General features: G+C 47.6%; 2 protein-coding genes across 7 annotated transcripts in view; one reads left to right on the top strand and one right to left on the bottom strand.

The window, feature by feature from the left end:
* The window catches only part of IL5RA (interleukin 5 receptor subunit alpha), a 45813-nt gene extending 16234 nt beyond the window's left edge, over positions 1-29579 (top strand). Inside the window, exons 4-13 of the mRNA XM_077467515.1 lie at positions 2250-2446; positions 4766-4771; positions 15018-15201; positions 19015-19147; positions 20769-20956; positions 22844-22977; positions 23150-23303; positions 26253-26337; positions 27894-27972; positions 29441-29579. Of these exons, the coding sequence (XP_077323641.1) occupies positions 2250-2446; positions 4766-4771; positions 15018-15201; positions 19015-19147; positions 20769-20956; positions 22844-22977; positions 23150-23303; positions 26253-26337; positions 27894-27972; positions 29441-29557 (1277 nt within the window). The 3' untranslated portion in view covers positions 29558-29579. The remainder of the gene's footprint in view (positions 1-2249; positions 2447-4765; positions 4772-15017; positions 15202-19014; positions 19148-20768; positions 20957-22843; positions 22978-23149; positions 23304-26252; positions 26338-27893; positions 27973-29440) is intronic.
* A 12790-nt stretch (positions 29580-42369) lies between these two features.
* On the bottom strand, positions 42370-363481 carry LOC143958045 (contactin-4-like). 6 transcript variants are annotated; one of them, XM_077467492.1, is made up of 23 exons: positions 363216-363481; positions 175562-175680; positions 136811-136937; positions 134502-134677; positions 120429-120524; positions 119186-119389; positions 111413-111515; positions 108073-108257; positions 102716-102852; positions 98197-98326; positions 93257-93407; positions 88733-88860; positions 86784-86959; positions 81624-81744; positions 80822-80980; positions 78409-78558; positions 75362-75432; positions 73864-74098; positions 71254-71369; positions 70977-71163; positions 65479-65591; positions 62704-62872; positions 42370-57954 (listed from the first exon to the last, which is right to left on the bottom strand). In XM_077467492.1, the coding sequence occupies exons 2-23, from the start codon at positions 175611-175613 to the stop codon at positions 57854-57856; spliced, it is 3087 nt and encodes a 1028-aa protein (XP_077323618.1). In that variant the 5' UTR covers positions 175614-175680; positions 363216-363481; the 3' UTR covers positions 42370-57853. The 6 variants fall into 6 exon arrangements, with proteins under 6 accessions (XP_077323618.1, XP_077323621.1, XP_077323620.1 ...); XM_077467495.1 differs by lacking the exon at positions 363216-363481 and adding an exon at positions 351798-351816; XM_077467494.1 differs by lacking the exon at positions 363216-363481 and adding an exon at positions 233312-233404.
* Positions 363482-529741: the final 166260 nt, after the last annotated feature.

Here is a 529741-nt window from a genome sequence, read left to right as displayed (position 1 = left end):
CCAAATTGGGCCGCTTTCCCTCCCCGGGGTCATCTAACTCATTAGTGTTACAAGGTCTCAGGTGTGAATGGGGAGCAGGTGTGTTATATTTGGCGTTATTATCGCTCTCACTCTCTCATACTGGTCACTGGAAGTACAACATGGCACCTCATGGCAAAGAACTCTCTGAGGATCTGAAGATAAGAATTGTTGCTCTACATAAAGATGGCCTAGGCTATAAGAAGATCGCCAAGACCCTGAAACTGATCTGCAGCACGGTGGCCAAGACCATACAGCGGTATAACAGGACGGGTTCCCCTCAGAACAGGCCTCGCCATGGTCCACCAAAGAAGTTGAGGTCACGTGCTCAGCGTCATATCCAGAGGTTGTCTTTGGGAAATAGACGTATGAGTGCTGCCAGCATTGCTGCAGAGGTTGTAGGGGGGGTAAGCCTGTCAGTGCTCAGACCATACGCCGCACACTGCATCAAATTGGTCTGCATGGCTGTCATCCCAGAAGGAAGCCTCTTCTAAAGATGATGCACAAGAAAGACCACAAACAGTTTGCTGAAGACAAGCAGACTAAGGAGATGGATTACTGGAACCATGTCCTGTGATCTGATGAGACCAAGATAAACGTATTTGGTGTCAGATGGTGTCAGGCGTGTGTGGGGGCAACCAGGTGAGGAGGACAAAGACAAGTGTGTCTTGTCTACAGTCAGGCATGGGGGTGGGGGTGTCATGGTCTGGGGCTGCATGAGTGCTGCCGGCACTGGGGGGGCTACAGATCATTGAGGGGACCATGAATGCCAACATGTACTGTGACATACTGAAGCAGAGCATGATCCCCTCCCTTCAGAGACTGGACCGCAGGGCAGTATTCCAACATGATAACCACCCCAAACACTCCTCCAAGACCACCACTGCCTTGCTAAAGAAGCTGAGGGTAAAGGTGATGGACTGGCCAAGCATGTCTCCAGACCTAAACCCTATTGATTATCTGTGGGGCATCCTCAAACGGAAGGTGGAGGAGCGCAAGGTCTCCAACATCCACCAGCTCTGTGATGTCATCATGGGGGAGGGGAAGAGGACTCCGGTGCCAACCTGTGAAGCTCTGGTGACCTCCATGCCCAAGAGGGTGAAGGCAGTGCTGGAAAATAATGGCGGCCACACAAAATATTGACACTTTGGGACCCAATTTGGACATTTTCCCCTTAGGGGTGTACTGACTTTTGTTGCCAGCGGTTTAGACATTAATGGCTGTGTGTTGAGTTATTTTGAGGGGACAGGAAATTTACACTGTTATACAAGCTGTACACTCACTACTTTACATTGTAGACAAGTGTCATTTCTTCAGTGTTGTCACATGAAAAGAGAGGAAAAAAGATGGAAAAGAAAACAATGTGACTGAGGGGTGTACTTACTTTTGTCAGATACTGTATTTATATATTTATCTTAAAAGATACAGACAGATTAAGAAAAAGAGAGAGATTCTCTGTTCTTCTATTTTTGTTCTTTTTTTTTTAAGTAATGTAAAGTAATGTGCTACAAAACATCGTTGCTCTACATTATTTATGTAATCGGAGGAAGAAAGGAAGTCAATGGGAGGAATAGTGCCCCATCATTGGTGTCAGTGAGAGGGAATAGTGCCCCATCATTGGTATCAGTGGGAGGAATAGTGCCCCATCATTGGTGTCAGTGGGAGGAATAGTGCCCCATCATTGGTGTCAGTGGGAGGAATAGTGCCCCATCATTGGTATCAGTGGGGGGAATAGTGCCCCATCATTGGTGTCAGTGGGAGGAATAGTGCCCCATCATTGGTGTCAGTGGGAGGAATAGTGCCCCATCATTGGTATCAGTGGGAGGAATAGTGCCCCATCATTGGTGTCAGTGGGAGGAATAGTGCCCCATCATTGGTGTCAGTGAGAGGGAATAGTGCCCCATCATTGGTATCAGGGGGGGGGGAATAGTGCCCCATCATTGGTATCAATGGGAGGAATAGTGCCCCATCATTGGTGTCAGTGGGAGGAATAGTGCCTCAAGAGCCAGATAAAGGCCACATTCGGCCCCCGGGTGGCAGTTTGGAGACCCCTGCTGTACAGGGAGGAAAGGGTTACTCCAGGTCGTTCAGTCCTCGTATATAATCAGTAGTTGGTATTATTATAGTATATTATGATTTGTATTGATTATACTCTGATAATGTTTGGAGAAAACGATCGCTGAAGTAGAATTCCTTCTCCATCCCATAATATGTTCTCCTTCTTATTGAAGATGCCGATATTCTCCCGCCACCCACAGACATTCAGATCTCGCCGCTGGGCCTGGGGAGGGTGAATGTGAGTTGGAGGTACACCCCCCCTAAGAAGAACATTGCGTACATTGTGAAGGTGAAGACCCCGAAGAAGGAGGAGAAGGATGGCGAGGAGGAGGAGGAGGAGGAGGAGGAGGGGGAGGAGGAGGGGGAGGAGGTGAGCACTTTGTAGATTCACATAAAAAAGCAACAAACTTACCAATTTTCTGTATTGATAAATATCTCTTCCATGGAATTGTATGGAGATTGTTTCCAAGGACCTTCCACACACAATCCTCCTCTGATGATTATTAGAGACACGGAAACAGGAAGGTTTTATATTCCCACCAATATCGGGGGAGGGGGGAGCTCAGCGAACGTTTAATGTTTTGGCAAAGTTATGCTTATTAGTGTAGAATGGGGTTTACATGTATGGGGGAGGGGAACTCATTCCAACTCAAGTCACCCCAATTTTATGCCAAAAATGTCCTTTAGTAGCTGAGAACGTGAGATTAGTTTGTATTGGGCATAGAATATTGTAACAACTGCTTGTTCGTTGCCTGTTTATGGCAAATATTGCCCATTCGTTGCCTGCTTATGGTAAATATTGCCCATTCATTGCCTGCTTATGGTAAATATTGCCCATTTGTTGCCTGCTTATGGTAAATATTGCCCATTCGTTGCCTGCTTATGGTAAATATTGCCCATTTGTTGCCTGCTTATGGTAAATATTGCCCATTCGTTGCCTGTTTATGGTAAATATTGCCCATTCGTTGCCTGCTTATGGTAAATATTGCCCATTCGTTGCCTGCTTATGGTAAATATTGCCCATTTATTGCCTGCTTATGGTAAATATTGCCCATTCGTTGCCTGCTTATGGTAAATATTGCCCATTTGTTGCCTGCTTATGGTAAATATTGCCCATTCGTTGCCTGCTTATGGTAAATACTGCCCATTTGTTGCCTGCTTATGGTAAATATTGCCTGTTTATGGTAAATATTGCCCATTTGTTGCCTGCTTATGGTAAATATTGCCCATTTGTTGCCTGCTTATGGTAAATATTGCCCATTCCTTGCCTGCTTATGGTAAATATTGCCCATTCCTTGCCTGCTTATGGTAAATACCTCCCATTGGTTGCCTGCTTATGGTAAATATTGCCCATTTGTTGCCTGCTTATGGTAAATATTGCCCATTCCTTGCCTGCTTATGGTAAATACCTCCCATTGGTTGCCTGCTTATGGTAAATATTGCCCATTTGTTGCCTGCTTATGGTAAATATTGCCCATTCGTTGTCTGCTTATGGTAAATATTGCCCATTTGTTGCCCGCTTATTGTTACATTCACCAGTTTGTTGCCAGCTTAGTTTAATAATTGCTTGTTTGTTGTCTGCCCAATGTAAATCCTGCCCAGTTGTTGCCTGCCTTTTGTTACGACTGACAGTTTGTTACCTGCTTACTGTCCTGCAATCCTGTCACTAATAAACCCTGCTGCCACTGTACTAAATTATTGTTAACCAACAGGATTTAAATAATGCTAATAAAGCCCGCTAGTGTCATCAAAATAAATAAATGAATAATATCAGTGTGTGTAAAAAAAAAGAAATCTGTCCCAAACGATCAAAGCCGGGTGCAGGAAGTGATATAATCTGTGTGTCTTTCTGTGATGTGAACGTGCAATATGTAAAGCACTGCATAAATTGTCATTATAATATAAATACCTTTAGTAAATAAATAATAATAATTAATAATAATAATACCTTTAGTAAATAAATAATAATAATTAATAATAATAATACCTTTAGTAAATAAATAATAATAATACCAATAATAATAATAATAATAATAATAATAATAATAATACCTTCAGTAAATAATAATAAATAATAATAATAATAATAATAACAACAATAATAATAATACCTTTAGTAAATAAATAAATAAATAATAATAATAATAATAATAATAAATAATAATAATAAATGTGTTTACTGCAGCAGCATAAGTGAGACTCCTGGATATGCCGATCTTGACGGCAGCCAAATGCGGGCGCACGCGTGTCAAGTCCACAATGCTTGACCCTGTGGCTGCAGCAAAAGTTATCCCCACACTCGGCGGGCAATATTGCTGCTGAACCCCTTAAGGTGAATGCATTTATAGGGTTAAAACACGCTATGAGGTGCAGACAACGCTGTCGCACTGTGAACCTATCCTAAGGGAGTTCCAGAACATGGGAGGGGGCAATATTTTCCTGCTCTTACACGTTCTAATTTGTCTGTGATGGGCCATTCCCTGATTTGTTGCCAAAAGGAGGCTTGTAAAAATAATATGAGAAAGTTTTCCAAGTTTCCCATAAGGAAGTGCTGCAAGGCGAAATCAGTCATTTGTGAGGAAATCTGTTTTATTGAAATCTTTAAAAGTTTAATTATATCATTTTTTTTCACTCTGATCCCAAGTCTTATTTTTTCAGATTTTTAACATTTTTCTTTGTGTTTTTTTAGATTCCCGTAATATTTACATTGCAAAATTTTACCACATCTGATCCTTTCAGATTCGAGTAACAGCAAAGAGAAATTTAGAGCTTAAAAAAATTCCAAGTAGAAAAAAATTTAAAAAAAAAATCTAAATCTTTATAAATTGGAGAAACAGCAAACAGAAATTTAGAGTTTAAAACATTTTCAAGTAGTGAAAAATAATAAAATAAATTATTTCAAAATCTTTATAAATAATAGGAAACAGAAATTTAGAGCTTAAAAAGAATCCAAGTAGGGAAAAAGGAAAAAAAAAAAAAAAAGAAAAAAAAAAAAGAAATCAATTCAAAATCTTTATAAATTGGAGTTACAGCAAACAGAAATTTAGAGCAGTGAAAAAGAATAAAAGACATTATATCAAAATCTTTCTAAATAACAGGAAACAGAAATTTAGAGCTTAAAAAATTTTCAAGTAGAGAATGAGAAAAGAAGAAATTATTTCAAAATCTTTATAAATTAGAGCAATAGCAAACAGAAATTTAGAGCTTAAAAAAATTCCAAGTAGGGGAAAAGAAAAAAAACTAAAACAAAAGAAAACATTTCAAAATCTTTATGAATTGGAGTAAGAGCAAACAGAAATTTAGAACTTAAAACATTTCCAAGTAGAGAAAAAGAATAAAAAAAAAATGATTTCAAAATCTTTATAAATAACAGCAAACAGAAATTTAGAGCTTACAAAAATTTTCAAGTAGAAAATTAGAAAAAATAAAGAAATTATTTTAAAATCTTTATAAATTTCAGTAACAGAAAACAGAAAGTGACAGCTTAAAAAAATTCAAGTAGAGAACTAGAAAAAAAAGAAATAATTTTAAAATCTTTATAAATTGGAGTATAAGCAAACAGAAATTTAGAGCTTAAAAATGTCTAAGTTGAGAGCAAAAAAAAAAAAAAAAAAAATTATTTCAAAATCTGTATAAATTAGAGCAACAGCAAACAGAATTAACTATGAGTATAAAAAAAAAAAAAAAAAAAAAAAATCACAGATGGTAAAAGCAAAACTTTATAATTTTACTAGTATTACCACGTTACAATGTTATGTATATTTGCTTTTTAAATTTTTTTTTTATTTCTTTATTTTACTTTACACTTCAGTTACTATATGTATAGAGATCTGTTTGTAAATATGCGTAATTAGATTTTTATTTTTTTTCCATACTTCTAACTATCTGACTTGTGCAGAATCTAAATGTTCTCTGAGCGTCTGAAGAAAAATACTTATCTACAGTAAATTGTATCCACTTCCAAATTACATTGTAATGTTCTATGTCATCTAAATGTTCTCTGAGAGTCTAAAAAAAAAAAAAAAAAATTTTTATTAAATTATATTGATTTCAAATGAATGAATTCAGACCAAAAAGTTCTACAAACTGTTTATTAAAAAACAAAAAAAAAACACAAAAACTTTTTTGCTTTCTAGTCTTTGCTTTAGTTTTACAGACAATTGAAAAAGAAGTTAAGCAGATTTAGGAAGTGTAATTATAGATGCCCAGTAAAATTTATGACGCAAATATATTTATTCAAATGCGTGTAAAAAAACATTCATTGGACTGAGCTCCCAACGCTAACGCACCAGAATAAAGATTTTTTCAGTTATTTTCAGCTGATTACGGCGAGAATGAAAAATTCCAGTCAAAGTGCTGAAAATAAAGATCTTTATCCTCGTGTAACACTTTGTATCATATAATAAAAAGATACAATTTCTAAACGATAAGAAAATCAATGAAACTTTTGGCGCGTTTGATACAGAAGGAAGATTTAGCGGCTGAAATCTCCAGGATAAGGATCCTCATTTGATGATTACAGCCAAGTGGCTGAAAATAAAGATCCTTATCCTCGTGTGAGATATGAACTGAGACTTAAAGTAGATGAAAACCCAAAAAACCAACAGAATTGTATAATCTTTAAAGTGGTAATTTAATTTAGAAAGACATTTTCAATATCTTAAGTTATTCTGCATTTTTTTTTTTTTTTGTTAGTCGCCGGTGATCCCGCCACGAACGTCTTTGTTCAGCCACTTCCTGTTATAAGTGACAACGCTCTGCCCTTGCCATCCAACGCTGGCCAAACACCAGTAGAATTTAAATTTTTTTTTCTAAAATTTTAATTTTCAGAATGTTTTTTTAGATCGTCTAATGAGGCCGATCAAGTCGGTGGTTATTTTCTAGCGCAGCGAAGAAAGATTTCAAAAAAGAGGAAGATGGAAAATTCTTCTCGGACAAATGAAGTGCGGATGTGGTTTTCTTTCAGGGAAATGTTTAACCTCTTAGGCCCCTTTCATACTGGTGGCGGGGGCGGCGCCGGCGGTAAATCACCGCTATTTTTAGCAGAGCTTTACCGTCGTATTTGCATATGTATTCGGCCGCTAGCGGGGCGCTTTTAACCCCCCCCACTAGCAGCCGAAAAAAAGGGATGAAACCACCCGCAAAGCCCTGCTGCAGAGACGCTTTGCCGGCGGTATAGCCGCGCTGCCCCATTGATTTCATTGGGCAGGAGCGGTGGAGGAGGGGTAGACACACGCCTCCTTCACCGCTCCAAAGAAGCAGCTTGCAGGACTTTGTTTAACGTTCTGCCAGCGCACCGCTCCAGTGTGGAAGCCCTCGGGGCTCACCTGCAAAGTGCCCCACTGTGAAAGGGGTCTCAGTGACCGCTCTATAGTAGTTTTACTGCTACAAGGCGGCTGCTGTGTGCAGGACCATGTGTATATGTGTATATGTGTATATGTGTATATGTGTATATATATATATATATGGGATCCTGCACTTCCGGGTAGCAGGCACGAGTGCCCGCCGGCGGCTCGCTCCCACTGTGAGAGCCGATGGGCGGGTACCATGGACTCGATGTCCGCCGACACCCTGCTGATCCTTGGGTACACAGGCAATACCTCACATATGTGGGCGTGGCCTACTTATGCGTTCGAGCGCGAGGGGATGAGGACGCTTAAAAAAAAAAATATGTTGTCATTATTTATTTTATTTTTTCACAGTCCCTTTAAAAAAAGTTTTATCACTTTTATTGCTGTCATAAGAAATGTAAACATCTCTTGTGACAATAATAAAGCGTGACAGGTCCTCTTCATGGGGAGATGTGGGGTCAAAAAGACCCCACATCTCTTCTCTACAATGAAAAGCATCAGATCAAAAAAAAAAGAAAAAAAAAAAAAAGAAAAGATCTAATACTTTCTAAAAAAAAAAAAAGAAATGGCAGCGTTTACATCGGCCAGGAACCAGAACGGACGCCATGACATTGCTCCGGTCCTCCTAGGCCAAAGAGATGAGTGGAGGCCATCTTTTTTTCTGCTAATCTCTGTGGCCAGTCGCTGTCATCATGGGTTCGGTTCCCAGGCTTCCCAATAAGGCAGGTACGCATAAGAGCCACCGGAAAGCAGCGCGGGGGGGGGGGGGGGCCTCCTGCTGCTTCTAAAAGTGATCCAGCGGACTAATCAGCCGCTTGGATCACTTTTATGGTAAAGAGTGGCTGAGGACCTTTTTAATACCGAGGTTATGGCTGACAGCTGCAGTCATAGCCCCGGCATTAAACATCAAAGTCATGATGTGTTTTCCCTGATAGGCGGTTGGCAATATAATTATAATATACAGAGGGGGAAATAACGATGGTCTCCCCTGCAGATGGTGTAAGTTTTGCCCACTTACATAGAAATGAAGGTCTATCATTTTTATCAAAGGTTTTAAATGATGGAGACAGAATATCAACCAAAAATCCCGAAAAATCACACAATACAAATGTTATAAATGGAGTAAAATAAGTATTTGCCCCCCTACCAACCAACAATAACCCTCCCCCCACAGACTGGCTCCAGTAGGTGCTCATGTGGTACACAGATTAGTCCTGTCAATGTAAGAAGGTTCTCCTAACGACACCTTGTTATGTGTATAGAAGACGCCTGTCCACAGAATCCCTTCCCTCCAATCCTCACCATCATGGGGAAGAGCAAAGATCTGTCAGAGGAGGTCGGGGAGAAGATTGGAGACCTGCACAAGGCTGGAATGGGCTACAAGACCATCAGCAAGAAGCTTGGTGAGAGGAGACGAGTGCCGGAGAGATTATTCACAAATGGAAGAAATACAAAATAACCATCAATTGTCCTCAGTCTGGAGCTCCATGGAAGATTTCTCCTCATGGGGTGAGGATGGTCATGAGAAAAGTGAGGGATCCGCCCAGAACTACATGGGAGGAGCTTGTGAAGGATCTCAAGGCAGTTGGGACCCCAGTCACCAAACAAACCATTGATGACACAATACACCACCATGGATTGAAATCCTGCAGCCCCCAACAGGTCCCCCTCCTCAGGAAGACACATGTACAGGTCCCCCTCCTCAGGAAGACACATGTACAGGTCCCCCTCCTCAGGAAGACACATGTACAGGTCCCCCTCCTCAGGAAGACACATGTACAGGTCCCCCTCCTCAGGAAGACACATGTACAGGTCCCCCTCCTCAGGAAGACACATGTACAGGTCCCCCTCCTCAGGAAGACACATGTACAGGTCCCCCTCCTCAGAAAGACACATGTACAGGTCCCCCTCCTCAGGAAGACACATGTACAGGTCCCCCTCCTCAGGAAGACACATGTACAGGTCCTCCTCCTCAGGAAGACACATGTACAGGTCCCCCTCCTCGGGAAGACACATGTACAGGTCCTCCTCCTCAGGAAGACACATGTACAGGTCCTCCTCCTCAGGAAGACACGTGGACAGGTCCCCTTCCTCAGGAAGACACATGTACAGGTCTCCCTCCTCAGGAAGACACATGTACAGGTCCCCCTCCTCAGGAAGACACATGGACAGGTCCCCCTCCTCAGGAAGACACGTGTACAGGTCCTCCTCCTCAGGAAGACACCTGTACAGGTCCCCCTCCTCAGGAAGACACATGTACAGGTCCCCCTCCTCGGGAAGACACATGTACAGGTCCCCCTCCTCAGGAAGACACATGTACAGGTCCCCCTCCTCAGGAAGACACATGTACAGGTCCCCCTCCTCAGGAAGACACATGTACAGGTCCTCCTCCTCGGGAAGACACATGTACAGGTCCCCCTCCTCAGGAAGACACATGTACAGGTCCCTCTCTTCAGGAAGACACATGTACAGGTCCCCCTCCTCAGGAAGACACATGTACAGGTCCCTCTCTTCAGGAAGACACATGTACAGGTCCCCCTCCTCAGGAAGACACATGTACAGGTCCCCCTCCTCAGGAAGACACATGTACAGGTCCCTCTCTTCAGGAAGACACATGTACAGGTCCCCCTCCTCAGGAAGACACATGGACAGGTCCGTCTGAAGTCTGCCAATGAACATCTAAATGATTCAGAGAAGGATTGGGGAGAAAGTTCTGTGGTCAGATGAGACCGAAATTCAGCTCTTTGGCATTAACTCGACTCGCCGTATTTGGAGGAAGAAAAATGGTGACTATGACCCCAAGAACACCATCCCTACAGTCACACACAGAGGTGGGAACATGAACACCATCCCTACAGTCACACACAGAGGGGGGAACATGAACACCATCCCTACAGTCACACACGGAGGTGGGAACATGATGCTCTGGGGTTGTTTCTCTGATAAAGGTCCAGGCTGACTTTACCGCATTGAGGGGCCAATGGACGGGGCCGTGTATTGTAAGATCTTGGAGGAGAACCTTCTTCCCTCATCCAGAACACTGAAGATGGGTCATGGACGGGTCTTCCAGCATGACAATGACCCAAAACATACCGCCAAGGCAACAAAGGAGTGGCTCAAGAAGAAGCACATGAAGGTCATGGAGTGTCCTAGCCAATCTCCAGACCTTAATCCTATAGAAAATGTATGGAGGAGCTGAAACTTCGAGTTGCCAAGAAACCTTCAGGATTTAGAGAAGATCTGTAGAGAAGAGAAGAGAAAATCCCTCCTGAGATGTGTGGAAACCTCATCACCACCTACAAGAAACGTCTGACCTCTGTGATCACCAACAAGGGTTTCTCCACCAACTACTAAGGGGATCAAATACTTATTTTACTCCCTGAACTGCAACTCCATTTATAACATTTGTATTGTGTGTTTTTCTGGATTTTTGGTTGATTTTCTGTCTCCATCATATAAAATACACCTCTGATAACAATTATAGACCCTTCATTTCTATGTAAGTGGGCAAATCTTACCCCATCTGCAGGGGAGACGATCGTTATTCTCCCCTCTGTATAATAATAATGAAACACAAAGCTCCAGACAACCAAATGTTATCCAGTTAAGGTTTCGATCTGCTTAAAAATCAATGTTCCATTGTAGCTAAATGTTATCAATTCCAAAGAAACATTTGATGGTCAGGATTCCCATTGTCTATAACAGGGGTCTTCAAACTTAGTAAAGAAATGTCCAGTTTACTGTCATTCAAACTTTAGGGGGGCCAAACTGTGGCCATAGGGAGTAGAAATAGTCCTGATGTCAGTAGGAGGAATAGTGCCCCATCATTGGTGTCAGTAGGGGGAATAGTGCCCCATCATTGGTGTCAGTGGGAGGAATAGTGCCCCATCATTGGTGTCAGTAGGGGGAATAGTGCCCCATCATTGGTGTCAGTGGGAGAAATAGTGCCCCATCATTGGTATCAGTGGGAGGAATAGTGCCCCATCATTGGTATCAGTGGGAGGAATAGTGCCCCATCATTGGTGTCAGTGGGGGGCATAGTGCCCCATCATTGGTGTCAGTGGGAGGAATGGTGCCCCATCATTGGGGTCAGTGGGGGGAATAGTGCCCCATCATTGGTGTCAGTGGGGGGAATAGTGCCCCATCATTGGTGTCAGTGGGAGGAATGGTGCCCCATCATTGGGGTCAGTGGGAGGAATAGTGCCCCATCATTGGTATCAATGGGAGGAATAGTGCCCCATCATTGGTGTCAGTGGGGGGAATAGTGCCCCGTCATTGGTATCAGTGGGAGGAATAGTGCCCCATCATTGGTATCAGTGGGGGGAATAGTGCCCCATCATTGGTATCAGTGGGGGGAATAGTGCCCCATCATTGGTGTCAGTGGGGGGAATAGTGCCCCATCATTGGTGTCAGTGGGGGGAATAGTGCCCCATCATTGGTGTTAGTGGGGGGAATAGTGCCCCGTCATTGGTATCAGTGGGAGGAATAGTGCCCCATCATTGGTATCAGTGGGGGGAATAGTGCCCCATCATTGGTATCAGTGGGGGGAATAGTGCCCCATCATTGGTGTCAGTGGGGGGAATAGTGCCCCATCATTGGTGTCAGTGGGGGGAATAGTGCCCCATCATTGGTGTCAGTGGGGGGAATAGTGCCCCAAGGACCGGATAAAGGGCAGCAAAGGGCCTCAGTTTGGAGACCGCTGGTCTATATTTTGGTGACATTTCTGCCCCAAGACTCCCAACTGCCTCTGAATTTTAGGTTCGGATTTTGAACAAACTTGTAATTTCCGGTTTTGTTGCTTTTGAATCTTCTTTACTTTTTTTATCTAGAATTGGAACTTTCAGCTCAGCGTCTCTTTGAGCGTTTCGGACTCCGGAGCCCCGTCAGGAACACGAACGGCTCGGCGGTTTCGGTCCGGAAATGAGACGTTGTTCACAGCTGGATTAGAAAATGCTGATGTTAGAAATGATTGGATCCGGTGGAGCGTGAAGGGGGCCACAACCTCCGCCCACCAATCGCACTCGCTGTTTCACTAATCGTTTTGTGTTAGAATAATTCGGGTGAGCGACTCGGGTCTATATATAGAAGTTGCGGAGAGGTGACTGCAAATGAGAGAATGAAATGAATGTGCCGTCAATGTGCGGCGAGATCGCGGGAACGGCGTGACGCGGGCCGAGGTTCAGAGGGGTCACCATTGTGCTGCTCACTGTTCTCTATGCTGGAGATTGGCCAGTGGCATCGCTATGGGGGTGCAGGGGGTGCAGACCCAGTTGACCCCCCCCCAGTGGGGTGACACCATGAAGCAGGAAGTGATATCCGACCGCAATGGTGTCACTCCCATCCATGGCAGCACATGGATTGGCACGTTGGCACCGACCATATCATTTACAGGGTTCAGTTTGGGGTGCACTGGGCACTTTGGCAGCCTAGACAGGGGAGAGCCCAATGCACTAGCTGGCCCATTCACTATGGCACTGACACCAACCTTAGTGACACCACACAGTCAAAACCCTGCCCCTACCAAGATGGCGGCCTCCACGCAGAGACGCAGCACACAGCCTGACATGGGAAGTCAGTAACGGGGCAAAGACCAGCTGCAGGGACACCACAGGAAATGCCGGTGACTTTGTGCCCTTCTTGGCATTTTTGGACACACCTTCCAATAAATTAACTTAATGGGGGAGGAGACAGAGCATGCATCTCATTGGGGGAGGATTCAGAGCATGCATGTCATTGGGGGAGGAGACAGAGCATGCATGTCATTGGGGAGGAGACAGAGCATGCATCTCATTGGGGGAGGAGTCAGAGCATGCATGTCATTGGGGGAGGAGACAAAGCATGCATGTCATTGGAGGAGGAGACAGAGCATGCATGTCATTGGGGGAGGAGACAGAGCATGCATGTCATTGGGGGAGGAGGCAGAGCATGAATGTCATTGGGGAGGAGACAGAGCATGCATTTCATTGGGGGAGGAGGCAGAGCATGCATGTCATTGGGGGAGGAGTCAGAGCATGCATGTCATTGGGGGAGGAGACAGAGCATGCATGTCATTGGGGGAGGAGGCAGAGCATGAATGTCATTGGGGAGGAGACAGAGCATGCATTTCATTGGGGGAGGAGGCAGAGCATGCATGTCATTGGGGGAGGAGTCAGAGCATGAATGTCATTGGGGGAGGAGACAGAGCATGCATGCCATTGGGGAGGAGACAGAGCATGCATGTCATTGGGGGAGGAGGCAGAGCATGCATGTCATTGGGGGAGGAGTCAGAGCATGCAAGTCATTGGGGAGGAGACAGAGCATGCAAGTCATTGGAGGAGGAGACAGAGCATGCAAGTCATTGGGGAGGAGACAGAGCATGCATCTCATTGGGGGAGGAGTCAGAGCATGAATGTCATTGGGGGAGGAGACAGAGCATGCATGTCATTGGGGAGGAGACAGAGCATGCATGTCATTGGGGAGGAGACAGAGCATGCATGTCATTGGGGGAGGAGTCAGAGCATGAATGTCATTGGGGGAGGAGACAGAGCATGCATGCCATTGGGGAGGAGACAGAGCATGCATGTCATTGGGGGAGGAGGCAGAGCATGCATGTCATTGGGGGAGGAGTCAGAGCATGCAAGTCATTGGGGAGGAGACAGAGCATGCAAGTCATTGGAGGAGGAGACAGAGCATGCAAGTCATTGGGGAGGAGACAGAGCATGCATCTCATTGGGGGAGGAGTCAGAGCATGAATGTCATTGGGGGAGGAGACAGAGCATGCATGTCATTGGGGAGGAGACAGAGCATGCATGTCATTGGGGAGGAGACAGAGCATGCATCTCATTGGGGGAGGAGTCAGAGCATGAATGTCATTGGGGGAGGAGACAGAGCATGCATGTCATTGGGGGAGGAGTCAGAGCATGCATGTCATTGGGGGAGGAGTCAGAGCATGCATGTGGTTTGGATAGGAGGCAGAGCCTATTATTATTAGTATATAGATGAGGGGTGGAGACAGAGAATGCACACATCTGGGGGGGGGGGGGGGGAGGGGGACTGTGTGGGTGTCGGGGGTCAGGGACAGAGGGTGCAGCTGACTGAACTGGGGGGGGCAATTATTTTGTATTTTCAAACTTTTGTTACTGGTGACCCCCCCCAAACCTTTTCTAAAAATTGGGTCACATTTTCCTTTTTTTTTATTCAGCCTGTTCTTTATATGATTCTTCTGATGTTTTATATCTGATATTTTCTGCATTTACATCCCTAATCAGGGGGGTCATCAGCCAATTATTGTCAGCCGCAAACCAATCGTTTCACACAGATTGTTCCAATCACAAGTCATTGTTGCATGTATGTGTGTATATATATATATATATATCTGTAGTGGACACTTGTATGTGAGCTATGACTAAGCGCTAAGGAAGCATGAAACGCGTTAGCTTGTGATGCTGTTCTTCTCTATTTGTGTTTTTATGGACTTGCTGAAATAAAAGTGATTTTACTGGACGTGCGGCCAATCAGAATTCTTTTTTTTTTTTTTGCTGCTCACATGACAATTATTGGTGTTAAGGGGGGAGGGGGGATCAGACCCGGACAGGGGCATTATAATGACTTTCATGTCCTCCATTGTACCCCCTCCAGGAATATCCCAGTGAAACTTTCTTTATGTATGAGTGGTTGGCTGTTCCCCGCGGTCTGCGAGTAGAAGTGGCCGCCATTGTCATGAATAAAACAGATGAAGGTGAAGTCATAGAAGAGACGGGCGAATCGGCTTCACAGGAACTTCCCCCATTTCCAGGTGAGAGAGAGGACTGTCACATCGAATAATATTATTATTATTATTAATATTATCATTATCTTCATTATTATTATTATTATTATTATTATTATTATTATTATTAATAATAATATTATCATTATCTTCATTATTATTATTATTATTATTATTATTATTATTATTAATAATAATATTATCATTATCTTCATTATTATTATTATTATTATTATTAATAATATCATTATCTTCATTATTATTATTATTATTATTATTATTGATTATTATTATTATTATTATCTTCATTATTATTATTATTATTTTCATTATGATGATTATTATTATTATTATTATTATTAGTAATATTATCATTATCTTCATTATTATTATTATTATTATTAATAATAATATCATTATCTTCATTATTATTATTATTATTATTAATATTATCATTATCTTCATCATTATTATTATTATTGATTATTATTATTATTAATATCATTATCTTCATTATTATTATTATTATTATTATTATTATTATTATTATCATCATCATTATCTTCATTATGGTTATTATTGATTATTATTATTATTAATATTATCATTATCTTCATTATTATTATTATTATTATTATTATCATTGTCTTTATTATTAAAAACGTGCAACCTGTAGAATTTTTTAAACGTCGCCTATGGAGATTTTTAAGGATAAAAGTTTGTCGCCATTCCAGGAGCGGGGGGCGCAATTTTGAAGCGTGACATGTTGGGTATCAATTTACTCGGAGTAACATTACCTTTTACAAAAAAAAAAAAAATTTGAACTAACTTTACTGTTGCCTTATTTTTTAATTTAAAAAAAAGTGTATTTTTTCTAAACAAAGTGCGCTTGTAAGACCGCTGCGCAAATACGGTGTGACTGAAAGTATTGCGACAACCGCCATTTTATTCTGGAGGGTGTTATGAAAAAATGTATAATGTTTGGGGGTTCTAAGTAATTTTCCAGCAAAAAAAACAACAACAGTTTTTCACTTGTAAACAACAAATCTCAGAAACGGGCGCGGTCCTTACGTGGTTAATCTGTGTTATTTATTCCATGTTGTTGTATTTTAATTGTTTTATTTGTGGTTTTCATTTTGTTATTTGGTGTTAAAGTGGCTGTAAACCTTTACAAACCACCTTGACCTACAGCTAGGCCTAGATTAAGTATTACCTGTACGTTCAGGAAATATCTCCTAAACCTATATGGTTTAGGAGATATTTGCCAAAAAAAGATATGCGAGAGATGTGCAGATAGGAGGAGAGGAGGAGAGAGCAGATAGGAGGAGAGGAGGAGAGAGAAGATAGGAGGAGAAGAGTTGAGAGTGGATAGGAGGAGAGGAGGAGAGAGCAGATAGGAGGAGAGGAGGAGAGAGTGGATAGGAGGAGAGGAGGAGAGAGAAGATAGGAGGAGAGAAGGAGAGAGCAGATAGGAGGAGAGGAGGAGAGAGAAGATAGGAGGAGAAGAGTTGAGAGTGGATAGGAGGAGAGGAGGAGAGAGCAGATAGGAGGAGAGGAGGAGAGAGCGGATAGGAGGAGAGGAGGAGAGAGAAGATAGGAGGAGAGAAGGAGAGAGCAGATAGGAGGAGAGGAGGAGAGAGTGGATAGGAGGAGAGGAGGAGAGAGAAGATAGGAGGAGAGGAGGAGAGAGAAGATAGGAGGAGAGGAGGAGAGAGCAGATAGAAGGAGAGGAGGAGAGAGCGGATAGGAGGAGAGGAGGAGAGAGCGGATAGGAGGAGAGGAGGAGAGAGCAGATAGGAGGAGAGGAGGAGAGAGCAGATAGGAGGAGAGAAGGAGAGAGAAGATAGGAGGAGAGGAGGAGAGAGAAGATAGGAGGAGAGGAGGAGAGAGCAGATAGAAGGAGAGGAGGAGAGAGCAGATAGGAGGAGAGGAGGAGAGAGCAGATAGGAGGAGAGGAGTTGAGAGTGGATAGGAGGAGAGGAGGAGAGAGCAGATAGGAGGAGAGGAGGAGAGAGAAGATAGGAGGAGAGGAGGAGAGAGAAGATAGGAGGAGAGGAGGAGAGAGAAGATAGGAGGAGAGGAGGAGAGAGCAGATAGAAGGAGAGGAGGAGAGAGCGGATAGGAGGAGAGGAGTTGAGAGCGGATAGGAGGAGAGGAGGAGAGAGCAGATAGGAGGAGAGGAGGAGAGAGCAGATAGGAGGAGAGGAGGAGAGAGCAGATAGGAGGAGAGGAGGAGAGAGCAGATAGGAGGAGAGGAGGAGAGAGCAGATAGGAGGAGAGGAGGAGAGAGCAGATAGGAGGAGAGGAGGAGAGAGAAGATAGGAGGAGAGGAGGAGAGAGAAGATAGGAGGAGAGGAGGAGAGAGCGGATAGGAGGAGAGGAGGAGAGAGCGGATAGGAGGAGAGGAGTTGAGAGCGGATAGGAGGAGAGGAGGAGAGAGCAGATAGGAGGAGAGGAGGAGAGAGCAGATAGGAGGAGAGGAGGAGAGAGCAGATAGGAGGAGAGGAGGAGAGAGAAGATAGGAGGAGAGGAGGAGAGAGAAGATAGGAGGAGAGGAGGAGAGAGCAGATAGGAGGAGAGGAGGAGAGAGCGGATAGGAGGAGAGGAGTTGAGAGCGGATAGGAGGAGAGGAGGAGAGAGCGGATAGGAGGAGAGGAGGAGAGAGCAGATAGGAGGAGAGGAGGAGAGAGAAGATAGGAGGAGAGGAGGAGAGAGCAGATAAGAGGAGAGGAGGAGAGAGCAGATAGGAGGAGAGGAGTTGAGAGCGGATAGGAGGAGAGGAGGAGAGAGCAGATAGGAGGAGAGGAGGAGAGAGCAGATAGGAGGAGAGGAGGAGAGAGCAGATAGGAGGAGAGGAGGAGAGAGAAGATAGGAGGAGAGGAGGAGAGAGAAGATAGGAGGAGAGGAGGAGAGAGCAGATAGGAGGAGAGGAGGAGAGAGCGGATAGGAGGAGAGGAGTTGAGAGCGGATAGGAGGAGAGGAGGAGAGAGCAGATAGGAGGAGAGGAGGAGAGAGCAGATAGGAGGAGAGGAGGAGAGAGCAGATAGGAGGAGAGGAGGAGAGAGCAGATAGGAGGAGAGGAGGAGAGAGAAGATAGGAGGAGAGGAGGAGAGAGAAGATAGGAGGAGAGGAGGAGAGAGCAGATAGGAGGAGAGGAGTTGAGAGCGGATAGGAGGAGAGGAGGAGAGAGCAGATAGGAGGAGAGGAGGAGAGAGCAGATAGGAGGAGAGGAGTTGAGAGCGGATAGGAGGAGAGGAGGAGAGAGCAGATAGGAGGAGAGGAGGAGAGAGCAGATAGGAGGAGAGGAGTTGAGAGCGGATAGGAGGAGAGGAGGAGAGAGCAGATAGGAGGAGAGGAGGAGAGAGCAGATAGGAGGAGAGGAGGAGAGAGCAGATAGGAGGAGAGGAGGAGAGAGCAGATAGGAGGAGAGGAGGAGAGAGCAGATAGGAGGAGAGAGCAGATAGGAGGAGAGGAGGAGAGAGAAGAGAGGAGGAGAGAGCAGAGTGACATAAAAAAAGGGGATCTCCTCAGTCTGCTGCTTCTCCTTCACTGGCCAGTCACAGGTAGGTAGGGGGAGAGGCGAAACCTGTAAGGTTTTCTTACTTATAGCAGAGGAAAAATATAATCTCTGCAGAGCTGTGTAAGTCTCGGAACTGGATGGACAGAAATGCGAATCATTTAGCGGGTAGAACATCTTTCCTATATATAATTTATTGGTGCGTTTAGCTGTTTGCCCCGAGTTCAGCTTATGTCTGAGCAGATAGACGTCGGAGCTGTAGGTGGGGGAGGGGCACAGAACGCGTTTCGTCCCAACGTTTATTTCTTATGTTCTTATTTCAGGAGATGAAGGGACGGCGCCAACAAACATAAACTGCAGCTTACAGATCGATGAGCCTGGGAGGTATTGGCTTTGCTGTGATTGGCTTCCTGGAGAAAAGGCTCCATTGGATACCAAGTATTACCTTTACTTCAGGTATCATCCAATCAGATCCATACCTCATTAGCCTATATCTTTACACACTATATTGTCAAAAGTATTGGGACGCCTGCCTTTACACGCACATGACCTTTAATGGCCCCCCAGTCTTAGTCCGGAGGGGTCAATATTGAGTTGGCCCTTTGCAGCTATAACAGCTTCACCATGTGTCTATGGGAATGTTTGACCATTCTTCCAGACGAGCATTTGGGAGGTCAGGCACTGATACTGGATGAGAAGGCCTGGCTCACAGTCTCCACTCTAATTCATCTCAAAGGTGTTCTATGGGGCTGAGGTCAGGGCTCTGTGTAGGCCAGTCATGTTCCTCCACCCCAAAAGCACTCATCCATGTCTTTATGGACCTTGCTTTGTACACTGGTTCAAATCATTTGGTGGTGGGGGGGTTATGGTGTAGGGGGAGGGGGGATTATGGTGTGGGGGAGGAGGGATTATGGTGGGGGTGGAGGGGGGATTATGGTGTGGGGAGGAGGGGGGATTATGGTGTGGGGGGATTATGGTTTGGGGGGAGTGGGGATTATGGTGGAGGGGGGATTATGATGGGGGTTGTTTTTCAGAGGTTGGGTTTGGCCCCTTAGTTCCAGTGAAGGGAACTCTTAAGGCGTCAGCACACCAAGACATTTTGGACAATTTCATGCTCCCAAATTTGTGGAAACAGTTTGGGGACGGCCCCTTCCTGTTCCAACATGACAGCCCACCAGCGCACAAAGCAAGGTCCATAAAGACATGGATGAGAGAGTCTGGGGTGGAGGAACTTGACTGACCTGCACAGGATCCTGACCTCAACCCCATAGAACACCTTTGGGATGAATTAAAGCGGAGACTTGCGAGCCAGGCCTTCTCATCCAACATCAGTACCTGACCTCACACATGTGCTTCTGGAAAAATGGTCAAACATTCCTCCAGATCCCGCCCCACATCAAGGAGTATGGGGTACATAGTACCCCTACCCAAAAAGTGTAAAAAGTGAGGACACAACACAAGTTTTTGACAATTTTTTATTAAAAAATAAAAAACAATACCCCCCCAATCCATCATCAACCACACCACACCACTGTACCCCCCCCCCCCCATCCAGTCTTGTCAAACGCTGCTCCTCCCCCATGTTAAGGGCATGTGGCCTGGTATGGTTGGGGGGGTGCCCTCACTCGTCCCCCTCCCCCCCATTTCCTTGTGTGCTTAGATAAGGGCCTGGTATGAATTGGGGGGGGGGGGGGGCAACATGCTGCTTTTTTTTCTATTGCCGGCATTATATTGTTTACATTTCAGCTGTCAGTGGGGAAGCCCGTTGACAGCTGATGACTCCTCAGTTGCTAAGGATGCGGCGGCCGGCTTCCCGACCCCTCCTTAACAACCAGATATTTCTTCACACAGAATTCAAAGTGGGACGAAAATTTGGAATTCGTTATTATTTCTTCCGGTGATTCAGATACCAAAATTCTTCCAAATTCACATTCGGATCAAAATGACCAAAATGAATTGCAGGTGTCTAATAGATAGAAGGGTGGTGGATGGATGGAGGTAGATTTTTGGGGTACGTTTTTCTGGGTCAGGTTGGAGGTTCGGTGGGAATTTCATAGAATGTTCTCTTTTTCCGCAGACATATGAATGGGGCTCAGGAGTGCCTCTCCTATGTGACCGAGCCGGGTGGGGGAAGGGCGATCGGCTGCCAAACGCTCTTCAGTGACTCCTCATTGAAAGCCGTTAACTTTCTGGTTCACATCAACGGGTCCAGCCGGAACCGGCAGATCCGCGCCACGGAACATGTGTACAACATAAACGACGCAGGTGAGATACGAAGGCGGAACTCCGCTCACAGCTGAAAGGTAGAGCGTTTCTGAGCCCAGCAACAATAATGTGACAGATTGCAGCTCATTGGTCCTTAGTTGTGGTGGCTGCATTCCTTTTCTTTTCTCAGTTTAGTTCACGTGCTCAGCGTCATATCCAGAGGTTGTCTTTGGGAAATAGACGTATGAGTGCTGCCAGCATTGCTGCAGAGGTTGTAGGGGTGGGGGGTCAGCCTGTCAGTGCTCAGACCATACGCCGCACACTGCATCAAATTGGTCTGCATGGCTGTCATCCCAGAAGGAAGCCTCTTCTAAAGATGATGCACAAGAAAGACCACAAACAGTTTGCTGAAGACAAGCAGACTAAGGAGATGGATTACTGGAACCATGTCCTGTGGTCTGATGAGACCAAGATAAAGGTATTTGGTGTCAGATGGTGTCAGGCGTGTGTGGGGGCAACCAGGTGAGGAGGACAAAGACAAGTGTGTCTTGTCTACAGTCAGGCATGGTGGTGGGAGTGTCATGGTCTGGGGCTGCATGAGTGCTGCCGGCACTGGGGGGCTACAGATCATTGAGGGGACCATGAATGGCAACATGTACTGTGACATACTGAAGCAGAGCATGATCCCCTCCCCCCAGAGACTGGACCGCAGGGCAGTATTCCAACATGATAACCACCCCAAACACACCTCCAACACCACCACTGCCTTGCTAAAGAAGCTGAGGGTAAAGGTGATGGACTGGCCAAGTATGTCTCCAGACCTAAACCCTATTGGTCATCTGTGGACAGGGCTGGAGTTACCATTGGGCTTGACTGGGCTCAAGCCCATGGGCCCCGCCCAATAGGGGGCCCCACAAAGATGCATAGTCGATTGTACTCGGCTCTGCTACGCTCACAGTCACGCCCAGTCCCACCCTATGATGGACATAACAGGACTGGGTGTGACTGTGAGCCGAGCCGAGTACCCTCGGCTACTCTCGGCTTTGCTCAGGACTGCGAGAGGACCCGAGAGCCACTGAGATTGACACAGGACTCTGTATCTCAGCAGCGCCATTTTTAAACTTCAAGGCAGCAAATGACAAGGCTGCATTGATGGGCATTTAAATGTACGTTTTTTTCCTTAAAATTTCCTCCTAAACTTGGTGTGCGTGTTATACGCCGATAAATACGGTAACGTATAGAAGGTAGGGCCGAAAGTGACTCAAGCCCAGGGGCCCCCCACCACCCTAAGTCCTGCCCTGTCTGTGGGGGATCCTCAAATGGAAGGTGGAGGAGGGGAAGGTCTCCAACATCCACCAGCTCTGTGATGTCATCATGGGGGGAGGGGAAGAGGACTCCAGTGGTGACCTGTGAAGCTCTGCTGACCTCCATGCCCAAGAGGGTGAAGGCAGTGCTGGAAAATAATGGCGGCCACACAAAATATTGACACTTTGGGCCCAATTTGGAGATTTTCACTTAGGGGTGTCCTGACTTTTGTTGCCAGCGGTTTAGACATTAATGGCTGTGTGTTGAGTTATTTTGAGGGGACAGGAAATTTACACTGTTATACAAGCTGTACACTCACTACTTTACATTGTAGACAAGTGTCATTTCTTCAGTGTTGTCACATGAAAAGAGAGAAGAAATGTCACTGAGGGGTGTACTTACTTTTGTGGTATACTGTATCTATCTATCTATACCCACACATATGTGTGTTTGGGCTTTGGGGTGTACTAACTTTTGTGGGATACTGTATATATATATATATATATATATATATATATATATATATATCCACAGATATGTGTGTTTGGGGTGCGCCCTCTATAGGCTTGCTTTGGCTATTACAGTTGAGGTTCTGATCGCTCCGCAATGCTGACACACACACGACCGATTTTTGCCCCTTAGAGACGATTCCTCCCGTCTGGAATCTGAGTATGAAGGAGAACAGAAGTCTGAGCTGGATGAAGCCCATCAGGTCGATGGCGGACATTTGTTTTAACTACCAGATCAACATCTGGTCACAGGATAAAAGTGAAACGGTAAGGAGCAGCCGGCGTGGGGGGAGGAGCAGCCGGCGTGGGGGGAGGAGCAGCCGGCGTGGGAATGAGGAGCAGCCGGCGTGGGGGGCGGGGATGAGATCTCCTCACCATGGCTGATATCTGGAGGTGGAATGGACATTAGAATTTCTTCTTTTTCTCTCCTGGGGGGAAGATCACAATCAGCAAAGAGCAGCACTACTGGAAGGAAGATGTGTGGAGGTCGGCCGGGAAGCGCCACGTGCGGGTCAGGGCGGTGGGGAAGTCGCCTTGCTGGCAGACGGAGAAGTACAGTTCATGGACCTCCTGGATTGAGGTCCTACACATAGGTAAGGGGCAGATATACTGATTATACGGATCCTTCACCACCAGATTAAACATTCGTGGTCTTCTACAAGTCTTGTGGTCTTCATTCATTGATATAGGAGGCAGGGCCGGGACAAAGGGTGGGCAGAAGGGGGCGGCTGCCCTGGGCACTGTGGTACCATGTGAGGTGAAGGGGGCACCACAAGGAGATGGGGGGGGGGAGGGAATTTTTGTTGGAAGGGGGAACTTGGAGGGTGGCAGAGGGTAAGTATTGTTCTATGAGGGGAAATTTGTGGGGGTATGCTAAGAGTGTTAATTTAGGGGGCTTTGTGTGGGGAAGGGGAATGAGAGAAGAGGATTTGTGCTGGGGGGGGGAAGATTTCCAGTGGGGGGAGAGAGATGATGTATACTGGGAGGGGAAATTAGGAATTTTTAGGGGTAGAGAATTTGTGCTAGGAGAGGTGATTTTTTTGGGGGGGGGGGCATTTGTGCTGGGGGGATTTGGGGGAAGGGGGGAAAAGATTTGTGCTGGGAGGGGGGATTTCAGAAGGGGGGGATGATTTGTACTGGGAGGAGGGGAAATTATGCTTGGGGGAGTGAAAAGGATTAGTGCCCAGTTTTTTTTTTGTTGAGGAGGATCTTTGTTGCCACATAATACTCATACATCTTGGGGGGGGGGCGCAGTTTGGCATGTTCGCCCTGGGCTCTAGGAGACGTTGTCCCGGCACTGATAGGAGGGAAGGAGACGGGACACTTGTGGACAACATTGATGTTTATTTTAGGCACAACAGGGCCAAACATTCCAGGCTGTGGCAGGTATTACACCCATCTCAGAAGTAATAGCTCTCCATATAAAGTACTCATCACTAGTAATAAGAAAAGAGCGAACGTTCCTTCTACTGCCAGCTGAGAAAAAACAAATGAGATGTACAGAGGGGGGGATACCGATCGCCTCCCCTGCAGATTTTGTAAGTTTTGCCCACTTACATAGAAATGAAGGGTCTATAATTTTTCTCAGAGGTGTATTTTATATGATGGAGACAGAAGATCAACCAAAAATCCCGAAAAAACACACAATACAAATGTTATAAATGGAGTTGCAGTTCAGGGAGTAAAATAAGTATTTGATCCCCTTCACAAAACATGACTTAGTAGTTGGTGGGGAAACCCTTGTTGGTGATCACAGAGGTCAGACGTTTCTTGTAGGTGGTGATGAGGTTTCCACATCTCAGGAGGGATTTTCTCCTCTCTTCTCTACAGATCTTCTCTAAATCCTGAAGGTCTCTTGGCAACTTGAAGTTTCAGCTCCTCCATACATTTTCTATAGGATTAAGGTCTGGAGCAGGGGCGGACTGACCATTCGGGCACTCGGGCACTGCCAAAGGGCCCCATGCCACTAAAGGGCCCCATCAGGGTTGCCAGCCTCAATAAAACCAGGGACAGTATGTAAAAATCTGTGTGGGTTTTTTTTAAAATCCCAAAATGATAGCTTCCCCGCCTCTCCAGTATCTTTTCGATGTGTGTCTGTGTATTCTGTGTGTGTATTGTGTGTCTGTGTATTCTGTGTGTATATTGTGTGTCTGTGTATTCTGTGTGTATATTGTGTGTCTGTGTATTCTGTGTGTATATTGTGTGTCTGTGTATTCTGTGTGTGTATATTGTGTGTCTGTGTATTCTGTGTGTATATTGTGTGTCTGTGTATTCTGTGTGTATATTGTGTGTCTGTGTATTCTGTGTGTATATTGTGTGTCTGTGTATTCTGTGTGTGTATATTGTGTGTCTGTGTATTCTGTGTGTGTATATTGTGTGTCTGTGTATTCTGTGTGTATATTGTGTGTCTGTGTATTCTGTGTGTGTATATTGTGTGTCTGTGTATTCTGTGTGTGTATATTGTGTGTCTGTGTATTCTGTGTGTGTATATTGTGTGTCTGTGTATTCTGTGTGTGTATATTGTGTGTCTGTGTATTCTGTGTGTGTATATTGTGTGTCTGTGTATTCTGTGTGTATATTGTGTGTCTGTGTGGCCCCATAATCTGCACTATTGCCCGGGGGCCCCATGAGTTGTCAGTCCGCCCCTAGTCTGGAGACTGGCTAGGCCACTCCATGACCTTAATCTAATCTAAATCCTGAATAATAATAATATAAATGCAGTATAATAATAATAATAATAATAATAATAATAATAATATTAATAATCAGAATATTAATGTAAATGCAGTATATTAAGGATAACATTATTATTATTATTATTAGTAACACTAATACTACTAATAATAATATTATATATCCTTAATAATAATATAAATGCAGTATAATAATAGTATTAATAATAATAATTATAGAAATAATGATAATTTAAAAAAAATACATATTTTTAATTTAATAGAACATTTTTTATTAAGTTTGTAAGCTCCTAATTTCTCAATAATTAATCCTGGTTCATTTCTCTTCCTCAATTTTTTTTTAATGTATTTATTTATTTATCTTCTTTTACTGTCATTTCTGTATTTCCTATTTTTTTATTTTTCTTTGCCCTGTTTGTTCTTTTTTTTTTGTAGCTGTTCGATTATAAGAGAAATAAAGAAATAACTTTTGTCATGAAATAAATAAAAACTCTTTTATGAGCTCTTATCTTTTATTAGTAGTCACAATCAGCCAGACTTGTCCTTTCATTTTGAGGATGTGTAGCTCCTCCGTGCCACCTCTTTAATAAACTCATGATATAGATTTATAATTTTGTACTTTGCAGTTATTTGGTGGCACTGGATGCACCTGACACTCTATTAATCCTCTATAGGGGGCGCTACTGCGGTATAATATATTAACATTGAATAATGAATCTTCCAGCAGAGGGCGCTGTTACAATGCCCCCCTTATAGTGGTAAACTGTTTAAGCCAATAGGGGAATGTTGTTTTATCCAATTCTTTCCAAACAAAAATGCCGTCCTGAGACGTTCTCTGCTTCTCTCTAGAGGAGGACAGTGGGGATGTGCTGTGGATCTCAATGACTGTGTGTCTGTTTGTAGCGTGCCTGGCGCTCTGTCTGCTCTGCATACGGTAAGTACTGCTGGGTACCTACCTCATATAATCTGCTCACAATCCTGAGTGAAATCACAACGGCATTTTTTTTTTTCTGAATCAGTCCTCAGCCTATCATATCGTGTGGCGATAATGATATCCACTCCAGCTGCAAAAGATTTTACCCCCTTCATGGCCAGGCCATTTTTTGCTATTTAGCACTGTGCTACTGAGCCGGTAATTGCGTGGTCATGCAACACTGTACCCGAATGAAACTTTTATAATGTTTTCCTCCTCAATTAGTGGTGGTATTCAATCTCCAGTATGTTTTTTATTTTTTGCAATATAAATTAAAAAACTAAAAATGTTGAATATATGTGTGTATATATATATATATATATATATATATATATATATATATATATATATTTTTTTTCTACATTCTGTTATAAAACATTTCCAATAAAATCAAATGTCTTCATAAAATTAATATAATAATAATAATATAATAATAATAATAATAATAATAATATTCTACTACACGTCTTTGATTAAAAAAATTCTAATATATATATATATTTGAAAATTGATCAATCATTCCTTGAGGCCCTTAAAACACCAGGACAGTACAAATACCCCCCCCCCCCCCCCATCATGAACCCTTAGACAGTTTTAGGCATTTAGCAAGAGTCCTGAGTTTTTGGAAATATACATTTTTTGTCACAATTTGAAAAAAAAATGTACAATTTAAAAAAAAAAAAATTCTTTCACAATTTTTTTTTTTTTTTACATACCATCACCAGCGCATCATGATATGAATGTCGGGGACCCTGACTGGTGACAGCATGTTAAAAAAAAAAGATTTTTTTAAATTTAATATTTTAAATATTTCTATGTATTTTCTTAACATTATTATTTTTTTACTATTTTTTAATATATTTTTATCAGAATAGTTCAGTGTTACTATAGTAACATTGTACTGCTCTGGGGGGGGGGGGGGGGGTGATTTATTTTATTTTTTAAAATAATTTGATTGTTGGTGCAATGACGGTCATTGTACCAGTAATGCTTTCAACTGTCATGAATGGGTTAAGTTCATGATAGCTGTGAATACTAGTGATCTGCGATTGGCCCAGGTACCATGTGATAGCTGTGGGCCAATCACAGCTTACGAGCAAAGGAAGCAATGCAGTTATGAAATGATATTGATTCATAACAGCTTTGTCGACATTGTGATCATGTGATCACCACACAGCGATCACATGATCATTGGGCCCCGAATATCGCATGACTGGTGGACGTACGGGTGGATGTACAGGCAAAATGACATACGGGTACATCACTTTGCCTGTATGTCATCTGCCTGTAGTAAATGTAATGTGGGCGCTTGGCAAGTAGATATATAAAGTATATATATATATATATATTTATTTATTTATTATGCTTATACATTCATTAAAAAGAAGGAGCTCAGGAAAGAAATACTTCTTTGTGACAAGAGATAGATTGTTACATTTTATTTGCTACTTTTGTTTTGATTCTTTCCTTCATTTGTTACGTCTTTAACTTCTGGTGTTTCTTTCTTTATTTTTTAGATTGTGGAGGAAAATATTTCCTCAGATCCCCAAACCAAAAGATGATTTGAAGGACGCATTTAAGAGCGCACAGCATCAGGTATCTGCCTTCCGTGCGCTAATTAATAAAAACATGATCAATATTGATGGGTAATCATAAAGCAGAACTCCAGCTTGTGCTTTATTTGTCAAAGAATGGTGATTAGGAGATCAGACAGCGAGGAGAAATAAGATAAAATGCAAGCTTGGGGGGGGGGGGGGGGGTGTTTGTTATTATTATCAGCAGCCTTGTGGATGACCGGCTCTGCCTGATTCCATTTTCTCATCCAGTACAGAATTTATTCGGGATCCACAGTACCCACTCCCTGCCCCCGCACTGATTTATGGAGACACTACAGACCCGTAACTAACAAATACACGGACTGTATGACCATTGGGTGCACCATGGGGGGTCAGTCCGCTCCATTCATTCAGCTTCATACCTTGGTACACAGGTATTCATCTTGAAAACAGACACAAGTCCTTCCAGGGCCAATACAAATGAATAAATAAAGGGCTGGACAAATTTTATTTCAATCTGGGAGTCGGCTAAAAAAAAATTAGGATTTATATTATTTGAACATTTTAGTAAAAAACACTTTAGTAGACAGGTTGTAGTGGCCCAAATCCACCACTAGATGTCAGCATACTACAGAAAAATTATAACCTAATGCAGTGATAGTGAACCTCGGCACCCCAGATGTTTTGGAACTACACTGCAGAGTGCATGAGCATGATGGGAAATGTGGTTCCAAAACATCTGGGGTGCCGAGGTTCACCATCACTGGCCTAATGCAATTCAATGCCATACAGAAAGAACCAAAGAGCGCCGCCATCTTGGATGTGATATCAGCCGACCCAGCAGACTGAAGTGACACTCTATAGTATTCTCCTTCTCCCATTTAGGGGGTAAGGGGAGGGGCTGGGGAGCTGGGCCAGCACAGACAGTAATTAAACATGCCAAGAAAAGTAGAGGGCTGTGTGATGTAAGGAGGGAGGGGCTGTACTAGGGAACTGACCAGTCAAATTAACCAGCAAATTTTATAAATCATTGATGGGCAGGATTGGGATTGAGGGTTGGTGGGGGAGATGAGGTTTGGGATTGGGGGTTGGTGGGGAGGGGTGAGGGTTGGAATTGGGGGTTGGTGGAGGATTGGGATTGGGAGTTGGTGGGGGGTAATGGTTGGGATTGGGGGTTGGTGGAGGAGGGGTTGGGATTGGGAGTTAGTGGGGGGGGGGTGAGGGTAGGGATTGGAGGTTGGGGGGGATGTAATGGGTACCACCACAGTCCTGAGATTTGGAGTTGGGGGAGGTAATGGGCACCACCACAGTCCTGAGATTTGGAGTTGGGAGAGGTAATGGGCACCACCACAGTCCTGAGATTTGGAGTTGGGGGAGGTAATGGGCACCACCACAGTCCTGAGATTTGGAGTTGGGGGAGGTAATGGGCACCACCACAGTCCTGAGATTTGGAGTTGGGGGAGGTAATGGGCACCACCACAGTCCTGATTTTGTTCTTTTCCTCCTAGGCTCTGATTCGCTGTAATTCCTGGGACACGGAGGAAGTCATCAGCTACATCGAGGTGATGGGAGGCGGGGACAAGCAATGTGGGGTCCCCGGGGACTACGGCCACATCACAGATTAAGGGGTCCTCCAAGATTCCTCCATCGGATGTCCTGCTTCCTCCCGCGGCGATGGGCGGAGTCTTCACACTTCACGAAAGGAAACGTGGAGGACGGCTTGGGATCCTCAGAACGGGGAGCTCCGCCTCCTTCCATGGCAGCTCCACCCCTCTCCCGCCGGCCTCGTCCTTCATCTGTCATAGTCAGAGTGGGGGAGGGGGGACTGTGTTCCTCAGAAGATTCATATACATTGTATCGGAGAGCTCAGAGGGGGATGGGTTGAGTCATGTGACCCCCCAGAGGTGGACATGGCATTGGATACATTGTTTCATGCTGAGTATTTATTTCCTCACACAGAGATCATCTCTGTACAGCACTTCTCTCCAGAGGGACGGCGCCATCTTTGTTCTGGCATCACCAGGGTCATCGTTCTCATCCCACACAATCATGTGACTCCTGGTGCATGCGCTGCTCAGTCAGGTTGTTACTCCATCAGTTCTAATATAGATCTGTGAAGTCCTCCAAGCTTTGCCTTGTGATGATGGAGGGGGGAGAAACGTTTCCTGCCGAAACGCGTTGAATGTTTTTATATGATTATTTTTTTAACCAGAAATAAAGATTATTTTGGACTTTTTATACAGCTTTAGTCTGGTGCTCCTTTCTGTATTTCTAGAGCCTGTGCAGTTCCTGGGTGTTCACAAATGTCTGACACAGATCAGCCCCTGCTGCACCCTCTCACCTCGTGATTTGTTACAGTCTGATTTCCGGGCTCCTCCTACAAAGTTACAATGTACAGTCTGACCTCTAAGGTTCCTCCTACAAAGTTACAATGTACAGTCTGATCTCTGGGCTCCTCCTACAAAGTTACAATGTACAGTCTTATCTCCGGGCTCCTCCTACAAAGTTACAATGTATAGTATGATCTCCAGGCTCCTCCTACAAGGTTACAATGTACAGTCTGATCTCCGGGCTCCTCCCACAAAGTTACAATGTTGCAGTTTGATCGCTGAGGGAGAGAAGACTGGGGAAAGGCCTCCTCCTGCCTGCAGCAGAATGAAGGTATAATTTAGGATGAGGCAGATAAAAGGTGAAGCTTTTGGTGTATATTGTGACTCTAGGGGGCGGACACAGCTGTCTCCAGCTCTCAGCTGCATGGTGATGGGCGGAGCAAACTGTCACAACCAGGCAGCCGGGTGGATCTTGACACTATTGTCGGGATCCTTCCAGGAACCTGAAGTGGCTGTGTTTCGGCAATAGTCCCCTATCAATGGACACGAGTAAAAAAATAATTGTACTCTAATGACCCACAAGAGAACTATGGCCAGAAAAAAACCTCTGGCTACTTTAATGAATGTGTGAATGTCAAGGTCCAAGTCGAATGTTATTCATTCAGAATACAGTGAATCGATCTAGGCTCTGAGTCACCTTTGACCGCGGAGGAGGGGGGCCTATCAGGTAGAGCTATATGGGGCTCTGTGATTTCTAACAGCAGCCCTGCTCCCAGTACATACCAGTATAGAAGGGGTATGATCCCAGCCCTCACAGTACATACCAGTATAGATGAATCCCCTTATAGCGGGGGTATGATACCAGTCCTCTCAGTACATACCAGTATAGAAGGGGTATGATCCCAGTCCTCCTAGTATAGAAGGGATATGATCCCAGTTCTCCCATTACATACCAGTATAGAAGGGTTATGATCCCAGTTCTTCCCAGTACATACCAGTACAGACAAATCCCTCTATGGTGGGCTATGATATCAGTCCTCCTAGTATAGAAGGGGTATGATCCCATTTCCTCCCAGTACATACCAGTATAGATGAATCCCTCTATGGTAGGGTATGATACCAGTCCTCCCAGTATAGAAGGGGTATGATCCCAGTCCTCCGAGTATAGAAGGGGTATGATCCCAGTCCTCCCAGTACAGTCTAGTATAGATGAACCCCCCCATGGTGGGGTATGATACCTGTCCTCTCAGTATAAAAGGGGTATGATCCCAGTTCTTCCCAGTACATACCAGTATAGCTGAATCCCCCTATAGAAGGGTTATGATCCCAGTTCTTCCCAGTACAGATGAATCCCCCTATGGTGGGCTATGATACCAGTCCTGCTAGTATAGAAGGGGTATGATCCCAGTTCCTCCCAGTACATACCAGTATAGATAAATCCCCCTATGGTAGGGTATGATACCAGTCCTCCCAATATAAAAGGGGTATGATCCCAGTTGCTCCCAGTATATACCGGTATAGAAGAATCCAGCAGCAGCCAGTTGCTCGGGGGTAAGGTCCCCTGGTCATGTCCAGTAGCTCGGGGTAGACAGCGGGGTCAACGTTCTCCTGTTCCCCGGGCAGTCGGTGGAGCTGGCTGAGGATGTGTCCGTCCGGTAGGTCCGGTTGCTGGGGGATGGGGACGTTGCTGGTGTTCTGGCAGATAGTGTCCTGCCATTATATAGCGTCCGCCCCGTATTGCGCATGAAGCTTTGGAAAATCTCCGAAGATGAACGGCGCCTGCGCCGTGAGTGGAGTGGAGGCTCGGCCTCGCTGCGCTTGGCTCTTTTATATTCCTACTCTATGTCCACTTGGATGGTGGGGATAGAACCCGGACTCACCACGCAGGTGCCGTTCATCCTCAGCTATTTTCGGAATCTGTGTGTGCTGTGTACTGCGCATGTGCAGTACACAGCGGACACTATCCGATGGGGGGCAGTATATGATAGGACACCGGGCTCGGGTTCCCCTGGGGGAAGGGACAGGTAGGGGAAGTATTTGCGGTGCTCGGTATTAGGCCGGTCCCCGGGCTCCCGGATCTGGAGGATCTCCCTGCAGGAGAAGCAATGGACCAGGTCCCTGGTGCCCAGATAGAAGAACCGGCCTGGACCAGGTGATGGGGGTGACACTGAGCCCAACCAGTCCCGAAAATGTCCGCAGTTGGCTCAGGCCTCAGGAGCCCAACACCTCCCATACCAAGTCCATGGCAGAGCCCTGACCACTGGCACTGCCCAGACACTGGAGCAGAGGAGAGGAGGACATTCTGGAAGAGAGCATGGACAAAGCTTTATATGTAGGCATACGAATCCTGGAAACATATAAAAAGGGCCAAAACCCAGCGCAGCCGCCAAACACTGGAAAAAACGGATAACAAAACACAAAAACAAAGAATCTTTATATAATGACTTTTATTGGAAAAAAGGGGCTTCGTTTTCCTCCCATCGCGGGACCCAATAAATTCGGCCTTTTTAAAGATCGAAATAAATGTATTTGTTCCGTCACTTTGAAAGGACTTTATGCCAAGAGTCGTTTCCCGAGAATCTCCGTAATGAGGAGGCCGCTCTTCATTCTCGTGACGACATCTTGCGGGTCCTTGAGGACTTCTGGTCAGAAGGGAATCTAGAAAGCCGAACCCAACGTCCATTCTTAGATCCAGACATTGAACACACAGCTTCAACCCCCCCCCCCCTCCCCCCATCTATATTTAATCCCACACAGTGTAAAGGTCCACATATGGAGACATCCTACAGAGCAGTCTATAGAGATTTCATACAGCTGTGCGATGTCTCGGCAAAGAAGAGTGCTTGCAGTCTTATGCCGCGTACACACGATCGCAATTCCGGCCAGAAAAAGACCGATGAGAGCTTTTCATCGGAAAATGCGACCGTGTGTACGCTCCATCGGAATTTAGCTGTCCGAATTTCCGCCAGCCAAAATTTGAGTGCAGGTTCTCAACTTTCCAGACGGAAAAACTTTCTATCGGAAATTCCGATCGCGTGTGTGCAGTTCCGACGTGGAAAAACTCGCGCATGCTCAGATTCAATTACGAGATGGAAGCTGTTGGCTACTGGCTATTGAACTTCCTTTTTCTAGTCCTGTCGTACGCGTTGTACATCACCGCGTTCTTGGCGGTCGGCATTTGGTGTGACCGTGTGTAGGCGAGACAGCTCGAGCGGAATTCCGTCAGAATTCCGTCGGGGGAAACCATCAGAGCTTTTTTCCAAGGAGAATTCCGTGTGTATGCGGCAGTGCCGGGACAAGGTCATCCAGCACACAGGGCAAAGATGCCAAACTGCGCCCCCCCTGTCCCTTAGGGTTAGGGTCAGGGTGCCCCCTACCCCTGCAATAAACCATTGTGCCAGGGGCAGCTGTCCCTCCTGCCCACCCCTTGTCCTGGCCCTGGTACACGGCATTAGTGTAGCTGAACGTCAAGCCTTCAAAGATCTAACATCCAATGAAGACAATACAGTGAGACCGGCAGACAAAGGAGGCAGCCTGGTTGTCCAAAACAAATGAGACCTCCTCCGACTCCGAGAGGCTCATAACCGATGCCGATACTTAAAACTTCTTTCTGACCCCCTTCCCCAATATCAGTGGGAGCCAGTCCCAGGACAAGGTCATCCAGAGCCCAGGGCAAACATGCCAAACTGCGCCCCCCCTGCCCCCAATGCGTATGAGCATTATGTGTCATCAAAAATCCCCCCCCCCAAAAAGCAAAAACTGAGCACAAATTTTTTCTCTCCCCCCAATCATAAATTCCCCCTCCTCCCAGTGCAAATCTGTTCCCCTGCTGAAATCCTCCCTCCCAGCACAAATCGTACTCCCCCATATCCCCCCAATTCAAGTGCGCCCCCCCCCCAAAAAAATCACTCCTCCTACCACATATTATCTACCCCTAAAATTGCCCCTCCCAATAACCCCACTGCAAATCCCTCCTTCCAGCACAAAGCGCCCCAATCATCCCTCCTAGCACAAATCTTCTCCCCCCCATTCCTTCTCCCCTTAAATTTTAGCGTACCCCCCAATTCCCCTCCTAGAACAATACTTTCTCCCTGCTGCTCCCCCCAAATCCTCCTTTCCAACACAAATCCCCTCCCCCCAATTTCCTTTTGGTGCCCCCCCCACCTCACATGATACCACAGTGCCCAGGGCAGCCGCCCCTCCTGCCCACCCCTTGTCCCGGCCCTGGCGGGAGCTCACAACTTTGGGTTGACGCAGCCTGCAGTAAGGGTGTCCTAAACAATAAAGAGAAGCGGTTCTTGCTCCCGAAAATTCTACCAGTGCGGTATATGTGGGCGAGGCAACACTTAAGCGGCTGACAGCAGCACAGGACACATGACAGGGGCGCCTTTTTGGAGTTTTTTGCAGCTACATAATTATATCCATGAAACACCGATATAGAGATATATAATGGTTTATCTGGATGATACCTTTCCACTTATGCCGCGTACACACGATCAAACAATCGGGTGGAAAAGTCTGGCAAACTCAAGTCCGCCAGACAATCCCCCCCGTGTGTAGCCTCCGGCGGACTTTTTTTTACCCGAAAGTACGGCGGACTTAGAAAGTAGTTTTGCACTCCAATCTTCCCGCCGGACTTGCATTTCGGCGGACAATCCGGCCGTGCGTATGCCAGTCCGCCGTACTTTTGAAATGAACTGACTTTTCCCAGCCAGAGAAAAGTCCGCTCATTTTGAGCGGGTCTCCAGGTAGGCGGGGCCAGCGAAGGAGACGCATTTATTGGTGGTGGACATTACACCACACCGCCTGCAGCGTAGCGGGGTTTACACCCGTGATCGGCCATAGAGCCATCCACAAGGATTGTCCGCCATTGTGGTTCATCTCGGCTGAGTCTGAATACTGGTCCATGGTAGAAGCTGATAAGTTGATGTTAATCCCTTTCCGCCCGGATGTCACAGCGGTACCATTTTTATTCTTTCATATTAATATCTAAATTGACTACATGCTTTTTATGATTGCCTCTGCAACCCCTGCAAGTTTTTATCAGTGACAGTTGTTTATCCCCCAGAAGTGCAACTAATTAATTCACTTTTTTACTTGGCCCAAGGTCTACAAGTTTTTTATGCTTCGCCCCATAGAGCGCCACTTCTTTGTTTTTGTGGAAGAGAGCACGGACAGTCGATTCTCCTCCCGGTCAATCGGGTCTTAAGACCCGCTTCCTGATTGGCCGGGAGGAGAAGCAGGAAGACAATAGTGAGTATTAATTCCCTAATCTCATACAAGTGTGTGGGCTCAGGGCTCATTGCTCTGCACCTCAAGCCCGCTCTCTTTAAAGCCAATTATAGCTCCGGCTCTAATCATGTGCTTTAATAAAAAAAACATTGAAATCCATGCGTCCGGCGCCATGCATGTAGATTGGGGGGGAGGTGACTCTGTGCCCTTTATGACCGGCCGCCCACTGGATGAGAACCTTCTTCCCTCATCCAGAACACTGAAGATGGGTCATGGATGAGTCTTCCAGCATGACAATGACCCAAAACATACCACCAAGGCAACAAAGGAGTGGCTCAAGAAGAAGCACATTAAGGTCATGGAGTGGCCTATCCAGTCTCCAGACCTTAATCCCATAGAAAATGTATGGAGGAGCTGAAGGTTCGAGTTGCCAAGAAACCTTCAGGGTTTAGAGAAGATCTGTAGAGAAGAGAGAAAATCCCTCCTGAGATGTGCAAACTGATATAAATACAAAGAATTACCGCTCTAAGGTAATGACTTCTCCCAAAACAGCTGTCTCCACAATCCCACAGGGTGCTGGCTCTGTTTGCAACAGGAACTGAAGTAGAAAAGATGTAGCTGGATAGCCGCACTCCAAATTATTCAACTTTATTTCAAAAATGTAATTAAAATCATAGCATCTAGGCTGGCAAACAGACTAACTGCACAGCCGCTGACATGTTTCACGAATGTTAGTCTGTTTGCCAGCCTAGATGCTATGATTTTAATTACATTTTTGAAATAAAGTTGAATAATTTGGAGTGCGGCTATCCAGCTACATCTTTTCTACTTGAGATGTGCAAACCTCATTACCACCTACAAGAAACGTCTGACCTCTGTGATCACCAACAAGGGTTTCTCCACCAACTACTAAGTCATGTTTTGCTTGGGGATCAAATACTTATTTTACTCACTGAACTGCAACTCCATTTATAACATTTGTATTGTGTGATTTTTCTGGATTTTTGGTTGATCTTCTGTCTCCATCATATAAAATACACCTCTGATAACAATGATAGACCCTTCATTTCTATGGAAGTGGGGAATTGACACAATCTGCAGGGAAGACGATCGTTATTCTCCCCATTGTACTGTATGCATTTCATCTGTGCAGCTGTTTGGCCAGAGCTCAGCTTTAAACCACGCACGCGCGTTGGTCGGATGTTTACACTCAGCGGATCACATCGATCATTTCATAGAAAAAGTTGTCTTTTATTATCAGTTTATGAGAATACACAGAACGCAGCGGCGCCTCGGCTGCTTTGCCCCTGTCGGGGGGCATTCCTGTGAATTTCCAGCACAGGTTGCGTTATTCTCTGCGGGGCGATTAATATTAATATTTGGGGGTTATTTGCAGAGAAGGTGAATCTCGGTGTCTGCAGTGCGATCCGTCCTCATCGATCTTCCTCGTCTCCCCTCCTCCCACCATCATCTGTGGTACACAGAAGTGACAACACGTACAGAATGTGACAGAATTCGATCGTTTGGCTGCAACATTCGCCCACAGCAGCTCCCCATTGACTGTCGGCGCACCGCGTGACATCATCGTCCAGCAATGCTGGCCGCAGTTCCAGGGCGAGGCCCACGAGCTCGCACTTCACCGCTTAGGGAAAAAAATTATAATTTCAGGAAACTTTTTTTTGTGAACAGAGAAAAAGTGATTTGCTTAAAGTGGTATTAACCCCTTCACACCTGAGGGTAAAACAAGTGTTCATGCCTAAGCACAATTTTGCGACTTTGACATGTGTTAGTAAACCTGTGCAGATCATCACAACGACTCCGCGTATTCAGGCGGATTATAATGCATTTTTTTTTTTCAGGACAAATTGACCTTTCATATGGTGATAAATAGTCATGGATATCTCCTGATTCATTTTTATTATCTAATGATAAGTGGCCCAAAATAGTAAAATAAAAAATCTTTTATTTTTATTCCTTTAAATTTAGCTGTATATTTCTTGCTATTACTATAACTTTCCACCAAAGAACAACCCAAAATCCATTCTCCGGCCCCTGGCGATCGCAGCGATGCCTCACATGTGTATGGTAGGCGTTGTTTGTACCCGGAGTACCGCCCACATACAATAGTGCGCATTTTGCTTTTTTTTATTTTTTTATCCTACCTGAAACCCACAGACACTGATACTAATTTAAAGAAAAAAAAAAAACTGTCCCCCCCCCCCCCAAAAGAAAAGAAAAACACTGATCCTGACCTTTGACCATAACCTTTGACCCTGACCTTGACCCAAACACAAACCCTGGCACTGACCTAGATCAAACCTTGATCTAGGTATTTTTTCTTTATTTTTTCTTTTCTTTTTTCTTCTTATTAAATTTTTTTAGTTTGTTTTTTGTTTTTTTACACGCTTCTTTTTTTTTTCTGTGTAAGGACGGAGTGTGATACGTTGTATCTCTCTCTTCCATTCACAGAAAAAGAAAACATGGGGGCGGGCTTAACCGTGACCGAACACGGTGATATCCAATCACAGGCTATCGGGAGTTGCATGTCCCGGGTTAGTATGGGGCCTGGGGGGCTCGCGGTGGGACCCGGTCTCTGTACAGAAAGCGCACCATGCGGCGTGCTCCCAGCCTCTGGTGGCCAGTGGTAATTTTTTTTGGGGGGGGGGAAGCAAACAGTATCACCCCCCCTCCCCGGCCGGTCAGTCAGTCGGGTGGGTCTGGTGCACTTACCCCATCTATGGTGGGCAGTTCTTCTCCCGGGCTTCACCAGCAGCTTCCCTTGCTCGGTGGTGACGGCTTTCCCTCCCCCGGCTCTCCATGGGCATTGTGGCGGCTTCCATTTCCTCCCTCCTCCTCATTCAAGACCCAAATGGGACTCTTCTCTTTTTGGCCAATCGGAAAATGGGTCCCAGACCTGCTTCTGATTGGCCGGATTGAGGATCAGTGTTTCAATAGTGAATATTCATTCGCTGTTGTAACACCTCGTGGCTCTGGGCGCAAAGCTCTGCACCACGGGCCCACCCTATTGTGAAGCCTATTAGAATCTTCGGCTCTAATCAGGTGCTTAAAGCGGGAGTCCGCCGTTTTTTTTTTTTAAAAGCCAGCAGCTACAAATACTGCAGCTGCTGACTTACCCGCCCAGCGCGCCCGCGATGTCGGCACCCGAAGCCGATCTCTTGATCGTCTCTCGGGGTGCTGCCGCCGCCATCTTGGGTATGGGAATCAGGAAGTGGAGCCTTGCGGCTTCATTTCCCGGTTCCCTACTGCGCATGCGCGAGTCGCGCTGCGCAATAAGGATAGTCCCCGCTGTCTCTGGGATCTGTGTGTTTCCCAGCAGGCAGCGGGGGACTTTCGGAAAGGGGCGTAGATTCTGCGGAAAGGGGCGTAGCTTCAGCAAAAATCTACGCCGGAAGTGGGTGCAGATACCTGTACTGTACAGGTACCTGCACCCCCTCCCCCCTGAAAGGTGCCAGTTGTGGCGCCGGAGGGGGGGAGGGTTCCAATGAACGGAAGCTCCACTTTAGGCTGGACCTCCGCTTTAAAAAAAAAAACACCCCGCCACTGTAATTCATGCGCCCGGTGTCCTGAAAGGGGCGGGGCACATGAATAGGGGGTGGTGGCCGTGGACAGTGCATGGGGGTGGCGGCCGTCGATAGAGGGGGCTGCGCTAATATGCGGCCATATGGCTGCTGTCTGTGTCAATGGAAGCAGTAGTGGGGACTCGGGAGCGAACCCCCACAGGTGCCCCATGGAATGTGGCTTTCCCTGGGGGGGGGGGCACCCAATCAAGGGGAGGAGTACCGGTGGGACACCCCAGAAGAGGAGGATCGGGGCTGCTCTGTGTAAAACCCTTGCACAGAGTGGGTAAGTGTAACATGTTCATTATTTTTATATATATACATAAAAAGAACCGATACAACCCCTTTAAACCTCTGGATACGAAGTAACAATTCTAGAGAACGCTGGAGGGAATTAGCAAATAAATGTAACTAATAGTTTCCTTCATTTGCTGCTCCCCCCCCCTAGTGTTCTTTAGAATTGTTACATCGTCTCCAATGGTTAAAGTGGTGACTCCATTCACACTTGTGTAGTGTTGTGTGACTTTGGAGTGCGGCTTGGGTGCGACGTTGGCCAATTATAATGGACGAGTGTCGCCTGCATAACATTCATGTGCGACTTTCATGCAACTTCTAAACACTTGCCGACCCCAATATGTATATCTAGATTGTGGCTTGCAAGTGGTTTACCGGGATTACGGCTGAAGCTGTCATCATAACGGGATTTTTTTTTCAGCTGGCGATTCTCTTTCTCATTAAAAGCACTCGAAGCAGCTAATTAGCCGCTGGATCTCATTTAGAAGCAACGAGAGGGGTCACCCCCCCTCCCCCTCCAGTGCTTCTCAGGCTTACAGATTTCCCCGGCGAGCTTGGGAAAAGATCTGACAGTTCGTGCGGCTAGCCAGAGAGGTGAACAGAGACCAGATCATCTCTATGATCTTGGAGGACCGGAGCGATGTCATGACATCACTTCTGGTCTAGGAGAGAAGTTAACTTTTTTTTTTTTAAAGCAAACTTATTTTTGATATTTTGCTTTCAAAGATGAGAGATTTGGGGTGTGAATCCCTAATCAGTTACCTGAGCCTGTCAGGGATCCAGCGCTGCTCCGGCTGCAGCTCTTCCTGGGAACCAATGACAATCTGCGGGTGCTGCTCGAGGCTCCAACAGGTTCTCTTCTATATTAAGACAATGGGAGTGCAGGCGAGGGCGGAGCTTGTCCTAGCTCTGTGGATACCAATGCAAAGAGAGAGGAGTCCTAAACCGCACATCACTACAAAATATGGGTAACACCCCATGATTAAGCCCCATGTTGGGGCGAAACGTGTTGGAGGGGCCTGGTTGGAGCCTGTTTTCACTGCTTTTGTAGTGATGTGTGGCTTAGGACTCTTCTCTCTTTCTCTTCACTTCAGACCAGGGGCTGCTGCCAGTCAAATCTGGTGAGGAGGGAGGAGGGGGTGTGGCCAAGCTGCGCTGTGTGTGTCTTTGGATGCACACAGCCTGGTTCAGAAGCCCCCTCAGGAAAGTGGGAGCAGAGAACACTGGTGGGGAAACTCCAGAAGAGGAGAATTGGGGCCACTCTGTGTATTACCATTATGAGAATTGTGTCTTTTTTATTTTAATAAAAAAAAAAAAAAAAAAAAGGCTTTACAACCACTTTTAATGCACATTGAGAAGATTATTTTCTTTACATCGGACCTGTCAGTAACTCTACACACCACCTTTTATTCAAAGCCATCATTGAGCTCCAGTTAGTGACCTTGCCAAGGCTAAGATGATGTCATCAGTCTGCTGCAGGCAAGAGGAGGCATTTCCTCAGTCTCCCCTCCCCCAGTGATCAGATTGCAACATCGTAACTCACTAATAAGTCAAAAGGTGACCATGGGAAATGCACAGGAAATGATTGGCCACAGATTCTTCATCTACTTCAATGGTGGGAAACTTTTCTGCCCCCTAAGGGCTGGGGAGGCCCAGACGTCACACTAGAAAACAAAAACAGGGGCGCCCCAGTCTTGTGCATTGCCTTACTATTAAGTTAAATGCAGAAGCGGCCGTTCCATTGGGGGCACCACCCCCCCCAGTTTGCGTGAGATTTTATTTTATTTTTTTAAGCCATGTGATTAGAGCCAGAGGCTTTTATTGGCTTGAAAAAGGTTGGACTGCTCCCGGAACCCACCGACTTGTGACAATAGCGAATCAATATTCACTTTTGTCTTCCGGCTTCTCCTTCTGGCCAATCAGGACAAGAGGCAGATTAGAGAGGAGAAGCCTTGAAAGCTGTGGAGGGGACCATTCTGTAGAGGGGTGAGTGTGTGGGGACCGGTCTTCTTGCGTTAGGGACTTCTTCATTTGACCAGGTCATCAGGACACGATGGATACGGATGTGTCTGATTGCTGACGTTGAGTATACATCTCATTATAGGGCAGGGATATGCAATTAGCGGACCTCCAGCTGTTGCAGAACTACAACTCCCACGAGGCATAGCAAGACTCTGACAGACACAAGCGTGACAACCAGAAGCAGAGGCATGATGGGACTTGTAGTTTTGCAACAGCTGGAGGTCCACTAATTGCAGATCCCTGTTATAGGGTAATATGAAAGGTAGGTGCGCCCCGTTTTTTGTTTTCTAGTGTAAGTCAAAAGGTGTGAAACTACAGCAGGGGGCTGATCTGTGTCAGGCATTTGTGAACACAGCCGAGAACTGCTCAGGCCACTGGGATTTACATGATTGTGTCATCTCAGTCCAGAATGGTGACCGTGGATGACGGCTGAGCAAAGATGGTTCCGTTTTTCTGGAGTGAAAAAGCAGATGAATGGATTGTCAGGGGGAGTCCTGTGACCTCTGGGGAGAGGTCATAAATACCTGGAGGTGTTGCACCGACATTGTACTCAGCATGCCGCATTTAACATAACAAAAAAAAATATTTATATATTTTTGGACCCGATGGCAGGTTTACTTTAGGTTTGCACGCTGATCTCTGTATCTAAAATAATACAAATAAAAAAATCTGCATTCTGATCTCTGTGTATAAAAAAGATAAAATAAAGCAACACTTTAAACAAAACAAAAACAATACAAAATCAGAAAAAAAGTAAAATAAAGAAAAAGAAAATACAAACATTGTATCATTTAACAAAAGTGGAAACAGTGACACCTGCAGGCAGCTGTTGGGATGACATGCGATGTACAATGCCAGTAGTGCTGTATATATATATATATATATATGAGTTGTCATCCAGTATATAGATCAGGATCTGGGATCGGTCCCTACATCTGCAGACATGTGCTGAATATAAAAATGAATAAATCAGCCATCGGATCCTTGGGAACAGAAGTTTAATGAACCGCATGGCAGACATGTTTCTGTACAGAGAACCTTTAAGAAAAAAGTTGCATACTGAAGATTTGTAAACAGAATCACAAAGAAGCCGATTTTGTGTGAAGACGATGAAAAGTCCGGAGATCAGAGGTAAGAAAATAAAGTGCCTTTGATGAGTTCATGAATGAGCACCGACCTCCCCCACGCTCTCCCCCCTCCGCCAAACGCTTCTCCGGGGCTCCGCCTCCTTAAGGTGGCCATACACGTATCAATACCATCAATCAATGCGATCAATATATAAATCATAAACCACAGACCCTCCATTGGATCGATTTCCTGACTTCTCAGCTTTGATGCTGGCGAGGTGATTGGCTGCGGCGGAATTTTATGAAATGATCGATCAAAGGAACGTTGTGTCAGACAAGTGATCATTGATACATATTGATTACATCATTGCTCTGAATCGTCTGTGACAGATCAGATATTCAACTGATACAGTGTCTATTGAAATTGTTTGATATTTTATTTGATAATCGATCAATGAATTATAAAAAACAGGAATCTGTTTATATATATATATATATATATATAAAAAAAAAAAAAATCTGCACACCCATTCATCCAACAAATCTGTGCATGTATATTCTATTCATTCTGTGTCAATTCACAAAAATGAATGTTCTATAGAGCAGAGATCATCAACCCCATCCTCAGCGCCCACCAACAGGCCAGGATTTATGTATTACCTTGGGGGGAGGTGCAGACTAGAATACTCCAATCACTGAGCAGCAAATAAGATCACCTGTGATGGATTTCAGTTATCTTGCAAACCTGGCCTGTTAGTGGATCCTGAGGACAGGAGCTGATGACCACTGCTATAGACTATTTTGTCTTCTGAACAAATGGGCAATGGTGAAATACTGCATTCTGGTCACTAGATGGAGCCGAGGAGTGTGGGAAATATATACATCATTGTAACAAGAGATGCAGCAAATTTAGAGAACACCAGAGACAAATGTAACAATTCTAGAGAACGCTGGAGGGAATTAACAAATGGATGTAATCAATAGTTTCCTTTATTTGCTACCTTACCCTAGTATTCTTTAGAATTGTTACATTGTATACAATGGTTACATTGATCTCTAATGCTCTCCAAAATTGTTACATTGTATACAATGGATACCTTTATCTCTAGTACTGTTACATTGTAACTAATATTTACATTTATCTCCAGTGTTCTCTAGAATTTTACATTGTATCTTATGGTTACCATGATCTCTAGTGCTGTTACCTGTTACATTGTATCTTATGGTTACCATGATCTCTAGTGCTGTTACCTGTTACATTGTATCTTATGGTTACCATGATCTCTAGTGCTGTTACCTGTTACATTGTATCTTATGGTTACCATTATCTCTAGTGCTGTTACCTGTTACATTGTATCTTATGGTTACCATTATCTCTAGTGCTGTTACCTGTTACATTGTATCTTATGATTACCATTATCTCTAGTGCTGTTACCTGTTACATTGTATCCAAAAGTTACATTTATCTCCAGTGTTGTATCTCTTCTTACAAAGCTCATCAGCTCCACCTAGTGGCCATAATTCAGTATTTTATTACTGCCTATATAAAGAACATTTCTTCAGAAGAAAAAATCGTCTAAAGAACATTCTCTTTTTTTGTCCGATTGGTACTTGCAGATTCCTTAGGTTGATGGCTGTGCAATTATATATATAATAGACCCCATACAGTGATGGCAGAAAAAAGATCAAGTGGTCCATGGAGTCTGCAGCTATTTTTCTTATATATATTTATATAATTAACAATTTTATGTATTTTATAGATCTTATCTCGCACCATGCATGGTAAACCCCTTACCACCGACTCCTGCCTGTGTTCTGCCGAGAAAGGTCCCCCCCGGTGGATAAGGACCCCCCTGTACTGCGCAGGCGCAGTGCTTGCGCAGTATTAACCACAACGGAGCCGCCGAAAATAGCCGAAGCTGAACACCTGTGAGTCAGTCGTACACCACGCCTGTAACAGGGCCCCTGGCGGGCTCGCTTCACTTGCCACGCTTCGGGCATATTACTATTCTAACTCTATGTCCACTTGGATGGTGGGGCTCGGACCTGGACTCAGGGCAGAACGTAGTGCGCAGGCGCCGTGTACAGCTGACTCACTGTGTTGAGCTTCGGCTATTTTCGGCAACTCCGTAGTCGTTCGTACTGTGCATGCGCAGTACAGGGGGGGTCCTTATCCGCCGGGGAACATTCTCAGCAAGACACCGGCCCATTTCTTTCAACCCAGAGGGTCAGCCATTGGCTGAGAGCGCTGATGGGGATGCTGATTGGCTGCTGGTTTTCCAGTACAACCGTTGGACATTCAGTACACTCCTCTCTCTCTGTATCCATAAGTGAAGACTCTACAATCACAAGGTGTATCTAAAACAGCCCCTCCCCCAACACCCCCCCCCCCCCCCCATATCAGATCATAAAAAATACAAGAGAATGAAAGAAAGACGCTGTTTATGGCTTTCATCTGCCGCTAACTGCCGGACGCACATGGACAGGAATCCCAATTTTCGGGCAGTGGCGGCCCGTAATGCAGCCCCCCTATCCATGTGCCCCGCTCCTAATCTACATGCAGGGCTCCGGACGCATGGATTCCAATGGGGGGTTTTTAATGAATTTTTTTAAGCGTGTGATTAGAGCCAGAGGCTCCAATAGGCTTCAAAAAAAGGTGCCCATGCAGTTGTGTGACAATAGTGAGTGAAAATTTGCTATAGTCTTCCTGATTCTCCTCCTGGCCAATCAGAAAGTGGGTCATGAGACCCGATTGGCCGAAAGGAGAAGCGTTCCTATTGGCTGCCTAGGAGGAGGAGGGAGGGAACGCACGGCAGAAGCCATAGTGATGCGGGGGAGCCACCGCCCATCATCCGTTAGAAACACTGCCCGATAGATGGGGTAAGTGCGGGGCTGGTGAACGACTGACCCAGAGTTGGAAGGGAAGTGTGGGTGACCTGCCGACCGACTGACTGGGGGGGGGGGGGGAGTGTGGGTGACCCGATGTCCAACCCGGGGGGGGGGGGGAGTGTGTGCGGGTGACCCGAGGACCGACCGAACGAGGGGTGTATTGTTTGCCACCCCCCCAAGGAAATATACCACCAGCCCCACTGATTTTGGGTACTTTACTTCTCCTTGGTGTGTAAAGTCTGATTCAGAAAAAAAAAGAGCAGCTCCCAGGATGCACTGCAACGTTCTGCGCTTTTCTCCTGTATGAGCTGTGATTGGTTGGTTGATAGGCACAAGCGTGTCCGGTGCTGGAGAGCTACCAATGGCTACTCTTCTACTGCAAACAAACTGGGGGGCAATGTTAAAGTAGAACCCCAGCCAAACGCACAACTGAAATACATGTTTTAGCCAGCGAGATCTATGTAATTCTGTGTGGTGAAGGCCGCGATTCACGCACCCCTCCCATGGTGCACTGCGGTGACACCTTTTCAGTTCCTACGTCTTCAAGCTGGGCTATAAATGAGCCGAGTTCCCCTTTGTAGGCTGCTTAGACAAGAAAGCCCCAGTACCTGAAACATGTTACATGGCTACATCTGTATAAAATATAAAAGACCTCATGATCTCTTTTTGTTATATTTAGTAACATTTCCCGGCAGTCCTGCCCAGATTCTGCGTTTTACAATTCTGCCCCTGGGTTTGAGATAGGGGGCGGCCCTAAGGGGGCAACATGGGTCAAGTGTACACCTTCCAGCTTTCCGAGAATGGGAAAGGGGGACACCTTACAGCACAGAATAAGTAAGCAAAAGACACACCCCTGCCACGCCCCTAATTTAGCAGCCCATAAAATATATTAAATATGATTGGTTAAACCCACAAGATATTTTTTTACCTCCATTTTTAATTTATGTGAACTTTTTAAAATAATAAATGCAATAAATTCAGTCCCGTTAACACTTGAGCTGGGCGTCTTTGGTAGTTTTTTTTTTGCGCTTTTACAGGAGTTTTTGCACATGTCTGCAGCAAAGCCAGATCCAGAGGGGTGCTGGGGGGTGGGCTGTGCTCCCCCAGATTTTGCACGTGTCCAGCAGAGCCAGATCCAGAGGGGTGCTGGGGGTGGGCTGTGCCCCCCTAGATTTTGCACATGTCTACAGCAGACCTGGATCCAAGGAGTGATGGGGTGGGTTGTGCCCCTGAGATTTTGTATGTCTACAGCAGAGCTGGACCAAAGGGGGTGCTGTGGAGGGTTGTGTCCCCCCCCCCCAATGCTGCATGTCTCCAGCAGAGCCTGATCAATGGAGGATTTTGCACGTCTCCAGAGCTGGATCGGGGGGGGGAGGTGCTTTGGTGGGCTGTGCCCTCTAGATTTTGTGCATGTCTGAATTCAGAGGGTTGCTGGGGGGATGGGCTATGCCCCCTCCCCCTAGATGTTGCACAACTCCAGCAAAGCTTGATCAAGAGGGGGTGAGCTGTGCCCCTGAGATTTTGTATGTCTACAGCAGAGCTGGATCAAGGGGGGTGCTGGGGTGGCCTGTGCCCCCCCCCCCAGATTTTGCACACCTACAGCAAGCCGGATCAAAAGGGCGAGTTGGGGTGAGCTGTGCCCCCCCATTTTTTGATCTTGCCCCCCTTCCACCAGATCAGTGGCATCAGAAAGGTGGAGCCTATACCAAGGCTCTGAAGTCCACGCAACCACCATGGTGCATCCAACCACAAGGATAAAATGAAGGGGTTCTGATACTTTGCACCCCCAAATCAGACAGGCCAGATCCGGCCCTGGGCTCCAGCTTGAGTAATCAAAAAAAAAATGTTTAGCTAATGGAAAGCTCGTTACTAGGTAGGAAAACGCACATCATGCATGTTTTTTGGGAGCTCTCATTGAGGTCTTTTGGAGCCAAAAAGTGTGACTCCCAAAAGATGTTTATATACCCCCTTGACCCCTCCCCCCCCCCCCCCCCCGGCCAATTCTGACATTTCTTTACTACACGTAAAAAAAATTTTTTTCTAAAAATATACCTAGCATTACCAAACATATTATATATATATATATACATAAATTTTTTTAGCAGAGCCCCTAGAGAATAAAATGGTGGGTGTTGAAATTTTTTTATGCCACATGGTATTTGAGCAGCGGTTTTGCAAACGCATTTTTGTTTGGTAAAAAATACACTTTAGTGAATTTTAATGCACAAAAACAAAAACAAAAAAAACAATTGTTTGCTAAAAGATAAAAGATAATGTTACACCAGGTAAAAAGATACCTAACATTTCATGCTTTAAAATTGCGCATGTTTATGGGATTGCGCCAAACTACGGTACGCAAAAATCTCCACAGGCGACGCTTTATAAGCCTTTCCAGGTTACCAGTTAGGAGTTTCACAGAAGGTCTGCTGCTAAAATTATTGCTCTCGCTATTACGTCCATAGCGATACCTCACATGTGTGGTGGGAACGCCAATCAAATATGAGTGCGTGACCTATGTATGTGTTCACGTTTGTGCACCGGCACGTGGGGGAGGGGGCGTGCGCTTTAAGTTTTATTTTATTATTTATTTTATTTACATTTGTTTACATTTTTTTTTAAATCAACTTTATTGCTGTCACAAAGGATGAACAGCATTCCTTGTGATAGTATGGGCAATGGAAGGTACTCTTTACTGCAGGGGTCTCAAACTGACGGCCCTCCAGCTGTTGTGAAACTACAAATCCCATCATGCCTCTGTCTGTGGGAGTCCTGCTTGTAACTATCAGCCTTGCAATGCCTCATGGGACTTGTAGTTTCACAACAGCTGGAGGGCCGTCAGTTTGAGACCCCTGCTTTACTGAGACATCTGGGGTCTATTAGATGTCTGTTAGACCCCGGATCTCTCCTCTGCTCTTCAAAGCATCAGATCAAATTCGGATGGATTTGATCCGATGTTTTCACAGGCCGGGAACAGCCTGTAGACAAAAGCGGAAGTGACAAAATACTCATCGCTTCTGGTTTACCTTGACCATAGAGATGAACGAGGACGATCTGGTCCTCAGTCCTCTCTATGGTCAGCTGGGTACATCGCTGGGGCTGAACTGGATACTCTTGTAGAAGCTCAAGTACTTCTCTTGAGTGGGAACCTTCAAGTGACTTCAAGTTCCGGTTTGAACTGCTGGATATGATGGAAATCCTGGTGTTGAGATTTTTCTGGTGAAGCTTCCAGTCTCTCAGGTGTGGGGCCTTAGTCCTTGTACACACGGTCGGAGAATCCGTCGGAATGTGTCCTATCGGACCGTGTCGTCGGATAATCCGACTGTGTGTGGTCTGCATCGGACTGATTCCGTCGGAATATCCGTTGGACCCAATTTTCCAACATGTTGGAAATATTTCCCGACCAACTGGGCCGGTCAGACCTAATCCGATCATGTGTAGAGAATTCCGATCGGACAAAGTGCCACGCATGCTCAGATCAAATTCCTACATCAAAGCTATTGGCTACTAGTCTGAATGTAGTCCCATCGTAACGAAATTACGTCATCACGTTCTGAAAGATCGGATTTTTCACCAACTTTGTCCGACCGTGTGTATGCAACAGTTTCGGACAAGATCCGACGGACAAAATCTGTCGGATTTGGTTGTGGAAATCTCCGACCGTGTGTACAGGGGCTTGGAGGTTGGAATGAAAGGGTTGGGTGTAATAGACATCTATGGTGGTTCAAAAACAGAAGGATTTAGTTCTAAATGAGGGACAGTTGGGACCTACAACCTCCAGAATTTCCAGTTAACCAAAAGACATCAGCCGCAGACATCGATGGAGTTCTGACAATCCCCGTGATCTGAACCCCAACACAAAATTCCTGGTCTACAAAACGGCTTCTTACAGAAACTGAAGGTGACAGGTACACCGGAGAGCGAGCATTTGAGGTCATCATAACTGAAACCCCTAAAACAGGTGTCACCAAACTTTCTAAACAAAGGGCCAGTTTACTGTCCTTTAGATTTTAGAGGGGCCAGATTGTGGCCAGTGGGAGTAGAAAATGTCTTGGCATCAGTGGGAGTGAACATTGACCTATTTTTGGTATAAGAGAAATAGTGTCCCATCATTGGTGTCAGTAGGAGGAATAGTGCCCCATCATTGGAGTCAGTGGGAGGAATAGTGTCCCATCATTGGTGTCAGTGGGAGGAATAGTGTCCCATCATTGGTGTCAGTGGGAGGAATAGTGCCCCATCATTGGTGTCAGTGGGAGGAATAGTGCCCCATCATTGGAGTCAGTGGGAGGAATAGTGTCCCATCATTGGTGTCAGTGGGAGGAATAGTGTCCCATCATTGGAGTCAGTGGGAGGAATAGTGTCCCATCATTGGTGTCAGTGGGAGGAATAGTGTCCCATCATTGGTGTCAGTGGGGGGAATAGTGTCCCATCATTGGTATCAGGGGGGGGGGGAATAGTGCCCCATCATTGGTGTCAGTGGGAGGAATAGTGCCCCATCATTGGTGTCAGTGGGAGGAATAGTGTCCCATCATTGGTGTCAGTGGGGGGAATAGTGTCCCATCATTGGTGTCAGTGGGAGGAATAGTGCCCCATCATTGGTGTCAGTGGGAGGAATAGTGCCCAATCATTGGTGTCAGTGGGAGGAATAGTGCCCCATCATTGGTGTCAGTGGGAGGAATAGTGCCCCATCATTGGTGTCAGTGGGAGGAATAGTGCCCCATCATTGGTGTCAGTGGGAGGAATAGTGCCCCATCATTGGTGTCAGTGGGAGGAATAGTGCCCAATCATTGGTGTCAGTGGGAGGAATAGTGCCCCATCATTGGTGTCAGTGGGAGGAATAGTGCCCCATCATTGATGTCAGTGGGAGGAATAGTGCCCCATCTATGGTAGCAGGAGGAATAGTGCCCAATCATTGGTGTCAGTGGGAGGAATAGTGCCCCATCATTGGTGTCAGTGGGAGGAATAGTGCCCCATCATTGGTGTCAGTGGGAGGAATAGTGCCCAATCATTGGTGTCAGTGGGAGGAATAGTGCCCCATCATTGGTGTCAGTGGGAGGAATAGTGCCCCATCATTGGTGTCAGTGGGAGGAATAGTGCCCCATCATTGGTGTCAGTGGGAGGAATAGTGCCCCATCATTGGTGTCAGTGGGGGGAATAGTGCCCCATCATTGATGTCAGTGGGAGGAATAGTGCCCCATCATTGGTGTCAGTGGGAGGAATAGCGCCCCATCATTGGTATCAGTGGGAGAAATAGTGCCCCATCATTGGTATCAGTGGGAGAAATAGTGCCCCATCATTGGTATCAGTGGGAGGAATAGTGTCCCATCATTGGTGTCAGTAGATGGAATAGTGGCCCATCATTGGTGTCAGTAGATGGAATAGTGGCCCATCATTGGCATCAGTGGGAAAAATAGTGCCCCATTGTTAGCGGGAAAAGTGCCCAAAAAGCCAAGTAAAGGGCCACATCCAGCCCCTGGGCCACAGTTTGGAGACCACTGCCTTGGAATTTCAAAAAACGTGAAAATATTGAATTTTAACCCTTGGTAGCAGGCAGAACACATCCCTGAAATTTTGGCAAAATTTGAGAGATTTCAGCAAAACTTTACCATGACAGCCAAGACATGTTGTAATCAAAGGGGAAGGAGAAGATTAAGGTGTTTTTTAAAGGTGCAAAGAGCTATAAATTCATAGAAGACTTCAGTGAAATCAACAAAAATACCAAAAACATACCCCAAGACCCAACAACTGAAGGAGCCAACTGAGTTTACACATCGGGAAGATGTTGCCTGCTGCTGAAGTAGTCATTTGGTATCAAAATCGGTTTTGCCAAATTCACTCCGCTTATCCCTGATCCATAAATCCCATTCGAGCTCCATTTGAGACGTAATCTCGGCTTTCTATTGGCCTATCCAATTCTTATATATTTTAGAGGCGCTTGCAAGCGAGATAAACTTTTGTACCCGATACTCCTAACCAAACATCCAGGAATTGAACTGTCTGATGGGGGATTTGCCATCATGATCAGAGAGGTGACGGCCCAGGACCAAAGCCGGGTCCACCAGACTTCCACCGCAGGTTGACTTCCTCAAAAAATAATGGAACTTTTGAAAACAAAAATGCATTCCCGTCTGTCCAGCATTACCGCAAATCTAAATCAAAAACCAATCAGCTTACATCTTAACATATTTTTATGACTTCCATGACTGCGTTTAAATGATCCCTCATCTAAAAGGCCAGTTTATCTAAATACAAGTCCCTGAAATCCACTTTTCATATCCTAGACTCCAACATTTGGAGACACAGGTCTCAGAAGCAACGCTGATCTACAAGAGTATGCTTCATCACATTCATGAAAAGATACAAATATTGAGGGTCCCCCCATGGCTCAGAAAACCCTTTTTACCACCAGAGGAACCCTTGAAAAAAATGTAAGGTCCTAGGAAACCCCTAAAATGATATCTACAACGCAAGGAATGTTATCAATGTCATAATATATAAAAGGAAATGCAAGAATAAAGATTATGAGGGATCATTATTTAAATGATCTAAATAAAAAATACAATTTTCAGTTATAATTACAAAATAATTAACATTAATAATAAACACAAATAAAAAAGTAATAATAATGTTTAGAAAGAAAAAAAACACAGACTCCTTTACACCAGCGTTTTGTGGAGAAGGACCTCCTTACAATGGTGGTCAGTGAGACGAGTGGCACACCTACAGATGGCTAAAAAGATGGTTGATGCCGCCCTCCCACCCCCCCCCCACTCACTCTGCCAAGGGACGTTGGCCCAGGACCTATGCAGGCACTATCAGACGGGAGGTCAGACCGCAATTCCTCAAGGAACCCCTAGCAACTTCTGGAGGAACCTTTAGGGTTCCATGGAACTCCGGTTGAGAATTGCAGGTTCAGAATGTCCCTGTAATGCGTTTTTAGAATTTTGCGTTTAATCAACAGCTGTTAATCATAAACAAAGATTGAATTTGACACAAATGTGGTGGAAGCACCCCAAATGCAATGCAACATGAGCGTTTTAAAAAACAAAAATGAGCTCAACAACCTTAAAAAACAGAAAATGTAATTGCAAACGCAACATAAATCGTCATGCCCATGTACGTAAACCCTACCATTGATGTCAGGTGGATGCATTTTACAATGGAAGCACATTGGTGGCAAATGTAACACTTGGAAATGTTTTTTTGCTACAGGCGAATCTGCTGGCAGTGTGGACTGCACTTAAAAAAAAAAAAAAAAAAGATCTCTAGGGTTCTGTCACATGTGGCAAGACCATGAAGTCCTTACACTCATAAAACCATCAAGTGTACATTTTCCAGCATTTAGACAGGTGCTCCTCTATGTCATGAGCCTGAGGGCCGTGTCACACTATTGTTGCTGACAACTGGCCAGTAGCAGGATTGCGAAGAAGACCCTTACCCTCTCCTATGGCATTGGGCCTTCACTGTCTGAACCGGCAAGATACTGCTTTGTCGCTGTTCTCTTGCTAGTCAATAGTGTTTTGGCCAGTGGTGGTAATTCTGGTGTTGAAGATGTGAGGTCGGCTTTATGCAAAACATGCACTACATTGTATTTACATTTACTGTTGTGCTCAATCTTGGAGTGCATCATGCAAAAAGGGACACCAGGGAACTGACTGGCCAAAGGTCAAGAACATCCAGTCCAGCTTGCAAAATGCAAATGCTATACGGCCACGAGTTTGTGAACATCTGATCCGCACACCTACATGCTAAACATTAAGCATGCTAAACATCCTAGTTCAAAACTTTGGCCGTTAATATGGAGCTTCCCCTCTTTGTGGCTTTAACATCTTCTCTTCTGGGAGGATTTTTCACAAGAATTTGGAGGGTGTCTGTAGGAATTTGTGCCCATTTGTGACATCAGGTACTTATGTTGGATGAGTGAAGACCTGGCTCGTATGTTGGGCCTCACATTGAGCACCAAAAAAAAAAAAAAAGACCTGGTTCACAATCTGTATTCCAAGTCATGCCAAAGGTGTTCTGTAGGGATGAGGTCAGGGCTCTGTGTAGGACACTTGAGTTCCTCCACATCAAACATGTCAAACTATGTCTTTATGGAGTTGGTCCAAACTGGTCACCCCATGTCTTTATGGAATTGGTCCAAACTGGTCACCCCATGTCTTTATGGATCTGGTCCAAACTGGTCACTCCATGTCTTTATGGAGCTGGTCAACTGGTCACCCCATGTCTTTATGGAGCTGGTCCAAACTGGTCAAACCATGTCTTTTATGGAGCTGGTCCAAACTGGTCAAACCATGTCTTTATGGGGCTCGCCCAAACTGGCCAAACCATATATTTATGTAGTTTGCAAAAACTGGTCAAACCGGGTCTTTATGTAGTTTGCAAAAACTGGTCAAACCGGGTCTTTATGGAGCTGGTCCAAACTGGTCAACCCACTTCTTTATGGAGCTTGTCTAAACTGGTAAAACCATGTCTTTATGTACTTTGTCAAAACTGGCCAAACAATGTCTTTATGGAGCTGGCTTTGTACGATGGAGTATTACCAGGGCCATTCACTGGAGACACCTGAACTCCATCATTTGGAGGAGAAGCCACATAGTGCCCATATAATGTATCTATTTTTTGGTCCATTCACAAATTTAAAATGAACCTTAGACACTCCAAAAAAAGACCCCCACTCCCCCACTCCCCCCAATCTATCCACAGATTTCTGGTGTTTTTAGAACGCCTTACCCTAAACCAGGGAATTTGCCAGTGAGCGATCCTCAACTCCCCCCACCTAACTCAAACTGCGCCCCCCGCTTAGTCAGAAGGAAATGTCTCCTCTTACCCCTTTTCTGCCCCTTTTCTACCCCCTCTGGAGTCTACAGGCAGACACTTCCACTCCATTTTAATGCAAGGGAGTGCTGGAAAAATAATTTAGCATCTGAAATAGGATAAATTGATTAGCATTGCTAAAATATTGGTATTATTAACAATTCACTGGCTGATTTTACTTCTTGCCCTAATATATAAATATTTTCTCACAATAACGTAAAGAAACGCACCCTGAATTCTGATCTTGTACCAAAATGGGCAGAATATGTTCTACCGCTAAGTGCTGCCAAAACTCACATCGCCACCAACCGATCATCAACAATCAATTTGCCGCTAAACACCCCCTGAGGTCTCAGTATTCTTTATATCGGGGAGATGAAACTGAAGCTTTGTCTCATTTTTTGTGAAAGAAACACTCCACTTAACGATATTCTAAAATGGACCCAACTATGCATTTTAGAAGCTACAACTTTCTGCTGAAACAAAACAAAACAAAATAAAAAATAATTACTGATGCCACCAACTGCCAGGCACATGTGGAAGAATGTGAATTGTTGCTCCTGTGTGTGGTCACTCTTCATACTTAGCATATCACAGCTGAGAAAACAAGAGAAACCCTCGGACCCCAGTGATTCTAATGGCTGCTTATTTTAAAAAATATCTTGCTTTCAAGTAAGGCTGGTGTTACAAAATTCTGCATTTTTCATGTCGGGTGGAGTTCAACAGATGACAACAATTCGGGAACCTCTGAAAAAAAAAAAAAAATCTACGTACATACAATCATTTTTATATTAACCCCAATGCATATCTCAATTCAAACCATCTTCTATGCATAATGTACATTATATCGCCCATAAGTACCCTTTATATAGTCTCTATAATATAGATATATATATATATATTAAAAACTCTGATTTGGATATTTAACAAAATTCATTATGTAAGGGTATATTTTATAAATATATTAGAGGTTTTAATTGACTTTGATTGTTTACAACCAAGATATGAGATGAAGAACATAGCTTAACTGTCTTCTCCAATTGGATTGGACGACAGAATGGATGGCAGCCTTGCCTTAGTTAAGCCAATGTTTATATGAAACCTTTGACCTTCGAAAAAAAGGCCTGGCGAGTCATCTGCAACGGGAGCCTTACTCAGGGTTTATATAATATCCAATATCCTACATCTTAACCGCTAAAAGGTGAGAACATGAAGCTTTTCTAATGGTCCTTCAAGAAAAAAAAATGTTTTAAAAAGTGTCCTAATTGGTGCTTACTTCCTGTAGAAATGAGAGCATGACCACAACTCATAAACATATTGGAAACTCTGCTTCCAAAGAAAAGGATTTTAAACTGATCTTAATCAGTCTTGTAACATATATGAAGGCAGGTCCCTGTCTACTCTTCAAACGCAAAGATCACAATCTCTTGTAGGCTAGAAAAAGTCAGAACTCCAACTCATCGTCCATAAGAAACCTTAAAGTATTGTCCTTAGACACCTTCAACCACAAGCGATGTCCATAAGAAACCTAAGGGTATTATCCTTAGACAACTTCAACCACAAGCAATGTCCATAGGAAACCTAAGGGTATTATCCTTAGACAACTTCAACCACAAGCGATGTCCATAAGAAACCTAAGGGTATTATCCTTAGACACCTTCAACCACAAGCGATGTCCATAAGAAACCTAAGGGTATTATCCTTAGACACCTTCAACCACAAGCGATGTCCATAAGAAACCTAAGGGTATTATCCTTAGACAACTTCAAGCACAAGCAATGTCCATAGGAAACCTAAGGGTATTATCCTTAGACAACTTCAACCACAAGCAATGTCCAAAATAAACCTTAGGGTATTGTCCTTGGACAACTTCAACCACAAGCAATGTCCATAAGAAACCTAAGAGTATTATCCTTAGACACCTTCAAACACAAGCAATGTCCAAAATAAACCTTAGGGTATTGTCCTTGGACAACTTCAACCATAAACAATGTCTATAACAAAGCTTAAGGTATTGTCCTTGGACAACTTCACCCATTAGCAATGTCCATAGAAGACACTGTCTACTAGTCACTCTTCACACAAGACTGGAACACCATTTACTGCCTATAGAACATAAAGATACCCTCTGGTCACCGTCCAAAAAAAAACTACCTTTATTTCCTCTGTCAAACTGTCAACAAGACCTTCAAAATCTACAAAAAGTAATGTCTTCAACTCACTGCCTATACGGAATTGTCGTTGGACAACCTAAATCATTGTCCATAACAAGTTGTCTACTAGCCACTCATCACATAAGACTGGAACATCGCTTGCTGCCTATAGAAATTAAGGATATCTTCAAGTCACTGTCCAAAAAGAACTACCATTTCCTCTACAAGACCTTTATAGTCTATAAAAGGTCATGTCTTCAACAAGATATCCATAAAAGGGTTTTTGCATATGAGTTCAATGGCTATCAAGCTCCTTTAATTTCTGTCCATAAAAGATGAAGACTTATTAATGTTTATAGGACATCACCTTGAGATAAAGTTCATAAAATATTAAGGCTTTCTATGTCCCTATTTCTAAAAATTCATTCAGATCTCAAAGAGGGGACCTGCTGCTGAATGACCCATAAAAGATGGACATCTTCTCACTGCCCAAAGAACGTCTTTTCACCCTTCATGCACTTGAGAGTTCTTCCATTTACAGCCCGTACAAGGTCTAGTCCTCACAAATTGTATAATATCAAGTCTGAGAACCCTTGCAGTGCCACCTCAGTGATATCAGGTATAATCTTGGATCCAGTATCTCCTGGAACATCTCAAAGATATCTGGTATATACCTTGGATCCAGTATCTCCTGGAACATCTCAAAGATATCTGGTATATACCTTGGATCCAGTATCTCCTGGAACATCTCAAAGATATCTGGTATATACCTTGGATCCAGTATCTCCTGGAACACCACTTTGATGTTGTCACCCGACAGTCCAAAGACACTCTTTCTGGAATGAAAATGGAAATGACTGGTGAAAGCCAAAGATTATGGAATGACTGAAACTTAGGGGCTTCATACTAGTTAAACTTCATAAAACCCATGAGTAAAACAACCAGCCAAAGATGACAAAGACCTTTCCAACAAACCGTGTTTTTTGTTTTCTGTGAATTATCAAGACCCTCCAAAAGTCAATTTCCAAAAAAAGTCTTGTCCCCCGTACCCAATTCCAGCCTATGCCGACTTCTTCAAAGGTCCAGAGAATGGCGTTTTTTGACGATTGGTCTTGTGACGCCAATAGTTGGGTTCGGGATATGTGACATAGAAATAGATTACAATCTATAAAATATTATAGTCCTGGGTAATTAATCGTTACATAAGGAGAGGAAGGACAGAAAAGATCTGAATGACACCTGCAGCATTTTACAGCAAAAAACGTAGATATCTACATCATGTTAACCTTAAAAAACTCTATAAAACACTAGATATTAATAATAAAAAATATGCATATACGGCATGTAAACTGCTTTGGTAACATCATATTCCAGATGTCGTCAGTGCATAAGAATCCTCCCCCAGGAGAGGAGAGGAGGAAGCTCAATAAGCTGAGGGCTATCTCCGGATATTCCTACGGAGCCATCGCCGTGTGGAGGATAATCGCGGTCCACCGTCCGAGAGTAAATAGGGAGTCTCTGGGGGATGTGGCAGGCTCGAGGTCATAAACTGGAGCGCGCGGTGAGGGAGATCATTAAGGTGCTGATGGCAGATAAAGTGCAGGCGTTTGACGTGGAAGCACCTGATCCTTGTGCGTAGGCATCTGGAAGACAGAAAAAAACGGAGAAGAGATGTTTTTAGCGCCGCCACTGAGGAGAAGCCATCCGCTAGTGATGTAAACAACCTGAACATCGCTCATTATCCAAATCCCAAGTAAATGATTGCTTTGAAAAGTGTTTCCTATATGCTAGACAATCTTTTTTGTGATTGATCTATAATTGTCCTCGTTTACCCCTGGGAAGGTAAATTACCGTGCATATGCCTGTCACAACAAATTGAAGGCAACAATCACAGAGATGTATCAGCAGAAGAATACTGATCTGAAGGCTGGCGGATCTTGGATCTACAGAGTCTGCTCATCTATGGCCTACCTGGTATTAAAACCCTCGTCAGTACTAGACGGCACATAAATCATATCATAGCAGTCTCTTCTACTTCTGGGGTGTGACCCAACGGTTTAGGGGTGCGGGACCAGAGGCGCATCCTGCCATGGGTGCAAGGTGTGTGCCCCAAGGGAGGAGCCCATTGCGCCCTCACACATTGCACAACATAGGGAAATGCCGTTGGAGTCTCTGTCTTTGCTGCAGCTGTGATTGCCACTCGCAGCCATGGCAGAGACCCACCCAGTGCTGGAGATCAGGTGCAGATCTGCTAGATCCAGGGCCGTCTTTAAGGCAGGGCAAAGGGGGCAGCTGCCCTGGGCCCTGTCATTGTTGTGGGGCCCAAAACAGCTGCCTCATACTTGCCAACTATCCCGGTTTAAATTTCCTTGACCCTTGAAGTTTTATTCCTGTGCTGTGTCCCAATATCTCAGTGTGAAGTGCTGCTACTAATGCTGCCCAGCTCTGCCCTGTTGTTTTGTGCAGAGGACTCCCCTGCAGACCCTGTGTTTACATGTAAATAACCGGCATTCATATGTAAATAGCGGTGACAATAGTAAATAGCTGCGGCTGGCGGCATTGATATGTAAATAAAGGCATTATTCCTATGTATATCATGCTCCCCTGCTGTGAGGAGGTGATGTGCTGTAACCTCTAGCAACTAAGCAGTGAGCCGTAATGTGTGCTGTAACCTTAGGCAACCAGTCAGTAAGCAGTAATGATATGCTGTAACTGCTGGCAACCAATCACAATCGCTGCCTGATCTGATACAGAAAACTGATTTTAAGTCTAGCTGCTATTTATTGTATGTCTCAGAGTAGGTGAAGAGGGAAATTGCATGGGGGGGGGCCCCCAAGAAAATTTTTGCCCAGGGTCCAATCTATACTAAAGACGCCCCTGGCTAGATCCCCCTGTTTTAAGGGGGGGGGGGGGGGTGGGGGAGAACTGTGATAGGCCTTAGCGGTGGCCAGTCACAGTCCTCCTTCCCCTGCTAGGCCAACCTACCAGACCTGTGGAAGAGAGGAAGAGAGCCTGTGCTGAGGAAGGAACTACCATAAGTCTGAGGTAAGCTGTGCAGGAGAGGGCTGTGTGGCTGTACTGTGGGATAGAGGTGATCAGGAATCCAATACAGCTAATGCCCATTCCCACACAGCTAATGCGCCTGCCTGTGTAGCTAATACTTGTGCACATGTATCAGCACCAGTGGCGGCTGGTGCGTTCTTCTTTTTTGGGGGGGCGGCAAACAAAGAACAACCCCCCGGTGTCATAGCACAGCACTGAAACACCCCCCCCTTACCCACAGGGCTGTGGTGTCCTCTCCTCCTCTCCTGGAGTGCGGGCAGTGGCCGAGGCGGCTCCTCCAGCTTCCTCCGCCGTGTCTCCTCTTCCACCAAAGTGCTAGGCACCCAATAGGATCGCCTGACGCTTTGGCCAATCGGGAAACAGGTCTCACAGATCTGCCTCCTGATTGGCGGGGAGGAACTTTAGTGTGAAAATAGCGAAAAGTCACTCGCTATGGTCACACAACTGGGTGGCCTTGGAGCGTAATGCTCTGCACCCCGAGGCCACCCTCTTTTGAAGCCTATTAAAGCCTCTGGCTCTAATAAGGTGCTTAAAAAGAACACCCACCTCGAAATTGAAATCCATGGTCCGGCACCACTGATATGTAGATCAGGGGACCGGATGCATGGATAGGGGAGGCGGCGCCCATGCGCCCTCTATGGATGGGTCGCCACTGACCAGCACACAGGCGAGCTCGGATATTATCCAGCATGCACTGACATGTAGGTGCATTCGTCCATGTGCACTGGTGCTAAGCTGCCTATTTAAAAGAGATTCTGGTGTGTGCTAATCTGGATGTTCCTCAGCCACCTCGTGATCCTTATTCCTGCTCTGTAGACTGATCTGACATTGCTGACCCTGTTCTGTGATTTTTGGATACTGACCTTGGCTTGCCTCTGACTATTCTCTGCCTGCTTCCCTGGTACTGACCCCATTCTGCTTCCTGACCACGCTGCTGCCTCACCATGTATGACCCTGGCTCTCCTTGACTACGTCTCTGAGTGTGGCAGTCACCTGCTACCAAGCTACTGGCACCCATGTTTCTTTGAGCCTTGTACCTCTGTCACCACCGGGGCTGCTGATAAGGCAGCTGTTGTAGAGGACCCAGGGCTCATCAGCTAAACAAGGGGGCCAGGGGCAGATTTATTGTTCATTTTTGCCTGAATTAATCATTTTGATTTTTATAAAAGACCACATCCCCAATCCTACTTGTTTACCAGGGCCTAAATTACACTTCCCTTGGCCCCATCAGGTCAACAGAAGGGCCCAGGAGGTGGGAGCAGAGGAGGGACTTTTTTTTCACTTTCAGGGTGTAGGGGGATAAAGTCAGTGCTGCTGTTCCGCTGCACCTGGGGGGGGGGGGGGAGTAAATGGGGTTGGGGGCCCCCATTAGGGAGGTTGTATGGTGATCCATGATTTCTAACAGCAACCCTGGTCACCACATTCAGGGGTGCTCAGACCAGGACCGCAAGGGAAGCCCTCTCGTCAACTCGGCCCCCCAAGGTACATGACATTCACTTACTACTGACCTCTGCACCGCTTTCTACTGACCCCCAAACTCTAGGTCACTTATGACTGATCCCTGAACTCTGCATCACCTACTTCTGACCCCTGAACTCTGCGTCACCTACTCCTGACCCCTGAACTCTGCGTCACCTACTCCTGACCCCTGAACTCTGCGTCACCTACTCCTGACCCCTGAACTCTGCGTCACCTACTCCTGACCCCCTGAACTCTGTGTCACCTACTCCTGACCCCCTGAACTCTGCGTCACCTACTCCTGACCCCCTGAACTCTGAGCCACCTACTCATGACCCTTGAACTCTGAGTCACCTAGTCCTGACCCCTGAACTCTGAGTAACCTACTCCTGACACCTGCTTCCTCCTCTCCCCTGCAGCTGCCTGACACAGGGGGTCACCAGACCAGAGCGGGCTGAAATTAGGCAAGTATATACATCTTTCCTGCATAGGTTAATCGGCATAGGTGTTCAGAGGGGGCTTTTTCAGGACTGATTAGGTTTAAGCTGGAATCCTACTTTAAGCTTCTGTTGATAATTTTTGGGCCCACCTTTTAACTGATACTTGACAGGTAAGAAAGTAAGATCCAGTACATATTGCTCTGGTACATGTTCCACAGAGTCCACGTGATAACAACGACTTCAAACCCTGACGAAGAAGTGTGTTGGCCCCTGAACCGTGTTGGCTTTTTTTTTGTGATTATGTGATGAATCAGATATGGGGAGACCCAGAGCCTGTGGACCCTGAGATATGGGGAGACCCAGAGCCTGGGGACCCTGAGATATGGAGAGACCCAGAGCCTGGGGACCCTGAGATATGGGGAGACCCTGAGATATGGAGAGACCCAGAGCCTGGGGACCCTGAGATATGGGGAGACCCTGAGATATGGAGAGACCCAGAGCCTGGGGACCCTGAGATATGGGGAGACCCTGAGATATGGAGAGACCCAGAGCCTGGGGACATTGAGATATGGAGAGACCCAGAGCCTGGGGACCCTGAGATATGGGGAGACCCTGAGATATGGAGAGACCCAGAGCCTGGGGACCCTGAGATATGGGGAGACCCTGAGATATGGGGAGACCCAGAGAATGGAGACACTGAGATATTGGGAGACCCTGAGATACAGGGAGACCCAGAGCCTGGGGACCCTGAGATATGGAGACACTGAGATATGGAGAGACCCAGAGACTGGGGACCCCAAGATATGGAGAGACCCAGAGACAGAAGACCCTGAGATATGGGGAAAACCAGAGACACAGACCCTAAGATATGTGGAGACGCAGAGATTGGAGACCCTAAGATATGGGGAGACCCAAAGACTAAATACCCTGAGATTAGGGAAGACCTAGAGATTGCAGACCCTATGATATGGGGAAACCTAGAGACTGCCGACGCTAAGATATGAGGAGGTCCAGAGACAGAAGACCCTGAGATCGGGGGAGACACAGACACTGGAGACCCTAAGATATGAGGAGGCCCAGAGACAGAACACTCTTAGATAGGGGGAAACACAGAGACTAGAAACCCTGATAAATGGGGAGACCCAGAGACTGTAGACCCTGAAATAAGGGGAGACCCAGAGACTGGATGCCTTAACATATAGTGAGACCAAGACTGGAGACCCCCTAGGGAGGGACATACTTTGGAAGTTCTAGATTGGTCTCCAGTCTCTAAGTATGTCGGCACCAATCTTTATAGCGATGTAGGACCTAGGTCCACTCCCCATCCCAGGGGTCACAGACACGGCCCATCACACCAATCTGGCCTAAATTGGCAACAATTAAGATGCACCAGAAGGGTTTTTTTCACTTTTGTTCTCACCGACCACTCACTGGATATCCGAGGAATGCGGATTGGTTCGCTGCTTCTGCCCTCTCCACCATCACTGATTGGTCGGATCTCAATGACGTAATCCTCATCGTAGGGAAGGGACAGTTCCACTGAGGTCTGATTGGTCTCGATCATGGTGGCTCCAGCCTGGCGGTTCCACCGATAGAAGACCTACAACAATAATAGATGAAGTCACACCGAGAAGAAAAAGTCCAATCTTCATTTTATGCTAAATTTCCACCAATTTCATTCTGATTATTCTGTGATTGGCCCAGGAACCTAAAAATCAAGGCTGTGTCCCCTGGTTTAACCCCCCACCCCTGAGGAGACCAGAGCGCCCTCCTTCCCACAAACTGGAGCACGAGGGGGGTTGTGCAACGCACAGAATCATCTAACAGGAGAGTGCAGTGGTGCCGCATATACAGTACAAACCCTGCAGAAATTCAGAGAGAGGAGAACTAAAGGGATTTCTTTCTTAGCAGTCTTGTTACATTATTTATAATTCAGAAAGTGAGAAAGATCATTTATCATCAACCTGTTATGGGCAACTTAGTGTGCATTTAAGGAAAAAAGTTAAGAACAGAGGTGAAATCTGTCAAAATCCTGAGTAGATATAAACAGCTGAAGTTACGAGCAAATCTCTACTTTTCCCTTGAAAGTCGAGTCTGTCCCCACCCCCTGCTGCCTCCCGAGTCACTCTAATTGTCACTGAGGCTGCCCATAAAGGCTGCCCATTAGTACCACCTATCAGTACCAATCAGTGCTGCATATTAGTGCCCATCAGTGCCACCTATCAGTGCCCATCAGTGCCACCTATCAGTGCCCATCAATGCCATCTATCAATGTCCATCAGTGCCGGCTATCAATGCCCATCAGTGCCGTCTATCAATGTCACTTATCAATGCTGTCTATCAATGCCCATCAGTGCTGCCAATCAGTGCTACCTATCAGTGCCGCTTATCAGTGCCCATAAATGCCGTCTATCAATTCCCATCAGTGCCGTCTATCAATGCCCATCAGTGCCCTCTATCAGTGCCACCTATCAGTGCCGCCTATCAGTGCCACTTATCAGTGCCGCCTATCAGTGCCGCCTATCAGTGGCCATCAATGCCATATATCAATGCCCATCGGTGCCATCTATCAATGCCCATCAGTGCCGTCTATCAATGCCACCTATCAGTGCCGCCTATCAGTGCCCATCAATGCTTTCTATCAATGCCTATAAGTGGCGTCTATCAGTGCCCATCAGTGCCACCTGTCAGTGCCCATAAATTCCATCTACCAATGCCCATCAGTGCCGTCTATCAGTGCCCATCAGTGCCGTCTATCAGTAACACCTATCAGTGCCGCCTATCAGTGCCAATCAATGCTGTCTATCAATGCCCATCAGTGCCATATATCAGTGCCACCTATCAATGCCCATCAGTGCCGTCTATCAGTGCCGTCTATCAATGCCCATCAGTGCCGTCTATCAGTGCTGCCTATCAGTGCCCACCAATGCTGTCTATAAATGCCCATCAATGCCGTCTATCAGTGCCACCTATCAGTGCCCATCAGTGCTGTCTATCAGTGCCCATCAGTGCTGTCTATCAATGCCCATCAGTGCCTTCTATCAGTGCCCATCAGTGCCACCTATCAGTGCCGCCTATCAGTGCCGTCTATCAATGCCCATCAGTGCCGTCTATCAATGCCCATCAGTGCCGTCTATCAGTGCCCACCAGTGCCACCTATCAGTGCCCATCAGTGCCACCTATCAGTGCCGTCTATCAATACCCATCAATGCCGTCTATCAATGCCCATCAGTGCTGCATATAAGGCCGCGTACACACGCGGGGACTGTTCGCTCAACTTTGTTCGTCAAACAGTTTCGGCAAACAGTCCGCTCAAAATTAGCATGGACGGACATGGCCACACACGACGTACGAACAGTCCGCTGAAACCGTGCGCGATGACGTGAACGGCACGTACGACGGGACTAGAAAACGACGTCCTATACACTGCAATGCAAACTTTGGCGTGTAAATCCTTTCTGAGCATGCGCGGAACTTAGTTTGACGAACAAGCCTACACACGAGGGGACTGTTCGCTGAAACAAAGTTTCAGCGGACAGTTTTTCGGAATTTCCGAAAAACGTTGTTCGTCAAACTGTCCGCTGAAACTGTCCGCTGAAGCCCACACACGAGCGGACTGTCCGCCCAAACACTGTTTAGCGGACAAAGTTGAGCGAACAGTCCCCGCGTGTGTACGCGGCCTAAGTGTTAGTGAAGGAGAAAACTTACTTATTTACAAAATTTTGTAACAGAAAACCTTTTTTTTCGTTTATTTAACAAAAAAATAAAACCCCCTCAGTGGTGATTCAATACCACCAAAAGAAAGCTTTACCTGTCTCCAAAAAATGATAAAAATGTCCCCTGTGTACAGTGTAGCACGACCGCGTAATTGTCATTCAAAGTGTGACAGCGCTGAAAGATGAAAATTGGCCTGGGCAGGAAGGGGGAGGGGAGCGCCCGGTACTGAAGAGGTTGAGTCCTGAAAAGGGACGAAACGTTTCAGGGAAGTTCCCTACAGGTGAAGAACAGAAGCTGAAGACATCTTTAACCCGTCTCTTTCCCATTCATGGAGTCGGTGTCTGTGTGCGGACGGCCGACCATTTCATTGAAAAGAAAAAAGCGACGCGTTTCATGAAGGCGGCCTCGTGAGGTCTCAGCTCCGAGTCCTGACAAAGGCCGAGAAATCCAATACAGGAGGAGATTATGGTCCGCATGGGCCACACTTACCCGGTAACCTTTCACCTCGGACTCGTCCTCCTGCGCGGTCACCTGATCCCAATTCAGGATAATCTTGGAGTTGGAAGAGTTCCAGACGATGTTTCCAGGCGGCTGACTCGGAGCTGCAACAGAAGAAAGTCTCAGAGGAGAGAGAGCCACATTCCTAATCTGGGAAAGCTGATAACATTTTGGTTCAGCTCACAGGAAGTTACATCAACACCGGATTTCTGGCAGGATCAACAGGTACGTAATGTAATAGTTCTCACATTGAAAAAAAGGAAATGACAGCGGCTCATCAATGAACCAGTGAGATGCGATATGTTACATTGTTGTTTGTGGGGTTTCCATTTAAATTAAAGAAGATGAAAAGCCCCTCCCCCCGGTTAAATATCACGTCCCCATCTCTCCGACACTCCCTCCATACATTTACCGATCCATCTCTATCTGAACACCTTCATTGTGAAGTTTTGTCACATGACTGCAGAGCACTGCGTCCCGATCCCACCCAGTTGTGTGGCGATAGGTCAATAGCGAATACATTTTCGGTATTTTCACACTAAATCTTCTCCCTGCCAATCAGGAAGCAGGTGTGAGAGGTGAGGTTTCCCAATTGGCCAAAACGCCAGGCGAGCCAGTGAGGAATCCGCTGGAGCCAGAGGGACCCGGCACCTGCTGGCCTGGAATCGCTGCCCAGACCCCACACCCACTGGCTTGGAACCGCTGCCCAGACCCCGCACCCACTGGTCTGGAACCACTGCCCGGACCCCCCACCCGCTGACCTGGAACCACTGCCCAGACCCCGCACCCGCTGACCTGGAACCACTGCCCGGACCCCGCACCCGCTGACCTGGAACCACTGCCCGGACCCCACACCCGCTGACCTGGAGCCGCTGTCCAGACCCCGCATCTGCTGGTCTGGAACCACTGCCCGGACCCCGCACCCGCTAGCCTGGAACCACTGTCCACTGACCCCACACCCACTGGCCTGGAACCACTGCCCGGACCCCGCACCCGCTGACCTGGAGCCGCTGTCCAGACCCCGCATCCGCTAGCCTGGAGCCGCTGCCCGGACCCAGCACCAGCTAGCCTGGAGCCGCCGCCCACTGACCCCACACCTGCTGGCCTGGAACCGCTGCCCGGACCCTGCACCCGCTAGCCTGGAACTGCTGCCCAGACCCCGCACCCACTGGCCTGGAACCCCTGCCCACACCCCGCATCTGCTAGCCTGGAACTGCTGCCCGGACCCCGCACCCGCTGACCTGGAGCCGCTGCCCAGACCCCGCACCCACTGGCCTGGAACCCCTGCCCACACCCCGCATCCGCTAGCCTGGAACTGCTGCCCGGACCCCGCACCCGCTGACCTGGAGCCGCTGCCCGGACCTCGCACCCGCTGGCCTGGAACCGCTGTCCACTGACCTCGCTAGCCTGGAGCCGCTGCCCAGACCCCGTATCCGCTAGCCTGGAGCCACTGTCCACTGACCCCTCACCCGCTAGCCTGGAGCCACTGTCCACTGACCCCCTCAACCAGGTAAGTCCTGGACCAACTGGCAGACATGCACGCGGGGGGTGGGGGTGGTGTGTGGTGGGTTACTTTAGTGCTGTGCCACGGATGGGGGGGGTTGTTTTCCACCCTCCGAAAAAAAACACCAACTGCCACTACTGCACACTGATGACCTCACGCCAAGTTAATTTTAATTTATCCCGGCTGGCTAGGTGGCAGTCCCTGCTTGTGGCCTGTGAGCTGTGTGGAGGGGTGGAGGGGGGGAGGGGGGGTGTCTCTTCCCTCCAAGAGCTCTCAGAGTTCTCCTCACTGAGCTCTGCATCGGCTCTATACCCCCTTTTTTTCTGAACTCTTATACAAGCTTTATAAATTCAGCACTTTGAACAGCTGTAGGGAAGAGAATACTGCAGGTAAACAAGTACAACTTATGTTGGAGGATTCGTTTCATCTCTGTGTATCACCTGAGGATAGCCCCTTCCCTAGGTATATGTGAGGGTTTGCAACCACTGTAACGTGTTTCACCCCCAACTTGGCTTAATTGTATGATTATGCCCAACAGGGGTGAAATGCGTTACAGGGGAGTGGCCACAGCTGAGGACTGTTGAACCACCTAGCCAAGCAATATGAAGTTACATGGAGTGAGGTCATCAGTGTGCGCCCTTGGTTCTGTTTGCTGCATGGCAGTGAGTGTTGGGGGGACTCCTGGAGGCCCTCACTTGATATCCTACAGACTGGAGGACTACACCCGAGAATCTCTCTTCTGCAATAAAAAGCTAAAAGCTGCCAACTCCGTTTTTTCTTCTTTTTAACTTTAGTTCCACTTTAAGAATTTGCACAGCCATCAAAAATCATCAGCTCCATCTAGTGGCCATAATGCTGTATTTTCATGACGGACGTATTTCAGGAAATGATCACATTGTGGCAACTGGGTGGAGCTGAAGATCATAAGAAATAAACATCGTGAGACGTATTCCGTGCAGAATCTCTGTATATTCACTGAAAGCTGGACAACTGGAGGATCCCAACAGCATTCAATACAAAGTAAGACTGATATCCTGCTACTAGGTGACGAACCGGCTCCATGTAGAATACAGATTTATATTCCGAATTTCCTGACAGACGAGGCACTCAGATGGTGTTTCCGGCTCGGTATCGGCTTCCCTGCTCTGCAGTACAGACATGGAACTTCCCAGAACCTGAAACCTGCCAGAACATGGAACCTCCCTGAACATGGAACCTCCCTGAACATGGAACCTCCCTGAACATGGAACCTACCAGAACATGGAACCTCCCTGAACATGGAACCTACCAGAACATGGAACCTACCAGAACATGGAACCTACCAGAACATGGAACCTCCCTGAACATGGAACCTACCAGAACATAGAACCTACCAGAACATGGAACCTAGCAGAACATGGAACCTAGCAGAACATGGAACCTACCAGAACATAGAACCTACCAGAACATGGAACCTACCAGAACAAGGAAACTACCAGAACAAGGAAACCTACCAGGACATGCAACCTCCCTGAAAAAGGAACCTACCAGTATAAAGTGAACAAGAAAAGTTTGGGACTTTGTATGAGGTGGTGTGACCTGGTAAGATCCAGTGCCTCCATCCCTGTCTAAATGAGTGGGGAAAAGGGTGGTGGGACTTTAAATGAAGTGCATAGGTATATGAAGATACATTTATTGATGATAATAGCAATGTTCTGATACATGAAAACTCAGAATTGCTATTATCATCAATAAATTTATCTTCATATACCTATGCACTTCATTTAAAGTCCCACCACCCTTTTCCCCAACTCAAGGAACCTACCAGACCATGCAAACTCCCTAAAAATTGAATCTTCCAGAACATGGAACCTCCCTAAACATGGAACGCCCCAGAACATGGAACCAACCAGAACATAGAACCAACCAGAACATGGAACCTTCCTAAACATGGAACCTTCCTAAACATGGAACCTCCCTAAACATGCAACCTACAAGAACAAGGAGCCTACCAGAACATGCAACCTACAAGAACAAGGAGCCTACCAGAACATGCAACCTACAAGAACAAGGAGCCTACCAGAACATGCAACCTACCAGAACAAGGAGCCTACCAGAACAAGGAACCTTCCAGAACATGCAACCTACCAGAACAAGGAGCCTACCAGAACATGCAACCTACAAGAACAAGGAGCCTACCAGAACATGCAACCTACCAGAACAAGGAGCCTACCAGAACAAGGAACCTTCCAGAACATGCAACCTACCAGAACAAGGAACCTTCCAGAGCATGGAACCTTCATAAACATGGAACCTCCCTAAACAAGGAACCTCCCTGAACAAGGAACCTACCAGATCATGCAACCTTCCAGAACATGTAACCTTCCAGAACATGCAACCTCCCTGAAAATGTAATCCTACCAGAACATGGAACCTACCAGTATAAAAGGAACAAGAACAGTTTGGGGCTTTGTATGAGGTGATGACCTGGTAAGGTCCAGTGCCTCCATCCCTGTCTAAATAAGTGAGAAAAACGGCGGTGGGACTTTAAATGAAGCACATAGGTATATGAAGATACATTTATTGACGATAATAGCAACATTCTGATATATGAAAACTCAAAATTGCTATTATTGTCAATAAATGTATCTTCATATACCTATGTGCTTCATTTAAAGTCCCACCGCCCTTTTCCCCAACTCAAGGAACCTACCAGACCATGCAACCTTCCAGAACATGCAAACTCCCTAAAAATGAAACCCTCCAGAACATGGAACCTCTCTGAACCTGGAACGTCCCAGAACACAGAACATGGAACCTCCCAAAACATGGAACCTCCCAAAACATGGAACCTCCCAAAACATGGAACCTACCAGAACATGGAACCTACCAAAACATGGAACCTACCAGAACATGGAACCTACCAAAACATGGAACCTACCAGAACATGGAACCTACCAGAACATGGAACCTACCAGAACATGCAACCTACCAGAACATGGAACCTACCAGAACATGGAACCTACCAGAACATGGAACCTACCAGAACATGGAACCTACCAGAACATGCAACCTTCAAGAACATGCAACCTACCAGAACATGGAACCTCCCAGAACCTGGAACGTCCCAGAACATGGAACATCCCAGAACACAGAACCTACCAAAACATGGAACTTCCCTGAACAAGGAACCTACCAGTATAAAAGGAACAAGAAAAGTTTGGGACTTTGTATGAGGCGGTGTGACCTGGTAAGGTCCAGTGCCTCCATCCCTGTCTAAATGGTGGGGAAAATGGTGGTGGGAATTTAAATGAAGCACATAGGTATATGAAGATACATTTATTGATGATAATAGCAATATTCTGATACATGAAAACTATCAGAACATTGCTATTATCGTCATTTTCCCTAACTCAAGGAACCTTCCAGAACATGCAACCTCTATAAAAATGGAACCTTAAGCCACGTACACAGGGGCGGACTGTATGGCCTACTTAGTCCGTCATACAATCCGACAGACAGTCCGTCCTACTTTCGAATGAACGGACTTGACCACACACGGACGCACAAACAGTCCGTCGAAAGCTTGCGCGATGACGTGTACAGCACGTACGACGGGACTAGAAATAGGAAGTCCAATACACAGCAAAGCACCCTTCCACCGTGTAAATCCTTTCTGAGCATGCGCCATTCTTAGTCCGTCGAACTAGCCTACTGACGACCGTATTGTCCGCTGAAACCAAAGTATGACGGACAGTATTACGGAAATTCCGAAATACTTAGTACGCCAGACTACACGCTGAAAAAGTCCGCTGAAGCCCACACACGAGCGGACTGTCCGCTGAAATGTGTTTCGGCGGACTAAGTAGGCCATACAGTCCGCCCGTGTGTACGTGGCCTTACAGTACATGGAACCTCCCAGAACCTGGAACCTTCCTGAACATGGAACCTACCAGAACCTATGATTTCCCAGAGAGGGCGGACAGTTTGGTGGTGGATCACTCACGTGGTTTTCTGGTGGTCACATTGGTGGTAGGGCTGGCGGGGCCGGTGCCCGCGCTGTTGTACGCCCGCACATTCAGGTAATAGAGCGTGTGGCCCTGTAGATGGCTCAATTTGGTGGACGTTTGGTTTCCCAGAGTTCGTAGTTTGCGTGCGTTCTGTTCCTTCTCGTTTTGCTTCCAAAACCGAACCTGGGTGACAAGTGAAGGGTTACTGGTGTCAGTGATGAGCCAATGGTTGGGATCGATTGGTGGGGGAAAAAATAAGGTCCGTATGCTCACCTCATATCCCTGGATTCTCCCTTTGCTGAGGCTACTCAGTACCGGTATCCAGGACACCTCGATGTCCCAGGCAGTGAGGCTCCGGGCCACCACGCCCGCAGGGGCCCGACTTGGTTCTACACAAGAGATGATATACAGGAATCACTCAGATGGGGAAATGTTAGTTAATGAGAATGCAGAACCGAACCTAGAGAGAGGAACCAAGACTAAATTCCCTACAAACATTAACACTGCCCCCCCCCCCCCCCATTATACACAAATATTACACTGCCCCCCCCCCCCCATTATACACAAATATTACACTGCCCCCCATTATACACAAATATTACACTGCCCCCCCCCATTATACACAAATATTACATTGCCCCCCCCCATTATACACAAATATTACACTGCCCCCCCATTATACACAAATATTACACTGCCCCCCCCCCCATTATACACAAATATTACACTGCCCCCCAATATACACAAATATTACATTGCCCCCCCCCATTATACACAAATATTACACTGCCCCCCCCATTATACACAAATATTACACTGCCCCCCCATTATACACAACTAGATACACTGCACCCCCCCCCCCCCATTTCCCAAAATTCCGATTTTAGAATAGTATAAAATAAAAAGAATATAGCCGTCTTCCAAAATCAAAAAATGTAAACTAATTCAAAAATTTTTTTCCATTGTGCACATCTCTAGTAAAGACCATTGTTTGCACCAATGGCGTACTTGGGGGGGCGTGTCCAGAATGGGGCACTTTGGGGCCACCCAACATTTGACTTTTGTTGTACCAACAGACAGAAGTGGTGCTCCTACCATAGATCCCAACTGCAAAATATAATTGGGGGGGGGGGGGGGGGGGCGGGGGGGAGGGGGAACCTTCACCCTGGGCACCGGGTCATACGGTCAGATAGTGAAGGGGGAGGGGGGTTGCCATCTCATTCCTTTAAACCCCAACACGTGAGTTTAATTACCACCTTAATCAGCCACAGAACCCGCGTAATTAATATTTGTTCAGTTTTAAAGGGATGAGGTGGCAACCCTGGGGTGGAGCGGGCGCGGAGGGCACGGGGGGGAGGGGAGGGGTTAGAATTGTACAAATAACTGAATTTGGTCTCCTTTTTTTTGCCTTCTTTTATAAGGATGAGCTCCGGCGTGTTCGCACGCTCCACGTGCAGAGACCGCCAGGAAGTCGGCGCAGCGCTGCGCTAATCACAGGCAGTGAGACATTGCCCCGATGTGCGGCTCCAGAGATCAGGAAACGTCTCACTGCCTGCGATTAGCGCAGCGCTGCGCCGACTTCCTGGCGGGCTTTTCACGTGGAGCGTTCGAACACGCCTGAGCTCATCCCTATTCTTTTATATACTTTTATTACATTTCTATCAGGGAATAGGAAAAAAAAAAAAAAACACATGCATCCAGTTGTCCCTGTCTGTACTGAAGAACAAAAGAGGAGAAGGCCAAATAACCAATCACAGACTGGAAAGAAAGGAGCTAATCAAGCAGCCAATCGCAGGCCAGAAAGAAAGGGGGCACATTAGGCAGCCAATCACAAACATGCATACCTCCCAACTTTGTGAGATGGGAACGAGGGACACCTATTAGCAAAAGTATGTAGGCATAGGACACACCCCCTGCCACACCCCCTTAAAGGAGAAGTAAATTTAAAAAAAAGATTAAACCCATAAGTGTATTTTTTTTGTTTGTTTTTTTCCCACGACTTTTCCTTTATACTGGCCTCTAAATCAGCAAATTAGAAATTGGATGAAAAGTTTAGCACTGAGAAATACTTTTTTGAAAGTTAAATAGTGCATTTTATATACAACTATATAGATCAGAGCAACATGAGGGACACATGAGGAGGAAAGAGGGACATTGTTCCAAATCAGGGGCAGTTCCTCCAAATCGGGGAAGTTCCCCCAAATCAGGGGCAGTTCCTCCAAATCGGGGAAGTTCCCCCAAATCAGGGGCAGTTTCTCCAAATCGGGGAAGTTCCCCCAAATCAGAGGCAATTCCTCCAAATCAGGGGCAGTTGGGAGCTATGAACAAACAATGGCCAGGAAGGTCAATTAAACCAACAGTCAGACTACAATAAAGTGAAGAAAAACCAACCACCAGCCAATCACAGAGAAGAAGACCTCAATACTCAATCACAGAGAAGAAGACCTCAACAGCCAATCACAGAAAAGCAGACCTCAACAGCCAATCACAGAGAAAGAGACCTCAACAGCCAATCACAGAGAAGAAGACCTCAACAGCCAATCACAGAGAAAGAGACCTCAACAGCCAATCACAGAAAAGCAGACCTCAACAGCCAATCACAGACGCAAAGACCTCAACAGCCAATCAAAGAAGTGACCTCAACAGCCAATCACAGAGAAGAAGACCTCAACAGCCAATCGCAGAAGAGAAGACCGCAACAGCCAATCACAGAGAAGGAAACCTCAACAGCCAATCACAGAGAGGCCAACCTCAACAGTCAATTACAGAGAAAAAGACCTCAACAGCCAATCACAGAGAAGACCCCAACAGCCAATCCAAAAAACTGATCAGACCCACGACCATCCAATGACAGCTGAGCTATGCCATGAGTAGAGCACTTACCTTCCTCGGCAGTGTAGACCACAGTCAGGGGGCTGAAGGGCCCCTCTCCCCGGTTGTTGAAGACGCCGACCTTCACCTCGTATGGAGAGAAGGACGGCAGACTCTCGTTCCTGTAGACGTAGCGAGCGGCGTCCGCTGAGGCCACCACCGTCTGCATCCAGCTGATGGTTCCAAAGGGCCGGAAAGCCACCACATAGCCAAATCCTCCACCATTCTGGTATTCCTCAGGGACCGGCTGGAAGGTCATTTATTAGAAGGGTCACAAGGCTTAATGCTGAAGTGTGATCTGCTTATATTTTCCTTCCCTCCCCCACCCCACCCCCCATCAACATGCCAATTACATTTTTAAAAAGAGCCTTTCCATTTTCATTCCAAACCTTTATTTAGGCCCAGTGTGGGTGTCAGTCTGGGGGAGGGGGCGTTCCTAGACAGGCTGTATTGATATAAGACTGGGGGGCAGACGTCAGATAAAAGAAAGAAGGGGGGGCAGATATAAGATTGAAGGGGGGGTTGGAGGTCAGATATAAGACTGAAGGGGGGACGGAGGTTAAATATAAGGCTAAAGGGGGGCAGAGGTCAGATATAAGACTGAAGGGGCTGTTGGAGGTCAGATATAAGACTGAAGGGGGGGCAGAGGTCAGATATAAGACTGAAGGGGGGCGGAGGTCAGATATAAGACTGAGGGGGGGGGGCGGAGGTCAGATATAAGACTGAGGGGGGGGGGGCGGAGGTCAGATATAAGACTGAAGGGGCTGTTGGAGGTCAGATATAAGACTGAAGGGGGGTTGGAGGTCAGATATAAGACTGAAGGGGCTTTTGGAGGTCAGATATAAGACTGAAGGGGGGCGGAGGTCAGATATAAGACTGAGGGGGGGGGGCGGAGGTCAGATATAAGACTGAGGGGGGGGGGGGGCGGAGGTCAGATATAAGACTGAAGGGGGGCGGAGGTCAGATATAAGACTGAAGGGGGGCGGAGGTCAGATATAAGACTGAAGGGGGGCGGAGATCAGATATAAGACTGAAGGGGGGCGGAGATCAGATATAAGACTGAAGGGGGGCGGAGGTCAGATATAAGACTGAAGGGGGGCGGAGGTCAGATATAAGACTGAAAGGGGGCGGAGATCAGATATAAGACTGAAGGGGGGGCAGAGGTCAGATATAAGACTGAAGGGGCTTTTGGAGGCCAGATATAAGACTGAAGGGGGGTTGGAGGTCAGATATAAGACTGAAGGGGGGATGGAGGTCAAATATAAGACTGAAGGGGGGGGTGGACGTCAGATATAAGACTGAAGGGGGGATGGAGGTCAGATATAAGACTGAAGGGGGGGGAGGGTGGATGTCAGATATAAGTCTGGAAGGGAATGTAAGATGTGGGGGAGGGGGGACTGATAGGATACAATGTAATGTGTGTGGGGGGGGGGGCACAGTAACAGCAAATTTTGTATTATTTTTGGAAGGATTCCACTGAGCGTTCTCTGACATCCGGATGACGACTTACCTCCCATGTGATGACAAGCTCGTTCTTGCTGCCTCCTCCCCCGCTCACATTGGCTGGAGTCACTTCCGGGACTGAACGAGGAAAAGGAGAAAATCTGATATTACAATTGTTGGAGAACCGGAATAGAAAGCAAAACCTCAAGTGCTGGGTGTCACGGGGATCACAGCAGGGGGGGGTCACAATTGGGGATCACAGCGGGGGGGTCATAGTGGGGATCACAGCGGGGGGGTCACAGTAGGGATCACAGCGGGGGGGGAGGGGTCACAGTGGGGATCACAGCGGGGGGGTCACAGTGGGGATCACAGTGGGGGGGGTCACAGTGGGGATCACAGCGGGGGTCACAATTGGGGATTACAGCGGGGATCACAGCGATGGTCAGAGCGGGGATCACAGCGATGGTCAGAGCGGGGATCACAGCGGTGGTCAGAGCGGGGATCACAGCGGTGGTCAGAGCGGGGATCACAGCGATGGTCAGAGCGGGGATCACAGCGGTGGTCAGAGCGGGGATCACAGCGGTGGTCAGAGCGGGGATCACAGCGGTGGTCAGAGCGGGGATCACAGCGGTGGTCAGAGCGGGGATCACAGCGATGGTCAGAGCGGGGATCACAGCGGTGGTCAGAGCGGGGATCACAGCGGTGGTCAGAGCGGGGATCACAGCGGTGGTCAGAGCGGGGATCACAGCGGTGGTCAGAGCGGGGATCACAGCGGTGGTCAGAGCGGGGATCACAGCGGTGGTCAGAGCGGGGATCACAGCGATGGTCAGAGCGGGGATCACAGCGGTGGTCAGAGCGGGGATCACAGCGATGGTCAGAGCGGGGGTCACAGCGATGGTCAGAGCGGGGATCACAGCGGTGGTCAGAGCGGGGATCACAGCGGTGGTCAGAGCGGGGATCACAGCGGTGGTCAGAGCGGGGATCACAGCGGTGGTCAGAGCGGGGATCACAGCGGTGGTCAGAGCGGGGATCACAGCGGTGGTCAGAGCGGGGATCACAGCGGTGGTCAGAGCGGGGATCACAGCGGTGGTCAGAGCGGGGATCACAGCGATGGTCAGAGCGGGGATCACAGCGGTGGTCAGAGCGGGGGTTACAGCGATGGTCAGAGCGAGGGTCACAGTGGAGATATAGCTGCTTTTGATTGGAGGGCAATGAGCTGTCTATGGTACTGAAGAGGCACAGCTGGAGATTATTGGAGAGGACATTGATGGCTCTTTCCTCCAATAGGACAATAAAATGAGCTTCAACTTTCCAGTAGTGGGAAGGAGGAAGGATACAAAAATGTAACCATATTTATCATTTCTATACTATTTATCAATTTTTTTAAACTTTACTAGTCATTATTTCTTCTCACCACTAGATGGCAGCAAAGACTGAGAAAAAGTAAGAAAGAAAAGAGGAAAGGGAGAGAGACAAGGGGGCCCCGGAGAGAGACAAAGGGGCCCCGGAGAGAGACAAGGGGGCCCCGGAGAGAGACAAGGGGGCCCGGAGAGAGACAAGGGGGCCCGGAGAGAGACAAGGGGGCCCGGAGAGAGACAAGGGGGCCCCGGAGAGAGACAAGGGGGCCCGGAGAGAGACAAGGGGGTCCGGAGAGAGACAAGGGGGCCCGGAGAGAGACAAGGGGGCCCCGGAGAGAGACAAAGGGGCCCCGGAGAGAGACAAGGGGGTCCGGAGAGAGACAAGGGGGCCCGGAGAGTGACAAGGGGGTCCGGAGAGAGACAAGGGGGTCCGGAGAGAGACAAGGGGGTCCGGAGAGACAAGGGGGTCCGGAGAGAGACAAGGGGGTCCGGAGAATGAGGCTCACTTCTCTGGTACATCAAGGACTCAGCGGTGAGAGACACTCATTTCCAGAGACTCTCATCTATAAAAGAGGAAACTTCACCCAATATTACCCCAGAATTCACTAGGGTAAAATACATTCCACGGTCCCCCCCAGCCCCCCCCCCCCAACTACATACTTACCTGAGCCTCAACCTCGATCCGGCGCTGTGCCAGAAAGCAGCATCACTGCTCTCTCTTCACTGGACATGGAGGCAACACTGGGAGCCATTGTCTCCTGCTGCTATCAATTAAATCCAGTGGGGAGGACAGAGCGGGGGTGGGCCGAGCTGCACTGTGTGTCAATAGATGCACCCAGCCCAGCTTGCGATCTAGCCAGCACATGTCCCCCTACACCAAGCAGTCTGCTATAGGGGGCATTTAGGAGGGGGGTGGAGCCAGGAATGCCAGTGGGGGACCGAGAAGAGGGGGGCCGGGACCGCTCTGTGCAAAACCATTACACAGAGGAGGTAATTATACCAATGTATGTTATTAAAATATATATATATACCCCATTTACCCCCAAAATAAGACCTAGCATGATTGTCGGTGATGGCTGCAATATAAGCCCTACCCCCCAAATAAGCCCTAGTTAAAGTCCTTGTAGGTCTTATTTTCAGGGTAGGGCTTATATTGCACACCTTTACAATCACTTTAACTTGATAACATTTCTGGACTCTCCTCCTTTCCCCTTTTATACTATTTATTATCTCTGATAACATCTTAGGAGTTATTCTTTCCTTTTTGGGAAAGTCTTCTGATATCTACATATAATGAAGAGTTCCACCAATATAATACAGGTAAATCTTCATAGACAATAGTAACCTGCACTCTCAGTGAAGGAAGAGAGATGGCGCTGTAGTGCATTCCTCCAGGAGTGGGGGGGGGGGGGGGGCTCAGGACGGGGCCCTGGGATTGGCTGGATCACAGTTCTAGCGCCCGTCTCTCTCCCTCCATTGTTGGATGTTATCATTGATTTTGAAGCATATTAAAGTCCTTTTTCCGCGCTGCGCCGGCTCGCTCTTCTCTATTTTCTTTCTATCACAAACCAGTTTAGCGCGCTCCAAGACTAACGCGCTTCATCAATGGATTTGTCTTCCCTCTGGATCCAATTCTGCCGCTCAAACCGTTTATCCGTAATAAGTTTGGAATTTAACGCGGTTGGAATTTATTGCGCACTGAGAATTTTGTTACTCTTCTATTTTTGTAGACGCATTTCTCCCGTCCATGACTTACGTGCTTCCTCCGTCCTTCTCTTATCAGATGGGGGACTCGGCTCTCCGATGCCAATCTGATTGATGGCGATGACACGAAATTCATATTCCACCCACGGACTCAGCCCCACCACAGTGGCTGTGAACGATCGCCCATCCACCACCTCCGGCACTGAGAGGAAATCAGAAATACAGAATTAGTAAATTAATGTAATCATTCCCTCTAGGGTTCTCTAGAATTGTTACATTGTATCTCTTGTTCCAATGATGAACGTATGTCCTGTGCTCCTCAGCTCAGATCTAGTGGCCATACCGTGGTATTTTAATGGCCATAAATAATATGTTTGCGGAATTTGCACCGAACGAATGTACATGCAGTTTCTCTGGTCATTTATTTATTTTATTTTATGTACTTATATAATGTCGTCAATTTACGCAGCGCTTTACATATCAATTGTACATTCACATCAGACTCCGCCCTCAAGGAGCTTACAATCTAAGGTCCCCAACTAACATTCATACATAAACTCAGTAGGGCCAATTTAGACCAGTCATGACCAATCACTAGAGAGCGGTGACATCACTGAGAATGCAGCCTATCCAATCACTAGAGAGTGGTGACATCACTGAGAATGCAGCCTATCCAATCACTAGAGAGCGGTGACATCACTGAGAATGCAGCCTATCCAATCACCAGAGAGTGATGACATCACTGAGAATGCAGCCTATCCAATCACTAGAGAGTGATGACATCACTGAGAATGCAGCCTATTCAATCACTAGAGAGCGGTGACATCACTGAGAATGCGGCCTATCCATTCACTAGAGAGCGATGACATCACAGAGAATGCAGCCTATCCAATCACTAGAGAGCGGTCACATCACTGAGAATTCAGCCTATCCAATCACTAGAGAGCGATGACATCACTGAGAATGCAGCCTATCCAATCACTAGAGAGCGATGACATCACTGAGAATGCAGCCTATCCAATCACTAGAGAGTGATGACATCACTGAGAATGCGGCCTATCCAATCACTAGAGAGCGGTGACATCACTGAGAATGCGGCCTATCCAATCACTAGAGAGCGGTGACATCACTGAGAATGCAGCCTATCCAATCACTAGAGAGTGGTGACATCACTGAGAATGCAGCCTATCCAATCACTAGAGAACGATGACATCACTGAGAATGCAGCCTATCCAATCACCAGAGAGTGATGACATCACTGAGAATGCGGCCTATCCATTCACTGGAGAGTGATGACATCACTGAGAATGCAGCCTATCCAATCACTAGAGAGCGGTGACATCACTGAGAATGCGGCCTATCCAATCACCAGAGAGTGATGACATCACTGAGAATGCAGCCTATCCAATCACTAGAGAGTGATGACATCACTGAGAATGCAGCCTATCCAATCACTAGAGAGCGGTGACATCACTGAGAATGCCGCCTATCCAATCACCAGAGAGTGATGACATCACTGAGAATGCAGCCTATCCAATCACTAGAGAGTGATGACATCACTGAGAATGCAGCCTATTCAATCACTAGAGAGCGGTGACATCACTGAGAATACAGCCTATCCAATCACTAGAGAGTGATGACATCACTGAGAATGCAGCCTATCCAATCACTAGAGAGTGATGACATCACTGAGAATGCAGCCTATTCAATCACTAGAGAGCGGTGACATCACTGAGAATGCGGCCTATCCATTCACTAGAGAGCGATGACATCACAGAGAATGCAGCCTATCCAATCACTAGAGAGCGGTCACATCACTGAGAATTCAGCCTATCCAATCACTAGAGAGCGATGACATCACTGAGAATGCAGCCTATCCAATCACTAGAGAGCGATGACATCACTGAGAATGCAGCCTATCCAATCACTAGAGAGTGATGACATCACTGAGAATGCGGCCTATCCAATCACTAGAGAGCGGTGACATCACTGAGAATGCGGCCTATCCAATCACTAGAGAGCGGTGACATCACTGAGAATGCAGCCTATCCAATCACTAGAGAGTGGTGACATCACTGAGAATGCAGCCTATCCAATCACTAGAGAACGATGACATCACTGAGAATGCAGCCTATCCAATCACCAGAGAGTGATGACATCACTGAGAATGCGGCCTATCCATTCACTGGAGAGTGATGACATCACTGAGAATGCAGCCTATCCAATCACTAGAGAGCGGTGACATCACTGAGAATGCGGCCTATCCAATCACTAGAGAGCGATGACATCACTGAGAATGCGGCCTATCCAATCACTAGAGAGCGATGACATCACTGAGAATGCGGCCTATCCAATCACTAGAGAACGATGACATCACTGAGAATGCAGCCTATCCAATCCCTAGAGAGCGATGACATCACTGATGATATAGTGCAGACCTCATAATATTGAAGGTTTCTCCTCACCTGTGCTGACCGCCTGCCACCCCACGGAGAAGGGGGTCCTGGCCTGGACCACATACATGGTGATGGGGCTGTGGTTGTCCACTCCCGGCATCCATGAGAGCTGGGCGGTGGTGTCGGTGATCTCCTCCACGGTCAGAGCGTCAGGCGGGCCGGGAGGTCCTGAGATATACAAAGAGGAACATTCATTGTAGACAAATCTCCCCACAGGACTACTTACCTCTACAATCTGTACATACCCAAAAGCCCCGAGACTGCGGCTGGGTGCCGCCATATCGGATGTGATGTCAGCAGCCCCAGACTCTACAGTACAACGTATTCCCTTCTCCCCCACCTTGGGGTATATTTATAGAGAATGTATCACTATGGATCCAGGGAAACGTCTGCTACCTTTATTCTGTGCACATGGGACCAAATAGAATGTATTTCCTCTACAGGTCACTATTCATTCCTAAAACAGAGTGCTTTGGGAAAATGCTGCATTATCACCATTAGAAGCGGCTGATAATCATAGGAAATAAGTATTTCCTAGGAGCGTCAGCTCCATCTAGTGACCACAATGCAGTATTTTCCTGACTCACACTTTAGGAATGAATAACATTCGGCCTGGAGAGAGAATAGCCTGAGAATATTTGATTTTGTCCCCTTATTTGCACAGAATGAATGTACATTCAGTTTTGCAGGATGCATAGCTGATGAATTTTTTTTATACAAACACTCCTCAAATTTATGACGGGTCCTCTTTCATATATACCAATAATTACACTACTTTCTAGAACCCGACCACCCCGCCCATCCTCCGTACCTCGGACGATGAGATCGGCCCCCGCCGACAGCTTATCTACACTGGTGTGGACCAGGCAGATATATTTCCCAGCATGCTTCAGTTGGATGCTTCTTATCATTAAATCTCCGGCCGAGTCTTGCTGAAAACAGAAGAGAGAAGAGGATGGGTCAGGAAAATACCGGCACCGGGCAATATACACGCCCCACATTTACCCCGAACCCCAATAGACACGCGCACTGCCCAAAAATACATTCGTCTTATTCATTTTTTTGTTTTTTTTGGGAAATTCAAAAATTCTGAAAATTAAGAAATAAGAACGAAAATCCGAAAATTCAAAATAATAACAACTAAGTATTAAATGACAGGTATTGGAATTTCCTTTTAAATTTGGCTGTTAGCGAAGGTAACGAATACGAATTACCCGAAATAACGAATTATCCGAAATAAGGAATTATCCGAAATAACGACTTATCCGAAATAACGAATTATCCGAAATAAGGAATTATCCGAAATAACGAATTATCCGAAATAAGGAATTATCCGAAATAACGAATTATCCGAAATAAGGAATTATCCGAAATAACGAATTATCCGAAATAACGAATGCCGCATCAAAACAAATGTAACGGAACAAATTAATAATAAACCAAAAAATATATAATATTATTATTTATTATTATTAATTTGTTACATTCCATTTGTTTATTCGGATAATTCGTATTTGTTACGTTCACTAGCAGACAAATTTGAAAGGAAATTCCAATACCTATAATTTAATAGTTAGTAATAGTTATTAGTTAGTTATTATGTCAAATTTTTTTAATTTTTGGATTTTCATTCTTATTTTTGGATTTCCCAATCTTGAATTTCCGAATTTTCAGAAATTTCAATATTGCTGAATAAACGAATTTGTCAAAATTCGCAGGAAAGCGTATTCGTAACAAAAGGAATTGCACATGTCTACCCAATGGTGCCTCCAGAATAGGAGCCAATTCCGCTCTTATTGGACTCTACCCATCCTTCTGCTGGAACCTCAGTGCTCTACATCAGGGGTCTCTAAACTTTCTAAACAAAGGGTCAGTTTATTGTCCTTGAGACTTTAGGGAGGCCAGATGGTGGCCAGCAGGAGTGGAAAATTTCCTGACGATAATTAGGAGCAAGCATCACATTTGGTATTAGGTAGAGGAATAGTGCCCCATCATTGGTACCATTGGGAGAAATGGTGAAATGGAGCCCCATTGTTGGTACCATTGGGAGAAATGGTGCCCCATTGTTGGTACCATTGGGAGAAATGGTGCTGCATTGTTGGTACCATTGGGAGAAATGGTGCCCCAATATTGGTACCATTGGGAGAAATGGTGCCCCATTGTTGGTACCATTGGGAGAAATGGTGCCCCAATATTGGTACCATTGGGAGAAATGGTGCCCCATTGTTGGTACCATTGGGAGAAATGGTGCCCCATTGTTGGTACCATTGGGAGAAATGGTGCCCCATTGTTGGTACCATTGGGAGAAATGGTGCCCCATTGTTGGTACCATTGGGAGAAATGGTGCCCCATTGTTGGTACTATTGGGAGAAATGGTGCCCCATTGTTGGTACCATTGGGAGAAATGGTGCCCCATTGTTGGTACCATTGGGAGAAATGGTGCCCCATTGTTGGTACCATTGGGCGAAATGGTGCTGCATTGTTGGTACCATTGGGAGAAATGGTGCTGCATTGTTGGTACCATTGGGAGAAATGGTGCCCCATTGTTGGTACCATTGGGAGAAATGGTGCCCCAATATTGGTACCATTGGGAGAAATGGTGCCCCATTGTGGGTACCATTGGGAGAAATGGTGCCCCATTGTTGCTACCATTGGGAGAAATGGTGCCTCATTGTTGGTACCATTGGGAGAAATGGTGCCCCATTGTTGGTACCATTGGGAGAAATGGTGCCGCATTGTTGATCTCAATCGGCAGAATAGTGTCTCGTATCAGTGGGAGGAATAGTACCCCAAGGGCCGGATAAAGGCAAGTAAAGGTCCACATCTGGCCTCAGGGCCGCAGTTTGGAGACCAGTGCTCTACATCTTCTCCTTGACTGGCCAATCACAGAGCAGACAAAAATCCATTGTTCAACTGCAGAAGAATAAAGTCAGGTCAATAACCTGGCTGTGCTGTGTGTCAGAGGTGATTAAATCTCAGGAGTGGATGGGCATAAATGGGAGTATGAAGGCTGAAGTGGCAGGATATCATTACAATGTAACATTTAGAGAAGTCTCCATGATAATTTGTTCCCAGTAATTAGTGCTGATTGGAGTTGGTTTGGGAAAGTCTCGTCTCCTACACTTAGACTTCTAGGCTTCAGCCACAAATTTGAGTAATATTTTGTAGAAAGTAGTTTGGCAACCAATCAGAAATGACCTTTTCATGCTGCAATGCTTTTGACTGATATTCAACGTGTTTTGTGGTTGCTGGAAGGCAATCTATACAAAGTATAAAATTGCCGTCCTTATTGTTCCCCTGGACTTATCCATGGATCATGGTTGGAGAACGTCAATCAAATTCATTGGGGGGGGGGGGGGGGGGTGCCAGGGCTGATCTCAGACACAGACAGGGCCGTCTTTAACACGGGGGCAAAAGGGGCAGCTACCCTGGGCCCAGTCATTGTTGTGGGGCCCCGAGCAGCTTCCCCTTGAGCCCGCACTGCCTGCAAATAGTTGATAAGTAGATTTGGGAGGGCCCAAGAAAATGTTTGCCCAGGGTCCAATCAATATTAAAGATGGCCCTGGACACAGAGTACGCCTTGTACTGGGGGACACGAAGTTGGAATCCACGTATGCGAAGTCCCCAGACCGATGAACTACAAGTCCAAAGGCTCTTAATGGTAGTGTTTGCTCAACAAGGAATAAAATGGAACGTCAACAACTTTTAGGGGGTTCCAAGGTCTCCCTCTACTTTGAACCCTTGAAACGTATTGGCTGTTTTTTATAACCTTGTTAAGTGAACACCAATGATGAAAGTTGTGGACTCTTATTGGACTTTGCACACATGGATTGGAAAATGTTGATTTCCCCAGCACAAGGGTTCGCGAGAAGCCCCACCGGAGCCTCAACACTCCAAACCAACTTGTCTGATCTTCTTCATTCACGATTCATTGATGAGTTGAATCCGGCACCTCAGTCATGCGTGTTCCAGCAGAACGATGGGCAAAGTCCGATAAGAGCACCACACCAAGGAACCTAGGATCCAAAAACTCCTTGTTGTTCATTCAACAAGAAAATATAAAACAGCCAACGCGTTTCAAGGTCTTCCCACACCCCCAAAAAGAGTTGGTTGTTTCATATGGTCTTGTTGAACGAACACCAATATTAAAAGTGTTTGGACTCTTACTTCATTGGTCTGGCACCCTTTTTAGACTTTGCATTTGCCCCCAGTACAAGGGGTACTCTGAGTTTAAAAAAGAAAAAAAAAAAGCATCACCAGATCAATTGCACCCCAAAAACTAATTTGTTTGACCTTCTGCAATAATGAACCATTATGAGTTGAATCCAACCCCTCATTCACGCACGTTCCAGCAGAATGGTGGGCAAGACCAATAAAAGCCCCTCACTAATAAACTAAGGGTCCAAAAACTCCTAATACTGATGTTAATTCAAGAAAATAGAAAACAGCCAACATGTTTTAGGGGTTCCAAGGTCTTCCCCTTCTAAGAAACCCTAAAACGCATTGGTAGTTTGAGCCAACATGCTTTGGCAAAAAGCTTTGGACTCTTCATTCATTGGTACAACACTCCTATTGGTCTTTGCATATCTACATTCCAACCTTAGGGGGACTCTGTACTCGAGATCATCCTCATTGGAGCCGTTGCACCCCAAATTTATTTGATTGCCCTTCTTCAATCATTGAATAAGAGCGCCACACCAAGGAACTTGAGGTCCAAAAACTCTACTGCTGTTCATTAAAGTGGTTGTAAACGCTTACAAACCTACAGGTGAGCCTAGATTAAGGCTTACCTGTAGGTCCAAGTAATATCTCCTAAACCTATATGGTTTCTATATGGTTTAGGAGATATTTGCCCGAAAACAGGCACCGCTGTCTACGGCGCATGCGCGGTAGACAGCGGCGCGTAAGCGCACTGAGCGCGGCATTCTCAACGACAGGAGCTGCCGCGCGTGTCGGCTCCCTTGTGCATGCGCGGGAGTGACGTCATCGCGGCTTCGCCAAATGACAGCGGCGGAGCCGCGAGACCCAAACGAGAAGATGGATGCGGCGGACTACAGGGGACAGCGGCGACTTCGCTGGCTCCTGTGTCAGGTAAGTGACACATAATGGACTACTATGCGATGCGATGCGATGCGATGTATAGTAGTCCATTATGCTTTACCTTTGCAGGGAATGAAAGAGGAAGTAACACTCATCAGGGTTTACTTCCTCTTTAAACAAGTCAATATAAAACAGCCAATGTGTTTTGGGGGATTCCGTTGTCTTCCCCTTGTTTGAACCCCCCAAAACATATTGGTTGTTTTATATTGACTTGTTGTATGAACCCCAATAATAAAAACTGTGGACTCACAGCCCATTGCATTGAGCCCATTGCTGTGAAGACGCTTATTGGACTTTGCATACGTGGATTCCAATTTCGGTTCAGGGGGGGGGGGGGGTTCTCTGTTTGAGATCGGCCTCACCAGAGCCAATGCACCCCAAATAAATTTTGATTGACCTTCTCCAATCATATTCCCTGGGTGCGTCCATAGGAACGGTGAGGCCGACTATTTTATACATATTATAGATAGCATGCAGCATCCAAAAAAATAATTATTGGACATCAAGCAAGCAGTGTGGGAAAGGCCATTTTCGAAGGATTTCACCAATAATTTCCGCTACTTAAAACGTTCCAGAGATCGGGAGGAGCACAAATTTAGTTTTGCATTGAACACAGCGCACTATAGGGGCGTGGCCATGTGTTGGGTTGCTCTCCACAGAGCGGCAACTCGCGGAATGTGAGCGTTTCCACAACGTGCAAATCTAGATGAGCCAATCAGGATTTATTCTACTACAAGAATACAGATGTCTGTTATCTGCAGGCTGCCATGATGGTGGGGGAAAGACAGAACCCACCCCCCCCCCATCCCTTGCCATGCCGCTCACAGTCCTAGCGCTCGTAGGCTCGTGCTCGTAGATCGCTCATACTTACTCCTCCCACCCGCTCAAAGTGTTCCCCGTCTTTCTGGAAGTCGATGAGTTGTCCGTTGAAGACCCAGGAGAAGGAGATGTCCAGGGAGTGGTCATGTGAGACCTGGCAGGGCAGGACGATGCTCTCTCCGACTGTGACGTCCATGCTGGATGGGGGGACCAGAACCTGTGTGGGGTCTGACACAGGACAACAAACATTACAAGCCGTACATTTACCCAACAGACCCCCCCCCCCCCCCCCGTTCTAACCAATGATTGATCGGGAACTCTGCAACTGATGGAGCTCACTCTATTTAATCCACTACAGATAGATTAAGCAGGCTTCTTACAGTGCTTCTGGGTGGGTACAATGATATTGAGCTGATATGTGCCCATATTAGGTCAGTTATGTCACAAGCACCCCCGCTCCTTGGGGTACATACAATGGTGAGGTGAGGAATCTTCTCCCTACAGCTCACTGGCCTGGCACGGAAAGCTTCCTTCTGGGTTTGGCTGGAGCCAATCTCATCACTACTCACAACTACAACAAAAGATTTGCTTTGGTTTTAGGCATTCAAGCATTCTATACTTACATTTAGAATTTAGGAGCATTTTCACATTTATCTGTCTAATTATTTTCATTGTTTACCTGTTGAAAAATGTCTCTTGCCTACAGAGCTCAATAGCTCAAGCTTAAAGCTCAGGATGTGTCAGAGAAGTAGCTCCTCCCCATCCCTCCCCTATTCATGCCAGGGTCAGCCAGGGTCTGTGGAGCCTCAATTAGAGAAAGACTTTGGGCAAACCCAGCGGCCCCTTGGGGGAGGGGGGGGGGGTTCAGCACTACACAGAGGTCACAGGACCCCCTCTGACAATGCCTTCATCTACTTTGCTCTCCAGAAGGATGGCGCCATCTTGTTTCAGGCATCATCCGGGGTCACATCTACTTTCTGGACTGAGAGGTTGGCTCAGAGATATCATCAGTCATGTCCATCCTGTGCAGTTCTTGGTTGTGTTCACAAATGATACAAAGTTACATTATAATGTCTCATTTCTAGGCTCCCCCCTCCCCCTACAAAGTTACAGTGTTGTAGTCTGATTTCTGGGGGAGGGGAGACTGAGGAAATGCTTTTTTCCTGCCTGCAGCAGACTGATGACATCATTTCAGCCTATCTTGGATCCCAAGGACTGATTTTCAATGTTAAACGATGAAGGTTTTCTGAAATCGAAAGGCATTTCAAGACATTGACCCACCAGGAGTACTCCGAGTTTCTTGCTGCGGGTCAGTGACTAGGTAAGTCCTGAAGTCGGAGGGTCGGCATTATAGCCAGGGCATTAGCCTTCCCGAACGAGGTCAGTGATGGCGGCCTTCATAATGCTTCCAGGGAAGGTTCCTCTAAGTAGACCGTCTTGCACTCAGTAATGACTTAAATCACAAATCTTCCTCCGGCATTACCGAAAACGATATCCCGGTGTGAAGGGAGTCGCGGCAAATCCTTCTCATCACCAATAGGATCAGATGGAGGCGCCGAGATCTCCGTTCCTTGGATTACATCTCTAATCTGCAGGGGCATCCAGGACAGTTCATAGGAGGGTCAGAGAAGATGCTTCCCGTCATACCGAGGATCCGAGGAGCGCCTAAAATCCAGACTCCCTGAAATCCGGGGTCTCCGACTCCCTGAAATGTGGGGCCCCCGACTCCCTGAAATCCAGGGCCCCCAACTCCCTGAAATGTGGGGCCCCCGACTCCCTGAAATCCAGGGGCCCAGACTCCCTGAAATCTGGGGTCTCCGACTCCCTGAAATGTGGGGCCCCCGACTTCCTGAAATCCAGGGGCCCCAACTCCCTGAAATCCAGGGCCCCCAACTCCCTGAAATCCAGGGGCCCCGACTCCCTAAAGATCTATTCATACAACCCTTCCACAGTGTGGATGAGGACGATTCCGAGAGTCGGGGGAATGGTCTGACCACTTACCTTTCACCACCAGGGTGCCGGTGCTGCTGGCCGTGCCAAAGTGATTGCTGGCTGTACAGGTGTAGCTACCGGCATCCGCTTTGGTGAGGTTGGCGATCTTCAGACTTCCGTCATCCAAGACCGAGACCCTGGAATACAAAGAGGAGCCCGAGGTTAGAGAGAGAGAGATAGAGAGAGTTAAATAGATAACAGGAGCACAGAAAGAGGAGAAAGAGAGGAGTGACAGAGGGAGGGGGAGGCAGAAAGAAAGAAAAAAGAGAGAGAGAATGAAAAAAAGAAGGAAAGAAAGAAAAAAAAATAAAGAGAAAGAGAGAGAGAGAAATAAAGGGAGAGGGGCGTGGCCTGTATACAATGTAAGTACCTCTTGGGAGGAGTTATGTGAATATGACAATTATTTAATGGGCGGGTGTCAGTCTGGAGAAGTGGGCGTTCCTAGGCAGGCTGTATTTGCATGGGTAACGCCCACATGCTGAGCTTTCAATATTGAAAGAACTGAAATCCAATGAATGAAAGGGGCAGGGCCAGGGGCTGTCAGGCTGGGAAGGAAAGAGCTAGATGATGCTGGACGTCCTCCAGCCAGGAAATGGGGTGGGGCTCTATCTGACTTGCTGCAGCTTCTAATGCACATGGTGAGAAGCTCACAGTGTGCGGTGAAATCAGAATAAGTCATTTCAGTCCAGGAGAGGAGCCGGTACAGCTGAAGGCTGGGGGGGGGGGGGGAGGGGGTTCGGATTTCTCATTGGACGGTTGCACAGACGGAAGATCAGTCGGGATTCTGCAGCAGAGATGAGAGACGGACGGAGAGGAGACATCTCTTTGGTGTCCCCCCCCTCCCCCGCTGCACTCAGGGTTCGGGGAGAAAGTGAGAAATATATAAAAGAAAGCGGCGAGATGAATATTGACTCTTCAAAGACGGCGCGATGAAGAGATGGCGGGAGGCGAGATGAAAGGCGACGGCGCAGCGTTTGTTGTGCTTCCTGGCGGGAGCCGTGTGAGGTGGAACCGCGAGGGTGACAATCTAATGAGAAGATGAGAGCGGAGCGGCCGGCCTCTCTACTCTCCATGAACCGCAATGATTGGAGGCCGGACTACACATCCACACATGGAATGATAAGAGAGCCGACCAATAGAAATGATGGGAACCAAATCACCAAAATCAGACACAGTATAACTTTATCGTTATTCTATGTTTAATATCTGCACCTTTTATATTAATCCTTCCAGATGATCCCGCCATGAAGGCCTTTGATCAGGCACTTCCTGTTATGGGGTGACAACACTCTATCTCTGTCCCCCAAATGAGATTCTGCGTTGTCACCACGTCACATGTACCTCCGATGGAGACGATCGCTCAGACACTTCCTGTTGTGGGGTGACACAGCCTGTCCTCCTTTCCTGTTCTCCTGCGTTGTCACCGCGTCACATGGGCCTCCGATGGAACCTACCATGGTCCACGGTTATCACCATCAGGAAACTCACCCTGAGAAATGCCGCCATCGATGGAGTGCACATAGACAGGAAGTGGCTGCAAAGAGGCTGCCAGAGACAAGCAGTGCTGAGATGTAACGTGGGATGTAACAAAGGTTTTATCCAAAACTCGGCGATTGTTTATAATATACAGAGGTCCCTTTATAAAAGAAAAATAGCTCAGCATTTGCACAGCCGTCACAAATAGCCCCGGAATGTTTCTAATATGCTTCTTTTCCAAAGATACGCGCTCTGCACTTCCTTCTGAAGAAGTGGAACTTCATCTACGAAACGCGTTGAGACTTTAAATGCAGTTTTTTTATTCATCATGCTCTGTTTTTTGATTTTATGTATCATGTGCAATAATGGAATTTTTGTTTCATGTCTTATAAATGCCCCTCAACTCGTCATATCTGCCGTGTCCCGTGTGCCGTTTCCCGTGTCCTGTGTCCTGTATCCTGTGTCCCGTGTGCCATGTCCTGTGTCCCATGTGACATGTCCTGTATCCCGTGTCCCATGTCCTGTGTCCCATGTAACATGTCCTGTATCCCGTGTCCCGTGTGCCATGTCCTGTGTCCCATGTGACATGTCCTGTATCCCGTGTCCCGTGTGCCATGTCCTGTGTCCCATGTGACATGTCCTGTATCCCGTGTCCCGTGTGCCGTGTCCTGTGTCCCATGTGACATGTCCTGTATCCCGTGTCCCATGTGACATGTCCTGTGTCCCGTGTGTCGTGTCCCATGTCCCGTGTGCTGTGTCCATTCATATGAATACATTTCCTCTTTATTGTGCAGTTCATCTATTTATATCTATTTTTGTCCCAATACACGTCTCACCCAAAGTCCCAAATCCCCTTTCCCCTAACAATGACTAGGGATGGGGGTGTGCACTTGTTTGACCACATACCTCATTTAAAGTCCCAAACAATTCCCCCCATTTTATATTATGTTTATTTTCTATGCCCGTCAGCGCCATCAAGTGGCTGTAATGCCATATTTTCCTGATTGAGGTATTTCAGAAAAATACTCCATTATGGCCACTAGATGGAGCTGACAGGCATAGAAAAATAAACACATTAGTCAGATTGTGAGGGAAGGGAAAGGAAATGAAAGGATAGGAAGGAAGAAAGGAAAGAAAAGGAGAGAAGGAGGTAAGGAAAAGGAAAGGGATTGAAGGAAGGGAAATTAAGGAAAGGACAGGAAAGGAGGAAGGAAGGAAGGAAGGAAGGAAGGAAGGAAGGAAGGAAGGAAGGAAGGAAGGGAAAGGAAATAACAGGAAGGAAAAGGAAAGAAAGGGAGGAAAAGGAAAGGGATTGAAGGAAAGGAAAGGAAAGGACAGGAAGGGAGGGAGGAAGGAAGGAAAAGGAAAGGGATTGAAGGAAAGGAAAGGAGGAAGGGAGGGGGGGAAGGAAGGAAGAAAGGAACAGAGGGAGGGAAAAGAAGGAAAAGGAAGGGAAGGGAAAGGAAAAAGAAATAACAGGAAGGAAAAGGAAAGGAAAGTCTTTTTCGCTGTCCTTTATCACCAGTAGTGGTGAGCTTGGAGTGGGACTTGGATCCGGTCACCTGAATATTAGGTCACTAATGGCACAAACATTTCCGCCCCTTTGTATATGACCAGTGGGTGGGGTTGGGAACCTCCGACTTGCAGCTCATTGGCCCAGCAATGACAGGTAATGCCCAGGATCAGACTGAACCCAGGCTCCTCCCTAATGACCCTCTCCTGGGGTATATTGGAGTAAATGGTGGCCATAAGAAAGTTCTTACTTCGGCCTTCCTGTATATGAGAGACAGCGAGGGGACTTCAGTGGTCGTGTTTGGGAATCCTCCCCCTACATCCCACGCCGGGGTTCCCAGATCCCCAGATTACTGACAGTGGGGAGGCCGGAGCACTACAGCCAGAGTGAGGAACTGCAGCCCCCCCCGCTGGTAGAATGTGGTCCCTCCACGAATCTCCGGGTCATTTAGTTATGATCAGTGGCAGCCTGCCCATAAGGGCGCACGGGCACCGCCCTCTCTCTCCAGCCACCCCCCCCCCTCTGACCAATGGATAGATTCATGCATAGCCATGGCCGCTGCTGCCTCCCCCTATTCAGGTGCCTGGCCCCCTTCTAGGGTGCTGGGCACCTGAATTACAGCGGGGGAGTTTTTTTTTAAAAGCCCCTGATTAGAACCATAGGCTCTAACAAGCATCAAAAAAGGTGACCCAGGTTTAACCAGGTGTGAATATTCGCTTTCCCCAACACTGAACCACCTCTCCGCCAATCAGGTGCTTGGGTCTGTTACCCATCATCTGATTGGCTGAAACAACAGGGCTGTGATTGGATGCCTATCAGGAGGAGATGAATGGAGGACACCGCTTGATGCTGTCACCCACTGCCCCACTGAGACAGGGTAAGTGCCGAGCAAACGGCGAGCGGGGGGGGGGTCACAGTGACAGCATTCGATGGCACAGTGCCAGTGTTTGATGGGCACAATGGCTGCAATTGATAGGCACAGTGGCGGCATTTGATGAGCACAGTGGCTACGTTTGATGGGCACAATGGCTGCGATTGATGGCACAGTGGCTGCATTTGATGGGCACAGTGGCTGCATTTGATGGGCACAGTGGCTGTATTTGATGGGCACAGTGGCTGCGTTTGATGGGCACAGTGGCTGCATTTGATGGGCACAGTGGCTGCGTTTGATGGGCACAGTGGCTGCGTTTGATGGGCACAATGGCTGCGATTGATGGCACAGTGGCTGCATTTGATGGGCACAGTGGCTGCGTTTGATGGGCACAGTGGCTGCGTTTGATGGGCACAGTGGCTGCATTTGATGGGCACAGTGGCTGCGTTTGATGGGCACAGTGGCTGGGTTTGATGGGCACAGTGGCTGCGTTTGATGAGCACAGTGGCTGCGTTTGATGGCACAGTGGCTGCATTTGATGTTTTTTTTCTGAATTTTTCAGTTTCTTTGAGCCCCCTAAACATTTTGAGCACCAGCCGCCCACTGGCCATGTGAACCTTCTTGAATGATGGAATGAGTCCATTCTTTTATGAAGTTTTATTCGCGCACTCACCGGGTGTTCGGCCTCACCAGGTCCCGCCCCCTCCTCCACGTGATGGCCGGTTTCGGGGATGCTCGGGGTTTGCACTCAATGAGGACGAATCCTCCCACTTTTCCCAGGGTCACTCTTCTGACGAAGGCGCCGGAGAAGTCGGGGCCGACCGCTACCAGAGGGAAAAAAATGGTTAGAGATTTAAACTGGTTTAAAGTCACCACCAACTCGCCAGTCACTTTCATTTAAGACATGAAACCTTCTATTTATACTTTATCCGCCACAAATGGGTATTTTCAGTTGGCCCGGCTCTACCGAGAGGACAATAAACTACTCATCAGACTGTCTCCTCCTCCCCTCCTCCCCCCAAAGAGTCTATGATAAAGAATAACCACAAAGGTAAGTCCAGTAAACATTTATTATTCACCATGGGAAGTCATAAGGTAAAACTAACGCATTTCAGGAGCTAAAAAAAAATCACTTTTCAAGCAGGACTTTTTCTCTTCCGGTCTGTTTTATGACATCCTCTCCAGATTGATTTGCTTGCAGGCATGTACTGGCCATTGGGACTACCGGGAGTTTCCCGGTGGGCCGATGGCTCAGTGGGCCACTCTGATATAAGGGGGCTGGTGATGGGACACTCTGATGTAAGGGGCTGGTGATGGGACACTCTGATGTAAGGGGGTGGTGATGGGACACTCTGATGTAAGGGGGCTGGTGATGGGCCACTCTGATGTAAGGGGCTGGTGATGGGCCACTCTGATGTAAGGGGGCTGGTGATGGGACACTCTGATGTAAGGGGGCTGATGATGGGCCACTCTGATGTAAGGGGCTGGTGATGGGCCACTCTGATGTAAGGGGGCTGGTGATGGGACACTCTGATGTAAGGGGGCTGATGATGGGCCACTCTGATGTAAGGGGCTGATGATGGGCCACTCTGATGTAAGGGGCTGGTGATGGGACACTCTGATGTAAGGGGCTGGTGATGGGACACTCTGATGTAAGGGGCTGATGATGGGCCACTCTGATGTAAGGGGCTGGTGATGGGACACTCTGATGTAAGGGGGCTGGTAATGGGACACTCTGATGTAAGGGGCTGGTGATGGGACACTCTGATGTAAGGGGGCTGTTCATGGGAGACACTGATGTAAGGGGCTGGTGATGGGACACTCTGATGTAAGGGGCTGGTGATGGGACACTCTGATGTAAGGGGCTGGTGATGGGACACTCTGATGTAAGGGGGCTGTTCATGGGACACTCTGATGTAAGGGGGCTGGTGATGGGACACTCTGATGTAAGGGGGTGCTGATGGGACACTCTGATGTAAGGGGCTGGTGATGGGACACTCTGATGTAAGGGGCTGGTGATGGGACACTCTGATGTAAGGGGGTGGTGATGGGACACTCTGATGTAAGGGGCTGGTGATGGGACACTCTGATGTAAGGGGCTGATGATGGGCCACTCTGATGTAAGGGGCTGATGATGGGCCACTCTGATGTAAGGGGCTGGTGATGGGACACTCTGATGTAAGGGGGCTGGTAATGGGACACTCTGATGTAAGGGGCTGGTGATGGGACACTCTGATGTAAGGGGCTGGTGATGGGACACTCTGATGTAAGGGGGCTGGTAATGGGACACTCTGATGTAAGGGGCTGGTGATGGGACACTCTGATGTAAGGGGGCTGTTCATGGGAGACACTGATGTAAGGGGCTGGTGATGGGACACTCTGATGTAAGGGGCTGGTGATGGGACACTCTGATGTAAGGGGCTGGTGATGGGACACTCTGATGTAAGGGGCTGGTGATGGGACACTCTGATGTAAGAGGGCTGTTCATGGGACACTCTGATGTAAGGGGGCTGGTGATGGGACACTCTGATGTAAGGGGGTGCTGATGGGACACTCTGATGTAAGGGGCTGGTGATGGGACACTCTGATGTAAGGGGCTGGTGATGGGACACTCTGATGTAAGGGGGTGGTGATGGGACACTCTGATGTAAGGGGCTGGTGATGGGACACTCTGATGTAAGGGGGCGCTGATGGGACACTCTGATGTAAGGGGCTGGTGATGGGACACTCTGATGTAAGGGGCTGGTGATGGGACACTCTGATGTAAGGGGGCTGGTGATGGGACACTCTGATGTAAGGGGCTAATGATGGGACACTCTGATGTAAGGGGGCTGGTGATGGGCCACTCTGATGTATGGGGCTGGTGATGGGACACTCTGATGTAAGGGGGCTGGTGATGGGACACTCTGATGTAAGGGGGCTGGTGATGGGCCACTCTGATGTATGGGGCTGGTGATGGGACACTCTGTTGTAAGGGGGTGCTCATGGGACACTCTGATGTAAGGGGGTGGTGATGGGACACTCTGATGTAAGGGGCTAATGATGGGACACTCTGATGTAAGGGGGCTGGTGATGGGCCACTCTGATGTAAGGGGCTGGTGATGGGACACTCTGATGTAAGAGGGTGCTGATGGGACACTCTAATGTAAGGGAGTGCTCATGGGACACTCTGATGTAAGGGGGCTGGTGATGGGACACTCTGATGTAAGGGGCTGGTGATGGGCCACTCTGATGTAAGGGGCTGGTGATGGGACACTCTGATGTAAGGGGCTGGTGATGGGACACTCTGATGTAAGGGGCTAATGATGGGCCACTCTGATGTAAGGGGCTGGTGATGGGCCACTCTGATGTAAGGGGCTGGTGATGGGACACTCTGATGTAAGGGGGCTGCTCATGGGAGACACTGATGTAAGGGGGCTGTTCATGGGAGACACTGATGTAAGGGGGTGCTCATGGGACACTCTGATGTAAGGGGCCTGCTCATGGGACACTCTGATGTAAGAGGGTGCTGATGGGACACTCTGATGTAAGGGGGCTGCTCATGGGACACTCTGATGTAAGGGAGTGCTCATGGGACACTCTGATGTAAGGGGGTGCTCATGGGACACTCTGATGTAAGGGGGCTGCTCATGGGACACTCTGATGTAAGGGGGCTGCTCATGGGACACTCTGATGTAAGGGGGTGTTGATGGGACACTCTGATGTAAGGGGGCTGCTCATGGGACACTCTGATGTAAGGGGGCTGCTCATGGGACACTCTGATGTAAGGGGGTGTTGATGGGACACTCTGATGTAAGGGACTGCTCATGGGACACTCTGATGTAAGAGGGCTGCTCATGGGACACTCTGACGTAAGGGGGTGTTGATGGGACACTCTGATGTAAGGGGCTGGTGATGGGCCACTCTGATGTAAGGGGCTGGTGATGGGCCACTCTGATGTAAGGGGCTGGTGATGGGACACTCTGATGTAAGGGGGCTGCTCATGGGAGACACTGATGTAAGGGGGCTGTTCATGGGAGACACTGATGTAAGGGGGTGCTCATGGGACACTCTGATGTAAGGGGCCTGCTCATGGGACACTCTGATGTAAGAGGGTGCTGATGGGACACTCTGATGTAAGGGGGTGCTCATGGGACACTCTGATGTAAGGGGGCTGCTCATGGGACACTCTGATGTAAGGGGGCTGCTCATGGGACACTCTGATGTAAGGGGGTGTTGATGGGACACTCTGATGTAAGGGACTGCTCATGGGACACTCTGATGTAAGAGGGCTGCTCATGGGACACTCTGACGTAAGGGGGTGTTGATGGGACACTCTGATGTAAGGGGGCTGCTCATGGGACACTCTGATGTAAGGGGGCTGGTGATGGGACACTCTGATGTAAGGGAGTGCTGATGGGATACTCAAAATGTAAGTGGGCCGGTCTGGATGAAGTCCAGGGCCAAATTTCTGTCCCAGTCCAGCCCTGTTTGCTTGTTCATGTTATTGATTAGGGATGCACCAATACCGTTTTTTACCGACACCTCTGCGGTGCGATTTGAGTCCATACAATATATCTGTATTGGTGCAACCCTACTATTGCTTTAATATACATGTGGTCACAACACTGCCACCTTCAGGCTGCAGTGAAGTCTGCAGTGCCTTCTATTTAAATGTGTAACTGACAAATACAATAACATTATATATAAAAAAAAAGATAAAATATTACATTGAAAAACAGAGTTAAAAACTTTTTTTTACATTGTTGCGCATTTGTCAGACTATAATTTTATTTTATTTTTTTAACCTTGTACCACATAAAAGCCTTATGTGCCTTTAAAAAAAGTCAACTCATTCTGACATTACTAAACAGGGCGTGGTCATGAAACCTTGCCTCCTAAGGTGTATATATAGGCAACTCTTTTTTTTATAGAGAAGTGAAGCTTTAGATCACGGGGGTCTCAAATTCATATGGGGGGCTGGAGTGAGGGGGCCGCACCTGGGTGCCCCTAATGGACGGGCCGCCCCTGCTTGCAATGCCTCGGTGGACTTGTAGTTTCGCAAGAGCTGGAGGGCCGCCAGTTTGAGACCCCTGGGTTAGATCCTTTGTCATATATTTACTCCTGTGTCCCGGCTGGGGAGAGTCGCCTCCCTATTCATCTTTTCCCACTGAGATAGAAATAAAGGAGAAATCCCACATTTTAGAGTCACCTGAACGGGAATAGCGGGGAAATCTTCCAAGGAAACTGGAAAACGGCCTAAAAGAGGGACATTAGGAGACCCCCTCTGACTTCCTGCTGTGCCTCTGTGACAGGAAGTAAAGCAAAATCTCCCTAATGATACCCCGACAGCAGAAAAAAAGAACCTGCCCGGCGCTTTACCCGTTTCCTACAATATCCATCCAAAATAAAATGAGGCTAAAGATACAATTTAACAGTTCTGGAGCTGCAGAAACGTTTCTTCTGAACTTTTCTCTGTTGTCTGATCCGATGATGCCGGATAACCGCAGACAGCGGACCTGCCAGAACTCGCCCCCCCCCCCTCCCCCGCCAACAAAGGAGACTTTCCTCTTTAGCAGCCCAGGCTGGAGAAACTCCAAGGACATCCCTGATGAGATATAAATTCAGCCTCACCGATCACCCTCAGCTCGGCGCTGGAATAAATGGTTCCGTGTTTATTTTCGGCCAGGCACTGGTACATTCCGGAGTCTGAGCTGTTCACGGAGGCGATGGTCAGGCTGCCGTGTTCAATCTGGAGGCGTCCCTGGGGAGGAGAACAGAGGACGGCGTCAGAGAGAGAGAGAAAACTGCAACAGAGGAGGGGGGGGGCAGAAAACAAAAAACATGGAGCGACCAACGGGAAAAACATTGGAGAGACACAAAACGCGTAAAAAATGGGAAACCAAGAGAGAGACCAGCAAAATTATTCATTACATTTTAAACACCCCGACTAGATATGTGCAAAATTTGTTTCTTTCATTTGTTTATTTTTTATTTTTTCGGGTCATGTGTTATGATCCCAATTTGTAAATTTGTAAATTCGAAAATAAGAAAGAAAATCCAAAAAAGTCAAAACAATAATAATAATAATAACTAACTATTAAATTATAGGTATTGGAATTTCCTTTCAAATTTGGCTGTTCGTGAATGTAACAAATATGAATTATCCGAAATAACGAATGCCGCATCTAAACAAAGAATGAATAATAAATAATAATAATAAATTTTTATTATTATTGTTATTTATTATGATTCATTTGTTACATTCCATTCGTTTAGATGCTACATTCGTTATTTCGGATAAATTCGTATTCATTACGTTCACTAACAACCAGATTTGAAAGGAAATTCCAATACCTAGAATTTAATAGTTATTATTATTAGTTAGTATTTTAGAATTTTGGGGTTTATGAATAGCGAATTTCCGAACTTCGAATTTCTGAATTTCTGAATTTACGAATATTCGAAAAAAATTCATTAAACGTGTTTTTGTTAATTCGGATATTTCCCAATTAACTAATTTGTCAAAATTCATTAAAAAAATAATTTGGAATTAAACCAATATGAAGGTTATCAGGTTTAAAGTGGAGCTCTCTGTGACACAGATGGAATCTCCAGAGTCTCTCTAAAAGGGCCTGGGCCGCATGCTAAACTCTCTGGGGCTGCAGGTTCAACATCCCTGATGTAGTGCAAGGTTAGGGTTAGGGTTAGGATTTTCCCTTGAAGGTCAATGTTAGGAGTTAGGGTAAGGCCGCGTACACACGCGCGGACTGTTTGCCCAACCTTGTTCGTCAAACAGTTTCGGCAAACAGTCCGCTCAAAATTTGCATGAGCGGACTTGCCCACACACGAGCGGACTGTTTCAGCGAACTGTTTGCCAAACAGTTCGCTCAACTTTTGAAATGAACGGACTCGCCCACGTAAGGAGGAGGCAAATCCGCCCATTTCGAGCGCGTGTACAGGTAGGCGGGGCCCGCGAAGGAGACGTCGCGGGCTCCGCCGCCTGGAATGGGCTTAAAGGGGAACCCCAACGCCGAAAAAAATCGGCGTGGGGGTTCCCCCAAAGTCCACACCAGACCCTTGTCCGAGCACGCTACCCGGCCGGCCAGGAAAGGGGGGCGAGCGAGCGCGCCCCCCCTTCTGAGCCGTACCAGGCCGCGTGCCCTCAACATGGGGGGTGCCTTGGGGAAGGGGGGGCCGCGCGGCCCCCCCACCCCAAAGCACCTTGTCCCCATGTTGATGAGGACAAGGGCCTCTTCCCGACAACCCTGGCCGTTGGTTGTCGGGGTCTGCGGGCGGGGGGCTTATCGGAATCCGGGAGCCCCCGGATACCGGCCCCCCACCCTATGTGAATGAGTATGGGGTACAATGTACCCCTACCCATTCACCTGTGAAATAAAGTACAAAAAAAAACACAACACAGGGAAAAAATATTTTATTGCACAGCTCCGGGGGTCTTCCGTCTTCGGGGGTCTTCTCGCCGGACTCCTCCGCTATCTGTGTGTAGCTCTTTTGCTAGCGGAGGAGTCCGGCTTTCTTCCTCCCCGCCGCCGGCCTCTTCTCCCGACTTCGGGGGTCTTGTCCCCCTCTTCGGTTCTTCTGCCGGGCCACCGCGCCTTCTTGTAGCTCTTTTGCAGGCGGTGGCCCGGTCTTCTGTCGCCGCTGCCTTCCGTTCTTCTGTCGCCGCCTTCCGTTCTTCTGCCGGGCCACCGCGCCTTCTTGTAGCTCTTTTACAGGCGGTGGCCCGGTCTTCTGTCGCCGCTGTCGTCGCCTTCCGTTCTTGTTCTTCTTCTTGTTCTTCTTCTTCTTCTCCTGGAGATGTTGACTCGACCAGCTCTCCGGCCGGAATGCCAGGGACACGCTCCGCTGCCACTTATATAGTGACAATGGGGCGGTGTCACATGGTATATGTCACATGGGTTGGTCACATGGGTTGATGTCACATGGGGACTATGACATCGTAAGGGGGCGGGGTCACCATGTGACCAACCCATGTGACATATACCATGTGACACCGCCCCATTGTCACTATATAAGTGGCAGCGGAGCGTGTCCCTGGCATTCCGGCCGGAGAGCTCGTCGAGTCAACATCTCCAGGAGAAGAAGAACAAGAACAAGAAGAAGAACAAGAACGGAAGGCGGCGGCGGCGGCGGCGACGACAGCGGCGACAGAAGACTGGGCCACCGCCTGTAAAAGAGCTACAAGAAGGCGCGGTGGCCCGGCAGAAGAACCGAAGGCGGCGACAGAAGAACGGAAGGCAGCGGCGACAGAAGACCGGGCCACCGCCTGCAAAAGAGCTACAAGAAGGCGCGGTGGCCCGGCAGAAGAACCGAAGAGGGGGACAAGACCCCCGAAGTCGGGAGAAGAGGCCGGCGGCGGGGAGGAAGAAAGCCGGACTCCTCCGCTAGCAAAAGAGCTACACACAGATAGCGGAGGAGTCCGGCGAGAAGACCCCCGAAGACGGAAGACCCCCGGAGCTGTGCAATAAAATATTTTTTCCCTGTGTTGTGTTTTTTTTTGTACTTTATTTCACAGGTGAATGGGTAGGGGTACATTGTACCCCATACTCATTCACATAGGGTGGGGGGCCGGTATCCGGGGGCCCCCTTCTTAAAGGGGGCTCCCGGATTCCGATAAGCCCCCCGCCCGCAGACCCCGACAACCAACGGCCAGGGTTGTCGGGAAGAGGCCCTTGTCCTCATCAACATGGGGACAAGGTGCTTTGGGGTGGGGGGGCCGCACGGCCCCCCTTCCCCAAGGCACCCCCCATGTTGAGGGCACGCGGCCTGGTACGGCTCAGGAGGGGGGGCGCGCTCGCTCGCCCCCCTTTCCTGGCCGGCCGGGTAGCGTGCTCGGACAAGGGTCTGGTGTGGACTTTGGGGGAACCCCCACGCCGATTTTTTTCGGCGTTGGGGTTCCCCTTTAAGCCCATTCCAGGCGGTGGAGCCCCGCGACGTCTCTTTCGCGGGCCCCGCCTACCTGTACACGCGCTCGAAATGGGCGGACTTTCCGAGCGGGAACAGTTTGCTCATTTCGAAAGTAGCCTACACACGGGCGGACTGTTCGCTCAAACACAGTTTCAGCGGACAGTTTTTCGGAATTTCCGAAAGACTTTGTCCGTCCAACTGTCCGCTGAAACTGTCCGCTGAAAGCCCACACACGGGCGGACTGTCCGCCCAAACACTGTTCAGCGGACAAGGTTGGGCGAACAGTCCGCCCGTGTGTACGCGGCCTTAGGGTTGAATTCACTTCTCCAAACACCTGGATGGAGGGGGTGGGGCTTGGCAGAGGGTGGAGCTTGAAATCAAAATGTCATGACCTTTGACACTACGACTCCTGACCTTTAAGGAGGATCCCTAACCCTAGTCCTCACCTCAACCCTCAAGGGAAAACCCTAGCCCTAAACCCTAACCCTGGGGGGAGTTGAGGTAGGGCCTTGTTCTAAAAAATATAGAAAGCTTTTATTTTTCTGCAGCGGAGGCACATTCCTGGTATATTGGTACATCGGGGAGATGGAATTTAGGGGAAAAAAAGTGAACTTAGCCCAACTGCGGCCACAACAAAAATAACTGCAATCTGTTTTATAAGCCCCTCCTGTAATAGTGACGCAAAAGTTGTCCCCCGCCCCCATCCACCCAGTGACACCTGTTCCTTGGAAATCACCGGGCCCTGCCCCTCCCCCTGTCTTCTCTACATTCAGCACTTCTTCATGGGCCATCATGGACACACCCACCAGCAACGATGTATGACATCACACTGGGGAAAGAAAGTTATCGGGTGCTAGCCACTGGGTGGTGCAGACTTTAGCTGTGCAATCTGCAGGTCTGGGTAAGAGCAATCAACAGGGAGGGGACAAAGGGTGGACAGAAGGGTTGGCTGCCCTTGGTGCAGAGTGTATTGTAGGGATAGCGGGCGCCACAAGTTCTTTCTACTATAAGGCTGACAGGAGTAGTGACCTCTACTTCTGTCAGCTTAGTGCTGGAGGCCACAAGGAGAGGCCGGGAGGAGGTGCGGGCTGTGATCCCTCTCCTCCTCATAAGCTCGCACATAATGAAGGCATCTTAGCCCTGGGCTCTGGATGATCTTGTCCTGACACTGCCAACCAATAAAGTCCATGGAATGGATGCCCCCCCCCCCCCCCCCGGTACTTACTTTGCTCTGAAGCCGCTGCCCGTTCTTCAGCCAGGTATATGTTGGTTTTGGCCGCCCGCTCGCTTTACATTCCAGTAAAATGTTTTCTTCTATCGCAATATGGGCGTCATTAATCTTCTGCACCCAGCTGGGAGGAGCTACAAATATAATTGTTAGATTAACACTTTTTACAGATATTATAACCAACCCACCCCCCAGCATTGCCAATGGTACTCAACCCCAAGCCCCGCCCACCCCCCGTCCTCCAAAAAAGAAACCTCCCATAATTTCCCAGATAATTCCTACACTGGATGAAGTTTGTATTAAACTTTATTATTGATTTTTGTACATTTAAACATAATTAAAGTTGGGAATTTTGAGCCCCGGGATAATAAATCCATCGGTCGTGTTTTCTGGAATCGCAGTGATCTTTGTGTATTTCTTGCAGATCTGTGCAGTCATCCAGTGTGAGACTTCCTGTAATAAAGACCGCCCGCCGCTGGTCTCTCTCCTTCTGCAGGAGGACTGGTCTTGTCTACACCCCTTCCTGTAGTAGGTGGAGCCTGTTGGGCCCCTCCCACAGCTCTGCTCTCTCCTTGTGCAGTGGAACTGGTCTTGTCTCCACCCCCCTCCTGTAGTGGGTGGAACCTGTTGGGCCCCTCCCACAATTCTGCTCTCTTGCCTTGTTCAGGGGGACTGGTCTTGTCTCTGATGCCCTCCTGTAGTTTTCTGTAGGCCGCCTGTAGTGAGTGGGGTCTGCTGAGTCCCTCCCACAGCTCTGCTTTCTTTATTTTCTGAATGTGCAGGAGGATTGGTCTTGTCTCCGCCCCCTCACGTAGTGGGTGGGGCATTCTGGGCCCCTCCCACAGCTCTGCTCTTTTTCTCCTTATGCAGGGTGAGTGGTCTTGGCTCCGCCCCCATCCTGTCGTTTTCTGCAGGCAGCCTATAGTGGGTGGAGCCTGTTGGGTCCCTCCCACAGCTATGCTCTCTGCACAGGCTTTGTGATAATGTCCCTGTGACTTTTACAATATAATATCTAGGTTTGCAAAGGCATTTAGTGCACACAGAGGCGATTTCTATCATTTGTGGCTACTGAAGATTACATTTCCATAATTTTTTAATGTTTTATGCTCAGAGTTCAGCTTTAATGCTCACAAATCATTTCAGGAAATAAAAGAACGGTTATCATCCATAAAGAAGTAATAAGTTACAAACGTCCAGGCTAACCCGCTTACAAATCATATCAAAGCTCCAGAAGTAAGAAATGGAAAGTGCAGAGAATGGAATCAAATGGAATCGTATTTAATGGATCTGAGGTCAGATTAAACGTCGGAGGCTTCGGCTCCTTAACATTTGATTGGTGGTGAAGCTCCAAGCTCAGTCCTGAGGATGACTCTCCTCTCCTAACAATCAGTTGGAGGATGCTGGGAAATGTTCTTATTGTGTCCATAACACACTCACAGATCAGAAGACCAAGCCACGCCTCAATCTGTACATCGCAGACTCCGCCCAGTACAGGAGGGGGGGCGGAAACAAGGCCAGCCCCCCTGCACAAGGAGAGAGAAGAGCTGTGGGAGGGGCCTAGCAGGCTCCACCCATTACAGAAAACTACAGGAGGGGCGGAGACAAGACCAGTCCCCCTGCACAAGTAGAGAAAAAAGATCTGTGGGAGGGGCCTAGCAGGCTCCACCCATTACAGAAAACTGCAGGAGGGGGGTGGAGACAAGACCAGCCCTCCTGCACAAGAAGAGAGAGAAGAGCTGTGGGAGGGACCTAGCAGGCTCCACCCACTACAGAAAACTAAAGTAGTGGGAGGAGACAAGACCAGTCCCCCTGCACAAGGAGAGAGAGCAGAAGTGGGCGGTCTTTATTACAGGAAGTCTCACACGGATTACTGCACAGTTCTGGAATAAGATTCCAGAAGTCACATGACCAATGAATTTATTGTCCTGGGGTTCAGTTTTAAGAATTTTTTACTCTATCCAAAATGAGAAGAAAAATGTGATTTTGATTCTGGATTCTCTCCCTTTCATGCCTTTATTTTGTGCATTTGTAACGCACATTGATCAGCCTTTTATGCGTTGCCATCAATAGGCCAATGCATTAAAAAAAATTGACAACTCTTGACACTCTCGCTCAGATGTGAACTAACAAACCTGTGTATAACCTGTGTATACGTGTGCTAATGTAGGCCCTATGACACCTGCCGGGGGCAGGGGGTGCCGGGGATGCAGAGAGCCGACACAAGGCTCTTTATCCAGTTAAATGAAGTTTTGGGGCAACCTTTCTGAAAGGGGTGGAGCACGTCAACACCATCTGTCACCCACTTCTAATGCATTTTTAGCGTCACCACTCTGGTGATTTGACAACAATTTACACCTTCGGCCATGTAACTTAAACAATTAACACCTGTCTCAGACTCTTTGGCACCACGGAGATTGAATTACATTAATTAGAACAACTTTTCACACCTCCATTCACAATCAACATCGGCCATGACACGTCACAACACCGGGATGATTGGATTAACTGCTGCTCTTCCAATGTCTCCCCATGTCCCACCAACTTCTTCTCCACTTCCACAAACACTCCTCCATCCCACCAATTCAATCTCTGCTCCCCCAAAGTCTCCTGCCCTCCCTGGTATCTTCTCCAGCCCACCAATGTCTTTTCTGCTCCCACCATGTTCTTCTGTGTCCACTAACTCCATCTCTACTCTGCCCCACTGATGTCTTCTCTGCTCCCCCAATTTTTCCTCCATTCCACCAATATTTTCTCTTCTCCTCCAATGTCCTGTCTCCCGATGTCTCCTACATTTCCTCATTGTCGGCTCTATCCCCTCGATGTGTCCTCCATCCCCAATGTCTTCTCTGTTCCCCAATGCCTCCTCCATCACCCAATGTCTCCTCCATCACCCAATGCCTCCTCCATCACCCAATGTCTCCTCCATCACCCAATGCCTCCTCCATCACCCAATGTCTCCTCCATCACCCAATGTCTCCTCCATCACCCAATGTCTCCTCCATCACCCAATGTCTCCTCCATCCCTGATGTCTCCTCCATCCTGCCTATGTCTTCTTTTCTTTCCTGATATTTTCTCCATCACCCAATGTCTCTTGCACTCCCTGAGATCTCCCTTCTACCAAAGCCCCCTTCCCTGATGTCTCCTTCATCTCACTGACATCTTCTTTGCTTCCTGATGTCTCATCTTACCAATGTCTTCTCTTCCCTCCCTGCCCCATGTCTTCTCCTTCGCACCAATGTCTTCTCTTCCCTCCCTGCCCCATGTCTTCTCCTTCGCACCAATGTCTTCTCTTCCCTCCCTGCCCCATGTCTTCTCCTTCACACCAATGTCTTCTCTTCCCTCCCTGCCCCATGTCTTCTCCTTCACACCAATGTCTTCTCTTCCCTCCCTGCCCCATGTCTTCTCCTTCACACCAATGTCTTCTCTTCCCTCCCTGCCCAATGTCTTCTCCTTCACACCAATGTCTTCTCTTCCCTCCCTGCCCCATGTCTTCTCCTTCACACCAATGTCTTCTCTTCCCTCCCTGCCCCATGTCTTCTCCTTCACACCAATGTCTTCTCTTCCCTCCCTGCCCCATGTCTTCTCCTTCACACCAATGTCTTCTTTGCTTCCCTGATTACTTCTCTGACCTCCCTGATGTCTCCTCTGCTTCCTCAACGTCTCCTTCATCCTCGATCACTTCTCCACCCCCCTTGATATCTCCTCCATTCCACAATATTTCCTTTGCTCTCCAATGTCTCCTCAATCCCACCAATTCTTTCTCTGCTCCCTCGATGTCCCATCGATGTCTTCTCCACTTCCTTGATCACTTCTATCGATGTCTTCTCCACTTCCTTGATCACTTCTCCATCCCACTAATTCCTTCTCTTCTCCCCCTCAGATTCTTCTCATCTCCCTCTCATGTCTCCTTTATCTCACCAATGACTTCTCTGCTTCCACAATGTTCTTCTGTGCCCCAGTGTCTCCTCCAGTAACCCCATCTTTCCTCTGTCCTACTGATGTCTTCTCTGTTCTCCCAATTTTTCCTCCGTCCCACCAATGTTTTCTCCGCTCCTCCTATGTCTCATCCCCTTATATCTCCTCCATTCCCTCAATGGCGCCTTCATGCCCAATCTCTCCTCTATCCTACCAATGTCTCACCTGCTTTGCTGATGTCTCCTCTGTCCCCCAATATCCCTTCCATCCCCCATGTCTTCTCTACTCCATTGTCTCCTCCATAACCCAATTTTGCCTCCATCCACAATGTTTCCCTCCTCCCGAGCCCCCACCCCCCCCCCCAGTCTTCTCCATCCCCCCAATGTCTCATCAGCTTCCCCCTCTGTTTCCTGATGTCCACTCCCTGATGCCTCATCTTACCAACATCTTCCCTTTTTTCCCTACCCAATGTCTTCTCCATCCCACCAATGGCTTCTCCATCCCACCAACATCTTCTCCATCCCACCAACGTCTTCTCCATCCCAACAACGTCTTCTCCATCCCACCAATGTCTTCTCCATCCCACCAATGTCTTCTTTGCTTCCCTGGTGTCTCCTCTGCTCCCCCAAAGTCTCCTTTTATCACCCAGCACTTTTGATTCCAATTAAATGCTAGCCATCTATGCCAACCGACAAGTATATACAGTCAAAACAATTTTTTCTTAGTTCTCTAGAGGGAAGGGCAGAATTGAAACCTCTATCAGTTTCTTCATTTTTGCCTGTTGTGAGATTTGCCCTCACTTCCTGTCCAGGAGATGCAGCAGGAGTTGAGGGGAATTTCTGTCTTAGCCCTTGTACACACAGTCGGACATTCCGACGGAAAATATCCGATCGGACCGTGTTGTCGGATAATCCGACCGTGTGTGGGCACAGTTGTTGCTGGAACATGTTGGATTTCCGATCACTGTCTTTCTTGGGGATAATGGTCACCAGGACAAATTGAAGAGCGAATCTCCCCAATGGGGACCCTGACAGCAATAAAACAATTTTTTCTTAGTTCTCTATAGGGAAGGGAAGAATTGAAACCTCTATCGGTTTATTCATTTTTGCCTGTCTTGAGATTTGCCCTCACTTCCTGTCCAGGAGATGCAGCAGGAGTTGAGGGGAATTTCTCTCTTAGACAGTTGTTGCCGGAACATGTTGGATTTCAAATCACTGTCTTTCTTGGGTCACCAGGACAAATTGAAGGGCGAATCTCCCCAATGGGGACCCTGACAGCAATAAAACAATTGCAAGGGATAAATTCCTCCTGATACTATCCAAACTTTAAAAAAAGTTTTTTCTTTACATATTAAGACCTTTTTTAGTGACTACGGTGCAGAACTGGTAAATGCCCCTCTTACAGTTACCAATTTCTACCTTTCCTGTTCTAATCATACCAAAATATGTGAGCTGCCCTCGCACCATGTTCTTCCCACGCGTATTCTCGGCAACGCATTCGTAGGGGCCGGCGTCTTCTTGCTGGAAGTTGGGGATCTCCAGTACCCCGCTGGAACGGTGCCGCCTTACTTTTCGAGATATGCTTTTGCCGTCTGCTCTCCTCCAGGTGATGGTGGGTACTGGACTGCAATAAAAAGAACTCAATAGATCACAACAGGTAAGTGGTGTAACTAGAACCTTCAGGGCCCCAAAAAAACATGAAGGGCCCCCCTCGACCCTCGGCTGGGGCCCTTCCATCCAAACCTGGTGGCGGAACACCAGGGCCTGGTTCCAAGTGCACCCTTTGTGACCCCAGTAGTCCCGCCACTGGTGTCAGTAGTGTTTTATTATTGTTATAGTTTTGTTTGTTTTTTTGCAATTTTTTAAGGGCCCTGTTGGGTGTCTTTGGTAAGATATCAGGAGTCTAAAGAGACCTCTGATGTTTCACCTGTGGGACAGAGAAAGGAGATTGAGGACACAGCCCTCAATCTTATTCTCTGGACTGAATGAATGGACCAGAAGAGCTCTGTAGAGAGGCTCCCTGTTCATTAACAAACTGAAGCATTATGAACACAGTTTACTATGTTTCAATTTTAAATGGACAGAGTCAGTGAACGGTCCGGATCTCTGACTCTCCACTCAGAAAAGGAAGGGTCAAGTAAATGACACATTTACCAACCCCTTCCCTGCTTTCCATCCTGACAGATCCCCTGCAGCAGCCAGTGAGAGAGGGGAGAACTAGGCAGATCTTGCGGGGATAAAGGATCGGGGGGTCAGGTGAGGGCATGGGGCATGGAGGAGCACACACAGGGGCAGCAGAAAGAAGCCGGATAGGAGGAACAGCGGGGGGCAGCTGCATATAGTGGAACCAATCTCTCAATTTTCCTCCTGCAGCCGGTTCATGCCCGCTTCTTCTCTTTTCCCTCCCGCAGGCATTCAGTGACTATAGGAGGAAACTGAAGAGATCGGTTCCACTGTATGCAGCTACCCCCCCCCCCCGCGCCTCCTATCCAGGTATTAAGCGGGGCCACATGGGCCCCCTGCAGCATGGGGCTGGGTAACCATTGCAACCCCTGTGCCCCCTGTAGGTAAGCCCCATGTAACAAGTAATATAGGTCCAATGTCTATTATAGGGGCAAATGCAGAGTCCTGTGAATATTGATTTACTGGGGGAAACAGTTTATCTTTTGTTATATAGAATTACTGTATATATGAATGTTAGTCCTGGAGTTAAGGATATTTGTGATATGCTGATATTTCCTTCTGTTCAAGGGATTGTTAAAAAGAGAAAGAGAGAGAGGGGGACAGGAATGAGACGGGAGTACAAGGTGCAAGGAATGTTTATCAATCAAACAAAACGAGTAGCTGATCAAGTTCACTAATTACTATATGTATTACTAGTGCTGCTATAGTGCTTATATGCTAACGTTAGGTTTTCTATACAGATTTGCTTGTTAGGATGACTGTATGGAAAAATTCACTGGAACAAATTGCTGTTCCCCAGATCCTTGGAATGACAATTTATAATCCCCAGTGGAGTAAAATTGACATTCGAATTCAACTGCAGTGATGAGAAAATTTGAAGGAGCAGGATGGAAAAAAAAATTCTTGAACAAACAAATTTCTAAACGTGATCTTGGTGGTCTTGGTTTGGGAGATTCCATTCGCTCTAAAACCGAACGTGAAGAGCAAAAGTACTTTTAAAAACGACATTCATCAAGTTATCAAATAGCTTGGAATATCCTGATGAGAATTTCCATACGAATGTTCCTATGAATAAGAGGCTCTACAATGAGGGATTTGGGGGTCTGGAGGTGGGACAAGCTGCTGAGGGGTTCAGAAATAACAGAAATGAATGTCTCTTGTAATGAATGTTGTGCTGCTTCTACAGACTTGTAAGGGAGTCATTTAGTATGTAGAATGTTTGGGACGGTCCTACATGACAACTGTCCAGGATTGGAGCTTAAAAGCCTCCCGTTAGGTGAAGAGGTCAGATCTTTGCTCCACCTGCCATGTCCGGGGATCTGAGAGCTCATTAATATCTCTGCTTTCAATTCTTTACTGAGGTCGTTATTTCTTTATTAATGAGAAGGAGAGAGACGGAGAAAAGGAAGCAGAGAAATGAGTGACAGGAGAGAGAGAGAGAGAGAGAGAGGGGGGAGAGAGAGAGAGGGGGGGAGAGAGAGAGAGGGGGGGAGAGAGAGAGAGGGGGGGAGAGAGAGAGAGGGGGGGAGAGAGAGAGGGGGGGAGAGAGAGAGAGGGGGGGAGAGAGAGAGAGGGGGGGAGAGAGAGTGTATAAAGAGAAAGGGGAGAGAGTGAGAGGAAAAATAAGAGGAGAGGAGAGAGGGAGAGGAGAGGGAAGGGGGAGGAGAGGAGAGGAGAGAAAGAGGAGGAGGAAGAGGGAGGAGAGGAGAGCGAAGGGGAGGAGAGGAGAGCATAATAGAGGAGAGGGGAGGAGAGAAAGAGAGAGAGAGAGAGAGAGAGAGAGAGAGAGAGGAAAAATAAGAGGAGAGGAGACAGAGAGGGAGAGGAGAGTGAAGGGGAAGGAGAGAAAGAGGAGGTGGAAGGGGGAGGAGAGGGAAGGGGAGGAGAGGAGAGCATAGTAGAGGAGAGGGGAGGAGGGAGAGAGCGAGAGAGGAAAAGGAAGCGGAGAGGGGAGGAGGGAGAAAAAGAGGAAGAGGGTGAGGGCGAGGAGAAAATAGGGGAGAGGAGAGGAGGAGGAAGAGGAAGAAGAAAGGAGGGGAGGGGGAGAATAAGAGAGAAGCAGGGAGAGGGAGAAGGAGAGGAGGAAGGAGAGGATGAAGGAGATGGAGAGTAAGAGAAGGAGGGAGAGGAAATTAGAGGAGAAGAGAGGAAATGAAGAAGAGAAAAAGTAGAGGTGAGGAGAAGAGAGAAAATGAGGAGGGAGAGGGAGAAGGAGAGGATGAAGGAGATGGAGAGTAAGAGAAGGAGGGAGAGGAATGTAGAGGAGAAGAGAGGAAAGGAGGAGGGAGAGAAAAGTAGAGGAGAGGAGAAGAGAGGAAAGGAGGAGGGAGAGGGAGAAACAATAAATGGACAGAGAGGGATAGTAAGAAGTGGCAGGAAAGAGAGGGGCCCAGAAGAGAAAGAACAAAAAAGAAAATATTGGAGAAGAGATAGAAAATGTAGAGCGGAAAGAAGGCTGGTTACATCTTTTCTGAAAACTTTTAATGTTAAACACACAATCAGCCCCCCCATCCCCCCCCTCCCCCACACGCACATTTCCTCTTGCCCCCGGCAATTATTGTATAGTGACAGGAATCGGATCGGAGAGATACTTACTTGCCCAATGCAAAACATTCCAATTTCACGGTAGACCCCTTGGCTGCAGACACAGACTCGGGAAAATGGACCTCGATTTTCGGCTCGTACTCTCCCATGATACCTGGGTGATGGAGGAAGACGGTGAATAGATGGAGGGGGATGGGTTGCATGGACTTTGTACAGCAGAAATGAGAAGACTCGGTTAAGTGATCCATTACTGAAGATATACTCCTAATGTGCTTTACTGATAGCAGAAGATCCTGTCGGCAGCCTTGTTCCACCAGTGGGGTCCTGGGGGTCTTTGTGCCAAGAGTTTGTTTCTAAGTTAGAAGTAATCATTACCAAAATCACACATACATCACACATACATCACACATACATCACACACACATCACACACACATCACACATACATCACACATACATCACACACACATCACACACACATCACACATACATCACACATACATCACACATACATCACACACACATCACACACACATCACACACACATCATACATACATCACACATACATCACACACACATCACACACACATCACACACACATCACACACACATCACACACACATCACACACACATCACACACACATCACACACACATCACACATACATCACACACACATCACACACACATCACACACACATCACACACACATCACACATACATCACACATACATCACACATACATCACACACACATCACACACACATCACACACACATCACACACACATCACACATACATCACACATACATCACACACACATCACACACACATCACACACACATCACACACACATCACACACACATCACACATACATCACACACACATCACACACACATCACACACACATCACACACACATCACACACACATCACACACACATCACACATACATCACACACACATCACACACACATCACACACACATCACACACACATCACACACACATCACACATACATCACACATACATCACACACACATCACACACACATCACACACACATCACACATACATCACACATACATCACACATACATCACACATACATCACACACACATCACACACACATCACACACACATCACACATACATCACACACACATCACACATACATCACACATACATCACACATACATCACACACACATCACACACACATCACACACACATCACACACACATCACACATACATCACACACCCATCACACACACATCACACACACATCACACACACATCACACACACATCACACACACATCACACACACATCACACACACATCACACACACATCACACACACATCACACACACATCACACACACATCACACACACATCACACATACATCACACACACATCACACACACATCACACACACATCACACACACACCCACATCACACCCACATCACACACACATCACACATACATCACACACACATCACACATACATCACACACACATCACACATCACACCCACATCACACCCACATCACACACACATCACACACACATCACACATACATCACACACACATCACACACACATCACACACACATCACACACACATCACACACACATCACACACACATCACACATACATCACACATACATCACACATACATCACACATACATCACACACACATCACACACACATCACACACACATCACACATCACACCCACATCACACCCACATCACACACACATCACACCCACATCACACACACATCACACACACATCACACACACATCACACACACATCACACCCACATCACACCCACATCACACACACATCACACACACATCACACACACATCACACACCCATCACACACACATCACACATACATCACACACACATCACACACACATCACACACACATCACACACACATCACACACACATCACACACACATCACACACACATCACACACACATCACACATACATCACACACACATCACACACACATCACACACACATCACACACACATCACACACACATCACACACACATCACACACACATCACACATACATCACACATACATCACACACACATCACACACACATCACACACACATCATACATACATCACACACACATCACACACACATCACACACACATCACACACACATCACACACACATCACACATACATCACACACACATCACACACACATCACACACACATCACACACCCATCACACACACATCACACACACATCACACACACATCACACACACATCACACACACATCACACACACATCACACATACATCACACACACATCACACACACATCACACACACATCACACACACATCACACACACATCACACATCACACCCACATCACACCCACATCACACACACATCACACACACATCACACATACATCACACACACATCACACACACATCACACACACATCACACACACATCACACACACATCACACACACATCACACATACATCACACATACATCACACATACATCACACATACATCACACACACATCACACACACATCACACACACATCACACATCACACCCACATCACACCCACATCACACACACACCACACACACATCACACACACATCACACACACATCACACCCACATCACACACACATCACACACACATCACACACACATCACACACACATCACACACACATCACACCCACATCACACACACATCACACACACATCACACACACATCACACACCCATCACACACACATCACACATACATCACACACACATCACACACACATCACACACACATCACACACACATCACACACACATCACACACACATCACACACACATCACACATACATCACACACACATCACACACACATCACACACACATCACACACACATCACACACACATCACACACACATCACACACACATCACACATACATCACACATACATCACATACATGTATTCTTTTTTTTGTGGTTTTTGAAATGTTAAATTGCAAACTGGGTTCAACCAAAGACTTCATTTGTAAGATGACCTGCACAGACCTCAACCCTACTGAACACCAATGGAGAGCCATCTCATCCAACATCAGTTCCTGACCTCACAAATGGGCACAAAGTCCCACAGACACCCTCCAACATCTTGTGGAAGGTCTTTCAAGAAGGGTGGAGGAGGTTATAGTCAAGAGGACAACTTCATATTAAGAGTGGAGGCAACGGCATAAACGGTGGGGAGTGTCCTGTACAGAGCCCGGACCTCAACCCTTCTGAACACCTTTGGGATGGATTGGAATGGCAATTATTAGTTAGGTCTTTTTTGGTGCCCAACATGCGAGCCAGGTTTTCTCATCCAACATCAGTACCTGACCTCACAGATGGGACAAATTCCCACAGACATCCTCCAAACTCTTGTGTAAAGTCTTCCCAGAAGAGTGGAGGATGTTATAGACACAAAGAGGGTAACTCCATATTTATGGCCATGGGAGTGAGGGGGCAACTCAATATTATTGGCCATAGGAGAGAGGGGGCAACTCAATATTATTGGCCATGGGAGAGAGGGGGCAACTCCATATTATTGGCCATAGGAGAGAGGGGGCAACTCAATATTATTGGCCGGGGTTCTGGAATAGGAAGTGAAGCAAGGTCTTCCCAGAAGAGTGGAGACTGATGTAGCCACAGAGGTGGGACAACTCCAAATTAATGATCACAGTTTTGGAATAGGATGTCCAACAAGCTCATACAGGTGTCAAGGGTGGAGGAACTTGAATGTCCTACACAGATCCTGGACCTCCCTACCAAGATCCTGGGGGGGGGGGCAATTGGTTTTTTGGCGCCCATCGTGAGTCCCAATTTATGAGCCAGGACTTCTCCTTGAACATCAGTACCTGCCTTCACAAATGGGAAAATTGCCCAACAGATACCCTTGTGTAAAATCTTCCCAGGAGGGTGGAGACAAGTGAGGCACAGGATCTTAAGAAATACATTTATTAATATTAGAGTAGATGTAATTTAATGAACATTCCTCATCCCGATATTGAAATGGTCTTTTCCAGTAGGGGTGACCTTGTGTTATTTTACCGAGCAGGAAATTGGAGAAGATTATTTTCCCGTGCCCTTGTGTGATCATGTTCTTCGCATGTACCTGTTTTCCATTTTCAATACATCCAGGATGAATAATTAATTCATGGACATGATGGATGCTGTGGGCTGTTGAACCCGGTGATTGGACTTTGCAGGACCGGATAAAGAACGGCTCAGTGGGGGGGGGGGGGGATTGCAATGAACAATTATTATTATATCTGGAATGCAGCAACGGCGACCGCAGACAGGCAGATATACCCTGAAGCCCCGATAGCCCCCCACATACACCATCAGATTCTCTGCTGATTCTTCTCTTCAGATTTACCAAAACCATGTAGTAGAAGGACCGGCCGGATTACACACACATTGGAACTCCTGAGGAGGGACCTCGTATTATGTGGTTTTGGTAAATCTGAAGGAAAAAAATTCAGCAGAAAATCTGACAGTGTGTGTGTGGGGGGGCTTTATAGTGATGGTTGGGAATTGTAGATCCTTCCTTAACCAGCTGAGGAACCGGCCTCAACGCACATATTAGTTCTAGGTTCTCTTACCAAGTAATATTATAATGGCCACAGTAGGGATATTATTTAAATAACTCCAAAAGTCAATTATATTTTCTATCCAGTCCTGACGAAGGAAGGCCAAATCCCCGGAACACATCGGCATCCTTCTTCTCTATTACCAGAACCAGAGTCCCCATTGAGAAATGACATTGGCCATGGATGGTTCGTTTGCCCTTTACGTTTTTTAATAAATCTTTGATTTGCAGTGAAATTCCAGCTTTTTGCATCCAAGTTCCAAAAACAGCCGAAACATTTATTGATTTCTCTACATTTTCTGTGGTGACCGGGATGGAGAGGGCGACACCGGCAGCAATAATGGCCTGACAGAGCTTCTTATATCATTTCTTGCAAAGATTATATTATTAGAAGTACTATTAGCAGTATTATTATTATTATTATTATTTTTAATATTATCATCATTATTATTAGTAGTATTATAGCAGTAACATTATTGTTCTTATTATTATTATTTTCAATATTATTATTATTACTAATACTATCAATAGTAGTATAGCAGTAATATTATTATTATTTTTAATATTATCATTATTAGTAGTATTATAAAGTAATATTATTGTTCTTCTTCTGATTATTATTTTCAATACTATTATTATTATTAGTAGCAGTAGTAGTAATAGCAGTAGTACTAGTAGTAGTATTGTTATTATTATTAGTAGAGCAGTATTGTTATTATTAGAAGTACTACTACAGCAGTTTTGTTAATATTTATTATTATTATTATTATTATTATTATTATTATTATTATTAGTAGTAATAGTAGAGGTAGCAGTATCATTATTATAATTATTGTTATTAGTAGTAAAACAGTGTTATTATTATTATTATTATTAGTAGTAGTAGTATTCTTGTTCTTATTGTTATTAGTAGTATAGCAGTAATATTATTAATATTATTATTATTATTAGTTGTAGCAGTATTTTTCATCTTATTAGTAGAGGAGTTTTGTTACTGTTATTATTATTAATAGTGGTAGCAGTTTCATTATTATTATTATTACTATTATTGTTATTATTAGTAGTAGTATAGCAGTAATATTATTATTATTATTAGTAGAGCAGTATTCTTCTTCTTCTTATTATTATTAATATTATTATTATTAGAGCAGTTTTGAGCAGTAGTAGTAGTATAGCAGTATTATTATTATTAGTAGTAGTAATATTCTTGTTCTTATTGTTAGTAGTAGTATTAGCAGTAATATTATTAATATTATTATTAGTGGTAGCAGTATTTTTCATCTTATTATTTTTAGAGCAGTTTTGTTACTGTTATTATTAGTAGTAGTAGTACAGCAGTATTATTATTATTATTATTATTATTATTAGAGCAGTTTTGTTACTGTTATTATTATTATTAGTACTACTACAGCAGTATTATTATTATTAGTAGTAGTAATAGTATTAATATTAGCAGTGGTATTATTATTAGTATTCTTCTTTTTATTAGTAGAACAGTTGTGTTACTGCTATTATTAGTAGTAGTAGTACTACTACAGCAGTATTATTAATATTAGTAGTGACAGTAGTAGTATTACTATTAGTATTATTATTGGTAGTGATAGTATTATTATTATTAATATCAGTAGTGGTATTATTATTATTATCATTAGTAGTAGTGGCAGTATTATTATTATTATTATTAGTAGTACTTTATTATTATTATTATTACTATTATTGTTATTATTAGTAGTAGTATAGCAGTAATATTATTATTATTATTAGTAGAGCAGTATTCTTCTTCTTCTTATTATTATTAATATTATTATTATTAGAGCAGTTTTGTTACTGTTATTATTATTATTAGTACTACTACAGCAGTATTATTATTATTAGTAGTAGTAATAGTATTAATATTAGCAGTGGTATTATTATTAGTATTCTTCTTTTTATTAGTAGAACAGTTGTGTTACTGCTATTATTAGTAGTAGTAGTACTACTACAGCAGTATTATTAATATTAGTAGTGACAGTAGTAGTATTACTATTAGTATTATTATTGGTAGTGATAGTATTATTATTATTAATATCAGTAGTGGTATTATTATTATTATCATTAGTAGTAGTGGCAGTATTATTATTATTATTATTAGTAGTACTTTATTATTATTATTATTACTATTATTGTTATTATTAGTAGTAGTATAGCAGTAATATTATTATTATTATTAGTAGAGCAGTATTCTTCTTCTTCTTATTATTATTAATATTATTATTATTAGAGCAGTTTTGAGCAGTAGTAGTAGTATAGCAGTATTATTATTATTAGTAGTAGTAATATTCTTGTTCTTATTGTTAGTAGTAGTATTAGCAGTAATATTATTAATATTATTATTAGTGGTAGCAGTATTTTTCATCTTATTATTATTTTTAGAGCAGTTTTGTTACTGTTATTATTAGTAGTAGTACAGCAGTATTATTATTATTATTATTATTATTATTATTATTAGTAGTAGTAGCGCAGTATTCTTCTTCTTCTTATTATTATTATTAGAGCAGTTTTGTTACTGTTATTATTATTATTAGTACTACTACAGCAGTATTATTATTATTAGTAGTAGTAATAGTATTAATATTAGCAGTGGTATTATTATTAGTATTCTTCTTTTTATTAGTAGAACAGTTGTGTTACTGCTATTATTAGTAGTAGTAGTACTACTACAGCAGTATTATTAATATTAGTAGTGACAGTAGTAGTATTATTATTAGTATTATTATTGGTAGTGATAGTATTATTATTATTAATATTAGTAGTGGTATTATTATTATTATCATTAGTAGTAGTGGCAGTATTATTATTATTATTATTATTATTAGTAGTAATTTATTATTATTACTATTAGTAGTACTACTATATTAGTAGTAGGAGTAGTAGTAATATAGCAGTATTAATATTATGCATAGTTTTTAAGGTTGAAAAAAGACACCAGTCCATCCTGTTCATCCTGTGGAGTGTGTGTATACTTGTGTTTATGTCAATATCATTATTATTATTTGTACTATTATTATGTGTATTATAAACATGTTTTGTTACAGAACAAATAGAGGAAATGTAGATGCTCTTATACTGGATCAGATTTGGACTGTACCACCCCCTGACATTGGGGGGCGCACTCACCGTCGGTGCGGAGGGTAAGTGGGGTGCTGGGCCCCAGCTCCCGTGTGTTGGTCACTGTATTGGTCACAACGCAGGTATAATTCCCGGCATCGGAGGGCTCCACTTTGGCGATGTAGAGGTTTCCGGTGACCTGGGACACGAATCGGCGGTTGTCTTGCTGCACGAAGGGCGGGTACTCATTAAAGATCCAGGCGTAAACCAGCTCTGAGGGGGGTCAAAGAGAACCCAAATCAGCAACACGGAACCGTCACATGGAAGGTACAAAATTCCAACAACACTCCAACCTACCCAATGAATATCAACCGCAACCAACCAGATTTCACTCTATAGGAAGCAGAGGACTAGACGCAGGGGTGTTCAACCTGTGGCTCTCCAGCTGTTGCAAAACTACAAGTCCCATCATGCCTCTGCCTCTGGGTGTCATGCTTGTGGCTGTCGGAGTCTTGCTATGCCTCATGGGACTTGTAGTTCCGCAACAGCTGGAGAGCCACAGGTTGAGCACCCCTGGAAGGAACTCTGATTGGACACTCGGGGTCCCTGAACTTTCCACATTGTTACTTTTTATATTTTTGATCCAATATTTCTTGGATAAAAAAACATTACTCTCTGTTGGTTGGCGGGTATTCTTGTTTTGAATTGATTTCAAATGAAAAGTACCGTATTTGGCCACTAGATGGCACTAAGTGATATTCTCTGATAATCAGCGCCATCTAGTGGCCAAATGTGATATTTTTCCATTTTAAATCCCTGATAAAACATTCAACCAGCACAGAAAATAACCCAATAACATTCATTTTTGCCCCATTCCCTCAGAACCGAGGTACATACACTTTCACCGGGAGAACTGCTAAACAACTTTTTTATTTTTAAATGCACCCCTAAACCTTTTAGGCAAATACCAACCACCCAAATAATTCTGCACACGGCAACCAAACCTTCATCATATTTCTTCTAGCAAAAGGAATGCAGATTTCCCTGAAATCATTATCTAAATAATAAAATAAAAGTTCAGCCCAAACATTTTTTTTTTTTAAATATTAGATTAAACACAAAGGGTTAGAAAATGTTGTCCCCGTTGGGTAGAATCCCCCCTTTTCCCCCCCTTGTTGTCACTGTAACAGGAAGTTAAGCAGAAAGCTCCCCCCTAATGAACAGAAGTTCTATCCCTTCACCCCTAGAGGGCGATCTGCAATCATTCTCATTCATCTGAAGCAATGACTGTATTGTGAATCGGGCGACTTACCTCCAGAATGAGGCGGTGGACCGCACAGCAGCACCATCCCCTGTCCCTCGCGCACATACACCGTACTCCGGGGCCTGGTCTGGAAGGAATCGAGATCTGCGGGAATATTTATAACCTGATAAACCTTCACAGGCGACAGGCAAGAGCCCTTAAAGCAGAACTCCGGGCGGAAATAAAGGAGACAAATAAATTCAGCTCAGTAAATGTTAACACATCATAACGTATTATTATTATTTTTTTTTAAAGCAGCCAAAGAACCAGAATGGGACCTGATATCAGCCTCCTGCAGTCCCTGTACAGCAGGGCTGGAGTGTGAGAGGAAGAAGCAGCACAAGGACCCAATCAGTTCATGCGCTGACAAGAAGCGCGTTGATGGGAGGAGAGAGCAGAGTGACAGGAAGATGAGCTCATCGCTGTGCTGCTTCTCCTTTTTTTCCTGTCCAATCACAGGCTCCTCCACTAAACAGAATCCCCCCTATATAAATGTATAATAATAATAATAATAGTGTGGGGGAGGGGACATTAGAGTGTAAGCTCTTCTGGTACACAGACTGATATAAATGATACAGTGTTCTCTGTTCAGCGCTACGGTATTTGTCAGCACTGCATAAACAACAAAAATAAATAAATAAATAAGCACATGACGGTACATTTAGGTGGGGGAGGGGGCGCCGTCGCTTTCATTCGCAGAGTATAAGATCCGCGTGAATATCTTACAAGACAAGGATAAATGAAGAGAGGGGACGGCTATAAGGAAGGAATTATGGGAAGAATATATATCTGCTGCATTAGGGTGACATATGACGACTGCCATGCATTTAATGACCGCGGAGTCTGGACCGCCGGTCCGCGGTGTCTGAGCGCCGTGCATAATGAAGTGCAATACGAATCATTGACGGCGTTAATAACGTTCCAAGTGGACACATAATTCTAATGACTTATCTCTGTTATTACAAGGAGGGAATACAGATTACTCCAAGACAGCGCACTCCGCCGCTCATCTGACCTTTCCGTTTTTTTAGATGTATATTTAATGAGGAACAATGCAATGTCAGCTGAGACGAGCGAGAAAATACAATACCTGCGAGCGCGACCACTGATCCGTCCTCTCCTTCCCAATCCTCTACATACACGTCTTCCTCTGTGTCCTATAAACCTTCATTTCTATTCATCCCTCTGAGAGCTTTCCCTGGGTCCTGCACCCAACTGTCCCTTCCCGAATCCTGTACATGACCACACTACTAGACCAAAAGTATGTGAACCCCTCCAAATGATGGAGTTCAGGTGTCTCCAGTGAAGGGTCCCGGCAATCCTCCATCATACAAAGACATTGGAGACAATTGTGCTCTTCCAACCTTGTGGTAAAAATTTGGTGAAGACCCTTTTCTGTTCCATGACTGTGCCCTCCAAGCACCATATAGACTTGGTGTGACCTGTTGTGACCAGCTCCATAAAGACATGGTGTGACCAGTTTGGACCAGCTCCATAAAGACATGGGGTGACCAGTTGACCAGCTCCATAAAGACATGGTGTGACCAGTTTGGACCAGCTCCATAAAGACATGGGGTGACCAGTTTGGACCAGCTCCATAAAGACATGGTGTGACCAGTTTGGACCAGCTCCATAAAGACATGGTGTGACCAGTTTGGACCAGATCCATAAAGATATGAGGTGACCAGTTTGGACCAGATCCATAAAGACATGGGGTGACCAGTTTGGACCAGCTCCATAAAGACATGGTGTGACCAGTTTGGACCAGATCCATAAAGATATGAGGTGACCAGTTTGGACCAGATCCATAAAGACATGGTGTGACCAGTTTGGACCAGCTCCATAAAGACATGGTGTGACCAGTTTGGACCAGATCCATAAAGATATGAGGTGACCAGTTTGGACCAGATCCATAAAGACATGGGGTGACCAGTTTGGACCAGCTCCATAAAGACATGGTGTGACCAGTTTGGACCAGATCCATAAAGACATGGTGTGACCAGTTTGGACCAGATCCATAAAGACATGGGGTGACCAGTGTGGACCAGATCCATAAAGACATGGTGTGACCAGTTTGGACCAGATCCATAAAGACATGGGGTGACCAGTTGACCAGCTCCATGAAGACATGGGGTGACCAGTTTGGACGAGATCCATAAAGACATGGGGTGACCAGCTCCATAAAGACATGGGGTGACCAGTTTGGACCAGATCCATAAAGACATGGGGTGACCAGTTTGGACCAGATCCATAAAGACATGGGGTGACCAGTTTGGACCAGATCCATAAAGACATGGGGTGACCAGCTCCATAAAGATATGAGGTGACCAGTTTGGACCAGCTCCATAAAGACATGGGGTGACCAGTTTGGACCAGCTCCATAAAGACATGGGGTGACCAGTTTGGACCAGCTCCATAAAGACATGGGGTGACCAGTTTGGACCAGCTCCATAAAGACATGGGGTGACCAGTTTGGACCAGCTCCATAAAGACATGGTGTGACCAGTTTGGACCAGCTCCATAAAGATATGAGGTGACCAGTTTGGACCAGCTCCATAAAGACATGGGGTGACCAGTTTGGACCAGATCCATAAAGACATGGGGTGACCAGTTTGGACCAGCTCCATAAAGACATGGGGTGACCAGTTTGGACCAGATCAATAAAGACATGGGGTGACCAGTTTGGACCAGATCCATAAAGACATGGGGTGACCAGCTCCATAAAGACATGGGGTGACCAGTTGACCAGCTCCATAAAGACATGGGGTGACCAGTTTGGACCAGATCCATAAAGACATGGGGTGACCAGTTTGGACCAGCTCCATAAAGACATGGGGTGACCAGTTTGGACCAGATCCATAAAGACATGGGGTGACCAGTTTGGACCAGATCCATAAAGACATGGTGTGACCAGTTTGGACCAGATCCATAAAGACATGGGGTGACCAGCTCCATAAAGACATGGGGTGACCAGTTGACCAGCTCCATAAAGACATGGGGTGACCAGTTTGGACCAGCTCCATAAAGACATGGGGTGACCAGTTTGGACCAGATCCATAAAGACATGGGGTGACCAGTTTGGACCAGCTCCATAAAGACATGGGGTGACCAGTTTGGACCAGATCCATAAAGACATGGGGTGACCAGTTTGGACCAGATCCATAAAGACATGGTGTGACCAGTTTGGACCAGATCCATAAAGACATGGGGTGACCAGCTCCATAAAGACATGGGGTGACCAGTTGACCAGCTCCATAAAGACATGGGGTGACCAGTTTGGACCAGCTCCATAAAGACATGGGGTGACCAGTTTGGACCAGATCCATAAAGACATGGGGTGACCAGTTTGGACCAGCTCCATAAAGACATGGGGTGACCAGTTTGGACCAGATCCATAAAGACATGGGGTGACCAGTTTGGACCAGATCCATAAAGACATGGTGTGACCAGTTTGGACCAGATCCATAAAGACATGGGGTGACCAGCTCCATAAAGACATGGGGTGACCAGTTGACCAGCTCCATAAAGACATGGGGTGACCAGTTTGGACCAGCTCCATAAAGACATGGGGTGACCAGTTGACCAGCTCCATAAAGACATGGGGTGACCAGTTTGGACCAGCTCCATAAAGACATGGGGTGACCAGTTTGTACCAGATCCATAAAGACATGGTGTGACCAGTTTGGTGTGGAGTAACTGGAGTGTCCTGTACAGAACCCTGACTTCAACCCTACTGAACACTGATTGTGAGCCGGGGTCTTCTCATTCAAAAATCTGTTCTATCCTCAGGATTATAAAAAAAGAAACTGCCAGTTATGGTAACTTTGCATGTAAATCACACTTCTAAAAATCAAAGAAAGAATCATCCAACTCCAAACTTATATACTACATGGCCCAACATATTATTTCATTCAGGGGTCTCCAGTGAAGGTCCTGGTAATCCTCCATCATAAAAAGACATTGTAGACAATTGTGCTCCTACAATCTTGTGGGAACAGTTTGGTGAAGACCCTTTTCTGTTCCAGCATGACTGTGCCCTCCAAGCTCCCGATAGACGTGGTGTGACCAGTTTAGTGTGAGACCCAACATGTGAGCCGGGTCTTTTTTTTTTTGGTTCCCAACATGGCTCTCTCTATAACGTTCTCTCCTTTCCCCTCTCTCTATAACGCTCTCTCCTCTATATCAGTGTTTCTCAACTCCATTCCTCAAGGCACCCCAACAGGTCATGTATTCAGGATTTCCCTCTGATGAAACTGATCAAATCGCCTGTGCAAAATAATGGAAATCCTAAAAACATGACCTGTTGGGGTGCCTTGAAGACTGGAGTTGAGAAACACTGCTCTATATAATGCCTTCTCCTTCCCTCTCTCTATAACGCTCTCTCCTTTCCCCCCTCTTTATTACGTTATCTGTAATTTTTCCCTCTTACCATGAGTCAAGCTCCACCTTCCCGTTCTCTGTATGGGGGTCATTGCCGCTCGCCCCCCTCTATTTAGCAGTCTGTCTCCTTCCCTGGCAGTCTCATTGCCACACTTCCCCCCTGTATTTAGCAGTCTGTCTCCCTCCCCTGCAGTCTCATTGCCGCGCACTCCTCTCCCTCTCCAGTGGTCTCATTGCCGCTCTCTCCTCTCCCCCTCTGTATTTAGCAGTCTGTCTCCCACCCTGGCGGTCTCATTGCCGCACTCTCCTCCCCCCTCTCTGTATTTAGCAGTCTGTCTCCTACCCTGGCGGTCTCATTGCCGCGCTCTCCTCCCCCCTCTCTGTATTTAGCAGTCTGTCTCCCACCCTGGCGGTCTCATTGCCGCACTCTCCTCCCCCCTCTCTGTATTTAGCAGTCTGTCTCCCACCCTGGCGGTCTCATTGCCGCGCTCTCCTCCCCACTCTCTGTATTTAGCAGTCAGTCTCCCTCTCCGGCGGTCTCATTGCCGCGCTCTCCTCTCCCCCTCTGTATTTAGCAGTCTGTCTCCCTCTCTGGCGGTCTCATTGCCGCTCTCTCCTCTCCCCCTCTGTATTTAGCAGTCTGTCTCCCACCCTGGCGGTCTCATTGCCACGCTCTCCTCCTCCCCTCTGTATTTAGCAGTCTGTCTCCCTCTCCGGCGGTCTCATTGACGCTCTCTCCTCTCCCCCTCTGTATTTAGCAGTTTGACTCCCTCTCCGGCGGTCTCATTGCCGCGCTCTCCTCTCCCCCTCTGTATTTAGCAGTCTGTCTCCCACCCTGGCGGTCTCATTGCCACGCTCTCCTCCTCCCCTCTGTATTTAGCAGTCTGTCTCCCTCTCCGGCGGTCTCATTGACGCTCTCTCCTCTCCCCCTCTGTATTTAGCAGTCTGTCTCCCTCTCCAGTGGTCTCATTGCCACGTTCTCCTCCCCCCTCTCTGTATTTAGCAGTCTGTCTCCCTCTCCAGTGGTCTTATTGCCGCTCTCTCCTCTCCCCCTCTGTATTTAGCAGTCTGTCTCCCACCCTGGTGGTCTCATTGCCGCACTCTCCTCCCCCCTCTCTGTATTTAGCAGTCTGTCTCCTACCCTGGCGGTCTCATTGCCGCGCTCTCCTCCCCCCTCTCTGTATTTAGCAGTCTGTCTCCCACCCTGGCGGTCTCATTGCCGCACTCTCCTCCCCCCTCTCTGTATTTAGCAGTCAGTCTCCCTCTCCGGCGGTCTCATTGCCACGCTCTCCCCCCTCTGTATTTAGCAGTCTGTCTCCCACCCTGGCGGTCTCATTGCCGCGCTCTCCTCCCCCCTCTCTGTATTTATCAGTCTGTCTCCCTCTCCGGCGGTCTCGTTGCCGCGCTCCGTAGTCGGTCTCGCGTCCTCGTCTGCTGCGTGTTTTTCAGTCCTCGGCACGTCTCTGCTCCTGTCCCGCTGTTTGATGTGACGGCTGACAACTGAGCGGATGTCGGAATGTGTCATCTTTCAGGGGGCCCCTCCGTCGCCTTGCCGCGGGTGAGGAGAAAGGTCTCCGGGGTCCTCCTTTGATTTGTTGATGTAGAAAATAAGCCATAATGTAATGTGACCGCCACCGCTACAAATATTTCCTAATTAATTGACCTGAACTCAATCTCGTGCTGATTATTTAATTAGCTGCAGTCCAGTAGGGGGGGATGGGGGGGGGGGACGGGAAATTAAGTGTGGAAGGAAAGGACCGAAGGGATTGTGGACACGTTGCTGAAGTCTCCTAGCAACTCCGGTCACCGAAATTCAACAGAGGAGCAAAATAGGAGTTCACTTAGAAGGATATATATATATATATATCTCATGTGCATAGCTGTTCATTGATAGACATTGCAAATGGAGCAAAGCTGAATGTTCTCAGGGTACATTGTCTGCAATTTAGAAAAAAAAAAGAAAAAGAAGGAAAGAAGGAAAGAAAGAAAGAAAGAAAGAAAGAAAGAAATTTAAGTAAAGAAAGAAAGAAAGAGAAAAGGAAAAAAAAAAGAAAAGGAAAGAAAAAGTAAAGAATAAAAAAAAGAAAGAAAAAGAAAAGACAAAAAGAGAGAGGAGAGAGAAAAAAGAAAAGGAAAAAAAGAAAGAAAGAAAAGGAAAAGGAAAAAAAAGGAAAGAAAGAATGAAAGAAAAATAAGTAAAAAAGGAAAGAAGGAATAAAAGAAGGAAAGAAGGATTAAAGGAAAGAAAGAAAGAAAGAAAGAAAGAAAGAAAGAAAGAAAGAAAGAAAGAAAGAAAGAAAGAAAGAAAAAAAGAAATAAGAAGAAAAAGGAAAGAAAAGAAAGTAAAGGGAAAGAAAGAAAAAAAATAAGTAAAGAAAGAAATAAAAATGAAAAAAAAAGAAAAGGAAGGAAAAAAGAGAGAGAAAAAGAAAAGGAAAAAGAAAGAAAAATAAAGAAAAGAATAAAAAAATAAAGAAAAAGAAAAGACAAAAAGAGAGAGGAGAGAGAAAAAATAAAAGGAAAAAAAGAAAGAAAGAAGGAAAGAAAGAAAGAGAAAAAAAAGAGAAAAGGAAAACCAAAAAGGAAAGAAAGAAAGGCGATTGGGGAAAAATGCTTTTTGGCCACTAGATGGCGATAATGAACATACATATGTCTATGATACTCAGGGCCCTCTAGTGGCCATAACATAGTATTTTCTCTTTTTTTTTTTAAAGAATAACATTCATTCTACAGAGAACATAACATGAGAACATACAATTTCACTCCATTTGATTAGGAAGAGTTACATTTATTTATTTTTTATAAATACTAATACACACATTATTTGCTCCCTTTAGGTCTTTTGAATATACAATGGAAAGTGTTTTGTTATATCTTATCAATAAGTGCAAAAATAACTATTGCCAGACATCCAGTGAGCTGACAACATCCTGTACGGTCTGCCTTTTCTGCACTCTCAGTCAGCTGTTTCTAAAGACTACAGCCTCCCCCCCACGGTATGACGAAGGAACAAAGCAAGGGGGGTTCTGTAGTCCTGCTCCTCCATGGATACAATACAGGGAATGAACGTTGTCAACGTAGGACAGGAATTGGCAGGATCACCAGGCGAAAAAAAAAGGAAAAAAACACTGGAAAAAAAAAAAGAAAATGAATGCAGCCACCACATCTAAGTTAGCTTTAAATTGTGACATTTTTGTCCTTGGGTTTCCATAGACTTCAACAGAAGATTTTCAAGTAAACCAATCCATCCAGATCCAGATTGAATACTGCCCTGCCATTGCCTGGACAATGTCTTTTAGCACCCAAGGAAAAAAGACCAAAGGCGCCCCCCCCCCCCCCCATCACATTACTGCCCCTCCTCCGGACCTGAGAGCTGGACTAGATTAGCACCAGACTGCTGGTTCTGGAGTGGGCCCTTTCTTATTTGGGAAACGGGAAAATCGGGACTATAAATTTAAAGTCCCGATTTTCCCATTTTCTAAATAATGAATTAGGGATGGAGACACATATCCCCCGTGTCTTACTTAAAGTCCCAAATCTCTCCACTTATTTCTTATTTGGGGCCCCTTTCTTGTGAAGCACAATCATAGGCCTGAAGTAAAGTCTCCGACGTTCTCCAAAACCAATCCAAAGCCATCTCTCCCCTTTCTTAGGTGTATCTCCCACCCATTAAGTAGCTATAGAAATGTCTCCGCCATCACGTGGAGGGCATTTGTAGGCAGGTGCAGTTAGCTAGTCTGCCACTAGTTGTCCTAAAATCGTATGGTAAAATGACAAGTAAGTGATCGTTCCCCTTCCTGCAGTGATGTCATAGGTGAGTCAGGGCCCATATATAAGCCAGGTGGGGGGGGGGAGCATTAGGGCAAATGGGGTATGGGAGCCAAGTACCCCACACCTGCGCAGATGTAGTCACCACAGTCCCAGAAGAGGTCTGCAGGGCTCAGTAGGAGCAACAGCAGCAGTCTCTGGAAGGACTAAAGGAGAGGCGTGAGCCTGATGCCTAAAGGGCAAGTCAGAGCCCTTTGAGTACTAATGACTCAGGGATCAGGAGGGCAATTGCAGGGAGCATACCCGGCTGGGTAGAGCTATGGAGGGGGGACTGAAAGGAGAGACTGTCAAAGGGAAGATGGCTGCTAAAGGTGCTGCTATGCTTTCACATGTGACTGCCGCGGACCGTCCACTAAATGTGATTGACTCTGTAATGTCAAGTGACTCCGGAATGTCTGTCGATGGGATGTGACTGTTATGCCATTTCCTGCATTCCACCAGAAAATGTTATGTGTGGACGCTCCTTTCTTTGGGGATATAAAAGGTCAATGGGCGGGAATGTCTTGTGAAGACCTCTGGCATGGAGTGGGTCACAATATGGCCAACGGTTTAGGGCTCCAAGCTGGCGGGTGCTTATTCTAGCAAGAAGAAGCAGGTTAGAGACTTGTAGCGTCTGGCACCAAACATCGGCCAATCGCAAGCCCCCTTACACATTCCTCTGCCATTCTCCACACCCGCAGAGCAGCCTCTGTTGCCAGCAGCCATTCTCTGACATCCCAAGCCGCATATTAATCCTTTGGCTGGTCAAACTGAACCTCTTCCCCTGTGAGTGCCTTCACGCCCCAGAAGTCAGAGGACGGCAGCTTCCACCTGAGGCTTTACACACAGATATTATACTTTGCAACAGGTTTCTTTTAAGCATTCAGGCTAACTGTCCTGGATTTGCAAGGATAGTCCTGCACCTTGACCTTTATTTAGAGGTGGGGTATGGGTGGAACCAACTCTGAAGGTGTGTGTGATGGACTGCTCCTGTCTATTTAGAGGCTCAGTTTGGATGGGGCCAACTAATAAAGCGAGTATGATTTGGATGGACGAAATACAGTTACAGTGTCCCAAGATAGAAGCCATAGAAGGACAGACTCACATCTTGGTCCTCTGTCCCACCAATGCCTTGTCCTGGACCATGTCCTGGGATCCCAGCATCAGCCTTATCTGAGTCACTGCACATGCACTATAAGGCATTTATTGTGGGGTTCAGCACTACGAGGGAGAGTGATCCCTATATATTTAGAGGTGGGGTATGAGTGGGACCAACTCATAAGGTGGATGTGATGAGCAGTCCCTGCTTATTTAGAGGTGGGGTTTGGATGGAACCAACTAAAAGGTGGGTGTGAATTGTGTGGAGGAAATTCAGACCATGGTTGGGATTTACAGTGTCCCGAGATACACGTTAACTGTCTCAGATTTTCAAGGATAGTCCTACATCTTGGTCCCCCTGTCCCACCAATGCCTAGTCCTGGGCCATGTCTCGGGATCACAGCATCAACCTTATCTGAGTTACTGCACATAAACTATAAGGCATTGATTTTGGGGGTGTGGGGCCACAAGGGAGTGCTCCCTACATATTTAGAGGTGGGGTCTGGGTGGGGCCAACTCAAAAATTGGCTATGATGGGCATTCCCTACATATTTAGAGGCGGGGTCTGGGTGGGGCACCTCAGAAATTGGCCATGGTGGGGAGTCCCTACATATTTAGAGGTGGGGTCTGGGTGGGGCCAACTCAGAAATTGGTCATGATGGGCAGTCCCTACATATTTAGAGGTGGGGTCTGGGTGGGACCAACTCAGAAATTGGCCATGATGGACAGTCCCTACATATTTAGAGGTGGGGTCTGAGTGGGACCAACTCAGAAATTGGCTATGATGGACAGTCCCTACATATTTAGAGGTGGGGTCTGGGTGGGGCAACTCAGAAATTGGCCATGATGGGCAGTCCCTACATATTTAGAGGTGGGGTCTGGGTGGGACCAACTCAGAAATTGGCCATGATGGACAGTCCCTACATATTTAGAGGTGGGGTCTGGGTGGGGCAACTCAGAAATTGGCCATGATGGGCAGTCCCTACATATTTAGAGGTGGGGTCTGGGTGGGACCAACTCAGAAATTGGCCATGGTGGGCAGTCCCTACATATTTAGAGGTGGGGTCTGGTTGGGGCCAACTCAGAAATTGGCCATGATGGGCAGTTCCTACATATTTAGAGGTGGGGTCTGGTTGGGGCCAACTCAGAAATTGGCCATGATGGGCATTCCCTACATATTTAGAGGTGGGGTCTGGGTGGGGCCAACTCAGAAATTAGTCATGATGGGCAGTCCCTACATATTTAGAGGTGGGGTCTGGGTGGGGCCAACTCAGAAATTGGCCATGATGGGCAGTCCCTACATATTTAGAGGTGGGTTCTGGGTGGAACCAACTCAGAAATTGGCCATGGTGGGCAGTCCCTACATATTTAGAGGTGGGGTCTGGTTGGGGCCAACTCAGAAATTGGCCATGGTGGGCAGTCCCTACATATTTAGAGGTGGGGTCTGGTTGGGGCCAACTCAGAAATTGGCCATGGTGGGCAGTCCCTACATATTTAGAGGTGGGGTCTGGTTGGGGCCAACTCAGAAATTGGCCATGGTGGGCAGTCCCTACATATTTAGAGGTGGGGTCTGGGTGGGGCCAACTCAGAAATTGGCCATGATGGGCAGTCCCTACATATTTAGAGGTGGGTTCTGGGTGGAACCAACTCAGAAATTGGCCATGGTGGGCAGTCCCTACATATTTAGAGGTGGGGTCTGGTTGGGGCCAACTCAGAAATTGGCCATGGTGGGCAGTCCCTACATATTTAGAGGTGGGGTCTGGTTGGGGCCAACTCAGAAATTGGCCATGGTGGGCAGTCCCTACAAGTTTAGAGGTGGGGTCTGGTTGGGGCCAACTCAGAAATTGGCCATGATGGGCAGTCCCTACATATTTAGAGGTGGGGTCTGGTTGGGGCCAACTCAGAAATTGGCCATGATGGGCATTCCCTACATATTTAGAGGTGGGGTCTGGGTGGGGCCAACTCAGAAATTAGCCATGATGGGCAGTCCCTACATATTTAGAGGTGGGGTCTGGGTGGGGCCAACTCAGAAATTGGCCATGATGGGCAGTCCCTACATATTTAGAGGTGGGTTCTGGGTGGAACCAACTCAGAAATTGGCCATGGTGGGCAGTCCCTACATATTTAGAGGTGGGTTCTGGGTGGAACCAACTCAGAAATTGGCCATGGTGGGCAGTCCCTACATATTTAGAGGTGGGGTCTGGTTGGGGCCAACTCAGAAATTGGCCATGGTGGGCAGTCCCTACATATTTAGAGGTGGGGTCTGGTTGGGGCCAACTCAGAAATTGGCCATGGTGGGCAGTCCCTACATATTTAGAGGTGGGGTCTGGTTGGGGCCAACTCAGAAATTGGCCATGGTGGGCAGTCCCTACATATTTAGAGGTGGGGTCTGGTTGGGGCCAACTCAGAAATTGGCCATGGTGGGCAGTCCCTACATATTTAGAGGTGGGGTCTGGGTGGGGCCAACTCAGAAATTGGCCATGATGGGCAGTCCCTACATATTTAGAGGTGGGTTCTGGGTGGAACCAACTCAGAAATTGGCCATGGTGGGCAGTCCCTACATATTTAGAGGTGGGGTCTGGTTGGGGCCAACTCAGAAATTGGCCATGGTGGGCAGTCCCTACATATTTAGAGGTGGGGTCTGGTTGGGGCCAACTCAGAAATTGGCCATGGTGGGCAGTCCCTACATATTTAGAGGTGGGGTCTGGTTGGGGCCAACTCAGAAATTGGCCATGATGGGCAGTCCCTACATATTTAGAGGTGGGGTCTGGTTGGGGCCAACTCAGAAATTGGCCATGATGGGCATTCCCTACATATTTAGAGGTGGGGTCTGGGTGGGGCCAACTCAGAAATTAGCCATGATGGGCAGTCCCTACATATTTAGAGGTGGGGTCTGGGTGGGGCCAACTCAGAAATTGGCCATGATGGGCAGTCCCTACATATTTAGAGGTGGGGTCTGGTTGGGGCCAACTCAGAAATTGGCCATGATGGGCAGTCCCTACATATTTAGAGGTGGGGTCTGGTTGGGGCCAACTCAGAAATTGGCCATGGTGGGCAGTCCCTACATATTTAGAGGTGGGGTCTGGGTGGGGCCAACTCAGAAATTGGCCATGATGGGCAGTCCCTACATATTTAGAGGTGGGTTCTGGGTGGAACCAACTCAGAAATTGGCCATGGTGGGCAGTCCCTACATATTTAGAGGTGGGTTCTGGGTGGAACCAACTCAGAAATTGGCCATGGTGGGCAGTCCCTACATATTTAGAGGTGGGGTCTGGTTGGGGCCAACTCAGAAATTGGCCATGGTGGGCAGTCCCTACATATTTAGAGGTGGGGTCTGGTTGGGGCCAACTCAGAAATTGGCCATGGTGGGCAGTCCCTACATATTTAGAGGTGGGGTCTGGTTGGGGCCAACTCAGAAATTGGCCATGGTGGGCAGTCCCTACATATTTAGAGGTGGGGTCTGGGTGGGGCCAACTCAGAAATTGGCCATGATGGGCAGTCCCTACATATTTAGAGGTGGGTTCTGGGTGGAACCAACTCAGAAATTGGCCATGGTGGGCAGTCCCTACATATTTAGAGGTGGGGTCTGGTTGGGGCCAACTCAGAAATTGGCCATGGTGGGCAGTCCCTACATATTTAGAGGTGGGGTCTGGTTGGGGCCAACTCAGAAATTGGCCATGGTGGGCAGTCCCTACATATTTAGAGGTGGGGTCTGGTTGGGGCCAACTCAGAAATTGGCCATGATGGGCAGTCCCTACATATTTAGAGGTGGGGTCTGGTTGGGGCCAACTCAGAAATTGGCCATGATGGGCATTCCCTACATATTTAGAGGTGGGGTCTGGGTGGGGCCAACTCAGAAATTAGCCATGATGGGCAGTCCCTACATATTTAGAGGTGGGGTCTGGGTGGGGCCAACTCAGAAATTGGCCATGATGGGCAGTCCCTACATATTTAGAGGTGGGGTCTGGTTGGGGCCAACTCAGAAATTGGCCATGATGGGCAGTCCCTACATATTTAGAGGTGGGGTCTGGTTGGGGCCAACTCAGAAATTGGCCATGGTGGGCAGTCCCTACATATTTAGAGGTGGGGTCTGGGTGGGGCCAACTCAGAAATTGGCCATGATGGGCAGTCCCTACATATTTAGAGGTGGGTTCTGGGTGGAACCAACTCAGAAATTGGCCATGGTGGGCAGTCCCTACATATTTAGAGGTGGGTTCTGGGTGGAACCAACTCAGAAATTGGCCATGGTGGGCAGTCCCTACATATTTAGAGGTGGGGTCTGGTTGGGGCCAACTCAGAAATTGGCCATGGTGGGCAGTCCCTACATATTTAGAGGTGGGGTCTGGTTGGGGCCAACTCAGAAATTGGCCATGGTGGGCAGTCCCTACATATTTAGAGGTGGGGTCTGGTTGGGGCCAACTCAGAAATTGGCCATGGTGGGCAGTCCCTATATATTAATAGGTGGGGTTTGGATGGAATCAACAAATAAAGTGGATGTGATTTGGGTGGAGGAAATGTGGACCACGATTGGGGTTTACAGTGTCCTGAGATTCAGACGTAATGTTGGAAAATACACTTTAAGTGGTAAAGCGCAATGCTAAGGCATCCATAATCCATATTCACATCTACATCAACGTTCTCCTCGTGCCATCATTTTTACAATTAGCAGTAAAATACAATTCATTGCTCCATATCAGCCAATCAGCTGCCACTGTTCTGACTGTCCTAACCAACCACAAGGCAAGAACAGATTAAATTGCTTATTGGGAGAAAAAAATAAATAAATCTGCCACTCACAAGCGAACTGGAGGTTAGCCTCGCGGCTGAGGATGGTCCCCACCATATTGGTGGCTTCACATTGGAAAATGCCGACATCTCGATCCCGGTCCGGAGTATTGATGATTAAACTTCTGTCGAGAACCCGGTAGCGGTAATCCTGGGCTTCATCCAGAAGGGTGCCGTTCACTCTCCACCTGCGGATATCACAGAACACACAGAGGTCAGGGGTCTCTAAATCAGCTCGGCCAACCAAGACGATCAAAAGTGAACCTGGGTAGGCTGACCGCATTATTACCCCTTTAATCCCATAAGATTCAGGTGAGAACCACAAAGAATTTTTAAACTCAGATGGTCGACAAGGAAATCAACAAGAGGAAAGGTTGGAAAGTTTATTTAGAAGAGAAGAGTTTAGGGTGGAGGCCCTCAGACAAGGCGAGTGTCCAGCTAAGGACCTCTTTATCAATAGGGGAGGATTTTATGCTCCAATACTGGACCTAACAAAACATAAATCTTTTCTATATTCACTCATTCTCAGGCCATTGCATAAGCAGGACACCGAGAATTATTAGAGACATTACTTTCTGTTATTTTGGAACACCTTATCAGCTTGACTGCAACCCATCCTATGAGATAGGGATCCACCGATACCACTTTGTTTACGAGTGCTTTCGTTTAAATACTCGCCGATACCGGAGGTTATGGATTTTTTTTTTTTTATCAGTGAAATAATCTCCAAAAACACGAAACTGATTATTGGCGCTGTTGCAGATTTATGAACAATTGTTGAAAGATTCGTCTTATGAAATAGAATAAAACTCCAGAAAAAAAAAAGTTAAAAACATAAATGAAAGACATGCATGTGATTATTTTTTAACACGTCAAAGAATTCTGCTCAGCCGGTCCAAACTCTGCTGCCAGGCAGCGAAAGGAAGGAGGTGACAATATTATCATGTGCTTTAGTCCTACAGTCTCCTGGCCTGCCAGTCAAGGTATGATGTCATGGAGGGTGGCACAGATCAAGAGTCTCCTGGCCTGCCAGTCAAGGTATGATGTCATGGAGGGCGGGATGGACCAAAAGTCTCCTGGCCTGCCAGTTAAGGTATAATGTCATGGAGGGTGGGACAGACCAAGAGTCTCCTGGGATGCCAGTCAAGGTATGATGTCATGGGTTTGGGACAGACCAAGGGTCTCCTGGCCTGTCAGTCAAGGTATGATGTCATTGAGGGTGGGACGGACCAAGGGTCTCCTGGGATGCCAGTCAAGGTATGATGTCATGGGTGTGGGACAGACCAAGGGTCTCCTGGCCTGTCAGTCAAGGTATGATGTCATTGAGGGTGGGACGGACCAAGGGTCTCCTGGCTTATCAGTCAAGGTTTAATGTCATGAAGCATTGGACAGACCAATGGTCTCTGGGCCTCTCAGTCAAGGTATGATGTCATGAGGGATGGGACAGACCAAGAGTCTGCTGCCTTGTCAGTCAAGGTATGATGTCACGGTGGGTGGGACAGAGCAAAAGTCTTCTGGCATTTCAGTAAAGGTATGATGTCATTAGGGGTGGGGCAGACCAAGAGTCTGCTGCCTTGTCAATCAAGGTATGATGTCATGATTGGTGGAACTGAACAGCCGAAGAGGGGAGAAGAAGTCAGAAGAGACCCTAATAAATTACTTTAAAAACATGTGTAATGTGTTTTATTTTTGACAATATTTTAGGTGAATGGGTAGGGGTACAATGTACCCAATACTCATTCACATAGGGTGGGGGACAGGGATCTGGGGGCCCCATTGTTAAAGGGGGCTTCCAGATAAGCCCCCCGCCCACAGACCCGACAACCAATGGCCAGGGTTGTCGGGAAGAGGCCCTTGTTCTCATCAACATGGGGACAAGGTGCTGTGGGATGAAGGGCACAGTGCGCCCCCTGCCCCCAAAGCAATCACCCCCGTCACATTGAGGGCATGTGGCCTGATATGGTTCGGGGGGGCGCTCGCTCGTCCCCACACCCTTTCCTGACCTACCGGGCTGTGTGCTGGGATAACGGTCTGGTATGGATTTTGGGTTCCTCTTAAAACCCATGTCAGACCGATGGACCTGGCATGTATTTGGAGGGGGAACCCATGCCGTTTTTTTTTTTTACATTGTGCGCGGAGTCGGATCCCTGTTCACTGAAGTCGGACTTCAAGTCGCAGGGCAAAGTCGGATCCACAGTCGTACTGTGGTGGCATAATCGCGCGACTTTGAAGTCACACAAATGTGAAAGAGGCCTAAAGGTCGCGGGTTTTATTGTGTCCACAGTGTGAGCCAGTCTGTACAGGGCAGGGCAGGTACCTACCGGGTGGCAGGTTTGGGGTGGCCCTGAGCCTCGCACACCAGCCGCAGCGTCCGATCTTCGGAGTCCAGAGGAAAGACGATATTGGATGGCTCCTGGGTGAACACCGGGCCCTGCAGAGTCAGCTCATCTGCAAAGACAAAGGGGAACAATTTAAATTTTCACGTTATTATTGCACAGACAGAACACATCCCCCGCAGAGACATATCAGTTATTACTGTGGGAGGAGGAGCGGCGGTAATACGGCGACTCTGCCCCGCGGCGGCGCGACCCCCGGACCTCTCTGCAGGAAGCCCACAGACATCTCCTGCGGTGTGAAGGTGGTGGAAGAATTGTGCATTTGCACATCGGATAAAATGTGTTGCGTCTCCACATATTTCCCAGTCTGCAAATTTCCAGATTTCATCTCCTCTCGTCCCGGCGGCGGCGGCGGCGAGCTGAAGAGCGCTTCTGTTTACGCTGAATAACTAATTCCCGGGGACCAGGTGTCTTAATGAGGATTTCAAAAACAAAGAAAATATCATCTTCCAATTTAGCACAGGCATGCAAAAAAAAAAAAGAAGCGGATTAGCGGAGGAATGCTTTAAAGGAGACCGGCGGCCAGAGAAACCTGGAGGGTGCCAATCCTCTCCTATGGAAAATACCCGTTTCCTGGCTCCCTCGATGATGTCATTGCTTCAGTACTTTCTGAGCCACTCACCTGGGAGGAGTTCTTTTAATGATTTTTAACGACTTTTAATGTGTAAATGTTTGTTTATTTTATTTTTTGGCTTCAAATCTGGTCTGAGGAGTAAATTATCAGTGAGAATAAAATGCAGGAAAAGTGGGCGGAGAGTTAAATAAAAAATCCGAGGACTCTGATAAAAAGGGGGGGGGGGGGGGTCTAAGGACTCTGATGTAGGGGGGGGACTGAGGACTCTGATGTAGGGAGGGACTGAGGACTCTGATGTGGGGGGGACTGAGGACTCTGATGTGGGGACGATGACTGAGGACTCTGATGTGGGGGGGGACTGAGGACTCTGATGTGGGGGGGTACTGAGGACTCTGATGTGGGGGTGAGTGAGGATGTTGGGGGACTCTGATGTGGAGGGATGACTGAGGACTCTGATGTGGGGGTGAGTGAGGATGTTGGGGGACTCTGATGTGGAGGGATGACTGAGGACTCTGATGTGGGGTGAGTGAGGATGTTGGGGGACTCTGATGTGGAGGGATGACTGAGGACTCTGATGTGGAGGGATGACTGAGGACTCTGATGTGGAGGGATGACTGAGGACTCTGATGTGGGGGTGAGTGAGGATGTTGGGGGGACTCTGATGTGGAGGGATGACTGAGGACTCTGATGTGGGGGTGAGTGAGGATGTTGGGGACTCTGATGTGGAGGGATGACTGAGGACTCTGATGTGGGGGTGAGTTGAGGATATGGGGGGGTGAGGACTCTGATGTGGAGGGATGACTGAGGACTCTGATGTGGAGGGATGACTGAGGACTCTGATGTGGGGGGGACTGAAGATGTGGGGGGACTCTGATGTGGGGGGGACTCTGATGTGGGGGGACTCTGATGTGGGGGGGTTACTGACTGTGAAATTGCCGGATGGAATGTGACTCTGTACCTCCATGTACAGAGTGACCTCCCTCCTCCCCGGACTCCGTCCATCCACTTCATCACTCTGATTACTGCTCCTCAGGAAGGGTCGGGCCAGAGCTCCATCTCCATTCTCAGCTCCCATGAATAAGTAATGGAGGAAAGTGTTTCAGGTAAATAGTTTCAGAATCCTGGGGGGGGGGGGGGAGGGGGCGGATCGCTCGCCAAAGTAAACTTTCAGTAAAATGGTTTCCGTATTCTGCGCTGTTCTCCTCGCCATCCGCAGTCGAGCGTTTCCGCTGGCCTGACCTTTACCTCCAGCGGCCGGAGTCCTCGTCCGGGATTGCTGCATGCGCGGAAAGATGCAATAAATATGCAAATCGCTCACTAAGCAGCTGGCCTGCCGATCCGTCTCTGCGTCCGAATGAAGATAATAATAGAATTCGACCCGAGGCTCCCCCATCACCCCGGCAACAGATCAATACATCGTATGGCACTAATGGCGGTTAAGGGAAGGATTAGGCAGAAGGGGGCGGCGTTTGGGGTTTTCCTGATACAAGGAGCTGAGATTTCACTGCTTTTCTGCTTTCAAATTTTGTTCTTTAAGAATGCGCCAAGTGAAAGCTACAAGATGACCGACCCGCTGATGGGGAAACGTGCTCAACACAGATCCTCGTATTGTGATCCCGGCCCCCCGGGGACTTGTACTTTGTGGACTTTCTCATTTTAAGTGTTGGAGGAACCGCCAACATTACAAGGCCGCCAACATTACGAGGAATGGCCAACATTATGAGGAACCACCAACATTACAAGGAACCGCCAACATTACGAGGAATCGCCAACATTACGAGGAACCACCAACATTACGAGGAATGGCCAACATTATGAGGAACCACCAACATTACAAGGAACCGCCAACATTACCAGGAACCACCAACATTACAAGGAACCGCCAACATTACGAGGAACCACCAACATTACGAGGAACCGCCAACATTACGAGGAACCACCAACATTATGAGGAACCGCCAACATTACGAGGAACGGCTAACATTGCGAGGAACTGCCAACATTACGAGGAACCACCAACATTACAAGGAACCACCAACATTATGAGGAACCACCAACATTATGAGGAACCGCCAACATTACGAGGAACCACCAACATTACGAGGAACCACCAACATTACAAGGAACCGCCAACATTACGAGGAACCGCCAACATTACGAGGAACCGCCAACATTGCAAAGAACCACCAACATTACGAGGAACCACCAACATTAATAGGAACCGACCAACATTCATTACAAGGAACCGCCAACATTACGAGGAACCGCTGACATTACAAGGAACTGCCAACTTTCAAGGAACCACCAACATTATGAGGAACCACCAACATTTCAAGGAGCTGCCTACATTACAAGGAACTGCCAACATTTTCAAAGAACCATCAACATTACAGGGACCCGCTTACATTCCAAGGAACTGCCAACATTCTGAGGAACCGCCAACGTTACAAGGAACCACCAACATTACGAGGAACCACCAACATTACGAGGAACCACCAACATTATGAGGAACCACCAACATTACGAGGAACCACCAACATTATGAGGAACCACCAACATTATGAGGAACCGCCAACATTACGAGGAACGGCTAACATTGCGAGGAACTGCCAACATTACGAGGAACCACCAACATTACAAGGAACCACCAACATTATGAGAAACCACCAACATTATGAGGAACCGCCAACATTACGAGGAACCACCAACATTACGAGGAACCACCAACATTACGAGGAACCACCAACATTACAAGGAACCGCCAACATTACGAGGAAATGCCGACATTGCAAAGAACCACCAACATTACGAGGAACCACCAACATTATGAGGAACCGACCAACATTCATTACAAGGAACCGCCAACATTACCAGGAACCGCTGACATTACAAGGAACTGCCAACTTTCAAGGAACCACCAACATTATGAGGAACCACCAACATTATGAGGAACCACCAACATTTCAAGGAGCTGCCTACATTACAAGGAACTGCCAACATTTCAAAGAACCATCAACATTACAGGGAACCGCTGACATTCCAAGGAACTGCCAACATTTCAAGGAACTGCCAACATTCTGAGGAACCGCCAACGTTACAAGGAACCACCAACATTACAAGGAATGGCCAACATTACAAGAAACAAAAAACAAAATAAATAATAATGTGTGGTCTTGTTTTTTGACACTACAACGGGCACAAAGAACAAATAGCGCCCACATATGTGGTATCGCTGCGATTGTCAGGAGTAGGAGAATTTATTTTGCAGGTATTTTTGGTGGTGGGTGATGGTAATGGCATAAAAATATAAGGCTACAATAAAAAAAAAAAAAAAAAAAAAATTATATATATATTTTTACTATTTTGGGCCATTTTTTTGTTTGATAATAAAAATAAGAAGAAATCCATTAATGTTTCCCACCAAATGAAAGCCTGACCTGTCCTGGAAAATAACGCCGTATAATAATCCACCCCGATGCGCTGCGTGGTTCCAATGATATGTACAGGTATACTAACTCAGGACGCGGTCGCACAACGAGGGCCTTAAGGTTGGTTTTGACCCTTTCATGGTCACGGAGGGGTTAATAGAACTAGAACCATAGAAAGAGATCAGGAGATCGTTCCGTTTCTGAATTCTGATCTACAGACACATCGGAGCGAAGAGGTGACAACGGGGGAGGACAAAGAGACAGAGACCCCCGAGAGGAACACCAGAGAGGGGGATTTCTTTCCCCGTGTAGACTCTCAGACCCCCCCAAGATCTTCAGATCTCCCCTGAGCTCCTCAGACTCCCCCCCCCCCCCGCGAGATCTTCAGACCTCCCATGAGCTCCTCAGACGCCCCCATAGCTCCTCAGACCCCCCTCCGAGCTCCTCAGACCCTTCGAGATTCTCAGACCCCCCGAGATCCTCAGACCCCCCCAAGATCCTCAGACCCCCCCCTGAGCTCCTCAGACCCTTCGAGATCCTCAGACCCCCCTCCGAGCTCCTCAGACCCTTCAAGATCCTCAGACCCCCCCCCCCCAAGATCCTCAGACCCCCCGAGATCCTCAGACCCCCCCCCCCCAAGATCCTCAGACCCCCCTCCCGAGCTCCTCAGACCCTTCAAGATCCTCAGACCCCCCCCCCCAAGATCCTCAGACCCCCCCTGAGCTCCTCAGACCCGAATGATGATTAGATACACCTGGTGACACATTATACATTATACAGTTACAGGCGTCACATGATTGCGCCCGCGGGGCGAGGAGCTGCAGGAAGAGCGGGTGATGAAACACTTGGCAGGAGTGTCACCTGTACGGGGTGAGGCTTCCTGGCCTCCTGGGGGGGGGGGGGGGGGGTAGAGAAACATGCGATAAATTGCACCTCTGGGCCTGAGATATCGCTCCCCCCATCCCCCCCGGGACAAGTTGTTTTTGAAGTGGAAAGACGAAGAAAGATATTGTAACAGCTGGAAGGATGAGGCAGCGAGAGAGCGCCAACCATGAGAAGAGATAGGAGGACATGGGGGGCTCCTTGTTGATGTGCAGGACATTAAAAACGCATGGCTGAGCCGTGTTTTTAGCACCCCCCCAACTGCCCCCCCTCCCCTCAAAGGCAGCCTGGGAAAAAAACAATTGCTCCTGTCACATTCAGAGGACTGCAAGCCCCCCCCCCCCCAAATGCAACCCATTCAAGGCAACACAAATGCCCCCCCCCCCCCCACAACCGCATGACATCACCTCCTCAGTGAGGGTCAAACGCCTCTGAAAATCGATCCAAGCATGGATTACTTTTCAAAGGTGTGGCTGTTTGCTTGCAAGCATTTAAAGAAGGTCAAAACCGGATCGTGAAAATCTCACATCGACATCAGAAATGTTATTTCCGAGATTTATAAATCGGGAGATTTCATTATAATGATCCCCGGTGATCCTGCCATGAGGGTCCGTGTTCAGGCACTTCCTGTTATAGGGTGACAACGCTCTGTCCCCGCCTCCCAACGGTGCCCCCGTGTTGTCACACAGGCCTCTGATAATGACTACAAGTACACAATATACAGGAACGATCCACTGTCGTTCGTCACCATCAGGAAACCTAAGAAATGCCACTGGGGTTAATGGAGACAGGAAGTGACCGCAAAGAGGCTGCAGGAGATCCGCAGCACTGAGATGGAACAAAGGAAAGTATTTCTATAAATATGAATTATTTATGTAGACAGTAGAGAGCAAACCAAATGCCATCGGGGTTTTCATCTACTGTAATCCTGGGACAGTAGAGAAGAGATTTATGGAGATTGGCGGCTAGGAAAAGCAATGCTGCTCATTTCCATTACTAGGAAATCTTAAAGCTGAAGTTTAATCTGCTTATATCTTGTCCCCCCTCCCCCATCAACATGCCAGTGAGATTGTTTTAGAAAATCCTTTCTGTCTTCATATCTTATTTTATACTCTGTGATGTCATCAGGTCTCTGCGCTTCTCTATGCAATGGAGGAAGATCATAGCTGGTGGGAGAGGCTGGCAGGGAGCAGATCATGGCTGGTGGGAGGGGCCTGCAGGGGCAGATTGTGGCTGGTGGGCGGGGCCGGCAGATTGTGGCTGGTGGGCGGGGCCGGCAGGGGGCAGATTGTGGCTGGTGGGAGGGGCCGGCAGGGGGCAGATCGTGGCTGGTGGGAGGGGCTGGCAGGGAGCAGATCATGGCTGGTGGGAGGGGCCTGCAGGGGGCAGATGGTGGCTGGTGGGCGGGGCCGGCAGATTGTGGCTGGTAGGGGGCAGATGGTGGCTGGTGGGAGGGGCCGGCAGGGGCCAGATCGTGGCTGGTGGGAGGGGCTGGCAGGGAGCAGATCATGGCTGATGGGAGGGGCCGGCAGGGGGCAGATCATAGCTGGTGGGAGGGGCTGGCAAGGAGCAGATCGTGGCTGGTGGGAGGGGCCGGCATGGGGCAGAACGTGGCTGGTGGGAGGGGCCAGCAGGGGGCAGATCGTGGCTGCTGGGAGGGGCCGGCATGGGGCAGAACGTGGCTGGTGGGAGGGGCCAGCAGGGGGCAGATCGTGGCTGGTGGGAGGGGCCGGCAGGGGGCAGATCGTGGCTGGTGGGAGGGGACAGCAGGGGGCAGATCGTGGCTGGTGGGAGGAGCCGCCAGTGGGCAGATTGTGGCTGGTGGGAGGCTGTACATAACTTCCTGAAAACATCCCAGCCCCCCCTACTCCTCTCCAGAGCCCTCAGTCCAGATGCAAGCAGTGGGCGGAGTTATGCAAATATCAAAATGCCTTGATGGTGTCACAGTGTGCAGAGAAATCAGAGGAAGCCGTTTCAGTCCAGGAGAGGAGGCAGTACACCTGTGCAAGACTGAAGGGGAGGAGCCGGTACACCTGTGCAAGACTGAAGGGGAGGAGCTGGTACACCTGTGCAAGACTGAAGGGGAGGAGCCGGTACACCTGTGCAAGACTGAAGGGGAGGAGCTGGTACACCTGTGCAAGACTGAAGGGGAAGAGACGGTACACCTGTGCGAGACTGAAGGGGAGGAGCTGGTACACCTGTGCAAGACTGAAGGGGAGGAGCTGGTACACCTGTGCAAGACTGAAGGGGAGGAGCCGGTACACCTGTGTGAGACTGAAGAGGAGGAGCCGGTACACCTGTGCAAGACTGAAGGGGAGGAGCCAGTACACCTGAGCAATACTGAAGGGGAGGAGCTGGTACGCCTGTGCAAGACTGAAGGGGAGGAGCCAGTACACCTGTGCAAGACTGAAGGGGAGGAGCCAGTACACTTGTGCAAGACTGAAGGGGAGGAGCCCGGTACACCTGTGCAAGACTGAGGGGGAGGAGCTGGTACACATGTGCAAGACTGAAGGGGAGGAGCCGGTACGCCCTGTGCAAGACTGAAGGGGAGGAGCCGGTACGCCTGTGCAAGACTGAAGGGGAGGAGCCGGTACACCATGTGCAAGACTGAAGGGGAGGAGCCGGTACACCTGTGCAAGACTGAGGGGGAGGAGCCGGTACACCTGTGCAAGACTGAGGGGGAGGAGCCGGTACACCTGTGCAAGACTGAGGGGGAGGAGCCGGTACACCTCTGCAAAACTGAAAGGGAGGAGCCGGTACACCTGTGCAAGACTGAGGGGGAGGAGCCGGTACACCTGTGCAAGACTGAGGGGGAGGAGCCGGTACACCTGTGCAAGACTGAAGGGGAGGAGCCAGTACACCTGCACAAGATTGAAGGGGGGATAGAGAAAGGGATTTAACCCTTTCCTATTCCAGCTATTAGCAAAACAGGACACCCCTCCTCCACCCCCTGGTACATCCACCGTTCTGCACATCACTCCATCACCCCGCAGGCCGGTGACACGGCGTGACAATGTGAATGAAGGACACCATCACAGATCAGATCTTCAGAATATCTTCTCACACTTGTCCTCCATAATTCAAACCTTATTTTAGGCACTAATATAAATTCCACCCCAGCAAATTAAAACAGTAAGAATTAATTGGATATGCAAATGAGATTATCTGGTATATAAATCTAATTTATGGAGCAATTTGTTCTGACAGTGAGAATGGGGACAAGACTCTCCCTTCAAAGAGCACCTGTCACCATACGGCGTGACGTTCGGAGGGTCAGAACCGACGGACGGAGGAGGGATTACGGGGCCCCGGGACAACATCTGGGACTTCTCAGATCATTTCTCACCTTCTTCAGTAATAGAAATTCTATCTGATTGGATAATTGGGATAATTATTTGGGGACAATGTATTTTTTTCTTGTTTTTTATTAGAAACAAGACAAGTAGACTCCGTGACATTGATAATTGTGGAGATCATGGACATTGTATCTCTTTCAGTATCATTATGAAGATCAGATAAATGAAGGATTACAAATCCCATCATCTCTTCCAGTTGTAGTTTTGTCCTTGACCCATTTCCACAATCCCGAAACCATCCACAGAGGAAAGGAGCGGGAATGTTCCATGCATCCCATTCCGCACCTCCCTATAGATAATCTGATTGGACAGATCATTTTGATGGTCCATGTCTTCAATGTTATGGTATCAGAGGTAAGATTGGGATCCATGTCTACACACAACCCAGAGTCATAGACTGGATCACACGGGGCCAGTAGATGGGGTTCAACCCCCTCAAGAATTGATAATAGATGCCTAAGAGGGTCTCTGTGGAGGGTCTCACCTTTCCAGGTCATGGTATATTTAGCAGTCATTGGTCACAAACAGCTGGCCTTGTTTTGCAATACTAAAGAGTTTCAGTCCGAGCGACTTCCTCAGGTCAAATGAGATCTGACAGCAATTCCCAACATTGTATCATTACTACGATCAGAGAAGAGGAGAAGGATGACAGACCCCGTTGTCTCTTCTGGTTAGAGATTTGTCTGGGACCCTTTTCCACCATCCTGAGCCAACCACGGAGGGAGTGATGGGGAACATTATATGTTCTGCCGCTCATCCCATTCTGTATCCCCCCAATTACCGATAATCTGGTTGGAAGGACTGTTTAGATGGGCTTCATCTGTCCAGGTCCGGGGCTCTTCAATGTTATTATATTAGCCGTAGGATTGGGATCCATGTTCACACACAACCCAGAGTCATAGACTGGATCAGGACAGGAGGACACAGGGGCCAGTAGGTGGCAGTCAACTCCCTCAAGTATTGATAATGCCTGAGATCTCCACATCACTGCTCTGTCTGTGGAGGGTCTCACCTATCCAGGTCATGGTATAGTTAGCAGTCATTGGTCACATTCAGCACGCCTTGTTTTGCCATGTTGAAGAGTTTCAGTCCAGGTGGCTTCCTCAGGTCAAATGAGTGTTGGAGATCTGACAGCAATTCCCAACACTGTATCATTTCTAAGAGAAGATAAGAGGGGAGAAGAATGAGAAATGTCATTGTCTCTTCTGGATGGATATTTGTCTGTGACCCATTTCCATCATCCCGAGCCATCCACAGAGGAAATGATTGGGAACATTATATCCAATCTCACTTATTCTGTTCTGTATCTTCCCAATTACTGATAATCTGATTGGACCGATCGTTTGAAGGACCTTCATCTGTCCACCATTTTGATGTTATTATATTAGAGGTAGGATTGGGATTCATGTCTACACCCATCCCAGAGTCATAGACTGGATCAGGACAGGAGGACATAGAGGCCAGTAGATGTTCAACTCTCTCAAGTATTGTTGCCTGAGATCTCCATAACTGCTCTGTTTGTGGAGGGTCTCACCTATCCAGGTCATGGTATGGTTCGCAGTCATTGGTCACATTCAGCACGCCTTGTTTTGCAACATTGAAGAGTTTCAGTCCAAGTGACTTCCTCAGGTCAAATATGGGTTGGAGATCTGACAGCAAATCCCAACATTGTATCATTTCTAAGAGAAGATAAGAGGAGGAGAAGAATGAGAAATTCCATCATCTCTTCCGGTTGGAGATTTGTCCGTGACCCATTTCCATCATCCCGAGCCATCCACAGAGAGAGGGATCAGGAACATTATATATTCCTCCCATTCCACGCCTTCCTACTTACTGATATCTGATTGGATGGATCATTTGGATGGTCTTCATCGGTCCACCTCCGGGGTTCTTCAATGTTCTTCAATGTTATGATAGCAGAGGCAGGATTGGGATCCATGTCTAAACATGAACCAGAGTCATACACTTGATCAGGACAGGAGGAAACAACGGCCAGTAGATGGGTGTCAACTTTTCAAGTTTCGATCCAGTTGGCTTCCTCAGGTCAAATGAGTTTTGGAGATCTGACAGCAATTCCCAACTTTAACTTTGCAAGTCCAACAACCAACACCTGTTCCAGATCTCCTAGCACCATGGCCCTCCTCATTTCCTGGCTGGAGGATGTCCAGCATCGTCTAGTGCTTCCTCCCAAGCCTAAATGTCCCTAGCCTGCCCCCAGGGAAGCCCCCAGGGAAGCCCCCAGACCCAGTGATGACATTATTTGGTATACAATAAGGTATGTCATGAAAATGGAAAGGTTTTACTTAATGTCATTAGACATGTGAGTCCCATCAAGAAGTAGGAGGCGGCACCGTGTCTAAATAATGCAAATGTGACCTGGCGGCATGAAAGGGTCACCGTTCTCCGATCCCCCTCCCCCACCCCAAGAGCTCTCCGATTGATCTTACCGGAATCGCTCTTTAAAATTTGAAGCCGCCATCGCCAGCAAAATATTACTCCCATAAAAAAGGAATATATTGAATTAATCAGAAAGCGTTTCATCGTTATCAGCTATTTAAAGGCAAACAAGACACTCGATCCCCCCTCCCCCCAATTCTGGCAATGACCGCCGGCCCGCTCATTAAATATGAAGAGCCTTTAAATCTTAGAGGGCAGAAGGTACAGCGCCATTTAACCCGTCATAATGGTCACCCTCTCCTGAAAATCATCACAGCCCAGTCCCGGCAATCGGCAGCGGCGCGGATATTAAACACCAATCCTCCATAAATTTCCCATCATCCACCGGGAGTTTTGGATGTCATCTTGCTTGGCCATTCAGTGGCTTATTAATTCCGCTAAAAGCCGGACGGGTCTCCACTTTATAATATTTCTGGGTCATGAAGTGCAAAATAACCGAAAATGGAGCCGATCCTTCGCCTGCCGGCGCACTCCATTTCCTGATTAAATGATATCCAGGATGATTACCGCCGAGCGCCGGGGCAAAGGGGGCGCCGCACATTAATTGCCTCTATTTAAAGGACCACTAAAGTCCATTAATATTATTATTTCACACAAGAGAACACCGAATCATTCCAGATAGAGAGATACACTATATATATATATACACTATCTATATATATCTATATACACTATCTATATACACTATCTATCTATATACACTATCTATATACACTATCTATCTATCTATATACACTATCTATATATCTATCTATATACACTATCTATATACACTATATATATACACTATCTATATCTCTATCTATATACACTATCTATATCTCTATCTATATACACTATCGATATCTCTATCTATTGTGAGGGGTTAGCTCGGCAGCGGGTGTGTGTGACCCCCTGGATGGGTTCACAACACAAAATCAGGCACAGCAGACAGCGTTGTAGGTGCAAAAAAACAAAAGATGCGGTTTATTTATGCTCCATGCAGTGAAACATATAACAGCCAAACAAAAATAAAACATGAAAATAAATCCTTGGTCAGCTTGACCTCTAATTACACACTTAGATTCCCTGTCTACCAACTGAGTGCAGCCTTGTGCTGCACCAGTCCCTGTCTCTGTTGTAGAGGTTTGCCACACAGGCGTTAACTCACCGCACAGAACAGATATCACACTCCCCAGTTATACAAACACAAAACTGGTTCCAGGATGGAGCATCTCCCTAAGCATGCTGGGGTTTTTTGTAGAGGTCTTAATGAGCCCACTTACTTCAGCTGGGCTCATTAACTCTTCCCCTCTAGTTGTACAAGTCTGCATAAAGCCTGAATCTAGGACACACAATATTTCCCATCCTGGATACAACCAGGTGACTTTACCTGCATGCTGCCACACTATATACACTATCTATCTATCTATCTATCTATCTATCTATCTATCTATCTATCTATCTATCTATCTATCTATCTATCTATCTATCTATCTATCTATCTATCTATCTATCTATCTATCTATCTATCTATCTATCGCTCTCTCTATGAACTTTAATGACCCCCCAGTCTTAGTCCGGAGGGTTCAATATAGGGTTGGCTCCGCCCTTTGCAGCTATAACAGCTTCACCTCTTCTGGGAAGGCCATACACAAGGTTTAGGAGGGTGTCTATGGGAATGTTTGACCATTCTTCCAGAAGAGCATTTGTGAGGTCAGCCACTGATGTTGGATGAGAAGGTCTGGCTCGCAGTCTCCACCCTAATTCACCCCACAGGTCTTCTATGGGGTTGAGGTCAGGACAGTCAAGTCCCTCCATCCCAAACTCGCTTATCCATGTCTTTATGGACCTTGCTTTGTGTACTGGTCCAAATCATTTGTTGGAGGGGGATTATGGTGTGTGGAGGGAGGGGGGATTATGGTGTGTGGGGGAGGGGGGATTATGGTGTGTGGGGGAGGGGGGATTATGGTGTGTGGGGGAGGGGGGGATTATGGTGTGTGGGGGAGGGGGGGATTATGGTGTGGGGGTTGTGTTTCAGGGGTTGGGTTTGGCCCCTTAGTTCCAGTGAAGGGAACTCTTAAGGCGGCAGCATACCAAGACATTTTGGACAATTTCATGTTCCCAACTTTGTGGGAACAGTTTGGGGACGGCCCCTTCCTGTTCTAACATGACTGCTCACCAGTGCACAGAGCAAGGTCCATAGAGACATGGATGAGCGAGTTTGGGGTGGAGGAACTTGACTCGCTTGCACAGAGCCCTGACCTCAACCCAATAGAACACCTTTGGGATGAATTCAAGCGGAGACTGCGAGCCAGGCCTTCTCATCCAACATCAGTGCCTGACCTCACAAATGCTCTTCTGGAAGAATGGTCAAACATTCCCATAGACACCCTCCTAAACCTTGTGGACGGCCTTCCCAGAAGAGGTGAAGCTGTTATAGCTGCAAAGGGCCAACTCAATATTGAACCCTCCGGACTAAGACTGGGGGGTCATTAAAGTTCATGTGTGTGTAAAGGCAGGCGTCCCAATACTTTTGGGAATATATAGTTTAGATAGATGGATAGTAAGATCGATAGATAGATTAGTGGGTGTATTTACATAGGTAATGCCCACATATGAAGCAGAGCCTCCATGATTGCGCTAAAATCCAAGGAATGCAAGGGACGGGGCTTGGGGCTGTCAGGTTGGGGAGGAAGGTGCTAGATGATGCTGGACGTCTGTCCTTCAGCCAGGGCTCTATCTGACTTGCTGCAGCTTCTAATGCACATTGTGAGAAGCTCACAGTGTGCACTGAAATCATACATATATGCATGACTGAAGGGGAGGAGTCGGTACACCTGTGCAAGACTGAAGGGGAGGAGTCGGTACACCTGTGCAAGACTGAAGGGGAGGAGCCGGTACACCTGTGCAAGACTGAAGGGGAGGAGCCGGTACACCTGTGCAAGACTAAAGGGGAGGAGCCGGTACACCTGTGCAAGACTGAAGGGGAGGAGCCGGTACACCTGTGCAAGACTGAAGGGGAGGAGCCGGTACACCTGTGCAAGACCGAAGGGGAGGAGCCGGAACACCTGTGCAAGACTGAAGGGGAGGAGTCAGGTACACCTGTGCAAGACAGAAGGGGGAGGAGCCAGAGGACGGTTGTAAATAAGGAGCAGTGTGCAGGTCGCTCTGATGCGTCTCGGGGAAGTCGGACGCACTCGGCCTCCATATCCTGATCTTGATCTGATTGCGGAGATAATACATGACAGATGTAACAAAGTTCCGGGCAGCCCGGGGCGGCGGTTCGCTCGGTAATTACCGGACCTTCCGATGATTGACTTTGTAGTTGAATGCGGAAAACTCGCAGAGGCGCCGCGGCCGGACCTGAAACCTTCGCCGTGTAATATGCAGATGAAAGGGAATGATTCATCAAACGGCGTTATCTCCAGTGACATAAACAAAAGCGCTTATTCCACGCCGAGCGCTACATCAGACGCCATTAATTAGGCCCCCAAGAACTGTGCGCTGCTGCGTCTTAAATATTACACATGGTGCGGATTTATATTTAATACCTGGAGAAGGAAATCTAATAACCGACTAAGACGGGAAGAAAGTAGAAATGTCAACTCCGTAATGAACTTCATTTCTTATAGGTGAGTCTCCTCCGCCCAATCCTCAGACTTCTATCAAATGTCGTCCTGATGGTGGACCGTACCCCGGAATCTCTCCTTCCTGAGGATAGTGCCCCATCATTGGTGTCAGTGGGAGGAATAGTGCCCCATCATTGGTATCAGTGGGAGGAATAGTGCCCCATCATTGGTGTCAGTGGGAGGAATAGTGCCCCATCATTGGTGTCAGTGGGAGGAATAGTGCCCCATCATTGGTATCAGTGGAAGGAATAGTGCCCCACCATTGGCATCAGTGGGAGGAATAGTGCTCCATCATTGGTATCAGTGGGAGGAATAGTGCCCCATCATTGGTGTCAGGGGGGGGAATAGTGCCCCATCATTGGTGTCAGTGGGAGGAATAGTGCCCCATCATTGGTATCAGTGGAAGGAATAGTGCCCCATCATTGATATCAGTGGAAGGAATAGTGCCCCATCATTGGTATCAGTGGAAGGAATAGTGCCCCATCATTGGTATCAGTGGAAGGAATAGTGCCCCATCATTGGTATCAGTGGGAGGAATAGTGCTCCATCATTGGTGTCAGTGGGAGGAATAGTGCCCCATCATTGGTGTCAGTGGGAGGAATAGTGCCCCATCATTGGTGTCAGTGGGAGGAATAGTGCCCCATCATTGGTATCAGTGGAAGGAATAGTGCCCCATCATTGGTGTCAGGGGGGGGAATAGTGCCCCATCATTGGTGTCAGTGGGAGGAATAGTGCCCCATCATTGGTGTCAGTGGGAAGAATAGTGCCCCATCATTGGTGTCAGTGGGAGGAATAGTGCCCCATCATTGGTGTCAGTGGGAGGAATAGTGCCCCATCATTGGTGTCAGTGGGGGGAATAGTGCCCCATCATTGGTGTCAGTGGGAAGAATAGTGCCCCATCATTGGTGTCAGTGGGAGGAATAGTGCCCCATCATTGGTGTCAGTGGGAGGAATAGTGCCCCATCATTGGTGTCAGTGGGAGGAATAGTGCCCCATCATTGGTATCAGTGGAAGGAATAGTGCCCCATCATTGGTGTCAGGGGGGGAATAGTGCCCCATCATTGGTGTCAGTGGGAGGAATAGTGCCCCATCATTGGTGTCAGTGGGAGGAATAGTGCCCCATCATTGGTATCAGTGGGAGGAATAGTGCCCCATCATTGGTATCAGTGGGAGGAATAGTGCCCCATCATTGGTGTCAGTGGGAGGAATAGTGCCCCATCATTGGTGTCAGTGGGGGGAATAGTGTCCCATCATTGGTGTCAGTGGGAGGAATAGTGCCCCATCATTGGTATCAGTGGGAGGAATAGTGCCCCATCATTGGTGTCAGTGGGAGGAATAGTGCCCCATCATTGGTGTCAGTGGGAGGAATAGTGCCCCATCATTGGTGTCAGTGGGAGGAATAGTGCCCCATCATTGGTATCAGTGGGAGGAATAGTGCCCCATCATTGGTGTCAGTGGGAGGAATAGTGCCCCATCATTGGTATCAGTGGAAGGAATAGTGCCCCATCATTGGTGTCAGGGGGGGAATAGTGCCCCATCATTGGTGTCAGTGGGAGGAATAGTGCCCCATCATTGGTGTCAGTGGGAGGAATAGTGCCCCATCATTGGTATCAGTGGGAGGAATAGTGCCCCATCATTGGTATCAGTGGGAGGAATAGTGCCCCATCATTGGTATCAGTGGGAGGAATAGTGCCCCATCATTGGTATCAGTGGGAGGAATAGTGCCCCATCATTGGTGTCAGTGGGAGGAATAGTGCCCCATCATTGGTGTCAGTGGGGGGAATAGTGTCCCATCATTGGTGTCAGTGGGAGGAATAGTGCCCCATCATTGGTGTCAGTGGGAGGAATTTCATTTGTGGGGTGGATTATTATAGGTAAAGACTTATAACTCTCTGGTGCCCCCCCCTTTTTTTTCTGAGCAGCCAGGATACAAGCTGAGTCTAGTGTGGATTTTAAGGGGGACTTGAGTGGGGTTCCCCCTAAAATCCGTGTGAGACTCAGAAGGTCTGGTCTGCATTTTAGGGGGACGGGAACGGTTGTTGAGAGAACATCTCAATACCTTGAACTCATTTTTGGATTTCAGATGGTTGGGGGTGGGGCAGATACTCCTCTGGTGTTAATATTAGTTATGAGGAAAGGTTGTGAGCTCTGAACTTATTCTCTCTGGAGAAGAGACGCCTGAGAGGGGATATGATGTCATTATATAAATACCAGACTGGTGACCCCACAATATATAAATACCGGACTGGTGACCCCACAATATATAAATACCGGACTGGTGACCCCACAATATACAAATACCGGACTGGTGACCCCACAATATATAAATACCGGACTGGTGACCCCACAATATATAAATACCGGACTGGTGACCCCACAATATACAAATACCGGACTGGTGACCCCACAATATATAAATACCGGACTGGTGACCCCACAATATATAAATACCGGACTGGTGACCCCACAATATATAAATACCGGACTGGTGACCCCACAATATATAAATACCGGACTGGTGACCCCACAATATATAAATACTGGACTGGTGACCCCACAATATATAAATACAGGACTGGTGACCCCACAATATATAAATACAGGACTGGTGACCCCACAATATATAAATACCGGACTGGTGACCCCACAATATATAAATACCGGACTGGTGACCCCACAATATATAAATACCGGACTGGTGACCCCACAATATATAAATACCAGACTGGTGACCCCACAATATATAAATACCGGACTGGTGACCCCACAATATATAAATACAGGACTGGTGACCCCACAATATATAAATACCAGACTGGTGACCCCACAATATATAAATACCAGACTGGTGACCCCACAATATATAAATACCGGACTGGTGACCCCACAATATACAAATACCGGACTGGTGACCCCACAATATATAAATACAGGACTGGTGACCCCACAATATATAAATACCGGACTGGTGACCCCACAATATATAAATACCGGACTGGTGACCCCACAATATACAAATACCGGACTGGTGACCCCACAATATAGAATTACCGGACTGGTGACCCCACAATATATAAATACCGGACTGGTGACCCCACAATATATAAATACTGGACTGGTGACCCCACAATATATAAATACAGGACTGGTGACCCCACAATATATAAATACCGGACTGGTGACCCCACAATATATAAATACCAGACTGGTGACCCCACAATATATAAATACCGGACTGGTGACCCCACAATATATAAATACCAGACTGGTGACCCCACAATATATAAATACCGGACTGGTGACCCCACAATATATAAATACAGGACTGGTGACCCCACAATATATAAATACCGGACTGGTGACCCCACAATATATAAATACCAGACTGGTGACCCCACAATATATAAATACCAGACTGGTGACCCCACAATATATAAATACCGGACTGGTGACCCCACAATATATAAATACCGGACTGGTGACCCCACAATAGGGAGAAAACTTTTTCGCGGAAGGGAGTTTAATAAGACTCATGGCCACTCATTAAAATGAGAAGAAAAGAGGTTTAACCTTAAACTACATAGAGGGTTCTTTACTGTAAGAGCGGCAAGGATGTGGAATTCCCTTCCACAGGCGGTGGTCTCAGCGGGGGGGGGGGGGGGGGGGGGCATTGATAGTTTCAAGAAAGTATTAGGTAATCACCTGAACAACCGCAACATACAGAGATATACAATATAATACTGACATATAATCACACACATAGGTTGGACTTGATGGACTTGTGTCTTTTATCAGCCTCACCTCCTATATGTAACAATGTTAATCGTTGTAATGAAGGATCGCTATCTGCTGATTGGATGATCTCGGTAGCTCAGTCTGTGCGCAGAGCGGATGAGATCGCATCAGCCTCATGAATAAGCGCAAATCACGGCAAGGCCTTTTTGCTGCTGTACTGATCGGAATGAAGTCTCCCGGTGCTCTGATGTGCAGCCAGGCGAAGAGCCGGTGAGTGGGGAGCAAGGCGGGAGTGGGAGCCGATCCCCGGGTGTTCTTCTCTATACATTGACTTTGGATGTCATTATAACCCCCCCCCCCCCCCCCCCCCCCGCATCCCATTGGGGAGATTTCCCTTCACTTCCTGTCCTGAAGACCACAACTTTTTGGATGTCTCCATCACATTCAGTCCCAGTGATTGGGGGAGGGGGTCCTGTTCATGTTCAGGAAAATAATGAATTCATCTCAAGCTGTGCAGATACGATACGGAAAAGCCAAACCGAGCAACGGGGGGGGGGGGGGGGGAGGGGCTACAAGACGGGAGGGGGGGTTTGATGAAAAGGGGGCTAGGGACATCGATATGAGCGGGGGGGGGGGCTGTGATGTGATATAAAAGGAGGGGGACTAAGGACCCTGATAAAAAAGATGGGGGTGGGGCACTGATGTAAAGGGGGAGCTGTGATGTGGGGAGGCACTGATGTAAAGGGGGAGCTGTGATGTGGGGGGGATGTTGTGAAGGGGGAGCTGTGATGTGGGGGGGCACTGATGTAAAGGGGGAGCTGTGATGTGGGGGGGATGTTGTGAAGGGGGAGCTGTGATGTGGGGGGGGGCACTGATGTAAAGGGGGAGCTGTGATGTGGGGGGGATGTTGTGAAGGGGGAGCTGTGATGTGGGGGGGCACTGATGTAAAGGGGGAGCTGTGATGTGGGAGGAGGGGATGTTGTGAAGGGGGAGCTGTGATGTGGGAGGGGGGATGTTGTGAAGGGGGAGCTGTGATGTGGGGGGGCACTGATGTAAAGGGGGAGCTGTGATGTGGGGGAGGCACTGATGTAAAGGGGGAGCTGTGATGTGGGGGAGGCACTGATATAAAGGGGGAGCTGTGATGTGGGGGGGGATGTTGTGAAGGGGGAGCTGTGATGTTGGGGGGATGTTGTGAAGGGGGAGCTGTGATGTGGGAGGGGGGGATGTTGTGAAGGGGGAGCTGTGATGTGGGGGGGATGTTGTGAAGGGGGAGCTGTGATGTGGGGGGGCACTGATGTTAAGGGGAGCTGTGATGTGGGGGGATGTTGTGAAGGGGGAGCTGTGATGTGGGGGGGCACTGATGTAAAGGGGGAGCTGTGATGTGGGGGGGATGTTGTGAAGGGGGAGCTGTGATGTGGGGGGGCACTGATGTAAAGGGGGAGCTGTGATGTGGGAGGAGGGGATGTTGTGAAGGGGGAGCTGTGATGTGGGAGGGGGGATGTTGTGAAGGGGGAGCTGTGATGTGGGGGGGCACTGATGTAAAGGGGGAGCTGTGATGTGGGGGAGGCACTGATGTAAAGGGGGAGCTGTGATGTGGGGGGGCACTGATGTAAAGGGGGAGCTGTGATGTGGGGGAGGCACTGATATAAAGGGGGAGCTGTGATGTGGGGGGGGGGATGTTGTGAAGGGGGAGCTGTGATGTGGGGGGGCACTGATGTAAAGGGGGAGCTGTGATGTGGGGGAGGCACTGATGTAAAGGGGGAGCTGTGATGTGGGGGAGGCACTGATATAAAGGGGGAGCTGTGATGTGGGAGGGGGGGATGTTGTGAAGGGGGAGCTGTGATGTGGGGGGGGATGTTGTGAAGGGGGAGCTGTGATGTGGGAGGGGGGGATGTTGTGAAGGGGGAGCTGTGATGTGGGGGGGGGGATGTTGTGAAGGGGGAGCTGTGATGTGGGGGGGGGGATGTTGTGAAGGGGGAGCTGTGATGTGGGGGGGGGATGTTGTGAAGGGGGAGCTGTGATGTGGGGGGGGGATGTTGTGAAGGGGGAGCTGTGATGTGGGGGGGGGGGATGTTGTGAAGGACTCATACCACAAACATGAAACTCAGACCTCTGTTGTAGGAAAACTTTACTGACCAGACCTCCCTAAATTTTAATTCCATCCCCCAAGTTTAGAGGATCACCCCCAAAATAAAAACCTGCAAACCCGGTTAACCCCGACAAGAGAGGCGTGACATGAGTGTCTAGACATGAAAGCCATGAGATGACCCCAAAACATCCACCACACGTCACCGAATGGCACTGCCCATCCAATCACTGAGCACAGCGACCCCTCTGGTCAGCTTATTGTATCTCCATAGACCCGCAATGTAACATTTGTAGCAGAGGAAAGGAACAATGGAAGAATTCATCAGCCTTCCAGCCAATCAGCAAAGAGAACCCGTTTATAATTTGTTTCTCACATTTAGATCAGAATCTGAATTGTTCTTCATTTACATTTATAAACACATTTAAAGGCACGGCGCCGGGTCTATAGAGTGCGATCCGACTCTAATCTATAGAGGACCCCAGAAAGATACATGAACACCCCCCCCCCCCCCCCACACAGGATGCAACACACAAGAAGCCTGGAATTCCTGAGTTTGCACCGAATACATCCGAATCAGCGAATGGGAGAGCCTTTCTCCATGTATGAACAAATCTCAGTAATTCCGCCATTTTTTTGTTTGGTGTTCACGTTTGTCACTGTGCGGTAGGTAGTAGGGTGTCGGTCCTCGGACCTACCCGGAATGTCTTGGGATGGGGGTGGACATAGGTCTTTGGGCTTGGTTCGCTCTCTCTCATGGGGTCTCCCTTTGGGGGAGTCCCACCGAGGAACTTGGGTGGGTCTGTGTCGGCAGAACATCCAGAGAAAGGGGACCCGGTAAAGTACCTCAGTCCCGGTCTGGAGACGAACGCCCCGGGGGATCAGGGAAAGGTCCTTCCTAGGGGGGACCAGTGTAACCCCCATTACACGTTTTGTGTCACTCTTTATGTGTGTGCACTTTTTTTTGGCACCGGATGGAGTTTTTGGGTGTGTTTCACACGCCACGGGCTTTTCAAAAAAAAAATTAGAAAAATTCCCGCCATCCGGGGGAAGAGCGTCTCTCTGTCTTCCTCCGGAGTCACCTCCATGACCAGGATGGAGCTACATCCAGGGAAGATTTCTAGAAGGTCTAGTGTGGTTGCTTCCATAGATCGCAGTATGGCCGTACTTTACAGAGGCCCCCTGATAGGAATGTGCAACTTCAAATATATTAAAGCTGAACTCTGAGAATGTGACAAAAACAACCCCCCTCCCCGCCCCCCACACTCCACATGTGAACATCTCTAATCTACACAGGCGGATCTCTCCCTGAATCTGATCCCTATTTGGCACTTACCAATTAGCAGTCAGCTTAAGAAAATACAAGGTAAGTTCTATTACTTCTTCAGGAAAAAAGAAAACTGGGAGAAACATTCTGCCTGGTGGCTTAAAGGGGCTGCAGAACAGGCCAGGGGCCCCTTTAGGCCACCTGGCAGAATGTTTCTCCTTGTAAGCGGTTGCTCCATCCCTGCATTAAATGGGCAGCAAGGAAGAAAGAGGAGAGCAGAAGAGGACATTGATTGGCTGCTGTCATAGTTTAGGGGAGCCTCTCCCAGAAAACAGACTTTAATTGGCCGTGGCTGAAGGATATAGAGAGCTGAGCACAGAGCCCGGGGCCACCGATATATACTGCAGGGGACACAAACAGCTACAGGACTCCTGGCTGTAGAGAGAGCTGTTGAGGGTGCCAGAGAAGCCATGCAGGAGATTGTGGGCAGTGTGGGAAATGTCCCCTTGGGGGTGCCAGACCCCCCGAGAAGATATAGGGATGCAGAGAAAGGGAAATGCACAAGGCTGTGGTGTGCTAGAGACCCCAGAGCTTCGGAGAGCCTTGCTGCTGGAACCAAGTTACAAGAAACTTCAGTGGCAGCAAAATACAGGGCGGGGCCACAAGAAGAGGGTCCCCACCAATGAGATGCAGGCCTGAAAGGGAATCCCAGAGCTGCGGGTTGCCCTTCACCTGACCTCCCACAGGGGCTACGATCTATCTTCAATCCACAAACTTTCCCGAACGTAGGAGCAGGCACCCAGGAACGGAACCCTCCAAGGAGGACATCTTCTAAAGGTCTATGGCCCACCACAATGCCCACCTTGTGAGGGACTGAGATTCCTGCTAAGGGGGGACGCTCACATTGGAGAGCGAGTGCACCGAGAATTAAAGGGCCCCAATGTCGGAAAAATTGAGTAATTCATTTTCTACTGGCCAGTAATGCACCGGGTTCTACTAGCCCGCCCCAATCTATGCACCAACACTCAAGAATGAAACTACAAATAGTTGATAGAATTAAACATACAATATATTTGTTATTACGTCTCAATAAAAGGCTAATCAATACAAAGGGTGCAGTACAGGTGGGGAGGCAGAAAGACACAATACAGGGAAAAGGGGAGGGGGGGAGGGGAAGCGCACAATACTGGTTCCAGGACCTTTTCCAGCTTAGCTTGTCCCAGGGCCATTTTTAAGGCAGGGCAAAAGGGGCAGCTGCCCTGGGCCCTGTCATTGTTGTGGGGCCCAAAGCAGCTGCCTCATATTTGCCAACTATCCTGGTTTAAATTTCCTGGCCCCTTGAGGTTTTAGTCCTGTGCTGTGTCCCAATATCTCAGTGTGAAGTGCTGCTACTAATGCTGCCCAGCTCTGCCCTATTGTTGTGTACAGATGACTCACCTGCAGACCCTGTGTTTACATGTCAATTACTGGCATTCATATGTAAATAGCGGCATCATTCATATGTAAATAGCGGCAGCATTGATATGTATATCATGCCCCCCGAGGTCATATCCACAGTAATCTCTAGCAACCAATCAACAAGCAGAAATTGTGTGCTGTAACCTCTAGCCACTAATCAGTGAGTCATAATGATGTGCTGTAACTTCTAGCAACCAGTCAGTGAGCGGTAATGATACACTGTAACCTCTGGCAACCAATAGCTGCCTGATCTGATTCAGTAAATGATTTTCAGTCTAGCTGCTATTTATTGTATGTCTCAGAGCAGGTGGAGAGCAAAACTGCATGGGGGGGGCCCCAAGAAAAGTTTTGCCCAGGGTCCAATCAGTATTAAAGACGGCCCTGTCTTGTCCTCCACCCACACTCAGTAGGACACCAGTGGGGGCTTTTTATTCCGCTTCACCTGGAAGCCTTTAGGCGCAGCCTTTTTATGGGGGGGCATCAGAGCAGCCCGAGGGGGGCAATTGCCTCCCCAGTCCAGTCCGCCCCTGGCTAGGACCCTTGCAATGTGGAGAAGGGAAGGTTTTTTATTTTTTTTTATTTTTTTACAATGAAATGGGAATTTCATGGTTATTCATACAATTCGGTTGTTTTATGTGTAGACAAATTAGGCGTAACGCGATTGTATTTAGAAATGGGTTTAACGAAAGGTCAATGGTCAGCGATGGAGCGCGTGGAAACCACAACACTCTCCCTATGAGGTGGGAAAGTTTCCCGCACTCGGCTCTCTTCCAGCAAGGCGCCTTTTTCTTATAGATCACTCGACGCCGCGAGTCATTGTTTACGTTTCCAAGCGCCATTCTGATAGACGTGTCAAAGTGTCGCCTCTGATGGAGCGGCGCTGCGTCTGATCACAACGGAATGAAATGATGTATATATGTATATATAAAGAAAGAAAAAGACGGCGAAGAAGAATAAAGGGGAGGGGGGGGGGGGATAAAAAGAAACAACAAGCGGGAGAACTTACAAGAAAAATGATAAAAAACAGATACAGAAAAGGACAAAGAATAGAAACGGGAGCGACAGGGAAGAGGAAAAGACACGGGCACTGCTGAAAAAAATGTTGTTTTTGTTTAGTTTTTTTTCGTTATAATTGCAATTCGTAAATTTAAAAATTGGTAAATTTGTAAATTCAAAAATACGAAAAGAAGAAAGAAAATCCAAAAGTTCTAAATAATAACAAATTATTAAATTCTAGGTATTGGAATTTCCTTCCAAATTTGGCTGTTAGTAAATGTAACGAATGCGAATTTATCTGAAGTTGCGAATTATCCAAAATAACGAATCTAAACAAATCGAACGGATCGAATTAATAATAAATAATAATAATAAAAAGTTTTTATTATTATTATTGCTTCTTCTTATTATTAATTAGTTACGTTCCATTTGTTTAGATGCTACATTCGTTATTTTGGATAATTGGTAACTTCAGATAAATTCGTATTTCGTTACGTTCACTAACAGACAAATTTGAAAGGAGATTACAATGCCTAGAATTTAATAGTTCGTTATTATTTCTGATTTTCAAATTTTCTGGTTGTCGGATTATCGAATTTTGAATTTACAAATTTTCGAATTTACAAATGTAGATTGACCTGGTGTATCTAAAGGAAGGCCCGTAGACGTGGTGTATCTAGATAAAGGAAGGGAATATGATTTCATTATATAAATATCGGACTGGTGACCCCACAATATATAAATACAGGACTGGTGACCCCACAATATATAAATACCGGACTGGTGACCCCACAATATATAAATACAGGACTGGTGACCCCACAATATATAAATGCCGGACTGGTGACCCCACAATATATAAATACCGGATTGGTGACACCACAATATATAAATACCGGACTGGTGACCCCACAATATATAAATACCGGACTGGTGACCCCACAATATATAAATACCAGACTGGTGACCCCACAATATATAAATACCGGACTGGTGACCCCAAAATATATAAATACCGGACTGGTGACCCCCCAATATATAAATACCGGACTGGTGACCCCCCAATATATAAATACCGGACTGGTGACCCCACAATATATAAATAGTATTACTGGACTGGTGACCCCACAATATATAAATACCGGACTGGTTACCCCACAATATATAAATACAGGACTGGTGACCCCACAATATATAAATACCGGACTGGTGACCCCACAATATATAAATACCGGACTGGTGACCCCACAATAGGGAGAAAACTTTTTCATGGAAGGGAGTTTAACAAGACTCGTGGCCACTCATTAATATTAGAAGAAAAGAGGTTTAACCTTAAACTAGGTAGAGGGTTCTTTACTGTAAGAGTGGCAAGGATGTGGAATTCCCTTCCACAGGCGGTGGTCTCAGCGGGGAGCATCGATAGTTTCAAGAAACTATTAGATAAGCACCTGAATGACCGCAACATACATGATATACAATGTAATACTGATATATAATCACACACATAGGTTGGGCTTGATGGACTTGTGTCTTTTTTTCAACCTCACCTCCTATGTAAGACTATGTATATGCCGCTTCACAAGATAAGAAAAAAAACATGCATTATAGATGAGAGGGAGATGGGGGGAGGGGAAGGGGTTAATATCTGTCCGGAGATGATCTTTAGGAGGTGATAATCTGTGTTGTAATCCATGTAAATGGACTTTTACATACAGAATCCCTTCTGAATCAATAAAATAACACGCGTGCGGTATATGGAGCTCCGAGATGTAATGCAGAGAATTGAGATCTTAATTCCGGGGTCGGCAGCCTTCTCCACACCAGAGGAGGGGTCTGGCCGGGGTCGGAGTCATCATGGGGGGGTTCACGTTTGGCTGTAGTTATCAGGGAGGTGGGTGGTGGAGGGTTGTTCTCATCCTTGGCACCGGGTGACATGACTTGTATATCCTTCTATGGAGCCATTGATGGGTTGCAGGATAGGCTCTAATAGTTGCTTCCATTGCTGTATCATTTGGCCCTAGAGTCACCCGTATACACTATATATCCAAAAGTATTGGGCCAGCCCTCCAAATCACCGGTTTCAGGTGTTCCGATCCGCTCCATGGACACCGGTGTATAGAATGGAGCCCCTCGGCATGCAGGCGGCTTCTACAAAGATTGGTGAAGGAACGGGCCGCTCTCAGGAGCTCAGTGAATACAAGCGTGGTACCGGGATAGGTGGTACCGGGATGGGTGGTACCGGGATGGGTGGTACCGGGATGGGTGGTACCGGGATAGGTGGTACCGGGATGGGTGGTACGGGGATGGGTGGTACCGGGATAGGTGGTACCGGGATGGGTGGTACGGGGATGGGTGGTACCGGGATAGGTGGTACCGGGATGGGTGGTACGGGGATGGGTGGTACCGGGATAGGTGGTACTGGGATGGGTGGTACGGGGATGGGTGGTACCGGGATAGGTGGTACCGGGATGGGTGGTACCGGGATAGGTGGTACCGGGATGGGTGGTACCGGGATGGGTGGTACGGGGGATGGGTGGTACCGGGATAGGTGGTACCGGGATGGGTGGTACGGGGATGGGTGGTACGGGGATGGGTGGTACCGGGATAGGTGGTACCGGGATGGGTGGTACCGGGATGGGTGGTACCGGGATGGGTGGCCACCTGTGCATAAATCCAAATTTCCTTGCTAGTAAATATTCTGCGGTCACCTGTTAGCGGTATTATAACAAAATGGAAGCCACTGGGAACAACAACTGAGCTACAAAGTGGTCGGCCACGTAAAATGACGGAGCGGGGTCAGCGCAGGCTGAAGCTCACAGTGCATAGAAGTCGCCAACTGTCTGCAGAGTCAATAGAGACCGACCTCCAAACTTCATGTGGCCCTCAGATCAGCACAACCGCAGAGTGTAGGGAGCTCCATGGAATGGGTTACCATGACCGAGCAGCTCCATCCAACATTCCATCACCAAGAACAATGCAAAGCGTCGGGTGTAGTGGTGGAAAGCACGCCGCCACTAGACTAGAGCAGGGGGGTCTCAAACTGGCGGCCCTCCAGATGTTGCAAAACCCTAAGTGCCATCATGCCTCTGCCTATAGGGGTCAGGCTTGTAACTGTCAGCCTTACAATGCCTCATGGGACTTGAGGTTTTGCAACAGTTGGAGGGCCGCCAGTTTGAGACCCCCTGCTCTACAGCAGTGGAGACATGTTCTCTGGAGTGACCAATCAATCCGATGGGCGTGTCTGGGTTTGGGCGGTTGCCAGGAGAAACGGTACTCACCTGACTGCATTGTGCCAAGTTTAAAGTTTGGTGAGGGGGGGGGGGGTTGTTTTTCATTGGTTGGGATTGGCCCCTTAGTTCCAGTGAAGGGAACTCTCAAGGCGTCAACTTTGTGCGAACAGTTTGGAGATGACCCCTTCCTGTTCCAACATGACTGCCCACCAGTGCACAAAGCAAGGTCCATAAAGACATGGATGAGCGAGTTTGGGATGGAGGAACTTGACTGGCCTGCACAGAGTCCTGACCTCAACCCGACAGAACACCTTTGGAATGAATTTGAGTGGAGACTGCGAGCCAGGCCTTCTCATCCAACATCAGTGCCTGACCTCACAAATGCTCTTCTGGAAGAACGGTCAAACATTCCCATAGACACCCTCCTAAACCTTGTGGACGGCCTTCCCAGAAGAGGTGAAGCTGTTATAGCTGCAAAGGGCCAAGTCAATATTGAACCCTCCGGACTAAGACTGGGGGGGGTGTGTCATTAAAGATCATGTGTGTGTAAAGGCAGGCGTCCCAATACTTTTGGAAATATAATGTACATTGACACAGTTCTGTAAGTACATAATATTACAAAGAGGCATTCATTCATCTTTATCATAGGCTCTATGATGATTGGTTGATTTTACTTAGTATTAGTATTCTTTATATGTATAGAGCGCTATTGTTTCTTTTTGCACTCAATTAAACTCAACAATTTTTTTTTGTCTTAACAATCGTCGCCTCGGTTCTACGTGAAACATTTTCCGGTTTGGTATATATATATATATATATCGGGGATGCTCTATGATAGACGTGTGCACTGCCGAAAAATTTGTTTGTTATCGTTTCATTTTTTTTGTTTGTTTTCCGGGTCATACGTTATGATCGCAATTCGCAACTTCGAAAATGAGAAAATCGGAAAATTAGAAAGAATAACGACCCGGAATAAAGAATAACGAACTAAAAATAATTAACTATTAAATGACAGGTATTGGAACTTGCTTTCAAATTTGGCTGTTAGTGAAGGTAACGAAAGTGATGAATTATCCGAAATAACGAATGCCGCATCTAAACGAATGGAATGGAATGAATTAATAATAAATAATAATAATAGTAATAAAAAGTTTTTATTATTGTTATTATTATTGTTACTTACTAATATTAATTCGTTACGTTCCATTCGTTTAGATGCGGCATTCTTTATTTCGGATAATTCATCACTTTGGATGAATTCGTATTCGTTACTTTCACTCACAGCCAAATTTAAATGCCTCTTATTTAAACAGTAGCCCCGGGTGTCAGATGCTGTAAGCCTGGAGAAAGCTCATGCCAAATCACAGCCGCAGTTTAAGCCGCGGTTTACCGCAAAAAGAAAAGTGGGAAGAACCATAGGACATTACTGTAAACCAACTGGCGTTGTATTATGATGTCGGTGCAAAAGCCCTGTTCCTACGAGTTTCGTCCACGTAGACATCCTCAGGAGGATGATAGGTTCTCTATATATCCAAAAACGTATGCGTTATGATGTCGGTGCAAAAGCCCTGTTCCTACGAGTTTCGTCCACGTAGACATCCTCAGGAGGATGATAGGTTCTCTATATATCCAAAAACGTATGCGTTATGATGTCGGTGCACAAGCCCTGTTCCTACGAGTTTCGACCACGTAGACATCCTCAGGAGGATGATAGGTTCTCTATATATCCTGAGATAGTCCCAGAGATAGAAAGCAATGGGAAGATCCCAAATTTTGAGTTGTCTGCAGAATGGGAGGTTAAGAAAAATCTTGGTCACGCCTTTTGTGGTGATTTCCCCTCAAATTGGAAAAATTTCAAGATTTCCTCTCTCTCGGCCAGGGTTCTGACCATCCCCCATTCTAAAAAAAACAAAACAAAAAACAAAAACAAAAAAAAGAGGCTTTGGATATATAGAGAACCTAGTGGAAATCACCGCAAAAGGCGTGACCAAGATTTTTCTTAACCTCCTATTCTGCAGACAACTCAAAATTTGGGATCTTCCCATTGCTTTCTATCTCTGGGACTATCTCAGGATATATAGAGAACCTATCATCCTCCTGAGGATGTCTACGTGGACGAAACTCGTAGGAACAGGGCTTTTGCACCGACATCATAACGCATACGTTTTTGGATATATAGAGAACCTAGGTCACGCCTTTTGCGGTGATTTCCACTAAGTTCTCTATATATCCAAAAACGTATGTGTTATGATGTCGGTGCAAAAGCCCTGTTCCTACGAGTTTCGTCCACGTAGACATCCTCAGGAGGATGATAGGTTCTCTATATATCCTGAGATAGTCCCAGAGATAGAAAGCAATGGGAAGATCCCAAATTTTGAGTCGTCTGCAGAATGGGAGGTTAAGAAAAATCTTGGTCACGCCTTTTGCGGTGATTTCCCCTCAAATTGGAAAAATTTCAAGATTTCCTCTCTCTCGGCCAGGGTTCTGACCATCCCCCATTCTAAAAAAACAAAACAAAAAACAAAAACAAAAAAAAGAGGCTTTGGATATATAGAGAACCTAGTGGAAATCACCGCAAAAGGCGTGACCAAGATTTTTCTTAACCTCCCATTCTGCAGACAACTCAAAATTTGGGATCTTCCCATTGCTTTCTATCTCTGGGACTATCTCAGGATATATAGAGAACCTATCATCCTCCTGAGGATGTCTACGTGGACGAAACTCGTAGGAACAGGGCTTTTGCACCGACATCATAACGCATACGTTTTTGGATATATAGAGAACCTAGGTCACGCCTTTTGCGGTGATTTCCACTAGGTTCTCTATATATCCAAAAACGTATGCGTTATGATGTCGGTGCAAAAGCCCTGTTCCTACGAGTTTCGTCCACGTAGACATCCTCAGGAGGATGATAGGTTCTCTATATATCCTGAGATAGTCCCAGAGATAGAAAGCAATGGGAAGATCCCAAATTTTGAGTTGTCTGCAGAATGGGAGGTTAAGAAAAATCTTGGTCACGCCTTTTGCGGTGATTTCCCCTCAAATTGGAAAAATTTCAAGATTTCCTCTCTCTCGGCCAGGGTTCTGACCATCCCCCATTCTAAAAAAACAAAACAAAAACAAAACAAAAAAAAGAGGCTTTGATATTATCAGTTGTAAAAAATAATATAAAAAAAAAAAAAAAAAAAAGGGTAATTGACGCCACGGAATGGAAACACTGAATGCGTTTTGTGCGCTCAGTCTTATGAAAAATAAAATGGACCCGAAGGAATTATAAAAAAAAAAGAGATAAAAAAGGATACAAAAGAAAAAGGAATCTGCAGAAATGGAGGAAGGGGAGTGAGGACGCTGCTTTGGCTTCAGGGCACCGCCATCCATTTTTAAAATAAAGTCGACACCTGCTTTGTGTTGCAAGTCGTAATACGGCGTAAACACGGGAAAACCAACGACTTGTGAACCTTAAGTGTCACACTACGCCCTCCGGTGCACTATTCCGGTAGTTACTGCCGGTGAAAGGTAACCGACACATTTTAATAAAGCTTCACATTCAGCGACAAAATCTTCTGCCAGCGGCGGATATATGGCGCTTAGCGTTGGTTAATACGTCTGTTTTGGCTTTTGCTTTCGGGGGTTAAAGGTGCTCCAGATTACCATTCTGCCAATAGTGCCGGCCGAGAGCGACGGTCAGATAATGACTGACATATGTAATTCCTGCATTGATGATGTGACAGAGATACGGGACGCACACACAATCGATCTCAGCAATACAAAGGGCAACAAAAAAAAACAAAATACGAGGGATTGGATTTTATTGCAGCGTGATTAGTTCAGTTTGTAAAGCCGAGGCTGATTGTGAGGGCGCATATGACACATTTTATACCCTTTTTGAGCCTCCATTCACACCTGAACATTATGTTGTACGATTCCTGAAGTGCGGCAGCAGCACTCAAGCCGAAAAAAATTCATTCCATTATTCTCAATGGCTGAGCTGTGCATGTCGCCTCTTACCACAAGACTGGAAGAGCACAATTCTCTACAATGTCTTTGTATGATGGAGGATTACCGGGACCCTTCACTGGAATTCGATAAATGTGACCATTTGGGTCAAGTGTTCAGGTACTTTAAGTCATAAAATAGGTTAAAAAAAATTACTTAATTTATTACTTAATTACTTATACTATTCATCTTCTTTTCCCGGCCTTGTTTTAGCAATTTAAAATGATTTTTTCAACCATATTTAATTTGCAAAAATTCCCAATGGTTTAAGGCCAAGTCCCGTCAACATATTTGGCAAGGTTGAGTACATCAACATCTTTGGTGAGGCCAAGTACCATCAACGTATTTGGTGAGGCCAAGTACCATCAACATATTTGGTGAGGCCAAGTACCATCAACATATTTGGTGAGGCCAAGTACATCAACATATTTGGTAAGGCCAAGTACCATCAACATATTTGGTGAGGCCAAGTACCATCAACATATTTGGTAAGGCCAAGTACCATCAACAAATTTAGTGAGGCCAAATAACATTAACATATTTGGTGAGGCCAAGTACCATCAACATGTTTGGTGAGGCCAAGTACCATCAACATATTTGGTGAGGCCAAGTACCATCAACATGTTTAGTGAGGCCAAGTACCACCAACATATTTGGTGAGGGCAAGTATGTCAACACATTTGGTGAGATCAAGTACGTAAACATATTTGGTGAGGCCAAGTACCACCAACATATTTGGTGAGGCAAAGTGCCATCACCATATTTATTGAGGCCAAGTACCATCAACATATTTAGTGAGGCCAAGTGCCATCACCATATTTGCTGAGGCCAAGTACCATCCACATATTTGGTGAGGCCAAGTACCATCAACATATTTAGTGAGGCCAAGTACCATCAACATATTTAGTGAGGCCAAGTACTATCAACATATTTGGTGAGGGCAAGTACATCAACATATTTAGTGAGGCCAAGTGCCATCACCACACTTAGTGAGGCCAAGTGCCATCAACGTATTTGGTGAGGCCAAGTACCATCAACATATTTAGTGAGGCCAAGTACCATCAACATATTTAGTGAGGCCAAGTACTATCAACATATTTGGTGAGGGCAAGTACATCAACATATTTAGTGAGGCCAAGTGCCATCACCATACTTAGTGAGGCGAAGTACCATCAACGTATTTGGTGAGGCCAAGTACCATCAACATATTTGGTGAGGCCAAGTACATCAACATATTTGGTGAGGCCAAGTACCATCAACATATTTTGTGAGCCCAAGTACCATCAACAAATTTAGTGAGGCCAAATAACATTAACATATTTGGTGAGGCCAAGTACCATCAACATGTTTGGTGAGGCCAAGTACCATCAACATATTTGGTGAGGCCAAGTACATCAACATATTTGGTGAGGCCAAGTATGTCAACACATTTGGTGAGATCAAGTACGTAAACATATTTGGTGAGGCCAAGTACCATCAACATATTTAGTGAGGCCAAGTGCCATCACCATATTTGGTGAGGCCAAGTACCATCAACATATTTTGTGAGGGCAAGTACATCAACATATTTAGTGAGGCCAAGTGCCATCACCATATTTAGTGAGGCCAAGTACCATCAACATATTTAGTGAGGCCAAGTACCATCACCATATTTAGTGAGGCCAAGTACTATCAACATATTTGATGAGGCCAAGTACCATCAACATATTTAGTGAGGCCAAGTACTATCAACATATTTGGTGAGGGCAAGTACATCAATATATTTAGTGAGGCCAAGTACCATCAACATATTTGGTGAGGCCAAGTACATCAATATATTTAGTGAGGCCAAGTACCATCAACATATTTGGTGAGGGCAAGTACATCAATATATTTAGTGAGGCCAAGTACCATCAACATATTTGATGAGGCCAAGTATGTCAACATATTTAGTGAGGCCAAGTACCATCAACATATTTGGTGAGGCCAAGTACATCAATATATTTAGCGAGGCCAAGTACATCAATATATTTAGCGAGGCCAAGTGCCATCACCATATTTAGTGAGGCCAAGTACCATCACCATATTTAGTGAGGCCAAGTACTATCAACATATTTGGTGAGTCCAAGTACATCAACATATTTGGTGAGGCCAAGTACGTCAACATCTTTGGTGAGGCCAAGTACCATCACCATATTTAGTGAGGCCAAGTACTATCAACATATTTGATGAGGCCAAGTACTATCAACATATTTAGTGAGGCCAAGTACTATCAACATATTTGGTGAGTCCAAGTACATCACCATATTTAGTGAGGCCAAGTACCATCAACATATTTAGTGAGGCCAAGTACCATCACCATATTTAGTGAGGCCAAGTACTATCAACATATTTGATGAGGCCAAGTACCATCAACATATTTAGTGAGGCCAAGTACTATCAACATATTTGGTGAGGGCAAGTACATCAATATATTTAGTGAGGCCAAGTACCATCAACATATTTGGTGAGGCCAAGTACATCAATATATTTAGTGAGGCCAAGTACCATCAACATATTTGGTGAGGGCAAGTACATCAATATATTTAGTGAGGCCAAGTACCATCAACATATTTGATGAGGCCAAGTATGTCAACATATTTAGTGAGGCCAAGTACCATCAACATATTTGGTGAGGCCAAGTACATCAATATATTTAGCGAGGCCAAGTACATCAATATATTTAGCGAGGCCAAGTGCCATCACCATATTTAGTGAGGCCAAGTACCATCACCATATTTAGTGAGGCCAAGTACTATCAACATATTTAGTGAGGCCAAGTACTATCAACATATTTGGTGAGGCCAAGTACGTCAACATCTTTGGTGAGGCCAAGTACGTCAACATCTTTGGTGAGGCCCAGTATGTCAACACATTTGGTGAGGCCCAGTACGTAAACATATTTGGTGAGATGAATTACGTCAACATATTTGGTGAGGCCAAAATTCCATCCCCATATTTGATATGCCAAGTACATCACCATAGTTGTTGAGGCCAAATACAGTCAACACATTTAGTGAGGCTAAGTAAGTCAACCAAAAAATAAAAAAGGGATAAACATGACTTAACCAGTAAAAGCAAAGCTGGCTCACCCCAATTTCAAGGGATGGGGTTTCCTGGAGCCAAAGAAGTACTAAATGCTAAAGGGGTGGTGAACCAGGTACAAAGAACCAGTGTCAAGCTGGAGGGGCTCAGAATGGAAAACACACCGCAGCATGGGCATGAATCTATATTTTATTGCTATAAAAAAAATCTAATTTATCAAAAGGAGGAATTGGTAAGGTTGTATGTCCTTTCTGGCACTATACAATCCAAGAGGAATGATGTGGAGCGGCAAGTGTACAAGCTACATGAATGAGCTGGAGACACTGGGTCACATAACGTGATGACGTCAGGCTATTGATCCATCCATGACTCTCTATATGTCACAGCATCAGGTTATCCCAGTGTTTTCTATTTCATTGTGAACTAACATCATATGGACTTTACCAGATCTACAGCTTGCCATAATTGCCCCTGTGGCCCCTGCCTTATTCATGTGCCATCAGTGGCTTATCTTCCTTTTTATAAATTTGATTTTTTTTTTATCAATAAAATGTAGATTCATGCACATGCTGTTGTGTGTTTTCCATTTGGAGCCTCTCCAGATTGACTCTGACTCTGGTTCTTTGTACCTGGGTCACCACCCCTTTAGCATTTAGGCTAAGTACGTCAAACATATTTGGTGAGGCCAAGTACCATCAACATATTTGGTGAGGCCAAGTACCATCAACATATTTGGTGGGGCCAAGTACGTCAACCCATTTGGAAAGGCCAAGTACGTCAACATATTTGGTGAGGCCAAGTACAGCCAACACATTTGGCGAGTCCAAGTACATCAATATATTTGGTGAGGCCACGTATGTCAACATATTTGGTGAGTCAAAGTAGAGTCCCCATATTTGGTGAGGCCAAGCACAGTCCCCATATTTGGTGAGGCCAAGCACAGTCCACATATTTGGTGAGGCCAAGCAGAGTCCACATATTTGGTGAGGCCAAGCAGAGTCCACATATTTGGTGAGGCCAAGCACAGTCCACATATTTGGTGAGGCCAAGCACAGTCCACATATTTGGTGAGGCCAAGCACAGTCCACATATTTGGTGAGGCCAAGCACAGTCCACATATTTGGTGAGGCCAAGTACCATCAACATATTTGGTGGGGCCAAGTACGTCAACCCATTTGGAAAGGCCAAGTACGTCAACACATTTTGTGAGTCCAAGTACATCAATATATTTGGTGGGGCCACGTATGTCAACATATTTGGTGAGTCAAAGTAGAATCAACATATTTAGTGAGCCAAAGTAGAGTCCCCATATTTGGTGAGGCCAAGCACAGTCCACATATTTGGTGAAGCCAAGCACAGTCAACACACTTGGTGAGGTCAAGTTAATCAAAATTTTTGATGAGGCCAAGTACCGCCACTATATTTGGCAAGGTTAAGTATGTCGACACATTTGGTGAGGCCAAGTACCATCAACATATTTGGCAAGGTCAAATACGTCAACACATTTGGTGAGCCCAAGTATCAACATGTTTGGTAATAGAGTGGATTGGCGAGTTTGGTTGTTTTTGGACATAGGAAATGCTGGAAAGCCTTCCAGTGTATGAGCAACATAGTTCCCCTCTAGATTTGCAGGCCGTTGCTGCCCAGTCTCCAGAAATATCTCTTACTCTGGTTAGACAGGTAACCCCACACAATGCTTTAAAACTGTGCTGAATCTGGCATCCCTTCCTCCAGGCCGGCAATGGTGGGCTCCATTTTGGGAAGGAAGCCCTGGCTATGTGTTGGGTAACCAAAACTCTGGCAGGTTGTCTTTACCAAAAATGGATAACAAAAGCAGGAAGAAGTTACCAGTTATAGAGGGGATGGGTGATTCCCCCCCCCCCCCCCCCTGTATGGCAGGACCTCATCATGGTGTTCCTACAAGCGTGCAGCCCGCCAAGTCACAATGTGTAATCTGTCAACGTTCACCCCTGACAGCCTGCCGACAGATGACACAGAAACAAGTGTAACGTCAACTGTAACATTTAATGGAGCATCAAATTCACACTAAAAAGCACATCTGAGATCTTTTAAACTTTAATAATGTAATAATTTTCAAGCCATGTTCTTATTATTACATTGTTAGTGGTCCAACATGTGCCTGATTTGTACGGCACCTCATGAAGCCTAAAAACTCCGACAGACATGAAATGGTTTGGGAGATGTTCTCATGTCTATGGAGCAGATGACACAATTTAAGGTTAAAGGCTATTTCCCCATTTCCAGAAAATAGCCTGGGCAGTTAAGGGCCCCAAAACTGTGAAGTTTTGTAAAATGTTCATTGATATTATTGTGATACCTGTAGGGCATTGGGGCCCCCTGGAAGACTGGCCAAAAAAAAAAACCTCCCTCTTCACCTCCCTCTTATTCTAAGACACGGTCCGGAGGGGGCGTGGCACAGCCTGTGACTGGCAGAAATCCGCCCACACCATGTTATTGACAACAAATAATAAAGATTTAATTTCAAATATATATATTTGTATGACAATTTAAAACAGTTTATTGATATTATTTGTTTATTTTTATTCTGCATTTCAAAGGCTGTGATTTATTTTTATTTTTTTGAACATGTGACCAGCAGCAGAAAACTAGAAGCTCCTCCTGCTTATGTTTCCTTGCAGACAGGCTGAGAGAGAGCCGGGTCATGTGACAGCTGGATATCCATTAGGAAAAAAGGTACTTCGATTATTTTTTTTTATTAAAATAATTACAGAGCCGTCATCCATATGAAGAAATAGAAGGGAGAATGTACATTGCACAGTGTGTGTGTATCACTTTAAATGATAGATTTTGGGGAGGAAAAGGTCTTTGATTTCAGGGAGGGTTAAGTGTTGGATTTCGGGAAGGGTTAAATGTTGGATTTTGAGGAGGAATAAGTGTTAGCCCTTGTACACACGGTTGGAGATTCCGACGGAATGTGTCCTATCGGACCGTTTTGTCGGATATTCCGACTGTGTGTGGTCTCTATCGGACTGTTTCCATCGGAATATCCGACGGACCAAGTTTTCCAACTTGTTGGTAAAATTTTCAGACAAAATGTTCCGATCGGACATACTCCGATCATGTGTAGAGAATTCCGATCGGACAAAGTGCCACGCATGCTCAGATCAAATTCCTACACCAAAGCTATTGGCTACTAGCCTGAACGTAGTCCCATCGTACGAAATAACGTCATCACGTCGGATTTTCCGACAACTTTGTCCGACCGTGTGTATGCAACAGTTTCGGACAAAATCCGACGGATTTGGTTGTCGGAATGTCCGACCGTGTGTACAAGGGCTTAGATTTTGGGAAGGATTAAATGTTTGGTTTTTGGGGAGGGTTAAATGTTGAAATTTGGGGAGAGTTAAGTGTTGGGTTGCAGGGAGGGTTAAATGTTGGATTTTAACGAGGGTTAAATGTTGGATTTCGGGGAAGGTTCAATATTGGATTTCAGGAGGGTTATTTGTTGGATTTCAGGGAGGGATAAGTGTTAGATTTTGGGAAGTGTTAAATGTTGGGTTTCAGGGAGAGTTAAGTGTTGTATTTTGGGGAGGGTTAAGTGTTGTATTTCGAGGAGGGTCAAATGTTGGATTTCGGGAAGGGTTAAATGTTGGGTTTCGAGGAGAGTTAAGTGTTGGATTTTGGGGAGGGTTAATTGTTGGATTTGGTTAAGTGTTGGGTATCAGGGAGGGTTAAATGTTGTATTTTGGGGAGGGTTAAATGTTGGATTTTGGGAAGGGTTAAGAGTTGGGTTTCCGGGAGGGTGAATTGTTGGATTTTGGGAAAGATTAAGTGTTGGGGTTCTAGGAGGGTTAAATGTTGGATTTTGGGGAGGCTTAAGTGTTGGGTATCAGGGAGGGTTAAGAGTTGGGTTTCCTGGAGGGTGAAATGTTGGATTTCGGAAGGGTTAAATTCTGGGTTTTGGGGGGTTAAGTGTTGGGTTTTGGGAAAGTTTAAGTATTAAGGCCTCCTAAGCTATCAGAGATAAATCAGATGTTTTGAGGGGAACATATTTGAATTTTACTTGTTTCACCACTAAAAAGCCTTGTGCCGAGAATCACTGCACTGAGCATCCAGTGCCAAAAGCCAACACACCGATAATGGGCAGCTGAGTCATCAAAGGACAGGCCATATGAACTCATCCAGAGCTGGTGATGGGCTGAAGGTTTGAGGCACACAGAACCTCATCTAGGTCACTGGTTTCTGGTGACCCGAATGCCTCCACGCTAAGAAATAAAGGTCTTCAGACAACAAAGCTGACATCAAGGGCAGCCGGATAATGCCACAGATATAAAAACACACATTCTGTACGAGGTCGGGCAAAGAACCGCCAGATGCGCAGCCCAACTCCTACCCTTTTGTACGCTGCAGAATCTGAGGCCGTCAGGCACATGTCAGCAGAAGCCGAGCCAGAGAGCCTACGAGCTTCCTAATTGGCCCCCAAAGTGGGACCTGAATTCCCCTAAGCACGGCAAGAAGTATTTTTAATACCATGAACTGTGAATGGATGCCTTACCTGCCAGACACACGAACCAGCGAAACGCCAGCAGTTTCCATAGCAACCTCATCCTCGTTTGGTGGGTTTGAACGCTTCTTCTCCGGCCACTGGGATCTGCAGCGAGTTTACACGCTTATCTGTGGAAGAGAAAACAGAAAGAGAGGAAGTTTATCATTTTCTGTCTGTTGTACCAAGACCGTCGGCGGCCGTCACCCCCCCCCTTCCCAGCTACCCGATCGATCGCTGTTTTACCTTTCCTCGCAGCGCCGGGCCTGAGAAAAAGCAATCAGTCGGCACGTTACGGGTGACCTAGATCTGGCAGCGCACCTATTGCATTAATCCGGTAAAATACATGCACACACGCCGGCCTGGAAATATTAGAGACCCCCCTCAGTATTGATGTTAGGTCAAAGGATCCCATGATCAATGGTAACGCAATACTTCATCATTTGTTAAAACCTCTGCTGGGAACGCCAAAGATTTTATCTATACAGCAACACACTGCAGCGCCCCGCCGAGCCAACTGTGCTCGACAAGGATATTCCTTCACAATATGGATTTTTAAAGTGAACCTGACATTTACAGAGGCAGCCATCTTGTGGGTGGTACAATTGGAAGAATGCAGCCTATCCATTCCCAAGTGGCTGGTGACATCACTGAGAATGCAGCCTATCCAATCACTAGAGAGCGATGACATCACTGAGAATGCAGCCTATCCATTCCCAAGTGGCTGGTGACATCACTGAGAATGCAGCCTATCCAATCACTAGAGAGCGATGACATCACTGAGAATGCAGCCTATCCAATCACTAGAGAGCGGTGACATCACTGAGAATGCAGCCTATCCATTCCCAAGTGGCTGGTGACATCACTGAGAATGCAGCCTATCCAATCACTAGAGAGCGATGACATCACTGAGAATGCAGCCTATCCAATCACTAGAGAGCGGTGACATCACTGAGAATGCAGCCTATCCATTCCCAAGTGGCTGGTGACATCACTGAGAATGCAGCCTATCCAATCACTAGAGAGCGGTGACATCACTGAGAATGCAGCCTATCCAATCACTAGAGAGCGGTGACATCACTGAGAATGCAGCCTATCCAATCACTAGAGAGCGATGACATCACTGAGAATGGAGCCTATCCAATCACTAGAGAGTGATGACATCACTGAGAATGCAGCCTATCCAATCACTAGAGAGCGATGACATCACTGAGAATGGAGCCTATCCAATCACTAGAGAGTGATGACATCACTGAGAATGCAGCCTATCCAATCACTAGAGAGTGATGACATCACTGAGAATGCAGCCTATCCAATCACTAGAGAGTGATGACATCACTGAGAATGCAGACTATCCAATCGCTAGAGAGTGATGACATCACTGAGAATGCAGTCTATCCAATCACTAGAGAAAGATGACATCACTGAGAATGCAGCCTATCCAATCACTAGAGAGCGGTGACATCACTGAGGATGCAGCCTATCCAATCACTAGAGAGCGATGACATAACTGAGAATGCAGCCTATCCAATCACTAGAGAGAGATGACATCACTGAGAATGCAGCCTATCCAATCACTAGAGAGCGATGACATCCCTGAGAATGCAGCCTATCCAATCACTAGAGAGTGATGACATCACTGAGAATGCAGCCTATCCAATCACTAGAGAAAGATGACATCACTGAGAATGCAGCCTATCCAATCACTAGAGAGCGATGACATCACTGAGAATGCAGCCTATCCAATCACTAGAGAGCGGTGACATCACTGAGAATGCAGCCTATCCAATCTCTAGAGAGCAATGACATCACTGAGAATGCAGCCTATCCATTCACTAGAGAGCGATGACATCACTGAGAATGCAGCCTATCCATTCACTAGAGAGCGATGACATCACTGAGAATGCTGTCTATCCAATCACTAGAGAGCGATGACATCACTGAGAATGCAGCCTATCCAATCACCACAGATGAATGACATCATAGTAGATAGTAATAAATTATTACCCCAGCACCATTACATTAGTCAGCACTTCAGTATAGTACAAAGGTCCATTCACATTTTTCCTTGTACCTCAAAGGAGCCAACGAATCAATCATCCCCGGCACACTTTGATGCATATTTGGGGAAATTTAGGAAGGTGACAAATAACTTACTGGTGTATTTTTGGGTTATGGGAGGAGGAGGGAACACCGGAAGAATACCCATCTCTGGGAAAGGTTGGGGTACATAACATTCAGTATAGGGAAGATGCCCGGCACTGATGAATCCAGAAGGGTCTGTTCCTGCTAGTAGAGGGTTTGTGTGTGCGAAAGTCTCAGGTCTATTCACAGCATAGTAACAAAACCATCTGTAGAAAATCTGTAGCCTTTGCAGTCCCCCCTGCTGGCTGCCACTGGTAAATGTGAAAAAATATCCAATATTTCCCACTTCCCTGACTGACAAAAAATACCAAATAAAATATTATTTTAGCACTGAACATAAAATGAATACTAAATTGTTTTTTTTTTTTTTCTGAAAATCGTTTTCTTGGTTTATTGACCTTCAAAATAGAAAAAAAAAATGAACAAAGTTTCTGAGAAATGAGCGCGGCGTTCTTGTGATTTGTGCGGCACTGCGGTACTTGGGACGCGCGCCCTGGAAATGAGGTAATCCGTGGATTTTGGCCCTCGGCGGCCGGCCGGCGTACATTTCCAGGCGGTGAAATCCTCGGAAGGATCCCGTCTCCTCCGAGCTCCGAGAAGATTTAACGTCTCTGTCTTGCCCAGCCGGCTTTCCAATACAATCATTTGTAGCAATTATCTTCATTTTCTGTTTCTTGATCCATAATATATGACATTTACTTCAGCGGGAAGACGCGGAAATTGAACAAGTCGTTCGCTTTTGTCTCCAGACGTGGAGACTTCTTCATCCGTTTAACAACGCCGAGCCGGCTGGCCTGGCAGACGGACGCCGATTGGCTCACCGGCGATGATACAACGACTCGGGACGGGTTCAGAATTATCCGCGGATGGAGAACAAGGAATCTCATCGAATGCCAAAAGGTTGCGAATACGTAACGATTCGCCATCGCCGCAATTAAAGGGGAACTCTGATTCAGATTATAAAAATAAAAAGTGCTGCACTACATATAAGTGAAGCCATTTATTATCACAGAGATGTTTGACTTCTAATGATACCAGAAATCCCCCAAATGGCCCAGATGAAGAGCCCCCCCGGAATGTTTGACCTTGCATAGGAGGTGATGATGGGGGAGGGGTATGTATTGGGGGAGAGGGTATGTATTTGGGATGATGATGGGGAGGGGTATGTACTGGGTGGTTGATGATGGGGGAGGGGTACAGTTGTGATGAAGAGTCCCCCCTGGAATGTTTGGCCTTGAATTGGAAGTGATGATGGGGGAGGGGTATGTATTGGGGGTGATGATGGGGGAGGGGTAGAGTTGTGATGAAGAGTTCCCCCCTGGATTGTTTGACTTTGGATAGGAGGTGATGATGGGGGAGGGGTATGTATTGGGGGTGTGTGTGTATTGGGGGGTGATGATGTGGGAGGGGTATGTATTGGGGGGGGGGTGTGTATTGGGGGGTGATGATGTGGGAGGGATATGTATTGGGGGGGGTGTATTGGGGGGTGATGATGTGGGAGGGGTATGTATTGGGGGGGGGTGTATTGTGGGGATGATGATGAGGGAGGGGTATGTATTGGGGGTGATGATGGGGGAGGTGTATGTATTGGGGGGTGATGATGAGGGAGGGGTATGCATTGAGGGGTAATGATGAGGGAGGGGTATGTATTGGGGGGTGATGATGAGGGAGGGGTGTGTATTGTGGGGGTAATGATGAGGGAGGGGTATGTATTGGGGGGTGATGATGAGGGAGGGGTATGCATTAGGGGGTGATGATGTGGGAGGGGTGTGTATTGTGGGGGTAATGATGAGGGAGGGGTATGTATTGGGGGGTGATGATGAGGGAGGGGTATGCATTAGGGGGTGATGATGAGGGAGGGATATGTATTGGGGGGTGATGATGAGGGAGGGGTATGTATTGGGGGGATGATGATGGGGGAGGGGTATGTATTGTGGGGGTGATGATGTGGGAGGGGTATGTATTGGGGGGGTGATGATGAGGGAGGGGTATGCATTGGGGGTGATGATGAGGGAGGGGTATGTATTGTGGGGGTGATGATGAGGGAGGGGTATGTATTGGGGGGTTGTTGGTGGGGGAGGAGTATGTATTGGGGGCTGATGATGAGGGACGAGTATGTATTGGGGGCTGATGATGAGGGAGGGGTATGCATTGGGGGCTGATGATGAGGGAGGGGTATGCATTGGGGGGTGATGATGAGGGAGGGGTATGTATTGGGGGGTGATGAGGGAGGGGTATGTATTGGGGGGTGATGATGGAGGAGGGGTATGTATTGGGGGCTGATGATGAGGGACGGGTATGCATTGGGGGGTGATGATGGGGAGGGGTATGTATTGGGGGGTTGATGGTGGGGGAGGGGTATGTATTGGGGGGTTGATGGTGGGGGAGGAGTATGTATTGGGGGGTGATGATGAGGGACGGGTATACATTGGGGGGTGATGATGGGGGAGGGGTATGTATTGGGGGGTTGATGATGGGGGAGGAGTATGTATTGGGGGGTGATGATGAGGGACGGGTATGTATTGGGGGGTTGATGGTGGGGGAGGGGTATGTATTGGGGGGTGATGATGAGGGACGGGTATGTATTGGGGGGTTGATGATGGGGGAGGAGTATGTATTGGGGGGGTGATGATGAGGGACGGGTATACATTGGGGGGTGATGATGGGGGACGGGTATGTATTGGGGGGTTGATGGTGGGGGAGGGGTATGTATTGGGGGGTGATGATGAGGGACGGGTATGCATTGGGGGGTGATGATGGGGGAGGGGTATGTATTGTGGGTCGATGATGGGGGAGGGGTACAGTTGTGATGAAGAGCCCCGCCGGAATATTTGGCCTTGGTACAGACACAGAAGGTGGCACACATGGGGTACAATGCCAATCAAAGGTAAATTTTCCTCATCTGTGGCTATCAGTGTCTGTGTATAAATATTCAGGGAGTTTGTTATCTCTCACATGGATGCACTGAGCAGTCTAGATACTGAGCCATGGGGAGCAGAACTAGTTTCGCGACTTAATGTCGCTTCTTCAGGAAAAAATCTTGGTACAGATCTACAATTAGATACATATTGTCAACATTATTGATATGATACAGAAAACATCGCAAAATCACATTTTATGAAGTATTTTTTATATACATATCTACATGTTTATGTATATAAAAAATACTCCATAAAATGTGATTTTGCGATGTTTTCTGTATCATCAATAATGTTGACAATATGTATCTAATTGTAGATCTGTACCAAGATTTTTTCCTGAAGAAGCGACATTAAGTCGCGAAACTAGTTGAAATATACGATCAACTTGGATATCAGTCATTGTACTCTGAACTTCCCTACACTAGAAGGCTACTATTTGATTGTACAACTGAGCGCTGTTACTATGTTGTTTGTCAACAATTGTTTTTTACATTTATATTTTCTTTTCAAATAAAAGCTATTTTAATTATATCCGTTGTATCTCTGGGTATCAAGATAGTCCTTAATTCCATGGGGGATGTATGGCTAGTTCATGGTTGGTGTGATCCATGTATACGCCCCTTCCCTATATTTTTTTTCCCTTTACATGATTTATGAGGATGAGGATAACGATTACATAATTATTTTTATTTTTTAATAAAACATTTAGGCACGATAATTAATTATTGCTACCATGCTGACAGGCTGGTCCTGCTGACAGGCTGGTCCTGCTGACAGGCTGGTCCTGCTGACAGGCTAGTCCTGCTGATAGGCTGGTCCTGCTGACAGGCTGTTCCTGCTGACAGGCTGATCCTGCTGACAGGCTGTTCCTGCTGAAGAGGCTGGTCCTGCTGACAGGCTTTTCCTGCTGACAGGCTAGTTGACACCAACAGCTGGATCACGATTGTGACATAATGTACTTGGGGTCTGGTTTGCTAGGAGTTTGGTAATCCTGATAGTTTTATCTGTTCCTATATTCCTGGTAGTTTCCAGGCTAATTTAGAACATACTGTTCATCATAAGCCTATGGAAAACAGGATCCACCACCCCACACTTCAGCACCTCTACTTTCTGCTCACCTATTCCAAGTGAACCTGGGAAAGAGAGCGAGGAGGTCACACTCTGACATGGGGGGGGGGACTCTGATTCCCAAAGAGGTTTATGGCATTTGCCGCTTGCTGAAATAATGTAGTTGCACATCTGGAATCTCCCAGCGCTGCCCCAGTCTGCACACACAGAGCTCTGTATTTCCATCTCAGGACATCTCCTCCATCTCTGCTGACAATGTGCGGGGGCTGTCAGAGCAGCTCTGTACCTTTTCCTGTGTTTGCACTGAGCTGTAATTTAGAGGCAGAGGATGAATGAAGCAGGACACACAGAGAGATCAGGGGAGCCAACTGCCATGTTTTCACATACAGAGCACAGAGGAAAGCAACTTACATTTTGGCCGGGCTCCTTACATGGCAGCAAGGGATGGAGGCCGTCTAACACTGCGCTCCATAACCACTGCGCTCCATAACCCCTGCGCTCCATAACCACTGCCCTCCATAACCACTGCGCTCCATAACCACTGCGCTCCATAACCACTGCGCTCCATAACCCCTGCGCTCCATAACCACTGCCCTCCATAACCACTGCGCTCCATAACCACTGCGCTCCATAACCACTGCGCTCCATAACCCCTGCGCTCCATAACCACTGCGCTCCATAACCACTGCGCTCCATAACCACTGCGCTCCATAACCCCTGCGCTCCATAACCACTGCGCTCCATAACCACTGCGCTCCATAACCACTGCGCTCCATAACTACTGCGCTCCATAACCACTGCATCCATAACCACGGCATCCATAACCACGGCATCCATAACCACTGCTCTCCATAACCACTGCTCTCCATAACCACTGCATTCCATAACCACGGCATCCATAACCACTGCGCTCCATAACCACTGCGCTCCATAACCACGGCATCCATAACCACGGCATCCATAACCACTGCTCTCCATAATCACTGCATCCATAACCACGGCATCCATAACCACGGCATCCATAACAACGGCATCCATAACCACTGCTCTCCATAACCACTGCTCTCCATAACCACTGCATTCCATAACCACGGCATCCATAACCACTGCGCTCCATAACCACTGCGCTCCATAACCATGGCATCCATAACCACGGCATCCATAACCACTGCACTCCATAACCACGGCATCCATAACCACTGCGCTCCATAACCACGGCATCCATAACCACTGCGCTCCATAACCACTGCACTCCATAACCACGGCATCCATAACCACTGCACTCCATAACCACAGCATCCATAACCACGGCATCCATAACCACAGCATCCATAACCACGGCATCCATAACCACTGCGCTCCATAACCACAGCATCCATAACCACGGCATCCATAACCACTGCACTCCATAACCACGGCATCCATAACCACTGCGCTCCATAACCACGGCATCCATAACCACTGCGCTCCATAACCACTGCACTCCATAACCACGGCATCCATAACCACTGCACTCCATAACCACTGCACTCCATAACCACTGCATCCATAACCACTGCATTCCATAACCACGGCATCCATAACCACTGCGCTCCATAACCACGGCATCCATAACCACTGCGCTCCATAACCACGGCATCCATAACCACTGCGCTCCATAACCACTGCACTCCATAACCACGGCATCCATAACCACTGCACTCCATAACCACTGCACTCCATAACCACTGCATCCATAACCACTGCACTCCATAACCACTGCATTCCATAACCACGGCATCCATAACCACTGCGCTCCATAACCACGGCATCCATAACCACTGCACTCCATAACCACGGCATCCATAACCACTGCGCTCCATAACCACGGCATCCATAACCACTGCTCTCCATAACCACGGCATCCATAACCACTGCGCTCCATAACCACTGCACTCCATAACCACGGCATCCATAACCACTGCACTCCATAACCACTGCACTCCATAACCACTGCATCCATAACCACTGCACTCCATAACCACTGCATTCCATAACCACGGCATCCATAACCACTGCGCTCCATAACCACGGCATCCATAACCACTGCGCTCCATAACCACGGCATCCATAACCACTGCTCTCCATAACCACGGCATCCATAACCACTGCACTCCATAACCACTGCATTCCATAACCACGGCATCCATAACCACTGCGCTCCATAACCATGGCATCCATAACCACTGCGCTCCATAACCACAGCATCCATAACCACTGCACTCCATAACCACTGCACTCCATAACCACTGCATCCATAACCACTGCACTCCATAACCACTGCACTCCATAACCACTGCATTCCATAACCACGGCATCCATAACCACTGCGCTCCATAACCACGGCATCCATAACCACGGCATCCATAACCACTGCATCCATAACCACTGCATCCATAACCACTGCGCTCCATAACCACGGCGCTCCATAACCACTGCACTCCATACCCACTGCATTCCATAACCACGGCATCCATAACCACTGCGCTCCATAACCACTGCACTCCATAACCACGGCATCCATAACCACTGCGCTCCATAACCACGGCATCCATAACCACGGCGCTCCATAACCACTGCATCCATAACCACTGTGCTCCATAACCACGGCGCTCCATAACCACTGCATCCATAACCACTGCACTCCATAACCACTGCACTCCATAACCACGGCATCCATAACCACGGCATCCATAACCATGGCGCTCCATAACCACGGCATCCATAACCACGGCATCCATAACCACGGCATCCATAACCACTGCGCTCCATAACCACTGCATCCATCTTTGCTGCAGCTACAAGTGTCAGTCACAGATGCAGCAAAGACGTGGAATGGAGTTTCTACTCTCTCCGCACTTTGTAGAACACTGAAAACTCCCTGCAGATCACATCTTATTAAACAGGTTTACTTTTTTTTTATTTTTTACGTTTAGTGCAGAGCACAGCAGGTTTACAGCACAGCCAGATAAGAGTTTAGATTTCAGAATAGATCAGGACTCACAAGTGCAGAAGACAGAAACTATCCATCCATCCATCCATCCATCCATCCTCACATCTTCACTCGGCCCTGAGCTCTGCTGTCTGCAGTGCTGGACGGGAAGCAGTGATCGGGGCTGCGATGTAGAGTTAACTTCTTGCTCCGCCCCTGTAGAAAAGCTCTTCCTGTGACAGCCCCGATGGAGTTGGCAAGACTGAGAGGAACTTGAGGCCGGTGTTCTGGCATATTCAGTCCGGCCATCATATAGAGTCCGCCCTGTACTGCGCACGCCAAGGGCATCCACCCCCCCTTGCACCGGCCCTGGGTCTGCGTACGCCTCGGGATGTCGTCCAATGGCCTGTTCTACAGCGCAAGCCAAGCATTCCTAACGATATTAACCATTGTGACCGAATATATCAACGAGTGAACATGTCCCTAAAACCATCTAGCCTAAGGCTGGGTTCCCCACATCCAATTCGCAATAGCAGGAGATTGTGAACAGCTCTCTATGGAGCTCTCTATGGAGCCGCTTCACACAACTCCGCTACGGCTCCGGTGCCAATTTGCACGGGAGCCCTGTGCGTCTTTTGGTCTGTTTCAGGTCCGAATTCAGCTCCAAAATTCGGGCTGAACACGGACCTAAAATGGTGAACATACAGGACCCCCTGCTGGGAGCCGCATCGGTATTAGGTGTGAACAAAGCCTGAGGCCTGTCCACCAGATATGGAAGGGTGTCCCCTCCTGTCCACAACCCCGAAAGACTAAGGTAATTTAACTTTTTAAAGATGGAAAAGGATATAAAAAAATATCCAAAGCCAAAGCCAGTCAGTCCTGTTCAATCACTTATTAAGAAGTGGAAAATTCGGGGATCGCTTGATACCAAGCCAAGGTCAGGTAGACCAAGAAAGATGGCAGCCACACCTGGCAGAAGAATTGTTTAGGATACAAAGAAAATCCCCCCACAGCGTGACCTCAGGAGAAATACCGGCTACTCTGGAAAAAGACTATTCCATATATTCCTAAAAATATTTAGGAAGTGGAAGATTTGGGGATCTCCCGATCACAAGCCAAGGTCAGGTAGACCAGGAAATATTGTGTTGCAGTGACAATCGTTCAGGATACAAACAAAACCCCCACAGGTGACCTCAGGAGAAAAACAGGCTGCTCCATTAAAACACGATGTGATTGTTTTTAGGGAGCACAATAAAGATGATACTTGAACAAAAATGAGATGCGCGGTCCACCGGCCAGACAGAAGTCTTTACTGCGCCAATGCCACTAAAAAAGCCCGGTGAGGTGTGTCAAGGTGATGTCGGCCATATTGTAACGTGGCATTGGCGTTTTTTTGTGGCATTGGGGCATTAAACTTCTTTCTGGCAATGCCACCATGCAGCTCATACTTGTTGAAGTATCGTCGTATTGTGCTCCCTAAAAACAAACCCTCCGTCTTTTTCCAGAGCAGCCTGCCTTCCTCCTGAGGTCACCTGTGGGCGCTTTCTTTGTATCCCGAACAATTGTAGCTGCAACACAATATTTCTCGATCTACCTGACCTTGGCTTGGTATCAGGAGATCCCTGAATCTTCCATTTCTTAAAAAAAATGATTGAACAGTACTGACTGCCATATTCAGGCTTTGTATCCTTTTCCATCTTTATAAAGCCCCATTACCTTGTTACGCAGGTCTTTTGACGGGTTCTTTTCTGCTCCCTATGGCTCAGTATCTAACCTGCTCAGTGCATCCATGTGAGAGACAACAAACTCATTGACTATTTATAGACACTAACTACAATGTAAAAAGCCACAGATGTGGGAAATGAACCTATAACTGGAATTGTAAACCATGTGTGCCACCTTCTGTGTCTGTACCAAGGCCAAACATTCCGGGGGGGGGGGGGGGGGACTCTTCATCAGGGACATTTGAGGGATTTTTGGTATCATTAGGATTTAAAAAGGAGCCAAATAACTCTGTGATAATAAATGGCATTCGAGTTTGGCTGTTAGTGAACGTAACGAATACGAATTTATCCAAAGTTACGAATTATCCAAAATAAGAAATGCCATCTAAACCAATGAAACATAACAAATTACTAATAATGAATAACAATAAAAATAATAATAAAAAACGTTTTATTATTATTATTTATTATTAATTCGATCCCTTCCATTTGTTTAGATGCGGCATTCATTATTCCGGATAATTCGTAACTTTGCATAAATTCCTATTTGTTACATTCACTAACAGACAAATTTGAAAGGAAATTCCAATACCCAGAATTTAATCGTTATTATTATTAGTTAGTTACTTCATATTTAGAATCTTCGGATTTTCGTTCTTTCTAATTTTCTTTCTTATTTTCGAATTTTTGGATTTTCAGATTTTCGAATTTTTCGAATTTATGAATTTACAAATTAAGATCGTAACGAATGACCCAAAAAAAACAAAAACAAATGAATTTTTCGGCAGTGCACATGTCTAATCATGACCCTCTAACTAAAGACAAGTCCTGTAAAGCAAAGTCACAGACAGGTAGATGTCACTGGTGCAGCTGTGTAATGGTAACCTGGCTGTCACCCCCCCCCCCCCCCACTGTGATCCGCATTCCTGCCTCCAACCGACTGCAGCATAAAGGGAAAGAAAAGTAAAGCAGGCTCCACAGGGCAGTAATTCCAATTGAAATGTTTTAAACAAGCCGGTGTACAGATCCAAACACTTCTGGGTTGACGCTACAGCACAATGACATCAGCAGTGGGCTCCGCCCTACGTGTTTTGTCTAATCAGACCTCATCTGCAGTGAAAGTAAGGGGTATCTAAAGCCGTTAATTTCCCAATGGATAGCAGGAGGAAGGGTTGGAACCTTTGTGAGGTTTTTGTTGATAGAATCTTTCCAAAAATAAGACTGGACTTTTACAGTCCAGGAATTATGGAAGATGCTTGCAGTGATCCTCCTCTCTACTCTAGGAGATGAGGAAGAAAATTGAATATTTACCTTACTTATGTCTCCAACAGGCTCTGGCTTTTTCCTCTGCTCCGACTTGTGGGCGGTCCTTCGTCATCCTCACATATTACTTAATGATTTCCTTACATGACTGTGGCCTGGAGCATCACAGATGGAGGGAGCCTGCTGGAGCGAGATGTGGGGTAAGTATAATCCCTTATTCCTCTCCCACTAGAGATCTAGACATCTAATGCTTGTAGAACAGCTGACAGGGTATTTTTGGTTTCTGGAGGTTTTGAGGTACCAAAAATACCACAAAATCAATAAAAATTTTGTAGCATCGTCCTAGCGTAGGATACTAGGCAACTTTAGTTTTTGTCTCCTTCTGTAGTCAAGGAAGCAGTGATCGTTTGGCCTGGTCTGTTCAGGGTTTCACAGGCTGGGAGTTTGATTGCTTTCCCCTGACTCTGGGAGAAGCTTCCAGAACATAGGTAGAGAGATTCAAATGGCCAGCCTGAATATTTATCATGGCCTGGCCAATCCCTGGAGAGGAGTGTCCAGAAGGTAGCTGGGGAGGTGATAAATAGCCTGAAGCCCTGGAGAGATTGTTCTCTGTCCTCATGGGGGTTCCAAGCCTTGGGAAGAGGGGGTGCTGCTCTCTGAGGTGGCCTGTGGACCGTGAAGCTGTTCTCGAGGCCTGAGTGTTGAAAGCGTGAGGGCCTGGAGAGATCTCCCCGAGGAACTGACTGTCTGAATTCCCCATAGGGATGGGGTCTGGAGAAGGATCTTCTCACTGGACCATGCCTGTAAAAAGCTGGAAGGTGTGCAGATGTCCTGGGGACTTGTGAGTAATGACCCTGAACTGATTCCTGGTGACTCGGTGTGTTTTGGGAATTAAGTGCCAGAGGTAGCTTGGACTTAGATGGCAGTGTAGTAGCGCTGTAGTAGAGGTGTAGTCATACAGTGATTTCCAGCTTCTAGAGCAGCCTTTTTCAACCTTTTTACTCCAGAGGAACCCCTGAAATAATTTTCAGGTCTTTAGGAACGCTTAGTAAAACCAATGCATTGGTGGTCAGTGAAAAAAGTGCCCCCTTACATTGGTGGTCATTGGGAAGAATGCAACCCTTACACGCGGTCGGAATTTTGGCCAGCAAAAGACAGATGAGAGCTTTTTGTCGGAAAATGCGGCCGGGTGTACGCTCCATCAGAATTTTTATGGCTGAATTTCCGCCGGCAAAAGATTGAGAGCAGGTTCTCAATTTTTCTGACGGAAAAAATTTCTATTGGAAATTCCATTTGTGTGTGCAGTTCTGACGTGGAAAAACTCACGCATGCTCAGATTCAACTACGAGACGGAAGCGATTGGCTACTGGCTACTGAACTTCCTTTTTCTAGTCCTGTTGTACGTTACCACGTTCTTGACGGTCGGAATTTTGTGTGACCCGTGTGTATGCAAGACAGCTTGAGGGAAATCCCGTTGGGAAAACCATCAGAGATTTTTCCGACCAAAATTCGGATAGTGTGTACGCAGCATTACAGTGGTGGTCGAAATGCAATCCTTATGGGTGGCTAAAAAGACATTGGGGGGTTATTTACGAAAGGCAAATCCACTTTGCACTGAAAGTCCACCCGCCAGTACAGTCGCTCTAAATCTAATGCCGCGTACACACGATCTGAGTTTCTGGCGGACCGGAATCCGTCGGACAATTCGATCGTGTGTGGGGCTCCAGCGGACTTTTTTTTCCCCAAAAGTCAGACGGACCTAGAAATAAAACATGTTTCAAATCTATCCAAAGGACTCAAGTCCGACGGACTAAAAATCGGGAAAGCCGTTGGTCAGTGTGCTGGTCCAACGGACCAAATACGACGCAAGGGCAGCTATTGGCTACTGGCTATTGAACTTCCTTGTTTAGTCAAGTTTACATCATTACATCATCACGTTCAAAACAAACAGACTTTTGAATGGACTTAGTCCGTTCGGGAGTGGCCAAGTCCGTTCGTTCAGAAAGTCCGTCGGACCTCCGCCGAAAGTCCGTCGGACCTAGTCCGTCGAAAAGTCAGTGTACGCGGCATAAGGGGTCAATTTGAAATGAGGGGAAGCTCTGCTGATTTTATCATCAAATCGTGTACAAGCTAAAATGCTTTTTTTTTTATTTTCCTTGCATTCCCCCGTCGGATCTACAGCGACTTTACTTCCAAGTGCACTTGCAGTGCAAAGTGGATTTTCCTTTAGTAAATAACCCCCATTGGCTTTATGCAACTGGCTCTACCAAATGGCGTTGGCCCTGGAACTATGCAGATACCATCAAATAGGAGGTCAATCAGCCACAGCCCGAGGAACCCCTAGCAACCTCTGGAGGGGACCCTGGTTGAGAATGTATGTTCTAGAGCAGGGGTCTCAAACTGGTGGCCCTCCAGCTGTTGCGGAACTACAAGTCCCATCATGCTTCTGCCTGAGGGAGTTATGCTTGTAACTGTCCGCCTTGCAATGCTTCATGGGAGTTGTAGTTTTTCAATAGCTGGAGGGCCACCAGTTTAAGACCTCTGTTCTAGAGAGACCCCACAAGTACGGTATATATTGTACATACTAGGCCCAAGCTGGAAGGAAGTAACTATGTAAAAATCTCCATCCCCGGAATTCTTCTAGTATGAAATATTTTATTTATCAAAACCGGACACACCCAGAATGTACCTGAGACACCAACCAGTCCCCTCCCCCACCTACAGTAACAAATGGCCAGGGTTGTCTTTCGCATATATCATTATCTAAGATGAAGATCCACCACCATGACTTCATACGAGATCGGAGACGAACGTATTTCTTTGGTAAATCCTCGTTATCCGATGGCGGTGATCACAGAGGGAAGGACGGGACATTTGCACTCCATGAGATGATCTGTGCCGGGAATACATGGACTCCATTAGTCTCGAGCGCCTTCTCTGAGGGTCATCTAATTATTGTGGATTTTCCTCATAGATTTGGCCCCCGACAATAGAAGGTAATGCACATTATACTGGGCAGAGACGATTCCCGGGAGCAAAGGATATCCTCACCTGTCTTTAATGATGTGTAGGGGGTGAGGTCACTGATTGGTGGTCTCTCAGCTACTTTTTGGGTTTATTCTATTTTAATAAATAAAATATTTCATACTATTTGAGGCAATATTGACTTTTGGGTCAGTTTTTTCATTATTTCTCTTTGTTTCTTTACCGGTGACACATGGAGGGTTAAAGTAATTTCCTGCAATGCTGGTCCGCAGTGACCATTGTGGGGAAGACTATGAACAAGGCTTGACTATGGAGCGTCTTCAATCCCGGGGGGCGGCCATTTTGGGTGAGCCAATGTGAATATTGGACGGATTGTGATTGGCTGAAGGAGAACACAGAGGAAGGGGGTATGGACTGCTGTGCATGATGGGAGGAACTAAGAAATGTGGGGGAGGTAGTCCCCAGACATACGGAGCCTGTGTATCAGCTTGGCAATGAACTACACATCCCAGCATGGCTGGAAAGTTTGTTCGCAGGATGGAGGGAGATGTGGAGGGAACATTGTGGGAAACAGGCAATGCTGTTAGCAGAATGTTTTCCACCACATCAGGGGCGCAGAGTGGCAGAGTGGTGGACATCTTCTGGTACAAGAGAACATCACTATCCCTGACTGGTGCTGCCATCTGATCATTGGGGAGGAAGCCACCGGTGCTGACTGGTGCTGCCAGCTGATCATAGGGAGATCAGCTGCCACCCCAGGAATTGGTCTGACACTACCTCTGCCCTGTCTTCCTGTACCTTAATTTGTTACTGCCTTCTGATGTAGTTCTTTGCTGCCCACCTGTTGCTGACCTTGGCCTATATGTTGTCTGTTGCTGACCTCTGCCTGTATCCTGACACTGCCTTTGGCCTATGTTCCTATACCTCGATGCCCAGCTGTTAACTGACCTCAGCCCATCCTCGCTTTCTGATTTAGCTCCTTGCTGCCACCTGTTGCTGACCTTGGCCTGAATCCTGACACTGGCTCTACCCTTTGTTCCTGTACCAAACTGCCTGGCTGATAACTGGCCTCAGTCAATCCCTGCCTTCTGATGTAGTTCCTTGCTGCCCGCCTGTTGCTGACTTGGCCTATATCTTGCCTGTTGTTGACCTCCTCCTGTATCCTGACACTGCCTCTGCCCTATGTTCCTGTACCTCGCTGCCCAGCTGTTAACTGACCTCAGCCCGTCCTCGCCTTTTGATTTAGCTCCTTGCTGCCACCTGTTGGTGACCTTGGCCTGTATCCTGACACTGGCTCTGCCCTTTGTTCCTGTACCGAACTGCCTGGCTGATAACTGGCCTCAGTCAATCCCTGCCTTCTGATGTAGTTCCTTGCTGCCTGCCTGTTGCTGGCTTGGCCTATATCGTGCCTGTTGTTGACCTCTGCCTGTATCCTGACACTGCCTCTGCCCTATGTTCCTGTACCTCGCTACACAGCTGTTAATTAACCTCAGCTTATCCTCACCTTCTGATTTAGCTCCTTGCTGCCGCCGGCTGCTGACCTTGGCCTATTTCTGTCCCTGCTTTATGTTCCTGTACCTCATCGCTGATGTCTGGCATGTATCCTGATGCTGTCCCTGATTTCTGATTTAGCGCTGCCCGTCTGTTGCTGACCTCAGCGTGTATCCTGACACTGTCCCTGCCTTATGTTTCTGTACCCCACTGATGACATTTGGCTTGTGTTCTGGCTGTGCTCCTTTTATCTGATAAGGTGCAGCCATGCTCCTGTATCTGGTTCTTCCTGGGGTGCCCCCAGTTGTCTGCCTCTCGCACCTGACAGCTGGTACTGCCTCCAACAATGGCCCTTGTGCCCCTTGTGACTCCACCTCGCCCGTCACCACTACCAGGTTGTTGGCCCAGAGCAGGGGTCTTCAATCTACGGCCCTCCAGTTGTCCAGGAACTACAATTCCCATCATGCCCAGTCATATCTGTGAATGTCAGAGTTTTACAATGCCTCATGGGATGCGTAGTTCCAGAACAGCTGGAGGGCCGTAGTTTAGAGATCTCTGGCCTAGAGGTACAAGACACACCCCTCTTCACCTCCACCAGGTATGTGACGCTCTCCTTATCCTTCTAACTAACTTTCTATTGGCTAAAACAAAAACGCGCCAGCCGGAAAAACTCCTGAAAACTCTCATCTATGTACCCAGCAAAAGGCTCAGAGGACTGGAGGCCAGAAGGGCCCCGGGTGGGATGACTTGTATGGAGCTGAGATTTCTGTGTCCCCGGGTGCGTCACAATCACCAACAGGAACCTTTCAACACAAAACCTGAACCAAAACAACAGGCACTTCAAGAGCCAGTACAGGAAATTGTATTATTTTTATTATGATTAGAAGTATATTGTTCTGCCTACAACATGTTCTTGTTTTGTCAGAAGCAGCGAACCCTCCAATGGTTAACAGACGGCGACATTCCCCTGGAAATAACGTTACAATGTTGGTGAATTTCATCAATGATACAGAAACCCCGACCCAGGATTACATCAACGCTTCATCGCTGTGTGCCAGGCTGCGGGCACCGCGGGGCAATAACAATGTAATATTGCATCATTATTACTTCCACAGCATCACTGCAACACGGGCAGGACATTGCAAAGATCAATATCGTTCCAGAATATTAACCCCATCACAGCCTCCCACTACAGCCTCCCACTACAGCCTCCCACTACAGCCTCCCACTACAGTCTCCCACTACAGCCTCCCATCACAGGTCACCATCACAGCCTCCCACTACAGCCTCCCATCACAGCCTCCCACTACAGCCTCCCACTACAGCCTCCCACTACAGCCTCCCATCACAGCCTCCCACTACAGCCTCCCATCACAGCCTCCCACTACAGTCTCCCACTACAGCCTCCCATCACAGGTCACCATCACAGCCTCCCACTACAGCCTCCCATCACAGCCTCCTATCACAGCCTCCCACTACAGCCTCCCATCACAGATCACCACCACAGCCTCCCACTACAGCCTCCCATCACAGGTCACCATCACAGCCTCCCACTACAGCCTCCCATCACAGATCACCACCACAGCCTCCCACTACAGCCTCCCATCACAGGTCACCATCACAGCCTCCCACTACAGCCTCCCATCACAGGTCACCATCACAGCCTCCCACTACAGCCTCCCATCACAGGTCACCATCACAGCCTCCCACTACAGCCTCCCACTACAGCCTCCCATCACAGATCACCACTACAGCCTCCCATCACAGGTCACAATCACAGCCTCCCACTACAGCCTCCCATCACAGGTCACCATCACAGCCTCCCACTACAGCCTCCCATCACAGGTCACCATCACAGATCACCACTACAGCCTCCCATCACAGATCACCACCACAGCCTCCCACTACAGCCTCCCATCACAGATCACCACTACAGCCTCCCATCACAGGTCACCATCACAGCCTCCCACTACAGCCTCCCATCACAGGTCACCATCACAGCCTCCCACTACAGCCTCCCATCACAGGTCACCATCACAGCCTCCCATCACAGATCACCACTACAGCCTCCCACTACAGCCTCCCACTACAGCCTCCCATCACAGGTCACCATCACAGCCTCCCATCACAGATCACCATCACAGCCTCCCACTACAGCCTCCCACTACAGCCTCCCATCACAGATCACCACTACAGCCTCCCATCACAGATCACCACCACAGCCTCCCACTACAGCCTCCCATCACAGGTCACCATCACAGCCTCCCACTACAGCCTCCCATCACAGGTCACCATCACAGCCTCCTATCACAGCCTCCCACTACAGCCTCCCATCACAGGTCACCATCACAGCCTCCCACTACAGCCTCCCATCACAGGTCACCATCACAGCCTCCCACTACAGCCTCCCATCACAGGTCACCATCACAGCCTCCCACTACAGCCTCCCATCACAGCCTCCTATCACAGCCTCCCACTACAGCCACCCATCACAGCCTCCCACTACAGCCTCCCATCATAGATCACCACCACAGCCTCCCAGGTCACCCATCACAGGTCACCATCACAGCCTCCCACTACAGCCTTCCATTACAGCCTTCCATCAAAGCCTCTCATCACAGCCTCCCATCACAGATCACCATTAAAGCCTCCCACTACAGCCTCCCATCACAGATCACCATCACAGCTTCTTGCACTTTATTATGTCTCTTCAGGGGAGATTTCCTTTCACTTCCTGTCCCGGTGTCACAACAGGAAGTGAGAGAAAATCCTCTTCTACACTCAACAAGTGTCCCCAACTTTTGGCTTTGCACTCTGCTCCCTCCATGGGCCCCGCTCACACCCGCCATTCATTTTGAATGAGCCGGCCTCCGCTCCAAAGCCATTAGGAATGAATGGCACCCAAGCGTGAGTCACGCATTTTACTGCAATTTGGAACCAGCGGCAGAACAGCGACAATTCTGCCGGAGATGACAAATCACTGAACGTGAACGGGCCGGCCCTGAGCGACACTTCCACATCCGGCCCCGAGCGACGCTTCCACATCCGGCCCTGAGCCACGCTTCCACATCCGGCCCTGAGCGACACTTCCACATCCGGCTCTGAACCACGCTTCCACATCCGGCCCTGAGCCACGCTTCCACATCCGGCCCTGAGCCACGCTTCCACATCCGGCCCTGAGCGACACTTCCACATCCGGCTCTGAACCACGCTTCCACATCCGGCCCTGAGCCACGCTTCCACATCCGGCCCTGAGCCACGCTTCCACATCCGGCCCTGAGCGACACTTCCACATCCGGCTCTGAACCACGCTTCCACATCCGGCCCTGAGCCACGCTTCCACATCTGGCCCTGAGCCACGCTTCCACATCCGGCCCTGAGCCACGCTTCCACATCCGGCCCTGAGCGACACTTCCACATCCGGCTCTGAGCCACGCTTCCACATCCGGCCCTGAGCCACGCTTCCACATCCGGCCCTGAGCCACGCTTCCACATCCGGCCCTGAGCCACGCTTCCACATCCGGCCCTGAGCGACACTTCCACATCCGGCTCTGAGCCATGCTTCCACATCCGGCCCTGAGCCACGCTTCCACATCCGGCCCTGAGCGACGCTTCCCTGAGCGACACTTCCACATCCGGCTCTGAGCCACGCTTCCACATCCGGCCCTGAGCCACGCTTCCACATCCGGCCCTGAGCCACGCTTCCACATCCGGCCCTGAGCCACGCTTCCACATCCGGCCCTGAGCGACACTTCCACATCCGGCTCTGAGCCATGCTTCCACATCCGGCCCTGAGCCACGCTTCCACATCCGGCCCCGAGCCACGCTTCCACATCCGGCCCTGAGCGACGCTTCCCTGAGCCACTCTTCCACATCCGGCCCTGAGCCACGCTTCCACATCTGGCCCCGAGCCACGCTTCCACATCCGGCCCCGAGCCACGCTTCCACATCCGGCCCCGAGCCACGCTTCCACATCCGGCCCCGAGCCACGCTTCCACATCCGGCCCCGAGCCACGCTTCCACATGCGGCCCTGAGCGACGCTTCCCTGAGCCACGCTTCCACATCCGGCCCTGAGCCACGCTTCCACATCCGGCCCCGAGCCACGCTTCCACATCCGGCCCTGAGCCACGCTTCCACATCCGGCCCTGAGCGACACTTCCACATCCGGCTCTGAGCCATGCTTCCACATCCGGCCCTGAGCCACGCTTCCACATCCGGCCCTGAGCGACGCTTCCCTGAGCGACACTTCCACATCCGGCTCTGAGCCACGCTTCCACATCCGGCCCTGAGCCACGCTTCCACATCCGGCCCTGAGCCACGCTTCCACATCCGGCCCTGAGCCACGCTTCCACATCCGGCCCTGAGCGACACTTCCACATCCGGCTCTGAGCCATGCTTCCACATCCGGCCCTGAGCCACGCTTCCACATCCGGCCCCGAGCCACGCTTCCACATCCGGCCCTGAGCGACGCTTCCCTGAGCCACTCTTCCACATCCGGCCCTGAGCCACGCTTCCACATCCGGCCCCGAGCCACGCTTCCACATCCGGCCCCGAGCCACGCTTCCACATCCGGCCCCCCGAGCCACGCTTCCACATCCGGCCCCGAGCCACGCTTCCACATCCGGCCCCGAGCCACGCTTCCACATCCGGCCCCGAGCCACGCTTCCACATCCGGCCCCGAGCCACGCTTCCACATGCGGCCCTGAGCGACGCTTCCCTGAGCCACGCTTCCACATCCGGCCCTGAGCCACGCTTCCACATCCGGCCCCGAGCCACGCTTCCACATCCGGCCCCGAGCCACGCTTCCACATCCGGCCCTGAGCGACGCTTCCCTGAGCCACGCTTCCACATCCGGCCCTGAGCCACGCTTCCACATCCGGCCCCGAGCCCCGCTTCCACATCCGGCCCCGAGCCCCGCTTCCACATCCGGCCCCGAGCCCCGCTTCCACATCTGGCCCCGAGCCACGCTTCCACATCCGGCCCTGAGCGACCCTTCCACATCTGGCCCTGAGCCCCGCTTCCACATCCGGCACTGAGCCACGCTTCCACATCCGGCCCTAAGCGACACTTCCACATCCGGCCCTGAACGACACTTCCACATCCGGCCGTGAGAGACACTTCCACATCTGGCTCTAAACAACGCTTCCACATCCGGCCCTGAGCCACGCTTCCACATCCGGCCCTGAGCCACGCTTCCACATCCGGCCCTGAGCGACGCTTCCACATCCGGCCCCGAGCGACGCTTCCACATCCGGCCCCGAGCGACGCTTCCACATCCGCCCCCGAGCGACGCTTCCACATCCGCCCCCGAGTCACGCTTCCACATCCGGCCCCGAGCGACGCTTCCACATCCGGCCCCGAGCCACGCTTCCATCCGGCCCTGGGCAACGCTTCCACATCCGGCCCCGAGCGACGCTTCCACATCCGGCCCTGAGCGACGCTTCCACATCCGGCCCTGAGCGACGCTTCCACATCCGGCCCTGAGCGACGATTCCACATCCGGCCCTGAGCGACGCTTCCACATCTGGCCCTGAGCCACGCTTCCACATCCGGCCCCGAGCCACGCTTCCACATCCGGCCCCGAGCCACGCTTCCACATCCGGCCCCGAGCCACGCTTCCACATCCCTTCTCCTGCCACTCCTCCTGTCCCTTCTCCTGCCACTACTCCTGCCATTCCTCCTGTCCCTTCTCCTATCACTACTACTGTCCCTTCTCCTGTCACTACTCCTGCCACTCCTCCTGTCGCTCCTCCTGTCCCTTCTCCTGTCCCTTCTCCTGTCGCTACTCCTGCCACTCCTCCTGCCACTCCTCCTGTCCCTTCTCCTGTCACTACTCCTGCCACTCCTCCTGCCACTCCTCCTGTCCCTTCTCCTGTCCCTTCTCCTGTCGCTACTCCTGCCACTCCTCCTGCCACTCCTCCTGTCCCTTCTCCTGTCACTACTCCTGCCACTCCTCCTGTCCCTACTTCTGTCCCTTCTTCTGTCACTACTCCTGCCACTCCTCCTGTCACTACTCCTGTCACTACTCCTGTCCCTTCTTCTGTCCCTTGTCCTATCACTACTCCTGTTCCTTCTCCTGTCACTACTCCTGTCCCTTCTCCTGCCACCTCCTGTACCTTCTCTTGCCACTACTCCTGTCAGCCTTGTAACAGAAACATCTGGAACAAGGCGTCTCCCATCCCTGCAATACACCATTGTGCCCGGGGCAGCTTCCCCTCCGGCCCGCCCCTTATTCCGGCCCAGGTATCAGTTCCTAGACGACAGATTGGCTCGTCCCTGGGAAAAAGAGCGTGAAACTTTGCGTTCTTTGCGATTTTGCCACCTTGTTTTAAAATCGATCACCTCCATTTTTTTCTATAAAAGGGTTAAAATAAAAATAAATAACAAAGCCGCGGCTTTAAACACAGAATCGCCCTTTAACGCGGACGCCTCGCTCTCGGCGCGCTCCTGTAGTGCTATCGTCTCGGCGACGTTGTCGTGGCGCGGTATCTCCTCTCCAATCAGATGCTGCCCTTTCCTCTTCCTCTCTGTGTCTCGGTTCTGATCTCCTTGTCTCTCTCGCTCCTCTATCCTTTCATCAGGCGTCTATCCATTACCGCCCCCCCTCCCCCTCCCCCGCTCTCTGAAGATTAAGGAGCTGCGCCTTTGCTTTTGCCGACGCTTTAATGCCATTCGAAAATCTTCTGGTTTCAGCTGCAAATTAATTGCAATTTGCGATGAAGGCAGATTTACCGGAAGCCTCCTCTGCTGATCAGACGCCAAACTTCGGGCAGATGTCTCCAGTCTGCTGAAGCGGCACCCACGTCCCCTCCCCCCCCGCGTTCCGAGACCGCGAGGAGGGAGACGCTAATTACCAATAATTATATCCAAACAATGTGGTCTGATTTTCACCAATTTATAATCAATAAGTCACGGGAAACAAACAGCTAAATCCGGACCCTCAACGTGCGTAACGCCCACCGTGTTTCGCCTTTCAATGACGTGTAGATGAGACCTCAGACAATATATCAATCCTACAAAGTGAATCCTTCCAAATGTTACCAATGTAACAATTCACACCTTCAACCCGCAGTCACATGACTGGACCAGAGCGGGGCTGAAATAGGTAGGTACATCCCTCTTTATTACACAGGTAAGTTAGCATAGGTGTCAGGAGGGGGGAGGGGACAGGTTTATGCTGGAATTCTCTAATATACCTCTGAGAGGGGGAGGGGATCACTTTCAGCCAATCAGGCTCTGCTGCAGTTCACATGTGCTGAAAAAAAAACCATGCTGACAGGTGAGCAAAAGGAGGAGCTGGTCCTCATTGTCCAATCAGAATGCTGGGGGAGTGATCCTCAGCAAACAGTGTCACTGCAGGGGAGGACCTGGCTGTGCTTTCTGGCAGGAGGCACCAGATCACAAGACTGGCTGCAGAGGAATACAAATCCTCCAGCAAATTTTCACTGATTCTGAGCACCAAAAACTATTAAATTCATGTTAATATTTAAAGCAAGCTCCCCCATCCATTCATCCATCCATCCACATCTCCATCCATCCACATCTCCATCCATCCATCCATCTCTCCATCCACATCTCCATCCATCCATATCTCCATCCATCCATATCTCCATCCATATCTCCTTCCACCTCTCCATCCACATCTCCATCCACATCTCCATCCACATCTCCATCCATCCACATCTCCATCCATTCATCCATCCATCCACATCTCCATCCATCCACATCTCCATCCATCCATCCATATCTCCATCCACATCTCCATTCATCCATCCATCCATATCTCCATCCATCCATATCTCCATCCATCTCTCCATCCACATCTCCATTCATCCATCCATCCACATCTCCATCCATCCATATCTCCATCCATCTCTCCATCCACATCTCCATTCATCCATCCATCCATCCATCCATATCTCCATCCATCCATATCTCCATCCATCCATATCTCCATCGATATCTCCTTCCATCTCTCCATCCACATCTCCATCCATATCTCCATTCATCCATCCATCCATCCATATCTCCATCCATCCATATCTCCATCCATCTCTCCATCCACATCTCCATTCATCCATCCATCCATCCATCCATCCATATCTCCATCCATCCATATCTCCATCCATATCTCCTTCCATCTCTCCATCCACATCTCCATCCACATCTCCATCCATCCACATCTCCATCCATCCATCCATATCTCCATCCACATCTCCATTCATCCATCCATCCACATCTCCATCCATCCATATCTCCAACCATCTCTCCATCCACATCTCCATTCATCCATCCATCCATATCTCCATCCATCCATATCGCCATCCATCCATATCTCCATCCATCCATATCGCCATCCATCCATCCATCCATCCACGTATGCATCCATCCATCTCTCCATCCACATCTCCATCCATCTCTCCATGTCTCCAACCATCCATCCATCTATGTCTACATCCATCCATCCATATCTCCACCCATCCATCCATGTCTCCAGCCATGTCTCCAACCATCCATCCATATCTCCATCCACGTCTCCACCCATCATGTCTCCACCCATCCATCCATGCCTCCATCCATCCATCCACATCTCCATCCATCCATTCATGTCTCTATCCATCAGTGACCATCCAAGTCTCCATCCATCCATCCATCCATCCATGTCTCCATCCATCCATCTGTACTTGTCTCCATCCATCCCTTCTTGTCTCCATGCTTTATTTTGTGGGAGAAATCCCCCCCACCCCTCTGGGCATGGCCATCTTGAGTAAGGGCAGATGGTTCATGCAGCATTTACTTCCTGGAATCCATCTGCCCTTAGCTTAGACATCCTTAGCTCAGACATGCAGGCAGGAGGGTGTGGCTTAGCTAAGAAAACCCCTCCTCCTCTCCTCCCCTCCTGAAGACTCCTGGGACGAATGACATCATTTTGACCTAGGCCAGGAACCCGTGTTGATTTGGGGGGGGGGGGGGGGGGGAGTGGAGTTCCACTTTAGACAGATCCCATCTATATAATTGAATTCCTGTTTTTCTGCCTAGTTCAGCTTCAAAAGACCCCCCCCCCCCCCCCCACCCCCCGCCTTTGCTTTTTTATCGTTCTAGAAACATCTGCATTCTTATACAGTGTAACCCCCGGGGGGCGCAGCATATGGCGAGGAGAGACGCTAAATCCATATTTGATCTGTGCCCGGGGGGGGGGGAGGGGGGCAGAGCCATGCATGGGGGGGGGCAATCCGGCAGCCCCCCTCCTGAGGGATCCCCGAATATATCGAAGTCTCCTTCCAGCTCCGCCCATTTCTTGGTGGAAATGCTCTGCACCGTCACAGCTGAGCCCAGAAATTACTTTTTATTCTTTTTTATAATTTTTTTTTACAAAAATAAAAAGATTGATGACATCAGGAGCTGGCTCGTGTGGAGTTCTCTGCCTTGAGTGTGACTTTGCTGTGTCATATTGCAGGAGAAGTTATATAAGGATTTGGTGGTGCTCCCTCTGGTGGTCATTTGTAGGTTAGGTCATGCATTCAGCACCCTTCCTGAAAGACTGCTGTGACCAATGGAAGACTCTCTCCCCATTGGGTGAAAACACAAAAGCACAATCACTCTGCCGCACCGGCGTCGTCTATATCTGTATACAGCAGAGTTGGGTGTACAGATCGAGCCGAGCCACAAGTTCACCCGCCGAGCCCCCACAATGCACTGCGTGCTGCACAGTGCATTCTAAGATCTGATTGGGCAAAGCTATGCCCAATCAGGGCACAGTGAGTCGCTGGTTGTTAAGGAGCGGGGCCGGGAAGCAAGCGATGAGTCATCAGCTGTCAGCGGGGTTCCTCACTGACAGCTGAATGAAAAAAAAAATTGCAGACAATAGAAAAATGTATAAAGCCCTTTAAGTCTGGTATGGATTTTAAGGGGAACTCCATGGCAACATTTTTCAAGAAAAAAACAGCATGGGGTCCCCCCCAAAATCCATAGAAGACCCTTATCTGAGCATACAGCCTGGCAGGAAGGGGGGGGAGGGGGGCAGTGAGTGAGCACCCCCCTCCTGAACCATACCAGGCCACATGCCCTCAAAATAGGGGGGTACTTTGGGGCTCCCCCCCGCCCCAAAGCACTTTGTTCCCATGTTGATGTTTCTTCCCAACAACCCTGGGCTGTGGTTGTGGGGGTCTGCGGGCTGGGGGCTTATTGGAATCTGGAAGCCCCCTTTAACAAAGGGGCCCGCAGATCCCAACCCCCCTCCCCCCCCATGTGAATTAGTATGAGATACATTGTACCCCTACCCATTCACCAAAAAAAGAAAAAATACAGAGGAAGATTTTGACAATTCCTTTATATTTTTATTTGTGTAGCTCCATCTTCAATCAGGACGCCCGCCACACCCGCAAATCTAAAATATAAAAAAATTAAGCTCCGCCCACAGCGAAGGCTTACCGCCGACTGCAGGCTCCGCCATTAGACAGTTCTTATATAGGTAAGGGGTGGGGCCACCTGGCTATGTCATTTGATGGCACCGCCCCCCCTTGTGATGTCACTGACCCAGCGTGTACTGGTCGGTGAAGTCGTATATGGGCGGTGCTTCAATGGTGACATCACCAGGTGGCCCTTCCCTTTACCTATATAACAACTGTCAAACGGCAGAGCCTGCAGCCGGCGGTTAGCTTTTGTTGCGAGAGAAGCTTTTTTCCCCTTTTTTTGGGGTGGGGCTTTCGGGTCGGGTGGTGTGGCGGGCATCGTGACTGAAGATGGATCCACATAAATAAAAAATAAAGGAACAGTTGAAAACTGTGTCTGTGTTTTTAGTTCCTTTTTGGGGGTACAATGGGGTACCCAATACTTATGCATGTAGGGGAGGGCCGGGATCCGGGGGCTTCACCCGGCCGCAGACCCAGACAACCACCGCTCAGGGTTGTGGGGAAGAGGCCCTTGTCTCTGTCAACATGGGGACAAGGTTCTTTGGGGCGCAGGGGGGGCAGAGCGCATCCCCCCTTTCCTGGCCTGCCAGGCTGCATGCTCGGATAAGGGTTTGGTATGGATTGGGGGGACCCCCACAACATTTTTTTTAACATTTTTCTATTGTGGCAATTTATTTGTTATTTTTTTCTTTATATATGTCAGTTTTGCTGAAGCAGGTTCTATACATGCTACAGATGCGCCAATTTACAGGCAGACTAAGGGGACCCCCCAGGCACGATATTTAAGGGAACATTTCATTTTTATTGTTTCACTTTAAGCATCATTAAAATCATTGCTCATTTGACCCTATACCATGCTAAATATGAAGTTCCTCTGTGGGTGAGCCTTGAGACGATAGACCTACACCCTGTATCCCTGGCAAATCTGTTATGGCTCCCCCATACCGCGCGGGGCCCCATAGTTAACCCCCTAACCCAACATACTCTGAAGCTCTGGAATAGATTATGCAAACGGTTTAAATTAATGTCCCCGCATTCCCCGCTCCTCTCTTTCATAGGCCACATAAATTTTTATCCTGCTTACGCTGAACCCGCCTCTTTCCGGACATGGATCCAGGCGGGTTTAACTCGCATCTGTGACCTAATGGCTGTTGGCACCGTCAAAACGTTCCTGTCTATCCAAACCCAAGCCAAGCTTCCCAATAAGGAATATTTTCGCTACCTCCAAATCTCTCATTTTGTGCAGGGGGTCGTTAGCCCGGCCCCAAACTCGGACACACTCTCAATATTTGAGAAGATCTGTGATTCGGACCCTCATGCCCCTGGTATCATATACCAACTTTATGAGCACCTCACCTCCCAGTCCAAGACACTTCCAACTTATGCACAACAGTGGACCAGAGACCTATCACTAACTATGGACGAGGACTGGTCCAGTGTTTGGCACAACACTAAAATCTCATCACAAAAATATTGTTGCCCTCGAGGCGAGCTACAAGGTACTTATGAGATGGTACCTGTTGCCGGACAGGATCGCATAATTTCTGCCGTCCTACTCGCCAAATTGCTTCTGCAACTGCGGTGACCTGGGAACCAATAGCTCCAGACCCTGCACTTGCCCTTTTAAACTCCTACCCGAATTACTACACCACAGCACAGATACGCCTCTCCCTACAGCTTACTACAGCAGCCAAGCAAACAATAGCCAAAGCTTGGAAAACCCCTGCCCTTCATATAACCGAGGTGAAAAACCGGGTTACGCAAGCTATGATTCATAGCAGAATTGAAGCAACTGTTTTAGACACAATCCCCCGACACTCTAAAATATGGCAACCATGGGTTGACCACTACCTACCACCGAATTTCGATAGACACCTGCTAGATCCATAGACACAAATATTCCCATGTATAGTCGCTGGGGCATGGTCTCTGTTTGACTGGTGTGAGTCGACCGACCTCCCCTCCTCCTCCTCCCCTCTTTTCTATCGCTCTAACCCTCTTTCCCCTTCTCTTTCATCTAGTTCTTCATCCCTACTTCTTTTCCCGTTCTTTTCTGTCCCCCTATTCTCCTTCTTTACTCTCTCCCGGTTTTTGTATACTCTCCAATTACCTTTGATACCTATTGAGGTAACATATGTCATTATCAGCCATGGTTTGGACCTTGAGATGTCTTCTGTAGTTTGCAACATCTTGTATTCCGAGTATTAAATGCGCCACAGTCCCCGCCCTGCCACGTAGTGCGCTTCCTTTGGAGCCCGTTGCGGTGCTGGGACTCATTGTCTGGTCGTTATCAGAAATCCATACTCTGTATCACCATGCAAATATGTTGTATTTTGTTTGGTTCTGACTGTAACACACCTTGCTCTTGCTTTTTATTTTCTAATGGTGCTAAATGGTTGGCATTTTTGTATTCTCTGTACTTGTTGCCAATAAAAACCTTTGAAACAGAAAATCACTGCTCATTTAAAAATGATCTTTGTTAAAACTTTTTTTGCATTGATACATATCAGGGCAGTACCTGGACCTCCCCATACCCAGACCCCCATACCCCTTTTATGCCCAATTACTTGCATATAAGTCTTCAAAAAGGGGCACTTTTGATTTTTCAAGTTCGGGTTCCATAGACTTCAATGGGGTTCACGGTTTGGGTCCAAATTTTTTGATGTTTGAGAGCTGTGGCACCAACTGAACCGGTGGTGTTTGGCTCAACTCTAATATACAGAGCACCAACCAGCATCTACCCCTCCTCCACCCACACCGATCACTGCACACTAGAAATAAAGCCAAGGTTAACGCGATAACATCCATCCCCCTCCCATCAGATATCAGTTTATGTTCATAATTACCCCTCCCAGAGATCATAGGACTCCCCTGACAATGCCTTCATCTGATCTCCTCTCCAGAAGGACGGCACCATCTTTGTTCAGGCATCATCCAGGGTTAACATCTACTTCCTGGACTGAGATGGCAGCTCAGAGATGATACAATTATGTAAATCCTGGGCAGTTCTTGGCTGTGTTCACAAATGTTTGAAACTGATCTTGACTTGGCACAAAGTTATAATGTGGAGTCTGATCACTGGGGGAGGGGAGACTGAGGAAATGACTCCTCCCCCTTCTACAAAGTTACAATGTACAGTCTGATCACCGGGGGAGGGGAGACTGAGGAAATGCCTCCTCCTCCTTCTACAAAGTTACAATGTACAGTCTGATCACTGGGGGAGGGGAGACTGAGGAAATGACTCCTCTCCCTTCTACAAAGTTACAATGTACAGTCTGATTACTGGGGGAGGGGAGACTGAGGAAATGACTCCTCTCCCTTCTACAAAGTTACAATGTACAGTCTGATCACTGGGGGAGGGGAGACTGAGGAAATGACTCCTCTCCCTTCTACAAAGTTACAATGTACAGTCTGATCACTGGGGGAGGGGAGACTGAGGAAATGACTCCTCTCCCTTCTACAAAGTTACAATGTACAGTCTGATCACTGGGGGAGGGGAGACTGAGGAAATTACTCCTCTCCCTTCTACAAAGTTACAATGTACAGTCTGATCACTGGGGGAGGGGAGACTGAGGAAATGACTCCTCTCCCTTCTACAAAGTTACAATGTACAGTCTGATTACTGGGGGAGGAGACTGAGGAAATGACTCCTCTCCCTTCTACAAAGTTACAATGTACAGTCTGATCACTGGGGGAGGGGAGACTGAGGAAATGACTCCTCCTCCTTCTAAAAAGTTACAATGTACAGTCTGATCACTGGGGGAGGGGAGACTGAGCAAATGCCTCCTCCTACTGTAGCAGACTGATGACATCACAGACAGTTGACACCCTTCCGAACTCAATCAAAAACTTAAAAACTAAAAAAAAAGTTTTGCCTTTATATATATTTAGGCCCCGCCCCCATAGCTGCCTGTTGGATTATAACCAATACAGAGAAGGCTCCTCCCTCTGTATGTGATTGAAAGATAAAGGATGATTTTTGGGGTTGCGGATATTCCATGTTATATTCTGTTGTAGAATTTGTGGTTATTCCGGCGTAGGACAGCAGGGGGCAGAGTTAGGATACTTCTGGATTCCTGTGGTGGGAAAACACGGCACTCTGTGATTTGCAGTGGCAGTTACATTTCCACTGACTGCAGCAACTCCGATCGCTGTGGCGTCTGTTTACGACGATCACAGAGACAAATTATTGACGATTTTGCTGTCTCGCCACTTCTCCCACCCGAGTATAAAAAAACTAATGGGGGGATTGAAATAGTCCAAATGTAAAAAGTGGTAAAAAAAAGATAAAAAAATAGAAAACCCGACAAAATGCAACAAAATAGCGAAACATCATCTTCCTTCCGCTCAAAGTGACAAATTAAAGTGCAGGAAAATGACAACAAAAGGGCAGAAATCCTCATCACAGGTGAATAGAACGATCCTCATCACAGGTGAATAGAACGATCCTCATCACAGGTGAATAGAACGATCCTCATCACAGGTGAATAGATCCTCATCACAGGTGAATAGAACGATCCTCATCACAGGTGAATAGATCCTCATCACAGGTGAATAGAACGATCCTTATCACAGGTGAATAGAACGATCCTCATCACAGGTGAATAGAACGATCCTTATCACAGGTGAATAGAACGATCCTCATCACAGGTGAATAGAACGATCCTTATCACAGGTGAATAGAACGATCCTCATCACAGGTGAATAGAACGATCCTCATCACAGGTGAATAGAACGATCCTCATCACAGGTGAATAGAACGATCCTCATCACAGGTGAATAGAACGATCCTCATCACAGGTGAATAGAACGATCCTTATCACAGGTGAATAGAACGATCCTCATCACAGGTGAATAGAACGATCCTCATCACAGGTGAATAGAACGATCCTTATCACAGGTGAATAGATCCTTATCACAGGTGAATAGAACGATCCTCATCACAGGTGAATAGATCCTTATCACAGGTGAATAGAAGAATCCTCATCACAGGTGAATAGAACGATCCTTATCACAGGTGAATAGATCCTTATCACAGGTGAATAGAAGAATCCTCATCACAGGTGAATAGAACGATCCTTATCACAGGTGAATAGATCCTTATCACAGGTGAATAGAACGATCCTCATCACAGGTGAATAGAAGAATCCTCATCACAGGTGAATAGATCCTTATCACAGGTGAATAGAACGATCCTCATCACAGGTGAATAGAACGATCCTTATCACAGGTGAATAGATCCTTATCACAGGTGAATAGAAGAATCCTCATCACAGGTGAATAGAACGATCCTTATCACAGGTGAATAGATCCTTATCACAGGTGAATAGAACGATCCTCATCACAGGTGAATAGAAGAATCCTCATCACAGGTGAATAGATCCTTATCACAGGTGAATAGAACGATCCTCATCACAGGTGAATAGAACGATCCTCATCACAGGTGAATCTTCAGTTTATCTATTCTTGGGATTAAGCCCCTGTTGTTCACAGACGTTGTCAAGCCGCACAGGAAATCGCACTGACCCGCAGCTTTCGCTGTGAATCGGGGCTAAAGGCTGGGGAAACATTTTTGAAATCGCCTGCAGATTGTCCCATCAGTGGGCAGCCGAAATGTCGGGATTGGTTCGGAGATGGCAACTGTTGAGGCTTTACCGAGACAGTCTCGCATGTTGGCCGTGTATCCCACCAATTCTGTGTCCGGGGCCGTGTCCCACCCATGCCATGTCCAGGGCCATATTCCACCCATGCCGTGTCCCACCCATGCCATGTCCAGAGCCGTGTCTCACCCATGCTGTGTCTGGGGCTGTGTCCCACCCATGTCGTGTCCAGGGCCATGTTCCATCCATGCTGTGTCCAGGACCATGTCCCACCAATGCCATGTCCAGGGCCATGTCCCACCCATGCCATGTCCAGGACCATGTCCCACCCATGCTGTGTCCGGGGCTGTGTCCCACCAATGCTGTGTCCGGAGCCGTGTACCACCCATGCTGTGTCCAGGGCCATGTCCCACCCATGCTGTGTCCGGGGCCGCGTCCCACCCATGCTGTGTCTGAAGCCGTGTCCCACCCATGCTGTGTCCAGGGCCGTGTCCCACCCATGCTGTGTCCGGGGCCGTGTCCCACCCATGCTGTGTCCGGGCCTTGTCCCACCCATGCTGTGTCTAAAGCCGTGTCCCACCCATGCCATGTCCAGGGATATGTCCCACCCATGCCATGTCCAGGGCCGTGTCTCACCCATGCTGTGTCCCGGGCCGTGTCCCACCCATGCTGTGTCCGGGGCCGTGTCCCACCCATGCTGTGTCTAAAGCCGTGTCCCACCCATGCCATGTCCAGGGATATGTCCCACCCATGCCATGTCCAGGGCCGTGTCTCACCCATGCTGTGTCCGGGGCAGTGTCCCACCAATGCTGTGTCCGGAGCCATGTCTCACCCATGCTGTGTCCCGGGCCGTGTCCCACCAATGCTGTGTCTGGGGCCATGTCCCTCCCATGCTGTGTCCAGGGCCGTGTCCCACCAATGCTGTGTCTGAAGCCGTGTCCCACCCATGCCATGTCCAGGGATATGTCCCACCCATGCCATGTCCAGGGCCGTGTCCCACCAATGCTGTGTCCGGAGCCATGTCTCACCCATGCTGTGTCCGGGGCAGTGTCCCACCAATGCTGTGTCCGGAGCCGTGTCTCACCCATGCTGTATCCCGGGCCGTGTCCCACCCATGCTGTGTCCGGGGCCGTGTCCCACCCATGCTGTGTCTGAAGCCGTGTCCCACCCATGCTGTGTCTAAAGCCGTGTCCCACCCATGCCATGTCCAGGGATATGTCCCACCCATGCCATGTCCAGGGCCGTGTCTCACCCATGCTGTGTCCAGGGCCGTGTCCCACCAATGCTGTGTCCGGAGCCATGTCTCACCCATGCTGTGTCCAGGGCCGTGTCCCACCAATGCTGTGTCCAGAGCCGTGTCCCACCCAAGCTGTATCCAAGGCCGCGTCCCACCCATATGGTGTCTGGTCCCACCCATGTGGTGTCCAGGGCTGTGTACCACCCATGCTGTGTCCAGGGCTGTGTGCCACCCATGAGGTGTCCAGGGCCGTGGTCCACCAATGCTGTGTCCAGGGTACAGTGTTGCATGACCGCGCAATTACCAGGTAAAGTAACGCAGTGCTGAATAGCAAAAAAATGGCCTGGTCATGAAGGGGGTAAAATCTTCCAGAGGGGCGAGGGGGTTATACAAAGTATCAAAATATAACAATAATAGTATTTATTCTTGTTTTCAAATGGGCAGTCGGAACCAAATGGGGATCTCCAATGATATCAACCATATGGAGAAAATATTTCACACATTATATAACACTATATAATATATATCCTGTATAATAATAATAATAATAATAATAATAATAATAATAATATATAACACTATGCAATTCTATAATAAATATCATCATTGAGATGTTTTATTTAGACTTTTGGATAACAAGTTTTATATAATCGCTGCCTAACCGAGAATTCAATTTCACAATGTTTATCAAATATATGAATCAGAATATATGATTATTATATTCATTTTGTACTGTTATATTCTAAGTAACATGTTTTTGTAACAAACCTAACAAGTAGTTTTGTACGTCAATTAGATACATATTTATTATGCTGAAAAACGTTTCTTCATAATGTTCAAAATTTGTTCTTGTACCGCTATTTAACACTAATAAAAAAGTTTGTAAACAAAAAAAAAAAAATATTAAATATATATATATATAATAATAATAATAGATGAATATACAGGGAGATGTGCGTTTATTTTCTTCATCTCTTATTATATTTTTGATCCTTTGTAATAAAATATTAAATACAGTTACATTTGTTGCTGATTGATTTGTTTGTTCAGCTATTATTATATTTTTGATACTTTGTTTACTAAAATATTTTGGTGTTTCAAATGTAACTTTTTGAAATATTTTAGTAAACAAAGTATCAAAAATATAATAATAGATGAAAAAGTAAAAGCAATCCTCTCCTCCCTCTTTGTTCCTCTGTTATTATTATTAATATTATATTTGGATAAATAAATATTTCAGTCTTTCCTGTTCTGTGACCTCTTTTTGGGTCCAGTTCACACCACAAAAAAATGCACTCCAAATGCGTTTCTGTGTGCGTTTGTTTTTGATGCATTTTTTAACGCATTCCAGTATGTTTTTTATCCCTCCTTGTTTTTTTTTTTTTTTTTTTTTTTTTTTTTTAATGTGATGTGTTCCGCAGTGTTAATTTTTGCAGCAAATTTCGATTTCATTTTAGTCTTATTTAGTCCTGTACAAACGGTCGGAAATTCCAATGGAAAAAGTCCGATCGGATTATGTTGTCGGAAAATCCGATTGTGTGTGGGCTCTATCAGACTTTTTCCGCCGGATTTTCCGACGCACAAAGTTTGAGAGCTCGATCTAAAATTTTCAGTCGAAAACAAAATCCGATCGCATAAATTCCGATCGTGTGTAGACAATTCCGACGGACAAAGTGCCGCGCATGCTCAGAATAAACTAAGAGACAAAAGCTATTGGCTGCTGACCCGTTTATAGTCCTGACGTACGTGTAGTACGTCACCTCGTTCAGAACGATCAGATTTTCCGACAACTTTGTGCGACCGCGTGTATGCAACACAAGTTTCGGACAAAATCTGTTGGAAAACATCCGACAGATTTTGTGGTCAGAATGTCCCACCGTGTGTACGGGGCATTAGTCTGGCATTTTAGTTTTAGTCCCATGTTAGTCCTCTGCAATTGTTGTAGTTTTATCCATCTAATATCGAATGGGTGTAGTTCACCTCTTGTCCCATAAAAGTGTCAAAAAAAAGTGTCCGATCTGTCTGCCGCAATGTCGCAGTCCCACTAGATCGCCGTCATTACTAGTAAAAAAAATTAAAAAAATAAAAATAAAAATGCCATAAATATATCCCCTATTTTGCAGACGATATAACTTTTGCGCAAATGGATCAATATGCGCTTATTGCAATTTTTATTTTTTTACCAAAAATATGTATATACATATTGACCTAAACTGATGAAGAATTTTTTTTTTTTTTTGATATTTATTATAGCAAAATGTAAAAAATATAGTTTTTTTTTGTTTTTGTTTTTTTTAGAAAATTGTTGCTCTTTTTATGTTTATAGTGCAAAAAATAAAAATAAAAATAAAAACTGCAGATCAAATACCACCAAAAGAAAGCTCTATTTTTGGGGGGAAAAAAGGACATACATTTTATTTGGGTACGGTGTCGCACGACCATCCAATTGTCAGCGACGCACTGCCGTAGCGCAAAGAGAAGGCCAGGTCAATAAGGGGGTAAATACGTCCGGAGCTGAAGTGATTAAATTGTAATGCATTATTTAAGCATTTCTCTACAATTTCCAAACTCATTATATACTGCTGGAGTGAAAAATATAATATGTTATTATTTATGGTGTTTAGGATTGAACTTGCCATTTTTCCTCCTAGAACAATAATCCCCCCTCCCAACACAAATCCCCCAAAGCACCCCCTTTCCCAAATTTCTCCTCCTAGAACAAGGCTTACCCCTAGCCACCCCCCAAATCCCCCTCCCAACACAAATCCCCCAAAGCACCCCCTTTCTCAAATTTCTCCTCCTAGAACAAGGCTTACCCCTAGCCGCCTCCCAAATCCCCCCCCCCTCCCAACACAAATCCCCCAAAGCACCCCCTTTCCCAAATTTCTCCTCCTAGAACAAGGCTTACCCCTAGCCACCCCCCAAATCCCCCCTCCCAACACAAATCCCCCAAAGCATCCCCTTCCCAAATTTTTCCTCCTAGAACAAGGCTTACCCCTAGTCACCCCACAAATCCCCCCTCCCAACACAAATCCTCCAAAGCACCCCCTTTCCCAAATTTCTCCTCCTAGAACAAGGCTTACCCCTAGTCGCCCCCCAAATTCCCCCTCCCAACACAAATGCCTCAAAGCACCCCCTTTCCCAAATTTCTCCTCCTAGAACAAGGCTTACCCCTAATGCCCCCTCCCAGCACAAATCCCCCAAAGCACCCCCTTTCCCAAATTTCTCCTCCTAGAACAAGGCTTACCCCTAGCCACCCCACAAATCCCCCCTCCCAACACAAATCCCCCAAAGCACCCCCTTTCCCAAATTTCTCCTCCTAGAACAAGGCTTACCCCTGGCCGCCCCCCAAATTCCCCCTCCCAACACAAATCATGTCCCCCCTCAATCTCCTTGTGGCGCCCCCGCTCCTCACACAATATTACAGTGGCCAGGGCAGCCTCCCCTCCTGCCCACCCCTTGTCCCGGCCCTGCGCACTGGACCACATCTGGTGTGAAGGGGTCCTGAGTCCATTAAGTCCTATAGGAGTAAATGGGCCCTCAGCATCGGGCGCCTCCCAGTATTATAGATTTGAGAAGCTGCAGAGCCATCGCTTGTTCTCGGGCGTGAACGCCGTGCGCCGTAAATTTCCAGTGCGGGGAACTAGCGTTCCGCATAACCGGAGTCCATTTTTAATTTTTACTTTTAAATATTAACTTAGCCCAGCGAGTGTTACCCGAGGACAAAAAATGCGGTTTATGGAGCGGTCGATCGGTTTGGGGGAAAAGTAAAATAATAAGGAAATTGTTTCCATTTTTCTCTGGCAGGGCCTGCTGAGACCAGTAGTTCTCCAGCAGCTGAAGCTTGCTTTTGGCGCAGAGCCGCTTTGCTCGTCCTGAGCTGTGGATAGCCGCCTCTGGGGACGCATTACTGCCGAACTCGCTAACAGCTCCCCCCCCCCCCCCCCCCGGGAAAAACGCTAACTGCTAAATTTACAGCTTGACAATAACGTAAACCAGGACGAGTTTCTGACACTCTCTGCTGAGACGGGCAATCGGCCGGTTGTGCCAGAACCAGGGACTTATGGGAAGCTATAGGATGGGGGGGGGGGGGGTAATCACTTTTTCTAAGCATCCCTGCTGTCTGCCTGATGCAATCTGTAGGATCCCAATTATTTGTCGGGGGGGCCGATTCCGCCTCGTTATCCTGTTAGGATCACGTTGCGTCCCGCGATTTACTGCGTTATTGTTTTGTAATGGCGCGGAGAGCGGCGAGTGTTTCTTGTAAGGGATTTGTGACGGGTTTCATTGCCTTGTTACTGAGCCGCGTTCCCTTGTATCCGAATGTTCTCCTGTTAGCTGGTAATGGAAGCGAGGGGATTGCAGCACGTGCGGGGGGGAACATCGCAGCCCGTGTTGTGTAATAAGACGACCCTCCGGGAGCGAGCGAGTGAGCGAGCCAGACAGCGTTCTGTCTCACCTGCAAATCCCATCTGCCCCTCATGAACTGATGGCAAAACAACCCCCCCCCCCATCCCCCGGGGCACATGGACCGGAAAATGGCTTTATTCTGGGCCAGCTAATCTGTCACCTCTCAATCCTGCCCCGGAGCCAAGAGCGCGCTCTTCTGCCCTCCTCCTTATCTACTCCTTCCACCGAACATGTCACTCCAGCCACCCGCTCACTGCTAAGTACACCAATGAAGGGTAATGTGAGCGATTCTCCGACAATTACGTACAATCCTTATTTCAATGGAAGCCGGGAGAGCGAATTTATAAAGAAAGGCCAAAGGAGTGCGCCAAGGGCCTACAAAGACAGCGGCGTGCCTGATAGAACAGCGAAACTCTACCATCATTCCGTTCCGAGGGGTCCTCCAGAGGGTGCCAGAGGTTCCTGTGGCTGATTGACCTCCCAGGTGATGGCATCTCTGAACAGGGGGTAACAGCACTTGGGGACTTGGTGGACCCCAATGAACAGTAAAGGTGGCATTCTGACCAATCAATGTAAGGAACATTCTTCCCACTGATCACCAATGTAAGGAACATTCTTCCCACTGATCACCAATGTAAGGAACATTCTTCTCACTGATCACCAATGTAAGGAACATTCTTCTCACTGATCACCAATGTAAGGAACATTCTTCTCACTGATCACCAATGTAAGGAACATTCTTCCCACTGATCACCAATGTAAGGAACATTCTTCTCACTGATCACCAATGTAAGGAACATTCTTCTCACCGATCACCAATGTAAGGGACATTCTTCCCACTGATCACCAATGTAAGGAACATTCTTCCCACTGATCACCAATGTAAGGGACATTCTTCTCACTGATCACCAATGTAAGGAACATTCTTCTCACTGATCACCAATGTAAGGAACATTCTTCTCACTGATCACCAATGTAAGGGACATTCTTCTCACTGATCACCAATGTAAGGAACATTCTTCTCACTGATCACCAATGTAAGGAACATTCTTCTCACTGATCACCAATGTAAGGAACATTCTTCCCACTGATCACCAATGTAAGAAACATTCTTCTCACCGATCACCAATGTAAGGAACATTCTTCTCACCGATCACCAATGTAAGGAACATTCTTCCCACTGATCACCAATGTAAGGAACATTCTTCCCACTGATCACCAATGTAAGGGACATTCTTCTCACTGATCACCAATGTAAGGAACATTCTTCCCACTGATCACCAATGTAAGGAACATTCTTCCCACTGATCACCAATGTAAGGGACATTCTTCTCACTGATCACCAATGTAAGGAACATTCTTCTCACTGATCACCAATGTAAGGAACATTCTTCTCACTGATCACCAATGTAAGGAACATTCTTCCCACTGATCACCAATGTAAGGAACATTCTTCCCACTGATCACCAATGTAAGGGACATTCTTCTCACTGATCACCAATGTAAGGAACATTCTTCCCACTGATCACCAATGTAAGGAACATTCTTCTCACCGATCACCAATGTAAGGAACATTCTTCCCACTGATCACCAATGTAAGGAACATTCTTCTCACTGATCACCAATGTAAGGAACATTCTTCTCACTGATCACCAATGTAAGGAACATTCTTCCCACTGATCACCAATGTAAGGGGCATTCTTCTCACTGATCACCAATGTAAGGATCATTCTTCTCACTGATCACCAATGTAAGGAACATTCTTCCCACTGATCACCAATGTAAGGAACATTCTTCCCACTGATCACCAATGTAAGGATCATTCTTCTCACTGATCACCAATGTAAGGAACATTCTTCCCACTGATCACCAATGTAAGGAACATTCTTCTCACTGATCACCAATGTAAGGAACATTCTTCCCACTGATCACCAATGTAAGGAACATTCTTCCCACTGATCACCAATGTAAGGATCATTCTTCTCACTGATCACCAATGTAAGGAACATTCTTCTCACTGATCACCAATGTAAGGAACATTCTTCTCACTGATCACCAATGTAAGGAACATTCTTCCCACTGATCACCAATGTAAGGAACATTCTTCTCACTGATCACCAATGTAAGGAACATTCTTCTCACTGATCACCAATGTAAGGAACATTCTTCTCACTGATCACCAATGTAAGGAACATTCTTCCCACTGATCACCAATGTAAGGAACATTCTTCTCACTGATCACCAATGTAAGGAACATTCTTCCCACTGATCACCAATGTAAGGTACATTCTTCCCACCGATCACCAATGTAAGGAACATTCTTCTCACTGATCACCAATGTAAGGAACATTCTTCTCACTGATCACCAATGTAAGGAACATTCTTCCCACTGATCACCAATGTAAGGAACATTCTTCTCACTGATCACCAATGTAAGGAACATTCTTCTCACTGATCACCAATGTAAGGAACATTCTTCTCACTGATCACCAATGTAAGGAACATTCTTCTCACTGATCACCAATGTAAGGAATATTCTTCTCACTGATCACCAATGTAAGGAACATTCTTCTCACTGATCACCAATGTAAGGAACATTCTTCTCACTGATCACCAATGTAAGGAACATTCTTCCCACTGACCACCAATGTAAGGAACATTCTTCCCACTGATCACCAATGTAAGGAACATTCTTCTCACTGATCACCAATGTAAGGAACATTCTTCTCACTGATCACCAATGTAAGGAACATTCTTCCCACTGACCACCAATGTAAGGAACATTCTTCCCACTGATCACCAATGTAAGGAACATTCTTCCCACTGATCACCAATGTAAGGAACATTCTTCCCACTGATCACCAATGTAAGGATCATTCTTCCCACTGATCACCAATGTAAGGGACATTCTTCTCACTGATCACCAATGTAAGGAACATTCTTCCCACTGATCACCAATGTAAGGATCATTCTTCCCACTGATCACCAATGTAAGGAATATTCTTCTCACTGATCACCAATGTAAGGAATATTCTTCTCACTGATCACCAATGTAAGGAACATTCTTCTCACTGATCACCAATGTAAGGAACATTCTTCCCACTGATCACCAATGTAAGGATCATTCTTCCCACTGATCACCAATGTAAGGGACATTCTTCTCACCGATCACCAATGTAAGGAACATTCTTCTCACTGATCACCAATGTAAGGATCATTCTTCTCACCGATCACCAATGTAAGGAACATTCTTCCCACCGATCACCAATGTAAGGAACATTCTTCTCACTGATCACCAATGTAAGGAACATTCTTCTCACTGATCACCAATGTAAGGAACATTCTTCCCACTGATCACCAATGTAAGGAACATTCTTCTCACTGATCACCAATGTAAGGAACATTCTTCTCACCGATCACCAATGTAAGGAACATTCTTCTCACTGATCACCAATGTAAGGAACATTCTTCTCACTGATCACCAATGTAAGGAACATTCTTCCCACTGATCACCAATGTAAGGAACATTCTTCTCACCGATCACCAATGTAAGGAACATTCTTCCCACTGATCACCAATGTAAGGAACATTCTTCTCACTGATCACCAATGTAAGGAACATTCTTCTCACTGATCACCAATGTAAGGAACATTCTTCTCACTGATCACCAATGTAAGGAACATTCTTCTCACTGATCACCAATGTAAGGAACATTGTTCTCACTGATCACCAATGTAAGGAACATTCTTCTAACTGATCACCAATGTAAGGATCATTCTTCTCACTGATCACCAATGTAAGGAACATTCTTCTCACTGACCACCAATGTAAGGAACATTCTTCTCACTGATCACCAATGTAAGGAACATTCTTCTCACTGATCACCAATGTAAGGAACATTCTTCTCACTGATCACCAATGTAAGGAACATTCTTCCCACTGATCACCAATGTAAGGAACATTCTTCCCAAGAACTAACATGACAGTAGAGATAAGTTGAATTCTGAAGGGTTCAATCAGTTGTGGTTTCGCCAACCTGTCTAAAAATTTGAGAACCCAGAAAAATGAGATCCAAACCCACAGAAATCCATAGAAATCCTAACCAGGCTCAAAAAAAATGTATCTTAGAAAACAAATAATGTGAAATTCTGGAGAGCAGTTTGGGAAGCTCTTGGCAGCCAGTTGAGGAGATGGGGCTACAAGCCAGCCTGAGCCACAGGAGACCAGGATAAAGGGTGGGGGATGGTGGGAGTGGCAGTTACAGACAGGCATAGGGAGGACACCACTACTGGAGGAGTCTTTGGCCTCTTTCTCCCGAAAAGCTCTTTGGAAATCCTAACCACATGCCACAATGGAATTTGGATTTGGCTGCGACATCCGAATTCATGAAATTCACTCCAAAGTTCACAATTGTTGTAGTTCTGACAACTTTCCATCAGGAGCCTGACACCGTAATGACAACTGTCCCAGATCTGCCAGGACAGTCCCGCACCTTCACTCTCTCCCGTCAGTGCCGTGTCCTGGGATCGAAGCATCAACCATATCTGAGTTTCTGCACAGTCATCAATTGTGTGTATCAGGACCGTGAGTGGGCAGGCCATACATACACTATATTACCAAAAGTATTGGGAGGAGAACAGGAGGAGGAGCGCAGGAGAAGGAAAGCAGGACGAGTGGGAGAAGAGCAGGAGGAGGAGCGCTAGAGCCAAGCAGGAGGAGGAGCGCAGGAGGAGGAGTGCAGGAGAAGGAAAGCAGGAGGAGTGGGAGAAGAGCAGGAGGAGGAGCACTAGAGCCAAGCAGGAGGAGGAGCGCAGGAGGAGGAGCTTGAGAAGAGCAGGAGGAGGAGTGCGGGAGGAGGAGTGCAGGAGAAGGAGAGCAAGAGGAGGAGCGCAGGATGAGGAGCACAAGATGAGTAGAGCAGGTGGAGGAGCACAGGAGGAGGAGCGTGGGATGAAGAGTGCAGGATGAGGAGCGAGAGGTGCGCAGGAGGAGGAGCGCATGATGAGAAGCACAGGATGAGTAGTGCAGGAGGAGGAGCGCAGGAAGAGGAGCACAGGGTTTAGGTTTTATTGTTTAGGGTTAGGGTTTGGTTAGGGTTTCCCCTTGAAGATCAAGTTTAGGACTCAGGGATTGGAATAGGGACCTGAGTAGCGCAGGAGGAGGAGCGCAGGATGAGCAGTGCAGGAGGAGGAGCGCAGGATGAGCAGTGCAGGAGGAGGAGCACAGGATGAGCAGTGCAGGAGGAGGAGCACAGGATGAGCAGTGCAGGAGGAGAAGCGCAGGATGAGTAGCACAGAAGGATAGGAATGAGCTCTATGAAGGGGAGGCCGGAGGGAGTATTTACCCCCCTTCTTACAGTGTGTTTGATTGTAGCAGTTTAGTGGGAGTGGACTTGCCCTTTAAAAACTTCTCTCACATGCACAACTGGCGCAGCCCCTCCTCCACTCCACATCCAAATAATAAAGCCGTATTTTATAGAGCTGCATCACGGGAACGCGACACGTGGAGGTTTAATATTGCACTGGAGAATTATTAGCTGGCACGCGGAGGAGGGGGCACCGCGGCTGAGCGCAGAATGAGTGGGCACCACCGTATGTGATACAGGAGGGAGGCTGACACATTGTAGTGAGCTGGTGGGGAGGGGGGGGTACATTTTGGCAGAGGGAAATATTACATTTATCTGGGTCACCAGATTTTATTTATTTTACCTTCATTTAGATCGCTGTACAGAGATCCCTCACACCTGTTCCTGCCTTCAAAGGAGCTTACACTCTAATGTCCCCTCCCCCACAGTCACATCAGTCTCTGTACAGAGGAGCTTACACTCTAATGTCCCCTCCCCCACAGTCACATCAGTCTCTGTACAGAGGAGCTTACACTCTAATGTCCCCTCCCCCACAGTCACATCAGTCTCTGTACAGAGGAGCTTACACTCTAATGTCCCCTCCCCCCCACAGTCACATCAGTCTCTGTACAGAGGAGCTTACACTCTAATGTCCCCTCCCCCACAGTCACATCAGTCTCTGTACAGAGGAGCTTACACTCTAATGTCCCCTCCCCCACAGTCACATCAGTCTCTGTACAGAGGAGCTTACACTCTAATGTCCCCTCCCCCCACAGTCACATCAGTCTCTGTACAGAGGAGCTTACACTATAATGTCCCCCCCCCCCCACAGTCACATCAGTCTCTGTACAGAGGAGCTTACACTCTAATGCCCCCCCCCCCCCCCCCACAGTCACATCAGTCTCTATACCAGAGGAGCTTACACTCTAATGTCCCCTCCCCCCACAGTCACATCAGTCTCTGTACAGAGGAGCTTACACTATAATGTCCCCTCTCCCCACAGTCACATCATTCTCTGTACAGAGGAGCTTACACTCTAATGTCCCCTCCCCCCCACAGTCACATCAGTCTCTGTACAGAGGAGCTTACACTCTAATGTCCCCTCCCCCCCACAATCACATCAGTCTCTGTACAGAGGAGCTTACACTCTAATGTCCCCTCCCCCCACTATCACATCAGTCTTTGTACCAGAGGAGCTTACACTCTAATGTCCCCCCCCCCCCACAGTCACATCAGTCTCTGTACAGAGGAGCTTACACTCTAATGTCCCCTCCCCCCACAGTCACATCAGTCTCTGTACAGAGGAGCTTACACTCTAATGTCCCCTCCCCCCACAGTCACATCAGTCTCTGTACAGAGGAGCTTACACTCTAATGTCCCCTCCCCCCACAGTCACATCAGTCTCTGTACAGAGGAGCTTACACTCTAATGTCCCCTCCCCCACAGTCACATCAGTCTCTGTACAGAGGAGCTTACACTCTAATGTCCCCTCCCCCCACAGTCACATCAGTCTCTGTACAGAGGAGCTTACACTCTAATGTCCCCTCCCCCCACAGTCACATCAGTCTCTGTACAGAGGAGCTTACACTCTAATGTCCCCTCCCCCACAGTCACATCAGTCTCTGTACAGAGGAGCTTACACTCTAATGTCCCCTCCCCCCACAGTCACATCAGTCTCTGTACAGAGGAGCTTACACTCTAATGTCCCCTCCCCCACAGTCACATCAGTCTCTGTACAGAGGAGCTTACACTCTAATGTTCCCATTACAGACTCTAGAACTGGGTTTGATTGGAGGCCAGCGTTGTGTCACATGTTTCCATGCGTTGTGCTATGACCCGCCCAGTCATTTGAATGGATTGTGATCTGGAGCACAATGGATCCAAATTGCACATGCAGCATTTTTCGCAATGCGATGCGACGCGATTCAGTGCAATGCATGTCCACTATCAGGTGCGTCGGGGTACCATTCAGATTACATTTCACTGCATTGCAGCAACACATGTCATGTGTATTGGGGCACATCACAGTAATCTCCTAGATTGTGAGCTCTAAGGAGCCGGGCCCTCTGATTCCCCCTGTCTGGAATTGTATTGTAATGTCTGCCCTAATGTTGTAAACTGTCGGCGCTATATAAATCCTGTATTATAATAATAATAATAATGTGCACAAAACCACAATGCAATATTGTGAATGGGCGTGGCCAAACCAGCGAAGAGGAGGAGTCAGGAAAGGAAAGTGCACCAATAGTAACCGCTATAGAAGTCTTTATTTCAGTAATTCTGACCCCAGATTAGTTACTAGGGGCGACCACTTGAAACAATGTTACTGTTACTTGTTAGAAATCGATAATATCTCTTGGTGACCGCACACATTCCAATCACTGATCAATCAGATTGTCATTGATAACCCTGATCTCATGATATTGATACACTTTGTTTTCTTTTTAACAGCGCATATGTCACTGCCGCCGATGTTCCTGTGGTGAGAGCGCGCTCGCTGTGCACTCCCAGGAATGACAGACAACTCTCAGCCCCCACTATCCATCAACCCCAACAGTGGGACCAGTTCCTGATCATGTGATCACTGTGACAACCAATCATCGTGGCCACATGATCACCAATCCTTCCCGCCTTCTGGGCGTTCAGAACCTCTAAGAGGGACACCGGGGCAGGTGGGATTAATGTTCTCACTACTGAAGAAGAGTCACAAGAGTCTCAGAATGTATTCTGATTGTAACACAATATTGTATCCTATCCTTAAACATTGTTTAATCAATTCAATCATCCATATTTTTTGCTATTGTATTCATAACAGACATTTGTAGATCAACCACTAGAGGGGGCTCTGCATTTCACATTGTCTCATCCAACCTGCCTGCTTGACAACTGTTCAGGTAAAAGATCAGTCGCACAGGGAGGGCATGGTTTGCAGCAATATGGCCGACTTGTGAAAAGGCCTATAAAGTACGGCTCTATGTGAGTTATAACTACAAACAATACAGAAAAAACAATATTTTATGTAATATTATTTATACCATTTTTAGATTATTTATATTATTATCACATTTTTATTATTTATATTTCATTATTTTATTTCTTTTTAAAACCATTCAACATTTTATTATTTATATTATTATTTTTATTAAGATTATTTAACATTTTATTATTTATTTGATAATTAACATTTTATTAATATTCTTAATGTTATTTATATTTTATTTTTTACATTTTATATTTATATATATATATATATATATATTTTTATTGTTTATATTTATATCATATTATTTATATAATTTTTTTACATAAGTAAAATATTGCTGAGTATACTTCCCCTTTAATGTTATATATTTTTTTATATTTTATTATTTATTTTTAATTATTTATATTATATATATATATATATATATATATATATATATATATATATATATATATATATATATCCCTCTCTCTCATATATATATATATATATATATATATATATATATATATATATATATATATATATATATATATATAGATATATATATATATATATATATATATATATATAGATAGATAGATCTCTCTCTCTCTCTCATATATATATATAGATAGATATATAGATAGATATAGATATATATCATTTGTATTCTTTATATTTATATTATATTATTTATATATTTTTTTTACATAATGTAAAATATTGCTGAGTATACTTCCCCTTTAATGTCATATATTATTTACATTTTATTATTTATATTTAATTATTTATATTTTTATTACAATTATTCAACATTTTAATAATAAAAATCTAAATAATAAAATATAAACATTTTTTATATTTTATATTTTTTATATTTTATATTTTAATAATCTAAATAATAAGATTATTTAACATTTTATTATTTTTACATTATATATATATATATATATATATATATATATATATATATATATATATATATATATATATATAATGTAAAAATAATAAAATGTTAAATAATCTTATTATTTAGATTATTAAAATATAAAATATAAAAAAAATATATATATGTCTCTCTCTCTATCTATCTATCTATCTATCTATCTATCTATCTATATATATATATATATATAGATAGATATATAGATAGATAGATAGATAGATATTATTTGTATTCTTTATATTTATATCATATTATTTATATTTTTTTTACATAATGTAAAATATTGCTGACGATACTTCCCCTTTAATGTCATATATTATTTATATTATTATCAACATTTTATTATTTCAATTTTATTATATATATTATTATTAAGATTATTTAAGATTTTATTATTTATTTAGTCATTAACATTTTAATAATATTATTAATTTTAACGTCAGCTCTGTATAGGTTTCCATTACATTGTGTCATCCAATATTACAGTAATAGTGTAACTGTGTAGCCATACGGCTCCCATGACCCCTATGGGTTGTGGTTGGGGTGAGGGGATTTAGGATTGGAGGGTCACACTGTTATATTCAAGTTCAGTTTGTTTTCAATTAAATTGCTTGCCAACCAACGCGTTTCAACATTTATATCTCCGCCCATTGAGGTTCAGAAAAAAAGGAGACTTGAAGCAGCTGATGATATCGATTTCAGTAACATCCCACCATAAATTGATTATTGAGACTGTGTAGACCCTTTATTCTATTTTGAAGTTCTGATGAAGGAGGTACGGACCCCAAAATCTGCATACAATTTATCATTGGAAGAAACTTGTATTTGGACTTCAATCCTGAAATCACTCAGCTCATAGAGAGAAGCACATCTCGGGCGGGGGGTGGGCAATTCATTTTCTCCGGGGGTCATGAGAAACAGCGGCTGTCATGGTGGGTCAAAAAAAAGTATACATTCCCTTCAAACGATACATTTTATAAATGTAAAATGATAAAAATGATAAAATGCTTATTCCCTCCACTGTTAAGCCTCGATCGTACGCTTCGATTTTCGGACGACTGAACGCCTGATTTCTGTGGCCTGCGAGTCTCATGTGGAATGTGAAGACGTTACTCACAATGCGAAAACATTCGTTGGACAGAATCCAGCGTCAGACGTGACGAAACGTGTTGAATAGTTTTGTATTCTTTGGTTTCTGAGCATGCGTAGTCTCGCTCTTACGATTTTTTTCGTACAAAAACCGTCTTAATAAAACGAAAATCAGACATCGAGTTCAAATCCGACAAATATTTTATAGTCTGCACATCTGGGACCTGGCAACACCATCCCACATGCTCTCATCTATTCTGGTCAGACATGATCAGAGACTGCAGACATGATACAGGAGATGATCAGAGACTGCAGACATGATACAGGAGATGATCAGAGACTGCAGACATGATACAGGAGATGATCAGAGACTGCAGACATAGTACAGGAGATGATCAGAGACTGCAGACATAGTACAGGAGATGATCAGAGACTGCAGACATGATACAGGAGATGATCAGAGACTGCAGACATAGTACAGGAGATGATCAGAGACTGCAGACATGATACAGGAGATGATCAGAGACTGCAGGCATATTACAGGAGATGATCAGAGACTGCAGACATGATACAGGAGATGATCAGAGACTGCAGGCATAGTACAGGAGATGATCAGGGACACATTACATGAGACTGTTAGACATTGCAGATATAACTGGGCAATACAGAAACACATAATAATGTCTGTAGGGACCCGCAGGGCTTCACTTAAAATGTGCCAGAGGGGGGAGCATGGTTTGGCAAATGTGCTGCTATGGCTGTGATCTCTCAATGGGGGCCTCGTTCACACCTGGGCATTTTATGTGCGGTGCATTAAACAATCTGCTGCATATTTTTTGCGCTTTCATCAAAAAATACCTAAAATATATCTCACCGCACAAATGTCAACCGGCGCTAAGTGTCCCCTGCAGCATATCTCCAACAACCACACCTATAGAATGTCCCTGGTCTCCGACCATCTCTAGTTCTCATTTTCTGTTTATGTTCTCATTTATCTTCTCAGTCTCTGACCATCTCCAGTGATATATTCTCAGTCTCTGACCATCTCCAGGGGTATCTTCTCAGTCTCTGACCATCTCCAGGGGTATGTCCTCAGTCTCTGACCATCTCCAGGGGTATCTTCTCAGTCTCTGACCATCTCCAGTGGTATGTTCTCAGTCTCTGACCATCTCCAGGGGTATGTTCTCAGTCTCTGACCATCTCCAGGGGTATGTTCTCAGTCTCTGACCATCTCCAGGGGTATCTTCTCAGTCTCTGACCATCTCCAGTGGTATGTTCTCAGTCTCTGACCATCTCCAGGGGTATCTTCTCAGTCTCTGACCATCTCCAGGGGTATTTTCTCAGTCTCTGACCATCTCCAGTGGTATGTTCTCAGTCTCTGACCATCTCCAGGGGTATTTTCTCAGTCTCTGACCATCTCCAGGGGTATGTTCTCAGTCTCTGACCATCTCCAGGGGTATGTTCTCAGTCTCTGACCATCTCCAGGGGTATGTTCTCAGTCTCTCACCATCTCCAGGGGTATGTTCTCAGTCTCTCACCATCTCCAGGGGTATGTTCTCAGTCTCTCACCATCTCCAGGGGTATGTTCTCAGTCTCTCACCATCTCCAGGGGTATGTTCTCAGTCTCTGACCATCTCCAGGGGTATGTTCTCAGTCTCTGACCATCTCCAGGGGTATGTTCTCAGTCTCTCACCATCTCCAGGGGTATGTTCTCAGTCTCTGACCATCTCCAGGGGTATGTTCTCAGTCTCTGACCATCTCCAGGGGTATGTTCTCAGTCTCTGACCATCTCCAGTGATATATTCTCAGTCTCTGACCATCTCCAGGGGTATCTTCTCAGTCTCTGACCATCTCCAGGGGTATGTTCTCAGTCTCTGACCATCTCCAGTGATATATTCTCAGTCTCTGACCATCTCCAGGGGTATGTTCTCAGTCTCTGACCATCTCCAGGGGTATGTTCTCAGTCTCTGACCATCTCCAGGGGTATGTTCTCAGTCTCTGACCATCTCCAGGGGTATGTTCTCAGTCTCTGACCATCTCCAGTGGTATGTTCTCAGTCTCTGACCATCTCCAGGGGTATGTTCTCAGTCTCTGACCATCTCTGTAGCACTATACATACTGAATAGTATGTGTGGCCCTCTAGGTAGGCCAGTGGCCACATCAGAGGCCCCCTGTATCTAGTATGTTGACCACCCCCAGACCCTTCTCAAGATGATCTTATTTGTTTTGTACTGTAATGTTCTTTCTTTCTTTTATACAAACATAGAAGAGATGATCTGTACACACAGCGCCCCCACATGGAGCAATTCACAAACACAACACAACAAACTGATACAAAAAAACGAAATAAAAATGATGATAAATCATCAATCACATCCCCTGGTCATGAATCTCAGTACTCAGGAAAATAAACAAAATTTACTTTATATAAACCAACCCAGTAAAAGCAGCGATCAGCCAATCAAAACTCAACTCCTAATGCCCTTTTGTGGTGAAGAGTCCCTAAAGGACTTCTAATAGAGTTTTCAGTCTGACTCGAGGAGAGGAGCGCCTGGATACGCAGCCTGTAAATCTCACAACACAATCCCAGATTCATCCTGGGGGGGGAGGGGGGGTAAAACACACATTTTCCACTACTGATGACTTTTAAAGGCGACACGAGTAACCAGAGTAAAAGCGTTTCTTGTTTACATTGTTTTTTTGTTTTTTTTTGCACGCTAGTCTCCAGATTAAAAATGAAGAGATTATTAAATTGCGAAAATTCTCACAAAAACAAAATAAAAATCCAGAAGTGATGTCATCTATTTGTATTGTATTTTCAGATGCAAACTGTACTGATTAAATGAAAATCGTTCGATCTGTTATCGTACGAGAAAAATGTTCGCGTTAGTCCCTTTGTCAAATTTCGGACGCAAGCTGTGTGCCAACGATCAGATTCAAATTGGAAAGGGGGTACTTTTTGTATGATTAAAGGGTTAAATGAGTCCGCTGGTCCCCACTCAGCTCTGCAGGGCGGTCCCCCTCAGACTCAAAGCGCAATCGCCGCACTTCAGACCGACCATCAACCGATGAATATTTTATTACAAGGAGCCCACATTGATAGAGACAAGTTGTGTTCTCAGCAAGGAAGGCCCTTCATCTATAGAAAGTGGAGCTCCATCCGCCGAGGACTGCAGTGTGCTCCCTACATCACATTATACTCAGATTAATTGAAGATATCAATATTGAACCGCAAGAATCTTTAAATAGACCACACCTCTGTTCTACACATCCCGCTGAGGTCAGGCATGTAGTCAGGGCCGCAACCAGCTCCACTCTACGCCATCAATATCATATTCCTGGAGAGATGGGGGGGAGAGAGAGAGAGGGGATGGAGAGAGGGAGAGAGAGAGGGGGGTGGAGAGAGAGGGGGAGAGAGAGAGAGAGAAGGGAGTGGAGAGAGGGGGGTGGAGAGAGAGGGGGGGAGAGAGAGGGAGAGAGAGAGGGGGGTGGAGAGAGGGGGGTAGAGAGAGAAGGGGGTGGAGAGAGGGGGGGGGGAGAGAAAGGGGAGAGAGAGAGGGGGGTGAAGAAAGAGGGAGGAGAGAGAGAGAGGGGTGGATGGAGAGAGAGGGGGATGGAGAGAGAGGGGGGATGGAGAGAGAGGGGGGGTGGAGAAAGAGGGGGGTGGAGAGAGAGAGAGGGGGTGGAGAAAGAGGGGGAGAGAAAGGGGTGGATGGAGAGAGAGGGGGGATGGAGAGAGAGAGGGGGGAGAGAGAGAGGGGGTGGAGAGAGAGGGGGATGGAGAGAGGGGGATGAGAGAGAGGGGGATGGAGAGAGAGATGGGATGGAGAAAGAGGGGGGGGTGGAGAGAGAGAGAGAGAGAGAAGGGGGTGGAGAAAGAGGGGGGAGAGAGAGAGGGGTGGATGGAGAGAGAGAGGGGGGAGAGAGAGAGAGGGGTGGATGGAGAGAGAGAGGGGGGAGAGAGAGAGGGGGGGTGGAAAGAGGGAGACAGAGGGGGTAGAGAGAGGGAGGGGAGAGAGAAGGAGGTAGAGAGAGGGGTGGGTGGAGAGAGGGATAGCGAGAGAGGGGGGAGAGAGAGAGTGGGGGTAGAGAAAGAGAGGGATAGTGAGGGGGGGTAGAGAGATAGTGAGAGACGGGGGGAGAGAGAGGGGGGAGTGGGGGTGGATGGAGAGAGAGGGTAGAGAGGAGGAAGGAGGGATTGAGAGGGTGGGGTAGAGAGAGAAAGGGATGGAGAGGGGGGAGTGGGGTGGACAGAGGAAAAGAAAGAGAGAGGGGCATAGATAGATAGAGAGAGAGAGAGAGAGAGAGAGAGAGAGAGAGATATAGATAGATAGATAGATAGATAGATAGATAGATAGATAGAGAGAGAGAGAGAGAGAGAGAGAGAGAGAGAGAGATAGATAGAGAGAGAGAGAGAGAGAGAGAGAGAGAGAGAGAGAGAGAGAGAGAGATGGATGGATGGATGGATGGATGGATAGAGAGAGATAGATAGATAGAGAGAGAGAGAGATAGATAGATAGATAGATAGATAGATAGATAGATAGATAGATAGATAGATAGAGAGAGAGAGAGAGATAAAGAAAGAGAATAGTTAAATGATGAAAAGGGAGAATAGGAAAGAAGCCCCTCTAGTGTATTCCCAGATATAACATAATATAATTGAATCACAATATTATCTTTTCTAGTTGAGAACACAGTTATTATTGACATTATGATATATCAGCCCCCCCAGGAGGTGTTATATTCCTACACCTACTTAGTGTACAGACCAGTAGGGGTGAGTAGTGGAGACCCCCTAAAGCCTTCCAGTCTAGCCCAGTATATCAGTGACACCACCTTATATCTCCATGTTAAATAGACATCTGATGATGATAAATATAAGAATAGAATGCCGGGTGCTTTGTGAGACTCCTGAGCTGTGACCACATTTATTATACTGAGGATTCCATACACCGAGGAATCGTTTTCTAGTATGATGGAGCACATGCTGGTCTATGTGTGTGTATCTGATAACATAACATGTGTATCCAACAGTATAACACATGTACACAATATAACACATGTATCTGATAATAGAACACATGTATCTGATAATATAACACATGTATCTGATAATATAACACATGTATCTGATAATATAACACATGTATCTGATAATAGAACACATGTATCTGATAATATAACACATGTATCTGATAATATAACACATGTATCTGATAATAGAACACATGTATCTGATAATATAACACATGTATCTGATAATAGAACACATGTATCTGATAATAGAACACATGTATCTGATAATAGAACACATGTATAGACAGCACACATGCATCTCCTTGTACAGTATGTATGTAGGACCCACATACATGTTATCTGCTGCTCTGTACTCAGCAGAAGTAGCAATTTTCCTCCATCTGATAGCCGCCTGAACTACAATATCCAGTTACTGATAAGCAGCACCATACATTTATCACGTTGCCCCAATTTTGCTTGGCTTGGATGAAAATTGCTATTTCTGCATACATATCTGGCACACTGAGCCCTATAGCCAGGCACCACCTCTACCTGCACTGTGATACATTGTATTCCAGCACAAAATCCTATTTATACACATAATAGAACAGAGAGCTCCTATGGGTAGCACTACCTGTACAGACACAAAAGTCACTCGGATACATTGTATCCTCACATAAAATTCTATTTATTACAAACACATAGAGCTGAGCTCCCCACAGGCGGCCACCAGCCTCCCTACTTGGCTTATTCTGATTCCAAAAATTCTATTTATTACAAATATATAGAGCAGAGAGCCCATTAGGTGGCCCCCATCCTCTCTGACTGTACCAAGCTCACTTTGATACATACATTATTTTTATTATACACATAGATCCCCCATAGGTGGTCACCAGCCCCTTTACATAGTCAAGGCTCTCTCTGATAAATACAATCCTAGTCACTATAAACATAGTGTAGAGACCCCATAGGTTGTCACCAGCCCCTCTACCTGGTCCAGGCTCTCTCTGCAATACATAAAATCCTGGTTAAGTGTAGTAGTTCCCCCTGTCTCTCTCTGATATATAACATCCATACCATACCCATAGGGCAGAAACCCCCATAGGTGGCCACCAGTCCCTTTACCTAGACCTGTCTCTATAACATCCGAGTTACTATACACATAAGGCAAAGACCTCCATAGGTAGTCACCAGCCCCTCCTCTGGTCCAGGCTATCTGATACATAATACCCTAGTTACTTATTATAGTCATAGGGCAGAGACCTCCATAGGTGGTCACCCCTTGGCTTCTCCTGGTCTAGGCTCTCTGATAAATGAAATTATATTTAATACACAAAAACAGAAAACCCAGTAGGTGGTCACCAGTCCCTCTATGTGGCCCACGGTCTCTCTCATACATAAAATCTCAGTTCTATATATATATATATATATATATATATATATATATATATATATATATATATTATATATGACAGAGAGCTCCATAGGTGGTCACCAGCCCCAGCTATCTGGTCCAAGCTCACTGCAATGCATAACATTGTATGTATAACTCACATATAGCAGAAACCCCAATAGTCACCAGCCCTCCACCTGCTCTGATGAATAAAGTCTTATTTATTACACACACCTAGCAGAAAGTCCCAATAGGGGATCACCAGCCCCTTTACATGGTCCAGGCTCACTCTGATATATAGAATCCTAGGTAAAATGACATAGGACAGAGACACCCATTGCAGGGTGGCACAGGATGGGGGCATCATCCTCTCTACCTGGTCCAGGTTCCCTCTAATGCTTAAGATACTATTCATGACACATATAGTAGAAGCCTCATTAGATGGTCACCAGCCCCTCTTCCTGCTCCAGACTCACTTTAAAACATAAAACCCCATTTATTACAAAAATAATGTGGACAATCCAATATGTGGCCAGCAGCCCCTCTACCTGCTCCAGGCTTTCTCTCAAATCTAAAATCCTGGTAGAAATTACACAAGACAGAGCCACCCATAGGGGGTCACCAGCCCCTCTAACTGGTCATGGCTCACTCTAATGCATTATATCCTATGTATTATACACATATAGCACAAACTCCAATAGATTTTCACCAGCCCCTCCACCTGGTCCAGGCTCTTTCTGATACCTAAAATCTCATTTATTACAAACATATTGCAGACACCCCAATGAGTAGTCACCAGCCCCTCCACCTGGCACAGGCTTTCTCTGATAAATAATATCCTAGTTATTATTACACATATATAGCACAAACCCCAATAGATGGTCACCAGACCCTCCACCCGGTCCAGGCTCTCTTTGATACACATTTTATTTCACACAAATAGCAGAAAATCACAATAGATGGTCACCAGCCCCTTCACCTGGTCAGGGCTTTCCCTGATATACAAAATCCTAGTTAAAATGACATAAGACAGAGACAACCATAGCAGGTCACCAGCCCCTCTACCTGGTCATGGTTCACTCTACTACTGCATGAAATCCTATTTATTTCACACATCTAGCAGAGACCCCATAGGTGTTCACCAGCCCCTCCACATGCAGGCTCTCTGATACATAAAATCCTATTTATTACAAACATATTGTGGACACCCCAGTGAGTATAGTCACCAGCCCCTTCCCCTGGCCCAGGCTCACCCTGATAGATAAAATCCTGTTTATTACATATTGTGGACACCCTAATGGGTAGTCACCAGCCCCTGTACCTGGTCCAGGCTCTCTCTGATACATAATATCCTATTTATTACACATATATAGCACAATGTATCTATAGCACAATGGTCACCAGCCCCTCCACCTGGTCCAGGCTCTTTCTGATACCTAAAATCTCATTTATTACAAACATATTGCAGACACCCCAATGAGTAGTCACCAGCCCCTCCACCTGGCACAGGCTCTCTCTGATACATAATATCCTATTTATTACACATATATAGCACAATGTATCTATAGCACAATGGTCACCAGCCCCTCCACCTGGTCCAGGCTCTTTCTGATACCTAAAATCTCATTTATTACAAACATATTGCAGACACCCCAATGAGTAGTCACCAGCCCCTCCATCTGGCACAGGCTTTCTCTGATACATAATATCCTATTTATTACACATATATAGCACAAATCCCAATAGATGGTCACCAGCCCCTTCACCTGGTCAGGGCTTTCCCTGAGATACAAAATCCTAGTTAAAATGACATAAGAGAGAGACAACCATAGCAGGTCACCAGCCCTTCTACCTGGTCATGGTTCACTCTAATGCATTAAATCCTATGTATTAGATACATATAATAGAAACCCCAATAGATGGTCACCAGCCTCTCCACTCCCAGGCTCTCTGATACACAAAATCCTATTTATTACAATGATATTGGTGACATCCCAATGGGTAGTCAGCAGCCACTTCACCTGGTCCAGGCTCACTCTAATTCATACAATCCTATTTATTACATATTGTGGACACCCCAATGGGTAGCCACCAGCCCCTCCACCTGGCCCAGGTTCACTCTGATAAATATTTTCCTAGTTATTACACAAAATCCTAATAGATGGTCACAGCCCCTCCACCTGGTCCAGGCTCTCTGATACATAAAAATCTATTTATTACAATCATATAATGGACATCCCAATGGGTAGCCATCAGCCCCTCCACCTGGTCCAGGATCACTCTGATAAATATTTTCCTAGTTATTACACACAAGCAGCAGAACATCCTAATAGATGGTCACCAGCCCCTCCACCTGGTCCAGGCTCTCTCTGATGCACAGATTCCTCTTTATTGCCCACAAAGCCCCATGGGCAGCCAGCAGACCCTCTACCTGTACAGATTGACTGATACATTGTATCCCAGGTACACTCACTATTGATACAAAGTATCCAGCCACACACAACTCCCATCCAGCCATAGGCAGTGCACATCCAGCCTTGCTGCCTAGCCTCCCACCCCCCCCCCCCCCCCACCAGCAGACAATGCCAGTCCCCCAGCATGTACATACTGTGTGCCAGGCTCCATGCACTGTCCCCAGGATCCAGCTGGTCATCACATTCTCCTGCCAGCTCCACCGCCCTGGTCACACACACACACTTCTGCTGCTCCCTGAGATAGATGCTCTGACTGTGAAGCTTCTCTCCACCAAGCTCCCCCCCCCCCCCCCCCCCCAGGACTCACATAATTAGCACAGGAACCCAGGAGAAGAGCACAGATCTACAGCTGTGACAAGGGAGGGAGGAGAGGAACACAGGAGAGACAGCAGAGAGAAAGGAGGAGAAGGATGGAGGGAGGAAAGGATGGAGGGAGGGGGAGCAAGGAGAGGAGAGGAGAGGAGGAGACACAGAAGAAATATAATGAAAAGGACTCTGAACACAGAGAATACACAATGATCCAGAGGTGTGACAGGTATATGCAGGGAGGCGATGCCATGCACACATATAGAGGATAATAATGTGGAGCTGACAGGTGTGATGGCATAGATCATTGTACATGGAGGTGGATGGGGAAGATTGGTGCAGGCCCATCCCTGTCACAAGGACTAGAAAGGCTTATGTAGAATTTATAGCAATGCATGTCAATGTGCGCCGCATATGGGAAATCGTCTTATTAAAATACGTGAAAATGTTCATTTTTCTCTATTTTGAGTTTGTATTTACTGTATATATACAATATGGCCCTCCAAATGATGGAGTTCAGGCGTCTCCACTAAAGGGTCCTGGTAATACTCTGTCATACAAAGACATTATAGACAATTGGGCTCTTCCAACCTTGTGGTAACAGTTTGGTGAAGACTCTTTTCTGTTCCAGCATGACTGTGACCCCCTCTGTGCCCATAGAGGCATGGTGTGACCCCCTCTGTGCCCACAGAGGCATGGTGTGACCCCCTCTGTGCCCATAGAGGCATGGTGTGACCCCCTCTGTGCCCATAGAGGCATGGTGTGACCAGTTTGGTGTGGAGGAACTCCAGTGTCCTCTACAGAGCCCCAACTCCATCCCCGCTGAACACCTTTGGGATTATTTGGAATGTTGACTGCAAACCAGGTCTTTCATAGTTACATAGTTACATAGTTACATAGTTACATAGTTACATAGTTAGTCAGGTTGAAAAAAGACGCAAGTCCATCCAGTCCAACCTTAAAAACAAATAAATAAAATAAAAAATAATCGTACAATCCAAATACCCAATTTTATGCCCACAATTGATCCAGAGGAAGGCGAAAACGTTAGGTGCCCAACGTGAGGCCCAATTTGCAAGCCAGGTTTTCTCATCCAACATCAGTACCTGACCTCAAATTCTCACAGACATCCTCTAAAATCTTGTGGAAAGTCCTCACAGAAGAGTGGAGGATGTTATAGTCACAGAGGGGACAACTTCATATTATTGACCATGGGAAGAGGAGGGCAAATCCATAAAGCCATGGATGACCAGTTTGGGGTGGAGGAACTCATGTGTCCTGCACAGACCCTTGACCTCATCCTTACTGATCACATTTGGGATGAATTGCAATGTTGACTGCAAAACAGGTCTTTCGTTTGGTGCCCAACCTGAGGCCCGACATGGAAGCCAGGTTTTCTCATCCAACATCAGTACCTGACCTCAAATTCTCACAGACACCCTCTAAAATCTTGTCGAAAGTCCTCACAGAAGAGTGGAGGATGTTATAGTCACGGAGGGGACAACTTCATATTACTGACTATGGGAGGAGGAAGGAAACTCCATAAAGACATGGATGACCAGTTTGGTGTGGAGGAACTCAAGTGTCCTGCACAGAGTCCCGACCTCATCCCTACTCACCTTTAGGATGAAAATACTACATTTATATTAGAAATACATATTCTCTAAAGGGCCCAATTCATGGGGGTCTAAAACCACAAGAATACGGTGTGGACAAACTTGAGAGTCCTGGCCTCAACACCCACTGAACACCCCATCCAACTTCAGTACCTGACCTCACAAATGGGCACGAATTCCCACGAGAACCCTCCAAAATCTTTTTATGATTGTGACCAGTTTGGAGTGGAGGGAAATGTCCCACACAGAGCCCTGACCTCAACCTATTGAACGACAATTGTGAGCCAGGTCTTCTCATCTGATATCAGTCCTATGCAGGCTCAGGACTAAAAACGACCATTAATAGTAACGTTGCATATAAAGCACGCATCAAAAAATACAAACTGATACATTACATGGCGCAGTGTATGTGGACACCACTCCGGATTATTGAGTTCATGTGTCTCCAATGAAGAATACGGTTACAATTGTCCAGCCTTTCATAGTTTCATAGTTTGTTAGGTTGAATAAAGACACCAGTCCATCTAGTTCAACCTGAGTGAGTGTCTACAATTGTCCCTATCCCTGTACATTGCACACTCACATCGGTCCCTACCCTCAAGGAGCCCACAATCCAAGGCCCCCATTCATATACTAGGGACAATTTTGGACAGAAGCCAATTAACCTACCTGCATGTCTTTGGAGTATGGGAGGAAACTGGAGTACCCGGAGGAAACCCACGCAGGGAGAACATGCAAACTCCAGGCAGGTAGTGTTGTGGTTGGGATTTGAACCAATGACCTTCTTACTGCTAGGTGAGAGTGCTAACCACTACACCACTGTGCTGCCCTTGTGATAACAGTTTGGTGAAGACCCTTTTCTGTTTCACCATGACTGTGCCCTCCCCTGTGTACAAAGCCAGCTCCATAAAGACATGGTGTGATCAGTTTGGTGTGGAGGAACTCGAGTGTCCGGCACAAAGCCCTGACCTCATCCCTACTGATAACCTTTGCGGTGATTTAAAACACCAGTTGCTAGACAGATTTTTTTTTCTGAAGACCCAACAATTGAGCCAGGGCTCCCCATCCAACTTCAGTACCTGACCTAAAAAATGGGCACAAATTCCCAGAGACACCCTTCAAAATCTTGTGGCGGCATCCCAAAAAATTTTAGGTTGTTACAGTCTCAAAGTGGGGACAACTCAACAAAGACATGGCCAGTTTGGTGTGGCGGAACACAGAGCGCTGACCTCAACCCTACTGAACACCTTTGGTATGAATTGGAATGGTGATTGTGAGCCAAGTCTTTTTTTTCTTGTTGGCGCCCAATGCGAGGTTCAACATGTGAGCCAGATCTTCTCATCCAATATCAGTACTTGACCTCAACAATGGGCAAAAAAATTCCCACAGACACCATCCAAAATCTCATGTGAAATTTTCCCCGGAAGAGTGGAGCGTGTAATAGCTGCAGGCATAACACTTTAGAACATCAATATCCTATTAGTAGAGAGACTGCCATCTCTATGACCTACAGATCTAACACAACCAAAACCCCGGAGATGGGGGAGCCCATTCCCTCCAAAACAAGTTCAAGTTTTGTCATTAAAGTGATCATTGTTTTCCATCTGGCTGGAGCTTCCAAGACTTTCTACAATTACACGGTGCTCCTCACCGACCTCCGCAACCTCAACTCTACTCATCACCTTCATGATGAGCTGGAACGCCAATTACGAGCCAGATCTTCTCATTCAACATCGGCACCTGACCTCACAAATAGGCACAAATTCCCACAGGCCCCTCCGAAATCTTATGACAACCCTTCCAAGAAGAGTGGAGGTTGTTATAATCTTAAAGGGGGCCAACTTCATGTCAATGCCCAAGGTTTGGGAATGCGGGGTCCACCATGCTCATATAAGTGTTATGGTCAGGTGTCATATAGTGTATGAACGTGACCCAGCAATATCTGCATGTTACATAGGCGCACTGTGCTTCCTGCCCAGCATTGTGACTGTGCACGACTCTTCCCCCATCTCAGTACAAGTCTGCTCAGATGGACGGGGACGATGGAAGGTACAGAGTTTATCTCCGCAGCTGATCAGTAAGATTATCACATGCAATGTACACGACCACTACAGGGAAGACTTATACTTCTGTATCAGAAACAAAGCCATGAAAATATGGTACAGCAAAAATCAGTACAACATTGACTCACAAATTTAAGGCTCAGACTAAACAGAGTAATTTACCTTTAAAAATGATAAAATTAAGGTTTCAATATACAAGAGTTGGATATATAAAGGGCAACAGGAAATCTCTCCATTGTGGGAGGGGCAGAGACACAAACTACTGTGGGAAATCTCACCATTGTGGGAGGGGCAGAGACACAAACTACTGCAGGGAAATCTCCCCATTGTGGGAGGGGCAGAGGCACAAACTATTGCAGGAAATCTCCCCATTGTGGGAGGGGCAGAGACACAAACTACTGCAGGAAATCTCCCCATTGTGGGAGGGGCAGAGGCACAAACTATTGCAGGAAATCTCCCCATTGTGGGAGGGGCAGAGACACAAACTACTGCAGGAAATCTCCCCATTGTGGGAGGGGCAGAGACATAAACTACTGTAGGCAAATCTCCCCATTGTGGGAGGGGCAGAGACACAAACTACTGCAGGTAAATCTCATCATTGTGGGAGGGGCAGAGACACAAACTACTGCAGGAAATCTCCCCATTGTGGGAGGGGCAGAGACACAAACTACTGTAGGCAAATCTCCCCATTGTGGGAGGGGCAGAGACACAAACTACTGCAGGGAAATCTCATCATTGTGGGAGGGGCAGAGACACAAACTACTGCAGGAAATCTCCCCATTGTGGGAGGGGCAGAGACACAAACTACTGCAGGGAATCTCCCATTGTGGGAGGAGCAGAGACACAAACTACTGCAGGAAATTTCCCCATTGTGGGAGGGGCAGAGACACAAACTACTGCAGGAAATCTCCCCATTGTGGGAGGGGCAGAGACACAAACTATTGCAGGAAATCTCCCCATTGTGGGAGGGGCAGAGACACAAACTACTGCAGGAAATCTCCCCATTGTGGGAGGGGCAGAGACATAAACTACTGTAGGCAAATCTCCCCATTGTAGGAGGGGCAGAGGCACAAACTATTGCAGGAAATCTCCCCATTGTGGGAGGGGCAGAGACACAAACTACTGCAGGAAATCTCCCCATTGTGGGAGGGGCAGAGGCACAAACTATTGCAGGAAATCTCAGCATTGTGGGAGGGGCAGAGACACAAACTACTGCAGGAAATCTCCCCATTGTGGGAGGGGCAGAGACACAAACTACTGCAGGAAATCTCCCCATTGTGGGAGGGGCAGAGACACAAACTAATGCAGGAAATCTCCCCATTGTGGGAGGGGCAGAGACACAAACTACTGCAGGAAATCTCCTCATTGTGGGAGGGGCAGAGACACAAACTACTGCAGGAAATCTCCCCATTGTGGGAGGGGCAGAGACATAAACTACTGTAGGCAAATCTCCCCATTGTGGGAGGGGCAGAGGCACAAACTATTGCAGGAAATCTCCCCATTGTGGGAGGGGCAGAGACACAAACTACTGCAGGAAATCTCCCATTGTGGGAGGAGCAGAGACACAAACTACTGCAGGAAATCTCCCCATTGTGGGAGGGGCAGAGGCACAAACTTTTGTATGGATGGATGGATGGATACATGTGCAGAATAGCTATACATATTGGGAGGTTAATTGGCTCTGGTCTAAATTGGCTCTATTATGTGTATGTATGTGAGTTAGCTCCTGAGGGCAGGGACTGCTGTGACTGCAGTATATATATGTGTAAAGTGCTGTGTAAGTTGATGGCACTATATAAGTACCTAAAATAAAATAATATTGAATAAAGACGCAGTTAGTGAAGTGCCCCCCCCCCTCCCCTATTGTTGTCTAGTTAGTTGAATTTAATCTCTTTCTGCCTTCCTGCCAACTACCCGGATTACAGATCAATTCAGCTGAACGGGTCCCGGCCCGCGGCATGCTGGGCACACAACCATCCGATAGGATATAGGTCAGGACACAAAGATGGAGGAGAACGGTGCATTGTGGGAGGCAGAACTCTCCGCAGCCAATACAGCGAGCGGTAGAAGCGGACGGCGATCCGGTATTGGAGGGAAGGTTGATCATCACGTTTATAAATCCAAGCTGAAGTTGCAGAGTAAATAGAAGTGGAAAATCTGCTGTTTTTGAACCTCACTCTGTAGCAGAATGCTGGATGAGGAGCTCCGTGTTCTGGAGATGATTTCTGAATCACAGAACAGATTCAGAGTTACATTGTGGTTATAATCTGAGAGACTCAAACGACAAACACCAGAAGTGTTATCTGTAGAATACCGCGTTAAAAAAAACCGCAAGTTTTACCGCGTTTTTGCATCAGCATTTTTCATTTTTTAGCAAAATTATACTCCCAGAAAAGCTTGAGGCTCCAAAACCTTCATAACACTCATAGACGCCAGATAGCGGCGTTTTTCAGCGTTTTTCAGCGTTAGAACGTTTTTACAGCTGAAAACCTTCCCTTTAATTGCAGAAATTCTGTTTTTTTCCAGCCATAAAAGGCCCCTGCTAAAAAACGCTGATAACAGCCTATGTGTGCATGGACACATAGGATACCATGCTGGGGAATTTACTGGCTGCAGGAAAAAACGGCTAAAACATCCGCTGTACAAACGCCCCGTGTCCACAAGGCCCTGAAATGGGTTCCAAGACAAAACTTTAATTGTGGCTTTCAATAGGGTTGTAAAGGGTTAAAATCTCAGTCAAGTATTTATTGTTTGCTGGTGTCCCCACTGGATCATTGACCTTCACTTCCTGTCCCGGGTGACCACACATGCAAGGGGTGGGGAACTGAAGTTGATTTTGCTGTGAAAACAGGGATTTTGCCTTCACCAAAATCAGCTTCTAATTCAATAATAAAAGACATAATAAATAATAAATAAATCAGCTTAAAGTGGAGCTCCAGCTAAAAGGGAAGCTCTGGTTGTTCGCACCCTCCCCCCTCCATTGCCACATGTTACACTTTTTGGGGGGGAGGGGGCAGGTACCTTAGCTATCACATGATGCCGTGAGCTCTTTTTCCTGTTTGGCACCTCTGTAGGGTAGGTGGTCCTCAGCGGTGCAGAGATGTGATGATGTCAGCACCTCTATCTGCACCAATACACCATAAATGGAAGAGGCTGTGGTGACGCCCCTTTTGGGCAGGCCCATGGCACCCTGTCCTCACTGTGTGTCCTCACTGTATATCCTCACTGTATATCCTCATTGCATGTCCCCACTGTGTGTCCTCACTGTATATCCCCATTGTATGTCCTCACTGTATGTCCTCACTGTGTGTCCTCACTGTATGTCCTCAGTGCATGTCCTTACTGCATGTCCTTACTGCATGTCCTCACTGTGTGTCCTCACTGTATGTCCTCAGTGCATGTCCTTACTGCATGTCCTTACTGCATGTCCTCACTGTGTGTCCTCACTGTCTGTCCTCACTGCGTATCCTCACTGCATGTCCGCACTGTTTGTCCTCATTCATGTCCTCACTGTGTGTCCTCACTGTATGTCCTCGCTGTGTGTCCTCATTGTTTGTCCTCAACGCGTGTCCTCACTGTATGTCCTCACTGTTTGTCCTAGCTGTATGTCCCCATTGTATGTCCTCACTGTATGTCCCCACTGTATGTCCTCACTGTATGTTCTCACTGCATGTCCTCACTGTATGTCCTCACTGTGTGTCCTCACTGTTTGTCCTCACCGCGTATCCTCACTGCATGTCCGCACTGTTTTTCCTCACTCATGTCCTCACTGTATGTCCCCATTGTATGTCCTCACTGTATGTCCCCACTGTATGTCCTCACTGTATGTCCCCACTGTATGTCCTAGCTGTATGTCCCCACTGTATGTCCTAGCTGTATGTCCTCACTGCATGTCCCCATTGTATGTCCTCACTGTATGTCCCCACTGTATGTCCTAGCTGTATGTCCCCACTGTATGTCCTAGCTGTATGTCCTCACTGCATGTCCCCATTGTATGTCCTAGCTGTATGTCCCACTATACGTCCGTCCTCACTGTATGTCCTCAATGTATATCTTCACTGTTTGTCCTCATTGTATGTCCCCACTCTATGTCTTCATGTTATGTTCCCCGCTGTATGTCCTCACTGTATGTCCTCAGTCTTTTGGGCTGAGTGACACTGGGCACCATTAAACCTAGAAGACTGAGGACATCTAGTGATGGAGAAGAGGTACTGCAGGGGGGCTCCAGGTAGACGGTTACACAAGAGCAGGTAGAGGATAGTTAAAGAGGAAGTAAACCCTGATGGGTTTACTTCCTCTTTTTTTCCCTGCAAAGGTAAAGCATAATGGACTACTATGCATCGCATCACATCGCATAGTAGCTCATTATGTGTCACTTACCTGACACAGGAGCCAGCGAAGTCGCCGCTGTCCCCTGTAGTCCGCCGCATCCATGTTGCTGGTGGCGTCTCGCAGCTCCGACGAATCACAGCGGCGCAGCCGCGATGACGTCACTCCCGCGCATGCGCACGGGAGTCGCGTCTCGCAGCTCCGCCACTGCCATACGGCGAAGCCGTGATGACGTCACTCCCGCGCATGCGCACGGGAGTCGACAAATTAGGCAAATCCATTCTTGGATTTGCCGCATTTAGTGCGCCTGCGCGCCGCTGTCTACGGCGCATGCGCCGTAGACAGCGGTGCCCATTTTCGGGCAAATATCTCCTAAACCATATAGGTTTAGGAGATATTGCTTGGACCTACAGGTAAGCCTTAATCTAGGCTTACCTATAGGTCCAAGTTGTTTGGAAGGGTTTACTTCCTCTTTAAAAGGAGCTTCCCTAACATTCAGGATCCATTTATAATCACTGCAGTGGCAGAACTAACAGGGTTGTAAAGATCACATTTGTGACCGGCCCTGGTATTCCAGCACTGCGGGGGAGGGTCCCAAAGCAGGAACAGGACCCACTGCAGAACAGGTCCCCTGTGGACCATAAGGCTTGGTCCTCACTGCTGGGACTCTGAAGTTGTGCAAGTTGTTTTTGATTTGCCTGCAATTTCCTGGTGACTTGCTTGTGATTTATCATAGCAGTTGAATCGCATGGCACCCATTGAAATGAATGTGTGTTCAATTGTCATGTGACTTTATGTGTCGCAAGTTGCATATTAGGTCGCAGCACTATCAAGTGGGGCTTATAAATGGCCCTGCGATTGGACTAAAGGGCTCCGGGATCAGTGGGAAGGGCCCCACGCTCAGAGGAAAGGACCCCCGAACAAGAGGAAAGGGCCTGGGGACCTATGGAAAGGGCCCCACCCTTCATGGTTTCTTGTACTGGAGCCCCTAGTTCTAGATACACCTCTGGATCACTGTGCTGTTAAATACCACAAATACCATAATTCTGCCTCCTCCATCGACTCCAAAGCATTTCGCCCAAAGTTCATTGGGATGTAAAGCGATACCCCCCATTCCCGGATCTTCGGGACATCTCCCAATCCCGGATCTTTGGGACATTTCCCAATCCCGGGTCTTCAGCACATCTCCCAATCCCAGGTCTTCGGGACATCTCCCAATCCCAGGTCTTCGGGACATCCTCCAATCTCAGGTCTTCGGGACATCTCCCAATCCCTGATCTTCGGGACATTTCCCAATCCCTGATCTTCGGGACATTTCCCAATCCCGGGTCTTCAGCACATCTCCCAATCCCAGGTCTTCGGGACATCCTCCAATCTCAGGTCTTCGGGACATCTCCCAATTCCGGGTCTTTGGGACATCCCCCAATCACTGTTCTTTGGCACATCTCCCAATCCCGGGTCTTCGGGACATCCTCCAATTCCGGGTCTTCGGGACATCCCCCAATCCCGGATCTTCGGGACATCTCCCAATCCCGGGTCTTCGGGACATCCCCCAATCCTGGGTCTTTGGGACATACCCCAATCCTGGGTCTTTGGGACATCCCCCAATCCTGGGTCTTCGGGACATGTCCCAATCCCGGGTCTTTGGGACATCCTCCAATCCGGATCTTTGGGACATCTCCCAATCCCGGGTCTTCGGGACACTTCCCAATCCCGGGTCTTCGGGACATCCCCCAATCCTGGGTCTTTGGGACATCCCCCAATCCTGGGTCTTCGGGACATGTCCCAATCCCGGGTCTTTGGGACATCCTCCAATCCGGATCTTTGGGACATCTCCCAATCCCGGGTCTTCAGGACATCCCCCAATCCCGGGTCTCCCAATCCCTGGTCTTCGGGACATCTCCCAATCCCAGGTCTTTGGGACATCCCCCAATCCCAGGTCTTTGGGACATCCCCCAATCCCAGGTCTTTGGGACATCCCCCAACCCTGGGTCTTCGGGACATCCCCCAATCCCGGGTCTTTGGGACATCCTCCAATCCGGATCTTTGGGACATCTCCCAATCCTGAGTCTTCGGGACATCCCCCAATCCCGGGTCTCCCAATCCCTGGTCTTCGGGACATCTCCCAATCCCAGGTCTTTGGGACATCCCCCAATCCCAGGTCTTTGGGACATCCCCCAATCCCAGGTCTTTGGGACATCCCCCAATCCTTGGTCTTCGGGACATCCCCCAATCCCTGGTCTTCGGGACATCCCCCAATCCCTGGTCTTCGGGACATCTCCCAATCCCAGGTCTTCGGGATATCCCCCAATTCTGGGTCTTTGGGACATCCCCCAATCCCGGGTCTTTGATTGGATATTGAACAGGAGTTGCTGATTGGTTTGTGAGCTTCTGCATGTTGGAAATCTCTTTTCTTGGAAGATTCTTTTATTATAATTTGCGGGACGATGACGATGATCTGATATGACATTAGAATTAGAAGGGGGGGAGGGGAAGTTGGCGGTATCTGGCGACGGACGGGCAATAAAGAGCTCCATCTATTATGATGTCGGCATATTAATGGAAATTTGATTTATGTCCGATCGGAAAAAAAAGCCATCGTCTCATAAACTGAATTGTAGATGCTTCTGGACGGAGGCGGAGCCAGAGAGGAAAGTAAAGATCAGCGATTGCTTTTATTTTCTGCCCACAATACTGATAGAGCACAGATTTAAAGTGCAACTCTGCCCAAAACTCTTCTTTTTTTAAACTGAAAATTTTATGATATTTATCTTACATTGTCCCTTCCCATCCCCCCTCCCCCTCTTTTCCACTTACTAATACACGTGGGAAGCCGCGCCGGCTCTTGTTCTTGTACTTTATGTAAAATCAAAAATAAATGTTTTTAAAAGAAAAGCAGTGATGGGCGGGTGTCAGTCTGGAGGAGTGGGCGTTCCTAGGATAGATGGATTTGCATAGGTAACGCCCACATGTGATACTGAGCCTCCATGATAGACAGAACTGATGGGCGGGTGTCAGTCTGGAGGAGTGGGCGGTCCTAGGCAGGCTGCATTTGCATAGGTAACGCCCCCATTGGTGATGCCGAGACTCTGTGATAGACAGAACTGATGGGTGGGGCTCAGTTTGGAAGAGTGGGCGGTCCTAGGCAGGCGATATTTGCATAGGTAATGCCCACATGTGATGCAGAGCCTCCATACCTGAAAGAACTGATGGGTGGGGCTCAGTGTGGAAGAGTGGGCGGTCCTAGGATAGATGCGTTTGCATAGGTAACACCCACATGTGATGCAGAGCCTCCATACCTGAAAGAACCGATGGGTGGGGCTCAGTGTGGAAGAGTGGGCGGTCCTAGGCAGGCTATATTTGCATAGGTAACGCCCACATGTGATGCAGAGCCTCCATACCTGAAAGGACTGATGGGTGGGGCTCAGTGTGGAAGAGTGGGCGGTCCTAGGCAGGCTATATTTGCATAGGTAACGCCCACATGTGATGCAGAGCCTCCATACCTGAAAGGACTGATGGGTGGGGCTCAGTGTGGAAGAGTGGGCGGTCCTAGGCAGGCTATATTTGCATAGGTAACTCCCACATGTGATGCAGAGCCTCCATACCTGAAAGAACTGATGGGTGGGGCTCAGTGTGGAAGAGTGGGCGGTCCTAGGCAGGCTATATTTGCATAGGTAACGCCCACATGTGATGCAGAGCCTCCATACCTGAAAGGACTGATGGGTGGGGCTCAGTGTGGAAGAGTGGGCGGTCCTAGGCAGGCTATATTTGCATAGGTAACGCCCACATGTGATGCAGAGCCTCCATACCTGAAAGCACTGATGGGTGGGGCTCAGTGTGGAAGATTGGGTGGTCCTAGGATAGATGTGTTTGCATAGGTAACGCCCACATGTGATGCAGAGCCTCCATACCTGAAAGAACTGATGGGTGGGGCTCAGTTTGGAGGAGTGGGCGGTCCTAGGCAGGCTATATTTGCATAAGTAACGCCCACATGTGATGCTCAGATTAGATCAACTCAGAAAGAGTGTACAGCAGACTTGACAGCGTCATCTCGGTCCTGGGAGTAGAGGGGGGACCCTGGATGATGCCTGAACAAAGATGGTGCCGTCCTTCTGGAGAGAAAAGCAGATGAAGGCATTTGAGGAATATGGTGAGAGGTAATAAATACCTGGAAGGGGTACACTGACACATTAGGATAGGGTCACATCTGTGGGGAATGCATGTAAAGTCGTACACTTTCCCAACATGCCCCCCCCCCCCCCCGAAACGCGTTTCCCTTGTTCATTTTCAGGCCGCCAAACCACATTGTGTCGCAGCAACATGCGGCTCGGTGCAGTGCGTTGTTGTGAACTACATTTATGCGTTTCTTATGCGTAGGGCAGCCCAATGAAATATATCAGCTGCCCTACACATGACACGCGGGAATGCGTTGAGAACGCGTGAAAGCGCATGCGCACACTCAGCATGCGCGGTCTCAGCGTAGAATGACCCCACCTGCTTGTCCCTGTAGATGAAATGTGAGACATTCTCCGTTATTCTGTCTTGTATTTTGTATGGTTGATGTGTCATTTTTTTTCCCTGTTTAGTGGCGAGGAAGGCGCACACGATGGCGCGCCGCCGCGCACTATGAAGGACAATGGAGATCAGTAGGAATGTATGCAAGTGTTCAAGTAAATTAAAAATCCAGAGTGAAGGCGCACAAACACGGCCGGACATTTCTTCTCCACAGCAGCTGAAGTGCCAGAGGCGTCCAGCTGGGTCTTGGAGCCCGGGGGAGGGGGAGGGTCTGTGAAGGAGACCCCCGTCCATCGCTGCCTGCCGGGAGCCGCTCTGCCCCACAGCGCCCTCTGATGGATGATCCTTTAAGGCATCGCGCCTCACTCTGCAAGACCAACCGTCCAATCCAGAAAGTGTCAGAGCGCTGGTAATGGAGGAAAACGATAGAACAAATCGAGTGTTACTATTGTAATGTGTGAAATAAAGAGGACTTGCCAAAACCCATCCCCCCCTTCAGTCCTGAATAGGTGTACCGGCTCCTCCCCTTCAGTGTGGCACAGGTGTATCGGCTCCTCCCCTTCAGTCCTGCACAGGTGTACCGGCTCCTCCCCTTCAGTCCTGCACAGGTGTACCGGCTCCTCCCCTTCAGTCCTGCACAGGTGTACCAGCTCCTCCCCTTCAGTCCTGCACAGGTGTACCGGCTCCTCCCCTTCAGTCCTGCACAGGTGTACCGGCTCCTCCCCTTCAGTCTTGCACAGGTGTACCGGCTCCTCCCCTTCAGTCCTGCACAGGTGTACCGGCTCCTCCCCTTCAGTCCTGCACAGGTGTACCGGCTCCTCCCCTTCAGCCCTGCACAGGTGTACCGGCTCCTCCCCTTCAGTCTTGCACAGGTGTTCCGGCTCCTCCCCTTCAGTCTTGAACAGGTGTACCGGCTCCTCCCCTTCAGTCTTTCACAGGTGAACCGGCTCCTCCCCTTCAGTCTTGCACAGGTGTACCGGCTCCTCTCCTGGACTGAAATGGCTTCCTCTGATGTCACCGCACACTGTGAGCTTCTCACAATATGCATTTGAAGCTGCAGTAGGTCAGATAAACCCCGCCCCCTTTCCTGGTCCCACCCCTTCCGCTCATTTCCTTCAATCATGGAGGCTTAGCATCACATGTGGGCGTTGGCTATGCAAATACTGCCTGCCAAGGAACGCCCACTCTTCCAGACTGACACCCACCCATCAAGAGATTGTGATATTTACATAACCCCTCCCCCTGCTTGCTGCTCCGCCCCTTTCATTCATTAGATTTCAGTTCTTTCAATCGTTCGAGGCTCCGCATCAGATGTGGGTGTTACCTATGCAAATAAAGCCTGCCTAGGAACACCCACTTCTCCAGAATGACACCCAACCATCAAGAGATTGTGATATTTACATAACTCCTCCCACTGCTTGCATCAGGACTGAGGGCTCTGGAGAGGAGTAGTGAGGCCGGGGGCTGGGATGTTTTCAGGAAGCCCCTCCCACCGGACACAATCTGCCTGCATTGCATAGAGAAGCACAGAGACCCGGTGATGACATAGATGGGAAAAGGAATAATGAGGTTTTATTTCGACATTTCATTATCAAATTAATGAGGACAGAAAGAAGAACAAGGGAAAGCAGATTAAACTTCAGCCCTCGGTCTCCAAATGCGACATAAAGGTTGTTAACGTGAGTTAAATTGCATGTTAATTGCAGCGGAGGTCCACCCTAAAGTGGAGCTTCCGCTCATTGGATTCCTCCCCCCCTCCGGCGCCACAATTGGCACCTTTCAGGGGGGAGGGGGGTGCAGGTACCTGTACAGTACAGGTATCTGCACCCACTTCCGGGATGGCTCTCTGCGGAAAGGGGCGTAGATTATGCCACTTTCCGAAAGTCCCCCGCTGCCTGCTGGGAAACACAAAGATCCCAGAGACAGCGGGGTCCATCCTTATTGCGCAGCGCAACTTGCGCATGCGCAGTAGGGAACCGGGAAATGAAGCCGAAAGGCTCCACTTCCTGATTCCCATACCCAAGATGGCGGCGGCAGCACCCGAGAGACAATCGAGAGATCGGCTTCGGGTGACGTCATCGCGGGCGCGCTGGACAGGTAAGTGTCACTATTTTAAAAGTCAGCAGCTGCAGTATTTGTAGCTGCTGGCTTTTAAAAAAAAAAAAAAAAAATGCGGACTCCCTCTTTAAAATGCCATGTCTGTAACTTATTGTTCCAATAAAGTTTCTTTTGGTATCAAAAAACAATGAGCTGACAACACATCGCAAAATTGGACACGCACCATTTATGGCAATGCATTGCAGCACACTGTCATGGTCTTGCCGTGTTCTGTGGTGCGCTGGAACGCAGGCGTGTTGCACATGTGCAATGGGGGGCGGCGCCCGAAATGAAAGACAAAGCAATGCAACAAGGCATGTAGTGCGAGATGCCGTAAAGAGATACATGGGATCTTTTCGGCAGTCATTGAGACTAGGAAGGAAGCAGCTGCTGCCTATGTAATGAGCAGATCTCCCATGTGGGGACACAAACTATACAATGTATCAGTGTGGAGGTTTATGAGGCCCTCTGTAGTTTATGTTGCTGGATACTAGAGCAGCACGATTGATCGTTAAAAGATTGCGATCTCGATACAACCCCCCCCCCCCCCCCCACGCGATCTTAATCCAGCATTTCCACGATTCATGTAAAAAGTGCAAAGCAGTTCCCTGCTCAGAGCTGTCAAAAAAAAAAAAAGAAGCTGCTGGCAATGTTTATCAACAACATTGCTCAGTGCTGAAAGATAAAAGAAACATTGTATATTTCTGTTTATTTATTTACAGATCAAAAGGAAGAACTTCAGTCTGCAAATGAAGTCCATTTAAAGCAAACGTGTCAAGTAAAAAAAATAAAGAAAATCTTATTAAATTGTTCCTCTCTTTAACCCCTGATTAACCCTTAATTTACTCTAATCAGCCTTATTAACGCTTTATGCCCCATACACACGATCGGAAATTCCCCCAGCAGAAGTCAGATGAAAGCTTTTGGTCGGAGAATGGGACCGCGTGTGCGCTCCATCGGACTTTTGCTGGCGAGAGCAGATTCTCAATTTTTTCGGTCGGAAAAAGTTCAGATTGGAAATTCTGATCTTCTGTATGCAGTTCCGACACGCAAAATTCCTATTGCTCAGAAGCATTGAACTTAGTTTCCTCGGCTCGCCGCAGTGTTGTACGTCACCGCGTTCTTGGCGGTCAAAAGTTCAGCAAAACCTTTGCGTGACCCGTGTGTATTGCGAGCCAAGCCTGAGCGGAATCCCGGCGGAATTCTTTCGGAAAAACCATCAAAGCTTTTTCCGACCAAAATTCTGATGGTGCGTACGCCGCATTATTCTCCTTTTCCATTTAATTATTATTATCCTGCTGATTTATTTTTATTTATTTACTTCAATCTTATGAACTATTAATAATTACAACTTTTTTTTTTTTTTTTTTGCTTTGTTCATTAATATTTTTACACCTTTAACATATATTTATATGTTTCACATTGAAAAAAAAGCAAAATTGTTTTGCTAAACAAAAATAGACCAAGAATTTGGAAAGACAAAACGTTTTTCATATTTTGTTATAACATTTTGCAAACAGATAATTTTTTCTCCTTCACTGATGGCCACTGATGAGGCTGCACTGATGAGTGGCACTGATGGGTGGCCCTGATGGGCACTGATAAGTAGCACTGATGGGCACTGATGAGTAGCACTGATGGGCACTGATGAGGCAACACTGATGGGTGGCCCTGATGGACACTGATAGGCTGCACCGATGGACACAGATGAGACGGCACTGAAGGGCACAGATAGGTTGAACTGGTGGGCACTGATGAGGCTGCACTGATGGGTGGCCCTGATGGGCACTGATGAGTAGCACTGATGGGCACTGATGAGGCAACACTGATGGGTGACCCCGATGGACATTGATAGGCTGCACCGATGGACACAGATGAGACGCCACTGAAGGGCACAGATAGGTTGAACTGGTGGGCACTGATCAGGAGGCACAGATGAGGCTGCACTGATGGGTGGCCCTGATGGGCACTGATGAGTGGCACTAATGGGAACTGAGGCTGCACTGATGGGTGGCCCTGATGGGCACTGATGGGAACTGATGAGGCTGCACTGATGGGTGGCCCTCATGGGCACTGATGGGCATTGATGAGGCTGCACTGATGGGTGGCCCTGATGGGCACTGATGAGTGGCACTGATGGGCATTGATGAGGCTGCACTGATGGGTGACCCTGATGGACACTGATAGGCTGCACTGATGGACACAGATGAGGCGGCACAGATAAGTTGCACTGGTGGGCTCTGATGAGGAGGCACTGATGGGTGTCTTGATGGGCATTGACGAGTGGCACTGATAGGTGGCACTGATGGCCAGGGCTGCTAATACAAATTACGGGGCCCTGTGAAAATATTAAAGCTATATTTTGCTAAAAATACAATCTAATTATTATCACACACAAATACAACATAATTCACAGAATTCCTGAGCCAGTGCTGGGGGGGCACGGGGGAGGGGATCAGTGAAGGACGTCTGTCTCTTTCTCAGCTGGTAAAAGCTGGCAGCAGGGAGAGGGGGAGGGACTGGCTTTCAGCTGCTGGAGGAAGAGACGCTATTGTCCTCCATCACTAATCCCCCTCCCTGTGTGCTTGGGCCCCCTACAAGAGGACCGGTGGTCCCCCTCTATCAGCGGCCCTGCTGATGAGCATTGATAGGTGGCACTGGTGGGCAATATTAGGTGGCACTGATGGGCAGCACTGATATGTGGCACTGGTGGGTGCTGATAGATGGCACTGATTAGCAGCACACGCGGCTGCTAAGGGGACCGATGTCCCTCTAATCCCTTTAGCAGAAGCCGCAGATTTTTTTTCCTTCATGCTGATAGCATGAAGAAAAAAACCCCAATGACTGCCCATATCTGCTGGATACAAAGGAATGAAGATTTCCAGGGACATGGAACCCCAGGACTGTCCCTGGAATGGAAGGGACAGCCGGCCGGAACCCCAGGACTGTCCCTGGAATGGAAGGGGCAGCCGGCCGGAACCCCAGGACTGTCCCTGGAATGGAAGGGACAGCCGGCCGGAACCCCAGGACTGTCTCTGGAATGGAAGGGACAGCCGGCCGGAACCCCAGGACTGTCCCTGGAATGGAAGGGACAGCCGGCCGGAACCCCAGGACTGTCCCTGGAATGGAAGGGACAGCCAGGCGGAACCACAGGGCTGTCCCTGGAATGGAAGGGACAGCCGGCCGGAACCCCAGGACTGTCCCTGGAAAGGAAGGGGCAGCCGGCAGCTCCGTAGGATGGCTTCTTTATCGATCACCGATCTCACCAAATAAGAGGGATCTGTAAATTTGGGGAGGGCTCAGGATGGCACCCAGAGATCGGCAGATGTGACACGACGCATTCGGGGAGTCTCTGACACCCACTCCACCCCCTCTAATAAGCAGCAGCTCAGCCAATCACAGGCGACGGAGCTGATTAATTGTGCGCTGAATGTCTTCGCTATTTATATCCACTGCGCTGAGACATCTCAACAGGTCGGAATAACGCTGCACACAATCACACGGAAATAGGTTAATTAAACATGATTCAGAGCGAGGCAGGAAACTGTGCAGAAACTCCACCGCGAGGAGAAAGACGACTCCGATATCTGCAGAACAAACCGAGACCGACGCATTCCGGGGACTGGCAGATGTGTCATCTTCACATGTACAGCATGGAGAGTGAATGCTGCCAGAGCCGGAGTCACCCATAGCAACCATAGTCTACGGATTGGAGGAAGTTCAGGGAAGGAGGCATTGGGGTCACTTCGCAAAGTCAACCAAATCTCAGTCCAAAAAATACAGTGATGGTCTGCAGACCACCAATGACACCCTGACACTTGGGGGTCCCAGAACAATGACACCCTGACACTTGGGGGTCCCAGAACAATGACACCCTGACACTTGGGGGTACAGAACAATGACACCCTGACACTTGGGGGTCCAGAACAATGACACACTGACACTTGGGGGACCCAGAACAATGACACACTGACACTTGGGGGTCCAGAACAATGACACACTGACACTTGGGGGTCCCAGAACAATGACACACTGACACTTGGGGGTCCCAGAACAATGACACACTGACACTTGGGGGTCCCAGAACAATGACACACTGACACTTGGGGGTCCCAGAACAATGACACACTGACACTTGGGGGTCCCAGAACAATGACACACTGACACTTGGGGGTCCAGAACAATGACACACTGACACTTGGGGGTCCCAGAACAATGACACCCTGACACTTGGGGGTCCAGAACAATGACACCCTGACACTTGGGGGTCCAGAACAATGACACTCTGACACTTGGGGGTCCAGAACAATGACACCCTGACACTTGGGGGTCCAGAACAATGACACCCTGACACTTGGGGGTCCAGAACAATGACACCCTGACACTTGGGGGTCCAGAACAATGACACTCTGACACTTGGGGGTCCAGAACAATGACACCCTGACACTTGGGGGTCCAGAACAATGACACACTGACACTTGGGGGTCCAGAACAATGGCACCCTGACACTTGGGGGTCCAGAACAATGACACCCTGACACTTGGGGGTCCAGAACAACGACACCCTGACACTTGGGGGTCCAGAACAATGACACACTGACACTTGGGGGTCCCAGAACAACGACACACTGACACTTGGGGGTCCAGAACAATGACACCCTGACACTTGGGGCTCCCAGTACAATGACACACTGACACTTGGGGGGTCCCAGAACAATGACACCCTGACACTTGGGGGTCCAGAACAATGACACACTGACACTTGGGGGTCCCAGAACAATGACACACTGACACTTGGGGGTCCCAGAACAATGACACCCTGACACTTGGGGGTCCAGAACAATGACACACTGACACTTGGGGGTCCAGAACAATGACACACTGACACTTGGGGGTCCCAGAACAATGACACCCTGACACTTGGGGGTCCAGAACAATGACACACTGACACTTAGAGGTCCAGAACAATGACACCTGGGGGTCCAGAAAAATGACACCCTGACACTTGGGGGTCCCAGAACAATGGGAGCAGTATGTTCACTCATGCTAATCATTTTTGGGGTCCATGTATATGGGTTGGGGGTTCTGCGCTCCTTTTTTTTTGTACAGAATTGATTCTCTCCGCAGATTCAGCATTAAACGCAGAGGAATCGTGTTCTTGGGATACGGTAATCCCCCAGCAAGCCCCCCCACCCCACCCCCACATCACTGCCATTGTTAATGCTCTACAATTAGCTCACAATTAATTAGAAAGTTACAAAATATAAGAAGCGGCGTGCCGCGTCACATACAGGAGCGAACGTATAGATGGCGGCTCCCGATCCAGAGCTCGCACCCCGGGGTGATCAATTTTTTATTTTCTCACAATTAAAATGGTTCAAACTGACAAAGTTATTTTCCACTCCGCTGTTTTCCTGTAAATTGCAGATTGTTAATGGTCCCCCCCTTGCAGAGTCTCTGGCAGCCCCTCCCCCCTCTGAGTGTCAATGGCAGAGCAGACCTGCAGTGATTCCAAAGTATTCAGATAGACGCCAAAAATAATAATATCGCTGTAATTCGCCATTCTCTGTGTAGTGAAGCTCAATTTAACTTTCACTTTATATTTGCCTAAATACATTACAGGAACATCAAAAGAAAGAATTACAATTTGTTTTCTTTAGAAAGCAGCCACAGCCTGAGTAGAAAAGCCTGTCCCCTGCCAGCATGGATCCCTGCTTTCTGTGTGTAAGCAGCGGTCACTCTGCAGAGGTCTGACATGTCCCTTGTTGAGCCTGAGCTCTCCAATCAGCAATTCAGCAGGGGGCGCTCTGCGTTCTGCTGTGAATGAGCTCTTCCAATTCCTCTCAGCAATATAGAAACGGGGGGTTGTTGGGACCCCAATAAATTCATCATCCAAACTGTATATCAAATCCCAACATATCAGGCGGCAATTGCAGTGACAATATGGCCAAATGTTGGGCTTTGGGACTACAATTCTCACCTGACTGTAATTCTGTATTATAGATTTTTTTTCTTTTACTTTTCTAAAATTTATTTTTTACATTTAATTATTGGAGATTTTATTGGACACTGAGAAATATTGTTACATACGGCATTGCTGTGCGATATATTCATAGCAGAGATCTCCGTCTCTACTCCTTCAGACTTTGATATATACTCTGATTTACTGGAAGAAGAAGAAGAGAAGAAGAGGAGGAGGAGGAGAAGAAAAAGAAGAGGAGGAGAAAAAGAAGAGGAGGAGGAGGAGAAGAAGGAGAAGGAGAAGAAGAAGAGGGGGAGAAGAGGAAGAGAAGAAGAAGAGGAGGAGGAGAATGAGGAGAAAAGGAGAAAAAGATGAGGAAACGACGAGGAGAAGAAGAGGAGGAGGAGAAGAAGAGGAGGAGAAGAAGAGGAGGAGGCGGAGAATGAGGAGAAGAGGAGAAAAAGATGAGGAGACGACGAGGAAAAGAAGAGGAGGAGGAGGAGAAGAAGAGGAGAAGAAGAAGAGGAGGAGGAGAATGAGGAGAAGAGAAGAAAAAGATGAGGAAACGACGAGGAGAAGAAGAGGAGGAGGAGAAGAAGAGGGGGAGAAGAGGAGGAAAAGAAGAGGAGGAGGCGGAGAATGAGGAGAAGAGGAGAAAAAGATGAGGAGACGACGAGGAGAAGAAGAGGAGGAGGAGGAGAAGAAGAGGAGAAGAAGAAGAGGAGGAGGAGAATGAGGAGAAGAGGAGAAAAAGATGAGGAAACGACGAGGAGAAGAAGAGGAGGAGGAGAAGAAGAGGGGGAGAAGAGGAGGAAAAGAAGAGGAGGAGGCGGAGAATGAGGAGAAGAGGAGAAAAAGATGAGGAGACGACGAGGAGAAGAAGAGGAGGAGGAGAAGAAGAGGAGAAGAAGAGGAGGAAAAGAGAAAGAGAAAAGAAGGAGAAGAGAAGGAGGGAAGGAAGAGGAGTGGAAGAGGAGAGGAGAGGAGAGGAGTGGAAGAGGCGAGGCAGAGGAGAAGAGTGGAGTGGAAGAGGAAAGGAAGAGGAGAGGAAAAGGAGAGGAAGAAGAAGAGGAGAGGAGGGGGAGAAAGGTGAGGAAGAGGAGAGAAAGAGAAGAATAGGAAGAGGGGAGAAGAGGACAGGTAGAGGGGAAGAAAAAGAGGGGTGTAATTGAGAGCAGAAGAGGAGCGGAGAGGAAAAGGTGAGGGAGAGGAAAGAAAAGAAGAAAGGAGAAGAGAGAAAAAGAAGAGGAAGATGAGAAGAAGATAAGTGGAGAAGGAGAGAGGAGTAGGAGAGGAGAGAAGAGGAATGGGAAAACGCAAAATAAAGAGGAAAAAGGACAGGAAGAGGAGAAGAGAAGAAAAAAGGAGAGGAGAGGAAGATGAGAAGAAGAAGAGTGGAAAAGGAGAGAAGGCGTGTACGTTGATCAGTTGAGTGTCCTCCATATGTTGGTGGTCAGCGAAATGCTCCAATACTTGGATGGTCAGTAGAGACAGATTCCCTTAGGAATCTTCCCAATTGAAGAAGGTCCTCCTTGTGGTCAGTTGAAGAAGGGCCCCAATACTCTGGGGGTCATTTGGAAAACTGCTCCTTCTATTGGTGGTCAGTGGGACAAAGGAACCTATTATAATCATGGTCATTGGAAACAGGACCTCCTTACACTGGTGGTCATTGGGAGAAGGACCTCCTTACACTGGTGGTCATTGGGAGAAGGACCTCCTTACACTCGTGGGCATTAAAAATAGGACCTTATTCCACTGGTGGTCATGGAGAAAAGGGCTTCCTTATACTGATGGTCATTAACAGAGGGACCTCCTTACACTGGTAGTCATTGGAAGAAGGGCTTCCTTATACTGGTGGTCATTGGGAGAAGGGCCTCTACACTTGAGGTCATGGGGTGCAGGGCCTCACACTGGTGGTCATTGAGAGAAGGGCCTGCTTACACTGGTGGTCATTGGGAAAAAGGCCTCCTTACACTGGTGGTCATTTGGAGAAGGGCCTCCTTACACTGGTGGTCATTGGGAGAAGGACCTCCTTACACTGGTGGTCATTTGGAGAAGGGCCTCCTTACATTGGTGGTCATTGGGAGAAGGACCTCCTTACACTGGTGGTCATTGGGAGAAGGACCTCCTTACTCTGGTGGTCATTGGGAGAAGGACCTCCTTACACTGGTGGTCATTGGGAGAAGGGCCTCCTTACATTGGTGGTCATTGAGAGAAGGACCTCCTTACACTGGTGGTCATTGGGAGAAGGGCCTCCTTACATTGGTGGTCATTGGGAGAAGGACCTCCTTACACTGGTGGTCATTGGGAGAAGGGCCTCCTTACACTGGTGGTCATTGGGAGAAGGTCCTCCTTACACTGGTGGTCATTGGGAGAAGGCCCTATTTACTCTGGTGGTCATTGGGAGAAGGACCTCCTTACACTGGTGGTCATTGGGAGAAGGTCCTCCTTACACTGGTGGTCATTGGGAGAAGGACCTCCTTACACTGGTGGTCATTGGGAGAAGGACCTCCTTACTCTGGTGGTCATTGGGAGAAGGACCTCCTTACTCTGGTGGTCATTGGGAGAAGGACCTCCTTACTCTGGTGGTGATTGGGAGAAGGGCCTCCTTACACTGGTGGTCATTGGGAGAAGGACCTCCTTACTCTGGTGGTCATTGGGAGAAGGACCTCCTTACACTGGTGGTGATTGGGAGAAGGACCTCCTTACACTGGTGGTCATTGGGAGAAGGCCCTCCTTACACTGGTGGTCATTGGGAGAAGGGCCTCCTTACACTGGTGGTCATTGGGAGAAGGTCCTCCTTACACTGGTGGTCATTGGGAGAAGGCCCTCTTTACTCTGGTGCTCATTGGGAGAAGGACCTCCTTACACTGGTGGTCATTGGGAGAAGGTCCTCCTTACACTGGTGGTCATTGGGAGAAGGACCTCCTTACTCTGGTGGTCATTGGGAGAAGGTCCTCCTTACACTGGTGGTCATTGGGAGAAGGTCCTCCTTACACTGGTGGTCATTGGGAGAAGGACCTCCTTACTCTGGTGGTCATTGGGAGAAGGTCCTCCTTACACTGGTGGTCATTGGGAGAAGGTCCTCCTTACACTGGTGGTCATTGGGAGAAGGACCTCCTTACTCTGGTGGTCATTGGGAGAAGGGCCTCCTTACTCTTGTGGTCATTGGGAGAAGGGCCTCCTTACACTGGTGGTCATTTGGAGAAGGGCCTCCTTACACTGGTGGCCATTGGGAGCAGGGCCTCCTTACATTGGTGGTCATTGGGAGAAGGTCCTCCTTACACTGGTGGTCATTGGGAGAAGGGCCTCCTTACACTGGTGGTCATTGGGAGAAGGACCTCCTTACTCTGGTGGTCATTGGGAGAAGGACCTCCTTACACTGGTGGTCATTGGGAGAAGGACCTCCTTACTCTGGTGGTCATTGGGAGAAGGACCTCCTTACTCTGGTGGTCATTGGGAGAAGGACCTCCTTACTCTGGTGGTCATTGGGAGAAGGACCTCCTTACACTGGTGGTCATTGTGAGAAGGACCTCCTTACACTGGTGGTCATTGGGAGAAGGCCCTCTTTACACTGGTGGTCATTGGGAGAAGGTCCTCCTTACACTGGTGGTCATTGGGAGAAGGTCCTCCTTACACTGGTGGTCATTGGGAGAAGGACCTCTTTACACTGGTGGTCATTGGGAGAAGGTCCTCCTTACTCTGGTGGTCATTGGGAGAAGGTCCTCCTTACACTGGTGGTCATTGGGAGAAGGGCCTCCTTACTCTGGTGGTCATTGGGAGAAGGTCCTCCTTACACTGGTGGTCATTGGGAGAAGGGCCTCCTTACACTGGTGGTCATTGGGAGAAGGACCTCCTTACTCTGGTGGTCATTGGGAGAAGGACCTCCTTACTCTGGTGGTCATTGGGAGAAGGACCTCCTTACTCTGGTGGTCATTGGGAGAAGGACCTCCTTACTCTGGTGGTCATTGGGAGAAGGACCTCCTTACACTGGTGGTCATTGTGAGAAGGACCTCCTTACACTGGTGGTCATTGGGAGAAGGCCCTCTTTACACTGGTGGTCATTGGGAGAAGGTCCTCCTTACACTGGTGGTCATTGGGAGAAGGTCCTCCTTACACTGGTGGTCATTGGGAGAAGGACCTCTTTACACTGGTGGTCATTGGGAGAAGGTCCTCCTTACTCTGGTGGTCATTGGGAGAAGGTCCTCCTTACACTGGTGGTCATTGGGAGAAGGGCCTCCTTACTCTGGTGGTCATTGGGAGAAGGTCCTCCTTACACTGGTGGTCATTGGGAGAAGGGCCTCCTTACACTGGTGGTCATTGGGAGAAGGACCTCCTTACTCTGGTGGTCATTGGGAGAAGGACCTCCTTACTCTGGGGGTCATTGGGAGAAGGACCTCCTTACTCTGGTGGTCATTGGGAGAAGGTCCTCCTTACACTGGTGGTCATTGGGAGAAGGACCTCCTTACACTGGTGGTCATTGGGAGAAGGTCCTCCTTACACTGGTGGTCATTGGGAGAAGGTCCTCCTTACACTGGTGGTCATTGGGAGAAGGACCTCCTTACTCTGGTGGTCATTGGGAGAAGGTCCTCCTTACACTGGTGGTCATTGGGAGAAGGACCTCCTTACTCTGGTGGTCATTGGGAGAAGGTCCTCCTTACACTGGTGGTCATTGGGAGAAGGCCCTCTTTACTCTGGTGGTCATTGGGAGAAGGACCTCCTTACACTGGTGGTCATTGGGAGAAGGACCTCCTTACTCTGGTGGTCATTGGGAGAAGGACCTCCTTACACTGGTGGTCATTGGGAGAAGGACCTCCTTACTCTGGTGGTCATTGGGAGAAGGTCCTCCTTACACTGGTGGTCATTGTGAGAAGGTCCTCCTTACACTGGTGGTCATTGGGAGAAGGGCCTCCTTACTCTGGTGGTCATTTGGAGAAGGCCCTCTTTACTCTGGTGGTCATTGGGAGAAGGGCCTCCTTACTCTGGTGGTCATTGGGAGAAGGACCTCCTTACACTGGTGGTCATTGGGAGAAGGTCCTCCTTACACTGGTGGTCATTGGGAGAAGGTCCTCCTTACACTGGTGGTCATTGGGAGAAGGGCCTCCTTACACTGGTGGTCATTGGGAGAAGGACCTCCTTACTCTGGTGGTCATTGGGAGAAGGTCCTCCTTACACTGGTGGTCATTGGGAGAAGGCCCTCCTTACACTGGTGGTCATTGGGAGAAGGCCCTCTTTACTCTGGTGGTCATTGGGAGAAGGGCCTCCTTACTCTGGTGGTCATTGGGAGAAGGACCTCCTTACACTGGTGGTCATTGGGAGAAGGTCCTCCTTACACTGGTGGTCATTGGGAGAAGGACCTCCTTACTCTGGTGGTCATTGGGAGAAGGACCTCCTTACTCTGGTGGTCATTGGGAGAAGGTCCTCCTTACTCTGGTGGTCATTGGGAGAAGGCCCTCTTTACTCTGGTGGTCATTGGGAGAAGGGCCTCCTTACTCTGGTGGTCATTGGGAGAAGGACCTCTTTACTCTGGTGGTCATTGGGAGAAGGGCCTCCTTACTCTGGTGGTCATTGGGAGAAGGGCCTCCTTACTCTGGTGGTCATTGGGAGAAGGACCTCTTTACTCTGGTGGTCATTGGGAGAAGGGCCTCCTTACTCTGGTGGTCATTGGGAGAAGGACCTCCTTACACTGGTGGTCATTGGGAGAAGGTCCTCCTTACACTGGTGGTCATTGGGAGAAGTCCTCCTTACTCTGGTGGTCATTGGGAGAAGGACCTCCTTACTCTGGTGGTCATTGGGAGAAGGACCTCCTTACTCTGGTGGTCATTGGGAGAAGGACCTCCTTACACTGGTGGTCATTGGGAGAAGGACCTCCTTACTCTGGTGGTCATTGGGAGAAGGACCTCCTTACACTGGTGGTCATTGGGAGAAGGACCTCCTTACACTGGTGGTCATTGGGAGAAGTCCTCCTTACTCTGGTGGTCATTGGGAGAAGGACCTCCTTACTCTGGTGGTCATTGGGAGAAGCACCTCCTTACACTGGTGGTCATTGGGAGAAGGACCTCCTTACACTGGTGGTCATTGGGAGAAGGCCGCGGTATCCGGCATCTCCTGGGACTCTCATGTGATCTGCGACTTCACACAACCAATTCGCCGCTCGTTAAAGAAGCAAGGCGGCCATTTCTACGAGATCCCTCGATCACTGTGATGTGTCCGACACCTTCACAAAGTCGGTGTCAGTTTGCACAGCTTGTACTGCGGCGATGGGCAGAGAGGCGCGGGTGACGCCGCGAGCGCCGTGGGAAATTCATGACAAAGCTTGTTCTAAAATAATAAGACGTGAAGTCATGTGATCCGTCTACACACAGAGAGATAGGGATTGGCTGAGAAGCTGGACTCCGGGAAAACACGCGACCTGGATACATAGAAAGTATTACAGTCCATAAAGTCCTGAGACTTATACACAGCACAGCCCGGCACCATCTTTGTTCGGGCATCATCCAAAGGGTAGGTTAGCCGGGTCCTCATGCCTCTAGTTGATTGTAAGGTGGATGGTGACCCTCCTGGCACTCAGCTGAGTTCTCATCGGCGCTCAGCCCGGCGTCTCTCTCTTCTGGTGAAATCGCTAATTAAACGCATATCACCCAGCAGTCAGGCGTGACCCGTTTAATTGACGGTCGGATCCATCTCTTACTCAGAGACGCCGACAATGAGAGCTTAATGACACTATTGTATTAACACCATCAGCAGCAGCCGGGCCCCCTGCCGCCTGACAGAGCCCAATTATTACCCCGCTGCACTTCAGAGTCTCTCTCCTCTATACACACAATGATGCCGCCTAACGCACCTACATTCCGGGGAGTTCCAGGTTCACAGACCGCACCACCAACCAATACACGACCAATACATGACCAATACACAACCAATACACAACCAATACACAACCAATACAAGCCAATACACAACCAATACATGACCAATACACAACCAATACAAGCCAATACACAACCAATACATGACCAATACATAACCAATAAATTACCAATACACAACCAATACATGACCAATACATAACCAATAAATTACCAATACACAACCAATAAATGACTGATACACAACCAATACATGACCAATACATGACCAATACATAACCAATAAATTACCAATACACAACCAATAAATGACTGATACACAACCAATACACGACCCATACACGATCCATACACGACCAATACACAACCAATACATGACCAATACACAACCAATATAAAAACAATAATAGAAAACATGCTGGCAGGTAAATAAAGAGCAAAAAGCTGTTGGCAATAAAATAGTCCGAAAAACGATGTAACAGTGATAATTGTGTAAATTGCCGCATTAGTTTACACATTTATCGATACACAACCAATACAAGCCAATACATGACCAATACAAGCCAATACACAACCAATACAAGCCAATACATGACCAATACAAGCCAATACACAACCAATACAAACCAATATACAATCAATACACAACCAACGCAAGCTAATACACAACCAATACATGACCGATACACGACCAATACATGAGCGATACACGACCAATACATGAGCGATACATGACCAATACATGAGCGATACATGACCAATACAAGCCAATACACAATCAAAACATGACCAATACATGACCAATACATGACCAATACACAACCAATACAAGCTAATACACGACCAATACATTAATAATACACAATCAAAACATGACCAATACAAGCCAATACTTGAGACATACATAACCAATACACAAATAACACACAACCAGTACAAGCCAATATATAAAATATAAAACACATAGAAATAAAAATTCACACATAAAAAAAAAAAAAATGAAAATAAAAACAGATCAATATAAATAAATAAAACAGATAAATAATTATAAAGAAGTAAATAAGTGAGACTAAAAAAATAAGATCCAAAACAAAAAGCCCTGCACTGAGTTATTGATCTCAGGCGGTATGAAGACCTCGCCGCCGCCTGCTGGCGATTGATCCTCTAATGTTACTAAAAGTGCCACTTATTGGTTTTATAGTTGAGCGCTGGGTATGGATTTTATTGCCTGGTTATGTTGGTCCGGCTTGGCATGAGGTAAGTACACATAGCTGAGAGAACGCTGTGGAAGCAGAGAATCCCTGTAGTAGTAAAAAGTATCCAGTACAGAGTATCCCTGTAGTAGTTGCCGCTACTACATTTGTCTATGTTGCCTTCCAAGTCCTGTGCTGAGCAGCTGCCCTGCTGTATAGTGACCACAGGAGGGTGCTCACTCCACAGAGGGGCTTTTCACAGAATACCTTTGCCTTCAATGAATGCAAGGTGTTCTGTGATTGGACAAAGTGGAGACTGTGATGTCATTGCCCCGCCCATCTACCTTCTTCAATCGGAAAACGATTTGCATTCATTAAGTACATGCAACGCAATCTCAAATTGGTGTGGTGTAGTAGAGGTGTAGTAGTAGTGTACTAGTGATGTACCAGTGATGCACTAGTGGTGTAGTATGGGTGTAGTAGCAGTGTAGTAGGAGTGTATTAGCTGTGTAGTAAGGGTGTAGTAGAATTGTAGTAGTGGTATAGGAGAGGCATAGTAGTGTAGTAGGAGTATATTAGCAGTTTTGTAAGGGTGTAGTTGAGGTGTAGCAGTGAAGTAGTAGTGGTGTGGTAGGAGTTTATTAGAGGTATAGTAAAGGTGTGGTAGTGGTGTAGTAGGAGTGTAGTAGGAGTGTATTAGCGGTGTAGTAGAGGTGTAGTAGCAGTGTGGTAGCAGTGTAGCAGGAGTGTATTAGCGGTATAGTAAGGTGTAGTAAGGGTGTAGAAGAGGTGTAGTAGTAGTGTAGTAGCGATGTGGTAGTGGTGTAGTAGGAGTGTATTAGCGGTGTAGTAGAGGTGTAGTAGCAGTGTAGTAGGAGTGTATTAGAAGTATATTAAGGGTGTAGTAGAGGTGTAGCAGGAGTGTATTAGTGGTATAGTAAGGGTGTAGTAGAGGTGTAGTAGCGGTGTAGTAGAAGTGTAGTAGTGGTGTAGTAGCAGTGTGGTAGTGGTGTAGCAGGAGTGTATTAGTGGTATAGTAAGGGTGTAGTAGAGGTGTAGTAGCGGTGTTGTAGAGGTGTAGTAAGGGTGTAGTAGGAGTGTATTAGTGGTATAGTAAGGGTGTAGTAGAGGTGTAGTAGCGGTGTCGTATCTGTGTAGTAAGGGTGTAGTAGAGGTGTAGTAGGAGTGTATTAGCGGTATAGTAAGGGTGTAGTAGAGGTGTATTAGCGGTATAGTAAGGGTGTAGAAGAGGTGTAGTAGCAGTGTAGTAGGAGTGTATTAGTGTTATAGTAAGGGTGTAGTAGAGGTGTATTAGCGGTATAGTAAGGGTGTAGTAGCGGTGTATTAGCGGTATAGTAAGGGTGTAGTAGAGGTGTGGTAGCGGTGTAGTAGAAGTGTATTAGCGGTATAGTAAGGGTGTAGTAGAGGTGTGGTAGCGGTGTAGTAGAAGTGTATTAGCGGTATAGTAAGGGTGTAGTAGAGGTGTGGTAGCGGTGTAGTAGAAGTGTATTAGCGGTATAGTAAGGGTGAAGTAGAGGTGTGGTAGCGGTGTAGTAGAAGTGTATTAGCGGTATAGTAAGGGTGTAGTAGAGGTGTGGTAGCGGTGTAGTAGAAGTGTATTAGCGGTATAGTAAGGGTGTAGTAGAGGTGTGGTAGCGGTGTAGTAGAAGTGTATTAGCGGTATAGTAAGGGTGAAGTAGAGGTGTGGTAGCGGTGTAGTAGACGTGTATTCGTGGTATAGTAAGGGTGTAGCAGTGGTGCCTACTTTAGTGATTTCCAGCTTCTAGAGGGATCGCACAGGTATGGTGTATATATATATATATATATTGGACCAAGCTGTAATTATATATAAAATCTCCACACCCGGATTTCTTCATGAACATTTTTACTTCCTGTTGTTTCAGTAACAATATAAAGGAGAATCTGATACAATGAAGAATGAAATGCCGATTGTTTCTCCATAAGGAGAACGATTTTATGATCGACTCGCAATCTTCGCTTTTCTTCACAATTATAAATATCTAAAGCCGGCGCCGTTCTCCGCTCATTAAGGCTTCCATGTAGAACGACCTTGGAGATAAAAAAACAAATGCAAATAATTTTTTGAAGCGATCGCCGGAATTTGTCACCAAAACGCCTCACCGCCGCGACGCACCGCTAATCGCACTTCCATCTCCCGGGGTCAGGAGGTCAGATATAAATATATGGATTATATCAAATGATGCAAAATTACATTATTATTCATTTCTAAATTGTCACTGCGCACCGCGTACAACGCACCTCCCACTGCGCACCGCGTACAACGCACCTCCCACTGCGCACCGCGTACAACGCACCTCACACTGCGCACCGCGTACAACGCACCTCACACTGCGCACCGCGTACAACGCACCTCACACTGCGCACCTCACACCGCGTACAACGCACCTCACACTGCGCACCGCGTACAACGCACCTCACACTGCGCACCGCGTACAACGCACCTCACACTGCGCACCGCGTACAACGCACCTCACACTGCGCACCGCGTACAACGCACCTCACACTGCGCACCTCGTACAACGCACCTCACACTGCGCACCGTGTACAACGCACCTCACACTGCGCACCGCGTACAACGCACCTCACACTGCGCACCGCGTACAACGCATCTCACACTGCGCACCGCGTACAACGCACCTCACACTGCACACCGCGTACAACGCACCTCACACTGCGCACCTCGTACAACGCACCTCACACTGCACACCGCGTACAACGCACCTCACACTGCGCACCGCGTACAACGCACCTCACACTGCGCACCTCACACCGCGTACAACGCACCTCACACTGCGCACCTCACACCGCGTACAACGCACCTCACACTGCGCACCGCGTACAACACACCTCACACTGCGCACCTCACACCGCGTACAACGCACCTCACACTGCGCACCGCGTACAACGCATCTCACACTGCGCACCGCGTACAACGCACCTCACACTGCGCACCGCGTACAACGCATCTCACACTGCGCACCGCGTACAACGCACCTCACACTACGCACCTCACACCGCGTACAACGCACCTCACACTACGCACCTCGCACCGCGTACAACGCACCTCACACTACGCACCTCGCACCGCGTACAACGCACCTCACACTGCGCACCGCGTACAACGCACCTCACACTGCGCACCTCACACCGCGTACAACGCACCTCACACTGCGCACCGCGTACAACGCACCTCACACTGCGCACCGCGTACAATGCACCTCACACTGCGCACCGCGTACAAGGCACCTCACACTGCGCACCGCGTACAACGCACCTCACACTGCGCACCGCGTACAACGCACCTCACACTGCGCACCGCGTACACCGCACCTCACACTGCGCACCGCGTACAACGCATCTCACACTGCGCACCGCGTACAACGCATCTCACACTGCGCACCGCGTACAACGCATCTCACACTGCGCACCGCGTACAACGCACCTCACACTGCGCACCGCGTACAACGCACCTCACACTGCGCACCGCGTACAACGCACCTCACACTGCGCACCGCGTACAACGCACCTCACACTGCGCACCTCGCACCGCACACCTCACACCGCGTACAACGCATCTCACACTGCGCACCGCGTACAACGCACCTCACACTGCGCACCGCGTACAACGCATCTCACACTGCGCACCGCGTACAACGCACCTCACACTGCGCACCGCGTACAACGCATCTCACACTGCGCACCGCGTACAACGCACCTCACACTGCGCACCGCGTACAACGCACCTCACACTGCGCACCGCGTACAACGCATCTCACACTGCGCACCGCGTACAACGCACCTCACACTGCGCACCGCGTACAACGCACCTCACACTGCGCACCGCGTACAACGCATCTCACACTGCGCACCGCGTACAACGCACCTCACACTGCGCACCGCGTACAACGCACCTCACACTGCGCACCGCGTACAACGCACCTCACACTGCGCACCGCGTACAACGCATCTCACACTGCGCACCGCGTACAACGCACCTCACACTGCGCACCGCGTACAACGCATCTCCCACTGCGCACCGCGTACAACGCACCTCACACTGCGCACCGCGTACAACGCACCTCACACTGCGCACCTCACACCGTGTACAACGCACCTCACACTGCGCACCGCGTACAACGCACCTCACACTGCGCACCTCACACCGCGTACAACGCACCTCACACTGCGCACCGCGTACAACGCATCTCACACTGCGCACCGCGTACAACGCACCTCACACTGCGCACCGCGTACAACGCACCTCACACTACGCACCTCACACCGTGTACAACGCACCTCACACTGCGCACCGCGTACAACGCACCTCACACTGCGCACCTCACACCGCGTACAACGCACCTCACACTGCGCACCGCGTACAACGCACCTCACACTGCGCACCGCGTACAACGCACCTCACACTGCGCACCTCACACCGCGTACAACGCACCTCACACTGCGCACCGCGTACAACGCACCTCCCACTGCGCACCGCGTACAACGCACCTCACACTGCGCACCTCGTACAACGCATCTCACACTGCGCACCGCGTACAACGCACCTCACACTGCACACCGCGTACAACGCACCTCACACTGCGCACCTCGTACAACGCATCTCACACTTCGCACCGCGTACAACGCACCTCACACTGCGCACCGCGTACAACGCACCTCACACTGCACACCGCGTACAACGTACCTCACACTGCGCACCTCACACCGCGTACAACGCACCTCACACTGCGCACCGCGTACAACGCACCTCACACTGCGCACCTCACACCGCGTACAACGCACCTCACACTGCGCACCGCGTACAACGCATCTCACACTGCGCACCGCGTACAACGCACCTCACACTGCGCACCGCGTACAACGCATCTCACACTGCGCACCGCGTACAACGCACCTCACACTACGCACCTCACACCGCGTACAACGCACCTCACACTACGCACCTCACACCGCGTACAACGCACCTCACACTGCGCACCGCGTACAACGCACCTCACACTGCGCACCTCACACCGCGTACAACGCACCTCACACTGCGCACCGCTTACAACGCACCTCACACTGCGCACCGCGTACAACGCACCTCACACTGCGCACCGCGTACAAGGCACCTCACACTGCGCACCGCGTACAACGCACCTCACACTGCGCACCGCGTACAACGCACCTCACACTGCGCACCGCGTACAACGCATCTCACACTGCGCACCGCGTACAACGCACCTCACACTGCGCACCGCGTACAACGCATCTCACACTGCGCACCGCGTACAACGCACCTCACACTACGCACCTCACACCGCGTACAACGCACCTCACACTACGCACCTCGCACCGCGTACAACGCACCTCACACTGCGCACCGCGTACAACGCACCTCACACTGCGCACCTCACACCGCGTACAACGCACCTCACACTGCGCACCGCGTACAACGCACCTCACACTGCGCACCGCGTACAACGCACCTCACACTGCGCACCGCGTACAAGGCACCTCACACTGCGCACCGCGTACAACGCACCTCACACTGCGCACCGCGTACAACGCACCTCACACTGCGCACCGCGTACACCGCACCTCACACTGCGCACCGCGTACAACGCATCTCACACTGCGCACCGCGTACAACGCATCTCACACTGCGCACCGCGTACAACGCATCTCACACTGCGCACCGCGTACAACGCACCTCACACTGCGCACCGCGTACAACGCACCTCACACTGCGCACCGCGTACAACGCACCTCACACTGCGCACCGCGTACAACGCACCTCACACTGCGCACCGCGTACAACGCACCTCACACTGCGCACCTCGCACCGCACACCTCACACCGCGTACAACGCATCTCACACTGCGCACCGCGTACAACGCACCTCACACTGCGCACCGCGTACAACGCATCTCACACTGCGCACCGCGTACAACGCACCTCACACTGCGCACCGCGTACAACGCACCTCACACTGCGCACCGCGTACAACGCATCTCACACTGCGCACCGCGTACAACGCACCTCACACTGCGCACCGCGTACAACGCACCTCACACTGCGCACCGCGTACAACGCACCTCACACTGCGCACCGCGTACAACGCATCTCACACTGCGCACCGCGTACAACGCACCTCACACTGCGCACCGCATACAACGCATCTCACACTGCGCACCGCGTACAACGCACCTCACACTGCGCACCGCGTACAACGCATCTCCCACTGCGCACCGCGTACAACGCACCTCACACTGCGCACCGCGTACAACGCACCTCACACTGCGCACCTCACACCGTGTACAACGCACCTCACACTGCGCACCGCGTACAACGCACCTCACACTGCGCACCTCACACCGCGTACAACGCACCTCACACTGCGCACCGCGTACAACGCATCTCACACTGCGCACCGCGTACAACGCACCTCACACTACGCACCTCACACCGTGTACAACGCACCTCACACTGCGCACCGCGTACAACGCACCTCACACTGCGCACCTCACACCGCGTACAACGCACCTCACACTGCGCACCGCGTACAACGCACCTCACACTGCGCACCTCACACCGCGTACAACGCACCTCACACTGCGCACCGCGTACAACGCACCTCACACTGCGCACCGCGTACAACGCACCTCACACTACGCACCTCACACCGTGTACAACGCACCTCACACTGCGCACCGCGTACAACGCACCTCACACTGCGCACCGCGTACAACGCACCTCACACTGCGCACCGCGTACAACGCACCTCACACTGCGCACCGCGTACAACGCACCTCACACCGCGCACCGCGTACAACGCATCTCACACTGCGCACCGCGTACAACGCATCTCACACTGCGCACCGCGTACAACGCACCTCACACTGCGCACCGCGTACAACGCACCTCACACTGCGCACCTCACACCGCGTACAATGCACCTCATGCCTCACACTGTGCACCTCACAGTGCATATATATGTGAAAAGTGTGTGGGGGAGGGGCATTTGTATGGCGCCCCCTTTACTCTGATACCCCCAACTAAAATCTAGAGGAACCAATTACCTTCAGAAGTCACCTAATTAGTAAATAGAGTCCACCTGTGTGTCATTTCATCTCAGTATAAATACAGCTGTTCTGTGAAGCCCTCAGAGGTTTGTTGGAGAACCTTAGTGAACAAACAGCATCATGAAGGCCAAGGAACACACCAGGCAGGTCAGGGATAAAGTTGTGGAGAAGTATAAAGCAGGGTTCGGTTATAATAAAATCTCCCAAGCTTTGACCATCTCACGGAGCTCTGTTCAATCCATCATCAGAGAATGGAAAGAGTATGGGCACAACTGCAAACCTACCAAGACATGGCCGTCCACCTAAACTGACCGGGCCGGGCAAGGAGAGCATTCATCAGAGAAGAGCCAAGAGGTCCATGGTAACTCTGGAGGAGCTGCAGAGATCCACAGCTCAGGGGGGAGAATCTGTCCACAGGACAACTATTAGTCGTCTCTCCACAAATCTGCCCTTTATGGAAGAGTGACAAGAAGAAAGACATTGGAGAAAGAAAGTCATAAGAAGTCCTGTTTGTAGTTTGTGAGAAGCCATGTGGGGGAGGGGGCAGCAAACATGTGGAAGAAGGTGATCTGGTCACAGGAGACCAAAATTCTACTTTATGGCCTAAAAGTAAAACACTATGTGTGGGGAAAACTAACACCGCCCATCCCCCGAACACACCATCCCCACCGTGAGACATGGTGGTGGCAGCATCATGTGGTGGGGATGGTTTTCTTCAGCAGGGACAGGGAAGCTGGTCAGAGTTGATGGGAAGATGGATGGAGACAAATACAGGACAATCTTAGAAGAAAACCTGTTAGAGTTGGACCCTGGGCTCTAGATGACCTTGTCTGGCACTGCTACCTATCTACTTACCTATCTATCTATCTATCTATCTATCTATCTATCTATCTATCTATCTATCTATCTATCTATCTATCTATCTATCTATCTATCTGCCTCCTCTGTTCCCCGACTCCAACCTGCCTATTGGTCCTCTCTATATTCATCCCACCCCCCTCCCCCCCACCCCCAGCTCCAAGTGCCTGAATCATGTTAGACTGGCAGCAATGTGTCTCATCCATAGTGACTTCTTATAATAATATAAAAACAGATTTCGCTCGGTTATATTAGCTGCACTCGGTATCTGTTGTTTCTATGAAGTGATGAATATTCTCCTTTCTGCAGGAATGAAGGTAAATCTGCCTATAAGACCCTCTCGCTCCCCTCCCCCGACCCTGGCGTGACACTCGCTCTCTTCGCACCCCTCGCAGTCGCAGGGAGGTGACAGCTGTAATTGTGCTCACTTCTCGTCGCAGTTCTCCAAGTGACGGGATGCTGCAAATTAGGCGTGTGAGGCACCAAAAAAAGAGCACTCAGCGATTCTCCCGCGCAGGCGCGGCACGCGGGGCGCCATGGAACATGATCAGAGGTATATAGACTGGAGGGTCATGAAATACATCATCAGAGCTCTTCATCCACAGACATCCAGATGGGGGACTCAAAGTATCAAAGACATCCAGCCAGGTAATATGTGTGCTGTCAGTGCCGAGTAATCAGCAGTGGAAAGTCGATCTTCTATCCAAAGCCGATTCCATCCTCAGGTTGCTGGAGATTTACATTTTCTATTTGTTCCCTTTACTTCCTGGCTCTGTGGATGGAGTTGTCTTGGAATGTTGATTCGGATATTTATTTACAATGGAAACACAAAGAATTAAACCTGAAGTTTAATCTGCCTTTCCTGCTTCCCCCCTCCCCCGCTCATCACCGGGTCTCTGTGCTTCTCTATGCACTGCAGGCAGATTGCGGCTAGTGGGAGGGGCTGTACATAGCCTCCTTATGACATCACAGCACCCGGCCTCAGTACTCCTCTCCAGAGCGCTCAGTGCTGATGCAAGCAGTAGGAGGAGTTATGCAAATGTAAGAATGCCTTGATGGGTGGGTGTCGGCCTGGAGGAGTGGGCGTTTCCAGGCAGGCTGTATTTAATAAGGTAATGCCCATTAGAAATCAGGGGGGCTCTGTACAGCCTACCTGACAGGGACAGACCCCCCCCCCCAACCCCCCAATTACAAAAATATACATTTTTTAAAGTGATGTTTTCCAATTCTTCAAAAATAATATAAAAAATATGATTTTAAACATACTTTTTATTTATTTGTTTAGATTTTTTTTGTTTTTACAACACTGTTTGGGAGGGGGGGGGGGGCAGAATATCTAGGAGGCTCCTGTTTGTTCATAAACTGAAGCATAGTAAACACAGTTTGCTATGCTCAGTTACTGATCACTCACTGTGTCCGATTCAGGAAAGGAAGAGGCCGGTAAACAACATATTTAATGGCACCTTCCTCCACTCTCTATCAGCCTGGGTGACCACTCTGCTGGGGGACAAGGGAGGGGGGGGCACCCAGGGCCGGGATCAGATGTGGGCAGCACAGGGGCGGGTTGGCTTAAACAATTGGTGTAGTGAGCAGGATGAGGAGTGCAGGAGGGCGAGTGCAGGAAGAGGAGTGTAGGGTGAGGAGCGCAGGAGGAGGAGGAGCACAGGAAGTGGAGCACAAGGATAGGAGTGGAGGAGGAGGAGCGCAGGAGGAGGAGTGCAGGATGAAGAGCGCAGGAGGGCGAGTGCAGGAAGAGGAGCGCAGGAGGAGGAGCACAAGAATAGGAGTGGAGGAGGAGGAGCGCAGGAGGAGGAGTGCAGGAGGAAGAGTGCAGGATGAAGAGCGCAGGAGGGCGAGTGCAGGAAGAGGAGCGCAGGAGGAGGAGCACAAGGATAGGAGTGGAAGAGGAGGAGCGCAGGAAGAGGAGTGCAGGAGGAGGAGAGCAGGAGGAGGAGCACAAGGATAGGAGTGGAGGAGGAGGAGCACAAGGATAGGAGTGCAGGAGGAGGAGCGCAGGAAGAGGAGTGCAGGAGGAGGAGCACAAGGATAGGAGTGGAGGAGGAGGAGCGCAAGAGGAGGAGAGCAGGAGGAGCACAAGGATAGGAGAGCAGGAGGAGGAATGCAGGAGGAGGAGTGCACTGAGAAGGATAGAAACAAACACTATGAAGGGGGGAGGGGAAGATTTGATTACTTTGTAACATTATTGGAGGACACACTTTGTATATTCAGCAAATGAATGACGGATTGACAGCCGCGCTCGCATTGTGAGTCTGGATGCTGCCGGCGCCGGAGCCTGCGGGCCGTATAAAGTGAATGGAGGGTGGGGGAGGGGGCAGCATGGCGGCTCTGTAGGGGTTAAGTGGCGGTGCAGGATTGGGGTGTCAGTGCTGTGACAGATTCTGAGGTGCGTCTGTGTCAGCGTTCAGCTCGCTTGGCGTGAAGAAGGTGCGACAGAATCATCGCTCGGCTCAGGATCTGTAAAAAAAAAACATAGAATGTTGGATTTAGGGGAATCGGGATTCAAGAGCTCAGAATTCCAGAATATGGGAATCCAAGATGTCAGTGGATGCCGAGTTCATCGTCACGTCCCGGCTGGAGAGATGGAGCAAAGTTACATCCTGGTGGAGTTAGGAGGACACGAAATAGGAGAACCTCCCCCATCACATCAGAACCCCCCTTCACATCAGAACCCCCATCACATCAGAACCCCCCATCACATCAGAACCCCCCTTCACATCAGAAGTCCCCTCATCACATCAGAGACCCCCCATCACATCAGAAGTCCCCTCATCACATCAGAACCCCCCTTCACATCAGAAGTCCCCTCATCACATCAGAGACCCCCCATCACATCAGAGACCCCCCCTCACATCAGAAGTCCCCTCATCACATTAGAGACCCCCCTCACATCAGAAGTCCCCTCATCACATCAGAGACCCCCCCTCACATCAGAAGTCCCCTCATCACATTAGAGACCCCTCATCACATCAGAAGTCCCCTCATCACATTAGAGACCCCCCTCACATCAGAAGTCCCCTCATCACATCAGAACCCCCCTTCACATCAGAAGTCACCTCATCACATCAGAGACCCCCCCCTCACATCAGAAGTCCCCTCATCACATCAGAACCCCCCTTCACATCAGAGACCCCCCCTCACATCAGAAGTCCCCTCATCACATTAGAGACCCCCCTCACATCAGAAGTCCCCTCATCACATTAGAGACCCCTCATCACATCAGAAGTCCCCTCATCACATTAGAGACCCCCCTCACATCAGAAGTCCCCTCATCACATCAGAGACCCCCCCTCACATCAGAAGTCCCCTCATCACATTAGAGACCCCCCTCACATCAGAAGTCCCCTCATCACATCAGAGACCCCCCCTCACATCAGAAGTCCCCTCATCACATCAGAAGTCCCCTCATCACATCAGAGACCCCCCCTCACATCAGAAGTCCCCTCATCACATCAGAGACCCCCTCACATCAGAAGTCCCCTCATCACATCAGAGACCCCCTCACATCAGAACCCCCCATCACATCAGAACCCCCCATCACATCAGAACCCTCCATCACATCAGAGACCCCCCCTTTACATCAGAAGTCCCCTCATCACATCAGAGACCCCCCCTCACATCAGAAGTCCCCTCATCACATCAGAGACCCCCCCTCACATCAGAAGTCCCCCCATCACATCAGAACCCCCCATCACATCAGAACCCCCCTTCACATCAAAAGTCCCCTCATCACATCAGAGACCCCCCCTCACATCAGAAGTCCCCTCATCACATCAGAGACCCCCCCCTCACATCAGAAGTCCCCTCATCACATCAGAGACCCCCCCCTCACATCAGAAGTCCCCTCATCACATCAGAGACCCCCCCTCACATCAGAAGTCCCCTCATCACATCAGAGACCCCCCCTCACATCAGAAGTCCCCTCATCACATCAGAGACCCCTCATCACATCAGAGACCCCCCCTCACATCAGAAGTCCCCTCATCACATCAGAGACCCCCCCTCACATCAGAAGTCCCCTCATCACATCAGAGACCCCTCATCACATCAGAAGTCCCCTCATCACATCAGAGACCCCCCCCTCACATCAGAAGTCCCCTCATCACATCAGAGACCCCCCCCCTCACATCAGAAGTCCCCTCATCACATCAGAGACCCCCCTCACATCAGAAGTCCCCTCATCACATCAGAGACCCCTCATCACATCAGAGACCCCCCCCTCACATCAGAAGTCCCCTCATCACATCAGAGACCCCCCCTCACATCAGAAGTCCCCTCATCACATCAGAGACCCCCCCTCACATCAGAAGTCCCCTCATCACATCAGAGACCCCCCCCTCACATCAGAAGTCCCCTCATCACATCAGAGACCCCTCATCACATTAGAGACCCCCCCTCACATCAGAAGTCCCCTCATCACATCAGCGACCCCCCCCCCCCTCACATCAGAAGTCCCCTCATCACATCAGAGACCCCTCATCACATTAGAGACCCCCCCTCACATCAGAAGTCCCCTCATCACATCAGAGACCCCCCCCCCCCTCACATCAGAAGTCCCCTCATCACATCAGAGACCCCTCACCACATCAGAAGTCCCCTCATCACATCAGAGACCCCCCCTCACATCAGAAGTCCCCTCATCACATCAAAGACCCCTCATCACATCAGAGACCCCTCATCACATCAGAAGTCCCCTCATCACATCAGAGACCCCCCCCTCACATCAGAAGTCCCCTCATCACATCAGAGTCCCCCCCCCTCACATCAGAAGTCCCCTCATCACATCAGAGACCCCCCCCCCCTCACATCAGAGTGCCTCTAATCACATCAGAATCCCCCCTCACATCAGAAGTCCCCTCATCACATCAGAGACCCCTCATCACATCAGAGACCCCCCCTCACATCAGAAGTCCCCTCATCACATCAGAGACCCCCCCTCACATCAGAAGTCCCCTCATCACATCAGAGACCCCTCACCACATCAGAAGTCCCCTCATCACATCAGAGACCCCCCCTGACATCAGAAGTCCCCTCATCACATCAAAGACCCCTCATCACATCAGAGACCCCCCCTCACATCAGAAGTCCCCTCATCACATCAGAGACCCCTCATCACATCAGAAGTCCCCTCATCACATCAGAGACCCCCCCCTCACATCAGAAGTCCCCTCATCACATCAGAGTCCCCACCCTCACATCAGAAGTCCCCTCATCACATCAGAGACCCCCCCCCCCTCACATCAGAGTGCCTCTAATCACATCAGAATCCCCCCTCACATCAGAAGTCCCCTCATCACATCAGAGACCCCTCATCACATCAGAGACCCCCCTCACATCAGAAGTCCCCTCATTACATCAGAGACCCCTCATCACATTAGAGACCCCCTCACATCAGAAGTCCCTTCATCACATCAGAGACCCCCCCCCCTCACATCAGAAGTCCCCTCATCACATCAGAGACCCCTCACCACATCAGAAGTCCCCTCATCACATCAGAGACCCCCCCTCACATCAGAAGTCCCCTCATCACATCAAAGACCCCTCATCACATCAGAGACCCCCCCTCACATCAGAAGTCCCCTCATCACATCAGAGACCCCCCCCTCACATCAGAGTGCCTCTAATCACATCAGAATCCCCCCTCACATCAGAAGTCCCCTCATCACATCAGAGACCCCTCATCACATCAGAAGTCCCCTCATCACATCAGAGACCCCCCCCCCTCACATCAGAAGTCCCCTCATCACATCAGAGTCCCCCCCCCCACATCAGAAGTCCCCTCATCACATCAGAGACCCCCCCCTCACATCAGAGTGCCTCTAATCACATCAGAATCCCCCCTCACATCAGAAGTCCCCTCATCACATCAGAGACCCCTCATCACATCAGAGACCCCCCCCTCACATCAGAAGTCCCCTCATCACATCAGAGACCCCCCCCCCTCACATCAGAAGTCCCCTCATCACATCAGAGACCCCTCACCACATCAGAAGTCCCCTCATCACATCAGAGACCCCCCCTCACATCAGAAGTCCCCTCATCACATCAAAGACCCCTCATCACATCAGAGACCCCCCCTCACATCAGAAGTCCCCTCATCACATCAGAGACCCCCCCCTCACATCAGAAGTCCCCTCATCACATCAGAGACCCCTCATCACATCAGAATCCCCCCTCACATCAGAAGTCCCCTCATCACATCAGAGACCCCTCATCACATCAGAGACCCCCCTCACATCAGAAGTCCCCTCATTACATCAGAGACCCCTCATCACATTAGAGACCCCCCTCACATCAGAAGTCCCCTCATCACATCAGAGACCCCCCCCTCACATCAGAAGTCCCCTCATCACATCAGAGACCCCTCACCACATCAGAAGTCCCCTCATCACATCAGAGACCCCCCCTCACATCAGAAGTCCCCTCATCACATCAAAGACCCCTCATCACATCAGAGACCCCCCCTCACATCAGAAGTCCCCTCATCACATCAGAGACCCCCCCCTCACATCAGAAGTCCCCTCATCACATCAGAGACCCCCCCCCTCACATCAGAGTGCCTCTAATCACATCAGAATCCCCCCTCACATCAGAAGTCCCCTCATCACATCAGAGACCCCTCATCACATCAGAAGTCCCCTCATCACATCAGAGACCCCCCCTCACATCAGAAGTCCCCTCATCACATCAGAGTCCCCCCCCTCACATCAGAAGTCCCCTCATCACATCAGAGACCCCCCCCCTCACATCAGAGTGCCTCTAATCACATCAGAATCCCCCCTCACATCAGAAGTCCCCTCATCACATCAGAGACCCCTCATCACACCAGCTATACCATTGGAACACATGAGGATAGACCCAGTCATGCCTGCAGGCAGCAATACGGCCACCAGATGGTTGTACGGTCAGTTCCTAGAGGACTCTCTAGCAGCAGATAGTTTATCCCCACAGGAGCTCCCCAGTCCCAGCGATATCGCAGCTCACCATCCCCCACACACAGTGATCAGTCCACTCTCTGCTCGGCACCCAGGAGACTCTGGCTGCACTCGGCACTCCAGAACCCGCTCGGGCCTTTGTTATGCAGCAGTGATGGTGCACACTGGACTGCAATGTGCCCCCTCCAGTCTCCCTCATGGCAATAGGAAGCTGTGTCCTGTACAGTCTGGGAAATTGCAGCTCTTTCCCCTCCTCCTGGCAATCTCCTCTTGGGAATGTAGTTCAAAAGCTCTTGATTACACAGTAGAGTTTCTCATCAGGACTACAGTTCCCACAGTGCAGTGCTGCCTGACTCAGTCTATTGAACTCTTTAGCCGGCTAATGTTGGGGCCCAGTTGTACTATTGGTGTACACAAGAATAGTCCCAGTCAAGCGGGGGGGGGGGGGCGCAGTAAGACTACTAGATGGTTGTATGGTCTGTTCCTTAAGGACTCAGTCTCTCTAGCAGCAAATCTTTACAGCAGCAGCTCAACAGTGCCAGTGATATTGCAGCTGTGCCCTGAGCAACCCAGGAAAATGCAGCCCCCCCCCCCCCCCACAATCTCGTCTCCGGGCAATGTATAGTTCAAAAGCTCTTCGTTACAATAGAGTCTTTCTTCTCAGGACTACAGTTCCCACAGTGCACTGCTGCCTGACTCGGTCTATTGAACTCTTCCTGCTCAGCAGCTCCCTCCTCTGGCTGACAAAGCTGTTTACCAGTTCAGCACCGCAGGGCGGCAGGTACAGAGCAGCTGCAGCCAGTGTCTCTCTCACTCTTCATTCTTAGCCAATCCCTGGGCTACATTACCGCTCACCTTTCACCTCCTTCGCTGCCCGAATTCCCCCATTGTTCCATCTTTCGTACCCATTTTTCATTTTGTGTGTATCCCCCCCTCCCCCCCCCCCCCATAGAGTCAATCTTTGATTTCCATCCCCCCCCCCCATAGAGTCAATCTTTGATTTCCATCCCCCCCCCCCTATAGAGTCAATCTTTGATTTCCGCTCTCCAGCTTCACTCATCCAATGGAAACAAAGACACAAACCCGCCAGCTTCGCTCTTCCTCTTCTGGCTGAAGAAAATGTCCTTCAAGATTTGTACAGATCTTACAAATTTCTATTTTTATATTCTAAAAAAAAAAAAAAAAGATATGTAACAAAAAACAAAAAAAAAACAGCGCAGTCCCCATCCCCCGCTCGCGGCTGTGCGCACCGACTCCTCCATTGTGCCGCCACTGGATGCAAAACATGTTTTTGTTATTAAACTTCTTTTTTGGAATAAAAAAATATACAAAATGTACTGAGGGCCTTAAAAACAATTGTGTCCTTGCAGGAACTCCAAGCAAAAGTCATTTTGGAAGTTTTAAATAGAGCGGGGGGGGGGGGGGGTGGGTTAGAACCTCTGTCAGGTGTCTGTTGCTGTCCATGTCCCTTACCTGCATTGTAACAATATATTGGGGTTCATACATTTATATAGCTCTGACAGAGATCACTGAGCCAATCACATCAGTCTCTGTACAGAGGAGCTTACACTCTAATGTCCCCTCCCCCACAGTCACATCAGTCTCTGTACAGAGGAGCTTACACTCTAATGTCCCCTCCCCCACAGTCACAACAGTCTCTGTACAGAGGAGCTTACACTCTAATGTCCCCTCCCCCCCACAGTCACATCAGTCTCTGTACAGAGGAGCTTACACTCTAATGTCCCACCCCACACAGTCACATCAGTCTCTGTACAGAGGAGCTTACACTCTAATGTCCCCTCCCCCCACATCACATCAGTCTCTGTACAGAGGAGCTTACACTCTAATGTCCCCTCCCCCCACATCACATCAGTCTCTGTACAGAGGAGCTTACACTCTAATGTCCCCTTCCCCCCACAGTCACATCAGTCTCTGTACAGAAGAGCTTACACTCTAATGTCCCCTCCCCCCACATCACATCAGTCTCTGTACAGAAGAGCTTACACTCTAATGTACCCTCCCCCCCACAGTCACATCAGTCTCTATACAGAGGAGCTTACACTCTAATGTCCCCTTCCCCCCACAGTCACATCAGTCTCTGTACCAGAGGAGCTTACACTCTAATGTACCCTCCCCCCCACAGTCACATCAGTCTCTATACAGAGGAGCTTACACTCTAATGTCCCCTTCCCCCCACAGTCACATCAGTCTCTGTACCAGAGGAGCTTACACTCTAATGTCCCCTCCCCCACAGTCACATCAGTCTCTGTACAGAGGAGCTTACACTCTAATGTCCCCTCCCCCCACAGCCACATCAGTCTCTGTACCAGAGGAGCTTACACTCTAATGTCCCCTCCCCCCACAGTCACATCAGTCTCTGTATAGAGGAGCTTACACTCTAATGTCCCCTTCCCCCCACAGTCACGTCAGTCTCTGTACCAGAGGAGCTTACACTCTAATGTCCCCTCCCCCACAGTCACATCAGTTTCTGTACAGAGGAGCTTACACTCTAATGTCCCCTCCCCCACAGTCACATCAGTCTCTGTACAGAGAAGCTTACACTCTAATGTCCCCTCCCCCACAGTCACATCAGTTTCTGTACAGAGGAGCTTACACTCTAATGTCCCCTCCCCCACAGTCACATCAGTCTCTGTACCAGAGGAGCTTACACTCTAATGTCCCCTCCCCCCACAGTCACATCAGTCTCTGTACAGAGGAGCTTACACTCTAATGTCCCCTCCCCCACAGTCACATCAGTCTCTGTACAGAGGAGCTTACACTCTAATGTCCCCTCCCCCACAGTCACATCAGTCTCTGTACAGAGGAGCTTACACTCTAATGTCCCCTCCCCCCCACAGTCACATCAGTCTCTGTACAGAGGAGCTTACACTCTAATGTCCCCGCCCCCCACAGCCACATCAGTCTCTGTACCAGAGGAGCTTACACTCTAATGTCCCCTCCCCCCACAGTCACATCAGTCTCTGTATAGAGGAGCTTACACTCTAATGTCCCCTTCCCCCCACAGTCACGTCAGTCTCTGTACCAGAGGAGCTTACACTCTAATGTCCCCTCCCCCACAGTCACATCAGTTTCTGTACAGAGGAGCTTACACTCTAATGTCCCCTCCCCCACAGTCACATCAGTCTCTGTACAGAGGAGCTTACACTCTAATGTCCCCTCCCCCACAGTCACATCAGTTTCTGTACAGAGGAGCTTACACTCTAATGTCCCCTCCCCCACAGTCACATCAGTCTCTGTACCAGAGGAGCTTACACTCTAATGTCCCCTCCCCCCACAGTCACATCAGTCTCTGTACAGAGGAGCTTACACTCTAATGTCCCCTCCCCCACAGTCACATCAGTCTCTGTACCAGAGGAGCTTACACTCTAATGTCCCCTCCCCCCACAGTCACATCAGTCTCTGTACAGAGGAGCTTACACTCTAATGTCCACTCCCCCACAGTCACATCAGTCTCTGTATAGAGGAGCTTACACTCTAATGTCCCCTCCCCCACAGTCACATCGGTCTCTGTATAGAGGAGCTTACACTCTAATGTCCCCTCCCCCACAGTCACATCCATCTTTGTACAGAGGAGCTTACACTCTAATGTCCCCTCCCCCCCACAGTCACGTCAGTCTCTGTACAGAGGAGCTTACACTCTAATGTCCCCTCCCCCCACAGTCACATCAGTCTCTGTACAGAGGAGCTTACACTCTGATGTCCCCTCCCCCCACAGTCACATCAGTCTCTGTACAGAGGAGCTTACACTCTAATGTCCACTCCCCCACAGTCACATCAGTCTCTGTATAGAGGAGCTTACACTCTAATGTCCCCTCCCCCACAGTCACATCGGTCTCTGTATAGAGGAGCTTACACTCTAATGTCCCCTCCCCCACAGTCACATCGGTCTCTGTACAGAGGAGCTTACACTCTAATGTCCCCTCCCCCCACAGTCACGTCAGTCTCTGTACAGAGGAGCTTACACTCTAATGTCCCCTCCCCCCACAGTCACATCAGTCTCTGTACAGAGGAGCTTACACTCTAATGTCCCCTCCCCCCACAGTCACATCAGTCTCTGTACAGAGGAGCTTACACTCTAATGTCCCCTCCCCCCCACAGTCACATCAGTCTCTGTACAGAGGAGCTTACACTCTAATGTCCCCTCCCCCCACAGTGACACACTATTATTATTATACATTTATATGGCTCTGACACAATTTGTATGCAATTCATTTATAATATGTTAAAATATTATAAATTAGTTGCATAAAAAATAGTAATTGAACGCACAACACCAATGCTGCAAATCTACTGATTAGAATATACCAATAAAATGTGTGCCAACACGTCGAATACACATAGAAATATATATATATATACACATCGATGTTATCAATTTCATAAAGAACACCCTAAAGAATGAAATCCACAATCTCGGGGGAGGGAATCACCAATAATAAGTGAGCTGCATTCTACAAATAAAAGTGTGTGCAACCGCAAATCTGTAGCCTGCACTTTACATATTAGTGATGATTCGCTGCACCGAGATTGTGGATCCAAAGAGGATGTAAACCCTGGTGGGGTTTATTTGCTCTTTATTTCCCCTCAAAAGGTAAAGCATAATGGCTGAGTATGCATCGCATCGCATAGTAGCCTACAGGTAAGACTTAAAGTGGTTGTAAACCCTTACAACACACTTTGACCTACAGGTAAGCCTAGATTAAGGCCTAGATTAAGGCTTATCTGTAGGTCCAAGCAATATCTCCTAAACCTATACGGTTTAGGAGATATTTGCCTGAAGACAGCCACCGCTGTCTACAGCGCAGGCACACTGAGCGCGGCATTCTTAACGACGGAGCTGCCGCGCGTGTCGGCTCCCGAGCACATGCGCGGGAGTGACGTCATTGCGGCTTCGCCGAATGACAGCGGCGGAGCTGCGAGACCCCACCAAGAAGATGGATGCTCCGGACTACAGGGGACAGCGGTGACTTCGCTGGTTCCTGTGTCAGGTAAGTGACACATAATGGACTACTATACGATGCGATGCGATGCGATGTGATGTGATGCATAGTAGTCCATTATACTTTGCCTTTGCAGGGAATGAAAGAGGAAGTAACACTCATCAGGGTTTACTTCCTCTTTAATATAAGGGTGTACAGGAGGGTGTACAGTGTATACAGGAGGGTGTACAGGAGGGTGTACAGGAGAGTGTACAGGAGGGTGTACAGGAGGGTGTACAGGGTGTACAGGAGGGTGTACAGGAGGGTGTACAGGAGGGTGTACAGGAGAGTGTACAGGAGGGTGTACAGGAGGGTGTACACAGGAGGGTATACAGGAGAGTGTACAGGAGGGTGTACAGGAGGGTGTACAGGGTGTACAGGAGGGTATACAGGAGGGTGTACAGGAGGGTATACAGGAGGGTGTACAGGAGGGTGTACAGGAGGGTGTACAAGAGGGTATACAGGAGGGTGTACAGGGTGTACAGGAGGGTGTACAGGAGGGTGTACAGGAGGGTATACAGGAGGGTGTACAGGAGGGTGTACAGTGTATACAGGAGGGTGTACAGGAGGGTGTACAGGAGGGTGTACAGTGTATACAGGAGGGTGTACAGGAGGGTGTACAGTGTATACAGGAGGGTGTACAGGAGGGTGTACAGGAGAGTGTACAGGAGGGTGTACAGGAGGGTGTACAGGGTATACAGGAGGGTGTACAGGAGGGTGTACAGGAGGGTATACAGGAGGGTGTACAGGGTGTACAGGAGGGTGTACAGGAGGGTATACAGGAGGGTGTACAGGAGGGTGTACAGGATGGTGTACAGGAGGGTGTACAGGAGGGTGTACAGGGTGTACAGGAGGGTATACAGGAGGGTGTACAGGGTGTACAGGAGGGTGTACAGGAGGGTATACAGGAGGGTGTACAGGAGGGTGTACAGGAGGGTATACAGGAGGGTGTACAGGAGGGTGTACAGGAGGGTGTACAGGATGGTGTACAGGAGGGTGTACAGGAGGGTGTACAGGGTGTACAGGAGGGTATACAGGAGGGTGTACAGGGTGTACAGGAGGGTGTACAGGAGGGTATACAGGAGGGTGTACAGGAGGGTGTACAGGGTGTACAGGAGGGTGTACAGGAGGGTATACAGGAGGGTGTACAGGAGGGTATACAGGAGGGTGTACAGGGTGTACAGGAGGGTATACAGGAGGGTGTACAGGGTGTACAGGAGGGTGTACAAGAGGGTGTACAGGAGGGTGTACACAGGAGGGTGTACACAGGAGGGTGTACAGGAGGGTATACAGGAGGGTGTACAGGAGGGTGTACAGGATGGTGTACAGGAGGGTATACAGGAGGGTGTACAGGAGGGTGTACAGGAGGGTGTACAGGAGGGTATACAGGAGGGTGTACAGGAGGGTGTACAGGAGGGTGTACAGGAGGGTGTATAGGAGGGTATACAGGAGGGTATACAGGAGGGTGTACAGGAGGGTGTACAGGAGGGTGTACAGGAGGGTATACAGGAGGGTGTACAGGAGGGTGTACAGGAGGGTGTACAGGAGGGTATACAGGAGGGTATACAGGAGGATGTACAGGGTGTACAGGAGGGTGTACAGGAGGGTATACAGGAGGGTGTACAGGAGGGTGTACAGGAGGGTGTACAGGAGGGTGTACAGGGTGTACAGGAGGGTATACAGGAGGGTGTACAGGAGGGTGTATAGGAGGGTGTACAGGAGGGTGTACAGGAGGGTGTACAGGAGGGTGTACAGGATGGTGTACAGGAGGGTGTATAGGAGGGTGTACAGGAGGGTGTACAGGAGGGTGTACAGGAGGGTGTACAGGGTGTACAGGAGGGTATACAGGAGGGTGTATAGGAGGGTGTACAGGAGGGTGTACAGGAGGGTGTACAGGAGGGTGTACAGGGTGTACAGGAGGGTATACAGGAGGGTGTACAGGAGGGTGTATAGGAGGGTGTACAGGAGGGTGTACAGGAGGGTGTACAGGAGGGTGTACAGGGTGTACAGGAGGGTATACAGGAGGGTGTACAGGAGGGTGTATAGGAGGGTGTACAGGAGGGTGTACAGGAGGGTGTACAGGGTGTACAGGAGGGTATACAGGAGGGTGTACAGGAGGGTATACAGGAGGGTGTACAGGAGGGTGTACAGGAGGGTGTACAGGGTGTACAGGAGGGTATACAGGAGGGTGTACAGGAGGGTGTATAGGAGGGTGTACAGGAGGGTGTACAGGAGGGTGTACAGGAGGGTGTACAGGATGGTGTACAGGAGGGTGTACAGGAGGGTGTACAGGAGGGTGTACAGGATGGTGTACAGGAGGGTGTATAGGAGGGTGTACAGGAGGGTGTACAGGAGGGTGTACAGGAGGGTATACAGGAGGGTGTACAGGGTATACAGGAGGGTGTACAGGGTATACAGGAGGGTGTACAGGAGGGTGTACAGGAGGGTATACAGGAGGGTGTACAATCACATGAATTATTTTGGATGTTCTTTATGTCATTTACAATGGTTTATGTATTCAACACGGTCATTTATATTTCCACATATGTGGTGATATTTTGGAGTATTTATAGATTTGCAGCGCCGGGATTGTGGATTCAATTACTATTTTTCTTTATATAATCTATTTAAAATATCTGTTTCTACACATAATTATAGGGCAGCGCAACACGATTATTATTTATAAAGTCAACCAAATGTATTGTCTCTCAGACCTGTGGATAAATATTTGCATAATCAGTGATGCAAAGTAAAAACAGCTGCTGGGAATGGCTGGTCAGACGGACTTAGGAGCACCCCATAGATGTCCCAGCACCCCATGAACATTAGAGCACCCCATAGATGTCAGAGTGACCCACAGACAAAGCAACCCATAGAGGTTAGAGCGCCCTATAACCTTTGGAGCACCCCATGGATGCCACAGTAACCCAAAAGACAGATTACATCATGGATGCTAGAGTACTCTATAGACGCACCCCACGGAGGTTAGAATGCCCCATAGGCAGAGTACCCCATGGATATTAGAGTTACCCATGAAGTTTAAAGTGCCCCAATAAACTGAGTAACCCATGGATATTACAGCGACCCAAGGAAGTTGGGGCAACATGTAGGGTTGCCACCTATCTCTGGGATCCAGTCTGGAACAGTCCAGGTTTTGACGTATGTGTCTGGGTTTCGGACCACCTGAAACCCGGACACTTTATTCAAATTGACCTGTGGCTTCCCAAGTAACAGAGATAGTCACACGCAAATCTGTTACTATCTGTTAACTGAGCTTGGCCACACCCACTGTTCACCTTGGTGCGTGAGCACATCACATTACTATAAGGTGTTTTGCAATCCTGTAGTGTATATACTATATACAAAACTGTGTCAACCCTACCTCCCCCTCCCCCACCCTCAAACACTATTACTATGCTCAGCACCGCTGCACTTTTTTCTTTTTTTTTTCCTTTATATGTATTTTTCTTTTTTCTTTTTACTTTTTTCTTTTTTTTCCTTTATATCTATTTTTGTGTGTATCTCACCTCAAGCAGCTGTTTAGTGATTTTTTGGCTTAGCACGGTATTCATCCCTTTTACATATTATTATTATTATACATTTATATAGCTCTGACATATATCGCAGTGCCGTACAGAGACCACTGAGCCAGTCGCATCAGTCTTTGTACAGAGGAGCTTACACTCTAATGCCCCCTCCCCCCACAGTCACATCAGTCTTGGTACAGAGGAGCTTACACTCTAATGTCCCCTCCCCCCCACAGTCACATCAGTTCTGTACAGAGGAGCTTACACTCTAATGTCCCCTCCCCCACAGTCACATCAGTCTCTGTACAGAGGAGCTTACACTCTAATGTCCCCTCCCCCACAGTCACATCAGTCTCTGTACAGAAGAGCTTACACTCTAATGTCCCCTCCCCCCACAGTCACATCAGTCTCTGTACAGAAGAGCTTACACTCTAATGTCCCCTCCCCCCCACAGTCACATCAGTCTCTGTACAGAGGAGCTTACACTCTAATGTCCCCTCCCCCCCACAGTCACATCAGTCTCTGTACAGAGGAGCTTACACTCTAATGTCCCCTCCCCCACAGTCACATCAGTCTCTGTACAGAGGAGCTTACACTCTAATGTCCCCTCCCCCACAGTCACATCAGTCTCTGTACAGAGGAGCTTACACTCTAATGTCCCCTCCCCCACAGTCACATCAGTCTCTGTACAGAGGAGCTTACACTCTAATGTCCCCTCCCCCACAGTCACATCAGTCTGTACAGAGGAGCTTACACTCTAATGTCCCCTCCCCCACAGTCACATCAGTCTCTGTACAGAGGAGCTTACACTCTAATGTCCCCTCCCCCCACAGTCACATCAGTCTCTGTACAGAGGAGCTTACAGCCTAATGTCCCCTCCCCCCACAGTCACATGAGTCTCTGTACAGAGGAGCTTACACTCTAATGTCCCCTCCCCCCACAGTCACATCAGTCTCTGTACAGAGGAGCTTACAGCCTAATGTCCCCTCCCCCCACAGTCACATCAGTCTCTGTACAGAGGAGCTTACACTCTAATGTCCCCTCCCCCCCACAGTCACATGAGTCTCTGTACCAGAGGAGCTTACACTCTAATGTCCCCTCCCCCCACAGTCACATCAGTCTCTGTACAGAGGAGCTTACACTCTAATGTCCCCTCCCCCCACAGTCACATCAGTCTCTGTACAGAGGAGCTTACACTCTAATGTCCCCTCCCCCCACAGTCACATCAGTCTCTGTACAGAGGAGCTTACACTCTAATGTCCCCTCCCCCCACAGTCACATCAGTCTCTGTACAGAGGAGCTTACACTCTAATGTCCCCTCCCCCCACAGTCACATCAGTCTCTGTACAGAGGAGCTTACACTCTAATGTCCCCCCCCCCCCCCCACAGTCACATCAGTCTCTGTACGGAGGAGCTTACACTCTAATGTCCCCTCCCCCCACAGTCACATCAGTCTCTGTACCAGAGGAGCTTACACTCTAATGTCCCCTCCCCCACAGTCACATCAGTCTCTGTGCAGAGGAGCTTACACTCTAATGTCCCCTCCTCCACAGTCACATCAGTCTCTGTACAGAGGAGCTTACACTCTGATGTCCCCTCCCCCACAGTCACATCAGTCTCTGTACCAGAGGAGCTTACACTCTAATGTCCCCTCCCCCCCCACAGTCACATCAGTCTCTGTACCAGAGGAGCTTACACTCTAATGTCCCCTCCCCCACAGTCACATCAGTCTCTGTACCAGAGGAGCTTACACTCTAATGTCCCCTCCCCCACAGTCACATCAGTCTCTGTACAGAGGAGCTTACACTCTGATGTCCCCTCCCCCCACAGTCACATTAGTCTCTGTACCAGAGGAGCTTACACTCTAATGTCCCCTCCCCCACAGTCACATCAGTCTCTGTACAGAGGAGCTTACACTCTGATGTCCCCTCCCCCCACAGTCACATCAGTCTCTGTACCAGAGGAGCTTACACTCTAATGTCCCCTCCCCCCCCACAGTCACATCAGTCTCTGTACCAGAGGAGCTTACACTCTAATGTCCCCTCCCCCACAGTCACATCAGTCTCTGTACCAGAGGAGCTTACACTCTAATGTCCCCTCCCCCACAGTCACATCAGTCTCTGTACAGAGGAGCTTACACTCTAATGTCCCCTCCCCCCACAGTCACATTAGTCTCTGTACAGAGGAGCTTACACTCTAATGTCCCTCCCCCAGAGTCACATCAGTCTCTGTACAGAGGAGCTTACACTCTAATGTCCCCTCCCCCACAGTCACATCAGTCTCTGTACAGAGGAGCTTACACTCTAATGTCCCCTCCCCCCACAGTCACATTAGTCTCTGTACAGAGGAGCTTACACTCTAATGTCCCCTCCCCCCAGAGTCACATCAGTCTCTGTACAGAGGAGCTTACACTCTAATGTCCCCTCCCCCCAGAGTCACATCAGTCTCTGTACAGAGGAGCTTATACTCTAATGTCCCCTCCCCCACAGTCACATCAGTCTCTGTACCAGAGGAGCTTACACTCTAATGTCCCCTCCCCCACAGTCACATCAGTCTCTGTACCAGAGGAGCTTACACTCTAATGTCCCCTCCCCCCACAGTCACATCAGTCTCTGTACAGAGGAGCTTACACTCTAATGTCCCCTCCCCCACAGTCACATCAGTCTCTGTACAGAGGAGCTTACACTCTAATGTCCCCTCCCCCCCACAGTCACACACTATTATTATTATACATTTATATAGCTGTGACATATACTGCAGCGCTGTAGGGAGATCACTGATAATCTTGGGAATATTTAGGAACAGATCAATAATTAGCATCTCTTTTGTATGCGATGGTATAAAAGGCCGGCAGCTGTGAAGCCACAGAAGTGAGACTCAGGCCCCGGCTCTCCATCCATCATCCAGGAAGAGGTCAGGGCGCGGTATGGCGGGTCGGGTAGCGAGGACGCCGGTGGGCTGTTCTGTAAAGCTCCATGGCTTACAGGGCAGAGATGGATGGTGGTCGGTGCGGCCGCAGGGAGCGCACAGCTCTCAGATAATTATGAAGTATTTGACTTTCTCGGGTTTTCAGTCTCTTGAAAGGAAAACAAACGCCGAGAGCCGGCACATAAATCTACCGGCACAACCTCCTGACAGATGGGGGGGCGGGGGGGGGACAATTCACCACAATTCTCATCTTCAGCCGCCAAATGTGTGTGCGGCGCACGGCGGGCTGCGTCCGCCATCAGCTGGACTGTCATGGGGGCCATACACGCTGCGATTTTATTAACCGATCGATGTGCGATTCCATTATAACCTGCAAACCATCGAATAGACAGAACTTCTCTTCCGATCGATTTTCGTTCAGATTCAATCAAACTGAGTCAATTGGCCCGGGTGGAAAACGATTGATTAGTAGCAGCGATTGTATCTTAATAGATCAGATTAGGAGATCGCAAATTGATCCAAGAGATTTGATTGATCGTTTATGAGTGTCTCCAATGCTCTAATCTGCAAGCTCCCCCACCCCCCACCACACCCACCATATATTCCCCCTGCAAGACAAAATTCTCCCCAGCAAAAATCCCCCCAATCCTCCCTTCAGCACAAATCCCCCCGATCCCCACTACAAGTCCCCCCTCCTAGCACAACTAACCCCTCCCTAAGTTACCCCTCCCAACATAAATCCTTCCCCCCATCCTCCCTTCTAGCACAACCCTCCCCCCCCCCCCAAAGATCCCTCCCTAACACAAATCCCCCCCATCCCCCCTCCTAGCACAAATCCCTCCCAAATCCCTCCTCCCAAGACAAATCTTTTCCCTCCCTCGAATTAAAAACGCATTAAAACGCACGTGAAAAAAAATGCAAAATGCACCCGGAAAATGCATCAATCGTAACCTACGTAGATCTGAATCAGGCCCAAAGTCCCCATTATTTTATTTGGTTGGTTTGTAGTTTTTGGGTTCCTATATGATGTAGCGCCCTCCTAGGTAGGTGCGTAGTGAGTGTGTGTCGTTTTTGGGTTCAGCCAGGCATGTACTGGCATCGGGAGTTTCCCGGTGGGCCGATGGCTCAGTGGGCCTGTTTCAGTGACAGAAATGCCTTCTTCTTTTTTTTGTGAAGCGGGTGCCCGCGGCCTGCATCTTCCTCTGGGCTCCACATAGCTGACACAGGCACAAATTGGGCCTCTCAAGTCAGATTTCCAAACTGGTTGCTAGCCACCTGCTGCCTTGCGTGTAGCAACCAGTGACGTCAGGCAGACAGACACAGGAGGAGGCTGAGACGGCCCAGCATTCACAGCGCAGCAGGATTTAACTTTCTTGCTGAAAGGCAGCCAATGGCTGTGCAGCAATGCTGGTTTCTAAAATTCCAGCCAATGAGAATGTAGCAATATTCCTGCATGATGTTAGCCCTCCCACTTCACTTGTTCACTTGTTTTTGTGCGTGTTTGCAAAATTAAAGTGGGCCGGTCAGGATGAAGTCCAGGGCCAAATTTTTGTCCCAGTCCAGCCCTGGGTTCAGCCAAGCAAATTTATATGCTGTCTGCTTAACAGAGAGCTGTGGTTGTTTGGTGAGGTCTGCTCAGGGTGCTCTGGGTGCCCAGGGTGCTCAGGGTGCTCTGGATGCTCTGGGTGCGCAGGGTGCTCTGGGTGCTCAGGGTGCCCAGGGTGCTCTGGGTCCTCAGGGTGCTCTGGGTGCGCAGGGTGCTCTGGGTGCTCAGGGTGCCCAGGGTGTTCTGGGTCCTCAGGGTGCTCTGGGTGCCCAGGGTGCTCTGGGTGCTCAGGGTGCTCTGGATGCTCTGGGTGCCCAGGGTGCTCTGGGTGCCCAGGGTGCTCTGGGTCCTCAGGGTGCTCTGGGTGCCCAGGGTTCTCAGGGCGCTCTGGGTGCTCTGGGTGCTCAGGGCGCTCAGGGTGCTCAGGGCACTTTGGGTGCTCAGGGTGCCCTGGGTGCTCAGGGCGCTCTGGGTGCTCAGGGTGCGCAGGGTGCTCTGGGTGCTCTGGGTGCTCAGGGTGCTCAGGGTGCTCTGGGTCCTCAGGGTGCTCTGGGTGCCCAGGGTGCTCAGGGCGCTCTGGGTGCTCAGGGTGCCCTGGGTGCTCAGGGCGCTCTGGGTGCTCAGGGTGCTCTGGGTGCCCAGGGTGCTCTGGGTGCCCAGGGTGCTCAGGGCGCTCTGGGTGCTCAGGGTGCTCTGGGTGCTCAGGGTGCTCTGGGTGCCCAGGGTGCTCAGGGCGCTCTGGGTGCTCTGGGTGCCCTGGGTGCTCAGGGCGTTCTGGGTGCTCAGGGTGCTCTGGGTGCCCTGGGTGCTCATGGTGCCCTGGGTGCTCATGGTGCTCAGGGTGCTCTGGTGCTCCTCATGCCGTCTGGGGGATTTCATACTGGGCCAATAATAATGAGACATATTGGACAGTGGGTGAACATTTAGCAGGTACATCCCTGGCCAATTAGAAGAGGATGTGCCCCACAAAATGCTCGGTACCCATATTTAAGTCTGAAGAGCACTTGGGCTCAGGGTCCAGCAGTGGAGGCCCATCCATTAGGGGTGCCCGGGTGCCTCCCTCTCTATCCATGCCCCCCCCATGTGAATAATGGATAAATGCATAGCACATTGCAGGGATCGGGAATTGGTGGGCATATCGGGCAGCAGCAGGGATCAAGCAGGGGTTCAGGCAGCGGCAGGCACATCGGGCAGCGGCGGGGATCGGGAACTGGCAGGCACATGGGGCAGCAACGGGGAACAGGCAGCGGCAGGCACATGGGGCAGCAGCGGGGATCAGGCAGTGGTGGGAACATCGGGCAGCGGCAGGGATCAGGCAGTGGTGGGCACATCGGGCAGCGGCGGTGATCAGGCAGTGGTAGGCACATCAGGCAGCAGCGGGGATCAGGCAGTGGTGGGCACATCGGGCAGCGGTGGGGATCAGGCAGTGGTGGGCACATCGGGCAGCGGTGGGGATCAGGCAGTGGTGGGCACATCGGCAGCGGTGGGGATCAGGCAGTGGTGGGCACATCGGGCAGCGGCGGGGATCAAGCAGTAGTGGGCACATCGGGCAGCGGCGGGGATCAGGAATTGGCAGGCACATTGGGCAGCGTCAGGGATCGGGGCATCGGCGGACATCAGGCTGCGGCGGCCATCGGGCAGTGGCTCCTGGGTATTTTCTTCTCCTTGCTATCACTGTGTGTCTCCTCCCCTCCTCCTAGGCATCCAATAGGATCACCGGTCCTTTCAGCCAATCGGGTGATATCAGACCGGCTTCTCAATCAGGATCAGAATATTTCTTCACATTTGCAACACAACTGGGTGGGCTCCAGACGCAATGCTCTGTTCCCCGGGCCCAACCTATTTTGAAGCCTATTAGAGCCTCTTGCTGTAATCAGGTGCTTCAAACCCCCCCCCCCCCCCGCCATAGGAATTCATGTGCCCGACGTCATGAAAGGGGTCATGGATAGGGAGGGCGGCGGCGGTGGGTAAAGGAAGCGGCGCCCACAATGGATGGGCTTCCCCTGGAATAGTTAATTTGGAGTGTCCTACTAATTTCTTTTTCCTATCCAAGTTCTCCAAAAAAACATAAAAAAAGAATCCCCCTAGACTGGTCATTGGAGACAACGAGCGGAAAAGCGCATGCACCTGGCTGTGAGAAAATACAGTGTAACTGGCTGTGGATTAATCTGGGTACAAATATTCAAGCAGCTCCCGCGGGGGGCAGTGCGGCGATACTTCTGCAGGTGTGGGGGGAAGACCTTCTCCGAACCCTCTCCTGCTCTTTCCGGCGAGCGTTTGCCGATCGGCGGTGATAATGTCGCCCGTGAAGCATTTTTTTCGGTATATTTTGGATCTCACATGCAGATTTTGTGGCTTTACAATTTAATTCATTACAGGAACGTTCGGTTACATCAAATCCATTGGCTCCATGTTGACCTTTAATGTGACAGGTTCATTTTTATTGCGGGCTCGGGGGGGGGGGGGGGGTTGGTAATAATAATCACGATCAATCTTTGAGAAGATGGTGAGGGGGGGGGGTGGGGAGAACGCAACGCGCAGGGAAGGCGTTTCCATAAAACAATCCTAATCTGTTTGACATTAAAGGCCGAGGGGGAAGAAATCGTTACTCAGATATTATCTCTCATAACAGAAGACGCAACAAACGTATTTATCAATCTGGGAGAAGACCTCTCCCGGGGGGAGGGGGGGGGGGGCGCTCCACGCCGCAGGCCGCCCCGTTAGGCGCGCTCCTATACGGTTCTCCTATACTTCGGATGATGTGTTCGGCGTGGGGGACGCCTTGGCAGAGATTCCTGAATTGCTTCCAGATTGCGGAGAACAAATGCGGAATTAAATATGCATAGAGCCACTAATGGATATGAATGAGTGTTATTTTTGCTGAAAATATGGATATTTCACGACGCGTGCGAACGGGTTTAAGTACATTACACCAACCCCTCCTCCACATATAGGGGACGCGCGTTGGCGAAATGTATTTTTAAAACCCCGCTAATGGAGTCGTGTGTGGCCTTTTAGGGCCCATTTACCTTTTTGTGTTACATCGCCGACTTATGTGCGTTGTGTTAAGGCCGCCGATTAAAAGTAATGGGCTTCCAACGTGCCAAATGGTAGATTCCACACATATCACAAGATGCGGACGGCAATGCACCGTGGTGCACATGTGTGTAAGCAGCTGCTTCCAGGAGGTTCTCAACGGTTGACGGTTTTTCTCTTGCTGTTTTTAGGCCCCCAAGTAAATTTTATTTGGCCAAGTGCAAATTGTTACAATGTCTTAATGTTGTGTTCTCAGGTTGACCCGTTGAGCTGGGGGTAACTGAGCAGGAAGGGTTAAAGCCTTTCCCCCTTCTTTTCTTCAAAGGTCATTGCCCCCTACTGGTCATACCATATAAACAGGGCTCACTAAGTGCTCTGAGAGGTTGGTTGGGTAAAGAATGACAAAATGTAGCTGTTACTTTGCCAGAGTGATCACTCCCTTGGGGGAATGGGAACCCAGTTGGGGTTCCCAGGGGTTCTGGAGCCTTTATGGATTACTGCCAAATCATGGATTCTAAGGCCGCGTACACACGGGCGGATTGTCTGCCCAACTAAGTTCGTCAGACAATCCGACAGACAGTCCGTCCAAATTTTGAATGAACGGACTTGACCACACACGATGAACAGACAGTCCGCTGAAAACGTGCGCGATGACGTGTACAGCACGTACGACGGGACTAGAAAAACGACGTCCTATACACTGCAATGCAACCTTCGGCCGTGTAAATCCTTTCTGAGCATGCGCCATACTTAGTCCGTCCAACTTGCCTACACACGAGCGGATTGTCCGCTGAAACCAAGTTTGGACGGACAAAATTACGGAAATTCCGAAAGACAAAGTCCGTCAGACTCTCCGCTGAAAAAGTCTGCTGAAGCCCACACACGAGCGGATTGTCCGCTGAAACACGGTTCAGCGGACTAAGTTGGGCAGACAATCCGCCCGTGTGTACGCGGCCTAAGGGACTGTTTGCTACCTCTTGTGGATTTACTCCAAGGGAACCCTCCTTTACCGCGCCGTGTTCAGGGGTGAACCAGCCCTCAGTCTAAGGGCTCATTCAGACTTGCAGCCAAGGGACAGTAAAAGCAGGTGGTTGAGCTGTGGTCACCGCCCCCTTTAGGTCATACCATATAAATTGGGTTTACTAAGTGTCCTGAGAGGTTGGTTGGGTAAAGACTGCCAAAATGTAGCTCTTACTCTGCCAGAGTGATCACCATCCTTGGAGGGGGGGGGCCCAGTTGGGGTTCCCAGGGGTTCTGGAGCCTTTATGGATTACTGCCAAATCATGGATTCTAAGGCCGCGTACACACGGGCGGATTGTCTGCCCAACTAAGTTCGTCAGACAATCCGACAGACAGTCCGTCCAAATTTTGAATGAACGGACTTGACCACACACGATGAACAGACAGTCCGCTGAAAACTTGCGCGATGACGTGTACAGCACGTACGACGGGACTAGAAAAACGACGTCCAATACACTGCAATGCAACCTTCGGCCGTGTAAATCCTTTCTGAGCATGCGCCATACTTAGTCCGCCCAACTTGCCTACACACGAGCGGACTGTCCGCTGAAACCAAGTTTGGACGGACAAAACCAAGTTTGGACGGACAAAATTACGGAAATTCCGAAAGACAAAGTCCGTCAGACTGTCCGCTGAAAAAGTCTGCTGAAGCCCACACACGAGCGGATTGTCCGCTGAAACACGGTTCAGCGGACTAAGTTGGGCAGACAATCCGCCCGTGTGTACGCGGCCTAAGGGACTGTTTGCTACCTCTTGTGGATTTACTCCAAGGGAACCCTCCTTTACCGCGCCGTGTTCAGGGGTGAACCAGCCCTCAGTCTAAGGGCTCATTCAGACTTGCAGCCAAGGGACAGTAAAAGCAGGTGGTTGAGCTGTGGTCACCGCCCCCTTTAGGTCATACTATATAAATTGGGTTTACTAAGTGTCCTGAGAGGTTGGTTGGGTAAAGACTGCCAAAATGTAGCTCTTACTCTGCCAGAGTGATCACCATCCTTGGAGGGGGGGGGCCCAGTTGGGGTTCCCATGGGAAACCTCGAGCCTGTAGACCAGGGGTAGGGAACCTCGACTCTCCAGCTGTTTCGAAACTACAAATCCCATCATGCCTCTGCCTCTAGGAGTCATGCCTGTGATTGTCAGGGTCTTGCAATGTTTCATGGGACTTGTAGTTTCAAAACAGCTGGAGAGCCGAGGTTTCCTACCCCTGCTGTAGACCATCATGGACTTGTATATCTACCAGTTATGGATTACTGCCAAATTATGGACTCTAAAGGACTATTGCTACCTCTTGTGGATTTTCTCCAAAGGAACGTGGCTTTCCTACACCATGTTCTGGTGTCAACCAGCCTTCAGTCTAAGGGCTCATCCCTTAGAGCAGGTGGTGGAGCTGTGGTCACTGCCCCCTGCAGGTCATACCAAATAAATAGGGCCCTGAGAGGCTGGTTGGGTAAAAACTGCTAAAATGTAGGGTGTGATCAACCCCCTTGGGAAAAGAGGGGGTGATGGGAGCCCAGTTGGGGTTCCCAGGGGTTCTGGAGCCTTTATGGATTACTGCCAAATCATGGATTCTAAGGCCGCGTACACACGGGCGGATTGTCTGCCCAACTAAGTTCGTCAGACAATCCGACAGACAGTCCGTCCAAATTTTGAATGAACGGACTTGACCACACACGATGAACAGACAGTCCGCTGAAAACTTGCGCGATGACGTGTACAGCACGTACGACGGGACTAGAAAAACGACGTCCAATACACTGCAATGCAACCTTCGGCCGTGTAAATCCTTTCTGAGCATGCGCCATACTTAGTCCGTCCAACTTGCCTACTCACGAGCGGACTGTCCGCTGAAACCAAGTTTGGACGGACAAAACCAAGTTTGGACGGACAAAATTACGGAAATTCCGAAAGACAAAGTCCGTCAGACTGTCCGCTGAAAAAGTCCGCTGAAGCCCACACACGAGCGGATTGTCCGCTGAAACACGGTTCAGCGGACTAAGTTGGGCAGACAATCCGCTCGTGTGTACGCAGCCTAAGGGACTGTTTGCTACCTCTTGTGGATTTACTCCAAGGGAACCCTCCTTTACCGCGCCGTGTTCAGGGGTGAACCAGCCCTCAGTCTAAGGGCTCATTCAGACTTGCAGCCAAGGGACAGTAAAAGCAGGTGGTTGAGCTGTGGTCACTGCCCCCTGCAGGTCATACCATATAAATTGGGTTTACTAAGTGCCCTGAGAGGGTGGTTGGGTAAAGACTGCCAAAATGTAGCTCTTACTCTGCCAGAGTGATCACCATCCTTGGAGGGGGGGGGCCCAGTTGGGGTTCCCATGGGAAACCTCGAGCCTGTAGACCAGGGGTAGGGAACCTCGACTCTCCAGCTGTTTTGAAACTACAAATTCCATCATGCCTCTGCCTCTAGGAGTCATGCCTGTGATTGTCAGGGTCTTGCAATGTTTCATGGGACTTGTAGTTTCAAAACAGCTGGAGAGCCGAGGTTTCCTACCTCTGCTGTAGACCATCATGGACTTGTATATCTACCAGTTATGGATTACTGCCAAATTATGGACTCTAAAGGACTATTGCTACCTCTTGTGGATTTTCTCCAAAGGAACGTGGCTTTCCTACACCATGTTCTGGTGTCAACCAGCCTTCAGTCTAAGGGCTCATCCCTTAGAGCAGGTGGTGGAGCTGTGGTCACTGCCCTCTGCAGGTCATACCAAATAAATAGGGCCCTGAGAGGCTGGTTGGGTAAAAACTGCTAAAATGTAGGGTGTGATCAACCCCCTTGGGAGAAGAGGGGGTGATGGGAGCCCAGTTGGGGTTCCTAGGGGGTCTGGAGCCTATAGACCCTCATGGATTTATATCTGCCAGTTATGGACTTTTCTGCCTTTATTAATTACTGTAAATCATGGACTCTAAAGGACTAATGCTACCTCTTGTGGATTTACTCCAAGGGAACACACAGTCTAAGGGCTCAATCACACGAAGGAGATTAAAAGCAGGTGGTTGAGCTGTGGTTTCATGACCCCCATCACCCCCACCCCCAGCACATGCAGCTGTTTAGGACATGCAGTTTAACGCAACCTAATAAAGTTAACAGGTTTTACGACACAACCGCCCTGCAACAACATGCAATACATGTGGTTGCAGCATGATGGCTTTAAACAGCCAGTGAGGATGCAACATATCTCCCTGTCAATCGCCTTCTGAAATGTGATCCACCACAGATAATTTTCAGAGGGGCATCAAGGAGTGTTGGCCATGTAAACAATCCCAATGTCTATGGGTCAGGTCAGACCTGACTGAAAGGTGCAGATTCAAAGGTTGACTGAACTTATCTCAGCAGTCTGTAAGCAGGGATGCTAAACACAGTTCATAACCAGAGATGAGCAAACTGAAGTTTGGCCGGTTGTGTCTGAGCCGAGCTTTTTAAAATCTCAAGAGCTGCCGAAATATAGAATTTCCGAACCAGAATTAGGCCGCGTACACACGCGCGGACTGTTCGCCCAACTTTGTCCGTCCAACAGTTTCGGCAAACAGTCCGCTCAAACTTAGCATGGACGGACATGGCCACACACGACGGACGAACAGTTTGCTGAAACCGCGCGCGATGACGTGAACGGCACGTACGACGGGACGAAAAATACGACGTCCTATACACTGCATTATAGCTTTCGGCGTGAAAATCCTTTCTGAGCATGCGCGCAACTTTGTTTGACGAACAAGCCTACACACGAGCGGACTGTTCGCTGAAACAAGGTTTCAGCGGACAGTTTTACGGAATTTCCGAAAAACCTTGTCCGTCCAACTGTCCGCTGAAACTGTCCGCTGAAAGCCCACACACGAGCGGACTGTCCGCCCAAACACTGTTCAGCGGACAAAGTTGGACGAACAGTCCGCCCGTGTGTACGCGGCCTCACTGTTGAAGTCAACAGGAATCCAAAACAGGCACTAATATTTGTGTGATACAGAGAAGAAAATGATGCAAAATTGTGCAATAGGGTTGTGAAGCTGAAGGTGCTCCAGCTTGGCGAGATAATGGGGGCAAAAAAAAAAAAATGGAAAAATTGGGAAATCAAAAATTGGGAAATAAGAGAAACCAGCAGAAGCTCCTTGCAGCCCTGGAATCCCTTAAAAATTCTACCAGGAATACTGAGATAGAAGAAGGGGATAAGGGGTGCTGGTGGCACTATCAGTCAAGTTAAGGGGGCTCAAGCACCAGCAGAAGCAGATATAAACTGTAGAAGACATCCAACCACTAAGCTGGCAATTGGATTTGGTTTGGGCCAAATTCCTGGATCTAATGTCGTCCAGATTTCAGGATCAGCTCTTTTCCAGAGTGATGACCATTGATGACCATTGGAGAAGATGAAAAGATCTGATATTTCCTGCTGCGAATGGTCAGCTGGGCTTCCTAACATAATATTGCCACCTGGGCTGGCCACAAATTGCCACATCGGGCGCCTTTTATCTCACAAACGAGGAAACATTTGCGTTACAATAAGAGCTACAGAAATTAAAGCCATCAGAAGCGCTCAGATCTCAGACGGCTTCAATTAATGAAAACACAACAAGGAAAAAAAAAACTTCTAATGAAAACCGCCTAGACGCAATTCGTAGAAAGGACCATCGGAGATAAGCAGACAGCCAAAGTCCATTAGCTGGGATAATCCTGGAGATCTCGTCAGCTTCCCCCCATTGTCCGCCCACTTTTTCCTTTAAGTACATTTGCCTAATATTTAATTTATAGATATTTCCCAGGTGTATTGGTAATAAAGGGATGAGGGCGGCAGACAGGAATAGCAGGACTCTGAGAGCCGGCCCTGCCTTGTTAAAAGACTTCAAGGCCGGGGCCCTTCCTCACATGCAGCTCCCACTAATGGAGGAGACACCAAGGCTGCAGAGTGCACAGTGTGCCTCCACTCATACGCTGGACTCCACCACAACTTACATGGGTGCAGGCTGTAGATGGGCTAATTTGACTACCTTCACTTTGCTGAAATTTTGAGGAAAAGTTTACCATTTTGGAAAAATGCATTGAAGTCAATAGGCAAAATTAAGGAGTTTTTTGGTGGTTTTCAAGAGAGTAACGACCTTTAAATGTCTCCTAAGGAATCTGAGCTTCCCTTCAGTCTTGGACAGTTGTACTGGCTCTTTTGCTGGACTAAAATGGCTTACTCTGATTTCCCTGCACACTGTGAGCTTCTTAAATAACTTTTTGGGGGAAAAAGATGGGTGTGTGTGTGATGTTGATGCACTACCTTGTGGTGGGATTATAGGTCCTACTTCAAGGTTTCTTATTTCCAATCATGGATGGTCCAAAACCGTAGAAAAAACAAAAGCCCAACTCTACACTCTTTGGTCTGTGGGCCCCATGAGGAAATACACCTTCTGAGGAGCTCCCCAAAATACGAGTGGTTGCAGGCCCAGTCCATCATGGGTTCCAAAGAACACTCATTCTGATAGTCACCAGTGTCACAGGTTACAAGGTGCACGGTTTCACCCATCTTACCACCACCAAATCGACGACCTAATTTCACCAGGCCACCATCTGATGATCAGGATGGTCTCATGTCTCTGCTCCCCGGTAGGCTTACCCTACATTCAATAGGAGTGAAGGATCTCAGTCCACATCCATTTCCTGATCAAGATGGTCTCATGTCTCTACCCCAAGTACATGCTTACCCTACATTCCATAAGAGTGAAGGATCTCAGTCCACATCTACGGTATTTTCTGATAAAGATGGTCTCATGCTTCTGCTCCCCGGTAGGCTTACCCTACATTCCATAAGAGTGAAGGATCTCAGTCCACATCTACGGTATTTTCTGATCAAGATGGTCTCATGCTTCTGCTCCCTGGTAGGCTTACCCTACATTCCATAGGAGTGAAGGATCTCAATCCACATCTACGGTATTTTCTGATCAAGATGGTCTCATGCTTCTGCTCCCTGGTAGGCTTACCCTACATTCCATAGGAGTGAAGGATCTCAATCCACATCCATTTCCTGATCAAGATGGTCTCATGTCTCTGATAACCAGGTATAGGCTTACCCTACATTCCATAAGAGTGAAGAACCTCAGTCCACATCTACGGTATTTTTTGATCAAGATGGTCTCATGTCTCTACCCCAAGTACAGACTTACCCTACACTCCATAGGTGGGAAGAATCTCAGTCTACATTCTTCCTAAATTCCTCTTTATTGCGTGGTAACGTGCATAACAACAGTCAATAGGCAAACATTATTCCAACGTCCATGGCTGTCCAAGTCCAGATGTCTTGCCCACCAACAGGGTCTTCTTCATCTGTATAATTTTAAGCTATCTTGGTGGTGCCAACTTGGGGTGGCTTTCCCCCCTCTAAGAGTGAGGCATGGCGGGCTATCATCGTCATGCCTCAGGTCCTAATTCTGCTACAAAGGCTCAACCTAAACCTTAGTCTCCCTCCCCATTGTACATGCTCTCCCTTATCAACAAGGCCCAACTCACTGCTTGGCTCCACCAATTCCTCCACATAGGACAATGACTTTGTAGCTGTAATTGGCAGAGGGGGGGGGGGGGGGCAACAAGTACTATCATGCAAGCTGCTGTGACATCATCTGCCCCTCCCACCCATGAGTCCATGGGAGTCAATGGGAATCCAAGCAAGGCTCCAAAAGCTGTGTATGGCAGAGCAGAAGAAAATCCAATATTTTGCAGAATGGTTTGGGAAGCTCCTGGCTGAGGAGATGGTGGGACCCACAATAAATAAATAAATTGGAAATTAAGAAATTCACTCCTTGACTACAACCTGGCGGCACATCTGTTCCTCCACGCTTAATAATTACTTTGTTGCCATAATTGGGTGGATAAGTAAAACAGTACAGTCATGCAAGCAGCTCTATGACATCACCCGCCCCTCCCCCACACAAGTCCACCAATTAGCCCGGGGCATTTCTGGGGGGCACACTGGAAACCTGTCAATCCTTCCGTGGCGGCGGTGGCGAATACCTTAAGAAGTTTCACATTATGTCGCTTCTGCTTAGTTTTGCTTTATATGTTTTCTTGTAAAACAAAATCCAATTGACAATTTTATCCAATTACCTGCCACTGGAAGTGATGAGAAGGATCTGCGGATGGCGGAAGCTGCTGATTCCTGCAGTTTTTTTTCCCTGGGATGGGAAGCGACGTCTAGTGCTAGAGCCGCTGTGCGCAAATTTACAAGCGTTCGCCCTACTCGAAGGGTCTCGCCACACACGACCGCCCTCACACCCCATTGTGTTCTGCAAGGCGCTGCGGGCCGCGCCGCCGACAAAAAAAAAAAATCCTCAACAAAACACATCATCCATCACACGCCTGTCACTAGACCCTCGCCAGACTTTTATTTCACAGCTTCTGTAAATTAAACAAATTAACTGGAGATTAAACATGCCCTTTATTTTCTACGAGATTTCCATTGATAGAACAATGGAGGTTTTTTTCCCCTTCATCAAGTTCTGTAAAGTACTTAGTATTTCAAATGCAAATCAGGGATTGGAACGCGCAAAAAATTACTGACTGTGCGGTTTTAATAATGACGAGCGAAGAGGAGGGGGGTGGGAGAGAGAGAGGGGAAAGAGAGAGAGAGAGGGGGGAGAGGGGGAGGGATAGAGAAAGAGAGAGGGGGAGACTGGAGGAGGGGAAGAGAGAGAGGAGAGAGAGAGAAGAGGGAGAGAGAAAGAGAGAGAGAGGATAGGGAGAGAGGGGGAGAGAGAGAGGATAAGGGAGGGGGAGAGAGAGAGGATAAGAGAGGGGGAGAGAGAGGGGATAAGAGAGGGGGAGAGAGAGAGATAAGAGAGGGGAGAGAGAGGGGATAAGAGAGGGGAGAGAGAGGGGATAAGAGAGGGGGAGAGAGAGAGGAGAAGAGAGGGGGCGAGAGAGAGAGGAGAAGAGAGGGGAGAGAGAGAGGATAAGAGAGAGAGGGAGAGAGAGAGGGGGGAGGGGGAAGAGAGGGGCAAGAAGGGGAGGGATAGAGAGAGAGGGGAAAGAGAGAGAGAGGAGAGAGAGGGGGGAGACTGGAGGAGGGGAAAGAGAGAGAGGAGAGAGAGAGGAGGGGATAGAGAAAGAGAGATAGAGGATAAGAGAGGGGGAGAGAGAGAGGAGAAGAGAGGGGGGAGAGAGAGGGGGGAGAGAGAGGGCGAGAAGGTGAGGGATAGAGAGAGAGAGGGAGAGAGAGAGGGGGTAGTGAGAGAGAGAGAGAGAGAAAGAGAGAGAGGAGAGGGGGGAGAGAGAGAGGAGAAGAGAGGGGGTGAGAGAGAGGAGAGAAAGGGGGAGAGAGAGAGAGGGGAGAGAGAGGGAGAGAGAGAGGGAGGGGAGAGAGAGAAGGAGGGTAAGAGAGAGGGGAGAGAGAGAAGGAGGGTACGAGAGAGGCGGAGAGAGAGGGAGAGAGGGGGAGAAGGGGGAGAGGGGGGGGAGAGGGGGTAGAGAGAGAGAAGAGAGAGAGAGGAGGGGGGGAGAGGGGGGAAAGGGGAGAGAGAAGAGAGGAAGGAAGAGAAGGAAAAGGGGGTTGCGGGGAGGGTGAGAGGCAAGAGATATATAGAGAGAGGAGATGGAGGAGGAGAGACAGAGAGAGAGAAAGAGAAGAAAAAAGAGAGAAGGAGAGGAGAGGCAAAGAGGATAGGGTAGAGGAGAGGGGGGGGGGGGGTTGAGAGGCGAGATAAGGGAGGGGTGGGGGCTAGGAGAGGAGAGAGAGGAGAAGGGAGGCAGAAAGTGAGGAGGGAGAGAGGGGAAAAAGGGTTGAGAGACAGGAAAGGAGAGGAGAAGAGAGAAGGGGAGGAGGGGCAGATGGAGGGGAGAGGTGAGGGGAAGGGATGGGGGGGGAGGAAAGAGGAGGAGAGAGAGAGGAAAGGAGAGGAGATAGTGAGATAGAGGAGAGGGGAGGCATGGCAGAGGGGAGAAGAGAGGTGAGAGAAAATAAACAGAAGTGAGAGGAAAGAAGAGTAGAGAGAAGGGAGAGGCGGGGGCTAGGAGAGGAGAGGGAGAGAAGAAGGAGAGGAGCAGGAAGGCAGAGGATGGGGAGGGGAGAGGCGTGAGAGAGAAGAGAAGAGGAGAGGGGAGAAGAGAAGGAAGAAAGAAACAAATAAAACAGAACATAGAGGTGTTTTGGGGGTTGGTAATAAAGGTCAGTCACTTGTAGCAACCAATCAGATTTCACTTTCAGTTCATAGAAACATAAAGAAGAATTCTGAGCGCTCTGATTGGCTCTCATTTTATCTGTGATATAAAGCCTCTCCTGTACATATTGATGATTGATAATCGGCTTCTCTTAGCGATAGTCTTCACCTTCGGAGGCCTTCTATAGGCTGACTGAGGTTTGGGAGGATGAAAAGGTCTCTGGAAACTCCCAGAATTCCTCTCTGAGCCGCGATGATGGAAGTGAACGAAGAACGAGGCCTGACATGTTCAAAGGATGTGATCTTCGGTGCTCAGCTGAAGAAAGGCGAAGGTTGTAAGACCTTCCAGAGATGCTGCGTCTCCCCGCGCCTTCCAGAGGCGTTCACCATTAATCCCACGCTAAGCCGCCCAGATCTCCTATCAAAGGGAAGACGGGGCTCAGCCTGGAAGTTACTTTGTCGAATCGCGATCGCCGCCAACCGCTCTCATCCACACTAAACCCCGGGCCTTGTATCCCTGAGCCACCAATTAGAAGGACTCTAACCCGGGGTCTAGGATGGCGACCGCACGCCGGGGATCAACCACGCCGGTCAGAGCGAGAGAAGAAAGATAACGAAGACCCTCCACAATTACAGGAGTAGAAGGAGCTGATCAATCCCATATAACAAAGAGGAACCCCCTCCCCCGCATTCATTAATTCCCTCGTAAACGAGATCCGTCCTTAGAGTGAGTTGTCACAGACCAGCTGACACCAAAATCCCCAGGCCAGTCAAGTTCCTCCACCCCAAACTCGCTCCTCCATGTCTTTATGGACCTTGCTCTGTGCACTGGTGGGGCAGTCAGTTGGAACAGGAAGGGGCCGTCCCCAAACTGTTCCCACAAAGTTGGGAGCATGAAATTGTCCGAAATGTCTTGGTATGCTGACGCCTTAAGAGTTCCCTTCACTGGAACTAAGGGTCCAAACCCAACCCCTGAAAAACAACCCCCCACACCATAATCCCCCCTCCCCCACACACCATAATCCCCCCTTCCCCCACACCATAATCCCCCCTCCACCAAATGATCTACAGGGGTGGCCCAATACTTTTGGCAATATAGTGTGGATAAGCGAGTTTGGGATGGAGGAACTTGACTGGCCTGACCTCAACCCCATAGAACACCTATGGCAGGGGGGAGGCAACCTGGGGGCCCTCCAGCTGTTGTGGAACTACATTTCCCATGAGGCATTGCAAGGCTGGCAGTTTACAATCACTGCCAGAGTAGGGTGACCAGACACCACCACATTCCGGGGACAGTCCCCAGATTGGGGACACTGTCCCCGGACCAAGTCTGTCCCCGGATTGGGTTTGAACACAGGCTGGGGCAATTTCAAAAACATTTAAAAAAAAAATCAATAAAAATTCTGAATTACACCCCCCCCCCCCCCGCTCCGCCGCTCCTACTAGCTTAGTATTGTTTCCCATTATCTGTGCCCCTTTCTGATGGTCCTGTGCTGGTCGGAGCGGTGGGAATCTTCTCTTCAGTATCGGGTCCATGTTCTTCTGCCTTGGCTCAAATCCTGGCCAGCCGCCCACCTGCCCATCTCCTCGCCTTCCCTGGCGGAGTGATCTTCCTCCGCTTCCCACCCAGTAGTAGCCGGGCCCCGGAGAGTAAGACTTCCCAGGCTGTGAGGCGGCAGCGGCGGCGGGCAGAGAGTCGCTGATTGCCTCCATTACTAGTGAAAAGAAAAATATGTCCCCGGATTTCATTTTAAAAATCTGGTCACCTTATCCCAGAGGCATGATGGGACTTGTAGTTCCGCAACAGCTGGAGGGCCCCCCAGATTGCCTCCCCCTGACCTATGTGCCTGACCTCGGAAACGCTCTTCTGGAAGAATGGTCAGACATCCCCACAGCCACCCTCCTAAACCTTGTGGACGGCCTTCCCAGAAGAGGTGAAGCTGTTATATCTGCAAAGGGTGGAGCCAACTTAATATTGAACCCTCCGGACTAAGACTGGGATGGCGTTAAAGATCATGTGTGTGTGTAGGCAGGTGTCCCAATACTTTTGAGAATATAGTGTGTGTGTGGGTTCTGACTCAACCATGACATCACTGCAGGAGGTTCTGACTAAAAGGGGCCTAGCACCTGATGATACTCTCTGCTGTAACCAGGCACTATTCTGGAACAGAGCCACCTAGTGGAAGACTGGCTGGCTGCACCCGCCGACATGCATCCGTTACCTCCTACACTCCGAGGACATGCTGGTACATACATTTCTCCAATATCATATTCTACTAATTAAGATGACGGTCTTCCCTCCGATCAGCTCCAACACCAATATGATAAGTGCCCGGGGTGCCCAGGGTGCCCAGGGGGTGCCCGGGGGGTGCCCGGGGGAGGAAGGTGCGAATCGGAATTGATTCATTAAGAAGCCCATCAGGGAGGTCGGTGTCGTTAGTTGTGGATGTGAGGCGGATGTGTCCTCGGGGGAGGATTGATTGCTGCATCTAAAGGGGTCCCTACATGGGCACTGCATGGGGGGTGTATGGAGCCAATCAGGGGCTCCTTATTTCCTGGCTGGGGATGCTGGAACTTGTAGTTCTCTAGCAGGATGACAACTCTTGTAGGTACAGAGCTGCAGCACCCGCTGCTCAGCTGAGACCCGTCCTGCAGCAATTGTATCGAGGAATCGGGAATTTACCAATGTAAGTTTAGTCCTTTTTTTTTTTTTTATGAAAACAAGCGCCCCGCCCCTTCTCAGAGTCAGACTTTTACTGCCCTCCTCAGAGTCAGACTTCTACCGCCCCTCCTCAGAGTAAGACTTTTACCACCCATCCTCAGAGTCAGACTTTTACCACCCATCCTCAGAGCCAGACTTTCCCACCCATCCTCAGAGTCAGACTTTCCCACCCATCCTCAGAGCCAGACTTTTACCACCCATCCTCAGAGTCAGACTTCACCACCCATCCTCAGAGCCAGACTTTTACCACCACCACCCATCCTCAGAGTCAGACTTCACCACCCATCCTCAGAGTCAGACTTCACCACCCATCCTCAGAGTCAGACTTTTACCACCCATCCTCAGTCCAGCAAATTTCTTCCTTCAAGCACTTGCCTGAAACGAGGCTTAATTGCCTCCAATGAGGTCACCGCGCCCCTCTGACCCGGCAGACCTCGGCTGAGTGTAGCCGCCAGCCGCATTCCGGGGGCGGATGACCCCCCTCCCCCCCGCTTTGATGGCGTTCAGTCAATACTTGCTGATTAGCCGGGTTTAAATGTAAGCGTTCGGCTATAATCGCGTTTGCTTGGCTGCGCGCGGCCTTCATTTTTAATTATGGATTAATTGAGGAGTCTGATCAATCAGTCGCGTATGATCTAATTAATGTACAGCTTGTGGTCGATCGCCATCAAATGCACATCGCAGCTTTGCACATGCGTGTGAGCGCGCCGCATATGATGGATAGTGTGATGGATATTAGGGGCTTATTTAAGAGGTCAGTCCTCCAAAATATGAAAATTTTAGTATTTGGTAAATGCTGGACAGACGTAACGTCTTCTCGTTTTTCAGGTCTCCCTCTTCTTTTGTGCTTTAATACTCATTGAATTTGGTTGGGGTGCAGGATGAGCTTTGAAATATTCTGAATACACATGTGGACTGCCGCAAAAAAAAAATATTTATTTATTTTTATTTTCGTTTTTCTAATAATTCATTAGGATCAAAATTTGTTATCTTGAATATATTCGGAAATTCTGAACATTTTTAATTTGGTACGTTCCATTCTTATAGATGCGGTATTCGTTATTTCGAAAATTGATACATTCAGATAAATTCGTATTTGTTACGTTCACTAACAAACAGAAAAATTTGAAAGGAAATTTATAATACCTAGAATTTTTTTATTTTTTTTAATTTAAATTTTAACATTTGGATAATTTCTATTATAATTAAATTATTACGTTTATTAAACGTTATTATAGTTTTTTTATTATTATTAATAATAATAATAATAATAATTAGTGGGAATGCTTTAGTAGTCCCACTATTGTTATTTGTTCTTTTATTTATTAATCTTTTTATTCCATACGTTTTTTTGGCTCTGTATAATTTCTGCATACTTTCAGCTATTTAAGGCATTCAACTTTTAAGATGTTCAGCTCTTTCAGCTGATGTGTGCTCCTCTTCAACTTTTTTTCTACTATTTATACTTTTTAAAATATTAAGCTTTTTAACACTTTTTTTTAAATATTGAAGTCACCGAGAGCATGCTTAAAATCCTTAAAATCTTCTTCCGCTACCAAAAGTGTCAGCTCCTTCATACTTTCACCTACAGACGCCAAACACACTTTAAAATGTTCACAAACTATTCAGCTATCTGGCTCTCTCTTTTCAGTTTGACATCTTTTACAGTTTTTGTGAAAAAGCTGTTTAAGTTTAGTGATCATTTCAGAAAATTTCATAAAATTTAGGGCATCCAGGCTTTTGTTGTCTCTTTTGTTACCAAGGCTTCTTATACACAGTGATGGGCGGTGGGGGAGAGCACAGACACACCCTCTACTGATTTATAATAGAGGAATATGATGGGGCAGTTTTGATGGGGGCAATATGATGGGGCAGTTTTGATGGGGGCAATATGATGGGGCAGTTTTGATGGGGCAGTTTTGATGCTATACAGCATTCCCACGCATTTTCTCCAGGAAATGCATTTTCTAGTTAATACTAATAATAATAAAATAAATAATAATAAAAGAAATAATAAAACATAAGTAATTAATAATAATTATTATTATTAATAATAATAATAATAATAATAATAATAAAACAACTATAATAATGGTTAATAAATGTAATAATTTAATTATAATAGAAATTATCCAAATTGTTTTATGTTCTTGGGGATTTTCGTTCTGATTTTCCGATTTTCATTCTTTCAGATTTTCGTTCTTATTTTCGGATTTTCGTTTTTTCGAATTTTCGAATTACGGGTTTTCATTCTTTCTAACTTTCATTCTTTTTCCACATTTGTTTTCGGAAAATTTTGCTAAACTGTTTTTTGTAAATTTGGATGTTTTCGAATTAACGAATATGCCGAATTTTGCCAGAAAACAAATTCGTAACGAAAGGAATTGCACATGTCTAATTCTAAATTTAGTGCACAAAGTAACCAAAGGAGACTCTCTGGCTTGTCTACACTGTTCAGGATAACTCCCCTCTTGGCGGACAATTAGGGGAACAGCAACCCTGGGACTCCAAGCAGAGGAAAGGTCCCGATTTCAGCAGCACCGGAGCAGCGAACAGTCACTAGGATCGCACAGCCAGGCATATACTCACAATGTCCCCGTATACTTGGATGCCTCTTTCCAATATCGGGCAGGCACTTCTCCTGTGAGTCTCCAGGCCACATCTTCAGTAAAACCCCTTGACTTGGCTTCAACAATTTCCAGCAATTTACAGCCCCTCCCCCCAGCTCTCACGGACCTCAATAAAATCCTGCAGACTTCATCTATACTGCCCAGAAGGACAGCGGCCCTTCAGGCTGGGATCTTATCCTACTGGACAAGAACCCTTCTTTTCCAAGTCCCAGACTATTTATTCCTCAACCACCTACTGACAATTTAATGGAAGGGTGGAGAGATGGAGGATGATCGAGAGAGGAGTAGGTGATGGAGGGATGAAGCGATGGACAGAGGGAATGCTGGAGTGCAGAAGGATGGTGGGGTGGATTGATCGGGAATAATGAGATGTGAAGGGATGGAGGAACGAAGTCATGAAGACCGGAGGTAATGGAGGAATGGGGCTTATGGACCGAGGGAGTGACAGTGGGAAGAACAGAAGGATTGAGAGTGGATTGATGGAGTAAATAGAGATAGAGCTAGTAAGGAAGTGATGGAGGGATGGGGAGAGAAATGATGAAGGGCTGAATGAATGGGGTGATGGACAGAGGGAGTGACGGAGTGGGAAGGATGGAGGAGTGGATTGATGGGGAAGCAGAGGTAGACCAAGGACGTGGATGTGGAATTGTGTGATGGAGACAGGAGATGATGGAGAAATGCATAGATGGATGTAGGAATGGAATGATGGATGGAGAAATGAAGGAATGGGTTCAGGGATCAGCGGGATGGATTGATGAAGAAAAGATGATAGGAGGACAGAACGATGGTTAGATTGAAGGATGGAATGAGAGAGGGAAAGGAGATGGATTGAGGAAGGGATGGGTGATGAGGACAGTAGGTGATCATAGAGGGTTGGGTGATGAGGACGGTAGGTGATCATAGAGGGATGGGTGATGAGGACGGTAGGTGATCATAGAGGGATGGGTGATGAGGACGGTAGGTGATCATAGAGGGATGGTGATGAGGACGGTAGGTGATCATAGAGGGATGGGTGATGAGGATGGTAGGTGATCATAGAGGGATGGGTGATGAGGACGGTAGGTGATCATAGAGGGATGGTGATGAGGACGGTAGGTGACCATAGAGGGATGGTGATGAGGACGGTAGGTGATCATAGAGGGATGGTGATGAGGACGGTAGGTGATCATAGAGGGATGGGTGATGAGGACGGTAGGTGATCATAGATGGTTGGGTGATGAGGACGGTAGGTGATCATAGAGGGATGGTGATGAGGACGGTAGGTGATCATAGAGGGATGGGTGATGAGGATGGTACGTGATCATAGAGGGATGGGTGATGAGGACGGTAGGTGATCATAGAGGGTTGGGTGATGAGGACGGTAGGTGATCATAGAGGGTTGGGTGATGAGGACGGTAGGTGATCATAGATGGTTGGGTGATGAGGACGGTAGGTGATCATAGAGGGTTGGGTGATGAGGACGGTAGGTGATCATAGAGGGATGGGTGATGAGGACGGTAGGTGATCATAGAGGAATGGGTGATGAGGACGGTAGGTGATCATAGATGGTTGGGTGATGAGGACGGTAGGTGATCATAGAGGGATGGGTGATGAGGACGGTAGGTGATCATAGAGGGATGGGTGATGAGGACGGTAGGTGATCATAGAGGGTTGGGTGATGAGGACGGTAGGTGATCATAGAGGGATGGGTGATGAGGACGGTAGGTGATCATAGAGGAATGGGTGATGAGGACGGTAGGTGATCATAGATGGTTGGGTGATGAGGACGGTAGGTGATCATAGAGGGTTGGGTGATGGGGATGGTAGGTGATCATAGATGGTTGAGTGATGAGGACGGTAGGTGATCATAGAGGGATGGGTGATGAGGACGGTAGGTGATCATAGAGGAATGGGTGATGAGGACGGTAGGTGATCATAGAGGGATGGGTGATGAGGACAGTAGGTGATCATAGAGGGATGGGTGATGAGGACAGTAGGTGATCATAGATGGATGGTTGGATGGAGAGATGAACAAGGTGAAAGAGTAATGGATGGAGGGATAAGAAAACGTGAGAAAGAAAAGAGCGGAAGGGATGAAAGCGGAAGGCACACAGAAGATACACAGAAGGCACACAGAAGGTACACAGAAGGTACACAGAAGGTACACAGAAGGCACACAGAAGGTACACAGAAGGTACACAGAAGGTACACAGAAGGTACACAGAAGGCACACAGAAGGTACACAGAAGGTACACAGAAGGTACACAGAAGGTACACAGAAGGCACACAGAAGGTACACAGAAGGTACACAGAAGGTACAGACACATATCCCAATTTCTGATGCATTTTCATTGGGTTTGCACTGTTCTGCGAGATTCTATCAAACTCACAGGCCAAATAGATTCACATCTGTTGAAATTCTATGCATACAAAATGCTCTTCTTATTTTCCTTCCATATACTGACACATGAAGAGGATTCATATCCCTGAACAGAACAGACAGCGATCGCCCACATTGTCCCCCCACAGATCCAGCACTGGAGGTGGGCCGAGGCCGTGGGACAGACGTCGGCCCTGCAGACACATATTAGGCCATCAACATTTAGGAATCTCATCCTCTCCAGTCTTTTATTTCTGGCCATGTCCTTCACTCGAGGCACTAAAGCTTCACAATTTCCCCCCCCTCCCAAGTCTCAGGATCAGAGTTGGGCTCCATGACGCCAAGGCCTTAGGCACCTCAGTGGGTCAGACGTGCCCGGCCTCTGCCCAGACCTCGCCCCCCTCCCTGGCCAGATGATGCGGTCCGGGTCTGTGTGCACTCCAGAGGCACAGCCATGCACAGTCAGGTGGAGACATTCATTATTAATGGGACAGCTTGTCTCATCCGTGAGAGGGAATTCTTTTCCCTGAACCCTGCAGACATGCCAGAAATCTCAGCTGCTCGCTACACAATACTGCAGGCCCTGTGGCCCTCAAATTGACCCCTCCAGGAACACATCGGGGCGAAAAGGTCTATCTACAGCCTCCTCCAGGGAAGGAAGGGCAGCATCTTCCTGTCATATAAATTACTGTGACTTTCTTTTTTGGCTGACGGAGGATCTGTGGCGTGAATACAGCAAAACCATCCAGGAATGACAATAGTCTCGGAGTTCGGGAACATATCTCATGTCTGTGGGAGAAGTCCTCGCTCTAAGATACATTTGGTTCAGTAAATGTGAAATTATTGAATATCTAATGTCAAGACTTAACAAATCCCAGGGGGGTATTCAGACAATATGCCTAAAAAAGCCACTTTACCCCTTCACTTCTCTTCTGGAGCTCTGAGGGGAGATCCGAACAAAGCCTTGTAGGGTCACCCATGGGACGGAGCATCGTTCTTCTGTAGAGTCCAGGTCTGCTTTCCATGATAAGGGCATTTATACATAAATTCCTGGGGCGGAAATAAAGTCTTTTTTCTTTTTTTATTAAAAAAGCCTGTGGCGTGCAAAACACACCCCAAAAAACTTCCACCCGGTGCCAAAAAAAGTGGACACACATGAAGAGTGACACACAAAACCGTGCAACGGGTGTCTCCTGTCCTCCACAAGGAAGGACCTTACCCTGATCCCCCGGGGCGTTAGGCTCCAGACGGGGACTGAGGTACCAAATACATGGCCCAACCAGCCGAAGCCGGACGACCGCCTTTCTCCGGAAGGTCTGCCGAAAAACAGACCCACCCAGGTACTAGGGTAAGGGGCTCCCCCGAAGGGAGACCCCCCCCCAAAGAGAGGGCAAACCAAGCCAGAAGGCCTATGTCCACCCTCCCACAAGATGTTCAGGGTTGGCCCGAGGACCGACTCCCTACTAGCCAAACGTGCAAGTGAAGCATAAAACGTGACACACAACACACAAAATAAAATAAATAAAAAGTGGGGAAAGGGATAGTGAAGAGGAGAGTGAAAAGGTGGCCTCCTTAAACTAAGCCTGTGCATTTCCCACAAGAGGGGCAAACCAGCATGCCCCGTGGCCCTCAAATTGACCCCTCCAGGAACACATCGGGGCGAAAAGGTCTATCTACAGCCTCCTCCAGGGAAGGAAGGGCAACATCTTCCTGTCATATAAATTACTGTGACTTTCTTTTTTGGCTGACAGAGGATCCGTGGCGTAAATACAGCAAAACCATCCAGGAATGACAATAGTCTTGGCGTTCAGGAACATATCTCATGTCTATTGGAGAAGTCCTCGCTCTAAATTATTGAATATCTAATGTCAAGGCTTAACAAATCCCAGGGGGGGGGGGTATTCAGACAATAGGCCTAAAAAGCCACTTTACCCCTTCACTTCTCTTCTGTGGGGAGATGGCTCCTGCCTTCCAAACAAAGCCTTTGTAGGGTCACCCATGAGATGGAGCATCGTTCATCTTTAGCAGAGGTCTCAAACTGGTGGCCCTCCAGCTGTTGAAAAACTACAAGTCCCATGAGGCATTGCAAGGCTGACAGTTAAGAGCAAGACTCCCAAAGGCAATGGCATGATGGGACTTGTAGTTTCGCAACATCTGAAGGGCCACCAGTTTGAGACCCCTGATCTTTAGAGTCTAGGTCTGCTTTCCACCATAAGTACATTTATACATAAATTCCTGGGCACGGGAGGGGAAAACCGGCAGATTAACTGAAAGATGTCCCCATAAGCTTCAGATACTGCTCTTCCTTTCAGTCTTGTACCATTAGGTTTGGCCTGCAGGATCAAACAAAAGTACCCAGACCTTCTGGGTATACGGGAGCATATGACTATCTTTTTCCCCCATGTGACAGCACCAGTACTTAGCGATTGGCTGTTCCACGGCTGTCTTTAATATTGATTGGACCCTGGGCAAACATTTTCTTGGACACTCCGAAATCTACTTACTATTTGTGGGCAGTGCAGGCTCAAGGGGCAGCTGCTTTGGGCCACACAACAATGACTGGACCAGGGGCAGCTGCCCCTTTTGCCCTGCTTTAAAGACAGCCCTGGGCTGTTCGGACACCCAGTGGGGGGCGGGGAAGTTGAAAGCCTTGTGTAAGCTCCATGTTGAGCTAGCACAGGACTAAGTCTTTTTGCTCTTGGTGGCTGAATGGAGCAAATGGAAGGTGAATTTGTTCTAGCGGGAGGGAGGAAGTTATGATATCTTGTTGTGATGCCTACATGGGTAAAGCACACATTCACGTTAAACATACAAATATTGCTCAATCCCGAGTTGGAGGGAACAGTTGCTTTCAAATTTGACTGCACAGGTTCCAGTCGTTGATCGGAGACCCCAATGGTTCGCCCCAAAGCACCCAGTCATTTGTTGAGAAATTCCAATTCATGATTGTAAGTAGACATGTGCAATTCGTTTCTTTCGGGAATCTAACTTTATCGTTATTCAGAAATTCGGATGTATCCGAATTCTGAATCGCAATAGTAACCAATGTGAACGAATCCTCGGAAATAATGGAAAAAAAAAAATTCGTACTAAAATCGAATTTGAATTCAGATTCGATTTGAATTTGGAAATGAATATGAAATGTAAACATAATGCAATTCTTGGATGTGAAAAATCTGTCAGCCAACTTCAAATCCAAAAAAAAAAAAATTAATTCAAATTTAATTTTTTTCTGAATTTTGGTCGATTGGAATTCAGTTCAGTCGAATTTGAAGACATGTAACTAAACTAAATGAATTAACTGACAAATTGAAAGAAAACACATTTTTTCGTTCTGCACATGTCTAGTTGTAAGGTTCCAATGCTTTATTCAGAGGTCCCAATGATACATTCAAAGGTTTCAATGGTTCATTTCAAGATCCCATTGGTTGATTCAGAGGTCCCGGTTGTTCATTTGGGGGTCCTAAAGGCTCGTTCAGGGATCAAAATGATTTATTTGGTTGGGTCCCAATGTTTCATTCAGAGGTCCCAGTGTTTTATTTAGAGGACCTAATAGTTATTTTTCAGAGGGCTCAATAGTTAATTTAGAGACCCCCAATGGTTCAATCAGAGGTCCCGATGGTTTGTTGACATATCACGATGGTTCCTTCAAAGGTCCTATTTGTTTTCCTGGAGTCTCATGCAGATGTCCCAATGGTTCATTGAGAGGTTATGACCACTTCTGCTGTCACCGGACCTACAGAAGAAGATGGGGAAGCAGCCACCATTTTGAACTGGAGGCTTCAGCATACATCACAAACATACACCACATATGGACGTCCTGCCCGTCCTCATTTCTGATACTACAGCAGGTATATGGGAGATAAAACTCTTCAACAAACATGACCTGTAAGCAAACCAGCAGGACCCTTAGGGACAGCAAGCTCTGAAATGACTTCTACAATAAATAAAAAAAAAGGTAGAGCAATGTGCAGAGGTTTTTTCTCCTAAAAGTGCGCTCATCCCGTAAACCAGCTTTATATGATTGTGCCATGCCACCAAATTCTTCTTGGCCTTCTCAGCTGCAAGTGTACAAATCCATATTAATAGCCAAATCTGGCAACCTTGGGAAGGACTTATTCAAAGAGGGGTAGAGCAGCCCCCTCTGTACTGGGCCCTGACTCCATCAGCCTAGTGGGGGGGGGGCCCTCTGACTTCTAGATTCACATACAAGCCCACAACTTTCCCCCAACAGCTCAGAGTGTGACCTGTCCCCACCTTGTGTGCACATGCAGGGTTGTTCAGGGGGAGGGGGAGGGGGGGGGGGCGGTAGCTGAGCAGAGAATGTGCCACTGAGGAAAAGAGTCACCCTTTGTAGGTGACACCAGAAACTCAGAAAGCCCAACCTGGGCCCTGTCCAGGTGGGTAGGCCCACTGACTTCCAAAATTACATACAAGCTGGGTGGATGGGCCCACTGACTTCCAAAATTACATACAAGCCGGGTGGATGGGCCCACTGACTTCCAAAATTACATACAAGCCGGGTGGATGGGCCCACTGACTTCCAGATTTACATACAAGCCGGGTGGATGGGCCCACTGACTTCCAGATTTACATACAAGCCAGGTGGATGGGCCCACTGACTTACAGATTTACATACAAGCTGGGTGGATGGGCCCACTGACTTCCAAATTTTCATACAAGCCGGGTGGATGGGCCCACTGACTTCCAGATTTACATACAAGCTGGGTGGATGGGCCCACTGACTTCCAGATTTACATACAAGCTGGGTGAATGGGCCCACTGACTTCCAGATTTACATACAAGCTGGGTGAATGGGCCCACTGACTTCCAGATTTACAACTAAGCCGGGTGGATGGGCCCACCGACTTCCAGATTTACATACAAGCCAGGTGGATGGGCCCACCGACTTCCAGATTTACAACTAAGCCGGGTGGATGGGCCCACTGACTTCCAGGTTCACATACAAGCCGGGTGGATGGGCCCACTGACTTCCAGATTCACATACAAGCCCACTGCTTTCATCCAGCAAATCAGAGTGTGGACCGCCTGCCCCCACCTTGTGTGCACATGCACGGTTGAGCAGGGCAGGGAGGGAGGGGCTGTATTTGGCTGGGCGGAGAGGGTTGAACAGAGAGAGTGCGCCACTGGGGGAAAGGGCTTACCCTGTCACCCTGTGTAGGCGAGTGCCCCAGGATGACGTCAGGTGTGACGAAACGCGCAAGGGGGAGCGACGTGCTGACGTCACCGCGATACACGGAAGTCCCGGACCATAGGCTGTTACCGAGAGCCGGCCGGCTTGGTTTTTTTTCCTTTGCATATGATGCTTTTATTTAAAATGTAAGCGAAATACCTCTTATTACTCTTTGTGAAATAAATATTTTACATTTTTACGCTATGGAAGCTCTTTATTTCTCTTTCTGGGATACATCTACTTTAATCTACCTGTATAAACCCTTGTGAAGACGCTGGGATCCCTGCTGTGTGCATATTAAAGGCCCGGGCTGGGTATCAAGCCACAGGCGTGAATGAGCTCCTATAACTAAGAGATCCACAGGAGGCGGTAGGCGGCAGTTTGCGTGGCGGTGGAAGGCAGACCCTTTTTCTTTTATCCCCATTCCTGGGTGTTCAGTCTGATATCTGCACAGTGGAGAACAATTTGAATGGACTATTTATTATACACAATGTGATTCGTTTTTCACTTTATTGTTTGATTGAAATGAGGTTTTAGTACCATAAGTGTCATTATTTACAGCGTGACTTGATATTTAGAAGGTGTGTAGGTGAAACCAGAAACTCAGAGCCCCCGATCAGGTCTGGACGGGCCCCTGCATGGCCGGCGAGCCATAAGTTTACTTATAAGGGTGACGCGGCGAGCCCTTTCCTTTCCCATGGGGGAGGCTGCAAAGGAGCATGTGTGGGGTTGCCATTACGACCCCTGCAACCCCTCATGCTACGCCCATGTGTTAGAACCATAACACAACACTCCTTCAACCATCATGTCTCCCATACCATGTGGTTTTATGAACCTGTGATCTCCACCGGCGATGCACGTGACACGGTGACAACTCCAGAGCACAAATGAGTGACAATTTTCACCCTGTAACAGGAAGAGCCTCCATAATGGGGGCCACTTAGTCACGTGATGAAGCTTAGATGAGGGTTTAGTGATTGGATTCCTCGCGTCGTCCACCTCGGCTTGTTGTATTCCGTTCACAAAGGAAACTTTTATGCAATAATAAACCATTAATGGGAAATTGCAAAAGCGCTGACCCCGATTTTGCAGATTGCTGGAGATTATTGGGCTGTTTGCGGCCCCCCTACCGCTCCCCCCTCCCCCGGGGTACAAAGTGACTGGTAATGCCGGCTGTGGAGATTTTGGAGATAATTACAGCAAACAGTTATTTACACAAATTTGAGATTTTTTTTTTCTTTTTGTCTATTTTGTGCATTCTGCAGAATATTTGCGCAGATAATAGGAACGCGGCCGCCGGTCTCTCGCGCTTTCCACATTACAGAAGCTGCCACGGAACCTCTTGGAAAGCCGGTAAAGATAATGGATTCCGAGTTCAATTAGCAGCCGCCGTAATTGACAGTTCTGCTTCCCTGGAGGCTTCTGGGCCGCGAAGGTCTTTTTTTTTTTTTTTTTTACTTTCTCCGGGTCAATTCCAATTCTCTGCGTCTCCCGGGTGAAGGCGTTAGAGAGGTGTGCAGCCCTGCGTGACTTGCAGCACGGCGGGGTCACCTATGGTGCTAAAGGCGAGGGCGGGTATCGGCCTCATACAATGCCAACGCGCCTCATTATATCCGCAGAGAGAGAGGTTTGTAATGAAAGTGCGCTGCCTAATGAACACGGTAAGACGCCGGCTGCCGCCATGTAAAGGTTACGGCGGATGACAAGCTGTTCCTCTGATGCCAGGCAGGTGTCTGCGGCTGGTGGCCTAGTCAGAACCTGGACGCAAACCGGCGCAGCGGGTACAAAACAGGCGACGCAGCTGATGCCAAAACGGGAAAAGTGCTCGCTGGCTGCGGAGAGGAGAAGCTGTACGCCGCTGGAAGGAGGGGGGGGGGAGGGGAGGGGGGTAGAGCCGAGATGAAATTAGGGCAGCAGCTGACAGCGTGGAGCCGTGAAAAGTGGAGGTGACAATTTTCCAGGCTTGGCCCAGAGACTTGCGTGGAAAATTAGGGCAAAGCGGAAACCCTCAACGCACAGCCGGACGCCTGAAAATAAATCAAAGCGACCCTCAATCCATCACAGGGGTCACACTTAAAGGGGAACTCCAGTTTTATTGAGAAAAACAATGAATGTTTCTATTTGGATTGTGCACATTTCTGCGGGTTCTAGCCTTTCTCCACTCTGCAGAAACTCACGTCTGTCGGAGAATTGTGTGATATGTAGTTATGGATTCCAGACAATCTGCCATCTGAGGGGGTGTCACATCCCCAAATACACAGAACTACAACAAGGAACCAAGAACATACAACTAGACATACGTAGAACTACAAGGAACCAAGAACATACAAATAATCATACATAGAACTACAACTAGGAGCCAAGAACATACAACTAGACATACACAGAATTACAAGGAACCAAGAACATACAACTAGACATACATAGAACCACAACTAGAAACCAAGAACATACAACTAGACATACATAAAAGTGCAAGGAGCCAAGAACATACAACTAGACATACATAGAACTACAAGGAACCAAGAACATACAAATAATCATACATAGAACTACAACTAGGAGCCAAGAACATACAACTAGACATACACAGAACTACAAGGAAGCAAGAACATACAACTAGACATACATAGAATTACAACTAGGAGCCAAGAACATACAACTAGACATACACAGAACTACAAGGAACCAAGAACATACAACTAGACATACATAGAACTACAAGGAACCAAGAACATACAAATAATCATACATAGAACTACAACTAGGAGCCAAGAACATACAACTAGACATACATAGAACTACAAGGAACCAAGAACATACAAATAATCATACATAGAACTACAACTAGGAGCCAAGAACATACAACTAGACATACACAGAACTGCAAGGAACCAAGAACATACAACTAGACATACACAGAACTACAAGGAACCAAGCACATACAACTAGACATACATAGAACCACAACTAGAAACCAAGAACATACAACTAGACATACATAAAAGTGCAAGGAGCCAAGAACATACAACTAGACATACATAGAACTACAAGTAGCCAAGAACATATAACTAGACATACATAGAACTACAAGTAGCCAAGAACATATAACTAGACATACATAGAACCACAACTATGAACCAAGAACATACAACTAGACATACATAGAACTACAAGGAACCAAGAACATACAACTAGACATACATAGAACTACAACGAGGAGCCAAGAACATACAACTAGACATACATAGAACTACAACGAGGAGCCAAGAACATACAACTAGACATACACAGAACTACAAGGAACCAAGAACATACAACTAGACATACATAGAATTACAACTAGGAGCCAAGAACATACAACTAGACATACACAGAACTACAAGGAACCAAGAACATACAACTAGACATACATAGAACTACAAGGAACCAAGAACATACAAATAATCATACATAGAACTACAACTAGGAGCCAAGAACATACAACTAGACATACACAGAACTGCAAGGAACCAAGAACATACAACTAGACATACACAGAACTACAAGGAACCAAGAACATACAACTAGACATACATAGAACCACAACTAGAAACCAAGAACATACAACTAGACATACATAAAAGTGCAAGGAGCCAAGAACATACAACTAGACATACATAGAACTACAAGTAGCCAAGAACATATAACTAGACATACATAGAACTACAAGTAGCCAAGAACATACAACTAGACATACATAGAACTACAAGGAACCAAGAACATACAACTAGACATACATAGAACTACAACGAGGAGCCAAGAACATACAACTAGACATACATAGAACTACAACGAGGAGCCAAGAACTAGACATACATAGAATCAGTGGTGTTACAGAAAAGACAAATGTCCCTTCTGTATTTCTGTGGTGTCACTGGAAGGAAGAATGTCCTTTACATCAATGGTGTCACTGAATGGAGAGGCAAGGAAAAGGCAGCTACGGATTTGCTGGATCTCCCAAGATGCCCCCCACCACTTTCTACATAGAGATGCTATGGCTAAGGCATGTGCCCCCCCCCCCCCACAGCCCCGGTTGACGTGTTCTGTGTTGGGAATTTATAAACACAAAATAAAAACAAATAAATACATTTCTGCCGAGTACAAAAGTAGCAGAAAAGACAATAAGAAGAAGCTCAGATTTCCTTCTATCTCTTCTATAGATGAGCTCCAATCCCCAATAAAGAGTTTGCCCAACTCCATCGTGTGATCACCTGAGCACAGCGCCACCCTGTGGCCAGCAGAATATCACTTGCCAGCTGAACACGGCTGTTGCACTTCCTTACATCATGTCACAACCTGGAGGCCGATGTCTATGGGGAGATGTGAGGAGCCGTCCCTGGGGGTCTGCGTCACGGGACCGATCAGATGGCAGCGATCGACAAACAGGCCCGCCACTCCTACAGAAACACCATCATTACTTCCATCCGGCCAACTAATGAAAGCTGAAGCAACAGAGCCGCTTCCCATCGCAGCAAACAATTTGATTTTATATTCTGAGAATAAAATGCAATCTAAATAATGACCTCCCCCAGTCTTGTACAGGTGTATCGGCTCCTCCCCCTTTCAGTCTTGTACAGGTGTACTGGCTCCTCCCCCAGTCTTGTACAGGTGTACCAGCTCCTCCCCCTTCAGTCTTGTACAGGTGTACTGGCTCCTCCCCTTCAGTCTTGTACAGGTGTACCGGCTCCTCCCCTTCAGTCTTGTACAGGTGCACTGGCTCCCCCCTTTAGTCTTGTACAGGTGTACCGGCTCCTCCCCCTTCAGTCTTGTACAGGTGTACCGGCTCCTCCCCCTTCAGTCTTGTACAGGTGTACTGGCTCCTCCCCTTCAGTCTTGTATAGGTGTACTGGCTCCTCCCCCTTCAGTCTTGTACAGGTGTAGCGGCTCCTCCCCTTCTGTCTTGTACAGGTGTACTGACTCCTCCCCCTTCAGTCTTGCACAAGTGTACCGGCTCCTCCCCTTCAGTCTTGTACAGGTGTACCGACTCCCCCCCTTCTGTCTTGTACAGGTGTACCGACTCCTCCCCCTTCAGTCTTGTACAGGTGTACCGACCCCCCCTTCAGTCTTGTACAGGTGTACCGACTCCTCCCCCTTCAGTCTTGTACAGGTGTACCGACCCCCCCTTCAGTCTTGTACAGGTGTACCGACTCCTCCCCCCTTCAGTCTTGTACAGGTCTACCGACTCCCCCCCTTCAGTCTTGTACAGGTGTACTGACTCCTCCCCCTTCAGTCTTGCACAAGTGTACCGACTCCTCCCCCTTCAGTCTTGTACAGGTGTACCGACCCCCCCCCTTCAGTCTTGTACAGGTGTACTGACCCCTCCCCCTTCAGTCTTGCACAAGTGTACCGGCTCCTCCCCTTCAGTCTTGCACAGGTGTACCGACTCCTCCCCCTTCAGTCTTGTACAGGTGTACCGACTCCTCCCCCCCTTCAGTCTTGCACAGGTGTACCGACTCCTCCCCCCTTCAGTCTTGCACAGGTGTACCGACTCCTCCCCCTTCAGTCTTGCACAGGTGTACGGGCTCCTCCCCTTCAGTCTTGCACAGGTGTACCGGCTCCTCCCCTTCAGTCTTGCACAGGTGTACCGGCTCCTCTCCTGAAAAGCTTCCTCTGATTTCCCCGCACACTGTGAGCTTCTCACCATGTGCATTAGAAGCTGCATCAAGTCCGATAGAGCCCCGCCTCCTTTCCTGGTTGGAGAATGTCCATCAGCTCACCCTTTCCTTCCCAACCTGACTGCCCCTGGCCCCGCCCTTTTCATTTATTTGATTTCAGTTCTGTCAATCATGGAGACTCAGCATCACATGTGGGCGTTACTTATGCAAACACAGCCTTTCCTGGAACGCCCACTCCTCCAGATTGACACCCACCCCAATCAAGGCATTTTAATATTTGCATAACTCCTCCCACTGCCTGCACCAGGACTGAGAGCTCTGGAGAGGAGTACTGAGGGTCCGGGGGCTGTTATGTTTTCAGGAAGCTGTGCACAGCCCCTTGCTGGCTCCTCCCACTGGCCTTGATCACATAAAACAAAAATCCAACATGTTTCGGGGGCCAAACCACTTTCATCAGGGCCTTCCAATAAGTCAGCGTTTAAGAAGACTCAGTAAGAGACATTGCTAGTCTGATCTGTGGTGAAGAATCTGGATGGAAGATCAGTCAGGTTGTGTCTGCGTGTTATTGGCTGGTAAGATAGTAACATGGCACTCTCTGACTGTCAGCCCCCCACGTCCTTTGTCATGTGACCAGCCGCTACGGGGGGCTTCCAGTCTCCTACTTTCCAACACGGAGGGGGATCTTCCAACGCGGTTTTACAAAGTATAAAAAGAACAGGATTTTTTTTTTTTATAGACGAGCGTTTAGTTATACATAGGAGGCAGCATTCTATATATAGATTATAATTCAGATCTATTGTGTTTTGGAGGCATTTTGACATTTTATTTTTTGGAAAAAGACGTAGAAGACGCAGCGTGCGAAACAACCTGTGCGCCACAAAGACGGCTTTGTAATGAGGAGCTTTGAAGCACGAAACTGGCTGAGAAGACAAATCAACGAAGAGCACAAGGAAAAGCTTTATGGAAAGAGAAAAAAATAATATATATATATATATATATATATATATATATATATATATAGATATATATAGATATCTATATATATTTTTTTCCCATAAAGCTTTTCCAATATATATATATATCTATATATATCTATCTATATATATCTATATATATATATAGATATATACACACACTATATTTCCAAAAGTATTGGGACACCTGCCTTTACATACACATGAACTTTAATGACATCCCAGTCTTAGTCCGGAGGGTTCAATATTGAGTTGGCCCTTATATAACAGCTTCACCTCTTCTGGGAAGGCCGTCCACAAAGTTTAGGAGGGTGTCTATGGGAATGTTTTACCATTCTTCCAGAATGAGTTGATGATGTTGATGACAATGATAACGATGACAACACATTGACGACGATGATGACCCTGATGATGACGATGATGACCCTGATGATGACGATGATGACCCTGATGATGACGATGATGACAATTAGGGTTGAGTGTGATGGCGATGATGACGACGATGACAGCGTTTACGACGATGATGACAATGACAACATTGAAGACGACGATGACGACGATGACAGCGTTTACGACGATGACGATGTTGACAACAATGACGCCGATGATGACGACGACGATGATGACAATGACAACATTGAAGACGACGATGACGACGATGACAGCGTTCACGACGATGACGATGTTGACAACAATGACGCCGATGATGACGACGATGATGATGACGATGATTACAATTAGGGTTGAGTGAACCCGAACTGTAAAGTTCGGGTTCGTACCGGACTTTTGGGTGTTTGTGTCCCGGACCCGAACAATTCACTGAACGTTCGAGTTCGGGTTCGGTGTTCGGTAATGTAATGGCGCCTTTTTTGTGCCCTTAGAAGCCATCACAGCCATGCCTACTAATGGCATGGCTGTGATTGGCCAGTGCAGCATGTGACCCAGCCTCTATATAAGCTAGAGGCACAGCACAGCACGTCACTCTGCTTTAGACAGTGTAGGGAAAGGTTGCTGCTGCTGCTGCTTTGAGGGAGAGAATTAGATAGCAGTCCTGATTCAGAAATCAAATTACTCAGCGATCTCCCTTGATTTAGTTGTGCGGGTGCCGTGCCAGGTGCACATTCTTTTTACACTGCCCTGAGCCCAGTGCCAGAGAAAAGATAACTTTTATACGTCTGTTAGTTAGGTTGGCGTCGGCGGGCTTTTTATGCGAGCTCAGTGCACCAGCACTGCATATCTGTACGTGTGAGATACACCCTTTACATACTGTTGCTCTGTTCTGCTATTCTAAACACCCATTTAGGGCAAAAAAAGTATTTTACAGTGTTTTCTGCATATCTGTATGTGTGAGATACACACTTTAGATACTGTTCTTCTATTCTACTATTCAAAAAAATAATAATTTAGGGCAAACATATTTTTTTTTAATAGCATTTTCTTCATATCTGTATGTGTGAGATACACCGTTTACATCCTGTTGCTCTATTCTGCTATTCTAAAAACACCCATTTAGGGCAAAAACAGATTTTTTGCAGTGTTTCTTGCATCCTGCTATTCCCCTGCCCACACTTGCCATGCTCTTTAAGTGGTTGTAAACCCTTACAACACACTTTGACCTACAGGTAAGCTTAGATTAAGGCTTACTTGTAGGTCCAAGAAATATCTCCTAAACCTACACAGTTTAGGAGATATTTGAGCAAAGACATGCACCACTGTCTATGGCGCATGCGCTGTAGACAGCGGCGCGCAGGCGCACTGAGCGCGGCATCTTCAACGACGGAGATGCCGTGCGCGTCGGCTCCCATGCGCATGCGCGGGAGTGACGCCATCGCGGCTTCGCCGAATGACAACAGCGGAGCTGTGAGATCCCAGAAGATGGATGCGGCGGACTACAGGGGACAGCGGTGACTTCGCTGGCCCCTGTGTCAGGTATGTGACACATAATGGACTACTATGCGATGCGATGCGATGCATAGTAGTCCATTATGCTTTGCCTTTGCAGGGAATGAAAGAGGAAGTAAACTCATCAGGCTTTACTTCCTCTTTAAAAAAAAAATTTGCTGCCATTTGCAGCCCTCTAGCCCTTTCCATTACTTTTTTAGAGCCATTTTAGTCCTCAAAAGTTCGGGTCCCCATGGACTTCAATGGGGTCAAGTTCGGGTCAAGTTCGGGTCAAGTTCAGGTCCCGAACCCAAACTTTTTTGCAAAGTTCGGCCGAACCCGTCGAACATCCAGGTGTCCGCTCAGCCCTAATTACAATGTAACAAGCTACCATTCACATTTTTATCCAGAAATATCTCTGAGCCGGGTGTCAGGCGAACTTCCATTTCAATGAGGAAGCTGAAAACAGATCTGCGTTTTGATGTTTTGTACCCGGCGGCAGCGCGGCGCCCCCTCTTGGTAGGAAGCCCTCGTGACTTTTTTCTGCCACCACGATGGGCTTTGTTTTTGAACATTTTATTTGGTGAATAATATGAAAAGGAGACAAATGCAAAGTCTATTTTTTTCTTCTGGACGAAGATAAACAAAAATTATTTTTATCGGCACACATGAGACCCGGCTGGCTTTGCTCTGGTCACACATCGATTGTTTTATCTGGTCGGAGGGACAGACAGTTCTTTCTTCAATGATGATACCGGCGATATCTCTGGGGGGGGGGGGGAGAGTCAGGGATAGGAGGGCTCCTCAGGGGCGGGGACTTGCTACCCTTTCAACTGTTTGACTTTATACTAATCACTAGGAAGGATCAACAGTGGGAGACGCTTTGCCTAAAATTTGCAAAAATTGGGACAGTTTGTTAAAATGTCACCATTATCCAAAAGTTAAATGGTTTAGCAGCGTTATGGTAATACACATGTGCATAAGCGTACAGAATGCAAGAACGTGCGTCATGAGAACAAACGCAGTCCACTGCTGCAGAGCAGGCGATTTAAGCCTGAACTGAGAACAAGAATGTGGCTGACGCATTTCAAGGGATAACCCCCCTTCATCAGAACCAAAGAATGTGGCTTACGCATTTCAAGGGATAACCCCCCTTCATCAGAACCACAGAATGTGGCTGACGCATTTCAAGGGGTAACCCCTCTTCATCAGAACCACAGAATGTGGCTGACGCATTTCAAGGGGTAACCCCTCTTCATCAGAACCAAAGATTGTTGCGGCTGTAGCCGGACTTATATATCGTACAGGTACTACACAATGTGAAAATAAGAAGCTCCTCCCACCCACTGTGGGAGGAGCATATCCACATTTTACAGTCCACCAGCGTGGCGTGTCTGTGAATTTATAGCCATCTAAGAACACCTATATGGTCAGCCTTCTATATTTAAATTATATATAAATTATATTTATAATATATGCAGATATGCAATCAGGCAGCAGCTCCTGAGTCCCGATTCCCGTCATTAGGACTCCCTGGCCAATCGGGTCTCAGGACACTAGACATGTGCAATTAGTTTCGTTACGTTTTTGTTTTTCTTTCGAAATTTGGCAAAAAAATTAAAAGTTTTGAAAAAATTCTTCCGAAAAGGAATTTTCGAAAAGAACAAAAATTCTAAAGAACGAAAAAACAAAATTTGAAAAAATCTGAAAGAAAAAAATTCAGAAATTTGATAATCTGAAAATTCGAAAGAACGCAAATCTGAAAACTCAAAAATCTGAAAGAACGAAAAACATTTGGATAATTTCTATTATAATTAAATTATTATGTTGATTAACCATTATTAGATTTTTTTTTATTAGTGTTATTATTTATTATTATTAATAATAATAATAATTATAACAATAATAATAATAATAATATTAATTAAAAAAATATATAATAATAGTTTTAAACTATTAAACTATAGGTATTGGAATTTCCTTTCATATTCGGCTGCCTGTTAGTGAAAGTAACGAATACAAATTTATCCGAATTTACAAAATTTCTAAATGACAAATACCGCATCTATTCCAATGGAATGTACCGAATTAGAATTTTCCCGAATATCCGAATTACCGAAATAATGAATACCGCATGTATATGAATGGAACGTACCAAATTCAAATATTTCTGAATTGACAAATTCATTCAAAATAACGAATTTCGATCATAATGAATGATCCGAAAAATGAAATATAACAAAACAAAAAAACAATAAAAATAGAGAAAAAAAAAAAGTGCACATGTCTACAGGACACACTTCCTGTTCAGTCGAAAGGAGAAGCAACAGCCCCGGCTCTTCCTTTCCCCTGCCTCCTAGGTAAGTCGTAAGTCTGTGGGGGGGGGGGGGGAATTGTGCCTTTTTGTTTGTCTAACGCTGGGGGGGGGGCGGGTGCTTGCGAAGATTGCTGCCTTCCCGCTGTGCTTGTGGCAATCGCTGCCTTCCCATCCACCCGGGGGGTGGCATTAGTTTGCCGCTCGCCCTGAAATATTTAGCACCAGCCGCCACTGCCTAGAATGTATTATGTACAGTATCTGACAAAAGTAAGTACACCCCTCAGTCACATTGTTTTCTTTTCCATCTTTTCTTCTCTCTTTTCATGTGACAACACTGAAGAAATGACACTTGTCTACAATGTAAAGTAGTGAGTGTACAGCTTGTATAACAGTGTAAATTTCCTGTCCCCTCCAAATAACTCAACACACAGCCATTCATGTCTAAACCGCTGGCAACAAAAGTCAGTACACTGTAATGCCGCGTACACACGATTGTACATTCCGACAACAAAATTCATGATTTTTTTTTTTACCGACGGATGTTGGCTCAAACTTGTTGTCGGAAATTCCGAACGTCTATAAAGCGGTGGCGTACGGCGAGCCGAGATAATTGAAGTTCAATAGCCAGTGCGGCTCTTCTGCTCGATTCCGTGGGAACTTTGTGCATTGGAATTGTGTACACACGCTCGGAATTTCTGACAACGGATTTTGTTGTCGGAAAAATTTGAGAACCCGATCTCAAATTTTGGGGCGACGGAAATTCCGATGGAAAATGTCCGATGGAGCGCACACACGGTCTGAATTTCTGACAAAAGGCTCCCATTGAACGTTTTCCGTCTGGAAAATCCCGAGCGCGGGGCATTAGGCTCCATGCACACTGGACATTAAAATAATATTATAAAAACGTCAGTAGCTTTGCAGTGAGTCTTTCAATGTTTTATTTTATTTTTTTATGTTTTTGCAATAGCGTTTATTAGCGTATTTTAGTGTTTTTTTTATTTAGTTTTTTAAATTTTTTAACTTTTTCTTTTTTTTTTCAATGGATCAAAAACGTAAAAAAAAAAAAATGCTGGCGAGCCACGTTTTTGAGTGTTTATCTGCGTTTTTTGTGGTAAAAAAACAAAACAAAAAACAACTCCTGAATGTGATTTTATGGTGTTCAGAAAACAGCCCATAAACTCCACTACTGATAAATGTACAAAAACATCCATCTGTGCACGGTGGACACACAGAATAACATAGAGGGCAGCAGGGGCGGACTGACCATTCAGCCACTCGGGCACTGCCCCAGGGCCCCCGGGCCACTAGGGGGCCCCATCAGGGTTGGCAGCCTCAGTAAAACCAGGGACGTATGTAAAAATCTGTGGGTTTTTTTTTTACATCTGTCTCTGAAATGTCCCTCACGGACATCCTTTTGGTCTAAAAATCCTGAGATTATAGCTGCCCCACCTCTCCAGTACCTTCTCAGCCAATAGAAACTTGTCTGTGTATACTGTGTGTACATGTCTGTGTATACTGTGTGTACATGTCTGTGTATACTGTGTGGTCCCATAATCTCTGATTGCCTGGGGGCCCCATAATCTCCTATTGCCCGGGGGCCTCATAATCTCCTATTGCCCGGGGGCCCCATGAGTTGTCAGTCTGCCCCTAGAGGGCAGTCTATGGGCTGTTAACAAAAATGCCCAAAGTCCCAAAAACGGGCAATTATGAGCTTCATGCCACACACACACGACCGGACTTTCTGACGGACTTTCGGTGGACTTCCGATGGACTTTCCGAACGAACGGACTTGGCCACACACAATCACACTAAAGTCTGACGGATTCGGACGTGATGACGTACGACCGGACTAGAATAAGGAAGTTCATAGCCAGTAGCCAATAGCTGCCCTAGCCTCGGTTTTTGTCCGTTGGACCAGCACACAGACTAATGGATTTTTTTGACCGGACTCGAGTCCGTCGGAAAGATTTGAAACATGTTCTAAATCTAAAGTCCGTCTGATTTTTTTTCGACGGCAAAGGTCACGATCGAAATTGTACGGCGGATTCGTTCCGTGGGACCCAGTCCGTCGAAAAGTCCGGCCGTGCGCACGCGGAATAAGTGTGCATGGAGCCTCGTACAAGCTGTACACTCACTACTTTACATTGTAGACAAGTGTCATTTCTTCAGTGTTGTCACATGAAAAGAGAGAAGAAAAGATTTACACACATGTCACTGAGGGGTGTACTTACTTTTGTCATGTACTGTATATCACACAGCACACGGATTATGTGGTCGGGAAGGTTGAGCCCACCATAAACGCGTCTTTTTAGCGAGGAAGAATTGCGACCCCCCCATCCTCCCGATCCCTCCATCCTCCCGATCCCCCCATCCTCCCGATCCCTCCATCCTTCCGATCCCCCCATCCTCCCGATCCCTCCATCCTTCCGATCCCCCATCCTTCCGATCCCTCCATCCTCCCGATCCCTCCATCCTTCCGATCCCCCATCCTCCCGATCCCTCCATCCTCCCGATCCCTCCATCCTCCCGATCCCCCCATCCTCCCGATCCCTCCATCCTCCCGATCCCTCCATCCTCCCGATCCCCCCATCCTCCCGATCCTACCATCTTCCCGATCCCTCCATCCTCCCGATCCCCCCATCCTCCCGATCCCCCCATCCTCCCGATCCCTCCATCCTCCCGATCCCCTCCATCCTCCCGACCCCCCCATCCTCCCGATCCCTCCATCCTCCCGATCCCTCCATCCTCCCGATTCCTCCATCCTCCTGATCCCTCCATCCTCCCCGTGATTTCGGCACAGTTAATATGCAAAAAGAAACCTATTTAATTCCCGGGCCCTTGTTCACGCGTTCCGCTGATTGACAGCTGTTGGAAGCTGATATTTAACTTTCAGTGCAGGGACATCCATCACGGAAAACGCATTACAGAACGCACACAGCCTGATATTTCTGAAGGTGAATTTCCTTTGAAGTATCCGACTAATCCAATAAAATCAATGCAGCGCGTTGCCCTCCTCCCCTCCCCCGGCTGTGTGTCACTTACACTTCCCCGACCCAATTAATACACAATTCTCCACAACGCCCAACAACAACAACGCACACGCAGATTTATTGCTCCAAAGCAGCGGAAAGCTGCCCGGCTGTGTTGGATTCTGGGTAAGCGGCGTGTCACGGATAAAAAAAAAAAAAAGAAGTGAATTTATAACCGCGGCCGTGAAACTGAGCCCAACATAAAAAATCTCTCTTTGTCGGTTTTGTGACAAATCATTTCGGCCTCGCTCTCTTTGGTCCTCCGACCTCCGGATTAACCGGCCTCCGCAGCTGACTCTATCGAAATGCAGCTGCATGGCGGCCCGGCGGATCCGTCCGCCTATACGGCCGCGCTGCAGGTCATTACCAAGCCGCAGCTGTGTCCATTATGCCCGTACAGCGCGGCCATACATAAATGTCACGGCCGGTGACAGCCGGCGTAAATCTCCTCTCTTTGCCGTTCCGATCGGCTTTTTTTTTTTTTTTGCCTCTTGTGCAAAAGGGTTAAAAAAAAAAGGGGGGGGGGGAAATGAATTGCGGAGCCCCCGACGTCCTGCCGCTGCCATGTGTTAGATGCTAACGAGATTGTCAGATCGTGGCACGCAGGCTGTGCAGGACGCGCATTGGAGATGTCCGCCTCGGGGAAAGCGGCGGAGGGATGTGCCGAGCGCCTTTCATTACACTATTATTTATCTCTTTACACCAGGCGGGGAGGGGAAAGCCATTTTCTGCTTGAGAAAACTTGTGTTCCAATTCTGCGCAACTTACAACAAGACATCGTTATTAAGAGGAATCCGAGGGAAATTAACACAGACAGCTCGCCAAAACGCTCAACGCAACGGATGGTTCCTCGAAGACTTGCGGCGGGATTTTCTCCAGCTTAGATGGGGAGGGAAGGGTCGAGCTGCACCTATTGGAGCGGTCAAGGTTTAGAAATGGCGTCCTGACGGCGAGTCGAAGGTCCTGAATGCGAAACAGAGAAAACGTGGTACCATAGTGGAATCACCAATGAGGCTAACCAATCAGGTTTTCTCTTTCATCCTAATGGAGAGATGAAATAAGGACCTCGGGGGCGTGGCCCCAGCGCGCTGTATCTACTGCAGTTTCGGCGATGTCACATTCTGCCTCAAAGACAACTTTCTGTCTAAATCCTGTTGGGTTTATCTAAAAGATTAACATACTTTTAGGGAGAATTGTGGAGCCACCAGTGAGGCTAACCAATCAGGTTTTATCTTTCATCCTAATGGAGAGATGAAATAAGAACCTCAGGGGTGTGGCCTCAGCATGCGGTATCTGCTGTGGTTCTGATGATGTCACATCTAACCTCAAAGCCGACTTTTAGTCATGATCCTGCTAGGTTTATCTATAGGATTATTTCACTTTTAGGGAGCATTGTGGAGTCAACGTTGAGGCTAACCAATCAGGTTTTATCTTTCATCCTAATGGAAAAATGAAATAAGGACCTAAATTTAACCCTAACTCCAACCCTAACTCCAACTCCAACTTCAACCCTAACTTCAACCCTAACTCCAACCCTAACTCCAACTCCAACTTCAACCCAACTCCAACCCTAACTTCAACCCTAACTCCAACCTTAACTCCAACTCTAACTTCAACCCTAACTCCAACCCTAACTCCAACCCTAACTTCCACCCTAACTCCAACCCTAACTCCAACCCTAACTCCAACTTCAACCCTAACTCCAACCCTAACTCCAACTCCAACACCAACCCTAACTTCAACCCTAACTCCAACCCTAACGCCAACCCTAACTCCAACCCTAACTCCAACCCTAACTCCAACTTCAACCCTAACTCCAACCCTAACTCCAACTCCAACACCAACCCTAACTTCAACCCTAACTCCAACCCTAACGCCAACCCTAACTCCAAACCTAACTTCCACCCTAACTTTAACCCTAACTCCAACCCTAACTCTTACTCTAAATTTAACCCTAACTCTTACTCTAAATTTAACCCTAACTCTAACCCTTACTTCAGCCCTAACTCCAACCCTAATTCCAACCCTAACTCTTACTCTAAATGTAACCCTAACTCCAACCCTAACTTCCACCTAACTCCAACTCTAACTCTTACTCTAAATGTAACTCTAACTCCAACCCTAACTCTTACTCTAAGTTTTACCCTAACCAACACTAACTCCAACCCTAACTCCAACCCTAACTTCAACTCTAACTTCTACCCTAACTTCCACCCTAACACCAACCCTAACTCTTACTCTAAATGTAACTCTAACTCCAATCCTAACTCTTACTCTAAATGTAACTCTAACTCCAACCCTAACTCTTACTCTAAGTTTAACCCTAACCAACACTAACTCCAACCCTAACTCCAACCCTAACTTCAACTCTAACTTCTACCCTAACTTCCACCCTAACACCAACCCTAACTCTTACTCTAAATGTAACTCTAACTCCAACCCTAACTCTTACTCTAAATGTAACTCTAACTCCAACTCTAACTCTTACTCTAAATGTAACCCTAACTCCAACCCTAACTTCTACCCTAACTTCTACCCTAACTTCCACCCTAACTCCAACCCTAACTCCAACCCTAACTTCCACCCTAACTACAACTCTAACTCCAACCCTAACTTCCACCCTAACTTCTACCCTAACTCTAACCCTATCTTCCACCCTAACGCCAACCCTAATTCAAACCCTAACTCTTACTCTAAATGTAACCCTAACTCCAACACTAACTTCAACCCTAAATCCAACCCTAACTTCTACCTTAACTTCCACCTAACTCCAACCCTAACTCTTACTCTCAATGTAACCCTAACTCCAACCCTAACTCTAACCCTAACTTCCACCTAACTCCAACCCTAACTCTTACTCTAAGTTTAACCCTAACTACAACCCTAACTACAACTCTAACTCCAACCCTAACTTCCACCCTAACTCCAACCCTAACTCTTAACCTAATGTTTACCAAAATGCCACTGGATCACCATATTATTTCTGGCATTTCTACTCATTTTTTATTTTTTATTTTTTTAGGACAAGCCTGTAGGGTTCAACAGCCATCATTTAAATCCTTCAATGACCCATCTAACCTGTGCCATACCCTAGTGTGCAACTGGTATAAAGGGAGGCCAAAGACTGCGTTGAGCCTTGAACCCATCCTGAATTTCCATCACCTAAATGTACCATAGGGGCGGGTGCCAGTGCGGACAGGAGGGAAGTAAACAATAACAAAGGCAAACAAGGCTGTTTCTAAAATTAGTCTACAAAAAATAAAAAATAAAAATAACTTGAACATATTCCTCAAAATTACTAAATATTAACGTGTATTATGTTTGCAGTGAATCAAAATAATTTTATGTGAATTAAATAATTCTAAAATCCTAGAATTGTTTTTTTTTTTTTTTTACTGTATTCAATTTAGAGATGTGTGAATAGGTCAGTAGAGGGCGCTGTCATGGCTCAGTGGTATTTGCCTCTCTCCTAGTACTTGATGAGATCTCTTACCCTGGGATAGATGACTCATAGACTCGCATTACGAGATAAAGCAGTGAAGCGCCACTAATGAGCAACTGAGGGTGTAGAGATGAGCAAGAGTGAGAGTTTTAACTTTCCTCGAGATTTTGGTTACATTTCATCCCTGGCAAAATGTCCCGAAATCAGTGCGGGTTTAAAATGTTTTTTTTTGGGGGGGGGGGGGGGGAGTGGATGTGGAGTTGGGATGCAATGGGCTTTAAATGGCCCCCAAGAGTTACAGGAGCCCCCTTCACCCATCCTGGACAAAAATGTCTCCTCATATTTTCTTGCAGACAAGAAAACAGCAAAATGAATAAATAAATCATCAGTACAGGAATAATGATACAAAGAAAATAATGATACAAAGAAAATAATGATACAAAGAAAATAATGATACAAAATAATGATACAAAGAAAATAATGATACAAAATAAGGATACAATAAAAAACACACACAGAACTCAAAATAAAATAAACTACACTAAATACCCCACCAACCAAATATAAAAAAAAAAAACAACAATAAATCTACTAAATAAAAAAATGATGGCTTTTAGGAACATTGAGGAGAATTGAGTCTCAGGGAAGTTTATCTGATGGTCCAATCAGTCCTTTTGCAGCAAAAGTAATTTCACTGAAATCCGGTTCTCACCTGTATTCCCATATAGAGAGTAATTATGGCCGCCGCCGCCATGTACACAGAGCCGGGGTCAGCAACCTTTCCCACATGGGGGGTAATGACCCCGAGCATTAGAGAACCAGCAGACCAGAGAACGATCGCAGTCTTATCATTCGTTTTCAATTCTTCCACTCACAGCTAATGGTCAGTTATCTGATGATTAATAAAGCCGTAATAACCCCAGAAGCAAACTTTTATTATATTGCAGTGTACCGATTCTTAGATGTGACGTCTGCATTAGTTTTCTTTTTTTTTTTTTTTTACTTTATTTTCTTTATTTTCACCTGCTGATCCTGTCAGTAAGTCTGTTGTTTTTATACAGAACAAGCTCTCCTGCAGATGTATCAGTTTACAGGGATGAGACAAACCCTTTACCACTGACAAGGGCGTTTGCAATGATCAGCTTTTATTTATTGATGTAAAAGCTTTATCCCAAAAGGAAAAAAAAAAAAACTGTCACTGTAACTGATAAAGTCTGAGTTGGAATTTGCCCTTTAATTTGTTAGTGTATCTAAATCTGATAATACTTCTAACACTCCGCTCCCCCCAGACTAACAATGCTGCTATCTGCTATGTCCCCTGTTCTCCTTCCTCCAGAGTGGGGGCGCTCTAATTCTGGAGTTGTGTTACTGGCAGGATCACCAGGTGAGAACAGAGGGGGAAAAAAAAATGAAAAAAGCATTTTTTCGTTTTTAGGAGTGATTTGATGACTGGGGTGCACAGGGGTCACAGAGACAATGGGGGCATGAGAGCAGTGGGGTGACTAGGGTGCACAGGGGTCACAGGGACAATGGAGGAATGGGGGCAGTGGGGTGCACAGGGGTCACAAAGACAATGGAGGGATGGGAGCAGTGAGGTCACTGGGGTACACAGAGGTCACGGGGACAATGGAGGACATGGGAGCAGTGGGGTCACCGAGGTGCACAGTGGCCATAGGGACAATGGTGGCATGGGAGCAGTGGGGTCACTGGGGTGCACAGGGCCATAGGGACAATGGTGGCATGGGGGCAGTGGGGTCACTGGAGTGCACAGGGGTCACAGAGATGATGGAGGAATGGGAGCAATGGGGTCACCGGAGTGCACAGGGGTCCCAGAGATGATGGAGGAATGGGAGCAGTGGGGTCACCGGAGTGCACAGGGGTCACAGGGACAATGGAGGAATGGGGCAGTGGGGTCACTGGGGTGCACAGGGGCCATAGGGACAATGGTGGTAGTGGGGTGCACAGGGGTCACAAAGACAATGGAGGGATGGGAGCAGTGAGGTCACTGGGGAGCAGTGAGGTCACTGGGGTGCACAGAGGTCACAGGGACAATGGAGGACATGGGAGCAGTGGGGTCACAGGGGTGCACAGGGGTCACAGGGATAATGGAGGACATGGGAGCAGTAGGGTCACTGGGGTGCACAGTGGCCATAGGGACAATGGTGGCATGGGGGCAGTGGGGTCACTGGAGTGCACAGGGGTCCCAGGGACAATGGAGGAATGGGAGCAGTGGGGTTACCGGGGTGCACAGAGGTCCCAGAGACAATGGAGGGATGGGAGCAGTGGGTAATCGGGGTGCACGGGGGTCACAGAAAACACTGCAGCAGGGGGTCTTCCAGAATCATGTGACACGCTTGTGGGGTGATTATTTCTTGATGTCACCCCAAATACGGTGCGATTTTGCCATGACTTCTGTGGGAGTTTGTTCCCCCCCCCCCCCCATACTGCCGCTAATAATTAATTTAATTCTAAAAGAACTCAAAGATCAGCATGAGATGTTCCTTTTATATTCACCCGGATTGGTTTGATTTGCAGACACTTCCATTGTAAGCCTGCCTTGAAATTTCAGCCGTCATCGGCCTCCCTCATACGTAGGCGGATTTGGGGGGCGATCGCTCCCACGTAATCGCAGGATGATTTCATTACTTGTAGAGGAACGCACGAGCGATCTGAAGGGTGTGTTATAAATATATTCGCCTGGAGTTCTTCTTGAAAATAGATTTTGAATTCCTCAAAGACGCCGAATCAGCCGCTTCCTCCGAGAAAAAATATAAAAATAAATAAAATGGGAACAAATAAAGAATGATTTGTGCGAACGCCGGATTGTGGAACGCGGGGACGTCCCTAACTGTCAGCGCCCGTCAGGCGCACAGAGCGCTCCAATTTGATGTGACAGCGACAGGCGAGAAAGCGCCAAACTCCGGCGTCTGACACGCGGTTATGAGCCGTGCGACTGGTGGGGAGAGCAACGGGGCGGAGAAGGCTAAAGACGCATCTGAAGCCCCCGAGCGGCGGGAAATATGCCGCCATTGGGGTGTGAAGAGCAGATGGTTCCCCCGGATCTCTCAGCGTGAGAATAACACCAGGAACTACAAGTCCCAGCATGGCCAATCCAAGGCTCAGACCTCATTCCCACCTCCGTGTCACATCGACGCACGCGCTTTTCTCGCACAGCGCAGCCCGTTCATTGGAGGGCGCTTCCCTACATGCAACAAACATAACAGAAGATCCGCCATCTTTTCCGTCGTTGAAGTTTGCGTGTAAAATGCACATGTGCCGGCCCTGTTTGGGGCGTCGCCCTGAGCACGCCGCATGCACACTTTTGCGCATGTTCACAGAACACGGAGATGTAAGGGCCGGTTCACGCCCGCACGAGAATCGCCCAGGAATGAGGGGCGTGTTCTTGTGTGAGGAACCCCACAGAGCCTCATGTGAACTGCATAGGAATGAATAGAGTGTTCCTGTGCGATCTTGACAGGGGGGGGGGGGGGGTGAACCCACCCTTAGGGCGTGATTTTACAAAACATGCAAAAGGACTGCCAGTTCATTTGAATGGGATTCCCTACATGGGACAAACATGCCAAACAAGCCCCTGCACCTTTTGTTGAGACTTCCTCCTCCTTCTACAAAATTACAATGTACAGTCTGATCACTAGGGGAGGAGACTGAGGAATTGACTCCTCCTCCTTCTACAAAGTTACAATGTACAGTGTGCTTACTGGGGGAGGGGAGACTGAGGAAATGACTCCTCCCCCTTCTACAAAGTTACAATGTACAGTCTGATCAATGGGGGAGGATACTGAGGAAATGACTCCTCCCCCTTCTACAAAGTTACAATGTACAGTCTGGGAGGGGAGACTGAGGAAATGACCCCTCCTCCTCCTACAAAGTTACAATGTACAGTCTGGGAGGGGAGACTGAGGAAATGACCCCTCCTCCTTCTACAAAGTTACAATGTACAGTCTGATCACTGGGGGAGGAAACTGAGGAAATTACTCCTCCTCCTCCTACAAAGTTACAATGTACAGTCTGATCACTGGGGGAGGAGACTGAGGAAATGACTCCTCCTCCTTCTACAAAGTTACAATGTACAGTCTGATCACTGAGGGAGGGGAGACTGAGGAAATGACTCCTCCTCCTTCTACAAAGTTATAATGTACAGTCTGATCACTGGGGGAGGAAACTGAGGAAATGACTCCTCCTCCTTCTACAAAGTTACAATGTACAGTCTGGGAGGGGAGACTGAGGAAATGACCCCTCCTCCTTCTACAAAGTTACAATGTACAGTCTGATCACTGGGGGAGGAAACTGAGGAAATTACTCCTCCTCCTCCTACAAAGTTACAATGTACAGTCTGATCACTGGGGGAGGAGACTGAGGAAATGACTCCTCCTCCTTCTACAAAGTTACAATGTACAGTCTGATCACTGAGGGAGGGGAGACTGAGGAAATGACTCCTCCTTCTACAAAGTTACAATGTACAGCCTGATCACTGGGGGAGGGGAGACTGAGGAAATGACTCCTCCTCCTTCTACAAAGTTACAATGTACAGTCTGATCACTGGGGAAGGGGAGACTGAGGAAATGCCTCCTCCCCTTCTACAAAGTTACAATGTACAGTCTGATCACTGGGGGAGGGGAGACTGAGGAAATGCTACCTCCTTCCTGCAGCAGACTGATGACCTTGGCAAGGTTAGCAGTTTGATTGGAGATTTCGGTTGTTGCTCAGAATAGGTGAACAGTGAAAAGTTTTGCGGCTGAACTTGCACATAAATGTGAACCATGGAGAACAAAAGAAACCGGCACGGATTTCCTACGTCAGCCAATCATAAATAACCGCCAAATTTCCGCCTAATTCCGGGGGCTCTGCGGTTCCTAAAACAATTAATTCCAGTGTAATGGATGGCAGAGAGCGGCTCTAATTTGCGCGATACGTCTGGAGGAGCGCCGCTGACGGGTCCTTTAAAATATTGATACGCATCGAGTCCCCGAGAAGAGATTTTATTGGAGCGCCAGACTCCGGCTCCGCTTTTAATAACCTTTCCATCTTTTATTGCAAATTTAATTCAGTAAATCCTGTTTACTAGACAAGGCTGGCGGTCCGCTTTGTCAGCCCCTTAAAAAATTTATTTTCTTTTTTTTCCCCCGCTGGCAATATTATAAATCAAACTTACCGACGGCGGTTATTTTACAATGACGTCCATGATATAACGAAACGCCGGAATTATTTTATAATTGAAATTTGTATCACAACCCGTCGTAAACTCGGAACTATTCACTTCAGCCAAAGTGACTTTTTTATTGTCGGATCGGATCCCGAGGAGGGCGCAAATGTTGTAATATGTCCCGCTCAGCTGTCCTACACGCGTAGGGGCGGGTCCTTAACGACGGAGCCATACAGAATATTCAAAAGATCATTGGGACTCACATAGAACAAGATTGATTGGTTGTAGGATATATAATGGGAGCATTGCATGTACACATGTATAAAACATGGCTGAACCAATCACAACGCACACGGGGCCTTCCGGATTATATCAGATTTATTCTCTAACAAATTCTTATTTCATTTTGATTATCAACTTGCAAAAACGTTTCTGGAAAAATACATGCAGAGCATCCGAAAAGTATTCACAGCGCTTCACTTTTTCCACATTTTGTTATGTTATAGGTTTATTCTAAAATGGATTCAATTCATTATTTTCCTCAAAATTCTACAAACATCCCCCATAATGACAACGTGAGAGAAGTTAGTTTGAAATCTTTTCAAATTTATTTAAAAGAAAAAAAGGAAAAATCCCATGTACATAAGTATCACAGGCTCCTCCCATGTACATAAGTATCACAGGCTCCTCCCATGTACATAAGTATCACAGACTCCTCCCATGTACATGAGTATCACAGACTCCTCCCATGTACATAAGTATCACAGGCTCCTCCCATGTACATGAGTATCACAGACTCCTCCCATGTACATAAATATCACAGGCTCCTCCCATGTACATAAGTATCACAGACTCCTCCCATGTACATAAGTTCACAGACTCCTCCCATGTACATAAGTATCACAGACTCCTCCATGTACATAAGTATCACAGACTCCTCCCATGTACATAAGTATCACAGACTCCTCCATGTACATAAGTATCACAGACTCCTCCCCATGTACATAAGTATCACAGGCTCCTCCCATGTACATAAGTATCACAGACTCCTCCCATGTACATAAGTATCACAGACTCCTCCATGTACATAAGTATCACAGGCTCCTCCATGTACATAAGTATCACAGGCTCCTCCATGTACATAAGTATCACAGACTCCTCCCATGTACATAAATATCACAGGCTCCTCCCACGTACATAAGTATAACAGGCTCCTCCCATGTACATAAGTATCACAGACTCCTCCCATGTACATAAGTATCACAGGCTCCTCCCATGTACATAAGTATCACAGACTCCTCCCATGTACATAAGTATCACAGACTCCTCCCATGTACATAAGTATCACAGGCTCCTCCCATGTACATGAGTATCACAGGCTCCTCCCATGTACATGAGTATCACAGCTCCTCCCATGTACATAAATATCACAGGCTCCTCCCATGTACATAAGTATCACAGACTCCTCCCATGTACATAAGTATCACAGACTCCTCCCATGTACATAAGTATCAACAGACTCCTCCCATGTACATAAGTATCACAGACTCCTCCCATGTACATAAGTATCACAGACTCCTCCCATGTACATAAGTATCACAGACTCCTCCCATGTACATAAGTATCACAGGCTCCTCCCATGTACATAAGTATCACAGACTCCTCCCATGTACATAAGTATCACAGACTCCTCCCATGTACATAGTATCACAGGCTCCTCCCATGTACATAAGTATCACAGACTCCTCCCATGTACATAAATATCACAGGCTCCCTCCCACGTACATAAGTATAACAGCTCCTCCCATGTACATAAGTATCACAGACTCCTCCCATGTACATAAATATCACAGGCTCCTCCCACGTACATAAGAATAACAGGCTCCTCCCACGTACATAAGTATAACAGGCTCCTCCCATGTACATAAGTATCACAGGCTCCTCCCATGTACATAAGTATCACAGGCTCCTCCCATGTACATAAGTATCACAGGCTCCTCCCATGTACATAAGTATCACAGGCTCCTCCCACGTACATAAGTATCACAGACTCCTCCCATGTACTGTACATAAGTATGAGACAGCCGAGCACGCAGGAACTCAGGTAAGGCACAGATTTTCCTGCTATGTATCATATATACAGTGCCTTGAAAAAGTATTCATACCCCTTTATATTCCCCACATGTTGTCATGTTACAACCAAAAGCATAAATGTATTTTATTGGGATTTTATGTGATAGACCAACACAAAGTGTCACATAATTGTGAAGTGGAAGGTTTTCTTCTAAGATTGTCCTGTATTTGTCTCCATCCATCTTCCCATCAACTCTGACCAGCTTCCCTGTCCCTGCTGAAGAAAACCATCCCCACCACATGATGCTGCCACCACCATGTCTCACGGTGGGGATGGTGTGTTCGGGGGATGGCGGTGTTAGTTTTCCCCACACATAGCGTTTTGCTTTTAGGCCATAAAAGTAGAATTTTGGTCTCCTCTGACCAGATCACCTTCTTCCACATGTTTGCTGCCCCCTCCCCCACATGGCTTCTCACAAACTACAAACAGGACTTCTTATGACTTCTTTCTCCAATGTCTTTCTTCTTGTCACTCTTCCATAAAGGGCAGATTTGTGGAGAGACGACTAATAGTTGTCCTGTGGACAGATTCTCCCCCCTGAGCTGTGGATCTCTGCAGCTCCTCCAGAGTTACCATGGACCTCTTGGCTCTTCTCTGATGAATGCTCTCCTTGCCCGGCCCGGTCAGTTTAGGTGGACGGCCATGTCTTGGTAGGTTTGCGGTTGTGCCCATACTCTTTCCATTTTCCGATGATGGGATGAACAGAGCTCCGTGAGATGGTCAAAGCTTGGGAGATTTTATTATAACCCAACCCTGCTTTATACTTCTCCACAACTTCATCCCTGACCTGTCTGGTGTGTTCCTTGGCCTTCATGATGCTGTTTGTTCACTAAGGTTCTCTAACGAACCTCTGAGGGCTTCACAGAACAGCTGTATTTATATTGAGATTAAATGATACACAGGTGACTCTATTTACTAATTAGGTGATTTCTGAAGGCAATTGGTTCCTCTAGATGTTAGTTAGGGGTATCAGAGTAAAGAGGGCGCCATACAAATGCCCCTCCCCCCACACTTTTCACTTATTTATTTGTATCATTTATCATTTTCCTTCCACTTCACAATTATGTGACACTTTGTGTTGGTCCATCACATAAAATCCCAATAAAATACATTATGTTTTTGGTTGTAACATGACAACATGGTGGGGAATATCAAGGGGTATGAATAATTTTTCCAGGCACTGTATATACAATATATCTGTTCTGGTGGAGGGACTCGGGGATCGGGTTGGGGGTGTAATACTTGTCTGTTTATTGGATCCTCTACAAAGATACAATGTATTTCATCCCCGGAAACCAACTAATTACATTGTGGCTTCCATTACTGTAAATGTTTTCCTCATAAACAACCCAAGTGATCAACTGCACCTCCCCTCCCCCTCGCTGTGTCTTGCAGTGCAGGGACAAGATCTTATAGACACCCCCCACCAATATCTATGAGCATTGTATGTCAGCAATCCCCCACCCCAAACAAAAAATAAAACAATTGAGCACTAATCTGTATGCTTACCCCCTAAATATAAATCCCCCTCCTCCAGGGAAAATCCAACCCCCCCGCTGAAACCCCCCTACCAATAGAAATCTTTGACCCCCATCCACCCTCTTGGCACCCCCCACACACAAACTTACCCCCCCCAGCACAAACACCCCCACTCACCCTACTTGAACAAATCCCCCTCCTAGAACAATTCATACTCCTTGCCACCCCCTAAATTCTCATCCACCCACCTCTGTCCCCCCTCCCCCCACAAACTCTCCCCAGCACAAATACCCCCACCACTCATCCGTATACTTGAACAATCCCCTCCTAGAACAATTCATACCTCTTGCCACCACCTAAAAATTCCTCATCCACCCTCCTAGCACTCCCCCTCCCCCTACAATATCCTCCCCAGCACAAATACCCCCCACTCATCCCTATACTTGAACAAATTCCCCTCCTAGAACAATTCATACTCCTTGCCACCCCCTAAATTCCTCATCCACCCTCCTAGCATCCCCCTCCCCCACAATATCCTCCCCAGCACAAATACCCCCCACTCCTCCGTATACTTGAACAAAACCCCCCTCCTAGAACAATTCATACCTCTTGCCACCCCTAAATTCCTCATCCACCCTCCTAGCATCCCCTCCCCCCACAATATCCTCCCCAGCACAAATACCCCCCACTCATCCGTATACTTGAACCAATCCCCCTCCTAGAACAATTCATACCTCTTGCCACCCCCTAAATTCCTCATCCACCCTCCTAGCATCCCCCCCCCCCCACAATATTCCCCTCCTAGCACAAAACCCCCCCCCACCCATCCCTACTTGAACCAATTCCCCTCCTAGAACAATTCTCACCCCTTGCCACCCCTTGAATTCCTCATCCACCCTCCTAGCATCCCCTCCCCCCACAATATTCCCTCCTAGCACAAATAACCCCCCCCCCCCCCACTCATCCCTATACTTAAACAAATCCCCCTTCTAGAACAATTCTCACCCCCTTGCCGCATCCTAAAATTCACCCTCCCAACTCAAATCCTGCCCCCCCCCTCACCTCTCAGGATACCACAGTGCCCAGGGCAGCCACCCCTCTTACCCACCCCTTGTCCTGATCTCTTGTAACTGATTCTGTGTTGTGCATGTGCAACCTCTCCTCTCCTGCTGCTCCACCAGTGTGGGCGTGGCTTGCAGTGAACTCGCGGAGGTGATAGAATCACAATTCAGGGATAAGGTTGCTGGTGACCACAATACCGCGTACACGCGACCGGACTTTCCGGCAGACTTGGTCCGACCGTCTTCCCCGATGGACTTTCGGCAGAGTTCCCTGACTGAAAGGACTTGGCCACACATAATCACACCAAAGTCCGACGGATTTGACCGGGATGACGTGCGACTGGACCTAGAATAAGTTCACAGCCAGTAGCCAATAGCTGCCCTAGCACGGGTTTTCGTCGGTTGGACTAGCATACAGACAAACGATTTTTTGACCGGACTTGAGTCCATCGGAAAGATTTGAAACATGTTCTAAATCCACAGTCCGTCTGATTTTTGGGACAGCAAAGGTGCGATGGAGCCCACACACACCATCGAATTGTCCGGCAGATTCGTTCCGTCGGACCTTTGCTGTTGAACAGTCCGGCTGTGTGCACACAGGAGCTATACAAGGTGTATGGCAGGAGGGAATGTGGGGGGAGGGGCTGGAGAGGGACCCCCCAAGTCCGGTGTATGAATGCTTTGTGTCTTCTTCTCTTCTATTGTATTCCAGAGAAATATGAAGAGCGATACGAATGAACAGCGATCGGCTTTCCCGCGATCTCCACTTGTTATCTGTTGTGTAACCAGCTGCAGAACTCCCAGCTCTGTCCTTGAGACAAAACCCAACAATGGCAGAAAATTAAACAGCAGCCTGCTGAACGGCGTCACGCGGCTCGCCAGGGCCAAATAACGGCTAATCAATAGAAAATTGTATCCTTGGAGATCGAGAAAAAAATATCTACAAAACAGAGACGTCTACGGTCCATGTTACTCCCCCCGGAACTTTCCAGTCTTCCCTTCCCCCCATCTGGTGGAACATCGGGGCGCAGCTCTCAGTCTGGGAATGACTTGGGGGTACTCAAGACACAAAATGATAAAATATACAAACAAATAAAAATAAACTCCACATAAACCAATCACTATTCAGCACTGGTTCAGTTTGTTCTAAGATGGAAAACTCCATCCTCACCACTAGAGGCAGCTCGAGAAATCGCTACATTTTACTGTTTATTTATTTTATTTTTTTAACTCAGAGAAACTATTTATGTTTTTTTTTTTTTTTTACTTTTTGTTGGAAAACATCCCCACCCTTCCCCATACAATGAGGGATGAGGGGGGCGAGTTCAGGGATTGCAGCAATTGCTTTCTTGGCAAAATTACCGATTTGGACCTTTTTTATTTTTACTTCCTTTTATTCAATTGGTGCTGCTTTGAATGTTTTTCTATTTTATTTTTGCTCACTTTCTAAGAAAAATGTAAAATAGTGAGGCCAAAAGGAGACCAATCGTTGGCACCAGGACAGGCCCAGCTTCCAAAATCCCCAGAAGTCCTTTAAAGCCATTAAATGGATATTAAACCCAAAGCCAGAAATGTCTCATATTGCTGCAAATGTGGCGCCTGCGTTTGTTTTATTTTTATTTTTTGTTTTTTTAGACTCCCCCACCCCCCCTCTGTTTTCACCTGGTGATCTGGCCAGTAAGACACCCTCAGTATACAGCTGCACAATTCTGATGAGAATCACAATTTTCACGATTCTCGCAATGTAAAATCTTTCACATCATACAAAAAAAATAAAAAAATATATTCATTAAAGTAATAAAAAAAAAAAAAAAATCATTGCATTTGAAAGACCGCTGTGCAAATACAGTGTGACATAAATATTGCAACAACCGCCCATTTTATTCTCTAGGGTCTCTACTAAAAAAAAAAAAAAAAAAAAAAATATAATAATAATAATAATAATAATAATAATAATAATATATATATATATATATATATATATATATATATATATATATATATATATATATATATATATATATATATATATATGTATATATATTTTATTATTATTGTATTATATTATATTATATTATATATATATATATATATATATATATATATATATATATAATATATTATATATATATATATATATATATATATATATATATATATATAATAATAATAATAATAATAATATATATATATATATATATATATATATATATATATATATATATATATATATATATATATATATATATGTATATATATTTTATTATTATTGTATTATATTATATTATATTATATATATATATATATATATATATATATATATATTTTTATATATATATATATATATATATATATATATATATATATATATATATATATATATATATATATATATATTTTTTTTTTTTTTATTTAATTATTTTTATTTTTTTAGTAGAGACCCTAGGTCCTAGTAATTTTCTAGGGAAAAAAAAACTTGAAACCAACAAATGTCAGAAATAGGGTTTAGTGTTTAAACTTCTTTCACTTACACACAAAATCTATTCCATTGACAAATTGTTACAATGTTTATACTTCAGTTCAACTGATAAAGAATGTTGTGATTCTCGGCACACTGCCCGGTTTTCTTCCTTTCTTTTGATGGCTTCAGAAGAGCAGAGAGAATTCTCTTCATAGAAAGAATCGGGAAACACTTTAGTCAAGATCGTGATAACGATTCTTAGATTAATTTGTGCAGCACCCCCCCCCCCCCCCCCCACTCTGGATGAAGGAGCCCCTGATGCACATCAGGCAGTAGCATGGTCAGTCTGGAGGGAGGGGAATGTTAGATGGACTAGCAGATTTTGATACACTATCACAGTTCACCCAGTTCAACCTGCGCAAGGTGTTTTTATGTCATAGTGAAGTATCTCACAAAAGTAAGTACACCCTCACATTTTTGTAAATCTTTTCTTCTCTTTTCATGTGACAACACTGAAGAAATGACACTTGTCTACAATGTAAAGTAGTGAGTGTACAGCTTGTATAACAGTGTAAATTTCCTGTCCCCTCAAAATACTCAACACACAGCCATTAATGTCTAAACCGCTGGCAACAAAAGTCAGTACACCCCTAAGTGAAAATGTCCAGATTGGGCCCAAAGTGTCAATATTTTGTGTGGCCGCCATTATTTTCCAGCACGGCCTTCACTCTCTTGGGCATGGAGGTCAGCAGAGCTTCACAGGTCACCACTGGAGTCCTCTTCCCCTCCCCCATGATGACATCACGGAGCTGGTGGATGTTGGAGACCTTCCCCTCCTCCACCTTCCGTTTGAGGATGTCCCACAGATGATCAATAGGGTTTAGGTCTGGAGACATGCTTGGCCAGTCCATCACCTTTACCCTCAGCTTCTTTAGCAAGGCAGTGGTGGTGTTGGAGGTGTGTTTGGGGTGGTTATCATGTTGGAATACTGCCCTGCGGTCCAGTCTCTGAAGGGAGGGATCATGCTCTGCTTCAGTATGTCACAGTACATGTTGGCATTCATGGTCCCCTCAATGATCTGTAGCCCCCAGTGCCAGCAGCACTCCTGCAGCCCCAGACCATGACTTTCCCGCATGTCAGGAGATGTTGTGTCTTTGGCTCAGTTTCAGGTCCGAATTGAGGCAAAAATTCTGACCTAATTCGGATCTGAAATGGAGAAGAGGGATTGGACCCGGTGCTGTACCCCGTGCCCCACACTGTGAGAACCTGACCATAAAAATGTCAGAATGTCCGTCACACGTTACCAATACTCCATCCTGGCCCGGCATTCCCCTTTATACACGCTTCAGAACTACACTGCAGGCGTGTGCTGTACATAGGGATGGGAAGAGCGACCCGAGTGATCATTTGTATCGCAATCACACATCATTGTATTTATTTTATTTGTTTCAGATTTCTCCTGAACTGTAACAGCCAAGGAGGAAGAGGGCAGAATGAACAAATCAAGGAGCCAATCAGACGGACTGAGGGAGGACGGCGTGTGAACAGATCAGAGAGCCATTCAAACAGACTGAGGGAGGACGGCGTGTGAACAAATCAGAGAGCCAATCAGATGGACTGAGGCAAGGCGGCATGTGAACAAATCAGAGAGCCAATCAGATGGACTGAGCATGGCGGCGTGTGAACAAATTTAGAGAATGAAGGAATAATTGGTCAGGATCGCTCCACGCACACCACCGCGCATGCCCCGCCGTCCTCCATCACTCTGGGGAGTAGCCAAGCCAATTGGACAAAATATTTCCTTGTTATCTGAGATCGGCGTCTGTTTGTCATCTCCGAGGACGGCCAGGAAGGCAACAACCTGCTGAGCAGATGTGGGAGTCTGTGCCACCAGGAGCGCCGGCATCGCGTAGGACGTGGGCAAGCTTTGGACGGGGGTGACAAAGTGGCAGCATTTTCTGAAGTCTGCGATTTACAGATCACCACAAAATGGAAAAGCAAGAAATAACTAAAATCCTAAAAACTTAAATCCGCCCCCCCTTCAGTCTTGCACAGGTGTAGCGGCTCCTCTCATGAAACGTCTTCCTGCGATGTCACCGCACACTGTGAGCTTCTCACCATGTGCATTAGAAGCTGCAGCACGTCGGCTCTTTCTTCCTCAGCCTGGCTGCCTCTGGTCCCGCCCATTTCACTCATTGGATGTCAGTGCTTTCAATCATGGAGGCTCAGCATTACATGTGGGCGTTACCTATGCAAATACAGCCTGCCTGGGAACACCCACTCCTCCAGACTTACACCCCCCATCAAGACATGTTTATATTTGAATAACTCCTCCCACTGCTTTGCTGTTCCGCCCATTCATTCATTGTTTTTCAATTCTATCATTCGTGAAGGCTCAGCATTACATGTGGGCGTTACCTATGCAAATTTAGCATCACATGTGGGCTTTGCTTATGCAAATACAGCTGTCTAGGAACGCCCACTCCTCCAGAATGACACCCACTCATCAAGAGGGCATTGCTTATGCAAATACAGCATCACATGTGGGGCGTTACCTATGCAAATACATCATCACATGTGGGCATTACCTATGCAAATACAGCATCGCCTGTGGGCGTTACTTATGCAAAATACAGCAGCATATGTGGGCGTTACCTATGCAAATACAGCATCACATGTGGGTGTTACCTATGCAAATACAACATCACATGTTGGGCGTTACCTAGCAAATACAACATCACATGTGGGCGTTACCTATGCAATTAAAACATCACATGTGGGCGTTACCTATGCAAATACAACATCACCTGTGGGTGTTACCTATGCAAATACAGAATCACCTGTGGGTGTTACCTATGCAAATACAGAATCACCTGTGGGCCGTTACCTATGCAAATACAGCATCACATGTGGGCGTTCCCTAGCAAATACAGCATCACATGTGGGCGTTACCTATGCAAATACAGCATCACATGTGGGCGTTACCTATGCAAATACAGCATCACCTGTGGGCGTTACCTATGCAAATACATCATCACATGTGGGCGTTACCTATGCAAATACAACATCACATGTGGGCGTTACCTATGCAAATACAACATCACATGTGGACCGTTACCTATGCAAATACAACATCACATGTGGGCATTGCCTATGCAAATACAGCATCACATGTGGGGCGTTACCTATGCAAATACAGCATCACCTGTGGGCGTTACCTAGGCAAATACAGCATCACATGTGGGCATTACCTATGCAAATACAGCATCACATGTGGGCGTTACCTATGCAAATACAGCATCACATGTGGGCGTTACCTATGCAAATACAGCATCACATGTGGACGTTACTATGCAAATACAGCATCACATGTGGGCGTTACCTATGCAAATACAACATCACATGTGGGCGTTACCTATGCTAAATACAGCATTACCTGTGGGCGGCCGCGTTACCTATGCAAATACAGCATCACATGTGGGCGTTACTATGCAAATACAGCATCACACGTGGGCGTTACCTATGCAAATACAGATCACATGGTTACCTATGCAAATACAGCATCACATGTGGGCGTTACCTTATACAATTAAAACTCACATGTGGGCGTTACCTATGCAAATACAACATCACATGTGGGCGTTTAGCTATACAAATACAACATCACATGTGGGCGTTATCTATGCAAATACAGCATCACATGTGTGCGTTATCTATGCAAATACAACATCACATGTGATGATGGGGTGTCAGCCAGGATTGTGCGCACATCACGCTTTTCCCAACACACAGATAAATGTGCTGCACTTTAGCTGATTATTATTCATTCATTGTTAAGACCCCCCCTCCCCCCCATGCATCTGCAAATGCGGCACGCCAAACGGTTCTGCAGCGTATTTTCCGAGAGGAGCCAGGAACTTAATTTCCATGATTCTGGCACACGGGGCTCCTTGAGATGAATGGACGGATTTACTCCCGATGAGCGGAGACGCGCCTATTCTCAAGTCCCACCTGTGAGTGTGAACCAAGCTTTATGTAAGAATGTCATTAGCATGGGGGAGGGGAAGCAAAATAAAAACGTCAGCTTTCAGCATTCTTTGTACCTAAACTGTCCGTGGGGAGGAGCCTATTCACCATGCATTACTCTAACAAACTAAAACGCCCACCATTTGGGGTTCGAATCTGCCGTAATGAACTCTTCCATACATTTCAGAGGCTGATTGTTTGTTGTCAGCGATCGATGGCTACAAATCTTACTCGCCACGTTTGCTAATTACTCCTAGATCGACATGACGCGTTTTGACTTTGCCATCATTCGGCTTTCTTCTCCAGAAAAGTGAAATTCAGGAGGACAGCGCGATCCGCGCTCTATGCAAATCGCTGTGAATATTGTTAGAATGTGTTAAGGTGCTAAAATAAGCGCAGAAGATCGTATTCTGAGAGATGCAAATAACTTTATTAGCAATGTAAAAATAAACACCTTGCAAAAGCCATTTCCATAGACATCAAATCATAGATTGGCGGTGCGGCGCAAGGTCTGTACCTCGCAATAAGCTACAGCGCAGCATTGCATACACCAACCCAGTTCAAGATTGTGACCACCCCTGAACTCTGCACATAGCGCTCTCCTGAGCTCTGCACGCTGCACATAGCGCACTTCTGCACTCTGTACATAGCGCTCTCCTGAGCTCTGCACGCTGCACATAGTGCTCTCCTGAGCTCTGCACGCTGCACATAGCGCACTTCTGCACTCTGTACATAGCGCTCTCCTGAGCTCTGCACGCTGCACATAGCGCTCTCCTGAGCCGGCACATAGCGCTCTCCTGAGCTCTGCACGCTGCACATAGCGATCTCCTGAGCTCTGCACGCTGCACATGCGTACCCCTGAACTCTGCACGCTGTACATAGCGCACTCTGAACTCTGCACGTGTACATAGCGCACTCCTGAGCGCTGCACGCTGTACATAGCGCACCCCTGAACTCTGCACTCTGTACATAGCGCACCCTGAACTCTGCACTCTGTACATAGCGCACCCCTGAACTCTGCACTCTGTACATAGCACACCCCTGAACTCTGCATTCTGTACATAGCACACCCTGAACTCTGCACTCTGTACATAGCGCACCCCTGAGCTCTGCACTCTGTACATAGCACACTCTTGAACTCTGCATTCTGTACATAGCACACTCCTGAACTCTGCACTCTGCACATAGCGCACCCCTGAACAACACACTCTGCACACTCTGTACATAGCACACCCTGAACTCCACACTCTGTACATAGCACACCCTGAACTCTGCACTCTGTACAGTTCGCATAGGTAGCGCTGTACAAGTCACTCATTCATTCAACCCTTCACTGCTCCTCCAAAATGCTTGAAAACATCCAAATATTCCAAATGTAAATGAGCTCCATACACAAGAACTGCTGGCTGTGATGCGTTGCAGATGTTGCTCTTCAGACAATTGGGCCTCGTTATACTGGCCAGAAAAACACTCAATGCGCATCAAACGCGGCATTTAGGCCCCTTTCACACTGACGATCCATTCAGGCCCGTCTGTCAGTTTTTCAGGCGGACCTGAACGGGTGCAGAGGTCTATGGAGCGTCGGATGTCAGCGGTGACTTGTCCGCTGACATCCGACCCGCTCCGATCCGAAAAAGTGTAACGGAGGAAAAAGCTATTTTTCCATCCGTCTGCGGATCGGATCGGGTGACGACGGGCACTGCGGTCCGTCGTCATCCGATCTCCCATAGGGGAGAGCGGCGCTCTGACAGGTCTGTCCCTGCGCAGTGTGCAGAGACGGACCTGCCATCTTCCTGCTCAGCGGGGATCGACGGAGTGATCCCCGCTGAGCAAACGGATATCCACGGGCGGATCAGAACTGATCCGCCCCGTGTGAAAGGACCCTTAAGGTGTAAATTTATTTTAGTGAAAAATGAGCAGAGGGGAGAACATTTTGGAAAAAAATGCTTACCAAAAGCAAACGCATACAAACGCACGTGCAATACACTCCATGATGGGCTTTTCTTTATGTGGCTTTTTTCTGGGCAGAAGTTCTGTCATTTTTTCAGGCGGCGTCCAGAGGCAATTTATTATCACATTGTGACATGAATCCCGCCACTGACAGGACGGCGCCTCAATCATATCAGAGGATGGGCGTGTCTCCCGGAACCCCATCATGGCAGACATGGAGCGCTAGAACCAGTAATATGAGCTTCACAGTACCTTCAACCGGAGACAGATTTTCTCTTCCTGGAAACGCAGAGATGATCCGCAGACACGAATCTGACACAGAAAAGAAATTTTCATTAAGTCCGGTCGCTCACGCGCAGGAAAACCGCCGCTGACTGTATACATTAATAATCTGCTTAGACAGATACATGGTTTCATCAGTGCAGGATATGGGGGGGGGGGGGAGGGTTTGCTGCTTGGAACAAAGGATACTCTGCTCTACATATTGAGTTATGGACCCCCCCTCTGTATATAGGAGGCTAGAACCCCCTACTCTGTGTATGGGACTATGGATCCCCTCTTCTGGACCCCCTGCCTTTATACAGGAATGATGGACCTGAGAATGTATACCAGAGAATGGGCACCCTCTTCTGTATACCAGAGAATTGCCCCCCTCTTCTGTATACCTGAGAATGGAACCCCCCTTCTGTATACCAGAGAATGGGCCCCCCTCTACTGTATACCAGAGAATGGGCCCCCCCTCTTCTGTATACCCGAGAATGGGCCCCCCTCTTCTGTATACCAGAGAATGGGCCCCCTCTTTCTGTATACCAGAGAATGCCCCCCCTATTCTGTATACCAGAGAATGGCCCCCTATTCTGTATACAGGGGAATGGCCCCCCTATTCTGTATACCAGAGAATGGTGAATACCAGAGAATGCCCCCCCCCTTCTGTATACCAGAGAATGGCCCCCTCTTCTGTATACCAGAGAATGGGCCCCCCCTCTTCTGTATACCAGTGAATGGCCCCTCCTCTTTTGTATACCAGAGAATGGACCCCTCTTCTGTATACCAGAGAATGCCCCCCTCAACTGTATACCAGAATGTGCCCCCTATTCTGTATACCAGAGAATGGGCCCCCCTTCTGTATACCAGAGAATGGGCCCCCTAATTCTGTTATACCAGAGAATGGGCCCCCTATTCTGTTACCAGAGAATGGCCCCCCTATTCTGTATACAGAGAATGGCCCCCTCTTCTGTATACCAGAGAATGGCCCCCCTATTCTGTATACCAGGAGAATGGCCCCTCTTCTGTATACCAGAGAATGGCCCCCCTCTTCTGTATACCAGAGAATGGCCCCCCTCTTCTGTATATCAGAGAATGGGCCCCCCACTTCTGTATACCAGAGAATGGCCCCCAATTCTGTTTACCAGAGAATGGCCCCCCTATTCTGTATACCAGAGAATGGCCCCCCATTATGTATATCAGTGAATGACCCCCCTATTCTGTACACCAGAGAATGGAGCCCCGCTCTTCTGTATACCAAAGAATTGGCCCCCTCTTATGTATATGACGATAGACCCCCCTCTTTTGTATATAGGATGATTGACCCCCCTCCTATGTCTATGCATTAATGAACCTTCCTCCTCTGTATACAGGAGGAGGAAGATCATGTCATGATGTCACTGAGGAAGTAAATTACAGGAAGCAGGCGGGGCAGTGACACAGTGTTATGATGTCACAGTGAGAGTGAAGCACAGGCAGGAGGCGGGGCAGTGACACAGTGTCATGATGTCACAGTGAGAGTGAAGCACAGGCAGGAGGCGGGGCAGTAACACAGACTGTGCAGAAGTGTTGTCGCTCTCCGTACGTACTATACAGCACAGCAGGGTTTGGAGGTGACAGGATTGTTTGCTATGTATCCTATATGTGTGTATTATCTGTGTAGACGTCTGGCCCGAGTCACCCTTTAAAGGTCCACACTGTGAACTTGCTGCCTTTGGCACAGCTGCAGCATCTGCTGGAAATAATTGTCTCTGTGATGTTGGGTCACGCCTGGAAATGTCGTTTGATCCCTCGGAGTGATCCAGGTGAACGATGTAACGAGGTCTGGTGCTCACAATGAGGACATAAAGAGGACCTTCTGCAGCCAATTAAGTGTTTGATTCTACATATCACCGCTGAGCCTCCGAATGCCACGGCAACACAAGCGACACAAAGGAGGCTCGGCGCCGCCGCCTTGCCCTTACTGCGTAACGCAGCCAGAGAAGCGTTTGAAGCGCCATCGCCACGACCGTCTCCTTCATTCATGATCTATAATTATACAAGTAAAACTGTCAGAGGCATGACCACCCTTCCCCCCTCCACTGACCCCTCACTTACATGATGTAGACAGTTATCAGACAAGGATCATGGTAAACATTAAGTGAAGAGACGCGGCCGCTGATGCGGCATTCACGTATGTGATTGTATTGTTGCATCTACAGTAAGTGCTGGTGATCTCCTGCAGCCTCTTTGCAGCCACTTTCTGTCTACAAGCACCCGACTTACCAACATTATGGTCCCATCCCAGGACAGTGTTAACCCCACACACAGTATGTATTTTGTGCACCCAGTTTCTTGGTGGGTGGACCCAAATTATGCAAATGTATGAGTGGGTTCTGTCAGCTTTATGGGTTGGTCTCAACAACTCTATAGGTGGGAAGTGGGGTTGCCCATGCAGGTCCGCCTGGGTGTGCCTAAATCAGGGCAACTTTACCTGTGTGTCCCACCCAGACTTGGGTGATACCCCCAAATCCAGCCAACTTTACCGGTATGCCCTGCCCAGATTCAGGTGATGGACTCAATTCCAACCAACTTTACCAGTATGTCCCACCCAGACTCAGGGGATGGACCCAAATCCAACCAACTTTACCAGTATGTCCCACCATGACTTAGATGATGCACCCAAATCCAGCCAACTTTACCGGTTGACTTCACCCAGACACCACCTCTAGATATGTGCAAAATCTCAAATAAGGTTGATTCTGTGATCCCGGGACACAGCATGAGTGGGACAGGGGGCCAAGATGGGGGACTGACCTTGCAAATCCGAGACAGTCGGCATGTATCTCGAGACACTGTAAACCCAACCATGGTCCGCATTTCATCCGCCCAAATCTCACCCACCTTTATAGTCTAAGTAGACAGGGACTGCCCATCACATCCACCTTCTGAGTTGCCCCCCCCCCCCCCCCCGACCCCAATTCTAAATATCCACATGCTGACCCGGCCTTTCCTGGCACTTTTTGTTTGCAGGTTTAAATCCATATTTTTTGCTAGAAAATTACTTAGAACCCCCAAACATTTTATATATATATATTTAGCAGAGACCCTAGAGAATAAAATGGTAATCACTGCAATTTTTTTATGCCAAAAAGTGTTTGCGCAGCAATTTTTTTTTTGTTAAATACATTTGAATGAATTTAATAGAAAACTAAACACAATATTTAACCCAATTTTTTTTTGGTAAAGTATAAAAGAAGATGTTACGCCAAGTAAATAGATACCAAACATGCCACGCTTTAAAATTCCGCACACTTGTGGAATGGCAACAAACTACAGTACATAAAAATCTCCATAGGCGTCACTTTAAAAATATTTACAGGTTACCAGCTTAGAGTTACAGAGGAGGTCTGGGGCTAGAATTATTGTTCTCGCTCTGAAGTTCGCGGTGATACCTCACATGCGTGGTGAGAACGTTGTTTATGTATGCGTGCGTGACCTACGTATGCACTCGCTTCTGCTCAGGAGGAGGGATGGGGGATCATTAAAAAAAAAATTTTTATTACTATTTATTTTATTTTTTACTTTTACACTGTCTCTTAATTTTTTTTTTTGATCACTTTTATTCTTTTTACAAGGAATGTAAACATCCCCTGTAATGGGAACAGGGCATCACAGGACCTCTTTATGGAGAGATCCGGGGTCAAAAGGACCTCAAATCTCTCCTTTACATTTTTTTTTTTTTTGATCATTTGCTTTAAAAAAAAAAAAAGTTTACTTCCACTCTAGAGCGGAAGTATTATTATTATTATTTTTATTTATTATTATTCATTTTTTACGTTCCATTCGTTTAGATGGGGCATTTGTTATTTTGGATAATTCGGAACGTCGGATAAATTTGTATTCGTTACATTCACTAACAGCCAAATTTGAAAGGAAATTCCAATACCTGTAATTTAATAGTTATTTCAGATTAGAAAAAGATGAGAAAAGAGAAAGAACCGCGCAGTCCCTAATAATTAGTATTAAAGCGGGAGTCCGCCGGGACTCCATGTTTTTTTTTTTTTTTTTAAAAGCCAGCAGCTACAAATACTGCAGCTGCTGACTTTTAAAATAGTGACACTTACCCGCCCAGCGCGCCCGCGATGTCGGCACCCGAAGCCGATCTCTAGATCGGTACTCGGGTGCTGCCGCCGCCATCTTGGGTATGAGAATCAGGAAATGGAGCCTTTTGGCTTTATTTACCGGTTCCCTACTGCGCATGCGCGAGTCGCGCTGCGCAATAAGGACAGTCCCCGCTGCCTCTGGGATCTGTGTGTTTCCCAGCAGGCAGCAGGGCACTTGCGGAAGGGGGCGGGCACTTGCGGAAAGGGGCGTAATCTACGCCCCTTTCCGCAGAGAGCTATCCCGGAAGTGTCTGCAGTTACCTGGATTATCCAGGTAACTGCACCCCCCTCCCCCCTGAAAGGTGCCAATTGTGGCGCCGGAGGGGAGGAGGATTCCGATGAGCAGAAGGTCCATTTTAGGGTGGACCTCCGCTTTAAGGTATAAACACCTCACCCAAAAACTGGATATAAACCCTAAGTGATTATAATTTGATAACACCTGTTTCAGAAATGAATCTCATACAGTGCAAAAGTGTTACATATAAAATGACATCACTATGTATCTGGTGAGTCCCAAACCTAATGTGTTACATATACTAAACACATTTAACAATACATATACAGCAGTGTCACTGATTGCATATACAGTGGATCACAATAATATTATACCATACACTAACATGCAAAATATAATGTGCAAATAAATAAATCACATAAATTATTAATGTGTCCTTTTGTGATAATTCTTGTAAAAAACAAGATTTTTTTATATAAACTGTAGACAAAACACCACGTGTCACAGATAACTCCAGGTCCCTGAATCGTGTTCCAACGCAGGACAAGCTGAGGTGCACCACCACCAAACAAATAAGATTGGCTCCTTACCAGATGTCCTAGTAAGGTGCGCTTTAAGGGGTCAGGTCAGACCGTACATAAGCTTGAATCCTCCAACCCTGGCTCCATTCTCAAACAGAATCACAACTCGAAAATATTCCAATAAGAAAAGCGAATGGTCCACCATAGGAAGGGAAAAAAGCACTCCAAATAGTGAAAAACCATTTATTAAAATAAAATGAAAAAAGAAATACACTTACAAGATTACTGTAAGGAAAGGCATATCATGATGGGAAGCGTCAGCCGAGCGCAATTCTCCACAATCATATCCTTATTCCAACTGATGTTTAAGAGGCAAAGAAGTAGCGTGTCACACCGCCCTACGCGTTTCGTGATATATCACGTCGTCTCAGGGTACGTAACACTTTTGCACTGTAGGAGATTCATTTCTGAAAGAGGTGTTATCAAATTATAATCACTTAGGGTTTATATCCAGTTTTTGGGTGAAGTGTTTATACCTTATATTAATTATTAGGGACTGCGCGGGTTCTTTCTCTTTTCTCATCTATACATGTATATAACTTTTTTGGTATATATTAGAACTGCAGCATCATTGATTTTTATTTAATTTCTTTATTTTGTAGCACAATTTTTATTTAGTAGCGCAAATTTTTTTCCCCTTTTCTTTATTATTTCAGATTATCAAATTTTCGGGTTTTCGGGTTTTTGGATTTTGGAATTTACGCATATTTTTTTCATTTATGAATTTTGGGAATTAGTAATGTTTTTATTTTATGAATTTTGGGATTTTCGAATGTTTGAATTTATGAATTTACGAATATTCAAATTTACAAATATTTCGGAAAAAATAATTAAACGGGTTTTCCTTAATTGATAGATGTTTCAGAATTGATGAATTTGTTGAAAATTCGTTAAAAAAAATATTTGGAATGAAGTGAACTGCACTTTTCTAACAGGGGGGCCAAAATGTGGGACTGACACGGCCAGGGAGTTGGCACCTACGCATGCATAACCCATGTGACAGGATGACAACACCCGAGTGTAGGCAGTAGTCAGGGACAGAGGGTTGTCACCCTATAACAGGAAGTGCCCGAACAAGGACCTCCATTGAAGATGGGTGACAACATCTTCTGTACCATCAGAACCCCATGTAACAGGGTGACAATGCAGGAGGACAATTAAGAGACAGGGACAGAGGGTTGTCACCCTATAACAGGAAGGGCCTGAACAAGGACCTCCATGGCAGGATCACCAGGGATCAGTACAATGTAAGCTGCACATTTATAACTAATGAAAGGAAATGACATGAACATGTTGCAGTTTATATGAGATTTTGAGTGGCTGGATTGACGTGGCTTCTGTTGTTGAGTAAGCACAATGTAGTTGTGTGAAACGCGTCAGCCTTTGCCCCGGCTGGTGTTCTTGTGGTGTGTGTCATGTACCTTTGTGTATTTTTTTTCAATAAAAGCACTTTCTCTACGTCGCTGTGCTGCCAATTTCCTCTTTCTGGCTTCTGCTGTTTGGCAGACCGCCAGCCAGAGGGTCAGGCAGAGGATGCTGGGAGTTGTAGTGGGGTCTGTCACCGGGTAATTGTAGCCGGAGGCGCTGCCATCGCCGGAGGTGATAAAGATTTCAGCTGTTTCTCTGCATGACAATTAGCGGCACATTGTCTGTAATAAACTGAGCTGCTGCTTCTGCCGCGTCCCCTGAGGGCCCCGTCCCCTGCGGCCGCCTTCTGTGACTCACATGTATGGTGCAAAATCCACATCTATTCACCGCAACTGCCATCCAGAGGACAGAAGGAGGCAATTAGAGTCACAGCAAAGGGGACCGATTCTGCCACACTGAACGCTAGACTAGAGTCTCATTGTCGGGTAAAGTGAGTTACAGCATGAAAACCTTTTCTAGGGGAATGCCCAGCCTTTGTTAAATCCTCCCTCTGGCCCCTCCTTCAGTCTTATATCTGACCTCCAGCCCCCTCCCCCCAGTCTTGCACAGGTGTACCGGCTCCCCCCCTTCAGTCTTGCACAGGTGTACCGGCTCCTCCCCTTCAGTCTTGCCACAGGTGTACCGGCTCCTCCCCCTTCAGTCTTGCACAGGTTTCCCGGCTCCTCCCCCTTCAGTCTTGCACATATGTACTGGCTCCTCCCCTTCAGTCTTGCACAAGTGTACTGGCTCCTCCCCTTCAGGCTTGCACAAGTGTACCAGCTCTTCCCCCGTAAGTGGGGTGGTGACATCACTGATAGAGGTAAGTAAGGCAGTGACATCACTGATAGAGATAAGTGGGGAAGTGACATCACTGATAGAGGTAAGTGGGGTGGTATCACTGATATAGGTAAGTGAGGTGGTGACATCACTGATATAGGTAAGTGAGGTGGTGACATCACTGATATTAGGTAAGTGGGGAAGTGACATCACCCTCTCCACCTTGTTCAGTCAGAGAATGGAGTGGCCAACCTCCTGTGTTTACAATGCATAAGGCCAACTGCTCAGCACAGGATCTAGTGGAGATCACTGGAGTAGTGGTATAGTAGTGGTATAGTAGTGGTGTAGTAGTGGTGGTGTAGTTGTGGTGTAGTAGTGGTGTAGTGGTGGTGTAGTGGTGGTGTAGTAGTGGTGTAGTGGGTGGTGTAGTAGTGGTGTAGTGGTGGTATAGTAGTGGTATAGTGGTGGTGTAGTAGTGGTGTAGTGGTGGTGTAGTGGTGGTGTAGTAGTGGTGTAGTGGTGGTGTAGTAGTGGTGTAGTAGTGGTGTAGTAGTGGTGTAGTGGTGGTGTAGTGGTGGTATAGTAGTGGTATAGTGGTGGTGTAGTAGTGGTGTAGTGGTGGTGTAGTAGTGGTGTAGTGGTGGTGTAGTGGTGGTGTAGTGGTGGTGTAGTGGTGGTGTAGTGGTGGTGTAGTAGTGGTGTAGTGGTGGTGTAGTAGTGGTGTAGTAGTGGTGTAGTAACATTGTAGCAGTAGTGTCTACTTCAGTGATTTCCATCTTCCAATGGCATTGCCATGTGTGTCACATAAATAGATACATTAGCTGGAACAATGTAACAACATACCGAATCCTGGAATTCTATTAGACAAAGCAGAAAAAAGAAAACAAAAAAACAAAGTATTGAGAAATAAAGGATAGAAAAGGACCTGGGGGAGAACCTCTGGGGGGGGGGGGGGCGGGATCTAGGGTGGAGAAGGACCTGGGGGTGAACCTCTGGGGGGATGTAGGGTGGAGGAGGACCTGGGGGTCCTAGTAGATGATGGGCTCAGCAATGCCAAGCTGCTGCTAACAAAGCAAACAGAATATTGTCATTAAAAAGGGGATAAAATGATAATTCTCCCCGCTACAAGACTCTGGTCCGGCCGCACCTGAAGTATACTGTCCAGTTCTGGGCACCAGTCCTCAGGAAGGATGTACTGGAAATGGAGCGACTACAAAGAAGGGCAACAAAGCTAATAAAAGGTCTGGAGGATATTAGTTATGAGGAAAGGTTGTGAGCTCTGAACTTATTCTCTCTGGAGAAGAGACGCCTGAGAGGGGGTATGATTTCATTATATAAATACCAGACTGGTGACCCCACAATATATAAATACCGGACTGGTGACCCCACAATATATAAATACCGGACTGGTGACCCCACAATATATAAATACTGGACTGGTGACCCCACAATATATAAATACCGGGCTGGTGACCCCACAATATATAAATACTGGACTGGTGACCCCCCAATATATAAATACCGGACTGGTGACCCCCAATATATAAATACCGGACTGGTGACCCCAATATATAAATACCGGACTGGTGACCCCACAATATACAAATACCGGACTGGTGACCCCACAATATATGAATATCGGACTGGTGACCCCACAATATATAAATACCGGACTGGTGACCCCACAATATATGAATACCGGACTGGTGACCCCACAATATATAAATACCAGACTGGTGACCCCACAATATATAAATACCGGACTGGTGACCCCACATATATAAATACCAGACTGGTGACCTCACAATATATAAATACCGGACTGGTGACCCCACAATATATAAATACCAGACTGGTGACCCACAATATATAAATACCGGACTGTGACCCACAATAGGGAGAGAGCTGTTTCACAGAAGGGAGTTTAACAAGACTCATGGCCACTCATTAAAATTAGAAGAAAAGAGTTTAATCTTAAACTAGGTAGAGGGTTCTTTACTGTAAGAGTGGCAAGGATGTGGAATTCCCTTCCACAGGCGGTGGTCTCAGCGGGGGGGGGGGGGGGCATCGATAGTTTCAAGAAAGTATTAGGTAATCACCTGAACAACCGCAACATACAGAGATATACAATGTAATACTAACATATTATAATCACACACATAGGATGGACTTGTGTCTTTTTTCAACCTCACCTCCTATGTAACTAAATGTAAAAATAAAACAGAAGAAATCCAATTCCCGAATGTAGAAGACACACGTGACTGCACTGTCCAATGACTGGAGAGATCCCTCTGTACAGCAGACAGATCAACAATCCAAAATCCCAAATTCTCTGATAGATGGGAAGAATCCTCAACAGACAAAGCCCAGATCTCCTCTACCTGTAGGTAGGTCAGGACACTACCGAGGAATCTGCACACACACAATGCAACACACTGAGCTACAAACCTAAAATATACCGATAACCGGGAAAGCCAAGGTTATGTGTGTACAGGCAAAGGCCAGATGAATGATACATAGAGAGAGAGATAAACATGTATATGGCCAAAAGTTTTGGGATATCCATTCCAAAACCTGGGAGTTGCCCCTCTTCCCCCCCCCAGGGCCCATTAATATGGAGTTGCCCCTCTTCCCCCCCAGGGCCATTAATATGGAGTTGCCCCCCCCCCCACAAGGTCATTAATAGGGAGTTGTCCCTCTCCCCCCCCCCCCCCACAAGGTCATTAATAGGGAGTTGTCCCCTCTCCCCCCCCCCCACAAGGTCATTGATAGGGAGTTGTCCCTCTCCCCCCCCCCCACAAGGTCATTGATAGGGAGTTGTCCCTCTCCCCCCCCCCACAAGGTCATTAATAGGGAGTTGTCCCTCTCCCCCCTAGGCCATTATCATGGATTTTCAACACCCCCCTCCTGGCCATTAATATAGAGTTGCCCCTCTTCTCCCATGTCTGTTTAAAACAGAGTCCCCCTTTATGGCTATAACATCCTCAACTCTTCTTGGAAGATTTTCCACATGATTTTGGGGGGTGTCCCTGGAAATTTGTGCCCATTTGTAAAGTCAGGCACTGATGTTGGATGAGAAGTGGCCCATCATTGCCATTCCATCCCAAAGGTGTTCAGTAGGGTTGAGGTCAGGGCTCTGAGCTCATTGGACATCTCATTCCAGAGCCATGACCAATAATATGGAGTACAACCCCCCCTCCCATTAATATGGAGTTTTCCCTTCCCCCACAATGACCATTAATATTGAGGTGCCCCCCTCTATGGCTATAACAGCTTCCACTCTCCTGGGAAGGAATTCCAGGAGATCTTGGATGACTTCTGTGGGAATTTGTCCCCATTTGTGAGATCAGGTACTAATGTTGGATGGGAGGATCTGACTCACATGTTTGGGTGCCGAAAAAAAAAAGACCCGGCTCACCATCGGCATTCCAATTCATCCCAAAGATGTTCAGTAGGGATGAGGTCAGGGCTTGGAGCCTGTTGGATTTTGCATTACAGGACCATGACCTCCACTCTTCTGAGAAAGCTTTCCACCAGCTTTTACAATGTATCCCAAAGATGTTCAGCATAGGATGAGGTCAGGACTCTGTGCAGTTCCTGGACACCAAACTCCAGTAGATTTATACCCCTAGTGAAGGGAGCTTTATAGGATGTGTGTGGATTTCAAACATCTCTGGGGACACCTGAACTCCATGGTTTGGAGGGGGTTCCCAGACTGTTGGCCATATAATATAGACGGGCAAATCCCGGCAATAAATCACCTTTTAATTTGAATGGCAGAGAAACTTTATACGATCACTTTGACATGTAATCAATAAATGTTTATCCCACCGACCAACAACCAACATCGGTGCAACTCCAGAGAAGATTGAAGGAACTGACTCACCTTCTACAATATATAATCCTTCTACTAACTGACCCACTGTATACCAATATATACTGTTATATACCACAACCGGAGACCCCCCCCCCCCCCCCCCCCAGTGGAAAAGGTGATTAACCCACCTGAAGAGATAGAGATATAGATCGATAGATAGAAAGATTGATCGACAGATAGAAAAATAGATCGATGGATAGATAGATAAACATTTTACATTGTTTCATTTTTGATCATATTTATAGCCTCTCTCTCTCTCTCTCTATGATGCCCAGGTAGGTGATGCCAGGCTGCCATGGCAGAGGAATGGCGCTGTGCAGAAGGTGGTGCAGTCCTTGGCACAGACTGGTACCTGCCCTGTCTGCCCTCCCCTCCCCCGCTCACCTGCACCCAGCGATCCCCGGGGTCCCTCTCCTCTCCGGGCACAGCTTGGGCATCCAGCGGGCACAGAGGCGGCGGGTGAGAGAGAAGACAACCAACCGAGCAACGAGCGGGGGGAGCCGGACTGATCATCAACACCGAGCCGGAGACTTTCCGAGCTGCTGAGAAAATCCCTCCTCTACCCAGAGAGAGAGAGGAGAGGAGGAGAGAGACTGGATGGAGGGATGAGAGAGGAGAGGAGGAGAGAGACTGGATGGAGGGATGAGAGAGGAGAGGAGGGGAGAGACTGGATGGAGGGATGAGAGAGGAGAGGAAGCGAGAGACTGGATGAAGGGATGGGAGAGGAGAGGAGGAGAGAGACTGGATGAAGGGATGAGAGAGGAGAGGAGGAGAGAGACTGGATGGAGGGATGAGAGAGGAGAGGAGGAGAGAGACTGGATGGAGGGATGAGAGAGGAGAGGAGGAGAGAGACTGGATGGAGGGATGAGAGAGGAGAGGAGGAGAGAGACTGGATGGAGGGATGGGAGAGGAGAGGAGGAGAGAGACTGGATGAAGGGATGAGAGAAGAGAGAAGGAGAGAGACTGGATGGAGGGATGGGAGAGGAGGAAAGAGACTGGATGGAGGAATGGGAGAGGAGAGGAAGAGAGAGACTGGATGGAGGGATGAGAGAGGAGAGGAGGAGAGAGACTGGATGGAGGGATGGGAGAGGAGAGGAGGAGAGAGACTGGATGGAGGGATGAGAGAGGAGAGGAGAGAGACTGGATGGAGGGATGACAGAGGAGAGGAGGAGAGAGACTGGATGGAGGGATGAGAGAGGAGAGGAGGGAGAGAGACTGGATGGAGGGATGGGAGAGGAGGAGAGAGACTGGATGGAGGAATGGGAGAGGAGAGGAAGAGAGAGACTGGATGGATGGATGGCAGAGGAGAGGAGGAGAGAGACTGGATGGAGGGATGGGAGCGGAGAGGAGGAGAGAGACTGGATGGAGGGATGGGAGAGGAGAAGAGAAGAGGAGAGAGACTGGATGGATGGATGGGAGAGGAGAGGAGGAGAGAGACTGGATGGAGGGATGAGAGAGGAGAGGAGGAGAGAGACTGGATGGAGGGATGGGAGAGGAGAGGAGGAGGAGACTGGATGGAGGGATGAGAGAGGAGAGGACGAGAGAGACTGGATGGAGGGAAGGGAGAGGGAGGGGAGAGACTGGATGAAGGGATGAGAGGAGGAGAGAGACTGGATGGAGGGATGAGAGAGGAGAGGAGGAGAGAGACTGGATGGAGGGAGAGGAGAGGAGGAGAGAGACTGGACGGAGGGATGACAGATGAGAGGAGGAGATGTTGGATGGAGGGATGACAGGAGAGATCCCTCATAGTCTGAGAGCCCTGCATGTCTGATGAGAGGGGGCCTGCATGACTGATGAGAGGGGGCCCGCATGTCTGATGAGAGGGGGCCTCGCATGTCTGATGAGAGGGTCCCCGCATGTCTGATGAGAGGGTCCTCGCATGTCTGATGAGAGGGGGCCCGCATGTCTGATGAGAGGGGGCCCGCATGTCTGATGAGAGGGGCCTCGCATGTCTGATGAGAGGGGGCCCGCATGTCTGATGAGAGGGGGCCTCGCATGTCTGATGAGAGGGGGCCTCGCATGTCTGATGAGAGGGGGCCTCGCATGTCTGATGAGAGGGTCCCCGCATGTCTGATGAGAGGGGCCTCGCATGTCTGATGAGAGGGGGCCCGCATGTCTGATGAGAGGGGGCCTCGCATGTCTGATGAGAGGGGGCCTCGCATGTCTGATGAGAGGGGGCCTCGCATGTCTGATGAGAGGGTCCCCGCATGTCTGATGAGAGGGGCCTCGCATGTCTGATGAGAGGGGCCTCGCATGTCTGATGAGAGGGGGCCTCGCATGTCTGATGAGAGGGTCCCCGCATGTCTGATGAGAGGGGCCTCGCATGTCTGATGAGAGGGGGCCCGCATGTCTGATGAGAGGGGGCCTCGCATGTCTGATGAGAGGGGGCCCGCATGTCTGATGAGAGGGGGCCCCGCATGTCTGATGAGAGAGGCCTCGCATGTCTGATGAGAGGGGGCCTCGCATGTCTGATGAGAGGGTCCCCGCATGTCTGATGAGAGGGGCCTCGCATGTCTGATGAGAGGGGGCCCGCATGTCTGATGAGAGGGGGCCTCGCATGTCTGATGAGAGGGGGCCTCGCATGTCTGATGAGAGGGGGCCTCGCATGTCTGATGAGAGTGTCCCCGCATTTCTGATGAGAGGGGGCCCCGCATGTCTGATGAGAGGGGGCCTCGCATGTCTGATGAGAGGGGCCCCGCATGTCTGATGAGAGGGTCCCCGCATGTCTGATGAGAGTGTCCCCGCATGTCTGATGAGAGGGGGCCTTGCATGTCTGATGAGAGGGGGCCCCGCATGTCTGATGAGAGGGGGCCCGCATGTCTGATGAGAGGGTCCCCGCATGTCTGATGAGAGGGGGCCTCGCATGTCTGATGAGAGGGGGCCTCGCATGTCTGATGAGAGGGGCCTCGCATGTCTGATGAGAGGGGGCCTCGCATGTCTGATGAGAGGGGCCTCGCATGTCTGATGAGAGGGGGCCTCGCATGTCTGATGAGAGGGGGCCTCGCATGTCTGATGAGAGGGGCCTCGCATGTCTGATGAGAGGGGGCCCCGCATGTCTGATGAGTGGGGGCCTCGCATGTCTGATGAGAGGGGCCCCGCATGTCTGATGAGAGGGGGCCTCGCATGTCTGATGAGAGGGGCCCCGCATGTCTGATGAGAGGGGGCCTCGCATTTCTGATGAGAGTGTCCCCGCATGTCTGATGAGAGTGTCCCCGCATGTCTGATGAGAGGGGCCCCGCATGTCTGATGAGAGGGTCCCCGCATGTCTGATGAGAGTGTCCCCGCATGTCTGATGAGAGTGTCCCCGCATGTCTGATGAGAGGGGCCCCGCATGTCTGATGAGAGGGGGCCTCGCATTTCTGATGAGAGTGTCCCCGCATGTCTGATGAGAGGGGCCCCGCATGTCTGATGAGAGGGGCCCCGCATGTATGTGTCTGGCAGTACTTTGTATGTTCATAGGGAAAGGCAGATACACACTGATAGGAATCATCAATAAAGTACACGGAATTCTCACCACCGCCATGATCGTTCATTGAGAACTACAAGTCGACAGCTGCGAAGGCTTTGGAAACTTGTACTTGTAGTTCTTCCATTCACAGACAACTATAAATGATTCGGATAGGTGGGCGGAGCTCCAAACAGCCGTGTTTAAAAAAAAAAAAATTGTGACAGCAAGTGTGGGGAGAAGATCCCCGCTTGCTGTCACTTGTTAGGCGACTCTGTGTCACAAGTCACACAAAAAAGCTGCACAAACGCTGCAAAATTGCTAGAAAAAACGCTTGTAAAATAGCAACGCCTAGATGTGAACGGAGCCTTATGGCCCATACACACGATCCAAAAACGGGATGACAGATCATCCGTTTTGTTTATTTAGTTGTTGCATGCTAGTCACATATCAAAACGGAGAGTTTACTAAAGTTCCGAAAATTCTCGTATGGTAGAATAAAGATCGGAAGTGATGTCACGTGTTGTAATGTATTCTGCCCCGCACACACGATCAAAATTCCAGAGAAACATACAGAGAAATCTTCGATGGTTTTTCCGTTTGAATTCCGCTCAAGCTTGGCTCGCGCACACACGGGTCACACAAAACTTCTCTGGACTTTCGGCCATCAAGAACGCGGTGACGTACAACACTGCGACGAGCCGAGAAAATGAAGTTCAATATTTCCGAGCGTGCGTCGAATTGTTTCCGAGCACGCGTGATTTTTTGCGTGTCCGAATTGCATGCAGACGATCGGAATTTCCAATCGGAACTTTTTTTTTTTTTTCCGGACAACTGCGCTGATTAACTACTACTACATTGTACTACGCCAGGTTGGCTCTCCTGCGCGAATCACCCATCATTGTACGTCTGGCGCGTACACAGCGATCTGTGGGCGTGTGCCCGTTTGCTAGTGGGGGAGCCAATCAGCGGGTCCGGTGGACTTGATGTCCACCGGCCACCAGCGATCGTTCCACAGAGAGGCAGAACGGGGATTAGTCAATGTAAACAAAGCAGATCCCCGTTCTGTCAGGGGAGTAGAGCGAGAGATCTTCAGTTCCTAGTGATCAGGAACAGCGATCTCTCCCCTCCTCCTCCAGTCAGTCCCCTCCCCCCCACACAGTAAGAAAGCACCTCCCTAGGGAACATTTAACCCCTTGATCGCCCCCCTAGTGTTAACCTCTTCCCTGCCAGCGACATTTACACAGTAATCAGTGTATTTTTTATAGCACTGATCTCTGTATCAATGTCAATGGTCCCAAAAAAAGTGTCAAAAGTGTCCAATCCGTCCGCTGCAATGTCGCAGTCCCACTAAAAATTGCAGATTACCGCCATTACTAGTAAAAAAAAAATGTAAAAATGAAAATGCCGTAAATAAATCCCCTATTTTGTAGGTACAATAACTTTTGCGCAAACCAATCAATATACGCTTATTGGGATTTAAAAAAAAAAATATGTAGAAGAATACGTATCGGCCTAAAGTGATGAAGACATTTTATTTTATTTTTTTTGGATAGTATAGAAAAAAGTAAAACAATATTTTTTTTAATTTTTTTTTAAAATAAATAAAAATAAATAAATAAAAAAAATAAAACGCAGAGGTGACCAAATACCACCAAAAGAATATATTCTTATATTTTATTTTTATTTTTAATATTATAATATAATTCATATAAAATATTAATATATAATAATATATCTATTTGTGGGGAAAAAAGGACATCAATTTTATTTGGGTACTAGACATGTGCGATTCGTTTCGTCCGAATCTCAAATTCGTACGAATTTCCCTAAATTCTTACGTTTGGGAGGATCCGAAATACGAATTTCCATGCGTCCCGAATTTTGTACGAAATACGAACTTTTGTTTACGAATTCCCAGGAGGAAGTCGGCACAGCGCAGGGATGGCGGGAGCCCCTCATCTAACGAAAATTCGTATTTCGGATAGCAAATTCTTCAACGGAATTTCGTATTTCGGATAAAAACCAAACTTCCATCAGCATCGACTGTCAAATTGAGGTATAATTTTTGCCTTTAAATTCATCGTAACGAACGTTCGTACAAGTAACGAACCTAACGGAAATTCGTATTTCGTACGAATTGAAACGGAATTTCGAAATACGAAGTACGAATCAATTTTAATACGAACAGTAACGGAACAGAACGAAACAAATTTATTGACGGCGCCCATGTCTATTGGGTACAGCGTCGAAAGCCCGCGCAAATGCCAGTTAAAGCAACGCCGTGCCGTATCGCAAAAAAAATGGCCTGGTCATGAAGGGGGGCAAATCCTTCCGGTCCTTAACCACTTCCCGACCAGCGCACGACGATGTACGTCGACAGAATGGCACGGGCAGGCATATTTGCGTACAGGTACGTCCAATATTCAATGCCGCCCTGCCATCGGGAGCGCGCCGCCGGCGGCACGCTCCCGCGCTGGTCGGGACCCCTGTGAGTCCGGTCGCGGGACCCGCGGACTCGATCGCCGCGGGCATCCCCGCGATCGTCTCACGGAGCGGCCGAATGGAGGAAATGCCGTGTAAACAGCATTTCTCCATTCTGCCTAGCAACTAGTGACGCTGATCTCTGCTCCATGTGATTGGAGCAGAGATCAGTGTTCACTAAATGAAAGCCCAGCCCCCCCACAGTTAGTAACATACCCCTAGGAACACTTAACCCCTACACTGCCACCCACTGGTTAACCCCTTCACTGCCAGTGTCATTTACACAGGAATCACTGCATTTATATAGCACTGATTACTGTATAAATGACAATGGTCCCAAAAATGTGTCAAAAATGTCCGATGTGTCCGCCGCAATGTCGCAGTCACAATAAAAATCGCTGATCGCCGCTATTACTAGTAAAAAAAAAAAATAATAAAAAATTATTAATAAAATGCTATAAAACTATCCCTATTTTGTAAACGCTATAACTTTTGCGCAAACCAATCAATAATCGCTTATTGCGATTTTTTTTTTACCAAAAATATGTAGAAGAATACGTATCGGCCTAAACTGAGGGAAAAAAATGTTTTTTTTTTATATATTTTTGGGGGATATTTATTATAACAAAAAGTAAAAAATAATGCGTTTTTTTTCAAAATTGTCGCTCTATTTTTGTTTATAGCGCAAAAAATAAAAACCGCAGAGGTGATCAAATACCACCAAAAGAAAGCTCTATTTGTGGGAAAAAAAGGACGTCAATTTTGTTTGGGATCCACGCCGCACGACCGCGCAATTGTCAGTTAAAGCGACGCAGTGCCGAATCGCAAAAAGTGGTCTGGTCTTTGGCCAGCAAAATGGTCCGGTCTGAAAGTGGTTAAACAAAAATGGTATGATCTGGTATCCTACGAGAAAAACGTTTGTGCTTGTCCCATCGGAGATAATATCGGATGATCGCGTTCGGCTCTCGAATGCTCTGTAGTAACGATTCCGATTATCGCACGATCGCGTGGAAAGTGGAGTTTTCCGTCCGATTTTCGTATCGCGCGCGTCGCCCGTCGGACTACAGAACCTCGCCATCAATACTCAGCAATGCACAGCAGGGACGAGGATCCCTTTTTCTTGGGTTTCATGTATTATATGTTGATATTATAAGATTGTGTCACTTCTATGTTGTTACATTGTATCGTTTCAGAGGCAATGTGTTGCGATGTGACGCTTTGTTATTATTTGTATTGTATTTGTACAAATCAAAAAATAAATAAAAAGAAACACACAATAAAATCTCTAGTTGGCTGAGCAGTGATGTGGTTTGAGTCACATGACTTTCTTCCGTGACGCTCGTATCCGATTGGTGGACATTTCCCCCCCCCGTCTCTCTTGCGCCTTCCCGCGTGCGATACTATCAATAGCTCTTCTTATTCTTCAGTAATATTTTCCCGTGAATAACTGCAGACCTCAATAAATCATCCGGTCTGCGCAATATATCACAGAATGTAAATGAATTCTCGCCAATCGCAGGCCGTCATTATTTCCCGCCTGTCCTCCCAGCGCACCAATTCTTTCTTCATTATCGCTCGGCGCCGGCGACAATGGCTTATCCCGGGTGATGGTCAGTAATGACGATGAAATGACATTGCCTTCCTCGCCGCGGTGCGATTCACCTTCAAACTGGCGGCTCCGGCTGCTCGGATTAGGGTAACGACCTGTCTGTTAATTAAAACCGCGGCCATCTATCTCTGTCCTCTATTCGTTTGTCCCCAGGATACGGCTGCTACCTGTCATTCACTCCTTTTCTTATTTCATTATATTTATTAGAAGAAATTCCCTTCAGCCAGTCGGGGGAAATCGATCCCGAGCGGCATCCCGGCCAAGAGGCGGCGTTAACCCCTCGGCAGCCTGGCGGCAAACACCAAATCGTAATGGATTTTGAGCCAAGTGGACGGGCCGGATGGGCGTGATGGGGCTGCGATGCGCCCCGCACTAATTAAAGATGAGCGCTGGTTCAGCTAAAACATTTCTACAGGGCCTGGAAAAAGTATTCATACCCCCTTAACATTTCCCACCCCTTGTAAATGTATTTTATTGGGGTTTTATGTGATAGAACTACACCACTACACCACTACACCACTACACCACTACACCACTACACCACTACACCACTGTGCTTTGGGGCAGCACAGTGGTGTAGTGGTTAGCACTAGCACCTAGCAGTAAGAAGCGTCGCTGGTTCAAATGCCAACCACGACACTACCTGCCTGGAGTTTGCATGTTCTCCCTGTGCCTGCGTGGGTTTCCTCCGGGTACTCTGGTTTCCTCCCACAATCCAAAGACATGCAGGTAGGTTAATTGGCTTCTGTCCAAAATTGGCCCTAGTATATGAATGGGAACCTAGGATTGTGGGCTCTTTGAGGGTAGGGACTGGTGTGAGTGTGCAATGTACAGGGATAGGGACAATTGTAGACACTCACTCAGGTTGAACTGGATGGACTGGTGTCTTTATTCAACCTTACTAACTATGAAACTATGAAAGTGTCACATAATTGTAGATTGGAAGGAAAATGATAAATGATACAAATAAATCTGTGAAAAGTGTGGGGGAGGGGCATTTGTATGGCGCCCCCCGGAGTCAATACTTTGTAGAACCCCCTTTCTCTACAAGTCTTTTTGGGGGTGTCTCTACCAGCTTTGCACATCTAGAGAGGACATTTCTGCCCATTCTTCTTCTTTGTAAAATATCTCAAGCTCTGTCAGATTGGATGGAGAGCGTCTGTGATCAGCGATTTTCAAGTCTGGCCACAGATTCTCAATGGGATTTAGGTCTGGACTGTGACTGGGCCATTCTAACACATGAATATGCTTTGATGTAAACCATTCCATTGTAGCTCTGGCTGGATGTTTCGGGTCGTTGTCCTGCTGGAAGGGGAACCTCCGCCCCGGTCTCAAGTCTTTTGTAGTCTCTAATGCCGCGTACACACGACCGGACTTTCTGTCAGAATAAACTCTGACGGTCGTTCTGACCGAATGGACTTGCCTACACACGATCACACCAAAGTCCGTTCGTTTTGAACGCAATGATGTACAACAGGACTAGAAAATAGCCAGTAACTAATAGCTTCCCTTGCATTGTATTTGGTCTGTCAGACCAGCATACAGACGAACAGTTTTCCAGATAGGAATTGATTTAAAACATGTTCTATTTCTAGGTCTGTCAGAATTTTTGAAGAAAAAAGTCAGATGAAGCCCCACACACGATCAGAATATCCGATGAAATTATTCCATCTGACCTTTTCTGCTGGAAAGTCCGGCCTTGTGTACGGGGCATAACAGGTTTTCTTCTAAGATTGTCCTGTATTTGTCTCCATCCATCTTCCCATCAACTCTGACCAGCTTCCCTGTCCCTGCTGAAGAAAACCATCCCCACCACATGATGCTGCCACCACCATGTCTCACGGTGGGGATGGTGTGTTCAGGGGGATGGGCGGTGTTAGTTTCCCCCACACATAGCGTTTTGCTTTTAGGCCATAAAGTAGAATTTTGGTCTCCTCTGACCAGATCACCTTCTTCCACATGTTTGCTGCCCCCTCCCCCACATGGCTTCTCACAAACTACAAACAGGACTTCTTATGACTTTCTTCCTCCAATGTCTTTCTTCTTGTCACTCTTCCATAAAGGGCAGATTTGTGGAGAGACGACTAATAGTTGTCCTGTGGACAGATTCTCCCCCCTGAGCTGTGGATCTCTGCAGCTCCTCCAGAGTTACCATGGACCTCTTGGCTCTTCTCTGATGAATGCTCTCCTTGCCCGGCCCGGTCAGTTTAGGTGGACGGCTGTGTCTTGGTAGGTTTGCGGTTGTGCCCATACTCTTTCCATTCTCCGATGATGGATTGAACAGAGCTCCGTGAGGTGGTAAAAGCTTGGAAGATTTTATTATAACCCGACCCTGCTTTATACTTCTCCACAACTTTATCCCTGACCTGTCTGGTGTTTCTCTAACAAACCTCAGAGGGCTTCACAGAACAGCTGTATTTATACTGAGATGACATGACACACAGGTGGACTCTATTTACTAATTAGGTGACTTCTGAAGGCAATTGGTTCCACTAGATTTTAGTTAGGGGTATCAGAGTAAAGGGGCGCCATACAAATGCCCCTCCCCCCCACACTTTTCACATATTTATTTATATAATTTATCATTTTCCTTCCACTTCAAAATTATGTGCCACTTTGTGTTGGTCCATCACATAAAAGCCCAATAAAATACATTTACGTTTTTGGTTGTAACATGACAGAATGTGCGAAATATCAAGGGGTATGAATACTTTTTCGAGGCACATAGTTTCTAATGCCGAGGTGTTTACATCTCAATAATCTATAAAAATAATCTGTCTTCATTTCTGATCTGGGAGGAGGGGATGAAGTCCAACCAAATTTCACTTTAACTAGGTTAATGCATTCCGGGTGCATCAAAACAAAAGGTGTGTAAAGTCTTAAGCCTCGTTCACACGAGTGGATTTTCCACACACAAAACCTCAGATGTTTGTCTGAAGGTGTGTGCCTGGATTTTGTCTTGCATACAAACGACAAGGAATTGTCGGCAAATAGTGATGCACTACATGGCTTTTCAGCTCTTTAGCGCCACCCTTTGGACTCCTTCTAATAATTTCGTGTTAGAAGTTCGGCGAGCGTTGATTCACGCTTTTCATTCAGCGCTTTTCAGTTTGTACTTTTCAGTTCGTCAACCAGCCACGTTGTGGAATCGGAGGAGATAACGTGTTATTTATTATTGGCCTTGGAGTTTTTGCTTTGACCCAAATCCAGTCCAGGAACAAGAGGAGGAGGATGTCTTGGACCAAAAATGGGTTGCTTTATTAATGGTGATCAATTATGCCATATGCCTTTGCAGCGGGAGCTCCAGGAGAATAATCCGGATGATTTTTGTAATTATCTCCGGATGACGGACCCCTGCTTTCACCAACTCTTGGCATTGCTGACCCCCTATATTAACCACTTGCTTACTGGGCACTTAAACCCCCCTCAGTCCCAGACCAATTTTCAGCTTTCAGCGCTGATGCACTTTGAATGACAATTGCACGGGCATACAACACTGTACCCAAATGACATTTTTATCATTTTTTTCCCACAAATAGAGCTTTCTTTTGGTGGTATTTAATTACAGCTCAGAGTTTTATTTTTTGCTAAACAAACAAAAAAAATGCAAAAAAAAAATCCCCCGAAAAAATCATGTTTAATAGTTTGTTATAAAATTTTGCAAACAGGTAATTTTTCTCCTTCATTGAAGTGCGCTGATGAGGCGGCACTGATAGGCTGCACTGGTGGGCACTGATAGGCTGCATTGGTGGGCACTGATAGGCTGCACTGGTTGGCACTGATAGGCATAGTTAAGGCGGCACTAATAGGCACAGATAAGGCGGCACCAATGGGCACAGATAAGGCGGCACTGATGGGCAAAGATGGGCACAGATAAGATGGCACGGATGGGTGGCACAGATGGGTGGCACGGATGGGTGGCACTAAGGGGCACTGATAGGTACCACTGATAGATGGGACTGATGGGCACTGATAGGTGGCACTGATAGGTGGCTCTGATAGGTGGCTCTGATAGGTGGCACTGCTGGGCACTGATGGGCGGCACTGCTGGGCACTGATGGGCACAGATATGTGGCACTGGGGTGCAGCACCTTAGTTGAGGCAGATTGTGGGCACTGCTGGGTGGCACTGTGGGCATTGCTGGGTGGCACTGTGGGCACTGCTGGGTGGCACTGTGGGCACTGCTGGGTGGCACTATGGGCACTGCTGGGTGGCACTGACAGGGGGGGGACACATTTTTTATTGATGTGGCAAAGCAGGGGGCAGGTGGGCACTGGCAGGGGGCAGGTGGGCACTGGCAGGGCTGGCCGTGATCGGGACTGATGTCCCGATCACGGCCGCCGGTGATCGGCTCTTTTTTTTTCTCCTCGTGCTGTCAGCGCGAGGAGGAATAATAGCCGATTACCGGCTCCGTTGTATCACGTGATCAGCTGTCATTGGCTGACAGCTGATCACGTGATAAGGGGTCGGGATTGACCCCTTGCTCGGATCGGTGATCAGGCGAGTCTCACAGTCTCCCCGATTACAGAGCGCTCCTCAGGGGGCGCGCAGGCCGCTCGTGCACGGGACGACGTCAATAGACGTAGTCCCGGCAAAGGAGATCCGCGCTGTAGCCGTCATTCGACTATAGCGCGGGTCTCAAGTGGTTAAGAAGCAGGACACATGCATGAGGCTTTTATTTTATTTTTTGGTTGAATAATAATAATGATTTGATTTGTTTTATTTCTATATTTTTGGATGCATAGAATGTACTTTTTGGTTAAGTTCTATTGGCAGATATTGTGTCTAATTTTATTTGTTTTCTTTTTTTAATGCACAATAAAAACATCCTCGTCTGTGTGTTTTACTTCAAAGGGCAGTTGGGGAGTCAGCAGTTACATATAAAGAATACAAAGTAACATTAACAAGAGACGCCAACATTGTATCTTTGATCTTATAAACTCCGGGATTATTATGGTGTTGTGGTGATTTATTTGCCCTAATAAAAAAAAAAACATAATAATATTATTTTTGATATCACTAGAAAAAAAAAAGCCTTTGAAAATTCATTTGCAATAATAACTCCATCAGAGTCACCAGCAGAGCAGCTTCATTATTATCCCGTTATAGAAGAAGAGAATTCTGCGCTGCGTTTCCAGATTTCATATTTCGCCGCTCCACGATTGCGATATCTCCATGACGCTACCGCTTCCGGCTCGTGCTCGTTGCTTCCGAGCATGCGTGTTTTGTACTTTTGTCTGACTTTTGTCTGATGGACTTGTGTACACACGCTCAGAAAATCTGACAACACACATTTGTCTGTAGAAAATTTTAAAACCTGCGATCCAACATTTGTCCGCAGAAAATCCGACAACAATTGTCCGATGGAGCGCACACACGGTCAGATTTTCTGCCTACAGCCCGTCATCACATCAATTCCTGTTGGGAAATCAGATCGCGTGTACGAGGCCTTTACAGGTTGTATTCTATAGAGAGTAGAAAAGCCTGTCCCCCGCCACCATGTGGTAGAGATGGACCCTTGCTCTCTGTGTGGAAGCAGAGGTCTTTCTGCAGAGGTCCAGCACACCCGCTGAGTCAGAACCAGAGCTCTCCAATGAGCACAGAGAATGGTATTTACACTTTGGGGTAGTTGTTCTGCTGCAGAATAAATTTGGGGTCAATCGCACGCCTCCCTGATGGTACGGCATGATGGAGAAGTCTCTGCCTGGATTTATCAGCATTGAGATCACCACCGATCCTGACCAAATCTCCAACTCCTTTTACAGAAATGCAGCTCCAAACTTGACAGAAACCTCCACCATGCTTCACAGTTGGCTGCAGACAATCATTATTGTACCACTCTCCAGCCCTTCCCCCAACAAACTGCCTCCTGCTACAGGCAAATATTTCATATTGTGACTCATCAGTCCAGACCACCCCAATGATGGGGCACTATTCCTCCCACAGACACCAATGATGGGGCACTATTCCTCCCACTGACACCAATGATGGGGCACTATTCCTCCCACTGACACCAATGATGGGGCACTATTCCTCCCACTGACACCAATGATGGGGCAATATTCCTCCCACTGACACCAATGATGGGGCACTATTCCTCCCACTGACACCAATGATGGGGCACTATTCCTCCCACTGATACCAATGATGGAGCACTATTCCTCCCACTGACACCAATGATGGGGCACTATTCCTCTCACTGACATCAATGATGGGACACTATTCCTCCCACTAACACCAATGATGGAGCACTATTCCTCCCACTGACACCAATGATGGGGCACTATTCCTCCCACTAATACCAATGATGGGGCACTATTCCTCCCACTGACACCAATGATGGGGCACTATTCCTCCCACTGACACCAATGATGGGGCACTATTCCTCCCACTAATACCAATGATGGGGCACTATTCCTCGCACTGGCACCAATGATGGGGCAATATTCCTCCCACTGACACCAATGATGGGGCACTATTCCTCCCACTGACACCAATGATGGGGCACTATTCCTCCCACTGACACCAATGATGGGGCACTATTCCTCCCACTGACACCAATGATGGGGCAATATTCCTCCCACTGACATCAATGATGGGACACTATTCCTCCCACTGACACCAATGATGGGGCACTATTCCTCCCACTGACACCAATGATGGGGCACTATTCCTCCCACTAATACCAATGATGGGGCACTATTCCTCGCACTGGCACCAATGATGGGGCAATATTCCTCCCACTGACACCGGGGGTATTTTCCACTCTGCTGGCCACACTCTGGCCCCTTGTTTACAAAGTTTGGGGACCTCTGGTGTAATTAAATGTTACTTAAATTTTTTATAACTTGCTACAAAGTTACAATGTACAGTTTGATCACTTGGGGGGGGGGATGGGTGGGGACTGAGGAAATGCTTCCTTGTGCCTGCAGCAGACGGATGATATCTCAGCCCAGGCAAAGCACAGACTGGAGCTGAAGGACGGCTTTTAAGTGATAAAAAGAAGAATTTTTCTATCACGGATCCAGTTGCTGTATATTGTGACATGTCAGGATTATATTCTTGCAGTTTTAGAAAGAATCTGAAGGTAAAGCAGTGATGGAGATACAGGAGAGAGAATTCCACCACAATACAAAGTACAATGCATCCGACTGACGCCCTGCACACCGGTCACAGGGCGCCATCTGAAGTAGTGTAGGAGGCGCTTTATGGATTATAATACATAGAAATGTTCAGCTGCAGAATGACAATAATGGAGGCAAAACATAAGAGAGACGACACGACATGTATAACATTCCTCTCCTTCCAGACGCTTTGTATGGAAATTCCTCTGTTGCAACGATGCAGCTTTTTGTAAGACTTTTCAGCACAAGGGAATTATTGTATGCCCATGCACCCCACTGACACCAATGATGGGGCACTATTCCCCTCACTGACACCAATGATGGGGCACTATTCCCCCCACTGACACCAATGATGGGGCACTATTCCCCTCACTGACACCAATGATGGGGCACTATTCCCCCCCCACTGACACCAATGATGGAGCACTATTCCTCCCACTGACACCAATGATGGAGCACTATTCCCTTCACTGACACCAATGATGGGGCACTATTCTTCCCACTGACACCAATGATGGGGCACTATTCCTCCAACTGACACCAATGATGGGTCACTATTCCTCTCACTGACACCAATGATGAGGCACTATTCCTCTCACTGACACCAATGATGGGGCACTATTCCCTAAAATGACATCAATGATGGGGCACTATTCCCCCCCACTGACACCAATGATGGGGCACTATTCCCTAAAATGACACCAATGATGGGACACTATTCCTCCCACTGACACCAATGATGGGGCACTATTCTTCCCACTGTCACCAGAAAGGTATTTTAGTTGATGATTATAATATAAAAGAACCAACGCATTTCGACTTTCTGCTTTGCTACCTGCTGATAATATCATCTTACATGAGATGTTCATAAAATAGTTCTAAACCACTTATGACTTCCCGACGGACTTTTCAAATAAACGGAATTGGCCACACACAATCACACCAAAGTCCGATGGATTGGACCGTGATGAGGTGCGACCGGACTAGAATAAGGAAGGTCATAGCCAGCAGCCAATAGCTGCCCCAGCGCCGGTTTCCGTCCGTCGGACCCTCACACAAACGAATGGATTTTTCGAGCGGACTCGAGTCTGTCGGAAAGATTTGGGACATGTTTTATTTCTAGGTCCGTTGGACTTTTGGGAAAAATACAGTCTGCTGGAGCCCCACACACGATTGTAATATCCGATGGATTCCTTCCCCCCGGACCTAGTCCTTTGAAAAGTCGGGTCGTGTGTACGCAGGCATTGCTTTAAGTCACATTGCCCAAGCCCTGATGAAGCCCCCCCCCCCCCCCCCCCGAAATCCCACAAATCAGTTCTTCTATATTATAATTAATTTCCTTTTTTTGACACTCACTAAAGTCTTGAATGCTAAAAAGCCTGGCAGAGGCTGCAGCACGGAAACGGAAGAGGCAGGGTGGAGACACGTGCCGCGGGATAGGTGAGCTCCTCTGTTGACTCATTGAATGTTTTTTTTTTTTCTTCAGCCTGGCACTTTAACCAAAGAAAAGTGAGCGCGGGGTCAGAAATCGCGGTCTCGCTCTTTGGAGTAAAGCGTTTATATAGCGGGTTGAGGAAGGAAGATTTGATGGCGATGGCGCGGTCATTGTCTCCGCATTAAATCGAGTTTCTTTTAGTGACTGATGGATCGCTGCGAGGAAGTTTGCATGCTGCTTACAATTTGATGAATAGAAATAAGAGGCGGGCTGCAGATCTCCATCCCGAGAGATTGATTAATATATACGGAGTACCTGGAGCCACGACAGGACCTGTAATTATGTCAGAGACGGAGGGAGCCGCGTCCAGGAATTCCGAGATTGAAATGAGACTGCGGGAATTTCCAGGGCGCCATCTAGGAAAGTGACAGGTGTGAAGAATGGATCTCCTGGGTGTGATCCTGGTTAATCACTGAGAAGAGAAGGATGGAAGATGAATTAATGGAGCCCGATGGAAGGACGGAAGAGGCAACCATGGGGACGTGTGCAGAGGAGTAGAGGTCACCCTGTGACTTCAAATGAACCTGTCATTGCTGACTTGTTTCTGAGGGTGCAGGTTCCAGGGCTCTCCTCCTCATCCGTCGTGTCCATCCGTCACTGGCCTGGTCACGGCAAACCTTCCACCATCAGTCTGGGCCGATATCTATTCTTCTACATGCTTTCGCTTTAAAAATACCAATAAGCGGATATTGATTGGTTTGTGCAAAAGTTATCGTGTCTACAAAATAGGGGAAGGATTTATGGCATTTTTATTATTATTATTTTTTTTTTACCTGTAATGGCGGCGATCAGCGATTTTTAGCGGGACTGCGACATTGCGGCGGACAGATCGGACACCTAACTGACATTTTTGACACTTCTTTGGGAACCAGTGACAATATTACAGTGATCAGTGCTAAAATAAAATATGCACTGACATTGTACTAATGACACTGGCAGGGAAGGGGTTAACAGCAGGGGCTATCATGGGGTTAACTGGGTCCCCGACAGACCCTATGATTGTCTCCCCCGCTGGCCAATCAGGGTGCACAAGCCCACGAAAGCCAGTCCGGCACTGAAATGTGCGCAGCCTAGCCACCGTGCCGCAGTACATCTGTGGTGAGTGGTCAGAAAATGTTTAAAATACATGGTTTTCCTTATATGAACAATAATAACATTATGCTGTTGGGCTGGTATAATAATGCTATACAGCTGGCAGGAAATGATTTCCAGGGCTGGTTTTGTTTACCATCAGCGCAGCCTCACCAGTTCCCATCAGCACAGCCTCACCAGAGCCCATCAGCGCAGCCTCCCCACTCACCAGCGCCCATCAGCACAGCCTCACCAGCGCCCATCAGTGCAGCCTCACCAGTGCCCATCAGTGCAGCCTCACCACTCACCAGCGCCCATCAGCACAGCCTCACCAGAGCCCATCAGCGCAGCCTCCCCACTCACCAGCGCCCATCAGCACAGCCTCACCAGAGCCCATCAGCACAGCCTCACCACTCACCAGCGCCCATCAGTGCAGCCTCACCAGTACCCATCAGCACAGCCTCACCAGTGCCCATCAGTGCAGCCTCACCACTCACCAGCGCCCATCAGTGCAGCCTCACCAGTGTCCATCAGCGCAGCCTCACCAGTGCCCATCAATGCAGCCTCACCAGTGCCCATCAGCGCAGCCTCACCAGTGCCCATCAGCGCAGCCTCATCACTCACCAGTGCCCATTAGCACAGCCTCAGGAGTGCCCACCAGTGCAGCCTCACCAGTGCCCATCAGTGCAGCCTCACCAGTGCCCATCAGCACAGCCTCACTAGTGTCAATCAGTGCAGCCTCACCACTCACCAGCCCCCATCAGTGCAGCCTCACCAGTGCCCATCAGTGCAGCCTCACCACTCACCAGCACCCATCAGTGCAGCCTCACCGGTGTCCATTAGCGCAGCCTCACCAGTGCCCATCAGCGCAGCCTCACCAGTGCCCATCAGCGCAGCCTCACCAGTGCCCATCAGCGCAGCCTCACCACTCACCAGTGCCCATCAGCACAGCCTCACCGGTGCCCATCAGTGCCGCCTCACCAGTCCCCATCAGTGCAGCCTCACTAGTGCCCATCAGTGCAGCCTCACCAGTGCCCTTCAGCGCAGCCTCACCAGTGCCCATCAGTGCAGCCTCACCAGTGCCCATCAGCGCAGCCTCACAGTTTGTGGCGCCTGGGATTGGGCACCCACTCAGGATCAACCTTATAAAGCGGCCCCGGGGCAGACGGTCCACCGGGAAATTTCCCTCTATCCAGGTAGGCCAGCCCAGCCTCGACAGTTGTCATGTAAACTGCCGTGATTGGTCACATCGATATCACATGGTACCGGCAGCAGGCTGGTACACTGATTAGTCATCGGCTGTCACAGGATGTCCACCCGGAACGATGAAAGTCCCACTTGGCCTTCAAATTGCTAAAGGCCAGGTGGGAACTGGTTCAGAAATAAAAGCTGATCTATGTAAGCACCCTTGTCAGTGGTAAATGGTTTGTCTCATCCACGTAACTGATATATTTGCAGGGCAGCTTGTTCTTTTGAAAAACAACAGATGTACTGACTGTATCACCAGGCGAAAATAAAGGAAAGAAAGCCTTAAAAAAAAACAAAAAAAAAAACATAATGCAACCATCACATCTAAGAATTAGTGAGCTGCAATATAATAAATGTTTTTTTTTTTTTACCAATTTAATAAAGAACAAAAAATGAAACCGGTTAAAAAAAGAAAGAAAAAGAAGCAGTTTCTGGCACGCGGAGCTGTAGAAGGCTAAACATCACTCAGTTAGAGGTTTGCATCTATTTTAAAATAATATAATAATATTTGCAACCGATCGGTAACTGAAGCGGCGCCGAGGGACAGGCACGCTTTTATGAAATATCTTCAGGCTAAAAACTGAGCTGCTTCCTCGCTTTACTAAAAGTGACAATTTTACTGAAAGTTGCAAAATAGTAAGCGGGCGCGACTGCGCCAGTGTGAAAAAAAAAAAAATGCTTTCGGAAAATAAAAAAAATAATTCTGCAGTTTACGAAAAAAAAAAAAAAAAAAACATTTTTTTTTTTAAATGAATGGTCTTCATTGTCAGGCATGAAGATTGTCGGGGAGCCGGGGGGGGGGGACTGACAAGCGGCAGATCATAGAATACATTCCTCTGCCAGATTTAACGCGGGGATGCGGCACGGGTATATATTATTCAGCGCAAGGCTGCGAGAGAGACGTCCCCGCACAGCGGGAGGACGCAACGCGTGGGGAGGGAGGCTGCGCAGGCGTGAGGAGCGCGCAGAGAAAAAAAAAAAAAAAACAACCGCCGGGGGAACCAGAAGTCGCAGCATGCCCAGGCGCCCCCCCCCCCCCTTTGCTGGGGCACGTGCAGCGGCGTTTGCTGCCGAATATTGATTGCAGGAAGAGGAGAAGGTAAAAATCGGAATGTCATGAAATGCAGAGGATTAAATATAAAAAAAAAAGAAGAAAAAAAAAAGAAAAGCAGCTGAACAGACATGGCTGTCATTTCACGTTATATAACCGCTGAGCGGATGAAAGCGACACCAGCGAGGTGATGTAATTAACAAACAAGCCGCAGATGTAGCCGAGTGCGTTCCGCGCTCTCTTTGTGCCGCGCCGGTTGTGTTTTATCTCAGGCTCGGCGAGATTTGATGCCTTTTTTTTTTTTTCTCTTCCTTCTACGTAAAATGCAAATGGAATCACTGAACCGCTAAACGCTTTCTAGGAAACTCCGCATCTGGGCTGGAATCGGCAAATTCAGCCAGCTGTCTATAACACTGACATAATGACAGATTCAGCAGGCTTCTCACAGTGCGGCTGAGGGGGTCTGCCGGATCCTGTCATATGACTTTTCACTAGGATGACTGTAGAGGGCGACACTTGGGATCGGTGAATAGGTAACCGCCATTTTCCTAATCCGGGTGGACTGAGTAGGGTTGTTGTTCACGTTCGAGGAAAAGGATAACCCCCCCTTCCTCCGAACATTGCCAATTGGGTCCTGAAAAGCACACTTAATTCAGGGGACGTCATTGTCCAAATTTAGTCACCCAGGATTCCCGGTAATAAATTTGGAAATCTGTCATTTATCAATGTAAATCCAGCATCAACCATGATGATTCCTTGTCCACGCTGCACTTCCTACGCTAAATGACAGATCCCCGGCTGCAGTAATGTAAACAGACAGCCAGCAATCCCAGGTAAAGTCATTGACCAAATCTGACCAGTGACGTCACCGGGTATTCCCAGGCAGTGGCCGCCCATCCATACGGGATGCAGAGGCGCCGCCGCCCCCCCTAATCTACGCATCCGGCTCCTAATCTCAATGCGGGGTGCCGGACGCATTTGGATTCCCTTTAACATTGACATAATGACAGATTCAGCAGGCTTCTCACAGTGCAGCTGAGGGGGTCTGCCGGATCCTGTTATATGACTTTTCACTAGGATGACTGTAGAGGGCGACACTTGGGATCCATTTTCCTAATCGGGGTGGGCTGAGTAGGGTTGTTGTTCACGTTCGAGGAAAAGGATAACCCCCCCCTCCTCCGAACATTGCCGATTGGGTCCTGAAAAGCACACATAATTCGGGGGGGCGCCATTGTCCAAATCTGGTCACCCAGGATTCCCGGTAATAAATTAGTAAATCTGTCATTTATCAATGTAAATCCAGCATCAACCATGATGATTCCTTGTCCACGCTGCACTCCCTACGCTAAATGACAGATCCCCGGTTGCAGTAATGTAAACAGACAACCAGCAATCCCAGGTAAAGTCATTGACTGAATCTGACCAGTGATGTCACCGGGTATTACCAGGCAGTGGCGGCCTGTCTATACGGGGTGCAGAGGCGCCGCCACCCTAATCTATGCGTCCGGCTCCTAATCCCAATGCAGGGTGCCGGACGCATGGATTCTAATGTTTTTTTTTTTTTTTTTTTTAGAAGCATATGATTGAAGCCTGAGGCTCTAATTGGCTTCAAAAATGGTGGGCTTGGGGCGCAGAGCACTACGCCCTGAGCCCACCCAGTTGTGTGACAATAGCGAACTAACATTCACTATTGTCTTCCCGATTCTCCTCCTGGCCAATCAGGAAGCGGGTCCTTAGACCCGACTGGCCGAGAGGAGAAGCCATTGTATTGGCCGCTGAGGAGGAGCAGAAGACGCAGGGGAAGCTGCCGAGAGGACTAGGAAGAGGAAAGGTGAAGCCAATGAGGAGGAAGAGCTGCCCGCGACCTAGATGGGGTAAGTGCGGGGGCTGGTGGGCCGATGATCGAGCGACGAGGGGGGGGGGGGGGGCTTTGGGTGCCACAGTCCGACCAACCGACCGACCGACCAACTGACATACCGGGGAGCAAAGTGGGGCACTGGCCACCACTATAAAACAATTCAATTAGTGCAGCCAGAAATCTGTCATTTAGTGTTGTAATCCAAATCAATCATGTCATCCAATGAGGAAAATCCACATCAATCAATGTTGACTCGTCACCCACGCCACACTCCCACCACTAAATGACAGATCCCCAGCAGTAATTGTGTAAACAGGCAGCCAGGAATCCCAGGTGATGAAATTGACCAGATTTGGCCAAAGACGTCACCAGGAATTTACAGGAATAAATTTAAATTATTACAGCCAGGAATCTGTCATTTAGTGATGTAATTCATGTAGCTCATTCAATTATGTAAATCCAGAGTCAATCATAATGACTCGTCACCCACACCGCACTCCCACCGCTAAATCATGGATCCCGGTTCCAGATATGTAAACCGGCAGCCAGGAATTGCAGGCGATATCCCTGATGATATTTGGCCAATGACGTCACTCGGGATCCCCGTGATAACATTAAATTAGCACAACTGGGAATCTGTTATTTAGGGATGTAATCCACCTCAAGCATGGCATCCAATCCAGTGTCAATCACGTTTTATAGTTACCCATGCTGTACTCCCACCGCTAAATGACAGATCCCCTACTGCAATAATGTAACGAAACAGCCAGGAATCTCAGGTGATGTCATTGACCAAATTTGGCCATTCACACAACCCGGGACACCCAGGAATAAATTTAAATTAGCATAGCCTGGAATCTGTCATTTAGTGATGTAATCCACATCAATTATGGCAATGTAAATGCAGCGTCAATCATGATGACTCCTTTCCCAGGCTGCACTCCCACCTCTAAATGACAGATCCCTGGCTGCGATAATGTAAACAGAAAATTAGAAATCCCAGGTGATGTTGTTTATACAATTTGGCCAATGATGTCCCAGGAATAAATGTAAATGAATGCAGCCAGGAATCTGTCCTTTAGTGATGTAATCCATGGCAGTTGCCCAATGATGTAAATCCAGCATCACCAAGGATGACTCATCGCCCACGCCGCACTCCCACCGCTAAATGACAGATCCCAGTTGCAGATCTGTAAACAGGCAGCCAGGGATGTCACTGACCAAATTTGGCCAATGAGGTCACCTGGGATCACTATGAGAAAATTTCATTAATGCAGCTGGAAATCTGTCATTTAGTGATGGAATCCACCTCAATCACGATGAATTGTCGCACTTCCACCGCTAAATGACAGATCTCTGACTGCGGTTATGTAAACAGGCAGCCGGGACTCCCAGGTGATGTAAATGGGTAGTGACGTCACCTGGGATTTCCAGGAATACATTTAAATTAGCACCGCCAGGAATCTGTCATTTAGTGAGGTAATCCACATCAATCATGGCAATGAAAATCCCCCGTCACTCATAATGACACGTCCCTCACGCCACACTCCTGCCGCTAAATGACAGATTCCAGCTGCAGCAATGTAAAGAGACAGCCAGGAATCCCAGGTGATGTCATTGACCAAATTTGGCCAATGACGTCCCTCATAAATCCCAGTAATACATTGACAATAGCACAGCTGGGAATCTGTCATTTGGAGACATAATCCACGTCGTCAATCACGGCAATGAAAAAATCCACCATCAATCAGGGTGACACGTCCCTCACGCCGCGCTCCTTCCACCAAATGACAGCAATGTAAAGAGACAGCTGGGAATCCCAGGCGATGTCATTGGCCAAAGCCTTCATTTTTTTATCTCAGCCCTGATGAAGGACCATTGTAGTCCCCGAAACGCATCGGCTGTTTCTGATTCTGAGTTCCAAAATTATTCTTGACATTTACCGGCTGAGTGGAGCTTTCTTCCCTTACCCTCCCCCCCCCATATGATTCTACAGGGACCACCCCAAAGGGTCCTCAGGTCTAGAGAGAGGACGACAACTCTCTAGAAATGATGATATATCACACATCAAAGCACCCTTAGCCGTCCAACATTCTCACCTTCACCACATCACTGCTTCATGCACTAGGCAGAAAAAAAGTTTGTGGACCCCTGACCATCACCCCTGTACAGTATGAGTTTGCTGGAAGTTGCCCCTCCATGGCCATTATTAGGAAGTTACCCCCTCCCCCACTTCCATAAAATATGAAGTTGCCCCCTTTGTGGCTTTTTCATGTCTGTGGGAATTTATGTGAAGTCAGTACTGATGTTGGATGAGAAGTCCTGGCTCTCACGTTGGTCCTCATGTTGGGTACCTAGAAAACAGAAGAAGAAAAAAAAAAAAGACTTGGCTCCCAATCCTTGTTCCAGTTCCTTCCAAAGGTTTTCAGTTGGGTTGAGGTCGGGGCTCTGTGGAGGACACTCGAGTTGGTCACCTCATTCTAAAACCATGGCCATTAATATAGTGTTGTCCCCTTTCGTGGCCATAACATCCTCCACTCTCCTTGGAAGACGTTCCACACAATCTTGGAGGGTGTCTGTGGGAATTTGTGCCCGTTTGTGAGGTCAGGTACTGATGATGGATGAGAAGATCTGGCTCACCTGGCTCAATAATCTCAAGGGTGTTCAGTAAGGAGCAGTGGTGGATCCAGTGGGGGGGGGGGGGGGGGCAACGGGGCAATTGCCCCCTCCGAGAATATGGCCAGTGGGTGCCAGCGCGGCCGGTTCCACAGGTGACTGCGCTGAGTGGACGGATGAGGGGGGGAGGCAGCTGGGTGGCTTAGGAGGGCTGCTGGCCAATCAGGAAGCCAGCGGGCGGGGGAGCAGGGAGATGACATCATCTCTCACTGCCCTGCATCCCTCCAGTTCCGCCCTCACTGTGCGGGAAGCTGTGTGCAGCAGAGAGATTACATCATCTCTCTGCTGCCTATCTTCACTCTGGACTCAACAAAAGAACACCTTAGCAGAAAAGTGACACAGTAGGTGACAATTCGCAATGTGTGGCAGGCTACGTGGCAAGTGACAATCCGCAATGTGTGGCAGGTGACGTGACAATCCGCAATGTGTGGCAGGCTACGTGGCAAGTGACAATCCACAATGTGTGGCAGGTGACGTGGCAAGTGACAATCCGCAATGTGTGGCAGGCTACGTGGCAAGTGACAATCCGCAATGTGTGGCAGGTGACGTGACAATCCGCAATGTGTGGCAGGCTACGTGGCAAGTGACAATCCACAATGTGTGGCAGGCGACGTGGCAAGTGACAATCCGCAATGTGTGGCAGGCTACGTGGCAAGTGACAATCAGCAATGTGTGGCAGGCGACGTGGCAAGTGACAATCAGCAATGTGTGGCAGGCGACGTGGCAAGTGACAATCCGCAATGTGTGGCAGGCTACGTGGCAAGTGACAATCAGCAATGTGTGGCAGGCGACGTGGCAAGTGACAATCAGCAATGTGTGGCAGGCGACGTGGCAAGTGACAATCAGCAATGTGTGGCAGGCGACGTGGCAAGTGGCAATGCGCAATGTGTGGCAAGCTATGTGGCAATCCGCATCTGGTGGCAGGTGATGTGGCAAGTGGCAATCCACAATGTGTGGCAGGCGACATGGCAAGTGACAATCAGCAATGTGTGGCAGGCGACGTGGCAAGTGACAATCCGCAATGTGTGGCAGGCGACATGGCAAGTGACAATCAGCAATGTGTGGCAGGCGACGTGGCAAGTGACAATCCGCAATGTGTGGCAGACTACGTGGCAAGTGACAATCCGCAATGTGTGGCAGACTACGTGGCAAGTGACAATCCGCAATGTGTGGCAGACTACGTGGCAAGTGGCAATCCGCAATGTGTGGCAGGCTATGTGGCAATCCGCATCTGGTGGCAGGTGACATGGCAAGTGGCAATCCGCAATGTGTGGCAGACTACGTGGCAAGTGGCAATCCGCAATGTGTGGCAAGCTATGTGGCAATCCGCAATGTGTGGCAGGTGACGTGGCAAGTGACAATCTGCAATGTGTGGCAGGCTACGTGGCAAGTGACAATCCGCGTTTGGTGGCAGGCGACGTGGCGAAAGACACCCTCAGGGCTCCCATTGATTCTGCATTATGGTGATTTGAACCATTTAATTTTATATTACAATGTATTAATAGAAATAATGCGCTTCAATCTTCTTGACACCATAACAGCCATATAGAAAATTTATTTTGTGGTCTCTATAATGCCCCGTACACACGAGCGGATTTTTCAACATCCAAAGTCCGAAGGACCGAGTCCGTCAGACTATCCGATCGTGTGTGGGCTGCAACGGACTTTTGATTCGCCAAAGTCTGACGGACTTTAGAATATGGAACATTCTTCAAATTTTCCCGAAGGAACTCCGCCGGACCCGGTCCCTTCGAAAACTCCGCTCGTGTGTATGCTACTCCGACGGACTAAAACCGACACTAGGGCAGCTATTGGCTACTGGCTATGAACTTCCTTATTCGAGTCGGGTCGTACGTCATCACGTTCGAATCCGTCGGAGTTTAGTGTGATCGTGTGTGGCCAAGTCCGTTCGGCCGAAAAGTCTGTCAGAACTCCGGCGGAACTCCTTTGGAAGTCTGTCGGACATAAGTCCTCTCGTGTGTACGGGGCATAACGGGTTTCTATAGTAGATATAAGTAAACTTGTACCTTCATCCAGAATTTCTTGGAATAAAAAGATGGAGACCTGGTCCCCAACCAGGTCACCACAAAGGACATGTGGGCAATGTGGACTATCGCAGTACAGTAACATAATTAGATGAAGAATCAATAACAAGTATACAGTTAAAAAATGATTTAGTGATACAAGAATTTACACATAACAATAATTCATAGGGACAATTCATCGCAGAATACAGCTCAACTAGTTTCGCGGATCATAGCCGCTTCATCAGGAAAGCATCTGTGGATCAATAAATAAAAGAAAAACAATATAACCATAAAACAGAAGGAAGATTATATCATAATGTTTAAACAAATAATAAGTGGCATGAGGGGGGGGAAAAAAAAGGGGGGGGCAGGACTGCTTCCCCTCGTCCCAACATGACCCGATCGCAGGGCATAACCACCAAAGAGGGGGCCTCCCACGGCGACTCGGGGGAGCTACAAAACATAATGGACCCGAGTCTGAGAAGATAAAATATAAGCCAAAGGTAAATATCGTGTGGACCTTCAGAGCCATAAAATAGTGAACCAGTGAGAGGTGATCGATTGTGAGAAACAGAGTGAAGAGGGTGAAACAATCCGTGAAATGGGAATAAATAAAAGAAGATGGGAAGATATTCCAAGAAAAAAAAAACGTGAGTGAACTAATGTTGAAATGATTGAGAGAGAAGGTGAAGAGATGAGAAATTCAGAGATCAGTGAGGGTCAGAATGATACCTGGTAATATAAATGTATCAAGTTTAAGGATACCAAGGAAGTTGCGCAGCTGAGGAAAAACGATCAGCCTCTGCTCCCACAATATGCTATGTCGCGGTCAGATGGCAAATGGTGGAGACCTAGGTCAACCAGACCACCCATAATCACCTAAAGGGGAGGGGACAGATAATGTCAAAAATTTCTGTTCAAATTTTTTATTAAATAGAAACATAAGAATAAAGGTTACAGCCAGACACATTCAAGACTGAAGATACAGCGCATGACATTAGTTTAACAGGGATATAAGTCAAGAACATAAACAAAGAAAGCATAACTTATTAGACACAGAGCATACATAGCAAAGAGTATTACGCTAGCTCTCTTCAAGTTAGAACAAGGAGAATAGTGAATATCATTGAGTAGGAACTGGTATAGGGGGAAGAACCCCCCACCAAATTACAACATAACCAACAAAACTACTATGTCGGGATATAAGAAAACATAAGAACAGTAAATTCGTCAGCACACAGACCTTGTTCATGGCACAAAAAGAACTCAAATATATTGTATGAAGCCATGGGCTAAGAAAAAGGGGAAGAAAAGGAAAAAGAAAAAGAGAATAGAAAAAAGGGAAGGGGGGGACAGAGTGGGGAGAAAAAGATAGCAAGTAAAGGGGGGACCGAATGGAAGTGGAGGTGGGGGGGGGAGGGGAGTGGTCGGCGTCGGTAGGAGCACCCGGGGCCCCAGGCAGCCATCAGATCAAACAGTCAGAGTGTGAACTCATTTCATGGTACAAGAAGGGTTTGGTCAAAATCTTGGGGGAGAAAGTTATCCACCCATGGGGCCCAAATTCGCGAGTGGCGAGGGACACGGTCCAGCAACGTCGCTTCGATCTTGCTATGAGATAATGTAAAAAATTTTAATTATTATATAGTCAGTAACCAAAAGGAAACAGGTGCTGTAACGCAACTCAGATAGAAGGGTAGGTTCCCCAGGTGACTTACTGTGTACTGGCCGCTGCATGCAATCAGAGAATCTACGGTGCAGAGCTTAGCTCAACAGGCAACCTGCCTGTCATTTGTAGCTCCCAACCCAGCGACGCTACAGCGTGTGACGTCACGGGGTCAGGGCTCCCACACTGCGCATTGCACGAGCAACCATCCCAGAAGCATTCAGCGTGCACGCAACGGAATGGAATTGCCCCCGCGCAGGCGCGTGTTTGCACACCAGCCCCATGGCCGGGAGATATAATTCCCGGTGTTCTGGCGTATAGAGTCCGGGCATCACATAGTGTCCACTCCGTACTGCGCATGCGCAGTACGGAGCAGACGAAGCTTCAGAAAATCTCCGAAGCTGAACGGCGCCTGCGCCATGAGTGGAGGTGGTAGCCCCACCATCCAAGCGGACATAGGGTTGTGAATTTTAGAGGGCCCCTCACGGGCGAGCTTCGCTCGCCACGCTTCGGGCTCGGCCTCGCTGCGCTCGGCTCTTTTTTATTCCTACTCTATGTCCACTTGGATGGTGGGGATAGAACCTGGACTCACGGCGCAGGCGCCGTTCATCCTCGGCAATTTTCGGAATCTGTGTTCCTGTGTACTGCGCATGCGCAGTACGCAGGGGACACTATCTGATGGAGGACGCTATTTGACAAGATACCGGCCTGAATCAGTGCGGGAGGAGAAGGTGACCCCCAGATCGAGGCCAGTCTCGCCGCCAGGGAGCCCACGGAGCCGCCGCGGGACGACACACACAAATGGGTGGCGCCCTGCACCGGCGTCTGTCATTAGGGACTAGAAAGGGAGGGTAAGCATTGAGGCCCACTATATAAGGTTACAAAAGATGTTATGAAACAATTAAAAAGTTTGTTTATGTAGTGAGAAAATAAAGAGAGAATAAAATAATATAACATGAATCTATAATATTAGTCTACAGGGATAGGGTAGATACCCTGTAAAGCTGCAGCAACCAAAGTTCATGACGGAGGCTCAGAGGGTCAAGGACTGAAAAACATGACGGGGTACAACATGTAGATAAACTGCGGTAGCCTATAATATGATCAGAGAGTCCATCTTGCCCCCATCTAGACTTCCGTCATGCTGTGGTTGCCTAGGGCTGAATATACCAACATTTTAAATAAGGTAAATGGACGGTAACTAAGTATGAGAGACCTCCCCACAGAACAAAAGTCTGTGAGGGTATAAGGAAAGCTGCGGAGTGGGATGAATGAGAGCATACACATGGAGGGACAACCATATCCACCCCACAAAGGTGAATTATTGTTATGTGTAAATTCTAGGCTTGTGCAATTAGTTTCGTAACGAATCGAAATTCGGCCGAATTTTGCATCTTCTTTTGCATCCGAATGTCCGAATAAAAAATAACAAATTACAACGAATATGAAAGAAATATAACGAATGAATTCGAATGATTCGAAATTATTTCAACCGCATTCGAAATGATTTCAACATGATTCGACATTATTTCAACCGCATTCGAAAATATTTTGTGACCCGATTTTAGGGCCATGTATCTCGGGGTAACTTGGTGCTAGACACTTCAAATTTGGATATGTTGTAGTGCTAGTATTATTGTGTTTGCATACCAAATTTGGGGTTTCTAGCTATAAGTGACCCCGAGATATGTGGCCCCAAAATCGGGTCGCAAAATGTTATTAGTTATTAGAGCAGAGAATGACATTTTGCGACCCGATTTTGGGGCCACATATCTCGGGGTCACTTATAGCTAGAAACCCCAAATTTAGTATGCAAACACAATAATACTAGCACTACAACATATCCAAATTTGAAGTGTCTAGCACCAAGTGACCCCGAGATACATGGCCCTAAAGTCGGGTCACAAAATATTTTTGAATGCAGTTGAAATAATGTTGAATCATGTTGAAATAATTTTGAATGCATTTGAAATGATTTCAACATGATTCAACATTATTTCAACCACATTCGAAAATATTTTGTGACCCGACTTTAGGGCCATGTATCTCGGGGTACGAACGAAATTAATGAATTAACGAATTAAAACGAAACTAAACGAAACAAATTTTTTCCTTTTGTACATGTCTAGTAAATTCTTGTATCATTAAATCATTTTTTAAGAGCCGGTTCACACAGCGGGCGATGCGAGGCGACACGACTCGCCTCGCCTCGCCTCGCTCTCGCAAGTCGCCCCCGTTCTGTACAATGGAACCGTTCTGAGAGGAGCGACTCGAGTCGCTCCGACTCAGAAAAAAGGTTCCTGTACTACTTTTGGGCAACCTCGGGGCGACTTGCATTGACTTCTATACAGAAGTCATCTGCAAGTTGCCGCTGAGGTCGCGGCAGGTCGCGGCAGGTCGCGGCGAGGCAAGTCGGAGTCGCCTCGCCTCGCCTGCAGTGTGAACCGGCCCTAACTGTATACTTGTTATTGATTCTTCATGTAATTATGTTACTGTACCGCGATAGTCCACATTGCCCACATGTCCTTTGTGGTGACCTGGTTGGGGACCAGGTCTCCATCTTTTTATACCATAACAGCCATGGTGCCGTAATAATTGAAGCGCCAATACCAGCCATTTCCCATATAAATTGCCCCCAAAAAAAACATGTTTTATAGAAGTGCCCCTCCCGAGACTAGACTCTGGATCCGACCCCTGGTAGGGAGGAGATGAGGACACTCCAGTGCCCACACGCCACCCTGGTCACACCATGTCTTTATGGAGTTGCCCTCCTCTTCCCATGGCCATTAATATGGAGTTGTCCCCATTGTGACTATGCCATCCTCCACTCTTCTAGGAAGACTTTTTATACGATTTTGGCGGGTGTCTGTGATAATTGGTGCACATTGGTGAGGTCAGGTACTGATGTTGGATGAGAAGATCTAGCCTTGAACCTCACATTGGGCACTGAAAAAAAAAATGGCCTGGCTCGCATTCAACATTCAAATTCATCCCATTTCTTCACATTTCTGGGAAGCCTCCACAAGATTTTGAAGGGTGTTTGTGGGAATTTGTGCCCATTTGTGGGGTCAGGTACTGATGTTGGATGAGAAGTCCTGGCTCTCACGTTGGGCCTCATGTTGGGTACCTAGAAAACAGAAGAAGAAAAAAAAGACTTGGCTCCCAATCCTTGTTCCAGTTCATTCCAAAGGTTTTTAGTTGGGTTGAGGTCGGGGCTCTGTGGAGGACACTCGAGTTGGTCACCTCATTCTAAAACCATGGCCATTAATATAGTGTTGTCCCCTTTTGTGGCCATAACATCCTCCACTCTCCTGGGAAGACGTTCCACATAATCTTGGAAGAGTGTCTGTGGGAATTTGTGCCCATTTGTGAGGTCAGGTACTGATGATGGATGAGAAGATCTGGCTCACCTGGCTCATTAATCTCAAGGGTGTTCAGTAGGGAGGAGATGAGGACACTCCAATGCCCCCGTGCCACCCTGGTCACACCATGTCTTCATGGAGTTGCCCTCCTCTTCCCATGGCCATTAATATGGAGTTGTCCCCATTGCGACTATGTCATCCTCCACTCTTCTAGGAACACTTTTTATAAGATTTTGGCGGGTGTCTGTGAAAATTGGTGCACATTGGTGAGGTCAGGTACTGATGTTGGATGAGAAGATCTGGCTCAATTGTTGGGCACCAAAAAAAAAAAAAAAAAAAGACCTAGCTCGCCATCGGCCTTCCAATTCATCCCAAAGGTGATCGGAAGGGATGAGGTCAGGGCTCTGTACAGGACAGTTCAGATCCTCCACACCAAACTCATCAAACCATGGATATATGGAGATGTTTATGGAGAAGGTCTTATTCCAAAGCATCCCAACGGTTTTCAGTAGAGTTGAGGTCGGGGCTCTGTGCAGAAGACTCGAGTTCCTCCAGGCTGGTCCCACCATGTCGTTATGGAGCTGTCTTTGTACAGGGGGGGGGGGGGGGGGCAGAGTCATGCTGGAACATAAAAGGGTCTTCACCAAACTGTTACCACCAGGTTGGAAGAGCCCAATTGTCTATAATGTCTTTGTATGATGGAGGATTACCGGGACCCTTCACTGGAGACCCCAGAGCTCAGACATTTGGATGGGTGACCACTTTTGGCCACATAATATCTATGTTGAGTCTTGTATATTCCGTGCTGGCGGAGCGATCTATAACTGAACTGTCTGTGTTGTCGGCAGTGGGCGGAAGGTGTGGAGATCTGTCAGTTCCACTCTATGGATTTCTCGGTGCCGTCTGCACTCCTCTTTCTTTCCCTGCCAGACTCTTTGAATATACATTAATGTATTCCGAGTGCGAAGTCTGAGCTCAGACCCATCCCTGCCAGACACCTCCTACGTCCTTCCTCGTATCAAACTCCCATCGGCGGCACCTTCACACACCACTTCTTTTTATTCAATATAAATTATATCTAAGATGTTCAAAACAGACCAATATCTGGTCATTCCTGTTTTATCCCTATTGGTCAGATTAATGTGGACTTCTGGGGCAGAGATGAAAACACCGGGAAGCCTATAAAATCTCCATGCAGTGTCCTTACTGGGAATTGAACCCAGGAACCCAGCGCTTCAAAGGAATCCCACTGTCTATGAATACATCACTTCCCCCAGTCTATATAAGGACCTTTATGTAGCGGGTTCCCTCCCAAGATTTCTACAGGTTCCTTGAGAAATTTGTGCCGATTAGATACAGTAAGTAACCATCAACACCAATCATCTCTTTAGCTATCCTTTAATGGGGACATTCTTCTCACCAATCACCAATGTAAGGAACATTCTTCTCACTGATCACCAATGTAAGGAACGTTCTTCTCACTGATCACCAATGTAAGGAACATTCTTCTCACTGATCACCAATGTAAGGGACATTCTTCTCACTGATCACCAATGTAAGGAACATTCTTCCCACTGATCACCAATGTAAGGAACATTCTTCTCACTGATCACCAATGTAAGGAACATTCTTCTCACTGATCACCAATGTAAGGAACATTCTTCTCACCGATCACCAATGTAAGGGACATTCTTCTCACCGATCACCAATGTAAGGAACATTCTTCTCACTGATCACCAATGTAAGGGACATTCTTCTCACTGATCACCAATGTAAGGGACATTCTTCTCACTGATCACCAATGTAAGGGACATTCTTCTCACTGATCACCAATGTAAGGGACATTCTTCTCACTGATCACCAATGTAAGGGACATTCTTCTCACTGATCACCAATGTAAGGGACATTCTTCTCACCGATCACCAATGTAAGGATCATTCTTCTCACTGATCACCAATGTAAGGATCATTCTTCTCACTGATCACCAATGTAAGGAACATTCTTCTCACTGATCACCAATGTAAGGAACATTCTTCTCACCGATCACCAATGTAAGGAACATTCTTCCCACTGATCACCAATGTAAGGAACATTCTTCCCACTGATCACCAACGTAAGGAACATTCTTCTCACTGACCACCAATGTAAGGAACATTCTTCTCACTGATCACCAATGTAAGGAACATTCTTCTCACTGATCACCAATGTAAGGAACATTTTTCTCACTGATCACCAATGTAAGGAACATTCTTCCCACTGATCACCAATGTAAGGAACATTCTTCCCACTGATCACCAATGTAAGGAACATTCTTCCCACTGATCACCAATGTAAGGAACATTTTTCTCACTGATCACCAATGTAAGGAACATTCTTCCCACTGATCACCAATGTAAGGAACATTCTTCCCACTGATCACCAATGTAAGGAACATTCTTCTCACTGATCACCAATGTAAGGAACATTCTTCTCACTGATCACCAATGTAAGGAAAATTCTTCCCACTGATCACCAATGTAAGGAACATTCTTCTCACTGATCACCAATGTAAGGAACATTCTTCTCACTGATCACCAATGTAAGGAACATTCTTCTCACTGATCACCAATGTAAGGAAAATTCTTCCCACTGATCACCAATGTAAGGAACATTCTTCTCACTGATCACCAATGTAAGGAACATTCTTCTCACTGATCACCAATGTAAGGAACGTTCTTCCCACTGATCACCAATGTAAGGAACATTCTTCTCACTGATCACCAATGTAAGGAACATTCTTCCCACCGATCACCAATGTAAGGAACATTCTTCCCACCGATCACCAATGTAAGGAACATTCTTCCCACCGATCACCAATGTAAGGAACATTCTTCCCACTGATCACCAATGTAAGGAACATTCTTCTCACTGATCACCAATGTAAGGAACATTCTTCCCACTGATCACCAATGTAAGGAACATTCTTCTCACCGATCACCAATGTAAGGAACATTCTTCCCACTGATCACCAATGTAAGGAACATTCTTCCCACCGATCACCAATGTAAGGAACATTCTTCTCACCGATCACCAATGTAAGGAACATTCTTCCCACCGATCACCAATGTAAGGAACATTCTTCCCACCGATCACCAATGTAAGGAACATTCTTCCCACTGATCACCAATGTAAGGAACATTCTTCTCACTGATCACCAATGTAAGGAACATTCTTCCCACTGATCACCAATGTAAGGAACATTCTTCTCACCGATCACCAATGTAAGGAACATTCTTCCCACTGATCACCAATGTAAGGAACATTCTTCCCACCGATCACCAATGTAAGGAACATTCTTCTCACCGATCACCAATGTAAGGAACATTCTTCCCACTGATCACCAATGTAAGGGACATTCTTCCCACTGATCACCAATGTAAGGGACATTCTTCTCACTGATCACCAATGTAAGGAACATTCTTCTCACTGATCACCAATGTAAGGAACATTCTTCTCACTGATCACCAATGTACTGGGATCTGTAGATATCGTAATTATTAGTAGGGGTTCTCTGAGACCAGAAAGCGATTTCAAGGGTTCCTTCATCTTAAGTAGTGATGGACGAACTTCCGACGGGACGTTTCGCGAACGCGAAACGCGAACGGACACAAACGTTCGCGAAAACGACCGTTCGCCGCGGGCTCCATTGACTTCAATGGGAGGCGAATTTCGCAAACCTTTAGGTCGAATTTGCGGCCACGGGGTAATTATTAGGGGGTAGCACGTAGTCCCACCACCTGGACAATAGCATAATACATGTATGAGGTGAATTTGGGATCGATAACTACAAGCATTTTTTTTTTATTTGGGAAATTGTTCTGACAATTCAGGACTATGGAGCTAATGAAGGCAATGGAGGAGAGGGAAGGTCAGGGACCAGGGTAGGCAAACAAGAGGGTGCAGGAGATACAGAGCACTGACAGCAGCACCGTAATACAGAGCACTGACATCAGCACCGTGACATACAGCGCTGACAGCAGCTCCGTGACATACAGCGCTGACAGCAGCTCCGTGACATACAGCGCTGACAGCAGCTCCGTGACATACAGCGCTGACAGCAGCTCCGTGACATACAGCGCTGACAGCAGCTCCGTGACATACAGCGCTGACAGCAGCACCGTGACATACAGCGCTGACAGCAGCTCCGTGACATACAGCGCTGACAGCAGCTCCGTGACATACAGCGCTGACAGCAGCTCCGTGACATACAGCACTGACAGCAGCTCCGTGACATACAGCGCTGACAGCAGCTCCGTGACATACAGCGCTGACAGCAGCACCGTGACATACAGCGCTGACAGCAGCTCCGTGACATACAGCGCTGACAGCAGCTCCGTGACATACAGCGCTGACAGCAGCTCCGTGACATACAGCGCTGACAGCAGCTCCGTGACATACAGCGCTGACAGCAGCTCCGTGACATACAGCGCTGACAGCAGCTCCGTGACATACAGCGCTGACAGCAGCTCCGTGACATACAGCGCTGACAGCAGCTCCGTGACATACAGCGCTGACAGCAGCTCCGTGACATACAGCGCTGACAGCAGCTCCGTGACATACAGCGCTGACAGCAGCACCGTAAGCAGCCCCAGGAGGAAGTCAGCACAGCACAGGGATGGTGTGATCCCCTCATAATAAGAACCCCCAGGAGGAAGTCAGCACAGCACAGGGATGGTGGGAGCCCCTCATAATAAGAACACCCAGGAGGAAGTCAGCACAGCACAGGGATGGTGGGAACCCCTCATAATAAGCAGCCCCAGTAGAAATATGACACCGCTCAACCTCTTCAAAGAGGAGGGTAGGGGCATATAGTACGGTGTGCTTTTTTGGGTCAGGGAAGTGAGCCAAATGAATTAAGAAGGTCTGTGTGCTTGATTCCAAAAATTGTTTATAGACATATACATGGTCTACTGATCACATGTGTTGAATTCCTCCGAGATCCATGCCTCATTCATTTTTAGAAATGTGAGGTAGTTAACACTGTGGTGAGCTAGGCGAGTACGCTTATCGGTCACAATCCCCCCTGCTGCGCTGAACGTCCTTTCGGACAGGACACTGGATGAGGGGCAAGCCAACAGTTCGATTGCAAATTGGGCAAGCTCTGGCCAGAGGTCAAGCCTGCCCACCCAGTAGTCTAGGGGTTCATCACTCCTCAGAGCGTCCACATCGGCCGTTAACCCAATGTAGTCGGACACCTGACGGTCTAGGCGTTCCCTGATGCTGGATCCGGATGACACCTGTCGATGGGTCGGCTGAAAGAATGACCTCATATCCGAAGTCACCAACACATCTTCAAACCGGCCTCTTCTTGCAGGCGCTGTTGGATTGGTACCCGCAAATCCTTCTCTGGGAGTGGGAATTGCTCCTCTGCCAGCGCACGCAAAAGCAGAATGCAGCATTTCTCGAAGCAAGGCCTGGAAGTGCTGCATTCTGACAGCCCTCTGCGACGGCGGTAACATTTCCGCCATTTTGTGTTTGTACCGGGGGTCTAAGTACGTTGCCACCCAGTACTGGTCCTTGACCCTCATGCTTTTTATACGGGGGTCCCTATTAAAACACTGGAGCATGAAGGCCCCCATTTGCACTAAAGTGGAAGCGGTGTGGTGGCCTGGCTCCTGCTCATCATCCAGGATAATGTCGTCCTCTTCATTCTCCTCTCCCCATCCTCGCACAACAGGGATCCCAGAAAGGTTTAAAGCATGCTCTTCTTGCTCCTGCTCATCCGCCCCGGCACCATCCTCCTCTGACTCCTCATCAGACTCCTGTTGTTGACTTGTCTCAGATAGAGTAGCCCCCCCTGGGAATTCATCCAGCATTGCGACTTCCTCATCTTCCCGCTCCTGCTCCTCCACAGCCTGATCAATGACACGACGCAATGCACGCTCCAGAAAGAAGGCATAAGGTACCATGTCACTGATGGCGCCATGGCTGCGACTGACCAGTTTGGTGATCTCCTCAAATGGCCGCAGAAGTCTGCATGTGTCGCGCATGAGCAGCCACTGGCGCGGTGAAAAAAAACCCAGCTCCCCAGAACCGTTTCTTTCGCAGAGTTCATACAGGTAGACGTTAACTGCACGTTTCTGCTGGAGCAGCCTATCAAGCATATAGAAGGTTGAGTTCCATCGCGTCGGGCAATCGCAAATAAGACGTCTGACCGGCAGATGGTGTCGCCGCTGAATGTCAGCAAGGCGAGCCATGGCCGTGTAAGATCTTCTGAAATGGGCCGAGATTTTCCTTGCCTGCCGCAAGATGTCCTGGACCCCAGGGTATTTGACAAGGAATCGCTGCACGACCAAGTTTAAGACGTGTGCCATGCACGGCACGTGCGTGATTTTGCCCTGTTTCAATGCGCTAAGCAGATTGGCACCGTTGTCACACACCACTTTACCAACTGTCAAATTGAGCGGTGTTAGCCACTCATCTGCCTGTGAACGCAAAGCTGAAAGGAGTGCCGGGCCAGTGTGGCTCTTTGCTTCCAGGCACAACAGACGCAGCACGGCATGGCAACGTCTCACCTGGCATGTGGAATAGGTTCTGGGGAGCTTGGGCGGTGCAGTGGAAGAGACGCTAGCAGCGGAAAAGGAGGAGGCAGCTGAGGAGGAGAGGGAGGAGGATGGAGTAGGAGGAGGAGAAGAAGAGTCAGGCCTGCATGCAATCCGTGGCGGTAAAACCAAATCTACACGGGTGCCACGGGTTACATGCTTGACGGCCGTCAGAAGGTTCACCCAGTGGGCAGTAAAACTGATATACCTTCCCTGCCCGTGTTTGCTAGACCACGTGTCTGTGGTCAGATGTATCTTGGCACCGACACTGTGTGCCAGAGATACATTCACTTGCCGCTGAACATGGCCATATAGCTCTGGGATGCCCTTCTCTGAGAAATACTTCCTTCCTGGGACCTTCCATTGTGGTGTTCCAATGGCCACAAATTTGCGAAAGGCCTCCGAGTCCACCAGTTTATATGGCAGTAGTTGGCGGGCTATGAGTTCTGACAAGCCAGCCGCCAACCGTTGGGCAAGAGGGTTATCCGGCGTCATCATTTTTTTACGCTCAAACATTAGGCCCACGGAAGCCTGCCTTTTTGCAGAAAAATGTGAGCTTGGCGTGATGGAAGGTGGAGTGGAGGACAATTGTGAGGAGAGAGGAGAAGGAGAAGTAGAAGACGAGGCTGGACGGTGAGAGCCTGCAGTGTGGCTTTGTGTGTTCCGTTGCTCCCACTGGGCTCGGTGATGGCTGCTCATGTGCCTTCTTAAGGCGGTCGTCCCTAGGTGAGTATTGGGCTTACCGCGACTAACGCGTTGACTGCAAAGATTGCAGATGGCAACGCTATTGTCAGCAGCGGACACGTTAAAAAAAGCCCACACTGCGGAGCCATGTGCCGGTGTCCTGGGAGCGCCAGATGTGACCGTACATGGTCGATGACTCGCTCCTGATACATTTGCAGTCTGCTTTGTCCCTGCTGTGCAATGTAAGTCATTGCTGCTTCTCCTCCCTATCTGCTGGTCCATATCTCCCTCTGAACTCCCCTCCTCTTCCTCTCTTGTGGGCACCCACGTGACATCACTAGACACGTCATCATCAACGTCACCTTCCCCACCGCTATAAGTAGAGTAGGCAGCAACACCGGGGACCAACCTCCTCCTTGGGCTGATCTGGGTACTGGCGTCAGACTGCTGAGTAGCGCTTGTTGCTACCTCCTCTTCCTGATCCAATACCAAGAGTGGCTGCGCATCAGAAATGTCCTCTTGATATGGATCGGAAAATAATTCCAGTGACTCAAGCGGAAGGTATGTGGTGGTGGTGGTGGTGGTCGTGTTGTTGGTGGTAGTGTCTTTGGGGGTGCACATAGCAGAGAGTGAAGAAGAGGGTGCAGATCGAGAGGATGAGGAGGGTGCAGAAGAGTAAGGCTGAGCGAGCCACTCAACCAAGTCTGGTGCATCCTTTAAAGTAATTGAACGCACCTTCTGCAACTTCCCACTTTGGCTCAAGCCTGTTGCTCCTGCCCTACCCCTACCACCCCTGCGGAAGGGCCTGCCTCTTCCTCTGCATGTCATTTTTTAAATGACCCTGTGACAAAACTCTTAGTCCCTATACCGCTGAAGGACTGCTGCAGTATAGGTGAGCGGTCAGCAGTGGTGCACGTCAACCCTATCTATTGTGGACCTATAGCGGTCCTTACAGAACAGCAGACTGTACCGCACTCAAGCCTATGTACCGTAGCACCCTATACCAAGTTACCAGTCCTTATAAGAACTTTTGTGGACCAAGCAGGTTGTGTATTAGTGTTTAGCAGACTGTACGTCAGTCCCTATACCGCTGAAGGACTGCTGCAGTATAGGGCAGCGGTCAGCAGTGGTGCACGTCAACCCTATCTATTGTGGACCGATAGCGGTCCTTACAGAACAGCAGACTGTACCGCACTCAAGCCTATGTACCGTAGCACCCTATACCAAGTTACCAGTCCTTATAAGAACTTTTGTGGACCAAGCAGGTTGTGTATTAGTGTTTAGCAGACTGTACGTCAGTCCCTATACCGCTGAAGGACTGCTGCAGTATAGGGCAGCGGTCAGCAGTGGTGCACGTCAACCCTATCTATTGTGGACCGATAGCGGTCCTTACAGAACAGCAGACTGTACCGCACTCAAGCCTATGTACCGTAGCACCCTATACCAAGTTACCAGTCCTTATAAGAACTTTTGTGGACCAAGCAGGTTGTGTATTAGTGTTTAGCAGACTGTACGTCAGTCCCTATACCGCTGAAGGACTGCTGCAGTATAGGGCAGCGGTCAGCAGTGGTGCACGTCAACCCTATCTATTGTGGACCGATAGCGGTCCTTACAGAACAGCAGACTGTACCGCACTCAAGCCTATGTACCGTAGCACCCTATACCAAGTTACCAGTCCTTATAAGAACTTTTGTGGAACAAGCAGGTTGTGTGTTAGTGATTAGCAGACTGTACGTCAGTCCCTATACCGCTGAAGGACTGCTGCAGTATAGGTGAGCGGTCAGCAGTGGTGCACGTCAACCCTATCTATTGTGGACCGATAGCGGTCCTTACAGAACAGCAGACTGTACCGCACTCAAGCCTATGTACCGTAGCACCCTATACCAAGTTACCAGTCCTTATAAGAACTTTTGTGGACCAAGCAGGTTGTGTATTAGTGTTTAGCAGACTGTACGTCAGTCCCTATACCGCTGAAGGACTGCTGCAGTATAGGGCAGCGGTCAGCAGTGGTGCACGTCAACCCTATCTATTGTGGACCGATAGCGGTCCTTACAGAACAGCAGACTGTACCGCACTCAAGCCTATGTACCGTAGCACCCTATACCAAGTTACCAGTCCTTATAAGAACTTTTGTGGACCAAGCAGGTTGTGTATTAGTGTTTAGCAGACTGTACGTCAGTCCCTATACCGCTGAAGGACTGCTGCAGTATAGGGCAGCGGTCAGCAGTGGTGCACGTCAACCCTATCTATTGTGGACCGATAGCGGTCCTTACAGAACAGCAGACTGTACCGCACTCAAGCCTATGTACCGTAGCACCCTATACCAAGTTACCAGTCCTTATAAGAACTTTTGTGGACCAAGCAGGTTGTGTATTAGTGTTTAGCAGACTGTACGTCAGTCCCTATACCGCTGAAGGACTGCTGCAGTATAGGGCAGCGGTCAGCAGTGGTGCACGTCAACCCTATCTATTGTGGACCGATAGCGGTCCTTACAGAACAGCAGACTGTACCGCACTCAAGCCTATGTACCGTAGCACCCTATACCAAGTTACCAGTCCTTATAAGAACTTTTGTGGACCAAGCAGGTTGTGTATTAGTGTTTAGCAGACTGTACGTCAGTCCCTATACCGCTGAAGGACTGCTGCAGTATAGGGCAGCGGTCAGCAGTGGTGCACGTCAACCCTATCTATTGTGGACCGATAGCGGTCCTTACAGAACAGCAGACTGTACCGCACTCAAGCCTATGTACCGTAGCACCCTATACCAAGTTACCAGTCCTTATAAGAACTTTTGTGGAACAAGCAGGTTGTGTGTTAGTGATTAGCAGACTGTACGTCAGTCCCTATACCGCTGAAGGACTGCTGCAGTATAGGTGAGCGGTCAGCAGTGGTGCACGTCAACCCTATCTATTGTGGACCGATAGCGGTCCTTACAGAACAGCAGACTGTACCGCACTCAAGCCTATGTACCGTAGCACCCTATACCAAGTTACCAGTCCTTATAAGAACTTTTGTGGACCAAGCAGGTTGTGTATTAGTGTTTAGCAGACTGTACGTCAGTCCCTATACCGCTGAAGGACTGCTGCAGTATAGGGCAGCGGTCAGCAGTGGTGCACGTCAACCCTATCTATTGTGGACCGATAGCGGTCCTTACAGAACAGCAGACTGTACCGCACTCAAGCCTATGTACCGTAGCACCCTATACCAAGTTACCAGTCCTTATAAGAACTTTTGTGGACCAAGCAGGTTGTGTATTAGTGTTTAGCAGACTGTACGTCAGTCCCTATACCGCTGAAGGACTGCTGCAGTATAGGGCAGCGGTCAGCAGTGGTGCACGTCAACCCTATCTATTGTGGACCGATAGCGGTCCTTACAGAACAGCAGACTGTACCGCACTCAAGCCTATGTACCGTAGCACCCTATACCAAGTTACCAGTCCTTATAAGAACTTTTGTGGACCAAGCAGGTTGTGTATTAGTGTTTAGCAGACTGTACGTCAGTCCCTATACCGCTGAAGGACTGCTGCAGTATAGGGCAGCGGTCAGCAGTGGTGCACGTCAACCCTATCTATTGTGGACCGATAGCGGTCCTTACAGAACAGCAGACTGTACCGCACTCAAGCCTATGTACCGTAGCACCCTATACCAAGTTACCAGTCCTTATAAGAACTTTTGTGGAACAAGCAGGTTGTGTGTTAGTGATTAGCAGACTGTACGTCAGTCCCTATACCAATGAAGGACTGCTGCAGTATAGGGCAGCGGTCAGCAGTAGTGCACGGCAACCCTATGTATTGTGGACCGATAGCGGTCCTTACAGAACAGCAGACTGTAACGCACTCAGGCCTATGTACCGTAGCACCCTATACCAAGTTACCAGTCCTTATAAGAACTTTTGTGGACCAAGCAGGTTGTGTGTTAGTGATTAGCAGACTGTACGTCAGTCCCTATACCAATGAAGGACTGCTGCAGTATAGGGCAGCGGTCAGCAGTAGTGCACGGCAACCCTATGTATTGTGGACCGATAGCGGTCCTTACAGAACAGCAGACTGTAACGCACTCAGGCCTATGTACCGTAGCACCCTATACCAAGTTACCAGTCCTTATAAGAACTTTTGTGGACCAAGCAGGTTGTGTGTTAGTGATTAGCAGACTGTACGTCAGTCCCTATACCAATGAAGGACTGCTGCAGTATAGGGCAGCGGTCAGCAGTAGTGCACGGCAACCCTATGTATTGTGGACCGATAGCGGTCCTTACAGAACAGCAGACTGTACTGCACTCAGGCCTATGTACCGTAGCACCCTATACCAAGTTACCAGTCCTTATAAAAACTTTTGTGGACCAAGCAGGTTGTGTGTTAGTGTTTAGCAGACTGTGCGTCAGTCCCTATACCGCTGAAGGACTGCTGCAGTATAGGGCAGCGGTCAGCAGTAGTGCACGGCAACCCTATGTATTGTGGACCGATAGCGGTCCTTACAGAACAGCAGACTGTAACGCACTCAGGCCTATGTACCGTAGCACCCTATACCAAGTTACCAGTCCTTATAAGAACTTTTGTGGACCAAGCAGGTTGTGTGTTAGTGATTAGCAGACTGTACGTCAGTCCCTATACCAATGAAGGACTGCTGCAGTATAGGGCAGCGGTCAGCAGTAGTGCACGGCAACCCTATGTATTGTGGACCGATAGCGGTCCTTACAGAACAGCAGACTGTAACGCACTCAGGCCTATGTACCGTAGCACCCTATACCAAGTTACCAGTCCTTATAAAAACTTTTGTGGACCAAGCAGGTTGTGTGTTAGTGTTTAGCAGACTGTGCGTCAGTCCCTATACCGCTGAAGGACTGCTGCAGTATAGGGCAGCGGTCAGCAGTAGTGCACGGCAACCCTATGTATTGTGGACCGATAGCGGTCCTTACAGAACAGCAGACTGTAACGCACTCAGGCCTATGTACCGTAGCACCCTATACCAAGTTACCAGTCCTTATAAGAACTTTTGTGGACCAAGCAGGTTGTGTGTTAGTGATTAGCAGACTGTACGTCAGTCCCTATACCAATGAAGGACTGCTGCAGTATAGGGCAGCGGTCAGCAGTAGTGCACGGCAACCCTATGTATTGTGGACCGATAGCGGTCCTTACAGAACAGCAGACTGTAACGCACTCAGGCCTATGTACCGTAGCACCCTATACCAAGTTACCAGTCCTTATAAGAACTTTTGTGGACCAAGCAGGTTGTGTGTTAGTGATTAGCAGACTGTACGTCAGTCCCTATACCAATGAAGGACTGCTGCAGTATAGGGCAGCGGTCAGCAGTAGTGCACGGCAACCCTATGTATTGTGGACCGATAGCGGTCCTTACAGAACAGCAGACTGTACTGCACTCAGGCCTATGTACCGTAGCACCCTATACCAAGTTACCAGTCCTTATAAGAACTTTTGTGGACCAAGCAGGTTGTGTGTTAGTGATTAGCAGACTGTACGTCAGTCCCTATACCAATGAAGGACTGCTGCAGTATAGGGCAGCGGTCAGCAGTAGTGCACGGCAACCCTATGTATTGTGGACCGATAGCGGTCCTTACAGAACAGCAGACTGTACTGCACTCAGGCCTATGTACCGTAGCACCCTATACCAAGTTACCAGTCCTTATAAGAACTTTTGTGGACCAAGCAGGTTGTGTATTAGTGTTTAGCAGACTGTGCGTCAGTCCCTATACCGCTGAAGGACTGCTGCAGTATAGGGCAGCGGTCAGCAGTAGTGCACGGCAACCCTATGTATTGTGGACCGATAGCGGTCCTTACAGAACAGCAGACTGTACCGCACCCAAGCCTATGTACCGTAGCACCCTAGACAGACCAAGTTACCAGTCCTGATAAAGAGCTTTGTGGAACAAGTGAGTTGTGAATGATTAGCAGACTGCAGCAGAAGGGCAGCAGTCAAGTATAATATTCTTTCTATATTTGGAAGAAAGAATATTATACGTGTACAAGCCTATTACCGTACCACTGATACCAGTCCTGAAAAGAACCTTTGTGGAACTAATAGTAACAGCAAGTCTTTAAAATTATCCTCACTGCCTGACACACTGCTTCCTGCCTGTCCCTATACAAATTGGCAAAAAAGAGTAGGCTGGAACGATTAGCTGGAACAGCTCTTTTGTGGACCTGATAGTAACAGCTAATGATGATGATGATGATGATGATGAAGAAAGACTAATCTGGCTGAGCTGTCCCTAAAATAGCAGCATACAGCGCTCTGTCCCTTTATCTAAACTGACAAAAGAAACTCAGGCTGCTGACCTAACACCTATACCAGTCCTGAAAAGAACTTTTGTGTACCAAATAGCTAGCGTTTTCTCTGTCCCTACTCCACACAGGATCCTTTCCCTACAGTGACAGAAGAAAGAATGTAAAATGGCCACCGGATCGGGTGTATTTATAGGTTAGGGGGAATGTCCAAGTGTCCATGAGCTGTCATGTCTCAATTGGTTGTCCTGTAACACATGATAAACGTGTCACGAAAGGTTAAAGTTCTTGTATACATTAAACACGTAAGTCCGCCGGGGCGAACGACGGAAAAAGGCGTTCGAACCCGCGGACGGCGAAAGTCGGAAATTCGCCGCGAAACGACCGCCGGGCGAACCGTTCGGCCATCACTAATCTTAAGGCCAGAATAGACAAATATGATGGGATGTGTATCTAGGTATATCTATGGATCTCTATGGATCTCTATGTATCTCTATGTATCTCTATGTATTTCTATGGATCTCTATGTATCTCCATGTATCTCTATGTATCTCTATGGATCTATGTATTTCTTTAGATCTATGGTTCTCTATGTATCTCTATGTATTTCTATGGATCTCTATGGATCTTTATGTATCTCTATGTATCTCTATGTATCTCTATGTATCTCTATGGATCTATGTATCTCTATGGATCTCTATGGATTTTTAGGTATCTCTATGTATTTCTATGGATCTATGTATTTCTATGGATCTATGTATCTCTATGTATTTCTTTGGATCTATGTATCTCTATGTATCTCTATGTATCTCTATGGATCTATGTGTCTCTATGTATCTCTATGTATTTCTTTGGATCTATGTATCTCTATGTATTTCTATGGATCTATGTATCTCTATGGATTTTTATGTATCTCTATGTATTTCTATGGATCTATGTATCTCTATGTATCTCTATGGATCTCTATGGATCTATGTATCTCTATGGATCTATGTATCTCTATGGCAGCCCGTGTATCAGATGCTCCCGCCGTTTCCCGGGGTCCCCCCACCAGCTGACATTCATTTAGCTGAGTTGTAATCTGCAAAACATAAACAGAGCCGACTCCTGTGAATTGTAATTCTCCTCACCGCGGCGCTGGATCATATGGAGAATAATAATCAGCGGCGGCCTTGCCATGCTGATTCCATCCTCATCCGCTTCAAAGACTGACAAATCATTCATATTTATTAATCATTATTTCTCCTGATCGGGGAACATGTCGATCTTGTCACTGGAGGGATTCTCCTTCCTCTGCAATACTTTCCATTATCCTGACGCAGGGAGCGCTGAGCGGACAACAAGGACGACAGGGGGGGGGGGGGATATAGAAGGTAAAGAGGACCTGTCACTAAAATCTGGAGATCCATTTTACTAAAATGCTCTCCAGAGCCATGAAAAATAGCGTCATCCCCGGTATGGTCAGGTAGGTCACCCAGGTTTATCATATATTTCCTTCCTCAACTAAGGCGAAATGCGCCAGTGGGTTGTCACATCTGGCAGTGAAGGAGTTGTCTGGTTGACATGTTCTGATGTCAATAAAGCTTGTTGCAATAAAAAGTAAATAAAATCAAAGTTTAACCCCTTCATTACTGGGCACTTTCACCCCCTTCATGCCCAGGCCAATTTTTGTCTTTCAGCGCTGTTGCAATTTGAATGACAATTGCGCGGTCATGACTTGCTTAACCGATACTAAATTTTTATCATTTTTTTTAGACAGATAGAGCGTTCCTTTGGTGGTATTTAATCACCACTGAGTTTTTTATTTTTTTGCTAAACAAAAAAAAAAAGTAGTATGAAAATGAAAAATAAAAAAGTTTTTCTTCATTTCCGTTACAAAATTTTGTAAATAAGTCATTTACTTCCTTCATGGATGTGCGTTGATGAGGCTGCACTGATGGGCACTTATAGGCGACCACTGATATGCAGCACTGATAGGCACTGATGATGTGGCACTGATATGCAAAACTGATGGGTGGCACTGATATGTGGCACTGGCAGGCACTGATAGGTGGCACTGATGGGCAGCCTTTATGGGCACTGATAGGCGGCCCAGATGGGCACTGATGGATGGCACTGATATGCAGCACTGATGGGCACTGATGATGTGGCACTGATATGCAAAACGGGTGGCACTGATATGCAGCACTGGCGGGCACTGATAGGTGGCACTGATGGGCAGCCATTCTTGGCACTGATAGGTGGCCCTGAGGGGCACTGATGGGTGGCACTGATGGACAGCCATTATTGGCACTGATAGGCGGCCCTGAGGGGCACTGATGGATGCCACTGATGAAGAGGCACTGATATGCAGCACTGATGGGCACTGATGATGTGGCACTGATATGCAAAATGGGTGGCACTGATATGCAGCACTGGCGGGCACTGATGGGCAGCCATTCTTGGCACTGGTAGGCGGCCCTGAGGGGCACTGATGGGTGGCACTGATGGGCAGCCATTATTGGCACTGATAGACGGCCCTGAGGGGCACTGATGGATGCCACTGATGAGGAGGCACTGATATGCAGCACTGATGATGTGGCACTGATATGCAAAACTGATGGGTGGCACTGATATGCATCACTGGCAGGCACTGATAGGTGGCACTGATGGGCAGCCTTTATGGGCCCTGATGGGCACTGATGATGAGGCATATATGATAAGGCACTGATGGGCACTGATATGCAGCACTGATGGGTGGCACTGATATGTAGCAGTGGTGGCCACTGATAGGTGGCCCTGATGGGCACTGATGATGAGGCACATATGATGAGGCACTGATGGGTGACACTGTTGGGCACTGATTTGCAGCACTGATGGGTGGCACTGATATGCAATACTGGTAGGCACTGATAGGTGGCACTGATATGCAGCACTGATATGCAGCCGTGTAAGGCACTGATAGGTGGCACTGATGGGCAGCCTTTATGGGCACTGATGGGCACTGATAGTCAGTCCTGATGGGCACTGATGGATGACACTGATGAGGATGCACTGACAGGCATCACTAATGGATACTGAAAGGCAGAAGTGATTGGCACCACTGGTGGGCACTGATTGGCACCACTGGTGGGCACAGGTGGGCATCACTTTTGGGCATAGCACTGATTATCAGCGCAGACCCCCCTGTCAGGAGAGCCACTTATTGGCTCTCCTCTTCTCATGCCTCGTCAGCATGAGTAGAGGAATGCCGATAACCTTCACTTCCTATTTACTCTGATTGGGCACAGCTGATCACATGGTAAAGAGCCTTACGGTTGGTGGTGTGATGTGTTCGGGACAATGGAGCTCCTGCCCGGCCGTCATTCTGCTATAGGCCAGGCGGGAAGGTGTTAAATATCTTGTTGGGTTCACATCTACTTTAAACTGTTCTCCAGACTGCCAACAAATATCTTTTGGCTACATTCATTCATCCAGGATGTTGATTGCACTGCCCGGCATGCAGATTGTTAATTGAAGGAGCACCGAGCGATCCGTTTATGGATGGTGGAAATGCGGCGAGTTTGTACAACATGTAGAATTACCTGTAGAAATGTTACAACTTTCTCTGATGACAGACGACGGTCCGCTCTCCGCAGACGCCAATCCCGACATTTCCGCTTCCACGCCGCGAGCCTCACACAAAGTGCGCCATTTCTGCTGATCCAGTGCTGCGTATTTCTCGCTTCTTGCGGGATGTCACACCTTGTATCCGCCAGATGCCATGTGAAGGATCAGGTGGCTTCAGCTTCCTTGTCAGCCCGAATATATATATATATATACACACACATCTGACTGTGAATAGGAAATGGAATTCTATTTATTCCGCGGACTAAAGAGACGTGAAAAGTCTTTATTCCTCCAAAACGGGATTAAGGAAATAACACTTCAGAGTCTTTTTCTGGCGCTGGAGAGATTTGCGCTCCTAAGTGTTTTTTCTATAGACGCCGTTTGTACTTCGCCTTTTCTTTTTTAATCTTATCAGATTTTCTTGCAGCGTTTCAGACACGCGGCTGTGCCGAATCGCGCCATGCGCAGAGCCCAATTCACAAGTAAAATGGAGTCGCCAGAAAAGTGGCGGGAGCTCTAGACTCAAACTGCATGGGGGGCCTTCTAATTGTATTAAGATCTGTAGGAATGGAGGAGCGCAGGGGGCGGGGGGGGGGGGGGGGTGCAGCTAAATATAGGAAACCTATAAACCTTGATGCAAGTGTGTAGGCGGGGCCTAGGCATTGATCAGACAGGAGATAGAGAGATACAAAGTAAGATTGTTTTGTAAACATTGATCAGACTGGTGATAGAGAAATACAAACTAACATTGTTTATAAACATTAATCATATGGGAAATAGAGAGATACAAAGTAACATTGTTTATAAACATTGGTCAGATGGGAGATAGAGAGATACGGAGCAACATTGTTTAGAAATATTGTTAATTGGCGAGATAGAGAAATAAAAAGTAACTTTTCTATCTACTCTGTTATGTTCATCTGCAGATCAAAGTGATGAGCTTCCATCTCCCCCGTACACATCAGAGTCTCCCTCATCAACTAGAAATGAATGCTGTGGTATGGCAAATAGGGGACAGGCACTGTGCATCCGTGCCGACTCTTCATTACCGACACTGAGCAGTGTTCCTTAGCCCCTTATCAATGTCACTGGTCCTAGGGGGCATGAATGAAATCTGGGGGGGGGGGGCTCAGCCCACCTCAGCACTTCGCAGTCAAAAGGAGACTACACACAGTTCTTGATGTTGTACATTATATATATATATGTTGGCAACTATGAATAAAGACAGTTTATGTACTGTAGGCCTTAAGGCGGAATAGTGGGAGGTATTTGTAGAATGTCACCAGATTTGGGCTTGTATAACCGGAGGATGGCTTCCACTGGTTGGGTGGTGGTTTGTGGTGTATTGGTGGCTTCCACTGGTTGGGTGGTGGTTTTTGCAGTGTATTGGTGGCTTCTACTGGTTGGGTGGTGGTTTGCGGTGTATTGGTGGCTTCCTCTAGTTGGGTGGTGGTTTGCGGTGTATTGGTGGCTTCCACTGGTTGGGTGGTGGTTTGCGGTGTATGATATCCGATCAAATGTAAAAAAAAAAAAAAAACGAGGACAAGCATCTTTTAGTTTGTTGGTGGCTTCCTCTAGTTGGGTGGTGGTTTGTGGTGTATTGGTGGCTTCCTCTGGTTGGGTGGTGGTTTGCGGTGTATTGGTGGCTTCCACTGGTTGGGTGGTGGTTTGCAGTGTTTTGCTGGCTTCCACTGGTTGAGTGGTGGTTTGCGGTGTATTGGTGGCTTCTACTGGTTGGGTGGTGGTTTGCGGTGTATTGGTGGCTTCCTCTAGTTGGGTGGTGGTTTGCGGTGTATTGGTGGCTTCCACTGGTTGGGTGGTGGTTTGCGGTGTATTGGTGGCTTCCACTGGTTGGGTGGTGGTTTGCGGTGTATTGGTGGCTTCCACTGGTTGGGTGGTGGTTTGCTGTGTAATGGTGGCTTCCACTGGTTGGGGGGTGGTTTGCGGTGTATTGGTTGCTTCCACTGGTTGGGTGGTGTTTTTTGCAGTGTATTGGTGGCTTCCACTGGTTGGGTGGTGGTTTGCGGTGTTTTGCTGGCTTCTACTGGTTGGGTGGTGGTTTGCGGTGTATTGGTGGCTTCCTCTAGTTGGGTGGTGGTTTGCGGTGTATTGGTGGCTTCCACTGGTTGGGTGGTGGTTTGCGGTGTATTGGTGGCTTCCTCTGGTTGGGTGGTGGTTTACGGTGTATTGGTGGCTTCCACTGGTTGGGTGGTGGTTTGCGGTGTATTGGTGGCTTCCTCTGGTTGGGTGGTGGTTTACGGTGTATTGGTGGCTTCCACTGGTTGGTGGTGGTTTGTGGTGTATTGGTGGCTTCCTCTGGTTGGGTGGTGGTTTACGGTGTATTGGTGGCTTCCTCTAGTTGGGTGGTGGTTTGCGGTGTATTGGTGGCTTCCTCTAGTTGGGTGGTGGTTTGCGGTGTATTGGTGGCTTCCTCTAGTTGGGTGGTGGTTTGCGGTGTATTGGTGGCTTCCTCTAGTTGGGTGGTGGTTTGCGGTGTATTGGAGTGGTATAATATTGCTGCTGTGAAGAGCCCCACCCTGCTGGTCTATGTTTTTTCATGTCAGGTATTGTCCCTGACCTGACTCTACTTGTCAGGAACCTTTCCCCGGGGTCTCTGTCCCTGACCAACCACCCAGGTGCACCCGAATGATATAGGTCCACCCTATTATATAAGGTCCCAAACCAAGATGGCAGCCGGAGATCGCGAGAGATTGCAGCACCCAATCCGACAGCTGGCTCCTTTGATGCACTGACAGAGTTTTTAGGGGGCAATTACCCAACCAGATTCCACTCCATCATGAAACGTTCCTTGTGCTCTGGAAACTCGATAGCTATCATTAAAACATAAATTGCTTCTGATTTAATTTTTGATTTAAATGGTGATGATGTCACTGTTGGGCAATGGCGACATCATGGCTGATTGTGAGAAACGTGTCATGCCAGGGATGGACACCCGCTAAAAGTTGACCTGTTGGTCATATGCCAGGACACCCGTCTTATTGAGCTTTTCTGCCAATCTCGCTAGGAATGACATCTTGTCGTTGGAAGATGGAGGCGGCCGGAACCCCCGAAAACGGAACAAACAGTTGGATGATATCCGATCAAATGTAAAAAAAAAAAAAACGAGGACAAGCATCTTTTAGTTTGTTGGTGGCTTCCTCTAGTTGGGTGGTGGTTTGTGGTGTATTGGTGGCTTCCTCTGGTTGGGTGGTGGTTTGCGGTGTATTGGTGGCTTCCACTGGTTGGGTGGTGGTTTGCAGTGTTTTGCTGGCTTCCACTGGTTGAGTGGTGGTTTGCGGTGTATTGGTGGCTTCTACTGGTTGGGTGGTGGTTTGCGGTGTATTGGTGGCTTCCTCTAGTTGGGTGGTGGTTTGCGGTGTATTGGTGGCTTCCACTGGTTGGGTGGTGGTTTGCGGTGTATTGGTGGCTTCCACTGGTTGGGTGGTGGTTTGCGGTGTATTGGTGGCTTCCACTGGTTGGGTGGTGGTTTGCTGTGTAATGGTGGCTTCCACTGGTTGGGGGGTGGTTTGCGGTGTATTGGTTGCTTCCACTGGTTGGGTGGTGTTTTTTGCAGTGTATTGGTGGCTTCCACTGGTTGGGTGGTGGTTTGCGGTGTTTTGCTGGCTTCCACTGGTTGGGTGGTGGTTTGCGGTGTATTGGTGGCTTCCACTGGTTGGGTGGTGGTTTGCGGTGTATTGGTGGCTTCTACTGGTTGGGTGGTGGTTTGCGGTGTATTGGTGGCTTCCTCTAGTTGGGTGGTGGTTTGTGGTGTATTGGTGGCGTCCTCTGGTTGGGTGGTGGTTTACGGTGTATTGGTGGCTTCCTCTAGTTGGGTGGTGGTTTGCGGTGTATTGGTGGCTTCCTCTAGTTGGGTGGTGGTTTACGGTGTATTGGTGGCTTCCACTGGTTGGTGGTGGTTTGTGGTGTATTGGTGGCTTCCACTGGTTGGGTGGTGGTTTGCGGTGTATTGGTGGCTTCCACTGGTTGGGTGGTGGTTTGCAGTGTTTTGCTGGCTTCCACTGGTTGAGTGGTGGTTTGCGGTGTATTGGTGGCTTCTACTGGTTGGGTGGTGGTTTGCGGTGTATTGGTGGCTTCCTCTAGTTGGGTGGTGGTTTGCGGTGTATTGGTGGCTTCCACTGGTTGGGTGGTGGTTTGCGGTGTATTGGTGGCTTCCTCTGGTTGGGTGGTGGTTTACGGTGTATTGGTGGCTTCCACTGGTTGGGTGGTGGTTTGCGGTGTATTGGTGGCTTCCTCTGGTTGGGTGGTGGTTTACGGTGTATTGGTGGCTTCCACTGGTTGGTGGTGGTTTGTGGTGTATTGGTGGCTTCCTCTGGTTGGGTGGTGGTTTACGGTGTATTGGTGGCTTCCTCTAGTTGGGTGGTGGTTTGCGGTGTATTGGTGGCTTCCTCTAGTTGGGTGGTGGTTTGCGGTGTATTGGTGGCTTCCTCTAGTTGGGTGGTGGTTTGCGGTGTATTGGTGGCTTCCTCTAGTTGGGTGGTGGTTTGCGGTGTATTGGAGTGGTATAATATTGCTGCTGTGAAGAGCCCCACCCTGCTGGTCTATGTTTTTTCATGTCAGGTATTGTCCCTGACCTGACTCTACTTGTCAGGAACCTTTCCCCGGGGTCTCTGTCCCTGACCAACCACCCAGGTGCACCCGAATGATATAGGTCCACCCTATTATATAAGGTCCCAAACCAAGATGGCAGCCGGAGATCGCGAGAGATTGCAGCACCCAATCCGACAGCTGGCTCCTTTGATGCACTGACAGAGTTTTTAGGGGGCAATTACCCAACCAGATTCCACTCCATCATGAAACGTTCCTTGTGCTCTGGAAACTCGATAGCTATCATTAAAACATAAATTGCTTCTGATTTAATTTTTGATTTAAATGGTGATGATGTCACTGTTGGGCAATGGCGACATCATGGCTGATTGTGAGAAACGTGTCATGCCAGGGATGGACACCCGCTAAAAGTTGACCTGTTGGTCATATGCCAGGACACCCGTCTTATTGAGCTTTTCTGCCAATCTCGCTAGGAATGACATCTTGTCGTTGGAAGATGGAGGCGGCCGGAACCCCCGAAAACGGAACAAACAGTTGGATGATATCCGATCAAATGTAAAAAAAAAAAAAACGAGGACAAGCATCTTTTAGTTTGTTGTAAACAAGACTCCATCAGACCGGCGCTAGTGAAGAAATCTGCATAAAACAGTTTGAATCTAATTAAACACAGTGCGGACATATTGCTGCTCGGTGCCCTGCGCAGAAGAAAGACCTTAATCTGTAACAAGCCCGGCGTTGGGGAGCCTCGGCTCGCCGCTTATTTTATTCTATAATAACTTATTGATCAAGCCAATTTCACAGATCTCCGAGGCTGAGTCATCCATCTCCCCCGGTGTACCCGCTGTCTGGGCTGCGGACAATCAGCGCTCAAATGTGTTTTGATATCTGGAATTAGGTAGAAGGGAGAACCTATCATTCAATGTATGACGCCTTATAGATGGCCTTGTGCTGAAATGCCAAGCAGACGGCAAGGAGATGCGCCAAAATAAACCCCCCCGGCAACTGGGGCTCTGAAGGGAGGCGCCCATCTTTTTATATATTTTTTTTCTATATAAAGTTTGTTTATTTGATTAGAGAATTGATTTTCAAAATAGGCAAATTTCATTCTTTTCACTTCTCCGCGTGTATTATTGGGGTCAATGTTTGACATGTAAGACCATCACACGTCTATAAGCTTGTGGAGCTACAGCCATTAATATGGCATTCCCTCTCTCCTCCTAAATTGCCCCTCTCCTCCCAGGGCCATTAATATGGGGTTGCCCCTCTCCGCCAAGGGCCATTATTATGGAGTTGCCCCTCTCCTCTCAGAGCCATTAATACGGAGCTGCCCCTCTCCTCCTGAGTTGCCCCTCTCCTCCCAGAGCCATTATTATGGAGTTGCCCCTCTCCTCCCAGGGCCATTAATATGGGGTTGCCCCTCTCCGCCAAGAGCCATTATTATGGAGTTGCCCCTCTCCTCCTGAGTTGCCCCTCTCCCCCGGGGCCATTAATATGGAGTTGCCCCTCTCCTCCAAGAGCCATTATTAGGGAGTTGCCCCTCTCTCCCAGGGCCCATTAATAGGGAGTTGCCTCTCTCCCCCCAAGGCCATTAATATGGGGTTGCCCCTCTCCGCCAAGAGCCATTATTATGGAGTTGCACCTCTTCTCCTGAGTTGCCCCTCTCCCCCCAGGGCCATTAATATGGAGTTGCCCCTCCCCCCCACAGGGCCATTAATATGGAGTTGCCCCTCCCCCCCACAGGGCCATTAATAGGGATTTGCCCCACTCCTCCAAGAGCCATTATTAGGGAGTTGCCTCTCTCTCCCGGGGGCCATTAATAGGGAGCTGCCCCTCTCCCCCAAGGCCATTAATATGGAGTTGCCCTTTCCTCGCACAGGGCTATTAATAGGGATTTTCCCCTCTCCCCCAGTGCCATTATTATAGAGTTGCCCCTCTCCCCCCAGGGACATTATTAGGAGGTTGCCCCTCTCCCCCCAGGGCCATTAATATGGAGTTGCCCCTTCCCCCCACAGAACCATTATTATGGAGTTGCCCCTCTCCTCCTAGAGCCATTAATAGGGAGTTGTCCCCCTCCACCCATGGTCATTAATATGGAGTTGCCCTTTCCCTCCACAGGGCCATTATTAGGGAGATGCCCCTCTCCGCCCAGGGCCATTAATATAGAGTTGCTCCTTTCCCCCCAGAGGGCCATTAATAGGGAGTTGTCCCTCTCCCCCCAGGGCCGTTAATATTGAGTTTCCCCTTCCCCCCACAGGGCCATTAATAGGGAGTTGCCCCTCTCCCCCTAGGGCCATTAATAGGGAGTTGCCCCTCTCCCCCTAGGGCCATTAATATGGAGGTGTCCTTTCCTCCCACAGGGCCATTAATAGGGATTTTCCCCTCTCCACCCAGGGCCATTCATATAGAATCACCCTATCCCCCCATGAGCATTAATACTTGTGGGTATAACATCCCACACTCTTCTGGGAAGACTTTCTACAAGATTTTGGAGGGTGTCTGGCGGAATGTGTGCCCATGTATGAGGTCAGGTACTGATGTTGGATGACAAGACCTAATGCGTTGGGCCCCATGTTGAACGCCATAAAAAACAAATACCTGGCTCACCATTGGCGCCCCAATTCTTCCCAACAGTGTTTAGTAGGGTTGGGAGAGCACAATTGCCTTTTTTTATAATGTACAGTACCCTTCACTTCAAACCCTTCAATTTAACTATTCAAAGGGGGTCCATCATCATTGGTGTCAGAGGGAAGAATAGTGCCCCATCAATAGTTTCAGTGGGAGGAATAGTGCCCCATCATTGGTGTCAGTGGGAGGAATAGTGCCCCATCATTGGTATCAGTGGGAGGAATAGTGCCCCATCATTGGTATCAGTGGGGGGAATAATGCCCCATCATTGGTATCAGTGGGAGGAATAATGCCCCATCATTGGTGTCAGTGGGAGGAATAGTGCCCCATCATTGGTATCAGTGGGAGGAATAGTGTCCCATCATTGGTATCAGTGGGAGGAATAGTGTCCCATCATTGGTGTCAGTGGGAGGAATAGTGTCCCATCATTGGTGTCAATGGGAAGAATAGTGCCCCATCATTGGTGTCAATGGGAAGAATAGTGCCCCATCATTGGTGTCAGTGGGAGAAATAGTGCCCCGTAATTGGTGTCAGTGGGGGGAATAGTGCCCCATCATTGGTGTCAGTGGGGGGAATAGTGCCCCATTATTGGTGTCAGTGGGAGGAATAGTGCCCCATCATTGGTCTCAGTGAGAGGAATAGTGCCCCATCATTGGTGTCAGTGGGAGAAATAGTGCCCCGTAATTGGTGTCAGTGGGGGGAATAGTGCCCCATCATTGGTGTCAGTGGGGGGAATAGTGCCCCATTATTGGTGTCAGTGGGAGGAATAGTGCCCCATGATCATTGGTCTCAGTGAGAGGAATAGTGCCCCATCATTGGTCTCAGTGAGAGGAATAGTGCCCCATCATTGGTGTCAGTGGGAGGAATAGTGCCCCATCATTGGTATCAGTGAGAGGAATAGTGCCCCATCATTGGTCTCAGTGAGAGGAATAGTGCCCCATCATTGGTGTCAGTGGGAGGAATAGTGCCCCATCATTGGTATCAGTGGGAGGAATAGTGCCCCATCATTGGTGTCAGTGGGAGGAATAGTGCCCCTCATTGGTGTCAGTGGGAGGAATAATGAGGAATAATGCCCCAGGGTCCGGGTATAGGCAAGTTGAGGGTCATATCTGGCCCCTGGGCTGCAGTTTGGAGATCACAAGTGCGTTATGGTGCCATCTACAATGAATGACACCATATCACCATGTGTTGTTGTCATGCACACTATATTAGGGGCTGCAGATGTAAAGACACTGACACCCTCCACTGATATTACGTATTAAAGCTTCTCGGAGATCGAAGTGATGGGTTGACATTAATTATTGTCTTCTGGTTGGGATCTGTAGGGGGCAGCACCATCGGGGGCCCAGCACAGGGTGGGGGTCGCACGTTTACATCTCCATTTTTCACGGCAGGTTTTGCTTTAAGCCGATCGCGCCGACACGCCGCATGATAAGAAATAGCAGAGATGTCTCCGACGTCTCATATCAAACGCGTCGATCGGCTGACAAGTACAATTTCTGAGCAGAATGACCCCCCATTGGAAAAGCTTTATTTAGCGAGGACGGCGTAACACGTGTAATCTTCAATAATATGAATATCAGAGCCATACGTCCCGGGGTGGGGAGAGATTCCAAGATATTGTCTTCTCTCCCTGGGCTTGTTCTTGGACAGACACCAAGAAACAGATAGAAGCAGCCAACCTACAATAAAAAGACTCATAAACAGGCTCACCACAGATGCTATCGGGGAGACGAAACGCACAACACAGAACAGGAACAGAGCCCAGAAATGGACCAATACTGGAGATGTACAGCCGGCAATATGTGCTACCGGTGAGGGACATAGACAAGCTACAATCTGGTTGTGTGATTGCTCCAGGATCGGGGGGGTTGTTATGTTGTATGAGGGCAAACCACAAACACAATGTAGTCCAATGGGACCCCGGGGGGCTTAGCCCAATGTCTCTCAACCTTTTATGGGGAAGTACCCCTGCAGGTCTAAAACAATCTCCTAAGTACCCCTGTCTAGAGAAAGTCATTTCTATTGTTTGTGTGTGTGTGTGATGTCGGTATGTGTTTGTGGTGGTTTTTGTTCATTTGTAATATCATTGTATGTGTGCATGCTGCAATGACAGATACACACACCAGTGCCCATCAGCTCAGCCTCACCAATGCATCCTCCTCAGTGCCCATCAATGCAGCCTGATTAGTGCCCATCAGCTCAGCCTCATCAGTGCCCATCAATGTAGCCTGATCAGTGCCCATGAGCTCAGCCTTACCAGTGCCCATCAATGCAACCCGATCAGCTTAGCCTTACCAGTGCCCATCAATGCAGCCTGATTGGTGCAGCTTTACCTGTGCCCGTCAATACAGTCTGATCAGTGCAGATTTAACTGTGCCCATCAATACAGCCTGATTAGTACAGAATTTCTTGTGCCCATCAATACAGCCTGATCAATGCAGATTTACCTGTGCCCATCAATACAGCCTGATCAATGCAGTTTTACCTGTGCCCATCAATACAGCCTGATCAGTGCAGCTTTAGCTGTGCCCATCAATACAGCCTGATTAATGCAGCTTTACCTGTGCCCATCAATACAGCCTGATCAATGCAGCTTTAGCTGTGCCTATAAATACAGCCTGATCAATGCAGCTTTACCTGTGCCCACCAATACAGCCTGATTAGTGCAGCTTTAGCTGTGCCAATCAATACAGCCTTATCAGTGCAGCTTTAGCTGTGCCCATCCATACAGACTGATCAATTCAGCTTACCTGTGCCCATCAATACAGCCTGATCAGTGCAGCTTTAGTTGTGCCCATCAATACAGCCTGATCAATGCAGCTTTACCTGTGCCCATCAATACAGCCTGATCAGTGCAGCTTTAGCTGTGTCCATCAATAGAGCCTGATCAGTGCAGATCCACCTGTGCCCATTAATACAGCCTGATCAATGCAGCTTTACCTGTGCCCATCAATACAGCCTGATCAGTGCAGCTTTAGCTGTGCCCATCCATACAGCCTGATCAATGCAGCTTCACCTGTGCCCATCAATACAGCCTTATCAGTGCAGCTTTACCTGTGCCCATCCATACAGACTGATCAATTCAGCTTACCTGTGCCCATCAATACAGCCTGATCCGTGCAGCTTTAGCTGTGCCCATCAATACAGCCTGATCAATGCAGCTTTACCTGTGCCCATCAATACAGCCTGATCAGTGCAGGTTTAGCTGTGCCCATCAATACAGCCTGATCAATGCAGCTTTAGCTGTGCCCATCAATACAGCCTGATCAGTGCAGCTTTACCTGTGCACATCAATACAGCCTGATAAGTGCCCATAAGCTCAGCCTTATCTGTGCCCATCAGCGCAGCCTTGCCAGTGCCCATCAGCATAGCCTTGCTAGGCACCAGTGCCCATCAGTGTAGCCTCAACAGTCACCAGTGCCCATCATTGCAACCTTTCCAGGGCCCATCAGCGTAGTCTCGCCAGTCACCAGTGTCCATCAGCACAGCCTCATCAGTTGCCATTGCCCATCAGTGCTGCCATGGGGAGAGGAGAGCTGCTGCCCACCGGTTTACACAGAGCAGGGATCTTCTGCTGCAGTGTCCAGTGACCAGTAAGTCCGTCCTGCCTCCTGGACTGGCGGTTCCTATGATGGATGTTGGACATCCTGGTATTGGACCAGTGTGATGTCCATCATAGGAGCCAGAGGCGGGACTTCTGTGTCACTGGGTTCAGCCATGTTAGCCCCCATCGTCAACCTGTCCCCATACCTATCCCTGGCTAGCCTGTCCCCATACCTATTCCTGGTCAACCCATCCCCATAGCCATTTGTGCCCAGCATGTCCCTATAGCCATTCCTGGCCAACCTGTCCCCATAGCCATTCATGGCCAGCCCAGCCTGCTTCCATAGTAATTCCCTGCCAGCCTGTCCCCATAGCCATAGATGGCTGTATTGTCCCCATAGCCATTCAGTCTGTTCTCATAGTCATTGATGGCCTCTACACCGCATTCTGCTGCCTCTGCACCATTCTGTCAATTTTCCAAAGTAAAGTCTGGTGCCTCATCACCAATCTCATAACACCACCGTCCACCTTGGTTGGATACCTTGCAATTAATTTTGTCCTGTGATGTTGGATACTGGGTAAATTATTTTGCCCTGTGTGTTTTTCGGGGGGGGGGGTCCCTGTCAGGCTGTATGTTGGTCATGATTTACAATGGCAGCCCTGGCCTAAGCAGTGGTCCTCATTACATCTGGAGCTTGCCACACTGGGAGCTTGCTCCAGGGTTTGGACCAGACCTGGGCGACGGAAAGGTAGTTGCGTTATTGAGCTATTCATGACCCTTGTTAATAACTGGTTAATCATTTCTGAACCTTCATTGATAAATGGTTAATTGGTCTCACTGATTTGTTCAGCATTTCTAAGTGGCTGATTTAGTGATTGGCAAGATGAGCGATAGAACTTTTCTTAAGAATTGATTAGTCAGTAGATTTCGGATTATTGGTCAAAGGTTAGCTAGAGATTGATCTGCAGATGATTAACAATTGACTAGTAATTTATTTATGAATGACAAGTGGTTCACTAAGCCTTTAGTGATTTTGAATTGAAAGCATTTTGTCCAGAGACACTTTGTTCACCTTTGAATAACTTACAACACAGGTCACATGATGACGGGTTCAACGCAGCTGGTTAGTTGTTGTCTGATGGTTGAATTTGGACCAATGATGGGTTGACTTGGTGGTGACTGTTCAGCCTGTTGTTCCACCTGGTTTGACTTAGTTGTGACTTTATCTATCTATCTATCTATCTATCTATCTATCTATCTATCTATCTATCTATCTATCTATCTATCTATCTATCTATCTATCTATCTATCTATCTCTCTATCTCTCTATCTATCTATCTATCTATTTATCTATCTATCTATCTATCTATCTATCTATCTATCTATCTATCTATCTATCTATCTATCTATCTATCTATCTATCTATCTATCTATCTATCTATCTATCTATCTATCTATCTATCTATCTATTTATCTATCTCTCTATCTATCTATCTATCTATCTATCTATCTATCTATCTATCTATCTATCTATCTATCTATCTATCTATCTATCTATCTGCTATACTTGCCAATGTTTTAGTTCTGGTCACCAAAACGCAGTTGATCCCACCCAGAGTATGCATCAGGTCTGCCTAGTCATCAGTGGCCCGACAAAAAAACCTCACCCACAGTATGAATCAGGTCCACCGACCATCCGGTGGTCCCACTCAGACCCAAACCACAGTCTGCCTCAGGTTTGACCGGTTGTCCCACCCAGACCCTAAACACAGTCTGCCTCAGGTTTGACCAGTGGTTCCACTTAGACCCCAAATACAATATGCCTCAGGTTTGACCAGTGGTCCCACTCAGACTCCAACCACAATATACCTCAGGTTCAACCGGTGGTCCCACCCAGATACCAACAACAGTCTGCCTCAGGTTCGACCAGTGGTCTCACTTAGACCCCAACCACAGTCTTCTTCAGGTTCGACCAATGGTCCCATTTAGACCTCAACCATAGTATGCCTCAGGTTTGACCGGTGGCTTCACTCAGACCCCAACCATAGTATGCGTGAGGTTTGACCAATGGTCCCACCCAGACCCCAATTACAGTCTGCCTCTGGTTGGACCGGTTGTCCCACCCAGACCCTAAAAGTAGTCTGCCTCATGTTTGACCAGTGGTCCCATTTAGAGCCCAAATACAATATGCCTCAGGTTCGACCAGTGGTCCCATTTAGACCTCAACTATAGTATGCCTCAGGTTTCACTGGTGGTTCCACTCAGATCCCAACCACAGTCTGCCTGAGGTTTGACTAATGGTCCCATCCAGACCCCAACCACAGTCTGCCTCAGGTTTGACCAGTGCTTCCACTTAGACCCCAAATACAATATGCCTCAGGTTCGACCAGTGGTCCCATTTAGACCCCAACCGCAGTATGCCTCAGGTTCATCAATGGTCCTATTCAGACCCCAACCACAGCATGCCTCAGGTTCACGGCGTAACTGTTGGTCCTACTCAGACCCCTTTCACTGTATGCATCAGGTCCGTCCAGTGATTTGGTGGTCCAACCCAGACCCCACACACAGTCCATATCAGTCCATATGAGATTGCCAATTTGCTGCCTGCCTTGGAGGAAGGGAAGGTACAATGGAAGTTGGCTGTAGGTCATGATTTCAGCCCCGCCCCCCCCCCCCCCCCCCCCAATGCTGATAGTTTGCATTTTTAAAACAGATGTACACTTTAATTCCTGAAAGATACGGAACCCGAGCAGCTAATTAGCAGTAAGTCTGGTGTCTCATGGAGTGGCCCCAGAGGGGATCCTGACTTTCCCTCTTCTAGTAAGCCAGATATTGTTTTCTGACCATTATGCGTCTCGCCCTTTGAAAGGAGCTCTTAAACCTTCAATAATTCGTAAGAAGACATAATAGCATCTTGTTCGGCGATGTGAAACGCCGGACTTTATCGTCTTTTTCCTCCGACGTCTTCTCCCGCCCGTGTCCTGAGGAATGGACCTCAGCATTTCAGCCTAATTGTTCCGCGGATGTTGCGGTTTCTATGGAAACTCTCCGGGTCCGGCACAAACTCTGCATCTGATCTGGGGGGGCCCTGGGGAGCCTCTGCAGGAATTTCCGCAGCTTCAGGTTTTGAGGCTTTGACGTCCCGGCGGTCCTACAGAGAGCAGCCCGGGCCTGACTCACGGGGGTCCCAGGGACAGGCAGGAGGAGCGGTGATAATGATGCACAATGAGCAGACAGATTTATTGACACACCAGTTGCTGCAGTGTGCGCAGCGTTGCCGTCCCCGGGGCCCCGTGCATGTGAGCGCTCCGTCTCCTCACTGTCTCTGCCCATCACTTCAAGTGTCAGTCTAACCCAACCTGAATTCCTCAGCTCTGCCGGCCTCCATCATTACCCTCAGTAGCAAAGTAGAGTAACAATGTAATAATAATCTCTATAATACAACACAAAGGTGCAACTAAAGGTTCGGCAACCTCCACCCAGCGTTATCTGCATCTGCCATTGAGAGTAGATGTATTCTGCATTTCATTCGCTCTCCGTGTCATAAACTTTTGTGATTTTTAGATTTATATTTAATTCTTTTTTTTTTTTACCCTTTTCTCACAGTCTGTTGTATATCAGTGATGCTGATCTCCTGCAGCCTAATCGCAGCCACTTCCTGTCTATATGCACGCCAGTGATGGCAACACGGCCTTTCTCAGGGCGGGTTCCCTGAAGGTGACAACAGCGGAACATGTCTGTCTAATGTGTGTTGAAAAGGCCTCTTGTGGTCTGGGTGACAACACAGGAACACAATTGGGAGATGGGGCAGAGCGTTGTCACCCTATAACAGGAAATACATGAACACAAATTTTCATGGTGGTATCGCCAGGGGGGGGTTTCTGTTAAAGTTTAACCTGCTTACATTTTTATTTAAAATTTTTATGTTTATTTTGGACCCTCTGGTGTCAGAAGACTACTCTTCTGCCTGCTGCCTGGGCCTGACTAATCTCGTGTCTGCTATGACCTCTACTTGGACCTTACTACTCTTTTACTCATCACAACCCCTGCCTGGTCTTGACTACTCTTCTTCCTGCTGCCTAACATAACCCCTGCCTGAACCTAACTACTCTTCTGCCTGCTGCCTGCCACGACCCCTGTCTGGACTAGGGTTGCCACCTGTCTAGGGTTGATGTAGTGGTGTACTAGCAATGTAGTAGTGATGTAGAAGGGTTGTAGTAGCAGGGTAGTAGTGGTGTAGAAGGGTTATAGTAGCGGTATAAAAGGGTTGTAGTAGTGGTGTGGTAGCAGTGTAGTGGTAATGTATTAGCGGTGTAGTAGTAGTGTAGAAGCGGTGTGGTAGAGTTGTAGTAGCAGTGAAGTATTAGTGTAGAAGGGCTGTAGTAGAGGTGTAGAAGGGTGGTAATAGTGGTGTGGTATTGGTATAGTAGTGGTGTGGTAGTGGTGTAGAAGGGATATAGTAGCGGTGTAGAAGAGTGGTAGTAGTGGTGTGGTAGTGGTGTAGTAGAGTTGTAGTAGCGGTGTACTCATAGTGTAGAAGGGTTGTAGTAGCGGTGTAGAAGGGTGGTAGTAGTGGTGTAGTAGAGTTATAGTAGCGGTGTAGTAGTAGTATAGAAGGGTTGTTGTAGCTGTGTAGAAGGGTGGTAGTAGTTGGGGGGTAATGGTGTAGAACGGTGGTAGTAGTGGTGTAGTAGAGTTGTAGTAGCAGTGTAGTAGTAGTATAGAAGGGTTGTAGTAGTGGTGTAGAAGGGTGTATTAGAGTTGTAGTAGCGGTGTAGAAGGGTGGTAGTAGATGAAGGGTAGCGGTGTAGAAGGGTGGTAGTAGTTGAAGGGCAGTGGTGTAGAAGGGTTGTAGTAGTGGTGTGGTGCAGAAGGGTGTAGTAGAGTTGTAGTATCAGTGTAGAAGGGTGGTAGTAGTTGGGGTCGTAGTGGTGTAGTAGCAGTGTCTATACAGTGATTTCCATCTTGTAGAGGGACCCCATAGATATGGCATATACGTAGTAACATTGGTCCAAGCTGGAGTGGTGTAAATATGAGACAATGTCCATGTCTGGAATTCTCCTTTAAGCAGAATATCTGTCTGTGATCACCCAGAATGTAGTAGTCACCATGATGGGCCTTTTCACCCCTAGTAAGCTCTGCTTGCTCAGGTAGGATGAGGCCCATACAGAGCTGGAGGCACCAAGGATTTTCCAGTCTGAGGAGGACAGGTTGGAGGACAGGTTGGAGGTTGGAGGACAGGTTCAGGACAGGTTGGAGGACAGGTTGCAGGACAGGTTGCAGGACAGGTGGCAGGACAGGTTGGAGGACAGGTTCAGGACAGGTTGCAGGACAGGTTGCAGGACAGGTGGCAGGACAGGTTGGAGGACAGGTTGCAGGACAGGTTGCAGGACAGGTGGCAGGACAGGTTGGAGGACAGGTTGGAGGTTGGAGGACAGGTTGGAGGACAGGTTGGAGGACAGGTTGGAGGACATGTTGGAGGACAGGTTGGAGGACAGGTTGGAGGACAGATTGCAGGACAGGTTGCAGGACAGGTTGGAGGACAGGTTGGAGGTTGGAGGACAGGTTGGAGGACAGGTTGGAGGACAGGTTGGAGGACAGGTTGGAGGTTGGAGGACAGGTTGGAGGACAGGTTGGAGGACAGGTTGGAGGTTGGAGGACAGGTTGGAGGACAGGTTGGAGGTTGGAGGACAGGTTGGAGGACAGGTTGGAGGACAGGTTGGAGGACAGGTTGGAGGGCATGTTGGAGGGCATGTTGGAGGGCATGTTGGAGGGCATGTTGGAGGACAGGTTGGAGGACAGGTTGGAGGTTGGAGGACAGGTTGGAGGACAGGTTGGAGGTTGGAGGACAGGTTGGAAGACAAGTTGGAATTTCATGTAAGGGATGAGGAGCCTCTCGGAGTGACCCAAATGAGAGGATTGGTGGTATAAATCACGGCTTGTGCCGGTCTTGATTTGTACTTCACTGATCAGGAGGATTATTTGTAACACGACTTTCTGGCTTCATTACGGGTCGGAGCGCCCATTACTCTCGCTGTTTTCCTGTTTACAAGGCGCATTACCATAAACATGCTCGGCTGATGAAGATGTGTGGTCGGGATCGCTGGCTGCCCTCTGCCTCCCATACGGGTGACTTTCACAAGATATATTACCACCAACAACCTTCCGCACTTCGTCCTCCCGGACCTGGAGGGACAACAAACGTATTTATTGATCACCTTTGTGGATATTTGTGGATATTAATTCTCTCCTCAAAATGATACAAAATGATATAAAGAAGAAATGTAACTCATTCATTATTCTGAATCTTTGACCTCCAAAGAAGGGAGCGGACATTATAAAGCCCCCATGTTCAGGTCCTTCCAGAGGTTCCTCAAGCTGTGGCGGACCTACCTCCCATGTGATGGTGCCCCTGTCTGGCCGGCTGCATGACACCAATGATCTTGTTAGCTGTTTATAGGGGGGCTTCCTGACCACCAATGTAAGGGGTGTTTTCCTATTGACCCCCAATGACTTGGTCTTAGCAGGAGCTCCCCAACACCCAACAATTATTTCAAGGGTTCCTCTAAGGCCGGAGTTTCCAGACTTTCCAAAGGGCCAGTTTACTATGAATCAAAGTTTGGGGGGTGAGGGGGGGGGGGGCAGAATGTGGCCAGTGGGAGCAGATAATACCTCGGCATCAGTGAAAGTAACCAAGAATGCCTTAGGCTTGGTGGTCAGTGCGAGTAAAAAGATTATTACATAGTGCCTGTGGTCAGTAGCAGGAAGACAAGTGTGCAGTAGCTACTAATGGGAGGAATTGTGCCCCATCATTGGCGTCAGTAGAAGCAATAATGCCCCATCATTGTATCTGTGGCTGAAATGATACCACACTTCCACTGGTGCCAGTGGAAAGAATGGTCTCATTGTTGGTGTCACTGGAAGGAACTGAGCCCCATCATTGGTATTATTGGGAGGAATAGTGCCCGATCATTGGTATCAGTGGGGGGAATAGTGCCCGATCATTGGTATCAGTGGGAGGAATAGTGCCCGATCATTGGTATCAGTGGGGGGAATAGTGCCCCATCATTGGTATTATTGGGAGGAATAGTGCCCCATCATTGGTGTCAGTGGGAGGAATAGTGCCCCATCATTGGTATCAGTGGGAGGAATAGTGCCCCATCATTGGTATCAGTGGGAGGAATAGTGCCCCATCATTGGTATCAGTGGGAGGAATAATGCCCCATCATTGGTATCAGTGGGAGGAATAATGCCCCATCATTGGCGTCAGTGGGAGGGATAGTGCCCCATCATTGGTGTCAGTGGGAGGAATATTGCCCCATTATTGGTGTCAGTGGGAGGAATAGTGCCCCATTATTGGTGTCAGTGGGAGGAATAGTGCCCCATCATTGGTGTCAGTGGGAGGAATAGTGTCCCATCATTGGTATCAGTGGGAGGAATAGTGCCCCATCATTGGTATCAGTGGGAGGAATAGTGCCCCATCATTGGTGTCAGTGGGAGGGATAGTGCCCCATCATTGATGTCAGTGGGAGGAATATTGCCCCATTATTGGTGTCAGTGGGAGGAACAGTGCCCCATCATTGGTGTCAGTGGGAGGAATAGTGCCACATCATTGGTGTCAGTGGGAGGAATAGTGCCCCATCATTGGTGTCAATAGGAGGAATAGTGTCCCATCATTGCTGTCAGTGGGAGGAATAGTGCCCCATCATTGGTGTCAATGGGAGGAAAAGTGCCCCATCATTGGTGTCAGTGGGAGGAATAGTGCCCCATCATTGCTGTCAGTGGGAGGAATAGTGCCCCATCATTGGTGTCAATGGGAGGAATAGTGCCCCATCATTGGTGTCAGTGGGAGGAATAGTGCCCCATCATTGGTGTCAGTGGGGGGAATAGTGCCCCATCATTGGTGTCAGTGGGGGGAATAGTGCCCCATCATTGGTGTCAGTGGGGGGAATAGTGCCCCATCATTGGTGTCAGTGGGGGGAATAGTGCCCCATCATTGGTGTCAGTGGGAGGAATAGTGTCCCATCATTGGTATCAGTGGGAGGAATAGTGCCCCATCATTGGTGTCAGTGAGAGGAATAGTGCCCCATCATTGGTATCAGTGGGAGGAATAGTGCCCCATCATTGGTGTCAGTGGGAGGGATAGTGCCCCATCATTGATTTCAGTGGGAGGAATATTGCCCCATTATTGGTGTCAGTGGGAGGAACAGTGCCCCATCATTGGTATTAGTGGGAGGAATAGTGCCACATCATTGGTGTCAGTGGGAGGAATAGTGCCCCATCATTGGTGTCAATGGGAGGAATAGTGTCCCATCATTGCTGTCAGTGGGAGGAATAGTGCCCCATCATTGGTGTCAATGGGAGGAACAGTGCCCCATCATTGGTGTCAGTGGGAGGAATAGTGCCCCATCATTGGTGTCAGTGGGAGGAATAGTGCCCCATCATTGGTGTCAATGGGAGGAATAGTGCCCCATCATTGGTGTCAGTGGGAGGAATAGTGCCCCATCATTGGTGTCAATGGGAGGAATAGTGCCCCATCATTGGTGTCAGTGGGAGGAATAGTGCCCCATCTACTTATACATTGATGTCTTCCATGAAGGACAATCAAGTCCCACCGCAAAGATGGAGTATTGCCGCATCCTTCCGGCACATTACACGGCTTGTGCTCCCAGGCACGCGGTGACGCTTGGCTCACGTGTTTCGTCCTCCTGGACGTGTTGGTTTTTCCTTCATTGGTTCTTTATCTCTTTTTTTTCACGTTGGTAGATTTCGGTGGAATTCCCCCGTTTTGTCTGCAGGTGGGCGGAGTCCAGCGTTTTCTGCGGTGGCGTTCTTTCCAGCCGTTCTTCTCTTGTAAATAGCAGGCTATGAATTGCGCTCCTCGGATGACTATAGAGACAATTCTGCCCCCTAATAATACTCCGATTTTCAATTGCTTTGCGCTCAGCGACTGCCTGAGAGAAAACGCTCATCAAATTATAGCGGTTAATCGCACAGCAACACAACGCAGTCACTACTATTAAGGCGAAATACCGGCATATTTAACTGGAAGCGATTTCATTAGGCGGACGATATTTCTTTATATATAAGGCTGAAAATCAGGATTTCCAGATGATAATCCCGTCTGTAGAGCCGCCACGTCGGAGCAACACCTTAAAGGAACCTGCAATGAAATATATCGGCTGCTGCTATTGGCTTCAGTGTTATCACAGCACAAATAGTCGGGGTCCCCCCGGGCATCTGCGCATGCGTTGGGTTTCCTGTAAATGTGCAAAAACTGCTAGCTGGGAAGTTAAAAACATTTCTCTGTCTTTGCGCATGTGCGGTAAATCACCTGCGTGTGCACACAGATGAGCATGCACCATAATGATGGGACCCCGGAGGGGGGGAGGGTTAGATCCACCTGGGAGGTGGAACTGATTTCCTAACAAAGTTCTGCTTTAAGTGAAATCACAACACTGATGGGCGCTGATGAGGCTGAACTGATGAGGTGGGACTGATGAGACTGCACTGATGGGCGCTAATGAGGCTACAGTGATGGGCACTGGTGAGGCTGCACTTATAAGGCGGCATTGATGAGCTTGCACTGATGGGCACCAATATTGCTACACTTATGGATACTGGTGAGGGGGCTCTGATGAGGTGGCACTGATGGACGCTGATGAGACTGCACTGATGGGCACTGATGTGTTGGCACTTATAAAGTGGCACTGATGAGGTGGCACTGGTGAGGCAGCACTGATGGACACTGATGAGGCTGTACTGATAGGCACTGATGAGGCTGCCCTGATGGGCACTGATGAGGTGGCACTGATGAGACTGCACCGATGGGCGCTGATGAGGCTGCACTGATGGGCACTGGTGAGGCTGCACTGATGGGCACTAATGAGGTGGCACTGATGAGGGGGCACTGATGGGCACTGGTGAGCCTGCTCTGATGGGCACTGATAAAGTGGCCCTGATGAGTATTGATGAGGCAGCACTGATGGGCACTGATGAGGGGGCACTGATGATCAGTGCCCTGATTATCAGAGTAAATGTTTCCTGTCACACTTGCCAATTACTGGCTCTCCTTTCCTCGTGCCGTGACAGTGTGTGAGGAAAGGAATGCTGATAACTGGTAAATTTGCTTACCTGTGGTCAGCTGATCACATGGTAAAGGGCCGCTGTGATTGGCCCTTTACCTTGATCTGGGATCACAGAACACGCCCATTGGATCCCCAGGGGGCGTGTAGGAGGCGGACGTCCATAGCTGCCCTCCCAGTACAGCAGAGCCGCCTCTTGGCGATATTGAAGAGGTTGAAAGCTGAACTCAGATATAAAAGACACAAATGAAAGCAGCTCTACATGTTCTCTTCAATCCATCATTGCATAAAATACAAGCCGTGTCATGACCTGAATGGGACCCGGGATCAGCCTCTTGCAGGCCCTGTACAGCAGAGCTCAGACTGGGGAAAGGAGAAGCAACACACAAGGAGTAAAGCAGCCAAACTGATTTTGCTACAAATGTGGGGAAGATAAGTGAGGCCGGAGTTCAGCTTCACTGTAAGTGTTTTCTATCCTATAGAGATCAGAGATGTGAGAACACGCGATTCATACGGATGACATTTATCAAAGGAGTCGCATGCACTTCGCAGAGGAGACGTCATCGGAGTTTATAATAAACTGTTCAATCACACAATATATATTTCTATATAAATAACCAACCAGCGTTGTGCGCTCTCGTGTGCGATCAGACGCGGTACAAAGTGCAAGTTCAGGACTTCCAGATCTGCAGACGGAAGGCGAACTCTTCGGATCAATCTGCGGGAGACAAACCATCGGTGACAGCGCCGGTGTCATCAGCGGAACGTCTCCAGAGACAAAGATCCAAAGAGCTCTTCACATTCCTGCTGCCTGACGGGATCCTTTCAGTCCGAGACGCTGCAGGGGTCTTCTGGGCTCTGCTTTGTCCATCCGAGGGGTTGCTGCACTTTACTTGCTCTTCATGGAGAATGCGAGTTATTGGGGTGTGAGTAAAAGTTCACCTCGGCGGCTCCACCGGAACAAAAACAACCTTATATGCCTGGTGACATGAAACTGTATACTATGACTTCCCCGGGACGCCCTCGGCCACCACGGACACGTATGTGCAGCGCAGTGCTGAGCGCGGTGTTTGGAAAGATTCAAAGAAGTTCAGATTTCTAACCTGAACTCCAAAAATAAATCAATAGGAGTTGAATATGTCAAATTAAAACATGAAGTCGGGGGCGAGGGCAGCCCCCCATTCTGAACCATGCCAGACCACATGGCCTCAACATGGGGGGGGGGGTGCCTTGCCAAGGGGGGGCAGGGGACTGGCAAAACACCTTGCCCTCATTTTGATGAGGACAAGGGCCTCTTCCCCACAACCCCGGCCTGGTGGTTGTGGGGGTCTGTGAGCAGGGGGCTTATCAGAATCTGTATGCCACCATGTAAATGAGTATGGGGTAGAGGAAAAAAAGGAAAAGAAAGGAAAGGAATGCAAAAAGAAGAGGAAAGGAAAGGAAAAAGAAAAGGAAAGGAAATAGAAGAGGAAAGGAAAGGAATGGAAAAAAAAGAGGAAAGGAAAGGAAAGGAAAGGAAAAAGAAGAGGAAAGGAAAGGAAAAAGAAAAGGAAAGGAAAGGAAAAAGAAAAGGAAAGGAAAGAAAAGTAAAGGAAAGGAAAAAGAAGAGGAAAGGAAAGGAAAGGAAAGAAAAGTAAAGGAAAGGAAAAAGAAGAGGAAAGGAATGGAAAAAGAAGAGGAATGGAAAGGAAAGGGGAGGAAAGGAAAGGGAAGGAAAGGAAAGGAAAAAGAAAAGGAAAGGAAAAAGAAAAGGAAAGGAAAAAGAAGAGGAAAGGAATGGAAAAAGAAGAGGAATGGAAAGGAAAGGGGAGGAAAGGAAAGGGAAGGAAAGGAAAAAGAAGAGGAAAGCAGGGAAAGGGAAAAGAAGATGAAAGGAAAGGAAAGGGAAAAGAAAAGGAAAGGAAAGGAAAGGAAAGGAAAGGAAAGGGGAAAGAAGAAAGAAAAGAAAAGGAAAGGAATGGAAAGGAAAGGAAAGGAAAGGAAAGGAAAGGAAAGGAAAGGAAAGGAAAGGAAAGGAATGGAAAGGAAAGGAAAGGAAAGGAAAGGAAAGGAAAGGAAAGGAAAGGAAAGGAAAGGGGAAGAAAGGAAAGGGAAGGAAAAAGAAGAGGAAAGCAGGGAAAGGGAAAAGAAGATGAAAGGAAAGGAAAGGAATGGAAAGGGGAAAGAAGAAAGAAAAGAAAAGGAAAGGAATGGAAAGGAAAGGAAAGGAAAGGAATGGAAAGGAAAGGAAAGGAAAGGAAAGGAATGGAAAGGAAAGGAAAGGAAAGGAAAGGAAAGGGGAAGAAAGGAAAGGGAAGGAAAAAGAAGAGGAAAGCAGGGAAAGGGAAAAGAAGATGAAAGGAAAGGAAAGGAATGGAAAGGGGAAAGAAGAAAGAAAAGAAAAGGAAAGGAATGGAAAGGAAAGGAAAGGAATGGAAAGGAAAGGAAAGGAAAGGAAAGGAAAGGAAAGGAAAGGAATGGAAAGGAAAAGAAAGGAATGGAAAGGAAAGGAAAGGAAAGGGGAAAGAAGATGAAAGGAAAGGAAAGGGGAAAGAAGAAAGAAAAGAAAAGGAAAGGAATGGAAAGGAAAGGAAAATCTTAGCCCCTGTACACACGGTCGGAGATTTTGCCAACCAAATCCGTCGGATTTTGTCCGTCGGATTTTGTCCGAAACTGTTGCAGACACACGGTCGGACAAAGTTGGCGAAAAATCCGATCTTTCAGAACGTGATGACGTAATTTCGTTACGATGGGACTACATTCAGGCTAGTAGCCAATAGCTTTGATGTAGGAATTTGATCTGAGCATGCGTGGCACTTAATCCGATCGGAATTCTCTACACATGATCGGATTAGGTCCGACCGGCCCAGTTGGTCGGGAAATATTTCCAACATGTTGGAAAATTGGGTCGGACGGAATCAGTCCGATGCATACCACACACAGTCGGATTATCTGACGACACGGTCCGATAGGACACATTCCGACAGTGTGTACAAGACTTAAGAAGAGGAAAGGAAAGGAAAGGAAAGGAAAAGGAAGAGGAAAGGAAAGGGAAAGATAAGGGAAAGGGAAAAGAAGATGAAAGGAAAGGAAAATAGAAGAGGAAAGGCAAAAAAAGGAAAGAGGAAAGGAGAGGAAAGGAAAGGAAAGGAAAAATAAAAAGAAGAGGATAGGAAAAAGGAAAGGAAATCGATTTAATGATGGTACAAAAGTAAATACATTTATTAGAAGTCGGTGGCCGCCAGGTCTATATATATTTGGGTCCCGGTAGTAATTGCCTCTTATGGGATGGAGGTGATCTTTGTATTTGGTATCCAGGTAACAGCAGCGATGAGGTTTTAGTACATTGGAGTTTTGCAGTGGATTGTGATGAGGGTGCAGCCGGTACATTGGAAAATAATGAAATGCCAAGGAAGGGGGAAGTGCGGCTCTGCAATGGGCTCTGCAATGGGCTCTGCAATGGGCTCTGTCCAGGGTGCTGAATCCCATCTATTGGGATGACTGCACCACATACTAGCACATTATGACAGACTTGCTTTTCCAGCCCTCCAGTGCTGTGCTCTCACCACTGCCTGAGCTTCCATCTTCACCCGGTCTTCCTTTCCAGTCGTTTGAATGGCTGAGCCGGGATAATGTCACTGCTGCGCATGCGCAATGGAGCCGCAACTGCAGCACTTTCCTCACTCAGTGCGTTCTCATGCAGATCATAGTGCGCATGTGCTGCGGAAATTGTGAGCATCTCCTAAACCATGGGTGCTCAATCTGCGGCCCTCCAGCTCTGACGGAACTACAAGTCCCATGATGCATTGCAAAGCTGACAGTTGCAAGCATGACTCCCATAGGCAGAGGGACGGTGCCAGGACAAGGCCCAGGGCAAAGATGCCAAACTGCACCCCTCCCAACCCTTAGGATTAGGGTCAGGGTGTGTTCACATCCCTGCAATAAACCATTGCGCCCCTCCTGCCCGCCTCTTGTCCCGCCCCTGCTGAGGCATGATGGGACTTGTAGTTTTGCAACAGCTGGAGGGCCGCTGGTTGAGCACCCATGGAAAATGGTGCATGTTTAGGAGATATTCATTGTACCTACAGCACAGGGTGTGCCAGGTGTGTCTGGGCACACCCTAGTCACCCCATATGGAGCAGATTCCCCTTGATATTTCACCAAAGCCCCCTAACAGGACTCCAAATAAAATGTAAAAAAATAATAAAAATAAAATAATAAATATAAAAACTACTGACACCGTCCACTGCCTTACTGACACTGCCAGTATATATACACATGCGCACACATAGGTGTTTGAGCTTTGGGGTGCACACCCTAATGCACTAGGCTGTGCCCACCTATGACCTACAGGTAAGTCTTATTGTAAGCCTACCCATTGGTGCAATTTACTTTAAATGGAGTTTACTATCACTTTAAAGGGGTTCTAAAGGCAGAAGGTGCATTCTATGCATTAAGATAAAAAAACCTCCTGTGTGTCGCAGCCACCCTAATACTTACCTGAGCCCCCTCTCTCTCCAGTGATGTCCACGAGTGTCTTAGCCATCCGGGACTCTCCCCATGATTGGCCGTGACACAGCAGCGGCGCGACCTTGGCTCCCACAGCTGTCAATCAAAGTCAGATAGCCAATCAAGGGAGAGAGGGGGCGGGGCTTGGCCGGGGCTCATTGTCTGAATGGAAACACAGAGTTGTGACTCAGCTCGGGTGCCTCCATAGCAAGCTGCTTGCTGTGGGGGGCAGGGCCATCTTTAATAATGATTGGACCCTGGACAAAACTTTTCTTGGGGCCCCGCCCCCCCATGCGGTTTTGCTCTCCACCTGCTCTGAGACATACAATAATTAGCAGCTAGACTCAAAATCAGTTTACTGAATCATATCAGGCAGCTATGGCGATTGGTTGCCAGAGGTTACAGTGTATCATTACCGCTCACTGACTGGTTGCTAGATTTTACAGCACACATTACGGCTCACTGATTAGTTGCTAGAGGTTAGAGCACATTATTTCTGCTTGTTGATTGGTTGCTAGAGATTACTGTGGATATGACCTTATGGGGGCATGATATACATATCAATGCTGCCGACCGCCGCTATTTACATATGAATGCCGGCAATTTACATGTAAACACAGGGTCTGCAGGTGAGTCATCTGGTGGGTCATCTGTACACAATAGGGCAGAGCTGGGCAGCATTAATAGCAGCACTTCACACTGAGATATCGGGACACAGCACAGGACTAAAACCTCAAGGGACAAGGGAATTTAAACTGGGATAGTTGGCAAGTATGAGGCAGCTGCTTTGGACCCCACAACAATGACAGGGCCCAAGGCAGCTGCCCCTTTTGCCCTGCCTTAAAAACGGCCCTGGTGGGGGGCACTGAGCAGGAGGGAGGGGCCAGGAGCACCGAAAAGGGACCCAAGAAGAGGAGGAGCCGGGCTGCTCTATGCAAATCCACTGCAAACAGAGAAGGAAAGCATAACATGATTGTTATTTATTCTTTTTTTTTTTTTTTAACACAGCTTTAAGGTGTTTGTTTTATTTATTTTTAACCACTTCATCCCCGGAGGATTTTACCCCCTTCCTGACCAGAGCACTTTTTGCGACACTGCTTCGCTTTAACTGACAATTGCGCGGTCGTGCGGCGTGGCTCCCAAACAAAATTGGCGTCCTTTTTTTTCCCCACAAATAGAACTTTCTTTTGGTGGGATTTGATCGCCTCTGCGGTTTTTATTTTTTGTGCTATAAACAAAAAAAAAAAGCGACAATTTTGAAAAAAAAGCATTATTTTTTTCTATAATAAACATCCCCCAAAAATATATTAAAAAAACTATTTTTTTTCCCTCAGTTTAGGCCGAAACGTATTCTTCTACATACTTTTGGTAAATAAAAATTGCAATAAGCGATTATTGATTGTTTTTTGCGCAAAAGTTATAGCGTCTACAAAATAGGGGATAGTTTTATGACATTTTTATTTATTTATTTATTTATTTATTTTAGCAATGGCGATCTGCGATTTTTTTTCTCAGGACTGCGACATTATGGCGGACACATCGGACAATCGTGACACTATTTTGGGACCACTGTCATTTATACAGCAATCAGTGCGGTAAAAGTGCAACAATTACTGTGTAAATGACACTGGCAGGGAAGGGGGTTAACCACTAGGGGGCGATGAAGGGGTTAAGTGTGTCCTTGGGAGTGATTCTAAATGTGTGTGGGGGGGGTGGGCTTCAAGTCACATGACAGCAATGACAGGGAGCAGCAGATCTCTGTCATGGCAGAACGGGGGAAATGCTTTTACATAGTCACTTCCCCGTTCTTCCACTCTATGACACGATCGCATCGCAGGCGCGGTCACGCTGTACGCGGCGGGTGCACCGCCTGTTATCCCCGGCTCTTAAAGGGGACGTACATTACATACGCCCATTTGCCCACTGCAGCCATTGTGCCATCGTATATCGGCGTGCAGCGGTCGGCAAGGATTTAAAGTAAGAGACAAAAAAAAAAATGGAAAATAAAAAATACGAAGTCATAACACACAAATAATAATTAAGCATGCGCACACAAAAAAAAAAAACATTTTTAATACAATGTAAGATCACTTTTATTTTTTTTCCCTAATGAGCATAGAAAGGAGGATCTTTGGAGTATTTGGGGATTTTGCACCAACATCAATTACTCTGAATTCCCTGCAATCCTCCCTAATTGAGGGAAGACCAATGGCTGAGCCCGGTGAGTACGCCGGCTGTGCTCAGTGAAGGTTCTCCGGTGTCTGGAAGGCTGGCACAGTGAGAAGATCCGGTGTTCTGCCATATAGTGTCCTGGCATCGGATACTGTCCGCCCTGTATTGCGCATGCGCAGCACGGAGCAGAGGAAGCTTTGGAAAATCTCTGAAGATGAACGGCGCCTGCGCCGTGAGTCGAGGTGGTAGCCCCACCATCCAAGCGGACATAGGGCTGGCGATATTAGAGGGCCCCTCGCTTCGCTCGCCACACTTCGGGCTCGGCCTCGCTGCGCTTGGCTCTTTTATATTCCAACTCTATGTCCACTTGGATGGTGGGGCTAGAACCTGGACTCACGGCACAGGCGCCGTTCATGTTCGGCTATTTTCGGAATGTGTGTGTGCTGTGTACAGCGCATGCGCACTACACAGCGGACACTATCCGATGGGGGACCATATATGATAGGACACCGGCGCTCCTCCTGCCAGGCACATGGCGGGGGATTGTTGCGCCTGGCTGCGATGGATCGTGGCGTGGATGCTCTGCGCTGGGACAGGCGCAGTGTTCCCCTGAGCGGCGTTCCTCATTCTCTTAATGATTTCCCTTGAAGGGCCCCCATGATCTCCGGGTTGCTGCATTGAAGGGCCCCCATGATCTCCGGGTTGCTGCATTGAAGGGCCCCCATGATCTCCGGGTTGCTGCATTGAAGGGCCCCCATGATCTCCGGGTTGCTGCCTTGAAGGGCCCCCATGATCTCCGGGTTGCTGCATTGAAGGGCCCCCATGATCTCCGGGTTGCTGCCTTGAAGGGCCCCCATGATCTCCGGGTTGCTGCATTGAAGGGCCCCCATGATCTCCAGGTTGCTGCATTGAAGGGCCCCTATGATCTCCAGGTTGCTGCATTGAAGGGCCCCCATGATCTCCGGGTTGCTGCCTTGAAGGGCCCCCATGATCTCCGGGTTGCTGCATTGAAGGGCCCCCATGATCTCCAGGTTGCTGCATTGAAGGGCCCCTATGATCTCCAGGTTGCTGCATTGAAGGGCCCCCATGATCTCCGGGTTGCTGCATTGAAGGGCCCCCATGATCTCCGGGTTGCTGCATTGAAGGGCCCTCATGATCTCCGGGTTGCTGCATTGAAGGGCCCCCATGTTCTCCGGGTTGCTGCTTTGAAGGGCCCCCATGATCTCCGGGTTGCTGCTTTGAAGGGCCCCCATGATCTCCGGGTTGCTGCATTGAAGGGCCCCCATGATCTCTGGGTTGCTGCATTGAAGGGCCCCCATGATCTCCGGGTTGCTGCATGGAAGGGCCCCCATGATCTCCGGGTTGCTGCATTGAAGGGCCCCCATGATCTCCGGGTTGCTGCATTGAAGGGCCCCCATGATCTCTGGGTTGCTGCATTGAAGGGCCCCCATGATCTCCGGGTTGCTGCATGGAAGGGCCCCCATGATCTCCGGGTTGCTGCATTGAAGGGCCCCCATGATCTCCGGGTTGCTGCTTTGAAGGGCCCCCATGATCTCCGGGTTGCTGCATTGAAGGGCCCCCATGATCTCGGGGTTGCTGCATTGAAGGGCCCCCATGATCTCGGGGTTGCTGCATTGAAGGGCCCCCATGATCTCCGGGTTGCTGCATGGAAGGGCCCCCATGATCTCCGGGTTGCTGCATGGAAGGGACGGGGCTCTGTAGTCCCGTCTTTGTGTCTTGCACAGGCGAGGAGCAGAACTGCTGAGGGAGGATGACTGCTGAATATTCCGGCTGGTAAACCCTCCGCATTGACTGTTTAATGTTGTTGCTGGGAAGTGGCTTTGCTGGCGCGCGGGTTACACGGGTTCAGCATCTATTGTTACCCTCCCAGGGGGACGCTTTGTGTTTTTACTTCCAAAGGGCACAATGTCCCTCTCTTAGCATTCAGAGAAAGCACAGAGACAGCAGAAGTAGCACTTATCCTCGCCAATTTACATCCCCTCCCTCCGCCGCGGATTTTCCCCGCTAAAAGGTATTGCAATATATACAGTATCTCACAAAAGTAAGTACGCCCCTCACATTTCTCTTCTCTCTTTTCATGTGACAACACTGAAGAAATGACACTTGTCTACAATGTAAAGTAGTGAGTGTACAGCTTGTATAACAGTGTAAATTTCCTGTCCCCTCAAAATAACTCAACACACAGCCATTCATGTCTAAACCGTTGGCAACAAAAGTCAGTACACCCCTAAGTGAAAATCTCCAAATTGGGCCCAATTAGCCATTTTCCCTCCCCCGGTGTCATGTGACTCGTTAGTGTTACAAGGTCTCAGGTGTGAATGGGGAGCAGGTGTGTTAAATTTGGTGTTATCGCTCTCACTCTCTCATACTGGTCACTGGAAGTACAACATGGCACCTCGTGGCAAAGAACTCTCTGAGGATCGGAAAAAAAAAGAATTGTTGCTCTACATAAAGATGGCCTAGGCCAGTGATGGCGAACCTCGGCACCCCAGATGTTTTGGAACTACATTTCCCATGATGCTCATGCACTCTGCAGTGTAGTGGAGCATCATGGGAAATGTAGTTCCAAAACATCTGGGGTGCCGAGGTTCGCCATCACTGGCCTAGGCTATAAGAAGATTGCCAAGACCCTGAAACTGAACGGTGCTCATTGGAAGTCATGGGGTACGACTTGTCATGCGACTTTGCAGTCCCGAGCCTCAGAACAGGTCGTACAAGTGTGAAAGGGGCCTAAGTGATACCAGGACCCAGACAAGGGGTGGGCGGGAGGGACAGCTGCCCCCAGTGAAATGGTTTACTGTGGGGGAGCCTTTCTTCTGTTACAAGGTTGGCTGAAATGGTGATGGGGGCAGGGATTTTGAAAAGCGAATGACTGCTGGTCGTGGATCCCTTAATCTTCGCTCATCATGAACGGGGGGGGGGGGGGGGGGGAGTGCAGTTTGGCATCTTTCTGGGCACTGGATAACCTTGTGGGTGAGACCTCCTCTAATAGACCCCCTGATGATGTCTCATTAAAGCCCTGAAAGTAAACCCTCCTCCTCTTTAATCCCCCCCCCACCCCCACCCTGCTACATAAATATCACATTTTTTTTTTCTTGTACAGTTTTCAGGTTTGGACCCTCGCCACATATCCCATTCCCGCCGAGCCAAGAATAACATGCAGTGTTCCGGGCATCTCCTGGATTATGCAAGTCACATATCCCAGGAGGCAAAGTCTTTCCTTCCTAAAAGGAGGCGTGGGGGTGGGGCTCGGGAGGCAGCTGCCTGAACCCGCAAAAGACGGCAGCCTCCTGATGATGACATCACAGAAGAAACCCCCCCGGTGATGGCAGAAGGGGATCTCAGTAGGACAACACTGGATCCGCTGGGTGGGAACCGAGGACAACCCAGCATCAGGTAAGCAGGAATATAAAAAAATCAGATGGGGGGTGGGGGGGGGGGGTAAAGTTCCTCTTTAAGGAGAAGCCGTCACAACAAATTTGTATCCAATAGGGGCCAAATACGATATAATTAAAGTTGTAATGAAACAACAAAAAAAAAGCCTAATATGTTGGGTATATTTTACAACAAGCGCCCAAAAAAAAATAATATTTGAGCCCCCTCCATCCTGACATACAAATGTACACAAGCCTTGTATTTGTAGCATCGGGGTGCCGGCATTGATTGCACTACACATTACGCCGCGCATGCCGGAGTCAGATCAATAATTCTCACCCCCGTTATTCTCGGCAGACCTGTAGGGGCTTTTTAATGTAATGTAATGTAAAATGTAGGGTGCCGAGGTTTCTCGATGTTTGAGGGGCGTACGCACTTTTAAAGCCTTGACGCGTTGGGTATCTAATTGCTCGGCGCAAACCCCAATGTTTTATATTTTACCAAGAAATTAGTAATGTATTGAGTTTTGTGCTCTAAGATGAGCTTTAGTGTGTTTTTTATTGAAATGTTGTGTCCGATAAACCGTTGCGCAAATAATGTGTGGCATAAAAAAAAAAATTGGAACTACCGCCATATTTATTCTCCATGGTCTCTGATTTTAGGAAAAAATTTAATGTTTTGGGGGTATTTAACTAATCCTCAGGCCTAAGTATGTGAGAAAAAAAAAAGCAAAAAAAAAATGTCTCTGGCAGTGGAAGGGTTAAAGTACACCTTCAGCTTCAGATAACTAGCGAGCGAACATACGGTATTTTTGCAGATTTCCATACATGAACACCGGCATTTGCTTATTTATTGATTAGACTTTTATTTTTTTTTATAGGGAGAAGCACATTTCTTGATTCATTTCTACCAATCAAAATTCAGCCAAGATGTGTTCTGATTGGCTGCTGTAGATTACTGAGTGATACTCTTCTCCATACAGAGCGAGCCTGCATGTGCAGTCCTGATGTTCATTTCTGTGCTGTCACCATGTTGTCTCCCTGGGAAAACACATGTCCCTCACACCTGCTAGGACCCGCCCTCCGCCACCTTCTACCAGTCCCGTGCCCGCGTCTCTTATGCCATGCTGAGAGGTCAGGTGACACCCAGCGCTTCTTTGACATTTGGCAGGTCCTCTCTTGGTCTACCGGCTTTGACATTTGGCTCTCCTCTAATGGCCTACCTGCTTTCAGAACGGGTGCCAGCTACAGCATAACCTCTGGCAATGCCGGAGGGAAGGGGTCTTTATGACCGCTCATACGTGCCACAGAGCCGTTCGCCCCAACCATCTGCCATTCCCTGCAAAGAAGCGACAGCTGCCATAGGCACCAATCAGCCGGTTGCTCAGCGGGAGAAAGGATAAAATCATCATTTGTCACCATAACAGGAGAATTCAGATCTTTCACTTCTACAAAGACAACAAATGGCTTTGCAGTTTAACTGTAGAAAGGCCGAAGGATCTGATATTCCACAATCAGTTGATTGCCAGCGATCGATGCGACATTTCATCTAGTAGACACAACAGACCGCATGGATATTCCACTGGATGGTATGTGGACAGAGGTCTCTATGGGGGTCAGGTATGAAGACAGAAGGGCAATAATGGCACATGACCCAGTGTGACCAATCAGGGACAGGCTCATTGCCACCGGTATTTTAAAGCGGGAGTCCGCCGGGACTCCGCGTTTTTTTTTTTTTAAAAGCCAGCAGCTACAAATACTGCAGCTGCTGACTTTTAAAATAGTGACACTTACCTGTCCAGCGCACCCGCGATGTCGGCACCCGAAGCCGATCTCTAGATCAACACTCGAGTGCTGCCGCCGCCATCTTGGGTATGGGAATCAGGAAATGGAGCCTTTCGGCTTCATTTCCCGGTTCCCTACTGCGCATGCGCGAGCCGCACTGCGCAATGAGGATGGTCCCCGCTGCCTCTGGGATCTGTGTGTTTCCCAGCAGGCAGCGGGGCACTTGCGGGAAGGGGTGGGCACTTGCGGAAAGGGGCGTACGTTACGCCCCTTTCCGCAGAGAGCTATCCCGGAAGATGGTGCAGTTACCTGGATTATCCAGGTAACTGCACCCCCCTCCCCCCTGAAAGGTGCCGATTGTGGCACCGGAGGGGGGGAGGATTCCGATGAGCGGAAGGTCCACTTTAGGGTGGACCTCCGCTTTAAGTTGTTGTGGATTATCTGCATTTGTAGTTGAATATGAACTGAGATCGATCTGACCGTTTAATACGCTATATGAGCAAAGCTCTGTGGACAACTGACCATCACACCTCCATGAGCTTGGTGGACATCCTATTCCAAAGCCACGGCCATTTATATGGATTTGACCTCCACAACCCCACCTCCAAAATTGGCATTATTATGGAGATACCCCCTCAAATTAGCCATTAATATGGAGTTGCACCCTCCCCAAGAAAGGTTGGCTCAAAGCCATGCAAATTATCTGCATTTGTTGTTGAATATGAACTGAGATCGATCTGACCCAATAATACACTATTTTGCCAAAGCTCTGTGGGCAACTCACCATCACAACTCCATGAGCTTGGTGGACTTCCCATTCCAAAGCCATGGCCATTAATATTAGAGGTTGACCAATATGGGTTTTTCTCTGGCCGGTGCCGATATTTAGAAATCATGGCGGCCGATAGCCGATATATGATGCCGATTTTTTTTGGGCCGATATGTTAGGCCGATTTTATTTTATTTATTTATTTTTTTACTTTATTTATTTATTTATTTTAATCCCCCTTGATCTAACACACCTCTCCCACTGGGGCGTTTTTCAGGCGCTTTTAGGCTAAAAATAGCGCCTGTAAAGTGCCTGCAAAATGGCTCCCCTGCAGTCTGTGTGAAAGACAGAGCGCTTTCACACTGAGGCGATGCACTGGCAGGATCTTTAAAAAAAAAAAAAAAGTCCTGCAAGCAGCACGTTTGGAGTGGTGTATACCGCTCCTCCACCACTCCTGCCCATTGATATGAATGGGCACCACTGCCGAAGCGCATGCAATGCGATTTGGCAGCAGTGCTTCATGGGTGCATTTAACCTCTTCCTTGGCCGCTAGCTGGGTTATATGTGCCCCACTAGCAGCCAAATAGCACCGCTAAAATGATGGTAAAGAGCCGCTAAAACTTGCGTTTTACCATCAACGCCTCCCCGCTCCAGTGTGAAAGCGGCCTTCATAAGTGATACAGAAAATTTTACATTTAAACATTTATTAAACAAAACAAACCTCCAATCAGTTTACTTGTATGTATGATTTAGATTAAAAAAAAAAAAACCTATATATTAAATAAAAATGGGTAGTCAAAACTTTTGGACAAAAAAAAAAATGGGCTAACTTTACTGTTTTTATTTTATTTTTATTTTTTAAATAGTGTATTTTTTTCCCAAAAAATGCATTTGAAAGACCTCTGTGCAAATGCCGTGTGACATAAAATATTGCAACAACCACTATTTTATTCCCTAGGATCTCTGCTAAAAAAATATATATAATTTTTGGGGGGTCTAAGTGATTTTCTGGCAGAAAATACAGGATTTTTACTTGTAAGCAACAAGTGTCAGAAAAGATTTAGTCTTTAAATGGTTAAACTGAGAACTTCTACACAGAGATGATTTCATTCATTCAGAAGTGTAAACATTGTATCATTTAGTTCTTTTCTTGGCAGCCCAGAGAGGAGGAAAGGGTTTCTATGACTACTCAGGAAACTTACACTGACTTCTATACAGAAGTCATTTCAAAGTCCCGCTGTAGTTCTAAATCGGCTTTTTATCAGCACAATCGGCCGATGCCGATTATTTAAAAAACGGCAAATATCCGCCGATATATCGGTCGACCTCTAATTAATATGGAACTGACCTCCACAACCCCACCCCCAAAATGGCTTTTATCATGGAGATGTCCACTCAAAATTGCCATTAATATGGAGTTGCCCCCTCCCCAAGAACGGTTGGCCCAAAGCCATGTGAACTATCTGAATTTGTTGTTAAATATCAACAGAGATCGAGCTGACCCTATAATACACTATTTTGCCAAAGCTCTGTGGGCAACTCACCATCACACCTCCAGGAGCTTGTTGGACATCCCATTCCAAAGTCAAGACCATTAGTATACAGTTGACCTCCATACCCCCCACCCCAAAATGGACATTAATGTAAAGTTCTCCCCCCACCCCAAAGAAAGTTTGACCCAAAACCATGTGGATTATTTGCATTTGTTGTTGAATATCAACTGAGGTCCATCTGACCCTTTAATATGCTATATGACCAAATTTCTATGGACAACTGACCATCACACCTCCAAAAGCTTGTTGGACATCCCATTCCAAAGCCGAGGCCATTAATATGGAGTTGATTTCCTTAGCTCCCCCATAATGGTCATTTTTATGGAGTTGCCTGCCAAAAAGTGCCATTAATATGGAATGCCCCCTCCCCCAAAGAAAGTTGGACCCAAAGCCATGTGGATTATCTGAATTTGTTATTGAATATCAACTGTGGGCAATTGACCATCACAGCTCACTGAGCTTGTTAGACATCCAAAGCCAAGGCCATTAGAATAGAATTGACCTCCATACCTCCCCACCCCAAAATTGACATTAATGTAAAGTTGTCCTCCCACCCCAAAGACAGGTTGACCCAAAGCCATGTGGATTATCTGAATTTGTTATTGAATATCAACTGTGGGCAACTGACCATCACAGCTCAATGAGCTTGTTAGACATCCAAAGCCAAGGCCATTGGTATAGAGTTGACTTCCATACCCCCCCACCCCAAAATGGACATTAATGTAAAGTTGTCCTCCCACCCCAAAGACAGGTTGACTCAAAGCCATGTGGATTATTTGTATTTGTTGTTGAATATCAACTGAGATCGAGCTGTCCCTTTAATGTGCTATATAGCCAACGCTCTGTGGGCAGCTGACCATCACACCTCCGGGAGCTTGTTGGACATCCAACTCCAAAGCACCCGTCCCACCCAAAGAAAGTTAGGCCCAAAGCCATGTGGATTATCTGAACTTGTTATTGAATATCACACCTCAATGAGCTTGTAGGACATCCTATTCCAAAGTCAAGGCTATTAACATGGAGTTGACCTCCACCCCCTCCCCCCCCCCCAAACGGCCATTCATTTGATGTTGCCCCTTTCCCCCGCCCCCGCCAAAATATGAAATTACCAAAGCCCAGCAGGCTACATTTCACTGGATTCCACTAAGTAGTTGTGGCCTACTTTCAATTTTTATCCATCCTGAGTGTGGGAGTGGCCATCATGAGAATATACTGTGCCTGAGAGGACTTCTCCAGGGTGTCGGAGTAATAGGAAGCCTATTGGCTACCTGGATGTGTTGCTCAGCTCGTGCTGCTTTATTGGAATCCTAAGAAAGTAATTCTGCTTAGCAGGAACTGGAAAAATTCAATCTGCCTGTGGATTACAAGCCTCTCCATTTAGAGTGAGTGCACCACCAAAAATGACGGGCCCCAACATTGGCAAGACAATATAAATTACCACTGGCCAGTGGCTAGTCAGGGAATGGGACTCATGGATAGGTTGCTCAATATACGAGTCTTTTGTCATTGTGCTTTTGTCTGCCATTGGTCTTTGATTGTACGTTCTCCTTTGGATTCAACACTAATGGATAGGGTTGTTTGGGTTTACCCTCATAATGCTTGAGGTTGGAAAGGCTAGGGGGAGGGATTGTTCAGTGATTGTACAATCACATTGTATAGTGTATGGCTCATCAGGGCTGTCTTTAGGGCAGGAAAAAAGGGGCGGTTGCCCCCCCCCAGTCATTGTCGTAGGGCCCAAAGCAGCTGCCCCTTGAGCCTACAGTGAAAATAGATGACAAGTGGATTCGGGAGGGCCCAAGAAAATGTTTGCACAGGGTCCAATGAATATTAAAGAAGGCCCTGTGGCTCATATCAGTTTTTTTTTATATACTTATTTTTATTCTCATTAGGTTTGTATATTCACCAGAACATATTCTTTTAATAAAAATAATAATAATAATAATAATTATTATTATTCTTTTTAATTGTTCAGCAATTGTACAAGATTGTATAATGCATGGCTACACATATCAGTTTTTGGAAATATTTTTATTAATTTTTATATATTTATTCTCATTGGTCCATATGTTGACCAGAATATGGTATTTCAATTATAATTATAATTTTTATATTTATTTATTTTAATCACGCAGTTGATGAGCTGAAGTGGAGAGGTTTAGTTCTCATATTTGTCTGAAGTTTATTATTTTTGATACTTCCAATATTATTGGCTATTTGGTTTTGAATATGACCCTGAGAAGGGGATATTATATTGGTATCAGATTGATATGGAGATGCCCTTATGTTCTTTCGTATCCTGATGAAGGGAGCGCTATTGGATTCTGAAACGCGTTGGTTTGTTTTTTGGATTGTCCCCATCTGTGCTAGTAATTGAGATGGTGCTGCACTACCGTGACTCTTAATGACCAACCCATCTCCTCTTGTACCCTGTTAATAAAACCATTTGGATTGCTCCAGGTGTTTTGGGGTTCCTCGGGTCCTGGTACATGGAGGATCACCAATGGAGCAGAGCAGGAGGACCCAAAAAAAAAATCTCCAGAGGTTTCTCTAAGGGCAGTGCTACAAAAATTCTAAAATGTATAAACTTAAAAAAAAAAAAATCGGAGACAGCCAGGCAACCGTCATTTTCACATGTGGTCGGTACTGGCAGCCAGCGCTCCTCTCGCCGTACTGGTTTCCTCTCACAGACAGACGTGTGGATGAATTTCTTTCCAGAATCCGTCAGGATTATCTGTGAAGAATCCCAAATAACATCTCCATTGTAGTACAACCAGCATCTGATGTGCCCCGGGGTAGCGGCTTGTCACTCAGTGCGGCTCGCCTGGGACACGCTGGATCCCCAGCTCCTTACCACACCCCCCCCCCCCCCAGGACCCCCGAGCAACTCCTGGCAGATGATGGCAGTACTAAGTAATGAAAAAAAATAATGACTATTCTTCTGTCTTCTTTACCGTGTAATGTGATGGGGGGGGGGGGGGGGGGGGATCGCCGAATTCTACTACAGAAAATCTAAAATGTGTCACTGAGATAGGAAAATAGAATCATAGCCTATCATTACATTAGAGTGTAAGCTCCTCTGTACAGAGACTGATGTGACTGTGTGGGGGGAGGGGACATTAGAGTGTAAGCTCCTCTGTACAGAGACGGATGTGACTGTGGGGGGGAGGGGACATTAGAGTGTAAGCTCCTCTGTACAGAGACTGATGTGACTGTGGGGGAGTGGACATTAGAGTGTAAGCTCCTCTGTACAGAGACTGATGTGACTGTGGGGGGAGGGGACATTAGAGCGTAAGCTCCTCTGTACAGAGACTGATGTGACTGTGGGGGGGAGGGGACATTAGAGTGTAAGCTCCTCTGTACAGAGACTGATGTGACTGTGGGGGGAGGGGACATTAGAGTGTAAGCTCCTCTGTACAGAGACGGATGTGACTGTGGGGGGAGGGGACATTAGAGTGTAAGCTCCTCTGTACAGATACCGATGTGACTGTGGGGGGAGGGGACATTAGAGTGTAAGCTCCTCTGTACAGAGACGGATGTGACTGTGGGGGGGAGGGGACATTAGAGTGTAAGCTCCTCTGTACAGAGACTGATGTGACTGTGGGGGAGTGGACATTAGAGTGTAAGCTCCTCTGTACAGAGACTGATGTGACTGTGGGGGGAGGGGACATTAGAGTGTAAGCTCCTCTGTACAGAGACTGATGTGACTGTGGGGGGAGGGGACATTAGAGTGTAAGCTCCTCTGTACAGAGACTGATGTGACTGTGGGGGAGGGGACATTAGAGTGTAAGCTCCTCTGTCCAGAGACGGATGTGACTGTGGGGGGGAGGGGACATTAGAGTGTAAGCTCCTCTGTCCAGAGACGGATGTGACTGTGGGGGAGGGGACATTAGAGTGTAAGCTCCTCTGTACAGAGACCAATGTGACTGTGGGGGAGGGGACATTAGAGTGTAAGCTCTTCTGTACAGAGACTGATGTGACTGTGGGGGGAGGGGACATTAGAGTGTAAGCTCCTCTGTACAGAGACTGATGTGACTGTGGGGGGTGGGGACATTAGAGTGTAAGCTCCTCTGTACAGAGACTGATGTGATTGGCTCAGTGATCTCTGTACAGTGCTGCGGTATATGTCAGAGCTATTTACATGTATAATAAGTAGAGGATGGCGGGTCTCTGCCAGCTCCGCTCAGCACATGGCCCTGTCTCAGCAGCAGTGAAGCAGCTGCCATCTGCTGGGGTAGAGAGGTGAGCGGCGCCTTCCCGGATCATAATTAGCAGAACAAAGTCGGTGCTGGAGGTGTCTTTAGCCGCGGATCAACCTTAGGCAGCTCAGCCAGGCTTGTGAGCTCCAATCACGCCGACTCCTCCGGGGATTAAATTAAAGCTTCCTAAAAATCGGAGCAGCTTATGACGGCCCAGCTACACAGACAATGCTTCCCGGTGAACAAATCTACGCAAATTCCTGCTGCTGAATGCCCAGATTTATAGCAGAACATGTTCATTAACTCCACTCTGCAATGGAACTGTCTGTGCTGCCCAAGTCACTTTCATTGACCTTCTCACCACCAAAATGAAATATATGACACCCGGGCATCCTTCAAAAAAGTTTTATTCTTTCCAGCAAGTGGATCACCAATGTAAGGAACATTCTTCTCACTGATCACCAATGTAAGGAACATTCTTCCCACTGATCACCAATGTAAGGAACATTCTTCTCACTGATCACCAATGTAAGGAACATTCTTCTCACCGATCACCAATGTAAGGAACATTCTTCCCACTGATCACCAATGTAAGGAACATTCTTCTCACTGATCACCAATGTAAGGAACATTCTTCTCACTGATCACCAATGTAAGGAACATTCTTCCCACTGATCACCAATGTAAGGAACATTCTTCCCACTGATCACCAATGTAAGGAACATTCTTCCCACTGATCACCAATGTAAGGAACATTCTTCCCACTGATCACCAATGTAAGGAACATTCTTCCCACTGATCACCAATGTAAGGAACATTCTTCCCACTGATCACCAATGTAAGGAACATTCTTCTCACTGATCACCAATGTAAGAACATTCTTCTCACTGATCACCAATGTAAGGAACATTCTTCTCACCGATCACCAATGTAAGGAACATTCTTCTCACTGATCACCAATGTAAGGAACATTCTTCTCACTGATCACCAATGTAAGGAACATTCTTCCCACTGATCACCAATGTAAGGAACATTCTTCTCACTGATCACCAATGTAAGGAACATTCTTCTCACTGATCACCAATGTAAGGAACATTCTTCTCACTGATCACCAATGTAAGGAACATTCTTCCCACTGACCACCAATGTAAGGAACATTCTTCCCACTGATCACCAATGTAAGGAACATTCTTCCCACTGACCACCAATGTAAGGAACATTCTTCCCACCGATCACCAATGTAAGGAACATTCTTCTCACTGATCACCAATGTAAGGAACATTCTTCCCACCGATCACCAATGTAAGGAACATTCTTCCCACTGATCACCAATGTAAGGAACATTCTTCTCACTGATCACCAATGTAAGGAACATTCTTCTCACTGATTTCCAATGTAAGGAACATTCTTCTCACTGATCACCAATGTAAGGAACGTTCTTCTCACTGATCACCAATGTAAGGAACATTCTTCCCACTGATCACCAATGTAAGGAACATTCTTCCCACTGATCACCAATGTAAGGAACATTCTTCCCACTGATCACCAATGTAAGGGACATTCTTCTCACTGATCACCAATGTAAGGAACATTCTTCTCACTGATCACCAATGTAAGGAACATTCTTCTCACTGATCACCAATGTAAGGAACATTCTTCCCACTGATCACCAATGTAAGGAACATTCTTCCCACTGACCACCAATGTAAGGAACATTCTTCCCACCGATCACCAATGTAAGGAACATTCTTCCCACTGATCACCAATGTAAGGAACATTCTTCTCACTGATCACCAATGTAAGGAACATTCTTCTCACTGATTTCCAATGTAAGGAACGTTCTTCTCACTGATCACCAATGTAAGGAACATTCTTCCCACTGATCACCAATGTAAGGAACATTCTTCCCACTGATCACCAATGTAAGGAACATTCTTCCCACTGATCACCAATGTAAGGGACATTCTTCTCACTGATCACCAATGTAAGGAACATTCTTCTCACTGATCACCAATGTAAGGAACATTCTTCTCACTGATCACCAATGTAAGGAACATTCTTCCCACTGATCACCAATGTAAGGAACATTCTTCTCACTGATCACCAATGTAAGGAACATTCTTCCCACTGATCACCAATGTAAGGAACATTCTTCCCACTGATCACCAATGTAAGGAACATTCTTCTCACTGATCACCAATGTAAGGAACATTCTTCCCACTGATCACCAATGTAAGGAACATTCTTCCCACTGATCACCAATGTAAGGAACATTCTTCTCACTGATCACCAATGTAAGGAACATTCTTCCCACTGATCACCAATGTAAGGAACATTCTTCTCACTGATCACCAATGTAAGGAACATTCTTCCCACTGATCACCAATGTAAGGAACATTCTTCTCACCAATCACCAATGTAAGGAACATTCTTCTCACTGATCACCAATGTAAGGAATATTCTTCTCACTGATCACCAATGTAAGGAACATTCTTCTCACTGATCACCAATGTAAGGAACATTCTTCTCACTGATCACCAATGTAAGGAACATTCTTCTCACTGATCACCAATGTAAGGAACATTCTTCTCACTGATCACCAATGTAAGGAATATTCTTCTCACTGATCACCAATGTAAGGAACATTCTTCCCACTGATCACCAATGTAAGGAACATTCTTCTCACTGATCACCAATGTAAGGAACATTCTTCTCACTGATCACCAATGTAAGGAACATTCTTCTCACTGATCACCAATGTAAGGAACATTCTTCCCACTGATCACCAATGTAAGGAACATTCTTCTCACTGATCACCAATGTAAGGAACATTCTTCTCACTGATCACCAATGTAAGGAACATTCGTCTCACTGATCACCAATGTAAGGAACATTCTTCCCACTGATCACCAATGTAAGGAACATTCTTCTCACTGATCACCAATGTAAGGAACATTCTTCTCACTGATCACCAATGTAAGGAACATTCTTCCCACTGATCACCAATGTAAGGAACATTCTTCTCACTGATCGCCAATGTAAGGAACATTCTTCTCCAATGTCTGTTGTTTGTTTTATGTGTTGCCATGTGAAACGCGTAGAGCAGCACATTCATATCAGAGTGATTCTGCAACAGAGAGGGGAGTTTGTATGTTTGTGTTCTTACATTTCTTGCATTACAAAAGAACACATTTGAATGATTACAAAGTTGCATTATTTGTATCTTTTATTTCTGCCCTGCTTTCCCCTTTAAACCTGCAGCGTGGGCCACCGACTGTCATCCAATCACAGGCCAGATAGAGAATGTAAAGTGATAAATGACAATTGCTGGATACATTCCGATACAATGTACAGTTGTTGCAGTTTTCATTCCCTGCAGTATATGTACAGCGCGATCCGCGGACGTCATCAATGTATTTCTTGTTTTAAATCATTCTCGGCAGGTTAATAAGACGACGTCTCTTTGGAGCGCCGGGGCAATCACCACGCTGGTAACAACACTCCCCCGGTGCCTCCGCAGCTCCTTCTCCCTCCACATCCAGCTTACATGAGCTAATTGGCGGCCAAACTCCTATCGGACGTGTTAATCTTATAAGTCGGATTTATAATAAGTTCCACAGACATCCCCCCATAATCCTCCTGGAAACGCGTTCAACATTATATTCGGTTTTCTTAGGGCAGCGCTAACCGCCGGAGATTCGTAAACAAGAGGCGGCGGCGGTGGCGTACATTTATGTTATGATTTCCATGCGGAACGCTGGCTGTTTGACTCCTGGTAACCCTCATTATGATAATGCGAAGCCTCGGGCGCAGCGAGATGGACGTTTTAGATTTGCGTTATTCTCCTGAGATTGGCGGACGTTTTGACGTTTTGTTAAGAGCTAAAAATAAGCGAAAAAAGGTGAAAGGTGGACGGTGGTAAAAGGACGCAACGCGCATGGTGGCTTCATTGGTCTATTTCCATGTGATTAAATTGTGAGAATTCTGGAAATGCAGAAAATAAAAATCTAGAGGGTTTCATCCCCCCTAAAAGTTCTGAAGCGCATGGATTATTCCACGCTGGGGTATTGGTTTTCACTGTTTTGCAAAAATGTATTTTATTTTAATACATTTCTTTTTTTATTTATTTTTATACATTTTTTATTTCATAAATGAATAACTAAATATTTATTATATTTATATTTGTTAACCTTTTTTATGTTTTTCCTTTCTGGTTATTTCTCTCTCCTTGGCTCACTTTTCCACCATGACTTTATCACCGCTTCTGACCGCCAACCCCTTCAGTCTTGCGCAGGTGTACCGCCTCCTCCCTTTCAGTTTTGCACAGGTGTACTGGCTCCTCCCCTTCAGTCTTGCACAGATGTACCGGCTCCTCCCCTTCAGTCTTGCACAGGTATGGGGCTCCTCCCCTTTAGTCTTGGAAATGTGTTCTGGCTCCTCCCTTTCAGTCTTGCACAGATGTACCGGCTCCTCCCTTTCAGTCTTGCACAGATGTACCGGCTCCTCCCCTTCAGTCTTGCACAGGTGTACCAGCTCCTCCCCTTCAGTCTTGCACAGGTGTACCGGCTCCTCCCCTTCAGTCTTCCACAGATGTACCAGCTCCTCCCTTTCAGTCTTGCACAGGTGTACCGGCTCCTCCCCTTCAGTCTTCCACAGATGTACCGGCTCCTCCCTTTCAGTCTTGAACAGGTGTACCGGCTCCTCCCCTTCAGTCTTGCACAGGTGTATCGGCTCCTCCCCTTCAGTCTTGCACAGGTGTATTGGCTCCTCCCCTTCAGTCTTCCACAGATGTACCGGCTCCTCCCCTTCAGTCTTGCACAGATGTACCGGCTCCTCCCCTTCAGTCTTGCACAGGGGTACCAGCTCCTCCCCTTCAGTCTTGCACAGGTGTACCAGCTCCTCCCCTTCAGTCTTGCACAGGTATACCAGCTCCTCCCCTTCAGTCTTGCACAAGTGTACCAGCTCCTCCCCTTCAGTCTTGCACAGGTGTACCAGCTCCTCCCCTTCAGTCTTGCACAGGTGTACCAGCTCCTCCCCTTCAGTCTTGCACAGGTGTTCTTGCTCCTCCCCTTCAGTCTCACACAGGTGTACTGGCTCCTCCCCTTCAGTCTTGCACAGGTGTACTGGCTCCTCCCCTTCAATCTTGCACAGGTGTACCGGCTCCTCTCCTGAACTGAAATGACTTCCTCTGTCCGGCTGATTGGATAACTCAAAAGGTGCGGCATGCTGGGAGTTGTAGTTCTTCATAGGATAGAGGCTCATGGAATGCGGCAAGTGATCTAAAGAGCTTCTTTGATGGAATTTTTCACCATCTGCACAGCGACACCCCGGCCTCTGACATATTGATCTTCAGCGAGCTGTCATCTCGCCGCTGCGCTCGCAGGTATTGCATCAAACATCCCTTGCATGATCCCTTGCATGAGGGCATGTAGATCCCCAGCACTGCGCCCTACATTCCCGCAAAGAGGACCCGCCCGGTCTACGTTTATGTTCGGAAGACTTAGTTGCATAACTTCTCTCTCTCAATCACCAGGAACTCTGGGTTATCCTTATGCTGCCATCATTAGTACAGAGATAGGAAGGGGGATTTCATCTTTTTTCCACATTTCCTCAGACTGTCTTCCTGGTTTCTGGTCTAGGCCAAAATGATGTCATACATCCCAGGAGTGTTCATTGGAAGAGGGGCTTTCCCAGATAAGCACACCCTCTTGCCTGCATGTCAGATCTAAGGGCAGATGGATTACAGGAAGCAAAAGCTACATGAATCATCTGCCCTTACTCAAGATGGCCGCAGCTAGAAATGTTGGGGTGTGTTTTTCTTTCTTAACACAATAAAGCATTGAGACATGGATGGATGGATGGATATAGACATGGATGGATGGATGGAGACATGGATGGATGGATGGATATAGACATGGATGGATGGAGACATGGATGGATGGATGGATGGAGACATGGATGGATGGAGACATGGATGGATGGATGGATATAGACATGGATGGATGGATGGAGACATGGGTGGATGGATGGAGACATGGATGGATGGATGGATGTAGACGTGGATGGATGGAGACATGGATGGATGGATGGAGACATGGATGGATGGATGGAGACATGGGTGGATGGATGGAGACATGGATGGATGTAGACATGGATGGATGGAGACATGAATGGATGGTTTTAAGGTGACCTTGGCTGTTCTGAAAGGCACCTATAAATAAAATGTTTTATTATTATTATTATTATGGCTGGATGGATGGATGGAGACATGGATCGATGAAGATGATGGATGAATGGATGGAGACGTGGATGGATGGATTGATGAAGACATGGATTGATAGAGACATGGAAGGATGGAGACAGGAATGTATGGATTGAGACATGAAAGAATGGAGGGATGGAGACGTGGATGGATGTAGACGTGGGTGGATGGATGTAGACATGGATGGATGGATGGATGTAGACATGGATGGATGGAGACATGGATGGATGTAGACATGGATGGATGGATGGATGTAGACATGGATGGATGGAGACATGGATGGATGGATGGATGTAGACATGGATGGATGGAGACATGGATGGATGTAGACATGGATGGAGACATGGATGGATGTAGACATGGATGGATGGAGACATGGATGGATGGTTTAAGGTGACCTTGGCTGTTCTGAAAGGCACCTATAAATAAAGTGTATTAATATTATATTATTATTATTATTGTGGATGGAGACATGGAAGGGTGGAAGCATGGATAGAGACATGGAAGAATGTATGGAGACACGGATGGATGGATAAGGACTTGGATGGATGGAAACATGGATGGATACATGGATGGAGACATGGGTGGATGGAGACATGGATGGATTGATGGAGACATGGGTGGATGGAGACGATGGACAGCTGGATGGATGGAGACATGGATGAATGGAGACATGGATGGATTTATGGAGACATGGATGAATGGAGACATGGATGGATGGAGACATGGATGGATTGATGGAGACATGGATGAATGGAGATATGGGTGGATTGATGGAGACATGGATGGATGGATTGATAGAGACATGGATGGATTGATGGAGACATGGAAGAATTTGATGAATGGAGACATGGATGGATGGAGACATAGAAGAATGGAAGGGTGGGGACGTGGATGGATAGATGAAGACATGGATGGAGACATGGATGGACTGATGGAGACATGTATGGATAAAGACATAGATGGATTGATGGAGACATGGATGGATGAAGATATGGGTGGATTGATGGAGACATGGATGGATGGATTGATGGAGACATGGACGGATAGAGACATGGATAGATAGAGGCATAGATGGACTGATGGAGACATGGAAGAATTTGATGAATGGAGACATGGATGGATGGAGACATGGATGGATTGATGGAGACATGGAGGGATGAAAACATGGATGGATGGATTGATAGAGACATGGATGGATTGATGGAGACATGGAAGAATTTGATGAATGGAGACATGGATGGATGGAGATATAGAAGAATGGAGGGGTGGGGACGTGGATGGATAGATGAAGACACGGATGGATGGATGGAGGCATGGATAGGTGGTTTTAAGGTGACCTTGGCTGTTCTGAATGGATGTATGGATGAAGATGATGGATGGTTAGAGAAATGGATGGATGGAGACATGGATGGATGGATGGATGGATAGATAGAGACATGGAATGATGGAGACAGAAATGTATGGATGGTTACATGAAAGAATGGAGGAATGAAGACGTGGATGAATGGAGACATGAATGGGTAGATGAATGGAGACATGAATGGATAGAGATAAGGATGGATGGTTGGAGAAATGGATGGATGGATGGATGGATGGATGGAAGAAAGGATGGAGATACAGGTGGATGTGTGAATGAAATGAATGAAATAGGATTTTCAGTTTGTGGAGCTCAGATACATTGAAGTTTCGCTTTCATAAATACAACTGCAAGCTGCAAACCAGGTCAAGGGGTCTCCCATTCCTGCGCAGTCTGACGCTAAACAGCAAGAGCACCAACAATGGGACACATGCTGGAAAATTAATTAACTGAGAGCATGCTTGCCTGGGAAGAGCGCCAAACCCCCCCCCCCCCCCCCCCCCATGGTGCCTCCACAAGAACCAGACCTCGCAGAACGCAGCTGAAGACGTTCCTACATCTTATGTATTCTCTACGAGGTGCTCCGAGGTAGAACATTCTGATTATCTCATAACAACTTCATTCCATCTCCCCCTGAAACGTTGTCTACTTTGATGGCAGGGGTGGGGCTTCTGTGGTCACATGATCCCAAAGTTATGGCCTTCAATTGGGTGACCTGTGGGAAGAAGGTGGAGCCCAGAATTCCTCAACCTCCCACCCCAGAGGAACCCTGGAAATATTTCTGGGATCTCACAGAACTTCAATTGAAAGGATTCCACTGACAGCCCCAAGGAACATCAGCTTCCCAGTAAGCTGTAAAAAGTTTAAAACAAATGAATAAAGAATGTGCCCGACTTTGAGGATTTGTCACCCCAGACAGTCATTCTATCAGCTACTTGCTGTATGGGACCAAATCAATCCTCAGTTCCTCAATATCCATGTTCCCAGCCAATGAGGAGCCCTTTGTAGCTAAATAACAGGTCAGGATGCAGGGGGGCTGCTAGGTCTAGAAAAGATCTGGGGCTAGAGCCCATAGTAGCAAAGTAAACAAAAGTCACACCCTTGGGTGGCATACACATGTATATAATATATATGTGTATATATTTCATTATATATTGTTATTACATCAGGGTCCCCAGAGAGTCCCCCTTACATTAGCATCCCCAGAGAGCCTCCCTCTTGCACCAGGGTCCCCAGAGAGCCCCCCCTTACATCAGGGTCCCCAGAGAGCCCCTCCTTACATCAGGGTCCCCAGAGAGCCCCTCCTTACATCAGGGTCCCCAGAGAGCCCATCCTTACATCAGGGCCCCCAGAGAGCCCCTCCTTACATCAGGGTCCCCAGAGAGCCCCTCCTTACATCAGGGTCCCCAGAGAGCCCCTTCTTACATCAGGGTCCCCAGAGAGCCCATCCTTACATCAGGGTCCCCAGAGAGCCCATCCTTACATCAGGATCCCCAGAGAGCCCCTCCTTACATCAGGGTCCCCAGAGAGCCCCTCCTTACATCAGGGTCCCCAAAGAGCCCCCCACTTACATCAGGGTCCCCAGAGATCCCCCATTACATAAGGGTCCCCAGAGACCCCCCACACTTCCATCAGGGTCCCCAGAGAGCCCCCACTTACATTAGGGTCCTCATAGCGCCCCCATTACATCAGGGTCCCCAGAGATTCTCCCACTTACATCAGGGTCCCCAGAGAGCCTGTCCTTACATCAGGGTCCCCAGAGAGCCTGTCCTTACATCAGGGTCCCCAGAGAGCCCCTCCTTACATCAGGGTCCCCAGAGAGCCCCTCCTTACATCAGGGTCCCCAGAGAGCCCCTCCTTTCATCAGGGTCCCCAGAGAGCCCCTTACTCACATCAGGGTCTCCAGAGAGGTTTCCTTACATCAGGATCCCCAGAGAGCCTCCCTTTTACATCAGGGTCCCCATAGAGCCCCTCCTTACATCAGGGTCCCCAAAGAGCCCCCCACTTACATCAGGGTCCCCAGAGATCCCCCATTACATAAGGGTCCCCAGAGACCCCCCACACTTCCATCAGGGTCCCCAGAGAGCCCCCCACTTACATTAGGGTCCTCATAGCGCCCCCATTACATCAGGGTCCCCAGAGATTCTCCCCCTGACCTTAGAGTCCCCAGAGAGCCCCCACTTACATCAGGGTCCCAGAGAGCCTCTCCTTACATCGGGGTCCCCAGAGAGCCCCTCCTTACATCAAGGTCCTCAGAGAAGCCCTCCTTACATCAGGGTTCCCAGAGAGTCTCTTCTTACCCCATTGTCCCTAGACAGCCCCCACTTACATCAGGGTCCCCAGAGAGCCCATCCTTACATCACATTCTCCAAAGAGCCTCCCCCTTGTATCAGGGTCCCCAGAGAGCCCCCACTTTCATCAGGGTCCCCAGAGAGCCCCTCCTTACATCAGGGTCCCCAGAGAGCCCCTCTTTACATTGGGGTCCACAGAGAGCCCCTCCCTCCTTACTAATTTTTTTTTCTGGATATTTATTATAGCATAAAGTAAAAAATATTGTTTTTTTTTTTTAAAACATTGTCGCTCTTTTTTTGTTTATAGCGCAAAAAATTTAAAACGTAGAGGTGATCAAATACCCCCAAAAGAATCTCTATTTGTGGGGAAAAAAAGGACGTCAATTTTATTTGGGTACAACGTCGCACGACCGCGCAATTGCCAGTTAAAGCGAATCTCAAAAAATGGCCTGGTCATTAAGGCGGAAAATCTTCCGGTCTGTAAGTGGTTAAAGAGGAGTTCCGCCCTGACTTTTACTATTGGGGCAATTAAGTTGTCAAGGCATCCAGCGGTGTCCTCGCCCTGTGAGGGAAAAAGGACGTCAATTTTGTTTAGGAGCCACGTCGCACGGCCGCGCAATTGTCAGTTAAAGCGGCGCAGCGCCGAATCGCAAACATTGCTCCAGTCTTTGGGCAGCCAAATGGTCCGGGGCTGAAGTGGTTAAATTCTCATGTTTGCTAAAAGTCATCAGAAAGTCATCAGAAAGTCATCAGAAAGTCATCAGAAAGTCAGAGCACCAACGATGTCTGATGGGTCCAAATGATTTTTATTCAACGCATTCAGGAATCCCATCAGCCAAATCTTCATCAGGATCTACAACATTTTGGTAGATAAAAATGTGGTTGCTCTCTGACGAAGGGCGGGCAATCATCGTTGGCGCTCTCGCTATGGAGACCTCACTCTATGCCCGCTGATTACCCTTTATACCGGCGCCCAACGCTCCACCAACATTCACGTTTGACTCAACCGATCAACCTTCGAGTCTGCGAAAATTACCACCGCGCCGGTGGAAGAGGCTCGCTGGCATTTCTCAAACGAAGTCCCCTCCCACCGTTTCCTAATTACAAAGAGCGGAATCCGCAGGTTTCCCAAGTTCCCAGCATGCCCGGCGCTCTCCAGCGACACACTTGAGGAGCCCCCGCTGTGCGGAATCGGGGGGACACGGCTCTCCATTACAGCTGTTTCTGGGAGAAGGAATCTGCTTCTGTTCATTAGAGACTAATGAGTGACATTACATTTAAGTGCTCACATTAGATTTGCTTCTTTGAATTTAATGATGGGGCAATGAGCCCTGTAATTAAATAATCAAAAATCTCCACTGGGAGAAACAAAACAAATTCATCCCATCATTTTTTTTTTTTTTTTTTATTATATTTTTTTTTTGAAAACGTAAAATGGAATAATCGGAGCGCGTGGAAGCGTTCACACCTAGACGGAGGAGTTTACCTAACGAATGGTTGTGTGGAGTCGGACCGTCCCCAAAAATATCCCAGCAATACGCCATCTGCCGCAACCAACCAAACGCGGTCAACCGACCGAACCAAAATATGACAATGTGTCTTGTGTGTTATACTTCTCTTATGTCTGTCTAGATTATAATCACTGAAGACAACATTTCAAATGTTACTTTGTTGCCATATTTTTGGTTTGTAGCCTTGACTAGGTCAGGAGTCAGACCCTCGGATGCCAAAATTCTGAAGATAGAGAATCTCCACGTATTAAAGTTTTTTATTTTCTCACATTGAATGCTGAGGTAGATGTAACTCTTATCTGGATGACACTATACACGCGATCGGATTTTCCAACAACAAAATCCTGGATTTTTTTCCGAAAAACTTTGGCTGAAACTTGTCTTGCCTACACACGGTCACACCAGGGGCGGGCTGACCATTCGGGCACTCGGCACTGCCCGAGGGCCCCATGCCACTAAGGGGCCCCATCAGGTTTGCCAGCCTCAATAAAACCAGGGACAGGATGTAAAAATCTGTGTTTTTAAAAAAAAATCCCAAGATTATAGCTGCCCCGCCTCTCCAGTACCTTTTCAGTGTGTGTGTATGTGTATTCGGTGTGTGTATACTGTGTATGTATATTATGTGTGTGTGTGTATACTGTGTGGCCCCATAATCTATTGCCTGGGGGCCCCATAATCTCCTATTGCCTGGGGGCCCCATAATCTCCTATTGCCTGGGGGCCCCATGATCTTCTCCTATTGCCCGGGCACCCCATAATCTCCTATTGCCTGGGGGCCCCACAATCTTCTCCTATTGCCCGGGGGCCCCATAATCTCCTATTGCCCGGGCACCCCATAATCTCCTATTGCCTGGGGGCCCCATAATCTCCTATTGCCCAGGCACCCCATAATCTCCTATTGCCTGGGGGCCCCATAATCTCTTATTGCCTGGGGGCCCCATAATCTCCTTTTCCCCAGGCGCCCCATAATCTCCTATTGCCCGGGCACCCCATAATCTCCTATTGCCCGGGCACCCCATAATATCCTATTGCCCGGGGGCCCCATAATCTCCTATTGCCTGGGGGCCCCCTAATCTGCTATTGCCTGGGCACCCCATAATCTCCTATTGCCCGGGCGCCCTATAATCTCCTATTGCCCGGGCACCCCATAATCTCCTATTGCCTGGGGGCCCCATAATCTTCTCCTATTGCCCGAGGGCCCCATGAGTTGTCAGTCCACCCCTGGGTCACACAAATGTTGTCGGAAATTCCGAATGTCGAGAACGCGGTGATGTACAAGACGTACGAGGAGCCGAGAAAAATTAAGTTCAATAACCAGTGCAGCTCCTTCTGCTTGATTCCGAGCATGCGTTGGCACTTTTGTGCGACGGACTTGTGTACATGCGCTCGCAATTTCTGGCAACAAGTTTTGTTTTTGGAAAATTTTAGAAACTGCTTTCAAACATTTGTTGGGCGGAAATTCCGACAACAAATGTTCTACGGAGCGTACACACAGTCCGACTTTCCGACAACAAGCTCACATCCAACATTTGTTGTTGTAAAATCCCCGCCTCTAATTAGGTAAATGCTGAAATGAATGCCTTATTAACCACTTACAGACCGGACCAATTTGCTGGTCAAAGACCAGACCACTTTTTGCGATTCGGCACTGCGTCGCTTTAACTGACAATTGCGCGGTCGTGCGGCGTGGCTCCCAAACAAAATTAACGTCCTTTTTTCCCCACAAATAGAGCTTTCTTTTGGTGGTATTTGATCACCTCTGCGGTTTTTATTTTTTGCGCTATAAACAAAAATAGAGCGACAATTTTGAAAAAAACGCATTATTTTTTACTTTTTGTAATAATAAATATCCCCCAAAAATATATAAAAAAAATTTTTTTCCCTCAGTTTAGGCCGATACATATTCTTCTACATATTTTTGTTAAAAAAAAATCGCAATAAGCGATTATTGATTGGTTTGCGCAAAAGTTATAGCGTTTACAATATAGGGATAGTTTTATGGCATTTTTATTAATAATTTTTTATTATTTTTTTTTTTACTAGTAATGGCGGCGATCAGCGAATTTTTTATTGTGACTGCGACATTGCGGCAGACACATCGGACATTTTTGACACATTTTTGGGACCATTGTCATTTATACAGTAATCACTGCTATATAAATGCAGTGATTCCTGTGTAAATGACACTGGCAGTGAAGGAGTTAACCAGTGGGTGGCAGTGTAGGGGTTAAGTGTTCCTAGGGGTGTGTTACTATTTGTGGGGGGGTTGGGCTTTCATTTAGTGAACACTGATCTCTGCTCCAATCACATGGAGCAGAGATCAGCGTCACTAGTTGCTAGGCAGAATGGAGAAATGCTGTTTACTCGGCATTTCCTCCATCCGGCCGCTCCGTGAGACGATCGCGGGGATGCCCGCGGCGATCGAGTCCGCGGGTCCCGCGACCGGACTCACGGAGGTCCCGACCAGCGTGGGAGCGCGCCGCCGGCGGCGCGCTCCCGATGGCAGGGCGGCAAATTTAAAGGGACGTACATGTACGCCCATTTGCCTGCCCATGCCATTCTGTCGACGTACATCGTCGTGCGCTGGTCGGCAAGTGGTTAAGATACTGTACATACACAGTCAGGCTGGATTCACACCTAGGGCATTTTTAGTGCTTTTTGCATTTTGCAGATTTGCACTACAGAACGTGTTCCATAGGAAACCATGATAAATGGACTGTAGTGCAAATCTGCAAAATGCAAAAAACGCACAAAAACTGCATAGGTGTGAATCCTGCATAGGTGTGCATCCAACTCAAATATGGGAGTAGCACGACCCCCTTGGGGACTGCTTAGATTTACCTGCTCATCTGCACCACCATGACCCTGGGAACATTCCAACCCACATGACACTCCGGGTTCAGACATCTTTGCACCACCTTAAACTAATAAGTCAAACAACTTGATGAGTTTATATTCTTTTAACGTTTACTGAATAACTAAAAGAAGATCTTGTTGAACGGAGGAGACAATAGATCAAGTAAACTTCGGATAACGGTCCTACCTCAGTAGAAGAATTCCTCTTCAATAATACAAGTTAAGGCAATTTGGTAATATCAGTATCTTATATACACGTATGTACAATGGAATTCCCCTTGGACATGACCTGAAAGGATAAGCGAGAGTTAAGCATTCATTCTGGGACGACTTCTAAAGGGAAAACCCAGGCCAGCCTATTTAACCCCTTACGGACCGTCGCACGCCGATATACGTTCTTAGTTTGAAGAGGAATATCTTTGTTATGGCAGCAGCTAGCTACCATAACCCCGGCATCCTCTTCTTCGGCCGGTGATCCGCTTTCTGATAATAGTGGTCTGTGAGGCAAATTCGCCGCAAGATCACTTTTTTTCGGGGGCTGGAGTGGGCCTCTCCTCCTGCCGTGCTTCAGTGCCCTCTGCCGCTTACCGGAGCCGCCGGCAGCACCGGAGGCGATCGGCTCTTTTTCCTTGCTGGGTATGGAGATGAGTGAGGGTAAGATGGCTCAAACTCATCTCCATACCATTGCAGGGTGGAAGCGATGTCAAAACGTCTCTTACAGGAGAGGAGGTGGGACTTTAACCACTTCCTGACCAGTGCACGCCGATGTACGTCGGCAGAATGGCACGGGCAGGCAAATGGGCGTACCTGTACGTCCCTTTAAATTTGCTGCCCTGCCATCGGGAGCGCGCTGCCAGTGACGCGCTCCCGCGCTGCCAGTGGCGCGCTCCCGCGCTGGTCGGGACCCCCGTGAGTCCGGTTGCGGGCATACCCGCGATCGTCTCACAGAGTGGCCGAATGAAGAAATGCCGTTGTAAACAACATTTCTCCATTCTGCCTAGCAACTAGTGACGCTGATCTCTGCTCCATGTGATTGGAGCAGAGATCAATGTTCACTAAATTAAAACCCAGCCCCCCCACAGTTAGTAACACACCCCTAGGAACACTTAACCCCTACGCTGGTTAACCCTTTCACTGCCAGTGTCATTTACACAGGAATCAGTGCATTTATATAGCAGTGATTACTGTATAAATGACAATGGTGCCAAAAATGTGTCAAAAATGTCCGATGTGTCCGCCACAATGTCGCAGTCACAATAAAAATCGCTGATCGCTGCCATTACTAGTAAAAAAAAAAAAAAATAATAATTATTAATAAAAATGCCATAAAACTATCCCTATTTTGTAAACGCTATAACTTTTGCGCAAAGCAATCAATAATCACTTATTGTGATTTTTTTTACCAAAAATATGTAGAAGAATACGTATCGGCCTAAACTGAGGGAAAAAAAAGTTTTTTTAATATATTTTTGGGGGATATTTATTATAACAAAAAGTAAAAAATAATGCGTTTTTTTCAAAATTGTCGCTCTATTTTTGTTTATAGCGCAAAAAATAAAAACCGCAGAGGTGATCAAATACCACCAAAAGAAAGCTCTATTTGTGGGAAAAAAAGGACGTCAATTTTGTTTGGGAGCCACGTCGCACGACCGCGCAATTGTCAGTTAAAGCGACGCAGTGCCGAATCGCAAAAAGTGGTCTGGTCTTTGACCAGCAAAATGGTCCGGTCTATAAGTGGTTAAATGAGGCCCGCCATATCAAATAGAATGAGAATAAGTACATGCATGTATATATAAATGAGTTTATTTATTATTACTATCTAAAATTCATTCAAACTCTTAAAAATACATTGTATCAAATAATTTGGTATTCACATGACTTACACTTAAATTATACTGCTCATAGCATAAAATACAGTATAGTATAGGAAATTATTTGGTACAATGTATTTTTAAGAGTTTGAATACATTTTAGATAGTAATAATAAATAAACTCATTTATATATACATGTATGTACTTATTCTCATTCTATTTTCTATGGCGGGCCTCACTTAAGGTCCCACATCCTCTCCTCTCCCGTATTCTGTAATAGAAGTCAATGCAAGCCGCTCCGAAGTCACCTCCGAGTAGTACAGGAACCTTTCTCTAAGTCGGAGCGACTTGAGTCCTTCTGATTAGAACGGTTCCATTGCGCTGCATGCAGAGCGACTCGTCAGGTGGCGAAGTCGCCTCAGTGTGAACCGGGACTAAGATAACAATTTAATACTTAATATTGTTTTTATGCCCCGTTTTTTCTTTTCATAATTATTGCCTTATTTTTTCTTTCTTTTTTTTTTTTTGAGCAATCCTTGGACAATTAAACATAAACAAAACTAAACAAAATGCATTTTTTTTTTTCATTTTATTTGGTAATTTATCCTATTTAAATTTGCACTAAACTTGTGATTGGGGTACAAAGCATTGCAAAGTTGTTTACAAATGGAATAAAGTGTTTTTTTTTTGTTTGTTTTTTTTTTTTTTCAATTTTGTGCTTTTTTTAAATGTTGAAATGTGTAAAAATATGATTAGAGTAAACTTAAGCCGCGTACACACGGGCGGACTGTCTGTCCAACTTAGTCCACTGAAACACATTTCAGCGGACAGTCCGCTCGTGTGTGGGCTTCAGCGGACTTTTTCAGCGGACAGTCTGGCGGACTAAAGCCGCGTACACACGGGCGGATTGTCTGGCCAACTAAGTCCGTCAGACAATCCGACAGACAGTCCGTCCTACTTTTGAATGAACGGACTTGACCACACACGATGAACAGACAGTCCGCTGAAAGCTTGCGCGATGACGTGTACAGCACGTACGACGGGACTAGAAATAGGACGTCCAATACACTGCAATGCAACCTTCCGCCGTGTAAATCCTTTCTGAGCATGCGCCATTCTTAGTCCGTCCAACTAGCCTACTCACGAGCGGACTGTCCGCTGAAACCAAAGTTGGACGGACTGTATTACGGAAATTCCGAAAGACTTAGTCCGCCAGACTGCACGCTGAAAAAGTCAGCTGAAGCCCACACACGAGCAGAAAGGATTTACACGGCGGAAGGTTGCATTGCAGTGTATTGGTCGTCCTATTTCTAGTCCCGTCGTACGTGCTGTACACGTCATCGCGCAAGCTTTCAACGGACTGTCTGTTTATCGTGTGTGGTCAAGTCCGTTCATTCAAAAGTAGGACGGACTGTCCGTCGGATTGTCTGACGGACTTAGTTGGCCAGACAGTCCGCCCGTGTGTACGCGGCTTAAGGCCGCGTACACACGGGCGGATTGTCTGCCCAACTAAGTCCGTCAGACAATCCGACAGACAGTCCGTTCAAAATTTGAATGAACGGACTTGACCACACACGATGAACAGACAGTCCGCTGAAAGCTTGCGCGATGACGTGAACGGCACGTACGACGGGACTAGAAAAACAACGTCCTATACACAGCAATGCAACCTTCGGCCGTGTAAATCCTTTCTGAGCATGCGCCATACTTAGTCCGTCCAACTTGCCTACACACGAGCGGACTGAAACTTGGTTTCAGCGGACAAAATTACGGAAATTCCGAAAGACAAAGTCCGTCAGACTGTCCGCTGAAAAAGTCAGCTGAAGCCCACACACGAGCGGATTGTCCGCTGAAACACGGTTCAGCGGACTAAGTTGGACAGACAATCCGCCCGTGTGTACGCGGCTTAAGAGTTAACAAGGGTTTACACAGAAAAACCTGCAAAAAATAAATAAATAAATAAATAAATAAAATTAAAAAATTAAAAAGACAAAAAAGAACTAAAAACAAAACAAAAACCTTTGATCTGCAGATGAATGAACAGAATAGATACAAATCCTACAATATGTTACATTGTATCTTTCTCTGAATAATGGTATTTATAAATAATGTCAGGCTGCATCTCTGGCCAGCGGTAGCAGCCGGCATTCTCTGTGGACACAGCAATGAGGGCTTTGCTTATTCAGAGCTGATTTGCTGTGCATTCGGAGGAGGGGGAAGCAGGGAATAAGGACTGGACGTGCTACACATGCCCTGTGTACAATGATGACCTTTTTTGGGGCGTGTGTAGCACATCCAAAGTCTGCTACTAGTTAAGCAACTAAATTAAATATATAAATGAAACTAAATAAATCAATTAAATAAATACTAATAATAATAATTAAATAAATTAAAAGATCCCCCCCCCCCCATGACAGGTTGTTACCCGGATACCCATGCCTATTTTTAAACAAAAACTCGCAAGTTAGCCTTGAAAATGGCCAAAAAAGAAAATCTGCCTCCCACAGACTTTAGTCAGACTATGTTTGGTGCTCCAACTTTTATCATTAAAAAGTCATCCTTCAGCTCCTTCATCAGTCTGCTGCAGGCAGGAGGAAACATTTCCTCGGTCTCCCCTCCCCCAGTGATCAGACTGTACATTGTAACTTTGTAGCAAGTCCCAAGGTGAGAGGTTGCAACGGGGGGGGGGGGGGGGGGCTGATCTGTGTCAGACATTTGTGAACACAGCCCCTTTTTGTGCAGAAGCTGACTGTGCTGTCTTAGCATTCTGTGTACAGAGAGGGGACTTCTTCCCCTTCTGGTCCTACAATCAGAGAGGAACTCAGACGGACAGATGTGTCTTCGCTGTATTTTATTTCCCGCGCTCTCTGAGTCTCCTCTGCCGCACGTTGTTCTCCGACATTCCGCATCGCCGCTAATTACCTGTTATCGGTGCCACTGGCTGTCAGAGTGCCATCTGTACGTCAGCCTTGGCAGAGCGGCTGCCGTCATTACGGGTGACAGCGGCGTCTCTGCCGCTTTTGTTAGTCACTTATGTTAAAGACGTTTCGAATCTTTCGCTCCGCGCCGTCCATGATAATCGCCTCGCCGCTGTCTCCCAGATCTGCCAGGTAGGAGGACTCCATTCCCTGTCACCGATCCAGACTCCGAGAATCAGCCTCTTCAGACCATGAGATCTGAGGTGACAGCCACCGCGTAACCATGGCGACCGCCCGCGCTGGGCTACGCTCAATTATATCATCTTATAGAAAAGCTCCAATCAGTGACTTTCTCTAGGCTGAGATTATGGATTGTGCATTGTAACTTTGTAGAAGGAGGAGGAGTCATTTCCTCAGTCTCCCCTCCCCCAATGATCAGACTGTACAATGTAACTTTGTAGAAGGGGGAGGGGTCATTTCCTCAGTCTCCCCTCCCCCAGTGATCAGACTGTACATTGTAACTTTGTAGAAGGGGGAGGGGTCATTTCCTAGGTCTCCCCTCCCCCAGTGTTCAGACTGTACATTGTAACTTTGTAGAAGTGGGAGGAGCCATTTCCTCAGTCTCCCCTCCCCCAGTGATCAGACTGTACATTGCAACCTTGTAGCAAGTTACAAAGTGAGAAGCTGCAGGAGGGGGCTGATGTGGGTCAGACATTTGTGAACACAGCCAAGAACTGCACAGGCACCAGTATATACAGGGTTGAGTCATCTGTGATCCGCCACCTCAGTCCATGAAGTAGATGGTGACCCGGGATGGTGCCTGTAGAAACATGGTGCCGTCCTTCTGGAGAGGAGACCAGAAGAAGGCATTGTTCATGTGTGCAGATGGCTGGGGAGAACCTGAGCATGCGCAGAGGTGGGCTCTGGGGACCTGAGCCCTGCGGCACATCTGCGCATGCAGAGGGGGCGGGGAGAGCTTCTTGTCTAGATGAGGAATGTGAAAGCGATGCTTTAGCTAATTAAATGGTGGCACACCATGACCTTTAGTGTGAAGGTCAGCTTCCCCCGGGAGGTTTCCTGGCAGTGAATGTTGGGTGAATGTTTGGTGAATGTTTGGTGAATGTTGGGTGAATGTTCCTCTGTATTCTCGGGTGTAGAGTTGGTTTTGTTTGCGGTGGAGTTTTCCTCTTCTTGTCCTCTCTTGTTTTCTCTCTTTCAAGGTGATTCCGGTTCTGAATTCCCACCGCCGGCAGACGAGCGTTAAAGTCAGCGTTGGCGGCACAGCAGGAAAATAAATCCCGCCCTCTCGTCTCATAAATCTCCTGAAATGCACTGCAGGGAGCGGTGATGGCGGCATACATAAATAATGGCGGCATGCTTCCAGCAGATGCCCCTGGTGTGCCTGAACCCCCCGCATACAAGGGCGACCTCGAGTCATCACCTCTCCGTGCGCGGCACTGCTGGGATCTTTCTACCCGCTCGGTAAGAGGCCGCTACCGGGGATCCGAGAGTGAGGAGAACTTACCTCATCCATTCACAGCAGAGACAATGCCATGGTAATTGCAAGTAGTGATGGACGAACTTCCGACGGGACGTTTCGTGAACGCGGCCAAAAGTTTGCGGCGGGCCCCATTGACTTTAATGGCAGGCGAACCTTAAAAACCTCCAGGTCTTATTTTCAGCCACAAAATACTTACTAGCTGTGCACACATAGTCCCACCACATGGACACTGACATAACACATGTATGAGGTGAATCTGGGATCGACAACGACAAGCATTCTTTTTTATCTGTGAAATTTTGACAATTCAGGACTGTGGAGCGAATGAAGGCCATGGAGGAGATGCAAGGTCAGGGTAGGCTATGAAGGGGGTGCAGGAGATGATCAGTGCCACAGTCAGGGCAGCGCAGTCCTGTGCCAGTGTCCCAGTGTGCTAACCTGTGCTTGAGCCCCTTCCTCTGCCCAGCCCTTACCCTCACCTATGCAGGGCTCCACTGCGGTGTTCCAGAGGTGCTAGTCCAGTGCTGATCCTCAGCCATGGTGCTGGCACTGCCTGCTGATTGGCTTCTCTGCTGCTATCTCCCTCACTGTCTGAAACCAGCACCACGATAGAGACTGAGCACTGACACCAGCCCCGTGATAGAGAGTACTGACACCAGCACCGTGAGAGCACTGACACCAGCACTGAGATAGAGAGCACTGACACCAGCACTGTGAGAGCACTGACACCAGCACCGAGATAGAGAGCACTGACACCAGCACCATGATAGAGAGCACTGACACCAGCACCGAGATAGAGAGAGAGCACTGACACCAGCACCGAGATAGAGAGAGAGCACTGACACCAGCACCGAGATAGAGAGCACTGACACCAGCACCGAGATAGAGAGAGAGCACTGACACCAGCACCATGATAGAGAGAGAGCACTGACACCAGCACCATGATAGAGAGCACTGACACCAGCACTGTGAGAGCACTGACACCAGCACCGTGAGAGCACTGACCCAAGCACCGTGATAGAGAGAGAGCACTGACACCAGCACCGTGAGAGCACTGACACCAGCACCATGATAGAGAGCACTGACACCAGCACCGTGATAGAGAGTGAGCACTGACACCAGCACCGAGATAGAGAGAGAGCACTGACACCAGCACCGTGATAGAGAGCACTTCTGCAATTTGCTCCTGCCCTACCCCTACCACCCCTGTGGAAGGGCCTGCCTCTTCCTCTGCCTGTCATTTTTTAAATGACCCTGTGACAAAACTCTCTAGAGAAGTGCAGTATATGTGGAAGAAGATATATAACACCCCGCTTTAATCTGTCGTTTTGGGGGCCACTGGTCTATCACAACAGTTGTAATATTTTTTTCTAATTGCGTTTGTCACTCTTTGTAGTATCGCTGAAGAACCGCTCAGCAGTCACAATGCTGTACAGTGGAAATTCACTATACTATGCTTTCTATATGTGCAAGTATGTTATACGTGTATTACACCCCTATATACTGCACACCAAATAGTACACCTATACCAGTCCTTAAAAGGACCTTTGTGGACCTAATAGTAGCTAGCTAGTAGCTAGTGAATTGCAGACTGTCCCTGCTCCAAACACCAAACTGTCCCTCCCTACACTGAGAAACGACAGCTGCAGAATCGGTCAGCACTGCATGCAGTGCACTATAATATGTTTTCTATATTTGAAAGAAAGTATATTATACATGTATTACAACCCTATATACTGCACACCTATTCCAGTCCTTAAAAGGACCTTTGTGGACCTAATAGTAATAGCTAGTGATAGACTGACTGTCCCTGCTCCACACAGCAACCTCTCCCTACACTGACAAAAGACAGAATGTAAAATGGCCGCCAGATCAGGTCTATTTAAAGGTAGGGGTTATGTCCATGTGCTGAAATGTCTCAATTGGCTGTCCTGTACCCCATGATGGATGTGTCATGGTCAAAGTTCTTCACAATGTAAACAAATATGTCCGCCGCAAACAGAGCCAGAAGTCTGCCGGTTTGGCGAATCACGAACGAGCAAAGTTCGCCGCGAACCGACCGCCGGGCAAACCGCAAGGCCATCCCTAATTGCAAGGTGTGTGTGCAGACAGGCTTAGTCTTGGAGAGGGTAGGGATTCGGAAAGGGTTACTTTTTGCTATCTCTTGTCTCTTTGGGGAGATTTCTCTTCACTTCCTGTCCCAGAGAAATAACAGGAAGTGAGAGGAGATCTGTAGAGAGTGAAGAAAGCCCCAGCCTAAGGCCATTCAAGGCTCTGTTTTAGTAAGAACTGAGCTGAAGATCCCACTGACGGCAACACTCGGCTCTACAAAAGTTGACTTTTGGTTGAAGGAGCTGGGAGGAAAATTGCCAGCTGAAGAGGGACTGCGGCCAGTCAGGCACTGACTGGGTATTCCAGCTGTCAGAATGCAATAGGTTTTACCCCCAACTAAGGAAATTTATGTGTGTATGGCCAGCGTTATACAGGGGTCACCAGGACAGAGGTCCCCATGGGAAGAACTAACCTCCACTCATGGGTGGAGCTTGAGAGGTCACAATGGAGAACCTGCTCATGCTCCAGGGGGCCCTACGGCCTTCCCTGTCAAAATAGATTTTACACTGTGTCGCTGGGGGTAATAGCTTGCCCCGTCACCCTGCACAGGTAATTCAGCAAACTCAAAGGGCCAGGGCCGGCCGAGCAAGTGCCCGCCCAGGCTCATCCCAAGCCTAGCCCAGGCTCATCCCATGTCCCACCCAGGCTCATCCCATGTCTTGCCCAGGCTCATCCCATGTCCTACCCAGGCTCATCCCATGTCTTGCCCAGGCTCATCCCATGTCCTACCCAGGCTCATCCCATGTCTTGCCCAGGCTCATCCCATGTCCTACCCAGGCTCATCCCATGTCTTGCCCAGGCTCATCCCATGTCCCACCCAGGCTCATACCAGGCCTTGCCCAGGCTCATCCCAGGACTTGCCCAGGCTCATCCCAGGCCCCACCCAGGCTCATAGCGGGTTCTCTGAGTTTCCGGTTTCTCCTACACAGGATGAGAGGGCAAGCTTTTCCCCCCGCTTGGCACACTCTCTGCTCAGCCCCCGCCCAGCCCAGTACAGCCCCTCCCTCTCCACCCTGCTCAACTGTGCACGTGCACACAAGGTGGGGGCAGGCACGTCACACTGTTTTGCAGCAGGACCCAGAAGCTTAAAGCTATGCCTCTGCCTCCATTCCTATTCTGGTGACCGCTGTAAGGACTCGATTCATACACAGAAACGCGTTGCCTTTTGCAGACGTGTGCACGGGTGCAATTCATTCTAAGTCGCATCCCCACCCATCTAGTGAATGCGCTTGAACTCATGCCCATTAAAAAACACATGGCGCTGCAGATTTAAAAAAAATAAAATGATGGCGCATGTTTCTCGTGCACGGCCTGGTCCATGAAAATAAATATGTTACCCTAAAATAAAGTGTGCAGTTTGCCCGCTATGCCCTCCATGACCACGGATGTCACACGGCTCTATTGGCTTCGGAATTCCATGGGTGGGGGGGGTCAGAAATCCATGTGGTAGGGATGGGATGGGGGGGGTGACATCATTGCCTAAGTTTGGGTCACATAATTGGGCAATGATGTCACAATATCCCTGCCCCTTCCTTGAAATTCTTGATGACATTCACATAAGAGGGGGGCATTATCCAGGCCCCCCCCCCTTATTGTTAAAAATGTTTTTTCAGATTCTGATAAGCACCCTGGCCTCAGACCCCGAAAACCACCAAGCCAGAGTTGCGGGGATGAGACCCTTATTTATATTGGTATTTTGAAAGGAAGGTTGTCCCCGGCAAGGTATCCCTGTTTGTTGAGGGCAAGTGACCTGGTTTGGTTCAGGGAGAGGTTCATGTGCCCAACCCCGCCCTTCCTGGCCAGCTGGACTCCATGATTAAGGATCTGGTATGGTTTTGGGGAGCACCTCTTTTTAGTTTTTGTATGGGGTTCCTTAAAATCCATGGAGTCCATGAAATCCAGATCCTAAGATTCTAGTGTGGATTTTGGGGGTGACCCCACACCTTTTTTTTTTGTCATTCTTGCTGGGACCAACCCATAAAGTTGGAGTAATGGGCAGTCCTCACATATTTAGAGGCGGGATCTACATGGGACCAACCCATAAAGTGGGTGTGACAGGTGGTCCTCACATATTTAGAGGTGGGGTCTAGGTGGGACCAACCCATAAAGCGAGTGTGATGGGCAGTCCTGACATATTTAGAAGTGGGATCTGAATGGGACCAACCAATAAAGTTGGTGTGATGGGCAGCCCTCACATATTTTAAAGTGGGGTCTAGTGTGTGTTATGAGTGGTTCTCACATATTTAGAGTTGGGTCTAGATTGGACCAACCCATAAAGTGCGTGTGATGGGCAGGCTTCACATATTAGGTGGTAGGGTCTGGGTGCGACCAACCGATAAAGCGGGTGTGATGGGAAGTCCTCACATATTATAAAGTGGGATCTGGGTGCAACCAGCCCATAAAGTGGGTACGATGGGCAGTCCTCACATATTTAGAGGTGGGGTCTAGGTGGGACCAGCCCATAAAGTGAGAGTGATGGACGGCCCTCGCATATTTAGAGGTGGGATCCGGGTGGGACCAACCCATAAAGTGGATGTAATGGGCTGCCTTCACATATTAACTGGTGGGAATTGAGTGGGACCGACCCATAAAGTTGTGATGGGTAGTCCTCAAATATTTAAGGGTGGGGTCTGAGTGGGACCAACCCATAAAGTGGGTACGATGGGCAGTCCTCACATATTTAGAGGTGGGGTCTAGGTGGGACCAGCCCATAAAGTGGGTGTGATGGGCGGTCCTCACATATTTAGAGGTGGGATCCGGGTGGGATTGGACCAACTCATAAACTAGGTGTGATGCGTGGTCCTCACATATTTAGAGGTGGTGTCTGGATAGGAGTAATGGGCAGTCCTAAAATGTTTAGAGGTGGGATCTGGGTTGACCCAAACCATACAGTGGGTGTGATGAGCAGTCCTCACATATTTAGAGGTGAAGTCTGGGTGGGACCAACCCATGAAGTGGGTGTGATTTGTGATCCATGAAGTGGGTGTGATTTGCGACCCATGAAGTGGGTGGGATTTGTAACCCATGAAGTGGGTGTGATTTGTGATCCATGAAGTGGGTGTGATTTGTGACCCATGAAGTGGCTGTGATTTGTGATCCATGAAGTGGGTGGGACTTGTGACCCATGAAGTGGGTGTGATTTGTGAACCATGAAGTGGGTGTGATTTATGACCCATGAAGTGGGTGTGATTTGTGACCCATGAAGTGGGTGGGATTTGTGACCCATGAAGTGGGTGGGATTTGTGACCCCTGAAGTGGGTGGGATTTGTGACTCATGAAGTGGGTGGGATTTGTGATCTCTGAAGTGGGTGGGATTTGTGACCCATTAAGTGGGTGGGATTTGTGACTCATGAAGTGGGTGGGATTTGTGACCCCTGAAGTGGGTGGGATTTGTGACCTCTGAAGTGGGTGGGATTTGTGACCCCTGAAGTGGGTGGGATTTGTGACCCATGAAGTGGGTGGGATTTGTCACCCATGAAGTGGGTGTGATTTGTCACCCCTGAAGTGGGTGGGATTTGTGACTCATGAAGTGGGTGGAATTTGTGACCCATGAAGTGGGTGTGATTTGTGACTCATGAAGTGGGTGGGATTTGTGACCCATGAAGTGGGTGGAATTTGTCACCCATGAAGTGGGTGTGATTTGTCACCCATGAAGTGGGTGGGATTTGTGACTCATAAAGTGGGTGGGATTTGTGACTCATGAAGTGGGTGTGATTTGTGACCCATGAAGTGGGTGTGATTTGTCACCCATGAAGTGGGTGGGATTTGTGACTCATGAAGTGGGTGGGATTTGTGACCCCTGAAGTGGGTGTGATTTGTGACTCATGAAGTGGGTGGGATTTGTGACCCATGAAGTGGGTGGAATTTGTCACCCATGAAGTGGGTGTGATTTGTCACCCATGAAGTGGGTGTGATTTGTGACCCATTAAGTGGGTGGGATTTGTGACTCATGAAGTGGGTGGGATTTGTGACCCCTGAAGTGGGTGGGATTTGTGACTCATGAAGTGGGTGGGATTTGTGACCCATTAAGTGGGTGGGATTTGTGACCCCTGAAGTGGGTGGGATTTGTGACTCATGAAGTGGGTGGGATTTGTGACTCATGAAGTGGGTGGGATTTGTGACTCATGAAGTGGGTGGGATTTGTGACTCATGAAGTGGGTAGGATTTGTGACCCCTGAAGTGGGTGGGATTTGTGATTTAGGAGGAACCCAGAAAGCCGCCTGCAGACAAAATGTAGACCAAAGTTGGGATGAACAGGAAGTGTGATCATTTCAGGATTACCAAATAAAATAAATGAAAAGAACTTGAGAAAAGAAATCTAATGTGGTCGGGACATCTAAGAACATATAGGCTGCAAAACTTTCTGTTTTCTATGCTCTAGGTGGCGATCACGTGGCTTTGTTAATAAACAAAGCCATGTCACACTGTGATTGGGTCTCACGGAAAGCTCTTTATTAACCAATTTTGATGACTCGTTAGTGAAATATTCGTATTTTAATTCGGAGTTTATCCAATTCCATTTATGGGGTGTAAAGAAACTGGAAAATGGCGTTCTCTCTACCCCGGAGTGCAGGGAGCATTCACCTGCGGTGTTCTCTGCGTTGGAGGTGCTGCGAGATGTTGGTAGACGGCCCCCGGCCTCTCTGAAGTACTTGTCACGGTGTCACTTAGAAGGCGCGTCGGTGTCAGGATTCATGAGGCCCCTGCACCGCGCTGATAAGACGCTCGACTCCAGCAAATTGACTGCAGAGTGGGAGGTATTTCCTTCATTATCTCCCCGCGTCTGCGCCATCATTCCTAGAAAATTGTCCGCCACGCTTTAGCTTTGCCATCTCCGAACTCGGCTCCTGATCGGCACTGTTGGGGTTGTTAGTGAGTGCGTCAGGCGCACGTGTGCGGGGGAGGGGGGGATCATAGTGCCATTTATAAGGCAGGAGATAGAAAGGATGATCTCCTCCTCCCCAACTACAACCCCCAGCTAGAAGGCAGAAACTGGTCATCATTGGGGACAACTCCGGACCGAGCCTTGGTTGTTGGGGCGTTTGGACGAACGTTCGGACATTTGCCTGTTTGTGCTTCAGCAACACGCCATTTATAATAGAGCTGCCACTATTACTAGGGTTGTCCCCACACCACTTTTTTAAGACAGTTTTTTTTAAGAATACAAGTGCCGATACTTTTTTTTCAAGTACTCGCCGATTCCGATTACCGATACCGATTTTCTTTTAATGTCATGAGACAGTTTTCAGAGCACAATACAGATTAGGTGGCACTGATATGCAGCATTGATAGGATTGGGTGGCACTTATGGGCACTGATATGCAGCACTGATGAGCACTGACTGATGGCTGGAACTAACAAATGGTTGGCACTGATAGATGTAACTCACAGGTGACGGGCACTGATAGGTGGCTGGCACTGATAGGGTCACTTATAGACATTGGGAATTGATAAATGGCATTGATAGGTGGCTAGGACTGTTAGATAGAACTGACAGGTGGCTGGCACTGATAGGTGGCTGCCACTGATAGGGTCACTTATGGGCATTGGGCATTGATAGATGGCATTGATAGGTGGCTAGGACTGATAGATGGAACTGACAGGTGGCTGGCACTGATAGGTGGCTGGCACTGATAGGGGCACTTATGGGCATTGGGCACTGATAGATGCCATTGATAAGTGGCTGGCACTGATAGATGGAACTGACAGGTGGCTGGCACTGATAGGGGCACTTATGGGCATTGGGCACTGATAGATGGAACTAACAGGTGGCTGGCACTGATATGTGGAACTGACAGGTGGCTGGCACTGATGGGTGGCTGGAACTGATAGGAGCACTTATGGGCATTGGGCACTGATAGATGGCATTGATAGGTGGCTGGCACTGATAGGAGCACTTATGGGCATTGGGCACTGATAGATGGCATTGATAGGTGGCTGGCACTGATAGATGGCACTGGCAGGTGGCTGGCGCTGATAGGCAGCACAGGCATTGTGCACTGATAGGTGGCATTTATGGGCACCGATGGGCAGGCACTGAAATGCCATTAAACTAAAGGACGCCCATCTTGGTACTCCTTGCACTCGGCCACATAAAAGCAGCAGCAGCCATCTTGTTACACCCAGCCCGAAGTATATGGGCTGGGTGTAACAAGATGTCTGCCGCTGGCTTACTTCAGCCAAGGAAGAGTGTACCAAGATGGGCGTCGGGATGTCCAAACGCTGACATTGACAGGAGCGTCACTTCCATTGTTCCGCCCACTGACTTCCGGTTGCACCGGGTCGCCTAATCTGGTGAAACGCCGCCTCTCCCAGGTATGGGATCAGGCATCGGGAGCATTTGTGCGAGTACAAGTATCGGTATCGGGACAACCCCTTAACTATTACACATCACAGCTTTCCACTGCCAATGCTGGTGGGTGCCGGGCACACTGCCAACTCCATTACAGCCGGTGACATCGCCCGCCCCATTCACTTACATGGCCGAGAACAGTCTATGCAAAGAAGCCAATAATTATAGCTAAAGAAAGAAAACATGGCCCGGGGGTTCCCCTATAATTCATAACAGACCCTCTAGGTCTGGTATAATTTTTAAGGGGGACCCCAGTCAAAGAATAAAAAAAGACCCTTCAGGTCTGGTATAATTATTAAGGGGAACCTTAGAAGGAAAATAAAAAACATAAAAAAAAATAAAAATCATACCAGACCCTTCAGATCTTGTAAAAATGGGGGGGCGTGGCTTGGACAGGGGGGGCGTGGCTTGGACATGGCGGAGTAGGGCTGTGTTCTCTGAGAGCTCCCGGCCCCGGCCTTCCTTCCACGGCAATCCGCCATAGTATCCGGCATGCAACCAGCCAAACCCTGCAGGACGAGAGCCGCTGTCAAGGGAGAGCGAGGTGGTGCTTCCTCCGGGTCACTACACCGCTTCTTTAACCCAGCGCAGCGGCGCACGGCAGGCACGGACTCGGCGGTGTCACGAGGTACGCCGAGTGGAACTTCCGCACAAGCCACTCAGCGGTCTGAACCCGGCCCGGACCGGGCTGCCCTGGCGAACCCGCATCCACCATCAACTGTCCAGCCGTCCACAGCAATATCCATGGAGGCAGTGGAGAGTTCCCGGGAGCCAGACCAGACTGAGCAGGACCTCAGGACCCTGATACAGGCCCTCCCTACTAGAACGGATATTGAGGCCCTCATCCTCCGTTTAGAGGAAACACACCGCAGGGACATTCAGGAGGTGAGAGAGGAGGTGAGAGAGGTGAGAGAGGATGTATCGGCTCTGACGGAGAGGGTGACTGTGGGGGAGGCCTCATTCTCTACATTAGAGCTCCGGGTGTCTGAGTTGGAGAGAGCCAGGGACCACCACAGAGACACTGCTATGGCCCTCCAGCTCCACCTGGAAGATGTTGAAGACCGGAGTCGCAGGAACAACTTGCGGCTCCGGGGGCTCCCCGAATCTCTAGAAGGGGAAGACATGGAGGCCACGGTGCTGGAGATTTTCCGCAATCTGTTAGAAGACCCTACCTGTGTGGTGGATATTGAACGGATCCATAGGACCCCGGGCCCCAGGAACGCTGACCCGGAGCGCCCGCGGGACGTGCTGTGTAAATTATTACGTTTCCCGCAGAAAGATGAAATCCTGAGGAGGGCGTGGGAGCAAGGGCAGGTAGATGTGGATGGGGTGCCTGTCACCATCCTTCCTGATCTATCCAGGGCGACGCTGAGACGTAGAGCCATGCTCCGACCCGTATTAGACTTAGCAAAGGCGAAGGGCTGTACCTATCGCTGGGGATACCCCCTAGCCGTCATCTTCCGTAAGGAAGGGAACATATATATATACTCTACAGTCGCCGGCGGATCTCCCCGGCCTATTCCGGTTCCTTGGGGTGGACCAGATCCCGGTTCCAGATTGGCTTCAATTGCTCCCGCGCCCGGTGGGCAGAACAGGGCTCTCCACATACCGAGGCCCGTTGCATCCCGGACTTCAGCGGTCCAGGAGGAGGCCACGGCTGGCTCAGAGGGAAGACCGAGGACACCGTGAGTAGATTTCTCCCACACGGCACCTGAACCCCGACCTTACTCTGCTCCCCCATGTTAACTCTTTTACCATTACCTGTGAACTCGGCCCCCCCGTGGACTGATGGCTCCAAGTCGGGAAGGTGACATTTGGACTGTCCCCCCCCCCCCCCCCGCCTCTATTGGTTTTTTTTTTTTTTTTTTTTTTTTTTTTTGTGTGTGGTTTCCCCCTTTCAATGTTCTGGCCAAGGGTTTTTGTTGATTTAACTCCACCTGGGGGGACCCCTGCTCACTGGTCGGTGCCAATTTTGGCACCGTCAGGACATTGAGGACTGGGAGGAGGGGGGGGCAGAGGGGCGCCTCTGGCACCTACCACGTTGACAATTGGCCGTCTGGCTTACAAGCTCCCCGCGACCAAAGAAGACTTGGGGCGGGGTGAATGGACCAAGTGATGGAGTTTTGTAACACTTTATCCGTGCGGGACAGTACTGATACCAACACTACGATTGACCCATTGCGGCCCCGGTTAGCCGCTGGACATTGGTGGTAGGGAACTGGTGGGTTTTGCGGGATCCTCGGGAATGGGCGGAAGGGGTGTCTGTCGCCCGGGGGCGGATTTAGGATCTCATTTTTCTTTTTTTTGTAAGCACCTATGGAGCCCCTGAGGGATTGGGGAACCGACATACTGCACGGGGGCTAACATTACCACTCTGGGGCGGACATGGGGGAGGGGATTGGGCACTGTTGGCATTCATTATCGGGGAGTGGGGCTGGGGTCACATTGCTAGTTCAACGTTTGTTTATAATTGCTTACCTGTTCTTTTTTTTTTTTTTTTTTCTGAATATTTGTGGTCTTGATTCTTTCTGGCTTAAGAAACGACTTGCTTTTCCAATGCTTTGGCTCCTTTATTGCAGCCTATGTGATGTTATATGTTATATATTATGCTCACTGGTCTGTTGGCTGTGATTGCTGCCGTGTATAATTATCACTTATTTGATTGCCGGGGGGGGTGGGTGGGATCGGGGGAGTCATTCTTCGGCCCTGTCCAATCACTACCCCACTTAGGCCCCCGCTCAATTCCCGGTGATTCACTGGGGAGCGCTTTAGCTAGATTTAGCTCCGTTAGAGACTTCTCTGCGCTGTTCTCTTTTTTAGACAGCGCCCTAATTTTTTTTTTTTTTTTCCTTACTATTTTTTCCTCCTTTTTCTTTCTTCGAGCCGTCCAAGAGGCCCATCTGCTGATTTTCCTCTGCTTTCTTCACTCCCACCCCCCTTTCTTGCTGAGACTTTCCCTGTCCCCCCCCCCCCCCCCCCCGGAATCACGAACATGGTTGAACTCACTGTGGTCTCACTGAACGTTAAGGGGTTAAACATCCCAGAGAAGAGGCGGGTGTTATTTCATGATATGAGACGAATGAAGGCGGATATTGTATTTCTGCAGGAGACCCATTTTAGAACTAATTCCCTACCACTGCTCAAGAATAGATTCTACCCTACGGTTTACCACTCCATGTACACTGAGGCTAAGTCTAGAGGTGTTTCTATCTTGATATCAGCTTCAGTACCATGGAAATACATAGACATTCAATCTGATCAGGAGGGACGGTTTTTGTTTTTAAAGGGGAAGGTGGGAGAGGCGATGCTGACCTTGGCGAACATTTATGCCCCAAACGACCGTCAGGACACTTTTCTTAAACGTAGACTAACACACCTTACACGGTTCGCGGAAGGACAGCTTATTGTTGGCGGAGATCTTAATGTACCTCTTATGCCTGCGGAAGATACCTCCACGGGTCTCTCTGCTACCTCTCGAGAGATGCGCAAAAGAATCTCGACATCCTTGCATGCGGTACAGCTTATCGACACATGGCGTCTTTTTCACCCCGGAGAGAGGGACTATACATTTTATTCCAGCCCGCATCAGACCTACTCGCGCATAGACTATTTTTTAATCCCCCACAGACATTTGCATGCGGTAAAAGACACTACGATAGGGACGATCACTTGGTCGGATCATGCCCCGATCACCCTGAGGTACGCCGTGACAGATATATACCAAACACAGAAACCGGCCTGGCGCCTAAATGACAGTTTACTCCAAGACCCAGAGATCCTCGCGGACGTGACTAAGGAAATCGGTCACTACTTTCAGGCTAATTTGACTACAGGGAGCGACCCTGGGGTGGTATGGGAGGCGCATAAGGCTGTGATCCGCGGAGTACTTATTAAACATGGCTCTAGAATACACAAGCAACGGGTGGCGCAGTTGGAGACGTTGTTACATAAGGTGCGGACTCTTGAGGTGGGCCATAAACACGCCCCCACTCCGCAATTGGGTGCGGAGCTCGATGTCGCTCGCAGACAGGTCACCGACATACTTCATTTCAAGGCTAAGGCAATGATTCAACTCTCCCGGAAAAAAATTTATGAATCGGGCGATAAATGTGGGAGGTTCCTGGCTCGGACCCTAAAGGAACAAAAATTAGCTTCCTATATATCACACTTAACCTCTTCACGAGGTCAGAAAATCTCTTTGCCCCAAAAAATCTCGCAGGAATTTAGAAAGTTCTACGATTCCCTGTATAACTTGAACACGCCCCCGCCCTCCCCAAATGTCACCTCCCGATATATAGCTGCCTCACTAATGCCAACCCTACCGGCAGCAGATATAGAATTGCTAGAAGTACCCATCACTTTACTAGAACTTCAGACAGCGCTAGGCGCTACCAAATTGGGTAAGGCACCTGGACCGGACGGTCTCACTGTCGCATATTATAAGACCCTCTTTCCTTTTTTAGGTACCCATATGGTTAATCTATTCAATGTCCTGAGCACGGGCTCACGCTTTCACGATTCCACGGTACAGGCCCAGATATCGGTAATACCAAAAGAGGGTAAGGACTTGTCACAGTGTGGGAATTATCGTCCCATCTCCTTATTGAACACGGACTTAAAACTATTTACGAAAATTTTAGCTGTTAGACTACAGCGATTTTTGCCGTATCTGATCCATTTGGATCAGGTCGGCTTTGTTCCAACCAGAGAAGCAAGGGACAATACTATTAAGGTCCTGAACTTGCTTCATATGGCAAACGATAAATGCATTCCGTGCGTGTTCCTCGGGACGGACGCTGAAAAAGCGTTCGACCGAGTGAGCTGGCAGTTTATGTTCTCTACGCTGGAGTATATAGGTCTAGGTAGCAGGATGATGCATTGGATCTCCGCGGTGTACTCCAACCCGTCGGCCAAGGTCAGAGCGAACGGCATTTTATCAGACTCGTTCAAGATTGTCAACGGGACCAGGCAGGGATGTCCACTTTCCCCCCTGCTGTTTGCTCTGACCCTGGAACCGTTTCTCTGTCACGTTAGGAACAACCCAGACATTATCGGGATCGGAACAGCGGGTACACAGTACAAAGTCTCGGCATATGCGGATGATTTGATGTTTACATTGGCCAGCCCATCCCTTTCACTCCCTGCTTTAATGCGTGAATTCGATACTTATGGCAAACTCTCCAATTTTCGTATAAATTTTGGCAAGTCGGAGGCCATGGGCATAGGTATACCTGCGCCACAGCTGGTGAATTTACAAACTCGTTTTACTTTTAAATGGACAGAGATGGCCCTGAAATACCTGGGCACCTATATCCCTTCGAAACTAAACCGTCTCTTCAAGCTTAACTTTCCGCCCCTATTTCACAAAATCAGAGCCTTGCTGAACCAATGGAACAGCGGTCTGCACTCATGGATTGGCCGCTGTAATATTCTTAAAATGATGATACTCCCGAAATTTCTCTACTTACTCCAAGCACTCCCGATACAGATTCCAACGTCTTACTTCACACAAATACGCTCTGCATTCATTTCATTCCTTTGGGCTGGGAAGAAACCCAGAATACATAGCAAGATACTGTCACTTCCAAAGCGATGCGGGGGCCTGGCATTGCCGGATGTCCACACCTATTATAAGGCGATTCACCTTGGTAGACTAGTTGATTGGTGTCGCCATGAGAAGGTTAAACTCTGGACGCAAATTGAGCAAGCCCAGAGCGAAATCCTTCTGCGAGTTGTTCCATGGTGCTATGATGAGGTGCCGCAGGCCATTAAACGCCATCCGCTCATAGGCACCACTGTTAAGATATGTGGGCAGCTGGCATCCCGGACTCCCGTGTTCCCTCAAAATTCACCGCTCCGCCCAATTCTGGATAGCCCCCGCTTCGTTCCTGGTGCGAATGACATAGTGTTCCGTGCCCTGGGGGAATCGGGGATTTCTAAGGCAGTGCATTTCAGCATTGCGGGTAGGTGGAGAACGACTACAGAACTGATGGACCCGACTGGACATTTTCGCCTAGACTTCTTGAGAGCGGCCCAACTGCGCCATTTTTTGGATACCCTGACGCCACCTAGCGCCGGGGATCCACCCTGTACGACTATGGAGGATCTATGTTCTGGGACGGGGGCGGTGACTCATACCCTGTCTTTGACTTATGCGATACTGATTGCACCACCGACAGACTACCAACTCCCTAGCCTTTCTAAATGGGAGAGGGAGTTAAACTGCAATTTTACTGATATCCAGAAACAGAAAATTGTCACGTTAACACACAAATCGTCCATCTGTACCAAGATACAGGAGACGAATTACAAACTTCTTACGCGCTGGTACAGAACCCCGGAGGTGCTGAACAAGTTCTTCCCGGAGGTGGCAGATGTGTGTTGGCGCTGCCGAGAGGACAGAGGTACGCTGTTGCATATCTTCTGGTCCTGTCCCAAACTTCAGCATTTCTGGGGGGAGGTGCGCCGAATCACACAGAAGTTTACTGATCACAATATCCCTAATGACCCGGCTTTTTTTCTATTGCATGTAACCAATATACCTACACGCTCCTACAAGAAATCTTTGGTTCGGCATCTGGTGGATGCAGCAAAGGCTTGTATCCCCCTTCTTTGGAAGTCTCAGCTACCGCCAACTCTGGATATCTGGATTAGGAGAGTAGAAGATATTAATAAGATGGAAGAACTAATCTTGACGAGTCAGAATAGACAAGCGTTGTACTTTAGAACATGGCAGCTCTGGAACATGTTTAGATACTCGCATGAGGGGCAGGCTCTTAGAGGGCCCATTGGAACCCCATCGTGAGACCACTAGTGGCAGGTTGAACTGCGGAGATGGGCTGCCTTCTTCGAGCATAAACAGGACACCCATATTCGTGAGTTCCCTTTCCCCATCCCCTCTTTCCTGACCCTTCCCCCACCTTTTCTTTTTTCTCTCTCCTTCCCGTTCCCCACTCCTGTTCTATTCCGGCTTCTCTTAGCCTTCCAGGGCTTTCTTTAAGCTCTTACTGTTTTCTACATATCTGAAAAAATGGGGGGAGGCCCCGCCGAGCCAAGGCAACTGGTCGTGGACTATAGGTCTCAGGGCATACTTCTATTGATATTTTGTTATGTGATTTATTTTTCTTTTTCTTTGTATTGCTCTGGACTGTGACTGTATGGTGGTTATTTTGTATGTATCCTTGTTGTGGCCTGGTTGGTCCTCTTTTCCAGTTATAAATAAAAAAAAAAAAAAAAAAAAAAAAAAAAATGTTATGGGGGACCCCAGTAAAAAAAAAATGTCATGGGGGTTACCCCGAATTAACACCAGACCCTTTAGGTTTGGAATTATTTTTTAAGGGAGACCCCAGTCATATTAAAAATATGGCATGAGGTCGCCCCCCCCCCCCCCCCCCCCAGTTTTTATACCAGACCCTTCCAGTCTGCTATTTTTAAGTTTTTAAAGGTTTGTTTTTTATTTTCTAAATAGGTTCCTTTAAGCTAGTGCATTGTTGGTTCACTTACCTTTTCCTTCGATTCCCCTTCTAAATGTTTTTTTTTTCTTTGTTTTCTTTGTCTGAATTTCTCACTTCCTGTTCCTCCTCAGTAAGCTGTTCTGGCTGACTAAACACCGCTCGGATGATGGTGTGAAGTTTACTGAGGAAAAACAGGAAGTGAGAAATTCAAACAAAGAAAAAGACAAAAGAGAAATCGAAGGAAAAGGTAAGTGAACCAACAATGCACTTAAAGGAACCTATTTAGAAAATAAAAAACAACGCTTTACAACCCCTTTAAGTCTTTAAGTAATTTTTTAAGTTGGAACTCCACAACATAAAAATCTAGAAGAAAATAAAATAAACGAGCAGAAGGACTATAGATCATGTGACAGGTTCTCTTTAAGGCTGCATGCACACCCGCGCATTCCCTAAGCCCCACAGAAATGTGCGTTTCGGAAAACGCTTTGCAGCGGCGGGTCCTTTTTGCGGTGCCATGAACCGTTCACAGCACCCCAAGGCGGTGTAGCGGGCACGCGTCTTGCTGTGCGTTTGTCACGTGGCAAAAATGCGCTAAAAACTTGCCAAAATGCTCCATCAAAGAAAACGTTCCGGAGCTATTTTGGGGCATTAGTAGTGGGCATTAATGCGTGAAAAATGCGCAAGAAAAACCCAACGAGCACGAACGCGCGTTCCCGCACCGCTCCGGTGTCAATGCCCCTGCATTATAGAAAAAAAACAAAAAACACAATTTTTTTGCTTTTTCCCGCGCCCGCTGTTTTCTTCGTGCTGCCATTGTTGCCAATTATTATGATAGATATGTAATCCGCGCCGAGAAATCGCGTGACAAACCGCTAACAATGCGGCAGCCTGTCATTGCTGGGATTTAACCCTTCGCGGTTCCCATCACCCGCCCGCCGGTGGCGCCTCATTACCAGAAGAACGCTGTCATATTGTTATTGTCACATTACAGTAACACTCAGACAAATAGCATTATCGCATGTCACGCCGCGCTCCACGCAAACAGTGATGGCGCCATTAGGAGGATTTTTTTTTTTTTTATGCAGACAGATATGTGAATATAATTAAAGGAGATCTCCGCTGCCTGTCCCAGCCCATCCCCCGTCAGTCCTTGCGGTTTTAGTTTTGGCGCGCGTGGCGGCAGAGGACATGCTCCCCTATTTGTCGTAAACTCGTTGCCCGGAGTCTTGTGTGGAGTTTTGGATTTTGGATCTTTAATCTTTTTACTAAACCTGGGCATAGACTTCGGTGGGCACGGCAGCAGTCTCTGACGCCTCCGTAGATTGCTTTTCAGAGATGGCAGTAGGGCAGCAGCTTCTGGGCGTTCAGGAGGCAGTTGAGCCACGGTTTTACTGCCCCCCGACTGCCTGCCAGAACACCAACACACAGGTGACAGGGGAGGGGGCTCCAGCACACAGCCTTTGATTGACAGCCTCAGCGCTGTTTCTGTGTGCAAAAGGGAGGGGAGGTTGTCCCTTCCCTCCAATCAGCTCTCACTGAGCTCTGCAGACTGGAACCTCAACTCCCACCCCCCGTGCTCTTTTTGAACGCTTGGACAAGCTCTATAAATTCTGCACTTTGAACGGCTGTAGAGAAGAGAAGACTACAGGTAAACCGGTACAACTGATGTAGGAGGAAAAGCGTTTGAAAAACTGCTGCGCAAATACAGTGTGATGTAGAAAAATTGCAACAATCGCCATTTTATTCTCAGGGTCTCTGCTAAAAATAAATATATAATGTTTGGGGGTTCTAAGTAATTTTGTAGCAAAAAATACGGATTTAAACTTGTAAAGAAAAAGTTCCAGAAAAGGCCTGGGGGGTCGGGGGCAGGCGGGGGAGCGTGGGGGTGGGCGGGGGCGGGCGGGGTCAGGTTGGGGAGCGTGGGGGCAGGCGGGGGCGGGCGGGGGCGTAGGACAGCAAGGGGTTTAAAGAAAAAGATCAATGGGGTTTTTTTTTTTGTTTTTTTTTGATCTTTTGCTTTCAAAGGTAGAGGATAGGTTTGGGGTCATAAGAGGACCTGTCATCCCTAATTTCTGTCACAAGGGAAGTTTACATTTCTTGTGTCAGCAACAAAAGTGATAAAAAAAATAGAAAAATTAAAAGGGTCGGTGTAAAAAAAAACAACAAAAAAAAAACGTAAATAAATAAGAAATTTTTTTTAAAGCCCCCCCCCCCCCCCCGCGCTAACGGTGTTCGTACCACACATGTGAGGTATCGCCGCGAATGTCGGAGCGAGAGAAATAATTCTAGTGCAAGACCGCCTCTGTAACTCTAAACTGGCAGCCCGTAAAAAATTTTTTTAAAGCACCTCTTATGGAGATTTTTAAGTATCGTAGTTTGTCACCAAGCCACAAGCGTGCGCAATTTTAAAGCATTTCATGTTGGGTATCTTTTTACTCTGCGTAACATCAACTTTTATATTTTACCCAAAAAATGGGTTATATATATTGTGTTCTTTGCATTATAATTTATCAAATTGTATTTTATCCCCAAAAAAATTGTGTTTGAAAAAAACGCTACGCAAATACCATGTGAGATCAAAAAATGGCTACAATTGCCATTTTATTCTCTAAGGTCTCTGCTGAAAAAAAAAAATAATTAATAAAAAAATAAATAAATAAATAAATGAAAAAAAAAAAAAAAATATATATATATATATATATATATAAAAACATACAGTGGATATAAAAAGTCTACACACCCCGGGTGTTAAAATGTCCGGTTTCTGTGATGTAAAAAAATGAGACAAAGAAATAATTTCAGGACTTTTGAGATTGGCCTATGGAGATTTGTAGTTTTGTCGTCATTGCACGTGCAAGCGTGACATGTTAGGTATCTCTTTACGCGACGTAACATTATCTTTTATATTTTATTTAAAAAAATTGGGTTATATCATTATTATTATTGTAATTATTATTTATACAGGATTTATATGGCGCTGACAGTTTGCGCAGTTCTTAACAAAATAAAAGCAGACATTACAGTTACATTATAATTTGGTAGAAGAGGAATCAGAGGGCCCCGCTCATTAGAGCCTAGGGGAAGGGTCAATTGATACAAAAGGTATTAGCTGTGGGGGGGATGATCTGATGGAGGAAGTAAAACAGTGTTAGTTAGAAGCAGGATAGGCTTCTTTGAAGTGAAGGGTTTTCAGGAATCATCTAAAGATGGACAGATTAGGGGACAGTCGGACAGATTGGGGTAGGGAGTTCCAAAGGATGGGAGAAGCTCTGGAGAATCCTGGAGGAGAGCATGGGAGTTGATGACAAGGGAGCTACAGAGCAGGAGGTCTTGGGAGGACTGAAGAGAGCGGCTTGGTTCTTATTTTGGTTAGTTAATGATGTAGCTGGGGGCAGAGTTATGGCTTTGTAAATTATTGTTAGTACTTTGAATTGTATTTGTTGGATGAGGGGAAGCCAGTTGAAGGATTGGCAGAGAGGGGTGGAGGACACTGAATGGCTGGTAAGGTGGATAAGTCTGGCAGCGGCATTCATTATGGACTGAATGGGGGGAGTCTATGTAAAGGTAATCCAATGAGTTGGGTGTTGCAATAGTCGAGGCGAGAGATGACCGGGGAGTGAATTAGAAGCTCGGTGATGTCATTGGTTAAAAAGGGGCATATTCTGGAGATGTTGCGGAGGTTGAGGCGGCATGATTTGGACAGGGATTGGATGTGGGCCTGAAAGGACAGTTCACAGTCTAAGTTTACCCCAAGCACCCTGGCACGTGGGGACGGACTGATAGATGTGCCCAGGGGTGGACTGACAACTCATGGGGCCCTCAGGGAATCCGAGATTATGGGGCCACACGGTATACACACACACACAGTATACACAGACATATTTCTATTGGCTGAGAAGGTACTGGAGAGGTGGGGCAGCTATAATCTCAGGATTTTTAGACCAAAAGGATGTCGGTAAGGGACATTTCAGAGGCAGATGTAAAAAAAACACAGATTTTTACATACTGTCCCTGGTTTTACTGAGGCTGGCCACCCTGATGGGGCCCCCTAGTGGCTCGGGGCCCTCGGGCAGTGCCTGAGTGGCTGAATGGTCAGTCCGCCCCTGGATGCGCCATTGATCTTGACAGAGAAGCCGGGGGAAGGGGCACGTGGGGGAGGAAATATTAAAAGATCGGTTTTAGATAGATTCAGTTTGAGGAAGTGATGTGACAGTAGATAGTAGATCAGTGATTTGTGAGGAGATTGATGGGGTGATCTGAGGGGCAGAGAGATAGATTTGGGTGTCATCAACATATAAATGGTAGTGGAAGCCATAAGAGGCCATCAGCTGACCCAGGGAGGACGTGTAGATCGAGAATAGTAGAGGTTCAAGGACAGAACCTTGGGGGACCCCAATGGTAAAAGAGGTGTTGGAGAAGAGGAAGTGGAGTTGTAAGTGACACTGAAGGTGCGGTGAGATAGGTAAGATGAACCAACAGAGAGAGCAGCCATGGAGACCAAGCAAATTGACTTGATGAGGAGGAGGGGGTGATCAACTGTATCAAAGGTAGCGGAGAGGTCCAAGAGTAAGAGTACGGAATAATGACCATTGGTTTTAGCTGTTAGTAAGTCGTTTGTGAGTTTTAGGAAGGAGGTTTCTGTGGAGTAGTGATGGCCGAACGGTTCGCCCGGCGGTCGTTTCGCGGCGAATTTCCGACTTTCGCCGTCCGCGGGTTCGAACGCCTTTTTCCGTCGTTCGCCCCGGCGGACTTACGTGTTTAATGTATACAAGAACTTTAACCTTTCGTGACACGTTTATCATGTGTTACAGGACAACCAATTGAGACATGACAGCTCATGGACACTTGGACATTCCCCCTAACCTATAAATACACCCGATCCGGTGGCCATTTTACATTCTTTCTTCTGTCACTGTAGGGAAAGGATCCTGTGTGGAGTAGGGACAGAGAAAACGCTAGCTATTTGGTACACAAAAGTTCTTTTCAGGACTGGTATAGGTGTTAGGTCAGCAGCCTGAGTTTCTTTTGTCAGTTTAGATAAAGGGACAGAGCGCTGTATGCTGCTATTTTAGGGACAGCTCAGCCAGATTAGTCTTTCTTCATCATCATCATCATCATCATCATTAGCTGTTACTATCAGGTCCACAAAAGAGCTGTTCCAGCTAATCGTTCCAGCCTACTCTTTTTTGCCAATTTGTATAGGGACAGGCAGGAAGCAGTGTGTCAGGCAGTGAGGATAATTTTAAAGACTTGCTGTTACTATTAGTTCCACAAAGGTTCTTTTCAGGACTGGTATCAGTGGTACGGTAATAGGCTTGTACACGTATAATATTCTTTCTTCCAAATATAGAAAGAATATTATACTTGACTGCTGCCCTTCTGCTGCAGTCTGCTAATCATTCACAACTCACTTGTTCCACAAAGCTCTTTATCAGGACTGGTAACTTGGTCTGTCTAGGGTGCTACGGTACATAGGCTTGGGTGCGGTACAGTCTGCTGTTCTGTAAGGACCGCTATCGGTCCACAATACATAGGGTTGCCGTGCACTACTGCTGACCGCTGCCCTATACTGCAGCAGTCCTTCATTGGTATAGGGACTGACGTACAGTCTGCTAATCACTAACACACAACCTGCTTGGTCCACAAAAGTTCTTATAAGGACTGGTAACTTGGTATAGGGTGCTACGGTACATAGGCCTGAGTGCGTTACAGTCTGCTGTTCTGTAAGGACCGCTATCGGTCCACAATACATAGGGTTGCCGTGCACTACTGCTGACCGCTGCCCTATACTGCAGCAGTCCTTCAGCGGTATAGGGACTGACGCACAGTCTGCTAAACACTAACACACAACCTGCTTGGTCCACAAAAGTTTTTATAAGGACTGGTAACTTGGTATAGGGTGCTACGGTACATAGGCCTGAGTGCAGTACAGTCTGCTGTTCTGTAAGGACCGCTATCGGTCCACAATACATAGGGTTGCCGTGCACTACTGCTGACCGCTGCCCTATACTGCAGCAGTCCTTCATTGGTATAGGGACTGACGTACAGTCTGCTAATCACTAACACACAACCTGCTTGGTCCACAAAAGTTCTTATAAGGACTGGTAACTTGGTATAGGGTGCTACGGTACATAGGCCTGAGTGCGTTACAGTCTGCTGTTCTGTAAGGACCGCTATCGGTCCACAATACATAGGGTTGCCGTGCACTACTGCTGACCGCTGCCCTATACTGCAGCAGTCCTTCATTGGTATAGGGACTGACGTACAGTCTGCTAATCACTAACACACAACCTGCTTGTTCCACAAAAGTTCTTATAAGGACTGGTAACTTGGTATAGGGTGCTACGGTACATAGGCCTGAGTGCGTTACAGTCTGCTGTTCTGTAAGGACCGCTATCGGTCCACAATACATAGGGTTGCCGTGCACTACTGCTGACCGCTGCCCTATACTGCAGCAGTCCTTCATTGGTATAGGGACTGACGTACAGTCTGCTAATCACTAACACACAACCTGCTTGGTCCACAAAAGTTCTTATAAGGACTGGTAACTTGGTATAGGGTGCTACGGTACATAGGCCTGAGTGCGTTACAGTCTGCTGTTCTGTAAGGACCGCTATCGGTCCACAATACATAGGGTTGCCGTGCACTACTGCTGACCGCTGCCCTATACTGCAGCAGTCCTTCAGCGGTATAGGGACTGACGCACAGTCTGCTAAACACTAACACACAACCTGCTTGGTCCACAAAAGTTTTTATAAGGACTGGTAACTTGGTATAGGGTGCTACGGTACATAGGCCTGAGTGCGTTACAGTCTGCTGTTCTGTAAGGACCGCTATCGGTCCACAATACATAGGGTTGCCGTGCACTACTGCTGACCGCTGCCCTATACTGCAGCAGTCCTTCATTGGTATAGGGACTGACGTACAGTCTGCTAATCACTAACACACAACCTGCTTGGTCCACAAAAGTTCTTATAAGGACTGGTAACTTGGTATAGGGTGCTACGGTACATAGGCCTGAGTGCAGTACAGTCTGCTGTTCTGTAAGGACCGCTATCGGTCCACAATACATAGGGTTGCCGTGCACTACTGCTGACCGCTGCCCTATACTGCAGCAGTCCTTCAGCGGTATAGGGACTGACGCACAGTCTGCTAAACACTAACACACAACCTGCTTGGTCCACAAAAGTTTTTATAAGGACTGGTAACTTGGTATAGGGTGCTACGGTACATAGGCCTGAGTGCAGTACAGTCTGCTGTTCTGTAAGGACCGCTATCGGTCCACAATACATAGGGTTGCCGTGCACTACTGCTGACCGCTGCCCTATACTGCAGCAGTCCTTCATTGGTATAGGGACTGACGTACAGTCTGCTAATCACTAACACACAACCTGCTTGTTCCACAAAAGTTCTTATAAGGACTGGTAACTTGGTATAGGGTGCTACGGTACATAGGCTTGAGTGCGGTACAGTCTGCTGTTCTGTAAGGACCGCTATCGGTCCACAATAGATAGGGTTGACGTGCACCACTGCTGACCGCTGCCCTATACTGCAGCAGTCCTTCAGCGGTATAGGGACTGACGCACAGTCTGCTAAACACTAACACACAACCTGCTTGGTCCACAAAAGTTTTTATAAGGACTGGTAACTTGGTATAGGGTGCTACGGTACATAGGCCTGAGTGCGTTACAGTCTGCTGTTCTGTAAGGACCGCTATCGGTCCACAATACATAGGGTTGCCGTGCACTACTGCTGACCGCTGCCCTATACTGCAGCAGTCCTTCATTGGTATAGGGACTGACGTACAGTCTGCTAATCACTAACACACAACCTGCTTGGTCCACAAAAGTTCTTATAAGGACTGGTAACTTGGTATAGGGTGCTACGGTACATAGGCCTGAGTGCGTTACAGTCTGCTGTTCTGTAAGGACCGCTATCGGTCCACAATACATAGGGTTGCCGTGCACTACTGCTGACCGCTGCCCTATACTGCAGCAGTCCTTCAGCGGTATAGGGACTGACGCACAGTCTGCTAAACACTAACACACAACCTGCTTGGTCCACAAAAGTTCTTATAAGGACTGGTAACTTGGTATAGGGTGCTACGGTACATAGGCTTGAGTGCGGTACAGTCTGCTGTTCTGTAAGGACCGCTATCGGTCCACAATAGATAGGGTTGACGTGCACCACTGCTGACCGCTGCCCTATACTGCAGCAGTCCTTCAGCGGTATAGGGACTGACGTACAGTCTGCTAAACACTAATACACAACCTGCTTGGTCCACAAAAGTTCTTATAAGGACTGGTAACTTGGTATAGGGTGCTACGGTACATAGGCTTGAGTGCGGTACAGTCTGCTGTTCTGTAAGGACCGCTATAGGTCCACAATAGATAGGGTTGACGTGCACCACTGCTGACCGCTCACCTATACTGCAGCAGTCCTTCAGCGGTATAGGGACTAAGAGTTTTGTCACAGGGTCATTTAAAAAATGACATGCAGAGGAAGAGGCAGGCCCTTCCGCAGGGGTGGTAGGGGTAGGGCAGGAGCAACAGGCTTGAGCCAAAGTGGGAAGTTGCAGAAGGTGCGTTCAATTACTTTAAAGGATGCACCAGACTTGGTTGAGTGGCTCGCTCAGCCTTACTCTTCTGCACCCTCCTCATCCTCTCGATCTGCACCCTCTTCTTCACTCTCTGCTATGTGCACCCCCAAAGACACTACCACCAACAACACGACCACCACCACCACCACCACATACCTTCCGCTTGAGTCACTGGAATTATTTTCCGATCCATATCAAGAGGACATTTCTGATGCGCAGCCACTCTTGGTATTGGATCAGGAAGAGGAGGTAGCAACAAGCGCTACTCAGCAGTCTGACGCCAGTACCCAGATCAGCCCAAGGAGGAGGTTGGTCCCCGGTGTTGCTGCCTACTCTACTTATAGCGGTGGGGAAGGTGACGTTGATGATGACGTGTCTAGTGATGTCACGTGGGTGCCCACAAGAGAGGAAGAGGAGGGGAGTTCAGAGGGAGATATGGACCAGCAGATAGGGAGGAGAAGCAGCAATGACTTACATTGCACAGCAGGGACAAAGCAGACTGCAAATGTATCAGGAGCGAGTCATCGACCATGTACGGTCACATCTGGCGCTCCCAGGACACCGGCACATGGCTCCGCAGTGTGGGCTTTTTTTAACGTGTCCGCTGCTGACAATAGCGTTGCCATCTGCAATCTTTGCAGTCAACGCGTTAGTCGCGGTAAGCCCAATACTCACCTAGGGACGACCGCCTTAAGAAGGCACATGAGCAGCCATCACCGAGCCCAGTGGGAGCAACGGAACACACAAAGCCACACTGCAGGCTCTCACCGTCCAGCCTCGTCTTCTACTTCTCCTTCTCCTCTCTCCTCACAATTGTCCTCCACTCCACCTTCCATCACGCCAAGCTCACATTTTTCTGCAAAAAGGCAGGCTTCCGTGGGCCTAATGTTTGAGCGTAAAAAAATGATGACGCCGGATAACCCTCTTGCCCAACGGTTGGCGGCTGGCTTGTCAGAACTCATAGCCCGCCAACTACTGCCATATAAACTGGTGGACTCGGAGGCCTTTCGCAAATTTGTGGCCATTGGAACACCACAATGGAAGGTCCCAGGAAGGAAGTATTTCTCAGAGAAGGGCATCCCAGAGCTATATGGCCATGTTCAGCGGCAAGTGAATGTATCTCTGGCACACAGTGTCGGTGCCAAGATACATCTGACCACAGACACGTGGTCTAGCAAACACGGGCAGGGAAGGTATATCAGTTTTACTGCCCACTGGGTGAACCTTCTGACGGCCGTCAAGCATGTAACCCGTGGCACCCGTGTAGATTTGGTTTTACCGCCACGGATTGCATGCAGGCCTGACTCTTCTTCTCCTCCTCCTACTCCATCCTCCTCCCTCTCCTCCTCAGCTGCCTCCTCCTTTTCCGCTGCTAGCGTCTCTTCCACTGCACCGCCCAAGCTCCCCAGAACCTATTCCACATGCCAGGTGAGACGTTGCCATGCCGTGCTGCGTCTGTTGTGCCTGGAAGCAAAGAGCCACACTGGCCCGGCACTCCTTTCAGCTTTGCGTTCACAGGCAGATGAGTGGCTAACACCGCTCAATTTGACAGTTGGTAAAGTGGTGTGTGACAACGGTGCCAATCTGCTTAGCGCATTGAAACAGGGCAAAATCACGCACGTGCCGTGCATGGCACACGTCTTAAACTTGGTCGTGCAGCGATTCCTTGTCAAATACCCTGGGGTCCAGGACATCTTGCGGCAGGCAAGGAAAATCTCGGCCCATTTCAGAAGATCTTACACGGCCATGGCTCGCCTTGCTGACATTCAGCGGCGACACCATCTGCCGGTCAGACGTCTTATTTGCGATTGCCCGACGCGATGGAACTCAACCTTCTATATGCTTGATAGGCTGCTCCAGCAGAAACGTGCAGTTAACGTCTACCTGTATGAACTCTGCGAAAGAAACGGTTCTGGGGAGCTGGGTTTTTTTTCACCGCGCCAGTGGCTGCTCATGCGCGACACATGCAGACTTCTGCGGCCATTTGAGGAGATCACCAAACTGGTCAGTCGCAGCCATGGCGCCATCAGTGACATGGTACCTTATGCCTTCTTTCTGGAGCGTGCATTGCGTCGTGTCATTGATCAGGCTGTGGAGGAGCAGGAGCGGGAAGATGAGGAAGTCGCAATGCTGGATGAATTCCCAGGGGGGGCTACTCTATCTGAGACAAGTCAACAACAGGAGTCTGATGAGGAGTCAGAGGAGGATGGTGCCGGGGCGGATGAGCAGGAGCAAGAAGAGCATGCTTTAAACCTTTCTGGGATCCCTGTTGTGCGAGGATGGGGAGAGGAGAATGAAGAGGACGACATTATCCTGGATGATGAGCAGGAGCCAGGCCACCACACCGCTTCCACTTTAGTGCAAATGGGGGCCTTCATGCTCCAGTGTTTTAATAGGGACCCCCGTATAAAAAGCATGAGGGTCAAGGACCAGTACTGGGTGGCAACGTACTTAGACCCCCGGTACAAACACAAAATGGCGGAAATGTTACCGCCGTCGCAGAGGGCTGTCAGAATGCAGCACTTCCAGGCCTTGCTTCGAGAAATGCTGCATTCTGCTTTTGCGTGCGCTGGCAGAGGAGCAATTCCCACTCCCAGAGAAGGATTTGCGGGTACCAATCCAACAGCGCCTGCAAGAAGAGGCCGGTTTGAAGATGTGTTGGTGACTTCGGATATGAGGTCATTCTTTCAGCCGACCCATCGACAGGTGTCATCCGGATCCAGCATCAGGGAACGCCTAGACCGTCAGGTGTCCGACTACATTGGGTTAACGGCCGATGTGGACGCTCTGAGGAGTGATGAACCCCTAGACTACTGGGTGGGCAGGCTTGACCTCTGGCCAGAGCTTGCCCAATTTGCAATCGAACTGTTGGCTTGCCCCTCATCCAGTGTCCTGTCCGAAAGGACGTTCAGCGCAGCAGGGGGGATTGTGACCGATAAGCGTACTCGCCTAGCTCACCACAGTGTTAACTACCTCACATTTCTAAAAATGAATGAGGCATGGATCTCGGAGGAATTCAACACATGTGATCAGTAGACCATGTATATGTCTATAAACAATTTTTGGAATCAAGCACACAGACCTTCTTAATTCATTTGGCTCACTTCCCTGACCCAAAAAAGCACACCGTACTATATGCCCCTACCCTCCTCTTTGAAGAGGTTGAGCGGTGTCATATTTCTACTGGGGCTGCTTATTATGAGGGGTTCCCACCATCCCTGTGCTGTGCTGACTTCCTCCTGGGTGTTCTTATTATGAGGGGCTCCCACCATCCCTGTGCTGTGCTGACTTCCTCCTGGGGGTTCTTATTATGAGGGGATCACACCATCCCTGTGCTGTGCTGACTTCCTCCTGGGGCTGCTTACGGTGCTGCTGTCAGCGCTGTATGTCACGGAGCTGCTGTCAGCGCTGTATGTCACGGAGCTGCTGTCAGCGCTGTATGTCACGGAGCTGCTGTCAGCGCTGTATGTCACGGAGCTGCTGTCAGCGCTGTATGTCACGGAGCTGCTGTCAGCGCTGTATGTCACGGAGCTGCTGTCAGCGCTGTATGTCACGGAGCTGCTGTCAGCGCTGTATGTCACGGAGCTGCTGTCAGCGCTGTATGTCACGGAGCTGCTGTCAGCGCTGTATGTCACGGAGCTGCTGTCAGCGCTGTATGTCACGGTGCTGCTGTCAGCGCTGTATGTCACGGAGCTGCTGTCAGCGCTGTATGTCACGGAGCTGCTGTCAGTGCTGTATGTCACGGAGCTGCTGTCAGCGCTGTATGTCACGGAGCTGCTGTCAGCGCTGTATGTCACGGAGCTGCTGTCAGCGCTGTATGTCACGGTGCTGCTGTCAGCGCTGTATGTCACGGAGCTGCTGTCAGCGCTGTATGTCACGGAGCTGCTGTCAGCGCTGTATGTCACGGAGCTGCTGTCAGCGCTGTATGTCACGGAGCTGCTGTCAGCGCTGTATGTCACGGAGCTGCTGTCAGCGCTGTATGTCACGGTGCTGATGTCAGTGCTCTGTATTACGGTGCTGCTGTCAGTGCTCTGTATCTCCTGCACCCTCTTGTTTGCCTACCCTGGTCCCTGACCTTCCCTCTCCTCCATTGCCTTCATTAGCTCCATAGTCCTGAATTGTCAGAACAATTTCCCAAATAAAAAAAAAATGCTTGTAGTTATCGATCCCAAATTCACCTCATACATGTATTATGCTATTGTCCAGGTGGTGGGACTACGTGCTACCCCCTAATAATTACCCCGTGGCCGCAAATTCGACCTAAAGGTTTGCGAAATTCGCCTCCCATTGAAGTCAATGGAGCCCGCGGCGAACGGTCGTTTTCGCGAACGTTTGTGTCCGTTCGCGTTTCGCGTTCGCGAAACGTCCCGTCGGAAGTTCGTCCATCACTACTGTGGAGTGCTGTGGGTGAAATCCAGACTGAAGGGGATCAAGAAGGTTATTCCCAATGAGATGTTCGCTCAGTTGGTTGTAGACTAAACGTTCAAGGAGTTTGGAGGCAAAAAGGAGTAAAGAGATGGGTCTTAGGTTGTTAAGATTGGTGGGGTCCAGTGAGGCCTGTTTTGGTATGGGAGCGAGTAGTGCATGTGTCAGAGGGTGGGGAAGATGCCAGTAGTGAGGGAGAGGTTGAAGATATGAGTTAAATAGTGTAGGATGGAGTCAGAGGGTGACGTACTATTTGAGAGGGAACGGGGTCCAGCTGGCAGGAGGTTACGTGGGCATTAGAATAAAGTTTAGTGACTTCCTCTGTAGTATTTGGGTTAAACAAGTTTTGATTGTACAGGAGGACAAAGAGTGTAAAGTGAGGGAGATATCCGTAGAGTAGAGGAGATCTGTCTCAATCTTACTTGATTAGCAATCTCCTGGGCATTGAGTAAGTTAGTGGGTGGAGGTAATGGCGGATGAAGTAGAGCATTAAAGGTAGAAAAGAGTTGACGGGGACTGCTTGAGAGGGTGTTAATGAGAGTGATAAAGTAAGTCTGTTTGGCAGCGTGGAGGCAGGAATGGTATTTTTGGAGGGCAGATTTATATTGGCTGAAATCTTGCTGTGACTTTATCTTATGCCACAGATGCTCAAGAGCATGGCAGTTTTTTTAGGCTTTTGGTAATGTCTTTCTGCCAGGCATTGATGGCTGGTACTCAAAATTTTTGGGGAGGCGCAAACTAACTGAAAAGTTCTGAAAACAAACCCCATCAATCACAGCCACTGTGCCCATCAAATTCAGCCTCACTGTCCCATCAAATTCAGCCTCACTGTCCCATCAAATGCAGCCTGTATCCCATCAAATGCAGCCTCACTGCCCCATGAAATGCAGCCTCACTGTGTCCCATCAAATGCAACCTCACTGTCCCATCAAATGCAGCCTCACTGTTTCCCATCAAATGCAGCCTGTATCCCATCAAATGCAGCCTCACTGCCCCATGAAATGCAGCCTCACTGTCCCATCAAATGCAGCCTCACTGTGTCCCATCAAATGCAACCTCACTGTCCCATCAAATGCAGCCTCACTGTTTCCCATCAAATGCAGCCTCACTGTCCCATCAAATGCAGCCTCACTGTGTCCCATCAAATGCAACCTCACTGTCCCATCAAATGCAGCCTCACTGTTTCCCATCAAATGCAGCCTCACTGTCCCATCAAATGCAGCCTCACTGTCCCATCAAATGCAGCCTCACTGTCCCATCAAATGCAGCCTTGCTGTCCCATCAAATGCAGCCTCGCCGTCCCATCAAATGCAGCCTCACTGTGTCCCATCAAATGCAACCTCACTGTCCCATCAAATGCAGCCTCACTGTCCCATCAAATGCAGCCTCACTGTTTCCCATCAAATGCAGCCTCACTGTCCCATCAAATGCAGCCTTGCTTTCCCATCAAATGCAGCCTCACTGTCCCATCAAATGCAGCCTCACTGTGTCCCATCAAATGCAGTCTCACTGTATCCCATAAAATGCAACCTCACTGTCCCATCAAATGCAGCCTGTATCCCATCAAATGCAGCCTCACTGTCTCCCATCAAATGCAGTCTCACTGTATCCCATCAAATGAAGCTTCACTGTCCCATAAAATGCAGCCTGTATCCCATCAAATGAAGCCTCACTGTCCCATCAAATGCAGCCTCATTGTCCCATCAAACCCCCCCCGTTCTCCATGGGAGGGTTAGACCTCGCTGTTGTGTCCTTTCCTCCTGCTGTGTCTCCTTCAGTGGGCACTAGCAGTGGCAGTGGAGGAGTCCGCTCATCATACTTCCTTCCTTTGGGCGCAATGGAAGAGAGAAAACTGGAAGTGACATCTAACTCAGATGTCAATCAAACCACCCGGCTGTAGTAATACATACAACAGGCGCTGGGCGGAAGCTGGGTGGAAGCTGCTCGGCGCTTTGGAATGCACCGCAAGGTGGGACAAGAGCCCGCAAATGAAGTGTCTCGTCTGCAATCTTGTGATCCTGCGCCTGAACACATTGCACATAAGGACCCTTTTTTCAATTTTTTTTTTTAAAGAGCCATTTAAAAAAAAAAATTGTGACTGCCTCTAGCGGTAAGGGGAGCGGTGCCCTTGCCAGGGTTGTAGTGGTCGGGACCTGATTCTGTGCGTAGTGATTAGGGCCAAGGTATCCAGGGTGGATGACAGTGGACTGTTGTAGATAGAAGTGGCCAGGTTGGGGCAGGACAGGGATGAGATTTTGGCATAGAGACAATCTGTAGCAGAAAAAAGAAGAGAAGGGTTAAGATGGCGAAGGTTTCTACAGGTAATAGATTGGTAGTTTGAAGGCAAGGAGGAGGCAGACAAGGAGAGAGTGAAAGTAATAAGGTGGTGATCAGAGAGGAAAAGAAATGTTGGAGAAGTTGTGCGGAGTGCATAGGTAGGAGAAGATGAGGTCAAGGCAGTTGCCAACAGAGTGAGTAGAAGCGTTTGTCCATTGATTCAGGTCAAAATAGGAGGTTAGGTTCAGAAATTTAGAAGTAGCGGGAGTGTTAAGATAAACAGGGATGTTGAAGTCACCAAGAATGATTATTGGGATTTCAGAAGAGAGAAAATAGAGTAGCCAGGCAGAAAAATCATCAAGGAAGCTTAATACCGGTCCAGGAGGCCAATAGATCACAGCAATTCTCAACGCAACTGGAGAAAATAGAAAAATACAGTGAGCTTTAAATGAGGAGAGGGAAAGAGAGAGGGGTGGATGAAGAACCTGAAAAGTGCTTTGAGAGGATAGGAGGATTCCAACACCACCTCCTTTCTGTCCACTAGGCCTGGGAGAGTCCACAGGAGGCCACCATGGGAGAGGGCAGCAGGAGAAGGAAAGTCAGATTCTTGAATCCAGGTCTCAGTAATTGCAAGTAGGTGGAAGGAGTTTGTGATAAATAGGTCATGGACGTTTGTTGCAAACCGGGCGGGCATTCCAAAGGGCGCAGGAAAAGGGGAGGCTGGTTCTAGGCAGAAGAGGAATATAAATTAGATTGTGTAGATTACGGCTGCTGGCAGAGGATAGGGGGTGGCGGGTATGTTGGCCAAAGGTAAATGATGGCAGTCCAGGATTTGCAGAAATATCTCCAGACATTAGGAGAAGCAGAAGGGTGAGAGAGGTGATATGGGAGTGTGACTTATGTGGGGGGGGGGGGGGCACTTCTCAGTGTCCTGGAGGTTTTATTGGTATGTGGGTTCAAAGTTAGCGGGAGCTGATGAGTGCAGTAATACGGTAAAGAATGGAGTGAGGGTGATATATATATAAGCTGTGGGGTGGAGAAGAGGGGTGAAGGAGGGAAAGTTTAAGGAGAGAGGTACAGAGAGGATACGGAGTGGGGAGACGGCAGACTGGATGAGAGATGTTCTATAGGGAATCAGGACACCTGTAGTCTGTTTAGTGTGTTGCAGTAGAGTAGTCTGTTGTAGATTTTCGCTTTTTGCATTCGCTGAAGTGCTGAGCCCAAGTGTAATAACTCAATATGAATACTTTATCCAAAATGATAGTTGCCAATGCAATCCCTGCCTGGGCATCCCCTAGAGAAGGCCCAAATTTATACTGAGTTGGGTGGGGGTATTGCCAAATAATCAGCCAGGATTGCATAGAAGGAACACATGGCTGACAGAACGAACTTCTCACACCAAAGACAGATTACAAGATACAGCAAGAGAGCAGGGGATAAAGATAAAGCCAGCTCATAATTTAGGTATGGACACTGGACAATAAGAAAACAAAAACAAACATCACATTTATATGGACAGAGGTAAAGAATTTGAGGGCATCATAGATCAGCATTTAAGCACGTTTAAAACAATGCTTATATTGTATTGAATTGTTAAACTTTGTACCTGAATAAAATCTGTATTCTTTTATTAAATATGACATTGTTTCTTTATAATAACTGAATAAGTTATTATTATATTTTTTGGAGGCACCGTGAAAATCCCTACTCTCTTCCCTGTACCATTAAAATGCTTATATTGTGTTTTGTTTTTTTGCATTATAATTCAATAAAGTGTATTTTTTTCCCTCAAAATAGCATTTATATTCCTTGTAATAGGAATAAAAGGGATAAAGCATTAAAAGGGACAGTGTAAAAATAAAATAAAATAAAATGTAAATAAAGAAGAAAAAAAATTGTGTGACGAGTTGGGTATTTATTTACTCAGCGTAACATCATCTTTTATATTGTATAAAAAAAAATGTTCTTTGCATTATAATTCATCAAATTGTATTATTTCCCCAAAAATTGTGCTTGGAAAAAACGCTGCACAAATACCGTGTGAGATTAAAAAATGGCAACGATCACCAAGGAGGCTGCCACTGCTTTACAGCGAAGAATCAGAGATTTTGTGGACATGCTTGCCAAATTTTTATTTCCTCTTGCCTGTTCTCAAGTTTTTTGTTCCACTTGTTGGCTCCTGTTTTCCTTTTTTCTTATTTAACATGTTTTTCAGACTTGGAAATGTGAAAGTTTAGGGACAGAACTCAGTGTTTCTCCGCTCCACTCCTCTAGGTGCACCACCAGGTCATGTTCTCTATATTTTCCTCGGTCAAAAAAACAACTGTGTGAATTACTAACAGCGAACATGACAACATCACCTGTGCCAAATTCTACAAGTATGGAAAACATGACCTGGGTTTGCATCTTCAGGAGGAGAGTTGGGAAACACTGTCCTAACTAATGTGAATTATAATTTTTCAGTGTTTTGAAGAATATAAAACCCAAAATTTGAAGGTGCTCCCAAATTGTGCCTTAAAGTGGTTGTAAACCCTTACAACACACTTTGACCTACAGGTAAGCCTAGATTAAGGCTTACCTGTAGGTCCAAGAAATATCTCCTAAACCTACACGGTTTAGGAGATATTTGCCGAAAGACAGGCACCGCTGTCTACGGCGCATGCGCCGTAGACAGCGGCGCGCATGCGCACTGAGTGCGCCGCGGTCAACGGCGATATGCCGCGAGTGGCGGCTCCCATGTGCATGCGCGGAAGTGACGTCATCGCGGCTTCGCCTAATGACAGCGGCGGAGCAGCGAGACCCACCGAGAAGATGGATGCGCCGGACTACAGGGGACATCGTTGACATCACTGGCTCCTGTGTCAGTGACACATAATGGACTACTATACGATGCGATGCATAGTAGTCCATTATGCTTTACCTTTGCAGGGAATGAAAGAGGAAGTAACACCCATCAGGGTTTACTTCCTCTTTAACATTCTTATTTCCCTCATGATCCCATGCCTAAAATGTGTGTATTTCCATACATCTAGTTTACCAAAAGCCATAAAACGCACAGTGTGTAAACATATGCTATCTACCATCACTGGGTATCAATGGACACGTTTTGGGGGTGCAAGCCCTTCCTCATAACTATAAATGCTCAGAGGAAGGGGTTGCACCCCCAAAACACGTCCATTGATAGCCAGTGATGGGAGCTAGCACATGTTGGACACACTGTGTGCTTTGTGGGTTTAGGAGAAAAGTTGTTTGTAACTACACACATTTGCGGCATGGGATCATAAGGGTAATTTAATAGTTATGCCTCTATGTGTACGTGGCTTCAAATGTTGGCTTTTAAAGGGGTGAGATCACTAAACAATGTTTGGCTTATTATTTCAAAGCTCAATACCAGTGTATTTGTTAAGTAGTTATAGATACAGTGACAATGTGCTCTTAATGTGACCAACTCCTGCAATTTTTCGGCCTCTAAAAAATGAAAAAAGTGTTGGAAAGGCATAATGTTTTTGAACTTTATGCATTGGATCCATAAATAACAAAAACATTGTGTGTGTGTGTGTATATAGCAGACCTACAGAACACCGCAATAGTTATCTGAATAAGATATTGTCACCTCATGTAGCAAATAAGGTACATTTGCACTATTGGAGCAAATAGCCAAAATAAAGCCCATTTGTGAACATATTAGATGGATAAGAAACACAGACAATAGTAGTTCAAATGAAATATGAGTTTATGATCTCAAAATTATATTAGGCATAATCAACTACAATTTGCTGCCAAGTCACTGCTCCTTTACCCACAAAATAATCAAAGCATTTCTGCCGTAAAGGGCAATCCAGCACAAGCATTTTCAAGAGCTGTCAGCATGCCCACAGTCAGCCGAGCTGCAGCCTCTTCAGCTAGGCCTGCCACTGCAGGGTCCACGTCACTTGGCAGTGAGGCAAGGTAGCTGGTAGCATTCCTCCTTAAAAAATTATATAAAATACAACAGCACAGGACCACATGGTTGATCTTGTAGAGTGCCAGGTTGATTGGAGTCAAACACAGTCTGAAATGACTTGATAGGATGCCAGAGGCGTTTTTGACCACCCTTCTGGCATGAGAGAGCCTGTAATTGAATATTCTCTGCTCTGGGGTGAGGTTCCTCATAGGAAATGGCTTAATCAGATGTTCCCCCAGAGCAAAGGCCTCATCTCTGTAACAAAAACAAAATTGAGGCTCTCAACATTCTCCTCAGCGGGTGGCAGGTTTAAGGTGCCATTCTTGTAGAACTTTGTCTGCATAATCACTCCTCCGTCAGAGTTGCGGCCGTTCTTCCCAACATTCAGATGCAAAAACTCATAGTTGGCAGACACTGCAGCTAGCATGATTATGTTGCAAAAGCCCTTATAATTAAAATAATACGAGCCAGAGTTGGGTGGTGGGATAATCTGGACATGCTTGCCATCAATAGCACCACCACAGGTGGGATTGTGGAACTGGGCTGCAATGTCCTGCTATTTCTGTGGGTTGAAAGGAAACTGTGGATTAAAAAAAAGAAATGACTACTTCTGCACATAACATTGCAAGCAGATTTGACGCAAATATGCTCAGCCAACATAAGGAGAAAACTTAAATGAGTATTTAAAGACAAAAGGGTAAGGTCAACTGATTCATCTCCCCCTCTAGTGGGCCATTAGAAAAATCTTAGGTTGGGGAGGAGGTAATGGGTAAATGTTTTGGACAGGTAACCCTCTCCACTTCCATGAGAGCTGTTTGCATTAATAATCTGTGATACTTTAGCCAGCCCATCCTTACTTACACTATTGGCGGCCCAGTGGACAGGTAAGAAGTGTCATAATCTAAAAAATATGGATCCACACTGTCCAAATTGCAGCACATTTTGACATTCAAAAAATACCTATCAATATCATAGGAGACAAAAACTGTCTACGTTACAATTTGTAGGTTATCAGGCAGGCCCTTGCACTGCATGGTTGGGTGAATTGATACAGAAATGCAAACACAAAAGAGATATAGTGTGTATGGGTTTGGTAAAGTCAGCAGATAAAGTATTTGTATCTGTTGACTTTGCTTTTTTTGGGGGGGTTCCAAATGAGTTTGTGCCCCCAAAAAAATGGTCTCTTGCACTCTGCCTGAATTTGAGGACAACAACAACATTTGTACAAATTTTAGGGGTTGTTTGGGGTAAGCCTCACACTTTAGCTGACAAAAAACACTGTGAAGTTATTAGGCTAGGTGTGTACGGGCCCAGGACAGCATGCTGGGGAGGTTAGTTATGGAAAATATGCATGTAGGCCAACAAAGAAGCAGGAAAAGCTTACAGCCTGCATGAGGACAATGAGGACATTCACAGCATATTACAATATTGAAAATTATGTAATCAACAAATTAATACAATACTTTAGCAAACATTAATACATTGAATGTGATCTTAAAGGGAAATACTTACCTTAAAGCGGGATTCCGCTGCCGATTTTTTTTTCTACCTGTGTCACCGGTGGGCGATTCCTTAGGTGTCTTTGTAGTCACGATCTGCGTCTTTTTAACCCCCGGCATGACAATTTCAGTTGTAAGGATAACTTTTAAAAATGCAGTCCGGCGGTTTCCATTTTCACTGTGGGCGTTTGAAGCCCACAAGCATTTCCTTCCTGGATGCGATGACGCTGTGCTCCCAGCACCCACCGCTCCATCCCACGCATGCTCATTGATAGCAGTGAGCAGCGCTGTAAAAGATTCTGGCTGCCATCACGACGGGTCGCGTCCTCGGAAGTTCCCGCCCTGTTATGATGGCGAAGTAAACATCAAGAGAACAAAGACCGGTGTCACATGACGCCAAAATCTCAGATCTCAGAGATTTCGGCAGTACAGCGTTCCCCACTGATTCATGGGAACAATGAAAGATACCTCTCAGGGGACTTTGCGGAGCCGGGGAAAGGCAACAACCATGCCTACTCCCACGGGAGGAGAGCCCGGAAGTCAGCTTGGAAATTAAAATTAAAAGTTAATTACGCCGATCGTATTTTTAAAAAGGTTCATTTTGGCATCTTTGGAAGAGACACTATGGCTGGTGAGGTTTTCAAAATGTGAGTACAACACCGCTTTAATATAGTCCTTCTGCAGTACTTGAATAATGGCAGAACAGGTCTCTGGAATAATGAGTCCCAGAGCCTGGGGGGGGGGAGATCCCAATGGTAAACTTGAGATCCTGGAGACTCCTCCTCATCGCTAAGTACTGCAAGGTGGCTATGAGCCTTTGCTCTGGAGTGATGGCAAGCCTCATGCATGTGTCCTGCTTCTTAATATAGGGGGTCACCAATGCCAAAAATTGGTGAAAGCAGGGGTCCGTCAATATGGAGATAATTCCAAAAATCATCCGGATTATTCTCCTGAAGCTCCCGCAGCAAAGGCATATGAGAGAATCAGTCACAATTAAGCAACCAATTTTTGGTCCAAGAACTGCTCCTCCTCCTGTTCCTGGACTTGGGTCAAAGCAATAACTCCAAGCCCAATCATAGCACGTTCTCTCCTCCAATTCTGCAACATGGCTGGTTGAAGAACAGCCGTTCAGAAACAAACTGAAAAGCGCAAATCAACACTCACCAAACTTCGACTCACACAAAATTAGCAGAAGGAGCCCAAAGGGTGGCGCCGGACAATTGAACTTCCTCTTTATTGACTCGTAGTACGTCTAGTACTTTACGATGTTTGCGTTTGTTGGTCGACAAATTGTGTACCGTTTGTATGCAAGACAAGTTCCCGTCACGCGCCCTTCTGAACAAAAGTCTGACGCTCTGTTGGCCAACAACCGGATTCTGTGTATGAGGCTTTAGTGTGCATGTGGCCTTGAATGGAAAGTAAAATTGGTCTTTATAGAGTTTTTTTCTTTTTTTCTGTCTCTTTGCGCCCCCCCCCCCCCATCCTGCGATGGAGCCCAGGCAGCCCGCCCCCCCTCCCCCTACCGGGAAGTGGTCCAGTGTACACAGACAGTGAATAGAGCGCAGACTTTTCTGGTATTGATTTAGCAGAGAACGCTTTGCAGCAGCGAGTGGCGTTCTCACCTCATCAGCGTGAATTATTTAGTTCTTATCTCGGCCTCCTTAGCCGTGAGAAGCCGGAGAATCACCTTTCGGCAATTTTATTTCGCAGGCGCTGACCTTGTGTCACATTGCAATGCTCGAAAATCATTAAACTCCATCTGGATCGCACCCAAATTGCAGCTTATCGGAGGGCGCCGCGGCATGGAGAGAGAGGCCTGCGTGTCAAACACGGAACGTTCCGCACAGCAAACAAGCCATAGAACATTCTGCACGGCGTGTGCGCGCAGTACGGGGCCCTAGCACATGGCGTGTGGGCAGAGCGGCTGGAAGCGGCACGCTGCAGTCTGTGCCTAGAGCATGGCATCCATTCACCGAGTGCACCGCCTGTGTCATCGCCACCACTAAGCCCGCCGGGCAACGTTCTACAAGGGATTGGCAGGCTCATTAAAGCTGAAGTTTAATCTGCTTATATTTCCCCTTCCCTGGTCCCTCCCCGCCCCCCTCCATGACGTTTTTTAATAAAGATTTTCCATTGTCATTCACCTTATTTCAGACTCAGTGACATCATCACTGGGTGTCTGTGTTTCTATATGCAATGCAGGCAGATCAGGGCTGGTAGGAGGGGCCAGCAATACTCCTCTCAAGAGCCCTTAGTCCTGATGTAAGCAGTGGGAGGAGTCATGCAAATATCAAAATTCCTTGATGGGTGGGTGTCAGTCTGGAGGAGGGGGAGTTCCTAGACAGGCTGTTTTTGCATAGGTAACGCCCACATGTGATGCTGAACCTCCATGATTGAAAGAACTGATTTCCAATGAGTAAAGAGGGCGGGCCCAGGACAGTCAGGATGGGGACGAAAGACTAGATGATGCTGGATGTCCTCCAGCCAGAAAATGAGGTGGTCTCTGAGCTGCTGCAGCTTCTGATGCACATTGTGAGAAGCTCCCAGTGTGCAGTGAAATCGCCATATTGATGGTCTGTTTATTCTGAAGTACCAGAAGCCATAAATGATGGTTTCTGTACCGCACTGCACTCATGTAGTCACCGGAGAACAGATCACAAATTTGAACACATGAAATATGGGGCAGACTTCAGTCCTGGTCTGCAGATACAGTGCAGACTTCAGACAAGTTCAACATAAACAAGGCGGCGCTTACACAAGTCTTGGCCTGTGCTGGCATCTCTCAATGTCAAGGTAAGACTTTTGCGGTATTACTCGTTGCGATCCTGGATTGATTTGAAGCACTCAGGGGTGGACTGACAACTCATGGGGCCCTCGGGCAATAGGAGATTATGGGGCCCCCGGGCAATAGGAGATTATGGAGCCCCCAGGCAATAAGACATTATGGGGTGCCCGGGCAATAGGAGATTATGGGGCGCGCGGGCAATAGGAGAAGATCATGGGGCCCCCAGGCAATAGGAGATTATGGGGCCCCCAGGCAATAGATTATGGGGCCACACAGTATACACACACAGACACATAATATACATACACAGTATACACACACAGAACACACACACTGAAAAGGTACTGGAGAGGCGGGGCAGCTATAATCTTGGGATTTTTTTTTAAAAAACACAGACTTTTACATCCTGTCCCTGGTTTTATTGAGGCTGGCAAACCTGATGGGGCCCCTTAGTGGCATGGGGCCCTCGGGCAGTGCCCGAGTGCCCGAATGGTCAGTCCGCCCCTGGAAGCACTGATAGGTTTTCGGAGGGCTGTTACCCTTTAAACACCTTCTTTAGGCTCCTCAGAAAGTAGGTTACACCTCGATCCATAATTCATGCTAAGCAGAGGGGCTGTAATTGCCCACGCTGCTCCGCTGCATTAGTGTCAAGGCGACACGTGGACTCATGAATGCACACAATAGTAATTAAGAGAGAAAGTATGTCACCTCCTCTGCATACATCTTATTGAGACATCCACAGATTGCAGTGCGGGGGGGGGGGGGGGAGGCTGATATTGTGAACACGGAACAATTATACTCGAGAATTCAGGAATTTATACAGCTGACAAATGTGTGAGTTTTTACCCAACTAGCAGGACCCAGGTGACCCCCACATTGTTGTCAATCCAGTTTAGTGGAAATACTGATTCCACAGCCTGTGAATTTGCAAGCTAAAAATGCTCCTTCTACTGTGCACAATGGAGATCCCCACGGACACCCCAGCCGGCAGAGCAATGCCCCTAAAACTCAGATCTAAGAATTTGTTCCCTTCCCATTTCAGGTCATGGAATGAGCTGGTGGTTTGATCTGAGCCTAGGTTTAGACTGAATTTTTGCCCATCTGGCCCTCTGTTTAGTGGGGGCCGAGAATCATAAGTGATACTTCTACTGTTTCATGGTCAGGGGTCAGGCAGGAAGACCAGTAGCTATAGCGTTAGAGAGGCTCCCACCAACCAGCAGGATAAGTACACAAGTAGGTCATCTTGGCAGAAGACGCATGCTCACCCAAAGTGCAGGGTCTAAGCACTAACCAGTGTTTACCAGAGCTCCTGATGATGGAGATGGGTTTTGCTGCATGTTAGGACCAAGTTGGAGTCCTTAGGATTGCCCCACCAGAAGGTGAGCAAGCTGGGGTCAAGTAGCAAATATAGCAGGTAGGGATCAAGCGTAAGTGTAGACAGTAAACTGGCCAAAGATCAGTAACAAGTGGTTGTGGATTGGGATCAAGTGGAAGGGTAGTCAAGGAACAAGCCAAAGGTCAATAACAAGGGGTTGAAGTTTGGCATCAAGCAGAAGCATAGTCAAGGAACAAGCCAAAGCCTGTTACAAGTGATTGCAGGTTACGATCAAGCAGAAACGTAGTCAAGGAACAAGCCAAAGGTCAGTAACAAGTGGTTGCAGGTTGGGATCAAGTGGAAGGATAGTCAAGGAACAAGCCAAAGGTTGGTAACAAGTGGTTGCAGGTTGGGATCAAGCAGAAGCATAGTCAAGGAACAAGCCAACGCCCATTACAAGTGATTGCTGGTTGGGATCAAGCAGAAGCGTAGTCAAGGAACAAGCCAAAGGTCAGAAACAGGTAGTTGCAGGTTGGGATCAAGTGGAAGCATATTCAAGGAGCAAGCCAAAGGTCATTAACAAGTGGTTGCAGGTTGGGATCAATCAGAAGCATAGTCAAGGAACAAGCCAAAGGTCAGTAACACGTGGTTGCAGGTTGGGATCAAGCTGAAACGTAATCAAGGAACAAGCCAAAGGTCAGTAACAAGTGGTTACAAGTTGGGATCAAGTAGAAACGTAGTCGAGGAACAAGCCAAAGGTCAGTAACACGTGATTGCAGGTTGGGATCAAGCTGAAACATAATCAAGGAACAAGCCAAAGGTCAGTAACAAGTGGTTACAAGTTGGGATCAAGTAGAAACGTAGTCGAGGAACAAGCCAAAGGTCAGTAACAAGTGGTCACAGGTTGGGATCAAGCAGAAGCGTAGTCAAGGAACAAGCCAAAGGTCAGTAACAAGTGGTTGCAGGTTGGAATCAAGCAGAAGCGAAGTCAAGGAACAAATCAAAGGTCAGTAACAAGTGGTTGCGGGTTGGGATCAAGCTTAAACGTAATCAAGGAACAAGCCAAAGATCAGTAACAAGTGGTTACAAGTTGGGATCAAGTAGAAACGTAGTCGAGGAACAAGCCAAAGGTCTGTAACACGTGATTGCAGGTTGGGATCAAGCTGAAACATAATCAAGGAACAAGCCAAAGGTCAGTAACAAGTGGTTACAAGTTGGGATCAAGTAGAAACGTAGTCGAGGAACAAGCCAAAGGTCAGTAACAAGTGGTCACAGGTTGGGATCAAGCAGAAGCGTAGTCAAGGAACAAGCCAAAGGTCAGTAACAAGTGGTTGCAGGTTGGGATCAAGCAGAAGCGAAGTCAAGGAACAAATCAAAGGTCAGTAACAAGTGGTTGCGGGTTGGGATCAAGCACGAAGCATAGTGGAGAACAAGTCAAAAGTTGGTAACGTGGTAGCGAAGATAGGGAAGGCAGCAGGAGTGACAAGAGAGAGATATTGGCTGGAGAAAGCACAAAAATGCCACCACCAGGAAGTGCAAAGGTGTGGTTTAAATAGGAGATTCATGGGAGGAGCAAAGAGTGCAAGGTTCAAGACAAGCAAGACACAAGGCTATGTTGTTCTCAAGCAGGGAGCTGCCCCGCATCTTAGGTGGCTCACCAAGAAGAGATTCTGCCAGACACAGCAGGGGTTGCAGGTCCAGGTCCTGACATACAGTACTGCTTCCATAGATGACAGCTGTCGTTGGTTCCTAAGGAAGCTTCTGATGTCACTGGGAATCCACAGCCATGTAACCAAAGGAGTGGAGAGAGCAGTGACATCTACGTACCCCGTACTCAAACACAAAGGGAAGAAAGTACCGTTGGGGGTATTAACTCTGTATTACTCTTTGATGGTGATCCTTAAAGAGTTATATTTAAAACAGATTTTCACCCTCCACAACGTTTTCTTTTTAAAGCCCTACTTACCTGGTGGCGGGTTCACATTTCAGCTACTTAGCCACCCAGCGGGTCCAGCATTGTCCGGCTGAGACCCTCCTCTCTCCTGGCAGCGCTCACTCCCAAGCCGCCATGTTTTGTTGTGACGTCACTGAGAGGCTGCTTGCTGTTTTCCGGGTTCAGCTGGTGCACCTTCCGATGATGCCGCACTTGGCCCGCCCCCTCCATCTTTACTAAATGAAAGGCAAAAGGGAGGACAGGCAAATTACGTGCAAGAGGGGGCGGGGCCAGACAATTTTTTAAATAAAAAAGCCTCTAAATGCAGAGATGGATGCGCCGGTGATCCACAACTCATCCGGAAAAACTCACCCAGTCGTTGCGTGTATAGAGCTTATGGAGATGCCACGTACCAAATAGCCCAATCTTAGATAAGAGTGAAGAGTAGCCTCAGCCCAGGCTTCTCGCAGGCCATGCCCACTGACGCGTTTCGGCCCTCCCTCGAATCTTAATCATAGAGGTCCTGTGACATCCCAGTTTAGCAAGTAGGTGGAGACCCTGGGTGACGCCTGAACAAAAATGGTGCTGTCCTTCTAGAGAAAAGCAGATGAAGGCATTGTACATAGCAAGCTGCACTAATATCCGATGACATGTCCACTTTAAGGAAAAGCACCCGCGCTCTGATTTTATAACCTTGTACAACCAACCCTGATTAGAGGACCGAGGCGATCCATCCCGCGTAATGTCTGCAATTAAACGCTACAGTGATAAAGCTGATTATCTTGCAGCATCAGAGCTCTGTAACACGGACTATTGATGGCGAAGCGCATCCTGTAAATATCGCCTATTGTTCACTCGCCGCCGTGTAACCTTGTTCTGTTTGACTACCAATGACAATGAGGGATTTGCAGCGGGGGGGGGGGGGAGGGGGGGTAGAGGGAGAGGAAATCTGCGCGTAGATTAGACCCTGGGACGTCCTGATTTATTCCGCACTTCACAGCGCTCGTCTTGCCGGCTTTACGCGGCCGGGGCCGTGATTTATTCCATAATCTTTGCAGAAACACAACAGGCTAATGCGTTACAGCGCCGAGGCTCACCCGCCGCACGCACAAATCGCACGCCGGGAGCACCTCTAACACACGCGCCGAGGCGCACTGCTCATAGGACAGCGAGATGGAGATTTATTCCGTAATAAGTAAATCAGTTTATTGCGTAAGCTGCTCCAAATCCTCGTTTTATGAGATGAATGTATCACTCTGTCGAGAAGTCCCGCTGCGGGATAAATCACCGCCAAGGAGTGTCCTTTAATAAGAGCCGCGCTGGATGCGGAAGGGTTAATAAAAGGAGAAAACGTTGTATGGGTTGTATGAGGGGGGAGTTAAAGGTCAGCTCCGCCTTTCTGTTAGGGGGTGTGCTCCACCCGGACCCAAAATTTTGCATTGAATCCATTAAGGGTTCATTCACATTTTTTCTTATTGGTTCCCAGAACGCATGAAAAATGCATGCTACACTAGTGGGGGCAATAACTGTCAATGACACCTGAAACCCAGCAAGCAGACGTGTGTAAAGACGCACCACAAATGTGATAACCAAGCAGTAAAAAATGCAAACCAGAGCGAGTAGCTGGGTTCAGTCAGTGGTCATGGCAGGCGGTAGACAAGAGAGTAGTCGGGTTCAGGCAGGGGTCATGGCAGGCAGTAGATATGAGAGTAGTCGGGTTCAGGCAGGGGTCATGGCAGGCAGTAGATATGAGAGTAGTCGGGTTCAGGCAGGGGTCATGGCAGGCAGTAGATATGAGAGTAGTAGGGTTCAGGCAGGGGTCATGGCAGGCAGTAGATATGAGAGTAGTCGGGTTCAGGCAGGGGTCATGGCAGGCAGTAGATATGAGAGTAGTCGGGTTCAGGCAGGGGTCATGGCAGGCAGTAGATATGAGAGTAGTAGGGTTCAGGCAGGGGTCATGGCAGGCAGTAGACAAGAGAGAGTTTGGGTCCAGGCAGTGGTCATGACAGCCAAAAGATATGAGAGTAGCTGGGTCCAGGGAGAGGTCATGACAGATAGTAGACAGAAAATAAGTTGGGTCCAGGCAGAGATCACGACAGACCATAGAAAAGAGATTAGTTTGGACCAGGCAGAGGTCATGGCAGGCAGTAGAAAAGAGAATAGTTGGGACCAGACAGCGGTCATGACAGTCGGTAGATATGAGAGTAGCTGGGTCCAGGGAGAGGTCATGACAGATGGTAGACAGGAAAGTAAGTGGGTCCAGGCAGAGATCATGGCAGGCCATAGAAAAGAGAGTAGTTGGGTTCAGGCAGGGGTCATGGCAGGCGGTAGACAACAAAGTAGTTGGGTTCAGGCAGTGGTCATGACAGTCGGGAGATATGAGAGTAGTTGGGTCCAGGCAGAGGTCATGGCAGGCAGTAGACAACAGAGTAGTTGGGTTCAGGCAGTGGTCATGACAGTCGGGAGATATGAGAGTAGTTGGGTCCAGGCAGAGGTCATGGCAGGCAGTAGACAACAGAGTAGTTGGGTTCAGGCAGCGGTCATGACAGTCGGGAGATATGACAGTAGTTGGGTCCAGGCAGAGGTCATGACAAATTGTAGACAGGAGAGTAATTGTGTCCAGGCAGAGATCATGGCAGGCCATAAACAAGAGAATACAGTAGTTGTGTTTAGCCAGCGATCATAACAGGTAGTAGATAAGAGAGTAGTCTGGTTCAGGCAAGGGTTATAGCAGACAGTAGGCAAGAGAGTAGTCAGGTTCAAGTAGGGGTTATGATAAGTGGTAAATAAGGGTAGTTGGGTCCAGTCAGAGGTAATGATAGGCAGCATATAAGAGAGAAGTTTAGTCCTGTTAGAGATCTTGGCAGGTGGTAGACAAGAGAGCCGTTGGGTTCAGACAGCGGTCATGACAGTCCGGAGATATGAGAGTAGTAGGGTCCAGGCAGAGGTCACAACAGATGGTAGACAGGAGAGTAGTTGGGTCCAGGCAGAGATCATTGCAGGCAGTAGATAAGAGTAGTTGGGTCCGGGTAGAGGTCATGGCAGGCGGTAGACAGGACAGTAGCCGGGTCCAGGTAGAGGTCATGGCAGGGGGAAGATATGAGAGTAGTGGGATCCAGGCAAAGGTCATAACAGATGGTAAATAAGAGTAGTCGGGTCCAGGCAGAGGTCATACCATTCAGCAGGTAACAGATGGTATTTAGGTCTGAGCAGAGGATGCAAGCAATAAAGTAGTTAGGTCAATCCAGGTCACCAACTGGCAGGTAAGTATTAAAGTGATTTTGCTCCTTGGTAAGTGGCAATAAGACACAGCACAGCTACTTCAAAGGTTTCCTCCTTCTGCTTAGAGGATATAGCCAGCTAAGAACTCATTACTAAGAACTCTGGAAAACCTGGTGGTAGAAGTCTTAAGAATCCAAGAAGATCCGGCAGGGATCCTACTAGGAATCCAAGAAGATCCGGCAGGGATCCTACTAGGAATCCAAGAAGATCCGGCAGGGATCCTACTATAACTGCGTATAGTCCTGGGTATCCATCCATGTAGCCAACTCATCCATGACTATGCCCAGTGGCCTGATGGATTCTGATGCCCCGGAATCCAAGAAGATCCGACAGGGATCCATTGAGTGGTTTAACAACCTCATTAGAAGAACAGTGCATTGCCAAACACAGATTACTAGCATCCATGCGTTGCGACATGCTATAGTGCACACCCGCTGCAGGTGCATTGAGATGCAATTAACATTGAATGACAAATTGCACACATATAGAGTCATACTTATCAACATATCATTCCTGATCCCTAGGACACAGTTACCCCCACCCACAGTCTGTCTCAGGCCCACCCTGTGTCCAGGTAGTACCGTCCAGACCCTGCCCTCTTATTGGAGTGGCCTATCTAAACCTTGCCTCTGTTTATCTAAGCACCACCCATTTGTGGCTCCCCATCTTTGGAAAGAACGTCCTCGCCATGCACAGCAACTCAGTACTGTGGCAGGTGATAGACAAGAGAGTAGTCGGGTTCAGGCAGAGGTCATGGCAGATGGTAGATAAGAGAGTAGTTGGGTCCAGGCAGAGGTCATGACAGGCAGTAGACGAGAGAGTAGTCACGCTCAGGCAGCGGTCATGGCAGATGGTAGATAAGAGAGTAGTTGGGTCCAGGCAAAGGTCATGGCAAATGGTAGATAAAAGAGAAGTTGGGTCCAGGCAGGATTCATGGAAGGCAGTAGACAAGAGAGTAGTCCGGTTCAGGTAGAGGTCATGGCAGATGGTAGATAAGAGAGTAGTTGGGTCCAGGCAGGGGTCATGACAGGCAGTAGACAAGAGAGTAGTCCGGTTCAGGTAGAGGTCATGGCAGATGGTAGATAAAAGAGAAGTTGGGTCCAGGCAAAGGTCATGGCAGATGGTAGATAAAAGAGAAGTTGGGTCCAGGCAGGATTCATGGAAGGCAGTAGACAAGAGAGTAGTCCGGTTCAGGTAGAGGTCATGGCAGATGGTAGATAAGAGAGTAGTTGGGTCCAGGCAAAGGTCATGACAGGCAGTAGACAAGAGAGTAGTCCGGTTCAGGTAGAGGTCATGGCAGATGGTAGATAAGAGAGTAGTTGGGTCCAGGCAGGGGTCATGACAGGCAGTAGACAAGAGAGTAGTCCGGTTCAGGTAGAGGTCATGGCAGATGGTAGATAAGAAAGTAGTTGGGTCCAGGCAAAGGTCATGACAGGCAGTAGACAAGAGAGTAGTCCAGTTCAGGTAGAGGTCATGGCAGATGGTAGATAAGAGAGTAGTTGGGTCCAGGCAAAGGTCATGACAGGCAGTAGACAAGAGAGTAGTCCGGTTCAGGTAGAGGTCATGGCAGATGGTAGATAAGAGAGTAGTTGGGTCCAGGCAAAGGTCATGACAGGCAGTAGACAAGAGAGTAGTCCGGTTCAGGTAGAGGTCATGGCAGATGGTAGATAAGAGAGTAGTTGGGTCCAGGCAGGGGTCATGGCAGGCAGTAGACAAGAGAGTAGTCCGGTTCAGGTAGAGGTCATGGCAGATGGTAGATAAGAGAGTAGTTGGGTCCAGGCAAAGGTCATGACAGGCAGTAGACAAGAGAGTAGTCAGGCTCAGGCAGCGGTCATGACAGTCATTTCCGTCCTGATCTCCAGGACATAGTTAACCCCCGTCCACAGTCTGCCTCAGGCCCACCCTGTGTCCAGGTAGTCCCATCCAGACCCTGTCCTCTTATTGAAGTGGCCTATCTAAACCCCTCCTCTATTTATGTAAGGACCACCCACTTATGGCTCCCCATCGAAAGCTATGTCTTTGCTATGCACGGTAGCTCGATACCTTGATCCCAGGACAGCGCCCAGGATCCTCATCGTCAGATATGAGGTTCAAGGTGTGGGACGGTCATCACCCATGTAGCGTGCATTACCATGCATTGCCGCCACGCACGCGCTTCGAGGCAAGTTGTGAAGTGGACAAGCCCTGGAATTTTTAGGGACCCGCTGCTTCCCTTTTGAGGTCGCTGTAATCCGCACTGTTGATTTCACTGCGTTCGGTTATTTCCAGCCGCTAAACGTTAAAACGCACGCGGAGACTGAAGAACACAACAAAGCAAAAAAAAATATAAAATCCTGCAAAGGAAGGACGAGCGGTAATTAAATCTAATTGAATGAATAAAAAACAATGGGCAGGAAATAGGTGAAAGCGGCGAACTTTGAGCATTTAGCGGCATGGCGGAACCCGCTGACCTCCAGCGAGGGCGATAAAAGCCCCTCTCCCCCACCTACGCAATTATTATTTTTTGCCAGCTGTAACGCTCCTGGATTTATACGACCATTAAAGTAGCTTATGGCGCTTTGTTATGAACAGATAATGTTTTTTAATTACCTGCTGCTAATTCCGCATCTTCTCCCGGCTCCCCTGTAAAAAAGGAAAAAGCGTAAAACACGCGCTTTATTTTTTTTCGCCGGCACATTTAATCTTCCTTCCCGCCGAGCAGGCGGGCTAAAATGGCTGCGAACGCAAAGCACATTGATAGGATATTACTATTGTTATTGCCGGAGAAGAATTTTTGGGACCGCCGCCTGCTCAGGGCGCTTGTTTCCCGCGGCAGCTGACGCCGCCGCCGGATTATAATTAAATTAACTTAACCAACGGCCTTAATTATTCCACTTATCGCTCTCGTTAATAAATGAGCTCGTTGTTTAGAGCCTCTTTTGTCGGAGACGCTATAGCCGAGGCCGCGTTCGCTCGTTGGTGTTAAAAATACGGCCGCTGCAATATCATTATCGGCTGATTGCGGCTGACCGGATGACACTTTTGTCATTTTTTTTTTGGCGGATCTCGCCATCAGTGAGAGGCGCGGTCCTACTATATGGTGTCAGGGAACGATCGCAGCTAATACGCTCGCTGAGATCTAATTACTCCAAAGCGTGTTTATTGTGAGTTTTATTACATTTCACACTACGCCGCGCCGCGCCGCTGTACGATGAGCGCAACATTACTGGAGATGACTGAAAGATGAACTCCAGGCAGACGGAATAGATTGATATTTCATCCACAGAAGAATTCATTAAAGACATTTACATGGAATATTAGGTACAGCTAGTATAGATGCTCGGTGTACGTCTTCATGTTAGCTTCCTGCACAGCAGAAGTGGGGGCTGTACTGCATGCAGAGCTGTCAGCCTAATACAGTGCGTGTGATGAGCAGAATGATGGCCTAATCATTGCTCTTTTCCTCCCCCACTGTCCAATCACAGGCTGGGGGTGGATCCTGACCAAGTCTCTTTTTTTTTTTAAATGTGAAGTCTTCAATTATTACACTCCCTGATACCAATGCTGGGGGTTATTATTACATCCACTGATACCAATGCTGGGGGTTATTATTACATCCACTGATACAAATGCTGGGGGTTATTATTACATCCACTGATACCAATACTGGGGGTTATTATTACATCCACTGATACAAATACTGGGGGTTATTATTACATCCACTGATACCAATACTGGGGGTTATTATTACATCCACTGATACCAATGCAGGGGGTTATTATTACATCCACTGATACAAATGCTGGGGGTTATTATTATGTACACTGATACCAATGCTGGGGGTTATTGTTATGTCCACTGATACCAACGCTGGGGATTATTATTATGTCCACTGATACCAACGCTGGGGATTATTATTATGTACACTGATACCAATGCTGGGGGTTATTGTTATGTCCACTGGTACCAACGCTGGGGATTATTATTATGTCCACTGGTACCAACGCTGGGGATTATTATTATGTACACTGATACCAATGCTGGGGTTGATTATTACATCCACTGGTACCAATGGTGGGGGTTATTATTATGTCCACTGATACCAATGCTGGGGGTTATTATTACATCCACTGATACCAATCCTGGGGATTTATTACATCCACGGGTATCAGTGCTGGGGTTTACCATTATGTTCACTGATACCAATGCTGGGAGTCATTATTACACCCATTGATACCAATGCTGGGGGTTATTATTATATCCACTGATACCAATGCAGGGAGTTATTATTACACCCACGAATACCAATGCTGGGGGTTATTATTACATCCACTGATACCAATGCTGGGGGTTATTATTATATCCACTGATACCAACGCTGGGGATTATTATTATGTACACTGATACCAATGCTGGGAGTTATTATTATGTCCACTGATACCAATGCTGGGGGTTATTATTACATCCACTGATACCAATCCTGGGGATTTATTACATTCACGGGTATCAGTGCTGGGGTTTACTATTATGTTCACTGATACCAATGCTGGGAGTCATTATTACACCCATTGATACCAATGCTGGGGGTTATTATTACATCCACTGATACCAATGCAGGGGGTTATTATTACACCCACGAATACCAATGCTGGGGGTTATTATTACATCCACTGATACCAATGCTGGGGGTTATTATTAAGTCCACTGATACCAATTATGGGGGTTTATTATTACACCCACTGATAGCAATACTGGGGGTTACTATTGCGTTCTCTGATACCAATGCTGGGGGTTATTGTTACCAAAATTTTGGGGTGTTGAGGTGCAAAAATGCAGTACTATTGTGCGGCCCCCTTGCAGTGTTAGCGGGCTTCACTTGAGGCCCTTTATAATTTTCTAGTTGTCCACCAGTGATTTACATGATTGTGTTATCTCAGTGCAGGAAGTAGATGGTGACTCTGGATGATGCCTGACCACAGATGGCGCTGAAAAGCAGATGAAGGCATTGTCAGGGGCAGTCCTGTGATCTCTGTGAGAGGTAATCAATAAATGGACACATCACTGAGCATGCATGGAACATGAACGGCTGCTCATCCAGTCTCCTATTTTCTCGCTCACATATGATGGAAGTGCCTCATAACATGGAACTCAATGATGTAAATTGATACATATGATGTTAGAATTAAATACAAAATAACAACTCATCATACAAAGCAGCGGAAATCGAATCAGCGCCCCGACTCACGCGGCTTCATCATAACGCCGGTGTTTGATATGATAAGTAAAATTACTTTTGCAGATTTCAGCGGTTAGCGAGCGCGCAGCCAACAAATCGTTCCTTCACAGCTCATTGCCTCCGCCATGTAAATGATAAGACTGACCTGAAGCTTTATTGATTTGTAGTATTAAAATGACAGAACATTTCACACAACCAAATAACGAGGGCGCAATTATGGAGGGTGGAGGGCGAATCCCGGCACAGCGATCCAATGAGGGGAGATCGGAGATTGCGCCCATCACTCCTGAGCTCCGCCTTCTCTCTCTCTCTGAGAGCTCATGGCGGGTTTCGGCTGGTGTGGGGGGGGGGGATTATTAAAGTTAATAGAGAAGTCGGGACACAGCAGAGTATTCTAAAGATTGGAATTTATACATCTGTGCATTTTTTTTTTATCAAGGTGTCAATAAATGGAGCGGCGCTTCTATCCCTCATCCAATCATTAGGATTCTGTTGTTCTCTGTGACCCCTCCCCCCCCCATTCTGTTTGTCCTGGTGACCGTTGTCCCTGGGGCTGAAGGAAATCCAAAATCCTACCGATGTCACCAAAACAATGGCGGCTGCGTTTTTCTGTCTGGGAAATGATTTTTCACACTTTGAGGAGATTATCTCTCACCTCCTTTAACCACTTGAATCCGAGGTCCGCCGAAAAAAAATAATATTAAAAGCCAACAGCTACAAATACTGGAGCTGCTCTCTTTTAATATATGGACACTTACCTGTCCCAGGGAACCCGCAATGTCGGCAGCCGAAGCCGATCTGTCCGTCAGCTCTCGGTGGCTGCCGCTGCCAACCTCGGTAAGGGAACCAGGAAGTGAAGCAGGGTGGCTTCACTTCCTGGATCCCTACTGCACATGATCTTGTGCCCAAGGTCTGGGGCGCGTGATTGTGATTGGACACAGCGGGAGCCAATAAGTGGGTCCGGCAGCCATGATGGCCACCTGTGATCATTCAGAGGAAAGGCAGAACGGAGGGAGGAAAATGGAGATCTTGTGTTTCTGTTAAGCAGAAGCATGGATCTCTGTTTTCCTCCAGTCACAGCTTCCCCCTTTCACACACTGGGGCGTTGCCAGTGGAGGCTGGTGCTCAAATTTTTTTTGGGGGGGGCGCAAATAAAAAAATACTGAACCCCCCATCAAATGCAGCCACTGTGCCCATCATATGCAGCCACTTGTGCCCCATCAAATGCAGCCACTTGCGCCCATCATATGCAGCCGCCTGTGCCCCATCAAATGCAGCCACTTGTGTTCATCATACGCAGCCACTTACGCCCATCTAATGCAGCCACCTGTGCCCAGCAAATGCAGCCACTTGTACCCCATCAAATGCAGCCACTTGTGCCCATCTAATGCAGCCACTTGTGCCCATCTAATGAAGCCACCTGTGACCATCAAATGCAGCCACGTGTTCCCCAGTAAATGCAGCCACTTGTACCCCATCAAATGCAGACACCTGTGCCCATCTAATGCAGCCACTTGTGCCCCATCAAATGCAGCCACTTGTGCCCATCTAATGAAGCCACCTGTGACCATCAAATGCAGCCACGTGTTCCCCAGTAAATGCAGCCACTTGTACCCCATCAAATGCAGCCACCTGTGATCCATCAAATGTAGCTACCTGTGCCCATCTAATGAAGTCACTTGTGCCCCATCAAATGCAGCCACCTGTGTCCATCTAATGCAGCCACCTGTGCCCCATCAAATGCAGCCACTTGTGTCCATCTAATGCAGCCACCTGTGCCCCATCAAATGCAGCCACTTGTGCCCCATCAAATGCAGCCACCTGTGCCCCATCAAATGCAGCCACCTGTGCCCATCAAATGCAGCCACTTGTGCCCATCTAATGAAGCCACGTGTGCCCATCTAATGAAGCCACTTGTGCCCCATCAAACGCAGCCACCTGTGTCAATCAAATGCAGCCACTTGTGCCCATCTAATCAGCCACTTGTGCCCATCTAATGCAGCCACTTGTGCCCATCTAAAGCAGCCACTTGTGTGCATCTAATGCAGCCACTTGTGCCCATCAAATTTAGCCACCAGTGCCCATATAATGAAGCCACTTGTGATCCATCAAATGTAGCCACCTGTGCCCATCTAATGCAGCCACTTGTGCCAATCTAATGCAGCCACTTGTGCCCCATCAAATGCAGCCACCTGTGCCCATCTAATCAGCCATTTGTGCCCATCTAATCAGCCACTTGTGCCCATCTAATGAAGTCACATGTGCCCCATTAAATGCAGCCACCTGTGACCATCAAATGCAGCCACTTGTGCCCATCAAATGCAGCCACTTGTGCCCATCTAATGAAGCCACGTGTGCCCATCTAATGAAGCCACTTGTGCCCCATCAAATGCAGCCACCTGTGTCAATCAAATGCAGCCACTTGTGCCCATCTAATCATCAACTTGTGCCCATCTAAAGCAGCCATTTGTGTGCATCTAATGCAGCTACTTGTGCCCATCAAATTTAGCCACCAGTGCCCATATAATGAAGCCACTTGTGATCCATCAAATGTAGCCACCTGTGCCTATCTAATGAAGCCACCTGTGCCCATCAAATGCAGCCACTTGTGCCTATCTAATCAGCCACCTGTGCCCATATAATGAAGCCACTTGTGCCCATCAAATGCAGCCACTTGTGCCCATCTAATCAGCCACTTGTCACTTCACTAAAGCAACTCCCCCCCGCCGGCGGCCGGTCCAGTGGCACTTACCTCTACTCTCCTGTAGTGATGGGACTCTCCTCCTTGGTGGGAAGTGACGGCGGCGGCTCCTGTGTCCGCTCGTCTCTTGCGCCAAAGCATCCAATAGGATTGCCTAAAGCTTTGACCAATCCGAAGACAGGTTTCACTGACCTGCCTGCTGATTGGCACGGAGGAACGTCAGTGTGAAAATAGCGAAAATTCATTCGCTATGCCACACAAGGTGGGATCGGGACACAGTGCTCTGTGCCCCCTGAGCCTGTCCTATTATGAAGCCTATTAGAGCCTCTGGCGTTTTAGCAACTATAGACCCCCTCACAGTACATCTCTCCCACCAACAATCCCCCAGCAAAATCTACCCCCCCCCCCCACAGTAGCAATATATCCCCTACCAGCAACAATAGACCTCTCAAGCAACAATAGGCCCCTTTGCAACAATCGACCCCCCAGCAACAATAGCTCTTCCAGCATCTAGCAACTGTAGACCCCCCCCCCCACAGTACATCTCTCCCAACAATTGATCCCCCAGCAACATCACCCCCCCTCCCACAGCAGCAACAGATCACCTACCAGCAGTAATAGCTCTCCAAAGCAACAATAGGCCCCTCTGCGACAACAGGCCCCCTTTTAGTTACCATAGATCCCCCAGCAGCCAGCATCAATAGACCACTCCCCCACAGTACATCTGTTCCAGCAACAATTGATCCCCCAGAAACATAAGTCCTCTTCCACAGCAAAAATACACCCCCCACAAGCAACAATAGATCCCCCAACAACAATAGACCCCTTTCTACAATAGACCTCCTCAGTTACAATAGATCCCCAGCAGCCAGCATCAATAGAACACTCCCTCATGATACACTTTTTCTAGTAAAAATGTATCCCCAGCAACATAAGATCCCACAACAGAAACAATAGAGTTCTCATGAAACAAAAGGCCCCCTCAGTTACAATAGATCCCCCAGCACCCTTCGCCATTACATACATTCAGTGCCGGAGGTGCCAGGACCAAAATAAAGTCCAGCTAAAAACACATAAAAAGTATCAAAGTGATCATTCTCCGTATTCTCGCCGCCCGCACGTTCGCAGCAATCGATCACATCCTCAGACCGCTCTACCCGCCATCCTTCTTCCTCCTCTCCACAATCCCGCCACGACTAATTAAATTCCACTAATTACATCTGTGAGTGCGGAGGAGAAATTAATGGCTTCATTTTCTGCTGTTTGTTGGCCTCATTCTGACGAGTCCTGGAAATAATTAGCGCAGAAATCGCCGAAACACTCGGAAATCCCCGTTTTAATGTCCCGGAGGCGGATTCCCTCTCTCGATGACGTTCCCCATGAAGGCGCGGACATGTCTGTTCACTTATTTATGCTACAAATTCCTCCGTAATCCAGGGGCCGTGCCACGCTATAAAAAAGACGTCTCATTCCAAAAATGGCGCCTTCCCGATCCACATGGCGGCCCGGAGTGACCGGTCCGGGGCACTTCACAGGATAATTCCACCTCTGATTGATATTAGAGGGTGAGAATAAAACATCAATAGTGGATATTCCGGGGGGCACCCCGCCGACGTCGCCTAGCAACTACAACCGCGCTCCAATTATTGTCATCCCGCGGTTTGAAGATGGGGGCGGGGCTTCTGCCTCATACAGAACAATGTATAACAAGTGACAGTCCCTGAGCCCCGCCCACTGAGTTTAACATACACTATATTACCAAAAGTATTGGGACGCCTGCCTTTACATGCACATGACTTTTAATGACCATCCCCAGTCTCAGTCCGGAGGGTTCAATATTGAGTTGACCCTTTGCAGCTATAACAGCTTCACCTCTTCTGGGAAGGCCGTCCAAAAGGTTTAGGAGGGTGTTTATGGGGATGTTTGACCGTTCTTCCAGATTTTCATTTGTGAGGTCAGGCACTGATGTTGGACGAGAAGGCCCGGCTCGCATTCTCCATTCTAATGGGACTGAGGTCAGGACTCTGTGCAGGCCAGTCAAGTTCCTCCACCCCAAACTCGCTCATCCATGTCTTAAAAAAACTTTCAAAATAGAGAATTAAAACAACTAATAGCAACAAAGTGTTTTAAAGCTTTGTACAAATCTATATGTCAAAGCAAATGTTTATTATTTTTTCGCAATAACTTGACGGTTAGTTTTGTTCCGAATCAAAAATCGGACAAATTTTTCGTTACTCGGAAATTCGGGTGTATCCGAATTTCCAAATGACAATAGTAGTAAATTTAAACGCATCCGAAAATAACAAAACACAAATTAATGTCATGTGACCAGCACAGGACCAATCAGAATGGTGCAGACTCAGATCGGTGCTACAAGCCCCTCCCTCAAAACCTTCCCCCCCGAGGACAGGAAAGATTTGGGAGATGTCATGTGACCTCCGAACAGCAATCATTAACCGCTTAAGTACCAGCCGCCGTCATTATCCTGCGTCAGGTTGGCTCTCCTGCACGAATCGCTGGTGTACGTCGGCCGCTTTAAGAGCGACGCCGCAGCCGATGGGTGTGGCCGGCGGCCGGCGATGTCCTCCGGTCACCCGCGATCGCTTCACAGAGAGACAGAGCGGGGATCAGTCAATGTAAACAGACGGATCCCCGTTTTGACAGGGGAGGAGAGAGAGATCGTCTGTTTCTAGCGATCAGGAACATCGATCTCTCTCCTCCTCCAGTCAGTCCCCTCCCCCCACAGTTAGTAAGCACCTCCCTAGGGCACACATTTAACCCCTTGATCGCCCCCCCCCTAGTGTTAACCCCTTCTCTGCCAGTGACATTTATACAGTAATCAGTGCATTTTTATAGCTCTGATCGCTGTATAAATGTTGCTGGTCCCAAAAAAGTGTCAAAAGAGTCCAATCTGTCCGCCGCAATGTCGCAGACCTGCTAAAAATCGGTGATCGCTGTCATTTTTATTATTAATATTTTTTTTTTAAATGCCATAAATATATCCTCTATTTTGTAGACGCGATAAATTTTGCGCAAAACAATCAATATTTATTGCATTTTTTTTAACAAAAATATGTAGAAGAATATATATCGGCCTAAACCGATGAAGAATTTTTTTTTTTTTGGGGGGGGGGGGGGGGGGGTATTTATTATAGCATAAAGTAAAAAATATAGTTTTTTTTTTCAAAATTGTCGCTCTATTTTTGTTTATAGTGCAAAAAAAAAAAAACTTAGAGGTGATCAAATACCACCAAAATAATATTCTATTTATGGAGAAAAAAGGACTTCAATTTTAGTTGGGTACAACGTCGCACGACCGCGCAATTGTCAGTTAAAGCGACGCAGTGCCGTAGCACAAAAAATGGCCTAAAAATTTGATAAATCTATCCCCTATTTTGTAGACGCGATGACTTTTGCGCAAACCAATCAATTTACGCTTATTGCGATTTTTGCTACCAAAAATATGTAGAAAAATATACATTGGCCTAATTTTTTATTTTTTTTTAGGATACTTATTATAGCAAAAAATATTGTTTTTTTTTTTTCTAAATTGTCGCTACTTTTTGTTCATAAAACAAAAAAATTAAAACCGCAGAGGTGATCAAATAACAAAAGAAAGATCTATTTGTGGGAAAAAAAGGACATCAAATTTATTTGTGCGCAGCATCAGTTAAATCGACGCAGTGACGTACCGCAAAAAATGGCCTGGACATTAAAGTGGAGGGCCACCCAAGAAAAAAAAAATACATTAAAAATCTTTAAAATTTAAAAAAATAAATAAAAAATATATATATTTTTTTTCACTTACCTGAAACCGCTGTTGCTAGGCAGTCTTCCCAATTTGCCTCTTCCTATTCCGCTGCGCTTCCTCCTGTTCGGTGAGAGGCCCCATTGCCTTCTGGGACATGTGTATGTCCCAGAAAACAATGGGGCCATTCACAAAGCGCCACGCGACTCGCGCATGCGCAGTAGGAAATGGGCAGTGAAGCCGCAAAGGCTCCACTGCCTGTTTCCCTTTGTTAAAATGGAGGGGCCGGCAGCCGATCCAATGGACGGATCGGCCTCGGGGGGAGGCCGACATCGCGGGAATCGCTGGACAGATAAGTGTCCTTATTAAAAGTGTTTATAGCTGCTGACTTTAAAAAAAAATGTATTGGCCGGAATGCCCCTTTAAGGAGGGCAAATCCTTTCGGGGCTGAAGTGGTTAAATAAGGTACTTGGATGATTTTTTTTTATATAAAGTGAGATCTGGAAATGGAAGAGACGATTAAACATTGTGTGTTCAGTAATGTGAACGCCCCTCCCCCCCCCCAACCCAGCCAGCAACAGGCCGCAGCAAAGATGGCGGCTCGGCTGTCACAACCCTTCCAGGGATCCATCAGTCCTCAGTGACTATGATAATATAATAGTTAAACAGACGGAACGCACTAAATCACCGCCCTGCCGTGTCACCTCCCGGTGTGCAGTGCGGACCACAACGGGTTAACATACAAAGTATCGAGTCAGCAGGTTTTTTTTTTTTTTTTTTTCCGTGGCCCCTTTAGGTTCTGTTGCTGCTTTTGGAAGGTTTGATCGATGAGACTGCGGCGTGCGGAGCCTTGGGAGATATAAGCAATAAACCTGGGATCTGCAGGTAATGAGAAGGAGGACCGGCCGCGCAACGCATTCGGCGCCAATTAAAGCGAAACGCCGGCGTGGAAGTTCCTGGCCGGGATTGACTTCTCACCATCCGTAATCCGAATAATTCCAGATGGAGGGCGAATCATTATTACGGATAATGGGAGCGCCAATTTTTCATTATTATATATTGGGTTTAATATAAATGTTACATTTTATATACAGTGTATACATATATATATATATATATATTTTTTTTTTATTATTTCAGTTCCAGAAGTATTTAGGCCATTTTTTGCAATACAGCACTGCGTTGTTTTAACTGACAATTGCGCGGTCGTTGCGACTTGTACCCAAATAAAATTGACGTCCTTATATAAATTTTCCATATTATGTCAGTGAAAATAGTCATGGGGGGAGGGGGGGGGGGGTGTTTGGTTGGTCTGGAAGCCCTGCTGGCCAGCTGTGTGCCCTACTTGTGGCTCCCCAACTAACTTATGCCTAATT

This window comes from Lithobates pipiens, unplaced genomic scaffold (genome assembly GCF_037356315.1).
Source record: "Lithobates pipiens isolate NorthernLeopardFrog02 unplaced genomic scaffold, aLitPip1_a1.2 Scaffold_56, whole genome shotgun sequence".
NCBI classification, from domain to species: Eukaryota; Metazoa; Chordata; class Amphibia; order Anura; family Ranidae; genus Lithobates; species Lithobates pipiens.
The sequence above is the reverse complement of the archived record's forward strand: the minus strand, read 5'-3'. Positions and strand labels throughout refer to the sequence as shown.

Coding starts and splice junctions, on each gene's coding strand:
- LOC143958045 (XM_077467492.1), bottom strand. CDS start 175,613: ATGAGGTTGCTATGGAAACTGCTGGCGTTTCGCTGGTTCGTGTGTCTG. Junction 111,516..119,185: donor ACTTACCCTCCGCACCGACG/GTGAGTGCGCCC, acceptor TCCATCACCCAG/GTATCATGGGAGAGTACGAG. Junction 98,327..102,715: donor GGCAGCGGCTTCAGAGCAAA/GTAAGTACCGGG, acceptor TCTCCTCCCCAG/GGACGCCTCCAGATTGAACA.